This window comes from Acinonyx jubatus, chromosome E1 (assembly GCF_027475565.1).
Source record: "Acinonyx jubatus isolate Ajub_Pintada_27869175 chromosome E1, VMU_Ajub_asm_v1.0, whole genome shotgun sequence".
Classification (NCBI taxonomy): domain Eukaryota; kingdom Metazoa; phylum Chordata; class Mammalia; order Carnivora; family Felidae; genus Acinonyx; species Acinonyx jubatus.
Window position 1 is genome coordinate 24,460,116 of NC_069397.1, and position 406,894 is coordinate 24,867,009.

Genomic DNA, 406,894 nt, shown 5'->3' on the forward strand with positions numbered 1-406,894 from the left:
CCTTAACAGTCACTCACATTCCCCCCTGATACTGCCAGCCACAGGCAGTCACTAATATTTCTGTCTCTATGGATTTGCAATTTTGGACATTTCCTCTAAGTTGAATTACGTAATATGTGGTCTTTCATGAACTCTCTTTAGCTAAACATTTTCAAGTTTTATGTTGTAGCATATATTAGAATTTTCTTTTTATGACTAAATAATATTCTATTGAATGAATAGAATACCACATTTTATTTATCCACTCATCAGTTGATGGACACTGGATTATTTCCACCTTGTGGCTATTATGAATAATTCTGTTATGTACAGCCATGTGCAAGTTTTCACCTGAATATGTTTTTACTTCTCTTGGGTAAATACTTAAGAGTGGAATTTCTGGGTCATGTGGTAACTCCATGATTAACCTTTTGAGGAGCTGCCAGCAGCATTCGTGCTTCCCCACAGATCATGCTGATGGTCTCTACCCATGCCTGGTACTCTCCAGGGCCCTTTCATGCATTGTAGGGGGAGCAGAACCAGTCTAGCTCAGCCCCTCCTATCCCCTGGCCAGCATAACCAATAGTGTGACCCTGTTATTCCTCAAGTCCTTGGAAGTAAAGCATAACCATAACAGACTAGGGCTAAATTTGGGAACTGTGTTTTCTGGCTGTCTCCTGGTCACTAAAGGATCAGATTTTCTGGGGATATAAAGTGATTTCCTGAATCCATTGATGTCTTAGAAAAACTCTGACATTGTTCATTTGAAATTTCAGGAGTTTCCCAGGTGTAATCTGAAATCAGTCCCCATATCCAGGGTCGGGGGGAGGAAGCAAGTGACCTTACATATGAGGCTTATTTTGGCCAGCTGCAAGATGAGTATATCTCTGCACCAACCTGACAACATCTTAAAAGTTTACATAAAGGCCTTAACTGGGTTCAGTTACATATACAACCAAGATGGTCTCAGCAACACACTCTCTCAAGGTTCTGTCCTTGGGTAGCTTCTAGTGTGAGGAAGGCAAGCAGCTGAATGCACATTCCAAGGACAGGGGAGGAGTGAAGAACTTCCTTCTGATTGTGTCTAGCATGAGGGTTAACCAATGGTCTTCTCAACAGACATTGCCCTGCTCTACCTCACTATGTAACTTGGGACAATCTATAGCCCCATCTACAGACCTATCTGTAAAATAAATTCAGACTGCCCCTCAATCCTGAGGTTCTCCCCATCACATTATTTTCATAACAATGTCAATACATCTTGCAACTGGATAAACCTGGATTGGCACCAGCAGCTGGGTCCTGAGACAGTTATTTCACAGAGATGCTCTCAGGGCAGTTCTGAGCCACTGGCATACAGGAACCCACCTTTCTTCAGTCAGACCACCCATGCTGACCACGCTGAGTAAAGCAAGACAAGGATCATTCACTGACAAATATTTGTGTAGCTCCTAGAGTAGCACTGCTCTGGGAGAAGCCAACCTCATTCCTGACCTGACTGAGCTCAGGCCCTCAGGGTTGGGAGAGATTGATGAGGGAAGAGACAAGAGGACAACACCCAGTGACATCTGCTGTTGGAGTAGGGAGCCTGGGCCAAAAGGCCCCAGGCTAGGGAGACATCACCCAATTGGAGGTGTTGGGACATTTCAGGCCTGAAAGGATGTACAAGCTTGATCAGGAAAGGTGTTCTGGGTAGATGGAATCAGAAATACCAGGAGAATGAAACAGCTAGGAGCCAGACTGGTGCTGGGGGACTGCCAGTGGAGTGGCCATGGGCAGAGATGAGCAGGACAGTTTGGGTTAATATGAGCTCAGGAGATGAGGCTTTATGTATAGATGGAGTTTTGAGGGGGGGGTAATTTATTTTTATTTAATTTTTTGAGAGAGAGAGAGAGAGAGAGAGTGCACACAAGCTGGGGAGGGGCAGAAAGAGAGAGAAATCCCAAGCCAAGTCCACATTGTCAGCATGGAGCCCAACATGGGGCTCGAACTCATAAACTGTGAGATCATGACCTGAGCTGAACTTGGACATTTAACCAACTGAGCCACCCAGGAGCCCTGGTGGAGTTGTGTTTAACAGAAGCACTGGGCCTCATCCTGTTCCCAGGGAAAGGATGGGGGTCCTGTCCAGGGCACACCACCTGTGTTTGCCCTCCCACAACCATAAATTGCTTCCCTAAAGTGTCTCCCCTCTGCCTTTGTCCACTCATTTCCGACCTACCATTGCATTCTGACAGAGGGGCCCCATGACCAACCTGGAGGCTCTGGGGACATTGTGGCTGCTAGAAGGCCCTGGCTGGGATGCCACCTTGCTCAGAGATGTGTAATCTGAACCACACAAAGGGTTATTTTCATGTTTCCTAGAAACACTCCATAACTTCCCTCACTGTCACCAAGTCAGTGTAGTTGGATTGCTCTACCTCCCTCCCCTGAAACAGCCCTCCCATACCTCCATTTCTGCTCAGAGGTGCCCTTATCTTTTCTTTTAACGTGGGGCAGGAGGTAGAGGCTGCATACTTGGGCCTGTGGGTGCAGGAAGGAGGGTTTGTCACAACAAACACTGGTGCTAGAGTCTATACTGGAATTCCAAGTGAACAGGAAAGAGGCTCCAGGGCCATAACCAGGTCTCTGCCTTCAGCTCCTGGCTCCATGGTCCTGGAACACCAGCCTCTCCCTGTTAGATCATTTCAAGCTCCCTCCCTCCCTTCTTCCCCCTTACCTCTGACCTCTAACTCTGGCCAAATCCCCTGAGCACAGGCTCCAAGCCCCATCCAGCCCTGGGGCTTGTGGACTGGCCCAGGAGCTTGGCCCCACTGGCCCACCCTTTCGCCTTGCTTCCCAAATAGAATTCACAGTGGGGGAGTAGGGCTGTCATTGACCTTATAGAGCTCCAGCCAGCACCTCAAGGGTGCTGTCCATCTCGTGGTACTGAACTTCACGACTACTTCAGCGCCTATCAGGAGCTGCATCCCCCACTGTAACCTCCACTCAAAATCCAACCCAAACTCTAGGACATGTTCACACTGGTCCAATAACCCGCATGGATCATCCTCTGCTTCAACAGTTCAAACCATCCCTAATTTGAACTGGAAGCACGCAGGAAATCCAAGCTTCAAGTAAGCAGAACGTGACCCAGCTGAGGGCTCCACAAGGAGCTGCTGGTCCATGGGTTCTCAGAGTTACCATTTTCTGCCTCCTGGCCAGCCCTAGGAGGGTGGAGATCCAACCAAAAGACTGCACCCCACTCCTCACCCCACCCTCATCCCCATATCTGCTACAAAATGAAAATGCAGAGCACCCCATTCAAAAATTGTCAAGAATGTCAAGAGGGTGACAGCAGAAGTCCAGCCACTCTGTGACTACACAAGTCCCACACTCAGGAAGCCAGCCCTGCCCTTTTCCACCCCACATAGGTCTCATTAAACTTTAACTACATTTCAGAGTTAGCTAGGGGTTACCTACTATGGCAGCCACTTGCTTCCCACATTCCTTGGTTGCCAGAAAAGGGAGGCAGGGAAGATTAATCTAACCATCCCATATGTACCCACACATAGCTCTTACCAGAGGCAGGAGGTCAGCTATCTATGCAGCCTTGCTAAATCTCAGCTTCTATCTGCCGTTCTGACACCTCCATCCCACCCCAGGCTATGCAGAGCCAGGGCCACACCTGAATGAAGTGTCTAAGGTGGGGTACTTGCTGACACATTCTCAATTATTTTTCTCAGTTTCACTTCTGATATCTGAGAGTAGTTCAGATGATAAATGAGGTTGCACAAAGTAGTAGCATTCAGGAAGTCTCTTGGGAGGTAAAGTTCTGGGAATCAGGGGTGGACCTAAAGAGTTGTTTTCCAACTCTCTGAATCTATTTTAGTGTCATTAAATGATGCCCTTCCCACAACTGAAAAAGAAGCACCAGGGCAGGACAGACTGATACAGTTAGTGTCAAGAACTTCCAAACTGTAAAAGGTCCTGATAGGCTGGAAGCGCAGGGACAGCAGAGGGCGCCATCTCTGTGCAAACCACAGCGGGGAGGAGGCATCCACAAGCACGCACTTTTTCCTCACAGCCTCTCTACCCTGCAGATCTATAAAAGAACACCCCCACCATCACCTCACAACCCGACACACATGTTCCCTATCTTACAGGCACACTAGAGGTCAGAGAGTTAGAACTCCAGACTCAGATCCTCCAATTGGCCTCTGAGGGTCCCTTGGGGGCGGGGGTGGGGGGGGAACCTCACAAATCTTTCGCCTTGTCCTTTACTGCACCTCCAAACTATTCTCCTGAACTGATGGTAGTTCTGCTCAATGAGGAGCTGGGGGAAGGAACTGGGATGTCTGGTTTCCCTCCCAAGCCTAAGGCTCTGCTTCTCCAGTGAGATGTTCCCTGCGGTGTTATTTACAATGGGAAGTCAGCTGAGGACACAGGCTATTGTGGAACTACAAAATGACAATTGCAAAGGCTGTGAGGTAATAGGACTCATGTTTACACTGAAATGTGAAGTTTAAAAAGTAGGACACAAAGCTGTTCATTATGTCAATAGTGTTTTGCATAATGATCAAGACTGAAAGAAGATGGAAAAATTCAACATAGATTAAGGTGGCGGTGATTATTCTGTTTAAAGCTTTCTTTCTTAAAAAATATGTCAAATTGTAAAATAGCTGCCTCTGGGAGATGAGGTTATTGGTGATTTTTTCCCCATGCATCTTTCCAAATATTCTACGATGAGTGGTATTATCTGGATAATCAGAGAAAAAGAAGTACACACACACACACACACACACACAGAGTCTGTTCTCTTCATGTTGCCTCAGCATGAATTGAGGAGCGAGCATTCCCCTTTTCTCCAAGGTTGCCTTTTTCTCCCTACCTGGTTCAACCTTCATCACCCTCTTTAGAGTTTTTTCTGCTCCAAAACCAGAATGTAAATGAATACACTTGGAAAATCCAAAGCAGCTCTGATCTCAGCCTCCTGCTTGTGTGAACCTGGACTCCTGTAGCTGAGACAGTGATAGGAGAGGGGACAGCCATGGGGAGTTTTCCTGACCTCTCTGCAGGGCAGGAACAGAACATATGTCATTTCCATTGCTGGATCATTCCATGCTTTGTACTGCTATTATTATTCCAAAATGTCCAGGGCAGAAATTTCCACCAGCCCCTCTACTAAGGAGGTCCCTATCCTGCTCCATGAGAGCCTCCAACTCTTTCCCCTTCTTCCTGCTTCCCCAGGATTCTCCCTACAGACCAGAGAAACAGGGTAGGCATGAAGACAAGGGAAGAGTAACTACAGGTTTCACAGGTGCTAGCAGGAAAGGAGATTTCTTGTCTCTGCTAGAATATGGCAGAGATCCCTGTTGGGGAGTGCTGGAGAGCAGGATATTGATTAAACCTTGTCCTGCATGTGGGTTTCATCTCAACATCCAGGGACACAAACCTGGAGTCTCTGCAAACATTTCTTTGAATCATCTGCTAATCATAGAGCCCCTGAGGGTGCAGAAAGCAAGAGGAGATGGAGGCTAGGGGTCTCAATGGGAGGGAGGTGTGTGTGTTGTGGGGGAAGGGATGAAATGGCATGGAAAGAGTATGGGGAGGGGAACAGGAGACCAGGGTTCAGACCTCAGCTCTGTTTTCTCTTTGCTGGGCAACTTGGGTGAGTCACCACCCTCTCTGAGTCTCAGCTTCCTCTTTTGTAACTCAAAGAAGTTATTAAAGGTCCCTGTCCCTTTCTAGGGCCAAGCAACCCTCTCTGAAGAGGTTTCCTGACCCAGAAAATCAGGGTCTTGATATATACCCCTCATCAAAGGAAATATCAGTACAACCTTCTAACTCCAACATCTGATGCCAAATGCCCCTCCAATCCCATCTCTTGGCACCCTCACCTCTCACTTGGTGATTATCCATCCCACTCTATGCCTCTTCTCATCCTGTTCTCTCCGACTGATTTCCCTTCTCATTTTGGGTTAATACCTACTCGTCTTCTAAAACTCAGCTTGGGTCTCATCTCCTCCAGGAGGCCTTCTCCAATTCCCCACTTACTGGCTGGGTTAAGTACCACTCCCCTGGGCTCCTATAATATCAGGGGCATATTCTATTTTTGCCCCTAATGGTTAATAATTACAGCTGAGGCTTATTGAACTTTACTAAGCGCCTAGACCTCTACTAGGCTATCTACCCAGCATCACATACTTGGATCCTAACCATACCAGGTGAGGGAGTGCTGTCTTCATCTCCATTTTCCTTAACCTACTGAGCCACCCAGGTCTCCTTTCCCCATTTTCCTGATTAGGACATTGAGCCTGAGGGCTGGGGTTGGGATGTGAACCCAGAGCAATATTGCCCAAAGCCTGTTCTAAGCTTCTGCCTTATACTCTGTCTGCCCACCTTACCGCCTGAACATAGATGTGGTAGTTTTCTCTTTAGGGGTATATATTAAGCCTTCCTCTGACCTACTAACACCAGGAATGCAGTATTCTTGTTCCCTGTGCTTCCACCCCATGCCAATCAGAGTCCCAGCAAGGGCTGAATCTGAATCTCACATTCTTGAGTCCATGCAGTTGGGGCTGCAGGCTCCTTGCTCCTCAGCCTCCCTCACCCCTCCCTAGGTCCTGGGAGTCCAGGAAGAACCTTTCCTGGGCCTAGCCCAATGTCCCACCTGATGCCACATCCACACCTGCCTAGGGTCATGTTTAATTCAGGTAAAGGGACCTTCATTTAGAGGTCATGGTGACATGTGTTAATGTGCTAGCCTGGGCCAGCTTATCTCAGACTTAGGTCACAGAATTCTCACAACAACCTATGAAGAAGATAGGATATGACTTTCATTTTACAAATGAGGGAAACTGAGACTCAGATGACCTCACAGAGCAAGTGTGTCGAGCCAGAAGTGATCCCAGGGTTGTCTGCCCTCAAAGCCCTTTAGTTTTCCCACTGCCTCTGTCCTGCTCCAGGGCCATGTGAGTGAACATCCCCAGAAGATGACAACCGTGATTCATGTCTGCACCTGCCACAAGTCAATGGCTACACCCAGGAACCATGAGGCAGGTTGTGAAAGTCTGGGCTGGGCAGGTGCTGGCTCACAACTGGTTCCAATAACTGTTTATTGGCAGAGGTCAGCAGGGTAGAGATTATCATCCCCACTTTATAGATGAGGAAGTTGCAATCACAGAGGAGTAGGAAAGTTGCCCAAGGCCATCCCTCAGTTAGAGGAAGAACAGAGACCTGAATGCAGGACACTTGGGGACCCTGGGCGGAATAAGAGGAAAGAGCCTGTGCCAGGGCTGGGGCTGGTGGGCCTGGGCTGGCAGCTTTATGGGTCCTGTAAGTCACTGAGATGCGTCAGGGCCCATCCCAGCTCTAATGATCCCTGCTTGAATGAGGGCTTTGTCCTCTCCAGGGGAACAGGGCCCTGGGCCTAGACAGTGACAGGTGACTAGTTTATAGCAGGCCAGGACAGGGGTCTAGGCTGGGAGATAAGGCTGGGAATGTTAAGACTAAAAGTGGGGGGCCTCCTGACCTGTGTAACCTTGGAGAGATGACATATAGAGAAGGAGCCACACTCTGACCTCCCACATTGCAAATGTACAGCCTTTGTGGTGTCCATGATTAAAGAACATTCGTGAGGATGTGCCCAGACTTAACTTCCCCCCATTCATGCCCCATGCCTCAAACGGTACACCATACCAGGGCCTGGTTCTCCCCCCTATCTTGTTAGCCCCAGCATCCTAGGGGGCACACTCAAAAGTGTGGAGTAGGATTACCTGGGTGTAGCTCTCCCACCCACATTCTTCTCCTCTGGGAGGCCCCAATGGAATGGACTTTGAAGGGGATCAGTAGCCCCTTAACCCCACCAAAGGTTTCCAAAGTCTCTCCTGCAGTCAAGGGGCTGGCCTGGGGTCACAGGGAATCCCTGAAGTAGATTTCATTCCCAGAAATAGGGTTCCTTCTCACTCCATTCCTCAGTCCTGAAAGATATATTTTTATAGCCTCGTGGACGTAAATCCACTCCACAGAAAAGGCCCTAGGGTGTGGAATCCCTCCCCTGACTCCCATGGTCCTGGTTGCTGATTAAATTCTAAAGCAGTGTGGACAATAGAGCCCTAAGCCTGGTGTGGACGCCCCCTCTCCTCTCTGTAGGATCAAAGTTGCTCCTTGAGGCTGTGTGATCCTGGGCCAGGACGGGGGGAGTGCTGATTAGAGCCAGGACTCTAAGGAGGAAGCCCCTTTGCCTGGATAGTTCTAGGGGAGACAATCCCTCTTCAGAGGTCCCTAGCTTAGGTTCAAAGGCTGGTGGGGGCTGAGAGGTTGGCAGCGGATGGGGAAGCGACTAGACCAGAAAACAGGGGCTTCCTGTTGATGAAGGGGGCCCAGGCCCACTGCTTGATTCCCTGTCCCTCTTCCTTACCCAAGTCTGAGCCTTTCAAACTCCCACGGAAGCCTTCACCAGATGTGGGACTCACAGTACCTAGAGCCATGAAGGAATCCAGAGGCATTGCAGCAGGGGGGCCAAAGCCAGGAGAGGGAGTACCCCTCCTGAGACAAGAGGCAGCTTCCTCTCTATGGCGGCCCTCAGCCCAGTTCCTTCAAGAAAACTTTCCTTTCCCTGGCCCCCTCTGAAGATCCTGACAGACAAGTGAACTAAGGGTCCATTCAGACCCCTGTCTTTTCTCTTCCCATCTCATCTTAGGGGTTGGGGGGGCCTCAAGAGGAACCAGCCCCGTCCCTCTGACCCCATAAGTTTCTCTCTCACTGAGCCCTTGGACTCTACTTCTTAGTTCTGCCGCCTCACCGCACCCCTGCTCTGACCATCACAAAAACACACAGCAATTTAGGGGCGTCTTCGCTGTTGGAAGAAGGGTCTTTGGTCTGCTTAGAAAGTAAGTTTGGAGCAGCCTAGGAGGAAACAGAAAAGAGATGATACCCAGAGTATCAGCGACCACTGAGTGAGAAAAGCAAGCCTTCTTTCTGAGGACATCTGTTTCAACGAACACCCGTACACTTTCCTCAACTGCAGCATCCTTCGGAGGCTATGTACACCCGCCCACCCCCAACTGAAGCCCATTCCAAGGCCCCGGCGGACTGCTTCCGAGGCGAGAGGGCTGCGCAGGGGTCCAGGCCAAAACGATCAAAGGCGGGAATATGGGCGCCCACCGTTGTGTCGAGCAAGTACCTCGCGAAGTCGCCACCCTGTTCCCAAACCGGAGACCCCGTGTGGGATGGGGACAGGGGGCTATGGCGGGGAGGGCACGACCTCTGGGCAGAGAGGAGAGGAGCTGGCGGAGGAAGGGAAGAGGATTGTTCCGGGCACAAGGCACAAGGTGGCTCGGCAGGGGGTGGGAAGGCCAGGAGGGGAGCGGACGATTTCAGCGCTGGGACAGGACGCGGGGAGGAGAGGCTCCGCCAGGGGGAGGAGCTACTCTCCGCGTCCCGCTGTCGGGGCTCCCTCCCGTAGCGGCTCCGCTATAAAACCCGGTCCCGCATGATCGCGGCACCCCCGGAGGCCTCCTCGGCGCGCGCCCACCGGCTCTGCGGCGTGTTTGCTCCTGTGAGGGATGCGGCTGCTGCCTGCGCTCCTGGCCCTCGCTGCTGCCCGGCCCTTGGCCTGCGCAGGTGAACGCGTGGGCTCCCGTCCGGCCCCTCTGCGCCCCCAGCCGTAGTGCGCGCGAGACACCGGGCGCGCGTCGGGCTCGGGCTGCTTGGGCACCGCCGCGGCGACGGGGGCGAGCGGATGGGACGGGCGCGAGCCAGTGGGCGCACACGAACGGCCACGTGCGGCTGTGGAGCTGGTGTGTGCACGAGTGTGGAGGGCTGCGGGGGGCGCGCGGGGCCCTGCGGGACCTCGGTCCCGCGAGCGTGACAGTCAGTGATGAGGATGCTTCTCCCACCCGCCTCGACGCACGCAGCGGTTCTTTCCCTTTCTGGAGTTGCGTGCGCCTTTGCTCCTCAGACGGTCGCAGTCCGTCCCGCCGGGGCTCGGTGCTGAGTGGCTGTCCCTCTCCCAGAGCACGGGTGCAGATTGTGTGCGGTGGGTCCCTGGTACCCCCCTTTCCCCTCCCCCCCCCCTTTCCAAGGTATCCCGGATTCCTTGTCGCCTGAGGCTGCCTGTCCCCTTCACTTCCCCAGCCCCCAGCACTGTACTGGGAGCCTGCAGGCCAGGGACACTAGGAGACCCGAGGCCCTGGCCGAGCCGGTCTTTCCGGCCAGGGTGATTTTCATGTAAAGATTAATGTGTGTCCGAGCTCTTAATTATTCGTCTAGGTGGGAGGTGGCGGGAGTGGTGTGTTAATATTTGATAAAGAGCCGAAAGCACCTCCAGCCGCACAGGGCGCAGAGATCCGGGAGGCATCTTTTCTGCGACCCCACGGGGACGGTCTCCTTTTCAGGAAGCCCCCATCTGCCAGTCTCCAGCTTAGCTACCCCTCCGATGGTCCCCCTAGGGGTTCACCCGGCTAGACTTACTCTCCAAAGCTAGATGCTCCTCTCTTTGGAGTTCTGGAATTGAGTGGTGAGGGTGTCCTCAGGAGCAGAGGAGAGTGTGTGCCCTTTGCAAGAAAGATTTAGCTGGCCGGTTGTGTGTGTGTGTGTGTGTGTGTGTGGTGTTCCGGGGGGAGGGGGGAATGAGGGGAATCTTGCAGAAACTGTTGGCTTCTTTCTAGGAGAGGAGAAAAGAGAAAAGACAGGGTGTGAAAAAATTTCTAGGTAAAGTTGAGAGTTTGAAACCCGCTTCAGTGGGCTTAGTAGAAAAAGAAAAAAGAAACACTTTGCAATTAATTCGGTTGTTTTGTACCTGTGTGGTGGTGGGTAAATCACTTAATCTCAAATTTCTCGTTTACAATATAGGGATAGTCATTCTGACCTTAGGTGTTTTAAGGATTCAAATAAGATAATGGGTGTAAGTACTTAGTGCAGTGCCTGCGTGGCGTGTGGCAGACTCCCCCAGATGTGATGACGGTGATGGCTCTACCACTGCCTGGGACCAGCCAGCCAGGAATCTTTCTCAGCTGCCCCTTCATGCAAGCTGTGCTCTCCTTAAGTGCTGAGGCTTTTTCACTGGGAACTATCTTGGGACCTGTCTTCCTCCACCCATTTCATCCCCTTGGACATTTGAGGCTGAAGAGTGATGAGGCTGCACATCACACTCCGGACTATCTGCTGCTGTGGAAGGTGAAGGAGGGGAGAGGAACATAGACTTCTTCTGAGCCCCAGAACCCTGGCCAGGAGTTGCTGAGACTTTGCCAGGACATACTTGGGTTTTTTGCTGAGCTGGTTTCCAGGATTCCTCCTTCCCCACAGAGTGGGAGGGTAGCTTGAGCAAGGTCCATCAGAGAACTTCGGTCACCTCTAAAGAACAGAAGGGTGGTGGGCAAGTGATTGGTGATGTGGTTATGTCTATTACTGCATCCCTGGTCAGAGCAGGTCACCTAGGTAGAACTTGGAGCTTGGAGCCAAGATCTGTCTGTGGGGAGCCTCTCTTGCCCTATGGAGATGGACTGAGGCAGCAGGCTCATAATTATTTGCAAGGGCAGCCCTCTCATGAATGAATATAGGAACCTGAGCTGGTTTGCGAACCTGCCGCCTCTTGCTTGAAATCCCTCCCCTCAGCCCACGGACGTAGACCTGACCCCTGGCCTCATCAACATTATGTTTTCCTGGTTCTTGACTCCAGAAGAGAGTAGTTACAAGAGCATTCAGCCAAGCAGGGCAAAAGTCTCCATGATTAAGACAGTGGATCAGAGGTCACCATTCCAAAACCAGGAGCTGTAGCCAGAGTCAGGGGAACAGCAAATTCCTAAGAAAGGCTCAGTGTGAATCAGATGGGCCCTGGGGAGGCTGAGAGGGGGTTCTGCCCTTCAGGACTCTGACGTAAGCAAGGCTTCCCCTGGAATGACTTCCCCTTGGGCCTCCCAGTCAAACTTGGAAGCCCCTTCTGCCTTCAGGACCTTTGAGAGGGGAAGACATAGGAGAATTTTTTTTTAATTTTTTAATGTTTATTTATTTTTGAGAGAGAGAGAAAGAGAGAGTGCAAGTGGGGGAAGGGTAGAGAGAGAGGGAGACACAGAATCCTATACAGGCTCCAGCCTCTGAGCTGTCAGCACAGATCCCGATGCAGGGCTCAAACTCATGAGCAATGAAATCATGACCTGAGCCAAAGTTGGATGCTTAAGCAACTGAGCCACCCAGGTGCCCCAAGACATAGGATAATTATAACAAGGAGCCTTCCATGGGTGTGAATGACCTTCCATGTTATTCAGTGTCTGCTCGGACACTGACCAAAGTCCTGGGTGTTTGGTAACAGTTCGTTCTGAGGGAGAATGGAGGGCTCAGAAAAGTTCATGTAATTCTCCTGCAGAGATTGAGCAAGAGGCAGAGCCAGGACTGAGGCCAGGTGAACAGGCTCCAACGTCAGAGCTCTATCCACCTGCAGAGATTGGCCTGGGTGGGAAGTGGCCACAGCCCCTTGCAGAGTTGACCCGCATGGGGATTCCTCAGATGCAGCAATTTCTGGGAACAGCAGAGCCCAGTCCAGGGCAGGGGACAGATTGTTGTGGGGAAGACACTGCAGGGACTGTCAGACTCTGAATGAGGCTGAGCCAGCTTTGACCCGGAGTTGGGAAACTCAAAAACCCTAGGTGACTCTGAAGGGCCTGGAGTGAGAAAGTGCCCTGTTTTCTGTGGATGCTCTCTCCTGGCCTGGAGCCCCTCCTTCCTTCCCCTACCAAGAACTTGACCTCCTACTGGCTCCCTCCTCACCACATCCCCATTCCAGGGACTCCAGAGGAGGTGGGGTGGAGGGAGGCAGCCTGGCAGGAAGGGGGAGAAATGCTCAGAGACCTTAGCTCAGCTGAGTGGGAAGCTGTGCTTTTCTTAGGAATTTTCTCATCCCTGAGTTCTTTCCAGCTCACTTCATTTGTCTCCTCTCTGCCCAGCCTTTGGCCATCTGTGCACTGATGTGAGGCCAGAGGGAGGGAGGCCAGGGAAGGGAAGGATCCATTAGGGAGTTTACTATGTTCTAGGTTGCCTGGAATACTCTACTATCTCTCATTTAATCCTCCCACAGCCCAGTGAGGTGGATGGTATTAGCTCCACTTGACAGATGATAAAACTGAGGCTCAGAGAGATTAGGTGACTTGCCGCTAAACCTGCAGTGCCCATGTGGCCCAGCCAGGATTCCAGCTCTGGATCAAATGTTTTGTCCATCCTGCTGCTTCAGCCTTTTTTTTTTTTTTTTTTTTGTAATCAATAGACTATACTTATAGAGCAGTTTTAGGTTTACAGAAAAACTGAGCAGAAAGCACAAAGGGTGTCCCCTCTGCCCTTGCAGTTTCCCCCGATGGTAACATCTTGCATTTAGTGTAGTAGGTTTGTAGCGCTGCCTCTTTTCAGAGATGCTGGTTCTACTGCCCTGAACCAGAGCTGGGATTAGAACCTGAATCTGGCCCCATGAACCAGGATTGTGAGGTAATGGGACAGGGGAAAAAGCCTGACTGCCTTTCCCGATGGGTTGTGAGAGTTTAGCCCAGAATGGGTCTTAATAACACAAGAGGGTGTGTGTTCCAGGGAGGGGCTAGTCTAATCTCCTCCATCATCCGGATCAACTCTGGGAAGGCGGCCAGGCTGAACCTGGCTCTATTGTCCCAGGAAGGGAGACTGGGCTAATTCTTCTCCTGTGCTCTTGCCAGAACCGCCCTTCCAGGTTTAGGGTGGGAGATGCAAGGGAGGAGGGGGCTGAAAGCAATTGGAAGAGAGTGTGGAGACCAAGCCCGGGGTAGAGCTGGTAGCCTCAGAAGGCCCCCCTAAGGTCCCTCAAGGGTGACTTTTTTGCCTGAGGAGTAGTGCCCCGGGCATGATGTGCTGTGGGTCAGGACACCTGGGGCCTGGCTGATTGTACTGCCTCCGCCCCATCCCTATATTTTCTTTAGCCTCCTTCCTTTGGGCCCTCTGTCTGAGACTCCAGGAATGCTCCATCCCAACCCAAGGGGGTCTCTGACTCCATGGATATTCCTAGCCTCTGACCCACCATGTACGTGCACATGTGCGTGCGCACACACAAACACACACAGAGACAGTGTTGCTTGTGCATACACAGCTCAAGTGCATTCCTAGAGACATATGTGTGCACAAATACATTGACACAGACTTCATATCCTTCCTCTGCCTATTCCAGATTCACACTGGTGCTACGACATTCAAGCCAAGGCCTCCAACTATGCTTGCTTGGGTAAGTATAGCGCGTCTTACTGACAGGCCTTTCTGTGTGGTGGGGACTGCCCAAGTCAAAATGAAGACCCAGGGAGGGTGGGAAGGATAAGGGTAATGATGGCTCCTTAGTCAGATATCAGTTCTTCATACACACACACACACACACACACAGTCCTGGTCCTGAGGAGACAGGGAATGTAGAGTGACCTGAATCGTCCCTGGCATCTCCTGTCACTATCAACAAGAGGATGTCTTCTATCGAATAAATCAGCAGTAGCATCAGATGTAGAGATACATTTTGCTCTTTTTTTTTTTTTTAAGTAGGCTCCATGTCCAGTGTAGGGCTTGAACTCATAACCCTGAGATCTAGAGTCACATGTTCCACCGACTAAGCCAGCCAGGTGCCCCACATTTTGCTCATATAACAAAAGGAAGAGTTCGGTCTGTTCCAGTGACACCTCTTTGGGTGGACCTGGGAAGTTGTCCTTTGCATTTTTTCCCCCAAATTTGATCCATGTCCCCACAGTCTGCTTTCCTCTGGTCTGTACTGTGTTTCAGTGACTGGTGCTGCCCCATTCCCAAGCCTCTATCAACTGGCTACAGGGAATCAGCCTCCTCCAGGTCTGCTTCCCTGCCTCTTAGTCCTCAGATAATGCTTAACATTAGTTAGGCTTTCCTAAGCCCCCTTCCAGGGCACTCCTCTCCACAGCTTCCAAGCACCTTCCCATTCCCCTCCTTGAACTTGAGGAGGTGCTATGTGCCCCTGACTCTCAGCCCACCCTCTCTCCCTGCTCAGGGCCTAGCCAATGGGGTGGAGACTGCAGGAAGAACCGCCAGTCCCCCATCAACATTGTCACTACCGAGGCACAGGTAGACCCAAACCTGGGACTCTTCTCCTTCTCTGGCTATGACAAGAAGCAAAAGTGGAAAGTCCAAAACAATGGGCATTCAGGTGGGTCTCAGGCAGATGGGATAGGGGACCTGGGCAGGCATGGGCACCTGGTCCGGGGACCCTTGAGTTCCAGAAGACTTGGATGGGTGGGCTTCTCCAGGGATGACTAGGTGCAGGTCCACCTTTGCTGAGGAAGGACTGCAAAGCCTAGCAGTGGGAGGGTAGGGGGAAACAGGAAGGGCCTTAGAAAGGAGGGAACACTTCATAGTATTTTCAGTACTTTAATCAGACCGGTCTGCTATGGGAGAAGGGCAGCATTCTAGGAAGAAGGAACAACATGTGCAGAGGCACAGAGGTATGGAGCAGCTTGGGGTGCTCAGGGAACTATGTGTGGCTCCGTGTGCCTGGTGGACAGAGAGCAAAGGTAGGAGGAATCAAAGTCCATCCAGGGTTGGCCAAACTGAGCCCAGGGGCAGGTGACCCAGGGCTGAGAACTGTAGACATTGTCTTGAGGACACCAGGGCACCAGGGAGAGGGCTGAATTGCATGTTTGGGATGTGCAGAGGGAGAGGCAGGCAAAGAGGCCAATAAGAGGCCAGAAAAAAACCTGGGCCGTGTCACCTGTCCCATTCCATCCTATTTCCACAGGCCCAGGCATGTAGCCTATGAAGGGTCGGAGGTAGGAGAGAAGGTTCTGCCTAGGTGGAATTGGGACGGGCTAGAGGAGGTGGGTGTAAGGACTCTGTCCCCTCTTGTGCCCTCCAGTGATGGTATTGCTGGAGGATGAGGCCTCGGTCACTGGAGGAGGATTGGCTGCCCGCTACCAAGCCAAGCAGATGCATCTGCACTGGTCAGAGGAGTTGGATAAGGGCTCAGAACACACCCTCAATGGGGTTCGCTATGCCATGGAGGTGAGTGCCCTTTCCTGTGTTGACACTTTTGTTGGGCTCTGGGTGGACCTGCCTGTGGCAAGAAAGGTGTTCCAGCCGCCTCACAGGCTCTCTCCCCATTCCTCTCACTCCCCACCAGATGCACATAGTACATGAGAAAGAGAAGGGGACATCAAGGAGCGAGAAAGAGGCCCAGGATCCCAAAGATGAGATTGCAGTGCTGGCCTTCTTGGTGGAGGTGGGGCCCTCATCTGCCAGGGTCTGAGAGGCTCCTTCTTGGATCCAGAGATCTGCAAGGCAGGAGGGGACTGGGGGGATCCAGACTTCCCCTCTGTTTCTCAGTTACTTCTCTGCCCCCAGGTGGGGAGCCCAGAGCCTCTCAGGGCCTCAGTCCCAGAAGCTGCCTGCCCTCCCCACCACAGTCCAGAAGAATGGGCTGGTGGTCACCCCGGCTCTCCACATGTCCCTGTCAAGCCCCCTTCTGTTCTGTTCCAGGCCGGATCTGAGAAAAATGATGGCTTCCAGCCTTTGGTGGAGGCGCTGTCTTATGTCCCCAGACCCAGTGAGTGGCTGGGGGTGAAGGGAAGAGAGGAGACTTCTTCCTACAAAGGAAGAGCTAGGGTGATGCAGTGGCCTGGGCTCTCAGGGATCCCCTGCTTCTCCCACCAACTGACAGTATCCTCTGTTTCTGCCTCTGCCCCAGAGATGAACACCACAATGAATGACAGCATCAGCCTGTTAGACCTGCTCCCCAAGAAGGAGACACTGAGGCACTACTTCCGCTACCTGGGCTCACTTACCACTCCAGGCTGCGAGGAAAAGGTTGTCTGGACTGTGTTCCAGGAGCGCATTCAGCTCCACAAGGACCAGGTACCTAGGACCCAGCCAAGGGTGTGGCCCCCCACTGCCCAGTTCCCCACACCATTCCTCTGGATCCCCACAGAGGCACCCTGGACTGGGGTGGGGATGGGTCACTCCAGGGAGCTGCCAAGGGTGTGGCCCCCCACTGCCCAGTTCCCCACAACCATTCCTCTGGATCCCCACAGAGGCACCCTGGACTGGGGTGGGGATGGGTCACCAGGGAATCCATAGACATTCCTTGGGGCGGACAAGACAGGTCTGGCCTATCCCATCCCTAGTTTGAGGGCTGGAGGGGAGGCTATGGCAGAGGAGGTCAGAAAAGGCTCCCATGCTGCCCGCTGTAAGTAGGTGGGAGTTGTCCAGCTGAAGGCAGGGAACCAATGTCCTGAGGAGAGGGGTCAACATGGGGGAGGGTCCAAGGCTGGCCAGGAGCAGCTGAGAGAAGGTCAGGATAGCCACAGTAGGAACAAGTCCATTCATTCAACAAATGGTGCTCGAATCCTTATAACACACTAAGCTCTAGGGATAGAGCAGTGAACCAAAGGGCCCAAATCCCTGCTCTAATGATACTTGCATTGCAGAACAGTGGTTCTCAAAGAGTGGTCCCTGGACCAGTGGCATCAACATCATCTGGGAACTTGCTTGACATTCGAATTCTTGGGCCTCACCCCAGTCCTACCGAATCAGAAACTGTGTGGGCGGGGCCTGGCAAAGTGGGGCCCAGCAAGCATCCCCCCTTCCTCGCCCCCAGCTGTGATACTACTGCACACTGAAATCTGAGAACCACTGTTCTATAGTAGCAGTGATAATACAGCAGTGATCAGTGACTGTGGGGCTGCAAAACTGTGAGCTGTATGTCCTTAGCTTCCCAGCTAAGTGAAGCTAATAGGAACTAAGCCCCCACCAGTGCCAAGTAGTCTATATCCCCTTTTTCTTTTCATCTGCACAAAACCCTGAGAGTTAGAGATTCTGAGCCTCCTTATTAGTGAGGGCTCAGAGAAGCAAGGTTACTGGCCTGGGGTCACACAGCAGGAAATGTAGCTATGCTTGCTTCCTGCTTCCTGCTGAGCCCTGCCCCTTCCACAGATCGCTGCGTTCTCCACGAAGCTCTACTACGACTCGGAGCAGAAACTGAAAATGACAGATAATGTCAGGCCACTGCAGCGCCAGGGACAGCGCCTGGTGTTCAAGTCTCAGGCCCCAGGACAGCTGCTGCCCTTACCCTTGCCAACCCTGCTGGTCCCCATGCTCACCTGTCTGTTGGCTGGCTTCCTCGCATGATAGCTCACTTCTGGACACTTGACCTCTGCTCTCATCCCATAGAGGCTTGGGGCCTCCATTCCTCAGGCTTCCTAGCTTGGATTTTGATGATGATTAAACAGATATATTTTTGGAGAAGCCTTTCTCAGGTCTATTTTTAGTTTCCATGACTGTCTCTGTTCTGTTCCCTTCAACCCACCGCCATTCCAGGGTAGGAGCCTTAAGGCCTGGATATTTCTTCTACGCAAGGACCATGGGGCATCTCCTCCTACCTTTTGCCCCCCTCCCACCTTTTTTAAACTCTCTGTCTGCATCCCATTTGGAGAGATGCAAAGATAGCTCTGAGTTCCAACACAGCGAAAGCCAGAAAAGTTCTGGAACCTGGGTGGCTCAGTTGGTTACACTTTTGACTCTTGATTTCGGCTCAGGTCATGATCTCACAGTTTGTGAGATCAAGCAAGCCCTGTGTCAGGCTCTACGCTGACAGCGTGGAGGCTGCTTGGGATTCTCTCTGTCCCTCTTTCTGCCTCTCCCCCTCCTCCATCTCCTGCTCTCTCTTAAAATAAATAAATAAACTTTTAAAAAGAAAAGAAAAGAAAGAAAAGAAAACCAGAGAAGTTCCAATCCAGCCTCTTCATTGTATAATGGGGGAAGCTGAGGCTCAGAAAGGAGAGGATAATACATGGAGGCCACAGAGGGGGCTCTGGCAGAAGTGGCTCAGGATCCAGCCTAGCACTTTCTTCTCTGTACTAGGGGTGGAGAGTGCAGGTTGTGTGTGGTACAGCCTAGGCAAGGTAGGTGAGAGGGGGTTCATTTATTTGTCCAAATATTTCTTGAGCATCTATGTTTTAGGCACTGGGGATGTGGCAGGGAAGACAGACAATAAATGCCTGCCTGCCCTCCTGGAGTCCACAGTCTAGTTAGAGTCACTATAAATAAAATATACACACTGTACATGTATCAGAAGGCAGCAAGAGCTATGGAGAAAGATACACCAGGAAGGGAAGGTCTCCACAGACAGGGGCAGACTTTCCATCAGGAAGCCAGCAGGTGTTCATGTGTGGAGGGGAGGGTGCCTGTCAGAGGAACAGGATGGAGACCAGCCAGCAGGAGTGGAGTGAGGGAGGGAGAAATTGTGTTAAGAGAGCTGGAGGGAGAGGGGGGAGGGGGAGGAAGGGGGGAGGAGGAAGGGGGAAAAGGGAGAGGTCAGTTGTGTGGGGGGCAGGAGGGGCTTGCACTAAGACATTATAAGGATGTTGGTTTTGAATGTGAAAGAGCTGGGAGCCCCTAGAGACAGCTAGCTAGAGCCTGATGTGTTTCATTGGGAAACAGCTAAGGGGTGATGAGTGAGGGGAGGCTGCTGCAGGGATCCAGGAGCTGATGGATCACAGGTCTTTGAACACTTTGCAAGTGAGACCAGGAAGAGGCAGGTATGGGCGGAAGGGCCCAGAAAACTGGAGGAGAAGGAAATAAGGGCCCCATGGACAGGTCCCAAGTCGGCAACCCAGAGTTAAGGGGCCCCAGGCTCTGGGATCTCATCATCTAGGGCAGGGCTGGATTTTGGAGGAGCATGAGGGTGGGGGAAGGGGAGGAGAAGGGGCCTTGCTAGGTAAAGAGGAGGCCAAGGCCATGTCTGTGGGGACAACCTCTCTAACAGGCTCTACCGTCTGTACATGGTGAACTTCCCCGCAGGAAGACATGCGAGCTAGTCAGGCACTCAAGGGATTCCATTATGCGATGCTAGAAGCCCTGGCAGGCATACTGTCGCTCTCTGAAGGGGAGCTGGTTGGCAGAGGTGACCTCTAAGCCCTCTGCCGCCCTGACACCCTCAGAGCCCCTGACTGACCACTCCCAGCAGAGCCTGCGGAGAGGGAGAAGCCTCCCCTCCCCTTTCCTTTCGTGACCAAGAATAAGCACCCCTCTCCCTTCACCAGTGACCACACAGCAGTGGGGGTGGTGTTATGGTCACCATGGCAACAGCAGGTGGCATGTGTCAGCAGGGGGTGTGTGGGCACCAAACCTGTTCTTTTTGGTTCCTGGTGCAGCCTGTGGGGGATCTGAGATTTTTTGTACCCGCCCCCTCCCACCCAAGGCTCAGGGTTCTCAGAAATCCAAACTCCCCCCCTCCCCAATAAAGCCCCACCCCTGTCCCTGCCCTCAAGGCAGCATTCAGTAAAAAACAGGGCAGCAGAACCCGGAAGTCCCAACTCTCTCCAAGGGACTTAAAGGAACCCCTGCGGAAGGCACGTGACCCTCTCCTGTCCCCCTGACCCCACAATAATAAACCTGGCCAGTGGAGGACAGAATCGGCACAGCTTGTTCAGGTCCCAGGGCTCAAGCCTCTCCCCTGACTTCCCCTGCGTGCTTAAAGCTGAGTAGGTGCCGTCAGCACATGATTCATAGCAAGGTCATTCCCAGACAGTTACTGCAGGAGCCATTCCTGGAATTAGCCCCCATATCCTGGAGGTTGAGATTGACAGGCAATCCCTCTTGTGGGGTGTGTGTTCTTGAGAGCCTCCTCTTCTGAGTAAATTCAATCCCTCCATGCTGCCCCACCACCACCCTGGGCAGATCCCTTTCTAGAGAGGACATTCTAAGTTCCTTGTGCCCAGCCCAGACTGGCTTCTGACACAACGTGGCCAGAGATGATAGGGGTCACCAGGGGCAACCTTATTCAGAAAGAGTCCTGCCTGCCTTCCCCACAGCCCTGCTTTCATTTACTTCTGATGCTCCTCGGTCATTGCATCGGGCATACAGTGTGTACACACAAACACACACACACACACACTCTTCACTGCAGCTGGCCAGGCCTGAGGAAGGCTCAGTGCCTGACAGTTTTGGTCGGCACCTGACTTCTTTGAGGTTACTGGCTCCGAGCACAGACCATGATTCACATTCATCCAATGCCTGCTGAGGGCCAGACATGGACCTCTCTACAATCCTCGTAAAGGGTGGCGTTATTTCTTTGTTGCACAGATAAGGATGCTGAGGCACAGAGAGGGGTTAGGAGACCTGTCAGAACTTGGGGTCGCTACTCTGCACCTCCTTGGCTCCCACTGCTACTTTTGGCCTGTGGCAGTTCCCAGAGAGACAGATCTTTGGATCCGGGGTAGGGTGGGGTCTGTAGCACCCTGTCCCACCCTGTCTCCCCTGGCTGCTCTGTATCCCTGATGGCTCTTCTCTCTGGCCTCCCTCTCTGGCCCCGTTTAGGTTTGGCATCTGGGTGGGAGCCAGGGGCTAAAAATACTCCCCATGTGTTTAGATGATTCTTGGAAAATAAACTTCCCCATCTTGGCTCTCAGTTTGCACACTTGCTGGTCCTGCTTCCTGTGCTCTGATCTGACAGTGCCTGGAGTATATGGGGGGGGGGTGCGGTGGGAGGGTGGGGAAAGTAGAAGGGTCTATAGGGGCCCAGCATCATGGGTGGTGGTGAAGTGAGCATGCACATGCATACCTGTATGCAAAAAGGCCACCATGTCACAAAACTCTAGGGGTGCCTATATGGAGACCACATTGTGAATAGTATCCCCATGTGGTGGGACCACCCTGAGGCTCTGTGCTTATGTGTGGGAAGAGGCAGGGAAGCTGGTGGCCTTGCAGGCCTGGGAACAGGGCTCCCATGTTTCTGGGCCTGTTTATCCATCTACAAAATGGGCTAAGCTTGACCCTTCCATCTAACTGGACCTAGCTATCTTCAGGCTCCTGCTGGTGACCTTGGGAGGAAAGCCAGGCCCATCTCTGTGGGTGGGGCGCTGCTCCTGCACCTCGAATTACACATCTAGCGGGCTCTGTTTGTTTATCTGAGTAGGGACAAAGGCATTATCTCCTCTAGGGACTAAGGACATGCCCCTGGGCCCAGGCAGCCCTGGGGAGGGGCTTCCTTTGGAGGACAGCTACAGGACAGACAAGTCACAAGCCAGTTCCTTCCTCTGAGCCTTAGCACCAGCTGAGAATGGACACGTGGAAGGCTCTTCACATTCCAAGTGTTGGCTGCTGCAAGGCCTGGGAGGAGAGGGAGAGGGCCAGGGGACAGGGAAGGGACAAAGGTACATTTTGATCTTTCAACAAACACTATTATTTCCTCTGTGCCAGGGACTGAGGATTCAGGTAAAAAAAAAAAAAACCAGTCTGTGCTCTTTCCCCAGGACTTCTGACCCAAGGGCAGACACATAGGGCACAGCAGTACCAGGTCTACAAAATACAGGCATAGACACATGGGAGCATGGGCCCCAGAGCCACACAGACTTAGATTGTAGTCCTCTTCCACAGCTGTGAAAGGCAAGTGAGAAGCCTTTGGTAACTTCATTCACCTACCTTTCTTTCTTTCTTTCTTTCTTCTTTCTTTCTTTCTTTCTTTCTTTCTTCTTTCTTTCTTTCCTTCTTCTTTCTTTCTTCTCTTTTAGGTTTATTTATTTATTTTGAGAGGGAGTGAGAGAAGGTGAGTGGGGCAGGGGCAAAGAGAGAGGGAGAGAGAGAATTCCAAGCAGGCTCCTCACTGCCAGCGCAGAGCTTGATACAGGGCTCAAACTCACGAACAGTGAGATCATGAACTGAGTTGAAATCAAGAGTCAGATGCTTAACCAACTGAGCCACCCAGGCGACCCATTAATTCATCTTTCTGAGCCTCCATTTCCTCATCTGTAAAATGGGCATGATGATGATTTACTTCATAAGGTCAGTGTAAAGATGAAACAAGATGCCTAGCCAAGAGTTTGTATTCAATAATTTGTAGTTATCATTATGATTGTTTTTATTAGAGCACTGAAGGATGGGTAGGACCTACAGACAGAGAGAAACTGACCACTTCCAGAGATGGGGGTAGGGAAGAATATGTGGAGGTCAGGATTCTGAGGAGTGATGCATAGATTTGCCCCTGTGGTAAGGAGTAGGTGTGAGATGGGCTGGCAGTCCCACTCCTATGGAAGGGAGAAACTGTAAGACCCCTCCAGGGGTCCACTTCTCCACTCAGACACTCTGATGTCCCCCCCTAGCACTCCACCCCACCCATACACAGAGCAGTCCACTGAGGCAGGCCCCCCAGCCTGACCTTTGCCCAGAGTTCACCAAGGTCACTCAGAACAACAGAGAGAGACAAGAGGGCGAGGCCAACTGAGGCCCAGCCTGCTCTGCAGCTCTCATGTTCCTGCCTTATTGGGTGGCGGTCCAGGTTAGAGTTCGGCTGAGACTATCCAGGGCCCCTGCCGCTTTCCTGCTGTGGGATCCCAGCAGGGAAATGGGAAATGGGAAGTGGGATCCCATTTCATTTTCCTCTGGTCCTTCCTCAGGAGCAGCAGGATTACCACATTTGCCCTCTGATGGGTCCTTTTCTCCACTGCTGGTTCTGTCCCTGGCCATCTGCCAGTACACCTATTATACTATCTGGATTTGCTGCAGGCTTCCCCCAGCTTATGGTCTGTACCCACCCAGTATTGCCTGATAAATTTGAATTTCAGATAAACACTTTTTTTTTTTTTAGTGTATCTCCAAAATTGCATGGGGCATACTTATACTAAAACATTATGTTGTTTAGCTGCATAAGCATCTTGATTTTGTATTTACCAGATGTAGTGACCCTACACTCATTCCATCTATGTCAGGGAAACTGAGGCCAAGAGGAAGGGCAGACAAAAGGAGGGGTCAGAGACCAAGGCAGCCACCACTTCCTCCTTGGCCATCTCCTCTCCCTCCCACTGGCCACACCCTCCAGGAACTGATAGCACACTGGTTGAGGGGTTTTCCCCTTCCCTGCCTGGTATTGGGCTCCCTGTTGGAAGGGCAGCTGGGTACACTTTGCAGCAATGGACTTCCTCCCCACAGTTTTCCAAAGTCTTGGGAGAGGCCAGTGCCAAGGCCTCATTCCTTCTCCTTTGGCCTCTGCTTGACTCCCGCCTCCCTGAGCTGGAGGGCCAGGGTCCCTTCCTGCAGCCCCGCCACCATCACACCAGCCACCTCTTGAGGAAGGGAGCCCTCAGGCAGCGTCTGGCCTCCGTGTCCAGGTGGGGTCAGAAGGGGCTGGGTGCCAGGGTTTTATTTACAAACTGAGGAGAGACTCAAGAGGTGCAGAACACTGTGGGCGTCGGAGTGCTTATTGGCGTCACAGCCTGGAGTACAGGAAGAGGACCCAGACGCCAGTCAGCAGCTGAGTTCCCTCTGTCCATCAGACACCCTTCCTCCCATTCCTTTCGCCTTGTAATCACCCTGATATGTTTTCCTACCTTCAGCTATTATTATCTGCATGCCAGGCCCTTTGTAAGGTACTTTACATCCACTATCCCATTGAATCCTGACAGTAATCTTTAGAGCAAGAGCTCCCACTCCCACTGGCACAGCCTCTTCAGGACAGCAGGCATTTCCATCTGTTTGTGGTGGATGATGTGCTGCCCAGCTCAGAGCCATAGGCAGCCCTAGGCTTGTCCCAGCAGTGAGCACTGTCAGAGTGTGGATGCCTTCAGTTGTCGGCCTCTCTAGGGAAAGGAAGCCCCTTCACTCCAGGTCACACTCCTTTCTGCAGCAGCCTCCAGCCAAAAACCGATCAGCATGGGGGGATAAAGAGAGCCCAATTCGAGGTGACTCCAAGGGACCATTCCAGCTCCAGAGCTCTTGGTGGGGTCAGCCAAGGTTACCACTGGGCCTGTGTGGCAGCTCCATCCCTCCCTTATCCTACCCTGCTTCCTTTGCTCTCTTCCACAGGTGTTGGAAGGTCCTAGAGGCACTTCTTAATAAACATCTTGTACACTGAACTCTGTCAGCTTCCTGGGGAAGCCAACCTGTGGGGCAGTTTGGGCTCATCAGTGCCCCAATGGCATAGAGCACATAGTAGACTTTCAATCAATACTGGATTGGAAGAACCCAGGCACAGGCATTGCTAGTCCTGACTCTACGCAAATAACAGTATACTAATAGCAGCTAATATTTATTCTGGTAAAACTATTTGATATGCTTTATGTCTCAATCCTTAAAACAAGCTTCTGAGATGTGCATTTCTATTTTCTCCATTTTCAGAGGAGGGAACGAAATGCAAGGGACCCATGAGTGGCAAGTTGTACAGTGGTGCTGGGACTTGGACCCATACAATTTGGTACTCATGCCCACCCTTGGATCATCACCATGCTCTGCCATTTTTCTGAAGGAAACTGAGGTTTAGAGAGGTAAAGGGACTTGCCCCTGCCAGCCAATGGGTGGCTACCAGATCTACAAACTCTACGGTCTGCGCTGCTTCCCTTGAACTGAGAGCTGCTGGCCTGGAAGTGCTTCCAGGGAAGCTTGCATTTAGAAGTCACTAGCCAGCCCGAGACATGTTGTTCCCTAGATCTGAACGCTATCCCCTGCCCCTCCCTACCTGTGTTTTTCTCGTGAGGTTAACACGCCAACCAAAACCCAGCTCAAAAGGGACTCCTTTGTGAAGCCCTCCTCAATGTCTGCTCTCCACCTTCTTCCCCACCAAGATCCCCTGAAGGAAGAAGATTTGAAGGGTCGAAGACTCTTAGCCATCAGAGTATGGAAGTGCCACGCCTTGGCTGGCCACACAAAGCGGGGCAGGCAGCAGATGTTTGCAGGATGAATGAATTTAAAAAAATGATAGCAAAACACAGAATTAGCAGGCACCATTCCAGGGCTGGAACTAAATATTTACCTTGCCCACGGGGCAATCCTGAGAGATAAGCCAGGTTTTCCAAGCTCTATTTATGCTGACTTTCCTTCTGTGACTGACACAATCAACCTGGTTTTGTTACAGTTTGAACAGCTGTTTCCACATGTAGGGCCTGGGTGTAGGAGATACTTGATCCTGGGCTTTCACTGTTCCTCAACATCGTGTGTCCTCCTCATGGTATTTGCTCCCAATCCTTGGCCCGAGGTGACACTGCCCCTCCAATCTGTGAGCCTGGACTGGCCAGTCTCCATAAGTGAGTGAATTGGGCCTTTACTCTAAGTTGTGGGTTCATGCACAGCCACAGGGTTAACAGCTTTATCAGGAGCTGCTTGGAGTATGTAGGACAGATTTGCCTGGGTCTACTGCCTGAGTGGTCACCTGGGAGACACCTCTTAAGGGAAAGGGGTTGGCTGTGATATGATGGGTCCAAGTAAAGGGTCATAGGGGAGGAAGACTTGGAGTTCAGTGTGGCATTTATGAGTCAACCTCTGGGATTCACACTGGAGTCTGTTAGAAAGAAAACCTCAGACCCAAAATGGAGTCACTTATGTTAAGAGCCCAATGTCAGCAAACCAAGACTTAATATCTAACCTAACTGCAGTTTCAGGTCCCCCTAGGAATGTAACCTTTATCCAGTCAACCTGAAATTTCCTGGTCAGCACTAGGAAATTTACTGATAGACCCCTTCCATTGCCCTTAGGAGGGTGACCTTGCCTAAAACAATGCTTTTTTTTTTTTTTTTTTGCTAATAATTTCCTTTTTTCTGTGCCCTGTCTGCCTTTAAAACCCTTTTCTTTCCTGCAGCTCCACGGAGCTCCCTTCTACTTGCTAGATGAGATGTTGCCTGATTCATGAATCAATTAATAAAGCTAGTTAGATCTTTAAAGCTTACTTGGTTGAATTCTTGTTATTCCACAGGTCATAAAAGTTATGGACGTGGCCTATGAAAATGGAAAGAGCAATCTCATCTAAACACTAACACTGCTTGTGGGGGCCAGGCAGCTCTGATTTGGGATCAGGCAGCTGATTTGGCAGCTCTGATTAAGGGCCTAGTGAGCAACTCTGCCCCTGGTGTTCACTCTGTGAGGGGACATTTGGGGACGGAAGTGGTAGTTTTGCATGAGGGGACCAGAGATTGGATGTTCCTGCTCAAGGGACACCACATGACAAGCTGAAAGGATTAGTTTAAGACATACTTGAGGGGCACCTGGGAGGCTCAGTTAGGCATCTGACGTCGGCTCAGGTCATGATCTCACGGTTCTTAGGTTCGAGCCCCACGTCAGGCTCTGTGCTGACAGCTCAGAGCTTGGAGCCTGCTTCAGGTTCTGTGTCTCCTTCTCTTTGCCCCTCCCTTGCTCATACTCTGTTTCTCTCTCTCTTCCTGTCTCAAAAATAAATACTAACAAATTTGTGTGTGTATACCTATATAGATATAGATGATATAGATGATATAGATATAGATATATAGATATAGATACAGATACAGATATAGATATAGATCATATACTTGAGATACCCTCTAGAGGCTGCCTTCAACATGTACATGGGGAGTGGGACTTTATGGGGATAAGAGTAAGGTCCAGGGAAACCTGTGTAATCACAGGGAGTAACCATTCACTGAGCCTGAGGCTGCTGTGGCCAGGCCAGCACAGCCGGCATATAAGCGGATTCATGAGGCGCTGCAGTGTGGAATCTGGTGATAGTTCCACTTCAGGGAGGAAGCCTGTGCTCTAGATGAGGAAAAGGTTTTCCACAACGGACTATCAATGCAAACAGGGTAACAGATGAAATGTTTCATCCAAGCCTTTGCCAGGCACAGTGCCCAAGCTGCTACCTCCAGAAAGGTATTACCTAGGCAGTGTAGCGGTTCCCTGACCTCAAATTTCTTTCTCTTTAAAAAAAATTTTTTTAAGTTAATTTATTTTTGAAAGAGACAGAGACAGTGTGAGCAAGGGAAGGGCAGAGAGGGAGAGGGAGAGAGAGAATCTCAAGCAGGCTCCACACAGCACAGAGCCTGATGCAAGGGCGCAAACCCACAAAACTGTGTGATCATGACCTGAACTAAAATGCTTAATTGACTGGGCCACCCAGGTGACCCTCAATGTTCTTTTCAAGTAAGTAATGGAGTTTAGACTTTACTCCAAATTTATAGTGATTATTTCCTTAGAGTCCACACTAGGCATGCTTCTCTCTCTCTCCCTTCCTTCTTTGCTTTCTCTTCCTTCCTGTTCTCTCTCTCTCCACTTCTCTTTTCCTTGCTCTTTTTTGACATACGTTTCCCTCACTATCCAAAAGTAGAGCATTTCTATGAAACCTCCCATAAACTGAAGTGTTGTAAAGTGAAGAGTATCCCCCACTTTCTGAAAGTTCATGTTGTGCCACTTAGCTTTCATGAAAGATCTATATTAGTATGGTAGTGGCTTTTTTCATAAAAGTGAAAATCCTCTTTGGATTTCTTTCAGTTAGTGAAAACAGGTACTAATGTAGGTTGTCTGTAAAAGTGAAGTGCGATAACGTGAGCTTTCAGAAAGTGGGGGGATACCTGTATCCATTTTGGATTGGGGTCTAGCATTTCCATCATCATGGAAGAGGATAGAAAATTAAAGTTGGGCTCATAAACCCTGGGGGAAAAGACAATGGCTGCCTCTTTGGGGCTCAGCATAGCCCCAGTCGAATGGAAGGCAGCTGAGGAGTTGGCCTGCTGTGTGATGAGTCTGCCATGGTGGTTGGATAGACATGTGGTATTTGGTTTAGGCCCAGGCTTACAGGGACAAACACCTGGGTAGAATGGTTAGGCTCAATTGTTCTCCCTCCCTTCCCGGGAAAGGCCAGGAAGGAAAAGGCCCCAGTTTAAGGGAGGAGGCATTGTCCTCAGTGGCTAAGCATCATCAGGTAGCCCGGTTTGGCAGGGGGCCAGTAGGGAGCACAGGAATCTCATGGCTGCTATAGCTGGTGGCTGGCTTCCCAAGAATAGCTCATTCAATTCTCATCTTCCCTATCCTGCCTCTGGTACCATCACATCCCTGTTAAATGCCTGATAAGATATTTTCAGACAGTTCAAAGTTCAGTTTGGAGCTACAGGCCTTGAGTTGACCCAGAGTCTTTTCTTTCTCCCTCCCCAGTCCCATCTCCCCTCCTACACCCTCCTTCCTCCTTCTGTCCAGCTCCCAAGGCCCCTGGGCCACCAGAAGTGGAGATAACAAACCTAGGATGTTAAGAGTCAGTTAAGAGTCACTTCATGGCTGTTTGCTCCCAAGAGTTTTTATCTTCCAGGAACAGGAGGAGGCTGTTCTCAGGACATCCACTTCCTCTCCTTATGTAACAATAATACTTCATATTTGCATAAGTGTTATCTGTTGTAAAATGGTTTCACATTATCTTTTTTTTTTTAAAGTTTATTCACTTATTTAAGTAATCTCTACACCTAACATGGGGCTCGAACCCACGACCCTGAGATTGAGTTATGTGCTCTTCTTTCTGATTGAGCCAGCCAGGCACCCCATCACATTCTCTTTTTCATTCAGTGCTTACCACAACACTATAGAGTAGTCAGGGTCATGGCAACCCTAATCCTTCATCAAAGAAGCCCACTGGTGGAGTTTGGAGAACTGGGCTGGTGAGCCTCGGAGATGTGAGGGGAGTGGGGGTATCTGGAGAGGGCATGAAAGCACCACACCTTTTCCCACATACCTTGTACTATGTATCTAAGCTGTTCCTGAGCTGTATATTTTTGTAATAAGTAATCCAGTTGGAGAGAAAAAAAGGCAGCCACACGGGTTCAGAGTGCTTGACCATCTTGCCAGAGCTTAAGTGGTGGATGACAGACTCCAGCCTAAGCACAAGTGAGGTATGGAATAGAAGCAGCCAGAGTAACCTGAGTTTGAAAGCAGCTCGGAAATGTTCCATGTGTGGGACACTTTGGACAAGAGACTTAATTTATTGAGTCTCGGTTTCCTCGTCCAGAGAAAGGGATGATAAAGCATCCCTCACAGAGCTGTGGTGAGCATTTAATAATGAATGAGGCATGCATAGCATGGGATTTGGTAAGTAGGAGATGTCCACTCAATGTCTAAGCACCCCTTCCAACTGTTCTGGTTCCAAGTGCCAGACTATCCTTTATGCCATGTAGTAGATACTCAATAAACATTTGATGTATGAATGATAAACTCTCCCTTCCCCAACTCTCCGAAGTCAGAGGATGTTTATTTACAGCTGCAAGCAACAAGGAGTGGCAACAGTGTTTCTTCAGCTGACACAATGGAAAGTCACAGGCCCTGGGGCTGGCTCCTTGTGGATACCCAGCCACGGGCACCAGGTGCTACCTGTGGTTTCTGCAGGGAGGGAGGCAAGCCTTCACTCTAATTCCTGGCTGTCTTTTCCTGCCCAGATGTCCTGAGTAACAAAATGGCTTTGGAGAGATCCACCCTGAGGCCACAGTGATTTCCAGACCAAATGGAAATCTTGTTGCTTGGGACAATTCTCTGGGAGCTCCTCCAGCACTGCATGACAATTTTCTGTATGTTGAGAGGCCAAAGGTGCTTTAATGGGCATCTGACCCCACACATTAGAGCCCTCACAAGTTGCTCAAACAGCACCCTACCTCCCCCCTCACTTTAACCTGAGCAACTCCAACCTCACCTGCTCTAGCCACCGGTCCTTCAGATAAAATGCAGTTGTAAGGGTCCAGTCCCAACGTTCCAAATTAAAAGTTGAAGACCACTGACTTAACACAACCCTTTCATTATTCACAAAGGTGAATAGGAACTGAGGTGCAAAGGAACAGGTGACCTGTTCAAGGGCATACAATTCTTTTTTTTTTTTTTTTTAAGCAGGCTCCATGCCCAGTGTGGAGCCCAATGCCAGGCTTAAACTCACATCCTGGGATTATAACCTGAGCTGAAATCAAGAATCGGATGCTTAACTAAGCCACCCAGGCACCCCCATACAATCCTTCAAGGAGCAAACACTCAGACTAGATTTCTAGTTCATTGCTTTCTGTGGTGGCAGCTAAGATGACTGCCCTGAACTTGAGGCTATAGCAGGGTTTGGTCACCATAGGTATCTCCTGATGCATTCTGGGAGGCTCTCTGCTGATCACCAACCTGAAGTCCCCTTCCTTCTACTTGACCTATAAACCCACTGAGCACTGGGGTTTAGCCATCAGTAGCAGAGGATCCTGCTGAAGAGAATTAAAGAAGCCTGCTTCTGTGGCCCCCAAAAGCCTTAGATGCCCTCACCAGCTCACTCTCCTTTTTGGGGCCTCCTCTCCTCCCATTCTCGAGGCCACACTCAGCTCCTCTCTCAGCTTGCCTTCTTCCTTTCCAAAGCTCTTCTAGTTTTTCTCCCACCTCTTGACTGATTCCATTTTTTCTTCCACTTAACTGGTTGGAGTACAAGCCCAGCACCCTTCTGTGTTCCTCTTGGGCTTGCGGTAAGGTTCAAAGTTCATTATGAACAGAAATGTCAGCAAAAGGGGATTGTGTGTATGAAAAAGAGAGTTAAATTATGGCAAACAAAAACGGTTTGCCATAAAATGGTCTAGGGGGGCCTGGGTGGCTCAGCCAGTTAAGCGTTGGACTCTTGATATTGGCTCAGATCGTGATCTCTTGGATGGGAGATAGAGCCCTGTGCTGGCACAGAGCCCGCTTTGGATTCTCTTTCTCCTCTCTCCCCCCACCCCCCCCCACTGCCCCTCCCTTCTCTCAAAATAAACATTAAAAAAATCAATTAAATGGTCTAAATGTAGTGTGTACTTATGTAAACCATATGAAAATGTTTTGCAACCATACCAAAAACGTGGCATCATGAAACTTTTATTATAACTGGTCTGATCTTCAAAGGCTTTCACAGCATGGTTCCTGTTATCTTCTACCATGCTCCCCAAGCACCTTTAGCTCAGCCTACAGGTCTACATATCTCTGCTTCTTTGTCTGTCTAGACTGCCAGACTGTTTTGCACACTTCTGATAAAATCTTGCTCTTGCTTCATGGCACAGCTCACTTCCCTTTCCCATTTGGTTTTTCCAAAGTACTTTGTCAATAGCCTACTGTCTAGTGTCCTCAAGTTAGCACTTCATCAAAGACAATTATATCCAGGGAGCTTTGGTTAATTACTATTACTCCTCCTTGCATGTGTGCATGTGTGCATGTACAGATCATCATTCCCTAATTAGACTGAATACTGATTCATTCCCTGGAACAGTGGTTTCCATAAATGACCAACTGAAGACCAGTGCAAACTGGCTGGTTGTAAAACATTCTCTCTTGAGGAACTTCTTAAAATGCAGATTCTTGGACTGCATGGGAGAAGATCTCATAAATCTTACTGTAGAGTGATATGGAACACAGGTTTAATAAGACAATGATGGGATCATCACTTTAAACAAGCTTCTAGTTGATTTTGATGATACTGATGAATTGCCAGATTGGGAACTGCTGCCCTAGAAAACTTAGCACAGAGCTCTGTACCTAGAACGTGCTTACATGTTGTTAGATTCATGTCTCTGGACTGCTAATGAACTTGATCATAACATTACTTTTACAGTATTTACCTGTGTTCTGTTTCCCTAAATGAGGAAAGAATATTGAGTACCTAATATGTGTCAGATTCTGTGCTTATTAACATAGATTATCTACTCCTTTTGAAGTGGTGTTCTCATCGGGCATGAAAAATTTGAGCACCTAAGGAACTTTTTACTGCACAGCTGTTATAATAGCAGAGCTACAATCTGACTTCTAATTTTTTTGTTTATTTATTTTGAGAGAGAGAGAGCACACATGGGGGAGGGGCAGAGAAAGAGGAAGAGAGAGAATCCCAAGCAGGCTTCTTGCTGATAATGTGGAGCCTGATGTGGGATTCGATCCCACAAGCCATGAGATCATGACCTGCACCAAAATCAAGAGTGGGACTTTCATCTGGGTTACCCAGGCACCCCTACAATCTGACTTCTGATTTAAATCCATAACCGTCTGACTTAGAGGGCATGTACCTATGGCTTGTATCTGGCTTGCAGATAGGCTTTATTTGAACAGTACAATGTCTAAAATTTTTTAAAAATTGCCAACATTTCTAAATTGGGTATTTTGCATTAATATCTGGATTTCTGGTTTCTCTTTGGGGGAAAAAAAGATATGGTAACATTGGAGCCCACATTCCTGCATGGCAACAATCAAAGGGAGCCTTTAGATGGATGTGCATCCTAGAACCCACCTTAGTCCCTACCAGTCCCCATTCTCATCCATGGCTGAACCCGCTTCTCTCACACTCTGTTCCCAAACCTGGTCCCTACAGGCCTCTGAGTTTGCAATTCTTGGACTCTTATTTACTATCTTGCCTCCCCATTGTTCAGGAAGTTTGGCAAACCTAAAGACATCCTATTTTTATTTGCTCTGTCTTGTATGAGTCTCTGATCATAGGGGTGTATTCTGGATTTTGTGATGTCAATACTAAGGAACCTGCAGATACACCATCAAGGGAACTGGAATCTCTTTTCTTTAAGCTAATATTCTGGCTCTGGCCTAGTAAAATCTTATATACAACCTTTAAAATAGTTGGGGAAATGTGGCAATTCATCAGTTTGCTTCAATTCAGTAATGTCTACATTTGAGAAAGGAGCCCACAGCGAGCAATGCCACCATGTGGTGGAGAGATTTTTATGTAGAAATGCTACCTTCAGTCAGAGAGACTGGAAGGCTGAAGACCTCTCTCAATTTATTTATTTATTTATTTATTTATTTATTTATTTATTTATTTATTTTAATGTTTTATTTATTTTTGAGACATAGAGAGACAGAGCATGAACAGGGGAGGGGCAGAGAGAGAGGGAGACACAGAATCCGAAGCAGGCTCCAGGCTCCGAGCTGTCAGCACAGAGCCCGACGCGGGGCTCGAACTCACGAACCATGAGATCATGACCTGAGCTGAAGTTGGACGCTTAACCAACTGAGCCACCCAGGCGCCCCAAAGACCTCTCTCAATTTAAAGGGCCACTCAGAAACTAGAAACAGAGACACAGACTGGCGCTTTAGGAACTGTGTTTTAGTGTTGATGACTTTCTGGATCCTTTTTCTGTTTGTCTCCTTAAACAAGCTACCACTGCTGCTGATTCAACATGTTTCATCTATACATTTTTAATGTGTATTCCTGTTATTGAGAATGTGAGCAAACAGCTATTAAATTCTTTTAGCATTAGTATAGCAAGAGTAAAAACAAAACAAATCTTTTTACAAAACACGATTGAATCTCATGGGGGTAGGATTTCACATTCAATGAGCACTTACCAAGAAACTGCCAGGCTTTTATATACTTCATTTACTTAAGATAAGGCTGAGAGGTAGGCAGTCTATTTTTAAAGATAAACAAACAGGGACTGAGGGTGAAGAACCCACAGCTCTAAATCTTCAACTCTTCTCAATACTGCCAATTGCTTCCTTGGAGGGCTCCCAGAGAGCCTTCCTTGGAGGGCTTCCTAACAGGGATGTGAGCAAAGTTTAAATCAATTCAGCTGGCCACTGCAGGTATCTTGTTCTACCTTCAATAGTTTCCATTTTCTCAGAGATGGAGCATCCACTCTATAAGTCAGGTACGTATTATTCGAGTAGGAGAATTAAATAGGGTCACAGAGAGAAAAGGCTGAAGAATTTGACTTTTTTCTTTACTTGTATAGAGGAAAACCAGCACATAGATGCATCCACAGTATTTAATTTGTTTGGATAATAGTTACAGATAAACAGGTACACTCCATATACAATTACCAATACTTTTTTATACAGTTCATATTTCAGTACATCAACACTATTTTATTTACACTCTATTTATGTACATTAACATCTTTCTAAAGTCAGTGCATTGTCAACAAGTTTTATACAGTAATTTACAAGGTGAATGTAGTTAATAGTTAATTTAATAAATTTTCTGCTAGTCATGAATTAAAAAATTAATTACAACCAATATAACAAACACAGATCAAACAACATTAGTAGATTGTGCTACCTGCTTAAATAAAACATCTGTAAGTAAATTATTTAAAATCTTCCACTTTTTCATGGGACTTGTCCAGGTAGAAATGGACAGATTTTTATATAACTGAAATCATGAAACTTACAAAGCCTGCGTTTTGTCTGACTTTATAATATTTTATCATTTAGTCCACTTCTTCCTACTTGTAATTACAGTCTTTTTCTGAATAGCGTTTAAACTTATGTAGCCATTTAAGGCAACCTTTCCAAATGCTCTGAGAAGAACTGAATAATAACCGGCCTCAGATATCAGAACACAAATGCTTAATTACATTGGTACCTACTATCTATGAGGAGGGAAGGTTAATGAAATCTGACAATTAATGAGAATCACTTCCAGGTTCCAGATTAATAAAAAAAGACTGAAATAAAAGTGAAATGTTCACCTCACATATATTTAAAAACAACACAGGGGGAAAAAATGCTGCCTGAAATAAATAACATTTATACTTTTGTTCCAGTTTTGAATTATCAGAGGAAAAAATGAAGTAAGCAAGAAACGTAACTTTTGATGACCATTACTGTGAAATTATTAAAAAAAGAAAGAAAAAAAAAGACAAACTCCAGAATTAAAAAAAACCAGACATGCAAAAAAAACAAAAGTTTACTTCCTAAACCCACCAATTAAATTAAAAATACACACTATCAGTGTTTGGGATGTGTTTTGTTTTTAAATTTAATATGGGGGCAAAATACCCCATATTCAAGTTAATTTATAGCCCTTACAGCCATCAAATATGAACAAGTTTTAAAAAATTCATTTGCATGTATTCTCTCTTTTTCTAAAGTGCAAAACAAAGAAACAAAGAACAAACAACCACTAGTTGTAAAACACCATCCAGCTTAGATGCCGCTTTCCCTCTGAGAAGCTCTTTGTGCAACATGGGCATGTGACGATGGTGCAAATGTTGGCAACTATCCTACTGCACTCAGCAGTGGTGGGGGATACATTTTTGAGGACACTTGAAGTAACCTCAAGGTAAGATGCCTCTATCTGGAGGGCTCTTTTAGCTGGATTTCCCAGGATACATTTTTTTTTCCCCTACAGGGTCTCCAACCAAGGCCCTGGGTAGAAGGCACACAGCTCTTAAGAGATTCTCCCTTTCAGACTGACCACTTATATACATGCCTCTGCCATGAATGGCTGGTTGTGTCTCAAACACAAACACGACAACAGAAACAAAAAGCAAGAAAGGCATAGAAATAGTGGGAAAATGGTTTAAAAAGTAAATAGAAAAATGTGTGTCCATGCTGTAAGAATCCTTTGCACGCCTTCTGAACTTGCTTTCTCACATCTTGTCAATAAAATGGAATAAAACTTTAGGAAAAAGGAGGTAGCATATCATGTCGTCCCCAGACAACACTACAATTTTTTGTTTTACTTTGACTCCAAGGAAATTCTTAGCATTTTGTTATGATTATTGGTAAACTCTACACTCACTACATTTGTTTATATCTGGACAAGCACAATTTAGTTCTTATTTGGTCCCAGGTGGCTGGTGCCAAACCCTTTTGTTTACAGGCTAATGGTGGGCTCCGCCTGAAAGTTCTCTACCAGAGAGCTTGTGTGAGACACTTCCAAACCAAAATATTACTACTGTTATGCTAACTGCTATTTTAATTAGGATTTTTATTTTGTGCTTCAGGGTCACAGGATAAAATAACTACATTTAGCTTGCCTTTCACAGAGAAACTTCTGCCAAATGTCAGCTACAGGGAGTCATCTCCCTCACCACCAGCCTGTCTAGCAGCCAGAGTGGTAGCTTTACTGTAACACACAATACTTTTTGTAATCGGACTCAAAGTCTTCATCCATGCTGCTTGTGTCTGCCATCTTTTTGCCATCGATCTTTGGCAGAAATTGTGCATAGTCTATCCCCTGCTGCTCATAGAAAAGAATGTAGGCAGAGTCGGTGTCAATTTCATCAGGGTGAAGTTCCTGAAGAGGCAAGAAAAGCCTTTAATAAACAAGTCATTACTATGCTGGCCCTAAATCCTTGCTAGGGAAGGGAGGACCAACCCTCTTTAATTATTAAACCAGACTGATTCCAATCAGCTTAACATTTTGGCTGTCTGATACCTGTCCTAAACTAAGCCCCATTATTTTCAATGTTTGTTTTGGGGAAAATATTCTGACCACAGTCAAAAGAATGACTAAAAGCAAAGAAAAAACCATCAAATTCTAACAGCTCAAAAGATAAGAACTTTTTCTCATTAACAAATACCTTCTTTTTCTTCACCATTCATGTTTTCATTCTGTGCTCTGTACATCATTAAAAAAAATACTTTTTAGGGGCGCCTGGGTGGCGCAGTCGGTTAAGCGTCTGACTTCAGCCAGGTCACGATCTCGCGGTCCGTGAGTTCGAGCCCCGCGTCAGGCTCTGGGCTGATGGCTCGGAGCCTGGAGCCTGTTTCCGATTCTATGTCTCCCTCTCTCTCTGCCCCTCCCCCATTCATGCTCTGTCTCTCTCTGTCCCAAAAAAAATAAATAAAACGTTGAAAAAAAAATTAAAAAAAAAATACTTTTTAATGTTTATTTTTGCGAGAGAGAGGGGGACAGAGGATCCAAAGCAGGCTCCACACTGATAGCAGAGAGCCCGATGTAGGGCTTGAACTCACAAACGATGAGATCATGACCTGAGCTAAAGTTGGATGCTTAACTCACTGAGCCACCCAGGTGCCCCTGCACATCGTTTTTGTTCCTTTAATACTGAAGACACCTATATACTAACAGAAATATTTCCTATTGAGTACAAAGTCTATAATTTCAGCAAATGTCCCTCAGATCTGTTGACATTTGTTTCTTTTATTCAAAGATGGGGGATATTTACCTTACAGCTGCTGTCATTATAACAGTACCACTTGCTGTTTGGGTTTTTGGCATAAGTGACGTAATGGCCCCCACCCAGAATTCCTGAATGGCACTGTAAGAGAGAAGAAAGTAGAGGTATGTTAGTAGTTAACAGTAGTCTGGTCAGGGCACAGTACTAGGACACAATGGGGAAAATACCAATCACTTAGGTGATTAAGAAAGATGTTTTGGAACCATTTACCTTTTTCTAAAAACAAAACAAAAAGAAAAATCAAAATTTAAAAGCTCCAAATCTTACCATTTTACACTTGTAATTATATTTTAGAAAGAAAAGTTCTTAGGAGTACATAATTTTTCATGATTTGAACCCATGACTCCAATTATAATGATTACATTACTATGCCCTGCATACACTGGGAGCATCTTGAATTCTATCCAAAAGGCCAAGATATCTACTGCTAACTTCGTCTATCACCAAGCTCAATGCCCAGCAAATAAGCAGGTCCTGAAAAAAATGACTGATGAATGAATGAATGAATGAATGAATGAATGAGATGAGTGAACAAATCATTGAAAAGTGCAGATCATTCTGAAAACCATACAACAAACCACTTACCGAAATTGCATATAGATTATAAATAGGCTTAACACGAACATCTTCTCTTTGGTCATCAGTGCTATCTTCTTCACTGTGGTTTTCAAGCTGACCATTGCTGTAGCCATTGCCACATGCCTCATGCTCATAAAGAAATCCATTGGCCAGAGCTACTTCGTGGTCCTGGGGGGTGACCAGTTCAGTTTGGCTACCCCCCATCATGTGCCCCCGGCTCAAGGAATCAGCCAGCTCACAAACTTGCCCACCTCCATTCTCTTTGCTGGCATCCAAGTTCTCCTTACTACTTGACAGTTTATTTTTGCTGCCAATCTGGGGTAGCCGGAGCCTCCCTTTGCTCCTCCCTAAAGTCCTAGGGCTACTGTTAGGGCTGCTATTTTTGCTGGAGGGACAGCTAGTTCCACTCTTTCTTGACGAAGACGGAGAACCTATGAAAGGGAGAAAAGGAAAAGATTCTTAAATCCAAATGCCACAAGTTTAACCAGCCACCAAATGCTAACTTTGAAGTAAACTTCACAAGTGTACACATAAAGGTAAATACAGGGGTGTTCTGACCAGCTACTTTTTATTCCTATCATGCAGTGACAAGTTATATTCTTGTCTTCCTCAGGCCAAGCTCCTACAGGCAGCAATGTCCTAAAAACATGAAGTACCATGTAGGGACTTAAAAACAGCAGAAAGATGAGGGGCGCCTGGGTGGCTCAAGCAACTGGTTGAGCATCCAACTTTGGCTCAGATCATGATCTCACTGTTCGTGGGTTCAAACCCTGCACTGAGCTCTCTGTTGTCAGCACAGAGCCTACTTCACATCCTCTGTACCCCCCCTCTCTTCCCCTCCCTCATTCTCTCTCTTACTCTCAAAAATAAACGAAAACATTAAAAACAAACAAACAAACACAACGGGTGCCTGGGTGGCTCAGCTGGTTAAGCGTCTGACTTCGGCTCAGGTCATGATCTCATAGTTTGTGAGTTTGAGTCTTGCGTCAGGGTCTGTGCTGACTGCTCAGAGTCTAGAACCTGCTTTGGATTCTGTGTCTCCCTCTCTCTCTGCCCTTCCCCTTTCTCTCTGTCTCTCAAAAATAAACGTTGACAAAAAATTTTGTTTAATAAATTTAAAAAAACAACAGAAAGATGAAAAATAAAAAAAATAAAATAAAAACAACAGAAAGTTGTACACCTGAGACAAATATAACACTGTGTAATAATTATACTGGATTTGAAATAAATAGAATAAAATAAAATAAATAAAATAAAATAAAATAAAAATAAAAATAAAAATAAAATAGCAGAAAGATAATTTAGGTCAGATTCAGTTCAAAACAAACAACTGGACTAAGGCATAATACAAATACATACTCTCCTTTGTTAAATTAGATTACAGAATATGATTAAGTACTTACTATTGGTAGGCACAGTATTGGGAACTCTCTACTATTTCTACCTCTGTAGATCCTGTAAGGTAGTGGGTCTCAAAGTTTTTGGTCACAGCCTCACTCACTTCCATATATACTCTGTATACTCAAAAATTGCTGAAGACCTTAGAACTTTTGTTTATGTAAGTTATATATCAATATTAATCATATTAGCAATTAAAACTGAGGAATTTAAAAAATACAATACATAAGCACATATTTCACTGACAGTATCATCACATATCATGTTGGCTCTGACTCCACTACGTATCTGTTAGAGAATGAAAGTGAAAAGGTAAATACTGTCTTAGTATTTTTATGAAAGAACTTCTAATCCTTCAGGTCCCCTGAAAGGGTCTCTCAGAGACCCTCTAGAGGTTCCCAGACTATACTTTGAGAACCTCTGCCGTAAGGGAACAAGGATGACAACTATTATTCATGATCACCATATATGTCAGGCATTACGTAAAGTGCTTCACTCTTGATGCAGCAAATCCTCAGACACTATGAACTTTTACAAATGAGAGGCTGTATCTCTTGCTAAAAGTCACACAGGTGACTCAAATCTAGACAGGTCTGATTCAAGATAGGTTCCTTCTACCTCACACCAAACTGGTGCTCCAGAGTGGAAGACAGGGAAACATGCAACCTACAGGGGTCCCAGGAAAGCCCCTCTCAGGATGACACCTGGGCTCCATGAGGCCCTTCAGGCTTCCTCACCTTTAGGGCTACTGATGATGTTTGCACTGAGTGAAGATGGGCTCTTGCTCAGGAACACATCCTCTTCCCCAGTTGAATTCTGAGCATCCACTTTCTTCACCTCTCCTGGCAGAACCCTGGGCTCAGAGAGGTCATCCCCCTGGGGTGTGAGTGGCTTACACTGACAAAGAGCCGGGTCTCTTGGTACCAAAAAAGCACTAGGGTCAAAACTTTCACGAGGAAATTTAACAATTTTCTGTGATTTTATCCATCGACCATTTACAAATTGAAATCGTTTAAGGTGAATAATCTGGAGAAGGAAAGGTAGAAAACAATTACATTAAAGGGCTCTGAAGATACAAAATTATATTTAAAAAACCTCAAGTCTAATACATGTTCAAGAATATATACATTTTTTTCAAAAAGAATGCATCTTATTATTTAATGGAGTTATCAGTGGGGCCACTGGCCTTTAGATATATAGCTAACATGATAATCTCCCTAATTTCATAGTCTATGCATATCCAAAATTCTCTCCCAAATTTCTGCAACATCCTGGGTGTCTGTATTTTGCATGTTTTCCTCTGTTTCCTGGGCCTGTCACCCAGACTGACCTTTACCTTTCTCTAACATCACAGAATATCCATCCACAAATATACTCATGAAGACAGAAGACTATACTGAATATTTTGAAGAAAAATGGAGGAATCTTCACAGATGAAACTCACCCAATCTCCGATAGGAGGCTTCTCATTTCTTACCATATCCTTTGGTTCCCACCAGGGAGTTTCAATGTCCTAAAGAGCATAATAAGAATCTCCCTTCTCCTTTTTGCCTTCTCTTTTCTTTTCCAAGAGCAACAATTCCTCTAATCTTTATACAGTGTTATAATACAGTCTAGTGTGGGCACAGATCTTTGGGTGGCTATCTCTATCCTAAATACTAACAATTTACTATTTATATAAAGAGAAACTCTTCCTAAGGGACACACTGGTATATGGATCTACAGCAGTCCACCAAGCTCTCAACATAATATTTATTTTTCATTATTCTTTAAAGATATCAAAAACATAGTTTTCATATAAATGCCTTTACTGCTTATGTTCTATGTGACTATTATACAAGTATATATAATTATCAAAACTCACCAAACTGACATTTAAAATCTATGCATTTAATTTCATGCTAATTATACCTCAATTAAAAATAAACTTGCCCCCTTCCCACCTACCTATCCCAAGCCTGCCCTGACCTTTTCGTCTCTTCCCAGAGTTCTCATCCCTGGAGCTAGCTAATCAATGTTATTAATTTCCTAGGCATCCATTCCTGGGAAGTCTTTCTGGTCTAAGTAAAGAAAAACCTACATTTACAGTCTCACATAGTAATAAAAAAAAAAAAAAAAAACATGAATAAAAAAGTACACACAAGGTCTAGTTAAAATATATCAATGCCTGGGGCACCTGAGTGGCTCAGTCGGTTAAGCAACTGACTTCGGCTCAGGTCATGATCTTGTAGTCCATGAGTTCGACCCCCACATCAGGCACTGTGCTGACAGCTCAGAACCTGGAGCCTGCTTCGGATTCTGTGTCTCCCTCTCTCTCTGCCCTCCCCACTTGCACTCGCTCGCGCGCTCTCAAAACCAAACATTAAAAAATATTCTTTTAAACATATCAATGCCTTACAGTTACATTTGCTATGATACTTCTACCTGTACAGAAAAAATTTTCTTAAATGAACAGGAAGATCTGTCACTTCAAACTCTCCTGATGAGCAACAGAAGCATCTTCTATTCCATGAAGGAAAAAGGCAGAAGTAGTAAATCACGTGTAAAAGAACACATAAGCCCAAGTGCACCTGTGTGCTTGTGCTATGGCCATGTGACCAAGCACAGTGGGACTGCAGACTGAGGCTCAGCTGTACTTCTACATAAGAGCCTAAAGGGCGAGCATAAAGATTCTCTCTCTAGAGCCACAAGTGCTTTCACCTTCTCCTGAAGTTCAAATTCACCAAGACGCAGAACTTGTGGCACTTCTCACATACTGCACTGAACTACAATTAATGGTCTCTCTCTCCAATTAATGACTTCTCTCTCCTTCTAGCCTGTATGCTCCTTCAGAGCAGAACTGGTAATAACACGTGTAGAACAATTAATCCCTGTGTGCAACACAAAATCCTTGCACAGCACAAGTGTTTTAAGCACTGCCACAGGGAAGGTTTTATTCTCAAAAGTAACAAAATTCCTATTAGTTCATGGCTTCTTTCTTTTATGCTAGGCTCCTGCTTTCTCAGAGGCAGGGCTGAAACATACCAGGATAGGGGGAAGCCTCCAGAGATCCAGCTTCTTGGTTGCCAAGCAGTGGGTCTTACACTTGGAACAATAGTACATCTCATTTTCCCCTAGTTCCTCCTCACTGGTGAAAGCACGGAGGCAGCTGTCCAGGTTGATGGGCTCAGCTTGTGCTCGCCGACTCTGTTCTACACTCTCATGCTCATCTACAACCTGGAAGTGGAAGGAATAAGAGGAATTGGAAAAGGGGTGTAAGGGAGGAAAGGAGTTTAAAATGATCCCATGGCTATGTATCATGTTAGGTGACTCACTCTCGTTTTACTCTACATGAGGAAAAAGAAAACATAACCCAAACTAGAGTCTTTGAGCAAATACCATACTTCTACATTTACTTCCAGAATTACATCAGTAACATCCTGGATCAAATTTCTATTTATATGACCATAATAGCTTTTCTTGAAAATTTTCTGAATTCTTCAAAATGACAAAAACAAGGAACTGCCTATTTTACAACTTTTTAATTATAATGGTATGTTTTATTTATATATATAAAAATATATATTTGTATTTGACATATATATATATATATATATATATATATATATACACATATATATGTATATTTATATAAATCCAAAACAGTATCATTTCAACATGTGATCAATAAAAGAATTATTGATGACATATTTTAGATTCCTTTTTACTAAGTCTTTGGAACTATAATACTTCTTAATTTGAATCAGGCACATGTAAGTGTTCAATAGCCACATGTGACTAGTGGCTATTGCACCTCTTTTTTACAATTCTGACATCCTAAAACAGTTTATATGTGAGCTCACCCTCAAGTCAGGGGTGATGAGATTAGGCCATTTATTTTCAACCACAAAGACAGAACATTATCAATATGCTGCAGGCTTTGTAGAGGCTATGAGAAATAATATCATTGGAACACAGATGCCAGTTATAGATTAAATAAGAAAGGGTATCAGGAAAGTTCACGAGGAGAAGGCAACATACCAGAGCATGAAACCTCATGGGATAAAACTCATTTGCATAGTAAAGTCATGTAACAGAGTTACCAGAATACCATGTGTATCATCTGTTTCCTGCCTCATGGGGCCTTTTCATCTGAGGTGGCAACAAAGAGATGGCAATAAAAGCAAGAGCAGGCTCAAAAAAAACCTATGTTGAGAAGGCCCCTAATACCTGCCCAAATCTCTCTAGTTCTATTGACCAGCATGCTAGACTTTGGAGTAAAAAGGACATAAGTCTAATAAAGGAGAGAGAGCAGAGGAGGTAGTGTGCATGTGTGTTGGAAGTAGTGTGGGGTCAGGAAGGAGAGGAGGACGTACCTAGAATGCAACAGAAAAGGAAAAATTCTCCCTCTCCTGTTCTTGGTTGCCACTTAAAAGCAATGGAGAACCATAGTGGGTGAAGCCTAGCACCAGGACTTTGAATGCTACCATAAGACTTCACACACAGATCTTTTCACCCCAGCACGGGGCCTCGACACTCACTAAGTCCAACAATAAGTGCCTCTCTTTCTGGGCAAAGGGCACACACAGGTCCATCACCAAACTTCTTACTCTGTTCCCTTTTTGAACTCATGATAGAACATTGAGCTGCCTGGCTGACAAACTGGCATGGCTCAGCACATTCAGTTTACAACAGGTTTTCATGTGTGGCTTTTTCCTGACATGAGAGGATAGCTAAGTCACAGGCTGTCAAATGCTAGGGCTGATCATGCAATTAACAGTTTTAGCATTGCATCACTGTCCACTTCTAAAGACCTCATATAAAAAGAGGAACTTAGAGGAAAGTCCTCTATTTCAGAATGATAAATGTACCTTGACTTTAGGTCACTGCCTTCTTTCCTGATACTAACTTTCATCATCTTTAGAGCTGGTCATCTGAGGGAAAAACTGACATGCTTCAATGTCAGTGGAAATATGTTGCATCATGGTTGCTGGAATCAGAGTAGAAAAAGAGTAATATTCTTTTCTCATAGCCAGTTAAACATTATCCCTATTATTTCCATCAGGGATGCTTTATGGCCTACCACAAATTACAGTAAGCTGGTAAAGATACTGTTGATCTTTATTGACTATATTTCTTATGGAACACACAGGCTAGATGGAGAAAGGGAGGAAGGTTGACCAAAAAAAATGCATCTGACAATAATTTTTATTTACCAATAAAATTTCCCTAAATGACAAAGATTCCCTTTTTACCTCTTGGGATCCATTCCCAGATCCTCTACCACTATTCAAATAGTTTACATCACTCATCGGCACCCTCCTCCTTCTTCTGCTTGAAAGCTTCTCCTTAACACAAAACATAAGGAATTGGGGTGCCTGGGTGGCTCAGTTGGTTGAGTGTCTGACTTCGGCTCAGGTCATGATCTCACAGCTCGTGAGTTCGAGCCCTGCGTCAGGCTCTGTGCCGACAGCTCAGAGCCTGGAGCCTGCTTCGGATTCTGGGTCTCCCTCTCTCTCTCTACCCTTCCTCTGCTCGTGCTCTGTGTCTGTCCCAAAAATAAATAAAAACATTAAAAAATTAAAAAAAATTAAAAATAAAAAAAACAAAACATAAGGAATAAAGTCATAGCTTTCTCACATGATAAAGAATATTAGAAAAAGAGGGAGGTATAAGAAGCTATCTAGTTCAATTATCTATTGAGGAATGTGAAGTCTAAATAGGTGAAAAATAAAAAGACTAAGAGCAATGGTCTTTTTTTCTGTTTACCAAATAAAGCATTTACACAGAAATTTTGGAAAGCATGGAAAAATATAAAAAGGCAGGGAAACTTTTATTCTTAATACAAAGACAAATATTGTCAAAATATTGGCAGCTTTTCTTCTGTCCTTTTCCTAAATAGTATATATTTTTTAATATTGAAAAGATTTTTCAGTATATGCAGTTTTATACTTTGCTTAAAAAAACAAAAAACAAAAAACCATGAGGGGTGCCTGGGTGGCTCAGTCAGTTAAGCATCTGACTTCAGCTCAGGTCATGATCTCGTGGTTTGTGGGTTCAAGACCCGCGTTGGGTTCCGTGCCGACAGCTTGGAGCCTGCAGCCTGCTTCTGATTCTGTGTCTCCCTCTCTCTCTGCCCCTCCCCTGCTCACGCTCTGTCTCTGTCTCTCAAAAATAAATAAATGTAAAAAAAAAAAACCCAAAAAACAAAAAACCATGATACCTCTTTGGCTAGGTTTATTCCTAGGTATTTTATGGTTTTTGGTGCAATTGTAAATGGGATCGATTCCTTGATTTCTCTTTCTGTTGCTTCATTATTGGTGTATAGGAACATAGGAATGCAACCGATTTCTGTGCATTGATTTTACATCCTGAGACTTTGCTGAATTCATGGATCAGTTCTGGCTGTTTTTGGTGGAATCTTTGGGGTTTTCCAAATAGAGTATCATGTCATCTGCAAAGAGTGAAAGTTTGACTTTCTCATGGCCGATCTGGATGTCTTTTATTCCTTTGTGTTGTCTGATTGCTGAGGCTAAGACTTCCAGTACTATGTTGAATAACAGTGGCAAGAGTGGACATCCCTGTCGTGTTCCTGACCTTTGGGGGAAAGCTCTCAGTCTTTCCCCATTGAGGATGATATTAGCAGTGAATCTTTCATATATGGCTTTTATGATCTTGAGGTATGATACTTCTATCCCTACTTTCTTGTGGGTTTTTATCAAGAATGAATGCTATATTTTGTCAAAAATCGATACACTGAAAACTACAGAAAGCTTATGAAAGAAATTAAAGAAGACACACACAAAAAAAGGAAAAATATTCCATGCTCCTGGATTGGAAGAACAAATATTATTAAAATGTCGATACTACCCAAAGCAACCTACATATTTAATGCAATCCCTATCAAAAAAACACCAGCATTCTTCACAGAGCTAGAACAAACAATCCTAAAATTTTTATGGAGACAGAAAAGATCACAAATAGAGCAATCTTGAAAAAGAAAACCAGTGCTCGCTTCGGCAGCACATATACTAACATTGGAACGATACAGAGAAGATTAGCATGGCCCCTGTGCAAGGATGACATGCAAATTCGCGAAGCGTTCCATATTTTTAAGACATCCAGATGGCCAACAGGCACATGAAAAGATGCTCAACATCTCTCCTCATCAGGGAAATACAAATCAAAACCACACTCAGATATCACCTCACGCCAGTCAGAGTGGCCAAAATGAACAAATCAGGAGACCATAGATGCTCGCGAGGATGTGGAGAAATGGGAACCCTCTTGCACTGTTGGTGGGAATGCAAATTGGTGCAGCCACTCTGGAAAACAGTGTGGAGGTTCCTCAAAAAATTAAAAATAGACCTACCCTATGACCCAGCAATAGCACTGCTAGGAATTTACCCAAGGGATACAGGAGTACTGATGCATAGGGGCACTTGTACCCCAGTGTTTATAGCAGCACTCTCAACAATAGCCAAATTGTGGAAAAAGCCTAAATGTCCATCAACTGATGAATGGATAAAGAAATTGTGGTTTATATACACAATGGAGTACTATGTGGCAATGAGAAAGAATGAAATATGGCCCTTTGTAGCAACATGGATAGAACTGGAGAGTGTTACGCTAAGTGAAATAAGCCATACAGAGAAAGACAGATACCATATGTGTTCACTCTTATGTGGATCCTGAGAAACAACAGAAACCCATGGGGGGGGGGGGAAGGAAAAAAAAAGAAAAAAAAAGAGGTTAGAGTGGGAGAGAGAGCTAAAGCATAAGAGACTCTTAAAAACTGAGAACAAACTGAGGGTTGATGGGGGGTGGGAGGGAGGGGAGGGTAGGTGATGGGTACTGAAGAGGGCATCTTTTGAGATGAGCACTGGGTGTTGTATGGAAACCAATTTGACAATAAATTTCATATAATAAAAAAAATAAGAAAATAAAAAAATAAAGAAATAAAAAATTTGAGATAATCAGGAAAAAAAAGAAAAAGAAAAAGAAAAAGAAAAAGAAAACCAAAGCTGGAGGCATCACAATACCAGACTTCAAGTTGTATTACAAAGCTGTAATCATCTAGACAGTATAGTACTGGCACAAAAACAGACACTCAGATCAATGGAACAGAATAGAGAACCCAGAAATAGACCCACAAACGTATGGGCAACTAAACTTTGACAAAGCAGGAAAGAATATCCAATGGAATAAAGACAGTCTCTTCAGTAAGTGGTGCTGGAAAACCGCACAGCGACATACAGAAAAATGAACCTGGACCACTTTCTTACACCATACAAAAAAATAAACTCAAAATGGATGAAAGACATAAACATAAGACAGGAAGCCATCAAAATCCTCGAGGAGAGAGCAGGCAAAAACCTCATAGACCTCAGCCGCAGCAACTTCTTACTCAACAGGTCTCCAGAGGCAAGGGAAACAAAAGCAAAAATGAACTATTGGGACTCATCAAAACAAAAAACAAAAAACAAAAAACAAAAAACTTCTGCATGGCGAAGGAAACATTCAGCAAAACTAAAAGGCAACTGACAGAATGGGAGAGGATATTTGCAAATGACATATCAGATAAAGGATTAGTATCCAAAGCCTATAAAGAACTTATCAAACTCAACACCCAAAAAACAAATAATCCAGTGAAGAAATGGGCAAAAGACATGAATAGACCCTTTTCCAAAGAAGACACCCACATGGCTCACAGACACATGCAAAAATGCTCAACATCAAAAAACAAACAGACAAAACAAAACAAAAAAAACCCAAAAAACAAACAAAAAAAAACCCACAAAAAATTTTTAAAAAATATTAAAAAACAAGAAGGGGCACCTGGGTGGCTCAGTCGGTTGAGCGTCTGACTTCGGCTCAGGCCATGATCTCACAGTCTGTGAGTTCAAGCCCCATGTCAGGCTCTGTGCTCACGGCTCAGAGCCTGAAGTCTGCTTCGGATTGTGTGTCTCCCTCTCTCTCTGCCCTCCCCCCCCCCCCCCCCCCGCCCTGCTCTGTCTGTCTCTCTCTCTCTGTCAAAAATAAATAAACATTAAAAAAAATAAATAAAAAATGCTCAACATCACTCATCATCAGGGAAATACAAGTCAAAATCACAATGAGATATCACCTCACACTTGTCACAGTGGCTAACATTAACAACTCAGGCAACAACAGATGTTGGAGAGGATGTGGAGAAAGAGGATCTCTTTTGCACTGCTGGTGGGAATGCAACCTGGTGCAGCCATTCTGGAAAACAGTTTGTGGAGGTTCCTCAAAAAATTAAAAATAGACCTACCTACCACCCAGCAATTGCAATAGTAGGTATTTATCCAAGGGATACAGGTATGCTGTTTCAAAGGGGCATATGCACCCCAATGTTTATAACAAACAGCACTACTGACCATAGTCAAAGTATGGAAAGAGACCAAATGTCCATTGATGGATGAATGGTATATATTCTTCCATCTTCAGATGGAAGATGTGGTATATATTTATACACATTTGCAACTATGTGGATGGAACTAGAGGGTATTATGCCAAGCGAAATTAGAGAAAGACAAATATCATGACTTCACTCATAAGGAATTTAAGATGCAAAACAGATGAAGATAAGGGAAGGGAAGCAAAAATAATATAAGAACAGGGAGGGGGACAAAACAGAAGAGACTCATAAATCCAGAGAACAAACAGAGGGTTACTGGCAGGGTTGGGGGGGGGGGGAGGATATGGGCTAAATGGGTAAGGGGCATTAAGGAGTCTACTCCTGAAATCATTGTTGTGCTATATATGCTAACTAACTTGGATGTAAATTAAAAAATAAATAAAAAACCAAACAAAGCCATCACATCGTTAAGTATCATGGTAATCATGGTAAAAACTCCTGGTAATCATCATTTTCAATGACTGCATAATATTTTATCAAATTTATATACTATGCTTTATTTAACCAATCTTCTAATGTGGGACGAATACAAGTTGTGTCTAATTTTTTTAGTGTTCTAAAAAATGCTATGATGATTATTTGTCAGCATTAAAGTATTTCCCTAGAATAAATTCCTGGAAGGGAAATTACTGGAATAAACAACATAAAATATATGGGTAATAATGTCAATTTTGAACCAAGGTAATCACTTTGTCTACGTGACTCTCTAAGCACATGCAGAAACCACAGGTAGGAAGAGAAATTTAGTAGGAAGAAATTAGTCATGTGGCCGCAGTCCCCACCAAAGCAGGATATCTCAATAGCAAGTTGGTTTCCATGGCATCCTAAGAGCATCACTGAAAGTGGAAATGGGGTGAGATTTAACAGGTCACGTAGGCCATTCTTTCTATAAGCAGGATGTCCTCCAGAGCTTTTCAGATCATACACTGGAAATTTCCATCAAGAGCCACATAAATGCAAAAGCAACTACAATTCTTCATGTAACTAAAAAAAAAAAAAAATCCGTTGATGCTGTTGCTTTTATTTCTCCATCAGATTCATCATATCTCTATCCACCAACTATCTAGCCAATCTATCCTTCAACAATTATATTATAAAAATTTAATATTTTTATAATATTAATATAAATATATCTATATTATATATAATATATATTTATTTTATATATATTTTTATATATTTATATATTTATATATATTATTATATATATAAATATATATTTATATATAATACAAATACATTTATATTATATATAATATATATTTATATATATTTATAAATATGTTTATATTATATATAATATATAAAATTAATATAAAATATAAATATAAAATTTTAATATTTTTATATCAATATAAATATTTAATATTTATAAAAATATAAATATTTTTATAGTTAGTATGGAGTTATTAGTCTTTTTGAAGTAACATTTTCAAAATGTAAAAACTGTTTTCCCAGTAGAGGAATGCTAAGTGTGAAGGAATAGCCATTGAGATACATTCTTAGGTGCCCAGTCTTGAAACATTCAATCTTTCCTTTAATTTTTCTGGTCACTATGCCCAGTAAGCAGCTGTAGCCCTGGGACGCCTTCGAGCTAAGTTACAGTGTTACTAAATGCTGCAGCTGTAATAATAATTAATAAATAGGCAAAGAGGTATTTATTGCTTGGAGGCCAAACAATATAATGTCTTAGTCATACCCAGAATTTCGAGATTTACTTATTAGTGGTGTTTTTTGAAATGTAATGTCCCAATACAAGTAACTCTGTAAGTGGGAAAACTGAAACATCCATGTAATCATGTCAATATATTAAGTGGCTTAGAGAATACCAATGAATGTTTTTCTGATTGTATTTAGATCACCTAAAACAGAAATGTCACAATACAGTTAAACTGGGAAAATTTTTACTTATGAAAACTACCATCTTATGGTGGCCTTGAGTACTTACCCTTTCCTGTGATGTTTGATAGCGGAGGTGAAGAGCTGTGGGGTCCCAATCTACAGCAATATAGGCATTTCCAATGAAAGCTCTGTCTTCTCCACAATCAATTTTACAGCCTCTGCAAAATCTAAAGGGACGAAAATGATCTACTAAGGAATGAATAATTATGAAAGAATCAACATTTTCTTTATCAGAAATATTATCTCTTTATACTTCTCCACTTTCTTGGGTTCAGAATCTGTCATGGGCCTCTAAATTAAGACTGATAAATGTATGAATATGTATTAGTAATTATTTTTATTTCAGGGAAGCATGCTCATTACTTCTCAAGTCTTTGGTTTTTCAAAGCACTTGATAACCATTTGTTAATCCACATGAATGTGTGGACTTTATGGAAGATAAATGACATGAGGATTGAATATTTGAGATAATATACCTCTAAGAAAATTCTAAATTTAGTCATTTAATACTCCTGAGGAAGGACATCTGATATAACAATGCCTATTTCCTTGTTTGTAAAGTGGCACACTAAATAAATGTTTGTAAAAATTTATGGAAAGGGAAGGACCATGACAAAGCCATGATTTCAATGCCTATTTAGATTCCATTTGCTAAGTCTATTATAGTTCTCTGAAGGTAGTTGACTTTAGCACTCAGATATTTCGCAAGCTGCAACAATACTGACCAATCAGTCTCCATAATTCTTCTGAAAGTCAAAAACAGACTTCCACGAAGTCTAGTAAGTAGACTATGTTCTACTGGGCTCAGAATGCTAAACTGATTTATATATAAGGAGCAGAAGGTATAAAATAATAAATGTTAATCATAAACTATGAATTTAATGAGGATCACAGAGTTTACAAAACCAGCTAAGGCTCAAGAGCAAAACTTAGCTACGGACCACATAAGAAAAAGATGAATCAACAATTGCGATGTTTATTTCAAGCTTCTTATTATTTAGTATTACTTCTAAAAACTGGAAACCTTATGCAAAAGGTATAATATCTGAAGCTGCAATGCTACTAAAATTTTTCTTTTGCATAAGATTACTTTACCTATACCATGGGCACCAAGCACAGGAGTTCCCATCTTTCTGCACAACTCGTAGAGTGAAGGGATACTGATAGCCCATACTGTCATCACTGAAACAGAAGAGTATAAAAAACATTTTTTTAAAATTTGTTTGATTTTTTATTTTTTTAAATTTACATCCAAATTAGTTAGCATATAGTGCAACAATTTCAGAAGTAGATTCCTTAGTGCCCCTTTACCCATTTAGCGCATCCCCCCCACAATCCTCAGTTTGTTCTCCCTATTTATGAGTCTCTTCTGTTTTGTCCCCCTCCCTGTTTTTATATTATTTTTGTTTCCCTTCCTTTATGTTCATCTGTTTTGTCTCTTAAAGTCCTCATATGAGTGAAGTCATATGATTTTTGTCTTTCTCTGATTGACCAGTTCCATTCATGTAGTTGCAAATGGCAAGATTTCATTCTTTTTGATTGCTGAGTAATACTCAGTTGTGTATACATATAAACCACATCTTCTTTATCCATTCATCCATCAATAGACATTTGGGCTCTTTCCATACTTTGGCTATTATTGACAGTGCTGCTATAAACATGGTGGGGGGCATGTGTCCCTTCGAAACAGCACGCCTGTATCCCTTGGATAAATGCCTAGCAGCGCAACTGCTGGGCTGTAGGGTAGCTCTATTTTTAGTTTTTTGAGAAACCTCCATACTGTTTTCCAGAGTGGCTGCACCAACTTGCATTCCCATAAAAAACATTTCTATTTGAGGTCTCAACTCCTTTTCATTTTTTCTTTAAGTAACCCTAGGAAGGGGCATCTGTCAGAGCAGTATGCTCATGGTTGACAGTTCAATGCTAGTTATTTTAACCCATTAGCAGCAGCCCTCTACCAACCCCACTCAGGGCTCCCATGTTGTATCCCTGTTACAGAAGGTAGACAGACTAGACTGCCAGATGTCTCTAAGAGAGGCCATGTGGTCCACACAAAATTTTAAGATAAGCTAATAACCTTATAAGCTAATAAGCTAATCATGAAATCAACTACCAATTATCCTTCAGCCCTAATTCTATCACAAGATTTAATTCACATTAAACTAAAATAATTAGACCTTTCCATGACAAGAACATTGCCACAGCACAGAAAGCCGAAAGATCATAATGGTTTTTAGAAGAGCAGACTATATATAATATATAATATATATATTATAATATATAATATATATAAATATATAATATATATTATATAATATATATAAAGTATATAATATATATATATAAAATATATATTTATATTGACATATTTCCTTTTTTTTTTAAGTTTTGTTTAAGTAATCTCTACACCCAATGTGGGGCTCAAACTCACCACCCTGAGATCAAGAGTCACATGTTTTTCCAACCGAGCCAGTCAGGCACCCCAGAAGCGTTCTTTAATCAGAATCCTGATGTGGTACACTGTGAGGCACCCTTTTCCCTGCCTTAACTACTCAAAGCTATAAGCTACCTAACATTTTTAGAGTAATGTCTTTTAACTGCAAGACAGCCTTGATTCTCCCACTTAAACAAGTATTTTTCTTCATCCTTGCCCCAATAAGAAGCAATGCAAGACACCACATTTGGCAACTGGTAGTAGCTGTTACATGGTTGCTAAAGGTAATGAAACCATGATAAGGACTTTGCCACCTCCAAAACGTTCAGTTCCAAATATCCTACTTTGCAATAGCTACCTCCTAACTTTTTAAATCGCTTATTCAAGTATCACTACTCTAACAATTCTTTGACCAAAGAGAAATTTCTAATTACTGCTCTCAAATCCTCACTTTCCTCCTTATCCACTGTCGCTCAAAATAATCATCTTTTATATAGATCCTCGATTCCAGGAATTTGTCCATCTAATCTAAACATTCAAATTTATTGACATTAACACTCACAAAAATAGAGAACTGTACAATGAACCCCCATGTATTGGTCACCCAACTATAATCATCATCAACCCTCAGCCACTTTTAATTCACCTATACCCTTAACCTAGCTCTACAGATTCTTTCATTCCATTAAAAAAAATGGGAAAATATACATAAAATTTACCATTCAACTTTTTTTTAAAAGTAGGCTTCAAGAACAGTGTGGAGCCAAACATGGGGACTGAACTCACGACCATGATCAAGACCTGAGCTGAGATCAAGAGTCAGACGCTTAAGCAAATGAGCCACCCAGGCACCTGTACCATTTAACCATTTTTAAGTATACAATTCAGTGACATTAAAGGCATTCACAATGCTGTCTGTGCAACCATCACCACCATCCATCTCCAGAATTTTTTCATCTTCCCAAACAGAAACTCTGTACCATTAAGCAATAATAATACTCCTTTCCTCCCAAACCCTAGTAACCTCTAATCTAATATCTGTCTATGAATTTACCTACTCAAAATGTCTCATAAAAGTGAAATCATACAGTATTTATCCTTTTGTATCTGGCTTATTTCACTTAGTATAATGTTTTCAAGGTTCAACCATGTTGTAGTGTGTATCAGAACTTCATTCCTTTTTATGGCTGACAAATACTCCACTGTATGTACATACCACAGTTTATCCATTTGTCTGCTGATGGACATTTGGGTTGTTTCCACCTCTTGGCTATTGTGACCCACTAGGTTATTTTGAAGGAAATCAGAGGCATTTTATCATTTTCATTCATAAATATTTCATTGTGTTATCTCTAAAAGACTCTTATTATTTTTTTTATTGCCTGTAGGACTATTTTCTCTTTAATCTATTCTAACCTCCATGCCTTCATCTATACCATTCCATCTATACTAAAATAGCTTTTGCAAAGGTCACCAAAGACTGCCATTTTATCAAGTCCAGTGGTCAGTTCCCAGGCCTCTTCTTACTAAAGCTCTCCGTAGCATTTGAAACTGATCATTCTTCCTTTAAACACTTCTTCACTTCTGGGACACCACTCACTCCTAATTTTCTTCTTTCGTCACTGGCTGCTTCTTCTCAATCTCCTTTTTTGTCATTTTTCAACCTCTAAATGTTGGAATGCATCAGGAATTACATTGGGGGGGGGTGTCTTCTCTATCTCTTACTCTCTAAACGTTATCATCTGGTCTCAGGGATTTAAATACCAACTATTTGTGATGACACCTATATTTTTATATCTCCAACAAAGGACACTGAAGTCTATATCCCACTTAAAAATATAACATACATGTTGAATTTAACTTGCTCAAACCTACTCCTTCCTCAGTTTTCCTCACATTAAATGTTACCACCATTCACAAACAATTGCTCAGGCTGATAACCAAACTTGGGTTCCTCTTTCCCTCATACTCCATATCCAATTCATTAGCAAGCCAGGGAAAAGTCCTCATCTGGAAGTTCTTCAATTTAATCACACTTTCACTTCAAATTTAATCTTGCCCTATTGTCATTTTTACTTAACATGACATTCCTCAACTAAATTGCTTATTATTTGCAGTTTTCCTTTAAGATTTATTCTTTTTTCTTAAATTACTTTTTTTTTTTTTAATTTGAGGGAGAGAGAGAGAGAGATAGCGCACAGGGGAGAGGGGCAGAAGGAGAGAGAGAGAACCTTAAGCAAGCTCCACACTCAGCAAAGAGCCTGACGTGGGGCTTGATCCACAATCCTGGGATTATGACTTGAACCAAAATCAAGAGTCAGACACTTAACAGACTGAGCCATGCAGGTGGCCCTCCATGTTAAACTAACAAGGCATGGAAACAATCCAACTGAATCATTTGTTATGGTATGGGGATTTTTCAGAGTTCATGTATAGAAATGTACGTGACTGTTTCCATTCTGCATTCCAGCAAGTTGAGAGGATACAAACTCCCTGGTGAATTTATACTCCCTAGTTTTGCAATAACAGAAGTCAAGGATAATACCTGAAGCATTTAAAGCATTAGCAGGAGGGACTTCAGGTAAGAGAGTAGAGAATGAAAGGATTATTAGACACTAGAATGTCTAGGTCATGAAAGGAAGTTGTACAGTCTCTCCTACTCAATAGATCAAACCACATGGTTGAATTATATGCTTTCTGGATGGCTCTTCAAAGAGTGATTAACTTAACATGGACTGTGTCCTATATATTACATAGAATTCATATAAATTCTTCTTCTTGAGTTTGGAAACCACCTGTCCAGGCTTATCCCCCTCTCAACTCACCAATCCTGAGCATGGTTACTGGCTTCCTGAGGTGGGAGTGGGCTGGCTAATCGAGACACCTGAATCCAGACCGCATCATACAGGTCCTTCTTCCGGGTATGCACAGTACATGGAACAATCAGTGGCATTCCAAAGAGGCTGGGGCGATTCTTCTGAGATGAAAGGAAATACAGTTCTGTCCTCATCTGTATGTACAAACAAGAGAAGAAAGGGCTGAGAAGACAGGCCTTTGATTCCTCCCTTTCATTCTAAGGCAGCCAATAACAGGCAACAGTATCATTTTCAAAGTAGTCCCTACCACACTTCTCTTTATTTATAAAACCACGTTTAATTAATATAGAGAATATGGTTATTTAGAGCGGAAGGTTGAAGATTGAAGTATTGCCAGTTTTAGAAATGCTATCAAACTTTTCAGCATTTAGTATTTTCAAACTAGTTTTCTCTGATAAATATTTCTCACACACACAGAACCACATGTAAAAACTAGTAATAGTTTCCTAACTCAAGGTTTTTAAAAGCACTTAAAATCCTTTCTCTAGAAAGGATGCCAGTAAACCAAACTGCCTCAAAACACAATTTTCTAATAAGGTGTTGACAGCTGTTGTTAGAGCAGCAATTCCTAAACTGTTGGGAAGATATGAAACCCAGCCATTTAATGTTATAACAACTTATGCACCTTCCTAAAAGTAGCTGAGCTGACTTTAGTCTTTTTTGTTTTTTAATTACGTGATAGAATAAAAGTAAAGTAAACTTTAAAAATATTTGCTTTTAGTATGTTAAGGAGATTCCTTAATATAGAGATACCGCACAGAAGTAGCTTGGAAATGGCTGCTTAATAAAACAAAAGTTTAGTATAATAAAAGGTTGACTGCAATTCAGGATTACTCAAAAAACTGCTGAGCACTTGGACATTTAATTCTTTAAGTGTGGTCTTTGTGTAGTAGTTACAGAAGCTAAATCAACAACTTACAAACTCACCAACGGTTAGCTAGTTTCTTAAAGACTTCTATTTCAGATTCTCAAGCATTTTATCTTGCCATTATTCATTTTTTAAATTAAACCCTTTTTTTTTTAAAGATCTTATTTTTAAGTAATCTCTACACCCAACATGGGGCTCAAACTTACCACCATGAGATCAAGAGTTGCATGCTCTACCAACTGAGCTAGCCAGGCACCCCTTGCATTATTCATTTAAGCTTAGCTAAATACATGATTCCAAGACTGTATTTCATGTGCTGATGTTCTTATAAGACTCACAGTTGATACGTGGACAGAATTCAGAATAACTATTTTTCAAAAACCTAAAAACAGGGGCACATGGGTAGCTCAATCAGTTGAGCATCTTACTCTTGATTTCAGCTCAGGTCGTGATCTTGTGGTCATGAGATCAAGCCCTGCATCAGGCTCTGTGCTGGATGTGGAGACTGTTTAAGATTCTCTCTCTCCCTCTCCTTCTGCCCCCCACCCCTGTGTGCACACTCTCTCTCTAAAAAAAACAACCAACCAATAAAACAAAAATCTAAAAATATAGGTTAATTCTTCTCTCCTTAAACTTCTACTGTTCTTCCACTCTCTCAGCAGATGACTTATTTTACTAAATAAATGAGTCATCAAAGCAATGACCTCTTCATTCCTCAGTGTAGCTCTTTTCTAAACCCACAAAAAATTTTCATCCTCTTGAAGGTAACTTCTCCCAGTACCACTGGGAGATACTACTCAGTTCCTCATGGGAATAACACTCCCAGCTTTCCTATACCAGGAATCCTCCTTTTGCTCTCTCCTAACAACTTTTCCTCCCAGCTGGAAAAACTCATTTGGCCCAACTGTTCAAAGGAGTTTTGTTCCATTTCTTTACTCGGTTATATTGCGAAACTTCAATTTTCACTCTTTTGATTTCTCTGATCCATGTAAACCACTTCTTTCTTTCTTTTTTCCTTTAAATTGACTTTTCCTTTATTTGTCACATCAATACCGTTTTCCCATTTCTCTATTTTCTGAATATTCTTGCCTAGGTTGCCTTGTCTCATTCTTATTCATCTTTTACCTTGTAGAAAGGAGGAGACAAAAAATAAACTACTTTCAAAGTAATTCAATCATGAGATCAGAAAGGTCTGAAAGAAGGTGGCAATAAAAATGAAGAAATGGTAAATTCAAGTAGTATTTTAAAATAAGATATTAAGGGGATGGGGCCCCTGGGTGGCTCAGTTGGTTAAGCATCCGATTTCGGCTCAGGTCATGATCTCACAGTTCGTTGAGTTCAAGCCCCGCATTGGGCTCTGTACTGACAGCTCAGAGCCTGGAGCCTGCTTCGGATTCTGTGTCTCCCTTCCACTCTGCCCCTCCCCAACTTGTGCTCTTTCTCTCAAAAATGAAAGAATAAATAAACTTAAAAAAAAAAAAGAAAAGAAATTAAGGGTTGCCTGGATGGCTCAGCTTGTTGACTGTATGACTTCAGCTGAGGTCATGATCTCATGGTTTGTAAGTTCAAGCCCCCACATCAGGCTCTGCTGTCAGCACAGAGCCCACTTAGGATCCTCCCTTCTCCTCTCTCTCTGCCACTCCACCACTCGTGCTCTTTCTCTCAAAAAATACATTGTTTTAAAAAAAAAAAGTAGAAGAAATTAAAGGGCATAGTGATATACTGAATATAGGGTTTTAGAAGAAAAGGGGAGAAAAAAAATCTAAGGATACTCTCAGCCTTTAGCTTTTAGCATGGAAGAATGGTGTTGCCTTTCACAGAAATAATAGGAAAAGGGACTTGACTTGAGACAGACAGATACCTAAAATCAATTTTAGGTATTCCTAAAGCACCTGTCTAGATCATGAAAGAAACTGGAAATCAATAACTGGTTAAAAGGTGAAAATTAAGAGTTGACAATGTGGCTTTATGGTCTAATAATTACAAAAAACTGTATATAATGCTTTAGCACTTACCAAGTGCTCTATAAAACATATTCATGAAAATTCAAGAGAGTGGTTTTCCAAGACTTTTTAAAAAGTACATGAGAATTCTTAATTTATGATCTGATAATACTTGGTTAAAAAAAAGAGAGAGAGAGACATAGGGAAATGCTGATGGGAGTAGTTGGAGCTGTACTTAAAGCCAATACCAAGTACAAATGGATGCCTTAATTCTCTATCCACTCATATAATCCCATACAATCCTGTCTAGAACGTGGCCCATAGAATGTCATCTACGTTGTCAGGTGCTCACTTTAAGTCATGAGTTGTTAATTCAAAAGGGTAGACAAGTACGTTTTAAAGAATTATCACAAAGCAAATAGCTGTATAATCACTAGTCAAAGACAGAATACAGCTAGCACTCCAAAAGCCTCCCTCTGCTTCCTCCCAATCACAATTTCTTCCTTCCTTCAAAAGTTCAGTTTTTCTAATTTTATGGTAATCACTTCCTTGCTTTTTCTTTATAGTTTCATAGGCTATGCATAAAAACAGTAAATTTCATTTTCTCTGTTTTTAAAGTTTTTATTTATAAAAAGAATCATATATTTTATATTTCTTTTGTGTCTGGCTTCTTTTCCACATTAGGTTTATGAAATTCATTTATGTTGGGTACAACTCGAAATTCATTCATTTTCATTGCTGTAGAATATTCTATCATATGAATGTCTCAACTTCCTTATCCTTTTTCTACTACTAATGGACATTTAATGTTTTTATTTTTTGTTTTCAGCTTTGGGCGATTACAGATAATGCTGCTAATGCTAATGCTGCTGAATGAATATTCTTGTACATATCTCCTGATACACACGTCTGTTTGGTAGATGCTTAAAAAGGAGAATTGCTTACCTTTAACTAGAAAACTACTTTCCAAAAGAGCTGTATTAACTTATACTCTTATTAGCAGTGTATGAGAGTTCCTGTTGCTCAAATATCCTCATCATCACTGTTAATCAGTTTAAGCTGCTCTGGTGGGTGTGCGGTGATATGCTAATGGAGCTTTAATTTGTATTTCCCTGGTTAGTAGTCTGGCTGATCACTTTTTCATATGGTTACTGGCTATTTGTATATCTTTTCTGTGAAGTGCTTATTTAAAATTAACCATTTTTTATTCAAAAAAATTTTTTATTTGAGAAAGGGAGAGACAGAATAAGCAGGGAAGAGGGGCAGAAGGAGAGAGAATCTTTAGCAGGCTCACACTCAGCACAGAGCTGAGGCTCAACTGTGGGGCTCAATCCCACAACCCTGGGATCATGACCTGAGCCAAAATCAAGAGTCAGATACCCAACTGACTGAGCCACCCAGCGCCCTGAATTGTTTTTTAAGGATTTATATGAGTTCTTTATATTTCCTAGATTGAGTCTATTTGTGGTTATAGGAGTGGCAGACATCTTTGACTCCAAGGCTTGCCTTTCTATGCAATGGCATCTTTTGATGGAACTAAAGTTCTTAATTTTAATGATGTCCAATTTATTAATCTTTTCCTTTATGGTTAGTGCTTTTTGTGTCCTATTTAAGTAGTCTTTTCCTACATCAAGGTCATGAATGTATTCACCTATTATCTTCTAGGAGCTGTTTTATTGTTTTGCGTTCATATTTAGTTCTGTAGTCCACCTGGAATTGAACATTATGTGGTAAGAGGTAGGTGTCAAGTTTCATATGGCTATTCAATTATCTCAGCACCATTTACCAAGAAAATTGTCTTTCTCTCACTGCTCTGCAATGCTATCTTTGTTATAACTCAAATGTTCATACATTTGTGAATCTGTCTCTGGGTTCTCTATTCTAAACCACTGTTAACTACTTGTCTTTTCTCATACCAGTATCACAATGTCTTAAGTACTTAAGTGTTATAAAATAATTGTAATATCTTGTAGCTCAATTCATCATGCTTTACTCTTCTTCAAGAGTGTCTTGGTTATTCCAGTGCTTTGTATTTCCACATTTTTTTTTTAATTTTAATTTTTTTTTTATTAAAAAAATTTTTTTTAATTTAGTTTGAGAGACAGAGAGAGCAGAGGAGGGGCAGAGAGAGAAGGAAAGAGAGAATCCCAGGCAGGCTCCATGCTATCAGCACAGAGCCCGATGCAGGGCTCGAACTCACGAACCATGAGATCATGACCTGAGCCGAAACCAAGAGTCAGACGCTTAACCAACTAAGCCACCCAGTGCCCCCGCCCCCCGTTTGTTTAAGTTTCTTTATTTTGATAGAGCACAGGAGAGGCAGAGAGAGAGAATAATTTTTTTACTTTTTAAGTAAGCTCTGTGCCCAACATAGGGCTTGAACTTATGACCTCAAGATCAAGAGTCCCATACTCTACTGAATGAGCTAGCCAGGTGCCCCTCTGCTTCCACATTTTAGCATCAGCTTATCAAGTTTACATACACGAGCATACATACACATAGTAAGCATTTATATTGGGATTGTGCACTGAATCTGTAGATGAGTTTGTGAAGAACTCAGATCTTTGAAATATCTGGTCTTCTAATCCATGAACATGGTCTATTTCCCTCAAATATTTGAGTCTTCTTTAATTTTTATCAATATTTTTATTGCTTTCCATATAGATACCTTGTGTATCTGTTGCAGTTTATTTCTAGGTACTTAAATCTAATGACAAGTGCTATCAGTAAATGTCACTAGTGAACAGCAGAGGGAGAAGCAGAAGATCATGTAAAGATGGAGGCAGAGATTGGAGTTATAAGAAATGCCTATGGAAGTTGGAAGAGGCAAGGAAGGATTCTCCCCTAAAGCCTTTGGAGGGAGCACAGCCCTGGTGATTTCAGATGTCTTGAGATACCTATAGAACTATGAAAGAATAAACGTCTGTTGTTTTAAGCCATGAAATTTGTGCTAATTTGTTACAGCAGTCCTAGGAAACAACTTGTTTTTATCCAAGAACGTTCCTGTTTCTCTCCAAAAAAACCAACCAACCAACCTCCAAATACATCCATGCTTACATGGCAGAGAAGATGTACATGCCTACATGAAAATATGGGAGACACAAACTTTTAAAAAGGGAGTAGTATTTGGATGTAGCAGCCATCCTGTTGCTGCTTAATATGAGTGAGGAATGACACTTCAAATTTTTAAAAAATGTTTATTCATTTTGTGTGTGTGTGTGTGTGTGTGTGTGTGTGTGTGTGAGAGAGAGAGAGAGAGAGAGAGAGAGAGAGAGAGAGAGAGAGAACAAGTGGGGGAGGAGCAGAGAGAGAGGGAGACACAGAATCTAAAGCAGGCTCCAGGCTCTGAGCCATCAGCACAGAGCTGACACAGGCTTGAACCCACAAATTGTGAGATCATGACCTGAGCTGAGTCAGACACTTAAACGACTGAGCCACCCAGATGCCTCTGAGGAATGGTATTTCATACAATGGCCAGCATGTGTGATACTAAATCCTGGCTCTGATCACTTACAATAACACCCTGAAAGTGAACACAACGAAGAGGCTTCAAAGACAGAAAGTGGCTATGTTTCACAAATGACATTGGTTAAGATGAGCAGTAAGTTGCCTAATTTAAACTAACCATTTTTCGGTGGACTGCAATGATGTAGCCTGTAAAGGAATTGTCAGGAAGAGATGGCATATGACCATTCACCATTCCATTTGTGAAGTTCTTCTCAGTTCCACATGGCACAACAGTGTTTGGCATTCCATTGGGTATAAACATTGGTCGGGGCAAGTCTCCATTGGTTGTTAGGGTCAACATTCCATTTGTAGATGGGGAAGAGGAGAAATCTACAAATTCATAGATAAATACAGCATCATAAGCTTGTGGTGTTTTCATCTTTGCTCTTTTCTCAAATAATGTGGGGACCAAGACCACTGTAGTAGAGTCTCTTTTAGCAAAGGACAGGGAGAAATCATAGTTCAAATAATAATTCTGGACTGACTGGAAGATTTTAATTTCAGATTTTACTTCTATAACTCACACTTAAGATGAAATGACAAAGCAAGAATAACTGCTGGAAGTAAGTGCTTGGAAGTATAAGTAAAAAAAAAAAAAAGTTGGTTTTCTTTTAGTTTTCTGAAAAGTAGAAGTAAAATTTTTGTAAGAATCTTTATCAGCATCATACCTGTTCAACCTAAATGATATTAAATTCAGATGGAAAATCCCATTTTTTTGTTCTTACAAATAGTTTGAACATACAAATAGTTCTGCCACTTGTTTTCTTTTCCCTCTCTACGAATTCATTTCTCTATTCCCCTAAAAATGTTCAGTTGAAAACAACAGTCTCTAGCTAGATGTTCCTTTTTTTTTCATTTTAGTTTTTAAAAAATATTTTTTAGATTAGTTTTAGATAAAGAGGAAAGTACAGATTTCGGATTTGTCCCCAAAAATGCAAAGCCTTCGCCATTAGCAACATCCCCCCAACCAAAGTGATATATTTGTTACAAATGATGAAAGATGCCTTTTAAATTTAAATCATATTAAAAATGTATTTCTCTTAGTCTCAACAGTCCATATGACTTGTGAATATTCTATTGGATGGAAAAGATTACAGAAAATTTCCATCATTGCAGACAGTTCTATTGAACAGTGATTATTTAAACAAAAAAGCAGTATTAAATCATCCATCAACCCACTATCAATACTCTACTAAGTGCCAACAAGAGGAGCCTCATTCTCTGTGAGGCCCTTTATAGTCAGGAAATAAACCTAATTATAAGCAGTATGAAGAATAGACCAACAATGTTAATGGTCAAAAAGATTTAATTGATAACCATATCAAACCACATTCATATTAAACAGATTCTTTTTGTGTTATTTCCTACCCCCACTTAAATAGATTCTTTTTGTCATGTTTATTGTTTTATTCTCTGATAGTATATTATATATCTCTCACACCATTTGTTGCCATGTTAGTATCAGATAAAAGAATTAAGAGATCTGAATTCCAGTGGTAGACTTAGTTAAATAAGCATCTGCTTGTCACTTACATTGCCTGAATTTTAGGTTCCTCATCTAAAAAATGAGGAATCTGAGCCAAACGATCACCAAGGTTTCCATCAGTCTCCAAAATTCTTTTGCCTGAATATCCTTAGCCCAAATAAATATAAACCCTTAGGCCAATATTTAAAGCCGAAATAACGAGAATAACTAGTTCTATCTTACCTGTCTGTGTCGGACTAGAAGCTGAAATTGGAGATCCAGGAATGGGAATTTCAAATGCACACAAAAATCCACTCACTGAGAGTCTCACTTTTTGGTTGTCTTGAGGGAAATTCTACAGAAAAAGAGGATGAGAAGGAGGAAATGTTTCATATAAAATGGAAAATCATTTGAAACAAACGTCTTAGATGGTTTCACGAATAAAACAAACAAAATGACTGAATAACTTTTCTCAAACAGCTAAAAGATGAAAGCTTGATAAACTGACTGAAAACTAACCTCACTGACAAAACATGTTATCCCATTCCATAGGAAAGAAGTTGTTTTGAATAAGTGATGGCTTAAGTTTTGTCCTTCATTTCAAGCATCTAAATCCCAAACCTCAGAGATCTTACCTTTGCATTACACATGAGAAAACATCAGTTGGGAGTTTGTTCAGAAAGCCCAAAGATGAATATGAATAATATCAATGGTAGGAGTTCAATTGAGGGTAGGCAATATATTATTATTTTATTAATTTTAATTTTTATTTATTTTTGTTTCAAGCTTTTACTTAAATCCTAGCTAGTTAATACATATATAGCGTAATATTAGTTCCAGGCAATGTATTTATTAAATTGCTTGCTTCTCCAGCTGGTATGCACGAAGAAGTGATTTATGTCAATTTGTCTTTGCTCTCTAACATCTTAGTGTGTTGAAAGGCCAGGTATATATATTCATAAATAAATAGTAAAAGCATACATTTATAAATATGTAAAATACTTTAACCAAGGAAGAATTCTAGTAAGAGTGGTAATACAAAAACCTGTAAAGTGTAGCAGCAGTAGTCACTGGGGGAAATCTATACTGTAGTGATGTAGCTAGATTACTCCATACAGATAGCGCTAGGCTTATATTCCCTTCTTTTAAAATGCCACTATCAGGGTACCTGGGTGGTTCAGTTGGTTAAGTTAAGTGTCCATCTTCAGCTCAGGTCATGATTTCATGGTCATGGGTTTGAGCCCCACATCAGGCTCTGTGCTGACAGCTCCCTGGAGCCTGCTTTGGATTCTGTGTCTACCTCTCTTTCTGCCCCTTCCCTGCTTACTCTCTTGTCTCTGTCTCTCAAAAACGAATAAAAATGTTAAATAAAAAAATTTTTTTAATGCCACTATCATTATTACTTCTTTATGCTGGTAGATATCCTTTTTAAAGTTTCAGGGATGGGAAACTGTTAAATTTTGTTCATTCTTTGTTGTGTTTTGATATCCCCTTCAGTCATTTAATAATTAATTGAGAAAACTGTGATCTTTAAAGGATGGAATCAAGGGTATCCTAGAAAGAATAATCAATATTACCTTTATGTTGGACCCATGTACTTCTGCAAGAAGGATCTGTTCTGATTTAAGTCCACAGAGATCGCTCAGCTGTTTTTTTAAACCTGTGTACTTTTCATCCATATTCAGTCGTAGTCCATATCGTACAGGGGTAGTACCATCCAGCTTAATAACTAGTAAAGAGAAAACATCTTTTAGGTATAATGCATATAATGCACATTTCACTGAAAGCTCTACTGTGTGTGTGTGTGTGTGTGTGTGTGTGTGTGTGTGTGTGTGTGTGTGTCTTGGAAACAGCAAACGTTTCAGTCTAGAATTTTTATTTTACATGTAAACTACAAGAAATGGTTGTATCATCAGGGATGATACTGAGTGAAATCATTATTTTTTGATGTTCATCTGATATAGAAGTATGAGTGGTTTTGTAAGATTTTAAAGAGTTTCTGGCATGTTTGAAACTAACAGAGGTATCAATGGGCACAAGGCGTGGTCCCATGTTCCAGGGTCTGGAGTTCCTGCCTGAAATTACCCTGTTGGATTATAACATGCTGACCAATTTTTATGATAATACATTATAATGTTTGTTTATTGGGGGGGGGGGGGGAGCCAGAGAGAGGGAGATACAGAATCCAAAGCAGGCTCCAGGCTCTGAGATGTCAGTACAGACCTTGACATGGGGCTCGAACCCATGAGCCATGAGATCATCCTGAGCCAAAGTCAGACACTTAACTGACTAAGCCACCTAGGTGCCCCTATGAGAATGCATTATAAAGAAATGACTATACTTAGAAATTCAAATTCAGGCTACCTGATCAATGTAGAAGACATTGAAGTTAAGTAGATTTTCAGAACTTTGTGACCTACCTGTTATTTCTAAGTGCATATAACTGTCCATTGGTAGTGGCAAAGACAAAAAATTGAAAGGGTCAAATCGGACACTTATATGCCCACACGTTTTGCATCTGACTTGGGACCTCAGCTGCCCATGGAACAAATCCACAACAATCGATCTATTCCTTCTCAGATGGTTGTCCCATGCCTAGCAAGGAAAAAGATCAGAGAGCTTTCTTTTTTCAAAATTCAAAAAATAATTATTTCTACATAAATTCAAATAAATTGGTTAAATATTTTAGGTTTAAATGCCAAGAATATAACCCTCTGAAACTAATGTAACATTATGTCAACTATACTCCAATAAAAAAAAAAGAACATAATCCTTAATCTTCATTTAAGATATAGAAACTTTCTGCCTGCAAATTTACAATTCAAATATGTAATTTAAAATGTACTGGCCTACTGAGATAGGAGAGAAAACCAGTTCTTGATTAGAATGTGATTCTTTCTGTTCAACCTAAATGATATTAAATTCAGATGGAAAATCCCATTTTTTTGTTCTTACCATGGTAACACTGATGAGAATTAAAGTTCTTTGTCCATTAAGGAGCAGATAAAACATACATATTCATCATTGTACACATCATTTTAGCAATTATGGGGACTCCTGAAGTTCTACTGAATAAGTCCTGCATCCTTTCCCATAAGTTTAAATGTAAAAAGGCAACATGTAAAATTTTTCATTAAAGATGCCTTGTTTTGGCATTACTGAACAAGAATCAAGCAGAGAAATATAAATTCTTTTACTTCCATAGTAAAATTTTGATCACAGAATAGTTTAGTTAGCATTCAACTTGTACAACACACATCTGTGGCCAGAACATTTTATCTATTGCTTACATTAGAAACTCAAAACCGACAAACCTCTGCAGCTACTTCCCAGTCTGGTCGGCCATCACTGTCCTTCAGTTCCACATAGGGCTTCTCATGGACTCGGTTAAGATCTTCATGGAGACCATCCAAGAGAAAAGCCAGAAGTTCTTGGGAGTCTTGTTGCTGGAACCCATTAAACCTGGGAGCATATTTTGCTATGGTCCACTATAAATATAACAGAATCAAAACTCATTATTTGCTACCCCATAAAATTTGGAATGAACATGCCCCATAATTCAATCAGAGGCATTATAAGAAGATAGAGTATTTAGTCTGTCTCCATTTCAGCAAATATATTTGGAATAATCATGAAATCTCTCGTGTCTTAATTTCAAATGACAAAAAAAAAAAAAAGGGAAGAAAAACAAAAAAGTATTTTGGCTAATTCTGTGTCCCAGTTCAGTATCATATAAGCAAAAAGTTCTTTAGGTACACAGACATTATTTAAGACAAGTAAAGACAGAAATATATATATATATATATATATATATATATATATATATATATTTTTTTTTTTTTTTTTTTTTTTTTTAAAGGTTTTTATTTTGAGAAAGACAGAGACAGTGTGAGCAGGAGAGGGGGAGAGAGAGAAAGGCAGAGAGAGAAATAATCCCTAATAGGCTCCACACTGTCAGCACAGAACCCGATAAGAGGCTTGAACTCCCAAAACTGTGAGATCATGACCTGAGCCGAAATCAAGAGTTTGACACTTAACTGACTGAGCCACCCTGACACCCCAAGACAGAAATATTAAAATAGCATTTGCTTTCATTGAAAAATTCCTGTTACAGTTTTCTTTTACAGTTAACCTATCTAGTCTTATAACCTTTTATTACTAGAGGCAGAATAGCCTCATGTTTAACTCTGAGGACTTACTATCTTGTAATCTTGGGCAAACTATTTCACTGCTCTGAGCCTTAGTTTCCTGAGCCATAAAATGAAGATAATAATATTGCTTTATATTACAGGACTATTTAGAAGATTAAAGGAGTTAATACAAACAAAATATCATTAGAATAGTGCCTGGAACATGAAAAGATGCTCAACATCGCTCCTCATCAGGGAAATACAAATCAAAACCACACTCAGAGATCACCTCACGCCAGTCAGAGTGGCCAAAATGAACAAATCAGGAGACTATAGATGCTGGCGAGGATGTGGAGAAATAGGAACCCTCTTGCACTGTTGGTGGGAATGCAAATTGGTGCAGCCACTCTGGAAAACAGTGTGGAGGTTCCTCAAAAAATTAAAAATAGACCTACCCTAAGACCCAGCAATAGCACTGCTAGGAATTTACCCAAGGGATACAGGAGTACTGATGCATGGGGCACTTGTACCCCAACGTTTATAGCAGCACTCTCAACAACAGCCAAATTATGGAAAGAGCCTAAATGTCCATCAACTGATGAATGGATAAAGAAATTGTGGTTTATATACACAATGGAGTACCATGTGGCAATGAGAAAGAATGAAATATGGCCCTTTGTAGCAACATGGATAGAACTGGAGAGTGTGATGCTAAGTGAAATAAGCCATACAGAGAAAGACAGATACCATATGTGTTCACTCTTATGTGGATCCTGAGAAACTTAAAGAAACCCACGGGGGAGGGGAAGGGAAAAAAAAAAAAAGAGAGAGGTTAGAGTAGAAGAGAGCCAAAGCATAAGAGACTCTTAAAAACTGAGAACAAACGGAGGGTTGATGGGGGGTGGGAGGGAGGGGAGGGTGGGTGATGGGTATTGAGGAGGGCACCTTTTGGGATGAGCACTGGGTATTGTATGGAAACCAATTTGACAATAAACTTCATATATTGAAAAAAAAAGAATAGTGCCTGGAAGTGGTTAAGTAGTCAAATTTTTAGCTATTATGATTATTAATTTTAAACTAAAAAGTTTTTGTATTGTTTTTAAATAAAGATAAAAAATAACCCTAACTTTACTACATATGATATTAATGCAAAATTTGTATCCATGAATTTCAGTAATTACATTCTTTCAGTTTTTTTAAATTCTACAGATAGAATTAATTACTTTAGTAATGTCAAAAATATATGGAGTATCATTAACTAGACTCAGAGGTATATCTTGCAGTTAGAATACTGTTAATAGTAAAGGACTAACAATGGAAGATTTACTATACATACAAGTAAGATACCTGATAAATTAATAAACTGAATGACATTCCAAATTTAGACTGTGACTTTGTTTCCCAGTATTTTGCATACATCTGAACAAGTAAAAGTATTTGACATCTATGTCTAGTGAAGCATCTAAAAAACATTAGTTAAACTAAAACTAAAAAAGCTAAACATAAAAAGCATGTGGAGAAAAAGAATTACTTAAACAACTGCTTAGGACTTAAATACTTTCATATTATTTTAATCTGCTTACCCGAAGCTTTAATGGGGCGACATTCTTCTGAGTTCCACTCCAAAGTTCCTGTACTAAATCCCCATAGCACTTAGCCATATGCCCCTTCATACCAATGGGATTTGTCCTAGAAGTTTAAAGAGGAGAATTTTTTCGAAAGATTCTCATAAATCACAATCACAGAAATGTCTAGCATCTATTTTCTCACATCAAAATATCTTTTTTAAACAAGTATGTCTTTCCCCTCATTTCATACTAACTAGGGCAAATAAGACTTTTGGGTTCATGTCAAAATTATAAAGAGAGAGCAATGAATCAGGAAATATTATTACCTGTTGAGTTCATAAAGATGTCTCCCTGAGATAAAATACTGTGTCAGTGGCTGTGTGTTACTAACACACTGGATGCTTGAGTTCATGAAGCATGTGTTTCCCAGGTTACTCAGACCTGTGGCTCCTTTTTCTGTGGGAACTGGAACAAACAATATGAGAAAGAAGCTTAGCTATAGTAAGATGTCACAGACCAAACAGTTACTTGTATTTGATGCAAAGATTTTTAAAATTCTTTCAGTTGGCTAAATGGAGCTAATACTTCTTTATCCAGTCTTGGAATGCTAAAAGTAGAGAAGGTTTTTCATGGGATGTCACTGGCAATCATGATAATCCAAGTTCATTTGTGATCTAAAAGTAGCAATGATTCTCTTTAACTGCTATGATAGTTTTTTTTTTAAATTTTTTAAAATGTTTTTATTTATTTTTGAGACAGAGAGAGACAGAACATGAGCAGGGCAGGGGCAGAGAGAGAGGGAGACACAGAATCCGAAGCAGGCCCCAGGCTCTGAGCTCTCAGCACAGAGCCTGACGCGGGGCTCAAACTCACGGACTGTGAGATCATGATCTGAGCTGAAGTCGGATGCTTAACTAACTAAGCCACCCAGGCACCCCTGCTATGATAGTTTTTTAGAATTCAAACAATTCTCTCCTAGTATTGGGTCTTTAAAAAGATATAAATTATTTAATTGTGAGGTTAGAAAAAATGTGATGCTTCAGGAAAAAGTAAAGTAAAAGGGGAACTAGTTCACTTTTGAACTAGAGGGCCAAAAGTTGTTAACACTTCAATAGATAAGAAAATTAAAAAAAAAAAAAAAAAAAAAGAAGGAGGAGGAGGAGGAGCATAAGCAGAGGAAGAAGAAGAAGAAGAAGACGGCTTTTAAGATCATCTCTTTAAAAATAATACATCAGAGACTTACCCTTGTGTCTATCTATTTTACTACTGTTTGCTATAAAGGACATTTCCTCAGGCCAACTCATATCTTTGTTGCGAACTGGAAAGACAGAAAATGTGTTAATTTCTTATCTATATCCATTTAATTGCTTCTGCTTTTTTTTTTTGAAAGAGTTTATTTCTAAATAAACCAGAAACTGAAAAAAAAGGGGTTAATTTTGTAATTGATTCTAAAACTATTCCAACTCTATATTGGGGACTTTACAGTCATTTAATTAGAATTCATTAGTAAGCTATTCCCTCAATTACCTGCCTGGATTAAAATTATACTCAAGTATTGATAAATGTAATTAAAGCTCTTAAACTCAATGCATTAGAATTATCACAATTCCTTCTTAAATTGTGACAACTGTTACAGTAAAACTCTATTTTAATACAAAGGCAGCTAGCAATGTTTCCAAAAATCTTGATGGGAAAAGATACATTTTAAATTTTCAATGACACATGCATGCCACTATGTAAATGTATATGTGAATATACAAGTAAGCTCTGTTGGTGAGTGACCAGTGTTGATGACTAATGAAAGCCTGTGCCACTAACTGTGCCAGAAAGTTAGTTTTCTTACTCAAACTCAAAAAAGGCAGCTTGAAATTTCTAAGAAATTTTGTAAATTTATAACCGAATTCACTTGTTTCTACCCACCATCCATTGCCAGCCAATGAATGTAGACATATTTTTCTTTTAAAGCAATCTTGATAGTATGTAGGATTACATATGACCTTAATAGTTTTTCTTTACTATAATAATTAGAAAAATTATAAAATGAATTATTGAGTAACTAAACCTTAAATTCTTTCCCTAAAATCTAATATAGATGCATGCTTCCATCTTGTACCTTCAATTACCAGATGCTGCTCATCCTGGATTTTCAAATATTCCAATCTATGATCCTCATCATCCAGAAGAGTAAGGTAATTCTGATAAGGAGGAGGAAATGTTTTTGTTAAATTGATTACTAAATTTAAAACAAAATGGAAGTAAAATAAAAATGAATGACAAACACATCCTTGAAGTTCTATAACTTATGTGACAGATATGTGGATATTATAGTTGTCAGAAATATTAATAATTTAGTTGGCAACATGAGAGAAAAACAATGTCAACTTCATAAACAAATACTTTATGTCTCTAAAACAAAGTTATAACAGAATTTTGGGGAGATCAGAAGACTCACCATACATCAAACCAAAATTCACTGAGATTTAGATTTTCTCAAGCACTTACAGAACTTTTCTCTAGTACCTGGTATGAAATTCAGTAAACATGTTTGTGAACCAAAACTAGGGGTGTCTGGGTGGCTCAGTTGGTTAAGCATCTGATTTTGGCTCAGGTCATGATCTCATGGCTTATGAGCTCGAGCCTGTGTTGGGCTCTGTGCTGACAGCTCAGAGTCTGGAGCCTGCTTTGGATTCTGTGTCTCCCTCTCTCTCTCTCTCTGCCCCTCCCCTCTCATGTCCTCTCTGTCTCTCTCTGTCTCTCTGGCTCAGGTCATGATCTCACAGCTTGTGAGTTCGAGCCTGTGTTCGGCTCTGTGCTGACAGCTCAGAGCCTGAAGCTTGCTTTGGATTCTGTGTCTCCCTCTCTCTCTCTGCCCCTCCCCGCTCGTGTCCTCTTTGTCTCTCTCAAAAATAAATATTTAAAAAAAAGAACCAAAATATAAAATCATACAGGACAATTACACGTTTTTGTTTGTGCTCGCCCTATTTAAAGTGCTCACAAAGTTAAGTCATTTAATTCTAAGCGAGATCTATTATTTTGCCTGTTTACTCATGAGAAAATTGAGACAGTTAAGTAACTTGCTCTGGGTTATACAGCTAAAGTGGCAGCGACAAGATTAACCCCTGGCAGTGTGGTTCCAGGAATCGTGCTATTCACTATTATACCATACTGTCTCTCAATGGTGATCACAGGAGGATGTTACAAAGAGGGAACAATGGAATACAGAACTGGTTAAAACTATTTATGATCCAATTTCAAAGTATAATCTGAAAACACACTGCATATATTAGGAAGAACATATAAGCATTTAATAGCACTGCCTCTGAGGAAAGTGGGAGATAGAGGTCAGAGGTTGGGAACAAAGAATTTTCACTATATACTTTTGTACCATTTGATTCTTTTCAACATGTGTATATAAATTACCTTACAACAGGAGATGACTTACCTCACTGTTGTACAGCCACAGACGCATATCCTCCTCTTTGATGCGTAGCCTCTGAGATAGATATTCATGAATTTCCTTGATGGTCTGCATTCGACTAAAACAGCCTGTATAGGCTAAGACCCGCTTTAAGGGCGCATTCGGAGAAGGTACATTTCCTATGGTCATAGTAATCATGATAAGGAAAACGGCAGATATAAAAAAGAGCTCCTTGATCAGCAATGACTATTTCAGAAAATAATGATGAGAAATGAGAATTATAGCTTTAATAATTTTAAAAATTAAGAAGCTTTAGGGGTGCCTGAGTGTCTTAGTTAAGCATCCGACTTCGGCTCAGGTCATGATCTCGTGGTTTGTGGGTTCGAGCCCCATGTCAGCCTCTGTGCTGACAGCTCGGAGTCTGGAGCCTGCTTCAGATTCTGTGTCTCCCTCTGTCTGCCCCTCCCCCATTCACACTGTCTCTGTCAAAAATAAATTAACATTAAAAAAAAAAGAAGCTTTAAAATAAAGATGTAAAATGAAGACAGGGGACCAACTATGTCAAAGTAAGTTTAAAGTCAGTCTTAACTTTGAAAGGAAGAGCAACAAAATCAGAGGCCCAAATTAACAGGCAGTATTTGGATCCCAAGAAAGGTGGCATGTATCAACAATTGACCCTGGTATCTTGGCTGTCCTCGGCAGGGTTACATGATGCAATAGCAAAACCAAAATTCAGTGTAAGAATGGGGAAGATAATATGGGACTGGATTTGAATTCCACAGTTAACTGGATTCATTGAAAAGAAAACCACTGGCCCAAAATGGCATCACTTAGGTTAAAGCCTTAAGTCAATAAACCAGGACTTAAAACCTAACCTAACTGCAGTTTCAAACCCCCAGAAATGTAACCTTTAACCAGTCAACATAGGAATTTCTTTGTCAGTACTAGGAAGTTTACTGATAGACTCCTACCATTCCCCTTAAGAGGGAGACCTTGCCTAAAACAGTGGAATCTTTGCTAATAGTTTCCCTTTTTCCACTCCCTCTCTACCTTTAAAAACCTTTCCTTTTCTGTAAGCCCTTGGGAGCTCCCTACTACTTGCTAGACGGGATGCTGCCAAATTCATAAATTGATTAATAAAGCCAATTAGATCTTTAAAATTTCCTTGGTTGAATTTTTGTTATTTAGCAACCTGATCCACTTTCTCCCTTTTTTTAAAGTTTATTTATTTTGAGAAAGAGAGCAAGAGAGCATAACTGAGGGAAGGACAGAGGGAGAGAGAGAATCCCAAGCAGGCTCCACATTGTCAGGGTGGACAGAGCCTGACGTGGGGCTCAATCCCACAAACTGTGAGATCATGACCTGAGTCAAAATTAAGAGTTAAATGCTTAACTGACTGAGCCACCCAGGCACCCCCTGACCCACTTTCTTAAAATAAACTATCTGTGAATTACTAACCCTATCATTCTCAGTCATTAAGTGCCCTGATAACCTGGCACATTAGTACAATTACATAAGAAACTTTTGTTTAGAATTCTAAGTAGGCATACACTCTACCAAGTGGAGTTAAAAGTGAAATCAAGAACCTTCCTGTGAATAAAAAAAAAAAAAAAAAAATCGCCCTGCTGAAAAGGTAGGAGGAAAACCGTATGGCCTGCCTGCCCAGTAAGAAGATAGCAGACATGATCTTTAATTCCTAGAGGGCTCAAGAAACAAAAACAATGGCAGCAAGGGAAAAGAGTGAAAAGTAAAGAAAGAATATATCAAGTTTAACCACATACTTCAAAAGAGAAGGTGGATGAAATGACAAGGGATTATGGAAGTCAAAAATCGTTTGCTAAAACAATCTACTAAACCCTGGTTAATTTTTCAGCCAAAAACCCAGGCAAGAGTTGTAGCTTAAAATGGTCCTCTCTAGCTATATAGCATGTTATAGTTTACTGAACAACCCAAAACAAAACAAAAAAACCCTTAGCATATCAATATAATCCACCTAGGGTACAAGTATACATGCCGGGCAATTTTCTACCCATTCAATGGAGACTTAGCTTTTTTCCCCTTATTAAATGCATGTAAGTTTTCATCTACTAAACAAAGCAGAGAAAAGTATTGGTATCATCCACTTTTTAAAGAACTTCCAAAAAGAATTCACTCACCTACAATAGGTTGAAAAATCATATAAGAAACAAAGGCCTCTGTAGCTTTCTCTGTCAAAAAGGCTACATTGAAGGCTTTAAACATGGTTTGTACATCTGTCACTTCAAAAGGAGTAAAAGAGCCTAGTAAATAACCCTTAATACATTGAGTAAGAAGAAAGATGAAAACTATGTTACAGCAGAACAAAACCCAACCATGATCAATTTTAAACACACAGCATAGCAAATCTTTTACAATCATCAGTGAGCAAAGAATAATTCCTAACAGAAAGTAATAGAGCAAATTTCTCCAATTATACATCAGAGGATTAGTTATAAGATTACAGCAAGAAAGCATCTTTTTTACAAACTTCAAAATGATTAATGATTGATTTCAGAACTAATTAGTAAGGAATAAAAATTTCAAATTAAGAATAAATTTAGAGCAATAACTACCCAGTTCTAGGATTCAAAAGCATTTGCAAGTGTAGTGTCCAAGTCAATTTCTATGGTCTTAAGCCACAAAAGAAATTTATTTGACTTCTAGACAGTTTTTATAGCATAGCTCATTAAGCAGGCAGCCACTTATTACACATACTTTTGTGTTTTTGAATAGCACCAACAAATCTAGTGGAATTTACAAAAGCAGCAAAAATCTAGGATCAGCACAAGAGTTACAAAGAATACTTACTAAAAGCACAACAACACATTTTTCCTCTCATGTTATCTTTCAAAGAGAATTGAAAAAAATATATGCTAGGGTGCCATGGAAGCAAGGCAAATACTTTTATTCAATGAAAAATTAAATCAAGAATGTTTCACAGTGATTCTATTTCACTGTTCCTTGATTTTGACATTTTCCCCAAAGACAAAATTTGGTTAGGTAGAAGCCAATGCTTTGCTATAATTCTTACCAAACAATATGTGTAAGAATCTCCATATATAATTTAAATATAACCTTTAAGAAAGGCATAAAACTAATTCTATTTAATTTCAAGGGAAGGATGATAGTGATTATAGAGTTGGTTTGGGTTCTTACATACTAAGTTATATTAATTATAATAACATTGTGGCATTATTAACACAAGTCTGAGATTTTGTGTAAATGGATGTACTCATTACTTCTGCTGAAGAACAATGTCAAATATTTGCAAAGTAAAAGCACAAGGCAAGTCCTGCCTGTCAATAAAATTTAACATAACAGAGAAATCAAGGGGGAACTTTTTGTATGTAATACATCAAAATGGGAACTTTTATGTCATTTTGATAGGCTTGATGTTTTTCAAAGCCAATGTATCATTTTAGTTTTCAAAAATATATCCTTCATTTTATATATATTATCTGTCTTCTTATAAAGGCTCTGTGGGCCAAGCATGAGAAATGTATCATGTTTTCTCAAAAAAGTCCCCCAAAACACCAACCAACAAACAAAAATATGATATTGCAAAAGAAATTACTTTCAGATATTTGAGTGGAGGTGAAAAGATTAGTCAGTCCAGACTGACAGATTTTACCTTAGGTCAAGGAAATAATTTACAATGGATGGTTTTCAAAGAAAAAAAGTATATGAAATATATTTCTATTTATTTTCTTTGTATGTTGACTAGCCAGAAAAAGAAACAACTCTTCTCAGTTTGCTGCTGAGATTTTGCCACTACCCCATCTAGTCTTGCGCATGACCATAGATCTAAGCCCCATTGATGATTTACTGATTCTGAATGAAAGCAGATGGGAATGTGTATTAGTACAGTGGCACCAGACTTCGAGCAACTTGGGTTTTGTTTGTTTGTTTGTTTGTTTCAACAAATGCATGGTATTCTTGCTGCATTCTTAAGTTACCTCTTGGTAAATGCTGAGGAAACATTCTCAGGCTCATCATACCCATATTCACCCAGATGTTAGACTGCTGTGTCCGAGTGGCAGGCTGCTGTCTTAGGAAGAGAAGATATCGAGGAAATAACTCTAGCTCTGGGATTTCTGTCTTGCTATTCTTGATTACCTGTTGTCATAAAAGATACAATGTGATCACTATAAAAGAAGAAACAAAATTTGTCATTTTTATCTAATTTCTGAGATGTATGTATGTATGTATTTAAAGTGAACAAGGGAAGGGCAGAGAGAGTGTGGGAGAGAGAGAATCCCAAGTAGGCTCCCTAGTGTCAGCGCAGAGCTTGGTGTGGGGCTCGTACCCACGAACCACAAGATCATTACCTGAGCTGAAATAAAGAACTGGATGCTTAACCGACAGAGCCACCCAGGAGCTCCACGGACAAATTCCTAGGACTAGAGGTATAAGTCAAAAAATATGGAAGGTCGTATCATTAACTACAAGTCCTTTTGCCAAAGCGTAGCAATTTTCTTAGAAGTGTATGAACGTACTTCTCTCGTAAGATATTCTCCGAAATGTATGAACATTTATTTTACAATATTCTCAGAAACCTATTAATGTGCTTCTCTCATAAAACCTTATCATTGGACATCATTTGAAAACACCTTATTTCTTCAATAAAGAATATAATAAATTTGCTTCAATTTTTATTTATTATATTACTTAGGATAAAAATGCTTTCATATAAAAATTTGCTATCTAGGGGCACCCGGGTGGCCCAGTTGGTTGGGCGACTGGCTTGATTTTGGCTCAAGTCATGATCTCACTATTTATGAGAATAGGCCCCACCCATATCAGGCTCTGTGCCTGCTTGGGATTCTCTCCCTCCTCTGTCCCTTCCCTGCTCTCTGAAGAAAAAAAAAAAAAAAAAAAAAAAAAAGAAAAAAAAACCTTTAAAAATATTTGCTATCTATGTTCTTCTGTGTAACTGGTTTGTTCAGTGTATTTTTGTCTATGATTAAAACAACTACATTGGATGTACAAAACTAAGACTTATGTTGTTGAAACAGGATTTTTCTGGGGCACCTGGGTGGCTCAGTCGGTTAAACATCTGACTCCTGATTTTGGCTCAGGTCAGGATCTTACGGTTTGTGGGATCAAGCCCAGAATCAGGCTCCGTGCTGACAGCACGAAACCTGCTTGGGATTCTCTCTCTCTCTTGTTCTCTCTGCCCTTCCCTCGCTTGTACTCTCTCTCTCAAAATAAATAAACCTTAAAAAAAAAAAAAAAAAAAGAAACAATTTCTCAGTAATCCCCTGCAATAATGTGTTTGCCAGCCCAAAGAAACAGGAAAACATTTCATTATAAAAATATTGCTCTATGAATTTTAAGAGTTGAACATTATCAAATTAGTATTCCAAAAGGATAGCAGAATTAACACTCTTTAAAACATAAAATCCTACATAATGTTTAACAGTCTCCAGTGATCAGGCTTTATTTTATTTCCCTCTGCCATAGTAACCAGTGTTTTCTGCAATAGAGCATTTTTCAACACCAAGAGGGGGCAGTAAAGAACCAGATAAAAACAATGATACAAACCACACTTTTAGTATTTTTTCTTAAAATTCTGACAGGCTATAGTATGGCACTCGAAAAGCTCCACTTGGGAGGTTTTTCAAATCCTACTTAAATGATAAGCAGTAACTCTCTCCCTGGTATTCTCCTCTAAGACTGCTAGAAGAAGTCTGTCCACTTCTAAACAGGCACTGACAGCTACAAAACCAACCATCATTCTTATGGTTTCAGTTTTACATGATTTGAGGAAAAATTAATAATTCAGTATCTGGGGCACCTGCCTGGCTCAGAGGAACGTTACCCCTTGGTCTCGGGGTAGGGAGAGATTACTTAAATAAAAAAAATAATAACAGTATCTGTAGTTGTAAAGCTATATAAAAACATACCTTTGGCAGAATCTGAACTGATAATGAAGTAGTTTTTATAATGCCCATCTTGCTTGCCAAGATAAAAGTGCTTTCGTGAGCAAATTACAAATTAACAAATTCTTATGTACAAACATACAAAACACATTTATTTACATTTTAATTATTCTTTTTTTTTTAAATTTTAACGTTTATTTATTTTTGAGAGAGACAGAGATGGAGTGCAAGTGGGTTAGGGGCAGAGAGAGAGGGAGACACAGAATCTGAAGCAGGTTCCAGGCTCTGAGCTGTCAGCACAGAGCCCGACGTGGGGCTCGAACTCACGAGCTGTGAGATCATGACCTGAGCCGAAGTCGGTCGCTCAACTGACTGAGCCATCCAAGCGCCCCTACATTTTAATTATTCTTGTCTTTGAACTTCTTAACCTCAGTGACAACTGCAAACAACAGATGCAATTCCATTTGCAGGAATTTACCATAAAGAGATCACCACACCATGTTGGGAAAGAAAACGCTCGCCAGAAATTTTTTTTTCCAGAAATTTTTTTTAACAATTAGGTGCTAGAGGCAAACTAAATGCCTATCAGTAGGTGATTGGTTAATAAATTATGATTTATGTACATACGCAAGTGTATATGTATGCAAAGTATATAAAGGAACACTATGCAATTACTGAAAATAATGGTACAGATCTAGATTTACTGACCTAGAATGATATCCACAGCATCTATGTTAGATTGAAAATAGCAGGTCACAAAACATCAGGTATCAGATGATTCAATTTCATAAAATTACCCACACATATCTACTTACATATGTATATGTATGAGTAGGCACAGAGGAATGCACACTGCTTAGAAAGATACACACCAAAATGTTAATAGTGGTTATCTTTTAAGTAGTAGGATTTGGCATTATTTTTATTTCTTTGTTTTTTTTATGTGTCACTTATCACTGAGCATGTACAAAATTAAATATTTTTTAAAAATATTTTTATTTATTTTTGAGAGAGAGTGAGCACGAACAGAGAAGGTGCAGAGAGAGGGGGAGAGAGAGGATCTGAAGCGGGGTACACACTGTCAACAGAGAGTCAACGTGAGGCTGGAACTCCCAAACCATGAGATCATGATCTGAGCTGAAGTCGGACGTTCAACTGACTGAGCCACCCAGGTGCCCCCTTGGTGTGTATATGTATCTATATACTTTAATAATTTGCATTTTATTTAGAGACAGAAAGAGTGAGCACAGCAGGGGAGAAGGGCAGAGTGGGTGCGGGGGGGGAGGAGAGAGAGAGACAGAGAAAGAGAGACAGAGAATCTTAAGCAGGCTCCACACTCAGTGCAGAGCCCAATGTCGGGCTCGATCTCACAACTGTGAAATCATGACCTGAGCTGAAATCAAGAGTCGGACGCTCAACTGACTGAGTCACCCAGGTGCCCCAAAGATATTATTTAAATAAATAGTATGACTTATATAAGTATGAAGGTGAAAAACATTAATTTTTAACCTTGCCATGGCAATACATTTAGTATTCTCTACGTGAAAACACCATATTTAAATTTTTTTACAGCACTTTTTCCTGTAAGCAGGCAAATTTAGAGATTAAAAAAATACTATTAAGCCAGTAAATGCAGCTTTGATCTAGTAAAATTACTTTAATATTTGTCTGACCTCAATGTAAAAACATGACCTTGCATGGGGCTCTGAAAAACTCATTTAATAATTATAATGATGATGATGATAATATTAGCAATAGTCAATATTTACTGAGCACTTACTATAAATCAGATGCTGTCCTAATCATACATATTATTTAATTATCAAAACTCTAATGAAGTAGATATTGTTATCTTCATTTTACAGAGGAGGACACTGGGATTTAGAGATTGGAACGCTGGTAATCCAAATCTAGGTAGCCTCTAAAACATCAAAGTATATATGTGTCAAACAGAATTATCAACAATGTTTTCCCTGTAGATATAGAATACTAAGATACAGCAGGAAGTCCCAGAAATTAAGGGGTGCCTGGGTGGCTCAGTCAGTTAAGTGTCCAACTTTAGCTCAGGTCTTCGTGGGTTCAACCGTGTTGGGCTCTGTGCTGATAGCTCAGAGCCTGGAGCCTGCTTCAGATTCTATCTCCCTCTCTCTGTGCCTCCCCTGTTAGTGCTCTGTATCTGTCTCTCAAAAATGAATAAAAACATTAAAAGAATTTTTTTTAAGATACAGCAGGAAAGTCCCAGAAATTAAGTGACTAACTGAAGGACAATAAATAAAGTATATATAAAGAATATAAAGAATAAAGTACATATAGTATATATATCTATGTATATTCATATTTATATGTATCTGTCTAGGGGTCCTGATGACAAATACAGTAGGAAACTTTTGGAGCCAAGAAACACAATACTAAATTCCTGATTCCAACTTAAACACAATTTTTAATAAACATAATTATTAATAACTCAAAATCAACATCAAAATTATACACTAGAGCTTTATAGCAGATTTTACTCTTTTTAGAAGTGATCTAAGTAACTGTATCTCATCCATGCAAACTTTCCTAGTATAAGAAAGTTCTATCTTGGGGCAAGTTCTATCTTGGGGCTGCCGTGGTGGCTCAGTCGGTTAAGTGTCCAACTGCTGATTTCGGCTCAGGTCATGACCACATGGTTTGTGGTATTGAGCCCCGCACTGGACTCCATGCTGTCAGCTTGGGACTCTCTCTCTCTTCCTGTCTTTCTGCCCGCCCCCTGCTCACACACGATCTCTCTCAAAATAAATAAATAAACGCTTAAAAAAAGAAAGTTCTATCTCAGACATTGTATGAAGGACAGTGTTTCTTGATCTACAAAAAGAACCTTTTTACAAAGTATTTTACTGCATTGACAATGCAAAGTATTCAGGGTAATGAGTCCTGTTGTTTACTGTATAAGCACAACAGATGTTGTATAGTAAACTCATTAATATTTTGATATTATATACTTCAAGTCTTTTAAATTATTTTAGAACATTTTATTTATGCTCTGAATGACTCATCCTAGTAATGGCAACAATCAGCATTCACAAGCCTTGAATTCCTGTTATCATTTGTTGTGATCATTTTTGTGTCCTTCCTTCAAAAAGACAAAACACAAAAATCCACCAACAGCTATGGGAAGAATCAATCCCTAACTGGATGCCTGTGTGGTTAATGCAAATTACAGTTTCAGAAGTAACTACTACACCACTTCCTCTATATTCACTGAACTTTTTGGCACCGGCTTTCAGACTTCTGCTCAGCCTAAGTCCTGCATTATCCTAAAGTCTGTGTTTATGTGGATGACTTATTTAATAGCCTAGCCTCATAATATCCTTGACTTTACTTAATTCAGTGACTATTCTCTCCACTCCATGTAGCCACACACTCCCATAAACACATCACTGAAGAGTTGGTACCTAATACAGTGCTCAGTAAATGTCTGAACAAATGAATGAATACATGTAAAAGGAACATAAATTTTGTTCAACTAATTTACAGGTACTGAGTATTCTGCTGTCACAGGTAAGAACTAATTTGTGGATAGTGAAATTCATATAGAAAAGTAACAGAAGACCCAAACTAGGACTGTTCCTTAGATAAAGCACTACTAGTTATACTTACAGGTCTAGGAAGGGCCAGGTTTGCTCCATACCAGTGATAAAGTGCTCTCCACACAGGTTCTGGAACCATTTCATAATCTCTTCTGTGGATCAGCTGTGGGGTTCGTTTTAATCGTCCTCCTTCTAGTGTTAACGATGTAGCCTTAGAAAGAATGGAACACAAATGTTGATTTTTAGTATTTTTAGTATTTACAGAGTCTTGTGTTTTAACATAACCTAGACACAGGAGAACAAACACATATGTCACGACTCAGTTTTATGTTACTGGAAAAAAATGAATTTTCTATAAGAGATTTTTATTTTTAACTTTCAAAATAAATTATTTAAGGAAGATAACTCAAGGCAAATTATTTGAAAAATCATTAGAGCATCTGGAAATAAGACTGGTTTTCACAGATTTCTTTCAAACACAGTATAAAATATTATTTTAGGAAAAAAAAATTCCACATACACATAAAACTACATTTTCACAGTAGCTGTCCTAATAATTTTTTTTTTTTACATTTATTTATTTTTGAGAGACAGAGAGACAGAGCACAAGTGGGGAGGGGCAGAGAGAGAAGGAGACAGAATCCAAAGCAGGCTCCAGGCTCTGAGCTGTCAGCACAGAGCCTGATGCAGGGCTCAAACTCACGAACTGCAAGATCATGACCTGAGCCGAAGTCAGACTCTTAACCGATTGAGCCACCCAGGCGCCCCAAGAATACTTTTAAAGATTACTACTGCTTCTATATCATAAAATATTCTCTAAATCATAAAATATTCTCACAGATGTGTACTATGCAGAGATATCCATCTACACCAGGTTAATTAAGTGAATCATGAATGTATGAATGTTGTGCTAGTGTTAAAACCTCTAGAAAGGAATTTATTTGCCACTTGAAAGAGAATTATTTTAAGTAGATGTCAAATCACTTACCTTTACTGGTTCTTGAGTTACTAATGGCTGGTTATCAATAGCCCCTGGTTTCTGAGGACTGAGATGCAACAAAATGTTCCCATTGGCTCCTAGCAAACATTGGTTGTTGTTGTCAGAAGTGTTATGCTGTCGAGCAAAGCACATATCTGCCCCTGGTGTGGCAGAATACAGAAAGCCTGTAAGGGAAAAGAGGATGGAATCTCTTTATTTTTAGTTATTATACATAGGCTTGAAGATATGAACTCAGTGTCCATGTATTATGCTATTTTTGTGTTGGCATGTCAGTCAGTACAGTATAATATTCTGATAACTCTGTAGAAGATAGGAAATATACATGTATTCTTTCTGGAAAACACCTAGCATAACACTAGGTGGAAGAAAAGCTTTAAAAACTGTTATCAAATGGACATTTGGCCAACCTCCTAAAATATCTAGTAAGTCACAAGAATTACACATCCTTTGACAGGAAAAGAAGTATGGCCAAATAGCTGGGCTCTCACACAGTCACCTTTAATTCTTCTCTTCCACCTATAAACACATTCCAAATGTTCTTAGTAGATAATGGTGATAAGAAGCATTAAAAAAAAGGGGGGGGGGAGGAAAAGAGGGGAAGAAGAAGGGGTAAGGGGTAGGGATGGGGGTAGGGGGAGGAGGAGGAGAAGTCTCTAAACCAAAGGGAAGGAGCTAAAACAAGAATAGAAGAGTACCAGAGGGGAAGGAATGGTTTCCTAATAAACTTATTTCAAAGGAAGACATACAGGTTACAAAAGAAAGATGCACACAGAAAAATGATTAATGATGACCTAGAGTTGTGAACCTCAATGGTATTTTAAGGTATTTCAACTCTAAACTATAGGCTAATCTAGGGTAAACATTCTAGCCATCAATCACTTTAAATCTCTTATCTGTGGTACTGCTTAGCCTGTGGATAGCACAGGTCAGAGTGAGCACATATCAAAAAGGACCTTAAGAGGGTTAAGAAATAATCTTGGTGTTAAGGCTCATGAGAGAGAGCACTTCTAGGACTGCTAAGTGATCACTATAATGTCAGATGGGGAACAAGGAGTAGATTCTACAAAGAACTTTGTAGAGAAGATGCTAGCTCTGTCCAATTTGAATGCTCCCTCCATGGAAAGGAAAAAAGATCTCAAAGATGAAATAACAAGAAAGTAAGTCTAAGAGTCCTGCTACTACTGTTATCAGCAGAGTAACAGGGATCAACTCAATCCAGTTGGGCCACAAAAACATCAAGCCATTTCCTCCAAATGTATAGAAACACTGAATTTCAGATAGGTACCAAGGAGTGAGGGGGATTATGGGAAGCATTATGACTTTTGTCAATAGTTTTACAAAATAATCCCCCAGTTCTGGCCTGAAATGTCTGTAGAATCTGGTATGAGGATGCATTAAATCCAATGAAAGCAGAGAGAGTCTTGGAGATGGAAATTTAGACTTTTCTCAAAAATGGTCTTCTTAAATCTAAACTTATTAACAAAATATTTTTTAAGTTATTTTGAGAGAGAGAGAGAGAGAGAGAAAGAAAGAGTGAGAGAAAGAGTGAGAGAGACAAAGAAAGAGTGAGCGGGGACAGGGCAGAGAGAGGGGGCAGAGTATCTGAAGAGTATCACAATGTGGGGCTTGACCTCACAAACTGTGAGATCGTGACCTGAGTGGAAGTCCTACGTTTTATCAACTGAGTCACCTGACAAAATAATTTAATATGGAGAGAAGTGGCTTAATCAGTGAATATATTTTCAAATTGAGAGATTAATGAAGTAGAATATAGAAGAGCTTCTCTTTGTAAAGCTACTAATGAATTCAAGAAACATAATTGACCATTTCATTCAAAACTTATTTCTATGAATGGGCCAGCATTACCTTGATTCCAAAACCAGACAAAGATCCCACAAAAGGAGATTTCCCCATGGATACAAAAATTCTCAACAAGATACTAGCAAACTAAATCCAACAATACGTTAAAAGAATTATTCACCACGATCAAGTGGGATTTATTCCTGGGCTGCAGGGCTGGTTCAATATTCACAAGTAATACAAAAAAGATAAGAACCACACAATCCTCTCAATAGATGCAAGAAAATTATTTGACAAAATACAGCATCTTTTCTTGATAAAAAAAACTCTCAAGAAAATAGGGATAAAAGGAACATACCTCAAGATCATAAAAGCCATATATGAAAGACCCACTGCTAATAGCTTCCTCAATGGAGAAAAACTGAGACCTTTTCTTCTAAGGTCAGGAACATGACAGGGACGTCCACTCTCACCACAATTGTTCAACATAGTGTTGGAAGTCCTAGCCTCAGCAATCAGACATCAAAAAGAATTGGCAATTCCGATTCTGTGTCTCCCTCTCTCTCTGCCCCTTCCCCGTTCATGCTCTGTCTCTCTCTGTCCCAAAAATAAATAAACGTTGAAAAAAAAAAAAAAGAATTGGCAAGGAAGAAGTCAAACTTTTACTCTTCGCAGACAACATGATACTCTACGTGGAAAACCCAGAAGACTCCACCAAAGAACTGCCAGAACTGATACATGTATTCAGCAAAGTCACAGAATATAAAATCAACATACAGAAATATGTGGCATTTTTTTTAAACTTTATTCATTTTTGAGAGACAGAGAGAGACAGAGCATGAGCGGGGAAGGGGCAGAGAGAGAGGGAGACACAGAATCCAAAGCGAGCTCCAGCTCCAAGCTGTCAGCACAGAGCCCAACGCGGTGCTCGAACTCACGAACTGTGAGATCATGACCTGAGCCAAAGTCGGATGCTCAACCGACTGAGCCACCCAGGTGCCCCCAGCCAGAAATATGTGGCATTTCTATACACCAATAATGAAGCAGCAGAAGGAGAAATCAAGGAATCAATCCCATTTACAATTGCACCGAAAACCATAAAACACCTAGGAATAAACCTAACCAAAGAGGTAAAAAAGATCTATATGCTGAAAACTATAGAAAGCTTATGAAAAACTGAAGACACAAAAAAAATGGGAAAACATTCCATGCTCCTGATTGGAAGAACAAATATTGTTAAAATTGTTACTATCCAAAACAACCTAAATATTAAATGAACTCCCTATCAAAATAACACAGAATTCTTCACAGAGCTAGAACAAACAATTCTAAAATTTGTACGGAACCAGAAAAGACCTCAAATAGCCAAAACAATCCTGGAAAAGGAAAAACAATCACAATTCTGAACTTTAAGATGTATTACAAAGCTGTAATTATCAAGACAGTATGATACTGGCACAAAAACAGACACATAGATCAATGGAACAGAATAGAGAACCCAGAAATGGACCTACAAATATATGTTCAACTAATCTTTGACAAAGCAGGAAAGAATATCCAATGGGAAAAAGACAGTCTCTTTAGCAAATGGTGCTGGGAAAACTGGACAGCGACATGATGAAGAATGAATGTGGATCACTTTCTTACACCATACACAAAAATAGACCCAAAATTGATGAAAAACCTATACGTTAAGACAGGAGACCATCAAAATTCCAGGGGAGAAAACAGGCAACAACCTCTTTGACATCAGCTTGCAACAACTTCTTAATAGGTATGTTTCTGGAGGCAAAGGAAACAAAAGCAAAACGAACTATTGGGACCTCATCAATATAAAAAACTTCTGCACAGCAAAGGAAACAATCAGCAAAACTAAAAGGCAACCTTTGTAATGGGAGAAGATATTTGTAAATGACATATTGGATAAAGGGTTAGTATCCAAAATCTATAAAGAATTTATAAAACTCAACACCCAAAAAACAAATCCAGTGAAGAAATGAGCAAAAGACATGAACAGACACTTTTCCAAAGAAGACATCTACATGGCTAACAGGTACATGAAAAGATGCTCAACATCATTCATCATCAGGGAGATACAAATTAAAACACAGTGAGATACCTCACACCACCTCACACCTATCATATTGGCTAAAATTAAGAAATCAGGAAACAATGGATGTTGGTCAGAATGCAGAGGAAAGGGAACACTTTTTTACTGGTGGTGGGAGTGCAGCCACTCTGGAAAGCAGTATGGAGGCTCTTCAAAAAATTAAAATAGAACTACCCTACAACCTAGCAATTGCACTACTAGGGATATATCCAAAGGATACAAAAACGCTAATTCAAAGGGGCACATGTACCCCAATGTTTATAGCAACACTATCAACAATAGCCAAATTGTGGAAAGAGCCCAAATGTCCTTTGAATGACAAATGGATAAAGAAGATGTGTATATATACACAATGGAATACTGGCAATCAAAAAGAATGAAATCTTGCCATTTGTAAAAATTGCAACAACGGGGATGGAACTAGAGTGTAGTATGCTAAGTGAAATAAGTCAGTCAGAGAAAGATAAATATCACGATTTCACTCATATGTGGAATTTAAGAAACAAAACAGATGAACATAAAGAAAGGGAAGGAAAAATAAGATAAAAAGAGAGAGGCAAACCGTAAGAGACCCTTAAATACAGAGAGCAAACTTATTGGATGGGTTGCTGGATGGGTGTTGGGTGGGGGGAATGGGCTTACTGGGTGATGCACATTAAGCGGGGCACTAGTTAGGGGTGCATGGGTGGCTCAGTTGGTTGAGTGTCCGACTCGTGGTTTCGGCTCAGGTCATAATCTTATGGTTTTGTGAGTTCGAGCCCCATATAGGGCTCTGTGCTGACAGAACAGAGCTTGCTTGGGATTTTCTCTCTCCCTCTTTCTCTGCCCTCCCCCCATTCACACTGTCTCTGTCTTTCTCAGAAATAAATAAACTTTAACAACAACAAAAAGGAAGCACTTGTTGGGATGAACACTGGGTGTTATATGTAAGTGATGAATCATTAAATTATACCTCTGAAATCATTATTACATTATATGTTAACTAATGTGGATTTAAATGAAATTTAAAAATTAAAAAATAAAACACCCCCTCCACCTCAAAACTTATTTCTGTGAATGGAAGCCTGATTATATCCTACCAAGCACACTCTCTGACAAAGTATACTTCTTTAAGAAGTAACCCTGAATAAACTTTATGGGAAACAAGTCATACTTACCACTGCCAGCGGTTTCTGAGGCTTCAGATGCAGTAGAAACGTTGTCTGAAAATCTCTCTTCTGTGGTGTTCATATAACTGAGGCTGCCACCTCCGATTCTATCTTCACTTTGCTCTATAGAGTGTACTGCTGTTCCAAATGAGTGTTTTCCTCCATTCAGAATAGATGATGGCTCAATTACAACAGGGCTGGCATCCTAAAAATCATGAAGTCAGAGATTAAGGCATAAGATGAATCCCCAAATTATCTATTGCTTCTAATTCTCCTATAGTTAGCTACCACCAATTAAAAACATTTTTTTAATAGAGAAGATACAATTTTTTAAAATATTTTTTAATGTTTTACTTTATTTTTGGGAGAGAGAGCATGAGCAGGAGAGGGGCAGAGAGAGAGGGAGACACAGAATCCGAGGCAGGCTCCAGGCTCTGAGCTGTCAGCACAGAGCCCAACGCGAGGCTCGAACTCACAAGCAGCGAGATCATGACCTGAGCCAAAGCAGGACGCTCAACCGACTGAGCCACCCATGCCCCCCCAAGAACATTTTACCGTATAGCTAAATTTTAATTTCTTCAAAGGGGAAGAGGTGTGTACAAATAGTATTAGTAAGGTGGACTGGGAACGTATTGCAAAGCACTCTGTAACACAAAGTGAGTGAATGAATGAGTGAGTGAGTGATGTATGTATACATGTATTTCTTTTTAAATTTTTTTTTTTAATGTTTATTTATTTTTGAGACAGAGAGAGACACAGCATGAGCAGGGAAGGGGCAAAGAGAGAGGGAGACACAGAATGTGAAGCAGGCTCCAGGCTCTGAGGTCTCAGCACAGAGCCCGACGTGGGGCTCAAACTCACGAACTGTGAGATCGTGACCTGAGCTGAAGTCGGACGCCCAACCGACTGAGCCACCAAGGCGCCCCTGTATACATGTATTTTTGAAGTAATCTTATGCCCAATGTGGGGCTTAAACGCATAACCCTGAGATCAAGAGTCACATGCTCTACCAACTGAGCCAGCCAGTCAGGTGCCCCCGACATAAAATTATTTAGAGTTTATTCTGTTGAAAATTGAAAACCATGGAAGATTTTTTTTTGATATTAAAAAATTAACTATTTGCTCTTTTTATTATTACAGATTATAGTGTTACTGTAGGAAATCTAGAAAAATATGAACAAAAATATTACAAGTATTCAGATTCCAGCATTTAGCATTAGTTGACACTTTGATGTGTTTCCTTTATTTTTTTGTGACTGAAAACGTATGTATATGTAAAAAATAAATAGCATGGAGTACATAGTTAGAATTAAGGGGAGTGCTCTGACATACCAGCTATTCGGCCTTTCACAGTAAGTAAATTTCTAAGCTCCAGTTTCTTCAGGAGTAAAAATCAGGATAATATTCGTATTTATCTTAGAGTTATTACAAACATTACATGAGCAACACATGTAAAGTGCCTGACATTTAGTAAATGTGAACTATCATTCTGGTTGTTATTAAATTTTATTTTTTTTATTTTTATTATTAAAATGTTTTTTATTTTATTTATTTTTGAGAGAGAGAGAGAGAGAGAGAGAGAGAGAGAGAGAGAAAGTGAGAGTGCAAGCAGGGGAAGGGCAGAGACAGAGGGGAACAAAGGATCTGAAGCAAGTTCCATGCTGACAGCAGAGAGCCCAAGGCAGGGCTGGAACTCATGAACTGAGAGATCATGACCTGATGACCTGAGCCAAAGTCAGAAGCTTAACTGACTGAGTCACCCAGGCACCCCAATATGTATTACATTTAAAAAACAGCATATGGTTTCTTTTTCTTTCACTTAACATTATATTCACAGGATTTTCCTGTGAGAGGGTTTCAAACAGGGGAACACTATAATCCATTTTTTGCTTTAAAACTACAGAAAGGACTAGAGACAGAAACTGAAAATTGAGACACAAGTTAGAAGACTCCTACAATAATTCAAGGCAAGAGATGATAAGCTACTATACCATAAAGCTAGATTCAGAAATAAGGAGATGGAGAGAACATGGACTTAGGATATGTAGGAGGTGAAAAAAATTGACAACTACATGAAAAAGAGGCAAAGATAATTCCAAAGTAGAACCTGAGGTGCTGGTGAAGACAACTAGATGGGAGTTGACACTTTCATAAGGTAAAGTATGTGAGTTAATGGGATCATTTGGGGAAAGAGCTTATTTGGGGATATTCTTGTTTGAGTTACCTAGACACTTGAGTCTTGTGTTCAGGACAGAAAAAGAGGCTAAATATAAAATTCTGGAGCTCAAGAGACTTCCTAAAGCATAAGAAAATGTTGTATTGTAGAACAATGAGAGAACAATATTTACAGAATAGGCAATGGAAGAATCTGAGGACACTGAATCTGAATGATGAGAGAGAAATCAAGAGATTTTGCAGTACCAGAAGCAGAGACTGCTTGCATAGAATTATTTTCTACTAAGTTTAGTAATGGAAAAACAGAAACATAAGACTTGCAGAGAAGCAGGAGGAAAGGTGCTATGAGAATGTGCATTGTGAATGTTTTTAGAAGATTAGGATATTTGTAACTGAGAGGGGAAAGAGAAAGACTGAAGGAATTAACCAGTAAAACAAGATCCCGTAGGCATCTGAGGAGATACACAAGAGCATGGGTAGAAGAACTCAAATGGCATTCAGTAAACACTGACATGCATTTTAGTAGATAAAATTGATCACTGAAGGCACTGCTTATAAAGTAAATAATTGCAACCCAAGAAAAAAAACACATCAAATTTAAAAGACAAACTCCAAGTAACAGCATAGCAATAGCACAGTGGGTGCTTTAGTTTCTTTTAATGCAATTATAGCATCTCTAATTTTAGCCCAAACAGGGAGACACTGTATCAACATTTTATTATATGCTTTCTCCTCTTTGATCTATAAACCAGGTGAATACCATCAATTTGTAGATCCTTCAGAAGCCAGTTCTGAAGAAATTTCAGTGCCTTTAACAGAGTGGCAAGAAGAATGAGAATAAAACCCAGGTTTCTACAGCCCAATTCACTTTATGGATTAAATTTTTAAAAACAGCAATTGTTTAAAACTTCAAACAATTCAGAAGTATACAAATTCATATTTTAAGTTTTACTTATTTTGAGAGAGAGAGTGAGAGAGAGAGAGAGAGAGAGAGAGAGAGAGAGCAAGCTGGGGAGGGGCAGAGAGGGAGAGAGGGAGGGAGGGAGGAAGAGAGAATCCCAAGCAGGCTCTTCACTGTCAGTGCGGAGCCCAATGCAGGGCTCAAACCCACGAACTATGAGATCATGATCTGAGCCAAAACAAAGAGTTGGAAGCTTAATCAACTGAACCACCCAGGTGCCCCAGAGATTCACATTCTTTACTACAGATCCTAATGTTAGCATCTTCTGTCAATTATTAACGTTCCTAAAGTATGGGAAAAATACCAGATTAATTTGGGTATTAAATAACCCTAGCTCACCGTGAAAATTTTATTCCCTCTTCAATTCTCTCTCACTTCCTCTGATTACTTCAAGGAAAGGGTCCCAGTTTAAGTGTGCCTTGGCGGCTCAGTCGGTTAAGCGCCCACCTCTTGATTTTGTCTCAGGTCATGATCTCAGTTTGTGATATTGAGCCTGGTGTCAGGCTCTGCACTGTCAGTGGGATTCTCTGTCTCCCTCTGCACTCTCGCCCTGCTTGTGCTCTCTCTTTTAAAATAAATAAACATCTAAAAAAAAAAAAACAGATTAATGTGCTAATCTAATACTTGATCTGCTGATATAACATTTAATAACTTCTCTTTTTAACAGAGAACAGGCTTTAACACTAGTCTTTAAAGGGCAACACTATTTAGCTAGAATTTGATATTATATCTTATTTTCACTGAATTTATTTTTATTTGACCTATTTCTGGAGTGTGACACTGATTTTCTATTTAAGATAGTGATATAGGGGTGCCTGGGTGGCTCAGTCGGTTAAGCGTCCGACTTCAGCTTAGGTCATGATCTCACGGTCTGTGAGTTCGAGCCCTGCATCAGGCTCTGTACTGACAGCTCAGAGCCTGGAGCCTGCTTCAGATTCTGTGTCTCCCTCTCTCCCTCTGTCCCTACCCTGCTCGTGCTCTGTCTCTCTCTGTCTCAAAGATAAACATTAAAAATATTAAAAAAAAAAAAAAAGATAGTGATATAAAGTTTACTTTTAAAATATTTACATAAAAATGATAAAATATAATTAAAATGATAAAGTTACTTGCATAAACGTATTAAGCAAATAATAGCATGGGCATTATATGGCAAAATATGATGACCACAGTACAGAAATGACTAGAAATTGGGAATCTACATTAAATAGGATTTTGGGTTATTGGCATATATATATACATACATACATACATATATATATATATACACACACACATACATATATATATATATATATATACACACACACATACATACATATATATATATATATTTTTAAGTAAGTTCTATGCCCAACGTGGGGCTTGAACTCATAACCCAGAGACTGAAGAATTGCATGCTCTATCGACTGAGCCAGTCAGGCACCCCATAGTATTTTAAATTACACTATCCATCAAAGTCAAAATTGTATGGACAACAGAACAAAAGAACCAAAATGACTCATGGCCAAAGAAGTAGACATGTAAATTAGGTTTGAGTAGTTTACATCATTTATCATATGTTTGGCTTTCAGTGTGTGGATTTCACAGCAATTTCTTAGAGATAATACTTATTTTCTCAAAGTTTTTCTGATATTGAGTTCATATCAGCAAAAATGCATTAAATTTAGATTTCAAAAGAAATTTTCAGTGAACAAAAATGACTTATATTACTCCAATGGTTTCTGATTTATATTTCTTTTCTTTTTTTTAAAAGGTCTTTATGTGATCCTATCATGCAGTCAAAATTGACAGCCATTGTCCTAGTGAGGATTATTGTCTAAAACTTCTGTTTTCATAATGTGCTGCAAATACTGAGAGTATAGTAGTAACTGATTGCTTATTGAATGTATTACTTGCTCTGGAACTTGCTTTTCACTTCCAATAGTTGATTTTTTTTTTTTTTTCTTATCTGCCAATACAGTCTTCTTCCTTCGGGGAGAGATATTCTGGAATTTCTCTCTTAGCAGTTCTCCAACTTAATGGCACATTAGCATCACTTGGGAAGCTTTTAAAATCCCAAGGCCAAGGTGGCACCCAAATCAATTAAATCAGAATTTCTGAGGGTGAGGATCAGGGCACCAGGTGTTTTTCTTTTAACCCAGGTGATTCCAATGCACAGTCAAGTCAGAGAACCACTTTTCTGGAACAATGTGCACACCCCTGAAAAAGTGGCAAATTACATATAGGCTATTTGCTTTGTATTCAATGTCTTCCACATAAAAATAAATAAAATCTGAGAACGAATAGAGGTCATGGGGGAAGGATGCTCTCAGGAGAAGGCAATATGCCTACCACATGGCCTACTGTCAGTCCCACCCACCAGGTCTGAACACAGGTTCTCTTCTTGGCAGTCAATTTAGGTTCTGATTCCTTATTAACTAGACAATCCCATTTCTACAGGGTTTATACTTGTGATTCCCACAGTCTTGTACCAATTCTCTGATCTCAGGAACAAGATTACATGGAATGGGGTAGAGAGGAAGATAAAGAATCCTAAAACTTAACAACCCACAGAGGTCAGTCTCCCTTGTTTAAAGATCAAGGGCCCAAAGCCAAACTCAATCTGGGGTGTGGGTGTAAGGAGTGAGTTGCTAACCAAGATACAAACTGCCTCTAAAAACAGCTGGGAAGGGGGCCTGGATGGCTCGGTCACTTAAGCATCTGACTTCAGCTCAGGTCATGATCTCATGGTTCGTGAGTTCGAGCCCCACACTGGGCTCTCTGCTCTTAGTGAGAGCTCGCTTTGGATCTTCTGTCTCCCTCTCTCTCTCTGCCTTTACCTCACTCATGCTCGCTTGCTCTCTCTCTGTCAAAAGTAAACATTAAAAAAATAATAAAGTTAAGCTCTTCTTAAAAAAAATAAATAAAATTAAAACTCTAAACAGATTCAGATTTTAGTGAGCTTTTGGGTCATTTACTTCTTTCCTATAAAGAAGGAGTAAGACTGATAGCATAGCCATTTTGAAAGAATAACTTTTGAAAAATTAAAGTCTTCTCCTAGATCACTCCGTTATCGTCCAGAAAAATCACTTTATTTTTGCTGTAACTGTTCTTGACCTTAAATGGTGGGTGCATAACTATCACATGGTTGACAGGAAGCTCTTTTTAAAATTTATATTTCATTTCTCTATTCCATTTATTTTAAGTTTGTTTATGCACTATAATTACTTTAAGTTTTACAATAATTTAGCAATAGAATGATTTTAATAGCTTATCAGAGACTGAAATCTTTGCTGCCAGTGACTGCACACTGTACCATATGCTTTTAACATGGTGCAGTGAATGATAACCTTTTTAGACTTAGAGAGTAAGAGCTTTTCTTCACTTATTTCCCACTGTTCCAACTAGAGTGCTCTGTCTTCTCACTGTCTGACTTTCTTTGCTATTCTAGGAATCTACTGCTTTCGGTGTCCGGCACTGCCTGAAACTGTCACCATTACTCAGGTTCTTTCTTCTTTCCCCTTCCTCCTCTATTTTTCAGGTCATTGCTTCCACTCTTGCTTTCGGTGAAATTATCAACATTTTCAGTCAACTAATCTTTCCTTCTGCATGTTAAGCAAACCAATAATGGTCATATACTGTAGTCACTGGCTCTTTCTGAGAGTGTTATTTCCAGTTGCTCTGGAAATTTTTTTCCCCTAAATATCAAAGGATGTTTGTTTTGTTTTTAGTGACTTCTGGCTCTGGAACTATTAGCAACTGTCCTGTGTTTTTAAGAAGATAGGTCTCTACAGCAGATAAGGTTTCACCCAGGGTGAAAATTTTCCTCATTCTCTTCAGTCGATGATTCCTAAAAGGGCTATGTGGCACTTTAACATACGATAATTCTATTTTGAGCATTTCACGATTCCTTCTGAGTTGTATCAAATGATTAATGATGTTCCAAAATAAGGGTCAGGATTCATTTTCTTCTCTATCAGTGATGATGCTACTTCTTTTTATACATATGTATATTCCAAGTATTAATTAACTTAAACAACTACTAGTTATGGCAATTTTATATTACATCAGTCTGCAATGCTGGTTTTCAAAAAATGGAAGGCAGTATAGAGTAATGGAAAAAGCACTAAGGTAGGAATCAAGAGACCCAAGCTCTAGAAATCTAGATCGAGTAATAAAGTAATTGCCTAATACAACTCTGTGCAATTATAAAACCTAAAGAGACCTCAGAGGCTTTGTCTATAAATTCAAAAAAGAGAAGTGCTTCAAATGTTTCTTAGATTAGAAGCATTATGTAATAATAATAAATCATAATAAACAATAAGACTAGTACATGAGCACTAGTACTCATGAGTACTAGTACATGAGTAGTAACACTGCTCCCTCAGTTCTCAAACAGGAGGAAAGACAAACATATATACTACAATGATGACAAACAGAAAAGATTTCACCATTTCTCCTCATTTACATTTTTACAAAGGGAGATTTCACATGGTAGAAATACCTTTGGCTCATTAATGAACAGATTGCATGTGCAGATCAAATATTCAACCTCAAGTCAATCATAGCAAATTTGAGGTAAACCACTACAGAGTATGCCATTTTATGGAGACATTAACTAAAGCTAACTGATGGTCTTATTAGGTGGGCAGATTAAGCCCACAGTAAGATCAAATTATCCAAAACAATAAAAACACCAATTAATTTTTCTTAAACAAAGTATTTGCCAAAATTGCTATATACTGCAAAGGTAAATAGAAATCATTAATTACTATTGCTACTGCTGCTAAAACCACTGTTAATATTACTACCATTACTTCCCTAACTTTACATAGGGTTTCTACTTGCCAGGCATGGGCCAAGTGCTTCACAAATGTTAATTTATTTAATTCTTTATAACAACCCTATTGAAATAATCTTGTTGTTCATATGAAGAAACTGAGGTAGGGAAAGGATAAGTAACTTGTTTAAAGTCATACAGCAAGTAGCAGGTCCAGGACTCTACCACAAGGAGTACAAGCTCACTGCTATTATCCTATACTGTTTTCTCAGACTATTAGGTAATACTTCAGTACTTACAATGTACCAGACACTGTCCTAAAATGCTTCATAGGGGTGTCTGGGTGGCTCAGTCGAGCATCCGACTTCCGCTCAGGTCATGATCTCACAGTTTGTGGGTTTGAGCCCCATATCAGGCTCTGTGCTGACTGCTCAGAGCCTGGAGCCTGCTTCGGATTCTCTATCTGTCCCTCCCCTCTGTCTCTATCTGTCCCTCCCTGCTCACGCTCTCTCTCTCAAAAATAAACAAACATTAAAAAAAAATTTTTGTTTTAAATGCTTCACATGTATCAGCTCCTTTAATCTTCTTAACATGCTATGATGCAGGTTTCTGTTCTTAATCTCATTTTACAGATGAGGCCCAGAATGTCATTTTTTAAAATAGTTATTTGCATATAAAACAAAGTTACCTTTTATTTACTAAAGATCACTTTTCTAATACGTATCTTCAGAAAAGACTCCTCTTACTCAATTTACATTTTTCCCCCTTATTAAGTAAGTTGCCTTAAGTCTCTGCTACTTTTCCCTACACATAAATTGATACCTTTCTCACAACAGTTAACCAGTTTCATTTTAAAGTAAACTTTAAGTCTGCATTTGACAGACATACTAGACAACAATACAGAATGCCACAGTAGAGAGAATATGATACTTAAGTGTAGATTTCCACCTCTATATCTCTCCCTTACTACCCTCCACTAATTCTTTTCATGCACAGAAGGGTTATGGGAAGCAAGAGCAAATCAGGTTTGTGTTCTCAACACTGCACTTCTGTCTATTTATGAGAGATGTGCTGCTAAGAACAAGACCTCTACCATGTTCCTACAGGAAATAAAAATAACACTTCAAAACACAAAATGAGGATTTTCTTTGAGTCTGTAGCCAGTAAGACTTTAATAACCATTAATTCTAAGGCCAATTTAAGAATATAAAGAACAAAAAGCATTTCAAAAAAGACTTGATGCTTTACCCCAATGTTTTAATTTTCTACCTACAATCACCATCATTATCTACCTACAAAGTTTGAAGTCATTTGCCTACTTCTCCTTTAACAACATCAGTCTATTTTTTCCAAATAACATATTTTATATGTGAAAACACAATATTAAACTCTGCAAAATGGAAAAAGAACCAGTTAGAATAATGAAGTAAATAATGTGAACATCTACTAATATTCTGATAAATAAGCAATGACACAAAAGGACATACAGGAAAAAATATGAATCAAACTATCAGGTTAGTGATCATTTGGTTGGTGACCATTTGGTAACTAACAATGAATCTATATATCAACTGGCTCTCCAAAAATGGGAGAAATATGATTCCTAGCATTACTCTGAGTCTTTTCATACTGAAGAAAAATCCATTCTTTGTTTTACATAAGACTCTAGGGGTGCCTGGGTGGCTCTGTCAGTTAAGCATCTAACTCTTGACTTTGGCTCAGGTCATGATCTCATAGTTCATGAGATTGAGTCCACTGACAGTATGGAGCCTGCTTGGGATTCTCTCTCCCTCTCTCTCCGCCTCTCCCTCACTCGCGTGTGATCTCTCTCAAAATAAACAATCAAAATACACACATACATACATAAAGACTCTAGAATTTTCACTGAGAATTCCTCTTTTAACTATTTGGAACAATGGCAGATTATCATTTAGAAACTGAATCTAATGTTAGTCCTGAAATTAACTTTCTTGAACAGAAAAATCAACACTTCTTACCCAAGGGTCTTCAACATTTTGATGAAAAAGGTGAACAAATGAAGGATAAGGTAAGTGATGTGGTTGAGATACCACTGGCTTAAAAGTCAGACCTTAGGTTTGATCCCAGTAAGCAAGATATTTAGGTCACCTTTAATTTCAGCCTTAGGTACATCACAGGTAAAATGAATATAATACCACTTTTCTCCCAGGGATACTGTGAGCATTAAATGAGATATGTAAAATGCATATACATACACCCATGCGTCCATTATCACCTTCCTCACAGAGTTGTTTCAAGGCAGGAAATTTATGTGGCAGTACAAGCACAGAGCTTGGTCTATAGCAAATATATCACACAGGTACTCATTTCTTTCCCCATCAAATCCTCATCTATGTAGAAGGATTTTATTACTGGCCAGGAGCCACCAAAGTCTGATAGAGTTGAAAATCCTATGAAATATTACATAGGGGGGTCATACTCACATATTTGACATATTCTTTCCACTGCTGCCACCACTGCATGGAGATGATAAACCAATTGTGTCCTGGTTGCAGACCATACCTGCTCTCTCGTTCTAACCATCCTCTGTACATACAAAAGACATTCAGTATATCAAATAGTATGAAACAGATGACCACACATCCACAAATTATCATTAGAAATTTTTACAAAGGAAAAACATGACACATATACTTGGGGGACTGCCATAGTTTAAATTAGTGAAACACTGGTAAGCCAAATTTAGGAGTCCTAAATACCACTATCAGGCTTCACACTGATGTTTTAAAAACAGCTTTACTGAGGACTAACTTACATAACACAAAATTTACCTGAATTCAGCGTACAGCTCAATGATTTTGGTAAATTTATAAACATGTGCAACCATCACCAGAATCCAATTCTAGAATATTTCAATTACCCCCCAAAGCTATCCTGTACCCACATTTAGTCAAGTTACATTACCACCCTCAGCCAGGAAACTACCAGTCTATTTTCTATCTCTTACAATTTGCCCTTTTCTGAACATTTCATATACATGGAATAATACAACACATGGTCTTTTATACCTGGCCTCTTTTCCTTACCATAATGTTTTTGAGGTTCATCTATGTTGCAGCAGATATCATTGGTTTGTGTCTTTTAATTCCATTCCAAATATTACTTAAAATCATTCCAAAGGTCTGTATACACATTTTGTTTATCTACCTAACATCTGATAATCTGAAACTGGCAATCTATTCTCCAAAGTGGCTGCACCATTTAACATTCCCATCAGTAAGGTACAATGGTTCTAGTTTTTCCACATTCTTGGTAACACTTGTTATTGCCTGTCTTTTCTATCAAACGTTCAAGTGGGTATGAAGTGGTAACACATGGTGATTTAAAAAAAACTTTTACAGAGGAGAAATTCATAACATAAGGTGTTGGTTGCCTATTTTGAATGTACTAATGCCAGTGGACTGGTATGCTTTAAATGGTCACTTTTATGTTATGTGTATTTCTCCAAAACGTTTTCATACATCCCAACTGAGTAGTGATACATTAGGCAGTTATTTCCTATTATTCCCTTCCCCCAGCCCTTGACAATCACCACTCTGTTCTCTTTATCTATTCATTTACCTATTCTGGATATTTCATATAAATAGAATCATACAATATGTGACCTCTTATATCTGGCTTTTTTCATTTGTGAGGTTCATCCATGTTGCTGCACGTAGGAATACATTGTTCCTTTTTACGGCTGAATAATATTCCACAGTATGCATATACCACATTGTGTTTACCTATTCATCCACTGATGGCTACTTGGGCTGTTTCCACTTACTACTTATTGTATATAGTGTTGCTATGAACATTTGTTTACAAGTGTTTGAGTCCCTGTTTTCAATCGTTTGGGGTATATACCTAGAAGTGGAATTGCCAGGTTACATGGGATTCCATGTTGAGGAACTACCAACTTTTCCACACAGCAGCTATACCATTTTATATTTCCACCAGTGATATATCAGTCCCAATTTCTCCACATCCTTACAAAATTATTTTCCATTTTTTTAATTATAAACATCCTAGTAAGTGCAAAGCAGAATCATTGTGGTTTTTGAGTTGCATTTCCTTAATGACTAATGATTTTGAGTATCTTTTTACGTGCTCGATGACCATTTGTAGGTCATCTCTGGAGAAATGTGTATTCAAGTCCTTTACCCAGTTTTTAATTGAGTTTTCTTTTTGTTAGTGAGCTGTAGGAGTTAGTTAGTTGACCCCTGGTTAGTTGACCCCTGGCAGATCTGTGATTTACAAATATTATCTCCATTTTGTTGGTTAGTTGACCCCTGGCAGATCTGTGATTTACAAATATTATCTCCATTTTGTAGGTTGTTTTGTCACTTTCTTGACAATGTCCTTTGATAAACATAAGTTAAAAAATTTTTTTTTAATACTTACTTATTTTTGAGAGAGAGAGAGACAGAGAGAAAGCAGGGGAGGGAGAGAGAGAGAGAGAGAAAGGGAGATACAGAATCTGAAGCAGTCTCCAGGCTCTGAGCTGTCAGCACAGAGCCTGACATGGGTCATGAACTCACGAACCATGAGATCATGACCTGAGTTGAAGTCAGATGCTTAACTGACTGAGACACCCAGACGCCCCGATAAACAGTTTAAAATTTTGATGGTCAGGGGCACTTGAGTGGCTCAGTTGGTTAAGCGTCCCACTCTTGATTTCAGCTCAGGTCATGATCCCACAGTTCCTGAGTTTGAGCCCCTCAATGGGCTCTGCACTGACAGTGTAGAGCCTGTTTGGGATTCTCTCTCTGTCCTCTCTCTCTGCCCCTCCCCCTTGCTCACGTGTGCACAATCCTTCTCTCTCAAAATAAACTTAAATTAAAAAAATAAAAATAAATAAATTTTGATGGTCAGATTTATCTATTTTTTCTTTGGTTGCTCATGGTTTTTATTGTGACACGTAAGAATTCAACTTAAAATCCAAATCACTTTTGAAAAAAATATTTTTCCTAGATACAGAATAAAAGTACCATTCTGCTCACTCCTGGACTCCAAGATTTCTGATGAGAAACCTACTGTTAATCTTATTGAAGATCTACTGCATGTAGTGGATAGCTTTTCTCTTGCTACTTTAAAATTTTTCTCTGTCTCTGGCTTCTGATCATCTGATTAAAATGAGTCTTGGTGTAAATCACTTACAGTGTTATCCTTCTTGGAGCTCGATGAGCTTTTCTAATATTTAGGTTCCTATCATTTATCAAGTGTGGGGAGTTTGGACCCATTATTTCTTCAAGTATTCTGCCACTTTTTCTCTTCTCCTTCTGGGATTCCTATGTGTATGATGGTACGGTTGCTGCTATTTCAACAGGTCCACTAAACTCTGTTCATTTCCCTTAGTTCTTTTGTCTTTCTACTACTCAGTCTCAATAGCTTCAATTGACCTATCTTTAGATTTTAACTTCTCTCAAAACCAGGCTTTATGGTTCTTGATATATAAAAAGAGTGTAAAAAAACATTTCTAGCTTGTAGGCTGTATAAAATCAGGTAGTGGACCAAAGTTAGCCAATGGGCCACAGTGTAATAATCCATGGCTTAACATATAGTCTGTCCTAGACAATATCACGTGTACTTAACATATAGTCTGTCCTAGACAATATGTACCCTGCTGTTGTTGGGTGGAGTGTTCTGCTGCTGGGTGCATATACATTTACAACTTTATATTTTCCTGAAGAACTGCAACTTACCATTATAAAATGTCTGTGTAGTAACAATTCTTTGTCTAAAAGCCATTTTTTCCTAAATATGCATGGTTATATTTATTTCAGCATTTTACTTTGAATCTATTTGCGTCTTTGAATCTCAAGTATTTGGATTAAAAAAAATCAGTCTAGCTGTTGATAATTGTTTAATCCATTTATACTTAAAGTAATTATTGATATGGATTTGTGCCTACCATTTTGTTACTTGTTTTCTAGTTATCTCAAGTATTTTTGATTTTCTATTCCTCCTTTACTTCCTTCTTTTGTATTAGATTGTTCTATATTAGATAGCATATCATTTTAATTATCTTTTTAAAGAAACTATATTTGGGATTATATTCTATGGCTGCTTTAGAGTTACAAAATAAAGCTTAACACATGCTACTTCAGATTAATACTAATTTCAGTAAAATATAGATGCTGTTCAAATACAGCTCTAGTTCCCATTCTCTTGGTTGTATTGTCATGCATATGACGTCTTTTTATCATGTAAGAACAACATAGCTTTCAAATTATTGTCTTATGATTTTGTATTTTAAGTCAGTCAAAAGGTGAAACAGAAATGTATTGGTATATCATTATGTTTACTGGTGCTCTATATGTCTTTATGTAATTCAAATTATTGTCTGGGGTCACTTTGTTTTAGCATGAAGAAGTTACTTCAATATTTTAAGTATTTTATTCCTTCAGTATTTAAGACATGTTAACTAGCAATAGTGTTTGTATGGACTGTTTTCAAATTACCTTAATTTCTGAAGGATAATTCTGCTGGATAAAGAATTCTGGGTTAACAGTTTTCCCCCTTCAACACTCTGAATGTCATCACACTGCCTACCGACCCCTATCATTTCTAAAAGAAAAAAAAAAAAAAGGTCAGCCATTAATCTTATTGCCTTCTACAGAAGGAGTCATTTTTCTCTTCCTGCTTTTAAGATCTTCTCATTGTAACTTTGAACAGTTTGACTGTGATATGTTTAGATGTGGATCTGCTTTTAACCTGCTTGCAGTTTGTTGGGCTTCTTGGATTAGTGACTTTCAATACTTTTAGAAGATCCAGCCATTATTTTGTCAAATATTTTTTTCTGCTCCTTTCCTCCTTTTGGGACTTCCATTATGTGTGTATTGGTATACCTGTCTCTGGTGTTTCACACACCTCAGGTTCTGTTCATTTTTATTTATTCTCTCTGTTCTTCATACTGGAAAATCTCTATTGATCTATATTCTATTTTGCTGATTATTTCTCTGCAACTCTAATCGGTTGCTGAGTCCCTGTAGCGAATTTTCATTTCATTTATTGTAATTTTCAACTCCAGGATTTCCATTGAGTTCACTTTTAAAATTTTTATCTCCTTATTGATATTTTATATTTGACTAGTTATTGTCATTATATTTTCCTTTAAATCTTTAAACAAAGCTTCCTTTAGCACTGAAAACATTTATAACAACTGCTGTGAAATCTTTGTGTCCTAAGTCAAACATCTGAGGCTACTTCAGTGACAGTTTCTATTATCTAGTGTTGTCACCACCACCACCACCACCACCACGGTATATGGGTCACGTTTTCTATTTTTTGTATGTTTCATGATCTTCTGTTATTGAGAACTGGACATATTTGATAATATGTTTCACCAACTCTGGATTCTGATACCACCTGTGTGTTTTGCCTTGTGACTTCCTGGACTAATTCTAGAGTCTGTTTCCCCTGCAGTTTGAGGCAGCTCAGTTTTCTTATTTTTTACATTTAAGTTTGGCTTCCTTGGGAACAGCATAATTTACTGATCAGACAATAACTGGTGAGGGGCTATGCTGAAACATCTCGAGCCAGTAATACTTACACTTTTTCTTGATGGAAGAGTTCGCAGTTTGAAAAATGATGCGAAGTTCAGGCAGATAACGAACTTCCTTGGTTTTTACTTTTTGCATGTGCAAGCTCTCACATTCAATCAGGAATGAATAGATAGCTACGGTCCTCCTTGGTTTCTGCTGAGCTTGGGCCTAACCTTGTATATGAGCAGGCTTCCAGATCATTTGTGATATGGTGAAATATATCAATACTCATTACGGTCATCTTGTTCCCTGGATCTCTTGGTTAAAATTTTGACTGGCCTGTCAGTCTGGCGTTTTCCTTAATCAGTATCTCAACCCCAAGCTAATGATGTTCCCTGATTGTTTGCCAACATGATTGTCATATAAATATATATGACAATATATATATATATATATATAAATTACTTATTTATATATATACACACACACAAATATAAATATTGTGTATATGCACAATTTTCTTGGGCAGGCATTCATGCCTGTCCTATTCCAAATTAAGTCAACCTTGTCATCTCTGCCTTGGTAAAACTATCATGTTGGGTAGGAAGGAATGGGAACAGCCCCAAGTAAAATTACCACAGATTCCCATTATCCTTACCAAGGTTTAGTGGTTTTTCTTGAATAAATGCTTCCCAATTGTCGAATAGCTTTGGTCCATTTCCAAAGTCCTAAAATAGCTGGCTGACAATTTTGTACAATGTTCTATTTTGTCCAGTTGCTTTTCAGGGAGGATTTGCTGACATCTTCACTCAGCCATTGCAGAAATACTAATTTTGATATAAATTACTGATTCTTTAAGTTAGAGAGAAATATTTCTTTCATCTCATTGCATATATACCAACCCGATTCATACTTTAAAAATCATCCGACAAATTCAAATGAATTTCTAGGAGTAAAAATGCAGTCAAAATAACACAAAACTCAAAAGTCAAAAATGAAATGAACCACTTTGGAATCTAGAATTTAAAATTCAGATTTAGTAAAAATAAGGAATACAGAGGCAGATTATTTGTGTTTTCAATGAAAAAAGTCATTGACTTGATCCTGCCACTTCCATGCAATTTTTGGCAATAAGTTCCTCAACTTTTGTGTTCTCAGTTTCCTCTTCTATAAAATGGGATGGTGATACTAATTTAAAGCAGTTATTCTTTTTTTTAATATAATTTATTGTTAAAATGGTTTCTGTATAACACCCAGTGCTCATCCCAACAAGTTAAAGCAGTTATTCTAGGGAATAGATGAAATAATGCAAATGGAACTACTGTGTAAAGAACAAAGTTCTATAAAAACATGAGATTTTACCAGTATTATATTTTAAAATAGGGATGCTATAAGCATTTGCAAAATAATTAAGCCAAGAAATGTATATACAGGTTATACAGCATTTTTTTAAGTTTTTATTTTAATTCCAGTTAGCTAACATACAATGTTATTTTACTTTCAGGTGTACAATATACTGATTCAACAATTCCATACATCACCTGGTGCTTATCTAGATAGCATTCTTAATATGTATACTAAGTCATACTGACTTCAGAAGATATTAGCATGTGATGAAATTAGATTACAATACTGTAAGAAAAAGCTACTGCACCTACATAAAAGCCTTTCAGTATTTCTTTACCATATCTCATTTGTACACTTCAATGTACTTTAAAATTTTATTTTATGACAGTTAAAAATCAGAAAAAATCAAGACAACACTGTCAACATCTGAATACAAGATGAGTAAATAAGAATGAGTTTTCTGAGCATGAAAATTAAAATGACTACATGAAACTAGAGTTTTTATGAAAACATTTTCAAAATGGATACAGCTAAAAATTCTTTAAAAAAAATAACCATTTTTGGGGGGCGCCTGGGTGGCTCAGTCGGTTAAGCGTCCGACTTCAGCTCAGGTCACGATCTCGCGGTCCGTGAGTTCAAGCCCCGCATCGGGATCTAGGCTGGTGGCTCAGAGCCTGGAGCCTGTTTCCGATTCTGTGTCTCCCTCTCTCTGCCCCTCCCCCGTTCATGCTCTGTCTCTCTCTGTCTCAAAAATAAATAAACGTTAAAAAAAAATTAAAAAAAAAAAAACCATTTTTTAAAAGAATCCAGTTTTTGTTAAGTTCATTTATTTTAAGAGAGAGAGCGAGCAGGGGATGGGCAGAGAGAGGTGGGGAGAGAGAAAATCTGAAGCAGGCTCCATGCTCTCAGCACAGAGCCCGATGCAGGACTCAAACCCATGAACTCTGAGGTCATCACCTGAGCTGAAATCAAGAGTCAGACACTTAAGTGACTGAGCCACCCAAGTGCCCCTAAAAGAATCTATTTTACAAAGATGGAAAATATATTTGCTACTTAAATTAATCTGAATCTCAATTGGCATTTCTCTTTAAATGTTAACTACATAATCTTTCCGGTCCTCAGATATTCCAAACAACTCTATTCAGTATACTCTCTTATCAAGCAGTCATACACCAGAAGAAACTAGTGAAAAATTTGCATACACACTAGTTTCAAGATAAGTGACAAACTATATATTGAATTTATTCTAAAAGCCAAGTTTAATAGTGATTCAGTCTTGTTTCTGAAACTTCCTACACAAAAGTAGTAACACTAAAGCAATGAAAGATACTTGATATATTAAAAATTGAATTATAGCCATAAAAATGTGCAGGCCTATTAACCTAGATATTTCACCTCAAGTAATACTGCCTAAATAAATACCTAACCAAAGGCATACAGAATTTATTACTAAATTACTAAATTATATTAAAGAAAAATAGAGATTAAAAAATAGGGGATGAATGGGGCCTACTAGCCAGTCATTTAAATTATAAAAGGCTTTTATTGATATGTAAAAGTGCCATTTGATGTAATCTGCAGTGAAAATGGAGGCCAAAAATAAAAGAGTGTTTTGAAATATCCTTCCTTCTTTCATTAAAAAAAATTTTTTTTAATGTTTATTTTTGAAGAAGAGAGAGAGTGTGAGCAGAGAGAGAGGGAGACACAGAATCCAAAGCAGGCTCCAGGCTCTGAGCCATCAGCACAGAGCCCAATGCAGGGCTCGAACCCACGAACTGAGAGATCATGACCTGGGCCAAAGTTGGACGATCAACTGACTGAGCCACCCAGGTGTCCCCCTTTCTTTCTTTTAAATGTTTATTTACTTTTGAGAGACAGAGAGACAGAGTGTGAGTGGGCTAGAGGCAGAGAGAGGAAGACACAGAATCCAAAGGAGGCTCCAGGCTCTGAGGTATCAGCACAGAGCCTGACATGGGGCTTGAACTCACAAATGACCTGAGATCATGACCTGAACTGAAGTCAGACACTTAACTGACCGAGCCACGCAGGCATCACGAAATATTCTCATTTTTAAAAAAACATTTACAAATCCCATCAGAGGCATACACATGTGGGTATATGAATATAAAAGTGTCAATAGTGCAACCATTAACAAAATGAAAAGGCAATCTATGCAGTGGAAGGAAATATTTGCAAACCACAGATCCAATAAGGGCTTATATCCAAAAAAAAAAAAAAAAAAAAAAATATATATATATATATATACACACACACACACATATATATATGAAATTCATTACCACTTAATAGTAAAAAGATAATAATAATCCAATTTAAAATGGGAAAGAACCTGAATAGATGTTTTTCTAAAAAAGACATACAAATGGCCAAAAGCTACATGAAAAGGTACTCAACACCACTAATTATCAGGGAACTACAACTCAAAACCACAATGAGGTACTACTGCATGCCTGTTAGGATGGCTATTATCAAAAAGACCAGAGAGAATATCCATTCACAGATGTGGAGAAAAAAAGAATCCTTATACACTGTTGATGGGAATATAAACTGGAATAGTCACTATAAAAACTAGGTTTCACATGAAATCAAAAAAAGAACTACCATATGATCCAGCAATCCTACTTCTGGGTATAAAACCAAAGGAAACAAAATCATGATCTTGAAGATGATAGCTTTACTTCCATATTCATTGCAGCATTATTCACAAAAGCCAAGGTGTGCTAACAACCTATGTGTACAATAATGAATGAATGGATAAACAAAATGTGGTGTGTGTGTGTGTGTGTATATATATATATATGATAGAAACAAAATGTGGTGTATATATATACACATACATATATATATGTATATGATGGAATATTATCCAGTCTTAAGAGGAAATCCTGTCATTTACAACAAAATGCATGAGTCTGGAAGGCATTACACTAAGTGAAATAAGGCAGGCAAAGACAGACAAATATTGCATGGTATATCACTTATATGCAGAATCTTAAAAAAAAAAAAGAGTTGAATTCAGAAACAGAGTAGAAGCAGTTGCTGGAGGTTGGGAGAATACAGACAGGCTGATAAAAGGGTACAAACTTTTATAAGATAAAGTTTGAAGATGTGATGTATAATATGGTGACTACAGTTGATAACACTGTAGTGTATAACTGAAATTTGCTAAGAGAGTTGACCTTAAATATTCTTACAATTAAAAAAAAAAAAGGATCCAAAATCTATAAAGAACTTATCAAACTCAACACCCAAAAAACAAATAATCCAGTGAAGAAATGGGCAAAAGACATACATAGGCACTTCTCTAAAGAAGACATCCACATGGCATACCAACAAATGAAAAAATGCTCAACATCACTCATCATCAGGGAAATACAAATCAAAACCACAATGAGATACCACCTGACACCTGTCAGAATGGCTAACATTAACAACTCAGGCAACAACAGATGTTGGCAAGGATGCGGAGAAAGAGGATCTCTTTTGCACTGCTGGTGGGAGTGCAAACTGGTGTAGCCACTCTGGAAAACAGTATGGAGATCCCTCCAAAAATTAAAAATAGCACTACCCTACGACCCAGAAATTGCACTACTAGGTATTTATCCAAGGGATACAGATATGCTGTTTCGAAGGGGCACATACACCCCAATGTTTATAGCAGCACTATCAACAATAGCCAAAGTATGGAAAGAGCCCAAATGTCCATCGATGGATGAATGGATAAAGGTGTGGTATATATATACAATGGAGTATTACTTGGTAATCAAAAAGAATGAAATCTTGCCATTTGCAATTATGTGGATGGAATTGGCAAAATTAGAGAAAGGCAAAGATCATATGACTTCACTCATATGAGGACTTTAAGATACAAAACAGGTGAACATAAGGGAAGGGAAGTAAAAATAATATAAAAACAGGGAGGGGGACAAACATAAGAGACTCTTAAAAATGGAGAACAAACAGAAGGTTACTGGAGGGATTGTGGGCGGGGGGGGAGTTAAATGGTTAAGGGGCATTAAGGAATCTACTCCTGAAATAACTGTTGTACTATATGCTAACTTGGATGTAAATTAAAACAATAAATTTAAAAAAAGGAAATATGTGAGGGAATAGTGATGGATATGTTAACTTGATGGTTGGAATCCTTTCATAATCTGTGCCCATATCAAATCAAATTGTACACTTTAAATATTTTACAATTTTAGATATCAATTACACCTCAATACAGTTGAAAAAATGTCAACAGCAATTACCTATAAATACAGAGATGATGGGCTTTTTTTTGCTTCTTTTTATTTAGCTTTACTTTATAAAAACCTTTTTACAATAAACATGAACTATTTTGTAGTAAGGAAAAATTGCAACCTTTCATCTTATAAAATATCTTTTTTTTTAAAGTTTTTTATTTTGGGAGAGACAGCATGCACATGTGAGCAGAGGAGGGGCAGAGAAAGAGAGAGGGAGAGAATCCCAGGCAGGCTCAGGACTATCACCACAGAGCCCGACATGGGGCTCAATCTCATGAACCGTGAGATCATGACCTGAGCTGAAACCAAAAGGACGCTTAACGTCTGAGCCACCCAGGTGTCCCTAAGATGTCTTTCTTATTTCAAAAAATTAAATTCAGTACTTGGTGCAATTTTAAAGCTAAAGAGAATATGATTTCTAAATTAATCCAATCCCTTGGTTAGGAAATTATTTTAACAAAAATATTTCAATATGAAACTAATTTGGAGAAAGAAGGTGTCACTATAATGATTATATTAAAATGGGACATGTTACTTAATAACAATATATTTCAAGTGTTGGAAATTTCAACTATATAATGAAAAGTACACTGATTGAAACTATAAACTTACCTAATAATTTGTCCTTCTTCTTCAGGAGTAGCTGGTCTTAACCCCAGAACTATGTGACATACCTAGAGAAAAAAGTGGTAAATCAAACTTCACTGGTGCCAATGACTGGACTGTATAAAATTTCACATGCTCTGCATGAGTTCCATTTTGTAGATGGGAATCTGAATTAGCAATAGCTTTCAACTGATGAATTATCAATGTTTGAACTTTAAACTTGAGCTGTTTGTTTGTTTTCTAAACAAACTATTTCAATAGAGGCCAACTTCTAAATCTCTGTGTGACACAGGAAAGAAAGGAAGGGAGGGAGGAAAACGGAGATAGAGACAGAGACAGAAGAAAAAAACTATTTACCAGAACATTTCATTAATACTATGTATTTTAAGATATCTCACACAGGGAATATTATTTTCTTTCCTGAAATCTGAAGAGCAAATCATGGCACTCAAGGAGAAAGGCGAGGGGAGATGCAGAGGATATAGGAGACAAAAAATATGGGTAGCATTTCAGTTTAATCAGTTCAAAGAGAAAAATTATTGCCACTAATGCTAAATAAGCTTTTTAAAAATATGCTTTTTAGGGCTCATTTCCTCTATGTGGCTTCTCTAAATATCATCAACAGATGTAATTTTTCAATATTTTCTCATGAAAAATTTCAAAAACACAGAAAAGTTTAAAGAATTTAACACTGAACATGTCATAACCATTATCTAGATTCTAACATTAACGTTTTATTATACTTGCATCTATCCATTAATTCATCCATCCTTAATTTATGGATGCATTTCAAAGTAAATTACAGACAGTAGTACAGCTCTTTATAAATACATCAGCATGGCTAACATTAACCAGAGAGTTCAAGATCTGTTTACAGTTTTACCTTTTGAGGTGACATTTACGTAACAACAAAATCCACAAATTGGGTTTTTGAGATTTATCTATTTAGGAGTAAGTAGTTCATTGTCATTACTAAGTAGTATTCCATTGTTTGAACACACCACTGTTTTATCCATTCTCATATTGACAGATATTTGAGCTTTTGAAACCTATTTTTCTAAGCAAACTTATAGAAAATGGAAATACACATGCTTACAAGTGAACAAATCTTAAGTGTACAGTTCAATGACTTTTCACAAAGTAATATCTATGAAACCCAGTAAAAAAACAACTGCTATCTCACCCAAAGCCCACTTTGGGTTCCTTCCCAGACACCACTGCACCTCTCTGATGTATCCACTATCCCGAATACTATCACCATAGAATAGGTTTTGCATGCTTTTGAACTTTTTGGTTTAGTGTTTTCAGCTCAAGTTTATGTAAGATTCATCCATGTTGTTGGGTGTAGCAATATTAGACTTATTTTCCAGTGCTTTAAAGTATACCACTGTATGCACATGCCACAATTTACTTCCTATGTATTTATTTATTAATAAGTATTTGGGTCATTTTCTGGGGTTTTTTGGGCTACAACAAATAGTGATTTTAAGAACTTACTTGTAGGTCTTTTGGTGCCCAGATAACACCAGTTTCTGTAGGTTTTACATATGAGTAGACTTTACGGGTCACCAGGTAAATATATGTTCAACTTTTATAAATACTGCCAAACAATTTCCAATGTGTTTGTAATAATTTATAATTATTACAAATTGTACAAATTACATCCTATTAGCAATATATGAGAGTTCCAGGTGCTTGTTATCCTCACCAATACTTCATATCACTTACAAACTAACCATTCTGGGGTATGTCTACTGAATTTCACATGTGGTTTTAATATGTATGTCCATGATGACTAAGGAGCTCCTTTTCATTTATTAACTACTGGGACATTCTGTTTTGTGAAGCATCTCTTCAGGATTTTTTTTCACATTTTTATATTGAAGTTTTGCCTTTTTCTCATTGATTTTTATTCTTTGTATGCCCTAGATACAAGTCTTGTCAGATGCAGGTTTCACAAACATCTTCTCCCACTGCATAACTTATCTTTTCACTTTTTAATGGTAGCTCCTCACTAAAAAAAAAAAAAAATGACTTGTTTATTTAGTTTTTTGTTTTGTTTTGGGTTTTTTTGTAGATATTTTATTTTTATTTTTTTTAATATATGAAATTTATTGTCAAATTGGTTTCCATACAATACCCAGTGCTCATCCCAACAGGTGCCCTCCTCAATACCCATCACCCACCCTCCCCTCCCTCCCACCCCCCATCAACCCTCAGTTTGTTCTCAGTTTTTAAGAGTCTCTTATGCTTTGGCTTTCTCCCACTCTAACCTCTTTTTTTTTTTCCTTCCCCCATGGGAGGGAAACTGTTAAGTTTCTCAGGATCCACATAAGAGTGAACACATATGGTATCTGTCTTTCTCTGTATGGCTTATTTCACTTAGCATAACACTCTCCAGTTCCATCCACATTGCTACAAAGGGCCATATTTCATTCTTTCTCATTGCCACATAGTACTCCATTGTGTATATAAACCACAATTTCTTTATCCATTCATCAGTTGATGGACATTTAGGCTCTTTACATAATTTGTTTATTTAGTTTTGAGAGACAGAGACAGAGTGAGCATGAGTGGGGTAGGTGCAGCGCAGGGGGCGGAGGGGGCGGACAACAACACGGGATCTGAAGGAGGCTCTGTGTGGACAGCAGAGAGCCCAATGCGGGCTCAAACTAACTGTGAGTTCATGACCTGAGCCGAATGGAGACACTTAATCGACTTAGCCACCCAGGTGCCCCTAAAAAAATTCTTAATTTTACTGAAGTCCAACTTAGAAACTTTTGCTTTGTGGTTAATGCTTTCTGTGTCCTAAGAAGTCTTTGCCACCTCAAAGGCATTAAAATATTCTTGCAAATTATTTTCTAGATGCTTTATTTTTACTTTTCAAACTTTAATTAGATTTATAATCCCACTTGGATTAATCTTGATATATGGGTAAGAAGGAAGAATAATAATGCATTTTTCCCCACAGAGATACCAATTGACCCAGTACACCATTTATTGAAAAGATCATCCCTTCCCATATGCAATGCAAAGTCTTCTTTGGTATAAGTCAGGTGATCACATACATGTAGGTCTGTTTAAAAACTCTCAATAGTGTTCCACTGGTCTATTTGTCTACCTTCACGCAGGTATCACATCGTCTTAACACTACTGTTTTATACTAAGTCCTAATATCTGGTAATGTAAGTCCTCTAACATCGTTCTTTACATTATCTTGGTTACATTTGGCCTTTTCCACTTCTGTATGTACTTAGAATCAGCTTGTCCAGTTCCACAAAAACAATGACAACAATAAGCTTTTTGGCATTTTGATTGTGAATGCGCCACATCTACAAACCAATTTATGTATGTATGTATGTATGTATGTATGTATTTTTAAATATAATTTATTGTCAAATGGCTAACATACAGTGTGTAAAAGTGTGCTCTTGGTTTTGGGGATAGATTCCTGTGGTTCATCGCTTACATACAACAACCAGTGCTCATCCCAACAAGTGCCCTTCTTAATGACCATCACCCATTTTCCCCTCTCCCCCAAACCCATCAATCCTCAGTTTGTTCTCTGTATTTAAGAGTCTCTTATGATTTGCCTCCCTCCCTCTCTGTTTATAACTAATTTTTTCCCTTTCCCTTCCTCCATAATCTTCTGTTAAGTTTCTCAAGATCCACATATGAGTCAAAACATATGGTATCTGTCTTTCTCTGACTTATTTCACTTGGCATAATACCTTCCAGTTCCACCCATGTTGCTACAAATGGCATGATTTCATTCTTTCTCAATGCCAAGTAGTATTCCATTGTAAATATAAACCACATCTTCTTTATCCATTCATCAGTTGATGGACATTTAGGGTCTTTCCATAATTTGGCTATTGTTCAGAGTGCTGCTATAAACATTGGGGTATATGTACCCCTGTGAATCAGCACTCCTGCATCTTTTGGATAAATTCCTAGTAGTGCTATTGCTGGGTCATGGGGTAGTTCTATTTTTAATTTTTTGAGGACCCTCCACACTGTTTTCCAGACGGCTGCACCAGTCTGCATTCCCACCAACAGTGTAAGATGGTTCCCATTTCTCCACATCCTCGCCAGCATCTGTTGTTTCCTGAGTTGTTAATTTTAGCCACTCTGACTGGTGTAAAGTGGTATCTTATTGTGGTTTTGATTTGTATTTCCCTGATGATTAAGTGACATTGAGCATCTTTTCATATGTGTCTGTTGGCCATCTGGATGTCTTCTTTGGAAAAGTGTCTATTCATGTCTTCTGCCCATTTCTTCACCGGATTATTTGTTTTTCGGGTGTGGAGTTTGATGGGTTCTTCATAGATTTTGGATATTACCCTTTATCTGATAAGTCATTTGCATATATCTTTTCCCATTCCATCGGTTGCCTTTTAGTTTTGTTGATTGTTTACTTTGCAGTGCAGAAGCTTTTTATCTTCATGAGGTCCCAATAGCTCATTTTTGCTTTTAATTCCCTTGCCTTTGGAGATGTGTCGAGCAAGAAACTGCTGCGGCTGAGGTCAAAGAGGTTGTTGCCTGCTTTCTCCTCGAAGATTTTGATGGTTTCCTGTCTCACATTTAGGTCTTTCATCCATTTTGGGTTTATTTTTGTGTATGGCGTAAATAAGTGGTCTAGTTTCATTCTTCTGCATGTTGCTGTCCAGTTCTCCCAGCACCATTTGCTAAAGAGACTTTTTTCCATTGGATGTTCTTTCCTGCTATGTCAAAGATTAGTTGGCCATAAATTTGTGGGTCCAATTCTGGGGTCTCTATTCTATTCCATTGGTCTATGTATCTATTTTTGTGCCATACCATACTGTCTTGATTATAGCTTTGCAGTAGAGGCTAAAGTCTGGGATTGTGATCCCTTCTGCCCCTTTGGTTTTCTTTTTCATTATTACTTTGGCTATTTGGGGTCTTCTGTGGTTCCATACAAATTTTAGGATTGTTTATTCTAGCTCTGAGAAGAATGCCAGTGCAATTTTAATTGGGATTGCACTGAATGTCTACAAACCAATTTAAAGGGAACTGACACTGACATCTTCAAGATGCTGAGCCTTCCAATCCATAAATATGGATTATCTCCCTCTGCATTGGTTTTTTTTATTGCTTCTATAACAAATTATCACAAATTCAGCATCTTAACACAAAGTAACTTCATTATCTTATGGTTCTGTAGGTCAAAAGCTAGACACGGGTCTCACTAATTCAAAAATCAAGGTGTCAGCAGAGCTGCATTCCTTTCTGGAGATGAAAAGAACACACTTCTTTGCCTTTTCCAGTTCTAGAGTTCACCCACATTACTTTGTTCATGGCCCCTTCCTCTATCTCAAAGCCAACAAGTTTGCATCTCTAACTTTTCCTCCAACGTCATCTCTCTCTCTCTTTCTTCCTTTCCCTCCCTCCCTCCCTCTGACCACCGCTGGAAAAGGTCCTCTACTTTTAAGGACTCATTTGAATTAGACCCATCTGCTAGGCTAATCTCCCTATCTCAGAGTCCTTAGTCCAATACATCTACAAAGTCCCTTTTACCATGTAAGATAACATATGCACAGGTTCTAGGGATTAGGGCATGGATAACGTGGTGGTTGTGGTGGGCATTATTCTGTCTACCACACTCTTTAAAATTTGATACTTTTTGATAATGCACAAGACAGAACACCCCGATTATGTTTAGAATACTTCAAAATATTGGCCACTGAGTTTATGAAGAAGGACTGAAAATAAAGACATTACCACAGGGATGGTTTTCCAATTTTGTTAACACTTATATATGTTACACTTAAATACCTAAAACACTCAGCCAAGAGGGATCTTGGCAAATAAAGTAAGAGTATAATTCAAGCTTTTATCACTAGACTTACCAACTAACTCTACCAATTTTAAGACACAGATAACAATTAAAGCTTAGCATAGCATAATATAACTTAGCATAACTTAGCATAACAGTCTTCTTACTCATATACTAAGTGAACATATAGTTTTAAAAGCATATTGAATATGAAATAAATACAGTAAAATATAATGTTAAAATGTAGGTGATAAGTATTCATGTGAAAAACCTTTTAGCTCTTCATAATATAATGTTAGAAACACACATACACAAAGGCAAATCTCAAGCATTTGGTTATTTATAAATTAGAGTCAGAAAAATAGTGCCACTGCAAGTTCTTGATGAGAATGAGAAAAAAAAAAATGAGAAAATAGGAAAGACAATACAAAAGAATCAAAACGTTATGCTATGCAATAGCTACAAGATGATATAGGCATAAGGCTAAGTGATCTAAAAGTTATGAGATAAAGTAATAAGGATATTATTTTAAATGAGATAAAAATAGTTGATCGATTTTCATATTACCAATTTTCATATTACCAAGTCATTTCTGTTTAGAGTAGTGACTAATATTATTTTTGTATGTTTATATTTTATAAAGCCATCAAGCTAAAATCCCTGCTGAAAATTGTAACTGATGTGGAACAACTGATTGATATAAATGGATATTATAGGCTTATCAGATTGTGTGTGTGTATGTATATGTGTATATATACGTATATGTATGTGTATGTATATGCACGTGTGTGTGTGTGTGTGTGTGTGTGTGTGTGTGTAATTAGTCATTAGCTATCAGGAAGAGGCCAGTTTCCATTTATTCTAGCATAGCCATGTTTATTCTTTACATAAAACAGAAGAACATGAGAGATATAAACATAACAAACTTCTGACCTTCACAGGGGCATAAGGAAAGAAAAATAAAATAAGGAATCTAAAATAGGGGCACCTGGGTGGCTCAGTTGGTTAAGCATCTGTCTCGATTTTGGCTGGTCATGATCTTGCAGTTCATGAAATCGAGCCCTGTATCAGGCTCTATACTGACAGTGTCAAACCTGCCTGGGATTCTCTCCCTCTCTCTCTGCCCCTCCCCTGCTCGCTCACATCCTCTCTCAAAAGAAATAAACTTAAAAAAAAAAAAGAGGAATCTAAAATATCACTATTAAGTCAACTTAAATATTTGTGAAAAATTATAAAAAATGGAAACCATAAATTATTGTTTTTAATTGGAGCAAGAGAAGAACTACAACTAGGAAAATAGTTGAAATCTGGCAAGCCTTATGACTTAATGTTCATTCCTGGCACCTGTTCTCTCCTCCTTCTTCAATCTTTCTTGTTTCTTCTAAAGAATTTTTTAAAAAATTTAGAAACAGCCTTGCAGCCAAGATAATCTCCTAACTGGAGAGACTGTGTACATTGAAAATTCTACAGCTGCCTACTTATGATTCATCTTTCTATTCACACTGCCTCACTTATTAGGAAGGACCTTTAAAAAAGACAACAGTGAAAAAAATAAGAAATTATGATGGCTTTTGCAATCTAAATTATTATCTATGCATCTAACATGCTGGTCTATCATCAATTATAAGATAAATATACATAATCAGCTATATTCTACTTTTCTATCTCCCATGATTTTAAGATGCTTCGGTGGCTTAGCATCTTTCAGGTGTATACAGGATAATGTAGTTTTTTTTTAATAATTTTTTTAAATTTTTTTTTTTAATGTTTATTTATTTTTGAGACAGAGAGAGACAGAGCATGAACAGAGGAGGGGCAGAGAGAGAGGGAGACACAGAATCTGAAATGGGCTCCAGGCTCTGAGCTGTCAGCACAGAGTCCGACGCAGGGCTCGAACTCATGGACCATGAAATCGTGACCTGAGCCGAAGTCGGACGCTAACCCACTGAGCCACCCAGGTGCCCCTAAATAATTTTTTTTTAATGTTTATTTATTTATTTTCAGAGAGAGAGAGCACATGTGTGAGAGCGCACAAGTGGGGGAGGAGCAGAGAGAGAGGGAGAAATAGGGAGAATACCAAGCAGGCTCTGCACTAACAGTGCAGCCTCAGGGCTCAAACTCACGAACCATGAGATCAGGACCTGAGCAGATATCAAGAGTCGGATGCTTCACCAAGTGAGACCTCCAGGCACCCCTACAGTTCTTTTTATAATATGCGGTTTTGTAGCTGAGTTGCAGTTATTACTACACAATGAAACAGATGTAGAACTACTGGTACTATTACTCTCTGTACCTGTCATTTACTTCAAACCTACCTGGAAAAGGAGATTCAAAAACTCATTGGCAAGAACATTTTTCACGCTCCAAATCTGGTAGTCTTCTAGAGTAAGATGACCCATCTGAAAGAGAAACAATGTTTAAAAAGATCTCATGTAAAGAATGTCCTCATTTTTACTGAATTTGAGTAAAATCTGATTTATTAAACGTATATTGGTCATTTTTATTTTAAAGCAAATAACTTAAAGTAGATGCTGCATGTTCATCTGAAAACTAGACCAGCTAAGATAAGTTTAAAAGCAACAAAACTCTCTCAAAGCAGTCAATGGTAATGAGGATAATTTATCATCAACAAGCTTTATCCTCCAATAACCTGGGAAATAATTCACATTATCTTCTGCTTCAAGGGTTATCTAGGGAAAACCACAAAAGGCTCTGAATAAAGTGGAGTATTTACTAATTAAAAAAAATTTTTTTTAATATCTATTTCTGAGAGACAGAGCATGAGCAGGGGACAGGCAGAGAGAGAGGGAGATACAGAATCTGAAGCAGGCTCCAGGCTCTGAAGCAGGGCTTGAACTCACAAACTATGAGATCATGACGTGAGCTGAAGTCGCCACCTATTTACTAATTTTTGAAAGCAAAAAAGCAGACTCTGGATTATGTCCTTTCATTCTAACAATTTTCTAAAACCTTCTTAGAAATATCTACCAATATTATCAGACTTCTTAGACATTTAAAGGAATTTGATAATAAATTTCTGATATATCAAAAATGAGTATCTATATAAGATTTTCCCAAAACTAATTTAACAATTTATAAGTTGAGTAAAGGCAGCATTTTTGTAGTGTCAATGTGTACAAAAAATTCCATATACATATAAAGGCAATATAACCAAATGTTTCTTACTGCTTGTGTTCACATAATTACTTATCAATCTTAGATGAATAATGTTTTTTGCTTTTATTATTTAATGATATTGATATGTTCTCTTTTCATTATATGCTAGCCACATGTAAGAAAAGATTTTCAATTACTACAGTTATGATTATTAGCTTTCACAATACAACTTCTTAGTATGTTAATATTAAATCCAAATTTAGTATGTTAATACTAAATCCAAATCCAGTATTACGCTTTTTTTTAATTAAAAAAAAAAAGCATAATATTGACATAATCTGTCTCCAGCAAATAGGTTTGGCTGAAAGGTCCAAGCTTTATTCTGAACTGTTACTATTTCATTATTGTTGCTACATGGAGATGGAACAGCTAAATTAAATTATCTTCTTGTTAAAGTTTACAATAGAGCCAGAAGTAGAAACTCTATCTTACATAGACAGCAATAATTCCTACTATTTATTATTCAGAAAAAAAATTATTAAAAATTGTACCTCTACATGAGGCATTTTCTAACAGAAATTGTTGCAGGTTTCTACGCATATCAAATAGAAGTGGATACCTTAGTTTTTGGTAGAGAGAGGTAAACAAGGGAGACTATCTGTACTGCCAAAGCTCAAGCCCTATAAAACTCACCTCTGTTACTGAGCATTAGTTAATAAGCCTATGATGATTCCCTCTAGAATCATGATTGAAGAAAGAAAAAAAAAAACTAATGTCACTTATTTTATCTAAACCTCTGTAATACTACTGTAGTCTACATTCTACCAATCTGGTACTTGGTACATGTCAAAATTTGAAGGGAAAGGCTCAAAATAACTCAAATATGCCTCACATGTGCATTATTTTCAATTTCACACGGTGACACAAAGACATTACAATAATGTAAGCTATAGGAATAAACCTATTATAATATCCTTACTAATAAATGTTGTCAAACTAAAAAAAAAAAAAAATAAGAAGAATTTATTCTTTGTTAAGTATATGCTTACTCTTGGTATTACGTGATTATCCTGGCTGCTATTAAATAATTCAGGAGACATCATTATTAATACTATTAGAAAAAAATAATTTAGGAATATATGTATCACCCAAATTGAGATAAAAAATCATTTCTATCATCCCAGATATCCTATGGTCCTTCCCAATTAATCCATGCATTCCCCAAATCACTATTCTAATACCTATCACCATTTATCAGTTTTGCCTCTGTTTTTGAGCTTCACATAAATGGAATCACAGAGTAAGTATTCTTTTTTGTGTGACTTTTTTGCTCAATATAAGGTTAGCCCTACTATAACTTATTAAAATGGAAGAAATAAATATTATAAACCATAGATGTCAAGGGCTATGTCTATTTAATTTTTACAAGACATCTAGTTGTAAAATATAAGTTTATATATATAAACACTTAACGGAGCTGTTTAAAGACAGAATGCGCTATCTTTAGAGACAACTTCGTGGTACTATAACTGTAGGTCCAAATAAACCCTTGGTGGAAGTGATGCAGAAGGGATTCAAATATGTATATAAGCTATATATCCTAATTCATTGTACATGGTATTTTCAGAAAAGAATATAATTTATCCTAGCCCTAGCTAGACTCACCTTTGTGGTGTCATGTGCATTCAATATGCCTTCTACAATGTCAGATAGATCCGTATGTAATTCCTTAAAAAAAAAAATCCAAAGGAGTAATTAGAAAAGGGTAGTTACATTTTATTATTCAATGGCTACAGAATACTATATTTTAGTCAAGTATTGTTAATTTTTTTATTTAAAAATTTTTTTTAATTTTTTTTAACGTTTATTGATTTTTGATACAGAGAGAGACAGAGCATGAACGGGGGAGGGTCAGAGAGAGAGGGAGACACAGAATCTGAAACAGGCTCCAGGCTCTGAGTGGTCAGCACAGAGCCCGACGCAGGGCTCAAACCCACGGACCGCGAGATCATGACCTGAGCGGAAGTCGGACGCCCAACTGACTGAGCCACCCAGGCGCCCCTATTTAAAAATTTTTTTTAATATTATTATTATTTTACAGTGTCATATTCATTTCAGGTATACAATACAGTGATTCAACATTTCCATACAACACCCAGGGCTCATGACCACAAGTGCCCTCCTTAATCCCCATCATCTATTTAACCCATTCCCCCACATTCCTCCCCTCTAGTAACCATCAGTCAAATATACTTTTTTTTTTAATTTGAGAGAGTGTGTGCATGTGGGGGGGGGGGGTGGGGAGGGAGAGGGAGAGAGAATGTGAAGCAGGCTCCATGCTCAGTTGGATCCCATGAACCTGGGATCATGACCTGAACAGAAATCAAGAGTCAGACGCTCAACCAACTACGCCACCTAGGTGCCCCAAGTATTTTTTTAAATTACCTTAATAAGTTCTTAGGTTTCCTTTAAAAAAAATTAAGACAATTTTCCTGTAGTTTCATTCTTTACACAATAAGTTCAGTTTATCAAATTTTCTAAGACACATTCTCTTTCCTATTTTGTACCTTCAGCTATGAATATTTTGAGTATGTAGTATTAATATAGCAACTCAAAATAATAACAAATCCTTTTCTCTCTCTTTTTAAATTCTCCACTCCACTTTCCTATTGGAAGTTTACATACAACAATATGTATACAATCAGAACTTACTGGTATATCATCAGTGCGGTTGTCCTTCCACACCTCTAAAAGTGCAACCACCATGTCTCTCAGTTCAACCCTGGAGAGAACTCCATCACGGTCAACATCAAATACCTTGAAGCAAACTAAAGAAAAGAAACTCTTATGGAGGAAAATTACTTTTCTATTCTGAAGTACAATGCCTTTTATTAGACGCTGACCTAGCAAAATTAGTTTCTCAAGCAAGTATATTTGGATTAAGTTCTCATCTGGAGCAGACTATGTCATTAAAGTCCTCTAAACTTGTAGGGCTTCCTGCATTCTTCGTAAATCTCTCTCTGAATCAGTACCTGGGTTACAGTCCTATGCTTTACCCAAATTTACAGTTAAATTCCTTGCAAACTGATTAAAAAAAAAAGGGGGGGAGTTACTATACAATAAATATTACAATAACTCGCAGGTTTTGAGGAGGCAATTCAAGCCTTTATATTACTTTCTAATATTTAAAACTGATAAGTTGATTTTTATAGTACTGAAAGTATTCCATTTACACGGAATATCAGCACTTTGCTAATTAGCTCCAAACAAATCACTATAGTTACCTTCTGTTAGCCCATCAGCAAAAAAAAAAAAAAAGTTAAAAACAAATTTAAGGTGATAATTCACCTCATTTGAGATGCAAAATTTCGGCCTCCTTATTTAATATTAGAACTTTAATGGGAACAAATGATCTACCATAAAGTCAGACTGTAGTAATGGCATATCATCAGGGAAGAATTCTGAATTTTTAAAATTAAGTATCTATTTCATGTTTGTGAAGCTGTATTTTAGAAAGACAGTGATGATGACCCTAGTAAATACATTAGAATTAGGTTCCAATTAAATGTAAACTGCTCCATTTTCTCATATCTGGTTAAGATTTAACAATGTAATATACTTATGCTTGTAAATTATGCTACAATAACATTTTAGCTAGGTTAAAGAGACCATTTTAGTATTTAATAAAATTATGTTTTGATCATAAATTTCATCTTGCTAATAAAATATTAATGTATACAAGTGACAGAAAATGAGTTGTACTTTAAATTATGCAAGACACAAAATTCTCTATAGACTACCAGAATATATTTTCCAAATGCTTAACACTGTCAAATATATTTTAAGTGATATAGTTCATTGATCATGAACTGCAAATTCATCAGGAAAATCAATCCCATTATTAATCAAAAAGATCCCAAACTACTCCACAGTAAAAAAGAAGAGATGAGTGAATCCTTAAACTGACCTCAGGAAAACCTCAACATGAGACTAATATTTACCAACCTGACAATGTGATAAAAATTCAAGCCTTAATACACAGATGATTTTATATAGATGAATGCTAATTCTTTCTGTGTAGTTTGCAAATTTTGTGACAAAGTTTGACACACTTACATTTTTGTCTTTCAGCCAGGGGTCCCCTACAACAGGCTGATAACCCACAAGATATCTCCTTAAAATCTATGTGATTGTCACGATTTTCATCAAAAGCATTAAACAAACCTGTAAAATAGGAAAAGATACCATAAATCACAGCCAACAAGTCTCCTAATATTAATAATATCATGTTTATGAAAAGAGGCATGACTCCCACAAACTGGTCAAATTAAAAAAAAAATTGTTTATCAGTAGCTCCTACTGCCTCAGGAAGTATTTTTCTCCTGGCATAATTAAAATTAAAACTAAAGACCATAGCAGAAAACACATTCCTATCATCCTGTGTTTGGTTATATTTGCCTGTTTGTCTCTATCTTCTATCACTTGTAACAGCTAAAAATGATGATGGCATGTAAAAAATTAAAATAAACTGAAAAAAATTAAGAACTGAAAAAATAATCAGAAATTACTATTATCCTTACTTAGATTGAGAAGAAAAAGGAAAAAAGGAGAAAAGCTGAACTGTATACTTAAAGATAATATATGAGCTCCCATAAACCTCTTTCATTAAGCAAAGAAAAACATGTTACAAACAAAAGAAATTCTGTACTGCAGTCTTCTTTGTAGTTTATGTTTTATAAATAAATACTTAAAATCAAAAACAAAAGAAAATTTGTAATCTTGTGGTTTTCAAACTTTTTAACTCAGGACTCTGAGATCAAGACCTGAGCTAAGAATAAGAGTCGATACTTAACTCACTGAGCCAACCAGGCAACTCTGGTTTTCAAACTTTGTGTAAAACATAGAAATGGAATAATTTTGTTTTCAAATAAAATGATTTCTCAACCTGCAATTCTAAAAAGGTGAAAACACAACTGTACTGTTGAAGTAAGGTGGAAAAGCCCAGATCCCCATCTGTCCTGGCTCCCCCAGTAAGTACTTCTAAAGTACCCCAGGAATCTGAAGAATACAGACAATATTTCAAGAATTCTGTGCCCTTAGTTTAAAGAGTAGAAAACTAAAGCTCAGATGGGGTTAAGTGATTTGCCAAAAGTAAGAAAAGTTAAGAAGAACACAACCCAAATATTCAGATCCCAAATATGATTTTTATGATATTATCCACAATTATTCTTTGAATTCCTAATTAAAAAAAAAAGTTATAGCAATGAAAAGTTTAGAGCTAGCAAGAACCTCAGAGATATTCCAGGCTAGTAATTTTTAAATCTTTTTTGGTAGGGGGAAGGATATAGCAGTGGAACCTTCTTATGTAGAAGAAAAATAGTAGAGGCACTTGAGGTGAGAAAGAGGTGGACTTATGGGTGGAAACCTGGAGCTTTACCCACACAGTGGCCACCACCCTATTCCATGCACCAGAGGCTAAGACACTTCATTGGAATACAGTGACTAACTTAGTCAAACTCATTTTGTATTTGAGGATATTCATGTGCAGAGAGAGCTAACCTATGAAAGGTTACACAGGTAGAATAGGAAGCTCAAGACTACAATCTTCATTCCCCTTTTCATTTTTTTTTCCATTAAACAATGCTATTTGCAAGAAATTTGCAAACTTATAACATTATGGCATTTTAGAGTTAAGATGGATGTAATGGTTAGAAATAAGAGATGGACTCAGGTGTGTTTGCCATTTGTAGAAAACAGACCTACCTTCACTTAGAGATGGACGAATGGGTGGTGAAACCAATGGGCCAAATGTCTCTAAATCAAATCGTCCAGTCCGGGATTGAGCCTTTAGCAACCAATAGCGTTTCTCCAGATCAATGATGTCTGATTCTTCCACTGAGAGTCAAATCAAATAACATTATAAAACCTCAGACTTCTCTTCTGGGCAATTAGTTCATCCTGATCACATAACTTCCAAGGATATATTTTACTAATTTTCTGATTCCATTGTTAAAAATAATAATTACCTAAAACAAAACTCTGGAAGACAAATACGTTATATCTAAAATGGCATGAGAATTAAATCTGAATTAATATAAAAGTGGCTTTAAAAATCAGGAAAAAATGTTCACAATTTCCATTAAGTAGGCTGCTTAAACCCAACATGTAAAATAATAAACAACTGAGACATTTCTTTTTGGCTTCCTATACCACTTTTATCTATACTCCCTTTTCATAATTTTCAACTTCTATCTTGGATTTAAAGATTTTATATACATATTCGCTCCTGGTTACACTGTAAACATCCTAACAGCAGGATCCATGTCTGATTCATCCTGTCGATATGGTAACTACTTACACATTCAAAACTTATTAAATAAATAAAAAAGAATATGAAAAAGATGCTATAAATGACAAAAGTCAATAAATGACAGAGGAGGTAGGATAGGATTTACAATGTGATAAATAATAGGTGCATCATGAAAACATGAATGTCCTTCACCCCTCATACATCAGAAGGTAGACTAAAAAATTACAGATATGCTCCAACCACAGTTACATTTTCCATGTGCTGTTCCCCGCCCCCCCACCCCATGCAAAGAAGTAAGATTTAGAAAGCAAACAAAGTGAGTCCTTCCAGTGCCCTGGCTTTTTGCCTGCAATCACCTTCCAGACCTTGGCAAGACTGGAGGAACCTAAGCAGTGAGAGATTTCGTTGAGTTAAACAGAGAAGTTGTAGTTCTGGGAGGTTAAGATAGCTGAAATTTGCAAAGCAGAATACTGGAGAGGAAAGAGTTATACAAAGAAAGAGCTCCAGAAATCTGCATAGGACTCTTGTTGAGTTTTGGCAGAATAGTAAGCTATGTATGTATATAGTGAAATTCATTTGAGGCTGGGCTAGGAGATACCTAAGTTTTGGCTAGCCAGAGTAGAGACACTTTCCTGAACACAGGGAGTAGATTAAGAAGGTCACACTTAATTAGAAGGGAAAAAACTCTAGAGTAAATGCTACTTCAGACTTAATAAAGCTTTAAAAAAAATTTTTTTTTATGTTTATTTATTTTTGAGAGACAGAGAGACAAAGCACAAGCAGGGGAGGGGCAGAGAGAGGAGACACACAATCTGAAGCAGGCTCCAGGCTCTGAGCTATCAGCACAGAGCCCAACACTGGGCTTGAACCCGAGAACCATGAAATCGTGACCTGAGCCACAGTCAAATGCTTAATGGACTGAGTCACCCAGGCACGCCACCCTAATAAAGCTTTTAAAAAAATCCTTGAAAATGCCAAGCTGATCCACAAGTAATTTACCGGCCTATCAAAAGAAAACAAATTCCTTTTAAAGGAAGAATCCACTTAGCCATAACATTCATAATGTCTAGCATCCAAAAAAATATGACACAAGCAGGAAAAAGTGATCCAAAATCAGGAAAAAATTAGTCAATACAAAAACCTATAGAAATAACAGAGAATTTGGAATTAGCAGACAAGGCTTTAAAACATCTATTGGAAACAGCTCAAGAATTTAAGGAAAACCATGACTATGTTGAGGGGAAAAGGGGGGGGAACTAAAAAAGCACCAAATGATACTTTCTACTTATTTTTTACAATTTTTAAAATGTTTTTTTAAATTTAGTTTTGAGAGAGAGACAGAGCGCGAGCAGGGGAGGGGCAGAGATAGGAAGACACAGAATCTGAAGCAGGCTCTAGGCTCTGAGCTGTCAGCACAGAGCCTGAGGCAGGGCTCGAACCCACGTACTGAGAGATCATGACAGAGCTGAAGTCAGATGTCCAACCAGGCTACCCAGGCATCCCCCAACTGATAGTTTTTTAATAATATGTTTATTTATTTTGAGAGAGAGCACAGGAGTCTGCATGTGTGTGCATGTGCACAAGTGAGGTGGGGGCAAAGAGGGAGAGAGAATCACAAGCAGGCTCCGTGCTGACAGCACAGAGCCCGATGTGGGGCTTGATCTCATGAAACTGTGAGATCATGATCTGAGGTGAAACCAAGAGTCCAAAGTTCAACCAACTGAGTCACCCAGGTGCCCACCAACTGTTATTTTGATGAATACAAATATTTGAAATAAAAAAAATTCACTAGAGAATTTCATAGCAATTTAAAAACTACAAAGGAAAGATCAGTGAATTTGAAGACCAAGCAACAAAAACTATCCAAATGGAAGCACAAGGAGAGAAAAAAAGTGAAATATTAGAACCTTACTGAACTATAGTATCAAACAGCATAACATGCATGGGGTCCCAGAAAGGGAAGGCGGAAAATATCTGAACTAATAACAGTTGAAAATTCCCCCAAATTTGATGAAACCTATAATTCCACTAAGTGAAGCAGAACCCTTCAATTAGCACTTAACAGGAATCTGAAAATTCTCACCAGTGCAATAAGATATAAATATGAAAGTACAATATTAGAAAAGAAGAATCAATAAATTCTGTGCAAGAAAAATTCAAAGAAAACCAAACCAAGGCAAGTCACAATCAAATTGCTAATAGAAAAAATTTAAAGCAGCAAAAAACAGAAGCAAAACCTACCACAAACAAGGGAACTATGATAAGCAATGATTTCCCTTCAGAAACAAGGGAGCCAGGGGTGCTTGCATGGCTCAGTCAGTTAAGTGTCTGACTCTTAGTTTCAGCTCAGGTCATAATCTCAACAGTTCATGGGGTTGAGCCCCATGTCAAGCTCTGTGCTGACAGCACCTGCTTGGGATTTTCTCTCCTTTTCTTTCTGACTCCCCCCCCCCACTCAAAATAAATAAAAAGTTGAAAGAAAAGAAAAGAAACAAAAAGAAAAGAAAAGAAAAGAAAAGAAAAGAAAAGAAAAGACAAGAAAAGAAAAGAAAAGAGAAAAGAGAAAAGAAAGCCAGAAAACAAAACAATGGGGGGAAAATGTTGAAAGAAAAAAAAACCTGTTATTTTCATATTCTATATCCTATGCAAATATCCTTCAAAAAAGGGGAGGGGGGATGAAGAACTTTTTGGACAGACCAAAGCTCAAAGAATTCATCAACAGCAGAACTGCATCAAAAGGAATATTAAAGGATGTTCTTCAGACTGAATACCAGATAGCAATCAGTACCTACCTACCTACCTATCTATCTATCTATCTATCTATCTATCTATCTATCTATCTATCTATCTATCTATACAAAGGAATGTTGAAAACAGGAAATGCCCAGTCTTTAAACTTCCATGGGGCGGATATCACTGACCATACCAGATTTTGGATAGGAGCTTGATGGCAGCTTTGGTTAGACTAAGTTTTTCTTCAGTTCAAATGCTTTGAAAACTGAGTTCAGATTTCTATTCAAGAGAACCCAGAAACTGCTAGCTTTTGAAACTAGGGGTCCATAAACTCCAGCCTGGAGGCTGCATGTATGTTCATATAAATAGTGTTTTATTAAAGCACAGCCACACCACTTACTAACATATATAATTTATGGCTGCTAACGTATTACAATGGCAAAGTTGAGTAATTGTGATAAACAGAAATATGGCCCACAAGTCTGAAATATTTACTATCTGCCTTTTTTAAGAAAAGGTTTTGCCAATCTCTGTGTTAGACCTTGAAAGTGCATGACTGCAAGACTTCAAAACTGAGACTACACAAAATGACAGCACCTAGGGACCAAAGAGCCTTGAGACTGTGACCCTTCAAGAGTCTGAGATTTTAAAATTGTTAGGCCATAAAACTGTAAAGTCAAGAGATCTCTTTTCACTTCTCAGCCTGCCCCCAATCAGCAAGATTTCCACCTGAGAGAACTGAGTGGCAAAAATTATCTTTGTATGTAGGGTTCCTTCAGATTCAAATCTGAAACAGGTTTCTCAAAAGTTTGGCTACTTTTTCTTCATTCCAGCACAACTTGTCCTCAGGCAGGCTCACTCCCCTGCCAGCCTTACTCCCAACCTCAGCATCTGGCCTGAGATTTGAAAACACCCTATATACCCTTGATCACCTAGGAAGGGCTTTGTCTCTCTGGAGTTTCACTTTCTTTTCTTTTCTTTTTTTTTTTTTAAAGTTTATTTTCATTTATTTATTAATATTTATTTTATTTACTTATAGAGAGCAAGCAGGTGAGGGGCAGAGAGGGGACAGAATCCTAAGCAGGCTCTGTGCCACCAGCACAGAGCCCGATGTGGGGCTCAAACTCACATACCTTGAGATTGTGACCTGAGGTAAAATCAAGAGTCAGATGTTTAATCGACTGAGGCAACTGGGCACCCTCTTTCTTTTTTTTTCCTAAGATTTCTTTGTATGCAATGGCTTTATTATTATTTTTTTTTTTAGTTTTTTAGTTTATTTTTGAGAGAGAGAGAGAGAGACAAGTATGAACACAGCAGGGGAGGGCATGAGAGGGAGACACAGAAGCAGGCTCCAAGCTCCAAGCTGTCAGCACAGAGCCTGATGCAGGGCCCACCTATGAATGGTAACCTGAGTCAAAGTTGGACATTTAACTGACTGAACCACTCAGGTGCCCCTGCATGCAATGGCTTTAAAGAAGAGTATGATTGTTTCGTCTATGTAGTGATTTCATGTTATTACAGTGGAAGTGAAAGTCTTTTATACCCTTCTATACTTCCCAACCTAAAGCAGAACCCTTCAATTAGCGTTTAACATGAATCTGAAAATTCTCACCAGTGCAATAAGATATAAATATGAAAGTACAATATTAGAAAAGAAGAAGCAAGGTTATTCTTTGTGTAAAGCAGAATGCATATCAAAAAATTCAGTTTTTGGGGCGCCTGGGTGGCGCAGTCGGTTAAGCGTCCAACTTCAGCCAGGTCACGATCTCGCGGTCTGTGAGTTCGAGCCCCGCGTCGGGCTCTGGACTGACAGCTCAGAGCCTGGAGCCTGTTTCAGATTCTGTGTCTCCCTCTCTCTCTGCCCCTCCCCCGTTCATGCTCTGTCTCTCTCTGTCCCAAAAATAAATAAACATTGAAAAAGAAAAAAAAAGATTCTCTTTAAAAAAAAAAAATTCAGATTTTTACAAATTATAATTGGGTTCAAAAATCTATAAGGATACAAAATACATATACAAATATCCATGCTTTTCTTATATAACATTAATAGCATGTAAGAAAATATAAAAGACAAAAAACACAAAAATAGCAATTCCCCACAAGAAACAAATATCTAAAAGTAAACTTTAAGATATAAATGAAACTTTTATGAAGAACACTTTGTAACTAATATTACAGATCTGAATAAATGAAGAAGCATACCATGGCCCAACAGGGCCTTGATAGAGGCATACCATGGAGTTAAACAGGGTGTAAGATCACACTGTGAGGGTGGTATAAGAGTAGAGATCTGAAGGAGGCAAGGGGACAAATCACAGAGAAAAAACTTTCTAGAGAACAAGGCCTCAAGATGAAAGCTTGCTTAGCAAGCTCAAGGAAAACAAAGAAGATCAGAGTGGCTGAAATGGAGTTAATGAAGGGGAGAATAATAAGAGAGTAGTAGGAGATAAAATCAAAGAAAAAATGGTCAGATTATGTCATTGTGAGAACTATGGTTTTTTTTTTTTTAATGTTTATTTAATTTTAAGAGAGAGAGAGAGCAAGAGAGAGCAAGTACAAGCAGGGGAGGGGCAGAAAGAAAGGGAAGAGAGAAAAGGAAGACACAGAATCCAAAGCAGTCTCCAGGCTCTGAGCTGTCAGCACCGAGCCTGAAAGTGGGGCTTGAATTCATGAGTCTTTAGTTTATGACCTGGGCCGAAGTAGGATACTCAACCTACTGAGCCACCCAGGTGTCCCCTTATAAAACTTTTTTTTTTAACGTTTATTTATTTTTAGAGAGAGGGAGAGAGACACAGAGCATGAGTGGGGAAGGGGGAAAAAGAGAGAGAGGGAGACACAGAATCCAAAGGAGGCTCCAGGCCCTGAGCTTCAGCACAGAGCTAGATGCGGGGCTCAAACCTACCAACTGCAAGATTTTGACCTGAGCTGAAGTCGGACGCTTAACCAACTGAGCCACCCAGGCACCCCACTTCAAGAAATTTTATTTTACTTATTTTTTAATGTTTGTTTGTTTATTTTGAGAGAGAGGGAGAGACAGAGTGTGAGTAGGGTAGGGGCAGAGAGAGAGGGAGACACAGAATCTGAAGCAGGCTCCAGGCTCTGAGCTGTCAGCACAGAGCCCGACGTGGGGCTCTAACTCACAAACTGTGATATCATGACCTGAGCCAAAGTCGGACGCTCAGCCGACTGAGCCACCCAGGCACCCCTAAAAGAAATTATATTCCTTTTGCTTGACTTCCAAGGGGCTCCCTGGACTTAAAGCTAATATCTATTTTCCTTTCCTACCTCCATTCTTTTTTTTTTTTTTTTGAAGTTTATTTATCCATTTTGATACAGAGAGAGGGAGCAAAGCCAAGTGGGGAAGGGGAAGAAAGGGAGAGAGGGAATCCCAAGTAGAATCCACACTGAAAATGTGGAGCCCAATGTGGGGCTCAAACTCACGAACCTTGAGATCATGGCCTGAGCCAAAGGCGAACACATAAATGACTGAGTCAACCAGGAGCACCCCCTACTCATTATACTACCCTGTCTATGCCTAAAACCTAAAAAAAAAAAAAGAGGTTGTTACTTAAAAGATCTAAGAGTAAAATTCTTTTGAAAGTAAAATATAAAAATAACACTGCACTAGGAACACAGAATTTTGTGTAATTATACATCAACAGATGGAAGAAATGAGATATTCAGAAAGCCAGTATTGCAATTTACTCCGAAGCAGCAGAAAACTCATGGAAATGACCACACCTGCCAGAGGCAAAAACAAAAAAGGCCTTGACAATATGTACCTGGGGTCAAGTACACTGGTTCTAACTTGTCCCCATTTTACAAAGAAGAATACTCTCTTGGGAAGTTCTTAACTTTGCTATCTCCAGAATAGTCCTCTTAATGATCCATAAAATCTATGAACAGGAATTCTAAGAGTGACAATGAAGTTACCCTACACTTTGGCATTTAAAAAGAACTAATTACTTATTAATTATTAAAAGTAACTATACACTGAGGGACAAGATTATTTGTTTTTGTCAAATTACACAAAATCATTGTTCATAGTTTTAAATAATGGGCTAAGTTCATTTTTAAAATTTTACAGAAAAATCATCAAGGAAGATTATGATACAAAAAAGATAAAATTTTCATACAAGAGTACATGCTGTCATAGATTTTCTTTTTTAACCAAATATCAAATATACTACATTCATTGACACTGTAACCTCCTGATGAATCCACCTTTGCAAAGGTCCAATAATTTTGAAACTAAAACTAAATTTTAAAAATATGCAAAACTTCTACATAAGTACATAGTTTTCATTTTTTTAAAAACAGAGGTATCTATCAAATACCTATATAACTGAATTTACTAAAAAGGAATATTTAGGGGTTAAGTGGCTCAGTCAGTTGAGCGTTCGACTTTGGCTCAGGTCATGATCTCATGGTTCATAGTTTCGAGTCCAGAGTTGGGCTCTCTGCTGACAGCTCAGGGCCTAAAGCCTGCTTCAGATTCTGTGTCTCCCTCTCTCTCTGTCCACCCCCCACCCCCGCTTGTACTCTCTCTCTCAAAAATAAATAAACATTAAAAAAAAGTTAGTAAGGAGAGTAATCACAGGAGTCTGATATATAAACTGAGATAGCACTACTGTTTCCTTTTCCAAAATAAGATACCTGGTCACTTCATTTACAATGTATGAAAGAAAAAGAAACCTTTTAGTTCCTGCAGAGAAACTGCTTTCTCAACTTCTAAACTTTCTTCTAAGTAGTAGATATACATATAAAAAATCTGGCCTGGAGCCTGCTTTGGATCCTGTGTCTCCCTCTGTGTCTGCCCCGCTCCTGCTCACTCTATGTCTCTCAAAAATGAATAAAGGCTAAAAAAAAAAAAAAAAAAAAAAAAAAAAAAAAAAAAAAAAAAAAAAAAAACTTAGAAAAAAATGTGGAAAGATGTGTTGAAGATATTTAAAAGAAAAAAAAAGATCAGATTGTCATGGTCACCAATTAAAACCATGCTTTACAGTTCCCTCTTATGCTTATGTGATCTGTTCATATTTTGGTTATAGACTGCATGCAATTCATCATCAAATATTTGCCAAAAGCAGGCTAAAATAAATTATATATATTATTACATGAACTGGCAACTGAAGTGCTGGGAAGAGGGAAGGCAACTAACTTTATTTTCACTTAAAGAAGTTAGAGGTAATGACTGCAATAATAATTACTCTACTTGCAACTCATAGATCAATATCAGAACTTATACTTTACTAGCTAAATACGAATGAATCTATCACCCATCTAAAAGTATAATTTTTTTCTGGTTCACAACAGCAGCACACCATACTCCCAACATTCTAAATAATTCCTGGCCTACACTTGGGCCATCCTAATCAAGTCCCATCTTACCAGAGGTTCCAGCTGCAGAAATAGCTCTTTAATGCCAGAAATGGGTTCTCATTAAAAACAAACAAAAAACTGGCAAAACATCCAAGCGTTTTCAAACAGTAACACATTTCTTGAACACTGTTGAGGAAGCAACCTGTTCACAAATGCAACGACCTTCTGAGATCTACTTAAAATGGCTGTAATCCTTACATCTTGTACAACCGATAAGAGGATAATGAAAAAGGGACATGGAGATTTACTAGGGGTTTATGGTCAAAGAATCATTGACATACTTTTTCTCTTATTGAAAGAAGGTGCCAGCAATGCCAGCTAAAATGTTGCAAGGGAATATAATAACACACATATTTTTAATTGAGATAATAAATGCTAAAATAGAAACAATATAAATTTTAATTAGACATCAAAAGAATAATCAAAATGCATTCAAAATTAGCCCAAAATACTACATTAATTACCTCAAAATCCACTACTAAAAAATCTGAGTTATTCATCAGGCTTATTCATTCTTATGATACATTTTAAGGAAAATTCCAAAAGTTCTTTCTTAGTTTATTTAGAGACACATTTACACGAAAGAATAGGCACAAATATTTTCTTCCAAAAATATGGCTAAATTATATGAAAAAATCAATATTAAAGAAAATAACTCTCAATTCATTTTTATCTTATTTGCTAATTTTTGAGAGGGTGTGTGCACACACAAGCAGGGGAGGGGCAGAAGGAAAGAGATAGAGAATCCCAAGAAGTCTTCACATCCAGCTTGGAGCTCAATCCTACCACCAGCTATGAGATCATGACCTGCGCTGAAATCATTGAGTCAGATGCTCAACCGACTGAGACACCCAGGCACCCCTCAATTCATTTTTAAAACATAGTTCTTAAAATCATAATTCTTCTACTGCCCATTTCATTTCTAAGTATCCCAAGGGGGGAAAAAAAGGAAATTGGAAAAGTGAATCTGCAAGATCGTCTGAAGTGAGTCTGAAGAAAATGGTACACCACAACCACAACTCCTTCTATCTCAATTAACAAGTTACTCATAAAAGATTGAAGAATAAAATGACTGTGTGTCCATAAACTGCCTTCATCTCAATTTTGGCACCTAGTAGCCATCTGATCTTGAGAAAGTTTCTTTAACTTCTCATAGTCTTAGTTTCCTTAGTTTTAGAATATGAATAAAATGAACCTCAGAGAGGGCACAAGGATTAAATGAGAGGATATACAGAGTACACATAGTGCCTTCTTTAGTAAGTGCTCAATCTACACTAATTAGAACTCTCATAAAGAGAAATTAAGAAAACAGTCCTGTTTACAATTGCATCAAAAAGAATGAAATACCTAGGAATAAATTTAGTCAAGTAGATAGAAGATCCGTACTCTAAAAACTGTTAAGACCTTCTTTAGTATTATGTTTAGATTCCTTTCTCTTTATTTTTTGTGGGTATCTATTAGTTTTTGGTTTGTGGTTACCGTGAGGTTCATATATAATACCCTATATATACAGCAGTCTATTTTAAGTCTGTGGTCACTTAAGCTCAAACACATTCTAAAAACACTACATTTTTACCATCTACTTCATATGTTTTTAACACTATATTTTACTTCTTATTCTGTGTATCCCTTAATTATTACAGAAATAGTAGACTTTACTACTTTGTCTTTTAGCCTTCATACTAGCATTACAAGTGGTTGATCCCCTACCTTTACTGTATGTTTGCTTTTACAAACAGATTTTTCTCTTTCATAATTTTCTTACTTCTAGCCATGGCCTTTTCTTTTTCACTGAGAGAAGTCCCTTTACTATTTCTTACAAGGCCAGTTTAATGGTGCTAAACTCCTTTAACTTTTGTTTGTCTGGGAAACTCTTTATCTCTCCTTCAATTCTGAGCGATAACCTTGCAGGTAGAGTATTCTTAGTTGTAGGGTTTTTTCCTTACAGCACTTTGAACAGAACATGCCACTCCCTTTTGGCCTGCAAAGTTTCTGCTGAAAGATCAGCTCATGGTCTGATGGGGGTTCTCTTGTATTTGCTCCTCCCCCTTTGAAGTTTCTCTTTTATCTTTAATTTCTAACATTTTAATTACTATGTTTCTTCATGTGGATCTCTTTGGGTTCATCTTGTTTGGAAAACTCTGTGATCCCTGAACTTGGGTGTCTGTTTCCTTCCCCAGATTAGGGAAATTTTCAGCTATTATTTCTTCACGTATGTTATCTACCCCACTTTCTCCGTATTCTTCTTTAGAGACCCCCATAATGCACATGTTAATATGCCTGACATTCCAGAGGTCCCTTAAACTATCCTCATTTTTAATAATTCTTTTTTCTTTTTGCTGTTCAGCTTGAGTGCTTTCTACCACTCTATCTTCTAGATTGCTGATCCATTCTTCTGCATCATTAATCTGTTGATTCCCTCTAGTCTATTTTTCATTTCAGTTACTGTATTCTTTACTTCTGATTGGTTCTTTTTTAAAATATTTTCTATCTCTGTTGATGTTTTCACTGTTTATTCATTCTTCTCCTGAGCATCTTTCGATGAACATCTTTAGTTTTTTTTGTGTGTTTATTTATTTTTGAGATTGAGAGAGAGAGAGAGAGAGAGAGAGAGAGCAAGGAAGGGGCAGAGAGAGAGGAAAACACAGAATCTGAAGCAGGATCCAGGCTCTGAGTTGTCAACACAGAGCCCGACGCAGGGTTTCAACTCACGAACCTTGAGATCATGACCTGAGCCAAAGTCAGACAACTGAGCCACCCAGGTACCCCTAGGTGAGCATCTTGAGGACCATAACCTCCAAGTTTTTTATCAGGTAGATTGCCAGCTTATCTCTGTTTCATTTAGTTCTTTTTCTGAGGTTTTATCTTGTTTTTTCATTTGGAACATATTCCTGTGTCTCCTCATTCTGCCTGTTTGTTTCCATGTATTAGGTAGATCAACCACATCTCCCAGTCTTCTTTTTTTTTTTTTTTAGTTTATTTATTTATTTTGAGAAAGAGAGAGAAAGAATGCGAGTGGGGGAGGGGCAGAGAGAGAATCCCAAGCAGGCTCCACACTGTCAACGAGAAGCCCAACACGGGGCTCAAACTCATAAACTGTGAGATCAGGACCTGAGCCGAAATTGAGTCAGATGCTTAACCGACTGAACCACCCAGGTGCCCCACACATCTCCCAGTCTTGAAGGAGTGGCTTTATGTAGAACATGTCCTGTGGGGCCCAGAAGCACAGTCCCCCTAGCCACCAAAACCAGGAGCTCCAAGGGTATCCCCTGGGTGGGCTGTGTGTGCATTTCTATTACGCGGGGCTGTGACCATTGATAAGTGGAGCTGTCCCTAGCATGACCGGCTTAGATGCCCTGATGCAGTTACTACAGGCACATTGGTAAGGTTTGGCTGCCCTGCTGAGGCTGGAGCCAGTTTGGGAGGCTGCTGGTCCAAGCCAAAGCCACCCACTGGATGCAGCATGATGGGAGCTGCTTTGGGGTTCCTGGTCCTGGTGGAGGCCACCCAATGGGTGCTGTGGAGTGGAAGCCATTTGGAGGAGTACTAGACCCAGCTGAGGTCACCTACCAGACAGATATGGTGGAGCAGAAGCCCCTTTGAAGAGTCACCTGTTTGGGAGAGGAGAGTTAGGCATGGAAGGATATTGAGGCAGGGTGAGTGGTGCTAGCAAGGCAGATGTAAAGTATCAGAAATGGCACCTACCAGCACTAGGCCAGCTAAGTAAGAGTAAGAAAAATGGCAACCGCCTGTGTTTCTGTTCCAGGAGAAAGTTCCTTCAAATCCCTGCCCCTTCAGCACATGCACTAAAACTAATGAATAAATCTCCTTTACATATGACCCTGGGGACTTCAAGTGGATGGATCTGTGCACAGTCAGTCTACTTTTAAGAGCAGAGTCTCAGGTTTCCTAGAGCTCAATGGGTTTTCTATAGCTCAAGAGCTTTCCTGGAGTTAGGCTCTGCTGTTTCAAATCCAGGCTTTGTGGGAGCTCATCTTCCCAGTGCAGGTCCCCAGGCTGGGAATGTCCAATGTTATGCTTGAAACCCCTTGCTCTTCAGGGAGGACTTCTGTGTTTGTGATATCCCTTCTGTTTAAGGGTCACCACACTGGGGGTATTAGTCCTAACTACACATCTCTGCTCCCCTCCTACCTATCTCCATGTGGCTTTTTCTTTATACCTTTAGTTGTGGAATAGCTGTTCTGCTAGTCTTCAGGTTGTTCTGAGAAAGAGTAGTTCTATATGTAGTTGTAGTTTTAGTGTATCTATGAGAGGAGGTAAGCTAAGAATCTTTCTACTCCACTCTCTTGATCCTCTTCTGGTCTAATCTTAGGTATTTAAATAGCAAATTATGAGAGAAAAACACAACAGCTCTGACAAAAATTTGATTAAGATCTACTCAAATATTAAAAACTTGAACTCTGGGCTAATGTTCTAATTCAATTTCTTTTTTCTTTAAAAAAATTTTTTTTAATGTTTATTTATTTGAGAGAGACAGAGAGAGAGAGAGAGAGCGCGCATAAGCAGGGGAGGGGCAGAGAGAAAGAGGGAGACACAGAATCCGAAGCAGGCTCCAGGCTCTGAGCTGTCAGCCCAGAAACCGATGCAGAGCTTGAACCCACAAAATGCGAGATCATGACCTGAGCTAGTCAGACACTTAACCCACTGAGCCAACCAGGTGCCCCATAATTCAATTTCCTAAGCTTAAAAAAGATACGGAGGCACCTGGGTGTCTCAGTGGGTTAAATGTCCAACTCTTAATTTCAACTCAGGTCATGGATCTCTTGGTTCTTGGGATGAACCCTGTGTTAGGCTCTGTGCCGTGAGCAGCTTTCCTGGAGTTAATCTCCAGCTTGGGATTCTCTCTCTCCATCTCTCTCTGCCCCTCGCTACTCACACATGCACACATACTCACTCTCAAATAAATAAAATTAAAAAAAATAATAACAAGGTAACAATAATCTGGAATTTGCAGTTCTGAAAAATGTACCTGCCATGACAAAATCTAAAATCTTACTCTAACTCTGTATTGAATACAAATAGATTCCCCAGTTTCACTTGTGATTTAAATAAAAGAGAACATCTGATTAAATATGGCAGTGTGTTCAACTTACTGTGACTTTAAATTTTACTTTATAATTGTATGTGAAAAATAAAAGGCATCTGCATTCTAATATAAATGTTACTTACAAGTGAAAAATTGTAATTCCTTTTTGTTTCCTAGATATCTTGGCTCATTACACAAATTTAAATGTAGTCACTGATGCTTTAAAATAAATATTTTGTCTACTTATAAATCAGTTAATACACTATTTTTTTATCCTAAGTTTCCACATTCAGGACACATTATTTGAAAAGTTTAATGTACCAAATATCCTTTGAATGGAAGAGCCTGCAAAGAATTTAGTGGTGAATTGCTTAGCCAGAAACTGAGAATGTATAGGTAATATGATAAATCATAGCCATCAGAATGCAAACCTACCATGTCAGAATTTCTAAATGAAATTTAGCAGTAATTCTGACTTTATGATAATGCTTTCATATAAGCCCCATGAAGAAAGTAGCTATTTGCTGAAGCCCATTGCAACTGAGTTGTCTCTTTCACTGGTTTATGCTGATTCTTTATTTCTATAAACTGTAAAATAAAACAGAACTAGAAAGAAAAAGGCTTTCCTCCCACAGACGTGGACAAGTTGATTTGTATACAGATCTACAACCCTCTGTTATGAAACTGCTTGCTTCCAAAACAATAACTCTCTAGAGATAATGGGGTGAAGCTCACTGATATTTGCAAGCCAAGTGTCCAATGATAAAAGAGGTTACATATTCATTGTAAAGCACCCATTCTACAACAGGCACCAAGCTGAGTCCTTTAAAAATGGTATTATCTCATGTAATCCTAAAGGGTAGACCAATATGCCACCCCAAATATCCTACTTGGCATAAAAATTATATTGAGTTGAAGGCAATTGAGAAGAAGCAGATAAAAGAAAAGCTCTCTGCAAACTCCCCCTACCTTTTGCCTAATTTGTAAAGGTGTCTTCCCTGCTCCTCTACCAGAAAGACCGAAGTAATCACCAGAGACTACTCTAGACCCTTATCAACCTGGAGATTGTACCTGATAAATGAATCTATATAACAAACCTTACTAGCCAGCCCTACCATTAGTTTCTCCACACATTTGCCTTCCCATAATTTGCCACCTCTAGAAACTCAGTCCTTTTGTCTTGTCCCCCTCTACAAAACTATTGTTCTTTATTAAGATGCTATATAAACTCCAGGTCTAACCACCATGCATAAGCAATGTTAATAAACTTGTTTCTCGCTTGGTATCTGCCTCCTGTGAGTCTAATTTAAAGGGCTCTATCGGGGCACCTGAGCGACCGACTTGGGCTCAGGTCATGATCTCACGGTTTGTAGTTCAAGCCCCGCGTTGGGCTCTGTGCTGACAGCTCAGAGCCTGGAGTCTGCTTTGGATTCTGTCTCCCTCTCTCTCTGCCCCTCCCCCACTCATGCTCTGTCTCTCTCTGTCTCGGAAATAAATAAACATTAAAATAAACAAACAAATAAATAAATAAATAAAGAGCTCTATCAATGAACTCAAGATGGGTAGAGGAAGAAAGACTTCCTCCCTACATACCTTACAACACTCCTGTCAGGTAAACTATATCATTACCTCTGTTTTCCAGAGGAGGAAAAAGAAGTTGAGAGATTAAACAAATTTTCCACTGTTACATGAGTAATAAGCAGCAGGCCCAGTGTCTGACTCAAAGTCTGAAGAACTCCGAAACATCCTATCTGTATTCCTCAAAATATAGTTCAGAATTACCTTAGATGTCTATTGCCCACTGAATAAAATCATGATTATAGAACCAATAACCAACATGTTTAACACCCTCTCCAAATAATTCTAATGCTCAATGAAGGCTGGTAACTACCAATATACCGTGGTAGCTTTATATGTTTTTATTAATATTTATTTATTTTGAAAGAAAGAGAGAGAAAGAGAGAGCACAAGCAGGGGAGCAGCAGAGAGGCAGGGAGAGAGAATCTAAAGCAGTTTCTACGCTGTGAGCACAGAGCCCAATGTGGGGTTTATTCCCATGAACCTCAAGATCATGACCTGAGCCAAAATCAAGAGTTGGACACCCAACTGACTGAGCCACCCAGGTGCCCCCATAGTAGGCTTATATTTTATTAATTTTTTATTTTGGGATATTACTCTTACAAGAAACAAGGATACAACAAAATTCAACTAAGGTGCTAGCAATTTAAAATGTTATAAATAACTGAGAAAATTTAAAGCATAGCACTTCTTCAGACTTTTACCATACACTACTGACTTATTTCCATGGCCACCAGGGAAATCCATGGGTGTACTATAGTAGTAGATAAAATAATTAGTTTAGTGCTCTATACTCCTAAAACAACATATAACTCCTGCTCACTCCTGGGGAAATCAAACGTTTAAATGAGTACTTAGAATGTAGACTTTTAGTAGCTAAAAATTTTTCAATACTTTACAGTCCAAAAACTTGCATTTAGACCACTGTACTAAGAAGAACTCAAATATGAACTGGATAAGAGCCTTGTCCCTATGGGACTTGTAACTTCTGAGGGGAATCAAAGCCACTTCCAAATGACCCTAAGAGAAGGTAAAAAGCATCTTAATTGCTTTAATAGAAATGTAAGATGTGCAGGAATGCAAACAGTAAACTTAATTCAAACTGAAGAAAAATGGAGAAGGCATGACAAAAGAGCATATGGATTTGGCTTTGAGGATGAAGAAGTATTTCAATTCTTAAGAGCTGAAAGATGAAATGCAATCTAAATAAAGGAATATTAGAAGTGATATACAGAGTAACTATAAAAGCCCATGGGGTATAGTCATGGAATATTGACCAGTGCTCTGTAGTTGAAGCAGAGAACACATATAAAGAGAAATGAATATGGAAAATTAAGAACAGGAAACCAAGCGACGTTAGAGCCATGCTAAGGAGTTTAAACTTTGTTCTATAGAAAATGAAGATTCCTTAAAGGTTTCTGAAAAGAAAAAGTATTTTTTTAATGTAAACTAAGCAACAACAACAAATTTGCCCTTCATTCTCTCCTATCATTAACATATACTCAGATAAATAAGGACAAACATTGCAATGATGGCAGCAAAAAAGAAACTCTTAAGAAATAAGGCTGAATTAAGATTGATGGGGTCTAATGTGAAGTTTGACAAGGAAAAGTCAAAGTTAATCTCAAACTGGATGACTGGAATTACAAATACTTTAACCATGATAGAAAAGACAGGAGGAAGAACATGTTTGCTTTTTGAACCTTTAAGATGGGTTGAAAACAAGGAAACATGCATTTGATTTTACATATGAGATTAAGATGTTAGAATATATATAGTGAATACTCGACAGTCAAAAAGAATGAAATCTTGCCATTTGCAACTACGTGGATAGAACTAGAGGGTATTACACTAAGCGAAATTAGTCAGAGAAAGGCAAATATCATATGACTTCACTCATATGAGGACTTTAAGATATAAAATAGATGAACATAAGGGAAGGGAAGCAAAAATAATATAAAAACAGGAGGGGGACAAAAACATTAGAGACAAATATGGAGAAAAACAGAGGGTTAACTGGAGGGCTTGTGGGAGGGAGGATGGGCTAAATGCGTAAGGGGCATTAAGGAATCTACTCCTGAAATCATTGTTGCATAGATGCTAACTTGGATGTAAATTTTTTTAAAAATTTAAATTAAAAAAAATAATAAATAAAATATAGAAAAAAGAAAAAAATAATATATATAGATATATAGATATAGATATAGATGATATAGATATATAGTGGAAAAAAGGAACAATAGGCCCCAAATGGAGTCACTTGTGTGGAGCCCCATGTCAACATACCAAGACTTAATATCTCATCTAACTGTAGTTTCAGCCTTTCCCAGAAATGTGACCTTTAACCTCTCAATCTGGAATTCCTGATAAGCACCAGAATAAGGTAATCTGCCTGAAAGACCCCAGGCATTCCCCCAAAGGAAGATGACCTTACCTGAAAACAATCTACTGTTTGTTAGAAACTCCTCCCCACTCCCCCACTTCACTCTCACTCCTGCTCCCTCCTATCTATAAATCTTCCATTTTGTGGAGCTCCTCAGACCTCCTTTCTATTTACTAGATGGGATACTGCTCAGTTCATGATTTGAATAAAGCCAATTTGATCTTGAAATTTATTCAGTGGAATTTTGTTTTTCAGTAATACCCAGGAGGTATTTATTAAAATGAATATACAGTTTGGGATGCCTAGGTGGCTCAGTAGGTTTAAATGGCTGGCTCTTGGCTTCAGCTCAGGTCATGATCTCACAGTTCACTGGTTCGAGCACTGCATCAGGCTCCACAGTGACAGTGCGAAGCCTGCCTGGGATTCTTTCTCTCTCTCCTCTCTACCTCTTCCCCAATTGTATGCACAGCCATGTCCGTACAGGTGCACATGCTCTCTCTCTCAATATAAATAAATAAACTTAAAAAAAAATGACTATACAGTTTGAGATACCTAAAGACCAGAAAACTCCATCAAGGTATCACCCACAAAGATATGAAGTATAGGTGAAGCAATGGAAATGGCTGTAATGAAACAAAGCACACACATCATTTAAGAATAAAACAGAGCTAAAGTCCAACCCATGAGGAACCCTTTCTACATTTAAAAGGTAGAGAAAAAAAAGGAGAACAGTAAAGAAAACTCAAATAATTAAAAACTAGGAAACTACAATGGTTCCAAAGACAAAGAACAGAATTTCATGAAAACTGAATGGTCAATAGTGCTAACAATGCTGCAGAGAGACAGGGGTAGATAGAATGACCCTAAGAAGAAACCATTTGGTTTAGAAATTAGAAGGTCATTATTACAGGTGAAACAACACATCTACATTAATATTTGCTGTAAATTCAAGGTAAAAATTTTTTAATAAGGCAAAGGCACTGTAACTTTCAAATACTATTAAAACTTCAAAAATCTTCCCAAGTGATAAAAAGCTAAAAGTAGAGAAGATCATCTTTAAATAAAAATGGAACCATATAATGGGATAACATTTTTAACATTTTGATAATTATTTTTACTGATTGAATTTAAGTAAGTCAGTCTGTAATCTTTAATAATACAGTGCTTTCTGGGAGTGCAAGCTGGTATAGCCACTCTGGAAAACAGTATGGAGGTTCCTCAAAAAACTAAAAATAGAACTACCCTATGATCCAACAATTGCACTACTAGGCATTTATCCATGGGATACAGGTGTGCTGTTTCAAAGGGACACATGCACCCCCATGTTTAATAGCAGCACTATCAACAATAGCCAAAGTATGGAAAGAGCCCAAATGTCCATTGATGGATGAATGGATAAAGAAGATGTGGTATATATATACAATGGAGTATTACTCAGCAATCAAAAAGAATGAAATCTTGCCATTTGCAACTACGTGGATGGAACTGGAGGGTATTATGCTAAGTGAAATTAGTCAGCCAGAGAAAGACAAATATATGACTTCACTGATATGAGGACTTTAAGAGACAAAACAGATGAACACAGGGAAGGGAAACAAAAATAATGTAAAAACAGGGAGGGGGACAAATCATAAGAGATTCATAAATATGAAGAATAAACTGAGCTTTACTAGAGGGATTGTGGGAGGGGGGATGGGCTAAATGGTTAGTAAGGGGCGCTAAGGAATCTACTCCTGAAATCATTGTTGCACTATATGCTAACTAATTTGGATGTAAATTTAAAAAAAAATAATAATAATTTTAAAAAATAATACAGTGCTTTCCAAAATAAGCCATAAGCAGTATCTGCATTTGCAAAGTATGTCAGACTTAATTTCACTTTAGGCAACTGACAAAGACTTTCTCCTTGACCATACTTAAGTCTCTTTGAGCCCTCTTTCTGACTAGGCCTCCAACTAAGCCCCCATCCAGTCTCTGGCTTGCTCAAATCCAGTCTTAGCTAAGAATGCTGCTAAGTCGTCCCCCTACCCTTGATATCTGATCAAGTTCCTCATACCCCATCTCTGATGAATAAGTCCTTGGCCTTATCCCCCTACCTTTGATGCCTCCTCTTAGTAACTTTCCCTCCAGTGACCACCTCATCCTGCTCCTTGGCCAGAACTCCCTACTTGTCCTTGTTATATTTAGAATTAAGACCAATCTTTGTCTCCTACTGCAATACACCACTACAGAAGTCTTGGGTTGTCTTTCTTACCATTTTAACAAGCATCAGAGTAATTTTTTCTATAACATGAGTCATTAGGGGCGCCGGGGTGGCTCAGTCAGTTAAATGTCTGACTTCAGCCCAGGTCATGATCTCATGGTTTGTGGGTTCAAGCCCTGCATCGGGCTCTGTGCTGACAGCTCAGAGCCTGTAGCCTTCTTCAGATTCTGTGTCTCCCTCTCTCTCTGCCTTCCCCTGCTCATGCTCTGTCTGCCTCTGTCTCTCAAAAATAAATAAACGTTGAAAAAAAATAAAAAAAAAAAACAAAAACAAAACCATGAGTCATTAAAAGAAAGCAGTCACACTCTTAGCATATATTAGCAGAAAAATAATTCACCACATAATCACAAATGAAAGTACGAGTTCAGCAAAATATCCGTAAGACTGACAATTTAAATATAAATCTAAGTTAAAATTTACAATGAGTATAAAAAGATTCCCTAATTTTTTATGCAAAACAATTTTTTTAAAAGCTTTCCTATCAAAAATAAAAACAAGAGCACTGAAAAGTAGTAGAATCAAGTCCATTGCCTATTCATGCCAGAATTTATCAGAACTTCTGGTAATAATGGAATGAAAATGGGCAGAAAAATAGCTGCTGTGTAATTAGTAGCCAGTCATAAGTTATACAAAGCAACAGATACAAGTAGCACTTAACATCCAGGCCCTCTATTCAGTTAATAAATACTTATTTTTTAAGGGCTTGGCACAGAAGGAGAAAAAGCAAAGAATAATATAGATCCTATGATTTAAGAGAGATGACATGTACAAATAAATGGAATGCTATAAATACTTTCAGTAAGAGGTGGAAGTGATAAGTTCATCCAAGAAGGGTACAAAAAAGGTGTTACGTAAGTTCAGAGGAATGAGAGATGATTTCTCACAGAAAGGCAAGAAAAAGTTTCCTGGAAACAAAGGGGCATGTGATTTAAGTCTTCAAAGATGACTAGGATTTATAGGGAGAAGTAAAGGGAAAGGCACTCCAGTGTTAAGAAGTAGCATAAGCAAAAGCCCAGTGTAGGTACTTTTCTGTACCCACAGAAAAGAATAAAGGTTAACATTTAAGGTCTATGCAGTGGTAACTTCAATGATGTCCCTCAAAAATCCATGGTCACCTGGACCCTCAGGATGTGACCTTATTTAGAAATAGTGTCTGTAGATATAATGAATTCAGCATCCTGAATTTAGTCTGGGCCATAAGTCCAATAACTGGTGTCCTCATAAGAAAAGGAAAGGACACAGAGAGACACAGAGAAGGCCACAGGAAGATGGAGGCAGACACCAAAGTTATGCTGCCATAAGCAAGTCCTGGGGTCACCAGAAGCTGGGTGAGGCAAGGGAGGATTTTTCCCCAGGGCCTTCAGAAGGAATATGAACTTGATTTCAGCTTCCAGAACTGTGAGAAAATAAATTTCTGTTATTTCAGTTTACAAATTGTGCTAATTCGTTACAGGAACTTTAGGAAACTAATACCACTAGGTTAAGGGCAATTAGTAGAGGGCTATTGTAAAATAGTATGTAATTGGTCTCTGCCCCTGGTTCCTCCTAATATTTAGTTGTGACCAAACTCTTGTTAACTTCCCGAGTGATAAGGGTTTCTGACACAGTGGCCCTAAATCCCTTGTAATTTCCTGGGTGATACCAGTACTTTGTTCTAATGCCTGAGGTGACTCTTAGTGGGCTTCTGGATAGAGGCTGGTCACCAGGAAGACCAAGCCATAATCAGAAACTTGGAACTTTCAGCCCTACTCCCCATTTGCTGGAGACAGGAAAGGAGCTAGAAACTGAGTAACTGATTATGCCTACATGACGAGGACTCTATAAAAATCCCAAAGTATGGGCTTTAGCGAGCTTCTGAATTGATGAACATATCCATGTGCCAGAAGGACTGACACATCCCAGCTCCTGGGCTTGGGACCCTTCCAGACCTTGCCTCTGGTTGCTCATCTGTATGTTGTTTTTTTCTTTTTTACACAACCTTTATTATATATTAAGTCAATAAATATAAAATGTTTCCCTGAGGGGCGCCTGGGTGGCTCAGTCAGTTAAGTGTCCGACTTTAGTTCAGGTCATGATCTCACGGTTGGTGGGTTTGAGCCCTTCTTCGGACTTTGTGCTGATAGCTCAGAGCCTGGAGCCTGCTTCTGATTCTGTGTCTCCCTCTGTCTCTGTCCCTCCCCTACTCTCACTCTGTCTCTGTCTCTTGAAAATAAATAAGTGTTAAAAAAAAATTTTTTTTAATGTTTCCCTGAGTTTTTATAAGCTCTTTTACCAAATTATCAAACCCCAAGCATAGGTAACATCTAATTTAGAGCTGTTTGATCAGAAGCACTGGCAACAACCAGGATTTATGATTGGCCTCTTCTGTGGGTAGCAAAAAAAATGGTCTTGTGAGACTGAGTCCTAAACCTGTGGGGTCTGTGCTAACCCCCCCGGGGGAGATAGCGTGTCAGAAGTGAACCAAATTGCAGAACACGCAATTGGTATCTACAGAGCATTGAGGAATAACTTTGTGTGGGGAAAAAAACCTACGTATTTGAAGTATAAAAGCATTCAGTGAGTACAGAAAAAAAAGTTTTCCTTTTCAGCTATGTACTCAATGCTCCAGCATTTTTTAAAAATGTTTATTTTGTGCGCGCGTGCAAGAGAGAGAAAGAGGGAGAGAGAGAGAGAATCCCAAGCAGGCTCTGCACTGTCAGCGCAGAGCCTGATGTGGGGCTCAATCCCACAAACCAAGAGATCATGACCCAAGCTGAAATCAAGAGTCCGTTGCTTAACCGACTGAGCCATGAAGGTGCCCCATAAAGCTCTAGCATTTCATTTTATTACACTCTGGAAGAAAAAAACCACTGACCAGTAAATTTCTCCTTAATAGGCATATTCTCATATTACTAGGCAACTGTATTAAAAGTGGACAGAAAACAATGAAATGCCGTTACTTACAATGTGTGACTCCAGCTAGAGTTTGGTAGAAAGTGGGAGTATCACTATCATCAGTGAGGGTCACATAAACACCTCCAGATAGTAGCCAACGAGAGAAGGTAAAAGCATCTTTGTTTAGAAGAAGCCAATGTCTAAATTTTTCATAGTTTACTTTTTCACCCTAAAATTAAAAGGAAAAAAAAAACACATAGGCTTAGTCAAATTTTAAGGTATCTTACTTAAAACTGTACAATTTGAAATTTGAAATTTGTTAACATTTATCTTGCTAATATCTACAAAGAAAGGATTATCTAACACTACGGGGTGTATATTTGGAAATCAAACTGTTTTAAAAAATAATTGTATTTTCAGAACTTCCACTTGTATAAAATCTATGCAATTTAGTTGTAAATTACTTCATCAATTCATTAAAGCAGTGCATTGTTACTAATAACTCACATATTATTTTCTAAGGTATATCCTGAAATCAGTAAAGTGTATTTTTTCCTCTTTGTAAAAAAACAGTTTTATTGAGGTATTATTGGTATACAAAGATACTTAATATGTACAATTTGATGAGACTGGACATATGCAAAACCTATGATACTATCACCACATCAAGATGGTAAACATAGCCATCATTTCCCAAAGTTTCCTTGCATCTTTGTTTTTACTTGTTTGTTTGTTTGGTTGGCTGGTTTGTGGTAAGAACATTTAACATGAACTCTACCCTCTAAACAAATTTTAAAGTGCACAATAATGCATTATTAACTATGGGCATTATGTTATACAACAGATCTCTGTAATTCATTTAGCATGACAGAAACTTTATACCCATTGAACCGCCCCATTTTCCCCACCCTCTAAAAGTGTATTTTTTTTCTATATTTAATAAGGCCAATTTTTTACTTGCCTTATCCCTCTTCTTCAGCACCTTAAACTTTAAGAATGAGCATATTTTAATTAAATATGTATGGTATTAAAATGCTCTTTTAAATTTCATTGGCAAATTAAAAACAACTATCCAGGAGCCCTCTTCTAGAAGGCATCACTGAAAACATGTATTCACAAGTCAATTAGAATACAAAAAAAACAAGTAGATTGCTATTTCTTTGCTTTTTTTGTCAAGTATTTTGTCTTCTACATCTCTGGATTTAAAAAAAAAAAAAAAAAAAAAAAAAGTATCCCAGATGAGAAAGAACATGACATAGCTGTGCAAGTCAATTTCTTAATCTGGAAGACAGGAGGACCGAGGGTGAATGAGGGCCGGATGTTTCTGAGAAAATGACAGAAGCAACCCACATGGAAATACAATGAAGAATGACATTCAAGAGCCTATCAGGTCTATTCCTGATAGAAATATTAAGGGATACAAATAATTCCTAACCTAAAAGAGATATGATAGAAATCATTTATACACCATTTGGCAGCATCCTATTAAAATACAGCAATATGCTTAGCTTACTAGTTTCAGAACATTTAACAGTGCAATCAAAACATCTAGACAACATTGACAGTCTTGTTTTTCTGAATGGAAGAATATGGCATTCAGACTTGCTGCAGGGGTATGGGAGGACATTGCCAACATGTTGAGAGATTAGGGATCATACCCTTATTCTCTCTGTTCCCCATGTTTAGTTTAGAAAGAGGATTAGTAGTATAAATCCCATAAGCTCATGTACATTTTTACATATTAACATCTCTGACACTGGGATGAATTTTCAAACCAAGAGTATCCTTCAACTAAAACTGGCAGGTCTTTTCTCTCTTTATAATACATAACGGTACATCTTATAATCAATGGGATTATAGATGAAGCAAAACATGTAGCATCAATGGTTTCAGTGAGACTAAGATGTTATAAAATGTACCCTCATGTACAAGAAAGCAAAAAGTTGCTAATTATAATAGGCACTTCTACCACCTTCACATATCATTAATATTGAGTATTTACAATTCCCTAAGCACTGTTCTGAACATTCTTTTTTAAGATTTTGTTTTCAAGTAATCTCTCTACCCAACGTGGGGCTCAAACTCACAATCTCAAGATCAGGAGTTATAAGCTCCAATGACTGAGTCAGCCAAGCACCCCTAAACATTTCATATTAATTTAATCTTCAAAGCAACACTCTACTCTACCATCCCCATTTTACACATGGGAAAACTGAGGTTTCAAAAAGTTAAATAATCTAAGATCTAAGATAGAGTGGCAAAAATATGATTAAACCCAGGTAGTCCAAAGTTTCTGAGCCTAAGCTATGCACCACACTTCCTGGCTGACTTAGTGAAATATAAAGTAACCACTGAAATCCACCTGTCCATTCGGATCACTGCATAACTGGTAGCACCAAAATGCCATCTGTTAAACCTGACTTTTTATGTTTTCGAGTCATGGGTGTCTTCTAAAACAGAAAGCAAAGGCAAAGTTTCCTTTTATAAATTGTCACAATAGCAGTTTAGAAAAAAAAAAAAAATCCAGTAACATAAAAGGCAAATAAAAATAAACAGACTCCTAAAATTGACACATCTTTTAAGAACAATATGAATTTCCATCTTAAAAACTGACAACCAAAGAAAATATAAGAAAAGAACAATACAATTCCTATGTGGATTCCTTTATAACTTCATCTTTTAAGGCTAAAAAAAGCATAAGATAGAAAAAGTTGAGGGGCGCCTGGGTGGCTCAGTCAGTTAAACTTCCAGCTTTGGTTCAGGTCACAATTTCACAGTTCGTGAGTTCAAGGCCCATGTCAGGCTCTGTGCTGACAGCTCAGAGCCTGGAGCCTGCTTTGAATTCTATGTCTCCCTCTCTCTCTGCCCCTCCTCTGCTCACACTCTTTTTCTCTCTTTCTCTCAAAAATAAATGTTAAAAAAAATTAAAAAGAAAAAAAAAAAAGGCTGAAACCTATTCCATGTCACTTAAATCTAGGTGCTAGGTCCACATCATTTAGCTACAGTGCTTCTCTTTATAGTTCTGGTGGCTTTTTAGGATTGCAAAAAACAACACAAAACATTGTTATGGGAGGTCCAAATAAGTCTTTTCTAATATAAGTAGACTCATACTGAAACACGGTAACTTGAAAAGCAAGAGTTTGGATACAATCAGACACATTACTCAGAAATTACAGCACATAATATATTAAATAGTTGAATCAGATAAAAATTAGTCCATTTACTGTGATTTTTTTGTTTGTTTTGTTTTGTTTTTAACCAACTATAAGTATCTAGTTGTTTAAATAGCCATCTACATGAGTATTCCAAAACCAGGGCCTCTCATTTCTTTGATCTTTCCTTTTCCAAAGATCTTGTCCTTCATACAACACTTAACTGCAGACTTAACTAACAAGTCTTATGATCTTATTATAATAACTGTTCCCTTTCCATTAAGTGCAATTTTAAGCATTCCACTTTCCCCCTTCACTACTTTCTCTTATGAGCAAACTTCTTTTGGTATCCTAACTCCAGTGAATTTTTTAACTCCACAGGACCTCCACCAAGGACCTTCCTCTACATTGCCAATTCTAATGATCACTTCTCAGTGATCAAAAATCAACTCATTTGACCTTTCAGTTTATTTGATATAAACACTCTTTTCTATTAAAATATTTTCATCACTTGGCTTCCAGGACACCATTCTCTTTTGGTTCTCCTCACAGGCTATTCCTTAGGCTCCTGTTTTGAGTCTTCTTCATTTCATTAACCTTTCAACCCTGGAGTAAAGGACTCAGTCTTCCAATCTGTTTTCTATCTAAATTTACTCTAAGATGATCTCATCCTCAACTCTAAGCCAACAAATCCTATCCTCCCAATGCTAATTTCTATATCAAAAAGCATAGTTGGCATCAGTTTAATGTCTAAAATGATTCTCAAATTTAATTATGTCCTAAATCTCTCTTGATATCAAAACCCCAAACCTCCCCCAAGTAGTTTTAGCGATCTCAATTAATGGAAACTCCATTCACTTACTAAATCAAGTCAAACACTTTAGTCATCCTCTTCTCTGCCACAGCCCATAATCCATATAAGATCCTGTCAACTCTCCCTTCAAAATAAATGCAGAATCTGAAAACTTCTTACCACCTCACTGCTAAATTATGATCTACATAATCATCACCTCTTACCTAGATTAGTCAGATATCTTGTATGGACTCTGTTTAGCCTACCCTGTACGTAAGAGCCAAAATGATCACGTTTAAAAAAAGAAAAAAAAAAATCATGTATTTCTCTGCCCCAAACCCCTAATTGGTTCCACCTCACTCAGGGTGAAAATCAAAGAACTCATACTGTCCTAGAGCCATATATAATCTCCCCACTTCATCTCACACCCTTCCCCAACCTCTGTAACTTCTACGAGTCTCTTAATCTAATCCAGCTCATTTGGCTCCTCTGTTGCTCCTTGGACATATCAAGCACACTCCAACTCCAGGCCTTTGCTGTATTCTCTTCTTAAAAAATGTTTTCCTCCAGATTTCTGCATAGTTTGATCTTTCTTCCTTTAAATTCTTGGTTGAAATGTCACTTTATGTGACAAGCCTTTCCCAACTACCCTATACAAAATGCCAACACTCTGCCACCTCCTCCCCATCACCACCTATCCCCCTTATTCTACTTAATCTTTCCCTATAGCACTAATTATCATCTCATATATGTACCTGCTATTGTGCCTAAATTTTGGAGAACTGGGTAGCTAGCCACATTGAACTCCCATCAAAATGGGAATATGTACATAAAACTTAATAAGAAAAATATACATTCTCCAAGATGTACAGAGTATTAATGCATTTTACATCTGTGTGAAAAATTCAATTAATCAGGCCTGCAAAGATTAGGTTACTTTTTTTGGACAGGAAATGTTTGTTATTGGAGAGAAAAACCATAGCCTAGCTTGTCTTGAAGTACTGAAATACTATCACAGCAACTTGCAGTGCAGGAAGCCAATCCTTTTGCACCAAACACACAGAAATATGGAGTAAAATATAATACCATAACCACTACTAAAAACTGTACAGCCAAGTTGAAGGCAAGATACAGAAATCTCCAGGTGCTATCAACACAGAAGAAACTCAAAGCCAGAGTAGTGAAAAACTAAAGCTACAGAGTCCAAAGAGCTATGAAAACCAGACACATGCATATGGCTGGAGTACTGACAATCAAGGCCTTTACAGTTAGGAAGGCGACTAAACTAAAATGAATAAAACCCACAGCAGTGAGGGACTGTCATATCTGTAAAACGCAAGTGGCTCAAACAGCCACCCATGAGGAATCATGCAGCATTGAGTGTGCTGCAGGAAAACATCAGAAAATTCTAAAAGGGTTTTTTTATTCTACCATCTTTAGGGCATTTCCCATATTAGCAGACCTGTGAAAAGGAAGAAAAAAAAAAGAATTTTCTCTGTTAAAGATAGACATTTTCTACTGTTTTTCTATAATGAAAATATATTATTTATGAAAATAGAAGAAAACGACAGGTTTTTCACACCCAAATATTTCACTATGCAAATCAGCTGAGTCAAGTAAGTGATAAAATAGACCTTGATGGGTGAGAGTCACAGAATGACTTAAGGCCAATGATACACTATAAGATGAAAAGCAGTGGCACGTATGATCACCAGTGAGTGTGTATGTATTGGTGTAAGAATGTGAGTGTGTTTTATTATCCCTAAGTATAGACAGTTGTCTTTAAAGTAGAACTGGAAATTTTAAGATTCACAAATATAACAGTATTAAGTGTCATGGACCTTTGAGAATAGCACACAAATAATTGAAACATCAACCATTAAAAACAAAAATGTCAAGAATATGCTACACATAAACATCTATTCATCATAGCTAAGCTCATTATATAACTAAGAGTTAATACTTTGTAACAGGTAGGGATGAAATGATGTAAATCTTTAAATATACCTCTGAGAAACACTTCCTGAGTGTATCTGGGACTTTACCATCCACCACATGGAGCATTCTTTCCATTTCTTCCCGTACAACATAGCTCCCAGATTCACTTGCAAAAAGACTAAAAATGTCTAGAAGAAAGAAAGAATAAATTAAACTTACCATAGATTAAATATACCCTGGCAGAAGTAGAGAGGGAAGAGAGAGGTAAATATTACTAAGTGATTACTAGTGCCAAGCACTTTATCAATGTATCATTCAATTTATTCCTAAAAAAAAAAAAAAGAAAACCAACAACGCAAATTAAAACAGCAATATGATATCTTTTCAAACACATCAAATTTGCAAAAATGTTTAGGTGTGACAATACAAAGTGATAGCAATAAATTGGGAGAAACAGGAACTACTGTACACTGTTAACGAGAGTATGAATTACTGCAACCACTTTAAAGAGTAACTTGCCAAAATCTGGGAAAAGTGATGTATGCTAGAAATTCAACTTCTTTTTTTTAATTTAAAATTTTTCTTAATTTGAAAAGAGAGTGTGTGCGAGTGGGGGAGAGGGACAGAAGGAGCAAGAGAGAGAATCCCAAGCAGGCTCCACACTCAGCAAGGAGCCCGATACAGGCCTCGACCCAATGACCCTGGAATCATGACGTGAGCCGAAATCAAGAGTCATTCAATCAACTGAGCCACCCAAGCATCCCTAGAAATTCAACTTCTAAGCAGCTCGACTTCCACCCTCAAGAAACTTTCATACGTGTGCACAAGAACAACAATGTTCACTGGAATATTATGTGTAATAGCAAAACTCAGAGGAAAAAAGATAAATATCTATCAATAAGAAAATAGGTAAACTGACATACACACACACAATGGAATACTACATAGCAGTTAGAATATAGGAACTAAGTGCTTCAAGATGGATAAATATCAAAAACATTCAGGGAAGGGATACCTGGGTGGCTCAGTGAGTTAAGCATCTGACTCTTGATTTCAGCTCAGGTCATATCTCATGGTTCCTAAAATTAAACTCCATGTCGGTGCTCAATCCCTGCTTGGGATTCTCTCTCTCTCCCTCTCTCTCTGACGCTCACGCACTCTCTCTCAAAATAAATAAATAAACTTAAAAAAATATTCAGGGAAATATTTTTGGGATTGTAAAGCAAATTATAAAATAATCTGTATCATATACCATTTACTTAAAATGTTTAGGGGGACCTGGGTGGGTCAGTTGGTTAAGCATCTGACTTGTGCTCAGGTCATGATCTCACGGTTTGTGAGCCTGCTTGAGATTCTCTCTCTCTGCCCCTTCCCCACTTGTGTTCTCTCTCCCTCTCTCAGAAGAAATAAATAAACTTAAAAAAAAAGTTTAAGAAGTTTAAAATCTGCAAAACAACTGAAGATACGTTTAAAGGTATATAAAATATCATAAAGGTAGAAACACCTGCATGAGGAACAAAAGATCACTATATTCATGAGGGTGGTTACAGTTGTAAAGGGAAGAGTGGGAATGAGACCATGGAGAGATACAGAGAGACAGCCTCACTTTGGATGTAATACTTTATTTCCTAAAAAATAAGATCCAGCACAAATATGACACAATGTTAAGAAATAATAAAGCAGGTGGATGTACATATTGTATGTATGTTTGAAATACTGTTGTTATGGATTGAACTGCATCTCCCACAAAGATATGTTGAAACGCTAACCTCCAGGAACTTATGAATGGAACCTTATCTGGAAAGATAGAAGATAGAAAGATAGAGGAGACATTCCATCCCTTTGAATGCCCAGGGGGTTTCATTGCTTGCCTTCCCACATCCCATGGAGGATTTCTTCAGGGGGAGTATTTGCTGGAGTGCTCTGACTACCTGTTACGGGTTGAACTGTGTCCCACCAAAAGATGGTAAAGTCCTAACCCCGGCATCCACAAATGTGACCTTATTTGGAACAGGGTCTTTGCAGATATAATCAAGTTAAAGTAAGGTCATTAGGGTGAGTCCTAATCCAATATGACTGATTATAAGAAGAGAAGACAAAACACAGAAGAAAACCATGTGAGGAGATAGGCAGAAATTAAGAGTGATGCACACACAAGCCAAGGACAGCAAGGACTACCAGCACCAGAAGTTAGAAAAAAGGAAGGATTCTTCCATATAGGTTTCAGAGGGAGCAGGGCCCTGCTAACATCTTCAATTTGGACTTCTAGCTTCCACAACTACGAAATACGTTTTTGTTGTTTTAAAAGCCACTTAACAAAAGTTTGCAGTACTTTGTTATGGTAGCCCTAGGAACCTAATACAATTGTATAATAAAAATAAAAATAAAATTTAGGGGTGCCTAGGTGGCTCAGTCAGTTGAACGGCCTACTCTTGATTTTGGCTCAGGTCATGATCCCAGGGCTGTGGGGTTAAAGCCTAGTGTAAGGCTCTGCGCTGAGCCAGCTTAAGATATTCTCTCTCCTTTTCTCCCTGCTCCCCGCCCACCCCTCTTCCCCACTAGCACTCTCTCTCTAAAATAAAAAAAAGGAAGGAAGGGAGGGAGGAAGGGAGGAAGGGAGGAAGGGAGGGAGGAAGGGAGGAAGGGAGGAAGGGAGGAAGGGAGGAAGGGAGGAAGGGAGGAAGGGAGGAAGGAAGGAAGGAAGGAAGGAAGGACTTAATATGTTTGTGTTTATGATGCCCCCAAATGTTATTTTTAATTACTGGCTGCGTGGAGCCACAGTATCTGTTTGTTGGCAGAGGAATGCTAATTTGAAAAGCCAGGATCACAGTTAAATTCCAAGTTGGTTCATGGATACGTTCGATATCTTAACTGTGATAATGTGGGTATATTACGTCCCCAAACCTATCAAAGTCCACACTTTATATGTGTGCATTTTATTGCAAGTCAATTACACTTCAATAAAACTATAAAAAAAGAAATAGATTAAAAAGAACAGCCTAAATTTAGGATTAAGAAAGAAGATTCTGAGGGATTTAGGAGAAGCAGTCAGAAGGCAGGTTAGAAAAGGAAGAAGGTTGGGGCGCCTGGGTGGCTCAATCTGCTGGGCGTCCGACTTCGGCCTAGGTCAGGATCTTGCAATTTGTGGGTTCGAGCCCTGCGTTGGGCTCTGTGCTGACATCTCGGAGCCTGGAGCCTGCTTCGGATTCTGTGTCTCCCTCTCTCTCTCTCTCTCTCTCTCTGTTCCTCCCCTGCTCATGCTCATGCTCTGTCTCTGTCTCTCAAAAATAAATAAATGTTAAAAAACAGAAAAAAAGAAGAAAAAAAAAGAAAAGGAAGAAGGTAAATCTGGAGAACAAACAGAGGGTTACTGGAGGGATGTGGGAGGAGGATGGGCTAAATGGGTAAGGGGCATTAAGGAATCTACTCCTGAAATCATTGTTGCACTATATGCTAACTAACATGGATGAAAATTTAAACAATAAAAATAAATTAAAAAATAAAGAAAAGGAAGAAGGAAGAGAGAAAACCCAGCATCTGGTGGCCAAGGGTTAAAACCTAGGAATCTTCAAAGTAAATGGTTTCTTTACTTCTCCTGGGAAATTTTCAATAAAACTTTCACCCCAAAAAGAAACCCTACATTCATTAGTAGCTGCTCTCCATTTTCCTATTCCCTGCCAGCCTCTGGAAATCACTAATCTACTGTGTCTATGCCTCTGCCTAATCTGGACAATTCATATAAATGGAATTACATACCATGTGGCCTACACTTTATGACTGGCATTTATCACTTTAACATAATATTTTCAGGTTCATCCATGTTGCAGCATTAGTACTTTATTCTTTTACTGTTGAGAAGTATTTTACCATATGGAGGTATCACATTTTGTTTATGTTGAATGCAACAGTTGATGGAGAACAGGGTTGTATCCATCTTGCAACTACTGTGCACAGTGCTGCCATGAATACTCTTGTACATTTTTTTTTTTTTAATGAATACATGCTTTCAATTTTGGGGTGAACATACTGGAGTGGAATTCTGGGTCATATGATAACTCGATGTTTAGCAGTTTGAGGAACTACCTAACAATCTTCCAAAGTGATGGTACCATTTTACACTCCCAGCAGCAATATATGAGGGTTTCAACTTTTCCACTGTTCACCAACTCTAATTATTACCTATCTTTCTTATTTTAGTCATCCTGGTAGGTATGAAGTATCTCACTGTAACTTTAATATGTATTTCCCTAATAAGCTTACATTGACCATTTTTTCAAGTGCTTATTAGCTACTTGTGTATCTTCTTTGGAGAAATATCAACTCAAATGCTTTCACTGTCATCAGAATTTTCAGGTAAATTATTCCGCACACAAATGTAGTATTATCATTTTGAGATATTAAAGTACGTACATTTTGCCTTCTCTTCATCTCTGCCTCTTGTAAGAAGGACAAGTCCAACTATTAAGTTATTGAAGTGCAGTCCTTTGGATGTTCCACCAAAAGAACAGTATATCACCTAGGAGAAAATGATAAAGCCAACATTAGAGGTTTCAGTTGTTGAGGAATTTGAGGCTCATATCACCTTTACCAAATCTTGTCTCTATCTCCAAACAAGACTCTGGTAAACTTTAGTAAAATGATGTTATACATCTTGTTAGTGCACTCAGCCAAAAATACACTTTATCTATTCTACTATATATATATATATCACTGGCTCACACACTAACTATTCTTTTTCTTTGGAATCCTTATCAAGGTCAAAGAAGATAAAGGTTCAATAGCCCCAATAATGTGGTAAGAATTTTGTGTAATTACAGAATTTCCTTCAACCTCTGTAAAACTTACATACATTTTGATTTGAAAGATCGACATCTGGGGCCTCTGAGTGGTTCAGTTGGTTAAGCGTCCGACTTCGGCTCAGGTCATGATCTCAAGATTTCTAGGTTCGTGGGTTCAAGCCCTGTGTCGGGCTTTGTGCTGACAGCTGAGAGTCTGGAGCCTGCTTCAGATTCTGTGTCTCCCTCTATCTCTGTCCCTCCCCCACTCATGCTCTGTCTCTGTCACTCAAAAATGAATAAACATTAAAAAAAATTGAAAGACTGACACCCTCTGAATGTTTCAAAATGGAATGACAATCATATTACAATATATAAATACACCAAATTAACACCTTGTATACTTTAAATGTACACAATGTTATATGCCAAATATATTCAATTTTATAAAAGTAAAAAATACAGAAACCCCTCAAGATGTTTTATACACTCTTAGAAAAGAGTATCCTAGTAATCAAAACTAAAAAAGAAAAGCTATGCATAAGAAAGGGACAGCAAAAACAATGACATAAATTCATTCAGTTAGTAATTCTTTATTGAGCGCCTAAGGTGATATTGTGATATAATAAGAAATAAATATTTGGTCTTCCTCCAAGTTTCTGACACAAGAGCTTCTAAAACTCTTTGCTGAATGATATAGGTAAAAGAAGCATCTTTGGTTATTTACCCAATAAGTCCCTTTCATTCATATCTCAGTTTATGCTAATGAAATGACTCTTGGTAGGCCTTTACAAAGCTTCAGAATGTGAGCTGGTAGTCAGAGGAAAAGATGTGATTAGAGGGTTAGAATATTCAGCAGCACTTCCCAATCTCCAGGAAGGGAAGGGTGCTGGAGATTTATTTAATCACCAATAGCCAATAAATGGCCAGTGATTTAATCAGCCATGCCTGCATAATGGAACTTCCATGAAAAACCCCTAAACCAGGGGTTGGTGAAGACATCAAGGTGCTAGCAGAGGGGAACACCCAGAGATGGCATGGAAGTTCTGCATACCATCCCCCTCCCTGCCCACCTTCACCCCTTGCCCTTTGTGTCTCTTTCCATTTGGCTGTTACTAAGTTGCAGTCTTTAAAAAAATAAACTGGTAGGGGTGCCTGGGTGGCTCAGTTGGTTAAGCGTCCAACTTCAGCTCAGGTCATGATCTTGCGGTCTGTGAGTTCAAGCCCTGCATCAGGCTCTGTGCTGACGGCGCAGAGCCTGGAGCCTGCTTCAGATTCTGTCTCCATCTCTCTCTGCCACTCCCCTGCTTACACTCTGTCTCTCTCTCTCTCTCAAAAAATAAATAAACATTAAAAAAATTTTTTTTTAAATAAATAGGTAATAATAAGAGGAGGGGCCAAGATGGCAGAACAGCATGGAAGGTTTTTTTTGTCTCTAGGACCTGAAATGCAGCCAGATCATCACTAAACCACCTTGCACACCTAGAAAACTGATTTGAGGACTAATACAACAATCTGCACGACCTGAACCACACAACTGGGCAGGTATCCAGAGTGGAGAGGCGAACTGGGAGAGAAAGAAGCCATTGAGGACAGGGAGCTGTTTTTGCCTGGGGAGAAGAGGCATATGAGGCGGGGGGTGGGGGAATACAGGAAAAGCACCCACCCCTGAAAGCGGCTGGAGAGAAAAAGGAACAGTGGAAACAGCCACAGGGACTAAACAAAAAAGGGAGAAAGGAGAGGGTTTAAATTCCATTAAGACTCTATAAACAGGTGGAGCGCAGAGTCTGAAACTCCACAGCTCAATACCTGGCGGAGCTCTGGTAGGAAGGGGAAATCCCTGGAGGCAGAGTGTGAGGTCTGAGGGGTCCGAGGGCCACACAGGGAGAGGTGGTTCCCCTACTGGGAGGACATTTGGTAGAGGCAGTGTGGCCTCCCCACAGGCAAAGGTCCCAGCAGATCCCTGAGAATGGCCACATTCACTGGTGTCAGAGCCAGGATGTTGAGGGTGAAGCCTGGTGCCAGATGTGTGCCGTGATTTGCCGTAATCCCTGAAATGCTGCTGCTACATGACTGCACAAACTTTTTTCTGGGAAGGGCTGGTGGCTGGCTGCAGTCTCTGGGCATCAGCAGTGGCACGGTCTCCTGAACGTTCCTGGGGGTGGCCAGCACCCAGCCATTGCTGAGAGAGACCCTCCCCCAGAGAATAAGTACAGAAATGAGGGGTTGGGAAACACGGCCCCATCTGAGATAAAACTCAGGAGGGAGGTGCCGCCGGGCAGCCAGATGCCTTGGTCACACACAGTGTAGAAACGGAGAATGGACAGAAGCCAGAGACAAAGAAGGGGTGCTTGACTGCTAGTAGGGAAGAGCACAGAGTTCTGATACTGGAGACTGGGTAGCTGGGTGACTCCATTTTCACCCCTCCCATGCATGCCCCTACACACCTACACCCACAACAATCTACCCCACTAAGCTAAGCAGCACCATCTAGTGGAGAATGGAGCCATTACACTAAGCCCTGCCCAAATGGGCCAACCGCACTCTTGAAGAACACAAGTCTCTCTGCCTGCTTAGTTTGCAGACTATAAAGTGCTTCATAGTTTGACTTCTAGGGGAAACCGGATGTAATTTCAATCATATTTGACTCTGTTTGTTAGTCCAACTATTTAATTTTTTTTCTTTTCTTATTCTTGAATACAGAAAGAGAAAAAAATTATTTTTATTTTCCATTTTTATTAAAAAGATTTTTAATTTTTTTCTACTATATTACTTTTTTGTAAATTTTTTATATTCTATCTTACTTCCATTTCATTTTATTCTATTTTATTGCATTCATTTTCTCAAATGTTTTCCTTTTTCTTTTCTTTCTTTTCTTTTCTTCTCTTTCTCCCTTTTCTCTAATCTATCAAGTTTCTTTCAACAATGAGACCAAAACACACCTACGACCCAGCATTCTTCATTTGATTTTGTTGTTCTTAATTGTTTAATTTTTTTTGTACTTTATTAATTCCTTTTCTTTCTTCAAAATGACAAAACGAAGAAATTCATCCCAAAAGAAAGAACAGGAAGAAATGACAGCCAGGGACTTAATCAACACAGATACAAGCAAGATGTCTGAACCAGAATTGAAAATCACAATAATAAGAAAACAGGCTGGGGTTAAAAACAGACTAGAAACCCTTACTGCAGAGATAAAAGAAGTAAAAGCTAGTCAAAATGAAATAAAAAATGCTACTATTGAGCTGCAATCTCCAATGGGTGCCACCGCAGCAAAGATGGAAGAAACAGAGCAACGTATCCACGATAGAGAGGACAAACTTATGAAGAATAATGAAGCAGAAAAAAAGAGGCACACTAAGGCAAAAGAGCATGATATAAGAAATAGAGAACTCGGTGACTCATTAAAAAGGAATAACATCAGAATCACAGGGGTCCTAGAAGATGAGGAGGGAGAAAAAGGAGTAGAAGGTTTATGTGAGCAAATCATAGTGGAAAACTTTCCTAACCTGGGAAACACAGACATCAAAATCCAGAAAGCAGAGAATGCCCATTAGATTCAACAAAACCAGCCATCAACAAAGCATATTATAGTCAAATTCACAAAATACTCAGGCAAGGAAAGAATCCTGAAAGCAGCAAGGGAAAGAAGTCCTTAACCTATAAGGGAAGATAGATCAGGTCTGCAGCAGACCTATCCACAGAAACTTGGCAGGCCAGAAAGGAGTGGCAGGATATATTCAATGTGCTGAATCGGAAAAACATGCAGCCAAGAATTCTTTATCCAGCAAGGCTGTCATACAAAATAGAAGGAGACTTAAAGAGTTTCCCAGACAAACAAAAATTAAAGGAGTTCATGACCACTCAACCAGCCCTGCAAGAAACTTTAAGGGGGACTCTCTGAGGGAAGAAAAGACAAAAAAAAAAAAAAAAAAAAAAAGACCAAAAGCAACAAAGATCAGAAAGGACCAGAGAACAACACCAGAAACTCCAACTCTACAGGTGACATAACAGCAATAAATTTGTATCTTTCAGTACTCACTCTAAACATCAATGGACTAAACGCTCTAATCAAAAGACACAGGGTAACAATGGATAAGAAACCAAGATCCATCTATATGCTGTTTACAAGAGACCCATTTTAGACCTAAAGACACCTTCAGATTGAAAATAAGGGGATGGAAAACCATCTATCATGTTAATGGCCGCCAAAAGAAAGCCAGAGAAGCCATACTTATATCAGAAAATCTAGATTTTAAAATGAAAACTGTAACAAGGGATGAAGGGCATTATATCATGATTAAGGGGTCTATCCACCAAGATCTAATAATTGTAAACATTTATGCTCCAAATGTGGGTGCAACCAAATATATAAATCAACTAATCACCAACATAAAGAAACTCATTGATAAGAGTAGGGGACTTCAACACTCCACTTCCAACAATGGATGGATCATCTAATCAGAAACTCAACAAGGAAACAATGGCTTTGAATGACACACTGGACCAGATGGACTTAACAGATATATTCCGAACATTTCATCCTAAAGCAGCAGAATATACGTTCTTCTCCACTGCACATGGAATACTCTCCAGAACAGATTACATACTGGGACACAATTCAGCCCTCAACACGTACAAAAAGATGCAGATCACATCATGCATATTTTCAAACCACAACACTACAAAACTCAAAATCAACCACAAGAAAAAAATTTGGAAAGATAACAAATACTTGGAGATTAAAGAACATCCTACTAAGGAATGAATCGGCTAACCAAGAAGTTAAAGAGGGAATTAAAAAGTACATGGAAGCCAAGGAAAAAGATAACACCACAGCCCAAAACCTCTGGGACACAGCAAAGGCGGTCATAAGAGGAAAGCATATAGCAATCCAGGACTTCCTAAAGAAGGAAGAAAGGTCTCAGAAACACAACCTAACCTCATACCTTAAAGAGCTGGAAAAAGAACAGCAAATAAAACCCAAAACCAGCAGAAGGCAGGAAATAATAAAGATTAGGGCAGAAATCAATGCTATTGAAACAAAAACAAAAACAAAAACAAAAACAAAAACAAAACAGTAGAATAGATCAATGAAACCAGAAGCTGGTTCTTTGGAAGAATTAACAAAATTGATAACCCTCAAGTGAGTCTGATCAAAAAGAAAAAGGAAAGGACCCAAACAAATAAAATCAAGAATGAAAGAGGAAAGATCCAACCAACACAGCAGAAATACAAACAATAATAGGAGAATATGAGCAATTATATGCCAATAAAATGGGTAATCTGGAAGAAATAGACAAATTCTTACAAACATATGAACTACCAAAACTGAAACAGGAAGAAATAAAAAATTTGAAGAGACCCACCCATAGCCAGTAAAGAAATTGAATTAGTAATAAAAATCTCCCAGGCGCCTGGGTGGCTCAGTCTGTTGGGTGTCCAACTTCGGCTCAGGTCATGATCTCACAGTACGTGAGTTCAAGCCTCACATCAGGCTCTGTGCTGACAGCTCAGAGACTGGAGCCTGCTTCAAATTCTGTGTCTCCTCTGCCACTCTCTCACTCGTGCTCTCTCTCTCCCTCTCTCTCTCAAAACTAAATAAACATTTAAAAAAAAAGTCTTAAAAAAATTAAATTTAATTTAAAAATCTCCCCCCCCCAAAAAAAGTCCAGGGCTAGATGGCTTTCCAGGGGAATTCTACCCAACATTTAAGGAAGACTTAACACCTATTCTGTTGAAGCTGTTCCAAAAAATAGAAATGGAAGGAAAACTTCCAAACTCATTCTATGAAGCCAGGATTACCTTGATTCCAAAACCAGATAAAGACCCCACTAAAAAGGAGAACTACAGACCAATTTCCCTGATGAACATGGATGCAAAAATTCTCAACAAGATACTAGCCAACTGGACCCAACAGTACATTAAAAGTATTATTCACCATAACAAGTGAGATTTATACATGGGATGCAGGGCTGGTTCAATATCCACAAAACAATCAATGTGATACATCATATCAATAAAAGAAAGAACAAGAACCACATGATCCTCTCAAAAGATGCAGAGAAAGCATTAGGCAAAATACAGCATCCTTTCTTGATAAAAACCCTGAAGAAAATAGGAGTAGAAGGATCATAAAAGCCATATATGAAAGACACACTACTAATCTCATCTTCAATGGGGAAAAACTGAGAGCTTCCCCCTGACATCAGGAACACAACAGGGATGTCCACTCTCACCACTGTTATTCAACACAGTGTTGGAAGTCTTAGCCTCAGCAATCAGACAACACAAAGGAATAAAAAGCATCCAAATAGGCAAGGAGGAAGTCAAACTTTCACTCTTTGCAGACAACATGATACTCTATATGGAAAACCCAAAAGATTACACCAAAAACAGCCAGAACTGATCCATGAATTCAGCAAAGTCGCAGGATATAAAATCAATGCACAGAAATCAGTTGCATTCCTATATACCAATAATGAAGCAACAGAAAGAGAAATCAAGGAATCGGTCCCATTTATAATTGCACCAAAAACTATAAACTACCTAGGAATAAATCTAATCAAAGAGGTGAAAAATCTATACACTGAAAACTACAGAAAGCTTATGAAAGAAATTGAAGATGACACAAAAAATGGAAAAACATTCCATGCTCCTGGATGGGAAGAAAAAATATTGGTAAAATGTCAATACTACCCAAAGCAATCTGCATATTCAAAGCAAACCCTATCAACATAACACCAGCATTCTTCACAGAGCTAGAACAAATAATCCTAAAATTTGTATGGAACCAGAAAAGACCCCGAATCAAGCAATCTTGAAAAAGAAAACCAAAGCTGGAGGCAATCACACTCCTGGACTTCAAGACGTATTACAAAGGTGTAATCAACAAGACAGCATGGTACTGGCACAAAAACAGACACTCATATCAATGGAACAGAATAGAGAACCCAAAAATGGACCCACAAACATATGGACAGCCAATCTTTGACAAAGCAGGAAAGAATATCCAACGGATATTCTTCAGCAAGTGGTGCTGGGAAAACTGGACAGCGACATGCAGAAGAATGAACCTGGACCACTTTCTTACACCATACACAAAAAGAAACTCAAAATGGATTAAAGTCCTAAATGTAAGACAGGAAGCCATCAAAATCCTCGAGGTGAAAGCAGGCAAAAACCTCTCTGATCTTGGCCACAGCAACTTCTTACTCAACATGTCTCCAGAGGCAAGGGAAACAAAAGCAAAAATGCACTATTGGGACCTCATCAAAATAAAAAGGTTCTGCACAGAGAAGGAAACAATCAGCAAACTAAAAGACAATTGACAGAAAGGGAGAAGATATTTGCAACGACATATCAGATAAAGGGTTAGTATCCAAAATCTATAAAGAACTTATCAAACTCAACACCCAAAAAACAAATAATCCAGTGAAGAAATGGGCAAAAGACAGGAATAGACCCTTTTCCAAAGAAGACCTCCACATGGTTCACAGACACATGCAAAAACGCTCAACATCACTCATCATCAGGGAAATACAAATCAAAATCACAATGAGATACCACCTCACACCTGCTACAATGGCTACCATTAACAACTCAGGCAACACCAGACATTGTTAGAGGATACAGAGAAAGGATCTCTTTGCACTGCTGGTGGGAATGCAAACTGGTATAGCCACTCTGGAAAACAGTATGGAGGTTCCTCAAAAAATTAAAAATTGAACTACCCTACGACCCAACAATTGCACTAGGTATTTATCCAAGGGATACAGGTGTGCGGTTTCAAAGGAGAACATGCACCCCAATGTTTATGGCAGCACTATCAACAACAGCCAAAGTATGAAAAGAACCCAAATGTCCATCAATGGAGGAATGGATAAAGAAGATGTGGGGTGTGTGTGTGTGTGTGTGTGTGTGTGTGTGTGTGTAAAGGAATATTACTCGGCAATCAAAAAGAATGAAATTTTACCAGTTGCAAATACGCGGATGGAACTAGAGGGTATTACACTAAGCGAAATTAATCAGTCAGAGAAACACAAATATATGACTTCACGCATATGAGGAATTAAGATACAAAACAGATGAAGATAGGGAAGGGAAGCAAAAATAATATAAAAACAGGGAGGGGGACAAAACATAAGAAACTCTTGAACAAACAGGATTGCTGGAGGGGTTGTGGAAGGGGGGATGGACTAAATGGGTAAGGGGCATTAAGGAATCTATTCCTGAAATCATGGCTGCACTATATGCTAACCTGGATGTAAATTAAAAAGTTAATTAATTAATTAATTTTTTTTAAAAGATGTGGTATATGTACACGATGGAGTATTACTCACCAATCAAAAGAATGAAATCTTGCCATTTGCAATTACGTGGATGGAACTAGAGGGTATTATGCTAAGTAAAATTAGAGAAAGACAGATATCATGACTTCACTCATGAGGAATTTAAGATGCAAAACAGATGAACAGAAGGGAAGGGAAGCAAAAATAATATAAAAACAGGGAGGGGGACAAAACATAAGAGACTCTTAAATGTAGAGAAGAAACAGGTTGCTGGCGGGGTTTTGGGAGAGGGAATGGGCTAAATGGGTAAGGGGCATTAAGGAATTTACTCATGAAATCATGGCTGCACTATATGCTAACTAACTAGGGTTGTAAATTAAAAAATAAATTTATTTAAATAAATAAAGTAAAATAAACTGGTAACAGTAAATAGTGTGCCTTCCGGAATTCTGTGAGCCATCTAGCAAATTGTCAAACCCAAAGAGGAGGTCATGGGAACCCTACATTTATAGCCAACTGGTCAGAAATACAGGACTTGAGACTGGCATATGAAGGAGGGGGCAGAATTGGAGGTCTGCACTAATTCCAGGTACTTATCTCAGAATTGAATCGAAATTATAGGACATCCAGTTGGTGTCCAGAGAGTTGAAAAATTGACTGATATAGGGAAAAACCCCATACATTTGGTGTCAAAAGTGCTGTTGTTTAAAACAAAGTGACCCAGTTTTTACCATGCAGAATTTTTGTCGAAAAATGTATGATTAAGAATAGTTCAAACCCAAAGCAATCTGTAGATTCAATGCAATCCCTATTAAAATACCAAGTATTTATGGGGCGCCTGCATGACTCAGTCGTTTAAGCGTCCAACTTTGGCTCAGGTCATGATCTTGTGGTTTATGGGTTTGAGTCCCGTGTCTGGCTCTGCCTGCTTCAGATTCTGTCTCTCCCCCTCTCTCTCTGCCACTCCACTTGCGCACGCACGCTCTTTCTCTCTCAAAAATAAACATTAAGAAATTTAAAAAAAGAAAGTATTTTGCACTGAACTAGAACAAACAATATTAAATTTGTCTGGAACCAAAAAAGACCCCCAAATAGCCAAAGCGACCTTGTGAAAGAAGAACAAAGCTGACAGTCCCAGATTTCAAGATATACTACAAAACTGTAATAATCAAAACAGTATGGTATTGGCATAAAAATAGGCATATGGATCAATGGAACAGGACAGCCCCAAAATAATAATTGACATTTATGTGGTCAATTAATTTATGACAAAAGAGGCAAGAATGCACAATGAGAAAAGTCAGCCTCTTCAATAAATGGTGCTGGGAAACCTGGACAGCTACAGCTTTTGGCTATTTACCCAAAGAAAATGAAAGCATTAATTTGAAAAAATACATGCACCCTTATGCTTACTGCAGCATTATTTATAATGGCCAAGATATGGAAGTAACCCAAATGTGGATGCATGGATAAAGATGTGGTTTGTGTACACACACACACACACACACACACACACACACACAGGACTTTTACTCAGCCATAAAAAAGGTATGAGATCTTGCCATTTGCGACAACATGGATAGACCTGGAAGGTATTATGCTAAGTGAAATAAATCAGACAGAGAAAGACAAATCTTGTATGATTTCACTTATATGTGGAATCTAAACAAACAAAAAGCAAAAAACAGACCCACAGATATAAAGAAATGAAGGCTGCCAGAGGGGAGAGGGTGTGAGGATCAGCAAAATGGGTGAAGGGGAGTGGGAGATACAGGCTTCTAGTTATAGAATGAATAAGTCGCAGAGATAAAAGATGCAGTATATGGAATATACTGGTCATTGGTATTGTATAGTGACTGACGGTAGTTACACTTGTATAGAGCATAGCATAATGTATAGAGAAGTTGAATCACTATGTTGTACACCTAAAACTAATGTAACACAGTATATCAACTATACTTCAATAAAAAAGAATTCAAGAAATAAAACTTACATAGTAATATGAAAAATGAAAATATATATTTATTAAGTGATATTTAAAAATATATTCAATAACACTCTTGACAACTGATGCCAAAAATTATGTATCTCTGGTGCCACTAACAGAAAAGCCTAGCAAAAACTAGTCCAGGGAAATGGTTCCAGATCAAAACATAAAAAACACTTTAAAAAAAACCTTAACAGGGGCACCTGGGTGGCTTAGTTGGTTACACGTCTGACTTCAGCTCAGGTCATGATCTCACCACTCATGAGTTCGAGCCTTGCATCTGGCTTTGTGCTGACAGCTCAGGGCCTGGAGCCTGCTTCCGATTCTGTGTTTCCCACTCTTCGTGTCCCTCTCCTGCTTACCTTCTGTCTCTTTTTTAAAAAACCTTAACAAATATACTTTGTGGAATAACTATTTTCACTTGGTATAACTAAAAATAAACTGCATAAACTGGAGGAAGGTAACAGAAAAAACCTCTATCCCTGAGACAGGGGTAGAAAACATCATAGACCTTTAGATATCCCCTACCATTGGGGAGAGGCAGAATCACTAAGAAGTGGGGATACACTGTCACAGCTTCAAACTGAAACAAAAACATAAAACAGAATGCCTCCCCCCCCAACTAGCACCCTTACCCACTTCCACCACTGTGTTAGCAAACACTGAAGAATAAATAATATCAGTCTACTGCTGGGGAGGGAAGAGCATACAAAGAGACCCTTTCTGAAGTACCATAACAACAAGAAAATAAGATAAAAAGTTGAAGGTAGAGTAAACATTTGAAGAATCCTCTGGCAAATGAGACTCCACCCTAAAAAAGGTAACCCTAGACTTGAATTTGAAGCCTATAGTGAGCTATGGCTAAGTATAGCAATACAAAATACAGCTCAACCACAGATGAGACTGACTCAACTACTCATGCTAAAGGCCTAGCCAGGCATAAATACTATCTTCCTCAGTCTCTACTGTCCAACATAAAACATCCACCTTTCAACCACAAATTATAAGTTACACAAGGAAGCAAGGAAAAACATGAATAGTGAGTTCATTAAAACTTTGGAATGGTTCAATAGTAAACTCAACAGAATCAAGTAATAGATTGTACAAAATGTAACAGAAGGGGAAAAAATGTGTGGGTAGAAAAGAACAAAACAAAATTTAAGAGCTGTAGGATAATCAAATGATTTAACACACATGCAGGTGTAATCCTAGAAGTAAAAGAGAATGGAGCAGAAGAAACATCTGAAGACATAAATGCTGAGAATTTCCCAAAACAAAGACACAGAAGTTGTTCAGACAATAGGTAGGATAAATTATACCTCTAACCCCACCCCCAAACCATATTCAAATAGACAAATCATATTCAAATCATATTCAAACTACTCAGAACCAAAGATAAAAAGAAAATGTTTAAGGCACCCAGAGGAAAAAAGACATACTGTATTGAAACATTTCTCACTGAAAACTAAGTAAGCCAGAAGACAGTCAAGTGACAAGTTTACAACACCAAGAAGAAAAACCGGAATCCTATACCCAGAGAAAATATCTTTCAAAAAGAAAGGTCAAATAGACTTTTCCAAGAAATGAAAACAAATAAGTCATTACCAGCAAACCTGCACCACATAAAAGGGGGAAAGAGTACTTTAGGTGGAAGGAAATCGAATACCAAACCAGACACATGTATGTACACAAAGGAAAAAGAATAAGGAACAACATAAATGAAGGTACACAGAAAATATAGTTGTTCTCTTATTTTTAACTTCTCTAAAAGATAATTGGCTGCCTAAAAGCATAACAGTAAAAATTTAATGTGTTTATAGCGTATGTTAAATTAATACACATGACAGTAGCAAAGATGGGAGAAAGGAACTTAATACACACTGTTGTATACTACAGGTAAAATGCTATATCACGTATCTCAATCTTTATATTGCCAGTCAGTAAGAAGCTACTTTATCATAGCACTACAGTGTTTAACCCAACACTAACTCCATTAATAAATTATTTTTATAATAATATAAACAATAGCCAACACTTAAGTGCTGGAAAATACTGGTACCTCACTCCCAAAATATAAGAACAGTGATAACTTTCCCAAACCACCAAGTTCAAAAGTTCATCTGACAGATGAGGAAAAGAGGCCCAGGAAAATCACCATATTTTCTGAATTCTAAGACATATATGTATTTTCCAGCATTTTTAATGTTCCAGAAATCATGACGCATCCAACACATCTAATGTGTAATATCTTTCTTCATCCCCAAAAAATTATTTCTAAAGCAATAGTTACATTACAACTGACAATGCTTTAACATTTATGAAATACTAAGTGCCTTGGTCATTACCTCAGCTTTGTTTTTAGGATTGGTGAGAGGGGGTGTGCAAAGGATAGCAAGGATATTTTGACGCTACTTTTAAAAAAAAGCACGTGTTTGTTATTATTGTAACTGGTTACAAGATCTTTATTTAAAAATCTCTTTGGCGATTTTCGGTAGCTATTAAAAAATAAAGAAGAATAAAAAACACTTCTTAAATATTTGGTAGCCATGAATATCCAGACTGAGACCTGTCATACTGTTATACTAATGTGGCATAAAAGTGGTATAAAATTGATGGTTGTGGTAATGATCTCACTAACCCCCTTTCAGATAATGATATCATCCCAGTAAATAATATGATGAGTTCAGAAGAGAGGGAAATTAATCTGCATTTTAAAAGAGAAAGACTTATTCTATAATATATCAAGAGCTCTTAGCATGTAGTTAGAAGATTTTTTTAAAAAGGCAGAGGTACATAGGTCTCCACAGTTAAAGAAAGGTTGTGCTGTGTTTCAACCACTAGTATATGCCCTGATCCTTCTCTTCCACTGTATTTTGGCTACAAGTTACAAAGGTATTCCACTATTCCTTGGGAAAGTAGTAAGGGAAAGTAGTAAGTGATGCAAACTGTTTCATATCACGGCATTTCAAGTGACAGAGACTTGGGTTTGAAGCCAGGCTTTATTAATTTATTGGCTCTATGATCTTAGGCAAATCACTTAACTTCCTGAGCCTTAGTTCTATCCTACTGCATATAGGTGAAGGAAATATGTCACATGTCTTCTCATTCCAGGACTCAGGCTGAAAAGCTGCTCCTGTGTGTAAATGCTATTCTCAGGGCAGAAGACAGAAAGCAGAGCTTGACTCCACTTTGTTAATAAGTAAGAATTAATTCATGATCAATGACCTCATGACTTTTTTCTGATTAAATTCTACTACAGCTTTTAAACTGTGTGATTAATAGTCAATAGAACCAAATAAATATTTTTAATTTTTGCTTCATTTTACATAATTTTCATGAGGATCAATATTTTTCTATTTAAACTTTTAATGAAGATTTGATTCATCAATTAGTTTTACTCCCTTATCAAAATTTTTCTATGTGATCTTTTGAAGATGTTATTTCTTTCAAAACTAATTTTCTCACAACACAGCAGACCTAAATTTGTTAGTGAAGAATTGATTTTTCTGGAAATGCCCAGACAACAACAAACTTATTCTGTGCATTAAAAAAAAGCTGCTATACAGTTTATTCTTAATTTGATATGTAAATATTTTATTATGTATCTCTACAAGATACTTTAAAAATACAACCATACTAACATTACTACACTGAAAACAAAACAAAACAAAAAACAAAACAACACAAAACACAGTTTCCCCCAAATTCTTATGTTGAAACCCAATGTGAGGTGGGATGCTTGGGGGGGGGGGGGGTGGGTGATTAGGTTGTGAAGGTAGAGTCCTCATGAATGAGATTAGTTGCCCTTACAAAAGAGGCCTGGGAGAGCTCCCTGAAGACATAGCAAAGACGGTTATCTAACGAAGCAGGAAGCAAGCCCTCACCAGACATTATAGGTGTGGGCATCTTAATCTTAAACTTCCCAGACTCTAGAACTATAAGAAACCAATTTCTGTTGTTTATAAGCCATTCAGAATATGGCACTGTATTACATCCCAAACAGACGGAGACAAAAACTAACAAAAATTCCTTAGTATCACCAAATATTTAGTCAGTATTCAAGTTTCCCCAATTGTCTCACAACTTTTTTTGCAACTTGTTTGTTCAAATCAGGATCTAAAACATATTATAATTGGTTGCTAGATTCTTAAGTGTCTTAATATGTACATTGTCTTTCTCTCTCTCTCCTTCCTCACAATTTATTTGCTGAAGAAACCAAGACATTGGTCTTGAGTAGTTTCCCAAAGTCTGCATTTTGATGATTCTGTCCTCTGTATTTCCAAGGGCAATGGTAGTCAGTTCCAGAGAACTGATCAAATTTAAACGATATTTTTTGGCAAAAACCATCTCCCAGTTGGTGCACTGTATCTCCATCAGGAGGCACATAATGACTGCTTATCTTAGTATATCTTTATGATATTAGTAGCCATTGATGGTCACTGCCTACATTCACAAATTGATTAAAGGTTAAAAAATGCTGGTAAATATAATTCTACCATTTTTTATTAATTGGCTAGAATACTTTATTTTATTTTATTTTTTATTTTTGTTTTTTGAGAGTGAGAGAGACAGAGCATGAGTGGGGAAGAGGCAGAGAGAGAGGGGGAGGCAGAATCCAGAGCAGGCTCCAGACTCTGAGCTGTCAGCACAGAGCCTGAGGCAGGGCTTGAATGCATGAGGGATCATGCAAGAACCCTCATGACCTGAACCGAAGTCAGACACAAATGACTGAGTTACCAAGGTGCCCCTAGAATACTTTTATAGTGAGAAAACTCCCCTAATCTACTATTTGGCCTTCCTGATACACACACACACACACTTTTTTATTTTGAGAGAGAGCATAAGCAGGGGAGGGGCAGAGAGTGAGGGAGTGAGGGGATCCAGGGCAACCTCTACGCTGTCAGAGCCCGATGCAAGGCTCAAAACCCACAAACTATGAGATCATGACCTGAGTTGGAATAAGAGTCAGATGCTTAGCCACCCTGGCACTCCACTGAGATATATTTTGTATACAAGAGCCGGGGGTGGGGGGGGGGGTGTGCAAATAGTTGATTAGAGGTGCTAGGGGTGCTTATTGCTTGGATATTAGTGATTGTTTCTCAGACTTTTCAGTGGACAGTGCTGGAAAACACATCATGAATTTATACTTATATTCCCATATACACATACTCTTTTCCTTCTCTTCTCAACTAAATTAATCACTACATTTTTATATAGATTAAATGTTTCAATATGAACAATGTTTCAGTGTTCCTTCCTAGAGGGCATTCTGAAATAAGGTAACAGGGAGGTAGGATAATGAGAAAAAGAAAGTAATTCCAAGGATATCTTCAAAAAGGGTATATTTAAGCATAAAGCATGAAAATACTAAGCCTAGATAGATATTTGTGGAAGAGACTTCTGATGCTCTCATAAATCTACTTCTCCTTTCTTTTGGGGCAAAAGACAAGGAGACATTTCCTCATGCTCCTTCCAATTGAAAAGAGCTATATGACTATTTGTGGCCAAAGGGTTAATGACAGAATGACATACACCACTTCTGGGCTAAGTACCTAATAGCAGGGAAGAGACCCCTCCCTAGCATGACCACCTCTACCTTGGTGATTTATAGCTCTTTCTGACAAAGGAGTTGTCATGGAGAATCACTAACTCCATCAACAGAATTTTTCTGAGTGAAAAATAACCTTGTGTTATCTCAAGCTACTACTGTAGGGGAAACATCTGTTACAAAAGCATAACCTCATCTCTATTGACTCACAGAGTTAAAAAAGAAAAGGGTACAAATGCTAAAAGTTAAAAAATATATATTTTCCCAAAGACCATAATTCCACCAACCTATATGCCTAAGATTTATCTTTAGGTAATTTAATGACAAATACATACTAACATGAATACACAAAATGAGTCACACTGTATGTTGCTGAAGTTCAATGAATAATTCAAGTACACAATAAGACCCACAGTACATAATCTACAAAAACATGATGTGCTCATTTGCATAAAATATACTTAACACCCATAAAATTTCAAATATTGTTATTCAAATGCAAAGTCTGATTATATATATGTACTGAAAAAATGTTTCCTCTTACAGATAAAAAGTATTTCTGTCTACACTACTGTCTTTGCGGAGAGTCTATTACAACAAAATGTGTTTTTTTCAAATGCATTTCATTATACTAATTAAATTTTCCTTTTCTGTAATTTCTATACCAAAATATCATTAAGAGAGAGTCAGACTTAGCTCCAAAAAATAATAAAGGGCCCTTGAAGTTCTGAATAAGATACAAGAGCATAATGTAAATTCCATAAAAAAAGAATAAATACTAAGAAAATGACTATCAGGGATTGGGAGGCCAAAGCTCATATAGAGTTGACCAGTCAGAAGACAAACCTCAATTAATATCCAGTGCTTTTAGAAGGGACCCCAGAAGGGGCGCCTGGGTGGCTCAGTTGGTTAAGCGTCCGACTTCAGCTCAGGTCGCGATCTCACAGTCCCTGAGTTCAAGCCCCGCGTCGGGCTCTGGGCTGATGGCTCAGAGCCTGGAGCCTGCTTCTAATTCTGTGTCTCCCTCTCTCTCTCTGCCCCTCCTCCGTTCATGCTCTGTCTCTCTCTCTCTCTCAAAAATAAATAAACGTTAAAAAAAAAAATTAAAAAAAAAAAAAAAAAAAGAAGAAGAAGAGACCCCAGAAGAATCAATCCTTACTATTAGAGCTGTTAAACAAGATTTAGAGCAAAGACTACTTTAAAATAAGCCCCAGAACGATTAGACTAATCTGCAATTAATTTCACCATATGCTAGAATAAAAGACTGGCAGCATTCTTTAACTGAACACAACAAAATTCAAGTACTCAAGACAGAAAGTTTATAATATCCAGCAGATGTAAGCAATTACTAGACATAAGAAGAAAAGGAAAATGTAACCAATCACCAGAAAAAAAATCAGGCAAAAGAGAAAGAATAAAAACTGGCATAAAAGAAGCTGAAAATAACAAATAAGCTTAAAGATTTAAATGAAGACATGAATATGAAAACTGAAATTATATTTTAAAAGAAAAATGTAGGGGCGCCTGGGTGGCTCAGTCCGTTGAGCCTCCGACTTTGGCTCAGGTCATGATCTCACAGTTCATGGGTTCCAGCCCCACATCGGGTTCTGTGCTGACAGCTCAGAGCCTGGAGCCTGCTTCGGATTCTGTGTCTCCCCCTCTCTCTGTCCCTCCCCCACTCACACTCTGTATCTCTCTCTCTCTCTGTCTCAAAAACAAAGAGTAAAAAAAAAAAATTTTTTTTTAAAAGAAAAAAGAAAAGAAAAATGTAATTGTTAGAGTGAAAAAAATAACAATACCTGAAAAAGTTTACTATAGAGCTTTAACAGCATATTTAACCTTGGCAAATAAAAAAATCAGTGAACTTGAAGACAGGACAACAATAACTATCCCAACTGAAGTACAGTGAGAAAAAAGGCTACAAATGGGGGGTAAGGAGGAGATGGAAAGTAAATAAAAGAAGATCAGAGTCCCAATAATATGAAAAATCACTATTTTGTATACATGTAATTGGAGGCCAAGAAAAGGGAAGACATATTTGAAAGATAGTGGCAGAATATCTCAAGTTGGATTACAGATCCAAGATGCTCAAAGAACCTCATACAAGATAAACATAGAAAACCAAGGGGTGCCTGGGTGGCTCAGTCGGTTGAGCATCTGACTTCAGCTCAGGTCATGATCTCGTGGTTTATGAGTTCAAGCCCCATGTGGGGCTCTGTGCTGACAGCTCAGAGCCTGGAGCTCTGATACTGTAGCTTTGGATACTGTGTCTTCCTCTGTCGCTGCCCCTCCCCCCACTCACAAGTCCGTCTGTCTGTCATCTCTCTCTCAAAAATAAATTAACATTAAAAAAAGAAAACCAAACTATATCATAAATTTTTGAAAAAACAATGAAAATCTTGAAAGCACTGAGGAGAAAAAGGACACATTACATAGCAAAACAAAAATAAAAATGATCACTGACTTCTAATCAGAAACAATGCAAGCCAGAAGACAATAAAAGGAATCCATCTGAAGTGCTGAAAAGAAGAATAAAAACTTCCGCACACTGCCTAGGATTCTATATTCAACAACAAAAGGCCAAACAACCCAGTTAACAATGAGCAAATGAAAAACAAAAACCAAAAAAGGAGACTTTATAACAAAATGGGCAATGACTTAAACAGACATTTATTTCTCCAATTAAGATATACAAATGACCAATAAGCACATGAAAAGATCCTCAGCGGGGCACATGGGTGGTTCAGTTGGTTAATTGTCAGATTTTGGCTCAGGTCATGAGTTCGAGCCCCACATGGGGCTCTGTGCTGACAGCTCAGAGCCTGGAGCCTGCTTCGGATTCTGTGTGTCCTTCTATCTCTGTCCCTCCCCCACTTGTGCTCTGTCTCTCTCGGTCTCTCAAAAATAATAAATGCAAAAAAAAAAATTTTTTTTTTAAATCCTCAACATCTTAGTCATTAGGGAAATGAAAATCAAATGAATAAAACTATCTTTTAGTCACTAAAAATATCAATTCTTACATTTGTCTATTACTTTGAAAAAGGGCTCAATTAAAATCTTTATAAAACTGAATTTAAAAATGCACCTTTCTAAGAGGTCATATATGAGAAATAGACCAACTCCCTCATATTCCTAACCCAGTTAACCTAGAAGTTACAAAAAAAAAAAATTAGATTCCATATTATGACAAAGATCATGTTCTAGAAATTTTAAATGGTACAGTAATCAAATTAACCAATAAGAATTAAAGTAAATGTATGCTTACTTTATTTAGACAAGTATTTGACAAGATCTCATAATATTATATTTTAGATATTTCGGTAGACTGTGGGCTGAATATTATAGTTAGGGCCATGCAAATATGGCTGAGTGATTATAAACACAAAGAGTACTGATTAAACAAGTCTATATTTTCCTTGGGAAAAGGCTCTAAAGAAGTTCTAACTGGACTCTATTTTGATCATAACTATTAAACATCTTTTTATCAGTGATTTGGATTTGACATAGAAGGCATGTGTATTAGTTCTGTAAATGAAAAAGTGGGAGGAATGGCTAATAAAATAGGTAACATATAGTATCAAATTCATCTTAGGCTAGGGCACTAGGCTAAAGGCAACAAGATTAAATGTATTTAAATTAGCTTCTTAAAAACTCAGAACATATAAGGATAGAAAAACAAGATTAAGCTTGAAAATTTTAGCTAATAAAGCTATGACCTTTTTGCTTAAGTTAATACAATTTTATGCTGCATGGTAGTGATTAAAGAATTGAATATTCTCCTACTGTTCATTAATCTAATTCCATCTAAATAGAGAACAGCATGGGATTAACCAGTATGCATATTAACTATGGTTAAGAAGCAGCAGGGGAAAAGGACACGTTCACATGCCTAGAAAGGAAGGTTCCAGTTTCCCAATTCAAACAGCTGAATTCCATCCCTATGACACAGCAGATTTCCAATGAGCGGTTCTAGTAGTACAAACTTCAGGATCATGATACTGTACCAAAATCCCCCGGTGGCTTCTAGTTCCACCCCCATCTCTAAAGCCAGAAAATGAGGCTGGGACTAGGTCAGGGGAATATACCTAACTGTTTCAATGCTTCCAAATTTAAATGGGGTGAAACCAAAAAAAAATTTTTTCATTGAATTTATGACATCCTACATCTTCAAGTTGAGTTGTCACATCAGTTTACAACATTAAACAATTAGCAAGATTTAAAAAAAACTTGAATACTGTAAGAGAAATGCTAAACAGAAGGATGTTGTGAATGAAAAACCTACTACTTTTTTTTTCTTTAAAGTTTTTTACTTTGGGAGACAGAGACAGCACAAGTGGGCAGAGAGGGGCAGAGAGAGGGAGAGAGAGAATCCTAAGCAGCCTCTGCATTGCCAGCACAGAGCCTGATGTGGGGCTCAAACTCACCAAACCGTAAGATCATGATCTGAGCTGAAACCAAAAGTCAGACACTTAACTGACTGAGCCACTCAGGTGCCCTTGACAAACCTACCACTTTTAAAAGTCATTACTTACAATGAGATATTATTGAGCCATAAAAAGAAATGAAGTTCTAAAACATGCTACAATATAGATGAATTTTGAAAATATTATGTAAAAAGTGATATAAGCCACACAAAAAAAACAAGTATCATATGCTTCCACTTACATGAAATATTTAGAATAAGGAAATTCAATACAGGTAGAAAGTGGACTGTGGTGGGGGAGAGGGGTGCATTATTGCTTAATGGGTACAGAATTTCTGTTTGGGGTGATGATAAAAACATTTTAGACAAAGATAGTGATATGTCCCTAATACTGTGAATGCAATTAATGCCACTAAAATGCACTTAAAATGGTTAAAATGGCAAAATTTGTTCTATATATTTTACCACAAATGCATCTCTGCCCTCTCTAGCTTAGTAAGATCTAGCAAAGAAAGTGACTTACTTCAGTCCTGACCACTGCAAGTCTGTAGTGTCATGGAATTACTCACAAAATTTAAAGACTGACTAGCAAAATCAAACAAAACCTAACCCAAAGGTAGCCCTTAAATAACTCACAAGTAGTTCTAGTTATTAAGAAACAAGGAAATCATTCCCAACTTACAAATGCACTATACACCTACAGTTTGTAAAAATGACTATTTAGAATACAGAATGCATTTTCCCTTAGTAATTAATGATCAGATTTCCCTAGGTAACCCCCAGAATTCTACCTAAATTATAATGTGGCTATAATACTGAGTAATTAACAACAACCATGATAAGGACTTTAAAGGCATATTACTGTGAATGTATGTATTTCATCTGTATTATCATTAACTAAATAAGCTTGGGAGCTAGTATAGGAATGCAGTCATCATTTACAAATATTGTTTCCAGAGAGAAATGCTTCCACTCTGTGATAAGAAAGGTGAATAAAAAGACAACATGAATATGTCCCCGCCCATCTCTCCTTCCTTTCCTGGTCCTTCCTGCTGGGATTATTAGACAGACAAAAATAAGCTAAAAAACAGAGTGAGCAGCTGGAGGAGGGGCAGGAGATATTATCAGGTCCCTACATCCCAGAAATGGTACATCTAGCCAAAATCACATTCACAGAACCTGGACTACCATTCCCCTAAGGATGGATAATCAAGATAGTAACATGTTTGTGACTGTCTTTTGCCCATTCCTTCCTATTATTTTAGGACTCTAGGTCAAGTCAAGAAATAATGAGGCAACTGATCACAGAGCATTCTTTCTGCACTATATTCACTGACTACTGGCAATAATAAACCTGCAGGGAAGTTAACAGTACCAGGGAATGCTAGTGAGGTGCTGTCACATGCCAATGCTGCCCTGGGACTTTAAAAAGATAGGGACTCTAAATACTATTTTGAAGAATGATGATAGTAACTTTGTGCTAAGACATTGTTTTGTTACTTGTTCCCCCAGTAACCACAGATACACATTTAACAAATAAATAGCCTTTGGGATATCTTATTATCAACCAAATTTGAGAAACACCCCACTAACCCAAACACATATTCATTCTAGGCAACAACAACAAAAATAAATAAGTGGGACTATATCAAACCAAAAAATGCCTGCACAGCAAAAGAAACCAACAACAGAATGAAAAGGCAACATATGGAATGGGAGAAGATATTTGCAAATATTTGCAAAATATGATAACATATATATGTTGTATGATACCATACAATGCAATAGTGCGTGCACACACACACACACATACACAAACCTGATTTTTCAAATGGCACAGGAACCAAATAGACATTTTTCCAAAGACATACAAATGATCAATAGGTATATGAAAAGGTGCTCAACATCACTAATCATCAGAAAATGAAAATCAAAACCACAATGAGACAGTATCTCACATCTGTTAGAACTATCACCTATAGACAAACACATCAAAAAGTATAAAATATCAGGAATTGAATTAACCAAGAAGGTGGAAACTTATACTCTGAAACCGTAAGACAATGATGAAAGAAACTGAAGACCCAAAGAAATGGAAAGATATATTGCACTCATGAATTGGGAAAATTAATATCGCTAAAATATTCATACTACCCAAAACAACCTACAGAGACAATGTAATCCCTATCAAAATTCCAATGGCATTGTTCACAAAACTGGAACAAATAATCCCAAAATTTGTATGAAACCATAAAAGATCCCCAAAAACCAAAGCAATCTAGAGAAAGAAGAACAAAGCTGGAGGTATCACAAATCCCAGATTTCAAACTATACTACAAAGCTATAATAAAGTCAAAACAGTATGGTACGAGCACAAAAACAGACACACAGATCAATAAATAGAATAGTGAGCCCAGAAATAAACCCATGTTTAGAAGGTCAATTAATCTTCAACAAAGGAGATAAAAGGAACAGTCTCTTCAGTAAATGGCTGTTAGAAAAACTGGACAACTACATGAAAAAGAATAAAACCAGGACCACTTTCATTATAGCATATACAAAAGCAAACTCCAAATGGATAGAAACCTTAATGTAAGACCAGAAACCATAGAGCTCCTAGAAGAAAACATAGGCAATAAGCTCTCTGACATCAGTCGTAGCAATATTTTCTTTTGGATCTGTTTCCTTAGGCAAGGGGATCAAAAGCAAAAATAAACAAATAGGGCATCAAACTAAACAAAACTCTTGCACAGCAAAGGAAACCATGAGCAAAATGAAAAGGCAACCTACTGAATGGGAGAGGATATTTGAAAATGATACAACCACAAGAAGTTAATACTCAAAATATGTAAAGAATTCACACAGGTGGGTCAGGCGGTTAAGAGTCTGACTTTGGCTCAGGTCATGATCTCGCAGTTCCTGAGTTTAAGCCCCACATCAGGCTTGTGCTGACAGCTTAGAGTCTGGAAACCACTTCAGATTCTGTGCCTCCCTCTCTCTCGCTGCCCCTCCCCCACTCATGCTCTGTGTCTCTCCCTCTCAAAAATAAACATTAAAAAAAATGTAAAAAAAACAAAACTTCACATAACTCAATATCAAAACAACAAACAATCCACTTAAAAAATGGGAAGAAGACCTACATGCACATTATATAATAGAGAACACATACAAATGGCCAATAGGCACGTGAAAAGATGTTCAACATCACTAATCATCAGGGAAAGGCAAATCAAAACCACAATGAGAAATAAGCCAAAGACAAAAACTTCATGGTATCACTTACATGTGGAATATATATTTTTAACAAATTTTTAAAATTTATATCCAAGTTAGTTAACATATATTGTAATAATGATTTCAGGAATAGAATTTAGTGCTTCATCACTTACATATAACACCCAGTGCTCATCCCAACAAGTGCCCTCCTTAATGTCCATCACCCATTTAGCCCAACCCCCCACCCAATACCCCACCAGCAAATCACAGTTTGTTCTCTGCATTTAAGAGTCTCCTATGGTTTGTCTCCCTCTCTGTTTTTATCTTATTTCTTCCCTTCCCCTATGTTCATCTGTTACATGTGGAATATTTAAATAAAAAAAAGAAAAGAAAAGGGATTCACACTCTTAGAAACAGAGTAGGAAAGTGGTTGTCAGGGGCTGGCGAGTGGGAGACAGGTTGGTAAAAGTGTACAAACGTTCAGCAGTAAGATGAGTAAAGTTTCAGGTTCTACTGTAAAACATGGTGACTATAGTTAACATTGTATTATATAATTCAAACTTGTTAAGAGATTAGAACCTAAATGTTCTCATAAAAAGAAAGAAAGAAAGAAAGAAAGAAAGAAAGAAAGAAAGAAAGAAAGAAAGAAAAAAAGAAAAGAAAAAGAGAAGAAAAGAAAAAAAGGAACCCCCAAGAATTAGATACTACCAAAGGAAACTGTCACATTGTCAATTAAAAACAAAAAAGTAAATATCTCAATTCACTTGTAATATAAGACATCTTAACTCTGATAGAATACATCAAAAAAATGGTCAGATCCTTGTCTCTAGGAAGGCAAAGTAGGTGGCCAGGGGACTGGGTGAAAAGGAGACTTTTCACCGTTCTTTCCTTTTTTTTTTTTTTTTAATTTTGAACCATAAGGATATATCATTTGTTTAAAAATACAGAAAGAGGGGGAAAAAAAGCATTTCCTACTTGCCCTCACAAATTATAGAGTACCATCAGAGACATACATAACTCGGGCAAAAAATGAAGTCATTGTCACTAGGCAAGATACTTTTCCAAGTAAGACAATGCTACACATTTTATATAAAAGTAAGAGTCAACATGACAAACCAATGTAAAAGTCTGCAATTCTCAGTGAAACACAGTTGTTAACTCAGGAACCAAACAGAAATGAGTTCAAATCCTAGCTCTTCTACTCAGGGATTGTGTGGTCTTGGATAAGTTATATAATTTCAACTTAAGTTTAGAAAACAAGATTAATAATAATAGCACCTATACCCCACATGGTATATAGAATGTGGTTTAAGAATCAAATATGATTTACATGTTTAGCATAGTGCTAAGTACATGGTAAATAAGTCCATAAATGTTATTTATTTTCATCATCAGTTGGAGGCAACATAGAAAAGTAGTTAATATGGATTTGGATACTTGGACTTGAATCTTGGATCTATGCATTAGCTTTTAATATTTAGATAGTAAACTAACCTCCTTAAGCCTCAGTATTTTTTCCTCATTCATAAAATGGTAATAATATCATTACTTGCATCATGAGAAAAGTCATATAACTTAAACAAGATGTCAAATAAAACTTTGGAAATTCACTAGGCAAACACAATCTTAACCAAGTGTTCAAAGTTAATATCCCCAATAACAGGATAAACCAGCTACATGTGGTTGTTCAAAGCACTGAATGACATGTTCACGAAGTAGCTAATAAAGTAACAAGCATATAGTATTAATAAAGAACAACCAAAGTTCTTCATAGTTACATAGTTTCTCTGAGGGAAAGGTTTGGTTTCAAATAAACAAGTTGCTTTTATTTGTACCTTGTATAATATTTGCAAACTGTTATTATATATAACTATGTTATTGCCAGTTTTGAGTTCTCAGGCTGAAATTATCCATGAGGATGAAACAAACAACTTTGCCATTACAGCATGATGCTCTCAAATGACCTAGTAAGTTGACCTAGTAAGTAGACTAATGTCACTGGGTGTTGTATGGAAACCAATTTGACAATAAATTTCATATATTAAAAAAAAAAAAACTATTAAAAAAAAAGATAAGTAGACTAATGACAATTAAACAGTTCAGGTAGTATCTCTTTGGAGTTTAAGTGTAGTAAATATCCTATTATCTTTCAAAATAAATACACTGGTGAGGGCTTAATGTGGCTCCCAAGGATTACTGAAAAAAATAATCCTAACCCTATGAGGAAAAAAAAGAGACAATAAAAAATAAATAGGGGCTATTTTTCAGTCCAAAAACTTTTCGATACAAAGCTTTGAAAAAAACAACAAACTCACGCCAATTCATGCCCTTACCTACACCCTTTGGTAGCTTATACTGACCTAAACTCTGTACCACTCAACCATTACATAAATACTATATAACTCTATGAGAAATGGGAAAAACAAAACCTAACTCAATAACTTATATTTTTAAATATAAGAATGTGCCAAATACTGTATCAACAGCTGGATTTTATTTTATTTTATTAACAAGAGCAACTGGAATACTCATTATAAAACAAGGGAGGACAGGTTATAAATATTTTAAATATCATCATCAGAACAATGTCACCCACACAATAAATTTTCAGTCATCTGTTGAAAATCTCAAACTGAGACTTAAACAACCAAGAATACATAAGTATATAAACCTATTTCCAGTAGTCAAGGAAGATGCTCCTAATTAAATAAAAATATTTTCAGAAAGTAGTAAGTAACTAACCTGGCATTTTAGAACATGGGCATTTATTACCACAATTCCACAGACACATGGCCACATACAGGTTCTAAGGATTAGGACCTGGAGAGTCTGGGGGGGCCATTATTCAGCCTAACACACTGTCCAATCAGAACACCTATAGTCCCAAGAGGAATGGATAAACTCCCATTTTTTTCCCTCTCTGTTGTCCTACAGATTGGCTCTGGACACAATCACAGTAGTGGAAAGTGTGGCACCAGCCTTCCGATAGGCAAACTGAAAACGGCAGCACCAGGGAAAGAGAAAGCACTATGGATACTGAAAGGAGGAAGGAGCTCAGGAGAGTTGGTTTTGAACTCCTTGGTTCATCTCCTAACTGCACATGCATGGATCAGAATCTAAACATCACCACAAAGTCTGAGAACTAAAATTTAGGACAGATCACTGTCTAGGTTCCAGACTGGCCACTGGGTGGTGCACACATGAAACATATCCAAATAACACTGCATGGCCTTTGATAACTCAACATTGAACCATCAACCAAAATGGAAAAAAAAGATAGATCGGAACCTGCAGCCTAAATGATCAACATCAATGATCAACAACCTAAGACAACAAATATATCGACCTCTCCATAGATTTTTAAGAGAATCAGGGGCACCTGGTGGCTCAGCTGGTTAAGCAGCCAACTTCAGCTCAGGTAATATCTTGCAGCTCATGAGTTTGAGTCCCACATCAGGCCCTGTGCTGACAGCTCAGAGCATGGAGCCTGCTTTGGATTCTGTGTTTCCCTCTCTTTCTCTGCGACCGCCCCTCTGTCCCCCACCCACCCCAGCTTGCACTCTGTCTCCGTCTCTCTCAAAAAGAAATAAATGTTACAAAAAAATTTTTTTTAATAAAGAGGATCAGAATCTCATAGCATTGTATTAAAAATGTCTGGAATAAAACCCAGAATTACATAGCATGTAAAGACCAGGAAAGTCTCAATTCAATTAGGAAAAGACAATCAACAATTACATGAGACAGATACTAGATTTATCAAAGACGCTGGGGGAGCCATTATTAAAATGACCAAAGAAATGAGGGTAAACTCACTGTTGAACAGAAAGACAGAAAGTCTTAGTACAGAAACAGAAGATATAAAGAAAAACCAAATGGAAATTTAAGAACTGAAAAATACAGTAACAACAACAAAAAATACCACCTCGCTAAATCTACTAATTGGAAATTTGGGAAAACAAGCTCCTCTTTTAAGAATGACAACTCTGGGGCGCCTGAGTGGCTCAGTTGGTTGAGCATCCAATGTCAGCTCAGGTCATGATCTCAGTTTGTGAGTTCAAGCCCTGCGTCAGCCTGGAGCCTGCTTCAGATTCTGTGTCTCCCTCTCTCTCTCTGCCCCTCCCCTGCTCACAGTCTGTCTCACTCTCTCTCAAAAATAAACATTAAAAAAAATTTTTTTTTTAATTTAAGAATGACAACTCTTTGGGGTGCCTGGATGGCTCAGTCAGTTAAGCATTGGACTTCAGCTCAGGTCATGACCTCACGGTTTGTGAGTTCAAGCCCCACGTCGGACTCTGTGCTGACAGCTCAGAGCCTGGAGCCAGCTTCGGATTCTGTGCGTATCTGTCTCTGTCTTTCCTCTGCCTGCACTGTCTCTCAAAAATAAAATAAAAACGTCAAAAAATTAATAAAAAAAAAAAGACAACTTGTGAAAGCCAATTCTATTACTCACTAACACCTCAGTATTATTTTAATCAGATAGCTTCCTTCATAACCCAGTGGTTCTAAATGAGAAAGATATATTTCAACTTTGTCACAACTTTAACCATCCCTTTTTGATAAAGTGCCCACCGAGTTTCCACTCAGTAACTACTGAAAAAAGTTAATGAACAGAAATAAATAGTATCAAATCATAACTACTTACTAGATGGAGAAAACAAATTAAAATTGACTACCAGTTACAAAACAGGTCTACTGCTTCACAAGATGTATTTAATATATCTTGACACTCAAGATGCTGTTTCTTTCATGTGAGAAGGGTAGGTCCCTCTGCAGATCTAAATCATATTTATGTGTTAAAACAATGTTCTTAGAAAGATGAATTTAATAAGTATTACAATATACAAACCAAGAAAATGTATGCTGTGACTTAAATCCAATGGCATTTCATCTCTACATTAGTGAATCTTCACAAAAATTTATTAATACAAAATTAATAACAGAATACTGTAGATACCACTTCACACCCACTAGGATGTCTATAACCAAAACACAGATACTAACAAGGTTGGCTAGGATGTAGAGAAGTTGCGACCCTCACACACCATTGGCGATAATGTAAAATAGTACAGCCACTTTGGAAAATATTCTGGCAGTTCCTCAAAAGGTCAAACACAAAGTTACTGTATGATCCAGAAATTCCATCCAAGGTATATACCCAAGAGAAATGAAAATATACATCCACACAAATGCACATGAATGTTCACTGCATCACAATTTATAATAGCAAAAATTATAAATAATGCCAATATCCATCATTAGATGAATAAAGAAACAAAATGTGATATATCCATACAAGGCAATGTTATTCGTCAATAAGAAGGAATGAAGAACTGACACACACTGCAACAGAACATAATGTTTTTAAGATCTAAGTCAAAGAAGGCATCTAAGCCACAAAAGACCATATATTATATTATTCCATTTTTTTTTAATGTTTATTAATTTTGAGAAAGACAGCATGTGAGCAGGGGAGAAGGGGAGGGAGAGAGGAGAGGGAGGGCAGGAAGGTGAGGGTGAGAGAGAGAGCGAGAGAGAGAGAGAGAGAGAGAGCGAGAGAGAGAGAGAGAGAGAGAGAGAGAGATAGAATTCCCAAGCAGGCCTAAGCCCAGTATGGAGCCTGATGCAGGGCTCGATCTCATGAACCATGAGATCATAACCTGTGCCGAAATCAAGAGTCAGACGCTTAACTGACTAAGCCACTCTGGAGCCCCTATATGATTCCATTTTTATGAAATGCCCTGAAAGATAAATCTATAAAGATGGAAGTACATTAATTACTATATTAGCCTAGGGCTGGTAGAGGAGGGTATGGAGAAAATAGGGATGACAAAGGTATAGGGTTTCTTTTGAGGGAGAGGAAATTGGTTGTGGAGTGATGGTTGCACAACTCTGTGAACAAACTAAAAAGCCATTAATTGTATCCTTTCAATGGGTGAATCGAATAACATATATTATGTCTCAATAATTAGGAAACTGTTAGAGAAAAAGCTATTAGGAAATAATACTCATGTTTCATTTAAAGCAAAGATCTGTTATACATAGCAAAGTTGGTTTAACACATTTTTCTGAAGACTGCTCCTATAAGCCTTTTTACTCCTCATGTAAAATTTTTGAAAGTCAAATGTAAAAATAAGAAAGAATGAAGATAGGAAAAATAGTTTAGAATAAATCTTATGTATGTACTGTATGCCAATATGGTTTTCTATATAAATTTCAAAACACCACTGGAAATTTGGAAATTAATGAGAAAATTTGTCATTTGGAAATTAATGAGAAAATTATTCTTCAGAGAATACTATTAAAGTTGCCACCAATATATAAAATAACTTAAGCAAACTATTTTGTCTACTACTAATTTCTATGAGTAATGCCAACTATAAACTGGTTTTAAAAAGTATACACTAGGGGCACCTGGGTGGCTCCATTGGTTAAGTGTCTGACTTTGGCTCAGGTCATGATCTCGTGGTCCGTGAGTTTGAGCCCCGCATTGGGCTCTGTGCTGACAACTCAGAGCCTGGAGCCTGCTTCAGATTCTGTGTCTCCCTCTCTCTCTGCCCCTCCCCCGTTCATGCTGTGTCTCACTCTGCCTCAAAAATAAATAAACATTTAAAAAAAAAAAGTATACACTATTTAAGGGGCACTTGGGTGGCTTGGTCAGTTAAGCATCTGACTCTTGATTTCAGCTCAGGTTATGATCTCATGGCTCGTGAGATGGCGCCCCACATCAGGCTCTGTGCTGACAGTGTAGAGCCTGCTTGGGATTCTCTTTCTCCCTCTCTCTGCCCTTCCTCCACTCATGCACACACTCTCTCTTTCAAAATAAATAAACATGAATTTAAAAAATGATAAACTACTTAAAAAAGCCAAACTCTACCCAGAATCCGTCAAAAATGAAAACACATTTTTAGAGATGCTACTAACTTGATTTTGAAGAGTATCTCAGCTTCTTTCACATTAGACAAGAAAAAAACCTAATTCTTTTTTTTTTTTTAACGTTTATTTAGTTTTGAGACAGAGAGACACAGAGCATGAACGGGGGAGGGTCAGAGAGAGGGAGACACAGAATCTGAAACAGGCTCCAGGCTCCAAGCTGTCAGCACAGAGCCCGGCGCAGGGCTCGAACTCACGGATGAGATCATGACCTGAGTCGAAGTCGGCCGCTTAACCGACTGAGCCACCCAGGTGCCCCCAAAAAATACCTAATTCTTAAGCCTGATTTTTCCTTTCCTCTGAGGTCAAGTGCTTCATACAGGTGGAATTATAAATTTATTTTTTAATTTTATTTATTTTGAGAAAGCACTGTACAAGAGCAGGGGAAGAGGAGAGAGCGAGAGAGGGAGAGAAAGAATCCCAAGCAGGCTCCATGCTGACTGTGCAGAGCTGGATCCCACAACTGTGAGATGATGGCCTGAGCCAAAATCAAGAGTCAGATGCTTAACCGAATGAGCCACCCAGGTGCCCCACAGATGGGATTTTATATCTAGTATTTTCCCACTGTTATTATTAATGGTAATTTAACATGCAAATGATGTGATTAAAATTCATCCTCAATTCACCACCTATATTTTATCTTGATGTCCCACATTACTTCAATGGCAAATAAAACTCACTAATTAAATTTTGCATCAGTTATTTTATGCACAGTTGGGACACGGAAGGCGAAAAAGCATAAAAGTCCATGGAATATTAGAGGATAGAAAGACAGCCTGATATAGATAGATAAATAGAAAGATAAATATATACAAAGTATATATGTATGTATCACAACTAAAATACTTAAGCTAAAGTACATTTGGAAGACCAGTATAAAAAATTAACATTTGTCTCACAAAAAATTATACTAAAAAACTGGTGGAATGTTATGGGATGATTTAGCCACAGATATGAAAACTAAGCAAATGAAAAAATAAGCTTAATTGTTAACTACAGGAAAATAAAAAATAAAAAAATAAAGAAAACTAAATCATAACATACCATGTTGCAAAAAATATTTATATGTCATAATACTGTAGGGGCGCCTGGGTGGCTCAGTTGGTTAAGCGTCGAACTTCAGCTCATGTCATGATCTCATGGTTCGTGAGTTCAAGCCCCCTCTGTGCTGACAGCTCAGAGCCTGGATCCTGCTTCAGATTCTGTGTCTCCCTCTCTCTCTGCCCCTCCCCCCACTCATGCTCTGCCTCTGTCTCTCAAAAATGAATAAACGTCCAAAAATTTTTTTAATATATTAATATATATATATAATCATAATACTGTAAAAAACAAATACTGATTTATCCAAAAACTGTGATATACTGCACTGAGAAGATGTGGAGGGGATAGTATAAGAAAGCTAAATATTTCCTGCAATTGGAAAGCAAAGAGTAAAAATCTAAAATCAACTAAGAAACAGCAGTAAAGACTACTAGTTAGGAGACAGGTATATAAACCAGAAGCTATTTCTAGAAAATGGTTGCCTCAAGATTGAGGTAGGTGGGGGGACTCTTGGTTTTTAACCAGCTCTTTCTGATTCTGCTTTGACCATGTGCATATATCACTATGATAAAAAAAATAATTGAAAAACTTGATTTGCAAAGCAGGTTAACTGGCTGCTACTGGAGATGACTCTAGGTAATGGGAATAAAATGGAGGTTTACTTTTCACTAATACTTCTGTAAGTTTTAAATAGTGAGCCACAAGCATACATTACCTATTTCTTTTAAATCAATGCATAAATAATAGGTCACAGGATTATAAAACATGAAATACAGAGCAACTGAAACTAAGAGTACTATAATTCAATTTAAATAATATAACTAAAACATTCATTGCATATATTTTTCAAAACGCAATTTTATTAAATAAAATTTTCATCTATATAGGAATGACTAGCCTCCACAGGACTGTCCAATCTATTTAAATAAATTCCTGTTTCTACTCACCCTGGATGATAATACAGCTTATATGATATAGCTTGTGGCAGAAACTGTTAGCTGTCTACACAATATCCGTTTTTTCTTTCCTCCTCAGTAATAGAACCTCAATTTTTTCCATGATATTAGTGATCAATCATAAATCAAAACTTGCATTTCAGATTCATCTGCTCTTATAATTTGATTTGGGGGCCCTTATTGGAAACAAGGTTTATTTTCTCATTCTACTGAGACTTAATGTTTTTGGTCACATGGATTTCTTCGACCTCAGTATAAGAAATGCTGTAAAATGCCTTTTCTTTTAAAGGTTTTATTTTTGTTTGTTTTTGTTTTTATCAGTTGGTTGTTTTTGCACATTAATTTTTTTTAATCTTTTAAAAAATCTTTATTTATTTTTAACTTAATTTTTTATTTTTTTAGATTTACATCCAAATTAGCTAGCATTTAGTGCAACAATGATTTCAGGAGTAGATTCCTTAATGCCCCTTACCCATTTAGCCCACCTCCCCCCCCCCACAACCCCTCCAGTAATCCTCAGTTTGTTCTCCATATTTATGAGTGTCTTCTGTTTTGTCCCCCTCCCTGTTTTTATATTATTTTTGTTTCCCTTCCCTTATGTTCATCTGTTTTGTCTCTTCAAGTCCTCATATGAGTGAAGTCATATGATTTTTGTCTTTCTCTAATTTCACTTAGCATAATACCCTCCAGGTCCATCCACGTAGTTGCAAAAGGCAAGATTTCATTCCTTTTGATTGCTGAGTAATACTCCATTGTATGTATGTGTGTATATATATACATGTATGTATATACATACATACATACATATATATGTATGTATGTATATATATATACCACATTTTCTTTATCCATTCATCCATCAATGGACATTTGGGCTCTTTCCATACTTTGGCTATTGTTGATAGTGCTGCTATAAACATGGGGGTGCATGTGTCCCTTCGAAACAGCACATCTGTATCCCGTGGATAAATGCCTAGTAGTGCAATTGTTGGATCATAGGGTAGTTCTATTTTTAGTTTTTTGAGGAACCTCCATACTGTTTTTCAGAGTGGCTGCACCAGCTTGCATTCCCAAGGTTTTATTTATTTTTAAGAGAGAGAGAGAGAGACAGAGTACTAGCAGGGGAGAGACAGAGAGAGAGGGAGACAACAGAATCTGAAAAAGGCTCCAGGCTATATCTAAACTGTCAGCACAGAGCCCAATGCGGGGCAGGAACTCATGAACCGTGAGATCATGACCTGAGCTGAAGTCAGATGTTTAACCAGCTGAGCCACCCTGATGCCTATCCCTTTGAGGTTCCACCACAGGATCACTAAAGGAAAATTCATGCGCATAGGACAGAATAATCTATAATTTAAGTCCCATTTCCCCAAAAAGACTTACCAAATTTTATTTATATAGATTATTACCCTCTCAAATTACTTTATTGTTAAAGAACAAATTGTTAAATTTGTTAAAGGGAAAATGTTAAATACTATTTTTAGAAAAAATGAAATAATGCTATTTGTTCCATATTCTTAAATATTGTTTTATTATATCTACCCTACAATCCATATTTTTTTTTCACATAAGAATTATCGTAGAGCTTCATAGGCCTGTGTCAGGTATCTATCCTGCAGAACCATTGACTATTAGATGTTAAGCACGAGTCCATATCATAAAATGTTTGTGTAACACAAGAGTCCAAAAATAAGTTCTAATACTCTTCTTAAATTCAGAGAATAGAGTACTCCATATTACTTCCCTCCCTTCCTCAAGCCAAAAGAAAAGGAGCCTTGCCTAAACAAAGTATCCAGGATACCTCTGTATATTACCTATTTTTAAAATTTTTTTTAATGTTTTATTATTTATTTTTGAGATAAGAGTGCAAATGGGGGAGGGGCAGGGAGCAGGGACGACAGAATCCAAAGCAGCTCCAGGCTCTGAGCTGTCAGCACACAGCCCAACATGAGGCTAGAACCCACCAGCTGTGAGATCATGACCTGAGCCAAAGTTGGACACTCAACCGACTGAGCCACCCAGGTGGCCTGTATATTACCTATTTATATCTGACAGACTGCCTGTCTGACCAATAAACTAATCCTAGAATTAACTGGACAAACCAGATTACCAGCTCTGTTTGTCTTAGGTAACTTCCTGTTGCCACCACACCCAATAGCAAGTCCTGAGATTTGGTCTCTACCTCTTTTCTCGTCTCTAGAGATACCTTGTCTTAAGTCTTCTTAATTGTCTAATTAAGTCTTAAGACTTAATTGTGTGTGACTTGACACAATTACAAGTCATACAGCATAAAACCACAGTGTCACCAGACATCAGTGAAGTAAATTATTGGTATACCTTCTCAATTAGCTTGGCAGTGGTTTAAAATAATTAAAGAATTTCTTTGAAGTTCTGGGTTGTAACTCCCCTTCCATTCACTAACATCCTTAAAGCAAATATTTGTCTCTTTTCATAGTTGATCTATTCCCACCTCAATGAAAAAGCTGAAGTCTTCTTATACCCACAGGTGCTTTGAAGAAGCCTATTACAGGTTCAGGTTCAACCACTAGGTTTCAAGTCAAAACTGCTCTCCTTGGAATCAGTCAGTGTTCTGAATTCTGCCCGTGGAGAATCCCTAGCTAGCTTTTTTTCTTTGCTGTTTTCACACCTTAATCCATATTCCTAAAACTGGATCCTTGCCCTCACAACTGGCTCCTTGTCCTACTTTATTATGCATACTTTTCTTGGAAACTGATTATCCTGGATCTTCTATTTTTAATGATCTCATTCTGGAATTTCCTTGCTTTAACTTCAAGTTTCTCAAAGTGCAATTTAATCCATACCTTCAGATCAGGAGAGAAAAGGCAGAATTCCAAATTTATCATTGAGAATTCCTTCCTTTTCACTGACCCAACTTTCCCAGCCTAACCTAGCCCACATCCTTTCCCCTCCATTCCAGACTGATTTCAAAGGCCACTAAAACATCATAAATTTAATGGCACTTCTAACTTCTCTAATTACAATCACGCTGGTCATATACCTAATTCTGACAACAATTCTGATCAAAAGTTTGGAGGTTCTTTTGCCTCAGAACTTAAATGACTAGGAAAAGACCCTGAAGTAAATTAATAAAGTTAGAACTAAAGCCCAAATATTTAACAAAGACTGAAAAGAAAATGATACATTTTATCAATAGTCAATTTTTATATTTCAGGCTCACTTTTCCAAGTAGTATAAGTGTTCTTCCTGAAAAACACAAAATGTACATCCAATTAAATATTTTACAAAGTTTTTGAGGGATAACTGAAGTATAATAAACTGCATATATTTTTTATTAGTTCCATTTTATTTTTTTATTTTTTTTAATGTTTATTTATTTTTGAGAGAGCTAGAGCATGAGCGGGGGAGGGGCAGAGAGAGAGGGAGACACAGAATCCAAAGCAAGCTCCAGGCTCTGAGCTGTCAACACCAAAGGGCTCGAACTCACGGACCGCAAGATCATGACCTGAGCCAAAGTCGGACACTTAACTGACTGAGCCACCAAGGCAGCCCTAGTCCCAGTTTTCAAACTGCACATATTTAAAGTATACAAACTAACCAGTTTTGTGATGCCATGTCATACCACTGAAATCATCACCACACTGAGAACATAACATTTTTATCACTTCAAAAGTGTCCTAATGTCTGCATATAATCTATCTCTCCCTCTTCTTCCCCCTGTACCAACAACACCCAGTAAGCTTCCTTTCAGGATAACTTTGCAATTTCTAGAATTTTATATGAATGAAATAATAAGCATGTGTTCTATTTTTATTTGGGTTCTTTCACTTAACACAATGATTTTGAGATTCATTCATGTTTTTGCATGTATCAATAGAGCTTCCATTTCATTGCCGAGTCATCAAATATAATTTTACAAAGTAGTAAAAAGAAAATCCTCATTGTGAAAACATCTTACTATATTTATGATGTCTAGAACAGATATTTTTAATGTGCTTCTGTGTTTTTTTAAGTCTACTTATTTATTTGGGGTGAGGGGAGGAAAGGAGGGGCAGAGAGAGAGGAAGAGAAAGAATCCCAAGCAGGCTCCACGCTGTCACAGCAGAACCCAACAAGGGGCTCAATCTCAGGAACTGTGAGCTCATGACCTGAGCCGAGATCAAGAGTCAGATGCTTAACTGACAAAACCACCCAGGCACCCCCGCTTATTTTAAAAGGAAGAATGTCACAGAAAAACTGCACAATGAAGAAATATATTTTATTAATCACCTCTGGAAAAAAAATAAGAATTAAAAACTTCAATGATCTAACTTTAGCAGCTAAAAATACAGGACTACGTTTCTTTAAAACTTACTCCCACGGAAATGAAAAAAATGTAAAACAAACAAAAAAAAAAGGCACCTGTCTGGCTCAGTTGGAGTATGAGACTCTTGATCTCAGCGTTGATAAATTCAAGCCGTACACTGGGTATAGAGATTACTAAATAAATAACTTAATCCCGTGGATTAATTTTTTTTTTAATTTTTTAATGTTTATTTTTTGAGAGAGAGACAAAGTGCGAGTAGGAGAGGAACAAAGAGAGTGAGAGATGAGAGAATCTGAAGCAGGCTCCAGGCTCTGAGCTGTCAGCACAGAGCTTGACATGAACCATGAAATCATGACCTGAGCCAAAGTCGAATGTTCCAAGCACACCCCCCCTCTTTTTTAAGAGAGAGAGAGATCACACACAACCCAGGAATGGGGGAGTACCGGGGGAGAGACAGAGACAGAGAGACAGAGAGAGTGAGAGGGAGAATCCACAGCAGGCTCCATGCTCAGCTTGGAGCCCAACATGGGGCTTAATCCCATGAGCTTGGGATCATGACCTGAGCCGAAATCAAGAGTCAGATGCTCAACTGACTGAGCCACCCAGGTGCCCCTCCCATAGAATAATTTTTAAATGTGTATTATTGAGAAAAGTTAATATGGGAAGAAAATAAAGCAATAATTTTTACTGTATGTACTGTAACCCATTTATTATTACATGCTGTCCAAAGTTCAAAGAACTTTTATGTTTTCACAAAAAATCACAGGCATTTTACAATAAATATCTAGTTTAGATAATGTGTATAAATGAAAGATTCCTACTAAAGAAAAATACTATAAAAAAAGGATGGATTGTAGTAAAGACTTCCTTTCTAGCTAAATATAAAAACATTTTTCAATAATTTGCCCTCCTATACTAGTTTGCATACACATAGGAGGATACACTGTTTCTTATACCATTTATTTCTGAGAATATATCCTTGAAAATCCTAAAATTGGCTGAAATGTCCCTTAACTACAAAATTAATCCAAAAATCCTAACTTTTATTATATTTTACATAATATTTGAAGCTACAATATATGTAGTTATATTGCTTATACATGTGCATTGCTTATAAAGTTTTATTTTAAATTATAATGTATATAATCTGCAATGTTAACCATTACAAAGCTAACAATTTTTTAAAGTCTGTCATTTTTCATAATAGCATATTATTTGGGTAATATCTCAGATTCTTAGAAAGGTGCTGCAGGATATTCTTATAACTTTAAGAAGAGGATAGGAAAACATGTATCCTAAAGCTCTAAGTATAAATGACTCAAAACACAATTTTTTTCCTCTTCATATTCTCAAGCAGCTACTCAGAAAAAGTATCAAGGTATTACATTTAAAAGCACATTAAGAAAGGATTCTCACATTTATCACTTAATGACAAAAATAAATATAAAAGTCCAACTGTATTTGTAACTCTTTTCCCTACATTTTAATCTAAATACTGAATGTAATAACTCACACTAGTCAAAGATGACAGACTCAAAAGATAGTAACTACCATACGCAAGGCAAACAAAATAGTTCCATTTCTGCGACAAACAGAAATTTATTAGGTAGGTACTCAATAAAAGAAAGTTATGTTTATTCCACCTATGGGCATGGGGAGAAAGAGGAAAAGGTAAGAATTCAGATGTCTGCCCTCTACATTCACCCAAGTTTAGCAATATTAGTTGCTGTCCCTATCATTTAGAATTTTTATATGAATTTTATGTTTCTATAGTCAAACTTAGCTAAATCTCACCAGCTAAACTGTAGCAGTTTTGAACATGGTTATAAATTAAATCTACCTTACTTTACCCTATAATGCCAATTAAGGAACATGCTATTGGAGAGATGTGTTGATCAAGGCCGACTTAAACAGGATATTAATTATTTTTGTCATCTCCTACACCAGTCATGTCAGTAGCTCAGTTAATAAACCGATTCAAGTAAATGATTATGCATAAGTTAATTTCTCTAAGAGTATTTTTCAGTATCAGTATAAATAATTTCAATGACAGATGTAATACCACTTAGAAATTCATAATTTGTGTAATGTACTTGATGTAATATTTTAGATAAGAAGTTCACTAGTTCCATTATGCTCAATGACATATCAGCTCCTCTACTTTAACCTCTGTTTTTCAAAAGTTTATGAAGCTGTTAAAAACCACTCTAGGATAGGGGTATCTGGGTGGTTCAGTAGGTTAAGCGTCTGACTCTTGATTTTGGCTCAGGTCATGACCTCGTGGTTGATGAGCTCGAGCCCCATGCTGACAACAAGAAGCCTGCTTGGGATTCTGTCTCCCTCTCTCTCTGCCCCTCCCCAGCTGTCTGCCTATCTGTCTCTGTCTCTCTGTCTCTCTCTCTCTCTCAAAAATAAATAAACATTTTTTAAAAAATCACTCTAGATAAAATTTGGCAGTTAAGAACCAAAAAGACAATAATGCACATTTTTTTAAAGTCCATATGTATGTTTACAAGAGAGTGAAATATTCTGTCAATATTTTCATCTAACAGAATCCTTGGAATCTTTTCTGTCCAGAAATATTGAAATCTTGAAAAACAATGAAATTTAAGAACCAGCATAATTACACTGTGAACAAAAAGTGATGCAGTTAAACTCTAGTAAACGTTTTACAGATTCTAGCTACAGAGAAAGATTTTAAAACCAGAATCCTGCTTAGTGTTCTCCTGTCAGCTATAATGTCAAGATCAGAATTTACCATAACAAATGAAAACATTAGCTATTCTTCTCTGGTGGATATAAATACATTAGTTATGTCAGTATATTACAACAGTCAATGATGAGTAGCATCAAATGCTGACAATAACTTTGAGTTGTCAAGGAAGTTGTTTTCATCATTTAAGAAAATCCAACATAAAGGGATATAATAAAAATACAGATCAACTAATATCAAAACAAGAAAACACTAATCATAATTCTGTGGTCAGTCCCCCTAAACCTAAACTATCTAGTAAATACATGTCCCTAGTCCCAATATGAATACTTCAGTATAAACTTACCACCTCTAATGGAAAAATATCCTACTGATCAACTGTTTTCACATGTTGACCACTGTGTCTGAAAATACACCAGGCTCTAAGATTGCTTTCACTTAAAATGTGTATTTTCTTCTAATCTGGAAAAGGTTAAATGTTCAAAGACTGCAAAAGTTAGCAAAGCTGACTTCACAAATATTGGTTTCCTAGTCATTGTTGTAATAAGATTTTGCAGAATAACATAAATATTTTTTAAAAATCATTAACAAATCAAATACTCATTAAGTTTACACTATGCACAGCACTCTGGGACATATTTTTTAAAAGCCATAAAGTCTGCCCATCAAGAATCATAACTTAGTTGAGAGACAAGATTTAAGTGAATAATTAGCAAACAAGCCATTATTTCATAAAATGTTGTGCTACATAGTAGATAGAGGCAGGCTTTAATACCTATAAGGAATCAGAGTAAAACAATGTAGGCTAAAACTGTCGAAGGGAGCTATAAGGAGAAAGGTGGAATGGTATTACTATACTATCCAGTCATCCAGAGTTGAAATCAACCCTAAAATAGAAATTTAAGAGTTTCCAGTTAAAAGAAATCATTAATGAGTAGGTACTCATTAACAAGCTACTCATTAATGATTTCTTTTAACTGGAAACACTTTAAATTCATTAAAATGGTGAGAACTACTTTTAAGTGAATGTGAAAACAATAGGACATGATTACAAATTAATACTACATGGAAATATTTTGTTATTAGAATTTCTTTGGAGTTGGGGGATGGGTGATTCCCTAAAGAAAATATATGCACTGGTTTATTAAGAACTAGCGACTTTGCTTCCAAAAAGGCCAAATTCAAGTATTATACATCTTTCATTTACTTACCATGTACTTCATTTTTACTTTGTTTTCTCAATCCCCTCAAATTTTATTCATTTAATATTCTATTCAAATAATATGTGGTTACTACTATTAGCAAGGTCAGAATTGCATCAAAATATTTAATTACACTAATCTATCCTAGAAACAAGAGACTAATGAAATCAAAGCTTAAATTCTAAAAACTGCAAACTGTCATGAGTTCTTACTCTTAATCCAAAATGTCTTGAAATTTATCATAGCAAGTCTTCAGAGAAGGTAAAAAAAAATGGGAATTCAGTTCTAAATAAATCTCTTTTGCTCTAAAAATATACAGCTTCTCTCTTCTAGAAAATAATTTAGAAACTTACCTTGGCTCCTTAATTAACATATTAAGGACTAAAGTTATTGTCTTTTTAAGTTTAACGTCCTTTTGCACTAAGATTCTAAAAATATCTCCCCTTGGGGTGCCTAGGTGGCTTAATCAGTTAAGCTTTGACTCTTGATTGACTCTTGATTTCAGCTTAGGTCATGATCTCAGGGTCATGAGATCAAGCTGTATTGCATGCTCCCGACTCTACCGTAGGTGTGGAGCCTGCTTAACAGTCTCTCCCTCTCCCTCTGCCTCTCCCTTGTCGCACACACAGGCTCACTCTCTCTCAAAAAAAAAATTAAAAAGAAAGAGAAAAAAAAAAACCTCCCCTTGCTCTTAAAAAATATGTTATTACATTTCCTTTAAAGAAAAACACTGATTAACTAGGAAATGAACTTCTCTCCCCACCCACAATTAGCAGCTTAAATGGTTCCTGGGGCTTTTCTTACAGAGATACTGACATTAAAATAATGCTGTTGTGCCTCAAAACATTAACTTCAGAATCTCACCAAGAGTACCCTCTTCACCCAAATTTAAGGCCAAAGTTCTCCATAGGATTGTAAGAAAGATCTCACAAAGGACATCACTTCATTTATAAATCCTATCATTTAACTTATTTCTCTGCAGCTGTAGAATACAGATCCTCCATTCTGAGTCTACCTACCAAGACTAAATCCAAGCTTCAAAACTTGAATTTTGAATGGGAAATTCACATCCATTTTATTTAAAATGTGCCATTTCTCCTTCAATAAATTACTCTGCAAATATGAATTATACTAATAAAATTCTCTCCCTTTCCCAAACACACAAAAGCTGATGAAATCTATCTACTAACACACCTATCTCAGAGAGATGGCTAAAATAAAACATAAGCTCATTTTATATAAATGTTAAAACTATTCCAGAACTCAGCTTTTTTAAGTTCTTTCTGAGCTTTTTGGGGTTCACTTATCCTTTTGAGATTACAGTGTGAGAAACTATTATAAAGACTTCATTTTCTGAGAAAATACCAGAGACTAATTAAAGATAAAGTACTTAGTTCCTTATCATACTTTACAACATACACACTATACTATACATACTAATCAATATACACATGCTAATAGTACCTGTCCTCACTTAAAATAAGCCTATGTCAGTAAATTAGGGCAAAAAAAGCTAACATCATCACTAAAAGCATTTATAGAATTTATATGTGTTTAATACAGTGCTAGAGTTTACACCAAAAGGCATTAACTACAATGAAACTGAAACCTGACACTATCATTGTTTACAAAGTGTTTACAATTTAAAATTAAGACCATTCTTATAAAATAACTACCTTAATTATTCTAGCCAGTGATGACTCTCAACAGAGTCCAAAGGACAGAGGCAAGATCCCTGAAATAGTTTTGGGTGGAATGAAATTTATGGAATATTTACATAAAAATGATGTTGCAAGGAGTTCCACTTCCACCTTATATGTACAAAGTCTGAAAGAGAGTTACTCCTAACCTAAAAAACAGAAAAAGCCAGATAAACTATCATACAACATTTCTTGGGCCTGTCAGAGGCAACCAAGTAGCCTGACATCCCAGGAAGGACAGATGCCTCCAAAACATAGGATGCATGAATTGCCTGTCCAATAGCAGAACATGGGAGGAAGATGCAGGTGCTATTAAAAGAGAGTAAGAAAAAAAATCAGCTAAAATTTTAACTGATCTGTTTTCTGTTTCCATAGAGTTGGCTATTCCCACCATTTCATACAAATGGAATTTAAAAAATTGTGTCTTTGTGTTTGGCTTCCCTGACTTAGCATGTTTTACGGGTTCATCCATGCACATATCAGAAAACTTCATTCCTTTTTATTAACAAATAATATTTCACTGTATGGATTTACAACATTTTGTTCAGTTGACAGACATCTGATTTCTGCAATGAAAACTACAAAACATGAAAAAAATTAAAAACCAAATGTAAAAACTTCCTAATTTCATAAGTCAAAAGATTTAAATATTGTTAAAATGGTTAATACTCATGCTGAAACAGAAAGCTCAATAAGTAGTATTAAGAAAAAACTTAACTCTATCGTAATTCTGAAACAATGGCAGAATACATAATTTTACACAAGAATACATTTAAGAGAATTAATGCAACATATATCCTGATCCAAAAAAAGGTAAAAATTAAAAATGCAAACCCTATATTATGTAAACCTCAGGTTCAAGAGCACACAACACAGGTTAGAAACAGAAACTGTCATTAATTAAGAATGGTGAATTATGGTTCTTTATAATATACCAAGCCTAAAATAACTATAATTTTCAGTGTTTTATTAACAGTTTCAGTGTTTTATTGTCATTTCATATTCAGAATAACATAGTGCATATCTGTGTCTATAGCTATAAAATAATTAACTATTTTTAGAAAGAGTATATTTATATCAACTTAGCACATTTTACCTCTACGTAAAATTTTTGGTAGAAATTAAATAAGCCTTTACAGGTTCCAGTGAGCTAGCATTTCATTTATAACACTCAATTTTATTTTTTTTTTCCTAATGTTTACTAACTTTTGAGAGAGACAAAGCACAAGTGGGAGAGGGGCAGAAGGAGAGAGAGACACAGAATCTGAAGCAGGCTCCAGGCTCTGAGCACAGAGCCCAACACGGGGCTCGAACCCACAGACTGTGAGATAATGACCTGAGCTGAATTTGGACGCTCAACCAACTGAGCCACCCAGGTGCCCCAACACTTAATTTTATACAATTAATTTAATTAGGTTATACTAAAATGGAAAGGTTTTCTTTAACACAAAATTTATAAAACATATTCCCAACATAAAATTTATGTCAGAGTAACAAAGTTTATAAGAATAAGAAGCCAGTCATACAAATGGTCCCATGATTATAATCAGTGGCTACTAAAACTCAAAAATATAAAAGTACAACTGCAGATCTGTGTTACGCCCCTATGGCCTCTAAAAACACAATCATACTGACATCTAAAATAAGACTTGCTTTAAGATAAAGGGAGGTAAACCTTTGAGAGACTCTTAAATACAGAGAACTGAGTGTTGCTGGAGGGGAGGTGTGTGGGGGGATGGGTTAAAGGAGTGATGGTCATTAAGGATGGGACCTTTAGGAATGAGTACTGGGTGTCATATGTAAGAGATGAATCATTAGGTTCCACTCCCAAAACCAAGACTACACTGTATGTTAACTAACTTGAATTTAAATAATAAAAAATGAAATAATGAAATGAAATATAAAAAAAATAAAATAAAATAAAATAAAATAAAATAAAATACCTGTTTACCTACTTGGCAAGAAAAATAACTGTGAGGAAGATTATACATGTTAAGGCCAGAAGGCTCCTCAGGAACTCAGGCTGGTGGGTAACTATCTCAAAGGAAAACCTAGAATATAAAGATTACCTCAGCAACTTTTGGAGGCACTCCATCCCCAAGCACCTCCCTGATGAAGCAGTGTTGGCCCATATAGTATGAGAGTCCACAGGTCCTCTTGAAGGCATCTTTCAGTCGTTTCAGCTCTACGTCAGTAACTGTAATCCAGAAATTGAAGAGGGTAAGAAACCAGAAGAAAAAAGAAGTCTTTCAAAATCTTCATTTTTTCAAAATAAGTGTTGGCAAGGATGTGGAAAAAAGGGAATCCTTGTGCATTGTTGGTGGGAAGGTAAACTGATGCAGCCACAATGGAAAACAGTATAGAGGTTCCTCAAAAAATTAAAAATAGAAATAACATACAATTCAGCAGTCCGCTTCTGAGTATTTGCCCCCACCCCCCCTTCTGAGCATTTATCCAAAGAAAACAAAAACACTAATTTGAAAAGACAGATGTGCCCCTATGTTCGCTGCAGTATTTACAATAGCCAAATTATGGAAGCAACCCTAAGTGTCCATGAACTGATAAATGGATAAAGAAGATACGGTATAGATATATCTAGATATATAATGTGGAATATTACTCAGCCATAAAAAAAATTAAATCCTGCCACTGGCAACAACATGAATGGACTCAGACAGTATTATCCTAAGTGAAATAAGTCTGACAGGGAAAGACAAATCCTGTATGATTTCACTTATATGTGGAATCTAAAAAAACAGAAACAGACTCATAAATACAGAGAAAAAACTGGTGATAGCCTGAGAAGAAAGAAGGGATGAGGTGATGGACAACATAGGTGAAGGAGATAAAGAGGTACAAACTCCCAGTTATAAAATAAATAAGTTACAGGGATGTAAAGTACAGCATTGGGAATATAGTCAATAATAGTGTATTAACTTAGTATGGTGACAGGTGACAACCATTTCATTATGTATATATATATAGTTTTTTCAATTTTCTTAATGTTTATTTATTTTTGAGAGAGACAGAGCACAAGTAGAGTAGGGGCAGTGAGGGAGATACGGAATGTAAAGCAGGCTCCAGGCTCTGAGCTGTCAGCATAGGGCCCGACACGGGCTGGAACCCACGAACCGTGAGATCATGATCTGAGCTGAAGTTGGACACTTAACCAACTGAGCCACCCAGGCACCCTTCATTATGTATATAAACATTGAATCACTATGTTATATACCTGAAACTAATATAATATTGTATGTCAACTATACAATTTTTTTTAAATCAAATTAAAGAAATCTTTACATTTTTCCAACCAAATTCCAAATAAAAACTGGCCCTAAAAAATATAAATATTACTCCTAATAAAATATTATTCCTAATAAAATATTACAAAATATTATTCCTAATAAAAATATCATTTCTCTCTCCAGATAAGTATGACAAAGCCAAAGATATTTTGTCATAATTCCAATACTTTCCAATCTAACGAAGAAAATAAATGGGAAAATTGTTGACCCACTACTTTCCAACAACGGAATAGTAAACATACAAATTTTAGGCAGGGGCAAGGAAGAGGTAACAAGTATTTCAAACTAGCTGATAATCTAAATGGCATTAGATTCTGCAAATAATATGTTTTCAGCAACAATGCATTCATTTCCTTTGGGATAAAAATTGTATTATCTGTACTTCTTCAGCACTTATCTATCCACGTGAAGGACAGATCCCAAGTTTAGCTTAAATTTTGTCATCATTTATAAAGAAAGTAATCTTCCTATAAATAATTATTTTAACAAACTAACATTTTATTTTCTTTCCTTTTTAAAAAAAAATGTTTATTTTTCAGAGACAGAGCAGGGGAGGGACAGAGAGAGACAGAGAGACAGAATCCCAAGCAGGCTCCACCCTGTCGGCACAGAGCTCGATGTGGGGCTAAATCTCATGAACTGTGAGATTATGACCTGGGCAGAAATCAAGATTTGGATGCTTAACCAACTGAGCCACCCAGGCACCCTAACAACCTAACATTTTTAGGCCTCCACTATCAAAAAAAATTAGAGTCATTACTTTATTTTAGGCATTGCAGACTTTTTTCACTGAATAGAACAATATCTGTCTACAAGGACAAGAAAAATACCCTTTAATATTACACAGTCAGTTCAAGGATCATAATGGAGGCAGAGAAATGGTAGCTTTAGCCCAAGCTGGAGGAAAAGAAGACTGGACAGAGAGAATGATTACATAAAAATTTAAAGGCTAACCAAAGCCAAAGGAACAAAGGCATGTCAGGCAGAGATAATAGTTTGTTTCAAAGTACAATGATGTATGGAATGTATAGAGAATTCTATGTTACTAGAACAAAATAAACAAGGCAGGGGCAGTAAATGATAGACCTACATAGGCGGTCATTTGACCAAGTCATAAAAATTTTGCTCTGTCATAATAAGGAAGGGATATGGTCACATTCAATTCAGATACAAACTCCTGGCAGATAAGAAACAGGACATAGATACAATTCAGACAGTTTATTCTGCTAGTAGTGTAAAGAAGCAAAAAGTAGACTGCTAATACAAGAAAAAGAGAAGCTAAATCTGGGAAATGTGTGCAAGGAAGTCAGTAGAACTTGAAGCCTGAGTGAGAAGCTATCTAGAATACTACTCAGTATTCTAGTCAGGGAAACTTGTAAAATGGCATTTCCATGCAGAAAGGGAATGTAAGAAAAAAAGTAAGTGAGGAAGAAAACATGATAAATTCTGGTAAGGATATACAGCATGTGAAGAACCTTGGGGAAATTCATTGAGTTTTTACGATTATGAGTGTAAAACTCAGGAGAGGTTTGAGGAGAGTCATCAGCATATAGGTGGCAATTAAAATCATAAAGAAAATTAAAGAAATTAATTAAAGAAAATTAAAGAAAAAAATTAAAATTGAAGAAAATTTAAAGAAAAATACTAAAAATATTGTTCTTTAATTTTTTTCTACTATATTCTTTACTTTTGTGTATATTTTTTCAAATTCTATTTTACCATCATCATCTCATTTTAGTCTACTTCAGTGTATTCATTTTTTCAAATTCTCAAACGATTCCTTTTTTTTTCTCCCCCCACCCCCACCTTTTTTTCTCTAATCTGTCAAACCACTTTCAACACCCAGACCAAAACACACCTAGGATCTAGCATCATCTATTTGATTTTTGTGTCTGTGTGTATTTTTAATTTTTAATTTTAATTTCCTTTATTTCAATTTTTCTACCTCATTAATTCCTTTCTCCCTTCAAAATGACAAAAACGAAGGAATTCACCCCAAAAGAAAGAGCACAAAGAAACGACAGCCAGGCATTTAACCAACACAGATAAAAAAGCAAGATGTCTGAACCAGAATTTAGAATCACAATAATAAGAATACTAGCTGGAGTCAAAAATAGATTAGATCCCTTTCTGCAGGAAAAAGAAGTAAAACATAACCAGAATGAAATTAAAAATGCTATAACTGAGCTGCAATCATGGATGGATGCAGCAGCGGCAAGGATGGATGAGGCAGAACAGAGAATCAGTGATATAGAGGACAAAATTATAGAGAATAATGAAACAGAAAAAAAGAGGGAGATTAAGGCAAAAGAGCACAATTTAAGAATTAGAGAAATCAGTGACTCACTAAAAAGGAACAACATCAGAATCATAGGGGTCCCAGAAGAGGAAGAGAGACAAATAGGAGTAGAAGGTTTATGTGAGCAAATCATAGCAGAAAACTTTCCTAGCCTGGAGAAAGACACAGATATCAAAATCAAGGAAGCACAGAGGACCCCCATTCGATTCAACAAAAACTGAAAATCAAGGCATATCATAGTCAAATTCACAAAATACTCAGGCAAGGAGAGAATCATGAAAGCAGCAAGGGAAAAAAAGTCCCTAACCTACAAGGGAAGACAGATCAGGTTTGCAGCAGACCTCTCCACAGAAACTTGGCAGGCCAAAAAGGAGTGGCAGGATATATTCAGTGTGCTAAATCAGAAAAATATGCGGCCAAGAATTCTTTATCTAACAAGCCTGTCATTCAAAATAGAAGGAGAAATAAAAAGTTTCCCAGACACACAAAAATTAAAGGAGTCTGTGACCACTATATCAGCCCTGCAAGAAATTTTCAGGGGGACTCTCTGAGGGTAGAGAAGATACACAGATAGATAGACAGACAGACAGACAGATAGATAGATAAATACAAAAGCACAAAGATTAGAAAGGACCAGAGAACATCACCAGAAACTCCAACTCTACAAGCATCATAATGGCAATAAATTCATATCTTTCAGTACTCACTCTAAACATCAATGGACTCAATGCTCTAATCAAAAGACATAGGGTAACAGAATGGATAAGAAAACAAGATCCATTTATATGCTGTTTACAAGAGACCCACTTTAGACCTAAAGACACCTTCAGATTGAAAATAAGGGGATGGAAAACCATCTATCATGCTAATGGTCAACAAGAGAAAGCCGGAGTAGCCATACTTATATCAGACAATCTAGACTTTAAAATAAAGACTGTATCAAGATGCAGAAGGACATTATACCATAATCAAGGGATCTGTCCAACAAGAAGACCTAACAATTGTAAAAATTTATGTGCCAAATGTGAAAGCACCCAAATATATAAATCAATTAATCACAAACATAAAGAAACTCATTGATAGTAACACCATAATAGTAGACTTCAACACCCCATTTCCAGCAATGGACAGATCATCTAATCAAAAAATCAATAAGGAAACAATGGCTTTGAATGACATACTGGACCAGATGGACTTAACAGATATATTCAGAACATTTCATCCTAAAGCAGCAGAATATACATTCTTCTCCAGTCCACATGGAATGTTCTCCAGAATAGACCATATACTGGGACACAAATCAGCCCTAAGTAAGTACAAAAAGATCAAGATCATACCGTGCATATTTTCAGACCACAATGCTATGAAACTCGAAATTAACCACAAGAAAAAATTTGGAAATGTAACAAATACTTGGAGACTAAAGAACATCCTACTAAAGAATGAATGGGCTAACCAAGCAGTTAAAGAGGAAATTCGAAAGTATATGGAAGTCAGTGAAAATGATAACACCACAATCCAAAACCTCTGGGACGCAGCAAAGGGGGTCATAAGAGGAAAGCATATAGCAATCCAGGCCTTCCTAAAGAAGGAAGAAAGATCTCAGATACACAACCTAACCTTATGCCTTAAGGAGCTAGAAAAAGAACAGCAAATAAAACCCAAAACCAGCAGAAATAATAAAGCTGGAAATAATAAAGATCAGAGCAGAAATTAATGCTATTGAAACCAAAAAAACAGTAGAACAGATCAAAGAAACCAAAAGCTCGTTCTTTGAAAGAATTAACAAAATTGATAAACTACTAGGCAGTTTGATCAAAAAGAGAAAGGACCCAAATAAATAAAATCAAGAATGAAAGAGGAGAGATCACAACCAACACAACAGAAATAAAAACAATAATAAGAGAATATTATGAGCAATTATATGCCAATAAAATGGGTAATCTGGAAGAAATGGACAAATTTCTAGAAACATATACACTACCAAAACTGAAACAGGAAGAAATACAAAATTTGAACAGATCCATAACTGGTAAGGAAATCAAATTAGTAATCAAAAATCTGCCAAAAAACCAAGAGTCCAGGGCCAGATGGCTTTACAGAGGAATTCTACCAAACATTTAAGGAAGAGTTAACACCTAATCTCTTGAAACTTTTCCAAAAAATAGAAATGGAAGGAAAACTTCCAAAGTCTTTCTATGAAGCCAGCATTACCTTGATTCAAAAACCAGACAGAGACCACACTAAAAAGGAGAACTATACACCACTTTCCCTGATGAACATGGATGCAAAAATCCTCAACAAGATATTAGCCAACCGGATCCAACAATACATTAGAAAAAGTATTCACCACGACCAAGTGGGATTTATACCTGGGATGCAGGGCTGGTTCAATATCTGCAAAACAATTAACGTGGTTCATCACATCAATAAAAGAAAGGACAAGAACCATATGATCCTCCCAATAGATGCAGAGAAAGCATTAGGCAAAATACAGCATCCTTTCTTGATAAAAACCCTCAAGAAAGTAGGGATAGAAGGAGCATACCTCGAGATCATAAAAGCCATATACAAGTGACTCAACACTAATATCATCCTCAATGGGGCAAAACTGAGAGCTTTTCCCTTAGGTCAGGAACAAGACAGGGATGTCCACTATCGCCACTGTTATTCAACACAGTATTAGTAGTCTTAGCCTCTGCAATCAGACAACACAAAGAAATAAAAGGCATCCAAATTAGCCAGGAGGTCAAACTTTCACTCTTCTCAGATGACATGATACTCTATATGGAAAACCCAAAAGATTCCACCAAAAAACTGCTAAAATTGATTCATGAATTCAGCAAAGTTGCAGGATACAAAATCAATGCAAAGAAATCGGTTGCATTCCTATACACCAACAATGAAGTGACAGAAAGAGAAATCAAGGAATCGATCCCACTTACAGTTGCACAAAAAAGCCATAAAATACCTAGGAATAAATCTAACCAAAGAGGTGAAAAATATACACTGAAAACTATAGAAAGCTTATGAAAGAAACTGAAGAAGACACAAAACAATGGAAAAATATTTCATGCTCACAGATTGGAAGAATATTGTTAAAATATCGATACTACCCAAAGCAATCTACATATTCAATGCGATCCCTATCAAAATAACACCAGCATTCTTCACAGAGCTAGAACAAATAATCCTAAAATTTGTATGGAACCAGAAAAGACCCCAAATAGCCAAAACAATCTTGAAAAAGAAAACCAAAGCAGGAGGCATCACAATCCCAGACTTCAAGCTATACTACAAAGCTGTAACCATCAAGACAGTATGGTACTGGCACAAGAACAGGCACTCAGATGAATGGAACAGAATAGAGAACCCAGAAATGGACCCACAAACATATGGCCAACTAATCTTTGACAAAGCAGGAAAGAATATCCAATGGAATAAGGACAGTCTCTTCAGCAAGTGGTGCTGAGAAAACTGGACAGCAACATGCAGAAGAATGAACCTGGACCACTTTCTTACACCATACACAAAAAGAAACTCGAAATGGATGAAAGACCTCAATGTAAGACAGGAAGCCATCAAAATCCTCGAGCAGAAAGCAGGCAGAAACCTCCTTGATCTTGGCCGCAGCAACTTCTTACTCAACACGTCTCCAGAGGCAAGGGAAACAAAAGCAAAAATGAACTACTGGGACCTCATCAAAATAAAAAGCTTTTGCACAGCAAAGGAAACAATCAGCAAAACTAAAAGGCAACCGATGGAATGGGAGACGATATTTGCAAATGACATAACAGATAAAGGGTTAGTATCCAAAATCTATAAAGAACTTATCAAACTTGACACCCAACAAACAAATAATCCAGTGAAGAAATGGGCAAAAGACATGAATGGACAATTCTCCAAGGAAGAATGTCCTTGGATGGTCCTTGGATGTCCTTGGCATCAAACAGTCTACTTGCCCCCAAACACAGTATCTCTAATTCAGCCTCTAGATCCAGGGGGTCAGGTCATGAAGACCTTTAAGGCTCATTACACACAGTACTCTGTGAAAAGGACTGTCAATGCCATGGAAGATGGCCAACCGACACATGAAAAACTGCTCCACATCACTCATCATCAGGGAAATGCAAATGAAAACCACAGTGAGATACCACCTCACACCTGTCAGAATGGCTAACATTAGCAACTCAGGCAACTACAGATGTTGGTGAGGATGCAGAGAAAGAGGATCTCTTTTGCATTGTTGGTGGGAATACAAGCTGGTGCAGCCACTCTAGAAAACAGTATGGAGGTTCCTCAAAAGGCTAAAAATAGAACTACCCTACGACCCAGCAATTGCACTACTAGGCATTGATCCACAGGATACAGGTGTGCTGTTTCAAAGGGACACATGCACCCCCATGTTTATAGCAGCACTATCAACAATAGCCAAAGCATGGAAAGAGCCCAAATGTCCACTGATGGATGAATGAATAAAGAAGATGTGGTGTGTGTGTGTATATATATATATATACATACATACATACAATGGAGTATTACTCGGCAATCAAAATGAATGAAATTTTGCCATTTGCAACTACGTGGATGGAACTAGAGGGTATTATGCTAAGTGAAATTAGTCAGTCAGAGAAAGACAAAAATCCTATGAATTTACTCATATGAGGACTTTAAGAGACAAAACAGATGAACATAAGGGAAGGGAAATAAAAATAATATAAAAACAAGGAGGGGGACAAAACAGAAGAGACTCATAAATATGGAGAACAAACTGAGGGTTACTGGAGGGTTTGTGGGAGGGAAGATGGGCTAAATGGGTAAGGGGCATTAAGGAATCTGCTCATGAAATCATTGTTTCACTATGTGCTAACTAATTTGGATGTAAATTTTAAAAAATAAAAAATAAAAAAAATTTTTTAAAACCACAAATAAGCAGCACAATAAGTCAGAGACAAAACCACATAAATCAATGCTTACAGTATCTGCAGACAAAGAGAAAATACTCTAAGAATACTGAATAGGAATAGTTAAAACAAGGAAAACAAGAAAGTATAGTCTCCAAAGGACAAGAGAAAGGGACTGGTCTACAGTCTTGTGTAAGACAGAAAGGACCCAAAAAATAAAGACTGAAGAGTCCCTGGCACATAGATTAACATTCAATAAACGTTCATAGTAGCAAGAGAAACCTCATGGGTTTGACAACTTGGGATTCTCTCTTCCTCTCTTTGCCCCTCCTCAACCCATTCTCATTCTCTCTCTCTCTCTCTCTCTCTCTCTCTGTGTCTCTCAAAAATAAAGAAATAGTGTGCCTAGGTGGCTCAGTAGGTTAAGCGTCTGACACTTGTTTTCTGACTCAGGTTTTCGGCTCACAGTTTGTGAGACTGAGCCTCTCATTGGGCTCTGTGCTGACAGCATGGAGCCTACTTGGGATTCTCTCTCTCTCCATGCCTGTCCCGCTTGTGCTTGCTCTCTCTCCTCTCTCTCTCAAAATAAACATTCAAAAAAATGAAAAAGTTAAACAAAAATAAATAAACTTGCCAAAATACTAGAAACAACTCCTTTGTCCATAAACTGGTGAAAAAATAAATGTGGTATATCCATACAAGGAATGGTAATCTGCAATAAACATAAAGAAACTACTGATTAATGCAACAACATAAATGAATCTCAAAAATGATACTGAGCAAAAGAAATCAGACACAAAAAAACATACACTGTATGACTACATTATATCAATATCTTACAGAGGCAAAACTAGCTATGATGACAAAGACAACTAGTAGCTGACCAATGATGAAGTAAAGGGTGTGTGGGTGGGACTGTAGGGAACAGACTGCAAAGAGGTAGGAGGCAACTCTTCTGAGGTGATGGAAATGTTTTATATATTTGACTGGGGGGGGCAATTACACAAGAGAAACATTTGTCAAAACTTATTAAGCTGAATACTTAAAATCTGTGCATTTTATTATATCTAGATTATATTTCAATAGAATAGACCTTTAAAAAATGAACAGCCAAAAAGCACCAAATATTGAGGAAGATTCCAACAAGGGAAGGCACCAAAACAAACAGGGGTGAGAGGAATGAATAGAAATAATGGAGAAAGAAGAAAACAATTACTAAAAACCTCCAAATAATCTTAGAGAAGGATAAAAAGAAAATTATATCCAAATAAGTACCAAAAGTCTATGGCCATACCACCCTGAACGCACCTGATCTTGTCTGATCTCAGAAGCTAAACAGGGTCAGGCCTGGTTAGTAGCTGGATGGGTACCAAAAAATGTAATAATGAGAAAGTAACAATAATCTCTTGAGCCCTTTCCCAGCCAACTATAAGAGAATGTTCTACATCAAAATGAGAGGATAAACAAAAGAAAGAAAAGGGACCTAGGAAACACGGACTCCAGCATGACAGAAGTAAAGGGAATCCCTGGGCTGATTATGACACCCCAGGATGACAGCTATACAGGAGGCCTAGAGGATAAGACCAGATCAAAAATGAAGAAGAAGGGCTCAAGAAAAAAAAAAGAAAAACAAGGAGGACAGGACAATAAACCAAAGACTCTAACCACAGTGGGAATAGCTTTAAAAAGCATTTCACCTTCAAAAAATAAATCTCAAGGACTAATTTTACTTTAGGTTTTTCTTAACAACCTAGAAAAAAAGAGAAGCATTTCAAAGTACAGTTGAACCTTGAACAATACAGGTTTGAACTGCATGGGTCCACTTACACATGGACTTTTTTCAATAAATACATTGAAAAACTTTTTAGAGGTTTGTAATTTGAAAAAACTCACAGATGAGCTGAAGAGCCCAGAGATATTGAAAAAATTGAAAAGGTATGTCATGAATGCATTAAATATATGTAGATACTAGTCTATGTTATCATTTACTATCATAAAATATACAAAATCTATTAAAAAAAAGTTAAAACTTATCAAAACTTACACACAGTCTGTACATGGTGCCATTCCAACTGACAAATGTAAACAAATGTAAAGATGCAGTATTAAATCATAACTGCATAAAACTAACTGTAGTAATACTGTACTACTGTAATAATTTCATAAACACCTCCTGTTGCTATTGCAGTGAGCTCAAGTGTTAAGACTGTCTGCTTCAAACTCTATGTGATGCTAATCATTTCCACAAGAACAGTTCATCTCTCCAGGAAACTGTGTATCACAGTAAAAAGTGATCTCTCATGGTTCTCATGTATTTTTCATCACATTTAGTGCAAAACCATAAGCTTTGAATGACACCAAGACCCACACAAAGTGCCACTAGTGATGCTGTAAGTGCACCCAGACTTTTCAGAGAAAAGTCTGAAAAAGCTGAATTGCTTGATATGTACCACAGATTGAGGTCTGTAGCTGCGGTTGCCCATGATTTCAAGATAAATGAATCCAGTGTAAGGACTGTTGTAAAAAAAGAAAAGGAAAATTCATGAAGCCATCACCACATCTGTGCCAGCAGGAGTGAAAACCTTGAACTTTTTGTGAAATACTTTTTGATCTTGTATTGAAAACGCAGCTTTTATGTGGGTGCAGGTTGCTAACAAGAAAGGCATACCTGTAGACTCAAGATTCTTCAATTCAAGAAAAACTGAAGTCCTTATATGACAACTTACAGCAAAAGGAAGGTGAAGGTTCTAAAGCAAGCTGAAGAATTTAATGCCGGCAAAGGACGGTTTGAGAATTTTAGAAAGACGTTTGGCTTAAAAAATGTAAAGATAACAGGAGAAGCAGCTTCTGCTGAGCAAGAGGCAGCAGATGAATTCTCAAATGCCGTTTAGAAAATCACTGAGGAGGATATCTGCCTGAACAAGTTTTTAATGCAGACAAAAGTGCCCTATCCTGTGAAGAAAATGTCACAAAGAACATTTATTAGTAAGGAAGAGACACAAGCACTAGGATTTAAGGTGGGAAGAGATAGGCTAATTGTACTGTTTTGTGCAAATGCAGTAAGGTTCATGATCAGCAACTATAAAGTTGCTAACACCTGAGCCTTGAAAGGAAAAAGATGAACATCAGCTGCCATCATTCGGTTGTAGAGCAAGAAGTCTCTGGGCAACAGAGACTTTTTCTAAACTGGTTCTACCATTGCTTTGTCCCTGAAGTCAGGAAGTACCTTGCCAGTAAAATCTACTTTTTAAAATTCTTGGGGACACCTGGGTGGCTCAACCAGTTAAGCGTTCAACTTCAGCTCAGGTCACGATCTTATGGTTCGTGAATTCGAGCCCCACATCTGGCTCCACGATGACAGCTTAGAGCCTGAAGCCTGTTTCGGATTCTGTGTCCCGCCCCCGACCTCAAAATTAAACATTAAAAACAATTTTTAATAAAATAAAATTCTTTTGATTCTCATCTTTATTAAACTTTGAACAATGGACCCTGTGGTCAGGGCTGCTATTGCTGCTGCTCCTGGCAACAGGACAATACTAGTGCCACTCATACCACCTGTGCCAAATGCATTCTGCACAGTTTTTCAGCCTCTGTGTCAGCATGCCTTGAGTCAGAACCTGGCATGTGGTCACCAGAGTGGTGGAGCCTCACGCCATGTCCAACTTCAAAAATGTCTGGGAAACTGGGGTTTCCCCTCTTATGGACGAAGGTGGTCTCTACCCCTATTAAGAGTCTTTAAAAAAAAAAAAGAAAAAGAAAAGACTCTTCAAGTGTGGAATCCCTTACACAGGAAAAGGGGTACAAATTCTGGGGGTGGACACTGGAATTGAGGAATGGAAAAACAATGACAAATTTCAATTTTTGAAGCAGTGATCTGAGACTAGAACTTGGTAGTCTCAGGTTTGCTTAGAGGAATGAGTGACTAATCACATTTTTCAAATAAAAAAAATTCTTCTGATATTGAACAATGCCCTTGGGCACTCAGAACCCCATAACTTTACCATCAAAGGCGTCAAACAGTCTACTTGCCCCCAAACACAGTATCTCTAATTCAGCCTCTAGATCCAGGGGGTCAGGTCATGAAGACCTTTAAGGCTCATTACACACAGTACTCTGTGAAAAGGACTGTCAATGCTATGGAAGAGATCCCCGATAAGAGAGGACATCATGAGGGTCTGGAAAGATTACACCACTGAAGATGTCATCATTGTTACACAAAAAGTAGTGAAAGCTATCAAAGCCTGAAACAATAAATTCCTGCTGGAGAAAACTGTGTCTAAATGTTATGCATGACTTCACAAGATTTACAACAGAGCCAATCAAGGAAAACATGAAAGAGTCTGTACATATGGCAAAAAAGGTGGGAGATAGAGTTTCAAGATAGGGATCTTAAAGAATTTCAAGAGCTAAGAGACACCACACCAGAAGGCAGAATTTGATGGAGACACATTGATGGAGGTAAGTGTTTCCAAACCAGTGCCAGATGATGAGAAAGAAGAGGTAAAAGAAGCAGTGCCAGAAAACAAATTACATTAGACAATTCAGCAGAAAGATTTCAATTAGTCAAGACTGCTTTGACTTCTTTTTTGACCAGGACCCTTCTATGATACCATACCATGCTGATGTCTCCTGTATGACATTTTTAGAAAAATGAAAAGGCAAAAAAGTCAGATGGAAATTATAATGTATTTCCATAAAGTTACATTGAGTGTGCCTGCCTCTCCTGCCTCCCCTTTCACTTCTTTCACCTCTTCTGCCTCTGCCACCCAAGACAGCAAGACAAGCCCTCCTCTTTCTCCTCCTCAGCCTATTCAACATGAAGAAAATGAGGATGAAGATCTTTATGACGATCCACTTCCACTTAATGAACACTAAACAATTATATGTCATAGTTAATAAACTTATCTTGGGGCACCCGGGTGGCTCCGTCAGTTAAGTGTGTTTGTGAGTTCAAGCCCTGTGTCAGGCTCTGCATTGACAGTGCAGAGCCTGCTTGGAATTCTCTCTCTCTCCCTCTCTCACTCTCTGCCCCTCCCTGCTCGTGCTCGCTCGCTCTCTCTCTCAAAATAAACAAACTTAAAAAAAATTAAACTTATCTCTTGTATATGTGTCTTCATGTGAAAATCAGTAACTGTACAGCAAGTACTGTAGATGTTTCTGTGTCATCATAATCATCAAACTATTCACCATGTAGAACATCGTGTGCAAAAAACTCATGTGGAAGTGGATAGCCTGTCTTTATGATGACATTTAATATAAAATCAATAATGTATTAATAAAGTTTTCTTACTGTTTTATAACTTTGCTTTCAAAAAACTATATTACATACAGTATGTCTCTCTCATAATTGGAGAAACTTCATTATCAGACTATCACAGGGTTGTTGTTTCTTTTTAATGTGACAATGCTTCCAATACTGTATTATGAATAGGACTACAATATTGTATGCCACAAAAATTTCATAATGATTCATTCATTAGAATGAATTCTTTAGGAGTACCTGAGTGGCTCAGTCAGTTAAGCATCTGACTTCAGCTCAGGTCATGATCTCACAGTTTGCGAGTTCAAGTCCACATCACAGAGCCTATTTTGGATCCTCTGTCTCCCTCTCTCTCTGCTCCTCTCCTGCTCATGGCTCTCTCTCTCAAAAATAAATAAATATTTTTTAAAAACTGAAGAGAAAAAAAAAGGAATTCATTAGGGTAGGCTACTGTGAAGCAATCATATCAGTAACACCAGGCTACCACAAAGCAATCATACTTGATGCTTCTTCACTATAAATGAATGAATCATTAAACCTGTAAATATGAATGTCTTTTTCATATTATCATTTTTGATGCCTAAATGTTAGGAATACATATAACATCTACAATGTTTTATATCAAAAAAGAGAATATTGTTGTAGATACAGACAATTCATCTTGTAAACATATGACACAAACTTAATACCAATAAATACAATATAGTGCTATAAATGTACTTCCTCTTCCTTGTGATTTTCTTCTTTTTTTTTAATGGTTAAGGCCTTTTTTTTTTTTTTCATCTTTATTTTTGAGACAGAGAGAGAGAGCAGGGAAGGGGCAGAGAAAGAGAGGGAGACACAGAATCTGAAGCAGGCTCCAGGCTGTCAGCACAGAGCCCAACATGGGGCCCCAACTCATGAGCAGTGAGATCCTGACCCGAGCCAAAGTGCTTAACCAACTGAACCACCCAGGTGCCCCTCCCTGTGATTTTCTTAATAATATTTCATTTTTGCTAGCTTACTTTATTATAAGAATTCAGTACATTATATATATAACACACAAAATATGTGTTCACTGTTTGTGTAATCAGTAAAGCTTCCAGTCAACAGTAGTTAAGATTTGGGGGAATCAGGGACACCAGGCTGGCTCAGTCAGTGGAGCATGCAACGCCTCATCGCAGGGTCACGAGCTCAAGCCTCACACTGGCTAAAGATACCACTTTAAAAAAAATTGGGGGGTGGGGAGTAGGGATCAAAGTTATATGTGAATTTTCGACTGCACACGGGGTCAGTGCCCCTAACCATCAAGCTGGTCAAGGGTCAAATGTATATCTGTAACATTCGGCATGGAAGTTAAGAAACCAACCAAAATCTTTTTGAAAGCTATAGGGACAGAACTGTAATCCCTCCTCAAACAGGAAGTGTAAGAGAAGACAAGAGAACACCAAAGGCAAAGAATAAGAGAGAAATTTTCTCATATCAAAACAGATTTTCAAGGAAATTTAACACAAATCTCATCTAACAAAAAGCCTTGGTGATTTCAAGACATCTCGGTTTTTAAAATACTCAATTGGTAAGAATTAGCAACTCACAATCAAATATCAAGATCTGGTAATAAAAAGAAAGTACTGGATAATCACTTTCTGATTGTAGCACAAAAGAAGTAAAAGCAATTACACAGAAAGGGCAGATACTGGAACAGATAAAACAAAGATTATGGTATTAACCACTGAAACAATCCTTCCAGTAAAAGCATTCTGAAATGCAAATCATAAAAATTATAATATTAAAAGCTACTGGGGGCGCCTGGGTGGCTTAGTCGGTTAAGGGTCCGACTTTGGCTCAGGTCATGATCTCACAGTTCGTGAGTTCGAGCCCCGCATTAGGTTCTGTGCTGACAGCTCAGGGCTTGCTTCGGATTCTTTGTCTCCCTTGTTCTCTGCCTGTCCCCCACTCACACTCTCTCTCTCAAAAAATAAATAAACATTAAAAAAAAAATTTTTTTTAAAGCTACTGAACTCTTATCATATGCCCAAACACTGTGCTATGCAATGCGGAACACAAACCTTCAAGGAATCCATGGCTAAGAGACAGACTCATGAATAAATAATGACAATATAGTAAATATAAAAGACATAGCTGGGCACATAGGAAGAACACCTAAAAAGAGAGAACAAGTGCTCTAAAACTACACTAGTACACACAACTTACAGCAAAACAGCAGCATCTAGTGATTACTTCCATATACACTTTCTATAAAGGTCTCTATTGTGAATTCTTCCTACATTTCATCACATATAGCATGACATTCTAAAAACCTATCCGACCTGTAATAAATCTAATATAGCAACTTATCAACATAAACAGCCTAACCACCACTTACAATGTTTTTAAGAGAAAACTGCAGTACTCTGTGATAAGATTTACAGGTTTTATCAATTGACTGGGACTAATGTAACTGGACTTGAGTTAACTATGATGAGAAGGACAATAGATAAGTAACTTCTGGAATTCCCCTTGTGTTTTAAGGCCATCAACCTCCCCATCTGGATGGGAAAATGAAAAGTCCTCAGATGTAGATAATGGTGCTAGTCGCCAATCTGGGCTTCCTGGACACTCTCCCATCCCAGATTTTCCCATCCTCTCCCATCATTTGGTTTTCTGAGCAGGGCAAAGGCAACAAAGTACTCTGGTGAGCTAAGGGGAGAACACTGAATTCACTCCAAGCAGTCTGTGTCCTGCTGAAGAACTACATCTTCAGGGTAATGGGTGCTAACAAGAAACCCATGTTTCTTCGGTACTCTCCACTATTTCTAAACCACATTCCCTCTGATCCTTTACCAACACTATTAATAGATATTATCTAAATAAATGAAAATACATGCATAATTCCAACTGAAAAGGCCAGAAACATCAGCTATCTCCCCTACACCTGACTATGCTCAGATCTGACACTGACACTGGAAAGAAAAGTTGTATTAATAAAAATATTCAGTGGCTCCTTTGTTCTTGAATAAAAGTTCAAGCATTAGTAAAGAGTGATGATGCAAAGCTCAAAAACTGAAATACCTACAGGGATGAATGAGGAGGGCAATACAAATGATGAAGTGGCCCAGGTGGGGTATGTGGAACCCTAGAGAACACATACCTACAGGGTGCAGCTGCTTCTAAGTTCCAGGCATTTGCTGCAACGTAGCAATGAGGAAACCAAGAATATGATGTGTGTGTGTGTGTGTGTGTGTGTTGTTTGTGTGAAAGCTCTCTCCTTTAAAAGCGTTGGCAACTAACTTTTTAAAAATTTTAAACAAGATGCAGTTTCGATATGTCTAGCCCACTGCCACATTTGATAACCTCTGGCCAAATGGTTAAGGGTAGAAAGAAAACATATGTGTGTTTAAATTGAACAAGGTCACTTACTAGCTATGAGAACATGGGCAAGTTCCTTAATATCTGTACCTACTCTTCTGTAAAATGGATATAGACATATGGAGTTGACAAAGACAAGAAAGTAACAGATACTCAACAAATTACAGTCTGGGAGGAAGGGATTTCTAGCAGTAATGAGGGTGTACCTTGTTCATTTTCTATTCCTAACTCTGGAAAAGGTATGAAAATGAAGACTGGAAAAAGAAGGTACAAAGCCAAACAACAATAAATTTTTCTGCCCTTATCCTCTTTCCTCCTTACCATAGACCAATATTACCATCCCAGCTGACCCAGCTACCGTCTAACATTGGAACAAAGGGGAAGAAGAAAGACCGCAGAAGAGGAAGAAGGGAAATATCAAGAAGGCGACAACTTCTTCAGCTCTTGACAGACAAGCATAAGGGAAGGGTTATTGTCATTCATTGTAATGAATGTATCAAAACCACTGTGTTAGATTAAAGCATGAGTGCTGTCTTACTCAAAGCCAAGTAAGTCATATTACTAGGAGTATTCATCAACGCCCTAAAATATAAAAGGTCATTAACATTCCATAAAATTATAAACAAAATCATCCTTTGTAAAAAAAATTTTGCTACCAACATTACATAAAAAAGAAGCAAGTCAGGAGTCAGTTCATATTAATAGATGAAAGGTTCAATCTGGTAAGTCAATCTGTATTCACTGGCTACAGGCTGGGCTAAATATGATATTTACTCAAAGCATGCATACATTCTCTTGCTCTATTTTATTTATCTACCAAAGCTCCTAATCAATCATACAAAAGCTGCGTGAACTAAAGTCACCAAGAATTCAATATGTACTCATTTTAAAAATATGACTACTTTGCAACAGATTACAGAATGGGGCTTATTATATCTAACCCACAGATAAAACACAAGAACTACTTCAGAGTTCACAAAATCCAAGACATCTCTAGAGGGTATTTTTAAATTTGTTTTTAAAATACAAACAAGCAGAAAAAGCATTTCATTGTCTAGCAGTTTTTAGTTACATAGTAATCCAAGTATATTCTGGGTGGCCCATAACACATGAAATATAAAAAGTAAACAGATCTGTGTATTTCACCTAATTTATATATAATTGGCAACAGTGTGCTGGGTTCTATGGGGGATACAAAGACAAGGTATTGTCCTCGGTGTTTTGTTTTGTTTTGTTTTTTGTCTTTGTACTTGGTTTTAAAAGCTTAAAATCTGCCAACAAATACTTGAGTTTTATTCTGGTGAGAGTGTGAAAGAAGTATAACAAGGTGTAAACTTTGTTAAATGGGAATTCAAATCTGAAAGCTATTTAAAGAGTAAATTTAAGAGTTCTATTAAGTGTTCAGTGCTCATATAGACACAACTTTTTCCACACTGAAAAAAGTTTACATTTTGAAAAAGAAAGCCTAGAGAGCCATATATCATCAACCCTCATACAAACCCACCCTGTCTCATTTTATTTCATTTTCTGATAACAGAGGAGAAGGAAGAAGGGTCACTGGACCTCAATTTGAGATTTCCAGGATTATGGAAAAATATTTACCAAAATGCCTACCATCTATCTGCTCCCTGGACAAAGAAACAATGCAAGAGAGGGAAAGAAGACAAGATCGAGAAAGGGAAGAAAAACATTAAGAAAGTTAACAAAGCTGAAGAGAAAGATTAGGTAGAAAATATTAGACAGGGGTGCCTGGGTGGCTCAGTCAGTTAAGTGTCTGACTCTAGATTTTGGATCAGGTCATGATCTCACAGTTTGTGATATCAAGTCCCACACTGGGCTCTGCGCTGGCAGTACGGAGCCTGTTTGGGATTCTCTCTCTCCCTCTCCCCCCAAAAAATAAATAAATTTTAAAAAATATATAAGAAAAACATGCAAAGGAAATCAAATACATTTCACTGGTATATGTAATAAAAAGTTGAAATGACAAGACTGTCACTTCTGCTATAGTCACAAGCCTATCCAGATCTAAGAGGAGCAACCAGAGATTCCAATTTTCATGGGGAAAGTGTCAAAGTCCTACTGTAAGCAGCAAGTGGGATGGGAGATACTGTCATAGTCATTTTTTAAAAATATAATCTGGGGGCACGTGGGTGGCTCAGCTGGTTAAGCGCTCGACTTCACCTCAGGCCATGATCTCATGGCTAAGGGGTTCGAGCCCTACACCAGGCAGTCTGCTGTCAGCACAGAGCACGCTTTGGATCCTCTGTCTCTCTCTCTCTCTCTCTCTCTCTCTCTCTCTCTGCCCCTCCCCCACCTCTCTCTCAAAGATAAATAAACATTAAAAAAATTTTTTTTAAACAGGGGCTCTTGAGTGGCTTAGTCAGTTAAGCGTCCAATTTCAGCTTAGGTCATGATCTCATGGTCCATAAGTTTGAGCCCCACATTGGGTTCAGTGCTGACAGCTCAGAGCCTGGAGCCTGCTTTGGATTCTGTCTCCCTCTCTCTCTGCCCCTCCCCTGCTCATGTTCTGTCTCTCTCACTCTCAAAAATAAACATAAAAACTGTTTAAATGAACAAAAAATTTAAAAATATATGTATATAATCTGCCATATAATGAACACTGAATATTTGCATTAAGTTTTCTTTTTTCCATAGGCACTTGAAGAATTCACTCCCCTTTTAAACATTTACAAATATTTGCAAGACAAGTTACATACATAGGTACTAAAGAAAATAGTACTTAACAAAAAAGAAGTGCTACTAAAGAAGCCAACCATACCATTCTCCTTCGGAAATACTCAACCATTATAGTAGATTACATCTAGCCAAAAACAGAGCGAAAGGCTTAAACTTCCAAGCTAACTTAGAAAAGGTACAAAATCAAAAGGGAGAAGACAGAAGAAAAACATGTGATATGCTACCCAACTGGGAGAGATCAAAATCCCATCTGTACTACACCTAAAGGTACCATTTCAGAAATCAGAAGTAACCTAGTCTTAAAGAAAAAAAGGAAGGAAAGGGGACTGCAATTTATTTCTTCACAAAGAACTTCAGTATCCAAGATCTATTAAAAGACTAAGGAGGATGGGAATGCAAGCTGGTGCAGCCACTCTGGGAAACAGTATGGAGGTTCCTCAAAAAGCTAAAAATAGAACTACCCTACAACCCAGCAACTGCACTACTAGGCATTGATCCACAGGATACAGGTGTGCTGTTTCGAAGGGACACATGCACCCCCGTGTTTATAGCAGCACTGTCAACAATAGCCAAAGTATGGAAAGAGCCCAAATGTCCATCAATGGATTAATGGATAAAAAAAATGTGTGTGTATATATGTGTATACACACACACACACACACACACACACACACACACACACACAATGGAGTATTACTCAGCAATCAAAAAGAATGAAATCTTGACATTTGCAACTACGTGGATGGAACTGGAGGGTATTATGCTAAGTGAAATTAGAGAAAGACAAAAATCATATGACTTTACTCATATGAGGACTTTAAGAGATAAAACAGATGAACATAAGGGAAGGGAAATAAAAATAATATAAAAACAGGGAGGAGGACAAAACAGAAGAGACTCATAAATATGGAGAACTGAGGGTTACTGAAGGGGTTGTGGGGGCGGGGTGGAATGGGCTAAATGGGTAAGGGGCACTAAGGAATCTACTGAAATCATGGTTGCTCTATATCCTAATTTGGGTGTAAATTTTTAAAAATAAAAAATAAAATCAAAAAAAAAACTTTTTAGTGTTAAAAATTACAAAATACTGCTGACAGAAATTAAAGAAAATCTAAATAAATGGAAGTAATCAACCATAAAAAAAAAAAAAGAAGACTAAGGAGTAAAGAGGCGGGGGAGGGAGGAGGGGGGAGGGAAGAGGGAAAGGGAAGAGGGGAGAGGGAGGCAGAAGAAAAGACATGTAGTCCAAGGCAAAAGGATGAGAAAAAGTAGTCTAGTTTCAAGCGACTCCCATATCTAGATAGATTCTAGAGCCTTTTTCCCTCAGAGTTTAAGTGAAACTTTTCTCTTTTCCCTTAGTCAACTTCACTTCTATAATGAGTTATGACTTAGCAAGGCAATGGAGACACTGTTCCTGGGAAAGAAAATCAAAGATGAAACAGAGCTAGTGAAAGTTGTAGCTAAGGATAGATTTTTTAAAAAGGTAGGGGTAAGCATAACCTGAAAATAATCCATTTATAAAAATTCATTTACAAAGCAGAGCTATCGAGACTAATTCTGTTTAACTTTGTTTTAAGCAATAAGTACCTTCAAATCAATCAACTAGGAATTTCAGAAATTTCTCTAATTTTATCATTTTAATGTAGGGATGCCTGGGTGGCTCAGTCAGTTGGGCTCTTGATTTCAGCTCAGGTCATGATCTCACAGTTCAAGCACTGCATTGGGCTCTGCACTGACAGTGCAGAGCTTGCTTGGGATTCTCTCTCTCTCTCTTTCTCTCTCTGCCCCTCCCCTCCGTGCTCTCGCTCTCTCTCTCTCTCTCTCAAATAAACTAAAATTAAAAAAAATTAATGTTGTAGTCTGTATATCCTATATATTCATTATCTGTAGTTCCTAGAGGCAATTCTGAACTGCATGTGGCCTAAAAGCATAACAACATGCCTCCTTTTTTAAAATTGTACTTTTAGGGGCGCCTGGGTAGCTCAGTTGGTTGAGCGGCCGACTTCGGCTCAGGTCATGATCTCATGGTCCGTGAGTTCAGGCCCCGCATCGGGCTCTGTGCTGACCGCTCAGAGCCTGGAGCCCGTTTCAGATTCTGTGTCTCCCTCTCTCTCTGCCCCTCCTGTGTTCATGCTCTGTCTCTCTCTGTCTCAAAAATAAATAAGTGTTTAAAAAAAAAAAAAGTAAAAAAAAAAATTGTACTTTTACCTGATTTTTCTCAACAGTCATTTATTAAATGCTACTATGTGTCAGGTACTATCAAGATGAATAAGACCCAGTTCACACATTCTAATACTTCAAATTTTAGTAGGGAAGATTGGCACACTCCAAATAACTGCAATACTAGATAGGAAATGTTAAAGCAGAGATATTAAAATGGAGTCCCAAAATAGGGAGTGATTAATTCTGAGTTGGTGACTAAGAAAGGGTTCCAAGAGGTATTGATTCTTGGGGTGCCTCAGTCGGTTGAGCATCTGACTCTTGATTTCAGCCCAAGTCATGACCTCAAGGGTCGTGGGTTCCAGCCCCGCATCAGGTTCTGTGCTGACAGTGCAGAGCCTGCTTAGGATTCTCTCTCTCCCCCTCTCTCTGCCCCTTCTCTGCTCTCGCTCACTCTTTCTCTCAAAATAAATAAATAAACTTAAAAAAAAAAAGAGGTGTTGATTCTTTAAGTGAAGGGGATCACCTGACCAAAACAAAACAAAACAAAACAAAAAAAAAAGGCTAAAAGGTATTCCATGCAAGAAAAACACATATAAGAGAATGAAGCAGCACAGATAATCAGGGAACTGCAAATAGTTTGATATAAATGGAGTATACGGTGCAAGAAGCAGAGCTATAGGGATTGAGATTGGAAGGACAACTGGCAAAAAACAGAATCCTACTTTATTGAAGGTGATAATGTTCCCAACTAAAAACTACTATACTTTCCAGCTTCCCTTGCAACTAGAAATGGCCAATGAAATGTAGACAAAATTGCTAGGGAGGACCTCTAAGAAGACTCCTGAAGGGGCACCTGGGTGGCTCAATCAGTTAAGCGTCTGACTTCGGTTCAGGTCATGATCTCATGATTCTCGGGGTCAAGCCCTGCAGGGTTGTGAGTTTGGGCTACACACACAGACACTCACATATACATATACTCAAAGGCAATCCTGGTGAGGTTCAGAAAGAAAGCTACAGATAAAGTCCTTACCATCTTAAAGAATATATCATGAACAGGGGTGCCTGAGCCTCGGTGGCTCAGTCAGTTAAGCTTCTGACTCTTGATTCCAGCCTGGGTTACAATCCCAGATCCCCCAGTTGAGGGATCCAGCTCCATGCTGAGCATGGAGCCTGCTTGGGATTCTCTCTCTCCCTCTGTCTCGGCCCCTCCCCTGCTTGAGATCTCTCTCTCTCTCTCAAAATAAACATTTAAAAAAGAATATATCATGAATAGAATATAGGTTAGGAATATGAACATTAAAGGCCATTCTGGTGAGATACCAGACAGAAATGAGGAACATGTTACTGGAAACTGGAGGGGAGATTATCCTTGTTAAAAAATGGCAAAGAATTTGGCTAAACTGTGTTCATGTTCTAGTGTTTTCATAGAACACAAAACTTTTGAGTGACAAAATTGGATATTTAGCATAGAATATTTCTAAGCAAACTGCTGAAGACTTGTTTTCTCCTTACAGCTTTTAGTAAAATGTGAGAGGAAAGAGATTAAGGAACTGGTAAGCAAAAAAAGACTTGAAGATTTGGAAAATGCTCAGCCTCTCCATACTACAAAAAATGATAAAGCTTATTATTCTGAAGAGAACACTAAGGGTGTGGCTGAACAACTATTTGATAAGAATAGTGTGGATGTGAGCCACAAATTTAATCAACCACCTCAGCAGTAGCCAGGAATAAAGATGGGATCATAGAAGCAGAAATCCTGCCAGTTGGGACTAAAGGGAACAGAAAAAAAAATGGGATAGAATGAAGACAGCTGTAAGACTTCTGGGATTCTACAGGATGAGACAATAGAGTTATCCAGCTTTGAATATGAATTATCCTTCAAGAAAAGAGCAGACTGACCCCAAAGGTGATACAGAGCTACTAGGGCTACCACCCCCACCACAGGTCCAGAGGGCAGGTCTGGTTCCTCCTCATTTCAAAAGGTGAAGCCTCCTAGGTTTGGGAGTGGGGAACCAAGAAGCCACCACCCAGTGCCTCAAGAGCAAGGCCATGGCCCAGTACCCAGGTGCAGAGCTGTTCCACAGAACCATGAGAGAGGAACTGACTTCCCAATGGACCTGGAGACCAATGCTCTAAACCAAAGAGGATTGTTCCCAAAAAATAACAACTGATGGAATTTGCCTTGCTAAGTTTTGAACTTGGCAAGTTTGCCTCTTTCTTTCCAATTTCTTCCTTTTGGAACAAGAATGTGTACCTTGTTCTGTCCCACTACTATATTTTGGAAGCATCTAACTTTGTCTAGATTTATAGGCTCAACAGCTGGAGAAATTTTCCCTCAGGATGAGTCCTATCTCCAGTTTCAACCATGTCTGGATTTAGAGAATATTTAGATGTGACTCTAGGCTTCAGACTTTAGAAATGATGCTGGAATGAGCTAAGATTGTGAGGGCTATCAGAATAGAATGAATGGATTTTAGATGCAAGGAGAATTTTAATTTGGAGGACCAGGGGTAGAATGTTATTGACTGAATTTATATGTCCCCCAAAATTCATGTTGAAGCCCTATACCCTATCTAGGCTGTATTCGGAGCTAGAAAGTAAGGTTAAATGAGGCCATAAAGGTGGGGTCCTGATCAGATAAGATTAGCATCCTTATAATAAGAAACACCAGACAGCTTGAGAGTTCAGGCACAGGGAGGAAAGGCCACGTGGAAACTCACATAAGGAAGCCATATGCAAGTCAGAAACAAAGCCTTCCTTCACCAGAGGCCAAACCCTGCCAGAACCTTGATCTTGGACCTTTCAGCTTCCAGAACTGTAAGATAACTAATTTTTTTTAATAGTTAATTTTTAAAGTTTATATATTTACTTTGAGAAAGAGAGAGAACATGAGGAGGGGAAGGGCAGAGAGAGGGAATCCCAAGCAGGTTCTGCACTATCAGCGCGAAGCCCAATGCAGGGCTCAAACTCACAAACCATGAGATCATGACCTAAGCCAAAATCAAGAGTAGGACTGAGCTACCCAGGTGCCCCTAATTTCTGTTTTTTAAGCCTTCTTGTCTATGGGATGGCAGCCCAAGCAGACTAACACAATTTCTATAGTGCCAGTAATAAATAGGTCAATTCCACCTTTCTGATTTAGATGGAGATGCTTTTAAAAGCTCACTGTCCTTGAACAGAAAATAAAATATGTACTTTAATGATGGCACCAAAAAAACCCAGTATAAAAGAAAGAACAGTAGAATGTTCATCTCTCTTACAATTTTTTTTTGTCTATAACAGTAGTTATCAACCTTTTTCTGTGGTGCCAGGATGGATATTTTCATTTTATGGGCAATCCCTGAACCTTACCTGTAACTACACTCTTTTCACTTCCGGTCAAGAAATCATATGTATATGTGAAATACAGGAACGGTAATCCACACTTGGTATGCTTTTTCCCCTCAAAGTTCAGTACTTCGTATTACTCATTATATGGCTATAAAATATTCCACAATAAGCCATGGTATGGTACTGGTGTTCTATACTCCTATTATGTACTTACTGCCTTATTAACCTTTTTTCCAAAGGTAAAGTCTTATCTCTCCAAGTAGATTTTAAGTCTCTCAAAAGCAGAGACTAGGTAAAATCTATTGTTTCTCTCTCACAGAGACAAAGTAGTGTCTTGCATTCAGATTTACGCTAAAATATAGGAGTTGCTGTTTTGCCAGTTTGGTTCCAAAGGAATGGATAAAAATTTAACAACTCCTGAATCAGAGGATAACCACAGAGGTAAACAAACACCAGGAAATATGCTTTTCACTGCCAAAGCTGAATAAGAATTTCCAGACACAGACGAGACAAAAAGCAGAAAGTAGCAAAGAAATCACAACCAACATTAATTTATAAATATGCCTGGTGAACTTACCTACCAAAAGACTCTCTGGCAGGCTACCTACAGCAAAAGTTACTGCAAAGCCACTTCAAGTAAATAATAAAGTGTATCCCAGATGGAATATCTCAGACAAGAGGCAGCCTACTAACATTAAGTTTTTTGCCACTAGTGACTTTGTCGAGGACACAACTTCACCAGAATTTGAGAATGTATCTCAGGCTAACTGGTATCATAAGTTTTTTCTTATGAAAAAGGGTAAAGCAAAGTTAAAGGGTTAAACTCTCACACATATTCATAACCTTTAGTCAAATGGCAAAAAATTGAAAATTCTGAAACTTGCCTATTATTTGTTCTATAAACTAAAATCTCTAACAATATATATTGATCACTTCCTTCAAAGTAGACCTTCATTTTTCTTTTTTTTTTTCCCAATGTTTATTTATTTTTGAGAGAGAGAGAGACAGAGCGTGAGCAGGGGAAGGACAGAGAGAGAGGAAGACACAGAATCTGAAGCAGGCTCCAGGCTCCGAGCTGTCAGCATAAAGCCCACCAAGGGGCTCAAAGTCACAAATGTGAGATCATGACCTGAGATGCTTACCTGTGACTGAGCCACCTAGGTGTCCCAAAGCAGACCTTCATTTTAATTCTAAATTGGTTAGTATGAATTTTAAGGGTTAACAAAAAGTGTACAAGGAAATTACCTCTAAATAAGACAATGTAAAAAAATAATTTTAGTAATTATATATTTATTCTTCTAAAAAGATTAAAGGACTTCTGAGAGCCACCATTTTCCACAATACCTCCATAATGCAGGGAAGAAGTTTCCAATTTTTATACGTGAGACCAAAGGACTAATTTCACAAATAAAAGACAATGCTAACACTATAACTACTGATTTTGATCCCTAAGCAATATTACCCTCAAAAAAAGTAATGGCTCATAGGATTTATTACAATGTTTATACGAATTGTTTCTGTGGTCAATAATGGTAGATTTGGTTATGGTCGTACCTACAGGCCCAAAATATAAACTCTTACTATAGTTTAAATTCAATGAACTTTATACCTATTCTGAATTCTGTCCATCAAAATACACAAAATTGAGATCATTAAAATTCCACTGCTAAGGGACGCCTAGATGGCTCAGTTGGTAAAGCGTCCAACTCTTGATTTCAGCTCAGGTCATGATCTCATGGTTTGTGGGATTGAGCCCCACATGGGCTCTGCACTGGCAGCGCAGAGCCTCTTTGGGATTATCTCTCTGTTCATCCCCTGCTCACACTCAAAAATAAATAAATAAGCTTTAAAAAAAAAAAATTATGCTGCTAAGACCCCTGACCAATCCAAGAAACAATCATACCAGATTCAAGAGTATTAACTACATTGCTTCTGAATATCTATACCTCCATGTCTCACAGCAAGATCTCTAAGTATCAGGCTCTTCATCTTCTTTGAAAGCATGTATTAGAAAGGCAGAGAGGGCTGCCTGGGTGATTCAGCTGGTTAACTCACGGTTCATGAGATCAAGCCCCGTGGCAGAATCTGCACTGTCAGCTCAAGCCTGCTTGGGATTCTTTCTCTTCCATTGTCTCTGTCCCTCCCCGACTTGCACACACGCGCTCTCTTTCTCTCTCTCAAAATAAACAAACATAAAACAAAAAAAGAGAGCCCAACTGAGAGACAGAAAAAAAAAAAAAAAGACTTAAAAGAGCACTTCATAAAAGAGGATACCCAAATCAATAAACATTAAAAGAACATCAAATGTTGGCAAGGATATAGACAACTGGAATTCTTATTGCTAGTGGGAATGTAAAATGGTATATCTGCTCTGGAAAAAGGTTTACCAATTTCTTATTAAGTTAAATATATACCTGTCCTATGAACTAGTAATTTTACACTATTTACTTAAGAGTAATGATAACATATGATCCCAAAAGATTTATACAAAATGTTCAAAAGATTTATACAAAGTGTTCACAGTAACTTCATTAATGAAAGTCAAAACCTGGAAATGACCCAAACATTCATGAATAAAAGAAACAAAAAAAAATGATACATTAATATTATAGTATACTATTCTGCAATAAAAAAAGAAAAACCTGATACATTTAAACAACGTGGATTAAGCTCACCAGGCAAAAGAAGGCTGGTTTTGAAAAGTACAAAATCTGCCTACATGAAAAACCAATAAACCTATCCCAGATACATAAGAACAGTCCTACAGATACAAATATCACCAGCTCAGGGCACCTGGGTGGCTCAGTCAGTTAAGCGTCCAACTCAGGTCATGATCTCATGGTTTATGAGTTTGAACCCTGCCTCGGACTCAAAGTTGACAGCATGGAGCCTGCTTGGGATTCTCACTCTCCCTCTCTCTTTGGCCCTCCCTCTCTCTCTCAAAAATAAATAAGCTTAGGGGTACCAGGTGGCTCAGTCAGTTTCAGTGTTTGACTTCAGCTCAAAGTCATGATCTAACGGCTTCTGAGTTCGAACCCTGCATTGGGCTCTGTGCTGACAGCTCAGAGCCTGGAGCCTGCTTCTGCTTCTGTCTCCCTCTCTCTCTGCTCCTCCCCTGTTCACTCTCTCTCTCTCTCTCAAAAATGAATAAACATTAAAAAAAATTTTTTTAAGAAATAAGCTTAAAAATATATATATCCCCAGCTTTTCACAAATCAACAAAAATTCCCTAAAAGTAACTCATCCCTCTATATGACTAATTTTATAGTTATTGTGCTTCATCTAGTATTCCACAGTATTGTTTTACTGCAAACGTACAGTATTTCAGCTAAAACAATGACTTAAAATTTCTGAAAGCTACAACCCTAGAAACCTAATCAGCGTTCATAACACTGTTTCTATGGAGAAATAAATGTAAAATTCTGTGAAAGTTAGTAAAAGGAAACATCATTTATAATGGAGTCTAGAGGCCAGCAGGGGGAGCTCTCATGCCCAGTACTCTTGTCCATTGCAGACCCAACAGGAAGAGAGGAACTTTACAGGTGGATACTACTCTACTATCCTGGCAGAAAGAAGGAAGTTTTTTTCCTGCCCAACAACAGCCCAGCCAATGAGACACAACTCAGCCAATGAAAAGCCACTAAGAACGCCCAGTTTCCACTAATGGACTTATTTATAACAGCCCTCCCAACATTCCTCCTTTCCTCTATAGAAAAGGGTATAACCTATTCTTTGTTCTGCAGACAAGCCATAGCTTGTTTGTCCTGGATTGCAATTTTCCGCTATTCCTGAATAAAGCTGTCTTTTGCTGATAAAATAACTGGCAGTTTTATCTTTAAGGTTAAGAATTCTGAATAAACTTTTAGAACTTAATCTATAGAGTACTTAAACTAGGCTCACTCTTAGATATAAAAAAATAAGAACAAAAAACACATGTTCTAATAGTTTAATCCAATATATTTCTCTAACCTCATTAAATCAATAGTACAAATCTAATCTTCGATAGTGAACAAGTCTACCAAAATTACATTTTCACAAATCCCTTTAAGCATTCACAATATTTTGTTTTGACTCTAAACTCAAACATAGAAACACAGCCTTTTGAAGGTAAAGCCAAAAATAACCATCTCTCCAAAGTTTCCAAAATATCTATTAGAAAAAGAATGGTAAAATATAAACAACTGAACACAAAAGGAGAAATAATACACAAGAAATCCCACAATATAAAGAGAAATTTCTATAAATATGACCCAGGAAAAGCACAAAAAGTAAACTAGTGATTAAATTATGGCTAGCATGATGGGGCGCCTGGAGCCTGCTTCAGATTCTGTGTCTCCCTCTCTCTCTGCCCCTCCCCTGTTCACACTCTCTTTCTCTTAAAAATAAAACATTAAAAAAATTTTTAAATTGTGGCTACCATGAGTAGATTGCAAAGCTAAGTATAGATACACTAATTTAGTAGAAAAGAACAAGTTCTGGACTAGATCTGTATATCTAATATAACAAGGAAAGTATATAAAAGACAATGGCTACTTGAAATATGTAAAAATGTATAGGAAGCAATCAGAAAAAAATCAGTTTCAGGTCAAAACCTCACAACTGAAAAATGGTACTAGAAAAATGTAGATAATGCAAAATTCAAAGGAGAACATCAGTAAAGTAAGGCAAGGTTTAATAAAGGCAATGTTACTCCGTACATCACAAATATCAAAGGCCACTGAAAGTAGATGAGAACAGGATATTGATGAGGAGAATACTTCCTAAGGCTTTGATTCTACCTTCTGGGGCATCTCAGAAACTGACAAAATATAGCTTATACCATGGTTATAAGACCAGGAAGAATGTCACTTAACAAAAGAATCTAAAATGTTCGGACAACTCTGGTTTCTCTTCAGACTGAATAAATCTTTCACCTTTCACTAAAAAAAAAAATAATAAAAGGTTCTGACAGCAATAAGCTGATGAAAATTATAAATATAAACCTTAGAACCAGAAGCAGAGATATATACAAAGGCTCCAGCTAAACCAAACTACTTAGCATTTCCTAACCATATTATGCTCACTTACCATCATCCTTACAATGTCCTCTGACTATTATCCCCGATTAATCTAACTGGGCCAACATCCTTCAAGACTTGGTTTAATGTGTCTTCCTTATTTTTCAGAAGTCTTTTCTAAATGCTTCTGTGCCCTGCTACCTACAGTTAGAGGTGTCTCTTCTACAGAATGACCTTGCTTATAATCACTTACTCAGTATCAAACTTTGTTTTAACACAATACTATATTTTCTAATTTGTATATCTCCCCTCTTTGAGAACAAAGAAATGGTCTTATTTATCTTATCAAAGAACCTTAAATATTATTGATGTATAATAAATTTTTGGATAAAGTTTAGATTTTTTTAAATGATTAAACAAATGTTCTATCTAGTCTCTCATTCACAGACTCCCACTTCTAGAACAATACTAACTCACAGTAAGGGCTCAATAAAATGTTTTTTTCATTAACCTAACCTACATCTGATGTTTGCCATCACTAAATGTGACCATAATGCAAATGTAACCACAGTACAAGTATTATCTCTTCACAGCCTTCCTCAGCTTAAAATCCAATTTGGAATCACAGTCATTTAGTAACCTACTAAATGAAACCCAGATGAGAAACACAGAATTTATAATGTTAATTCTAAACGTGCTGGAATAGGTGTAATTTAAACATTTACCTGCCCAAAGGCAGGAAATCAAACAATGGCTTTCTTAAGATCTCTTACACGTGATAAATGCATCTTTTTTATCATTAAAAACATATACCCCAGGTTAAGCGTCAGACTACGGTTCAGGTCATGATCTCGCAGTCCGTGAGTTCGAGCCCCGCGTCGGGCTCTGTGCTGACAACTCAGAGCCTGGAGCCTGTTTCAGATTCTGTGTCTCCCTCTCTCTGACCCCCCCCTCCCCCATTCATGCTCTGTCTCTCCCTGTCTCAAAAATAAATAAACATTAAAAAATAATTTTAAAAACATATACCCCATACTCAAAAATTACATATTTATATAATTATGTAGTATGTTTTCGCTTCAAATGACAAAAAGTGACAAATTTTAGAAAAATAATCACACAGTATCAAACAAGGCAGATAAGATACAACCTGTACACAACACAGTCTTGTTCCAAAGATCCTCCAAATTATCTTTTTTTTTTAATTTTATCAAACACTTCCTCTTTGCCAAACAGTATTCTAGTTGTTTTACAAATATTATTTCACTTAATCCTTGTAAAAATCCTATGGAGTAGATATTGTTACTATTCCCATTTTACAGATGAGGAAGTTGAAGCACCAAAGTCACTTTTCTGAGTTCACATAGTTAATGAGTGGCAGAGGCATGATTTGCATGCACAAAGTCGGGCTCCAGGGTCCATACTCTTAATCTCTATGTTGGGGTTTTTTGGGTTTTTTTTAACGTTTATTTTTGAGACAGAGAGAGACAGAACGCGAGTTGGGGAGAAGAGATAGAGGGGAAACAGAATCCAAAGCAGACTCCAGGCTCTGAGCTGTTGCCCACAGCCTGACGTGGGGCTGGAACCCACAAAACATAAGATCATGTCCCAAGCCGAAGTCAGATGCTTAACCAACTGAGCCACCCAGGCACCCCATCTCTGTTATGCTTTTAAAAAGAAATTTGAATGGTAAGGTATGGTGAAGTTAGTGTACTTCACCACGGCTGGTAGCATTATACACTGGTAAAATCCTTTTGTAAAATAATATGGCAATACTTAAGAAGAGCCAGAAATGTTCATGTGGTTAATTCTTGGGAATTTCATTTAAAGAAATATTTAAGAGTATTGTTACAGATGGTAATAAAGACTTCACAGAAATATGAAAACGTGTTTGTAATATAATATATTAACAGCCAAAGATTATGAAAAGTTTACAAATATATACACAAATGAATGACAATGTGCAAATAATAAAGTGGTTGCTGTATTGGGTAGTACTGGGGGATAATTTTTTAAATTAGTTTTTTATTACACAAGCAGTAAGTAAATAAATTCTTCTTTTAAATTCAAACAGTACATACAGATAAGGCTAAAGACATCGCCAAATCCGAGTCACTTCTTCCCTCTAGTCCTGATCCCTATCTGTCCCTCACACTTTCCCAAGAGATAATCAATGTTTGGTCTGTCTCCTTTTAGATCTTTTTCAATGCTTTTATAAGTACCCATAGAAACTTACAGTGGTATCATATTATACATACCACAATGCAACTTACTCTGAATAGCAGAGTGTGTACTGAATAGCATTCCATTACATAATACTAGACCATCTAGCTATTCACTTATTTTTTTTTTAGTGTTTATTTTTGAGAGAGAGAGAGAGAGAGAGAGAGAGCACACGAGCGAGAGAGGGTCAGAGAGAGAAGGGGACACAGAATCCGAAGCAGGCTCCAGGCTCTGAACTGTCAACACAAAGCCTGACATGGGGCTCTAACTCACAAACCATGAGCTCATGACCTGAGCCGAAGTCAGATGCTTAACCGACTGAGCCACCTAGGTGCCCCTACTAGCTACTCACTTATTATTGCACAGTTAGGATGTGTCTCATTTTTTCCTTCATACAACACTTGCTATGAAAAATCATGGGCATGCCTCCTTGGAGAAATATATACACATATTCATATGCTTCTCTAGTAAGCAGTAGGTCATTCACATTTTTTGGTTTAATAAATATTGCCAAATTTCCTTCCAAGTGACTCTACCAATTTACATTCCCATAATTATCCTTCTTTTATCCGCTATTGTTTATACAGTGCCCAAATTCAAACAAACAAAAATTCCTAAAAGAATCCCATATAGCCCATCTTAGGGTGGCTGTTTAAAATAGAGAGGGGTGCCTGGCTGGCTCAGTCAGAGGAGCATGTAACTCTTGATCTCGGGGTCATGAGCTCAAGCCCCATGCTGGTTGTAGACATTACTTAAAGTAATAAAATATATAGAGGCGCCTGGGTGGCTCAGTCGGTTGAGCTTCCAACTTCGGCTCAGGTCATGATCTCACAGTCGGTGAGTTCGAGCCCCGCATCGGGCTCTGTGCTGACAGCACAGCCTGCTTCAGATTCTGTGTCTCCCTCTCTCTCTGACCCTCCCCCGTTCATGCTCTGTCTCTCTGTCTCAAAAATAAACATTAAAAAAATTTTTTTTAAATAAAAAAATTAAACATATAAACATATATATAAAGGAGAAAATGAATCCCTATTTCTCTTGTTACTGAGAAGATATAAATCTAGCTGTCTATATTATATTCTAGTTTATATCCCTGAGCATAACATCTATAATTCAAAGCAGAAAACAGTGTGGCAATTCATATACTGCTTGGCCTTAGTGCTCAAAGATAAAATATTGATAGTACTGCTCTGTGTGGGTTTGTAGAAACTAAAAGTGGATCCAGTCATTTCTTCTACATCCATACAAAGTTGTTCTTGGCTTTACCACAACACACATGGTTAGTACAGGTTGTAGAATATATTGTGGCTCCATATCTTCACTTCACAGACTGCCAAGGCCTGTAATCAAAATGAACCACCCTATCTTTGCAGAGTGTCGGTTTGGACCATCTGCCACTACTTCTGTTCCCCAGTATCCCTAAGCTTTGCTGCACTGCATAAAACAATTGAAGTAGTCTAAGAGAAAATTGTGCTTCCACCATCCTATTGGTTTTTATTAACAAGCATATGTGAAAAAAAAAATAATACAGAATGGAGTCTGTGCTATACAGTAAAGCTACTTTGTCAATGAATGAACCAGTAGTAACTTATAAACAGAGTATAAATGAAGAAACATGCAAGTTGTACAACTTTTCTTCTACTAAGAATGACAGTTCATATTATGAAGCATACCAAACATGCCACTTTATAGTTAACAACTTCAAATAATTCAAGAATGTGTCTTTGAAAACTGCCCATAAGAGAAGAACATAAATCAAAAAAGACACCATTTAGTTTATGGTCACAGAAATCTATTGTATACTTAAATGCTGCAGGAGAGTCTTAAAAATGTCATGAAAAAAATGCCTTTAAGTATTGATTACCTTCTTTTATTTTCCATAACATAACAAAATGACTTTTTAACATATGCTGATCACAAGTTTTCTAGTTCATTCACTTGCTTCCAGCAGTTTCTCAAATCAAATACACAATTTATCATTCTTCTGGTTCATAAGCTTCTGACTACCAGCAACATGGCACTCATCAGTTCAACTATATTAAAATATAAGTTTACAAGTACCCTCTTTTCTGCCAGAGGGGAAAAAAAGCTTAGTCAAAACATCTAGTAGCCCAAATCCCTTTGGAAATTTAACCAAAATGTAATGACAGGTTGTCATCAGTGCTTTAACCTTAAACATATTAAGATTAATAACAGCTGTTGCATCTAACCTAGCATTTTACTACTTTTTAAAATTTTAATTCTAGTATAGTTAACATATAGTGCTATATTAGTTCCAAGTATACAACATAGTGATTCAACAATTTTATACATTACTCAGTGCTCATTGTGATAAGTGCACTTTAATCCCCCTCACCTATTTCACCCACCCATAGCATTTTACTCTTTAAAAAGCACTTTCACAGAGACTATCTCATAAGATTTTTAAAATAGTTTTATGAGATAAGGATAACATATATATCTGTGTTGATGCTTTTGTTCTAGGGAGAGGAGGGAGAAAGGAAGGGATAAAAGGCAAGGAGGGAAAGGAGGCAGAGAGGCAAAAAAAAGTAGGAAGACAGGAAGGAAGGAGGGAAGGCCATCGCCCACATAAACGTAGGCCCACACATAAGTACGTATGTTTTCAGGTTCCCTAAAGGAACCAGTGATGTTTTCCTTTCACCAGCATCCCCCCAAACCTGCTAAGCCAATCACTTTAAATATCCATGAATTTAAAATCATTTATAACTTCCTCCCCTTTGCAGAAACTTTATTATTCACTAATATCTTCACAGGGTATGTCCAATCCTCCTATTAGTTTTCACAAATGAGAAAGCCACAAATAGTAACACACATTTACATCACCAACAAATGACTACAGAATTAAAAGTCAGACCTTTTATAATCTACCATCAGTACTAGCCGAACACATAATATTCAAGTTGGAAGCTGTTTCCTTGTGCCTTTTAATTAAGAAATCATGAAATTTTTCTTACAGTTCTATGAGAATTCACCCATCCTTATGTATCACTAAGATCCTTGCTGAAAGGCATTACAAAAAAACTACCTTAGAAGAGAACAAATTAATGTAATTTGTAACAAAAAAAAAAAAATTGGTCAGAAGAAAACATATTAATGAAATTTGGAATTATTCTTGTCCTCTTCCATACAGTTTTTAACATTCTTCTTGGCAAACTGGGGAATAAGAAAACATAGAGTATTCTATTCTCAATGCTGCTGTCACTTGGGAAGAATTACTGTTGAAAACAAACTGATATCTTGGCAGCCATACGTTACAAATGACAAAAATGTCATTTTCAGTACTATTAATGGTAACAACATATACGATCTGACAGAACTTCATATGCTATTCTTTCTCATATCAAAAGCAAGTCTGAAAAAAATCACATAAATGGGTAAGAGTCAGGTGTGGACAATACTGAATTCTTTAAAGAAATTTACATATTGGGGCACCTGAGTGGCTCAATCTGTTAAGCGTCTGACCTCAGCTCAGGTCATGATCTCGTGGTTCACAATTTCAAGCCCCATGTCAGGCTCTGTGCTGACAGCTCAGAACCTGGAGCCTGCTTTGGATTCTGTGCCCCCTCTCTCTCTGCCCCTCCACACCCCTCGTGCTCTGCCTCTCTCACTCTCTCTCAAAAATAAATAAAAAACGTTAAAAAAAAAAAAAGAAATTCACATATTTACAACTGTCAAAATGAGCTCTTCTCAAGAGTGTTTACCAATACTTTACAACTAGAAAATGCATACCAATCTGGTAATGACAATGTTTTAATCAGAAAATTTTAAATTAAAATGATAATACGGGTGCCTGGGTGGCTTAGTCAGTTAAGCGTCTGAGTTCGGCTCAGGTCATGATCTCGCGGTCCATGGGTTCGAGCCCTGCATTGGGTTCTGTGCTGACAGCTCAGAGCCTGGAGCCTGCTTCAGATTCTGTGTCTCCCTCTCTCTCTCTACCCCTCCCTTGCTTGTGCTGTCTCTCTCACTCTCTTAAAAATAAATAAACATTAAAAACATTTTTAATAATAATAAAATCTAACAGCTTCAAATTTTTGTAGAAAGGCCTCATGTACCATATACTTAATTTTCATGAATATTTTAGATATTCTTCCTGATCTTAGATTTTCAAATAGCAATAATACATATTCTTTCTATCCTAAACTCTCATTCACAAATTTTAGACAGGTACCTAACTATAAAATTATTAGCACAGATGGCAAAACACTAACACTAACCCATAAGCATAGAGGAAAAAGTCATTACTATTCCACTAAACACTCAGGTAGAAGAACAGACAACAGCATTACCAGTTTATGGTTTGAAGAAAAATGAAAAGAAAGTTATTTCAACAAATGAAAGTTAATTTGTTTAAATGATGAAAATGTTCATTGTTTTCCAATTTTCCTTATCAACCAAACTCTAATTATTCAGTTAATCTAGTTTCATAAATGAGTTTTCTTCTTTAGAAGAGATTGCATTTTAAAGTTGAATTTAACTTTTAAGTCAATTAATCTGTAACTAAAGAATGACCTTCCCTGTATTCATTCACTAAATATTTCCCAAGGAATTTTTGTCCTAGTTATGTACAAAAATTTTATTACTTTTTTCATTACTCTACATACACCATGACTTCATGGTAGTGGTTATTGAGTCATCAGGAAATAAAGTAATTTACTAAAAGAATCCATTTACAAAAGGCATTTTTTACAAATAAAAATTTTTATGTAATTTTATTAAAATACCAAAAATAATGTCACAGAATAAACATGTATAAGAAAAACTAGAATGAAGCTATCAAAGAGAGTTTGGCCTTGAACCCAAACTCCTGCAAAGGGTAGGTTTCAAAATGACGTAAGAAATTAATTCATACTGGGAATGCAAGCTGGTGCAGCCACTCTGGAAAACAGTATGGAGGTTCCTCAAAAAACTAAAAATAGAACTACCCTACAACCCAGCAATTGCACTATTAGGCATTGATCCACGGGATACAGATGTGCTGTTTCAAAGGGACACATGCACCCCCATGTTTATAGCAGCACTATCAACAATAGCCAAAGTATGGAAAGAGCCCAAATGTCCAACGATGGATGAATGGATAAAGATGTGGTATATATATACAATGGAGTATTACTCGGCAATCAAAAAGAATGAAATCTTGCCATTTGCAACTACGTGGATGGAACTGAAGGGTATTATGCTAAGCGAAATTAGAGAAAGACAAAAATCCTATGACTTCACTCATATGAGTACTTTAAGAGACAAAACAGATGAATGTAAGGGAAGGGAAACAAAAATAATATAAAAACGGGGAGGGGGACAAAACAGAAGAGACTCATAAATATGGAGAACAAACTGAGGGTTACTGGAGGGGTTGTGGGAGGGAGGATGGGCTTAATGGGTAAGGGGCACTAAGGCATCTACTCCTGAAATCATTGTTTCACTATATGCTAACTGATTTAGATGTAAATTTTCAAAAATAAAAAATTAAATTAAAAAAATTTTGTTTTAAAAAAATAAAAATTTAAAAATTTAAAAAAATTAATTCATATGTTTAATAGTAATAGTTCTAGTATCCTGACACTTAAAACTAAAATGAATATTTTATTAAACTTTTAGAAACAATAAATATAAATTAGATTTGGTAAGAGTTTGCTATTTATTCTTGATTTCTATAATTCTGAAAATATTCTAATTTAAGTCTATTGTTGAAAGCTGGGTACTGCTTGTCTCCCAGAGCTAGAAACACATTGCTATTATGAAAGTGGATAAGAATCTTAAGCCCACTTTTTAAAAGAAACCATATACCTACCTCAAAGAACCACATAAGCCAACAGGCAATAAACAAATTTTAAAAAAGAAAATGCAAGGGTTGACAGTAAATAAAAATTCCACCTAACCAAATATACTCTGTTTCATAAAACACAGTTCCTCCTTACTGCAAGAGAAATACAGTACAGTTTGATCCTTGAACTACATATGTTAGAAGCACCAATCCCCCATTCCTCTTTGCCTGCACAATCGAAAATCTGCATCTCGAGAGGGAGAGAGAGATAGGAGACGGAGAGGGAGAGAAACTTGACTCCCCCAAAACTTAACTACCAATAGCCTAAGCTTTAACAATAACATAAACAGTCGACTAACACTTATTTTGTATATTGTATGTATTATACATTGTATTCTTATAATAAAGTAAAAGTTAGAGAACATTAAGAAAATCATTAGGAAGAGAAAATATATCTGCAGTATTATGTATTGAAAACATCGTATATAAGTGGACTCATGCAGTTCAAACTCATGTTGTTCAAGAGCAAACTGTAGTTAGAAATAGTAAGTACTTCATGCTATATTGCAATAGTGGATAGTGTACCACTTGCTTACTTATTTTAATGTAAATTTAAGCTTGACAGAGTTATATAAACATTAAATTGCTTCCATTCCAATATGTAATTTTTTGGTGTTTGGTTGGTTTGTTGTTTTTTATTTATAGAAATCAAGGGGAAGGGAAGTTCTATTGCTGATAGTTAATAAGAAATCCTGATATAAAAATCTAAAGAACTATCTCAACTTCAGGAAAATCTTCTCACCTGAAGGCCTTGATTCAAAAACAAGGTTACTAGTTGTGGGGTCATTATAAAAATAACAAACAAACACTGAAGAGAAAATATATTTTAAACTGAGATCCTAGTTAAAAAACAAAAACACAATAAACTGTTAAAACTAAGAATTGAATCTGGCCACAAAAAATAAGCACAAAATAAACATAAAATAAACCTAGGAGTTTATTTTCGTTATTCTGCGGAGTAAGCACTTCATAGTTGTCAGCAATTTCCTGATAACCATACATGGTTTTATAAGCAATCTCAAGATGGCAACATTCTGAAGTTGTATTACATAAAAGCAAAGGTGTACCAACACTTCCCAAACAACTAAACAAAATAATTCAAAATAAGGAAGTCTAGACTTCATATGATGCAATGAAAGTTTCTCTGAGAAAATACACAAGTTTCTGATACGAGAATAAATGAAGGAATAATTGCAACAGAATTTAAGAGACAAAAATAGAAATTACTATACATATTCAAATTATTTTTAAAGGATTTTTTTAATGAAAATGATTCCCTGACTGATACTTGATTAGCTACTTAGCAACTAAACAAAAAACAAAAAACCCTCAAATTTAGATCCTTTTAATACACTCCAAAATAAATTTCAGATGAATGAAACTAAGCTGAATACTAAAAATATGAAGTCATACATTAGAATCAATTATTTTTCAAGCATATGTTAAGGTAAAAATGTGAAACCAGAATGATACAAAATATATAGTTGGCAGATCTAACTACATACAAATTTTGAGCTCATGAATATTACTCAGCCGTAAAAAAGAATGTTGCAACAACATGGATGAACCTATATGGTATCATGCTAAGTGAAATAAGTCAAAGGAAGACAAATACTTATATGTGGAATTTAAAAAACAAAACAAATAAGCAAAACAAAACAGAAACAGACTTATAAATACAGGAGACAAACTTGTGGCTGCCAGAGGAAAGATGGGCAAGAAAAGAGACTAAATAGGTAACGGGGATTAAAAGGTACAAACTTCCAGTTATAAAATAAGTCACAGGGATGTAAAGTACAGCATTGGGAATATAGTCAATAATATTGTCGTAATTTTGTATGGTGACAAATGTTAACTACACTTACAGTGGTGAGCATTTCATAATGTATATAAATGCTGAATCACTACGTTGTACACCTGAAACTAATACAATGTTGTATGTCAACTATACTTCACTTTAAAACAAAAATACATAAATAAAAAAGAAAATAGCAAAAAAAGGCAAACACATTGAGAAAATATGTGCAGCAAATCTGTCCAATGGTTAACACTCAAGACATTTATTAGAAAGAGTTCTACAAATTGATTAAAAAAAAACAATTTTAGGAACTAGAAATGTTAATAAGAACAAAGGACAAAAAGATAAATGATGAGGACATGCACCTACCAACAATGTGGGGAAAGGTTCTACCTTGACAACTAATCCAGAAAATAAAAATTAAAGCAAGGTGCCATTTTAGACTATTAGCAAATAAGAGGGTTTTTTGCAAATTATAATACCAAATTCTGATAAATGTTTAGTAAAATCAACACTCAGAAAATAATCTGAGTCAAAAGATGATTATTTCTGGAAATATAAGGAAATAATCCTAAAAATGGGGAAACTTAAATGATGTTCATTTCAGTACAATGTAATAAGTGAAAAATTGGAAGAAATTTAAATATAAAGTAATAAGGCAACAGTATATTATGGGCAATCTAAGCAATGGAATATCATGCAACCAAGAAAAAATATAATTATGAAAATATTTTGAAAAAAGATGTTCTATGTAACAAAAAAAATATCAGAGTTCTGATAAAAGAACATTGGATTGAAACACATTTAATTTCACTCCCTTTTTAAAGCCAATAAAGGAGTTCTTTTAGACACTTTTTTTTTTTAATAGTCTTCACACCCAGCATAGAGCCCAAAGTGGAGCTTGAACTCACAACCTTGAGATCAAGAGCTGAGGTGAGATCGAGAGTCACATGCTTAACCGAGTGAGCCACCCACATGTCCCAAAGGAGATTTTTTCTTTTTTAAAGGCATAAACCCAAAGACAAAACAGTCATAAACTAAGAAAATTATGGAAGTTGAAATGAAGACAGTCACATATTAAAGTACTTAGCAGATGTAAGAAAGCTGAATCCTAAGCTGCCAATAGAAAAAGATGGGCTTTTTATACAGAGGAATCCCATAAAGATTCAGAATTAGTGGGATCAGGGTACTTCCAAAAGATGTAAGAGGGTAGGGGTAAAGAGGGAAGTTGTGCTATTGGCTCAAATCTATTTAAGTAGTGACATTCCAAAGATCCCCAAACCCATTCCAGACAGCCTGGCTGCCAAGTCTCCCCACCCATGACAATATACTAGAAGTGTATTGTCTGGAAGATGTGAAACACCAGAAAATCTCTGGACATCAGACATAAAATGAGGTTAACTAAACTACTCTAAGAACAGAAGTACTGGGGCACCTGGGTGGCTCAGTCAGTTAAGAGTCTGACGTCATTTTGGCTCGGGTCACGATGTTACGGTTTGCAAGATTGAGCCCAGTGCGGAGCCTGCTTGGGATTCTCTCTCTCCCTCTCTCTCTCTGCCCCTCATGCATGCGCACGCACGCACGCACACACACACACACACACACACGTGCACACTCTCTCAAAATAAATATTTTAAAAAGATAAAATAAAAATAAAATAAAAACAGAGGTATTAATGGCTATTAATTCCCATGGATGGGAATGGAAAGACATCTCCTCTCTTCCTCTGAGCTTCCAAAATCTGGCATCCAGACCTTTACCTGCCAGACAGAAGAGCTGAGGAGAATTTTCTGAGAAAAGACCTAAAGATACTAACTTGGGGGGCGCTTGGGTGGCGCAGTCGGTTAAGCGTCCGACTTCAATCAGGTCACGATCTCGCGGTCCGTGAGTTCAAGCCCCGCGTCAGGCTCTGGGCTGATGGCTCAGAGCCTGGAGCCTGTTTCCGATTCTGTGTCTCCCTCTCTCTCTGCCCTCCCCCGTTCATGCTCTGTCTCTCTCTGTCCCAAAAATAAATAAACGTTGAAAAAAAAAAAATTAAAAAAAAAAAAAAAGATACTAACTTGGAAGTTGGGAGGAGGTTCCACATTGAAAATGCTCAGCAACAAGTCCCACTAACACAGAACTTATAATCAGCTTTCTGAGCAGATAAACAAGATTATTAGGCATCTGTATAAAGTCTGTAATAATAAAGAAGCAAAAAACAGGAAAAAATTTTTTGAAGAAACAGTCTATAGGAGGAACAGAAACTTTTTGAAAATGTATCAATATCCTCAAAGAGATAAGATTACAACAAAAGTGAAAAAAGACAACATACTATTAAACAAACAAAAAAGGGCTCTTAAAGGATCTACACATGGTCAACGTGCACAAGTAAAGGTGTTCAACATCAACAGTCATCAAGGAAATATAAATTAAAAACCACACTGAGATACTACTTCCCACCAATCTGAATATCTAGAATTAAAAGAACTCACAATACCAAGCACTGGTAAGGAGGCAGAGCAACTGAACTAGCACAAGTGAAAAAAATTATTATACAACCACGTTGAAAAACTATTTGGTGGTTTCTAAGAAAGCTAAACATATACTACTCTATGACCAACCATTCCACTCCACTCCTAGGTATATAAAAAATATATGTCCAGAAAGACTTATACAAAAATGTTTAAGCGATTTTATTCATAATACCCAAAATGAGGAGACATCCAACTGAAGAATAATCATGTTATATTCATATAGAATACTACTCAGCAACATGGATGAATATCACATCTTTTAGATATTATGTTGAGCAAAAAACGGCAAACACAAAAAGATATATATGATTCCATTGGTACTAAGTACAAAAACAAAGGAAACTAATATATGGTGATAAAAATCAGATAGGTAGTTGCCTCTGGTGGGTGGGGATGACTGACTGGCATGAAGGATTTTTCTAGAGTGATGGAAATATTCTATATCTTGAATTTGGTGATAAGTACAAAGCATTTGTCAAAATTGAACTGAATACTTAAGATCTGTATCGTTTTTTGTTGTTGTTTAATCCTTACTTTTGAGAGGGAGAGAGCATCAGTGTGGGAGGAGCAGAGAGAGGGGGAGACACAGAGTCCGAGCTGTCAGCACAGAGCCTAATGGCAGGCTTCAACTCACCAACCGTGAGATCATGACCTGAGCCAAAGTCGGACACTTAACCACTGAACCACCCAGGCACCCCACTTTAGATCTGTATCTTGATGGGAGTATAGGTTACCATGGGTGGAATTTTTTCATTTAGGGGTTTTTGTGCATAGCCATGGGCTTTATTAGCACATTTCCTCATGAGCATCAGCCTACAGCCTTACTCCAGAGGTAACAGTTTTGGTAAAGTTGGGTGTACGTATTTTTAAATTCATTGAAGTATACACTTGAGATTTAAGCACTGTATGTGTAAAATTTTATTACATGTAAATTTATCTCATGAAAATTTTCAATAAGGAAAAAAATTAACAGCTCTTAAAAATGAGAGCAAAAAGACAAAGATCAATTAAAAGATTAGAAGGTAAGGTTAAAGAAATCTCCCAAAAAGTAGTAAAAAGACAAAGAAAAAAAGGTAAGCTAATCAGAGGATCAGTCTAGGAGCTCCAACATCCAAACACAAGAATTTCAGAAGGAAGAAATTCTAAGAGAAGACATCATCTATAAGATAATCAAATTTCTCAGAACTGAATTCAGGACATCAGCCTTCAGGTTAAAGCCCATCTTTACTAGCAAATAGGTGAAAACAGTCATACTAAATGACATCACTGTGAAATTTCAGAACACTGCAGATAAGTATCCTATAAGCTTCCAGAAACAGAAACAAATACAATGGCCCAAGAATTAGAAAGGCACTGGATAGCTCAAATCAACATGGAAAGCCAGGCTAAAAACGAAGCATTACTTTTTCAAAATTCTAAAAAAAATGATTTCTAACTTAGAATTCTAACTCAGACAAACTTCCAGTCAAATGCGAGGACAGATACAAGGTATTTTTATTTTTTTTAATTTACCTTTCTGGTAATCTCCACACCCAACATGGGGCTCAAACTCACAACCCCAAGATCAAGAGTCACTATGGACCAGGTTCAAGAGTCACTATGGACCAGGTTCAAAGAGTAACCAATCCAGTTTGAAACCAGTTCACAGTCCACATGAAAACATCAGAAGAAACTCACAATATGTGATAATCTTGAGAAGAGACTTGGGCAAGTGTATTTATGGTTAAATTAGTGATAAATACTAAACAAACACAAATAAATACTACAATTATTAGCTCTAGGGAAAACAAAATTGTACTAGAAAAAGAACCATAGCTTACTACATAACTTGAGCTGTGTATCATGTCTACATGGTCATAAGGTAAACATTAAAATATTTATCTAACCAAAACTACCATACAACTATAGTGGCAGGAAGAAGTAACAGGGAGAGGGGAAGAGGAAGTGGCTAAGGGAGAAGGAAGGGGAAGAAAGCTAAATTCTCATGCTCTGAAGTGGGAAGTCAACAGAAAATGCCTAAAACTGAAAAATCAGTAGCAAACACCAAAAAACAACTAAGAGAATATAAAATGGTACCTTCTCGGAAAGAGAAAATACCAAGATTGGGCAACTGCTTCTTATTCAACAAATTTTTTATTCAACAAATCTTATACAAACTATTTAACACTTTAAACTATGTGAATGTATAACACTGATAAAAATAGACATCTCAGAAAAGACAAGATATAAAATTGCATGTATGTTATGATTAAAATAATATAAAAAATATAAAACATTTATGAGAAAAAAGAATAAAAGCAAATAATTAGCAGTGTTAGGTGCCAGGATTATTAATGGAATTTTCCTCCTTTCCCAATTTCTCAATAATGTTATAATGTATTATAATTTTTTTTATTTTTTTTTATTTATTTTTATTTATTTTTTTAACGTTTTATTTATTTTTGAGACAGAGAGAGACAGAGCATGAACGGAGGAGGGGCAGAGAGAGAGGGAGACACAGAATCTGAAACAGGCTCCAGGCTCTGAGCTGTCAGCACAGAGCCCGACGCGAGGCTCGAACTCACATACCGCGAGATCGTGACCTGAGCCGGAGTCGGACGCCCAACCGACTGAGCCACCCAGGTGCCCCTGTATTATAATTTTTAAACAAAGTTTACAAAGGCACTGTTTGTTGTCAACTGACAACCTGTTTGCTTACAATACTATCTCCTCTACATATACCACCCTACTTGCAATGCCACCTGAACTGATCGTCTTTTATGACCTGAGTTAAAACATCACTTCTTTCCTTTCATTTCCAGACTTCTCTCTCTCTCTCTCTCTCTCTCTCTCTCTCTCTCTCTCTCTCTCTCCAATAAGCTCCTTGAAGCTAGTATCACTTCTTACTTGTCTTGGTAGCCCTAGCACTCAGCACAAAGCCTAGAACATTATGTAGGCATTTGATAAATAACCAATCAATCATTCAATTATGTATTTACTCCAATAACCATAAGAAATCTAAGTGCTTTTGTCATATCAAAGCACAGACCATAATTTTTTAAATATTTATTTTTGAGAGAGCAGGGGAGGGGCAGAGACAGGGAGACACAGAATCCAAAGCAGGCTCCAGGCTCTGAACTGTCAGCACTGAACCTGATGCAGGGCTCGAACTCATGAACCACAAGATCGTGACTTGAGCTGAAGTCAGACGCTTAATCAACTGAGCCCCCCAGGTGCCCCAACACAAATACTTTTAATGGTGATGCCAACAAATAGCCTCAATTTTTCTGCTGCCCAAAAGATTTTTTTAAAGCTGTTATAAAATGAAGTGAATAAATTAAAAGAGCTATTAAAGGACATCTGGCTGGCTCAGTGGGTGGAGCATGGGACTTTTGTAAGTTCGAGCCCCATGTTGGGTAGAGAAATTACCTAAAAAACAAAATCTTAAAAAAAAAAGAAAGAGCTATTAAAAGCTTCACAAAACACAAATCTATTTTCATGAAACTGATTATACAATACACAAAAACCATTTACATATTAACTTGAAAAAATAAACTTTAAAAAAAGTCACAAAAATTTTACAATAAGACTTTCATCCCGTTGGAATACCAAAAGAAATGGAACTTGTTATTACATCTAAATGGGAAAGAAACACAGTCTTTCATGAACAGGACTAAAAAGTGATGCTTTTGGTGGTGGGGGAGGGGGTGATAAGAAAAATAGTTTTAAAAATACCAATTAAAAATTTTTTTAGATAACAAAGATACACAAAGAGACAATAAAAATCACCTTCAACTTCACAACACAGACATAATCTATTAATGTTTTGCAATATAGTTGACCCTTAAACAACTTGGGTGGTGGGGTACTAACCCCACGTCCAGTGGAAAATCCATGGATAATTTTTTGACTCTCCAAAAACTTAACTACTAATAGCCTACTGTTGACTGGTAGCCTTACCAATAACATAAAGTCAATTAACACATATCTTGTATATGTATTATATACTGTATTCTTACAATAAAGTAAACTAGAGAAGAAAATGTCATTAAGAAAATCATAGGGAGGTCACCTGGGTGGCTCAGTAGGTTGAACATCTGACTCTTAATTTAGGCTCAGGTCATGACCCCAGAGTCTTGGGATCAAGCCCCACATAGGACTTTGTACTGAGCACGGAGCCTGCTTAAGATTCTCTCTCTCTCCCTCTACCCCTTTCCCTGGCTTGTGCTCTCACACACACTCTCTCTCTAAACCAAAAAATAAAAAATAAAATAAAATAGTCTTATCACTAAATCTTGTCAGTGAAAAGAGAGTATCTTTGTTAAGGTAAGTAACAAATAAAACCTCTAATCCTACAAATCTCCCTACAGAACCAAGTACATCACACACTGTCTATATTAAAAGCAATAAGCTCACACAATTTTATAAGTGAAGGAAAAAGCTGAGGTTATTATATAGGTCAGCTTGAGCTTCACATCCTTTTCTCTATAAACCACAAACACATTCCTACTTTCTTGAAATCAAATCCTCACCAAAACGAGTATTTTATGAATAATTAGAGACAGTAAGATTAATTCTTCTTAACATAAAGGTAGTCCTTGCTTTGCATGGTTACCATATTCATGAATTTCAGTTTCTACAGGTTTGGTTAAATAACACAAGCCCTTCAAAAACACAGTTCAAATTTCAGTCACCACATCATATTAACTGTAAATAATTTCAAAAAATACAAACTTCACGGCTGGTTCTTCAGTCCATGAATCCTGATGTAAATAAAAAGATGCACATTATAATCAGTGACCAATCATGTCACTTCTTTCAAAACCTGTCTACAATTGGTCTCTATGTAGCTGTTAGAGAGAAGGTGTGATTGTTGTGTGATAAATCCAAGTGATATTTTATGAAAATGGATAATCAAAAGAGGGAACTGGCCAACAAAGATAAAAATGTAGCAAGGAAATGAAGTGATAATGATAAATTCCAATTAAACACAAATGGACATTTAGAAGAAATAGCTGACCATGGAAATGTTGACATTGCTACCTTTCAAGGGACACTAGATATGCATTCAGAGGAACTTAGTGAAAGGTAAATGGGAAAAATAGCCATGACAAAACACTGAGATGTTCCAGAAGAAGCAACACTGGTCAAAAAAAAAACAAAACTTTTAGAGAGCTCACACATACTTTCACAACATTGAAAACACAAAAGAGAAAATGTTGGAAGCTAACCCAAACTTAGAAAGGAATGACAACGCACCAAAGCATAAAAAAGATGCCCATTCCACATTTTAAGTTATGCAACAAGGCAAGCGTGAAACTACTCTTGACAGGTTTTTCCACAAGGAAATAAAACACTAATTCTGATATTTTATGTTTTATTTATTTTATTTTTTTAAGCTTATATATTTATTTTGAGAGAGAAAGAGAGGAAAAGCACGCGTGTGTGAGCAGGCGAGGGGCAGAGAGGGAGAAAGAGAGTATCAGCACAGAGCTCAACACAGGATTCTATCTCACGAACTGTGATGTGAGATCTTGACCTGAGCTGAAATCAAGAATCAGACACTCAACCAAATGAGCCACCCAGGTGCCCCCATTATTTTTTTAAAGTAAGCTCTACACCCAACATGGGGCTTGAACTCACGACCCCAAGATCAAGAGTCCCTACTTCTAACATTTTAAATTACACTGGAGTACATAAATATTATCATTGGGCATTTAAAGGAATATCTATAACGCACTGTAAATTACATAAGATGAAAGAATTTGCATTCTAGGACCATAAACATACATACAAACTCATGAAGTATACAAACAACACATACACTAAATTACCTCTTCTGTTAACACTGTTTCTCCTTTTCCTATTTTAAATATAGTAGAAATAAATAAATAAATGTATGTATATATGTATGCATGAATCCAAGTAGTAGAGCTGAGTACATTTCATGGATAAAGCCAGAGTTATGATTACCTTTATGCCATCAACTTTGGTAGAGGCAATGTGACAAAACAATGCAGAAGTAAGCTGAAAATGACAATCAGAGCTGAAATGTAAATTCTAAGCATAAAATGACAGCAGGACAAAAATATCAATAGCAAGTAAAAAAAGTAAACATGAATTTGATGTGCCATTTTTTTTCTGACAATCTTTAATCTCTAAAATAATATAGTAAGACAATAATTCATATCTTCCAACATATGTGAACAGAAAACAATAAATCAGAATATGCACTGCACTTTCACTATCAATTAATTTTTTGCCAATTATTCTGATTTTTTTATTTTATGAAAAGTAACAACTTCTAAAAGATGAAGAAAATTTAATTTCTTCCCTGGAATACTCTAACTGCACTAAGTTACAATATGTCAATAATGGCATTAATGTTTAACACAACATTTAAGTATTAATAATCAATTAAAGTCAGTTATCCAATATTCAAATTTGGAAAAAAAATTTCAGACTGACACAGCATATCAGATTCCAGTCCAAAATAAAAGTTTCTGCTAATATATGAAGCTACAAAATGCCACTACCAAAAGATAAGAACTTCTGGAAGAATTATTAGATGAATGGCTAACAATCTCTATTAAAAATGCACAGAGAACAATGCTATAATAAAATTTTGATATGCAAAGGACTACATCTAAGGGATTACATAGTTAAAAAGAAACCTCTTACAGCCAATACTTATCACCCTCTTGAACTCACCTATTAATCTATATATGCCCATTAAGATATAATAACTTTTTTTTAATTTTTTTAATGTTTATTTATTTTTGAGACAGAGAGAGACAGAGCATGAGTAGGGAAGGGGCAGACAGAGAGGGAGACACAGAATGTGAAGCAGGCTCCAGGCTCTGAGCTGTCAGCACAGAGCCCGACACAGGGCTCGAACTCACGAACCGTGAGATCAAGACCTGAGCCGAAGTCGGATGCTTAACCGACTGAGCCACCCAGGTGCCCCAGATATAATAACTTTTAAGAACCTATCCCCAGACGTTAAGTTAAAAATACACAGGCAGAGCTCTCTTTTAAAAAGTGCCTCTTGTACCCTCTTGCACTTTCAACAATAGCTAAATTATGGAAAGAGCCTAAATGTCCATCAACTGATGAATGGATAAATAAGTTGTGGTTTATATATACAATGGAATACTACTTGGCAATGAGAAAGAATGAAATATGGCCTTTTGTAGCAACGTGGATGGAACTGGAGAGTGTTATGCTAAGTGAAATAAGTCATACAGAGAAAGACAGATACCATATGTTTTCACTCTTATGTGGATCCTGAGAAACTTAACAGAAACCCATGGGGGAGGGGAAGGGGAAAAAAAAGTTAGGGAGGGAGGCAAACCATAAGAGATTCTTAAAAACTGAGAATAAACTGAGGGTTGGGGGCGCCTGGGTGGCTCAGTTGGTTAGGCGTCCGACTGTGGCTCAGGTCATGATCTCACAGTCTGTGGGTTCAAGCCCCACATCGGGCTCTGTGCTGACAGCTCAGAGCCTGGAGCCTGCTTCCGATTCTGTGTCTCCCTCTCTCTCCGCCCCTCCCCTGCTCATGCTCTGTCTCTCTCTGTCACAAAAATAAAGAAAAACATTAAAAAAATAAATAAATAAACTGAAGGTTGGTGGGGGGCCGGGGGGGGGAGGGAAAGTGGGTGATGGGCATTGAGGAGGGCACCTGTTGGGATGAGCATTGGGTGTTGTATGGAAACCAATTTGACAATAAATTTCATATTTAAAAAATTAAAAAAATTAAACAATTAAAAGTGCCTACCTAAAATAAAAGATCTTAAAATATGTAAATGTCATCTGCATCACTAAGTAGCAATCATATAGTCTCTATTCCAGCAGCATATAGAACATATAAGCCTTAGGCAACCACAGCACTTCGGTTAACAAAGATTAAATTTTAGAATTCATGAAGACACAAGGCACTTCTCATCCTTCGGGAAGAGACTACCTGCTACCATTTGTGTATGTGTTTGCAGAATAGAGGCTGACTTTTTTCATGTTCCTCAAAGAATAGCCTGACTTTCCACCCTGGCTAAGATTCGATAATAAAGTTGGCTCTCCTGACAGCACTGCTTTTACGAGTATTGTTCATTTTTAATTTATCCATGAAATGTGTGGATTATTTGGAAAATTATTTTTAAAGGATTTTCTTTATGGAGGGGCAGAGTCTTTGCGTTATAGGAAGTAGGGTTCTCTCTACCCTGGTTTTCTGCAACTATGAGGTCAATCTTTCAGGGTTTTGTGGCTTTATCTCTGCACAATCTAAAACTTTAAATTCCAAACTGCCTGACATCATCAAAATTAAAAACTTCTGAGTAACAAAAGATACTATCAAGAGCATGAAAAACATCCCACAGAAAGGGAGAAAATATTTGCAAATCACATACAAGCATACCTCATTTTACAGTACCTCACTTTTCTGCACTTTGCAGATATTGTTTTTTACAAATTGAAGGTTTGTGGCAACTCTAACAGCATCATTTTTTTCAATAGCATTTGCTTATTTCGTGTCTCTATGTCACATTTGGTAATTCTCTCATTATTTCAACTCTTTCATTATTACTATATTTGCTATGGTGCTCAATGATCAGTGATCTTTGATGTTACTATTGTAATTGTTTTGGGGCATCACGAACCATGCCCTTATAAGACAGAAAACTTAACTGATAAATGCTGTGTATGTTCTGACTGCTCCACCAACTGGGCATCCCTCCCTGGTCACTCTTCCTCTCCTCAGGCCTCCCTACTTACTGCGACTCAAAATTGAAATTAGATCAATTAATAATCCTACAATGGTCTCAAGTGTTCAGGTGAAAGGAAGAGCCCCACATCTCTCATTTTAAATCAAAAGCTAAAAATGGGGGCGCCTGGGTAGCTCAGTTGGTTAAGCGTCTTAATTTGGCCTAGGTCATGATCTGGCACTCCGTGAGTTCAAGCCCCACATCAGTCTCTGTGCTGACAGCTCAGAGCCTGGAGCCTGCTTCCAATTCTGTGTCTCCCTCTCTCTGCCCCTCCCCCATTTACACTCTGTGTGTGTGTCTCTCTCAAAAATAAATAATAAACATTAAAAAATTTTTTTTAAATAAAAGCTAAAAATAACTAAGCTCAGTGATTAAGCTTCAAAAGCATGCTGAAACCTAAGACAGGCCAAAGCCAAAAGCCAGGCCTCTTGCACCAGTTAGCTAAATTGTGAATGCAAAAGAAAGGGATTTTTTCTTTAATATTTATTTATTTTTGAGATAGCGCACACAAGTAGGGTAAGGGCGGAGGGTGGGGGGTGGGGGAAACAGAGGATCCAAAGTGGGTTCTGTGCTGTTGCCAACGCACAGAACCCAATGCGGGGCTTGAACTCACAAACAGTGAGATCATGACCTGGGCCAAATTCAGACGCTTAATCTACTGAGCCACCCAGGCACCCAAGAAAAATTCTTGAAGAAAATTAAAGCACTATTCCAGTGAACACACAAATGACAAGAAAGCGCAAGTCTTGCTGCTGATAAAAAGTTTTAGTGGTCTAGATTGATCAAACCAGCCACAACATTCCCTGAAACCAAACTCTAATCCAGCATAAGGCTCTAACTCTCTTTAATTCTATGAAGGCTGAGAGAGGTAAGAAAGCTGAAAAAGACCGAAGCTAGCAGAAGTTGGTTCGTGAGGTTTAAAGGAAAGAAGCCATCTCTACAACATAAAAGTGCAAGATGAAGCAGCAAATGCGGACGTAGAAACTGAAGCAAGTTATCCAGAAGATATTGGCCGAGATAATTAATGAAGGTGGCTACATTAAGACTTTCACCGTAAATGAAACATTACACTGGAAAAAGAGGTCATCTAGGCCTTTCCTAGCTAAAGAGAAATCAATGCCTGGCTTCAAAGCTTCATAAGACAGCTGCCTCTCTTGCTAGAGGCTAATGCAGGTGGGGACTTTAAGTTGAAGACAATGCTCACTTACCATTCTGCAAGTCCCAGGGTCCTTAAGAATCCACACTAAGTCTACTGCCTGTGGTCTACAAATGGAACAAAGCCTGGATGACAGCACATCCATTTATATGATTTACTGAATATTTTCAGGCCACTGTTGAGACCTATTGCTCAGAAAAAAAAAAAAAAAAAATCCTTTCAAAATACAACTGCTCATTGATAATGAACCTGGTGGTTACCTAAGAAAGCTGAAGGAGATGGACGAACTTAATGTTGTTTTCATGCCTGCTAATACAACATCTATTCTGCAGCCCACAGACCAAGAAGTAATTTCAACTTTCAAATCTTTTTCTTTAAGAAATACATTTCAGGGACACCTGACTCTTGATGTCCTCTCAGGTCAGGTCGTGAGATCTAGCCCTGCAATGGACTCCCACTAAGCATGGAGCCTACTTGGGATTCTCTCTCTCCCTCTCTCTGCCCCGCCCCTACTCACACACGCACACGCACGCGTTCTCTCAAAATAAATAAACTTTTAAAAAATAAATTAAAAAGAAAATAAAAAGGAAAAAAAATACATTTCCTAAGACTACAGCTGCCATAGACAGTGACTCCTCTGATGGATCTGGGCAAAATAAATTAAAAACCTTCTGGAAATGATTCATCATTCTAGATGCCATTAAGTACATTTCATGGGAAGGGGTCAAAATATGAACATTAACAGGAGTTTGGAAAAAGTTGATTCCAACCCTCATGGATGACTTTGGGGTTTCAAGACTTCAGTGGAGAACCTGCAGATGTGGTGCCTATACCAAGAGAACTAGAAGTGGCGCCTAAAGATATGACTGAATTGCTACAATCTCATGATAAAAGTTTAACGGATGAGGAATTAATTTTCATTTATTTTTTTTTAAGTTTATTTATTTTTGAGAAAGAGAGAGCAAACACAAGCAGGGGAGGGACAGAGAAAGAGAGGAAGACATAGAATCTGAAGCAGGCTCTAGGCTCTGAGCCATCAGTGCAGAGCCCAATGCAGGGCTCAAACTCACAAACAGCAAGATCATGACCTGAGCCAAAGTCGGACACTTAACCAACTGAGCCAACCAGGAGCCCCTAATTTTAATGAATGAGTAAAGAAAGTGGTTTCTTGAGATAGAATCTACTCCTGGTACAGATGCTGTAAAGATGGTTGAGGGATGCCTGGCTGGCTCAGTCAAAAGAGCACGTAACTTTTGATTTCAGGGTCATGAGTTCGAGCCCCACATTGAGTGTAGAGATTACTAAAAAAAATTTTAAAAAAACCCTATAAACTATAAAAAAAAGATGTTGAAATTACAACGAAGGATATAGAATATAAACTAAGTTGACAAAGCAACAGTGGGGTTTGAGAACACTTTCAATTTTGAAATAAGTTCTACTGCAAGCAAAATGCTATCAAATAGAATCTCATGCTACAGAAAAACTGTTTATGAAAGGAAGAATCAATCAATACAGCAGACTTCACTGTAGTCTTATTTTAAGAAATTGCCACAGCTACCCCAACCTTTAGCAACCACCACCCTGAGCAGTCAGCAATCAACACCAAGGCAAGACCCTCTACCAGCAAAAAGATTATGACTCGCTGAAAGTTCGGATGACGGTTAGCATTTTTTTTTTATTTTTTTAAGTTTATTTTTTTATTTTTGAGAGAGACAGAAACAGCATGAGCAGGGGAGAGGGAGAGAGAGAGAGGGGGAGAGAGAATTCCAAGCAGGCTCTGCACTGTCAGCACAGAGCCTGATGCAGGGCTCAAACTCACAAAACCGTGAGACCATGACCTGAGCCTAAACCAAGAGTTGGACACTTCACCGACTAAGCCACCCAGGTGCCCCTAAATAGTTTTTTAATTGTGGTACGTAAATTGCTTTTTTAGACATAATGCTAATTCACACCTAACAGACCATAGTATAGTGTAAACATAACTTTTATATAACCAAGCACAGGAAGACATGCTCAACATCACAAGCCATTAAGGAAACACAAAACTACAATGAGGGGCCCCTGGCTGGCTCAGTCAGAAGAGCATCTAACTCGTAATCTCAGGGTCATGAGTTCAAGCCCCATATTGGGTGTGGAGCCTACTTAAAAAAAAAAAAAAAACAACTACATGAGACACTATTTCACAACCAATAGGATGGGTAAAATAAGAAAGATAACAAGTACAGGCAAGGATGTGGAAAAATCATAACTCTCATACATGACAGGAGTGTAAAATAGTGCAGCCACTCTGGACAATAGTTTGGTAGTTCCTCAAACTTAAACATCAAGTTACCATATGACCCAGCAATTTTACTCCTAGATAGACATTCAAAAGAAATGAAAGCAAGGCGCCTGGGTGGCTCAGTCAGTTAAGCGTCCGACTTCACGTCAGGTCATGATCTCACAGTTCGTGAGTTCAAGCCCCACATCGGGCTCTGTGCTGACAGCTCAGAGCCTGGAACCTGCTTTGGATCCTGTGTCTCCCTCTCTCTCTGCCCCTCCCCAGCTTGCCCTCTGTCTCGTGCTTTCTCTGTCTCAAAAATAATGAATACACATTAAAAAATTTTTTTTTAAATAAAAAGAACTGAAAGCAGGAACTCAGATCTTTGTCCACCAATGTCCACATGTCTATTAATAGGTGAATGGATAAACAAAATGGAGTACACACATTATTCAGCCATAAGAAGGAATGAAATTCTGCTACATGCTACAACACAGATGAATCTTAAAAACGTTACGCTAAGTGAAAAATGACACAAAAGGGTAAATATTGCATGATTCCACTCATATGAGGTACCTAAAATGGGCAAATTCAGAGACAAAAAGTAGAAGAGAGGTTACCAGGGTAGGGGGTGGGGGAAGAAAATGGGGAGTTATTTAGGCATCATAAAGTTTCTGTTTGGGGTGATGAACAAATTCTAGAAACAAATATTGGTGACGATTATACTATATTATCAATGTACTTAATGCCACTGAATTATACAATTTTAAATGGCTCAGAGGATGGGGTTCACAGGTTTGAGCCCCACATCAGGCTCTGCGCTGATAGTACAGAGTCTGCTCGGGATTCTCTCTCCCTCTTTCTCTGTTCCTCTCCCACTTGTGCTCTCTCAAAATAAATAAATAAACTTTAAAAATAATAAAATAAAATAATAAAGTTGTCCAAGCAGTAAATTTCATCTTATGTATAATTTACCACAATAATAAATTGCTAAAGCCAGAAAATCAAAACTATGTACATAACTGGACTTGTGAAGATCAGACAAAAATTCATATGAAATATCTCATAATTCCCTTACAACAATCCTAAAACATATGGTTGAAAATACAATACTGATCATAAGGCTATATTCCTATTACAATCAGAAATCGTGGGGCGCCTGGGTGCCTCAGTCAGTTGAGTGTCTGATCTTGATTTCAGCTCAGGTCATGATCTAATGGTTTGTGGAATCAAGCCCTGCGTCAGGCTGTGCACTAACAGTGCAGAGCCTACTTTCTGCCCCATTCCCACTTGCACTGTCTCAAAACAAATAAATAAACATGTTTTAAAAATTGTAATTTAGTGCAATTTTTGCTTTCTCTCTCATATATATGAGAAAAAGCATATTTATGTATTTGTTAATATCAGAATCACAAGAGACACCGATAAGAAGTAAACACCTTGGGAGCATTCTCAAATCTTCAAACTGAGGCAAACACATAAGATGAGCAAAAGTCTTCTAAATTCCATTGCAACCTACAATTGTCTACCTTCTAATAACTTCTTCTAACATATATAAAACTGCCTGCCATGCACTGCAGTTCTCTTGGACCTAAAATTTTAACTTTCAGTCACATTCCTATAAACTGCAAATTGGGAGTTTGAGATAAGAGCCACATGTTATTTAAACATTCAGAAGAAAACATGAAAATGAAAGTTGAAAGATCTTAAAAAAAAAAAACTAAATAAGATAACTTCATTTTAAGAAGCAACACATCACAATCATATAAAGACACCAAGTAACCATCTGGTTCTCTCCCTCATCAAGCATATGCTGAACAGCTATTTGTGCTGAAAACAATGCAAAGTGGTTTTTAAAACAAACAAAATTCCTCCTCAAGAAACTTAAAGTGGGGAGATTAAGTTAATACTTATAACACAATGCTATAGGTATGTAAAAATATTCAAATACCAAGGACACAAATTAAGAGTCATAGGACTTCAAAGGAGATAAGTGCTGGATAGTCCAGGAATATTCCAGAGAAAGGTTAAGATCTAGGCAAAGTCCAGAAGTCCAGAAAGATGAGGAGAATCAAATGAAAATGAACCCTTCATAATCTAGCCTCATCTTGCCTGTCCAACACTGTGTACAATATAAAATTATTAGAATAGATGAAGGTAGAGAAAAACTCAGTCTACATAAGAGAAATCACAGAAATACAAAATGGAGAGCAAATCAATTGGCCCACATAATGCTTATTGTGGAGAAAAAATTAAAATTTTTAAGTAGAAGTACATATTAAGTTATATAAATTATATTTAAAAAGTTCCAGGGGCGCTTGGGTGGTTTAGTTGGTTGAGCATCCGACTTCGGCTCAGGTCACAGTATCAACGGTTCGTGGGCTCAAGCCTCGTGTCAGGCTCTGTGCTGACAGCTCAGAGCCTGGAGCCTACTTCAGATTCCATGTCTCCTCTCTGCCTCTCCCCCGTTCACACTTTGTCTCTCTCTCAAAAATAAATAAACATTAAAAAAAATTTTTTTTAAAGTTCCAAAAATTACATGGAATTTTAACCTAACTTTAGCATATTTTTCTATTCACACCAATAAGTATTTTCTATTTATGAAAAATTTGAGTGTCTCAGAACCAATCAAATCAAAGTTCACCTGCAAAATGTGAGCATTAATTTTAATGCTGTTTTTAGCTGCTAATTATAACACAACTTACAAATCTACAAGTCTTTTCATATAAGATTATGTTTCCCTTTCCTTCATATTTTCTACTGAGTGCTTCATAAATTCAGGTAATTTTAGTTTAGGGCAAGCAGATATTCTTTTTAACCCAAATTTTAAATGTTTATTTTTCTGGAATATTTGAATATTTGTATGTCATGAAACTATAATTTATCTCATAAAAATACAATTTACCAAATTTTGACTATTAGTTTTATTCTGTCAGCTTTCTCCTTTATTCAGAGGGCACCCATTCATTCAATCAACATTTTAATAAACCCTGCCTTATTACCTTCTAAGCTCTAGAGTTATTCTCAAGGATTTCAGAACTCAAAGTAGACAGCCAATTAAACTAGCAGCTGTAATGAAGAGGGATAACCACTACAATAAAAGTGTGTTACAGCAGAGAGGAGGAGGAAAAGTAGGAGCAATATGAGGGAAGACTACTGAGAGGACTTGATGCTGGGCTTAGTTTTAATGGATAAGGATCTGGTAAAGCTGACAGTTCAGGGAGAAAGATGTGTGTCAATTCATCAATAAGCATGTACTTCACATCAGACACTATGCCAGCTTCTGGAAATAAAAAAAATATACACTAGCCCTAATTTCAAGATACTGGTAATCTTCTCGGAAATGTACTTCATAAAGAAAAGGTTTAAAATTTGGTGGTTTAATTTTTATTTTTTCAAATTTATATCCAAATCAGTTAGCATACAGTGCAACGATGATTTCAGGAGTAGATTCCTTAGTGCCCCTTACCCATTTAGTCCATCCCCCCCCACAATCCCTCCAGTAATCCTCAGTCTGTTCTCCGTATTTATGAGTCTCTTCTGTTTTGTCCCCTTCCCTGTTTTTATATTATTTTTGTTTCCCTTCCCTTATGTTCATCTGTTTTGTCTGTTGAAGTCATATGATTTTTGTCTTTCTCTGACTAATTTCACTTAGCATAATACCCTCCAGTTCCATCCATGTAGTTGCAAATGGTAAAATTTGGTCTCAAAAATGAGTTCATGGGGCACCTAGGTGATTCAACTGGTTACACATCAGACTTGATTTTGGCTGAGGTCATGCTCCCAGGGTCATGGGAGCAAGCCCCACGTTTGGCTCTGCGCTGAGCATGGAGCCTGCTTAAAATTCCCCACCTCTCTCTCTGTCCCCCTGCCCCTCACCCCTGCTTATGTGCTCTCTAAAGTAAAAATTAATTAATTATGGGCACCTGGGTGGCTCAGTAAGTTAAGCATCCATGACTCAGGTCATGATCTCTTGGTTTGTGGGTTTGAGCCCCACATCGGTGCTGACAGCTCAGAGCCTGGAGCCTGCTTTGAGTTCTCTCTCTCTCTCTACCCCTCCCCTGCTCGCACACTCTCTCAAAACTAAAAAAAAAATTTTTTTTAATTTTTAATTAATTTAAAAAATAGGGCACCTGGGTGGCTCAGCTGATTGGATGTCCAACTTCTGCTTGGGTCACGAGCTTGTGGTTCGTGGGTTTGAGCCCTGCGTCAGGCTCTGTGCTGATGGTGCAGAGCCTGCTTAGGATTCTCTCTCTCCCCCTCTCTCTGCCTCTTTCATGCACCCTCTGTCTCTCTCAAAAAAATAAACTTAAAAAGAACACAGTGCTCTGGGTGTATTAATATATACATGAAAATTAAAAAATGGGTTTGCATCTCATTTAAAAAATTTAGTTCACCATGCACACACACACAAAGTGAATATTGTATGATTTATTTATACAAGACTCAAATATAGGTAAAGCTAATGTATAGGAATAGAAATTAGAATAGTGGTTACCTCTGCGGGGCAGTATCAACTGGGAGAGGGCAAGAGAGAGCCTACTGCAATGTTAGAAATGTTGCTCTCTATCCTGGTTTTGCATGGTGGTTGCTTAGGTACATAGCTAGAATTTCACTAAGCTATATAGTAAAATTTGTGCACTGTAGTGTATGTAAGTAATAAAGGAAGGCATTCCAAGATCTAGGAAGCAGCATTTCAAAGGCAGAGAGTGTTCACACAGAAGCCAAATCACAGAAACTACAAGGGCTTGCCACACTAAAGACTGTCTTCAAACCATAGGTGTTGGGCACTTCCCACTGATGAGCATCTGAGTAAAATGACCAGTTGTGTATTTCAGAAAGATTATTCTGGTGGAAATATAAAGAATGGATTGAGGAGATAGGAGACTAATAATAGTCCAGAGGACAGAAGGCCTTTTCTAAGGCAGTAACTTTAAAGATGCAGAAGTAAGGGGGCACCTGGGTGGCTCAGTCAGTTAAGCATCCGACTTTGGCTCAGGTCATGAGCTCGTGGTTTGTGAGTTCCAGCCCTGCGTTGGGCTCTGTGCTGACAGCTCAGAGCCTGGAACCTGCTTCAGATTTTGTGTCTCCCCCTCTCTATGCCCCTCCCATGCTCATGCTCTGCCTCCCTCTCTCAATAATAAATAAACATTAAAAAGTTTTTTAAAAAAAAGATGCAGATGAAACATAAGATAGTAAGAAGATATCATCAAAGAGACACTGTGATGGATTAAATTTGAACAGAGAAAATTAAAAAAAAAGTCTCAACTGATAAACAGGTTTCTGGCTTGGGATCATAGGTAGTAAACCACATACATGCAATATATAAGCCGATCTGTGGAAAAATAAGTTGCATTTAGTTTGGGGCTCTACTGAAATAATATTAAAAAACACGCTCCAAAAAAAAAAAAAAAAACTCCACTCAAAATAGAACATTTTTTTATGACGTTATTTACTGCCAAGTGCTCATTCAGTTGATATCCTATTTCTTTCATTATTTAAATATAATTTGTTTGGCAATCTTCTGTCAACTTCAATTTATATCTATATGTACCAGTAACGTGACAATATAAAATGCTTACACCATTAGATAATTACTCCTTACTATGCCTCTAAACCTATAAAGAATAAGTAATTTCTTGTCCTTCCATAATTAGCTGTAAAGAGGTATTCTTACCTCAGCATCTCTGACAAAGAATTAACTTCTGATCTATAAAACTCCACACAGTGAAATATTTCACTTATGGATGCTTGCATAAACTAAAGAATCTCTAAACCAAATTTATTAATCAAACAACTGCTCTAAACCCACCACAGCTTCCTACCACAGCTGCTCACCAATAGATTCCAAAACCAACTTTAAAGCAGAGCCAAAAATGACATAATAAAACATTAATACAAGTAACATTTTTTAAAGGCAAAAGATGCATTTAAATATATGTACACAGATATAAAAATACAAGTTTTAAACCTCAGGGCATACACCCATGAGCACACACACATTTATCCTGAACAAAGTTTTCTCTAAAAATTTAATCTGGTTTTTAGAAAAGATTGCTTTGATATACAATTCAGTCATTCAACAAACACGTACTGAGTAGCTAACACAGGACAAATAACATGCAATTGCTAGAAATAGCAGTGAACAAAACAGACATGTCCCCACCCTCATGGAGGTTTACAATCTAGTGGTATGTGATCATGAAAACTGCAATCTAGGGCAATGTCTTCCTCTTACCCCAGTTTCTAACTGACCATGCAATGAATCTGCCCTAAGGCTTAAATTAAGACCCACATGACCAGAGATTAAGGATTACTAAAAAGGAACTTCAGTATCAGTATAATTACTTGGTTAAAACAGAGACAGCCTCTTAGAAACTGAAGAGTAGAAAAAAAAGAATAGAGACATAAGAATTATTTTAAAGCAAGAAAGCACCAGGTCAAGAATGAAGGTCTTAAAGCTTCACTACCCATTGCACCCTTCTTCAGGAAGCTACCAGAGAACAAGCTCCATCAAAATAACGAGTAAGTCAAGAAAGAAGAAACAAGGCATACAACAGGAGATCCAACACAGAACACTGAAGGAAATCTCAGGATAAATGATAAAGAAGATCCCAGCATGGCAGCTATGCTTCAAGCACAAAGGCAATAGGTACAGACCTGAACAGGCCAAAAAGCTCCAAGAAAATTTTCCAATATAATGAACCGAGTGAACATTAATATATGGATTAGATTTAACTATTGGTGGGATTTTGGGGGTTGAATTATAGTGAATAGAATCCCAAGCAAATAAAAGAGAAGGTAATTATTAAAGGAAATATTTAGAAGGAAAGTATACAGGAAAAGTAATCCTACTATATTAAATGGCTTAGCTGTGAAAAGCATTTATAAAAACCTAATCATGTAAATACTGAACAATGATCTAACCATAATTAAAATATACATATACCAAGATGAGGAAATGGGACTACAGGGGGCGTACATGTGTGTATCTGGAGGGCAGGTAGCAGTGAAATAAAGAGCTAAATCCTAATCTTTAATACTGGGATGCCAAATAAACATTCCTTAAATGAAAAAAAAAGTATCAATATAAATATATTACTTAGACATAAAAAGTAAAGACCAATTAATAGATTTAAAATATTAAAAGTACTGGATAATAAGCAGAGGAAAACTGCCAAGGGAGACAGGGTAACAGTACTACTGCTTTCATAAGTAACCCTGTAGAACCATTTGATTCTAAATTCTGTACATATATCACTGTGATAAAAATTAAAACTAAAAGACTAGAAAAGAAGGAGGGAGGAGGAGCATTAGTTATGGAACTTAAGAGAAAAAGAAACTTGGAGCCAAAAAAAAAGGGGGGGAGGGGGCGCCTGGGTGACTCAGACGGTTAAGCATCCGACTTCTGCTCAGGTCATGATCTCACGGTTTATGGGTTCGAGCCCCGGATCAGGCTCTGTGCTGACAGCTCGGAGCCTGGAGCCTCCTTCGGATTCTGTGTCTCTCCTTCTCTCTGCCCCTCCCCCTGCTCATACTGTGTCTCTCTCTCTCATAAATAAATAAACCTATATTTTAAAAAGCTATACATAAATTTAATTTATTTATTTATTTATTTATTTATTTATTTATTTATTTATTTTGTTTTTAGTGAATTCTATGCCCAATGTGGGGCTCAAACTCATGAGCCTGAGATCAAGAGTTGCATGCTCTACCAACTGAGCTAGCCAGGCGCCCCTAAAATTTACTTTTAAATCACCTGGACTATTTGAAACCAATGAGAACACTCCGTATATTGATGTAAATCTTATTCTCAGCTTCCAAATTAACACTGTACATTTTAAACAAGTAAGTTTCCAACTCTTAGATTTGGCAGTAGAATGATGCTTGTCATCACGGATGAAAAGTACATGAAGATCACTGTCTAAAAATAAATCATTTCATGAGCAAAATTATTAAATATTACATTTTTACAAAAAGACATTCTCCAGTGTTCATAAACATAATACTTAATGACATACTAGTCTCTTAATATCCACTTAGTAATTTACATTATGACGTATCAACTTAAATATCTGAACTAAACAGATAAAATTATATATTATATTTAAGGCTGTTACATTTTTATCTATCATTCAAAATCTTCAGCACATTTTTCAAAGCTGATTTAAGGAAATCTTGAGATGAATACATTGTTTGGTATACTGAGTCCTTATCAGTACCTGATCATTTACCCTCCAACCTTACAAACATTATTCAAGTTCTCCAAATCTTCTATCCATCATTTATACATTCACCACCATCCAATATTTACTGAACACTTAAAATACACCTGGCACTGCAACTATCCTGGTACCAGAGATTCATCATCATGTCTGACAATAAACATGTTAATTATATATTATGATAAAGGCTACAAATGAATGTTACAGAATAGTACAACACTGATGGAAAACCACTTCATATAAGATAAGAGAAGGCCTTACTGAGGCCATCAGAGCTTGGACTTCAGGTATGAAGAATGAGCCAGACCTGTGAAAATTTGTAAGCAGCCTTTCCAGCCTGAGAGGAAAGGAATCAACAGAATCTCATTTGAATTGTAGGATTACACTGGCTGCTGCCATGAAACTAGAAAACCACTGCATGGTATCTTAGAAAGAGATGATGGCAGCTAGGACTAGAGTGGCAGCAGTGAAGATGAATAGAAGTTAACAGACTAGACTGGATACCAAACTAAATGAAGTAGATGGCCAACTCAAACTGGGGATAAGAAGATAGGCCAGATGGTGAAAGAAAGGAAAAACTGAGGAAGTCTGCAAGATTCTTCACTTTACCAACTATCTTGCAATAGTGGTACTAATTATTATCCTGGAAGAAAGACTAGGGGAGGACTACTTTGATAGAAGGGTCCTTTTCATAATGCAATCTCTTTAGAGTCTTTCACAAGTCATTAAAAAAGGCAAGAATCACAGCAAACCTTAAAAGCCTTTTCCTCTGAGGGCTACAATGCTGAGACAACCTAACTTCTTTATGGAAATGAAAGAGGAGCTGGAGAATTTCTTTGTGAAACTTCATTTTAGCATAGTTTCCTTTAATGCTGTGCAACATCAAGGATTCCAAGAACCATATTACAGCAAGGTCTTGATATATCAATTTTTCTGAACCTTGTCTACAAAATAGTTATTAACTTGAGATTTCCCTGAACTAAAAAGAGACTTATGTCAATGAACATTAAATCCCTAATAAGGAAGGGTGTTAAAGAAGGCCTTCATCTTTGAATAGATAGGTCTTCTAATAGATAGGTCTCTGACTTTAACGTAAATACGAAAATACTAGTTTCATCAGGCTTTTGTGTCGATTAGTAATTAATGATCCACCTTTTATTTTCAAAAGATCCTTATTACTAGATAAGGAACAAGAAAATTTATTAGCATAAAGAAAGAGGTGGAGTGGCTCAATTTAAATATTCATTTTTTAAAAAAGCAGATTTTTTGTTTAAAGTTATTCATTTAAGTAATCTAAACCTAATGTGGGACTCAAACTCACAATCCGGAGATCAAGAGTCCCATGCTCCTTAGACTAAACCAGCCAGGTGCCCCTGCAGTGGCTCAATTTAAATACATACATCAAGAAGCCTAAAAGGTAAAAGCAGAAGCATAAACAAGTCCTGAGCAGAGAAGCCATACTTTCTGGATACAGTATGAAAAGAACTCTCAGTCCCATCTTAGTCTTCTGAGTACCATTATCAAACCATCGCCCATTTTTTCTAATTGGAGTATAATTGACATACAACATTATATCAGTTTTAGGTGATCTGACAATTATATACATTACAAAATGCTCAACATGATTAGTGTAGTTAGCATCTGTCGCCAAAGTTATTACAATATTATTGACTATATTCTCTCTGCTGAACTTTCCATCCCTGTGACTTAATTATAACTGGAGTTTGTATCTCTTAATCTCCTTCACCTAGTTTACCCATTCCCTCACCCGCCTCCCCTCTGGCAACCACTAACTTGTTTCTCTATATTTATGAGTCTGTTTCTCTTTTGTTGCTGTTGGTTTGTTCATTTGTTTTTTAGATTCCACATATAAGTGAAACCATATGGTATTTGCTTTTCTCTGTCTGACTTGTTTCATTTAGCGTAATACCCTCTAGGTCTATCCATGTTGTCCAGATTCAAATCACCAACATTTTTTTTTTTTTTTTTAAGTAGGATTCACACCCAGTATGGAGCCCAATGCAGGACTTGAACTTACAACCCTGAGATCAAGACCTAGGCTGAGATCAAGAGTCAGATGCTTAACCAACTGAGCCACCCAGGCACCTCAAAACCACCAACTTTTAATTCATAAATAAAATACCTTCACCTCTGCAGCTATTTAACATCAAACCTTCTAATCCAGCTCTCAGACTTAATCTTTAGTACTCCAAATCCAAAGATGGATTTCCTATAGTCCTAGCAAGAATAATCATTTCTCAAACTTTTCCTGTGACCTACATATTATCAAGTACCAAAAATCTTCCCTTTCTCCTGAAAAAACAACTCATGATTGGTTGGTCACCACATTACTAACCCTAGGTTACTTACACATCTTTCTGGAAGGCGACCCTGAATGCTGTCACTGTGAAGTCTCACTAACCAGGCACAAGACAAACAATTAACAAAAAAAAAAAAAAAAAAAAAAAAAAAAAACAACAGCTCTTCAGTTTGGTAAATGGAAGGCCATTATCCATCAAGTGATGTCACCTCATTCTGCTCATCCTTCCCAAATCCAGGGTTCATTAGTGTATTTATCTCCTCTTTGTCATGGACACTCCATACAGAGTGTCGAACTGGAGACTATGAAGAACAGCACCTATGTAATTATTTAGGTGACTACATATAAAGAGACTAACTTAAAACTGCCCCATTTTTCTCCTTTATGTATAATAACAGCTGGTTAGGTATACTTGCAAATGGCTTAACCAAAACTTGCAATTCCACTGTAATGCAAGAGTTCACTGATAGATTTAATAAATTCAGATGAAGGCAAATTAAGTGCCTTAATAAGAGAAAACAGTGCATCCTAGAAGATGCCAACTGTGAAATTAAATTTTCACTTATACAATGATATATTATGCTAAACCACCTAACATCACATCATAGGCAGTATAATATCAACAAAATTTTAGTATTAACACTACGAAACTTGATGAATAAAATCTTGATTGGTGAGTCAATGTTTTAGAGCATATTAGGGCTGGTAGATAATAAGCAAAATGAAAAGTACTGGAATCTTCAACTATTACATGCTTAATTATTTCACTAGCAAAGACAATAGCCTTTAAGTGACGAGGAAATAAAACTCTTTAATACACAATTATTGAGCACATACAATGAAATGAATAGTGTTAGGGCACTTTCAGGCCAATACACCAACACACACTCTACATTCCTATAGCACTTCGTTCTATAGCACTGTAGAATTTAACATACTATATGTTAGTTATTTACAAATGATATACATATATACTACTTTTTGCAAATATTATCCATTATCAAACATACACAAAATAAGGGCACCTGGGTGGCTCAGTCAATTAAGTGTCCAAGTTCAGCTCCGGTCATGATCTCACGGTTCGTGAGTTCCAGCCCCGCATCGGGCTCTGTGCTGACAGCTCAGAGCCTGGAACCTGCTTCAGATTCTGTGTCTCCCTCTCTCTCTGCCCCTGCCCTGCTCATGCTCTGTCTCTCTCTCTCTCTCAAAAATAAATAAAAATTAAAAAAAATTCACAAAATACAACTTTAAAAAGATGTTTCAATATTTTATCCCTACCTCATATGGATAGTCCTGCATACACCTTGAGTTACATACACTTCAGTGGACTGACCAGGCTATATGCTCCTAGAGAGAGGGTTTTAGTCATCTTTGCTTCTTTGGTGCCTAAGTCACAGGTAGCACTCAGTAAAAATTGTTGTATTTCATCACCCAACTATTTAGTCCAATGTAAAGTGCCAAAATTCTTTTTAAAAAATTTTTTTAATGTTTATTTATTTTTGAGAGAGACAGAGAGCAAGCAGGGGAGGGCAGAGAGAGAGAGAGAGAGACACAGAATCAGAAGTAGGCTCCAGGCTCTGAGCTGTCCGCACAGAGATGAACGCAGGGATTGAACTCACGAACCATGAGATCATGACCTGAGCCAAAGTCAGACACTCAACTGACTGAGCCACCCAAGCACCCCAGTTCTTCTTAGGAAAGGGATTAGAAGAAATTCACCCCCTATATTTTATTAACATCATTTAAAAGTTAAGGACAATTTTAATTCAGCCAATTCTAGGGGGGAAAAAAGCCTTATTATTCTCAGTTTCCAGAATGATGAAAAGGAGAAGGAGCAGGAAGAAAGAATTAAAGAACTGGAGATTTTTAAGTTTCTCGGAGTTCTGAAATACTCTAAACTTCAACTCCTCTTTCATTCAGTATTTTTTAATACTATGCTCCAAGCATTTAGAATATATTTTCAGGAATACACAAGCCACAAACTTAGATGCAATAGGAAGTGAAATAAAGAGATGAACATAGCTGCTAAAATTCTCAGTACTCGTGAAGTACAGTAGATGTACTTCAGAAAATACCAGCAATCTAAACCAGGGTCAAGCCTTTCAAGGAAAAGCCTATTTGCATTCTATTCAAGATATTCAAGACAGATAACAAAAATAAAAGCTACCACAAATCTCCCTTAAAAAACTTTACAGGTATGCTTTCAGAAAACTATTAATATTTATATAACTGGCACACAGTCTAGCTAAAATAGCATGCAAAATCAATCTTCCTAATTTCTAGCGCTTCTGAAATGTAAATGAGAAGTCACTAAACTGCCCTTCGCTTAGGTAGTGTTATCTGTCATTAACATAACACTCCATTTCCAAGGCTCTGTTTTACAAGATAAATTGCCTGCAATTCCATGTTTGCTTCCAGCAATATACAGTTGACTATTTTTTTTAATACTACCTAAATATGGTTAGGCATTATTTACTGGTCAGTAATTTTAAGAAAGCCAAGAGGGGTAGGCATTTCAGTAGTTTATCAAACTTGCTTTTTTACTTGTACAGTGATTCATATAACCTACATTGTGTTTGTCCAATCCTCTCCCTAACACCCACCCCTATTCACCCTAAAAAGTAAATAAGACCAACAGATAGAGGTTTTGGTACCTATTTAGTTCATGTGCCCCCCCCAAAAGTTCCCAAACCATTTTTTAGCTCTACCAAAAGTTTTATAAATTCTTTCTATATAACCTCAGTAAATGAAATTCTATATTAAAGTCTAACATTTACTACGGTAAATAGTATATTCAAAAGAATTGCCCACTTTAAAAAAAAAAAAAAAGCTCCTGGTTTACATTTAGAAATACTACTTATCAGTTTGGTTCTCTCTTTTGCTTTAATTTTCTTCTGGAGCAAAACTGATAAAACAAATTTATTCAAAGAAGAGTTAAAGGTCTTAACAAATATTTTGCTACCTCTTCAAATATACATTTTAAATTCAACAGGCAAACACTTCATAATAAATTGAACAAAGACCTTCAATCAAATCAGTTTAAAACACACCAACTATTAATTTCCTTTATATTTACAAAAGTACTAAAATCTTAGTTTGATATGAGAGTAAGTGGGGTACAGTTGAATAAAAGTTAAATTTTAGAATTCCTTTAATGCCAGCTACATCACCCTCAAACTTAAGAAACGAAATACTTCTAAACCATGAAGCTGTGAATCAATTTGATTGATGTCCTCTTTCATGCCATGTAAAGCCATTGCCTAATTGAGGCCAGACCTGTCAGGCTCAACAGCATCCCGGAAATGACCAGCCTACTAGGGCTGGAAACACATCAAGAATTTGGAATATTTCTCATATTGAGAAAAAAGTTCATGTAAAATTGTCCATAAGAACAATCATTCATTGTTCTGTAGAAAAAAAAGATATAAAAAGCGTATTTTCGTTATTCTGGTCAGTCCACAATGAACACATACACCTAAATTCTTTATTTTCAGGTGATATCCCACTGAATTTACCTTTGTTTCTTACATACAAACAAGAGTTTACTACTAAATCCTCATTTTGAATGTCTGTCTTTTAAGCCAATTTTTATTTTATAGCCTTAGCTACTGAAACCATCACCTGGAGCATGGCTGGTTTCTTGACTTAGAAACCTGTTAACAATAATGCCAAGCATCCAACCTGCTTAATGTTTCACTTCTTATCAAAAAAAAAGCCCCATTAAATGTCAAAAAGAAATACACGCATACATACATACACACACACACACTCAAATCCCACTCATGAAAAATTAAGTCACATTCCGGCCATAAACTGCAATAGACACTTCCAGTTAGCGTGTGCTTTAGTAATCACCGACAGCGGTATCAGAGAAAGTGGTAGGGGGTTGGGGCTATTAGCAACACACTGTGCATCTGAGCCAATACGCAGCAGGCTAGGACTGGCAGCAAGGCCGGTCCCTAAAGGGAGCTATAACACAATATCAGAATGCTGAATTTCCGAATGCCATTTTATAGGAAGGGAGGGGGTGAGAACTGAGGATCAAGTGCAATAAAAGGCTCTGGCCAACGTCTAAGGAGATGTAACCTAAGACAAGGTCTTGTGCAAAACCAGCTGTCCAGTCTCATCTCACCTCAAATACAACTTAATTTCAGGTCGTTCTTATCAAAGTCAGCCGCTCAAAAGGTGAGGGGGTGGCAGGAGTGGATGACGATAGCCCCCTAGAGACTAGCAAAGGCCCTCGGAAAAGGCGGAGACTCCACGACTGGAAGGGGCTTCCAACAGCAAAAAGAGAAGAGGGCTTTGCAGCCGCCTCCCCTCTCCCTTCCAACCAAGGTTGTTGGGTATGCGCTTAGGATGTTGTCGGGTTTTATGAAGGAGTGATATGAGAAAATGGCAGTAAAGGATGAGGGGGGCTGGAATGGCTGATGCCACCCAAGAAAGGAGGGAGAGAAGACTTCCCTGGACACATCCAAGATAACAACGCCACCAAAGAGCACGGGCATTTCCGTGCCAGAGCCAGATACCCCTCTCTCTGGGAAAGCTTCTCCCCCTTTCCATACGGTCCCAATTCCCAAACACTGCTCCCACCCGACCCTTCTCCCTCATAATATTCCCCGTCGCTCCCCCAAAGAGGGCCTCCTTTCCCATCCTCCTCAGGCACCCTCAAGCGCTCAACCTCCCCTCCCCTTCCCCGGTCACCCACCCTCGGGGCAGCCTGTCGCTGGCCTCCCCCGCACCTCATCCAGACCCCTCCCCCCCCTCACCTCTCCTCAGAGCCTCCTCGTAGCTGAGGAATCCGATCCGTGACTCCTTGGCGCCCATGCTCCCCTCATCCCCTCGGCCGGGGGTCGGAGCCTAATCTCGCCCCCACCCCCCCCCTCCCGCCTGCGACTAGGCGTCCCTGGGTGACGGTGTCGGCGTCCCCCAGCCCCCTCCTCTCCCCACACTAACAAGTGCGGCTTCTGCCCCGGCAGCTCCTCCCGGCCGCCGCCACCGCCTCCATGCCTAATCACGTGACCCGCTCCCACCCCGCCCCCTTCCCCTCCCTCCTACTCCGCCCTTTTCTCTCCTCCCTTCCCTTTCCTCCTCACGCCCTTTTCCCTCCCCCCACCCCCCTCCCACCGGCCCCGCCGAGGGTCACCTGACCCGAGGCCGGGGATTGTTCCGGGTAATGGCCGCCAGGGACCACTCACTTCGCCCCGCCCCAAGCTCTCCGCGCGCAGGAGCGCAGAGGAGGGGCCGGATCCCGCGCCTAACGCATCATCTCCCAGTTTCCCTCCAATCCGAAGCCGCAATGCCGGGGAGCCTCCGCCCGTCTGCGGGGGTGGGGGGAGGTGACTTCCGGGGCGCTCGGAGCCGTGTCTCCCGCCCACGGGTTCTGGCGCCTGACGGGCGGGGCTGGAGCAACTGGCGGTTTGTCTGGCCCTGGCCAGGCCCTGTCTTGGGTGGAATCTTAGGGAATCGGGGTCTTAGGGGTGCAGTGAGAGAAAGAGGCAGGCAGGGGAGAAACTCTTAACGTTACGGAACGTAACGTTTTGGCTGGGAGGGAGTTGTGAGAAGAAAAGAGACTCTCAAGGATTTCCTGTGATGAAAGCATTCTTAATCGTGGTGGGGAGATCCCTGAGGAAAATGAACCTTGTGACAACGTTTAGAATATGTTTCTTTTCACGTTACCTGTACCTCCCCACCCCTGTTGACTCTAGATTTCCTTTCACATTCGCAAGCCCACCTCTGAGCCTGCCTCTACTGGAAACTGCTGTGCAAAAAGCTTCGGCTTACTTATGTCCAAGCAATGCCCACCCTGCCCGCCCAGGGGAGATGTGAGGTTTACGAGATTTACAACGGAGTTTCTTGCTTTTCAAAAAAAATTTTAATTGTAGTAAAATACAACTATTTTTAAGTACCTCATGAGTGGAATCATATGGTATTTCTCCCTTTTGTGCCTGGCTTATTTAACTTAGCATAATGTCCTCAAGGTTGGTCGCTGTTGTAACATGTCAGAATTTCTCAGATTTACAGAGTTCCCAGAATTCCACTTTTTAAGTGTATACCCAAAGAATTCAACTCAGGGACACATATTTATACACCCATATTTATAGAACATTATTGACAATAACCAAAATGTAGAAACAACCCAAGTGTCCAACAATGGACAGGTGAATAGATGTGGTATAGTTGGCCCTTGACCAACACAGATTTGAACTGCATGGATCCTCTTGTATGTAGATTTCTTTTTCTACAAATACAGTACAGTACTGTGAATGTATGTTCCTTAGTTCTTAGCATTTTCTTTCGTCTATTTTATTGTAAGTTATATATAGCATGCAATATATGTGTTAATGAACTTTTTACATTATTGGCAAGTATTGGCAAGGCTTCTGGTTAGTCAACAGTAGGCTATTAGTAAAGTTTTGGAGGAGTTATATAAGAGTTTTTGACCGCAGGAGGATTTGTGCCCCTGACCCTTTCACTGTTCAAGAGTTAACTGTATAGGGGCACCTGGGTGGCTCAGTTAAGAGCCCGACTTCAGTTCAGCTCATGATCTTACAGTTGGGTTCCTGGGTTAGAACCCAGCATTGGGCTCTCTGCTGTCAGCAAGCAGTCTGCCTTGGATCTTCTGTCTCCCTCCCTCTCTGCTGCTCCCTAGCTTGCTCTCTCTCTCTCAAAAATAAATAAACATTTAAAAAAAGAAAAAAGAAAAGAGTTAACTGTATGTACAGTGGAATGCACTTTTTTAAGTCTATTCAATTTGTTTTTGTTAGTCTTCACCCTCAAAGTCACAGTATAAAGCTTTTGGATAAGGAAAGAACTTTTAAAAAATAACCATTTGGATTAGATTACACAGGAGGTGCCAGTTAGGTAATTCAGACCCAGCAAAAGGATTTTAATTCCTTAAGCCAACAGATTATAATATGCCCTGCTAAAGAAAGAAGGTAATACTCTTGTTTCTGTACTCACCTTTCCTGGCAGACCAGATGAGCAGCGTGGCTTTATTAGTCACTGTGTTGCCCTTTCCAGTTCACTGTGAGGCAGTTAATTTTAAGACCTCAGATTAGTTAAAGGCCATGAATAAAGGGGTTGGGAATGTATTTCAAAGCCTTTAATTTCCAGATCATTAATTTGGTGTAGACAGAAGTATCCAGACAAAACAACTCTGTCATCTTCAGCCTATACTTAGATTATCGTAATTAATGGGAAGTGAATCTTAAGGGCTCAGCTGTATACAGGGGAAAAGACCCTCAAGAATTCAACTGCAACATACCTAAGTATTATTACTGTCCCAAATAATCACTACCTAAAGCCAACCTTGGTGCACAAAAGACAGACCTGGGTGATTGTCTACCCATTTGATTTACAGTGGAATTGGAAGCAAATTGTTTTAGGTCTTTGTAGTACTTGCCACACTTGAAAGGTGAGACTAGAGTTGGACTTAATCTATCACATTAAATAGTAAATTATTATACTCAGCAAAGAATAGAATATGAACTTTATAATGAAAGATTTAGAGCAGTACTAACACACAAGAACTTTAAAATTCTCCTGCTTGGTTTCAGGCCTGGCTTCCTATAGGGCCATAAAAATTTTCACCCCATCACAGCATTTACCATGGATTACACACTTCTCAAAATTTTGGGTTGAGATAGCAAACTAAGAAATAGTATTTCTCCTTTGTATGAGTTAAATTAGGCATATTATTGAAAGCAGTGAAGCAGGCAGTTATGTCTGATGGGAATTTTAAATGTTAAGCTGGGATTAAAACTTGCCTTTTGGTTTGTATTACACAGTATCAGGCAGTCAAATGTTAAACACCCCTCTCTAAGTTAAAACTGACACAGTACTTAAATTTGATTATGAGAAAATCTAAAGTCTACTTGTCATGCTGAAAGGAATTCTATTAATCATTTAGTTTCTTCACTTTCATTATATTTCACTTTAATCCACTGAAGAGTTGGCCAGAGACCTGACTCTAAGCATTAGGTTGCACTTGGGGAACCATTGTTTTCACTATAATTACATACCTGTGAAAGAGCTGTCCATATGAAGATTTAAAGCATGGGAGATTGGCATGTAATTTCTGCTTCCAGTTGAGCAACCCAAATGACAGAGGTCCTCAGTTTATACTCTCAGAGAAATCACACAGGAATAGGACAGAGTCATTTTAGTGCTTGCCAAAGAAGCTTAGGTCATAGACAGGGAGGTCAATACAATAAAGAAGGGTGCAACAGCACCCAATTCATGTATAACTTTATTTTCACCAAGTGAGGCCAACAATGTATGAAGCATGACTATACAATAAGAGAATTGATTTTTTTTGGGAATGCAAGCTGGTGCAGCCACTCTGGAAAACAGTATGGAGGTTCCTCAAAAAACCAAAAATAGAACTACCCTACAACCCAGCAATTGCACTACTAGACATTGATTCAAGGGATACAGGTGTGCTGTTTCGAAGGGACACATGCACCCCCATGTTTATAGCAGCACTATCGACAATAGCCAAAGTATGGAAAGAGCCCAAATGTCCATCGATGGATGAATGGAAAAGAAGAAGCAATCAAAAAGAATGAAATCTTGCCATTTACAACTACGTGGATGGAACTGGAGGGTATTATGCTAAGTGAATTAGAGAAAGACAAAAATCATATGACTTCACTCATATGAGGACTTGAAGAGACAAAACAGATGAACATAAGGGAAGGGAAACAAAAATAATATAAAAACAGGGGGGCGGGACAAAACAGAAGAGACTCATAAATATGGAGAACAAACTGAGGGTTACTGGAGGGGTTGTGGGAGAGGATGGGCTAAATGGGTAAGGGGCACTAAGGAATCTACTCCTGAAATCATTGTTGCACCATATGCTAACTAATTTGGATGTAACGTTTAAAAAATAAAAAATTAAATAAAAAAAAGAATTGATTTTTTTCCCCAGTATTATATACTTGTCACCTTATAATGACACAATATAAGGATGTGGTCACTTGTGTTGTATTTTTAAAATATTGTGTTTTAGAATAAATAAAAATATAACTTAAAAAACATTTTTTTTAGACAGAGAGAGTGCGAGCCAGGGAGGGGCAGAGAGGGAGATGCAGAATCCAAAGCAGGCTCCAGGCTCTGAGCTGTCAGCACAAAGCCTGATGCGGGGCTCCAGTGCATGAGCCATAAGATCATGACCTGAGCTGAAGTTGGACACCCAACTGACTGAGACACCTGGGTGCCCCTAAAAATACAACTTTAGGGGTGCCTGAATGGTTCAGTCATTAAGCATCTGACTCTTGATATCGGCTCAGGTCACTATCTCGCATGAGATCACACCCTGCATGGCTCTGCACTGATGCACAGAGCCTGCTTGGGTATTTGGGAGTCTCTCCCTCCCTCTCTCTCTGCTTCTCCCCACTCAGGCTCCCCCCTTCTCAAAATAAGTATGTAAACATTTAAATATATATATAACTTTAAGCACTTTAAGCTATTTTTAATGAAAATAATATATATTCTATGTTAAAAAATGTTTTTCCACCACTAAAAAAAGTGTATGTGAAGTAAAAGATCACACTTTTTTTAAAATTTTTTTTTAACATTTATTTATTTTTGAGACAGAGAGAGACAGAGCATGAATGCAGGAGGATCAGAGAGAGAGGGAGACACAGAATTCGAAACAGGCTCCAGGCTCTGAACTGTCAGCACAGAGCCTGACACAGGGCTCGAACTCACAAGCAGTGAGAACATGACCTGAGTTGAAGTCAGATGCTTAACCGACCGAGCCACCCAGGCACCCCAAAGATCACACTTTCTAATTCACCCAGTCTCATTCCCTCATTCCAATTTTCTGTAACTACACCCACTGCACACCTTCTTCATAGTCCACATACTGATCTGCAATTTGTTTTTCACTCAATAGTATAGCTCAAATTGGTTTTCATATCACCTTATAGAACTACCTTATTCTTTTTAACATATATAATATGCCAATTTTGTGTATTTAATGTATAATTAACCAATTACCTGTTGACAAACATTAGATTGTTTCGTTTCAATATTACAAACACTATTGCAATAAACATCCTAATACAAATATCATCTTAACATATATGACTGCATCTGTAGATGGGATTTCCAGAAATTGAACTTCAGAGTCTAAGAGTATGTTAGATGTTGTTGAATTGCCAGCCTAAAGATTTGGATCAATTTACATTCTAATCAAGAGCATCAGAGAAAGCCAATTTCCTTTCACCTTGCTAACATTAATATCAATTTAAGCTGATTTTTGTCATTACCCTCTACCTATCACAAATCCTGTCAGCACAGAACTGAATCCCTGCTTTTTTTTTTTTTTTTAAGTTTGTTTATTTATTTTTGAGAGAGGGAGAGAGAGCACAGCAGAGGAGGGACAGAGAGAGAGAAGGAGACACAAACTCTGAAACAAGTTCCAGGCTCTGAACTCTCAGTACAGAGCCTGACACAGGGCTTGAACCCAGAACCAGGAGATCATGACCAGAGCCAAAGTCGGACGCTGAGCCCCAGACACCCCTGAATCCCTGTTTTTCTAAACATGAAATTCATTTTCATTTTAAACCTGAACAAAATATTTTAGGAATGACTAAAAAAAATATTCTCTAGTCTGCATTTAAAGATGTTTCTCCTTTCTATTTATCATTCTTTAGAAGACACCTAAAATTGGCAAAATTTCAACAGGGCACATTCCCTAAGAGCTTCTGCTTGACAAGACACATAAGCTAAAACTAAGAATGGCAAAGAAGTAAAACATTCAAAGTGAAGGCCTTTAACTTAGACCTAGTTTAGAAGGTCTCTTTTTCTGTCTTACCACAATCCATGCTTGGCAAACAATTTGCACTACCCACTGAACCTGTGAGTAAATGTTTACTCTTTATAATATTGCAAATTGCCCTCCTCCACCCCAACTGCAATGAAGGTGTATTTACATCTCTTTCAACAGTTTACAAAGGTTGGGGAGTGGGTATTGTGTACAGTTCCTGAAAATTCAAGCAGTTTCTTTTTAGTCTTCCTCTGATCTTATTTCTTCTAATGTGGCAACTGCATTTTACTCTTAGGCCAGTTTTTTCCAGCAAAATACAAACTACAAGTTTAAGAATAAGTACATTAATTGAATTCTAATCAGCAGTTAAAACATAGAATAATACGGACTCCAGCTGTAAACAGATAAGATATACCTTACCTCACTTTCCAGATTCTAAATAGACTTTGTCTAGTCATCTAAAGTCCAGCTTATCATACTAATATGCTTTGTTAGATATTTGAGAAAAACCAACTCCAGCTGTATACCTTAGACTTTGATTTCTTTGTCTAGTAGATGAAAGATTTAAACTCAATCAGGCTTTTTCCAGTTCTTAAATTCTTTATCTTTATCTCTTGAAATGTACATTCTTTTGCCAGCTCAAATCTTTTTATTTTTAGTTCAGCCTGAGTTTTCTTCTCACCTGGTTATTAACACAATACTTCTATTCTCTTTTCCACCTTTTGCTGAACTACCAATTTGCTGTTTGTCTAATTGTCCTCCCTTTCTCGACTCCAGGCTTACTTTTGATCAATAACTATTATTTTGATGGGGGAGGCCATGTATGTGTGGGGACAGAGGCTATATGGAAAATTTCTGTACTTTCTGCTCAATTTTGCCTCAAACCTAAAATTCTCCTAAAAAAATCTGATAACCAAAAATTCTGATACAGAGATGCACCTGCCTACAAGTAAGTATTTAATAGCTAGCAATTGTGGTATAATTAAAAAACCCTTGAGAGAGATTCACTGTAGGAATGGGGATGGGGTAAATCATTATTAGTCTTCAAAGGTTTTAGTACATGAAGCTAAATATGCAGTATGTGAGTTGTGATTTTAGGTTCAGGTAAAATTCTTTGTTTGGTGGTCCTGATCCAACAATTAGCATTTTTAAAAATCCCAACATTTTCTTCCAAAAAGATTTGAAAGCTATAAAATAGCATTTGGCTGAATGTTTTTTGGCAATTATATTCACTTACTGGGGGTAAGAGTGGAATCAAATCTGGATTTCTTTGAAAAAGGAAGGAAATTTATATAAAAACAGAGGAAGTTAAGTTTCTCACTCATGCGTATCTAACATCTCACTGCCCCAACATTTGGTATGGATGTTGCAAATAGTTGATTTTAACATTTATTAAACATTTTCTGTGTGCAAGGGACTGTGCTAAACCTTAGGGAATACCAAGACAATTTTTTTAAAGCCTCTAAGAAGTACTATGATCAAGATAAATATAGTGTGTTATGGGAACTGAGAAGAGAGAGAGTCCAAAATAAAGGAGTGGCAGAGGGAGGGAAGCCTTGGGGGATGGGAGTCTTAAAAAACCAAGTAAGAAATCAGCCGTTCATTTACTCCTTCAACAAGCTCAAAGTGCCTTACTAGACAAGCATTGTCCTAGGTACTGAATATACAGATTTGAAGAAAGAAAGATTCCTGGTCTTATGAAATGTACATTTTAGTGGAAAAGAATAGACAATAAACAAAGTAAGTAAAATAATGGTAAGTTAGTTGGTAACAAGTTCTGTGGAGAAAAATTGCAGAGAAAGGAGACAGGAAGTGCTGAGATGAGGGTTGCAATTTAAAATAGAATAGTCAGGGGACTCCTGGGTGGCTCAGTGGGTTTTCAGCCCAGGTCATGATCTCACCATCAAGCCCCACATCAAGCCCACCTTGAGCCCTGCGTCCAGTCCTGTCGGGCTCCTTGCTGAGTGTCAAGCCTGCTTAAGACTCTCTCTTCCTCTGCCCCTCTTCCCTGCTTGCACGCTCTCTCTCTAAAATGAAAATAAAATAAAATAGAATGGTCAGGGGTGCTTGGGTATCTCATTCGGCTGAGCCTTTTGGCTTAGGTCATGATCCCAAGGTCATGGGATCAAGCCCCTTGTAGGCACCACACTGAGAGTGGAACCTGCTTAAGATTTTCTCTCCCTCTCTCTCTCTCCCCCCACCCCGCCCCTTTCCCCAGCTCGCATGCTCTGTCTCTAAAATAAAAATAAATAAAAAATTTTTTTCAAAGAAAACAAGGTGATTTAAAAAAATAAAATGGTCAGAGATGAGCAAAAACATGACATTTAAGCCAAAATCTGAAGGAGATGGTGGAGTAAAACTTGTGGATATCCTAGGCACCTTATTCCTGGCAGGTATAAGGATCAGCAACTGGGGCTGCAACAGTAAGGGAAGTGGATGGAGGCATATCCTCCCTGAAGAGGTTGGCTCTTACTATGTAGAAAATGGGATGCCACTGCAGAATTTTGCATAAAGAGATCTGTCAAACACTTTAAAAGGATCTCTTTGATGTGTTGAAAATGAACCAGAATGAGAGAAGAGACGAAAGGGTAAAGACGAGGGCTCCCAGCTGGCTCAGTTGGCAGAGCATGTGACTCTTGATTTCCAGGTTGTGAGTTTGCGCCCCATGTTAGGCATTGGGCGCACAGTTTACTAAGGAAGGGAGAGAGAGAGAGAAAGAAAGAGAGAAAGGAAGGTAGGGCAAAGACAGGGAGAACAGTTGGAAGGCTAATGCAGTTATCCAAGCAGGAAGGGTTAAGGGAGGTTGGGTCCAAGATAATATTTGAAGGAAGAGCCAACAGGATTTATTGGTAGACTGAATTGGGATATGTCAGAAAATAACCACTTTAAAGTTGGCGTTCTAAGTAACTAGGAGGCTAGAATTGCTATTCATTGGGATGTGGAAGACAATAGGAGGAGCAGGTTTGTGGGGCAAGTTCAGGAGCTCAGCTTTAGATCTGTTACATTTGAAATGCCTGTTAGACATCCAAGCAGAGATGTTGAATATGAAGTTAAATGAAGTGAGAAAAAGTTCAGGCTGGAGATACAAATTGAGAAGTCATTAGAGAATCATGGTACTTAAAGACATGAAACTAGATGAGATTGCCAAGGACACGATCTACTCCCAAAGTAACTGGGGCTTCCAACTTTAAAAGTTCAGAGATGGGGAGGGGCACCTGGGTGGCTCAGTCGGTTGAGTGTCCGACTTCAGCTCAGGTCATGATCTCACAGGTCGTGAGTTTGAGCCCCATGTCAGGCTCTGTGCTGACAGCTCGGAGCCGGGAGCCTGCTTCAGATTCTGTGCCTCCCTCTCTCTCTGCCCCAACCCACTCTCATTCTGTCTCTGCTCTCTCAAAAATAAATAAACATTAAAAAAAAATTTTTTTTAAGAGTTCAGAGATGGGGAACTAGCAAGAAGACTGAGAAGGTAACACCAGTGAGATAGGAAAGCAAAGAAGGGGAGAGAGTGTGCCAGGAAAGAAGAAAAGTGTGAATAAAGGCACAGAGGTATAAAGTGGAACTCAAAACATAAGAAGCTCTGCCTCATCAGAAACGCCCTTTATGTGAACAAAACAGCTAGCTATTAACATAAATGAAAATTCAAAACGCGTTATTAACTAGCAAGGTAGTTACTCTCATTTCTAATACTTAGTAAGAATTATAAACATTTGAAGAATGCTTTCAGGTAGATTTTAAGAACTTAGTTGTGGTTTTTTTGTTTGTTTTTGTTTTTTAATGTTTATTTTTGAAAGAGAGAGAGACAGAGTGTGAGTGAGGGAGGGGCAGAGAGAGAGAGAGAGAAACACAGAATCCGAAGCAGACCCCAGGCTCTGAGCTGTCAGCACAGAGCCTGACACGGGACTTGAACTCATGAACAGTGAGATCATGACCTGAGCCAAAGTCAGACACTTAAACAACTGAGCCACCCAGGCACACAGAAGCTTAGTTGTTCTTTGTCAGATTTTTGTTTTGCTATGATTTCTTTGACCTGTCAATAGGTCAATACTTGAAAGGAGGTTCTGGGGACAATAGGCACCCTTAAAATTTGTTCTAAAAGAATGAATGGAATTAGGCTAAAGTATGATAATTAATGGTTGAAGGTAGATTTCTATCCATGCATGAACTTCAGCCTGGATATCACTCAAGAGAGTTCTTTATGCCCATATATTTTTTTGCATGCATTAGTAAATTAGTAATTAACTCATGCAAACCTCTGAGGAAGTAGCCAATATATACAAAGATAGTCCCCAGAAAATTCATAGGAAAAGGGTTCAAATTTCCCCCATTCAGACAAACTTTCTTCATTAGTAGCTCAGATCATGTACTAGATTCATGGACAACCATTCAAAAAAATAGTGCTAATTTAACCAAAGTCGTCTAGTTTCTGTGGAATTGGAACAAAAACAAAAGTGGACAGACTTAAATTCTAGTTTATAGGTCACTGTGTGCATTTATTAACTGCACCCAATCTTGCATTATGCAAACACTAACATAAGGATTTTCTCCATCCTCAATATTCCATCCCTCATTGATCTCAATTTTTTCATTCTTCTGAAGTACTAGAGCACTAAGTGGAATTACATTGCAGTGCATGGTAATTTGTTTGTACATGTCAATGTACCTGTGCTGTTGCACGTGATTCTGATTATTATTGCTGCACAAGAAATTACCCCCAAAACTTAGTGGCATAGAACAATGACAATATTTATTTTGCTTATGAATCCTCAAATTGGGCAAGGTTCAGCAGAGATAGCTAAACTCTGGTCCATTTAGCCAGCAGCAACAGCTTGAAAGCTAAGGAGTAGAATCCTCTGAAGGCCTGCTCGCTCACATGTCTGACAGTTGATGCCTGTTGTTGGCCGAGACCTTAGCTGGAGCTGTAGGCTGGAACAACTACACGTGTAATATGCTTCCTTTTTCCTCACAACACTGTGGCTAGCTTCCAAAGGTGAGCAGTGTGTGTGTATCTGTGTGGAGTCGGGGGAGGGAGTAATCAGCATAAGCTGTATCACCTTTTATGACCTAGCCTTGGAAGTAACACAGTGTCACTTTTGCTGCATTCTAGTCATTGAAGTGGTCACAAAGTTCTGCCAAGGTTCAAGGGGGACGGGAAATAGTCTCCAGCAATATTGCTGCATCACAGCCTGCCGTCTGCTCACAACAACTTGCATTTCTCCTGTATGTAATATACATTCACCCCTTTTTCCAAAATCCCCATTATGATATCAGGTTCAAGCCTGGAGTGTAGGATCTCCTGATCTAAATCAGGTACGGGTGCAAATGAGGCTCCTCAGGTGTGTTTCCTCAAATACAGTATCTGTCTTTTTTTTTAAGGTTTTATTTTTAAGTAATCTCTACACCCAACACAGGGCTCAAACACAACCCTGAGATCAGGAGTCTCGTGCTCTACTGACTGAGCCAGCCAGGCACTCTCAAATATAGTATCGCTTGACTCGAATACCTGTTCTTAGTAAATGTACACTGGGGTTATTTAGGCGAAAGGGACCATGATGTGTGAAACTTACTTTTAAGGAAAAAAACACAGTTTTTTATGAACACAACACAAACATTTCTGGAATATATATATTGTATGTACATATATGCATAGTGTGTGTATACATATATACATAGAGACAGAAACAGAATGGGAAAGAAGGATGCTAATAATAAAGCAAATTGATTAAAATGTTAACAAATGATTGAGTGAAGGCTATACCAGTATTCTTCATTGTTCTTTTTTTTTTTTTACAACTTTTCTCGTAGCTTGAAATTATTTCCAAATAGAAAAAAAAAAATTGTTGAGTTTACTTATTTTGAGAGAGAGAAACACAGCATGAGTGGGGGAGGGGCAGAGAGCAAGGGAGGGAGAGAATCCCAAGCACAGAGCCTGACATGGGGGCTCAAACTCATGAAACTGTGAGATCATGACCTGAGCTGAAACCAAGAGTCGGACACTTAACCGACTGAGTCACCCAGGTGGCCCCCCCAAATTTTTTTTATGTGATGCACATGGCATAGGTCCTGAGCATTAATCTTTTGATATTTTTTATTCCAGGGGTGAGTCCTAACTTGATCTTGGTATTAACTTTTGGAGATTGAGAGAAGACCCTTTAGTTCTCCCTTTGCCCAGGTATCTATGAGAAGGCACTATCACTTCCCACTTTAGCCTATGTTCCTCCACATCTCATTTCCTTAAAGAGCTAGTCTGGGAAAGATCCCTTTTTGAGAGGGTTTTGGCTATGCTGAAACACAGCTTTTCAATGGTCTTTGTGTTACCTACTACACCAAAGGCATCTTTAAGTGTGGCTTGGTTTATCTGGAGAAACTGTAGAAGGATGCGCATCAGCCCCCTTGTAACAAAAGAGACTGGGAGGGGTGCCTGGGTGGCTCAGTTGTATGAGCAACTGACTTTGGCTCAGGTCATGATCTCACAGCTCGTGGGTTTGAGCCCTGCATTGGGCTCTGTGCTGGCAGCTCAGAGCCTGAAGCCTTCTTCTGATTCTGTGTCTCCCTCTCATTCTGTCCCTTCCTGCTTGCATTCTGTCTCTTTGTCTCTCTCTCAAAAATAAATAAACATTTAAAAAAATTTTTTAAAAGAGAGAGAGACTGGGATTAGCTCCCCTGAAGCACCATCATTGTGCTCCCAGAGCACATACTCTAAAAATAGTGGCTGTGAGAAACAATCTTCTCATGTTTCCAGTTTGAAAAGGACACTTAAATAGAAAGCTGGTCTTTTTAGCCAGTGTAACTATCCCCAAACAAACAGAATAATCACTAGTAGAGAAGTCCCAGTTTAGAAGGCACAAGCTGGTCATTGAACAAATTTATTCATGGCCATCATAGGCTTGTTGGCTGCCCAGAAAAAGCTTCCCAGGTTGACAATAAGTGCAGTCACCACTGTTCTGTTTTCCTTTCTTATGCAAGTACTCAGGACAGAGTTTTGCACAGAATTGCACTTGAACTCAATATATTACTGTTGCACAAATGAAGCATCCATGGATAATTATCCCAGAGTGCAGGCCTGGAAAGGAAGCCAGGTTTGATCCTACCGAAACAGCTTAACGTTTTTCCTGGAACCAGGTTCCTGGAATGTAAATATATCTTTTTTTTTTGTGGGCCAGCAGAACCTAGAAAAAAGGTGTTTTTGTTTCTCTGCCAATGGGAATAAATGAAGGTTCCTTGAAATGTACTCTGTCAGGTGGCACAAATAAACCATATAATTTTATTCCCTTAAACAGAAAATCTCAAAATGTAAGGATACTTGGGTTCCCTGGGTCAGACCAAAGGCCATGTAATTCAGATTTTTTTAAAAAGTTTTTTATTTGGAAACACAGATTTACAGAAAAGTTGCAAAGATTGTATCGAGAATTCCTGTATACCGCTTAATCAACTTCCACCATTGTTAACATATTACCATGCTACATTTGTGAAAGCTAAGAAATTGACATTGGGGCAGGGGTGGGGGGGGCACCTTGGTGGCTCAGTCAGTTAAGCACCTGACTTTGGGTGCGGTCATGATCTCACTGTTTGTGGGTTTGAGACCTGCATCGGGCTGTCTGCTGTCATCATAGAGCTCACTTCAGATCCTCTGTCTCCCTCTGTCTCTCAAAAATAATAAACATTAAAAAAAAATTGACATGGTATATTATTATCTAAATTCCAGGCTTGCTTTGGATTTCACCAGTTTTTCCATTAAAGTTCACTTTTTGTTCCAGGATCCAACTCAGAATACCACATTACATTTCGCTGTCATGTCTCCCCAGTCTTCTCTAGTCTGTGACAGTTTCTTAGTGTCTCATTTTTCATGACCTTGTCAAACTTGAGTTCTGGCCAGATATCCTGTATAATGTCTCCCAATCTGGGTTTGTCTGATTTTTTTCTCATGATTAGATTGGGGTTATGTTTTTGTTTTTGTTTTGTTTTGTTTTTGAAAGAATACTGCAGAAATAAAGTCCTCTTCTCATCATACATCGCATCTAGTAGTACATGAAATCCACATGACACCACTGATAATGTTAACCTTCTTCACTAGGTTAATTTAGTGTCTACCAGGCTTCTTCACTGTAAAGTTACTACCATTCTATTTTCCTACTCTGTTCTTCAGATAGCTCAGATTTTGCTGGACATCAAAAAATATTTTGTAAGGGAGTAAGGTAGTTTGACATTATAATGGCTTTACGTTTTATGGATTTACCCAGAACATTCCTAATTCCAACAGGAGTCCAAAAAGACAAAGAATCCTCTCAAAGTCTATAGGAATTATAGGAATATAGTCTCTGAGCAATAGGAATAAGCCAAAGTGTATTAATGCCCACTGGTGAAGCAATGGAACATTACATAGCTATAAAAATGTCAACATTAATTGAATATAATCCATTGGCAACTAAGATCTCCCAGCTCTTTAAAATCTAGAGAGAGTTGATTCAGCTCTCCAATCTATAAACCATGGAAGAGTGTTTCTCAAGTTTTCTCCAAACTCCCAGGATTTATGTCATCATGGTGGTCCCTTCTGATCACATTTCTTGCCTCTGCCACATTTTTTCCTCTGTACCATATCTTGTTGCTGTCCCTTATCTCTCACTGGCAGCCTGGGCCCAAAATAGGATAGCCCAGTTTCTTTTTGTTGCATCTCATTCTAAAATAAACACAACTCCAAAGCTGTCAAATAGAGTAGACAGAGGTTCTAATGAAATGTTGCATCCCATGCCTTACAGCAAACGAATACAACCCATATTCATCCTTTGGGTCATCCTTCCCCAGGCGTGCCTTATTGGAAGTGTAGGGCCCATCCTACCCAGCCTTCACCTTGTCCCATGGTGACCCAGCCTCTCATCATCTATTTTGGTAGTTTCTATCTCTGTAGTGTCCCTTCTCTCCTCCTCTCCCTTCTGACACCCTTTTCTAGATCAAAAACAAAACCAAAGGCCAAATACTTCTCATTTTCTCTTTCAAAGCAGCTTGGCTATCTCTTTTTGCCTTACCCTCAGATCTCACCTTCTGCTCCCAGCTAGTGAAGTTACTTCCTCCCCTAAAAGTAATTCTGGTGCTCGCTGATAAGATAATAACATTTTCTCCATTTGTAATGGGAACAGCCATCCATTCATTCATTTATTCAACTCAACAAACATTTATTGAGCTCCTGTAATAGAGATCTGGAGGATAGAAAGCTAATTTGAGCAGGATTCTGTTCTTGAGGAGCCCATGGTCTCCAGTGAAAGGGAATGCTAAACAAACACATCCTATGTGGCAGTCACATGGATGGGCACTTTCACCTGAAAAATCTTAAAACAATTTTTAATTCTTAATTGACATATAACATTGTATTAGCTTAAGGTGTACAACATAATGATTTGATATATGTATATATTGTGAAATGATCCTCACAATAAGTTTAGTTAACCTCCATCAATTCCCACATTGAAGTATCTTTAATCCTCAGAGAAACTCTATGTGATAAGTTTTGTTATTTCCTCTTTGCCATTGAGGAAGTTACGGTTTGGAAAGAGTGGTGTGCGGGCAAATGCTCAACAGTTTGGTGGGGAGGAGAGGACCCTGATTTGCAGTGGTTTTAATTTCTCTTGTGTAAATATTTCCACTATGGGCAACATCCAGTGACCAATGTAACATCACTGGATGTGCAGTTGGGAAGGAATACTCCTCAGCATACGATTATATAGTATTTCTACTACACAGATACAACAGACACACATAACCTCAAGGGCAAAGAGAACTATTAAATGTTGAAAAATAAATAGGAAGGGTGTTAAGTATTTTGTTTTCCATGTCATTTCTTTCATTTTAAGTTGATATTTAATTTTATTTTTATAGAAGTAACTTTTTTATTGTCTTATACATAGCATAAAATTTACCACTTTAACCTTCATTAAGTGTACAATTTAGTGGCATTAAGTATACTCACAGTGTTGTATAACTACCACCACTATTTCCAGAACTTTTTTTATCATCCCAAACAGAAACTCTGTAATTATTCTTCCTTCCTCCCATGCTGGTAACTTCTGTTCTACTTCTGTCTCTATGAATTTTCCTGTGCTAGATATTTAATATAAGTGGAATCATACAATCTTTGTTCTTTTGTATCTGGCTTATTTCATTTAGCATAATGCTTGCTAGAGTCATCCATCCGGCAGCACAGATAAAAATCTCATTCCTTTTTTTGGCTGAATAAAATTCTATTGTATGTATATACCACATTTTGTTTATCCATTCATGTGTTGATGAACATGAGGGTTCATGGTGGGTTGTACCCACCATGGTGGGTTGTACCCACCTTTTGGCTGTTGTGAATAATGGTGCTATGAACACTGGTGTACAAGTATGTATTCGAGTCCCTGCTTTCAATATTACTTAATAATGTTTGTTCAATAAACAGCTGGCAAAATTCCTGAAAATTTAGTAATCTGCTCTCATAAGCCTGTTAAAGCCAGCTCTGGCACAACACTGAAAACATAATTTATCCAATTGCATCTAAACAAGGACCAATTTGGGATTCACCTCACCACATAGCCTCTTCCAAATTTGCCTGATGATAAGAATTCCCCGGGACCTATTAAAATATTGGTTCCTAGGCCTTCCTGGGAAATTCTGAAAGTCTGAGGTGACTTTTCTCATTGGAATTTTTCTCAGTCTGGAAAACCTGATATTAACCCCCAGTACCACCAGATCTAGACTGAGGGCAGGGGGTAAAACTGTGGTGTCCTAAAGGAGAGGAGGTGAGAGTAAGTCCTACAGGGAGAACTTGCATGACTTGTAGCAAATTTGGGGGTGGCATTTTTTCTCTCCAAAATCCTTCCCAACTCCAATATTTGTTGACTATACAGTTCTCTCCAGCCTGTCTCCCTGCTTCCCATCTTAGGAAAGAACACCTTCCAGAGAGAGGCAAGTGAAAATCATTAGGCTCAGAAATTTAACACCATCTCAGAAAGCTTGCATATCATTAAATTGTTTAGAAACATGCTTTGAAGTTATGAGTTTGCCATTCTGTGGTGTTATTTTGATATCCTGACAAGATATTTTTAGAGCACATAAAGCCCAAATTAAAACATTGCTACCAAAAAAAAAAAAAGTGAAATTAAACCAGGGCTCCATAAATGGAAAACTACAGTAAACATCAGATAGGAGTGAAGGAAAAAGTACCAAATATTTTTGAGAACTATTTTGAGCAGAGAAGAGATGAAGAGATGCTTCTGACCAGCATGCAGAGATGTGCCTATGTCCTGCCAGGGTGAGAGGGAAAGGTGTCATGCCTATAGGCCCTACCGTGACAGGCTCTCACCCTGGGATTGGTGCAGGAGGAGCTTCATTCCCATTGGTGAGGGACGGGCATAGGCTGGTGGTAGGGGATGCAGTACTTCAGCTTTACTGGACACAGTCAAGGATTTTACTGGCTTTCTCGTTTGTCACTGGTTTCTTGGTTTAGGTCTAGAATATGGTTATAGTTAGGCCTATAACCCCCTTGCCTTCTTCCTTTATCCTGTTTCTTTCCAGATTAGCTGTGTTCTGGCATTTCTCACAATGGAGGGCTTCCAAGAGCTCAGATTTAAAGACTCATCTGAAAAACCACTGCTGAGAAGGTCTACATCCTTAGGTTAGACCTCTTAGATCACTGGTTCTTAACTTCTTTAGGGCTACAGACCTCTCTGATTACCTGATGAAGGCTACAGGTCCTCACATATAACTCGCTAGTTAGAATTTCAAAGGGTTTGTTGACTCCCTCAAGTCTATCAGTGAACCCCATGTTAAGAGACTCTGCCTCAGGTAGTGATAAGAGTCCTTCATGGCCTTGGATTAGGGACGCCTTGGCCCTCAGCTGGGAACTGTCCCATTTCCTCCAGACCCAGCACTTCAGCTATGATGGGAGTTTGAGTGGTCTTCCTTTTTTTGGAGACTTGATACAATTCTAATTGGATAACTGGACAATTCAGAACAAGATCAAGAGGCTTCTTTTGAAGAAAGATCTTCAAGTCTATGAGAGGATGCATAGACAGTGGATGCCAAGAGTCGTTTTCCTTGTTCACTGAATTCAGGGTATACAACAAAAATTTCATGAGCTCTATCTGGTCACTAGAGGGTATGAGTGAGACATGATGTTTATACAACTGGCCCATACCATTAAGAAACATGCCAGCCTGCATGGAGTAGAGAGTAAACAAATTAACATCCTCACCCCCACCTTCTCCACTCCAGACCCACCTGCCTGAAGTATATGGCACATAGAGTTTTCAAAATTAACTATTGGAGGAATAACTCAGGTCAATGAGTTGATTTGCTAACCGGCCATTTTAGAGTCATTTTCAGCTAACTGGGTGGATTTTGAAGACTGTCTCCCAAAGGCAATGGATTTTTATTTTGTTTTAGTTAATGTTGAGTGTTGAGCCATTATTCCTGGCTGCTGTCAGACTCAATGGTCTCTTAAGGCTACTCCCTAAGGTTGATAATAAAACGCTTATGGGACTAGGGCAGGCATCCAGAGTCTAGGACTTGTTGGAGGCTCTGGAGAGAAGAGAAGTGGAGTGGGTTGAGGGAGCAGGCAGGGACAGATAAGCTTTGAGATTCTGACTTACTTCCCCCTTCTCGATTGTAAATATTATTTGGGGCAGGGGGAAGGATAGATATATAACATCTATATCTATATTCAATTCCTTGTTTCTTTTTACTGTTTTCTTCCAGTGTCGGTCCATATTCATGTAAACTTATCTAAGTAGGAGTTATAATGTAATAGTCTTTTGTGTTCTGTGTTTAAACTTAGTATTATATCACATTGTTAATGATGTTATTTATTCCTTTTAAAAACAGATTCAGCTCTCTCTCTTTTTTTTTACTGTAAATGTAAAGCATATTCATTATTGCTTAAATGCAGACAATATGCCCAAAAAATCATTTTGAAGTGTATCCTTCAGGATACATTTTCTATGCATGTATAATTACATACTTTCAAAAATGGAATCATACCAGACATGCTGCTTTAGGTCTTGTTTCCCATTTGTTAAATATAGATGTAAAGTTGAAATTAAAACATTTTTAATTTTAATTATTACTATATAAATATAAAATAATGTTTTAATAATTAGTAGTATTTTGGTGGTAAGGCATTTTTAAAATTAATTTTGTTTACTATTTAATAGAGTAGTATTTTTAAGTATTGGTGTCCCATAATTTATTTACCCTTTCCTACTGATGATACTTCAGTTGTTTCCAAATTGTCACCACTGCAACCATCCTCATACATATTCTCTCAGGACCAATTCCTGGAAGTAGAATTTGTGGGCCAAAGGGAATGTACATTTAACATTTTGCATTATTCCCAGAAGTAAGAGAGCCCCTTTCCCCGTACTCTTGCAAATATAATTTTCCTTCTTTTTTTTAAATCCATTTTCATGTTTTATATTTGAGAGAGAGAGAGAGCGCGCGCGCAGCGGAGGGGCAGAGAGACAGAGAGGGAGCCATAGAATCCGAAGCAGGCTCCAGACTCTGAGCTGCCAGCACACAGCCCGGCGGGGGGTTCCAACTCAGGAACTGTGAGATCATGACCTGAGCCGAAGTCCGAAGCTTAACCTGAGCCACTCAGACGCCCCTAATTTTCCTTAATAGCCACAAAATAGTCCTGGATTAATGCTCAGAGACCACACCTTCCAGTTTGGAGGAGAGCCACATTCCCCTAGGACTATCAGGAGCCACATTGTCCCTATCAGGTGCAGGTACCGCCGCCAGATGGCGAGAGGGAGGCCTGGGACGACCCTTGCGGGGTCTGGAGGGTGGGGAATACTAGCCCGGCTCGTTTGACCACGGCGATCCGACCCGACCCCGCGCGGCCGAAGGCAGGAGAGGAAGTGGAAAGTATGGACTTGGAGGAGACGGGCCCCGGGCGCAGAGGACATGAGGGCAACGGCCTGGAGACGGACTTCAGCGTCGCAGGGAAGAAGATGCGGGTTGTGTAAACGGAGGCTGCAACGGTCCCATCAGCGCCGTACCCCGCGGTGCGCGCCGGTGGAGGTCGCGAGCGGGCTCTGGGGCCGCGTGAGGGGAGAGGTCGGATTTCGCGCCTCCGAGAACTCACTGGCTGAACGGGCCCGGGAGACGCAGGGACCCCGCCGGCAGCGCTTACTCTCCTTGGAGGGCGGTGTCAGTGGGAAAGGCTAGAGCGGTTGGGATCCAACAGAAAGCCCCTCGCCCCACTTAGTGGCCTCCGACCTGTGCAAGTCACGGGACCTCTATGCGTCTGGGCTCCTCTTCTATGAAATGGGATCACTGATGGTACCACCTCAGAGAAGACTGTTGTGAGGATTAATTGAGATAATACCTGGTGGCTTGTAGTTTTTGCACACTCCCTCAAAACACCACCACTCTTCAACCAACACCCAACACAATTGACTTATTAACTTCCTGGAGGCTACAGAGGAGTAGAAGAGAAGATCTCAGTAGAGATTTACTGTATTCAATTCTCTTGGTGTACCCTCTAGTCCTTTGCCCCAAATCCAGAAAGAAATGTTATAAACCATGGTCTTCATCTCAGGAAGCCCACGGTGTGACTGAGGAGTCCTGAATGGTACACATGCAAGAAAATTACTTCACAAGTCTTACCAGTGTTCACAAACACTAGCATCTGACAGTTCTCCTGGGAGAACAGGTGCCAGCCCCTCCTGGCCAGCTGTGAGCTCTAAGAAAGCCCTGGGTCTACCCGGCACATCTTGCTCACTTCCCTGTTCCAGTTCCCAGTTGAACAAGATGGATGGGCCACCCCTAAGAATGAGGGCCTGGCAGGGGGAGGGGAGCTAGGCTCTGTGTTGGCAGTTGCCATGGTTTCACTCTGAGTTCTGGAGCCAACCTGCCCACCCGCTGAGACACTCAGGTCACAGAAGCAGTAGGTCAGGAGCCTGAGGGGATATAAGGAGTGCCACTCTGGAGCCCCCCAGTGCACCTGTTGAGATGGAGACCTCAAATGGGCAAGGGGGTGAAGGAGACAAGCCCCTAAAGAAGGTGAAGTGGGGTGAGGGATGTGAGGGAGGGAAGAAAGAAGGTCCTTGAGAGGCTAGTCTTGGAAAGCAGAGAACATGAAATTAAGGGAAGGAAAGAAGAAGGAAAAATGTTGATGTACACGAGTTAGCAAGAGACCAAAAGAACAAAAGGATAATTCATTCAAACACAAGTTTATCAAAGACGTGTATTCCTGGCAAGATGATTGTTGGTTATGGAGACACAAGGGCATGTGTGTGTGTGTGTGTGTGTGTGTGTGTGTGTGTACGTGTGTGTGTACACTTGTGTCATGGTCTGTGTGTGTGGTTGTGTGGTGTGAGGGGTGTGTTTATAGAGTTGATCGGCCAGAGTCCCCTCTCTCTGGGGCCTGGAGGAGCCTAAGATACATACTCTCTCCATCTACTTTCCTCCGTTTCCCTGGTCTCTCCCTTCAGAGTGGTCTGGGCCGGGATCTTCCTTGTTCCCCCTGAGCACAAGCAAGAATTAATGCTCCCTTTTCTGAGAGGCTTTTGAAAGGTCAGGTGCAAATCTCACCATGTCAGTTTAATCCTGTGCTTTGACTTTAAGTATTATTTCGTAGTCACTTTGTCTTCATTAATTTTCAGCTTTTGGGGGGCCCACTTTTGCTGTCAGAAATCTCCTCCTCATCACCATCACTGTCACATGGTTTTCTGAGTGCCTGTTATCATGGCATGATGCTAAAGGTTAGAGGTGGTCCTGGGGCTTAGGCACTCAGTAAATGTTTGTTTGAATGAATGAATAAATGACTCCTTGCTCCCCCCAAGGAGTTTCTTACATCTCTTGGCGCCTCAAAGTGTTCTTATCTGTAACCAGGGATAATGATATCTAACCTCACAGAATTTGTGGGAGAATAAAATGAGTTCATGTTTATCAAGTGATTTGTACAATTAACTACTATTCTGTGCTATAATTATTATAAAAGAAATGAGTAGGGCATTCTAGGTTTCCTAAGCAGGGATGTTCAGGGATGGGTTTCTTTCCTAGGGCTTACTGCTTCAGGACTGGGCCAAGAAAGGGTCCTCAGGGAAAATGGAGAAGGGCTTTGGCTGGAATTTGGACCACTGGTTGCCTAGCACTGCCCCTCAAGAGCACCTGCCTAAGCTCCCCAGCTGACCATTGCCTCCTGCTTCTTCCCAGGTGACAGATGCACCCTACTTAGAGAAGAGCTCCCGCACCACCCCTTCTGGAGACTCACTTGTACACCATGCCAAGGGTCTGGACCAGGACACCTTCAAAATTGTAAGGGGCCAGCCCAGGACCCTGTCTCTTGTTCCCTACAGGTCAGGAGACCTGGATCAGAATTGGCAGGCCTCAGAACCATAGCTTATTGTCCCACGTGTCATGCTCTTGGGAAGGAAGTGGGGCAGGAGCTTGACTGGGGCCTCCTTACTTAACCCGCTTAACACTTCCTGGCTCATAAAGGCTTCTGGTTACTTGGGGCTGCCCATCTGCCTCTTTTCTCCTATGACCCCTCACTTGACCTGTTGCCTCCTCAGTGCAAAGAATATCTAAGACCACTGAAGAAGTTCCTGCGAAAGTTGTACCTGCCCAGGGACCTTCCCCAGAAGAAGAAGCTAAAGTACATGAAGCAGAGCCTGGTGGCCCTAGGGGACCACATCAACACCTTTCTGCAACACTACTGCCGAACCTGGGAAATCAAGCACTGGAGGAAGTAGGGCAGCCTCCTTGCCCTTCCCACTATTCCCACTCCTGGGCCACATACCTTTCCCACCCCCGATTCAAGGTCCCACCTCAGTCAAGATTCCCGAGTCCTTCATTCCTTCATCTTTATGTGAAAGAGTCAGGATCCTAGAGTGAGCATGGTGAAGAGGGGGTGGAGAGAATGGGATCTCTAGTTACTCAGGGCAGCATTGATTCATGGCAGCTACGTACACAGTGGACAAAGGACTCTCCTGACTCTGGAGAATGACCTCTGATTGAACAACTGCTGTGTGGTGTGGGTGCCCATCACCAGGTTGGGGTATTCAAGGTCTAGCAAATTTCCACCTCTCCACATCCCCAGCGAAATCCAAGGAGGCAGCATGTGGTCCATTTCTCCCTGGGTGGGTCCTGGACACAAGACAAATGCTGAAGGGAGAGGGGCTGTGCTCTGCCTCCCTCAGCCTTGGTTTCTCCCCTGCAGGATGCTCTGGCGATTTGTCTCTCTCTTCTCAGAACTGGAGGCAAAACAGCTTCGCAGGCTCTACAAGTACACCAAGAGCAACCAGACAGCCAAGTTCCTGGTGAGGCGCTCAGGAAAGCTCCTCCCCAGGCCTGGCTGAGGGTTGGCTGGTATATTCTTGGATTGTGGGGGGAGGCCTGGGGCTGAGGGTCCCTCTGATACCACCAGCATCCTTCCAGTCATTTCCACACTCACTGGCTGGGGAAGACCCCACTGCCCCTACCTTTATCCCTATAGGGGGCGAAGTGGGGCTAAAGAGGGCAGAGGCTCAACTTCAAGTTCTTGATACTCTCCATACCAACACCCTGATGTTAACAAGGGCAGGGACCTTCCTGAGGAGCTATAGGTGGGACGGTTGAGGCCAGGCAGAAAGGCACAGCCAGCTTGGGGAAGGCTCCAAGGACTAGCAACAGCCTGGCCTGGCTTTGGTCAAAAACAGTGACTCTCAAACATTTTGGTTTCAGGTCATGTTCACTCTCTTAAAACCATTGAGAAGCCCCAAAAGCATTTATGTAGGTTATATCAACCGATATTTGCCTCGTCCAAAATTAAAACTAAAGAAAAAATTCAAAATAAGTACTTACTAATCCAATTAAAAATAAAAGCAAGGAGCCCACTACATTTTAACATAAATAATGTTTACAAGAAATATCTGTATTTTCCAAAACCAAAAAAATTAGTGAGAAGAATAGCATTGTTTTACATTTTTGCAAATCTCTTTAGTGTCTGGCTTAATAGACGACAGCTCAGCTGTGTTCTCATATTTGCTTCTACAATCTCTTATGATATGTGATTTGGCTTAAGTACATGATGAAAACCCAGACTTGCACAACTGCATAGTTAGAGAAGAGAGGAATATTTTATTAGCATTTTCAGATAGTTATGGATTTTTTTTAATTTATTTACTTTGAGAGAAAGAGAGAGCAAGGGAGAGGGGCAGAGAGAGAGAGAGAGAGAGAGCAGACTCCATGTTCGGTGAATAGCCCAATGCGGGGCTCGACTCTCATGATAGTGAGATCGCCACCTGAGCTGATAGCAAGAGTTGGACGCTTAACCTGCTGAGCCATCCAGATGCCCCTGTATATTTTTCTTTGCTACCACACCAAAACTCAACAAGTGGCAGCTACTTAGTAGCAATGTGGAATCTGAAACCATATGAATGAACGTTATAAAATACTTCTTTTTCTTTTTTTTAGCACTTTTAGGTTTACAAAAAAATTGGGTAGAAAGTTCAGATGTTTCCCATATACTACCCCCTCTTGTTTTCCTTATTATTAGCATCTTGCATTAGAGAGGTACATTTGTTACCATTGGTGATCCAGTATTGACATTATTAACTAAATAACTAAATAATGTCCGTAGCTTACATTAGGGCCCACTCTTTGTGTTGTACATTCAATAGGTTTTGACAACTGCATAATGACATGTATCCACCATTACAAAGCATACAGAATAGTTTTGCTGCCTTAAAATGCCCTGTCCTCCACGTTTTCATCCTTTCATTCTTTCCCTCCAAACTCCTGGCAATCATTGATCTTTTTACTGTCTCAATGTTTTTACTTTTTCCAGAATGTCATATAGTTGGAATCACACAGTATGTAGCCTTTTCAGATTTGTATCAATGACTTTTTCACACTGGCTTACATTAGACTCCATTGGTTTCTCTCTTGCACTTTGGGTAGACCCCACTTTTCAGGGGGTCAGTGAGGTCAAAATATTTCAGGGGCCCCCAGGGGCTCACAGAGCACACTTTGAGAATCACTAATTCAAAATAATAATCATGGGTAACAGTTTCTATGTTCCAGCACTTTATGTTCCCTCCCGTGATCTTCAAAAGTAACCCTGGGGCACCTGGGTGGCTCAGTCAGTTAAGCGTCCGACCTCGGCTCAGGTCATTATCTCATGTCTCATGGGTTTGAGCCCTGAATCTCGCTCTGTGCTGACAGCTCAGAGCCTGGAGCCTGCTTCAGATTCTGTCTCCCACTCTCTCTGCCCCTCCCCTGCTCACACTCTGTTTCTCTCTTTCAAAAGTAAACAATTTAGGAAAAAAAAAAGTAACCCTACATGGTAACTAGAAATAGTGTTCACAGTGTGTAAATGAAGATACCAAATGCAGAGAGCTTGACCCAGACCACATAGCAAGTAGAGGGAAGAGCCAGGTTCAAACATCTGGTTCAGAGGAAAGCCCTCCTCTAACTGTGGCACCTCACTCTTGCTGGGCAGCTTTAACGAAATCCTTTCCCCCCTTGGGTCTCTATTTCTTCCTCTGAACATGAATGGGTGAGTCGTTTCAGTGATTCCTCCTCTGAATACAAGGAGTTGCCATTTTAGTGATACCTGGATTTCACTGGCCAGGAAAATCTCAAAAGATATTTTCAGGTTCTCAATTTTAATTTTGTCAAGGACTTTAAAATAAGTACCATTGTTTCATTACAAAGAAATGTGTAAGACGCTATAATTCTAGACTAATACACACATGAAAAAATGCTCAACATCACTCATCATCAGGGAAATACAAATCAAAACTACAATGAGGTTATCACCTCACACCTGTCAGAATGTCCAAAATTAACAACACAGGAAACAACAGGTGTTGGCGAGGATGCGGAGAAAGGGGATCTCTTACATTGTTGGTGGGAATGCAAATTGGTGCAGCCACTCTGGAAAACAGTATGGAGGTTCCTCAAAAAGTTAAAAATAGAACTGCCATACGTTCCAGCAATTACACTACTAGGTGTTGTACCAAAGAATACAAAAATACAGATTCGAAGGGGGCATGCACCCTGAAGTTTATAGCAGCATTATCAACAATAGCCAAACTGTGGAAAGAGCCCAAATGTCCAGTGACTAATGAATGGATAAAGGAGATGTGGTACATATACACAATGGAATATTAGTCATAGAAAAGAATGAAATCTTACATTTGTGATGATATGGATGGAGCTAGAGTGTATTATGCTAAGTGGAATAAGTCAGTCCGAGAAAGACTACCATATGATTTCACTCGTGGAATTTTTTTTAAAGTTTGTTTATTTTGGGGGGCACCTGGGTGGCTCAGTTGGTTAAGTATCTGACTCTTCATTTTGGCTCTGGTCATGATCTCATGGTTTGTTAGACCAAGCCCTGCATTGGGCTCTATGCTGACAGTGCAAGGCCTGCTTGGGATTCTTTCTCCCCCTCTCCCTCCTCTCTGTCCCTCTCCTGCTCATGCTCCTTCTCTCATTCTCTCTCAAAATAAATAAATAACTTAAAAAATAATAATGTTTATTTTTGAAGGGAAGAGAGACAGAACATAGTGGGGGAGGAGCAGAGAGAAAGGGAGACACGGAATATGAAGCAGACTCCAGACCCTGAGTGGTCAGCACAGAGCCCGACTAGGGGCTCGAACTCAGGAACTGGGAGATCATGACCTGAGCAGAAGTTGGACGCCCAACTGACTGAGCCACCCAGGCGCCCCTCACTCGTGGAATTTAAGAAACAAAACAGATGAGGGAAGACTGGGTGGCTCATTTGGTTAAATGTCTGGCTTCGGCTCAGGTAATGATCTCCCTATTCGTGAATTCAAAGCCCGGTGTCGGGCTCTGTGCTGACAGCTCAGAGCCTGGAGCCTGCTTCGGATTCTGTGTCTCCCTCTCTCTGGCCCTTCACCCACTCAAGCTCTGTCTCTCAATCTCTCAAAAATAAACAAAAAAAATAAATAAATAAAAACAGATGAACATGTGGGAAAGGAAAAAAAGAGGCAAACCTAAGACTCTTAACTATAGAGAACAAACTGAGGGTTGTTTGTTGGAGGGGAGGTGGGTGGGGGACAGGCTAGATGGGTGATGGGTATTAAGGAGGGTATTTATTGTGATGGGCACTGGGTCTTATATGTAAGTGACAAATCACTAAATTCTACTCCTGAAACTAATACTACACTATATGTTAACTAAACAGAATTTATTTATTTATTAAAATTTTTTTAAATGTTTATTTATTTTGGGGGAGAGGAGCAGAGAGAGAGTGGGAGAGAGGATCTGAAGCGGGCTCTGTGCTGACAGCAGAGAGCCCAATGCAGGGCTCAAACTCACAAACTGTGAGATCATGACCTGAGCCGAAGTCGGATGCTTAAACTGACCCACCCAGGAGCCCCAGCTAACTAGAATTTGAATACAAACTTGAACAGAAAAAGATACTATAACGCTAAGAGTTGGAGGACGTATATCAAAGTAAAGAACCACCCAATAAAAGACAGTTGGCAGCCTGGCCTCAGTGTCTCTGTTTCTCTCCCACATCTGTGACCCTTTGTTCCTGCTGACTAGGCACGTGTGAGGTGCAGCCAGACCACAGTAATTTCCAAACAAGGGCAGGGCTGGGGCTCTGGAGTGTGGGGCCTGTCTTCTCCATACTCTCTAAACATTATGGGCCCATTGCAGGTGGCGTTCTGTCCCCTGTACACCCTGGAGAGCTCCTTGCTGGCCAACCAGGAAGACAGTCTGCCCAAGCTCTGCAGTGCCTGGGGGCTGCACGGCAACATCAGCGGCATGAAGGAGAGGCTGTCCAAGATGCAGGCCCCTGGCCGAGAGGCCTCCCTGCTGGGGGAGCCAAGATCCCAGATCCAGGTCATGAAAGGTAATGCCCCTTCCATGTGGGAACCATGTCTGGAGGAGGGGTCTCACCCGCGGTGCCACATGCCCCCTACACCACCACCCCCCCCCCCCCCGCTCCCAGCAGCCTGACACGTTTCCCTTCCCATCTTCTTTTTAGCCCTCCATTTCTCTTTCTGTCCATTCTCCTTCTTCTTCTGCACTTTTTTCTTTTCTCTGTTTTGTCCCCCTCCCTGCAGGCATGTTTATCATAGAAAGTTTGAAGTGTACAGATAAGTATAAAACCCAAGAGGGGAAAATCACCCATTACCCAGAGACCATGACAGGTAACATTTGGGTGTGTTGCCTTCAGTGTTCTGTATGATTTCCCTCTGGAGGTCTTGTGATATATAGTTTTGGTTCCTGCATTTTTCAGTTAACAGTTTAAATGAAGGCACTTTCCCACAAGACTAGAAGCAGAGACAGTCTAGCAGCCAAGAGTGGGGGCTTCAAACAGAGGCAGGGTGCCTACTCCCTGTTTCAGGTGGCTATGGGCTAAGGGAGTGGTTCATTCCCAAGGCGGGGAGAAAGTTGAGTCAGATGGACTGGGGATGGCCTTCCCATCAGCTTTGGTCTCTGCAGTGATTGCACCGCTTGGTGCACTAGACAGAGGCTGTGGGGTTAGGGACAGACTTTCCAGCGAGGGGTCCCAGCCAAGGTTGGAACCTACGAAGGCCCCCTCCTGTGCACTGAGGTGCAAAGAGATGTGGGAGCCACTTACCCCTCCCTCTTCTGGATCTGGCTCCGGGGACCCCAGTTAGCTGCTCTTGCTTAGCTATTGGGGGAGAAAGTAAAGGCAAACAGGGTGGCCTAGGACCTCAAAGTGTGGTCCTAAATTGGAACCAGGTGCTCCTCTGAGGGTCAGGCTGCCTGGGGCTGATGCAGGCCAGCAGCTCTCGGGGCCTCTTCCACCAGTCATAGCTGCACCGAGTGGGAGAGCAGGAGTGAGAATAGGGAGGGGGCGGTGGTCACGAGTTAGGCAATTCCAGAGACCCAGAGCCCTGTCTGGGCTCTGTGAGGGTCCTTGGCCCTGGTGTCTGCAGTTTAAATTGAGAAAGCAAAACATACAATGGGATGAAGGCCAAGACGTCATTAAGATGATGTAGGCCAAGCAGCTCACGAATCAGATCAGGAAAGTGAGGTCTGGGCTTTTGGGTCAGCCTTTCCTTGTACCAGGTGCTCTGTATCTCTTTATTTCACTTAACGCCTGCAACATCCTCAGGAGGAGGGTATTATTGTCCCCCTTGCACAAATGAGCAATCTGAAGCCATAGGGCAAAGGGTGGGACAGGCTGACTGGAGGAAGTAACTCTGGGACAGGCTTTAAAGAAAGGGAAAAGGAGAGGAGGGGGGAAGGAAGAGTAGGAGGAGAGAGCAAAGGTGTGTGCAGAGGTGAGGGGCAATGAGTGGACAGTCCGGAGCCTGGAGGTGAATGGAAGAGCAGGTTGGAGAAGTGCAGGATGGGGAGGAGGGGAGGGTCTGCGGGGGTGGGAGGGGTGGGCGGGTAATAGGAAAAAGCCGGGCGTGGTAGGTTAAGAACTTTGGCTTTCATGTAATTCTTTTTTTTTTTAATGTAATTCTTAAAATAACATTTTATTCCTACCTATAAACATAAGCATAGCATAGAAAATTGGGTCATACCGATAAACAAAAATAAGCAAATATAAACACCACATTGTTATCACTACTGCTAGCACTTTCCAGATGCTTTTTATGCATATAAATACCGGTATTTTAGCCAAATGAGACCTCGCTGGGTATAGGATTTTGCTTGGAACTTGCTTTTTTCAGTTAATTAGATCAACCTTCCATGTCAACGTTTTCATTTCATCTCATTGTTGGATTAAATACTTCATATTCAAATTTTCCAAGTAGTCAAAGATATTTTTTGCGCTGATTTCTCAAGCATGCATTGCCCTGGTTATGCCCCTTCCATCTCTTTTAACCTAACAATGTCTTCTTTTTTACACCCTGACTTGTTGAGGAGATCAGGCCACTGATCTGCCGAATGTTCCACTTTTGATTCTTGTTGCTTCCTTTTGGCATTTTTAAAGCTTGTTCCTCTTTAGATAAAAAGTCTTGGTGAATTCACATTAAACATTTGTTTGGGATACATTAGAGCCGAGGTTGTGTTCTTCACATTGTGGTAATATGACAAAACACACACTATTTGGCAGGCCCACCAGGAATGGGCTAAGTAAGGTCAATCACTGAGTCTATTCGTGATATTAAATGTATCCCATGTGGTGTTTCTTTGACTCTATGTTCATAAGTCCGTTTTTACGAAAAAAGATGGCGGTGGTGTTTGCAAACAGTCTAGCAGCAAAGTCCTGGGACCTGGGGCATGAAACCTGAGAGGGGTGCGGGGAAGAATCAGAGTCAAGACACATGGTATAGTCCTGACTGTGCCCCTAACTTGCCTTGGGCTTTGGGTGGGCTATTTCCTTACTCTGTGCTTGGGTGAGATCCTTCATCTGTAAATTAGGGTGATACCATCTTCCTCTGCCACAGGGTTCTTTGAGAAAAGAGGGACATAGGTTGCAAGTTAAGATAAGATTGTGTTGTCCTTCCTTTCTGTCCTTACCATATCCCCCGAATGTTACAGCCTGAGATTCTCTTACTCTTTGTGATGTTATCAGGACTGTGTTTGACCTTCCCTTTTCAGATTCTCTAAGGAAACTTCCTCACAAAACAAAACTCAAGAATAAGAGAATTAAGGAAGCCCCAGAGACTCCAGAGACCTGCCCATAAGAACATCAGGCTAGAACAGAGGGCCAGCTTGCCCTGGGTCCCAGAGCACTTGTCTTCAACACCTCTGCACCCTGGGGGCTGGGACCAATGAAGGGAAAGAAGAAAACTGTCTTTATCAGAAGGATGCTCAGGTCTTAGTTACGTATAAATGGGGCGGGAAATAAACAACCTTAAGACAGTTCTACCTTACTTGGCTAACAATCATCATTCATTCGTCTTTTTAATTTATTTAAAAAATGTTTGCCAGCTACCTTCTGATTGGCAGGTATGAATAACACAGATGAATAACACAGATGAATAAGAGGTGATCACCATCATACTCTAGTGCAGGAGACACACATGAATAGACATTACAACAGGCTGAATAGAGGTGCACAGGGAAACCTCGGCAGGTGACAAAGGAGTGATGTGTGCCAGGGGAGAGCACAGTGGAGAGTGGAGGGGGCCTTGCAGCAGAAAGGGAGAAGTCTGGCAGTCTGCCTCAGTTGTCTGGACTTGGTCTCCTGGATAACCTGGGGGGAGAGAGGTAAGGGAGGTGTCAAGCAGTGGAATGAGCTGATGTGACCTGGCGATTGGGGAGATGCTCCGGAGGCAGTGAGCACAGTGCATGGAAGTGAGAGAGGGTGAAGGCCAGAGACCAAAGAAGAAATCATATCAGTAGCCTTAGCTAGGATGATGGTTCAAACTGGTGGTCAAAAGTCAGCAGCTGCATGCTGAATTCAGACCACTGATGTGTTAGTTGTTTGCCCGTTGTGGTGGTCTACTTACTGTTTAAAATTAAAAAAAAAAAAATTAGTTGCCAATATTAACTTGGTACATTTCACCTTAAAAACAACAAACAGGGGCGCCTTGGTGGCTCAGTTAGTTAAACATCCGACTTCAGTTCAGGTCATGATTTCATAGTTCATGAGTTCGAGCCCTGCGTCAGGCTCTGTGCTGATGGCTCAGCCTGTAGCCTGCTTTGGATACTGTCTCTCTCTCTCTCTCTCTGCCTGCTCCCTGCTCATGCTGTCTCTTATTCTCTCTCAAAAATAAACAAAAACATTAAAAAATTAAAAAACAAACAACAAACAGCAACAGGGTCGCCTGGGTGGCTCAGTCAGTTGAATGTCCGACTTTGGCTCAGATTATGATCTCACAGTTCATGGGTTCGAGCCCCACGTCAGGCTCTGGGCAGACAGCTCACATACGGAAGCCTGCTTCAGATTCGGTATCTCCCTCTCTCTCTGCCCCTCCCACGTTTGTGCTCTCTCCCTCTCTCTCAAAACAACAACAACAACAACAACAGACTTCTGGTTTTTAAAAACTTGCCCCACTTGGATGTGTCTTCCCACATGACTGCGCGAGGCTGGAGCTCAGAAACAATTGCTCAGGTTTCACTGATATTCTTTCTAGTTCACCACAGTCTCCACCCCCTCTCTCTTGCATCACACACTGACCTTCTTCACCCAGTTGTATCACCCATTTGACTCTTCTGGCTTTTCATATTTGCTACCTTGGGGATATACAAAGTCAATGAAGGTGTGCATAAAAGGGGGATGAGTACATTTGTAACATTAGATAGAATAAAATTGACAATTTTAGGTGACAGATGTGAGAGGGAGGGAGGAGGAGGAAGTGAAGATGGTAGATTTTTTGTAGATGGTGTTCAACTCCAGGAAGAGAAGCAGGTGCAATCGTTTTCTGAAAACGCGGCAGAGTCGGAACTCTGCCTGAGGCAGCAGCAGACAATGCCCAGTGCTGCCTTGGAGGGGGTAGGACCAGAACATATGTGTGTGACCCTTTCTTCTCCCTTCCCTCGATTTGTCTTCATGAGTGAATATCATCAAAATGTTTAAATGATAAACGATAAACATTTAAAAAGCTTAAATGACAGGGAAGCATAATGCATGAAAGAAGGCCCCAGCTCTCTCTTTGTTCTTCACACTCATCGCCTCCCAGAAATGGCAAGATGAAGAGTACTGAGGCACAGGTCTGCAGGCCAGCCTCACTCCATTGGTCCCTGACAGTCCTAACAAAGCAGGGAGGATTTGCCAGAGAAGACGAGCAAGCTGGAGGGTGTCCCTGATGATGGGGAGGGGGTGCTCCAGTTTTCTCTACTCCTGAGTGATTTCACTGACAAGGTCCCAGGAAAAGGGCCAGTGGTTCTGGGAACGGATGAAAACAGGGAGGTGTCCTGTGTGTGAAGCAGCACCACCCCCTAGAGGAATAATGGGATTCTATAGCAAGGTATGTGCAGAGGCAGACACCAGGAGGAAGTGGGGGGAACTTTATATCAGCCTGGGGACCAGCAGGATCACTGAAGGCAAAATAGGCAACAGTCTTGGTTTTTGAGCCCTCTTAACTCTTTCCTCAAATTTAGTGAGATCTCATAATTCCAAAAACGAACATCACATAACATTGCTTCACTCCAAACCCTCCAAACAGCGCAGAGGATTTTTAGGCCAGTGAAAATACTGAGTGTGATACTAGAATGGTGGATACATGTCATTATACATGTGCCCAAACCCATAAAACGGGCAATATCAAGAGTGAACCCTAGTGTAAACTAGGCACTCGGGGTGAGGATGTGTCACTATAACAGATGTATCATTCTGGTGGGGGTGTGGATAATGGGGGAGACGATGCGTGTGTGGGAACAGTGGTATATGAGAAATCTCTGAATCTTCTGCTCAGATATGCTGTGGACTTACAACTGCTCTACAAAAATATTAAAACAAAGGAATAAAACCCTCCAGCAGCTCTTCATCTCATGCAGATTAAAATCCAAAGATTTTTCAAGGGCCTATAAGGCCTACTATGATATATTCCCACTGTCCATTATGTTACCTCTCTGAACTCATTCTTTTCTCATACTTGTCAAGATACTCCTGCCTCAGGGCCTTTTCACTGGCCGTTTCCTCCATCTGGAATGTTCTTTCCTAAGATACCCAGTTGGCTAACTCCTTCATTGCCTTCAAATCTCTGTTCAAATGTTACCTTCTCAGTGGAGCCTTTTAAATTCCAACAACTACACACATTCTGAGTATCCCTTAGTCTATTTTTATTTTCCTAAGACACGTATACCTCTCAAATATTATATAATATAATGATTATATTTCTTATTTATTGATGGTATCCTCCCACTAACATGTAAGTTCCACAAGGGCAGAGTTGTCTGTTTTGTTCATTGCTATATCCCAAGCAATTACAACAGGACCCAGCACAGAGTACGTACTTAATAAACATTTGTAGAATGAATTAATGAATGAACTAACAAATCAAACTAGAGCATTTAGTCCAAACACTTCCTGGTTCAGAGGGGGGAAACAGAGGCCCAAGAAGAAAGGTTGACTTCTCCAAGTTTGGACAGGAAGTCAAACACCAGAACTGGGACTAGAATTCAGACTTGATGCCTACTGGCCATACATACATGTGTCATGCCGGCCACCTCCCATACACCAATGACACGTGCTCTCCTTGCTCTTGGCCAAAATGCTTGTATCACTCAAATAACTCAAAATGCTTAATGTATTGCTTCTAGGATAATTTGTATTTTCTTAGTTAACATATCTCTGCATAAAGTATGACTCTCTAAGCTGGACTTGGAGACACCAGAAGCAGGTGGTTGGGGAAGGTTATTTGGAGGTGCAGGGGCCTATAGTGCCGTAGGGGTAGTCTACTGTGGGGAAACTGCCTCGCTGATAGCCAGACCAGGCAGCCTTCAAGGAGAGTCCCTTCCCTAGAGAATAGTGGATACTTTCCCTAAAGTCTTAAATGGAAGAGGCTTCCGACCACAGATATACTGATTGATCACTGCCTGACCCACTCCTATTCCAGGCTACAGGAGTCAGCTGGCAGCCTCCTCTTCCTATAACACTACCACAAATGCATGTAACTCAGCACAGATGGCAAAAGGCTTTGTATGCATTCGCATTGGATCTTCATGACAAGCTTGTGGGAGAGATTCTGCCCCATTAAAGAGAAGAAAACAGCTAAGCACAGCTTAGAGGCTGGCACAGCTGAACTGAAATACTGACTTTCTGTGTCTTCTGACTGCACACCCAGTGCTCCTGTGTTTTACGATTTTTCTTTTGCGCATGCATTTTTTTTAAAGCATTTTTTAAAGTTTATTTATTTATTTTGAAAGAGAGAAAAGGAGAGGGCTGTGAGTGGGGGAGGGGAAGACAGAGGGAGAGACAGAATCCCAGGCAAGCTGTCAGCGTAGAGCCTAATCAATGCAGGGCTCCATGTCACATCTCCATCTCATGAATCGTGAGATCTTGACCTGTGCCAAGATCAAAAGTTGGATGCTTCTCTGACTGAGCCACCCAGGCACCCTGTACAGACATTTTTTATTTTTATGTAGTTAAATTCACAGTCCTTCCTTTAATGGCTTCTTTAGGACTTTGAAAGATTTTCCCCACTCAGAGAATATTTAAAATTGTATCTTTCCTTCTAGCACTAGTGTTTCAATTTTTACATTTAAATCTTTAGTCTATCTGAAATTTATTTTGGTATAAGTTGTATAATAGGAATCCAACTTTTTTTTTTCCAGATGGCTAAAAGTGTCCTTGCACATGTGGGAGTGTATTTATAGGATATACCATATAGGGGAAAAAAATCCATCTTTCCTGAATTGTTTGAAATGTCACTCTTATGATACTTTAAATTCCTGATTTATTTGTGTCTATTTCTGAACATTCTGTTCTGGTCCATTGATCTGTGTGTCCATGTAGGGTTTTAATGAAAAAGGAGAAAAATATACTACAATAACAAAACAGTGTATGATAAGGGGTACTTGACTGGCTCAGTTGGTAGAGCGTGACTCTTGATCTTGGGGGTTGTGAGTTCAAGCCCCACATTGGGTGTAGAGATTATTTTTTAAAAATTAAGCAAAACATCATATGATAGGAAAAGAGTATAGACAGATTCTAAAAAGAACCAAATACAACTTTTAGAAATGAAAAATCATCATTGATATTAAAAACCTACTGGTCAAGTTAAACAGTAAAGAATATCTGAATTCATGGATCAATCTGAATATCATAAAGAAAAATAACCAGACATTATGGAACTCCAGTTAAGCAGCATTTTTGCAAAAAGAAAAATGTAACCTGAATTTGATCAAATTTCCAGTTCATGGAAAATACAAGGGACTGAGGAACATATTAAATGACACTATGAGTGGGGACAGAATCCACATTTCTAGACTATGGGGAAAATCTACTGAATGGATGAACCATTTACTTTAATAAATAAAAGTTGTGGTGGGGGGGGAGAGGGAATCTACAGATTAGGAGAGACTGAAAAGATATGGCCAATGAGGACCATGTTTACACACTGATTAGAACAAACATAAACATGACACAGAAACATCTATAAAACAGGGAAATCAAACATGAACTGACTACTTGAAGATGTAAAGGTATAACTAAATATTTTTTTTAACGTTTATTTTTGAGACAGAGAGAGACAAAGCATGAACGGCGGAGGGTCAGAGAGAGAGGGAGACACATTATCTGAAACAGGCTCCAGGCTCTGAGCTGTCAGCACAGAGCCCGACGCGGGGCTCGAACTCACGGACCGCGAGATCATGACCTGAGCTGAAGTTGGACGCTTAACTGACTGAGCCACCCAGGCGCCCCCATAACTAAATATTTTTGAGTATGGTAATAACTTTTTGGAGTTATGTACTTTTTAAAAAGGAGATAGAAGTTTATTGAATAAAACAAGGGAGCAGTGGGCAGAACTGTAGAGGAGAAGCTCTCTGCTGGAGTTATGTATTTAAAAAAAATTTTTTTTTAGTGTTTATTTTTGAGAAAGAGAAAGCAAGCAGAGGAGAAAGAGAGGGAGGTGGGGGAGGGGCAGAGAGGGACAGGGACAGAGGATCTGAAGCAGGCTTTGTGATGACAGCAGAGAGCCCAATGCAGGGCTTGAACTCAAGAACCCCGAGATCATGACCTGATGAGCCAAAGTCAGATGTTTAATGGACTCAGCTACCCAGGCGACCCTGGAGTTACGTATTTTTTTTTTCAACGTTTTTTATTTATTTTTGGGACAGTGAGAGACAGAGCATGAACGGGGGAGGGGCAGAGAGAGGGAGACACAGAATCAGAAACAGGCTCCAGGCTCCGAGCCATCAGCCCAGAGCCTGACGCGGGGCTCGAACTCACGGACCGCGAGATCGTGACCTGGCTGAAGTCGGACGCTTAACCGCGCCACCCAGGCGCCCCTGGAGTTATGTATTTTTAAAGTACTTATGTTTTAGAGATAAACAATGTATTATTTGTAGACCTCTGGGATTTGGTTTAAAATAATCCGGTGGTAGGGGAACCTGGGTGGCTCAGTCTGTTAAGCATCTGACTCTTGATTTCGGCTCACATCATGATCTCATGGTTCATGAGTTCAAGTCCTGCATTGGGCTCTGTGCTGATGGTGTAGGGACTGCTTGGGACTCTCTCTCTCTCTCTCTCTCTCTCTCTCTCTCTCTCTCTCTCCCCCTCTGTCTCTGCCCCTCTCTCTCTTTCTCTCAAAATAAATAGGTAAACTTAAATAGATAAACAAATAAATAAATCCATCCAGCAGCAAAGGCAGGGTCCATAGCAGATGAAGGAATAGTTGTAACAAGATTGGCCATGGATTTATAAATTGGATGAGAGGTACAAGGCAATTCCTTATCCCAGGTTCTCTACTTTTGCATATATTTGAAATCTTTTTTTAATAAAAAGTTTCAAAAGATTAGCTAATCCATTGCCTCTCTCCTATTTCTAAAAGAGCTATAATCCTCCTGATTTAAAACAGAGGATAGTCTTCAGCCTTGATGTAAGCCTAGAAACTTGCCCCAAAACAGATCCTTCCCTTAGGATTGTTTTTCTATAAGGAGGTGGGATGAAGGGGCAGACTAGAATCCAATTCAAGTCTTGAACTCCAGATAGCTGACAAGTTTCCAGAGAACTGGAACAGGAGTATCAGAGTCATGGAAGATGTTCTGGAATAAGGAAATGCTCTTGATGCACATAAGACTGATACAGGGAGATGGGGTGCCTGGGTGGCTCAGTTGGTTAAGCGTCCGACTTCAGCTCAGGTCATGATCTCGTGGTTCGTGAGTTCAAGCCCCGCGTTAGGCTCTGTGCTGACAGCTCAGAGCCTGGAGCCTGCTTTGACTTCTGTGTCTCCCTCTCTCTCTCTCTACCCCTCCTCAATTCGTGCTCTGTCTCTCTCTCTCTCTCTCTCTCAAAAAGTAAATAAACATTAAAAAAACATTAAAAAAAAAAAAAGACTGATACAGGGGCATTGTTTGCCAGCAGGAGACTTCTGAGTTAAGTCTCTGAAAAGTCAGTGGTTCACAAACCTAAAACACATCATCTTATTGCACTAATCCAAGAAATGCAAATGAAAAGAATGAGATTCTTTGTATCACACTGGCAATGAAAAAAATTATAAAGCCCAGAGTTGCTGTGGGTGTGGAAATATAAGAATTCTGATATATTACAACCTGAATGGAAATTAATACAACCTGGCACTGTGTGTCAAAATTGGACTCAGCAACTCCATTATGAGGAATTTATAAGACATGAATCTGAGATGTGCACAAAGCTTTAGTGTCAAGCATAATCATTAAGAGAGGTAATTACAATAGGGGAAAACTCTAGTACGGTGGTTTTAAAGTATATCCACAAATTCTGATACTGCTCCTTCCAAGGCATGGGAATAATTCCCCTTCCCTGTGTGTGAACTGTCATTAGTGACCAACTTCTAATGAACAGAATATGGTGAAAATGGTCAGTGTGACTTCCAGGTAGATCACGAAAGATATTGTGGCTTTTGTCTTGCTCTCTGTTGGAATCACTTGTCCTGGGGGATGTCAGTTGCCATGTCATGAAGACACTCAAACAGCCCTATGGAGAGCTCATGTGACAATGAACTAAGACATGCCAATAGCCATGAGAGGGAGAGATCTTGGAAATAGATCCTTCAGTTGTAGACCAGTCTTAGGATGACTGCAACCCTCATACCATCTTTTTTTGAAAACCTTTTTATTTTTGAGAGAGACAGCGTGAATGAGGGAGGGACAGAGAGAGAGGGAGACAGAATCCAAAGCAGGCTCCAGGCTCTGAGCTGTCAGCACAGAGCCCAACATGGGTCTCGAACTCATGAACTGTGAGATCATGACCTGAGGCAAAGTCGGATGCTTAACCAACTGAGCCACCCAGATGTCCCGGTGCCATCTTGATGCAATCTCACGAGACACCCTAAGTCAGAACCACCCAGCTAAGCCATTCCTGAATTCCAGTTCCATAGGAATTGTTAATTCATAAATATTTTTTGTTTAAGCCATTAAATTGGGGGTAATTTGCTGTAAAGCAATAGATAACACTTCCAACAATAGAAGATGCATTAAATAGATTATGGTCCATCCACATGGTGGTATACTATGTTGTCATTAAAAATAACATTTTCCATATATAATAGTGTAGGGAAACAGTTTGATAGAAATAAAGCTGGATACCAAAATGCATATGAAACATGAATGAAATGTGAAATACACATATACAGGAAAAAAAGAGAGAGAAATGTGCCAGTATTTTAAATGTAGTTATCTCTTGGTTATACAGTTACAAGAATTTTTCTTAGTAAAAATATTTAAAATGTAAAGATAGTTACAAAATGAAAAGTTTTTCCTCCCTTATTAGAATTCTACCCCTACTCCTTCTTTCCAAAGGTGATCATTGTCAATATATTTTTATAATGAATATACTTTGAGAAAAATGGTTTCACATATATTTTTACATAAATATGTATGGGTTTTTTGTTTACATAATCACTAGTTATTTACCATGGGCTTTTCCTATATTCATGTTTCTTGGTTATTTCTACATAAACATACAGTTTGGTATTTTAATCATTTCAATCGTTTGATCTTCTGCATATTGTTCATTAACTGAATCTATGATTATCTAACCACATTCCTATTAATGTTTAACTGGCATGTTATTTGGTTTATCATAAGTGTACTCTAATTCTGATCTGCTGTTTCCCCCAGTACCCCACCTGCCTCCCCTCTGGTAACCAACAGTTTGTTCTCTATAGTAAGAGACTGTGTTGTCTTTTTTTTTTTTTTTCCCTTTGCTCGTTTGTCTTAAATTCCACATGAGTGAAATCCTAGGATATTTGTCATTCTCTGACTTATTTTGCTTAGCATTATCCTCTCCAGCTCCATGCATGTTGTTGCAAACGGCAAGATTTAATTCCTTTTTATGGCTGAATAATATTCATATATATATGTGTATATATATATATATATATGTGATGCAATCTCATGATATCTATATATCTATATATCACATCTTCTTTATCCATTCATCTACTGATGAACACTTGGGCTGCTCCAATAGTTTGGCTATTATAAATAATGCTGCAATAAATATCAGGGAGCACATATCCCTTTGATTGTTTTTGTATTCTTTGGGTAAATACCCAGTAGTACAATTCCTGGATTATAGGGTAGTTCTATTTTTAATTTTTTGAGGAACTTCCATACTGTTTTTCACAATAGTTGCACCAATTTGTGTTTCCATGGACAATGTTAAGAGGGTTCCTTTTTTAAAGTTTATTCATCTATTTTTGAGAGACAATGCATGTGTGGGTGCGTGAGGCAGAAAGAGAGGGAGCAAGAGAATCTCCACGTTGTAAGGCTCTCCAGAGAGCCTGATGCTGGGCTTGAACTTGAATGGTGAGATCATGACCTGAGCGAAACCAAGAGTTGGATTCCTAACCAAGACAGCCACCCAGGTGCCCCAAGAGGGTTCCTTTTACTCTGCATCCTTGCCAATGCTTGTTTCTGGGTTTTGTTTTGTTTTGTTTTGTTTTGTTTTGTTATAGAGAGCGTGAGCAGGGGAAAGGGGCAGAGGGAGAGAGAATCTTATGCAGCTCCATGCTCAGCATAGAGCCCCATGCAGAACTCAATCCCACAACCCCAGGATCATGACCTGAGCTGAAATCGAGTCAGTTGCTCAACTGACTGAGCCACCCAGGCACACATTCTGACAGGTGTGATGTGATAGCTCATTGTAGTTTTGATTTGCATTTCTCCGATGATAATGTTGAGCATCTTTTCAGGTGTCTGTTGGCCATCTGTATGTCTTTTTTGAAGAAATATCCGTTCATGTCTTCTGTCCATTTTTCAATTGGATTGTTTTTTGGTACTGAGTTGTAGAAGTTCTTTATATATTTTGGATATATATACTGATGAGTTTGCCTTGAATTTTCAAACTACAAAAATAAATGTCTATAAAGTAAGTGAGTGTGGTTTGCTAACACACTTAGAATAGTATGTCAGGGGCACCTGGGTGGCTCAGTCAGTTGAGTGTCCGACCCTTGATTTCAGCTCAGGTAGTGATCCCAGTGTTGTGGGACTGAGCTCCATGTCGAGCTTAAACTCCTGCTTACGATATTCTCTCTCTCTCTCTGCCCCTTGCTCACTTGAGCCCTCTCTCTCCAAAAAAACAAAACACACACACAAAATCTCTCTCTCTAAAAAAAGAAGAGTATCTGTCAAGGAGTAAACTCTATGTTAAATTTGTTAAACACACAAATCAGCAATGTTTATAAGCTGGGAAGTTTTAATTCTTGAGTTACACGATCATATGGTAATGGCTTTAGCAAAGCTTTAAATAAAATGCTGCTTAAGTATCAAGAAGAGGCAACTCAGGGAAGTTTCAGGGAAGGCTTCCTTGTCCTTTGAGGTTGACAGATGAATTAAAGTTTAGGCAGAAAATGAGATTCCATACAAGAGAGAACAGCATGTTCAAAGTCATGGAACGTAAAAGGAAAAATTTTACAAGTATCACTGAAGGTGGCAGTCGAGATAAAACCAGTGCTATTGCAAGTGAAGGTGGAATTTTTTAAATGTTAATTTTCTTAATAGTAATTTAAAATTTGGTGTCATTTCCTGTACTTGCTGTTCTGAGTGCTTAAGATTCATGTTGTTTCATGGCAGATGTTTTAAAAGACCTATTTTGACACCCCCCCCCCATTCATATGAAGAAATGAAACACAAAGAGGCTCATAATGACGTATCTCAGATTCTTACTGCTCAGAGGCAGAGCTGGAACTGAAACCCAAATCCAGGGTTCTCTCCACTATTGCCAGCAGAGTTTCATCAGGTCTCCTCACCCGCCTTCAGCTTCAGAGATAGAAGACTAGGGAAAATGGTGTAGTTACTTTTGTAAAGACTAAACACCTCCTGCATTAAGTACTACCTTGTCTTTTCCAAGTACCTTCGTGAGCACCATCTCCAGATGCAGTTACCATGTGTCTCCTCTGCCACACATCTTATTTTTCTTGAACAAGAGCACTTTTGTTCTGGTTCCAACAGCTTCTCTCACACTGTTCTCTAATAAAGACAGGCTGCAATAATAATCCCAAGTCCTGACCAAAAGCGATCACAACTACATTGGAAACAGATACACTATGAATGCAGGAACACTATATTTATTAGGTCAATAATTCATTTTTAGCAATACAAGTACAGAATATATCACAATGCTGGTTACAAACATACTTAGTATGGTTCAATGGTTACACATAATGGTGGGCACTACAAGTTTGTGTTAAGGATGATATGAAAGGTCATTCTGACACAATGAAGAATCGTCTTAAAAAAATCTATCAATGACCCTAGATATTTCTATAGAAATTACTGTGGCACTATTCATGGGGATTTTCAGGTAAAGAATTGTTAGTAATTTGTTTCATTAAGAGCTTTTGAGTCTACTAACCTAAAATCCCCTGTTGCTTAATAAAGTATAAAAATAGTACTGACTTGGTAATATTTAATAAAATGTAGCATTCATTCACATCATAAAAGTAGAACTAAATTGAAAAGTTTTAGTTACCATGGCAACATATCTTTCCATAAAAGGAATATACAGAAATGAGTAATGTTACACAAATGGTACCTGCAACAGTTATTTAGTGATCCAACACTTAATTTGTGCACCACAAACCAGGTTTTCTAGATATCTATATATAGCATATATTTTTAATCTTAAATTTTACTTTTGAAAAAAATGTGCACTTCAACAAACTCACTAAGGCCACTCATGCTATAGATACCTAGGATTGCAATTAAAGAATAGTATTATTTAATAAATCCTAAAGCACATTCCTTCAGATCACCAACAGGGTAAAACCAGTTTTCTGCCTAACACATTCCTGAGATTTGTGGACAATACAACTACTAGTGTTCAAGCTGGATAGTAATCCAAGTGTCAGATTAAAAAATTTTCTTTTTCCTAGCAAGAACTGAGGTCCTCCAAAGCCAAGAGGTGAAATATATACATTAATTTTTAAAGCAAAAATAAAACTCTTAAAAAAGTCTATACTTATATAAATAAGTATTTTTCCAGTAGTAACTTTGCCATCCAGGAAAGGAAGAGTTTGCAAGCAGCAAGGCTACAAATTCTGGGGAGAAAAATAAGGACCAAGTGGCAGTTAAGAATACCTGCTACTAAGCAAACCGTTGTTTCAATTCGTAAAGTACGGCCACAAGCTTCAATTGTGTTTCAGGTGTGTTTACTGTTCAGCATTCTGTTTGCACGTAAGGAGCTACCAAATGGCACTCCCATTTATGTATAAGATTGCAGCCTATGTACTTAATTTTCACAACATTATGAACTCTTCCCAAACAGGCTGGGAACAAAGGCCTTTGTCAAATCCTTTATTTTCACTAATGAGCGCATACTGCACAAGGGTTACTACAGAGCAATGGTGAGTTTGTTTTTAACCAAGCAGAGACAGAGCTTTGATGACAATAGAGGTCCTAAAGCTTTGGGCAAAGTCAGCTTTGGGAACCCTTAAATATGGTGTTCTAAAAAACCCAATCAGTTCTATTACACTGGATGCTGGAGTGACTGACAATCTGTAGCACATGAGTATATGTAGAGCCCCCTGATGCACCCAACTTGAATAGCACCAAACTTTAGGAAAAAGACTGGGTAAGAGGAAAGAAATGAAAGTCAGGAAGAATGAGACCAAAGGCCCTTTATTATTTTGCTGAACTTTCAGAAATATCTTTAGGTTGGTTTAGGCTTCCTTACACCTAACCCTACCCTATGTGAAAAGCTTGTGCAAGCTATTGGTTATTGTGAGGTAAATTTTATTCTTTTCTTTCTTTGAGATTCTTTTTAACCCCATAAATCATGGTGACATTCACCTCTCTAATTTACCCTAAACATCCCTAGGAAAAGGATAAATCCCACACTTAAAATCATAAGGGTATTATTCATTAGAACCAGAATTAATAACATATTATTAGATCATTAACAGAAACTGGCAATCTCTTTTCTCAACCTACAGTGTTTGCATTAAACCAAACAGATTTACAGAACACTACATTAAAGCAGTGGTAATAAAGGGAAACTACCAATGGTTTTTAGAAAAACTGGCTGCCACTTAACATTATCACCCTGTGATCTTAGGCTTCTAAATATCATGTTGCTTTATAGCTCAAACTGAATTAAGAGAGGATGAGGCCTTAAGTCATTTGCTTGATTTTATCATAGGAAATGCTGTATGTGCACAAAACCAAAAAATACAGATTACAAAAAAAAAAAAAACTTCGTATGGAAACGTGAGTTTCAAAATATTTATTGAAAAACAATTTACCATGACATTCCTATACCACAAACATACCACAGGACTCTAAATAACCAACAAAAGTATACAAAGCCTATCCTGAAAATATCTTTGGAGGTATTAAATATATAGGCCCACGAGGATAGAGCTGAGTAACTTAAAAAATGTTAGTCCTTGGTCACAGACTATTTGGTAATTAACAGAGGTGCCTCTTGGCATTAGACTGCAATGAGCTGGGAGGGGAGATGCAGGTGTGCCAATGTACTCCTTTTAAAATTAAAAAGAAACTAATTCAATTTGAGGAATAAACTAAGGTTTTGAAATCATAGTTATAATCCTAGGGTCCAGGCTTGTTTCATCTCTTTACGTACCTCCCCCAGTCAATCCCCTCCTGGGGTCTTAAAAACACTGGCTCATAACTAACAAGACTGCAAATAATAGTTTTAAACAAGATTAGATTTGCGAAGTTCAAAAGTGTTTAAAATCAAATTGATCTAAAATCTCTAATTAATTTTTCTGTACTCAATGTGGCAGACAGTTTAGATTTCTTCCCCCCTCCAACCCCAACGTGCATGTTAAAAGAAAACCAAAATTCAACACACATTCACTCACCCACAGACTACTCCAAGCATTAGCCAAGAGCAACATCTCTAACAGCCAAGTCATGAACCCCTGAAAATAGGGGGGAAAACCCTGATTCTTAACTATAGAGGCACCCAATAGGCCACTATAATAAGAACTGAGGTAACAGCAAAAGACCTTTTGTTTCTTGAATTGCTACATGTTACAACTTCCCAAATTTGAGTATTAATTACCTCAACATTAAATAACCCGACTGGGTTAAAATTTAAAAAATCAAAACCCAATAAAAGGAAGACAAGTTAGTGAAATAGATATATAATTAGGGGATCTTTGTATTTGACTCTTGAAGTTCAAATAAAACGACCCAGTTGTACTATTATTACCATAAAAACAAAGGATCTCAGAAGAATTGCTTCTTTTGGGCATTCATTTTTCCATGAATCCCCATGAACCTAAAAGTCCCTCCCAAACATGAGCTATTATTTCATGACTCTTAGCCAATATACTTGTTAATTGCACTGATTATTAGGGTAACATTTAAAATGAGGGGGTTGGTTGCGGCAGATATTTATAGACTTGCTTATGGCACTGCCATCTGTGCACACTGACTAAAGATATGCCACTGAAATTGCCAAATTTCTCAAGTTTGGTGTCTAATTACATGAATATAAGTTTTGCATTATTACTTTTCATCATATATCTAAATGAAACATTCTACTGAAAAAAGTATATGCAGGGGCTAAAATAATAACCTAAAGCCTCTGGTCCAAATAACCCCTTTCTAGATTAGGCTGGTCCATTTTAGGTCCTCCTGGTCCTGTCAGCAAATGCTATCAGAGCATCTTGCATTGTTGTACCAAAAAACCCCAACACAACCAAAGGGTTAATAAAAGTGCTGGTCTGTCAGCTTTTCTATGATTTACAGATCAACACTGGTCCAGTTCAGATGAATCTGACAGTCCTTCCCGTAAGAGAGCTCTGGAGTGGTTGTATCCACTTCCGTGGGTAAGGTGGCCAAACCCAAGTCAGGATGTCCCTCTTCTATCAGCACTGTGTTACCTTTTCCATACTGCATATAAAGATTTTCCCCATAAAATTTCTTTACAATACAGTATTGAATACCTCCACAAGGAAGAATTATATGTTAAAAAGTTGTTAAAATCATCCTTATGTAATAAGAATGCAACTCTTTTAAACTCTTAAATAGTTTTATTTAGGGGTTCTTTTCAGGCTTTCTGCAAAATGAATTATTTTTTTAAATGAAAAAAAAAAAAAAAACAACAAAAAGATTTCCTGTTGTTTGTTCTACTAGGTTGAAAATATGGGCCAGACTACTTATACATGCGGTACATGCTGAATATAACTGAATATATGCTTATTCCTACGGACACTCTGCAAGATAGGGATCACCCAAATAGGGTCAATGGACTGGACCAGTGTTTCAATGCAAATTCCAGCCCCAAAAAACAACATGGTTTTGATTTCACAGTATGAATTCCCTGGAATCTGGGAAAAGGTAAATTAGTTAACTGAGGTACTCCCTCAGCAGCTCGGTCCCTCCACATTCTGAGAAATCAAGAAGGACTGTACCACTTCTTCAGTGGACTGGGGGCTGGTGTTGACGTCTTCAAGAGCATCGGTCACCGAATACTGACGATCTCGCAACCGGTTCCAGTTAGACAGAACGTTGTGATATTCAAACACTTTCTCATAATTCCCAATGGAGTTGTAAAGTTTAATGAGACCTCGGTAGTCATATTCTAGTCCACTGTAGCCTTCACCAAACAGTTTCTTCCCTGAAAGTAACACACACACACACACACACACAAAGAAAGAAAGAAAGAAAGAAAGCTCAAATAATGAAGCAACAAGAGGTTCTTAAAGACAACACAAGTTCAATTCTTTAAATAGGATGGCTTGGTTTTATTTCCTAGGATAAATGAGAAACTAATGAGATTGTGTACCCACAGACAAGATAAATATATTCGATTACATTAGAATTAAGAACTTCTGTTCTTTGAAAGGCACCATTTAGAAACAAGCAACAGAGTGAAAGTTATCTACCTGCAAAACATATAACCAACAAAGGGCTTGCTGCATCCATAGTATATAAAGATCTTCTATAAACCAATAAGGAATGATAGGCAATTCAATATAAAAATAGGGAAGAATTTTTTTTAAGTAATCACTACCCCCAGTATGGGGCTCAAACTCACGCTCTACTGACTGAACCAGCCAAGTGCCCCAAAACAGGGAAGAATTTTAACAGGCACCTTAGATGATGGCCACAGTATCTTATTTTGTAAAAGGCCTGAAAATGGAAACCAAATGTTCTGAATATCCATTAACAGCAAAATGGATAAATAATGATATACTAACCCAATAAAATATAGCGCTGGAAATTAATAAACAACAGTGATATGGAACAACACAGATGTATTTCACAATTCACGTTCACCAAAAGAAACCAGACATATAAAAACGTACATTGTATGATTCTATTTTATCAAAAACAGGTAAACCTGATCTATGATGTTAAAAGTCAGGAAAAGGGAGGCGGAGGGAGCAGTAACTACACAAATAGTTTAGAATTACTGCTTTTGCCTATCCTTGACACTCTGCCTAAACTGTCATACTTCTTGCTACTGGCTTCAACATCAATAAATCATCTTTAGCAAATGTTTCAGATGAGTTTTGAGTGGTTTCTGGATATCCTTAGCAGCTCTAAACTCATTGAAGTCTTAGTAATTACACTTCCCTACACAACATATGGGACATGTTGATATGTTGATTTCTAATCAGTCGACTAACAAAATTTTAAAATAACATACCAATCGCTATAGAGCGCAAATAAAGTTTCTCAGCATTTTCATACTGATTCATGTCATAATTGTATAAAGAAGCCAGATGTCCCACGGAAAGGGCTACTTCATAATCTTCTTGACCAAGAAGTTGCTCTTTAATCTGAATTGCTTTGATGTGCATTTCTTCAGCTTCCTGAAAAAAAATGAAGCTGTATTAGCATTAGATTATATTCTTTCTTATGTTAACAATTCTTACCCAACAAGCAAGATTCTTCTAAATGCCAAAAACATGGATGGCATAACATAATCAGATCAGAAACCATACTATGTTAATCCAAAAGTCGCCTATGCGCAGCATTACTACTTTGGGAAGTTACACACTTAGTTGATGACAGTAATAGTGTCCTATGCCAAAAATGATGAGAAAACTTGTCCTGGTAATAAAAAATTATTAGAAGAAATTAACATTAAAACCTTTTAAAATGAAAATTATTTGTTAACATGATCCCAGATTTAATTGAACCTTGTTAAGAAACCCCATACTATAGTACATTCATTCACATAGGCATACACTTGATTAAGAATTTATACCCCAAAATTCTAAAAGAGAATTCAGTAAATTTTTATCATTACAATTAATAACACCTTAGTATCTGACATTCCCTGTATACCAGCCTGATGCCCCGCTGTTAGCTATATAGTCTATAGTTATATAGTCTATATAGTTAGCTATATAGTCTATAACTATAGACTATATAGTTATAGTCTAACTATAATAACCATAATTGCCTTTATGGTTTTTGGTGTATTCTTATTTTTCCAGGGTCTGGATTTTGAATTTTGTTTATATTTTGACTCTGTTGTTTTACACTAGCTATCTTCTCAATTTTTTCATGGAATAAAGTAGGAGTAAAATAAATGTACACTCTGTTATTTTTAAAAATTGTTTAAAGTTTATTCATTTTTGACAGAGACAGAGGGTGAGTGAGGGAGGGGCAGAGAGAGAGGGACACACCCTGAAGCAGGCTCCAGGCTCCAAGCTGTCAGCACAGAGCCTGACACAGGGCTTGAACTCACGAGCCATGAGATCATGACCTGAGCCGAAGTAGGATGCTTAATTGACTGAGCCACCCAGGCACCCCAATAAATGTACACTTAAATAGTTAAGATTACTGATGATGTATTATTTAAGACTTGTTATTTAAGACTGGACTTTATTACCTAAAATAATTTAGTAAGAGAAAAATGTAGTAAAACAGGCTTTTACCTTAAATTTCCTCATTGACTGGTAAAGTCTTCCAAGGTTTCCATAGTGTTTTGCAGTCTGTACATTAAATTCCCCAAAAGCTTTTTTAGCTAGTTGGAGTGAAGACAGGTGCAAATCATGAGCTTCTTGAAGCAGCCTCTGTTCAGTTTCTTTATTATGACAGTCAATTGCAATCTCCTCTAAAATAAGAGCTGATTAAGAAAGCAATAAAATTAGCGTAAATAAAACCATCAAAGCTAATCAGAGCATATAATTTAAAATTAAATTCAACAAATGTTTGTGGTTATGGTTTAGAACTGGTAAAGATGAAAATATTCCACTTTAATGAAAAAATATACTTTGGGGAGGGTCATTCTACTTCGGATAGTATAATGAACTTCGAATTTAAAAACAATGGTACACATCAAATATTTTGCAGAATTAATTTCTGCTTTACTAGAGTGTTATATTTTGCCAATGTGAATTTCTTATGTAAAGCAATCCAAGACAAGGAGGAAAAGGCAAAATTTTTAAAGTTATGAAACTGTGTCAAGGAGTACCTAAGTACTGTTGAACATTTTGAAGCCAAACTTTATAAAATATAACCTTTAACCAAATACAACAGAAAGAACTGGTTTCCTCCTACTCATTTGACCAACTAAATCAGGCAAGAAGACAGTGCAATTTCAAAGTCACATACAAGACTTTCAAATTCCACTTAAAGTCTTAAAAATACATATTCTTTTACGAGGTGATTTTATTTCTAGGAAAATTGTCCATATGCACAAAAGTAAAAGAAGTTTAGTTCATTATAGCATTAAAAAAATTTTTTTAATGTTTATTTTTGAAAGAGAGAGAGAGAGAGAAACAGTGTATGAGCAGGGAAGGGGCAAAGAGAGAGGGAGACACAGAATCTGAAGCAGGCTCCAGGCTCTGAGTTGTCAGCACAGAGCCCAAAGTGGGGGCTCGAACTCATGAACCGTGAGATTATAACCAAGCCAAAGTCAGATGTTTAATTGACTGAGCCACCCAGGCACCCCCATTATAGCATTTTTAAAGAACAAAAGGTTAAAAACAATATAAAGGACAAATAATAGAGGTGAGGTTAAAAACATTAGAAAAGGATATATATCCGCATGTACTGCAATGAAAACATGTTCACAATGTATAAAGTGAAAAAAGCAAAATACAACTAAAAAAGTTCATTCATTTCATAATTTGGGGAAAAACAGTATAAAAAATATTCACCAAAATGCTGAATCTGGAAAGATTCAGAAATTTAACCTTAACCAAATATAACCTTTAACTTATTATTTTTCTTTTTTCTCTAACTTTTAATTTTTACATTAAATATGTATTACTTGTGCTTCTTAAAAATGCAAACCTAGAGAGAAAAAAGAACCAGTTCCAGAATTAAGGTAAAAACTTCTCCAATATGCATGGCATTACACTAGTGGCCCAATCATGCTGGCAAAATAAATGCTTTCAATGAAAGGGCTTTGGTGGTGATTAGAAGAAAAGTGAAAATAAGAAGAGAAGAAAGTCAGGGCACCTGGGGGAACTCAGTCAGTTAAGTGCCCAACTTCTGCTCAGGTCATGATCTCATGGCTTGTGAGTTCGAGCCCTCATCAGGCTCTGTGCTGACAGCTCAGAGCCTGGGGCCTGCTTTGGATTCTGTCTCCCTCTCTCTCTATGCCCCTTCCCCGCTCACACTGTGTCTCTCTCTCTAAAATAAATCAACATTAAAACAAATTTTTAAAAAAAGAAGAGAAGAAAGTGGTATTTAGTAAGAGTCCTGCAACATAAAGGGTAACCTGATATAAAGCTGTGTTTCAAAATCCTGCACTATAAAGTTGAAGGTATGTAAAAACTCATCTATAGTCTGCTATCCATGTTACTGTGCAATAATCATGTGCTATTCTTTCATCCTCCTCTCAAAAGAAATGAATGAATGAAGGCATGACAGAGAGGAAAAGGAGGAAGGGAGGGAGGAAGAAAGAAAAAAGAGACAAAAGATATTCTGGCTTATTAAAAATACTATATGAGAGAAGTTAACCTTTTTACTATGAACTACTGGAGATTCTTAAGTAGAGCTGCAGGCAGATACATTAAATCAGTGACCTGGCTATCTTAGTAATATGTAGATATAGTCTAATCCTATGCTACTACCCAAGGAAACAAATAGTCTTAACATATACCATATATCATTAAAAAAAATATGAGACTAGACATATATTACAACTGACAGCAAAAGAAATCTAAAAATATATATATATACACACATATATTGGAGACTAATTGTAAAGGGTACCTTTCACCCTCTTTGAAGAAGCCAAAAGAAGATGATCTTCAGGTAGAATGTGGGTAATGATACCAATAGCTCTTTCTGCATGAAATCTGCAATACAGACAGATATATTCTGGCATTTTTTAGTTACAAATAATTAAAGCATTTTTTAAAAAATCACAATTTATAATGTAATACCGATGGAATTTCTAAAACTATCTGTGGTAAAGGGTGCTGGTTTTTGTTTTTTAAATTTCCAATCTGTTGTGGACTGAACTTTTGGCATCCAACAGATTTCCATCTCCCACAGAATAAACTGTGAAACTGTTATTGCAGCCTACAAGTCTCAACATGATCTTTCACTGGGGCTGCTTCTCCAACCTCATCTACATTCTCAGAAACAGCCCTCTCCTTGCCCTCCAAACACAAAGGCATCGCAGTTTTCTGAATATGCAAAAGCATACTCTCACCTAAGATTCTTGCACTTGCTTTACCGTCTCTACAGAATACTCTGCCCCTGAATATCCATCCATGGCTTACTCTTCAATGAAAAGCCTCTCCAGACAAGCCTATACAAAAGTCCCTAAAAAATTTACTATAGTTCTTTACTCTTAGTTTATTTTATTCTTCTTCACATAGCAAGTATTCTCATCTGATGTGTTTGGTTGTTTGTTTATGGCCCCTCTCACCAAACAGAAGGTAAGCTATCTGCCTATTTTATCTACCAGTTCCTCTCAAATAACTCCAAGTCTTCTATCCCCATCTGCCAGGTAATTATTAATTTTCTCATATCTGTCTTCCAATTCACTAATGGTCACTTTTGTTGTGTCCAATGTGCTGTTTAACTTGTCTACTGAGTTTTAATGTCAATGACTATGTTCTAATACTAGCTATTACATTTTATTTTTTCAAATAGCTCTTACTGAAATATGATTCATACCACACAATTCACCCATTAAAATGTACAAATTCAGTGGTTTTTAGTATATTCAGAGTTGTGCATCCATCACCACAAGCAACTTCAGAATATTTTCATGACTCTAATAAGAAACTCTGGCATGGGATGCTTGGCGGGGGGTGGGTGGGTGGGGCAGGGGGCGCCTGGGTGGTTCAGTTGGTCAAGCATCTGACTCCTGATTTCAGCTCAGGTCATGATCTAATGGTTTGTGAGATCGAGCCCTGCATAGGACTGTGCACTGATAGCGTGGAGGCTACTTGGGATTCTCTCCCTCCCTCTCTCTCTCTCTCTCTCTCTGTGCCCCTCCCCCACTCACGTGTGGCACATGTGCATTCTCTCTCAAAATAAACATTACAAAAACAAAAACAAAAAAAGTCTCTCTTGACTTTCTTCCAACTCTATCAGCCCTAGGCAACCACCAATTTACTTTCTGTCTCTTACAGATTTGCCTATTCTGGACATCTCATACAAATGGAATCATACAATATGTGGTCCTTTGTGACTGGTTTTTCAATTAGAAGAATGTTTTCAAGGTTCATCCAGGTTGTAGCATCTATCAGTTGTTTTATTTTAAAATCTGCCCTTTTTTTCACCTTTATCTACCCTCCAAAATATTACTGATTCCTTCTTTTACATCAAGGTCAGCAAATTTATTCTGTAAAGAAACAGATAATAAATATTTTATGTTGTGTGGGGCCATATACTCTGTCCCAACTTCCCAAACTCTCCTGATGTAACATGAAAGCCACAGACAATACATGAGTGAATGAGTATTGCTATATTCCAATAAAACTATTTTCCCCATAGGCCATAGTTTGCTAACCCATTTTATATATTTAATCATTTAAGAATACTTACTTTATAGTATCAACCAAAAAGTTTTATTAGCTGATACTGTTTGGGTTCTAATCCTGTTCATTATATCTGCTGATTCCCACTAATAGAAGAAATGCTTCCCTAGTGGATTTTGAAATACATATTTTTAAAGTCTATTTATTTTGAGAGAGAGTGACAGACAGAGAATCCCAAGCAGGCTCCATGCTGTCAGCACGAAGCCTGATGCAGAGCTCAAACTCACAAACTGTGAGATCAGGACCTGAGCCAAAATCAAGAGTCAGATGCTTAACTGACTGAGCCACCCAGGTGCCCCTATTTTGAAATATTTTTATGGTGAGTTCATCTTAGGTAGAGCTAGATCTATGGAAAATCTGTATGGTTTCAGTTGAGAATTAATCATTTTCGAGAGTTTTGCATTTTCTTCCAAAAGGCATCTCAGGAGAACTAGCAGTTCTAAAGTACTTTTTAAATGTTTTCCTCAGTTTGGGGGTTCCTGAATGTATGACAGTTATAAATTCTGCTATGAGGCTCCTTTTTTGTTCAACTGAGAGCCCAACCTGAGATGAACAAGTTTCCTTGCCCTCTTTCTTGTCAATGGGAATTTTTTTTTTTCCTCCCAGTCTGCCCTTTCTTTCCCTGAGGGTGCAACCTTGATCTTGGCTTCATCTGAGTGTTCACTTCTAACTCACACCTTCATGTGGGCTAAACACCTCTTGAATCCAGGATTGCTGTCGAACCAAGGGTACAGAAACTTCTAAGCTTTCTCGTCACCCCCGGGCAGTTATGCCATAGTTCATGTCTACCCTATTGGATTTTAGTCCATGACTGGCCCTTGGGGATTTCCTCTCTCTCCTTGAAGCTCAGTTACACATTTAAAAAGATGATTGTTATATTTTATTCAGTATTTCTGCATGTTTTGAGCAAAATGTTTCTAAGTCTATCATTTAGACAGAGGCTATTGTATTATACCCAAAGAAAAATTATTAAAGCATTCAAAAGATAAGCCATATTCTGCATGAAGATATACAAGTCTCAACATTAAACCACATAAAATCTAAATGAATGGCTTATAAATTGGTACTATTTTGGATGACTTCAAAAACATTTTAGGCATCTTGTTAAGACTCCAGGAAGACAAATTTAATCCATAAAGGATTAAGAAAAACAAAATAACAGCAACAACATTTAATCTCTCACTGAAAAGGAACGTGGAACTTACAGTGCATTGTCAAATTTCCCAGAGCTATACTGGTGAACATAAGAAGAATAAGCCAAGTCTTCATGAGCTGTTGCTACATGGATATTTTTGCCACCAAACACGGACTGCCGAATGTCAAGGGCTGCCTGAAAGAGTAATGAAAACACTACTATAAATCCTTAGAAAATGCTACCCAGTAATATTAAGCACCCTAGTAATTTAAATATATATTCTATGTACAATCTCATCAGTTTTGAGGCAAAAGTCCTGCTGTATTTAAATCACAAGAGAACATAAAAATCACTTATAAGGCCTGATTTTCTGAAGACTGAATCGAACTTAAAAGGCAATGGTTTCATACTAAAAATCATTCATATATCTAGGAATCATATCAGTATTTTTGTCTATGTCCTTCTTCAAAAGTGAACTATAAAATCAAGAATGCCTTGTCCAGAGTGATGGCATAACACATTTACCTGAGAATGACTAATATAAGACCTAAAAGAATTGTTATCAACTCTCGTTGCTATTACAAAGACAGGTCTAATGACTCATACCAAATCAACAATGAAGACAAGTCATTACGGGGGCAAAATGATAAATGGAAAAGTACTCTTAAATATGAGCCCACAAGCTAAAAATTCTTTTCCTGGATAGTTCTCTTTAACTCTTAAAACATTTACTTTTAATCCTTCTAGATATTATTTAGTAAAATAATGTGCCATATTTGAGGAGGGGCTCAGAAAGAGTTGTTCTTAGAAAGCGGGTTATACACCACAAACAAATACAGGTCAGCAAGGCAATTCCAGTTTAAAGAAAAAAGTGCAACCATTAACATACCTGATAAATTGCAACAGACTGACAGATATTATCTACATTGAGTAAGTAGAACCCATAATCTAGCAGTGTATCAGAGTATTTTGGGTGTTTGGATCCAAAATGATCCCTATAAAAAGATATAAAACTATTAGGATATAAAGCAGGGAGAGACAATTTGAAATGGTATTTTTATTAATAATCACCTACCGTGCCAAATACACTGCATGTTTAATTAGCTGTTCTGCCTTCTTAAATTCACGTTTTACAACACAAGCCTAAGGATAAAGCAAGATTATTAAATAACTCTCAGTTAATTAGTGTGCTAAAATAAGTACGTATTATATATTCAGACTATAAAGGTCAAAAGAAAAAAAGCATCTTCAAACATAAATAAAAGGGTTCTATTTATTAATTTCTTCCCTTCCAAGCACTTGAAAATTCTATTATAAGCAGATCTGTACATATTCTGGGAAGTCACAAAATTAAAAATTTTGACAGTCATGCCCAATACAAACCTGTTATAACAAAGTTATCTTACAAAGCTGGTATACTCCCATCCTTCCAGATTACATAATAAGTAAGTGGGGGGAAGGGTTCAATATAGTATTTTCTAAGCTGCTTATTTATATCTCAGTTCTAGAGTGGCTTAAGTATCTTGTAGTTTTCCTCTGTTAATTTTAAAATGCATAGAATTTCAAGTTTTCTCATTCTTAAAATATTCTGATTCATGAAAATAGCCAATAGTTTTCAAACTCTAAATATTATCTGCATATAGAAATACAAATCTTGGGGGCGCCTGGGTGGCTCAGTCGGTTAAGCGTCCGACTTCAGCCAGGTCACGATCTCGCGGTCCGTGAGTTCAAGCCACGCATCGGGCTCTGGGCTGATGGTTCAGAGCCTGGAGCCTGTTTCCGATTCTGTGTCTCCCTCTCTCTCTCTGCCCCTCCCCCGTTCATGCTCTGTCTCTCTCTGTCCCAAAAATAAATACAACGTTGAAAAAAAAATTTAAGAAAAAAAAAAAAAAGAAATACAAATCTTGGAATCTTGCACCTATATATATTAAGTTTATTTTGAGAGAAAGAGAGAGAGAGAAAAAGGATGAGCAGGGGAGGAGCAGAGAGAGAATCCCAAGTAGGTTCCGTGATGCCAGCGCAGAGCCCAGTGCGGGCTCAAACTCATGAGCCATGAGATCATGACCTAAGCCGAAACTAAGAGTTGGATACTTAACCAAATGAGCCACCTAGGCACTCCTAAATCTTGCATATATATTAAACTGTCTTAACATTAAGTGTATATTCAATGTTTTAAATTAATTAAAAAATAGTAATATCCCTCTTCTAGCTCTGATAATCTGAATAAAGTTATGCCACTTACTTGTCTAAAATGACTTATTTAAGAAGTTTTGCTGAATCTTAGACCCTTTTAAATTACAAATTTAGGATCTTTATTCTAACTGAAATTTCCATAATTAAAATCAACCAAAATGGAATACTCAAAACTGAAAAACCTCTGGGTAGAAAGACTATACTTGAAAAGTATGACACTGTGAGGCTGTAATACTACCACTCTAAGATTTAATACTAGGTTAGCCTTGAGGAGAAAAATGACCAAAGTCCCTACAATTGTGGCATAAGGAATTGAGGCTGCTGGAAAGGCTAAGAAAAACAAAAGCAAACTTGGGGCGCCTAGGTGGCTCAGTCAGTTAAGCATCTGACTTCAGCTTAGGTCACATCTCATGGTTTCTGAGTTCTAGCCCCATGTCCGGCTCAGTACTGACAGCGCAGAGCCAGTTTCAGATTCTTTCCACACACACACCCCACCCCTCCCCCTCTCATGCACACGCACGCACGCACATGTTCTCTCTCTCTCAAATAAATAAACATAAAAGAAAAAGAAAAGCAAACTCAAGTTAGGATAGCACCAAAATAATGTTTCAATCTGTACTTCAGTGAGTTGTATTATCAAAATGAATTTTTTCATGGGTTTTCTGGATATAGGAAAATTAGCTCAATTCTATACATAGGATAGTTTTAGAAACCAGTTTTCTAAAAGTGAGCACAGAAACTTAGAAAATAGACCTTGCTGGTCCATGAAGTACATAATACCTAACTTGTTAAATAACAAGTTAACTAAAACAGATTTAAAGCTTGCTAAATCTTGTAATTCATTAATAATTTTAACATTATACTCACCTTAGAAGCTTGTCTTAAAACATCCACCACAACTTTGACTGGTAAGCCCACTGTGATTTCTTTCATTGCCTCAATGCACCATTTGTAAGCCTAAAAAATATTTACAAAGAGTAAAAACTGATTAATCAAACTGACAGTATGTAATGAAATGATTGTGTATCTCTCTCCTAAGCTTTCAAGTACCTGAATAAGAACACACACAAAGTATTTACACTTAAAATTTTCTGAGACTAAGTTTTCTTGAAAGCGTAAGTTTGTTACATTTTTCTTTGAAAAACTGACAATGAAGAAATCAAGAGCATGTTCTCTCTTGCCCACAAGCCTTTGCAGATACTGCTCCCTCTGCCTTGTATACATTCTTCTCTCCTGAACTCTTAAACCCAAGTTAAGTTAACCAAGTTAGTTAAGTTAAACCCACCTAACTTGTCTTTCAAGCCCTAGATTAGGCTTCCTATACTTTCTTCTCCTAAGGCAATGCTTATCATTTTGTATCTTAACTACCTGTTTAGTTGAGTGCTTACTTTGTGAGAACTACTATTCTAAGCACTTTATGTGTATTAACACATTTAACTGACATAACAGCCCTATGAGATGCAAACTACTATGGGAAAATGAGGTGCAGAGAGGTTTAGTGCCAGGCAATGTGTTAACACCTAGGTATCTATTGGGAAATAAAACAGTATGTCCTTCCTCTCCCAGTGCTTAGTGGAAGAAAATACTTCCTTTGCAAGCTTCCTTCTCCATTCCACCTAAAGGATTCAGAAGCAATTTTTATATAAAAATGAAATGTATGTGATTTAGGCCAAGAAAACCTGGTTTATAATAACCAGATGTTGTTTCAGAGTAGTAAGTTAAAATCCTTCAAACTGTAGTGGACTGTAATACTGCTTTAAAATATTTACTGCTCCTGGGGTGCCTGGGTGGCTCAGTCAGTTAAGTGTCTGACTCTTGGTTTTGGCTCATGGTTCATGAGTTCGAGCACTGCATCAGGCTCCGCGCTGACAGCACAGAGTCCGCCTGGGATTCTCTCTCTCCCTCTCTCTCTGTCCCTCGTCCGCTCTGTCTCTTAAAGTAAAAAAAAAAAAAAAAAAATTTAAAATATTTACAGCTCCTCTTTGGGGAAGGATATACTTCCCTTCCACATTAAAGATGACATGGTCATGTGATTTCCTTTGGCCAATTTAAAAACTAATTAAAATATGAGAAGTGAAATGTGTGATTTCTGGGAAAAAGCTCTTAGAGCCAAGTAATACTTCCTCATGATGTTTTTGCCTCTGCTCTAAGGCTGGTAATGTTCTAAATAGAGGATGCTCACCACATGGTTTTGATCAAAGTGTAAACAATGTTAAGCAGAGCCACAGGCATCCCAAGACAGAATGTAGCATGAGCAAGAAAACCTTATTTTTCCATGTCATTGCTATTTTGGGGCTTATATTACCTCGGCATAGCTGAGGCCATGCTAATATCAAAATATGATGATAATTCATTAAGCTATATCCTCGATATTTGCATACTTTTCTGTAGCTATCAATGAAAAACTTAGCTATTTTTAAAAGAATAAGCTATCTAGGGTGCCTAGCTGGCTCAGTTGTTAGAGCATGTGACTCTTGATTTTGGGGTGGTGAGTTCAAGCCCCACACTGGGCATAGAGTTTACTTAAAAAAAAACCCAAACTATCAAAATCCTTCAAGATACATTTACGGCCTTAAACATTCCTCATGAATGTGCTGAGTGTTGCAAAGACCACGAATAAAAAACAGTATAAACTCTTAATCTAAATGTAGACACAAAATAACTGTCAATTAAACAGTAACTGCCTAGTAAAGAAAGTGGAAACTGATAAATAAAAGGCATTTTTGTTCCACTGAATACACTGGTGAGTCTGGACCACCAATACATTGGTAGAACTGGGTATGAAGCAAAGAATGGCAAGATATGAATCAATCTACGTGACAGAAAGAAGAGTGCAGAGTTCCAGAGGGCAGTATGAACAACAGGAATGAAAAGAGGAATCAGAAGTGGCTAAGATGAGTTCCTATGCAGACATATAAAAAGATGGGGGGGGGGGGGCGCACCTGAAGAACTTTAGAAGTAGGCATTTCTTTCTCTCTTTTTTAATTTAATTTTTTAAAAACGCTTATTCATTTTTGGAGAGAGGGAGCGAGAAAGAGAGGCAGAGGGAGAAAGGCAGAGAGAGAAGGAAACACAGAATCTGAAGCAAGCCCCAGGCTCTGAGCTATCAGCACAGAGCCCGACATGGGGCTTGAACTACTCATGAACCGTGAAATCATGACCTGAGACAATGTCGGACGCTAAACCAATTGAGCCACCCAGGCGCCCCTCTTCTTTTTAAGTAAGCTTCACGCCCAGCATGCAACCCAATCAATGCCAGGCTTGCGTTCATGACCCTGATATCAAGACCTGAGCTGAGGGGTGCCTGGATGGCTCAGTTGGTTAAGCATCAGACTCCGGATTTTGGCTGAGGTCATGATCTCAGGGTTGGTGAGATGGAGCCCTCCCTGTGCATTGGGCTCTGTGCTAGGCCTGGACATGCTTGGGAATCTCTCTCTCTCTCTCTCTCTCTCTCTCTCTCTCTGCCCCTCCCCAACTTGTGGGAGCATGCGTGCACATCACTCTCTCAAAATAAATAAACTTAAAAAAAAAAAAAAAAAAGACCTGAGCCAAGATCATGAGTTGGATGATTAACCAAATGAGCCACCCAGGTGCCCCTTAAGGTAAGCATCTCTACTACTCAAACTGTTGTTGGAGATCTCTCTCTCACTTCCTCCTTTACTGTCATTGGAGATCTCATAAAGTCAGCTATCCACACAAAGGCCTTCTGTGAATGGGTTCTTTGTTCTTGGTGTGTGAAAATAAAAGAAAGAGGCTAAGTTCTATATTTGGGTTGAGAAGCTATGGAACAATCATTGCACACAAGGGGCAGCAAAACAATCCATCAACAGAACTAATTCAGCAGATATAGGATTCATCATCAAACGTAACCAAAAAAACATACATAGCACCCCTAAGAAATTGAAGGCATGTTGGTAAAGGTTTTAGATTTTTACAGGTGGGTTTGATGTCTTCTTACATGGATATGAATAGCAGGATGATCCTAGCAGCAGGGTTGCACGTCATTGTATAATCATTCTAGAATTTTCTAGCTTTACCTCTAATTGTAATTTTCCTTTATGGAGAATATGGAATATATTAATGGGGCAAAAATCAAGATAGGAATAATTATAAAATATGAAAGTTAAATGACAGTTATGTGGCAGCATAAAATAATTATGATATCCTTCCATAAGTAAAGCAACCAAGTAAAGGAGTTAAAAAGACATAAATCACTTCTCAACTACATATTCATTAGCACTAAAGCATTAATTTAATAGTATAAAGACAGGAGCAAAGTTATCTTTCTCATAAGGCAGAGGAAGGAGAAAAACAATGCAATAAAGTATAATAAATAAAACCTAGCTTCCCATTAAAATGAATGCCTTCAAGTTATGATATTTTACCCAGAGCTGCACATCCAATAAGAAACCATCTACTAAAGGTTCATTTGACAGAGCATGCCCATCAAAATAATTTAGATAGCAATATATTTGGTCAAATTAAAAACAAAAATAGGCCATAAATCATATATGTGTATGTTTAAAATACATCTCACAGAATGTTTTTTTGTCTCATTTTAAATATTCCATTACAAAAAATAAAATCAAAATAAATAATAAACATTCCATTACAAATGTGTATTGCTTTAAGTAAATCCAGTATGTAAAAATATGATTAAGACAAATACAAGATTGTATGATTTATCCTTTCAAAATTTTTATTTTATTTTATTATTTTCATTTTTAAACAAATTTCATTTTTTTTTTAAGTAATCTCTATACCCAGTGTGGGGCTCAAACTTACAAACTTGAGATCAAGAGTCACATGCTTTACCGACTGAGCCAGCCAGGCACTCCTGTCCTTTTTTTTAAATCGAAGTACAGTTGACATGCAATGTTAGAGTGGCTTCAGGATACAACACAGTGATCTGACAATTTTATACAATATGCTATGTTCACCACAATAAGTGTAGTTCCATCTGTCACCATACATTATTACAATATTACTGACTACAGTCCCTATGCTGTACTTTTCAAGCCCATGACTTATTTTGTAACTGGATATTTTGTACCTCTTAATATCCTTCACCTATTTCTCCCATCCCCTCAGCCTGTAACTATTAGTTTCTCTTTGTTTATCTGTTTGTTTTGATTTTATCCTGTTTATAGCTACCTGCTGATCACAATGAAATGCACTTCAAAACACTCACCTCATCATAGTGACTTTTTGCAAATAGTAGTGCACACAGTTCTCCATACAGTGCAGCTTTGTTTGCTTGCTGGCCATGTTTTGAGAGTTTATCCATATATGTCTGAGCTAACTTAAACGTCTCTTCACCCAAGTGATATTTGCAGTTTCCATTTCGCACATGAAGCAACCTGCAAAACCAGAAATAACATTCCTCTATTTTTGACATTTCTAGCATGGTCCTCTCACAGATCGCTACTTAGTACCACCCAAATGAGTTAAGGAAACTAGATGTAAGAAGTACGGGGCAGCACTGGAAAATAACCATCTGACCCAAACCATGACTGACTAAAGCACACAAAGAGTTGTCTCTTCCCAGAAAACTACCCATGATTAATCTCATCCAACTCTGATTCTTTTTGTTCTTTAAATATTTTGCATACTTTGTGCACTCAGAATGTGCTACATCTAACCCTTAACTCTTTTTGTTTCAAATCCAAAAGTAATGCAGTCTCATTATAAAAAAATTGGAAAACAATGAAAAGACAAGATCAACATGAAATACTATTACCTACCATTACTTTCCATTCTTTTGTTCTAGTTTATTTGTGCAATACTTGATTACTAACTTTATCTCATGTTGCTTCATAAATGCTCATTTTTTGGTTATCTTTCCAGTAAGGTAGGTTGACTGAAAATAGTGGTATTGTCACCTATTTCTTTTATAACCTTTATCTTCTATGGTGGAAAAACACAGTTCTTTACACAAAGTAACTGTAAAACCATGTACACTATCTAATGATATGTAAGAGTAGCAAAATGCATTAGGTCAGATTGTGGTACCAACAGACTACATACATCTGTATAGACTATGCAAGACAGAACAGTGAGGACCTGACATATATTTATGTATCTATTATAATGCTGGCTAGAACTTTATGTGCATGTATTATGCCAATACAATCTTCTGAAAATGCTCAGCCCTGAGAGGGAACAGGGTATAAAAATCATTTGAAAGAAACCAGGTATGGAGAATCTGGGAAGGATTCTTCAAGAATATAAAAAACAGATATTTAAAATTTATTTTTTCTAACTATACCAAAAATATTAACAGATCAATGACTCAGAATGAGAAACATGTAACAGTCTTCTAATCACTATCATTTCTTTGTACAGTCAGGGAAAACAGATGGAATAACTTCAAATGAACCAAGACAACTCAATAAGGTGGCAAACAGTATACAATGCCAGTGTGTATCCTTCCAACATTCTCCATACAGTTATCTGCTTTTAGAAAAGACTAAAACCCTCCAGCAAAATAATATACTAAGGTTAACCAAAGATTCTGAATTGTTTATAACATCAAATTCAAACTTAAAGCAGAAATAAGCAGTCATTTTCAGGCTTTCCTAGAATGGAGAATTGAATGGATTTATATTTTTAAGCAGAAATATAAAAGAAAAAAATGTATGTTTTGGTATACATTTCAAGTAAAAAAATTTTTTCAATGTTTTATTTTTGAGAGAGAGAGCATGAGTGGGGGAGAGACAAGGAGGGGAAACAGAGGATCTGAAGCAGGCTCCAGGCTCTGTGCTGACAGCAGAGAGCCCAACGCAGGGTTCAAACCCACGAACCATGAGATCATGACCCAAGTTGACGTCAGACGGTTAACTGACCAAGCCACCCAGCATCCTGGTATATAGAAAATTTTTAATGCTAAAGTAAGTGTACTGATACAGAAAAAAGAGACAATGTCATTTGACTGCCAAATTGCTATTCTAATGGTCAAGTAGTTAGCAATGATCCCTGTCACAATGGAAACTACGCACAGGAAAACAGAACTGAAAACTAGTAAAAGATTACTGGAAAAAGAAATATGCTGGTTGATATGATAAAGTTTTGAGAGACTCTTACAGTCCATTATTGACTGAACACCTATTGTGTGCCAGTCATTTTTCTAAGTGAAAGGGATGCAGTGGTAAATAAGACCCTAAGGAGATTCACTCTAGGGGGAAGGAGTATAGGATAGGCAGACAAACACACCAAAAAGTAAGACATTCATTTAAAAGTAAATGCAGGGTGCCTGGGTGGCTCAGTCAGTTAAGCATCCAATTCTTGATTTCAGCTCAGGTCATGATCTCATGGTTCTGTGAGTTCGAGCCCCGCATGAGGCTATCTGCTTGGGATTCTCTCTCTCCCTCTCTCTGCCTCTCTGTCTCAAAAATAACAAATACACTTAAAAAAATATAAATGCTACGAATCTTATAAAAATAGGGTAACATTATCAGGAGCTTCCTTTTTTTTTAAAGATTTTATTTTTGAGGCACCTGGGGGGCTCAGTCAGTTACGTATCCAACTCTTGATTTCATCTCAGATCGTGATTCCAGGGTCATGGGATTGAGCCTACACTCAGCGTGGAGCCTGCTTGAGATTCTCTTTCAATCTTTCTCCACCCCACCACCTCTCTCCCCCACTCACTCTTGCTCTCTCTCAAATTAAATTTTTTTTTTTTTTTTTTTTTTTTTTTTTAAAGAAATCTCTACATCTGGGTGCCTGGGTGGCTCAGTTCGTTGGGCATCTGATTTCAGCTCAGGTCATGATCTCACAGTTCGTGAGTTCAAGCCCTGTATTGGGCTCTGAACTGACAGCAAGGAGCCTCCTTGGAATTCTCTCTCCTTTCATCTCTGCCCTTCCCCTGCTCACTCTCTCTCTCTCTCTCTCTCTCAAAATAAATAAAATAAACATTAAAAACAAAATAAGAAATCTCTACATCCAATGTGGGGCTCCAACTCACAACCCCAAGATCAAGAGTCATGCTCTACCGACTAAGCCAGCCAGGTGCCCCATGATCAGGAACTTCCTAAAGAAGGTTCTCAGGGTAGATATGGAAGAATTCTCTTGAGAAGCTAAGATTTGAGTTGATACCTAAATGATGAAGAAGCAATCATGTGAAGGTCTGTGAGGAAGCATGTTTCAAACAGAAGGAATAACAACTTGCAAAAGCCCTAAGGGAAAAAAATGTGGCATAATCAAAGAACAGACAGAAGACCAACATGTCTGAAGTATTATGAATAAAGGATTATGTAAAAAGAGATGAGAAACCAGGGGTGTCTGGATGGCTCAGTTGGTTAAGCATCCAACTCTTGATCTCAGCTCAGGTCATGATCTTAGTTTGGGAGATCAAGCCCTTAGTTGGACTCTGTGCTGACAGCATGGAGGCTGCTTGGGATTCTCCCTTTCCCCTTCTCTTTGCCCTTCCCTCCGCCCTTCCCTCCCTCTCTCTCTCTCTCAAAATAAACAAACTTAAAAAAAGAGAGAGGGGGCACTTGAGTGGCTCAGTCAGTTGAGCGTCCAACTTCAGCTCAGGTCATGATCTCACATTCTATGGGTTTGAACCCCACATCGGGCTCTGGGCTGACAGCTCAGAGCCTGGAGCCTGCTTCGGATTCTATATCTCCATCTTTCTCTGCCCCTTCCCTGCTCATGCTCTCTCTCTCGCACATTCTCTCTCAAAAATAAATAAAACATTAAAAAAAATTTTTTTTAAGAAGAGAGAGCGATGAGAAAGCAGAGATAACAAAGATTTAATAGGGCCTTGCCAGGTCAGGGTAAGGAGTTTTGGCTGTAACAGTGAGATCTGGTTTATGCTCTAGAACAACACTAATAGAATTTCCTGAAATATTCTATATCTGCTCTGCTCAATCTGGTAGCCACCAGCCACAAGTGTCTACTGAGTATCTGAAATGTGCCTAATGTGACTGAGGACCCAGTTTTTAACTTTAATTAATTTTATAAAGTTGTACATGGTTAATGACTATATACTGGACAGTGCAACTCTAGAAAGACTCCTCTGGCTACAGTGTGGAAGATGGATTATAATAAAGCCAAGAGTGAAAGGAAGACAACCAGGACAGAAGGTATTACAACAGTCCAAAAAAACCCAAAAATGACCTTGAGAAAAAAGGATGCGTATTAGAGATACAGAGTTGGTAGTGATCCAAAGGGTTCAATGAGGAAAAAGTTAAACTCAAGCACAGGCTGTAAACTTACAGAAGGAAAAGAACAGTATTCACCTTTCATTTATATAATACTAGAAATTGCATTTCCAACAATATTCACTATATTCTCACTAAAAATAAATTTCTAGAAATTATTTAATAATTGGCATATGATGGGGTATCAAACTAAATATTTTAAGCCAGAAATGCACAGCTTGATATTTTCTCCACTTCCTGCTGGTTGTCTACTGAAACAAAAGGGCAAATTAAACATATGGAGACTCTTCAGGGTCTGTATGTCCATCTGGGCTGACACAGAACAGGATGAAGGATCCAAGAAACTTTTAGATCCAACTGAGGATCCAATTTTGCCTTAATATACTCAGTCTAATGAAAAGGCAGGTTCTCAAGGTTCTCCAAATGTGGTTCTATAATGTAAGTATAGTATTTTATTATCTTTTAAAAATATTTTATTTTTAAGAGCAGTTTTAGGTTCACAATAAAACTGAGAAGGTACAGATTTCTCATATACCTTCTTTCTCATAGCATGTTATTCTTTTTTAATGTTTTGTTTTTGAAAGAGGGCGCACAAGCAGGAGAGGGGCAGAGAGAGAGGGACAGAAGATCCAAAGCGGGCTCTGCACTTGACAGTTGCAAGTCTGATGCAGGGCTCAAATTCATGAACTGTGATATCACGACTTGAGCTGAAGTCAGACACAACTGACTGAGCCACCTAGACGCCCCTCCCATAGTATGTTATTTTTATGAGAAAATACATTTGTATCTACCTGATCAACAGCTATTGTCAAAAGCAATTACTATTTAACTGGTTAAACTATTCACTGTTTGGAAGGAAAATATACAAGTTTAGAAGTCATTAGCTTATGAATATATTCATGTTAAGACTGAGCAAGATGGGGCGCCTAGGTGGCTCAGTTGAGTTCCAACTCTGGATTCTGGGTCACATGATCTCGTGGTTCATGAGTTTGAGCCCCATATGGGGTTCTCTGCATCAGCACAGCCCACTTCAGATCCTGTCTCCCTCTCTCTGTGCTCCTCCCTTGCTCGCACATGCACAGGCTCTCTCTCATTCTCTCTCTCAGAAATAAATAAACATTAAAAGAAATGTCAAATCAAATTTTGGGACAGAGAGAAAACTTACATAAAAATACCCATAACTAAATGTTACATAGAAAAAACGAAGACAGTAAAAAAGAAGAGTTATTTCTAGCCTTGCCTGCCTTTCCTTTAAGTACATGTTAAAAAATGTATTTTTAAAGAAAATAGTTATTTACAAATAAAATACTAATCTTATTACACAATTCTAGAAATGTAAACAGGGGTAAAAAAAATAAACACCCAAGAAAAACATGTTTTTATTTTCCCAGCATCCAGTGCCTAGTACAGTTTTGGGTACACTGAGGCATTCAATAAATAATTGTTGAGTGAATGAACACACAAGCTCTACGACATAGCAAAAATATATATATATATAAAATAGGGACACCTAGGTGGCTCAGCTGGTTAAGCATTCAACTTCAGTTCAGCTCATGATCTCAGGGTTCATGAGTTTGAGCCCCACATTGAGCTCTCTGCTGTCAGCACAGAGCCTGCTTTTCAGATCCTTTGTCTCCCTCTCTCTCTCTCTGCCCCTCCCCACTCTCATGCTCTCTCTCTCTCTCTCCCAAAAATACATAGATACATACATACATACATACATACATAAAATATACAGTCTGGTTCATAATATTCAAATCTAAACTAAGATGCCCATAGCAAGTTAACTATATTTTGGTGATCAGAGATAGGAGGCCAGACTAACGAAACTATGACAAACAGATATAACCTCTGAGGTTTGTCCAATTGTTAGGAGTATACTTATACAAGCTAAAACTATAAAAGCCACTAAGGACCATTACAGTAGGATTTGTTCCAACTTACCTCACACAACATTCTACTGCACGAAACCAATGAAGCATCTCATCATGTAGAGTACACAACTGAAGGCAGGACAGAAAAACTTTCTCAGCATCACTGTACCACCCTGCATCTGAAAGAAAGCCACCTAAAGGACAAGAAAACCAATAACTTTAAATAATTTTAAATAATTTAATAAGTAATTTTTAAAATAATTTAATAAATCACTTGAAAGCTAAAATGACACGCTTAAAATTAGTATTATCTAAAATGAAAACACCCGTAATATTAAAGTCCTGTGTTTAGCCCAAAACAAAGCTACTGTGAAACAAAAAACAAAACAAAAACTTTCAAACTAGAGGAATTAGATCAAAGTTGAGACCTTGAATAAGGAGTCAAGAGTTTTAACCCTCTAAAAATACTCTATACTCTAAGAATTGACATTTTCCAGTTAATTAGCCATATATTTCAATAATCCTAACATTTTCAGTCTCTCTATACCCAATCTCAAAGAACATCTCAATAAAGCTATTATTAAGAAAATTGTCTCCATTGTCTCCAAATTGCGGTAATTTTAGGATCAAGACCAACAACTTAACTATGAGTTTGTTAGAACTTGATTCTACCTGCAAGATATTTCTTCAGTCTGGCTCATTATAACAACCAGACATTGGTATAAATGTTTGTGGAGCTGACAGAGGACGTCAATGAACACTAAAAACTTTCTGCCTTTCACTTTGGTTGATACTGAAGTTGTTCTACAGATTTTTACATAATCATCTAGGACCAAAGGGATGTCAACCTTAACATTCATCAAGATCACAGATACTCTTTTGCTAGAGACATTTTTGGGGGACAATTCTTGGTTGCAGTTTTATTCCATGGGACTATCAGAGGATAAATTTCTTTTCAGGAAAAATGTTCTGAAGTTCTTCCAGCAAACTGTCTATGACCACTACAAAGAATTATTCTAAGATTGAAGGAAATGATCATGAAAATTTGTTAGCAAAGAAAGTGTATGTGCATGTGTAAGAGAGCTAAAACAGGCATGTGCACACATTAATGTAAGGAGTTAAAAATGAAAGGTAGTCTGTGTTGATGGAACAGTCCTGTATCTTGATGGTAATGACAGTTACATGAATCTTTACCTGGAATCAACTGCATAGAAACATACACACACGTGAGTACATGTAAAAATGGTTGAAAATGCAATAAGGTCTGTAGTCTACTTAACAGTACTGAACTTGGGGGCACCTGGGTGGTTCAGTTGGTTAAGCGTCCGTCTTTGGCTCAGGTCATGATCTTACGGTTCATGAGTCCGAGCCCATCAGGCTCTGTGCTCACAGCTCAGAGCCTGGAGCTTGCTTCAGATTCTGTGTCTCCCTCTCTCTGCCCCCCTGCCCCCCACATATCTCTCTCTCTTTCTCTCTCTCTCAAAAATAGACATTAAAAAAAATTTTTTTAAATAGTGTTAAAGTCATGTCAATTCTTGGTTTTGATATTGTCTGTGAATCTATAATTATTTCAAAAAAAATTTTTTAAAGAAAGTAAAAAGAAGGGTAAGTAACAACTTTAATAAGTAGTTGCCTGAAACATACTTATCTATGTAGATTTGTAAAAATATATAAAATGTTATGCAGGAGTGCTTGGGTGGCTCAGTCATTTAACCGTCTGACTCTTGATTTCAGCTCAGGTTATGATCTCATGGTTCATGGGTTCAAGCCTCATGTCAGGCTCAGTGCAGACAGAACAGAGCCTGCTTGGGATTCTCGATCTCCATCTCTTTCTGTCCCTCCCCCATTCACGCTCTCTGTGTCTTTAAAACAAACATTTAAAAAAATTTCTTTTTAATGTTTATTGCTTATTATTTATTTGTGAGAGAGAGAAACAGAGCACGAGTGGGGGAGAGACAGAGAAGGAGACACAGAATCCAAAGCAGGCTCCAGGCTCCAAATTGCCAGAACCAATGCAGGGCTCGAACTCACGAACGCGAGATCATGACTTAAGCCAAAGTTGGCTGCTTAACTGACTGAGCCACCAGGCACCCCCAAATAAACATTTTTTTTAATGTTATACAAAATTTAAACAGTATTTTTCTCTGTATATAACAAACAAAACCTTCTCAGACTCCTTCCCCATATGTTTTCAGTATTCTTGTAACATCCCATCAGGAAATACAGGATTATCCTCATTTTAGAGACTGAAAAACTGAGGCCTTAAAAGGATTAAGTCTCATGCCACAGCATATGGTAAACTGGTGAAAGAGGCTGGAGGCAGCAGGACATGTTAGCAAAACATGTGGTAAGGAATTTATAGATGCAGGATTCTAAACTTTTAGTACACTACCAGCTATGTGACTTGAGCAAGTTTTTAACTTTTCTGAATCTTTCATTTGTAAAGTGCCATTAATACCATCACACCACTGGAATGTTATGAGGATTTGGAAAATATAACATTTAAATGCCTACTTTAGTGTTTGGCACAAAGTTAACATTCAATAAATCACACCTAATTTTTCTGATGTTTTTCTCAACTTCCTTATGTAGACTTTGGGAATGTTCTGGTGTAATCCTTTATCATTAGTAGGTTTAATGAATCATGTCCTACAATAAAACACTCCTCTATTTTACTATTACTTACCTAAAACAAAGCCAACCTGAATGGCTTTTTCTTTTACTGCAGCATCAGATTCTGCTATGTAAGAGCACCGCCTACTGAATGAGTAGGCCAAGACTGAAGCAACTTTCACACCATGATCCATCAAAGCCTGGAAACAATGATGAAGCAAATGTCTGAAAGAGAAGAAAAGATTATTTTATAAAGATAACATATTTTACAGTTTTAGAAAGTGCTAGCTTGATTTTTATTTTTTTTTAAGTTTATTTATTTTGAGGGAGAAAGAAAGAGAACACATGTGCATGGGTGTGCACAGGTGTGTGCAAGCAAGCAGGCAAGGAGCAGAGAAAGAGGGAGAGAGAGAATCCCAAGCAGGATCCACGCTGGGAATGAAGGGCTTGAAGTCACGAACTGTGTGATCATGATCTAAGCCCAAATCAAGAGTTGGACACTTAACTGACTGAGCACCCTGGCGTCCACTAGCTTTCTTTTTTAAAAATAACACTACCATTATTTTCCAAGATGGAATAAGATACAAAAAACTTTCTGCCTTATGAATTATGAGGCCATAATAACCATAATTTAGCCTAATATTTTTATTCAGTAGATCACTGTGTGTTCCTGTATGTGTAAACAAATGTCAATAAAAAAGAATAAAACTAACTTTTCTTTTTTAAAAATTTGAGAAAGAGAGAGAGAGAGAGAACACGAGCAGGGGAGAGGGGCAGAGGGAGAGAGACAGAATCCTAAGCAGGCTCCATACAGTGTGGAGCCTGACGTGGAGCTCAATCCCACAACCCTGGGATCCTGACCTGTGCCAAAATCAAGAGTCCCTGAGCCGAAATCAAGAGTCAGATGATCAACCAACTGAGCTACCCAGGCACCCCTAAAACTAACTTTTAAAAACCAAATGATCTTATAATTCAATAATAACCCAATTTAAAAATGGGAAATGGATTTGAATAGAGATTTCTCCAAAGAAAGTATACAAATGACCAATAAGTACAAGAAAAGATGCTCAACATCATTAGTCATTAGGGACATGCAAACCCAAATCACAATGAGATACCACTTCACACCTGCTAGGATGTAATCATTATTCTAATAAAGTGATGACAAAAATATGTAAAAATTGGAACTCTCATACATTGATGGTAGGAACATAAAATGATACAGCCACTATGGAAAACAGTTTAGAGTTTACTAAAAAAATTAAACAGAGTTATCATATGTATACACCCTTAGTTATATACACAATTGAAAACATATGCCTACACAAAATCTTGTCCATAAACGTTCACAGCAGTATTATCATAATAGCCAAACAGCCAAAATGTTCACCAACAGATGACTAGATAAATAAAACACAGTATATTCATACAATGGAAAATTACTCAGCCATAAAAGGAAAGAAGTACTAATACAAGCAACACCATGAATAAACCTTCCAAACATTGTAAGTAAAAGAAGCCAGTCACAAAAGACCATATACCATATGATTCTCTTTTCTAGAACAGGTAAATCTAGAGACAGAAAATTGATTAATGGTAAGCTGGGGGTAAGAGGAAATAGGAAGTGATTGTTAATGGGTACAGGGTTTCTTTATGGGGTGATGAAAATGTTCTAGAATTAGATGGTGGTGATGGTTGCAAAACCTTGTGAATATACTAAAGACACTGAATTAATTATATAATTTAAAATGGTGAATGTGGTGGTATGTGAATTATATCTTAATAAAAAACTTTTAAATGACAAAATTGTAAATACCAGAATCACTGCTTTGGATAAAGGGGAAAAAAGTCAAACTACATGCTTTTAGTTTCACAAATACATTAAACACTTACCAAGGGATTTTGACTTGGTGAAAGATAACCTGAGAGATGAAAGAGAGGTATTCCACTAAATCTTTACAATGGCTACGTTTAGAATTGTATAGAGAAATTTAAATTCCAGAAAGGTAACCTTTTCTTAAAGAATGCTTTTTTAAAAGTTTTGCTATAGCCTTCTTTTACCAAAATGAAGTTCTCATTTATTTATTTTACAGATTAATTTTAATTATTCAACTAACCAAAAAGTTTCTCTACAGTACACAGGCCACATTTCAAAGTTACCTCTAACAGCGAAATTATATTATTTACCTATTATTTTCCTCTCTCAAATACAAAATCCATGAGGAAGAGATGTTGTAGAACTTATTCACAGCATCTTGAACAGTACCTGATTCGTACTAGGCATTGAACAAGTATATACTTAGTTAATTTGTTGAACAAATAAAACAATTTGGCAATATTCATATTAGAAATTAGCAGTATTTTGTAAAACTATATTCTTATTTTCCTAGAAGTGTGGGTTAGTAAAAAGAAATAGCATTTAAAGCAAATTTCAGGAAGAATGCTAAAGAGTATATACTAGCAAGTATATAATCAAAGGCTGTGTCGTCTATACTTGTATGTGGCTCCACCACATGTAACAGCCAAAATGGGGAAGATGAATTCAGTCTCCTTTTCTTGAACACAAAAAGCAAGGTGGTAATGATGGTTTCACAACAATGGGTAGGTAGGTACTTAATGTCACTGAATTGTACACTTAAAAAGTTACAATGATAAAATTTAGGTTATGTATAGTTCATTACAATTTTTAAAAAGTGTATTTACCTTTTATCCAAAGCTCTCAATACTTTAGCAAAAACTTCCAATTCACAAAATTCACTGCCCAGTTGACATAAGCGTCCCTGTTGGTAAAGCTGAAATGAAAAATAAAAAAGGTAATTAAAAATTTTTAATTTAATTTTAATTTTACTTTAATTATACTTCTAGATATAATTTGATGGACTTAATATTTAATGAATTTAATGGGTACTACCCAAAGTCAGTATGATTCCACAGCAATAGTAAATTAACAAATTTTTACAATTCATACAAGATATTTTAATAGTTGTATATAAAGTTAAAAATTAACATTTAAAATTAATTTAATTTAAAAATTAGTATCTGGTACATGTTAAATTCTACAAAGTGCTATACACTTATTAAATAAACATAAAAAGTTATGTTCAAGAAACTTTTAAAATTAACAGATCATGTCTAAAGTAATCCAGGATGGGGGGGGTGGGTGCCTGGCTGGCTCAGTCAGGAGAGTGTGCAACTTTTGATCTCAGGGTTGTGAGTTCAGGCCCCACATTGGGTAAAGAGACTGCTTAAAAATAAAATCTTAAATAAAGTAATCCAGGATGAAAAATAAATAAATTAAAATAATCCAAGATGGCAGGATTTCTAATCATGTCACAATCCCTTACTCATTTTGCCTGACTTTTTAGAACTTCTTTTAAAAGTAACATTTTAACAAATGTGTTCAATGTTTATCACAAATAATATATGCACATGGTTAAAAAGAGACAAATACTACTGTCCCTCCTTCTCCCACTCCAGCTTCACCAAATGCTTTGAATTTTTATATGCTATATAAATATAGTGCCTTAGAAGGCTGGAATTTTATCTTATTCACTTTATATTACACTTAACTCTTAGCTCAGTTTACAGAACAGGGGTTTCAAAAAGACAAGATCTAGAGTTCATGTGCCAAAATGGGCCAGTTAACTTTGTGCTGGGAAAATATACTACAAACTCAATCAACTAGTTCTTGGGCATAAATCACTAGTCACAATGGAAGCCAGGTCAAATTACATAAGTACATTAATGCAAATCAATAAGGACTGCTGTGAAAAATCCGTAACAATTACCGAAGAGAAGAGATAAGGGGCTACCACATGCCCAGGAAGGGGAAGCAAAATGTTATCTTCACATAAAACGGTTGGATACTCATTAACAGTAAACTTTCGTAAGGAAAGATTTGCTAATTTTAGAGATGATTATGTTTTCTGCTATAGTAAGAGCTTCTGGGAATGTAAACAGTAAAATTCACTATTATTAATCACTGTCATATTTACTTTGACTATTAACCAACAGAGAATAACTCAGAAAATAAAGTTGAGAATGTATGACCTAATCTGTATTTGGAAGCTTAACAATGTGATATGTTTTTATCTAGGGCAGAAAAGTAAATCTACTTATCAAAATAAATATATACACACACTCCCAAAATGGTATAATACAAAAAAACCTCACTTCTTACCAAAATAACTTATCATTAGCAAACTTAAGGCTTAGAATTTCTTTAAGATAGGAGAAATGAAAACAAGTTATACAACCTTTTTGTCTGTACTCACCAAAGACAATTAAGCTTTGTATACATTACAACTCATCGTATGCCTTTAATGACTGAAAACTGGTACATCTTACTTAAATGGGATTTGAAATTAAAATTCTGAAAAGTTGCTTCCTTAGTTACAATGTAAACATGCCCTTATTAACACAAGCCCCTCCCCCTTTTACTCTGTTCAATTTTTCTAGCTAAAAATGGGTTCACATTTAAATTCTGGGAAGAGGGTAATGACTTGTTTCCAATTATCCTTACCAGGTTTATCCAAAAATGCAAACTTAGACATTCTGTGAATGGGATTTATGGATACTGATCCAGAATAAAAATAGCATTTAATTCTTAAAAAGATCTAATATGTGCCAGGCATTGTTCTAAGTGCTTTACATAAGTAACTCACTCTATACTTTCACAGATAAGGAAATTGAGGCATATAAAATTAAATAACCTGCTCAAGATCATACAACTTTAAAAAGGGGTAAAGCACAAATCCGGCCCCTGGCAGTCTGTCTTTACATCCATGTTCTTAATAATGTACACTACACTGCCTCTTAAAGATAATCTATCAGGAAGGAAGAGTATATATAAAAAGAGTAATTTTTAGCTTGGTTGGGGGGAGTCGGATGGGCTAAATGGGTAAGGGGCATTAAGGAATCTACTACTGAAATCATTGTTGTACTGTATGCTAACTTGGATGTAAATTAAAAATAAATAAATAAATAAATAAATAAATAAATAAATAAATAAAGGGTAATTTTTAACGTTTTTATAGAAGACTTAAAGATTTATTCTTTCATAGATTCATACAGCTTATAGAGTAGAGCTTGGAGGAAACTGAGGCTCCAGATTCCTTGGTAAGAATTCTGATTAGATTTTTAAAAATCTGACTTATTTAGCGGGTGCCTGGCGGCTCAGTTGGTTAAGGTAACGATTTTACAGTTCGTGAGTTCGAGCCCCACAATGGGCTCTGTGCTGACAGCTCAGAGAGCCTGGAGCCTGCTTCGGTATCTGTGTCTCCCTCTCTCTCTGCCCCTCCCCCGTTCATGCTCTGTCTCTGTCTCAAAAATAAAAAAAAAAAATTAAAAAATGTTAAAAAAAATTTTTTTATAAAATTTTTTTTTAAATCTTACTTACTTCAGTTCATTGTTAAGTGTTTCATATTATATTCTGTACCCAATAAATAACAAGGCTATTAAAAGACTCTATCAACTTTTGGTTCTTTAAGGGAAAATAGTTTATTTTTAGAAGTAGGTAAATTACCTCCCAAGAGATATAAAACCAGACAATATAATACAACTAAAACAATACTGGAAAGGTATGAAGACAAACCAATCAATGGAACAAAATGCAAACTTCAAAAGTAGACCACAGTATGTGTAAAAAATTAACATGATGAAGAAAAAAATGTTTTGATCACTGAAGAAGGAGCTAACAAAGAGTGCATAAAAATGGGGAAAGGAGGAGCGCCTGGATGGCTCAGTCGGTTGGGCATCCAACTCTAGATCAGGTCATGATCTCAAGTTCCAGGTATAGGCCCCATGTGGAGCCTGCTCAAGATTCTCTCTCTCCACCCTTCCTGTGGGTGCATGCATGTACTCTCTTTCTCTTTCTCAAAACTTAAAAAAAAAGGGGGGGGGCACCTGGGTGGCTCAGTAGGTTAAGCATCAATCAGACTTTGACTCAGGTCATGATCTCACGATTAGTGAGATCCCTTTGTCCCCCGTCTGCCCCTCCCCTGGCTCGTGTGCATGCTGTCACTCAAAAATAAATAAACATTTAAAAAAGGAAAAAAATGGGAAAGCAAAGTTAGATGTCTCCTAATAAAATATAGTAAAAATAAATTCCAGACTTAAATGAGAGCAATATTAAAAGCTACTTGGTAAACACTGCCTTTTGAAACATATCACAGGCAAAAATCATAGAGATAAGTGATTACATAAAACCCTAAAATGCCCAAGAATATAAAATATTATAAATAAAAAATGTAAATACAACGAAACCGAGTAAAATATTAGTAACACACATATATAAGAATTAACACCTTGAAGATACAAAGGGATGGAATTCCTGGTGATGTTTTAGAACAGACTAAAGTAAAAATCTTATAACATACTGAAGGAAAAACTACTGCAAGGGCAATGCAAGCCATCCCCAAACCCAGAAAACTCTTTGGGAGATAAAGACGGGGATGAAAGTCTTCCTTAACCAGAGGGATTTTTAATTGGTTGCTTTCCCAGCCAACTCAAAATCACCACAGGCTAAGACTGAACAGCTTAGTTTTGACATCAGATTAGCATACAAAATAATCTTGGCTAATTCCCAACAGTAGAAACTTGGAAAGGTTTAGAAAAAAATATAAAAGAAAGTGAATTCAAACTATGGTCTAAGAACATACAGACACAATCTATGAAACTCATGTATCTCACTCATGTTTGAAACTGTTATCCCCTCTTGAAGAGTCAGTAAAGAGCAAAAATCTTCAGAAATGAAAAGCAGTTGTTATCAAAGAAAAATTACCATGACACGTAAAAATGAACAAGTTTTAGAAAAGTTTGAGCAATATAAGCCCTCTTTTGTTTTTAAATTGTTTATCTACCATTACATATGTGTATGTTTTTTCAAAAGCTGGACAATATTCAATAAACTGCACATCTGTGAGACAGGATTTATATTTCAAATCGTTCACTTGGATTACTGAAAAGGTTAGGTAGAACTGGCTTCTCCATTACCACTCTTGTCCTCTTCTAATCAATTCCGCACAGCAGCCAGAATGATCTTTTAAAAATGTAAATTATTTCATGGCATTCCTTGTTTAAAACTTTTCAATGGCAGCCTCAGTGTGAACATAATTCAAAATTTTTAATATGGGCTACAAGTCTCTAAAAGTTATCTGACTCCTGCCTATTTTTCAAACCTCATTTTTTACCATTCTTTCTCCCAGTCTCCTATATTCCTGCCACATTAGCTTTCTTTTAGCTCTATCTCACCTCGTGAGTTTTGCACACATATGCTACTGCCTCCACATGAAGCACTAGTACCGTGATTCTTTGCCGGGTTAATCTATAACTCTTCCTAATGGTCTCCACTAATTTGTCACCTTCTCACAGAGACCTGCCCTTTACTCCCCAATCTAAATTCTGTTCCCTGTTACACTTTCTCATGACAGACTGTATTTTCCTCCATATCAGCATCAAGACATACATGCACACATTCACTAAACTTGTTCAACATGTCACTCCATTACACTCTACACTCTGTGAGGTAACCACTGTTATCACTATACCCCCAATACCTAGCACATTGCATAGCATTAGCTAGATATACATTCAATGCTTTCTGAATCCATAATCCAAATTGGTAACAATCTACTTTGGATGGAACTCAACCTCAGAAGAAACAAACAAAAAAAATCAAGACACAGTCTCTATTCTGAAGTTTACAGTTAGAGAATCAAATATTTAGTGTTGTTATTCTATCATTATTTATTGAAACTGCCCAAATTTAGCTAAAGAATTCAACACTTAGGGAAAAACCCCAGCTTCATACATAGTTACTTACTGTCTCCCAACCACACTGTGAGCACCTTAAAGAGAAACACTGATTAGGCATAATCTTATGTCCTTTCTCCATAGTACTCTATACAATAGTGCTCATACAATAAACTCTGAGAACAAATTTCAATGCAAACTTCATACACTAGTGTACCCTAGCGATGAAGAACATAAACTGCCAGTACCTAAATGCGAAAGTCAAGAACAAATTCTAAATAATAGATGCTTAAGTTGATAGACAAAAATAGATGTTTCCTATTAACATCTGATCTTTTACCAAGTACCCTGGCATATTCAGTACATGAAACTCATGGCTTACTGAACCTGTTTTATCTTTGTCATTTTTCACATCAAAGGCAAGAAAACTATAGCTAGAAATATTCTACTTATTTTCTCATTAATAAATATCAGGAACATTTGTGTAAGACACTGTGCTAGGTATCAGGGATATATTAGTGACTATGGTCATCACAGGAATACAAAGTAAGAGTTGTTCTCTGATCTCAAAAAATGTAGAATCTGTCAGAGCAGAAAGATAATGCTCATAGATTATACAATGGAGGTAAACAGAGTGTTTTAGTATCACAAATGAAGTAACTACTCTAAGAAGAATTTCAGCTGAGTTTTGAAGACAAACCGGAGTAAAGCTTCTGGCAATAGGCAGATGACAGCGACACATATGAAAACCTTCCAGCTCTTTTCCAAACAAAAGGAACTGCTGAATAAAGTTATCAGAAAAGAACTTTTGGATAAATAGCGGAGTTTGAAACCAAGAGCAAAAACTTCACAGCTGTCAAAACTCAAAAACAGCTGGGAAGGAAGAAAAACAGAATAGTTTATACCTCTGAGTGGTTGTGGGTAGAGTACAAAACACCAGATAGGAAGGAGTCCAGACAGCAGATCCTTGTAAGCAAAGGGACTTGGAGCTGAACTACCTGCCTAAACCAGGAATGAAAAAGTCAAGAATATCCACAGCCTTCAAAGTCTGCAGTGAAAAACTGAAACTTCAAACCTAAGATACATAGGACTATGCAGTCCCAATTCATACTACCTAAATGATTTACAGACCCCATACCCAAAACTTGGTATTAAAAGCTGAAATCTGAAATCAGTGAAACCCATGAAGCCCCCACAGAGACAAAGACTAAAACATCTAGAAGGGATGATGAAAATGTTTTATATCATGATCACTGAAATCCAGGCTACAGGAAAACTATGTACTGTCTGTAAGACAAAGGATTCTCTTTCTTCAACAAATAAACTGCAAAGATAAGAAAACAGATGGAAAGGCCACCTATAGATCAAAAAAGACTTAAGAGAGAGATCAACCAACAGCCAACCTGTAGAACTTATCTAGATCCTGACCCAAATAACCAAACTGTAAAATTACATACAAATTTCACATTTAAAACTGAAAATCAAATAACTGTATATTCAGTAACAGTAAGAAACTACTATTAAATTTTTTAGGGGTTGTAAGAGTAAGGTGGCTACTAAAACATTAGCAGATGAAATTATATGATGCCTAGATTTGCTTCCAAATACTATAGGAAAGGGGGATGTGGTAGAACAGATTTACCAAGACTGGCCAAAAACTGGTAACTGTTAAAGCTGGACAACAGACACACAGAGGTCTTCTATCTACTTTTGTGTTTAAATTTTTTAATAAAAGGTTTTTAAAAAATAATGTCTCCTTTATCTCTAAACAAATGTATCCTTCACCTCTAAAATAAATGAAAGTAACAAATTGTTCTATTTAATACACACGTACTATCTTCACTCATAAGATATATTTACTCGAAAAATTCTCTAATCTCAAAATTCATCTGAAATGTAGCTCTGAAAAAATTCACATTGTAATATAATATTTCCTTTGCTCTTATATTGTATATGATATGTAAATCCTGTAACTGATTACATTGGGGTCTCAGATTATAAATTCTTGGATTTAAGTGTCACAGAAGTATTTTAACATAATACACACATAATTAAAAGGTAAATGCTTTCTTTTGAAGACAAGACAATACTTAAATGTCTTGCTTATTAACATTTTAATTTCTTAGCTGCTCTACCCTCATTGGTTCCATGTCATACTTTTTTAAATTTAATTCAACTGACCAACATGATTATTCTTATCTTGCAGGGCAAATGCTTTGCTTATTGGCAAGTAAGTCCAAGAGGTTAATACACTCATATTATTAAAAAGCACAAGAAACAGTTAACACTCAAATAAGAGGGCAACCCTTTACTAAAGTTTAAATATGCTGTCCACATATGAAGATGCTATTACATCCACATCCATTTAACAAGAAACTAAGAGTTTTTTCCCCAATCATTATGAGGATGAAATCAGGTCTAGTATACAGATTCTCTAACTCTATCCCTCACTTGAGGGGGTCACTTGTGTAATTTACATGAGTATGTTAATGGTGGAAGAGGCTACCATGATATAAATGATCAAAAAATCTGGGTTAGTAGTAATACCTAACAACGATAACCAGCCATATGTAAGTCAATATGTGTCTGTGATCTCTATTATTTGGTAAGAAGTTTCTCAGCTTCTCAAAGCTTCATTACCAATCTGCGGTGAAAATTAGGTCTATCCAGGAGGCAGTAGAAAGACAGCAGTATAGTTCTAAGAAATACATTCTGTCTCTATATGGAAACTCATTCTGTATTGTAGGTAACCAACTTTAAACAATTTGCTTCCTCTGACTTAGAAGAATTACATGTTTTTAGAAAAATTACAGAATATGGAAAATAATGTATAAAAAGGAAAAACATTCACTCAATTTTACCATCTAGTGAAAATCACTATCAACATAATAGCACATTTCTTTTCAGTCCTTTTTCTTACTGATTTGCAAGAGCCTTGAGTATGTTTCATAAACTTTAATACTCCATTATGTAAATTAAAACCTTTTTCCATTTCACATTTTTAAAAATTTGTATTTAAGAGAGACACAGAGAGCATGCAGGGGAGGGGCAGAGAGAGGGAGAGAGAGAATCCCAAGCAGGCTCTGTGCTGTGGGGCTCAATCCCACCACCACGGGATCATGACCTGAGCTGAAATCAAGAGTCAGACACTCAACTGAGCTACTAGGCACCCCTTAAATTTCTTTATTCTAATTGCACTAATCAGCACCTCAGAAATCCTGAATATGCAGTATACAGTTCCAGAAAGAAGTATGAAAAGTCTAAACACTTAAAAAAATAAAAATAAAAATAAAAAAATCTAGGGGTGCCTGGGTGTCTCAGTTGGTTAAGCATCCAACTCTTGCTTTTGGCTCAGGTCATGATCTCACAGTCAGTGGGTCCAAGCCCCACATCAGGCTCTGTACTGACAGTGTGGAGCCTGCCTGGGATTCTCTCTCTCTCCCTCCATCCTGCCCCTCTCCTGTTCGAGTGCACACTCTCTCAAAATAAACAACAATAAACTTAAAAAAATAAAAACAAAAAAACTGGATGATACTCAACTATATTTCACTTAAGAAAAAAATCAGTCCAGGGCACTTGGGTGGCTCAGTTGGTAAAGCGGCCAACTTCGGCTCAGGTCATGATCTCATAGTTCAAAGGCTGTTTGAGCCCCGTGTCGGGTCTGTACTGACAGCTCAGAGCCTAGAGCCTGGAGCCTGGAGCCTGGAGCCTGCTTTTGATTCTGTGTCTCCCTCTCTCTCTCTGCCCCTCCCCTGGTCACCCTCTGTCTCTCTCTCTCAAAAATAAACAAACATTAAAAAAAAAAGAAAGAAAGAAAGAAAGAAAGAAAGAAAGAAAGAAAGAAAGAAAGAAAGAAAGAAAGAAGAAAAAAATCAGTCTGGAGTGCCTGGATGGCTCAGTTGGTAGAGCATGCAACTCTTGATCTTGGGGTTGTAAATTTGAGCCCCATATTGGGTATACAGATTACTTAAAATCTTAAAAAAAAAAAAAAAAAAAAAAAGGAAGAAGAAGAAGAAGAAGAAAAAATCAGTCTGGCTTCAGTGGCCAAAAGAAACAACAATGGCAATGATACGGATAATAGAAGGTATCTTATTATAGTCCTGATTTTAATCGGAATACTTTAAGTGTTTCACCACTAAGTATTCCTGTTTATATATATATATTATCTTTTAAGTATGTTTATAATGTCAATCTGTATTTCCTATTAAAAGTTTAAAGGGAGAGACGTTTAGGTTTTTATATTATGATGATAGTTCCCTGTCTTATTAATATGATGAATTATATTAATAGACACACTGATTTGTATTTGTTATTATTTAGAAATTCTGCCTCATGAATCACAAGTGAGGTTCTCAAGAGATCTTCTTTTTGTTGCTACTTTAGGTTTAGGTATCAGTGTTACGTTGACCTGTTTTGTTTTGTTTTTGAGGGAGGGGCAGAGGCAGAGGAAGAGAGAGAATCTCAAGCAGGCTCCAGGTCCAGCACAGGGCCCAACTTGGGCTGGATCCCATGATTGTGAGATCATGACCTGAGCTGAAATCAAGACTTGGACGCTCACTGACTCAGCCACCCAGGCACCCTATGTTGACCTCTTTTCCTTTTTTTTTAATTGGAAAGAATTAGGTTGGTCTGAAACAGGTTAAGTTCCAGTAGCATCAATTCTTCTCTGAATACACTCAAGAAAGTTCCTGAAGTCAGCGGTAGTTGTTTGCTTGCTGAGGGAGAAGGCAGATGTACAAAGGGAGAAATATAATTGTTCAACTTTTTTTTTTTAATTGTTCAACTTTTTAAAATGGTTTTTAGTCTATTAACTTCTTTGGTCATTTATATTTTCCTAGAAACATAATTTCAGTAAGGTTTTCAGGCAGATTAGCATAGAATTGTACACGCTCTCCTACAACTAAAGAAGCCATTCTACAATTTAAAAAGCTACTTTCCTCTTTCCAGTGTATCTGTGTGGTTTTATTATTTTCTTTCTTATTCTTAATTTTGAAAATGAGAGCTTTCACTCATGTTTCTTGATTTGGCTAGCTACTGAATCAACTATGTAATTAATTAGTTGTATTATTTTTTTGTATTAAACTACATGGACTTAGTTCTCATTCACACTGACAAATATTTGAATTTTTAGGCTATTTTCCTCTTAGGACGATTTCACATTCAGATATCCTATCTTAAAAATTCAATTTTTAACTCAACTGAGACTGGGTGGCTCAGCTGGTTAAGCATCCAACTCTTCATTTAGGCTCAGTCATGACCTCACAGTTTGTGAGTTCGAACCTCATGTCAGCCTCCACAATGACAGTGTGAAGGCTGCTTGGGATTCTCTGTTTCTCCTTCTCTCTCTGCCCCTCTCCTGCTCGTGCACATACACACACTCTCTCCCTCTCAAAATAAATAAAACTTAAAAAAATTCAATTTTACTTATTTTATGTATCAAAATAATACATGGTCATAAAAATCCAAGTATTAAAATAAAACAGAAAGGATGTGCAAAGTAAAAAGCAACTGCAATCCTATCCCTTGAATAAATACCATTAAAACTTTGTGTTTCTCTAGATTCTTTATTTCAACGCACATAGAAACATACACATATATTCTTCTACTTTAAAACACACGCACGTGTGCACGCACACACCCCTGGGTGGCTCAGTTAGTTAAGTGTCTTGACTCTTGGTTTCAGCTCAGGTCATGAGCTCATGGTTGGTGGGATCGAGTCCCATGTCAGGTTCTTCGCAGTCTGCTTGGGATTCTCTCTCCCTCTCTCTCTGCCCCTCCCCCACACTTGCTCGCTCTCTCAAAATAAATAAATAAGCATTTTTTTAAAAAAAAACACACAAACAGGATTATGTTATTCATACTACTTTATAAATAGCTTCTTATTCTCCCCACTTGATGTGCTCTGGCATCTCTACCTCAGTATATACAGCCTCCTCATTCTTTATAACTGCAGTATTATATTCTGTTCCTGTTTGATTAGCATTTAGTTTGTTTCCAATTTTTGCCATCATAAACAACATTGTAGTGAACATCCCTAAATGGAACTTTCCCACATTCACAAGCAGTCCTGTAGGATTAAAATCTGTAAATGGTATTGTGGTTAAAGGGTATGAATGATTTCAATCTTTAAGTTTGACAATCTGATAAAGACGGATGTTATTTTTTAAAAACCTTTTTACTGAAGCATAACATAGAGTGTACAACTCATATTTAAATGTAACAATAAATTTTCACAAAGTGAACACACATGTAAACCAACATCTAGATCACAGAGTATTATCAGAATTCCAGGCACCTCCCTTTGTGACCCTGTGTAATCAATACCCTCCAAAGACTAAAAAAGAAAAAAAAAAAAAAAGATCCTCTCCTGACTTCCAACACTTTTGATTAATTTTGATCGTTTTTGAACATTAAATAAATGGAAAAATACACAATATACCCACAGTTTCCAAACTGCACCAAGGGTGCCTGGGGACTGCAAGTTATTTTAAATTTGAGAGAAACGATATTCAACATCTGTATTACACCATGCCAACTACTAGATTGCTATATTCTTTTCAGTGATGTCTAATCTTTGTTAATAAGCTGCCATTTTCAGTGGTTGCTATAATAATAAGTAATGTGTAAAAATCAACATGGAACAGAAAATGAGGGTGGTGGGTGTCCAATCTGATTCCAAGATTTGAGAAGTTGTACAGTGCTGAAAGTATACATCCCATTACTAACTAATTGTGGTTATTTAAAAATGAAGTAAAAGTACTAATTTTTTTTTCAATTTTTGTGCATTATTTTAATGGCTCTTAACTTGTTGGGACGTAAGTATTACTAAGTTGTTCATATCTACTACTTAATAAACAGAACAGTTTAGGTATTTCTTTTGGCCCACAAGTGCCATGAACCAAGTACCATGAAGGGAGAAAGTCTGGGAGCCTCTGGTGTATATTCCTGTCACTGGTTTCTTACAGTATCACTTGTAAGATTCATTCATATTGTGTCAAACAGCTGCAATTCGTTCATTTTCATAGCATAATATTCCACTACATGACTATTCCACTACTTACTAATTCTACTGATGGTGTGTGTGAATTTTAAAAATTTAAATTCCAGTTTAGTTAGCATACAGTGTTATATTAGTTTCAATGTACAATATGGTGATTCAACAATTCTATATGTTACTTAGTGCTCATCACAATGAGTGTACTCTTGATTCCCTTCACCTATTTTAACTACCCCCCCCCCCACACCCATCTCCCCTCTGGTAACCATCAGTTTGTTTTCTATATTTAAGACTCTCTTTTTTCTTTGTTCACTGTGAATGTTCTTAAGTGTACATTTCTTGAAGTGGAATTGCTGTGTTCCAGAGGATGTATATGCTCAGTTTTAGCAGACAGGCTAGTTTTCCAAGATAGTTCATCAATTTACACTCCCAGTAACAATGTTTGAGAGTTCTGATTGCTCCATGTCCTAACATTGTTTTGTTTTGCTTCATTTAGTCATTCTGAAGAATGTACACTACCACAGCAATTTCCCAAAATGAGGCTGAGCCCCTTTCATGCAATCATGATTGCTTTCCAAACACTTGCTTGGTCCTTTGAATATTGGTCTTTTTAGGTGCCTATTCAAGTTCTTTTCCCATTAAAAAAAAGGGGGGTATATTAATATTAGATGCAGGATATTTGTCTTTTTAGGTGCCTATTCAAGTTCTAATTCTAATATTAAAATATAGCATTGAATATTGGTCTTTTTAGGTGCCTATTCAAGTTCTTTTCCCATTAAAAAAAAAGGGGGGTGTATTAATATTAGATGCAGGATGAGTCTTTGATCAGGCATATGTCCTTCAAGCATCTTCTCCCACTTCTACCCACTCTTCATGATCTTAATGGTATCTTTTAATGAATACATGGTCTTAATCTTAACATAATCCAATTTATGAAATTATCCTGATGTTTGGGCCATTTTGTAAATATATCTTTGTTGACATAGTGAGAATTGTTTTCCAAATTTAGGTCAGCAAACCATCCAAAAATGATCACTGCATATGGTGGTAAGGTAAAATCATGATACTTTTCCTCCTATATGGATATCTAATTGACCAGCACCATTTATTTGACTTTCCTTTCCCCACTGTACCACTGTGTTACTTTTATCATAAATCATGTGACAGTATACATATCAGTCTGTTTCTGGACTGTTTTATTCCATCAATCTATTTGTCTATCCATGTGCCAATGCCACATTAATCTTAATTGCTACAGCTTGATACTTGGTAGTGTGAGTCCTCCAGATTTTTTTTCTTGTTCCTCGTGATTGCTTTGGCTTGATTCTGCATTTCAGTTGAGCATCTTTTGATGTTTACTGGCCATTCATATCTTCCTCTTGTATGAGCTGGCTGTTCAGGTGTTCTGGAAATGAGTTGGTTATTCTTCACATACTGATTAGTATTACATCTTTCTCAATTAGAAAATACACCCCTTATAAACATTAAAAAGAAAAAACAGGAGGGGGCACGGCACCTACGTGGCTCAGTCAGTTAAGCATCCAAACTCTTGATTTCGGCTCAGGTCATGGTCTCACAGTTTGTGGATTTGAGCCCTGCATCAGGCTCTGTTATGACAGTGCTTGGGATTCCCTGTCTCCCTCTCTCTCTCTGCCCCTACCATACTGCTTAAGCTATCTCTTGCTCTCTCAAAAATAAATAAATAAACATTAAAAAAAAAAGAAGAAGAAGAAATATAACCCATGTGTCAAATGCTGTCATTTCCATAGTCTTTAAAAAAATGCTTACATTTTTTCCCCTACTTTTTTAATGTACTTAGAAGTACTGATTTTTTTCCTTCTAGGTTCTGGTTTCATGCTTAGAAAAGCCTTCTCCATGCCAAGATGGCATCACAGTGTTGGCAAAATGAGTAACGCAGGACTTCGTCTTTTACGTTACGTATTTTTATAATGTTTGACTTTTTAAATTTATTTTTTTTTTATGTTTATTTTCAGAGAGAGAGAGAGACAGCGCACATGCGAGTGAGATGAGGGGCAGAAAGAGAGGGAGAGAATCACTTGGGGCTCAATCCCACAAACCTTGAGATCATGACCTGAGCTGAAATCAAGAATCGAATGTTTGACTGAGCCAGCCGGTGCCCCTATAATGTTTGACATTCTTTACATTTGTAAAGCGCCTTAATAATTTCTTCAAAGAAGAAATTTCAGTCATTTCCCACAACAGAATAATGGCCCAATAATTTATTCTGATACTTATATGATTTCATTTGCCATACTTAAATCTTTAATACACCTGGAAGTCATTTTAATATATAGTGCGAATATATTCCCCCAAACAGCCAGCTGCCCAAGGTATTTTATTTTCCCCAATTAAGGCACCTGGGTGGCTCAGTCGGTTGAGCGTCCGACTTTGGCTCAGGTCATGATCTCACGATCCGTGAGTTCAAGCCCCGCGTTGGGCTCTGTGCTGACAGCTCAGAGCCTGAAGCCTGCTTCGGATTCTGTGTCTCCCTCTCTTTCTGACCCTCCCCCGTTCACGCCCTGTCTCTGTCTGTCTCAAAAATATTTTCCCCAATTAAAATACAGCACTGTTGGGGCACCTGGGTGTTTCAGTTAGTTAAGTGCAGCTCAGAGCCTGGAGTCTGCTCCAGATTCTGTGTCTCCCTCTCTCTCTGCCCCTTCCTTGCTCGCTCGCAGGCATGCTCTCTCTCTCAAAAGTAAATAAAGCATTAAAATATAGCATTATCTCTGGGGTGCCTGCCTGGGTGGTTCAATCAGTTAAATGTCCAACTCTTGATTTCGGCTCAGGTCATGATCTCATGGTTTGTGAGTTCAAGCTCTGAGTCAGGTTCTGTTTTGACAGTATGTAGCCTGCTTGGGATTCTCTCTCTTCTTCTCTCTCTGTCCCTCTCTGCTCGCTCTCTCTCTCCCAAAATAAACTTAAAAAAATTAAAATATAGCATTGTCTCTTTACTTAATCATTTAACAAATTCTTTTTAAAATTTTGTTTTAATGTTTATTTTAATTTTGAGAGAGTGTGTGCGTGTGTGTGTGTGTGTGCACACGCGTGCAAGCAGGAGGTGGGAAGGGGCAGAGAGAGAGGGACATACAGCATCTGAAGTAGGCTCCAGGCTCTGAGCTGTCAGCACAGAGCCCGATGCAGGGCTTGAACCCACAAACTATGAGATCATGACCTGAGCTGAAGTCGGCCACTTAACCAACTGAGCCACCCAGGCGCCCCGTATCATTTAACGAATTCTTAAATGTGCTTTCACTTCTATTTAGACTGCCTACTATGTTCTATGAATCAATTTATCTCTCTGCTGTTCTTGTGCCAATGCTACACAATTTTAAAATATGTAGCTTTCTAAGGCGCCTGAGTGATTCAGTTGGTTAAGCATCTGACTCTTGATTTCGGCTCAGGTCATGATCTCAGGATCAAGAGATGGAGCCCCACGTCAGGCTCTGTGCTAGGCGTGGCAGCTTACTTGAGATTCTCTCCCTCTCCCTTCCCCTGCTTTTGTGTGCACACGCGCGCGCGCACACACACACACTCTCTCTCAAATAAATAAAATATGTAGCTTTCTAATGCACTGGACTACATTATAATGCATATGTCTCCTAAATATTGTGCATCTTGGAAATTTCTTTGACTCCTTTATTCTCATGTAAGCAATTTCTCCAGATGAACTTCATATTTAGTCACTTTCCTGCACTGGTAAAGTTTTGAGCATCTGATTCATATATCAGATGAATTCACAGCTTAAATTGAGATGAGCTGACATTATAACATATTACCTTACCATCCAGAGATACATGGTATGTTGGGCTATTTATGTTCTTTATGCCCTTCCCCCATAAAGTTTTTAGCTCTCAATTTATTAATCTGAAGAGCTCATTATATGAAAAGATTATTAATTCTTTGGCTGTCAAATATGTTGCAAGATTTTTTTTTCAATTTGTTACCAGCCAATTTTAAAAGAGTACCAAGGATATTAGTTGAGGCTTTATATAGCTATACAACAGAAATATACATAGAAAAAGAAAAAATTGACTCTAATACCAAGTAAAGGCATTAATTTGTATGGTTTTCTGCATGAGACAAAGCCAAAATCATTGAAGTTAAGACTAAAAATAATAAATTGGGCCACCTGGGTGGCTCAGTTATGCATCTGACTTTCGCTCAGGTTGTGATCTTGCCATTGGTGAGTTCAAGCCTTCCATCAGGCTCTCTGCTGTCAGCCCAGCCTTCTTCGGATCCCCTGTCCCCACCTCCTCAGCCTCTCCCCTGCTTATACGCTCTCTTTCTCTCTCTCAAAAATAAACAAACTTAAAAAAAAAACCTAAAAATAATAAATAGAACACACTGGGGCATCTGGGTGTCTCAACTAGTTGAGCATCAGACTCTTAATTTCAGCTCAGGTCATAATCCCAGGGTCATGGGATTGAACCCTGTGTCAGGACTTCATGCTCTGTGGAGTCTGCTTAAGATTCTCTGTCTCTCTGTCTCTCCCCCTCCCCCTTCAGCCCCACTTGCATGCTCTCTCTCAAATTAAAAAACAACAAAAAAAATTATGGGCACCTGGGTGGCTCAGTTGGTTAGGCATCCGACTGTGGCTCAGGTCATGATCTCACAGTTTGTGAGTTCGAGCCCCCGCATTGGGCTCTGTGCTGACAGCTCGGAGCCTGGAGCCTGCTTCGGATTCTGTGTCTCCCTCTCTCTCTGCTCCTCCCCCACTCATGCTGTCTCTCTCTGTCTCTCAAAAATAAAATAAAAAAAACTTTTTTTTAATTAAAAAAAATTAAAAATAAATAAACAGAACACATTACTGAAACACCTCACCTAGCCAAAACTTAACTCTATGGCCAATTTTGTAATTGGAATAGGACACAAAACAGACCAGTCAGCAGTTAAAAAGATCCTAAACTTCATTCTTTAAAAACCCAGCCCTTCACTCTATATTTGCTTTCACTTGGTACACAGCTTTACAATTCCTTCTATTTATCTTTCCATTTCTATACCTAAATGGTTGAGCACTCCTGGTTAAAAGCTATACAGATTCAAAGACATTATTTTACAACATATGGATTTTTATTGAACCATCTATACCACCTGTGACTTTTTAAAATTTTTATTTTTTTTCCACCTGTCACTTTAAAAAAATATATTTTCTAATGTTTATTTATTTTTGAGACAGAGGGAGACAGGGCATGAGCAGGGGGAGGGGCAGAGAGAGAGGGAGATACAGAATCTGAAGCGGCTTCAGGCTCAGAGCTGTCAGCACAGAGCCCGATGTGGGGCTCAAACTCACCAACTACAAGATCATGACCTGAGATGAAATCAGAAGCTTAACCGACTGAGCCACCCAGGCGCTCCTCCACCTGTCACTTTTTAAAACAAACTGTTAATAAACTTCCCTTCCCATATACATCAACAGCCACTTCCAACTTCGGTTTAGCTTCCCTACATAGAAACCACACCACTCCTATCCCTTACTCTCAGCAGATGATCTTACCTCCTTATTCAGGATAACCATTCTTTGCAAACTTAGCTATGCTGACACCTGAAGTCCCTAACTTGTTCCATTTGATCTTAGAGAAAAAAGTACTCTTTCTCCAACTACAATTTAAGACCCATACCTTAATTTACACATGGTGAAGGAAGAGGCAAGACTCTTAATTAATTCTCTTGTTCCAGGTCTCCACTCCATAATTCATTTCCCACCTAACTTATACAATTAAACTCTCATTCCATTTTCAGCCAATAAATTCAGCCAATATATTCTAATGTCGTCCATGCTTTAAAAAAAAATCCTGGGGTGCTTGGGTGGCTCAGTCGGTTGGGCTTCCAACTTTGGCTCAGGTCATGATCTCGCGGTCCATGAGTTTGAGCCCTGCATCGGGCTCTGTGCTGAGAGCCCAGAGCCTGGAGCCTGCTTCAGAGTCTGTGTCTCCCTCTCTCTCTGCCCCTCCCCTGCTCATACTATGTCTCTCTCTCTCAAAAGTAAACATTAAAAAAAAAAAAATCCCTTCACACTTTACCCTTTCTACATATCAACATATTTCTCCCTTCCTTTCCTTAGGGAAAAGTCAGCATGCCTATTTCACCTTCCATTCATTCCATTACCCCATCTCCTAAAGCTTTATGACTCTGCCTTTGCCTGAAGCTACTCACAAAAATTAACAGTGACACTGGACTACAACAATCAAGAGGAACTGGGTATTTTTTTGGTTCCACAAATACTATGATTTTGTCTATAACTATGCCTATTGATGGAAGTTGGGACTGCTGAAGGAATCTGATTATGAATTTCTCCTTGGCTCTAAATTGGATAAAATTGGAAACTATAAGCAATCTCTTAAAATGCTCAAAAACTGGGCAAGGGGTATCTTATATTTATATGCATTAAAATGCTTAAAAAGCATTTTATATTTATGTACCAAAACGGTGTTTTAAAGCAAGAAAAATTCCTTATATTTCTATCAAAGATTCAAGTCCAGGGAATTAGTTCTATAAACGTCTTTCATGAAATAATCGATTATCTCAAAATGCAAAATCTTCTCGAGCAAGAAGGCAGGATAGGTAGGAACTAAATACTAAATATTAGACCTTGATTAAATTACTTAACTTTCTCACCCTTAATACAGGGTTATACCTTACTCTACAGTTTAACTGTGAGGATTAAACAAGACGTGTAAAAGCACTTAGCACAGTTCCAGGAACACATTAAATACCTTCCTTCACTTTAGCGCAATGCCATACTCCAAGATACATACAACTATTTAGAAGTAAAAGTGTACCAAAAAGAAACAATATTAAAACTTTGTGAACTATTTGAAACAGAAAATGTGGCAAAAGCACCATCTGTTTATACTAATAATAATCTTCAAATGAAAGGCTTCAAGTAGAAGCACAAGTTACTAAAAGATGTTCAAGTATTTTGAGGGAATTCAACTACTAAACGTACTTAGCTTGAATTTCCAATGTTCTCCTCTACGGAGTGTAAAAGATTACATAAAATTTAATAAAATGGACAGAGTAAGCATACACACAAAGCTGTAGTTTCCCAGGTTGAGAAAGACAAATCTAAACTCACCCTTCCTTGGGAGGAATGGATCTCAAATATACAAAGTTTCCTTAGATATACACAAAAGCAAATCAATGTATCAAAGGGATTTGAATGAATGGAGGCTTTCTTTACTTTAGGGGCCCAAATAATAAAATGAATAACCAAAACAAATCCTCTCCAAATATTTATGGGGGGAAAAAACATTTTAATTATTAGAATTGGTGTAAAGCAGCTGGCTTGAGTAGAATGTAGCAAGTCAGTTGCTTTCTGAAAAAATATTGTGGGGTGGAGAAGGTGGGCAATCTTCCCAATAAAACAACTACCATAAAACCCCATGCATACATAAGAATATACACATCTGTTAAATATCAATTTACACTGTTCTGCCAACTTAGTAATCAAGAGGAAGTATTTAAGATCTAAAAAATAAGTCATATTCCACTTCTGGTCACATTTTGCACGGGTGGCTACTGGCAAGTAGGGGTTATCTACGCAGATTCAAGGCAGTGAGGACTGAATAATAAATCTACTGTTCACTTTCAAATGTAGGGGGAGAGGAAAAGGGAGGCTCCGAGTCCGTAAAGTATCTCCTCCCTCTCTAAACACTGCAAAAACTGTCCAAGTCTAAGACATTTACCCCTGAAACTCCTTGGAGAGTGACTTGGGAGACTTTTTGTTCAGATTTCTGAGGGGGAGCTATTTAGGAATGCGGCAAGATTGCAACTTTCAAATACATGAACGTAACTTTAGAATTTAAGTATTTTTTCTTTCAGGAAAGATTTTCCCCCTTTCCTTTCAAATAGTTTACCACCACTCACATATTAACAAAATCTCCAATTCAACCCCAAGTATAAACAAAAACCAAAGTTTAAAAAAAATGCCAATAAAGCAGACAACTACTTCTACTAATTCCTCATCTCCCTCTCAATTAGGAACGAAGAACACGAAAGGCGAAACGAACACGAAGCAGAAAAAAAAAAAATGCTTGGCAAGAGGAGAAAGTAAGTAGGAAGGAGGGACAAGAGCAGAGCAAAAAGTTCAGCTGATGCTGACACTTAATATGGGTAAAAAGGGAGAAAATATTCTGAAGACACAGGTGAGAAGTAAAGAACTGAGTGGGACAGGGGAGCAATAGAGAAAGTCCAAGCAAAAGGCCTATGGGGGTGGGGGGCACAGTGTTGGAGGGAACACCAAAATACGCGGAAAGATTCATTAGGAAGAGATACCAATCAAGGCCCAAGAACTTGAGAGACAGAGGATATGGAGACAGAGTATTCCTATCCTGGCAACCACGAGACCGCGCCAGATGTCTGGGGAGGCGATCCTGCTACGAGGGGTGAGGGGTTAACTGCGGGGGCTCGCAGACGTGGAAGGGGGTGCGGCCCTAGGGGTTGCAGCAGGGGAGCGGAGAGCAGGCCTACGGTGCGTACCTTGTAGTAAACATCGAATTGGATGTTCTCGGGCAAGGAGCGGATGTCTCGGCGGGAACGGATGTAGTTGTCCACGACAGCGGAGATGGCGGTGTTATACAGAGTCTCTGGGATCCACTCTAGTTCCACGGCCGCCATCTTCCTTCCCTCCTCCTCCGCCTCCTCCGCCTCCTCCTCCCGAAGGCCCCCGCCTCCCTCCGTAGCGAACTCCTCTGCGGCCCCGGAGGATTCGGACGGGCGGCGGCAGCCACGCGGGCACACGGCAGAAGCGCACGGCCACCCTGGCTCCTTCGGGGCGAGCTGTAGGGCAGCAGCGGCGCACCCAGGCCCGGGAAAACAGCGGCGCACGGATAGAGGGAGAGCCAAGCCCAGGCCTCACATTCCGGGTTTGAGAGAAACCCGGGTTCCGTCCCAGCACCGAGCTCTGCAGGGGCGGGGCTGCGTGTGCGGCGTCATGACGTCAGCGCACGCTGACGCGCAGGAGGGAAGGAATGCGGCAGGCGGAAAACTTGGGAAGAAAAGAGTGGTGGTTCTTTTCGCAGAGAACGTACTTTCCGAAGGGGCCGCAATTGGGTGGGTGGGGGTGGACTTTTTACACTAAGACGAGTAACGCTCTAGCATTCCCGATTACACGGGCGCGTCAGTCGTGCCACGGGAGTTCCTAGGCATGGACCGTATCGCGGCTCAGGTAAAAGTTTGGATCCTTCACAAAAGTGCACAGTATCTGCACACTGAAAATTGGGCATTCAGGGAATTCATATGGGTCTCAACACCCTTCTTTAGATTCGGGTCCTTAAGCCAACTTACGAACCTTCGGTCGGTCCAGGAACTAAGAGTCGGCATAGGTCATTGTATAACTAACCACTTGCATTTTTGAACTTTTTACAATGTTTTCTTTTTCCAAAGAAAACTTACAAACAAAAAATAAGAAGAAGAAAACTCCTGCTGTAGAAGAATTTGGTAGGAAGGTTAGCCTGATTATGGAATTACAAATAGTGGTGAGAGAAAAAGGGCTAATTGCTGGCTGTGTCAGGGGTCAATGGTGAGATAGAAATCAAGATTTCAATTTTCTCCCATAATTCTAGTCCCAGCCTCAGGGGATTGTTGAATAATTGAGAAAACTTGTTTCAGCTCCCTTCCTTACTCAGCCTGAACATCTGCTATTTATGTAACTTAATTTTCCAAGTCGGCCATCTCAACAACTTTATGCAATATCTTTCTGCTCTAGGAATTTAACAAGGAAGTTACTGGCCGTAATTGATGACACTGTTTCATAGTCATTTTATAATAATGCAAAACTTGGAGACAATAATGATAATATGTCCTGACATTTAGAGCTAAAGGAATTGGAAGTGGTTCTTGGAGTTCACCTTGGTATTTTTATGTTAAATGTCTAAATAATTTGGCAAAAAAGAAACACAGTTCTTTTCTCAGTCTATACCAGTTCTATAATCCATGAATCTAGGAAAGCTCTGGTTGGCCTTAAGGTAGGGTTGCAGACTGAGCAAGTAGAAAAAATATATAAGTGCCCAGTTACATTTTAATTTCAGATAAACAATGAATGGCTTTTAATATAAGTATGTTGTGTACAGTAGTTTTACGCACCCATTTCAAGTCACTGTAGCACATAAGTTTCTTCCAACAAATTCTGCATCAGGAGTTCTTAGATCTTTTGAGGCTGTTTGGACCTTTTTCCACAAAAATGTATAATTATCCGTATGTTATCCATGCAAATGTTGCATGGGACATACTTATACTAAAAAATTATTCATTGTTCACCTGAAATTCACATTCGAATAGGCATCTGTATTTTATCCAGCAATCTTACCTCAAGAGATCCATGAATGCCCTGAAATTGAATGCAGATGTTCTAGGAAATTTTGACTGAATCAAGACCTGGGCTCAAGTCCTATAAAAAGATTGAGCTGTGTCAGACACATTTATTGATTGCTATATGGACCTTAGATGCTGCTGGGCAGAGTTAGACATCAAAAATGTATATAGACAGAGGGGTCTCAATGGACAAACAGGCCTCTTGATCCCTTCTTCATTGTTTTAAGATTGAAAGTTATTAAAATGTGTTTGATGGACTGGGAAGCCCTGACCAAGGGTGACAGGTTGCCTGAAAGGACAGGACCCCCAAGAAACAATTCAACATGAGGGTTGGAGGAATCGGGACCAATAGCTGGCATCTGTACAAAGGACTAAGCATCAAAGGGGAGCATTGACTCCAGAACTAGACCCATCTGCAGGTTTGGGCCCTCAAGAGTTGGCTTAACAAAGAAACCAGTGGAAACTAGGCTATTTTTCTTGTACACTACCATCAACTGAGGGAAGAACGGTTCTCCCTTGTGCCTAGGAAATTAATGAGTCCCAGCAGAACTTGGATTTGAACTCAATAATTATATAAATAATGTCTTGCCATATATTGTACAATAGCATAGCATCTGAGTTTTCAGTGGTCAGGGCCAGATCATAAAGGGGTTTATATGTAATGCTAATGGACTGGGACTTTATCTTAGAGATAATAGGAAATCCTTAAAAGATTGTAAACAGGGAAGTAAAAGGATCAGATTTATGTGTCAGAAAGAAGACAAATCATCTATGATGGAAGAGCCAGAAGGTCCAGAATCATGCACTCTTAGCTATAGGAGGGTAGAATACAGAAGAGGCCTACTAAATTGACATGACCACCTATACATTTGATGGACAGATGTCCCTTTTATCACGAAGTTACCTCTACAGTGCACCAAATCCTCTTTAAGCCTTGGTAGCCTCAAATTTGGCAGAAGTCTTTCTAGCATACAAAGCTATATGAGGCATGAACCTGGTCCAAAAAGAATCCTAAGAGGCAATCTACATCGTGACCATTTTTAAATTGCAATTACTCCCTTAATCGAGTTGTGGGGTCTAAGTACCTTCCTTTTGAATGTGGTTAGATTGTGTCTGCTTCAACAAGGAAAGTTCAGCAGAAGTGATGCTAGGTCAGAAAAAGCCATACAGAGTCCACTTTGTTCTCTGGAATACTAATTTTTGGATTCCTGAGCCACCATATTAAAAAGAGGAACTACCATGAGGCAACCATGCTCTCAAAAAACCCAAGCCACATGGAGATGCTATGCGTAAGTGCTCCAGTCAACAATTCCAGGTGAGTACAACTTTTGAGTCATCCCAGCTCAGATACCAGTTATTTCAGTGAAGAAGCTTCCAGATGATTCCAACTCCCAAGACATTTGAGTCACCCTAAGCCAGTGTTCCCAGATGAGGGCTTAAGCACCATGGAGCTGAGACAAGCATCCCTGTTCTGCTCTGAGTTCCTCACCCACAGGAGCATAATAAAATGATTGTTAATATACCACTAAGGTTGGGTGGTTTATTATGCTATAGTAGATCACTGGAACACCCCATTCCAGCCCCCTAAAGTTCAGGAACGCAACATCTTAGACTGCATATTGAACCTATTCCCTTGCAGGGCTACATATTACTAAGGATATAAATGCATTCATGAAATGATACAATTCACAACCCATGCTAGACAATCTTAACTTTCTGATGAATTGTCCAACCATAGAGTATCAGCATAGAGACAATTTTTGTCCTAAATTTGAAGAATCTTTTTCAGAACCCTCCAAGTCTAAATCCACATATTCAACACCCATTAGCCACAGACCAAAAATCATATGGACCTCAGAAATAAGATTGTCAAGGCACACCTATGACATCACACATCATAGAGGCAAAATGACTAGGTCATGTAACTTGCAGCCACCGAAGAACAGAGCAAGGGTTTGTCAACAAGTTCTTGTCATTTGGGAAAATAATGCAGATAGGAGATTCGGCCCAATTCTCATTCCACTGTACTATTACCCATATCCCTAGAAAACTTATGCTGCTGATGCTGGTCCATTGTATGGAATAAAGGCTTACAGATCATTCTTGGAAAGACAGACACATAATAATAATAATACAGTGTGAGAAATACTGTGATAGTTTGCACAGGACATTGTGGGAGTACTAAAGAGATACTGAGTTGGTTTGGGATATAGTAATGCTATAACGGTTCCAATGTAGGTTAGTTCTCAAAGTATTTTTAGTTGCAATGAAATTCATAGGAAAAGAACATTTGAATAGATTCATTTGAACAATTATAAGTAAGTTCATTTTGCCATGACACTACACCACAAATTTTGGGGAAATTTCCTAATTATCAGAATGTAAAAAACACATGGAAAAGAGTGAAAATTGTAGTTCTTCAATAGTGACGGTGAAAAGTTTTAGCTTTTTCAATGAGGTAGAAATAGGAACAAGGTAAGTGATATAGTAATAACTCTTGAGCCATCCTAGAGAAATGCCATTATCCTACCTGAGTGATCCCATTCACCTCTAATGCCCCACTGAACATTTTAGTTAAAATATACAAATGATACAGATTTTTAACCTAGATGACAAAATGTACAGTGAACACATTTACTGAGCTTAACAACATACTGAAGAGCTTAGGTCCAGTTTTGGATTTTTAAAGTATGATATATCTATAAGATACAAAGGCAGACTTGGGAAAGGTTTCAAGTGTGGGAAAAAAAATCTTGATGATTGTTTATGATAGTTGAAGACAAGAGAGTATATAAAAAGAAAGGAAGACTGTGTATTCCAGAGAAGAGAAAACACTAAGAGATCACATTATAATCTACCCTGTAACATCTCTTATAATGATGTCTTACGTCAATTATATCATGCATGGATGCCTTATCTCCCCAAAGCGCTCATTAACATCTTGAGGACTGGACCATAAATAGTGTGTGTTTCAGATACAAAGCCTTATGTCTTGGTGCACTAGCAGACATAAAGTGAACATTTGGTAATTAGATTGATAAATGGCCTTCCTACCTCTCTTTGAGGGGGGGGGGGCGAACCACACAATTTGCTGCTTTGTAAAATATTTATTTTACACTCAAATTTTCAAAAACATACTCTTTAAAGTGTTTTGTTCCTTTTTTAAAAATTGTGGCAAAATATACATAACATTAAATTTACTATTTTAGCTGTTTTTAAATGTACAATGCATTAAGTACATTCACAGTGTTGTGCAGTCATCACCACTATCCGTTTCCATAACTTTTTCATCATCTCCAACAAAAACTCTGTATCCATGAAACAACAATTCCCCATTTACCCCCTCTTCCCGTCCCCGGTAACCTCTAATCTGCTTTCTGTCTCTATGAGTTTGCCTATTCTAAGTACCTCATATAAGTGGAATCATGCATTTGTCCTTTTGTGCCTGGTTTATTTCATTTAGCGTGTTTTCAAGGTTCATCCATGTTGTAACATGTATCAGAATTTCATTCATTTTTTTTTTAAGGATTTTGTTTTTAAGTAATCTCATCCAGCCTGGGGTTCAAACTCACAATCCCAGGATCAAGAGTCACATGTTCAACGAACTAAGTCAGCTAGGCACCCCTATTATTTGTTTTCTGTTTTTGTTTTTGTTTTTTCTACTTTCATTCTTTTTTAAGGCTGAATAATATTCCAATGTATGTATATAATACATTTGTTTATCCAGTCATTTGTTCATGGCCACTTTTTCCAACTTTTGGCAATTGTGAATGACACTGCTATGAACAGAAGTATACAAACATCTGTTTGAGTCCCTGTTTTCAATATTTTTAGACATATACCTAGGAGTATAATTGCTGGACATTTTGGTCATTTTACCTTTAGCTTTTTGAGGAACTGCCAAACTGTTTTCCACCCCCATTTTATATTCCCACCAGCGATTCACAGGGGTTTCCATTTCTGCACATATTCACTAACACTAAAAAAAAATTCCATTTTTTCATTTTTTGGATAGTAGCCATCCTAATGACTGTGAAATGTATTAGAATATTTTTGTGTTCCACCAAAATTCACGTTAAAAATATTCAAATTCCAACTTAATTTATAGATGTTTCCTCAAGTGTTCAAATAGACGTATATATAAGGATGTTCACACAGCTTATGTGGTTATCAGTTTTAAAATATGTACAGCAACAGTCCTCCCCCTCCCTCCACATTGAGACAGCAGACAGAATGGTTCTATGCCATTTGTTTTTAGTGAGAGGACATGGAAGAGGGAAAACAAGGAACCTTTTATTTGCCTTTGCATTTTAAAAGTCTAGGCCCTGCAGGGAAACAGAAAGAACTTATATGCATGGACAACTCAGTAGATTTGATCAGTAGAGCTTCCCCCTCCCTTACACCAGCCAGTGTCCCAGGAAAAGAGAAAGAATGAAGAGGGAAAACCCAAAGTAAAATGATGATTGTTTATGATAGTTGAAGACAAGAGAGTATATAAAAAGAAAGGAAGACTGTGTATTCCAGAGATTCCAGAGAAAAAGAATAGGAACCTGATAATGGAGGAAGTGCCCTACATGCTGTACCCTGACCACAACTACCCTTCACTTCCACATCTCTGTATGGATCCTAGAGTAGCTATGAAAAGAAGATTTAGGGTGGTCTGAGTGCAGAAGGTTTACTTTCATAAGCAGAATCCAGAAAGGCAGTGAGAATGTACAGTGAGAAGGGCTGCCTGATGACAGGCCCAGGCAGATGAGCCTAAGAACATCACAGGGCTCTCCAGCATGATAGGAGAGTAGTAGAATGACTTTCTTTAATTATTTGGGGGTAACCAGCATTTATGAAGGGCTTTCAGCATCCCAAGAGTTGCTCAGAACAATTTCTGTGCCCAAGAACCTTACACAGCCTCCCAGAGCTGGTCACTGGCTGCCTGTCACAGGGGCAGAAAATCCAACGTACAGAAAGTGCCCATGAGGGAGGAGAAAGAATTTGTTTCTTAAGAACCTCTGAGATCCAGAAGGAGAAAAGTACAGCAGTGATGGGCATGGATTATGGCAAAGATCTAAATAGGACATTGACATCTTGAAGATGCTGATCATTAGCCAGATAAAACAGCTTCAACCCTTTTTGGTTCTCAGATCACATGACTCAAGATTCAAATTCCAGGAATAGAGAGTTTGATTGGTTAGCTTGGGTTACATGTCCACCTTTGGCCAGGGGAGTACAAGGCAATATAATTGACTATTCACCAAGACTATATCAAGTAGAAAAGATTATTTTTACATTTTTTTAATTTATTTATTTATTTATTTATTTATTTATTTATTTATTTATTTATTTATAAATATAATTTGTTGTCAGATTGGCTAACATGCAGTGTGTACAGTGTGCTCTTGGTTTTGGGGGTAATTCCCATGATGCATTTGCATTTTAGTCGGTGGCTCAGTCGGTTAAGTGTCTGACTTAGGCTCAGGTCATGATTTTGTGGTTTGTCGGTTCGAGCCCCATAAGACTCTGTGCAAGACAGCTTGGAGCCTGGAAACTACTTTGCATTCTGTGTCTCCCTCTCTCTCTGCCCTCCCCATCTTGTGCTCTGTCTCTCTTTCCCTCTCTCAAAAATAAACAAAACAAACAAAAAACATTAAAATTTTTTTAAACATTAAAAAATTTTTAAGATTTAATATTTTAGTTTATTTATTTATTTTAATGTTTTTTTATTTTTGAGAGAAATAGAGGGAGAGCAGGGGAGAAGCAGAGAGAGAGGGAGACACAGAATCTGAAGCAGGCTCCAGGCTCTGAGCTGTCAGCATAGAGCCAGATGCGGGGCTCGAACTCACAAACTGCAAGATCATGATCCTGAGCCAAAGTTGGATGCTTAACCAACTGAGCCACCCAGGCACCCCAAAATATTTTCCATTTTAAAGATTCTTTTAATAAAGGGAGGACGTGCTTTGTTTCCAGAGAGAAAGACAATAATGTAAAGATGTGATTTTTACTTTATTCTCAACAATTTCACGTCATTTTTATGGTCAATATAGCATATAGTTGGACTTTATCTTTTAAAAAGATATATAGATTCATATTAATAAGTGGTATATATAATTTTGCTCTAGTGATCATGGTTTACATTTTCTATCATTGTATATTCTTGTTTCCTTTCTTTTTCCTGTCCCTTTGGCTAAATCAATTTTTTAAAAATCTGTGTTGTTTAAGTACTGTACCCTACTTCCATTTTTAGACCAGTGAATTTTACCTTTTATAAAATAATAGTTATTGTTATTTTCTAATTATAAAAGTTATACATACCCATGAAAAGAAATTTGGAATAAATAGAAAAGTAGGAGAAATTTTGCTGTAATCCCACCATGTAGATGTTAATCACTGTTAATATCTTTAAACTTTTTATGTCTTTAAATTTTTTTCAAAGAAGTAATGCACACTTCCTGTAACAATTTCAATTAATACATGGCCACCATAGTGGACATCTTTTATTTTTGCTTGTCCTGTATCTATTTCTTCCTTTTCTGGTAATAATATCCTGATTTCCCTTTGAGGAACTCTCTCTTTCCCTCATTTTCAGTCCATATGTTTCAGATGGGACTGATCCCACCCCTCAGCTCCAAGCACAAGACTCAGGTTTGGTCAGTGATAAGGACCCAGGCTAGACTAATGAGAAACAATTCTAGAATATTGATTGAAACTGTTGGGAAAAAGAAATTCTCTTTCTCTGCTGTGACAAATAGAATATGGTGGAAAGCATACTGTGTGACTTCCAAGGACATAGCTTCCACTCAGTGTTCCCCTTGAATTATTCATTCTGGGGTAAGCCAGTCACCATGTTATGACTCCTATAGCTTTGTGAAATGGACCTGAAAAGAGGAGCTGAGGCATCAGCAATGTGAGTGAACCATCTTGAAAGGGGGCCCCTCCACACTCAGCTGCGATTTCAGAAGACTGCAACTCCACCTGACATCTTGACTGAATCTTCATGAGAAATCCCAAGCCAATGCTGTTCAGCTAAGCTCCTCCTGACCCAAAGAAACCTTGAGAGGCAATAAATGTTTGTTGTGGCTTTAAGTGATGAAGTTTTAGGGTAATTTGTTATGTGGCAATAGATAACTAATAGAAGACTTAAGCCAATGAGAACATGGCATTCCCAGGTAAACTCTATTAGTTTAGGAACAGCCATATTACTAAACTGTCCCAAATCTACCAAAGGGACAGGCTTCCTTTTCTTTTTTTTTCAAATAGTTAAGTGAGCAACTCTCTTCCACTTACCCATAAACATTAAAACCTATATTCAGATTGTAACTGGCAACCATCCTGTTATCATAAAGGAAGCCTAGTTTAGGATGAATATAATATTGCAGGGTACAAATCACACAGATCAAATAAAGTGGGTCCTTGGTGAAATCACTGAGCTATAGAAATAACCATAAACCCCTCCTTAACTTTACCCTTCCAGTTATATGAGCCAATACATTTCCTTATCATTTTACCCACAAAAGCCTTCTTTTGTTGGCACATGTTTTAATATAAAACATCTCCCTTTATTTTCAAACTGTTTTAGTCATATTATTTCAGGTGTGTCTTTGGGGATTTTTCTTTTCTCAACACGAGTGCCTACAAATGGGAGAATTTACTGCATTTACTTTTATTGTACTTAAATCATATCTATTCTTATTATTGCTATTTTGGCTCATGCATTCTATGTATTTTACTTTCCTGATCTTTAGTAATTTTGAAGTCCTATATCAGTGGTTGCAAATTGATAGTTTATATTCAGCCCACAGATATGTTTGGGTTTTCTTTTTGTTTTTGTCTTGGCCTCATAGAGTATTTAAATTTTTTTGATCTAATATTTAAAATTCTGGATATTTCACATAGAAATTCAGGTATCTGTCTAGCCACACTTGAAAAACCAGAAGATCTATAATAAGGTGCTCCTAGCATGGCAACAATCATCTGGAACTAAATGGTGGCTGGTCCCCTATAGGAGGTATGTGCCCTCTGGTCTACCATATTTCTCACCATTTTGTGTTCTTCTTTTCAAGGTGGAAAGTAAATCTCACTTTGTATTTATAATCTTTGTTTGCACTTTTGTTTTCTTATGGTAGAACATGCCTCTGTTCTCATGGTATGATCATTTTTATTAAAGACTGAAGAGGGCCATTGCCGTGGACTGAATTGTGTCCCCTGCCCCCCATATATATGTTGAAGTTCTAACCCTCAAGTGATAGTATTTGGAGATGGGGCCTTTGGGCAATAATTAGGTTCAGAGGCAGTCATGAGAGTGGGACTCTCATGACGGGATTAGTTCTTTTATAAGAAAAGATACCAGAGGGCTTGTTCTCTCTCTGTTCTATGTAAGGACACAACAAGAAGGCAGCCATCTGTAAGCCAGGAAGAGAGCTCTCACCGGAACTAGATTATACTAGCACCTTGTTTTCAGACTTCTGGAAACAGAAGGCTTCTGTTTTAGCCTCTGGAACTGTGGGAAAATAAATTTCTGTTGTTTAAGCCAACCAGTCTATGGTATTTGTTATGGTGGCCTGAGCTGAACAATACAGCTATGTTTCAAGGGGAAAAAAAAGGTAAGACTGCCTACTTCTATGTTACCTCTCTGAGCCCTGTGGACATTTGAGTTTGCAATTTTTGTTTCTGTCCTTTTTCTCTTTTACATGTGGTTACCCATAAATTGTTAAGAATTATGATGGGAAACAACATTTTTTATAACCATCAAGATACATTATCTAATTTTTGCTCCCCTATAAACAATTATTTTATTTTATTTTATTTTATTTTATTTTATTTTATTTTATGTATTGGTTTAACAACAGAAACTTATTTTTCTCACAATTTTGGAGGCTAGAAGTCTGAGATGAGGATGTTGACAGAGTTTCTCATGTAAATCTTATATCACTTTTACCTAAATTTATTACTAAGTACTTTCAGGGTATTTTTGCTATAACTAATAATTTCCACTACAGATTGACCTATATTTTTCTAAGTATTGCTGTAGTAGAAAAAAATGGGTTGATTTATGTTTATGTTTATTCCTTCCATTCACATTACCCAATTTTTTTAACATTTTATTTTTTTTTTATTTTTTAATGTTTACTTTTGAGAGAGAAACAGAGCACAAACAGAGGAGGGGCAAAAAGAGATGGGGACACAGAATCCGAAGCAGACTCTAGGCTCCAAGCTATCAGCACAGAACCCGACGCGGGACTTGAACCCACAAACCATGATATCATGACCTGAGCTGAAGTCGGATGCTTAACTGACTGAGCCACCCAGGTGCCCCCACATTACCCAATTTTTTGATGGATTCTAAACGTCTTTATTTTTTTCTTGGTTGCTTGCATTTTGTGGAAATATAATCCATCAGCAAAAATAGAGCATTTTATTCTTGTTTTTCTAGTGTTTATGCAAGACATTGGATGCTCAAGAACTTCTAAGGCAATGAATAATAATGTTGACAATAGACATACCTGTCTAGTTCCTAATTAAATTCAAATCTTTTTTTAGCTATTGATTTAATTTTATAACTCTTTACAAATTTTACCTTTTCAGAATTTCAAAAACTTGAGAAACATAAAATTTTTTTCATTTCACTAAAACACCTCAAGTCCAATATAAAATGTGCTCTATGACTATCATAATTTAATTTCAAAGGCCTATATTTTTATGGGGTTAGTTTTTTGGAGAAAAGAGTCTGTATCATATTTTATTAGTATCTATTTTTAATATCTTACTTATATAGAGAAGTTGTATGGCAAAAAAAACCCAGAGCTATTGAACTTAGTCAAATACATTTTCACTATCTACTGATCTACCAACATGAATTGTTTATTTTAGTGTGTTTTAATAATTATTATTTATTTCTGGATATTAAAATAAACTTGCATTCCTTAAACTCCAAAAAACAAAAAAAGATGTTGACAGAGTTGATTTTTTCCGAGGCTTTGCATCTTGGCTTGCAGATAGCTACCTTCTTCCTGTGTCTTCACGTGGCATTCCCTCTGTGCATTCTATGTCCTAATCTCATCTCTTTTAAAAAAATATTTGTTTATTTGTAATTTTTAAATTTTTTAAAAATTCCAGTATAATTTACATACAGTGTTATATTAGTTTCAGGTGTATAATGTAGTGATTCAACAATTCTATACATTATTCAGGGCTCATCATAAGTGTGCTTTTAATCTCCTTCACCTATTTCCCCCATTCCCCCTTTCACCTGCCCTCTAGTAACCACCAGTTTGTTCTCTATATTTAAGATGCTGGGTTTGTTGTTTGTCTCTTTTTTGTTTTGTTCCTTTTTTTTTAATTAAAAAATGTTTATTTATTTTGAGAGAGAGAGAGAGTGCATGTGTGCACGCATGAGTGGGTGAGGGCTAGAGAGACAGGGAAAGAGAGAATTCTAAGCAGGGATCTGTGCTGCACGGTCAGCACAGGCCCAAGGCATGGCCTGATCCCACAAACCGTGAGATCATGACCTGAACCAAAATCAAGAGTCGGACACTCAACTAACTGAGCCACCCAGGTGCCCCCTTTGTTTGTTTTGTTTCTTAAATTTCACCCATGAATAAAATCATATGGTATTTGTCTTTCTCTGACTTGCTTATTTCACTTAGCATTATACCCTCTAGATCCATCCATGTTGTTGCAAATGGCAATATATATGTATATAATATGTATATATGTGTATATACACATATTATGTATATATATAATGTAAATAATGCTACGATAAACATAGGAATGCACATATCTTTTCATATTGGTGTTTTCATATTCTTTGGGTAAATACCCACTAGAAGAATACTGGATCATACAGCAATTCTATTTTTAATTTTTTGAGGATCCACTATATTGTTTTCCACAGTGACTGCACCATTTTACATTCCCGCCAACTGTGCACGAGTTTTCCTTTTTCTCCACATCCTCACCAACACTTGCTGTTTCTTGTGTTTTTGATTTTAGCAATTCCAACAGGTGTGAGATGATATCTCATTGTGGTCTTGATTTGCATTTCCCCATTGATCAGTGATGTTGAACATCTTTTCATGTGTCTGTTGGCTTCTTTGGATGAAAATGAGTTAAAAAAAATGCTCATCACAACAGTCAAATGACATCAAGGTGTCTTCTTTGGAGAAATGTCTTTTCATGTCTTCTGCCCATTTGGATTATTTGGGGTTTTTTGAGTTGTAGAAATTCCTTACATATTTGGATATTAACCCTTTAGCAGATATGTCATTTGCAAATATCTTCTCCCATTCAGTAGGTTGTCTTTTAGTGCAGTTCATTGTTTCTTTTGCTTTGCAGAAGCATTTGTTTTGATGAAGTCCCAATAGTTTATTTTTGCTTTTGTTTCCCTTGCCTCAGGAGACATATCTAGAAAAATGTTGCTATGGCAAATATCAGAGTCATTTCTGCCGATGTCCTCTTCTAGGGTTTTTATGGTTTCAGGTCTCACATTTAGGTCTTTCACCCATTTTGAGTTCATTTTTGTGTATGGTGTAAGAAAGTGGTCCAGTTTAATTCTTTTGCATGTAGCTGTCCAGTTTTCCCAACACCATTGGTTGAGGAGACTTTTTCCTATTGCATATGTTAGAGGATACTTTTACCAAGACTTTAGTCTCCCCTTCCTTTTACCCTACTTTCATTTTTATTGTGAGTCAGTTCAAGATTGCTATTAATTTTTCTTATTTTGTCTCTCCTATTTTAAGAATTTCTTCTAGGAATCACCTTAAACTTCAAAATCACTTTACCAACAACTATTTATACTTAACTCTAAGCTTTCCAGTTTCTTTGCTTACCACTATTTCTTATATATCATGCTTTTTTTGAGCTTTTTATTGTGATTAATTTTTTTATTAAGGACAAAAAACTGTTGATAGATGGTTTGCACTCCCTCAGAACTTGTGTCAGTCACTGAGCTGTTCAATTTCCCCTGAGCTAGGCCTCCCACGCCAAGGCTGCAGCATTCTGCTGGCAGGCTTTACCCTAGGGGTGATACATGGGCACAGAACAGATCTGCAAGAGAAGACCCTCCCAGGCAAGAAAGCAAAGGAGGTGGTGGTCTTAAGGTGTTTCATTGATGTCATTTGACTGTTGTGATGAACATTATTTTTTTTTTTTTTTTTTACTCATTTTCTCTTTTTCCATTGTGGTTGCCTAAAATTAGTTTGATCTCAGCCAGCTGATCTCTCTGACTGCCACAGTAATTTGCCACTTCAGAGACAGCTAGGTATAACAGCCTAGGATCATGATCTTTTCCCCTTAAAACAGCAGAATTCCATTGTTATTTTTCATCTACATATGAGAATCATGGAATCTTATGAGTTTCTACTTATCTTTGGAATAAGAAAGTCCTCAGGATTCATTTGGAATGACCTTTGATTCCCTTCTTTCTCACAGTGCATATCCTACCCACCAGGAAATCTGGTTAGTTCCTCCTTCAAATTACATGTAGAATCTGATTACTTCACACCGTATCTATTGCCACCAGCCTGGTCTAAGCCATCATCATCTCTCCCCTGGATGCTGAGATAGTTCCTAAAATGATCTCACTGTATTCGCTCTTGTTATTCCTCTACTCAAAACCCTGCAATGGTTCCCCTTTCACTCAAAGTAAAAACAAAACCTTTGTAATAGCCAAGAAGACTCCACAAAACTTGAAGTTCCTCCCACCCTACTTCACCTCCCTGATCTGATCTCCTAATGCTTTCTTCTTCATTCTATTCCAACCACAGTTGTCATCTTCCCCCTCTGTTTTCTCTGCCTGGAACACTCTTCCCACAAATAACTTCACTATTGATTTGCTTGCCTTCTTTAAGTCTTTACTCAAATGATACCTTTCAAATGAGACCTTCATTGGTCACCCTAAATAATGTTGTAACTAGCCCTCCAACCCATCTACTCCAGATCCTCTCCTTTCTCTGCTTTATTTTTCCCATAACACTTACAGTCTTCTCACATACTACATATTCTCATAATTATTATGTGTATTGTTTATTGCATCTTCTCCTGCTGGAATGAAGTTCCACAAGGGCAGGGATTTTTGTCTGTTTTGTTCATTGTTATATTTCCAGTGACTAGAGCAGTACCCAGCACATAGCAGGTACTCAATAAATATTTGTTGAATTGAATGTATGCAGTATATCTAAATGTGGCTTACCTTTTAGGAACCTAAAATAAAGACAATACCAGCTTATATTTTTTTCCCCAAAAGAGGTAATCTTTGGGGAATTCTCAATGCACAAGGTTGTTTGTTTGTTTGTTTGTTGTTTGTTTTCTTTTGTTTTATCTCCAAATGAGATAGTCCCAAACTTTAGAAAATTGTCTATATAGTTGCTTCTCTGCTCCAAACCTTTCAATAGACTTAGATCCATAGAAATTACCTCAAGATTAAAGTGGGAAATGGGTTCCTCTTTAGTTTCCAGAAAAAAAATTTTTTTTTACAATTCTTGAATCATTTCATCAGGAAGTTGGAAAGATAGGAAGTAAAAGTGTGTGATTTGTTCACTACCTTGGCCAATTCAACATCTGTGTTTTTTTCAATTAATTTTTTTACTAAACAATATTTAACACATTTCTGACTTCTACTTAAAATGGTACTTTGTTTTTTTATTAATTTTTTTAACGTTTATTTATTTTTGAGACAGAGAGAGACAGAGCATGAACAGGGGAGGGTCAGAGAGAGGGAGACACAGAATCCGAAACAGGTACCAGGCTCTGAGCTGTCAGCACAGAGCCCGACGTGGGGCTCGAACTCACGGACCGCGAGATCATGACCTGAGCCGAAGTCGGCCACTTAACCGACTGAGCCACCCAGGCGCCCCTAAAAAATGGTACTTTGAACAACTGTGGGTTTTTTTGTTTCTTTTTTGTTTTGTTTTGTTTTGTTGCCAAAGTTCCCTCTTGCAAAACTCCATTATAGAAACAATGAAGGTATTTAAAAAATAAACAAGTAAGGATAAAGAAAACAAAAATGATAATAGCAATCATATTTTGGCAACTGGAATGGAGATGGATGGGTATTAACTGACTTAGCAGATCTTAAGGCAACAATGGAGAAAACAGGGAATCAATCTGATTTATATCAGAGAAACTCATAAAAGACTCAGAAGTTGGTGGCACCAGACACTTCTGAATTGGGGGAAAATGAGAGGCTAAAGACAGAAAGATTGAAAATCTGATTAGGAAATGTTAGGCTCCCGGGTGCCCACCCACACATGTGCTGACAAAACAACTTTTGCTTCTTCCATCCTGGCAGAAGAATGGAAGCTTGTTCTTTAGAAAGGGTAAAATACAGGGTCACTGGACTAGGTGATACCAGGTTCATTTGAAGGTAAGGGTTTCACACTAGAAACAAGTATACTAAATAAAAATTCTTATAACAAATCTTGAGGTGCCTGGATAGCCCAGTCAGTTAAGTGTCCCACTCTTGATTTCAGTTCAGGTCATGATTTCACGGTTCATGAGTTCAAGCCCCGCATCAGGCTCACTGCTCTCAGTGCAGAGCCCACTTTGGATCCTCTGTCCTTCTCTCTCTCTTCCCTTCCTACACTCATACTCTTTCACTCTCAAAAATAAACTAAAAGCATATATATATATATATATATATATATATATATAGTTGTTGAGATACTTCCCTACCCCTGTCCTTCTTCCTGACTCAGCTCCCAGAATGCTAACATCCAGGTCCACATCTGTCATTCAAGAGAAGAGGCTTCTCTAGAGAGTCTGATCAGCCCAAAACAGCTAAAGAAAGTGATATCAATGGTTCCTTGATAAAACAGCTAAGTCAGGTTGCCATATAGTAAAGGCCACAGTGAACAATTCCTACCCACATAAAGAGGCTAGAGGAAGTGCAATATTAAATATGAGCACTTAGCCACACATCATCAGACATTAAATGAAAAATCTAACATGAAACACAATAACTAGGAAAAAAAAAACAGAAAAAGCAACTTGGAGGAAATCTATATCATATGAAAGAAGAAAACAAATAAAAAAAACTATTTCTCATAGCTTCAGAGATATTTCATCTATAAAACAAGAATAAGTTGCAATTAAAAGGGACTTTAAATTTTTTTAAAGAGACCTTATTTTTTTAATGTTTATTTATTTTGAGACAGAGTGAGTTGGGGAGGGGCAGAGAGAGAGGGAGAAAGAGAGAGAATCTCAAGCAGGTTCCACACTCAGCACAGAGCCTGAGGCAGGGCTTGATCTCACAAATCCTGAGATCATGACCTGTGCCAAAATCAAGAGTCGAGACACAACTGACTGAGTCACCTGGGTGCCCCTAAATTCTAAATTTTAAAGAGCAATACAAAGTCTTGGAATTTGAAAATATGATCACAGAAATTAAAATCTTGGCTGTAGTTTGGGATTCTGACTTGAAGAGATCTCCCTGAAAATTGAGGAAAAACTAAAAACTAAAAAAAAAAAAAATTATAGAAGAGAAAACAATGTAGGATCAGACTGAGAGGAATAACATTTTCAAAGAGTAGGAGTTTTGTTTGTTTTTTGCTTTTAAAAGGGAGAAGAGAGAAAAATAGAGGGGAGAAAAATAATCCAGAAATAATTTAGGATTTTTTTTATTTTATTTCATTTTTTTTTACTGAACCACAGGACATGAGTTTCTAGACAGAAAAGGTCTACCAAGTGTCTAGTAAACATGGATGAACACAGGCTTCCACCAAGGCTTATCACTGTGAAATTTCAAAGCACCAAGGATAAAGAATAAATCCTTCCAGCAGGATTTTAAAACACAGTAAAAATGACAGTAAACGTATCAGCAGGAACATTACTATGAAAATCTTTATTAGTGTACATTCTCAGGAAACCTCTTTGAGAGAAAATTATTTCTAACCTAAAATTCCCTACTCAGACAAATTATCAGTTGTGGAAGTAAAGTAAAAATATTTTCAGGCATAGAACATCTCAAAAAAAAATGTATTCACCATTTACCCTTTCTCAAAAACAACTAGGAAATGGACTCCACCAAAGTCAAGGAGTAAACCAGGAAGGGGGGAAAATATGACACAAAATCGAAGGTCCAATCAAACAGAACTAAAGTAGTAAAACCCTTAGGAAGATGGTAAAGGCAGAGACCAGCAAAATAGTGGTACAGGTCTACAGAGAAACCAATATAGACTGGAAAGCTCTGGAAGAGATGTCTAAAAGTAGATTAAATTGATAAAATATTATTGCTAGAATGCCAATGTTTTTGCATGTATCAAAAGCAGATTTCTATAACTAGAGGAAGTTTGAGGTTACATTAATAAATGAAAAACCAAGGGGCGCCTGGGTGGCTCAGTCAGTTGAGCGTCCGACTTCGGCTTAGGTCATGATCTCGCGGTTCATGAGTTTGAGCCCCACATCGGGCTCTATGCTGACAGCTCAGAGCCTGGAGCCTGCTTTGGATTCTGTGTCTCCCTCTCTCTCTGCCCCTCCCCCACTCACACTCTGTCTCTCTCTCCTTCAAAAATAAATAAACATTAAAAAAATAAATAAATGAAAAACCAAGATAATCACAATAGATAAAATGTGAAACAAAGGAGAAGTGCTCATAATATAATACTAACTTCAATAAGAATAGCATTTATTTAGTTAGTTTTATTTTTTTATTTATTAAGTTTTAAATTTTAATTCCAGTGTACTTACCATACAGTGTTCTATTAGTTTCAGGTGTACAATATAGTGACTCAACAATTCTACACATTACTCAGTGCTCATCATGATGAGTGCATGAAAACATCATTTACATAGTTATAATAAAGCAAATGCTGTATGTTGCTCTTTTGAAATTCTATTTCAATATATGAGAAGCATAAGGAAATGGGAAGAGTACATGTGACATGGTACAGAACAGCAAAAGAGTTAAATCCTCATCTTCCGTGAAAGGAAGACAATAAATAATGCCTGAATTTGAAAAATAAGAAGCAGCAATGCAGGGGCACCTAGGTGTCTCAGTCGGTTAAGCATCTGACTCTTGGTTTCAGCTCAGGTCGTAATCTCATTGGTTCCCCACATCAGGATCTGTGCTGACAGCGTGGAGCCTACTTGGGATTCTCTCGCTCCCTCTCTCTCTCTCCCCCTACCCACCCCCCCCCCACACACACACACTGTCTCTTTCTCTCTTGAAAATAAATAAATAAGCTTAAAAAAAAAAAAAGTAGCAATGCATGTTATTTTAGAGACCCGGAGGTAAATTCCAAAAGAATTACCTAAGAAGGTGAAAATTGGTTGCCTCTTGGGAACATATTTCATAAAAAGGGTAAATAAGTAACAAACATATTAAGCTTTTCAATGGAAACATCGTTATTGAGAAACTGTTACTTAGTGTATACACTCTGTGAGTAACCTTGAAGGAAAAACTGTTTCCAATCTAAAACAATCTGAGAACAGAAAATGGAAAGAACCGCTATTTTATATATTAGAACTTGTAGAATTATTTGACTCTTGAAATTACATGAATGTGTAGCTTTGAAAAAACTAATTATAAAATATTTTATGTAATTCTGTTTGGAGTACCATATTAAAAACAAAATGACTTATGGGGCACCTGGGTGGCTCAGTCAGTTGAATGTCTGACTCTAGATACCGGCTCAGGTCATGATCCCAGGATAGTAGAATCGAGCCCTGTGTTGGGCTCCGCACTGAGTGTGGAGCCCTCTTGGGATTATCTCTCCCTCTGCCCCTCTCTCCTGCTCACGTGCTCTCTCTCTCTCTTTCTCTAAAATAAAAAAAAAGGAAAGACTCATGATGATTGAATTAGCTGGTTAATTATTATTCATATATGGAAATAAAAAGCTAATTTTTCTACTTGATAAAGTAACTAGCAAGTGATTAAGTTTAATGTTTTGAAAATGTTTACTTGTGTATGGATTCAATAAAGTCCTTTGAGGGGCCCCTGGCTCACTCAGTCAGAAGACACAATACTTGACCTTGGGGTTTTGAGTTTGAGCCCTACCTAGGGTGTAGAGATTACTAAAAATAAATAAATAGATAGATAGATAGATAGATAGATAGATAGATAAAGTTAAACTTTAAGTTTTATAAATTTAAGTTTTTTGTGTTTATTTTTGAGAGAGAGAGAGATGTTTTTTAAAATGTTTTTAATGTTTATTTATTATTCAGAGACAGAGAGAGACAAACTGTGAGCAGGAGAGGGGCAGAGAGAGCGGGTGACACAGAATCTGAAGCAGGCTGCAGTCTCTGAACTGTCAGCACAGAGCCCGATGCGGGGCTTAAACTCACAAACTGTAAGATCATGACCTGAGCCGAAGTCGGTTGCTCAACCAACTGAGCCACCCAGGCGCCCCAAGAGAGAGAGAAAATGAATGTGAGTGGGAAGTGGCAGGGGGGGGGGGGGGGGTTACAGAAGATCCAAAGCAGGCTCTTTGCTAACAGCAGAGAGCCTGATGTGGGGCTCGAACTCAAGAACTGTGAGATCATGACCTAAGCCAAAGTAGGTCACTTAACTGACTGAGCCATCCAGGCGCCCCTAAAATAAAAAATATTTTTAAAAATTCCTTTGACCCACATAAAGAAAGAATGTGACATTCACAAAAATAATGTGACATTCATGTAGTGGTAACTTAAAATCCTTTAAAATAGTTGTTCTGTAGTTTAACATTAATTTGGTTTTTCTTTTATAACATGCTTATGTTATGAGAAAAAACTTCTGTCAAGCCTGAAAAAAGGGAATGAATTCTTCTTTTGCCTGAGGGTCCTGTCCTTCCCTGTGCTGAAACCACATAAGTGGCTGGACTTCAGTGGGAGCCAAGAAGAGTTGAGAAGGTCTGACTAACCAAAGGTATCTTCTCCACCTGGCTGTTAAGATGTCAAAAAATTTCCTCCTATCAGTTACTCTTTTACATGTGGACAACAGGTTGAAACAGGCTTTAACTGAGCAAATTTACTAAGTCATCATTTATTAAAAATTTAGACAATAAGTTTACCAGACTTAATCTCTTAGCAAAATCTTGGTGTTACAGGACCAGAAATGGTGAGCATTGAGGCGGAGAGAACAAAGAATTGTCTGAATCAGCACTGTCCAACAGAAGTGTAACATGAGCCACATATGTTAATTGAAAATTTCTGGTAACCAACATGTAAAAAGAAACGTGGAATTTTTAATATATTTTCTTTAACCCAATATATCTAAAATATTATCATTTCAACATAGAATCAATGAAGAAAATTACTAAGGAGATATTTTACATTCTTTTGTAGTAAGTCTTTCAAACCCAGCATGTACTTACAGCACACCTCGATTTGGACTAGACTCATTTGAAGTGCTTAGTAGTCACACGTGGCTAGTGGCTATTGTATTGGACAGAGTGGGTTTAAATCAGAGCTTCTCAAAATGTGCTCCCTGGACCAGTAGTATTGATAAGGACTAGAAGCAGAAAAAGTTCACCTTCAGCCCAGAAGGCTGACCTATAGCCTGCATAGTTTCGATAAGGATCAAATACATGCTGATTGCTACATTCTTAAAGGGTCTCATGACTGCCTATATATCTCACCAATAGCTAATATCGAACTGAATGATAAGCACCAGAGAAATCTTGTGAAAGTAGTTTTATGAATAGAAATTCAAAGAAACATATATGATGTAATACTCCCTGCTCAAATCCCTCCCCCTTGAGCACAAAGCATACAACCACCAGCTTCATAGAGCAAAAGTGTAGCTCTTTCTGCCCACTAGTCCTGCCCTCCTGATATTTAAATAAACTTACTAAGTTGCACCATAAAACATCTCAAGAATTCTTTCTTGACCATCCTACAACAGTATCAGCATCACTCTAAAAGTTGTTAGAGGGCCCCTGGGTGGCGCAGTCGGTTAAGCGTCCGACTTCAGCCAGGTCACGATCTCACGGTCCGGGAGTTCGAGCCCCGCGTCAGGCTCTGGGCTGATGGCTCAGAGCCTGGAGCCTGTTTCCGATTCTGTGTCTCCCTCTCTCTCTGCCCCTCCCCCGTTCATGCTCTGTCTCTCTCTGTCCCAAAAATAAATAAACGTTGAAAAAAAAATTTTTTTTTTTTAAAATAAAAGTTGTTAGAAATACAAATTTTCAATCCCTACCCTTGACCTATTGAATCAGAAATTCTGACATTGGAACCCAGCAATCTGTGTTTTAATAAGCCTTTTGGTGGGATGCCTGGGTGGTTCAGTCCATTAAACATCTGACTCTTGATTTCAGCTCAGGTCATGATCTCATGGTTCTTGGTTTCAAGCCCCATATTGGGCTCTGCACTGATAGTGTGGAGGCTGCTTGGGATTTTCTCTCCCTCTCTCTCTGTCCCTCCCTTGCTTGCATGCACACATGCACACACTCACTCTCTCACTCTCTCTATCAAAAATAAATAAAACAAAAAACAAAAAAACAAAAACAAGTCTTTTGGTGATTCTATCACATGTTAAATTTGAGAACACCAGTCTAAATCATGGAGGCTCTTTGGTCTCAGCTGTAGAAACAAGGTGACGAAGGGGGCGTCATCACTTGGAAAACATCACAGTAAGACCCACTTATGGGTCACGTACATCATGTTGTGCCACTGCTGGGTTTCAAGGCCTACCACCTTCAGAAGTTGACCTGTGGTGGGCGTCTAGGTGACTCACTTGGTTAAGTGTCTGACTTCAGCTCAGAACATGATCTTGTGGTTTGTGGGTTCAAGCCCCACATTGAGCTCTCAGCTGTCAGCACAGAGCTTGCTTCAGATTTTTTGTCCCCCTCTCTCTGCCCCTCCCCTACTCACACTCTCTCTCAAAAATAAATAAATGTTAAAAAAAAAAAAGCTGACCTGTGGTAAATGTGGCTATCCTGCCAAGCAGAAGAGAAAGTATAACTGGAGTGCCAAAGCTGAAAGACCAAATACCACTGGCACCGGTCGAATGAGGCACCTAAAAATTGTATACTGCAGATTCAGGCATGGATTCCTGAACCCATGAACAACACCTAAACCCAAGGGGGCAGCTGTTGCAGCATCTAGTTCATCTTAAGGATTTCAGCATTTAGTCACGCGATGTATGTTCTGATTTAAATAAACAAACACATAAATAAATCATGGGGAACTGGTAGGAGAAATGTTGTTCTTGATATATTCAACATGGTGGGGGTGCCTGGATGGCTCAATTAGTTAAGTGTCTGACTTCAGCTCAGGTCACAATCTCACGGTTCAGCCTACGTTGGGCTCTATGCTGACAGCTCAAAGCCTAGAGCCTACTTTGAGTTCTATGTCTCCCTCTCTCTCTCTCTGCCTCTCTCCCACTCATGCTCTGTCTCTCTCTCAAAAATAAATAAACAGGGGCACCTGGGTGGCTCAGTCGGTTGCGCAGCCGACTTCGGCTCAGGTCATGATCTTGCGATCCGTGAGTTCGAGCCCTGCGTCGGGCTCTGTGCTGACAGCTCAGAGCCTGAACCCTGTTTCAGATTCTGTGTCTCCCTCTCTCTGACCCTCCCCCATTCATTCTCTGTCTCTCTCTGTCTCAAAAATAAATAAACGTTAAAAAAATTTTTTAAAAATAAATAAACATTAAAAATTTTTAATATATTTAACATGGTTCAAAATATTTTTAAGTACAAAAGCATATACAGTGAAAAGCTTCCTTTCTTGCCCTGGCCCAAACCATCAGTTTCCCCTCCCCAGAAGCAATCAGAATGGTATATTGGTAGGCAGCCTCCAAGATGGCTTCCACTGATCCCTGCTTCCTGGTATTTACTCCTCTGATATTGTGATGTAATAAGAAGCATATGTTTTGGTCTTTATCCCCAACCCCTGGCCAGAGCTCTTAAAACCTTTGTAATTTTCTAAATGATAAGGGTGCTAGAAGCATCTTTTGTTTGAATATTTGGTCTTTGACACTGATTCTTGACAGAGCTCCTAAATCTCTTGGAATTTCCTGGGTGGTAGAAGCATTTTTTGTTCTAATGAGTTGATTTAGTCTGCTCCTGGATGGTTTCAGGACGGGGGCTGGTCACCATAAAGACGAGTCATGATTAGAAGGTTTTCAGCCCCACACCCTACCCAAGAAGAGGAGTTAATAATCAATCATAGCTACATTATGAAGCTTCCATTAAAATTCCTGAACTATAGGGTTCAGGGAGCTTCCAAGTTGGTGAACACATCCACATACTGGGAGCATGGCACACCCAAACTCCAGAGGGACAGAAGTTCCTGCATGGGGATCCTTTCAAACCTCTTTCTATGTTTGAATGACTGTCATCTGTATCCTTTATTACATAGTAAAATGGTAAGCATAGGTATTTCCCTGTTCTGTGACCTATTCTAGCAAATTATCAAACCTGAGGATGGGGTCATGAGAACTCCAATTTATAGCTTCAGTCATCAGAAGTATGAGTGACAACTTGGGACTTGTGATTGACATCTGAAGTCTTGAAGATGGTCTTGTAGGACTGAGCCCCTAACTTATGGGATCTGTTGCTAACTCCAGAGAGATGGTGTCAGAACTGAATTGAATTGTAGGACACCCAATGGATTTGTTGGAGTATTGGTCAGTATGTGGGGAAAAAAACACAACAAAACACATAATTCATGACCAGAAGTAGAGTAGGAAAACAGGGTATTTTCCATAAACAACTTCCTTGTAGAGTCTCCTCTCACAGTGTACAGGGATGGTCTGTGTGACCAGTAGTATACTGCAGGGGTGATAGTATGTCCATTCTGAGGATAGGGTATAATAAGATATTATGGCTTTTGCCTAGCACTCTTTGGATCACTTACTGGGAGTGGGGTGAGGAACAGTTGCTATGCTGTGAAGATACTCAAGCAGCCCTATACAGGGTCCATGTAGTAAGGATCTGAGGCCCCCAGCCAACAGAAAGAAAGAAACTGAGGCTTCCTGTTAATAGCCTTGTGAGTGAACCATCTTGGGAGCCCAATAAGTCTGCAATGACTGCAGCCCCAAATGATACTTGAATTGCACTCTGATGACACACCCTAAGTCAAAAACACCCAACTGAGCCCCTTCTGTGATTCTTGACCCACAGAAACTGTAAATAAGAAATGTCTGTTATTTTAAGCCACCAAATTTTGTGGTAATATTCTATACAGTAATAGATAATAGTAATAGTAATAGATAATAGTAATAGTAATAGATAATATACTATGTCCAGGATAAATTTCAAAGAGTTAACTCAAGGTTTATACATATAGGAAAAGCTGGGCCAAACGAACCTGAACTGCTGCCTAAAAATATGTCACTCATACTAGCTTTTGGAAAACAAAACAAAATAAAACAAAACAAAACATGACAATTCTTTCCTAAAGTTTAAAAATTATAAACATAATGTGTCTTTGTTTCACACACACACACACACACACACGCAGTACAGAATTATATGAAGTAAATAGGATACCTCATTCTCTGAAACTGCCCTGATTCCAGCAACTCCTGAGTATTAATTTTTCAACTTTTCCTTCCTTTTCATGAAATACAAGATATTTTTAGTATATTCTAATTTCCCCCCCCCAAACCGCCCAGAGTCTGTTTCTTTTTCCTTTTTTTCTTAAACTTATTTATTTATTTATCTTATTTTTTGAGAGAGGGGGAAAGGGGCAGAGAGAGGGAGAAAGAGAAGGAGAGAGAGAGAGAGAGAGAGAGAGAATCCCAAGGAGGCTCTGCACTGTCAGCTTGGAGCCCGATGTGGGGTTCAAACCCACAAACTGTTGAGATCATGACCTGAGCTGAAACCAAGAGTCGGACGCTTAACCAGTTGAGCCACCCAGGTGCCCCAGAGTCTGTTTCTTTTTGATGCTATCAGAAGAATATTGACTGTATAAGATGGAGGAAACATATTTAACCTGTCTTGTCCCTGGACATTTAAATTATTTTAAGGCTTATTTTTATTTTGTTGTTGTTTAATTTGAGAGCGAGAGACCGCTCAAGGAGGTAGAGGGGCAGAGGGAAAGAAAGAGAGAATCTAAAGCAGGTTCCATGCTCAGCACAGAGCCAGACTTTGGGCTTGATCCCATTACACTGGAATGACTTGAGCCGATATATCAAGAGTCAGACGCTCAACCGACTGAGCCACCTATGTCCCCCTCAAGTTTTTAATATTATTTAAAAAAAAATTTTTTACACTTATTTATTTTTGAGAGACAGAGAAAGACAGAGCACAAGTGGGGGGAGGGACAGGGAGAGAATGAGACGTAGAATCTGAAGCTCTAGGCTCTAGGCTCTGAACTGTCAGCACAGAGCCCGATGCAGGGCTCGAACTCACAAACCGTGAGATCATGACCTGAGTCCAAGTCAGACGCCTGACTGACTGAGCCATCCAGGTGCCCCAAGTTTTTAATATTACAAATAAACATTCCTTATATCTTTACATACCTATACACTATCTTTAAAATAAATTCCTAGAAATGAAATTGCTAAGTGAAAGAGTATATACATTTAAACATTTGATAAATATTGCCAGATTTTTTTCAAAAAATGTCATACCACTATATAGCTTCATGAACTGTATTATTGGAGATTTTAGATGCTCCTTTCCCCATATCTACCCCAATTCTGATTAATGAAGAATATCACCCACCCAAAATTGGTCAAATGGTAATTGAAGTGCAATTCCATTAATATGGACAAGATCATACTACTTCAATGCTAAGCTGTAATTTAGCTTAGGTCTGAGGCCAAAATACAGACTCCAATTGCTGGCCTGAATTCAGATCTTATGACCCACTCACTCAGCCAGTCTTGCAGAGAAATCAAAGTCAAAAAATGAAATTCCCTTAGTCTTATAAATTAAAGCCCCAACTTTTATCCTCCCCACTTTCTATTGGGCCTGATGAATCTGGTTTCCAATAGCAGTATCTAAATCTCAAATCTTGCCTCTCCCCCAAAAGCGAAGCCCTTTTGAAATACCTCCAAAGTGGAATTAATCTTCCCTGTTGAATAGCTCCCAGATGAAGGAGTATTCTCTTGCTTCAGAATGAAAAAGCGCATGTGGAGAGGTAGTCCCAAAGGATTCTTTTTGTTGAGGAAGAGAACTAGGGTCTGTTTCTCAGACTTGGGTTTTTTTTTTCTTTGTAATGTTTTATTTATTTTTGAAAGAGAGAGAGAGGCAGAGTATAAGTGGGGGAGAGGCAGAGAGAGAGGAAGGCACAGAATCCAAAGAAGGCTCCAGGCTCTGAGCTGTCAGCACAGAGCCAATGTGGGGCTCAAACTCAAGAACAGTGAGATCCTGACCTGATCTAAAGTTGGATACTTAACCGACTGAGCCAAAGGTGCCCCCCCCTTTTTTAATATGAAATTTATTGTCAAATTGGTTTCCATACAACACCCAGTGCTCATCCCAACAGGTGCCCTCCTCAATACCCATCACCCACCCTCACCTCCCTACCACCCCCATCAACCCTCAGTTTGTTCTCAGTTTGTTTGTTTGTTTGTTTGTTTGTTTATTTTCCTTCCCCTCCCCCATGGTCTTCTGTTAAGTTTCTCAGGATCCACATAAGAGTGAAAACTTATGGTATCTGTCTTTCTCTGTATGACTTATTTCACTTAGCATACCACTCTCCAGTTCCATCCACGTTGCTACAAAAGGCCATATTTCATTCTTTCTCATTGCCACGTAGTATTCCATTGTGTATATAAACCACACTTTCTTTATCCATTCGTCAGTTGATGGACATTTAGGCTCTTTCCATAATTTGGCTGTTGTTGAGAGTGCTGCTATAAACATTGGGGTACAAGTGCCCCTATGCATCAGCACTCCTGTATCCCTTGGGTAAATTCCTAGCAGTGCTATTGCTGGGTCATAGGGTAGGTCTATTTTTAATTTTCTGAGGAATCTCCACATTGTTTTCCAGAGTGGCTGCATCAATTTGCATTCCCACCAACAGTGCAAGAGGGTTCCCGTTTCTCCACATCCTCTCCAGCATCTATAGTCTCCTGATTTGTTCATTTTAGCCACTCTGACTGGCGTGAGGTGATATCTGAGTGTGGTTTTGATTTGTATTTCCCTGGTGAGGAGCGACGTTGAGCATCTTTTCATGTGCCTGTTGGCCATCTGGATGTCTTCTTTAGAGAAGTGTCTATTCATGATTTCTGCCCGTTTCTTCACTGGATTATTTGTTTTTCAGGTGTGGAGTTTGGTGAGCTTTTTATAGATTTTGGATACTGGCCCTTTGCCTGATATGTCATTTGCAAATATCTTTTCCCATTCTCTTGGTTGCCTTTTAGTTTTGTTGATTGTTTCCTTTGCAGTGCAGACGCTTTTTATCTGCCTGAGGTCTTAATAGTTCATTTTTGCTTTTAATTCCCTTGCCTTTGGAGATGTGTCAAGTAAGAAATTGCTGTGGCTGAGGTCAGAGAGGTCTTTTCCTGCTTTCTCCTCTAGGGTTTTGATGATTTCCTGTCTCACATTCAGGTCCTTTATCCATTTTGAGTTTATTTTTGTGAATGGTGTGAGAAAGTGGTCTAGTTTCATCCTTCTGCACGTTGCTGTCCAGTTCTCCCAGCATCATTTGTTAAAGAGACTGTCTTTTTTCCATTGGATATTCTTTCCTGCTTTGTCAAAGATTGGTTGGCCATACTTTGGTGGGTCTAATTCTGGGGTTTCTATTCTATTCCATTGGTCTATGTGTCTGTTTTTGTGCCAATACCATGCTGTCTTGGTGATTACAGCTTTGTGGTAGAGGCTAAAGTCTGGGATTGTGATGCCTCCCGCTTTGGTCTTCTTCTTCAAAATTACTCTGGCTATTTGGAGTCTTTTGTGGTTCCATACAAATTTTAAGATTGCTTGTTCTAGCTTCAAGAAGAATGCTGGTGCAATTTTGACTGGGATTGCATTGAATGTGTAGATAGCTTTGGGTAATATTGACATTTTAACAATATTTATTCTTCCAATCCATGAGCACGGCATGTTTTGCCATTTCTTTATATCTTCTTCAATTTCCTTCATAAGCTTTCTATAGTTTTCAGCATACAGATCTTTTACATCTTTGGTTAGGTTTATTCCTAGGTATTTTATGCCTCTCGGTGCAATTGTGAGTGGGATCAGTTTCTTTATTTGTCTTTCTGTTGCTTCATTGTTAGTGTATAAGAATGCAACTGATTTCTGTACATTGATTTTGTATCCTGCGACTTTGCTGAATTCATGTATCAGTTCTAGCAGACTTTTGGTGGTGTCTATCAGGTTTTTCATGTATAATATCATGTCCTCTGCAAAAAGTGAAAGCTTGACTTCATCTTTGCCAATTTGGATGCCTTTGATTTCCTTTTGTTGTCTGATTGCTGATGCTAGCACTTCCAACACTATGTTAAACAACAGCGGTGAGAGTGGACATCCCTGTCGTTTTCCTGATCTCAGGGGGAAAGCTCTCAGTTTTTCCCCATTGAGGATGATATTAGCTGTGGGCTTTTCATAAATGGCTTTTATGATGTTTAAGTATGTTCCTTCTATCCCAACTTTCTCCAGGGTTTTTATTAAGAAAGGATGCTGAATTTTGTCAAATGCTTTTTCTGCATCGATTGACAGGATCATATGGTTCTTATCTTTTCTTTATTAATGTGATGCATCACATTAATTGATTTGCGAATGTTGAACCAGCCCTGCAGCCCAGGAACAAATCCCACTTGATCATGGTGTAGAATTCTTTTTATATGCTGTTGAATTCGATTTGCGAGTATCTTATTGAGAATTTTTGCATCCATATTCATCAGGGATATTGGCCTGTAGTTCTCTTTTTTTGCTGGGTCTCTGTCTGGTTTAGGAATCAAAGTAATGTGGCTTCATAGAATGAGTCTGGAAGTTTTCCTTCCCTTTCTATTTTTTGGAACAGCTTGAGAAGGATAGGTATTATCTGTGCTTTAAATGGCTGGTAGAATTCCCCTGGGAAGCCATCTGGTCCTGGACTCTTATTTGTTGGGAGATTTTTGATAACTGATTCAATTTCTTTGCTGGTTATGGGTCTGTTCAAGTTTTCTATTTCTTCCTGTTTGAGTTTTGGAAGTGTGTGGGTGCTTAGGAATTTGTCCATTTCTTCCAGGTTGTCCAGTTTGGGGCATATAGTTTTTCATAGTATTCCCTGATAATTGCTTGTATTTCTGAGGGATTGGTTGTAATAATTCCATTTTCATTCATGATTTTATCTGTTTGGGTCATCTCCCTTTTCTTTTTGAGAAGCCTGGCTCGAGGTTTATTAATTGTGTTTATTTTTTCAAAAAACCAACTCTTGGTTTCATCGATCTGCTCTACAGTTTTTTTAGATTCTATATTGTTTATTTCTGCTCTGATCTTTATTATTTCTCTTCTTCTGCTGGGTTTGGGGTGTCTTTGCTGTTCTGCTTCTGTTTTCTTTAGGTGTGCTGTTAGATTTTGTATTTGGGATGTTTCTTATTTCTTGAGATAGGCGTGGATTGCAATGTATTTTCCTCTCAGGACTGCCTTCGCTGCATCCCAAAGTGTTTGGATTGTTGTATTTTCATCTTCATTTGTTTCCATATATTTTAAAATTTCTTCTCTAATTGTCTGGTTGACCCATTCATTCTTTAGTAGGGTGTTCTTTAACCTCCATGCTTTTGGAGGTTTTTCAGACTTTTTCCTGTGGTTGATTTCAAGTTTCATAGCATTGTGGTCTGAAAGTGTGCATGGTATGATCTCAATTCTTTTATACTTATGAAGGGCTATTTTGTGACCCAGTATGTGATCTATCTTGGAGAATGTTCCATGTGCACTCAAGAAGAAAGTATATTCTGTTGCTTTGAGATGCAGAGTTCTAAATATATCTGTGAAGTCCATCTGATCCAATGTATCATTCAGGGCCCTTGTTTCTTTATTGATCCTGTGTCTAGATGATCTATCTATTGTTGTAAGTGGAGTATTAAAGTCTCCCGCAATTACCACATTCTCATCAATGAGGGTGTTTATGTTTGTGATTAATTGTTTTATATATTTGGGGGCTCCCATATTCAGTGCATAGACATTTTTAATTGTTAGCTCTTCCTGATGGATAGTCCCTGTAATTATTATATAATGCCCTTCTTCATCTCTTGTTACAACCTTTAATTTAAAGTCTAGTTTGTCTGATATAAGTATGGCTACTCCAGCTTTCTTTTGACTTCAGTAGCATGATAGATAGTTCCCCATCCCCTCACTTTCAATCTGAAGGTGTCCTCAGGTCTAAAATGAATCTCTTGTAGACAGCAAATGATGGGTCTTATTGTTTTATCCATTCTGATACGCTGTGTCTTTTGGTTGGAGCATTTAGTCCATTTACATTCAGTGTTATTATGTCATTGTGATGTCTGTAGATTTCATGCTTGTAGTGATGTCTCTGGTACTTTGTGGTCCTTGCAACATTTCACTCACAGAATCCCACTTAGGATCTCTTGTAGGGCTGGTTTAGTGGTGATGAATTCCTTCAGTTTTTATTTGTTTGGGAAGACCTTTATCTCTCCTTCTATTCTGAATGACAGACTTGCTGGATACAGGATTCTTGGCTGCATATTTTTTTCTGTTCATCACATTGAAGATTTCCTGCCATTCCTTTCTGGCCTGCCAAGTTTCAGTAGATAGGTCTGGCACTAGTCTTAGGGGTCTCCCTTTATGTTAGAGCGTGTTTATCCCTAGCTGCTTTCCGAATTTTCTCTTTATGCTTGTATTTTGCCAGTTTCACTATGATATGTCATGCAGACGATAGATTCAAGTTACATCTGAAGGGAGTTCTCTGTGCCTCTTGGATTTCAATGCCTTTTTCCTTCCCCAGATCAGGGAAGTTCTCAGCTATGATTTGTTCAAGTACGCCTTCAGCCCCTTTCTCTCTCTCTTCCTCTTCTGGAATTCCTATTATACGAATATTGTTCCATTTCATTGCATCACTTAGTTCTCTAATTCTTCCCTCATACTCCTGGATTTTTTAATCTCTCTTTTCCTCAGCTTCTTTTTCCATGATTTTATCTTCTAATTCACCTGTTCTCTCCTCTGCCTCTTCAATCCTAACTGTGGTCACCTCCATTTTATTTTGCACCTCATTTATAGCATTTTTTAGCTCCTCATGACTATTTCTTAGTCCCTTGATCTCTGTAGCAATAGATTCTCTGCTGTCCTTTATACTTTTTTCAAGCCCAGCGATTAATTTTATGACTACTATTCTAAATTCTTGTTCCATTATATTGTTTAAATCGTTCTTGATCAATTCATTAGCTGCCGCTACTTCCTGGAGTTTCTTTTGAGGAGAATTCTTCTGTTTCATCATTTTGGATAGTCCCTAAGGTGGTGCGGAACTGCAGGGCACTTCCCCTGTGTTGTCTGGAATAACTTGTGTTGGTGGGTGGGGCTGCAGTCAGACCTGATGTCTGTTCCCAGCCCACTTCTGGGGCCACAGTCAGACTGGTGTGTACCTTATCTTCCCCTCTCCCAGGGGCAGGACTCACTGTGGAGTGGTGTGGCCCCTGTCTGGGCTACTTGCACACTGCCAGGCTTGTGGTGCTGCTGTGATGGGATCTGGCATATTAGCGGTGGGGGGGGGGGGTCTACAAGGTGCACAGGGGCGGGAGGAGTAGGCTTAGCTCGGTTTGCCATTGGTGGTCCCCTGCAGGAGGGGCCCTGCAGCACAGGGAGGGAGGCAGACCCGTCAGAGGGATGGATCCACAGAAGCACAGCATTGTGTGTTTGCCTGGTGCAAGCAAGTTCAGTGAGGAGAACTGGTTCCCTTTGGGATTTCGGATGGGGGATGGGAGAGGGAGATGGCTCTGGCCAGCGCCTTTGTTCCCCACCGAGCTGAGCTCTGTCTTCCAGGGCTCAACACCTCTCCCTCCTGGTGTCAGACTTGGTTTGAAAAATAATTGACTAGAGACTGGAAAGGCTCATTTCTGCTTCACTGTTGTTCTGTTGTTCCATTGGTTGGATGGAGTAGACACTTGATTCCTGGTGCCAGTGGTTATATTAAGCTATATTTCTTAGGGCAAGTAGTTATAAAGGTGGGGTGTTGGCTTACTGTTACATAGTTACTGATAGCAGGGTACATTTCTAAAGTATAAATATATTGTTTTACTTCCCTGATTAAAGACCTCTCGTGATTCATCATTGTCCAAATCATAAAGTCTACATTCTCCTAATTTGACTTTTAAAGCCTTCACAATTGAATCCAAACCTACATTTCTTACCTCTTTCATTATTCTTACCCTGCCTTCTACCCCACTCCCCTATTTTTTGAAATCCAGTTTTCAATTATGCTAAAAAAACGGCCATTGCCTCATTAGGCACACATGATGAATCGTGTTCTTGACATTCTTATCAATATTGAGAACACCTATTTACCCTGAATTACTCAGAGTATATCCTGTCTGGGCTGTCACGCAGCTCAAAGTTAACTTTGATGTCTATGCACTGAACTGCTATTACTCTTATTAATTACCCTGATTATCTTTTCCATTTCTTTGGACGAGATCTCTGTCCTTATATTTGAGATCATGCTTTTTTTTTTTAAATTATAAAATGTACAGAATATAGAAAAGATAAAGAAGAAAAATATTATATATTAGTTTTTTTAAAAAATAAATAATGCTGTCATTTTTTTTAAAGGACTTAAATGTATACAGCTTTACTCCTAGGTATATATCTAACAGAAATGTAGATATATATAAACTAAAGAAAAAATGTAAAAGAAACAATAAAAAATATTCATAATAAATCAAAACTAGAGACAACCAGTTACAGACTGCACAAATAAATTTTAGTGTATTCAGTAAAAATACCATGTAAAAACAGAAATTAACAAATTATAGCAAGATTCAATGTGACTATATCTTACAAATAACGATGCCCAAAGAAGCCACATGAAAGAAAATATTCTGTATGGTTACACTTATATAAAGTTCAAACCAGGCAAAACTAATCTGTAGTGATAGAATGAAGGAAATGGTTATCTCTGGAGAAGATGCTTGTGACTAGGAAAGTGCATGAAGGGGCACCTGGACTGTTAGTGGGTGTAATTGCTTTGTAATAATTTATTGAGCTGAACATTGATGTGGTAAAAAGACATTGATCTCATTATTTTTAATGGCTCCAGCATCTTCCATTAGATGAATGTTTACTAATTTATTTAACAATTTCCTTTTTATTTGATATTTACATTGAACTTGGGTGGGTTTTTTTTTAAGTTTTTTTAAAGTTTCTACTGTAATACTGCAGTGGACAACCTTCTACATGCATCTTTTTCCATGTATATGAATATGCCTGTAAGATACATTCCTAGTAAAGGAATTGATGCTTTAAAAGAAGTACATGGGGCGCCTGGGTGGCGCAGTCGGTTGAGCGTCCGACTTCAGCCAGGTCACGATCTCGCGGTCCGTGAGTTTGAGCCCCGCATCAGGCTCTGGGCTGATGGCTCAGAGCCTGGAGCCTGTTTCCGATTCTGTGTCTCCCTCTCTCTCTGCCCCTCCCCCGTTCATGCTCTGTCTCTCTCTGTCCCAAAAATAAATAAACGTTAAAAAAATTTTTTTTTTAAATAAAAATAAAAAAATAAAAGAAGTACATGTTGTAAAGGTTGATGAGCATTGCCATATAACCCTGCAAAAAAAGCTGTACCAATTTGCATTTTCACCCACAGGACATGATTGCTCATTTCCATAACTTGAAAATTCACTTGGTAGTATTGGTCTTTTACACTGCTGCCTCTCCGGTAGGTGAAATGAAAACATTTTCTTACTGCTGTATTCATTTGTATTTTTAAATTTTTGGTGATATTGAAAACCTTTTCATATTATTAGCCATTTGATTGTTATTTTTCATGAGATGCCTGTTTATTTTTTTCTCCTTTTTTCTCCCTCTAGGGAATGATTTACTTCTAATAATATATATTAAGAATAGGAACCCCGTATCAAGTGGTGCAAAATATTTCTCCTGGTTTGTCCTTTGTAGTTTGTCTTTGTTTATGGTTATTTTTGGCTTTGGAGGAATTTATATTTCTGTGTGTTCTGTTTTGTATTTTTAATGTTTTCTAGTATCTTGTCAGACTTGAAGTCCACTAGGCAAGTTTTTCAGAATTTGTCATGTGCTGACCATTTTGTATCAGTTTTTCCTGGAACAGTGTAAACTTTGCATGTGTTAGGGAAAGAGATCAAGTAATATCAGACAAGTCCTACCCACACATCCTGGACTGGGCTCCCAGACACTGGTCTGGAGCAAGTAGGACAAGCAGTCTTGTTAGTTTAGCTCCTCAAAGCCTTTATGAATGCCTCTTTGATACTGGCCTCTGAAGCCTTTGAAATGGATCAAGGCAGAACATTCACTTTTTATCCAACAGCTACATTATATATTACCTGAGAAGTCATGTTATTTTCTGCTCAGTTATATTTTCTATTTTTTTTTATTTATTTGAAGGAGAGAGAGGGAGAGAGAGAGAGAGAGAGAGGGAGGGAGAGGGAGAGGGAAAGAGAGAGAGGAGAGACAGAGAGAGAGGAAGATACAAAATCTGAAGCAGGCTCCAGGCTCTGAGCTGTCAGCACAGAGCCCAATGCAGGACTTGAACCCATGAACCTTGAGATCATGACCAGAGCCAAAGTCGGGGCTCAACCGACTGAGCCACCCAGGTGCCCCTTTTCTCAAGTCTAGTTTATTAGATGACACCACCCAAGTAATACTATGCTAGCTCTTTTTAAAATCATAACATTTGGATTTTAACAGAATGATACCTTTTACTTATGTTTTAAGAGAAACTGATGTTCCCCAAAATGAATCTGTTTCTTACTGCCAGAGAAAAATTAAAATCCCCCAACATTCCCCTTCCCAATTCTGGATTTTAGCTGGAAAGGTCTCATTCAGGTACTCGCTTATCATCAGGGTTCTTTCTTTGACTACTACAGCTCTATCCATCTTTCACTAGACCCACTGTGGTTCTTCTCTTTCCAGAATGTGGCAATCCAATTCTATACTTGTCCTGAGTTTTAGAAGGACACATGAAAATGTTTCAGCATAATCCTCTTGTCCACAAAACTTCACTTCCTAAGCAACAGTGTTTTCCATAATCTAATAGCAGTCTAAATCCACAGACTAGGTGTCAATCTAGGAGAGTTTGCATTGCTGGGGCTAGAAAGTAGAGAAAATAAGAAAGGGCTTCCTTGTTTTAGATTTGCTGTGAGTCTTATCAGTTCCTTCCAGATATTCAGGACATACCATCTATGTAATGGAACTTGAAGTGGGAGGAGGTCCACAGTAAGAAGTTGTGACGCTAAGCTTCCCACGACCCGAGAAGAAAAATTTACCTCACGTAGAAACTTCCCCTTCTCAAACAATAGCATCTGAATTACCTCTTTCTCTTTAAAAGAAAAAGAGAAAGGAAACTTGTAATAGTTACTCCTAAGACCCAGATTAATGGGCTTTGTTTTTTCCTGTCCACCATCCAACTATTTCCTGGTAAGAAGTAGCAGTTGTCTTCCCACTACATAAGCCAGAGAGGCAACTCCTCCCTCCATCTTTCTCCTTCTTAGCAGCCAGAACACAAAATCAAACAAATGCTCCCATCCAGGGATTTGAGCCTTGATCCAGTGATGAAAAGATGAAGTGATGGTCAATTTCTTCACAAAAGGGGCTGTTGTTTAAAGACACCTAGGGGGCATCTGGGTGGTTCAGTTGGTTAAGCGTCATTGACTCTTGATTTTGACTCAGGTCATGATCTCAGTGTTCATGGGTTCAGGCTTCTGTGCTTACAGCATAGTCTGCTTGGCATTCTCTGCTCCTCCCCCCACTCTCACGTGCTTGCTCTCTTTCTCTTTCAAAAATAAATAGATAAATATTTGGGGCGACTGGGTGGCTAAGTTGGTTGAGCATCCAGCTAAGTTCGTTTTGGCTCAGGTCATGATCTCACAGTTTGTGAGTTCGAGCCCCACATGGGGCTTTGTTCTGGCAGCGCGGAGCCTGCTTGGAATTCTCTCTTTCTCCCACTCTCTCTGCCCCATCCCCTGCTCTCTTGCTCACTCTTTCTCAAAGGAAATAAACTTTAAATAAACAAATAAACATTTAAAGATACCTAATTTGTGGTAATTTGCTATGGTAGCCCTAGGAAACAAATACGGGCACTTACAATTATTTTCATAATACTATACCCTTCTAACTCCTGTCTTGTGGTGAGCTTCTAGAGTGAGATATGAAGTCAATGAGCCTAAGGTCTGAAAACTTCCTCTTAACCCAGCATGTCCTTGGTGGGGTTCTTAGGGAATGAGCTTTCCATTGTCAGCCGGGGATTCAACCCAGTCTGATGTATGACCTTTTGTGGTGTTGTCATTTGTGGAGCTTTCTGGCTCCCATTTCATGTGTCTCAGTGTCTGTGGGTTCCCTTGGCTTCATATACATTCTAAGCCCAGCTTCATATACATCCTAAGCATGCTCCTTTAGCATATGTCTTTATGTGTAAGATGGGCTTACACACACACACACACACACACACACACACGCACACACGCACACACACAATTTTTTTTTTTTTTTGCTTCTTCCAGAAGAGATTTTTCCACAACATAGAATTAGCTCTGAATCCCCCATTGTTTTGGAAAACAGGGGTAAAAGGGTGGGGACATCACTGTGTAATATCTGAAACAAAAGTCAGTAAGTTCTGATTGTAAGTTCAAAAGCCATTTCTGTATTGTAAAGCAAAAAATACTAAGAAAGTAAATAAAAACAGCCAGCAGAGAAGACCAGATAGGTAGAGACTGAGAAAGTGACTTCTTACTTCCATGACCACCCTCCCATCCCCACTCAGGGAGGTTAAAGTCCAAAGGGAAGAAGGACCAAGTAGAAACAAAACTAAACACACTATATTTTATTTAAAAAAATTTTTTTAAGTTTATGTACTTACTTTGAGAGAAAAAGAAAGTGTGAGTGGGCAAGAGGCAGAGAGGAGAGAAAGAAAATCTCAAGCAGGCTCTGCACTGCCAGCTTGGAGTCCAACATGGGTATTGAACCCACAAATTGTGAGATCATGACCTGAGCCAAAGTTGGATGCTTAACTGACTGAGCCACCCAGGTGCCCCTCAACACACTACAAGAATTAAGACATAACTGAATTTGATTGTTTGCCTTAAATTGGCAAGATTGTTTTCTGCCTCAGGCAGGATGGAGACTCAAGGTCAGAAAATACACTTGAATTGTAGAGAATAGGTCTGCTTTATACACAGCCTGTACTTCTGGGAGCCTGAGAGGGAACACCTCCTTCATTGTACACTCTAGTGCCTCACTTACCAGCCCTGCTCTTTATTTACTGCTTTCAGAGGGTAGCTTTCTTTCTTCCTTTTTTTAATTTTTAAAGATTTTATTTTTAAAATCTCTATACCCAGCATGGGGCTAAACTTTACAACCCTGAGATCAAGAGTCACTTGCTCTACCAACTGAGCCAGCCAGGAGCCCCTCAGAAGGTAAATTTCCACAATTTCCTAAACTTTTTTCCAGGAAGAGATTCAGCTGCTTCTGAGGGTACTGCTTGATTCTTCGTTATATCTTTTGGGGTCCCCAATCCTCCCTGAAATAGTAACAATTGATGGACTGCTTGTTTTCCAAGACCATTATATCTGAGTAAAGATTTTTCATGTGTCCCTTCACTTGTAAGAGCACAGTCTTTTTTTCTGATAGGGCTTTCTCCTCCCTCATGTCCTAATAACCCCTAGTCTATCCTCTGCCAATTCTGTATACAAACTGCTGTTTGCTTCTTTGTTTAAAATTTCCTATAGTCACAGGGACACCTGGGTGGCTTAGTCGGTTAAATGTCTGACTCTTGATCTTGGCTCAGGTCATGATCTCACTGTTTATGACTCCGAGCCCCAAATCTGGCTCTGCATTGATGGTGTGGAGGCTGCTTAGGATTCTCCACCCCGTCCCACCCCTCTCCCACTTGCACTCTCTCTCTCTCTCTCTCTCTCTCTCTCTCTCAATAAATAAATAAACTTACTATAAGTTTTTTCCGGTAGTCATTCTTCTTTCTGCCAGAGGCCCTTCCTCCATCTCTCTCAGCCTAACTCATAAGCTGAGGATTCCAAATGCAGATTCTCTTTAACTGAAATTTCATAAACCTAAAGGTCAAAAATGTCACTCATTTTTCTCCCACTTTTTTTCAAGAAGCCACACATGGTTCACATGGATTTTTCCGTTCACTGTTGTTGCATGGGCATCATGGATGTCTGAAACGCAGAAGTATAAAGGCTTATCTAACAACTACTCAGAATTCCTAATCAGCAAAGAATGGGAAAGTGGTGGTGGTGGATCAGTTAAATTCCTTTGGATTTAAACAGAAAGTGACTGCTACATGCTAAGGGAAAGAGAACAAATTCGATGTTGAAGCAGCTCATGGGCCTTGGAAAAAATAGTCTTGTTTTGTTTTGTTTTGTTTTGTTTTGTTTGTGTGTGTGTTGCTGTTTTGACCATTTCAAAGTGTACAATTCAGTGGCACTAATTCTAATCACAGTGTTGTGCAATGTCACTACTATTTCTTTCCAAAACTTTTTTCATCACCCCAAACAGAAACTCTGTACTCATTAAGCAATAGCTTCCCCATCTCCCAACCTCCCAGACCCTGGTAACCTCTATTCTATTTTCTGTTTCTATGAACTTGACTATGCTAGGTACCTCATATAAGTGGACTCATACAATATTTTTCCTTTTGTGTTTGGCCTATTTCACTTAGCGTAATGTTTTCAAGTTTCATCCATGTTGTAGCATGTATCAGAATTTCATCCCTTTTTATACTTGTTTTTCTGTCTATCTGTGAGTGGACACTTGGGTTGCTTTTGGCGCTTGTGAATAATGCTGCTGTGAACATGGGTGTACAAATATCTAGTTGAATCCCTGTGTTCATTTCTTGTGGTCATATACCCCAAATTGGGCTGGCTGGATAATAGGGTAATTCTGTATTTAATTTTTTGAGGAATCACCATACTATTTTCCATAAATTAATCTTCTAGTAACATTTATTTTTTACTGATTCCTTATGGGATTTAGAAAGTATTTCTTGGGGTGCCTGGGTGGCTCAGTCAGTTAAGCATCCGACTCTTGGTTTCGCTCAGGTCATGATCTCTTGATTCGTAATGGTTTGTAAGTTCAAATCCCTCAATTGGCTCTGTGCTGACAGTGCAGAGCCTGCTTGGGATTCTCTCTCTCTCCCTCTCTCTCTCTGTCCTTCCCCTGCTCTCCCTCTCTCTCAAAATAAATGAATAAATAAATAAACTTAATTTTTTTAATGAAGTATTTCTTAAATGTGATCATATCAGAAATCTTGGAATAAATAAAAGAATCTTGTCATTTTCCATCTGCAAAAGAATATGGGATTTTGCTAGGGATTACATCGAATCTGTAGATCACTTCAAGTAGTATTGACATCTTATCAGTATTAAGTCTTCTGATCCATTACATGAAATGTCTTTCTATTTGTTTAGGTCTCTAATTTTATCCAGCAATATTTGATAGTTTTAAGTATACAAGTCTTACACTTTCCTAGTTGAATTTATTCCCAAGTATTTTATTCTTTTTGATCCTATTACAAATAGAATTTTTTTTTTGCCTGTTTGTTTTCAAGGAGCTTACTCTTTATTAGGAGTGTATATATACAAGCAATCTTTTTACATTAGTTTTAATGTTCATTTATTTATTTTGAAGGAGAGAGAGAGAGAGAGCATGGAGGAGGGGCAGAAAGAGAGAAGGGAGAATCTCAAGCAGGCTCCATGCTGTCAACGTAGAGCCTGATGCCAGGCTCCATCTCATGAACCATGAGATCATGACCTGATCTCAAATCGAGTTGGACACTTAACCTACTGAGCCACCCAGGTGCCCCAGAAATCTTTTTTTAAAATGAGGCATAATTGACCTATAACATTGTATTGGTTTCAGGTGTACAAGATAACATTTTGATAATTGTATACATTGTGAAATGATCCCCACAGTAAATCTAATATACCATCTGTCATCATACACACTTAAAAATTTTTTTTTCTTGTGACAGGACTTCTAGAATCTACTCTTTTAGCAACTTGTAAATACCAGTATTATTAATTATAGTCGCTATCCTGCACATAACATTCCTATGAGTTA

The 406,894-nt window shown here is 38.5% G+C and overlaps 4 protein-coding genes, 1 long non-coding RNA gene and 1 other non-coding gene across 9 annotated transcripts; 4 read left to right on the forward strand and 2 right to left on the reverse strand.

Annotated features, from left to right (window-relative positions):
- The first annotated feature begins 9,415 nt into the window (after nucleotides 1–9,415).
- On the forward strand, nucleotides 9,416–18,232 carry CA4 (carbonic anhydrase 4). Its single transcript, XM_027034287.2, has 8 exons — nucleotides 9,416–9,585; nucleotides 14,141–14,194; nucleotides 14,972–15,127; nucleotides 15,833–15,978; nucleotides 16,097–16,195; nucleotides 16,453–16,519; nucleotides 16,661–16,827; nucleotides 17,905–18,232. Exons 1-8 carry the CDS (start codon nucleotides 9,528–9,530, stop codon nucleotides 18,097–18,099), a joined length of 942 nt encoding a protein of 313 aa, XP_026890088.1. The 5' UTR covers nucleotides 9,416–9,527; the 3' UTR covers nucleotides 18,100–18,232.
- A 1,056-nt stretch (nucleotides 18,233–19,288) lies between these two features.
- LOC128313460 (uncharacterized) lies at nucleotides 19,289–30,853 on the forward strand. Its single transcript, XR_008294201.1, has 2 exons — nucleotides 19,289–23,292; nucleotides 23,327–30,853. It is a non-coding gene; the product is annotated as an uncharacterized LOC128313460 (long non-coding RNA).
- A 3,508-nt stretch (nucleotides 30,854–34,361) lies between these two features.
- On the reverse strand, nucleotides 34,362–272,976 carry USP32 (ubiquitin specific peptidase 32). Of its 2 annotated transcripts, none has more exons than XM_027034284.2 (34): nucleotides 272,816–272,976; nucleotides 202,747–202,874; nucleotides 158,021–158,126; nucleotides 153,680–153,798; nucleotides 147,797–147,956; nucleotides 124,927–125,058; nucleotides 123,280–123,387; nucleotides 121,876–121,991; nucleotides 120,829–120,891; nucleotides 118,362–118,445; nucleotides 110,256–110,317; nucleotides 98,986–99,088; nucleotides 88,638–88,833; nucleotides 83,559–83,734; nucleotides 82,641–82,781; nucleotides 77,073–77,232; nucleotides 73,123–73,277; nucleotides 71,794–71,875; nucleotides 70,924–70,998; nucleotides 70,007–70,145; nucleotides 69,696–69,801; nucleotides 67,297–67,470; nucleotides 66,403–66,577; nucleotides 65,560–65,711; nucleotides 64,226–64,337; nucleotides 62,636–62,847; nucleotides 56,149–56,333; nucleotides 51,985–52,071; nucleotides 50,936–51,056; nucleotides 42,591–42,782; nucleotides 40,304–40,592; nucleotides 38,175–38,599; nucleotides 37,578–37,670; nucleotides 34,362–36,685 (listed from the first exon to the last, which is right to left on the reverse strand). In XM_027034284.2, the coding sequence occupies exons 1-34, from the start codon at nucleotides 272,871–272,873 to the stop codon at nucleotides 36,512–36,514; spliced, it is 4,860 nt and encodes a 1,619-aa protein (XP_026890085.1). In that variant the 5' UTR covers nucleotides 272,874–272,976; the 3' UTR covers nucleotides 34,362–36,511. The 2 variants fall into 2 exon arrangements, with proteins under 2 accessions (XP_026890085.1, XP_026890086.1); XM_027034285.2 differs by having other exon boundaries at nucleotides 77,115–77,232; nucleotides 272,816–272,975.
- On the forward strand, nucleotides 46,553–46,659 carry LOC113592753 (U6 spliceosomal RNA). Its single transcript, XR_003412713.1, has one exon. It is a non-coding gene; the product is annotated as a U6 spliceosomal RNA (small nuclear RNA).
- A 20,704-nt stretch (nucleotides 272,977–293,680) lies between the features above and the next one.
- Nucleotides 293,681–365,723, forward strand: CHCT1 (CHD1 helical C-terminal domain containing 1). Of its 3 annotated transcripts, none has more exons than XM_015078458.3 (6): nucleotides 293,681–293,859; nucleotides 295,015–295,116; nucleotides 295,374–295,549; nucleotides 296,021–296,120; nucleotides 300,475–300,670; nucleotides 365,511–365,723. In XM_015078458.3, exons 1-6 carry the CDS (start codon nucleotides 293,809–293,811, stop codon nucleotides 365,585–365,587), a joined length of 702 nt encoding a protein of 233 aa, XP_014933944.2. In that variant the 5' UTR covers nucleotides 293,681–293,808; the 3' UTR covers nucleotides 365,588–365,723. The 3 variants fall into 3 exon arrangements, with proteins under 3 accessions (XP_014933944.2, XP_053068844.1, XP_014933943.2); XM_053212869.1 differs by lacking the exon at nucleotides 365,511–365,723 and adding an exon at nucleotides 325,374–325,619 and having other exon boundaries at nucleotides 293,682–293,859; XM_015078457.3 differs by lacking the exon at nucleotides 365,511–365,723 and adding an exon at nucleotides 303,349–303,629 and having other exon boundaries at nucleotides 293,685–293,859.
- On the reverse strand, nucleotides 318,899–366,461 carry APPBP2 (amyloid beta precursor protein binding protein 2). The gene is made up of 13 exons (XM_015078455.3): nucleotides 366,009–366,461; nucleotides 345,464–345,552; nucleotides 342,834–342,985; nucleotides 340,218–340,341; nucleotides 334,301–334,469; nucleotides 329,977–330,066; nucleotides 327,992–328,059; nucleotides 327,806–327,911; nucleotides 326,987–327,111; nucleotides 323,998–324,083; nucleotides 321,708–321,898; nucleotides 320,468–320,633; nucleotides 318,899–319,432 (listed from the first exon to the last, which is right to left on the reverse strand). The coding sequence occupies exons 1-13, from the start codon at nucleotides 366,144–366,146 to the stop codon at nucleotides 319,179–319,181; spliced, it is 1,758 nt and encodes a 585-aa protein (XP_014933941.1). The 5' UTR covers nucleotides 366,147–366,461; the 3' UTR covers nucleotides 318,899–319,178.
- Between the last annotated feature and the right edge of the window lie 40,433 nt (nucleotides 366,462–406,894).

What these genes read in the sequence shown, in the direction of transcription:
- USP32 (XM_027034284.2), bottom strand. Translation starts at nt 272,873, where the DNA reads ATGGGCGCCAAGGAGTCACGGATCGGATTCCTCAGCTACGAGGAGGCT. An exon ending in GCAGCATCTGGTAATTGAAG is followed by an intron (nt 70,999 to 71,793) that starts GTACAAGATGGA and finishes CTGTCTTTCCAG; the next exon opens with TTCGCAACAAAGATATGAGT. An exon ending in GCTTGGTGCCCATGGTATAG is followed by an intron (nt 51,057 to 51,984) that starts GTAAAGTAATCT and finishes TCGTCCCTTTAG; the next exon opens with ATTTTGCAGAGGCTGTAAAA.
- CHCT1 (XM_015078457.3), top strand. Translation starts at nt 293,809, where the DNA reads ATGGAGACCTCAAATGGGCAAGGGGGTGAAGGAGACAAGCCCCTAAAG. An exon ending in ACCAGACAGCCAAGTTCCTG is followed by an intron (nt 296,121 to 300,474) that starts GTGAGGCGCTCA and finishes GGCCCATTGCAG; the next exon opens with GTGGCGTTCTGTCCCCTGTA. An exon ending in CCAGATCCAGGTCATGAAAG is followed by an intron (nt 300,671 to 303,348) that starts GTAATGCCCCTT and finishes TTCCCTTTTCAG; the next exon opens with ATTCTCTAAGGAAACTTCCT.
- CA4 (XM_027034287.2), top strand. Translation starts at nt 9,528, where the DNA reads ATGCGGCTGCTGCCTGCGCTCCTGGCCCTCGCTGCTGCCCGGCCCTTG. An exon ending in GTCTTATGTCCCCAGACCCA is followed by an intron (nt 16,520 to 16,660) that starts GTGAGTGGCTGG and finishes CCTCTGCCCCAG; the next exon opens with AGATGAACACCACAATGAAT. An exon ending in TTCAGCTCCACAAGGACCAG is followed by an intron (nt 16,828 to 17,904) that starts GTACCTAGGACC and finishes CCCCTTCCACAG; the next exon opens with ATCGCTGCGTTCTCCACGAA.
- APPBP2 (XM_015078455.3), bottom strand. Translation starts at nt 366,146, where the DNA reads ATGGCGGCCGTGGAACTAGAGTGGATCCCAGAGACTCTGTATAACACC. An exon ending in GCAGTAGAATGTTGTGTGAG is followed by an intron (nt 334,470 to 340,217) that starts GTAAGTTGGAAC and finishes CTGGTTTTGCAG; the next exon opens with GTTGCTTCATGTGCGAAATG. An exon ending in CAAAAAGTCACTATGATGAG is followed by an intron (nt 330,067 to 334,300) that starts GTGAGTGTTTTG and finishes AATATTTTTTAG; the next exon opens with GCTTACAAATGGTGCATTGA.